This window comes from Typopeltis vanoorti, chromosome 7, assembly GCF_054136105.1.
Source record: "Typopeltis vanoorti isolate ZY-2024b chromosome 7, IOZ_Tvanoo_1.0, whole genome shotgun sequence".
Taxonomy (NCBI): domain Eukaryota; kingdom Metazoa; phylum Arthropoda; class Arachnida; order Uropygi; family Thelyphonidae; genus Typopeltis; species Typopeltis vanoorti.
The window spans coordinates 52,132,317-52,709,032 of NC_143555.1; the positions used below are offsets into that span (position 1 = coordinate 52,132,317).

The 576,716-nt window shown below is 36.9% G+C and overlaps 2 protein-coding genes across 5 annotated transcripts in view; both read left to right on the forward strand.

The window, feature by feature from the left end:
• The first annotated feature begins 5,429 nt into the window (after positions 1–5,429).
• hgo (homogentisate 1,2-dioxygenase) lies at positions 5,430–460,830 on the forward strand. Of its 3 annotated transcripts, none has more exons than XM_090395872.1 (16): positions 5,430–5,571; positions 55,790–55,861; positions 64,035–64,123; positions 73,341–73,446; positions 116,378–116,437; positions 154,828–154,919; positions 189,847–189,881; positions 238,913–238,992; positions 269,178–269,277; positions 291,819–291,940; positions 311,169–311,273; positions 342,256–342,382; positions 371,165–371,217; positions 388,570–388,698; positions 406,830–406,959; positions 460,620–460,830. In XM_090395872.1, the coding sequence occupies exons 1-16, from the start codon at positions 5,551–5,553 to the stop codon at positions 460,628–460,630; spliced, it is 1,332 nt and encodes a 443-aa protein (XP_090251998.1). In that variant the 5' UTR covers positions 5,430–5,550; the 3' UTR covers positions 460,631–460,830. The 3 variants fall into 3 exon arrangements, with proteins under 3 accessions (XP_090251998.1, XP_090251997.1, XP_090251996.1); XM_090395871.1 differs by lacking the exon at positions 5,430–5,571 and adding an exon at positions 19,648–19,837 and having other exon boundaries at positions 406,830–406,953; XM_090395870.1 differs by lacking the exon at positions 5,430–5,571 and adding an exon at positions 19,653–19,837.
• A 76,788-nt stretch (positions 460,831–537,618) lies between these two features.
• LOC150104678 (histone deacetylase 8-like) overlaps positions 537,619–576,716 on the forward strand; it is a 210,845-nt gene continuing 171,747 nt past the window's right edge. The window contains exons 1-3 of one of the 2 annotated variants that reach the window (XM_090395875.1): positions 537,619–537,722; positions 555,676–555,891; positions 570,503–570,695. In XM_090395875.1, coding sequence (XP_090252001.1) covers positions 555,751–555,891; positions 570,503–570,695 — 334 coding nt within the window. In that variant the 5' untranslated portion in view covers positions 537,619–537,722; positions 555,676–555,750. The remainder of the gene's footprint in view (positions 537,723–555,675; positions 555,892–570,502; positions 570,696–576,716) is intronic. The other variant, XM_090395877.1, reaches the window with a different exon arrangement.

The following is a 576,716-nucleotide window of genomic DNA, read 5'->3' on the forward strand; positions in this document are numbered from 1 at the left end:
TGTTGGAAGTTTATTTTGCACTTGGTTAGACCATAATAAATTTAGTTTAATCCGTTATCCAAGTGTAAGCAAACAAAGTTTGCACCTGAAAATATCTTCAGGACTGAGGTAAGGTGGTACAAGGAGTGATGAGAGCTTGGTCCACCTTAGCTACGAGTTGCCAAGTCGTAGCTAAGGTGGTATATCCCTCCTTACCTCAGTCCTGAAGATATTTTCAGGTGCAAACTTTGTTTGCTTACACTTGGATAACGGATTAAACTAAATTTATTATAGTCTAACCAAGTGCAAAATAAACTTCCAACGTCTTTCTCTAAATCCAGAATAATTTAATAATAAGGTGGTACACCGGTTGGTAACTCGTATAGGTAAATATGACCTCTCCATAGCTTCTGCCTTAGTATCACCACTCTGCGTCTGCCTCCCACTGACGAGACCATCTAAACCGGTCTGGGTAGTGGCCCTTCCCTTAATATATAACAGAGTACATATCTGCAAGGAGATGTGCTTTGCATTATGGGAGATACTGAGACAAGAAGTGATGAGACCTTGGTCCACCTTTGCTACGAGTTGTCAAGGAATATACCACCTTACCTCAGTCCTGAAGATATTTTAAGGCACAAACTTTGTTTGCTTACACTTGGATAAAGGATTAAACTAATTTTATTATAATAAAATTATGACAATAAGAACAGGTAGACAGAAAAATTATCATTTGAGTATATCATTAATGAATTTGCAAGTGTCAAATCTAGAAAAATGTTTCAATGAAGACTATTTTGATTCAATGGAGTCAAACTACTCGTTGCATGAGATCCATACTCTCATGAAAAAAATATCAAATTGTGCCTTAAACCAATTGACAAGTTTTGTACTCACCACACTTGCAGGCAATTTATTCTGCTCACTGACTGCTCTCCATTTCAAAGAAACTGCTCCCAACACTTCGCTCTCACTCTCCTTATACAGCTTCCAGGAATGATACGTTCTACCCATGCCTCCCTCTCCTTTATGGAAAATCTCCTCCACATTGATGGGTATTATTATTGTTATTATTATTATTATTATTATTGTTCTAGGCAACTCCAAGGAGTCGACAGACTCATCGAGGGGGAGCCCAAACATCATGTCAAGAACAACTATTTGACATTCACACAGTATCTATCATACCTTGCCTTGAACTCATTCATGGGCGTAGCACCCACAACAGACTCTGGAAGCTTATTCCACTCATTTACTACTCTCCAAGTAAAAAGCCTAGCTCTAACACCCTTGTCAACCACGCTCTTGCCCAGCTTCCATTCATGGCCCCTAGTCCTCCCACCACCAGTCATATTTTCAAAAATATCTTCTGGATCAATCTTATAGAAACCCTTCAGTAATTTGAATGTCTCAATCATATCACCCCTCCTTCGCCTATTGACCAATTTCTGCAACCCACAAATCTTCAACCTATTCTCATAAGGTTCATTCCACAGACCTAATATCATCTTGGTCACTCGTCTCTGGATCCTCTCCACTTCCTCCCCATCACGAAGAAACCCTGGTGCCCATAACTGGGCACAGTAGTCCAGATGGGGGTCTTATCAAGGCTCGATACAGAGGAACAACAACTTGTTTGTCTCTGCATGCTAAAGTATTTTTCAGAAGCCTAGTGATTTGGTGAGCTGTTTTAGTCATGTTTGCAATGTGCACCCTAAACTTCAGTTCCCTATCCACCAACACTCCCAAATCCCTGGCCTCATCAATCTCCTGGAGTACGGTTCCACCAATGTGATATACTGCTGCTATTCTTTTCACCCTAAAGTGCATAACCTTACACTTTGGCACATTAAATTGACATCCATTTTTCCTAGCCCAGTCCTCCAAACTATCCAAATCATACTGTAAAATATTGGCATCCTGTGCACTCATAATTGCTCTACCCAACTTTGCATTATCAGCAAATAAGTGAACACTTCCTCTCAAATCCTTTCCTATATCAATGATGAACAAATTGAAAAGCAGTGGTCCAAGAACAGAGCCCTGTGGCACTCCACTAGTCACAAGACGTCTTTTAGACTCCACTCCTGAATAAACCACTCTCTCTGGTATCTCTCTTTCAATCATCCTCCTATCCATCTCACCAACCTTATATCCATCCCCATCTGCTCCAGATTACTGATTAGAGTTCCATGTGGTATCCTGTCAAAGGCCTTGACAAGGTCCAGTAGAATCACTGTAAACCCATTACCCCTATCCAGTTCAGCCGTAACTGTGTTATAAAACGTGAGCAACTTACTGAGGCATGATTTACCCTTCACAAAACCATGTTGTCCCCCATACAATATCCCATTTTCATGTAACCAATCCTGTATTCTTTTCTTGACTAATTTCTCTAAGACCTTAACAATGATTCCTGATATGCTAATCGGTCGGTAATTTACAGCAGCAGTCTTGGAACCACCTTTATGCATTGGAACTATTTTCCCCTCTTTCTACCCCCTCGGGACTAACCCAGACCCGAGACTCAAATTAAACAAAATGGTCAAGGGTACTGACAATTCTTGAGCTGCTTCTCGTACAACACGAGCTGGTATACCATCCAATCCCACAGATGTATCGACATTGAGGTTATGCAATAGACTACTCACCTGCACTTCATTCACCACAATTCCCGTATAATCTACTGGTACATTCGTTTCTGCAATGTCACCACCTGGATGATATATTCTTGCAAAGTGCTCACTCAGTAACCCAACTATATCAACTGATTCAGTTACCTCCCTACCATCGGCATTCTTTAAAATCATTCTGCATGTACATTTTTCCTTTTACTTGCGACATATCGAAAAAACTGTTTAGGATTCTCTTTATCCTGCGTGGCCAATGTTCTTTCGTAATCCTTTTTTTTGCTTTTCTTACCACACACTCGTTACCCTTCTGGCCTGCACTTTATACCATTCGTGTGCCTGTCGGTCACCTTTCTCCTTAAATTCCCTCCAAAGTTGTTTCTTTATTTGCAGCTCAAGCTTAATGGTGTTATTCATCCATTTAACCCCTACTTGATTTATTATTCGGACTCTAGGTATACAATCAGCCATTGCTTCATGCAAACACTTCTTAACTACCTCCCATGCACTATCGACGTCTAGTCCTTGCAGTTGTAAATTTCATGGCACTGAACCAATCAAACGCCTAAGCTTGTCATACTTTCCAGCCCGATAATTCCACATGTACCCTGTCTTAATTGAAAATTCTACACCTTTAGCCACCTGTCAAGTCAAGACCCTATGATCACTCTCACTGATTGGTGGCAATGTGGTCATATTTGTTACAGCCAAATCCTCAGATGTAATTACTATGTCAACTCTGAACCCTAGTATTTTCCATTACATGCTGTCGCAGATAGTTATCCCTTAATAACCGCATAAAATCCAATTCCTTCCTCCCGTGTGTCCTCTCCTCACTCCAATCAATTCGACCATAGTTGAAATCTCCCATAATAATTATCCTCCTTCCACTCATTTCTTCTATTTGCTTGTGCATACTGTCACCACCACCTTTTCCATCACCTGATCTATAGTAGCACCCAATTGTATATTTAGTTCTGCTAGCCACAATCTCACACCAAATGGCCTCAAATGTGCTCTTTTCTCTATCCTGCAATTCAACTTCTATTCTCCTTGGCTGCAGCTGATCAGCTATCATCAACAATACTCCTCCCCCATTTTATTCTCCCTGTCATTCCTGAACACACTATACCCATCACATTCAATCCCACTAGCTATATCATCTACAGTGAACCATGTTTTACTAATGCCAATAACCTGTGGCCTGGAAGTGCCAACCAAGGCCAAAAATTCTTCCTTCTTGTTCCTAATACTTCTGGCATTAGTGTACATGAATTTAAGATCCCCATTAGCCTCAACCCTACCTTGATGCCTTATATTAACTGTCCCACTCTGATTTGTTGTCCTTATGTGCTCGGGCATATTATATTCATTCTTACATTCAACTGCCTCCCTAAGGACTGTATATCTACCCCCCCCCTTAATAAATCTAGTTTCCCTGAATTTGCACATCCACCACATTCAGCAACACTTTCTCAAGTCTTCTTACACCGTAACCATTCAAATGAAAGCCATCCATCTTATATAGATCGTTTCGCATTCGAACTCACTCCACACGTCCACAAATTCCACACCACTCGTCATACATAACCCACGCATAAAGTCATTCGCAATTATTGCCCTCCTTTTAAACATATATAATCATCATGTCACCACTTATTTTCAATCATAATCCTGTTGTTCTACTAATCACACGATTCTGCAAGTTGCCTTCCTTCATTCTCTCCTCATATCCCCCTTTCATAAACCTGATACCAACTTAATGAACCTACACTGGACCATTTCTAAGACATCCACCCGTAGCCAGGCTACCAAATCTGTGCACTGTAGTCCAAATCCGTCCTCATGAAAGGAAACTATATATAAGGATCTGTCTGCCATCACTCCCAGAGTTCTCATCTCTTCTGCCTCAGAAATGGGATGTAGAATATAATTAATAGGAAATTCCTTCAGAATTTTCTATTAAAATATATAATCTCGTTGATTATATATTTTACATCCCAACCTTGTCTACCAAGTTTCAAAACCTTACATTTTGCAACATTAAACCGAGAGTGTCACTTACTTGTCCACTTACATAGTCTATTAAATCTCCCTGTGAGGCAACAACATATGTTGTGCTCCTCGAAGGTCTTCCCAACTTTGCATCATCGGCGAGCAGCCGCTCATCTCAAATTAATCATACGAGTTAAAAATTAATTACCCTCCCTCAAATACCTCTAGGACAACCGCTAGTAACCTTCCTCTTTTGAGATATCATCCCCCTTACACAACCATTACTACCTGTCTGACTGCAAATCACTTATTCAGATCACTAGTCTCTTATCCAAATCCATTAGTTGTGAATTGTATTTCTCTAATTTTTACTTATTGTATTATTTTTTAATTATTATATATTAACTCCAAATAAATAAAAACTTTTAAATAGCAATCACTAGAAGACCTGTCCCGACTGATCTGTATATGATTGTTCTGATATCTGGTTATAGATCTACATTGCTTTAATAACCAACAGATTCTGCTTTGCATTAATTGTGGTTTGGGTCAATCAAACACTTTAAATTCCAATATTCTGAAGTATCTAGAGAGAGAGAGAGAGACTTTAAAGAAACGGTAAACATAATCAGCAGTCAGTAATTGCGCTTCCCTACCTAGTTTTTACTCATGCGAACTATTTGAGCAATGATTTAATGACCTCTTGGATGACCCGTCTTCCTATTGGTGATTACAGTGGCGTGGACACGATACGTGATGTTAGCTTGGAGGTCAAAATGACGACAGAGATAAGAAATTATCTGCCCTTATATAAATTATGTTTTTAGGTCATCGTGGCAAATTTGTTAATAGCATATAATATCGTACTGCCAGACTTGACAACAACTCTACTGCATCTGATTTTTTAAATACTCCTACCTCAGTTCTTGAGACTTGATTTGATGAAATGGAATGGACTAATCTTAAGGTAAGACTTGCCTCCCCCCCCCTCCTTAACTTTTTTCCTCCAATGACCTCTTCTTTTGGATTTTATCTGTAAGAATAATTAAGAATAATGACATTAAACTTCGAGATTTTTGATCTCGAAGTTTAACGTCAAATAATGAATGTTAATTTAATTCATGAAATTCTTTGATAATTATCAATACAGTATATCACATTATGTTACAAATAATCCCATTAGTGATATTGATTAAAAGAGCAGTCATTATTGAAAGATTATCTTTTTTAATACTTATAGTTTCGAATTGACTGTAGTTTAAAATATTTTTAATTAATTTTAAAATGATTTATGTGTCTGTTTGCCAACTGTTAATTTAACTTCTTATTTCTTTCCATGATAGCATGATAATTTATTTATTGATATTATTTATATTTTCATTTATCCCGTTATTATTATTATTATTATTATTATTATTATTATTATTATTATTATTATTATTATTATTATTATTATTTTAATTTTCTGTAGAAGGATTTAAGGATTATTTCAGAATTATGAATCTGAGGTACAGATAATTTCCAAGTGACAGAATTTTAACTAAATATGAAAAGCAGACCTTGGGATGATATAGTAACACAGCGACTATTTGAAAAATATGACGATTTATGTTTATATAAATCTGATGATTGACTTTGAACTCTATGAGGTAGTAATAATATACAGGAACGTTAAGTATATTCAGTGAACTCGAATCGTATGAAAAGATAAGGGGAAAACATTTCCTTAATACACTACTTTCCTCTGTCTTTTCATTTCCCAAAGGGAGAATATGTAATATTATTTAAGCTTTTTTTAATATTTTTTTTTTATTTCACTGTTGTATATGTTGAATGATTAATACTAATATACTCCATAGACATGATGAACTGACTACACGTAAATTACGTAAAGAAAATAAATATTTAATATAAAACACTAATATTTCGTGAAGATTGAATATGCAAAAAGAATGGACAGTTACATTAAGCGAGACGGAATGGTAACATATGTTCCATACTTCCTTTCTACCGCTCTCTGGACAATCAGAGCGGTAAAAAGGAAGCACCCTGGACAGTCATATGATACTGTACTATTGGAAACCCGTGGGAAATGTAAACAGGTTATTACCAGAGCAATAAACAAGTTAAGCCAGTGGGCAAAGGAGCGCACTGCTGCTACACGTGTAGTGAAACCAATTATCCGCGGGATCGGAAAATCCGTCGTCCTTTGTAGTGCAAACAAATTTCATTATTTTAAAAATTCCCCATACAAGTGGTTTCGTAAAATAACAAGTCATTGCTGCTTGTTTTAAATAACATTGCATCATTCATGGACATAAGAAAAATAAAACAAAAAATAATGCTAGAAACAAAAAAAAAAAAAAAAATCACGGGCTTTCTATCTAAATAAGTTTTAAAATGTCCAGTTTTGCATTTAGATATCACAAGAATGTTTAGCTTATGTTTTTATTTATTTATTTGTTTATTTTTTTACCTATTTAACCCAATGAAACGTAATGTGAATTAGCAGTGTTTTTCAGTTATCCAGGCTCTAACGTCCTCCCTCAATTACCACGGATAATTGACGTTTTACTGTATTTAAAAGTACGGAGATAGTTTAAAAAGAAGAATATAGTAAATTAAATTACAGCATTTGTATGAAAATTGCACATAGAGTACCTATACAATTAATAGATTATTCATGTAAAGTGAATATAAAAAGTATAAGTTAAAGAATGAATAACTAAAATCTAAACTAGATCATTATTCTTTTTGACGTACACTTCTTATATTCATTTACTTGAATAATGTGTTAATAAGGAGTGACTCGTGAATAGGTACTCCCAATTTTTCTCGATATATAAATATATTTATTAATTTATTTATATTTGTTTGTAATATATTTAATGTATCATCAACAATCCTATACAATTCTCTTATTTTGTATTAAAAAAATAATAAAAATCCATCTTGTAGCACTTAGGAGGGCGAAGGACGCTAGCAGTACTGTGTACGTAGGAGCACTACTCGCGCAAACATAGAACGTCATAGTGAGATGCAAGCTATTAACGTAATGCGGCACTGTCCGTTGCACAGTTCCACTGTTGTTTATATGCAGTTTGCGCCACTGGTAAACTGTTCGTATCTGCTAAATTATTTAACAAGGATAAATTAGCTAATTTTAAGAATAAATTGCCTACGGAAGAAATAAAATTGACCACTGAAGCATATCCCATGATCAACTTGAAAAACTTGAAACTAAACTTCGAATATTCTACAGTAGACCCGACATGCATGATTATTGTAAATTAAATGACTTGTTAAAATTTATAACAGAAAATAATTTAGATTGTGTTCTTAGTGAAATTACTGTATTGATAAAAATTCTCTTGACAATCCCTATGACTACATCAGAGTCTGAACGCTGTTTTTCAACATTAAAGAGAATAAAAACATTTCTGAGGAGCACTATGAATAAGGATAGGTTAAATGCACTTGCGATGATTTCAAAGGAGAAAAAAATTCTTCAACGGTCACACAAACATCAAGGAAAAAGTCATTAACCTTTTCGCTCGAAACAAAACAAGAAGAATGGATTCTAATATAATATAATGGATTATTATAATAAAAGAAAAATAATATTATTATTATTATTATTCCTGACACCTCCAAGGAGTCCGAAGACTCATCGCGGGAGGACACCTACAACTGTCTCAACCACTACACCGCACCTCTACTATGAATCATCTCCATCAATGCCTGTAAATTGCGTGTGTTCTGAAGGGCCGATTTGTCTGTATGCGGGATGAAAAACCCGAGCTTCCGGGAGAAAAAACCCTGCTACCTCCGTATGAGATCGGCTAACTCACGTTCGATTGAAAATCGTCAAGATAAAGATTCCTGCCATGGCGACGAGAATCGAACTTAGGCCTATTCCAATCGCAGGGCGCAATGTACCATCGTTCTTCCAATTGCGCTAGGAGGCGCTTTTAAAGTAATTTAGAATTATACTAAACTGTATAATTTTATCGATAATAAACCATATTTTTTCATGTTTAATTTTTTTTTTTTTTACATCTTTACCATAATTTTAATATTTTATCCAAACATTATCACATTAAAAATGAGGATGTTAGAAAAGCACTTGTCAATCTTATCATTCAGGAATGTGCTAGTAGATACAGTGTGTATGTATATTTCGAAAGTTGCAGCACACCCACGATTTCAAGCCGCGAGCCGCCATGTTAATTGTATATGGAATTTAGATGCAGTTTATATGCAAATATTATAATTTAATTTTAAATTGATTTTATTTGTAATTTACTAAGTACTTTCTAAACTGTCTCTGCACTTTTACAATACCGTAACGAGGCGTGCGCGTCTTTACTCACTGCCTCGGGTTCATATTAGTATCATATGACTGGCTGGAGAACAGCAGAACGGAAGCGTTTTGTAACGACTGTTACTATTCCATTCTCGATCCATGCAAATCGGTTTTTGTTTTGTTTTTATTTTCACTCTTTAATTAACATAAAATTAAAGACTTTTATTTGTATGCACACCTGGTTATTCGGATGGAAAGGTCCAAGAAAAATTCCAGTGGTCAGTGACTAGATCGAATATGTAATGAAATTCTTCTGTGGCAAACTTAAAGATTCCTAGGACACTGTATACTATTACTACTGTTATTACTATTATTATGTTACACCTCCAAGGACTCATCGTAGGAGGGCACACAACTCACCATCTTTCCTTTTAATCCTCCAACTAAGAACAGCTGCACTACTACTATCCACACACATCGTCATCTACTGCTCATCACAACCAATAGTATTTTATCTGCAAATTGTGTGTGTTCCCATGGCTGATATGCTTTTAGGCAGGAAGAAAAAACTGTTACCTCCATGTGAGATCGGCTAACTCACCTTCAGCTGAAAAAGTCCATATAAAGATTTCACTCCTCACGACGAGAATCGAACTCAAGTCTTTTCCAATCGAAATACGCAATGTCCCTTTCTTCTAACTGCTGCACGGAGTCGCTAAATACAGTAATATTTACGCCTATCTTCGTTCTGGATTCGAATCTTGTCTACGTTGCGAGGAATGTTTTATCATAACTTTTCATTTAGAGGTGCGTTAAGCTTGTCTCATGCAGAGGTGGGGTTTTTTCCTGCCAGAAACTCGGATTTTTCATCCCTCAAAACAGGTAACCAACCCCGTGAACGTACTTATTAACAAGTAAAATATTTATCCTTAGATGGATGCAACCTCAGAAAAATGGCAAGCTACATTAAGTGGCCTAAAACCTCTAATTATCGACTCAAGCAGTCTAAGAAAGGACGAGAAGTGAATGGATGGAATATAATATAAGAGGAATCTTGACTTTTTCATCTGAGGATTGAATTTGCCAGTCTCATACAGAAGTAAGAGGTTTTCCTCCTGGCATCATGGGTTTCTCCTAATTCAATACAGGATAATTGGCTGGAGAACACATGCAGTTCACAGATAAAATAATACATAGTGGGCAGCAGACTGCATGGTGCAGAAGGAGGATACCACAGTGTAGAAGAACAGACTGTTTGGTGGTATGCAAGGTAGCAAGGTAGAATGGCCTCCAACAATGAAAATTTAGACTAAAGGTTATTACATCATGTAATAACAAACCCTCTAATGCTTGTATTAAAATAATAAATCTGCTAATGATTTTTATTCCCCAAATGAGAAGGCGAGGCTGTATAGACCCAACTAACTTTAAAAACTGGGGGATAGCCAACTCCACCCTTGGTTCAATCATGACAGCTCACACAAGAGCATTGGTTATTTTTTGATTGCTGCCATCACATGTTCCCTAACTGTAATACTGTATTATCGTCTGAAATAAGTTCTACGATCAATTTTATTGAGTAGTGGGATTAAAAACCTGAATTTAAAGGAGAAAAAAACCTTACTTATCCATGCTAGAAATCGACTAACTTGGAAACAGGTTGAAGAATGGATTAGAAGTACCTCTAGTCATCGACTAGAATCGGACTTAGAATGGCCTAGCTCTATGGATGCAAACATCATTTCCACAGGACGACTACACGAGCCATATTGGATTTGTTATTTTCAATGAACTACAAATTTAAGTTCTTCCTACGAATTTCAAAGTGAAGAAAATATTGGCAATGAAATTTTGTCATGATCACTTTTTAACATTCTCCCTAACTTTTTTTTATATTGCATTTTTAATGACGTACAAAAATGTGGTAAGTTAATATGATTATTTTGACCAATTTTAAACTGCGATATTAGAAATATTTTAGATTTTCCTCAGGATTTCAGTATATATATCCTCTTATTTGCATTGCAACTATGAACTACACACACACACACACACACACACACACACACACACACACACACACACACACACACACACACACACACACACACACACACACACACACACACACACACACACACACACACACACACACACACACACACACACACACACACACACACACACACACACACAAAAGGAAATTAAATGACTTTATACCGAGAATGACAAATTTATTTTTAAGATACAACTAGTTTCGTTGAAATACAACTTCTTCAGGTATCATAGGCAATAACAGACACGTGAAAAAATACTTTAACAGATCTAGTATGAAACAAGTACATTTACAAAATAATGCTTGCTAGAGTTCCAATTGAAGTTGACTACGTGCGTGAGCTGGTATTAGTGAGCCAGTATTGGACAGTGGCAATGTGCGCATCAGAAATATTATAGCTAAGGCTATTATTAATATGAGACGAATCAAGCGATATTTCTTTAGATTCAATTATTCTTCTTTCCAGTTCATCATAGCACACATGGATAATTAGAGGTTTTTTTTGCCAGTCAACAATGTGTTGGCGACCATCATCTGCGTTGATGGAGAAGAGAACGTGGCTAGAGAAAGCGCTGGCTCTGGTTCTGAGTTTTTTGTTGTGAGAAATGTCTCTTTGATGTTCTTCCATGCATAAAAGGATGGATTTAGCAGTTTGGCCGTAATATGGTTTGCCACAATCACACAAAATCTTATAGACTCCTGGATACTGAGTAGGAAGATGTTTCATTTTAGGTCTACTTAGTATGGAGCGAATTTTAGGGAACGTAGTGAAGCAAGTTCTAATGTTGAATTTCTGATGCATTTTTGCCAGTTTCGGGGAGAGAGAGAGAGAGAGCTGGTGTATGGTAACGAAATAAAACCTCTTGGTGGAGAAGAATCTTCAAGAGCAGTTGAGTAGTGGACAGAGAGAAATTTATTAATCTTTTTAAGAGAGAATCCATTGTTAACGAAAGACTTTTTAAGAAAATTGAGTTCATCTGTTTCATCTGTTAATAAAGATCTGGCACGATGTGCTAGGGTTGAAATAATACCAAACTTTTGTGGAGGGTAGTGATGGGAAGAAGCATGAAGGTATTTGTCTGTGTGAGTGGGTTTTCTAAAAATGGAGATTTTGATGTTCTCAGCGCATCTCGTAAGTTTTAAGTCCAGAAAGGGATAACATTCGCCGGATTCTAGTTCAAAGGTGAAGTTGATTTTCTGATGAAACTTGTTGAGGTGGTCCATAAAAACGTTGAGGTTGTTGATACTGTGTTCTCAGATGAGAAATACATCGTCAATGTAACGATACCAAACTTTAGGTTTAAGAGGTGAGGAATTAATAACTTTTTCTTCAAAATCTTTAAGAAATATGTCAGCAAGAATCGGAAAGAGCGGACTGCCCATAGCTAAACCTGAGTTTATCATATTTGAAGTATCCTCAGTTCATACAGTGAGAAAGTAAGGAGAAAGTTTTTTGGATAGTTTCTTCTGGAGAAGGTATAGAACTTCTTGAGTAGGGACATTCGTGAAGAGGGAAACAATATCGAAACTTGCCATTAAATCTGATGTGTTGAGTTTGATGGCTTTCACCAAAACTGGCAAAAATTCTCAAGAAGTTTAACTTCAGAACTTGTTTCACTACGCTCCCAAAACTTCGTTCAATACTTAGTAAACCTAAAGAGAAACATCTTCCAACTCAGTTTCCAGGAGTGTACATGATTTTATGTGATTGTGGAAAGCCATACTATGGCCAGACTGATAAATCCATCCTTCTACCTTTGGAAGAACACCGTAGAGATATCTCCAATAACAGGACTAGAGCCAACGCTCTCTCTAGCCACGTTCTCTTTTCAGTTAACTCAGACGAAGGCCGCCAACACATTGTGAACTGGACTCAAACTTCAAAAATTTGTGCTATGATGAACTCGAGAGAAAGATTGTCGAATCTAGAGAAATTTCTCTAGATTCTTCTCATATCAATAACAGTCTAAGTTTCTGACGCACACGTTGCCTCTGTTCAGTATTGGTGCACTCGCGACAGCGCGTAGTATACGTTTGTTTGGAACTCAAGCTCGCTTTTTGTTTTCAAACACGCTACTGTCTTTTTTGTACTTGTTTTGTTATTACAATTTTAAGTCTCTGTAATTCTTTATATATTTCTTTGATTGTAATACCTGAAGATGTTGATCAATTCAAAGAAACTAGTAAACTAGTAGTATATTTTTAAATATGCCATGTCATTTTTTTTTTCTCTCGGTATCAGTCATTAAAGCTTTTTCATATATATATATATATCTGGAATTTGTATCTATTTTCTATTTATGTGTATGTTTCCAACAGCATTTTTTAGTCTTATAATAGAAGGCCTGTGTAGCTCAGTGGAAGTGACGCTTGCGTCCTCTGTGCTTGGCCGCTCGAAGTTTGACCTAGTTCTAGTCACTAACTAGAGGAACTTTTTCCAAGCCTATCTTCGACCGGTTCCCGAGTTAGTCGATCTCTAGCACGGGCAAGTGGGTTTTTCCTCCCGGAAACTCGGGTTTTTCGTCCCGTAAACACAAGAAAATCGACCATAGTACCCACATTATTTCAGACAGTGACATATCTTGTTAGGGTTAGGTCCAAGAAATGGCAGCACTTGTTTGCCAGCCTCTTCATCAGTGGCTGCTATAATTAGTGATAGACATGGGCCAGCTATCTCTGATTGGCTACCAGTGGAGATTGAACTGCCCACTCAGTCTCCAAAAGCTAGATAGGGTATAAAGACCTCGCCTACTCCCTATTAGGGAATAAAAGGCGTTAGTTGATTTTTTATAATTATATATGTATATTATAAGACAAAAAATGCTGTTGGAAACATACACATAAATAGAAAATAGATACAAATTCCAGATTGATTATTATTATAATATTACATGACACCTCCAGAGAGTCTAAGGACTCACTGTGCGAGGGCACTCTACTTCACTAAATACATCTCACCCTCACCACTACTACTACCATCAACGTCAGTGGTGCACCCAGGGTGGGGGACAAGGGGCCATATCCCCCCTAAAGAAAAAGGAAATAAACACTAGAAAAATTTCCAAAAGCCTTTTCCTAATTAAAATTATTATTTTTTAATATTTATGTTGTGTCTTCTATTTTTATACTACTTGTCATGCATTGGCAATCACTACAGATTTCAGTCATAGGTCGTATGCAATGCGTAGTGTGTATTCGTAAATTGTCCACTCAACTCCCCCCCCCCCGAAGATTAAAATTTGAGTGCTTGGGCCCCCTTCAAGATTAAATCCTGAGTGCGCCACTGATCAACGTTATCTCATCAACTCATCATCACCAACAACAATATTTTTTGTCTGTAAATTGTGTGTGTTTTGAAGGCCGATTTGTTTGTATGTGGGATGAAAAACCCAAGTTACCAGGAGAAAAAACTCTGCTATCTCCATGTGAGATCGCTTATTCACCATCAATTGAAAAAGCCCATATACCACAATGAGTCTCTTGATTCCATGGGGGCCTGAATAATAATAATAATAATATAAAGATTTTCCGTTTTCATAGTGAGAATCGAACCCAGGTCTTTTCCAATCGAATGGTGTAATGTTCTGCTATTCTTCCAATTGCGCTAAAATCAGATTAGTGCTTGAGATTGGCGATGATTTTCCATACTACGGTAAAACAGTCCTACTGTTGATATTAGAATACAGGAGTGCTTGTGTTGTGGTGGGTGCTAAACTCAGGGAGGAATAATATCTACTATGGCAGCATTGCCATTCTCTAAGTCATTAAGCTGAATTATCTGAACACTATAATATTAAAATAAACTATTCAGTGAGCGTGCTGTGTGAGTGAAGGAAATTTCTTTAATTCAGTCGTTTTACTTTATTTATATTCGTATCTTACCAGTTCAGGAGAGAGAGAGAGAGAGAGAGGTGCTAAGAGAGTAGACGAAATGTATCTTGATCAGTAAAGGAATTTGTGGGTTTTTGACATACCACAGTTAAATAACTAAAATACATCTCATGTATTTTTAATCACATAAGTTTCAGAAGTATTTCAGTTTTAACTTAGTACACAGCTGAATGCATTAGCTTTATTGATGACGATGAGAGACAAAGCAATAATATCTCCTGTTAATTTAACTTAAATATTAATATAATGTTTAATTGTTGACTTTAAGGGATAACTAACTTAAGGCAAGGCGAGAGCTATGTTTGTCGAGATCGCTGTGAAAAGATAAGTTTAAAATTTAAAATTATGTGTGGCTTTAGTGATAATTAGTTTTTTAAATGTTATTGTATGATAGTTGTAATTGGTAGGCGATGTTCAGCGTAGTTATAATTCTGTATTTCTCTGTGTTTCCTGTGTGCAGTTTTGAGCGTAAGTAAAATGGTGGTTTGAGATGGCGCGAAAGACGAATGCGAGTGGCATGGATTTTTGGAAAATGGTGAGATGCTGTGAATACAATATGTATACTTGGGGGAGAGATTGAAGATGTTTATGTGGAGAGGATAAATAGTAGAGATGAGACAGTCTGCGTGTGTAAGACGTGTAGCATACTTATGGGTTATGAGATATCATTGATGTAAGCGATAGCGTGCAAAAAATCGTGAATGTAGCTACAAGAGTAAGCGAAGTCGACGGTACGACTGAGTGCTTGAACGGTAACAGTGGGTAAAAGTGACAATCACCTAGCGATGTTGATTGGCAATGACAATTGATGACAATGTGCATAGATTGTGGCGGTGATGATCAGTTAGACGCCAGATGTGCAAGGAATTAAAAATGAGATTTGCTTAAATGGCGCTGAAAAACGAATCGAAGATATGAAAGCAGAGTTGCTGAAGACGTGGCAAGAGATTAAACGTATGAGGAATGAACTGAGGAGAATTACAAATTTGCATGGGAATGCGAGGAAGAATGGAATGAAAGATTTTTAAAGAAATATCAACGAATTGAGTGTGGCAACATACAGAGATTGGATGATAAGAGGTGTGATGAGTGAAAAGGTGCACAAGGATTGTTTTCCTGGAGGTAGAATGAGCACTGGATAAGAGTAGTACATGAACAAAAGAGTTTGTAGTGGCAGTTGGCTCTAATGATTTGACCAGTTACAAGAAGAATGTAGGAGGTGGGGATGTCATAAGGCTGTTAAGGAGAGTAAAATATAACAGTGGGATAGATTAAGTAGTCAGTATTTGTCAGAGTATGATAATGATGAGTTGAGAAGGCAAGCAAAGATTATGAATGGTATGTTAGCAGAGTTGTGTGAGGAGAAAGGAGTTAATTTTGTGAATGTATGGGATGAGTTTCAGAGACAGATAGAGCTGTATAAAAGAGATAAGCTAGATTTGAATGGATTTGGTGAGTCAGTTGAAGAAACTGTTGCTGCAAGAGAGAGAAGGAGAGCGAGTGACTGAAGTGAATATAAAATCTGAGGAAGCAAGAAGTGTTGTGGGAGAGTAGGGGAGGCGAGTTTGTGAATTGAGTTTGTGTGAGGTGCAGGGCCGTCGCCAGATTAGATCGTGCCCTGAGGCAAACAATTAAATATCACCCCTGATGGATTATAAGACAAAAATATAAGAAATCTCCAATTGCTATTTTGCTTTTATTACAAGAGAAACATTAACTCAAAATGATTACATAATAATATTAATTAAATGTTTGCTCTACGAGGATATCGCACAATAAAACTGTTTATAAGCTCTTCTAAATTTAAATTGTAAGCTATGTCCACCTCTATCGATATAGTTGCTAGACCAACCAATATTTCTTGGGTTATTGCTGTTAATAAATAATTTTTAATCAGTTTAAGCTTGGAAAAACTTCTTTCCGTACTTGCTATGCTAACAGGAATTGTTAGTGTAGCGACTGTGCCTACCACAATATGGTTGAACGAGCTTCCTTATTAAGCCATGCTGTGAGGCAAGTTGCCTTTATTCTACACCCTGTCGATGCTACTGGAGAGGTGAGGGGCATGAGTGAAGACAGTGAGAGAGAGAGAAGGAACAGAGAGTAGACAGGAAAATGTGGGAGGTCAGGGTGGACAGGGGGGACACTGCATGAAAAGTGTAGATGATGGTTTCAGGAGTAGATGTGTGGGTGTGCAAGAAAGGATTAAGACAGTCAAGAATGTGGGGTAAATTTAGTCCTGGGGAGGGGTGTAATAGCAATGATGATAGACTGGAATGGACAGGGGAAAATGTATAGGAGTCATGTCCAAGAAGTGGGGTTAGTGAGACTTGTTATAGAAACAGAAATGAGATAGTGTGCATGTTTGCAAATGCTAGAAGCATTCTAAACATGAGGAATGAAATTGTAGCATTGATAGACTTCACCTGTCAAAAACTGTTGGTATAAGTGTGAGATCTGGTTGAATGAGGATGACATTCTGACAGGAATAGAGATGGTGGGATATGTATTCTTTTGTGAAGGCAGACAAAGCAAAAAGGAAGGAAAAGTGTTATGGATGATGGCAGATGAGTTGTGTCCATCTAGGGTGGAGATACAAGTGGTTTTGAAGCAGTATGATGTGAAGTGGAGGTGAACAGGATGAAATGTTTAGTAAGTTGTTGATAACATGTAAGGCAATGAGAAGGAATTGTTCAGACAGATTGGTCTGGCTAATCATTATGGGTGATCATTATGGGCAATTTCAGTTATGGTAATATAGACTGGAATGCATCAGAAACCAAAGAGAATGAATTTTTTGAGTTTTTAATGGATCACTTCATTAAGCACTATGTAACAGAGGCCATTGAGGATTTTTGTTAGAGAGGTTTATATGAAGAACTATGAGGCAGATGATTATGACAAACTTAGGAAGCTGCTTAGAACGATATCCTTGAATGAGAAATTGCACGAGAAGGAAATCACTGCTGCTTGGTCTCTACTCAGGAAGTATCTAGCAGAGGGAATGATTGAATGTATTCCAAAGGTCAGGAGATTAAATAAGGTTAAGTGTAAAAATGGATGATGGAAGAGGTGAAGCATGCAATCTGGAAGAAAAGGGCACTGTGGAGGTGGCACAAGATGAGTGGAGATAATCAGTTACATAGGATATAAAGACCAAGCAAGGAAAGTAACTCACTTAGTAAGGGTAGCAAAAGTGTGGTATGAGCAACAGTTAGCAAAGGAAACTAAAAGAAATCATAAGGAGTTTTTTTGATATGTAGCCAGTAGAAGGAAGAATGATATTGGTCAGAGATAATGGGAGAATGATAGACACTGAGGACATATAGTAGAGTGTTTAATGAACAGTCCATTAAAGTATTCTGTCCTAGTGATTGTAACATAATGTAGAACTTGAGAGTAGTTGGGAATAGCTTTAATGTATGTTTTTAACATGAGTTTCAGGTTCCAGAGGAGTGGAAAGATGGCAAAATTGTTCTGCTTCATAAAAGGTGGAGAGATGGGGGTCATAAGACTAAGGTTTTGAATTATATGCCATTCTGGTTGCATGGAGTTGTGGTCAAGGTGTTGGAGAAGCTATTTGGGATAAGGATTCAGAATTGGGTGGAGAGCAGTAGAATCCTCTGTAATAGACAGCATTGGTTTGCTAAAGGTAGATTGTGTTTTAGCAATCTCCTTATTTAGTATAACAAGGTGACAAATACATTGGACAAGGGAAATGCATTTACAGTAGTATATTTAGATTTTACAAAGTCCTTCAATAGATTGCCACATTACAAACTAGTAGTCAAATTTGAACAGATGGAGTTAGAGTGTAGATTAGTGTGTGTTGGATTGGAGATTGACTGTCTGGTAGGTATCAGCAGGTTGTGTATGGGGAAGTGATATCCCAGAAGAGGAAATTCACTAGTGGCATGATCCAGGAGTCTGTTTTGGTGCCATTGTTGTTTAATTTTGAATGTAAATGACATCAGAAGGGGCTTAAATGGTGATATACATTTGCTTGCAAATGATGCAAAGTTGCAGAGAGTTATGAGAAGTAGACCAAATATTGTAGCTTGCAAGAGGATTTAAATAAACCATCTGAATGGACAGTTGTTTGGGTATATCAGTTTAATGTTGCAAAGTGCATTGTTGTGAAATTTGAGAAGCAAAGATTTGGAAAGCAGTGTATAGGATTAGTGTGGAATTTGCAGGTGATAGTGGTTAAGGAATCGAAACTTGTGGACATTTTGCTAAAATTGTGAGGCCAACACAGCTGATTATGGAAATGATGCAGAGAGCAGTGTTGTGTAAAAGGTGTTTTGATTCTTTTATACAACAGTGCTCTCTGCATCTCTGGAGATTGGCTGTCTGATAGGTATCAGCAGATTGTGTATGGGGAAGTGATATCCTAGAAGAGGAAATTCACTAGTGGCATGATCCAGGAGTCATGGTCGGATGATATTGGTCAGAGATAATGGGAGAATGATTGACACTGAGGAGATATAGTAGAGTGTATAATGAACAGTTCATTGTTGTTTAATTTTGTATGTAAATGACATCAGAAAGTGCACATATTTGGTCTCTAGGTTTTCAATAGGATGTTGAGATGTTGGAGATAGTGCAGAGACAACTGATTAAGTTGGTTTCTGATCTCTGGAATGTGAACATGAGGACAGATTGAGAGAATGCAAATTACAGAGTAGTGGATAGAAGTAAGAGGGGAGACACGATCAAGATGTATAAGTTGGTAAAGATAATTACCAGATTAGTGTGGATGAGATGTTTCATAGAATATCTGGAGACATGGAGAATGGGAAACCATCCCTGGAAGCTGTATAAGCTGGGTGTGAAGTAGATGTTTTGCATAGAGAGTGGTTGGCGATCGGACTGCATTGCCTGAGAGTGTGGTGAGTGCAGGAATGGTGAATGCATTTCAGTTGACGTATGATGAGCCGTGCATATAAAAGTGGGGCCTTCCATGTTGACTCCATGGAGGTATGTTGATGATAATGATGATAATAATAATATAATAATAATTGTTTTTAGTTTATTGTTGTTAGCCAATTTACTCTCTAAATATATTGGTTCAATTCCAGTTGCTGAATATAAAACCTTTATATCTAGGCAATTTTTCAGCTGGTTTCTGATTTAGTCAGTGTTTGGTAAACAGCAGCATGTTTTTTAACTTTGCAACTTGGAAGACTCAATTGTGAAATAGAGAATTTGAGACAGTAATATCAGTTTCTGAACATGAGATGGGAACAATCTCTCTCTCTCACACACACACACACACACACACACACACTGTTTTAAATCAGGAGAGACTAAATATACCCATATTCTACTGGTTTACAGTAGTTTTCCTTCCACTTTACAAATTTCTCAATTTTTTTTTCTTAAAGTGCAATTAAATATTTAAATGTAACAGCTTGTTATTAAATGGTATTAACTTGTCTATCTTTTTACATCTAAAAGTTATTATTGAAAACCAAGCTGTTGGAAGTTTATTTTGCACTTGGTTAGACTATAATAAATTTAGTTTAATCCTTTATCCAAGTGTAAGCAAACAAAGTTTGCACCTGAAAATATCTTCAGGACTGAGGTAAGGTAGTGCAACACCAGGCAACTCCGAGCAAAGGTGGACCAAGCTCTCATCACTCCTTGTCTCAGTATCTCCCATAATGCAAAGCACATCTCTTTGTGGACATGTATACTGCTATGCATTAAGGGAAGGGCCACTACCCAGACTGGTTTCATCCTTTATTGAAGTCTCGTCAGTGGGAGGCAGACCCAAACGTGGAGGATACAAAGGCAGAAGCAATAGGAGGGGTCATATTTACCTATACAAGTTGCCAACAGGTGTACCACCTTATTATTGAATTACTCTGGATTTAAAGAAAGAGGTTGGAAATTTATTTTGCACTTGGTTATACTATAATAAATTTAGTTTAATCCTTTATCCAAGTAAGCAAACAAAGTTTGCACCTGAAAATATCTTCAGGACTGAGGTAAGGTGGTGCAACACTTGGCAACTCCAACAAGGCGTGATGAGAGCTTGGTCTACCTTTGCTCGGAGTTGCTGGGTGTTGCACCACCTTACCTCAATCCTGAAGATATTTTCAGGTGCAAACTTTGTTTGCTTACACTTGGATAAAGGATTAAGCTAAATTTATTATAGTCTAACTAAGTGCAGAATAAACTTCCAGCATCTTTCTCTAAATCCAGAGTAATTCAATAATAAGGTTGTTCCATTGTTGGTAACTTGTATAGGTAATTATGAGTTTACCAACAGACTGAAACCCTATAAATCTCTACCTCAGTCCTGAAGATATTTTCAGGTGCAAACTTTGTTTGCTTACACTTGGATAAAGGATTAAACTAAATTTATTATAGTCTAACTAAGTGCAGAATAAACTTCCAGCATCTTTCTCTAAATCCAGAGTAATTCAATAATAAGGTGGTTCCATTGTTGGCATCTTGTATAGGTAATTATGACCTCTCCTATTGCTTCTGCCTTTGTATCTTCATCGTTTGGGTCTGCTTCCCACCGACGAGACTTCAATAAAGGTCGAAACCGGTCTGGGTAGTGGCCCTTCCCTTAATGCATAACAGTATACGTGTTCGCAAGGAGATGTGCTTTACATTATGGGAGATACTGAGACAAGGAGTGATGAGAGCTTGGTCTACCTTTGCTCAAAGGTGCCGGGTGTTGCACCACCTTACCTCAATCCTGAAGATATTTTCAGGTGCAAACTTTGTTTGCTTACACTTGGATAAAGGATTAAACTAAATTTATTATTGAAAACCAAGCACAATCTTTATTTTAGTATATTGTTACTATATTGATTTAAGTTGCTTATTGTGTCCTTGTGATCATCATTCTGGTTCCTTAATGCATGAATAATGATCACAACAGGTTCCATTCTGGCTTGTTTCCATAAATTAAGGAACAAAGAGAAAAATCACGAGAACAGTGGTTAAAAAAACATCTGAAAGTCAGGTGCATTATGTAAATGATTCTGAGTCTGGTGATCATTATTCAAATTGGTGATGCAGTCAGCAGTATATTCAATGACCCATGGCATGATTGGTGACGTTTTGGAGTAGTACATTTTATTTTGGGAGTGAGAACAAGACATTTCATGATTGCAAAATTCTTGGATATGGCTGCAAGACATCATTTAACAACACATCATTCCATGGTTCATTGATATTTTAACCAATTCGAGCAGCCACAATCAGCATCCTGGAGATACAGCAAAGGTCACTCATTACAGTTGCAGTTGGAACCAACATTCCAGAGTCCTGATATGACTTTGGTCATTCATCTTTGGACCCTCGCTATTGTTTTCACATCACAATGAAAACTAGGTGACCAAATATTAGCACAACAGTCCATATGTGGTCTGACTAATGCCTTATATATATTCAATGTATGTTTTTCATAGCAGCAGCAGTACAATGTTAACATCTTGCATTTATTAATATTAAAACATTAATCCCACTCATTTGTTTATTCAAATCTTCCTGTAGAAAATTTAACATCAGCACTACTTCTGATAATTCTGTCTAATTTTGCATCACTGGCAAACATTTGAAGATCCCCACTCAATCCACATGAAATATCATTAACAACTAATTTAAACAGTACGGTACCAAGAACAGAACCCTGAAGCATACCATTAGTCACCTTCCTTTTCTGAGACACTGCTTCATCATATACAGTTGGCTGGTATCTTTCAGGTAGTCAATCTTCAATCCATCTAACCAATCTGTTATATAATATTGCTTTCTGTATCTTATACACCAATCTGTTGTGTGATAATCTATGAAATGCCTTTGCAAAATCCAAAAAATCACTGTATATGAATCTTCCTTATCAAACACATTCATCACTTTATCATAAAACATAAGCAGATTACTAAGACAAGACCAGCTCTTCACGAACCAGTGCTGATGATCACAGAGAATCTTATGTCCATCAACAAAATCCTGTATTCTATTTCTAAACAAATTTTTCCAACACTTTGATACACAGACCAGTCTAATTGGAAACTTCTGTTCTCAAACCATTCTTGTGGAGAGGTATTATTTTACCTTTTTCCACTCCTTAAGAACCTTCTCTACTGAAAGACTTTCACTAAATAACTATGTCAAGGGCATGGCTAACTCTTTTGCACATTATTTAAAAACAAATGGTGATATGTCATCCGCTTTCTGATTCTTTAACCTTTAGATCTCCTAATCCTTGCCTCCTCCTACATGTTGCACTCCATCATTCACAATGATATACACTGATAAAGCATTTGTTAAATAATTCCAGTATAATTCGTTATGATTACTGTCTAACATAACTATCCATCAGTGTCAACTTGCCATAATTATACCGATGTCTGAAAGCTAAGGATGAACTGCATTCTTACTTGTATATGAAAAAATTTTCATGACTACAGCCAAATATGTACATAAATTTATTGCTGGCATACTATTAAATTATATTACACAAAAAATGTATTATAAATATGGACTACTGTACACAGATTTGGTCACATGGTTTTCAAAAGGATGAAGAGATGTTAGAAAAGGTCCAGAGGCAATTGACTAATCTAGTTTCTGATCTCTGGAATCTTGAATATGATGAAAGGTTAAGAAGATGCACTTTACAGAGTTTAGTGGATAGCATTTTTTTATTGCAGTGACTTCACTCCAGAATGCTAATATGGTTATACCTTATAATACATCTCCTGCTGCATCAGTTGTCATGCAGAATAATCACGGCGCATTCAGAGCTTATGCAGAGGGTCCTGTTCAAGAAGTATATTACAGTCTCCAGCAGACGTCAGCGATATTGTGAATGAGCAACACAGAAGGTATAGGATTAATCTTAGAATTACACATAGGCACATGGAATGTTCGGATGCCTACAGATGGGTAGGTACTCTTGAGATTGTCTGTAAAGAGATGGATAGGTATAAAATTGACATCCTGGGAATTACAGAGACCAGATGGAATGGAGAAGATCACTTCAAAAGACAGGATGGTAAGCTAGTTGTTTACTCAGGTGGTGACTCAAAGCATCATGGGGTAGTCTTCAACATGTGATACTGAAGACAGCTCAGGCAAGAAGCCTTCTTGCCTCTGACCCCTTTAATGAAAGGATACTTTTTATTTGACTTAAGGCTCATCCTACCACTGTATGCACCCCACATGGACAGGCCTGAAGAAGAAGAGAGCTAGGAATTCTATAAAAACTTACAGACTGGTTTTGACTGTGTACCAAGGAGAGACATACTTTATGTCTTCGGGGACTTAAATGCAAAAGTGGGAAAGAGTGTGAGAGTCAGGCCAGAGTGTGGCATGTTTCGTCTGGGTGAATGTAACACCTGTAATGAAAGACTGTTGGAATTTTTCCATGTTAACAGATTAGTTATTATCAATACCTGTTTTCAGAAACACCCATGATGGACTTATACTTAGATATCTAACATTGATAGCTCAAGGCACCAGATTGATTACATCCTGGTTCTCCAGCAGTGGAAGACAAGCATCTGTGATGTGTATACTTGTCCTGGAGAAGATTGTGATACAGATCATCAGCTACCAGTACAGCCACTCTGGGCTTGCAGACCATGCTCTGGATACACGCCACAGAATACGGTAGAAGAAAGCCACAGTAATACACCACAGCAAGTATAAATTTGAAAGACTATTCATAGAATCGGCCTCAGCCCTAAGAAACAAGCCAAAGTTCAACAAATTTGGATGGATGAGACTGCCCCAAATTTGGGAGACATACATCTGGAGAACAGCCCAACGGCCAAGAATACCTAATATAGCCCGCTAGGGGGCACTATCAGGACTTTAGAAAAAAAAGTAGTTTCCTCGCATTTGCTGTTTTTAGTGCCTGTGCTGTGTCTTAATCTTATGTTCCCATGAAGATGGCAACATGACGTTGCCATCTTCATGGGAACATAAAGATGGGAACCGAAATATAGGAAGTATATATTAAAGTTTATTTTAATTTATATTCCAGTGTACGTTGTAAATTCCTTAAGTTATTTAGTAATCAGATCATCAGCTAGTAAGAGCCAAAGTAAGACTCCAAAAACTTCAAAGTCAGACACATCCCACTAGCTTGGATGTTAGAGAAAGTCCTAGTGGATTCACAGAAGAAATATCAACTCAGTTGGATGATTTTTTGGAGACCGATGAGGAGAACTCACCAGAAATGCTTTGGGAAGGAGTCATGGGACTGAAGAATATAAGAGATTACATAGAGAAGTCAGAAGAGCCATCAAGCAGGACAAGGAAAAGTTCTATACTAATAAATGTGAAGAGATAGAGTTCCAGATGAGGAGACAATTATAAAAGGATGTTTTATTTAGTTCATGACCTAAAGCACAAGTTTAAGCCCAAATTGAAAGTCATCAAAGACAGGAATGGAGCATTACTAACAGAAGAATTGAAAATCAAAAACAGATGGAAAGAATACTGTGAGGAACTGAATAGTACAGTGGATAAAGAAACTTTGGAGGAGCCCTCTCACCAGGAAAATTCCGATTTGGAACCTCCTCCGCTTAGGTATAAAGTTGAAAGAGCAGTTAAGCAACTTAACAGCAGTAAGACCTCAGGTGTAGATGGAATCCCAGCAGAGTTAATTAAGGGAGATTGGATCATGGCCTAGAGATTAAAAGAACTCGATTTTCATACCACTACATAAGAAGGGAGATATGAAGGCTTGCAAGAACTATAGAACTGTTAGTTTAATATCTCATGCAAACAAAATTTTATTGAAGATCATGCTAAATAGGATTGAAGCCAAAGTAAGAGCACCAGAGATCAAATCCTTTGCCATAGACAGATCATAGAAAAATATAAAGAATTCACACTCCCTCTGGTAATGTATTTTTAGACTGCCCGAAAGCTTTTGATTGTTTTCAGCATGTGAAACCCACAGTTTCACATGCTGAAACCAACATAGGTTGAGGAAACATAATGGGTTTCCTCAACATACTATCAGGTTGATAGCCAACTTGTACAGGGAGCAAGAAGCCATGGTAAAAAGGCATTGAATTGACTGATTGGCTTCAGGTTGGAAAAGGAGTTGGGCAAGAATGTTTACTTTCTCCTGACTTTTTAGTATTTATGCAGAGGATATCATGCTTGAAGCATTGGATAAGCTCAAGACAGGAATTAGAATAGGTGGTAGATTCATTGGTAATCTGAGGTATGCTGATGACACAGTACTCTTTTGTAATGAGAAGGAAGAACTAGGACAAATTCTTGACAAGATTAAAGTGTTAACAAGATCAGTAATAACAGAGGACTTCAACTCAATCCTAGGACTTCAATCCTAGCAAGACAAAGATTATGGTTCTCAAAGGAAATACAAACAGAGAATCCCTTGAGAAACAAGTGTTCTTTAATGGAGAAAGAATTGAGGAAGTCAGCAAGTTTGAGTACTGGGATCCGTTATTAATGTGAAGAATTACTGTTCAGAAGACATCAGAAGAAGTTTAGGAATGGCTAAAACGACAGTCAGAGACTTGTCTAAAATCTGGAAGGATGGATCTATTTCCATGGGAACAAAGTTGAGGATTTTAGATGCAGTTGTTTTTCCAACAGTGACTTATGGATGTGAGACTTGGAACCTAAAGAAGTCAGATGAGAAAAGCATTGTAGCTGCTTTTGAGTTGTGCTGTTATTGAAGGCTGTTTAGGATATCATATACTTAAATGCTTACAAATGAATGGGTGTTAGAAAAGATCAGTAGAACTTGAAGGCTCCTTAAAGATATTGACAGAAGAAAGTTAAAATATTTTGGACACATTCAAAGGATGGAAGGAGGACTTCTCAGAACAGTAATAGAAGGTAATGTTCCTGGAAAAAGAGGAATGGGTTGACCGTCAATGAGATGGATAGATTGTATGTGTGTGTGTGTGTGTGGAGTGACTGAACTTCAGAGAGTTGAAACCTCCAGAAAAGCATACAACAGGACTACATGGCGAGGCCTGGTGTGGCACATCATCAAGCATCGGAGTGACCATACAGCATCTGTGGATGTCCAGTGTACATATGGATAGGAGTGAATAGGAGGAAGAGGGATGATATGATATGATAGAGATGTACAAGTTGGTAAGGTTATAGGATCAATGTTAGAAAGGTTTTTCATGAAATGGCAGGAGGTCAGAAGAGAACAGGAGGTTATCCCAAAAGCTGTATAAGGTGGATGTGAATAAAGGAGTGAGAAGCAGGTTGTTTGCATGCAGAGTTGTGAATGATTGGAATGCCTTGCTTGAGAGTGTAGTATCTGCAGAGTTTTAGTGTGTTTAAGGCAAAGTATGATGAGTTGTGTGTGACAAAGGGTACCTCCTAGATGAATCTCTGACTCCATGAGGTCTTGGGATTATAATAATAATAATAAATTTCATTTAAATTAAATTGCAATATGTGTTTGGCAAAAGTTCCAAAGTTACAAAATGTACAGTGCTTATAGAAAACTATGTAGAGAGACATTTCAGTATGGAATATGTCTACCCCTAACTGTGATGCAACTCTCACAACATTGTACCATGCTTAGCACTAAGTGATTCAGGAGTTCTTGAGGCAAACTGGTCCACTCCTCCTCCTCAGAGTAAGGATAAGGCCTTGTTTGTTTTCTGGAGGGGAATTTCAAGCAGCAATGCATCTCTTTATTGCGTCCCAAATGTGTTTTATAGGCTTAAGATCTGGAGAACGTGCTGACCACTCAATTTGATTAATATCCTCATCCTCCAAAATTATCTCCACTGCGCATTTACTATGTGGCGTGGCATTGTAATCCACAAAAATGAATTCTTCGCCTGCAGCATGGAACAATGAAACATGACATTGAAGAGCTTCGATGCAGTATTGTTCACTAGTCATAGTCCCTTTTTCCACACTTGTAGTTCGGTGCATCTGTTAAGCATAATGCCTTCCCACCTCAGCACCGCTGTATCTATCCCTTTGAAGAACATTCTCATGATGGTAAGTAGTACCACTTTCATGCGAGGTCAAGTGTAGTCTATAATTGGAGGAAAGACACTAAAACAACTCTCATCTTTAAAGAGTATATTAGTCCATTGGGGTTGTGTCCAATTTTTATGGATACACCACTGAAAACATGCTGTACAATGAGATGTGGATAAAGGAACATCCTTTAGGCCTACTTGTTGCAGACATCTTGCCATAGTTTGTCGAGGTATCCATGTACCTGTGCTTGAGTGGAGCCAATTTGCAAGCTGACTTACTGTGGTATGTCGAATAGTTTTGCTGTTATAACCAAAAATCTGTTTTCATGGTAGAGCAAGGGCAACCTCTTATCAAGCGTCTGCAATCAAATTGTCACTTTCTGCAATTAGATTGTCACTTTTCTGACCTGCAATTTATATTCTTCATGCATCTGTTCACTTCAATCTCTCTTGTACTTCCTCCATAACAACACTGCTTGCTTGATTTCACTGTTTATCCATTTCACTCCTACTCTATTTATTCACTTAATTCCTGGTGTGTAGTCATGCATTGCTTGTTTTAGTTACTACGTTATCACTTACCATGCACTGTCAACAACTTTTCAATACAATTCATCAAACCATTGTATTGATGCTATTTGAGTATGGAGCTCCTCATATTCATCCACTTTATAGTTCCATATATCGATGTTTTTGATAACTTTTCCTGTTTGACTACCTTCCAAACCAATACCTCGTGATCATTTTTACCAATAGGTGGCAGTGTTGGTGCCTCATTCACAACCACATACTGCAAGGATTTCAAATCAAACCAAATCACATCTAACCAAATCTAATGCTAATAAACCTTTTGTTGCTTTCATCACATGCTGCTTTAGATAGTTATCCCACAGAAACTCATCAAATTCACTCTCCTTGTACTACGAGGGTTGTTTGAAAAATTTAGTACATTTCCAATAGATGGTGGCACAGTTTGTTCATTCCTACCATGTTGGCATGTGGCATATTTTTCATGACTCCTGGCCAAATTTTAGCCACGTGCGACACGTAGTTTTCCTTTGGCAAACATTTAAAATGACCGTGTTTGCATTTTTCATAAAAATGGAGTGAGAAAAACGAGTTTTGTGCAGTGATGAAATACTTTTATTTGAAGAAGTGGGCTGCCATGCAGATCAAAGCTGAGCTGGATGCAGTTCATGGGGACTCTGCACCAGCATTAAAGACTATTTATTTTTGGATAGATGAGTTTAAACGTGGTTGTAAGTCCATCGAAGATGAAGCATGCTCTGATGCCCGACTGAGGTCACTACAAAGGATATAATTACTAAAATCCATGGTATCATTATGGAAGACTCTCGAGGAATTATCACGATAGACTATTTGGAAAAGGGTAAGACAATAATAGGAGTCTCTTATGCATCATTGTTGGACCGTTTAAAAGAAGATCTGAAAAAAAAAAATGGCCCAGATTTGCCATTTTTTCTACGGTTTCCATCAAGAGAATGCACCGTCCTACACATCAGCCATCGCAATGATAAAATTGCATGAACTGAGGTTCAAACTGGTTCCACATCCAGCGTATTCTCCGGACTTGGCCCCGTGAGTTCTTCTTATTCCCAAACTTAAAAATTTGGCTCAGTGGGAAAAAATTCTCTTCGAACGAGGATGTCATCAAGGCTGTCAATGACTATTTTGCACAATTTGACAAATCCTACTTTTTAGATGGGATTAAAAAATTGAAAACTTGCTGGACCAAATGTGTAGACCTCGATGGAGACTATGCTGAGAAAAATGGTGTTTAACTTATTTTATACCAAACTTTACAAACACCCCTTGTTAATATACTATTCTGTTGATCTCAACTTCACATCAGACAGCTTCAAAATCTTCACACTTACTACTATTTTCCACTAGCACTCTTGAAGGACACAATTCCTTTGCTTTTCATCTGGGTTTCATCCCCAAGAAACCCAGGGGACCAGACTTGAGCCCAGTAATCCAGATGTGGCATATCATAGCTTTATAAAGAGGAATAACAACTTCTTTATCTCTACATGGTAATGTGTTCTTCAATAGCCAAGTAATCTTATGGTCTGCTTTAGCAACCTTAGCAATATGTCCTCTAAATTTTAACTCTCTGTCTACCACCACCACTAAGACTCTAACTTCATCTATTTCCTGGAGTACAGTGCTCCAAATGTGGTACATGGCTTGTAATCTATTTACCAAATAAATTTTCTCCATATTTTTTCACATTCATTCTTTCTTATATCATAGCAATAGAATTCTTCTGGGTTGTCTTTAGCTTGCAGATACCGTTTCTTTTCATACTCACACTTAGTTTTCTAAGAGTTACAACTATTGTACAATAGTTGTAACTCTTCTAGCCTATTTCTTATAATTTTCATAATTGACATCATCCTATTTGTACAGTATACCTTCCACATCATCTTTTCTTAAGAATCTCTTGCTCAATAAGATGCATTATTTCTTAATAGATTTTAATAAGACGCATCCATTTCACTTCCACTCTGTTTATCCTTCAAACTCTAGGATTACGTTCTGATAAGCATAATTGATGTATTTTTTAAATACTTCCCATACACTGCTGATATCCTTCCCATCTAGCAACCAATACCGTGGGAGAAAACCTGGTATTCTCCTCAGTTTGTCATAATTTTCTGCTTTGAAGTTCATCACATAGCCTTTTCTGAGTGGAATATCTATACACTTAGCCACTTCCCAAGTCAGTACAGTATGATCACTATCACCAATCCTAGGCACATCAGTCGTGTGTTTTATGGAAACACCCTCTAACACTATAATTCCTTCAAGTGCCTTCTGTCACATGCTGCTTAAGGAAGTTGTCATGCAACAGCCCAGTAAATTCAACTTCTGAAACTGTAGGAATAGAGAGAGGGAGTAGGAGAAGGAATAGGGACATATGTGCAGCAATTGGATTAGGTGTATTAAAAAGTTGTTTACTTAAATCTATCTTTTTGCTTACTTAAAACCTTATTCAATCAAAATCCTACCGGCTGCACCATTGTTAAAAAGTTGTTTCTTATTATTATATCTATGTTCTATATTTATTTATCTCTTTATACTTAATTTTAATCTTATTTTTATATCTAGGATTGTTTCCTCTTCTGATACTGGCGAATTTATATTTTGCTGCGCCAGCCAGTATCCTATAGTAGAAAAGATCCTTACTCAGGGAGACAATACTAGATTCTTAACTTTCTTACCCAATATCTTACTCAACTTCCCTATAGATCTAGATTATTGCAGTCGTGACCTAAATCTATATTTATATTCACTCACTAAATCCTTCCCACCAAAATCAGGTTCTATTTTTATAAGTGGTAATTTTGAATCGTAATCAGGCATGACTCAGGTTCAGGAAAATATGACATGTTTATTGGAATATCTAAAACACAATACAAAATTCATACACTTAATTATGTTCAATACTAAATGAACTCGAACTAAGAGATTAACACATTCAAACTAATTAAAACTTATAAGGCATGCTAAACACTGTAATTACGTATTGGGATACAAATCAAATGATAATAAGTTAAGCTAAATAACTTCCTGCAGTATCACTCATAAGAACAAACTATCAACCATTCTAATGTTACTGAGACTCTAAATTCTACCTTTCATATCGCATCAAGTTAATTCTATCACATGCAAGTTACAAAAATCTCTCCTAAACAATTCTTATTCATAAACGAGGTTAAATTTCTAAATAGTGACTGTCCACAGAGTTCCTTATTATAAAGTTCTTAATTTCATAATTGTAAACAATCTTCTTTCTTCTAATGAACATTCACACAAAATTAGAACAATAGCACCTTACCGACCTTTTTTCTCCACGTCATTTTGCACCACGTGTTTGTCCAGATATTTCTCATCTATTTTGGTTGTCTATATGCCAACGTAGGGGTTACGCTATCTTCATTCTTTCTGCTGGAAACGGACTCAAAATCCTTGCGTTTCAGGAACAGCTCGATGGGGGCTTTCCAGCGACAGCGTGATTCTGCTAGGACTGGAATTTTCTTCCTTCAGCTTTGCATAGAATCCAGCTTCATTTCTTTACGAACACTCGCTGCCCGACATCGTAGACTTCATCCCCCCCCCTTTATGCGAAACTGCCCGCCAACTTCCGAACCACCCAACAGGAAAACGATACGACAAGTGATCAAAAAAATCCCCCTCCCCTTGTTCAAGGCTCAACCCCCTTTTATACTCCTTTAGAGCGCCCTCTTTTTTTTTAGCCCCTTTTTGCACACGAACCTTACTAATTTCACCCTTTTGCTTAGCCTTCGTTTCCACGACACTGATATACTCGGATTCATGAAATACATGGTTATGATTTTCTGAATAAGCCATGCCCGCCGGCGTTATGCTGTATGCATGTAGCTTTAGGCCTTCTAGGAATTAATACTTAACAACTTTATGATGACTCACAATACATTTTACATAGCTTAAGTAAGGCTTAAATTTAATTCACATTATTCCTTCTTTTAAAGACATACAAAATAAAATGTTAAATTAATCACAATAGCTTAAATATAAGGTGCTTAAAGTATACAAATTTTTACATAAAGTGAGGAAGTTTCACTTAATTACAACTGATGTGCAGGTATTTTTCTATGTTTGCCATTTTTATATGTTAGACCCTAAATTAATGATTTCTATCCAAGATTCTTTCATTTAGGATCTAACAAAGTCCCCCTCTTTTTATAAAAAAAGTTTTTCTAATTCCTTTATAAAAAACTATTTTTGCTTCTCCCTCAATCCTCTGGTGATGAACCTTCAATTCTTTCTGGGCATTAGTACGTATCTCGGTTCATGAGACTGTATTATTTCCTCATTACAGGACTGGGTTAGTTCATTCCCATCATATATATTCGGTGCTTCTTTATATCTTGAGCGTTCGGGAAGCTATTCCTTTGACAGGCTTTCCTCCTCTTCTCTCTTGTTGCTCCGTCTTGTGTACTGGGTTGCTCTGGATGTGTTTTCATCCTGTCCTCCTTACAGCTTCTGTTTTCTGTTGACTCTCCCTCCCTTTTCCCCAGATGTTCTCGAGGGAATCGCCTAGACAGACCAACCTATTTGATCTGCATCTGTACAATTTTAGGCGATCTGAGTAGACTACTAGGGTTCTACCCTGACGTGTCATCTCCTTTATCTTGTATGTCAGAGGGGATAGTTTTTCTATAATTTCAAAGGGCCCTGTGGCGCTCCTTCCAAAATTTTCCCCTTTTTTCTTCCCAGAGTTCTGCTCCAATAGGACTAAGTTTCCTAGTTTTAAGTCTTTGTGTTTCCTCAATTTATTTGCATAAGACCTGGCATGTTGGGAACACGCTTTACTTGACTTGGCCACCAACTCATGTGCCAGCCTGTTTTCCTTGATGAGGTTGTTCAAGTACTCATCGATGTTTGGGAATCTAGTTCTCACCTTTGAATTTCTGAAATCATTAGGAAAAGGGAGCTCAAATCCGTAGAACACAACAGCAGGGGGCTCCCCTTGTTGGTGCATGGAGAGCGGTCCTACAGGCGAAAAGGGTGTGCGCTAGATGAGAATCCCACTCCGAAACCCGCCCTTCTGCTAGTTTGGAAAGAGTGAGCTTAAGAGTCCAATTCATGCTCTCGCACATCCCATTTCCTTTGGGGTAGTAAACAGTTTCCTTATTCCCAATAATTTGCAGAGCTGAAGCATTACTTCAGCCGTAAAGATGGTACCCTGGTATGACAAAAGAGTTTCGGATGTTCCATATCTAGAGAAACTTAGCTTGAAGAGCTTGTTTGCCACAGTCTTTGCTGTCTGATTCTTCATCGCTGTGGCTTCGGGAAACCTTGAGAACATGTCGATCACGATGAGGATGTACCTGTTTCCCTTTGAGGTAGTGGGGAGGGGTCCCACAATGTCCATAGCTACGGCTTGAAATGGTCATGAGGGGAGCGGAAATGGTTGTAGTGGTGCTTTACCAGAAATGACATATTTCTGTTGACACACATGGCACGATGACACATAGTTCTCAATATGTTCTCTCATGCCCTTCCATAGGTATCTGTCCGTCACCCTCTTCCAGGTTCTGTGGATACCCTGATGTCCGGCTAGTTCCGCATCATGAAACGAGTACAAGACCCAAGGAATCATGACTTCAGGAACCAGAATTTTTTCCTTCCACCTCCCTGTGACGTCTTGTTTCGACAACAAAAGTCCATCTTCATCCATGTGTATTGTATTGTTGAACACTTGGTTGTGCGAGAGGCTTTCTCCTTTTTTCAATCTTTCATGCACTCCCCCCCCCCCACATCGAGTCTGATTTCTGAGCTTCTATTATTTCAGACTTCCCCCAACTTTGAAGATGGAGGGGCAGTGGTTTCTTCCTTCTCACAATCAATAGCACAGGGTTGATTTCCTCATTAGTGCAGGAGTCCAGAGATCTAGACAGATAGTCAGCCACAATGTTGGATCTCCCAGGAATGTAATTAATTTCTACCCTGAATTCTTGCTTCTCTAAGGCCCGCCTCACATTCTTTTATTCTTATCCTTCATTGATGAAATGAAGGATAAGGGTTTGTGGTCCGACCTAAGTATGATATGTTGGCCCAGTAATATATATCGGAACTTTCTGAGGCTATATATGAGTGCCAGAGCCTCCTCCTCGATGATGGAATAGTTTCTCTCAGAGGGGGGGGAATAGCCTTCTGCTTATGAGAGCAATTGGGGTGAAGTGATCTCCTTCTGCTTGTTCCAGTACTGCTGCAATGGTGTCCTTAGAAGCATCAGCTGCTAGGAAAAAGGTTTGGCCGAGCTTAGGGTACTAGAGTACTGTTGATCTAATCAGAGCATGATTCAACGCATTATAGGCCTCACGCTGCTCAACCCCCAGGCAAATTTTTCCCCCTTTTTCGTTAGTTTTACGATAGGGTCCATTAACTTGGAGCATTCAGGGATAAATTTTCTGTGAAAGTTCACCATACCCATATACCTCCTGACTTGTCGCTCTGTGGAAGGGGGCTGTGCTTCCAGTATGGCATTAACATTAACCTTGGAGGGTTTTATCCCCTCTTCGTTGACCACATGTCCCAGGTATTCCACTGACTTTAGGAAGAATTCACACTTGGAACACTTTAAAGATAGACGTGCCCTGTTAAGCTTGTCCAGAACCGTCAGTAGGACTTCTTTATGTTCTTTCAGGGTGGATGAGTAAATCAACAGGTCACGTCATGGAAACACAGGACTCCTTTACCCAGTTCATGAGGCTCTCTAAACTCATAGCTGAGTTCCTTGCCCCCTGGGGAAGTCGGCACAGTTGGTATTTTTGCCACTTTGTGGTAATAGCAAAATACTGTCTTTCCCTCCTTCCTGAGGGGAATTTGAAAGTAGCCAGAGTTCAGATCCAATTTTGAAAACACCCTTGTTCCCTCCAGCCCAACTAGTAACTCTTCTATTGTGCATACAGGGAAGTCAATTGATTTAGTGACTTTATTGACCTCCCTTAGGTCTAAAACAAACCTTAGGTCTCTGTTTGACTTTTCAACCACAATAAAGGGGCTGTTCCAACGGGAGTTTGACCTCTCGATGATTCCCGCCTTTTCATACTCCATTAATAATTTCTCCAATTTGTCTAGGTGTTTCAAAGGTGTCTGGTACTGCTTAACATATATTGGTGTCTCTGAAGTGATTTGCACCGTATGCTGAACCGCGTTTGTGCAGGGTAAGGAGGTGATTCCCTCAGTGAACACCTGGGGATATCTCTTATACGCTAGTTGAAAAAACTCTTGGAGCTCCTCCTTAACGGGATTGGAGTCATGCAACTTCAGAGCATTGTGCACAAGTCTCTCTCTCTCCACCCATCTTGATCTTCCTTCCCCCCATTATCCTCCCCAACCGATCTAGTTTCACTTATTTTGCTTACATTGTCGGGAGCGAGTTTAGTTTTGAAAGTTTTCCCACAGAGTGACAGTGATTGGTTCACAAAGTTACACACAAATTGGTTTCTTCTCAAAAAGTCTAATCCCAGCATAATTTGATGGCCCGGGCCCAAGATCTCAGGGAGAAAGCTATACCCACCAGCGTTACGCTGTACGCTTGTAGCTTTAGGCATTCCAGGAATTAATACTTAACAGCTTTATGATGACTCACAATAGATTTTATATAGCTTAAGTAAGGCTTAAATTTAATTCACATTATCCCTCTTTTTAAAGACATACAAAATAAAATCTTAAAGTATACAAATTTTTGCATAAAGTGAGGAAGTTTCACTTAATTACAACTGATGTGCAGGTATTTCTCTATGGTTGCCATTTTTATATGTTAGACCCTAAATTAATGATTTCTATCCAAGATTCCTTCATTTAGGATCTAACAGGTGATTCATGTGGTTCCACTATTTCTATGAAAATCTCTGCAAAAATTATTTTTTGTGTTGTTTTTATTTTTCCTGTTACATTTTATACAAAAAAAATGTTAATCCCACTGCTGATTTCAACATCTTTTGCTGCTGGGATCAACAGTGTCAGTTGAAAGGTTTTTGATCTGATGATGAACAATTGAAACAGACTTTTAACTGAAAATACTAAACGTCTCCTTCAAATAAAAGTGAATTCATATGTGAATTGCTCGGAGTTCTGTGAACTGATAAAAAAAATGACAGATTTTTTAAAGAAACTTCATTCCTCTGAAAAAAATGTATAGTACCATTAAAGTGAATAAATATTTATTTGAAGGTAAATATTTCATTTTCTTTAAAATTTTCTTTATTTTTTTTTTATCAACATTTTGTCCATGTTTTGCTTTCAAGAAATATGGTAATCCTACCCATGATAATCATCTAGTACCCATTAGTTTTATTTAGCAATGCATTTAATCCTCACTAGCAGCTGATCTGTTAGGTCTATCACAACATCCCACCAAGTAGCTTCAAACTCAGTACTACATGGAAAACTGTTATTAATATTATTAGTTTATTGTTATTTAATTAAATATTGTTATTATGTTATTATGCCAGCCTAGTTGGCTGAGTGGTTAGCGTATCCACTTTCATCTAAAGGGCTGCTGGTTCAAATCCTCCCCCCATGGGCATGGATAGTGGGCAGTAGATGGCATTGGTGTAGTGGCGGTTCGTTGTAGTTGGTGGAGACAGAGAATTGTAGAGTAAATGCCCTCCCTCGATGAATCCTTGGACTCACTGGTGGTGTCATGTAATAATCATATGAGAAATAATAATATTGTAATCATAGCTGTCTAACCAATCTTGACTCAAATCATCTGTTTTCATTAGCATCACATCTCTTCCTATCTTATATCGTCTATCCTTCCTTAAAATATTGTGTCCTTTATAATCAATATCAGTTAGTATATCTGCTTGCTTTCTGTTTACCAGGTGTCATTAATTCCAGTAATTTTGATCTAATTGCATTTGTTAATTGTAAGAATTTCTTGCTTTTATTTCTGATGCTTCTGGCATTAGTGAACACACACACACACACACACACATGATAATGTGTGTGTGTTCACTAATGCCAGAAGTTTAAATATCCACTGCTCTCTTTTTCCTTTTTCGCAGCATATAATCATTTATTTCAACCTGCAGAATTTCGTATTTCATTTCCTGTGTCATAAATCTCTATACTTCAAAAGCATGCTTGTTTTTTTTTTTTTTTTGCTTTCATTTTCATTGCAACAGTGGGCTATGCTTTTGTGGCAAAGTAGTTAATCAGTTTCATCCTCAATAATTTTTATCTTTAAAAGTTTTCCATAATAGTCTTACTTGTCTCATGAATATTTATTATTATTACCCAAGACCCCATGGAGTCAAAAACTCATCCGGGAGGTCCATTTGTCATACACATACCGTGCTTTAAACACACTCAGATTCTATGCAGACACCACACTCTCAGGCAAAGCATTCCAATCATTCACAACTCTGCATGAAAAAAAACCTGTTTCTCACTCCTCTACTCACATCCTCCTTATACAGCTTCCAGGGATGACCTCTGGTTCTCCCCTGATCTCCCACAATTTTCTGTAGAACCTCTCCAGCGTTGATCTCAGTGGCAGCTCATACATAAACACTGCAGCACCCCCAAGGAAAAAATGAAAAATTTAAATTTTGTTTGTGCTTATAAATAATAACAATACTTACAACATTATATAAATGCAATACAACATGTTAAAGTCTACAGCTTATGTTTTGACATTGATTGAATAGTTAATAATTGGAATTGTTCGATTAACACTTAAGATTATGAAACAAATGCACTGCGATCTAACGCCGATATTCGTTTGTGCTTGTCATTGCACGTTATGTCATTCAGACACTGCCCAAATGGCAGTGTATTTTTAGTATCCTTACACACATTATTTCTGTGAGATATGAAACGTTTATTATTGGTGCGTGTGTGTGTGTGGTGAACTATTTTTTGTCAATATTATTTTATTTTGTGCTGGCAAAGGTTGGTCGATTGGTAGAGCCTCTGCTACTAATGGCTCAGTTAAGTAAGTTTGAGCACGGTTAGTAGTTGGAAGGGGACCAATCGTTCGATGCTGTTGGCACACTCACCCTCAATGAGTCCTTGAACTCCCTGGAGGTGTCAAATAATAATAATAATAATAACATTTAATTATTTATTTATTATAAATTCAAGGCTGAATTATGATAAGTGTCACTGTTGAAAATTTGAAAAGAATTATATTTTTTCAATTATTGTTACATGAAACAAGAGACTGCGATCTCGTGCTGATATTCGTTTGCGCTTGTCATTACTATTGATACGAAACTTTTATTATTGGTGTTTGTTCGTGGTGAGGATGAAATATTTTTAATAAAGCAATTTTTAATATGTAAATTTATTTATTAATAAATTCGTTACTGATTAGAATTTTTTTTTTTTTTTGGTATATGCAGCCCCACTTAAAATTTTCACTGTCCGCCACTTGTTGATCCTATAACAACCCATTAATAACTTGTAGGTCTCTATCATATCTCCCCTCCTCCTCCTGCCCACCGGACTCTGCAAGTTGCACCTTCTCAATCTTTCCTCATACCCTTCTGAAAACCAGGTGACCAAATCTGGGCACAATAGTCCATGTGTGGCTTAATCAAAGTCTTATACAATGGAACACGAATCTCCCTACTTCTACAGGTCAGTGTCCTCTGCATCATTCCCAGAAGCCTTTGTGTTGTCTTCACAATTTTGGCTATGTGTCCCCTAAATTTTAGATCCTTATCCACTATCACCCCCTAAAAATCTTATTTCCTCCACCTCTGACAATATATCCTCATCATAAATTCTGCATCCCATTTTTGTTTTGCAAATTTTAAAACCTTACATTTTGCAACATCGAACTCAAATCACATTTCCATTCCCGTGCCCAATCACTCTTATTCAAGTCTTCTTGTAAGGCCACAACATCTTCATGGTTCGTCCCAACTTTGCATCATCTGCAAACAACTGAATATCTCCATCCAAATCTTCACCAATATCATTAATATACAAGTTAAACAGTAACGGCCCTAAAACAGACCCCTGAGGCACACCACTAGTGATTTATCTTTTCCTGGATATCGCTCCCCCCCATACACAACTTGTTGATACCTATCAGAAAGCCAGCCTGCAATCCAACGCACCAGTATGTTAAATTCTGAATGGTCTAGCTACTCACTGATGAAGCCTCAAAAAAGGCTGAAACCGGTCTGGGTAGTGACCCCCCCCCTTCCATAATGTAATAACAGCATACATTTCCTAGGAAATATGTTTTTACATTATGGAAAATACCTAAGAATTCTAGTGTCGCCGATACTTTATAGTTTACTATATTCGGCATGAAACTCTCTGATTCCAATCTTTGAGTTTCTTATTCGGTTTTAAAACAATGTGGATTTTATATCCCCTTAATTTAAAATATTGTTTATATTGCCGAAATGAAGCTTATTAGCTCTTTATATTTAAGTAACTTAATGGTTGCACCTTCTTCGGAAACTCGTATAGCAGAGTATATAAGTTCTTTTCGCTATACACTTTGCTATTATGGTCTAGCTACTCACTGATGAAGCCTCAAAAAAGGCTGAAACCTGTCTGGGTAGTGACCCCCCCCCCCCCTCCATAATGTAATAACATTTCCTAGGAAATGTGTTTTTACGTTATGGAAAATACCTAAGAATAGCGATCTGAACTTTCCCCACCTTTGCAACGAGTTGTCCGATATTATACTACGTACTAGGGTTACTTGCATTAGCTCACGCTAGTGTCGCTGATACTTTATGGTTTACTATATTCGGCATGAAACTCTCTGATTCCAATCTTTGAGTTTCTTATTCGGTTTTAAAACAATGTGGATTTTATATCCCCTTAATTTAAAATATTGTTTATATCGCTGAAATGAAGCTTATTAGCTCTTTATATTTAAATTATTATTATTATTACCCCAAGACCTGATGGCGTGACTCATCTGGGAGATCCTTTTATCAAACACAGCTCGTCATACCTTATCTTGAACACATTCAAACTCCTTGCAGACACCACACTCTCAGGCAAGGCATTCCAATCATTTACAACTCTGCATGAAAAAAACCTGCCTCTCACTCCCCCACTCACACCCTCTTTATACAGTTTCCAGGGATGACCTCTGGTTGTCCCCCCGATCTCCCACTATTTTCTGTATAACTTCTCCAACATTGATCCTATAACAACCTCTTAGCAACTTGTAGGTCTCTATCATATCTCCCCCTCTTCCCCCTGTCCAGCAGACTCTGCAAATTACATCTTCTCAATCTTTCCTCATACTCAACATTCCAGAGGTCAGAAACTACCTTAGTCATTCGCCTTTGGACCCTTTCCAACATCTCTTCATCCTTCTGAAAAACCAGGTGACCAAATCTAGGCACAATAGTCCATGTGTGGCCTAATCAAAGCCTTATAAAACAGATCCTTATCCACTATCACCCCCAGATCTCTTATTTCTTCCACCTCTAACAATATATGCACAGAAAGTGTTGGAGTGTGAGGATTTATAGAGTGTTTCAGTCATGAGGGTGATATCGTTGTTGAAAGTGAGAATGTAGAAAATAGTGATATACGAGTGATATTTGCGAGGTAGTACCAGATATCTGTGAGAGTGGCGTTGAAAATGAGAATGAAGGTAAACATACAGAACGAATGAATTAATTAACGGAAAATAAAAATGACAAGACTGATGCAATGAGTGAGATTGCACGGTTACGCGGAGCGATACACATGGCAAATCGGCAGCTGGAGCATTGGAATAAATGTTTACCGAGCGTACCGACTAATAAACGGCAAAAGTATGATAGGAAAAATAAGAGTATGATAGTGAGTGTAAACAAAATGAAAGAGCGAGTGTTGTACGGAGATTCTTTAGTAAGTAGTGTGATAGTTGAGAGTTTAACAAATTTGTACCAACGTGGTGCGAACGTTAAGGATGTAAGCGAGTCGATTAGAATGCAAAAAAGCAGCTGGTGAAAGAATCGATAGTAGTAGTAGCAGGTACAAATGATTTGAAAGGAGACAAAATGGCTATGAGAGAGGATTTGAAGGAATTGCTTGAGGTAGCAAAAGAGAAGCATGAGAGAGTTAGGATGGAGAGTCTGTTGCCACGGTATGACAGTGAAGAGTATTGAAGGAGGGCCATAATTGCTAATGACATTATGAGTGAATTATGCAGGAGGAATGATGTGGAATTTGTGGATGTGTGGAGTGAGTTCGATGGGCGAAAGGTTTATATAAGATGGATGGTTTACATTTGAATGGATTTGGTGTAAGGTGACTTGAAAAGGTGTTGAATGTAGTGAAAGTGGATGTGCAGAATCAGGGAAACTAGAGTTATTAAGTGGGGGGGGGGGAGTAGATATGCAGACTTTAGGGAGACAGTTGAGTGTATGAATGTGTTTAATATGCCCAAGCAAGTACGAAAGACAACAAATCAGAATGGGATAGTTAGTATGAGGCAGTGGTGTTCAACCTTTTTTACAAAGCGAGCTACTTTTCTATAAAAAGTTATTCGGCGATCTACTCTCTTATATAGATCACATTCTCCCAACCTGATATCTGATTACGCACAAATAAACAACTAAAAATAAACAACTAAAAAAAAATACACAACTAAAAACTTTATTTATATATTTAAAAATTTATTTATCACTTTTAATTATTTTAATACAACAAAAAACAAACAAACAAATATATTGGAATAAAATATTTATTTCTCTATTTGGAAAACCAAAGTTAGAAAAAACAACAGTTGATTACAAACTCACAAGTTACAGGAAATGCTGGTTGATTAAAAAAAAAAAAAGTTAATGTGAAATTTGGTATTGTTTGGACCTTGCAATATTTTCATAGGTTGATATGAAGAAGTGGCCAATCGCAGACAATCATCCAAATGACCATTTATAATTTGGTTTCTTAATTGATTTTTTATGATGGTCATTGAAAACAGGGTTGCCAGATTGGCCATTTCATGGACAAATTTCAAAAATTTGGCACTTTTTTGGACTCCGGGGCTATGAAAAAATCAGTTTGGTCATTTATGCAAATGTGGCCACTAATTTGGCCATTTTTACAAAGATTTCAAATCATATGCATTATTTACTTAGTTTAATATTGTTATCACATTGTAAGGCTAGTTGTTGGTACCCCCCTTTATGTGGCATTTGGTTGGCAGTGACGCGGTTGATGCAAATTGACTCACTGAAAATGTTTGTTCAATGACATCATAATGAGCCTTTGGTAGCTGGCTTATAGTTTGTTACTATGACTCCGTCAATAACACCAAGCATGCTTGAGCTTCATTCTGTACTTGTATAAAACAAGTACACAAAGCTCCTGCTCGCTATTGTTGCTATAAACTTGATACAACTTGATTCGTTTTGTACTCATATAAAACACGTACGCAACAGCCATACCAGCTTGGGTCCATGTCTGTTTTGATCTCTAGTTAGTTACAGCGTAGACTTTGTGTTGCAAGTGTTGTTCTGTTGCGTGATATCAGACATTTGGTGCTCTTTGGTGATAGTTCTATCGCATAAGCTTTCATACGGGAATATTTTGCATAAACTTTACCTGCATTGTGACAATATGCAAGTAATATGTTCAATTTCGTAAGAATGGTAATTAAGTGATTTTATTATAATTAATGAATAATTTTTTAATATCGTTTATAAACTTGATCTTTATCTTGCTTATATTTTTGTTATTTTCCCTTTATCAGATTGCTGTTTGCTGTGCCAGATTAGTATTTGTACTACAAATTTTGTAGTACTATTACCTATGATTTGTTTTTTGTTCCTTCATTTTCTTAATTGAGATATTTTGTTCTTTTCAAGCCCTTTAAAATGCCTAATTACAAAAGTGATAATAGAGGTGGAAGAAAATATAAAAAAGAGTGGAAAGTAAAATATTTGGGGCTGAAATCTTCTGATGATGGGCAACATGCATATTGCACGTATTGCAAAACTGATGTGCTGTCAAAACTTTATTATTATTATTATTATTGTTCCGGGCAACTCCAAGGAGTCGACAGACTCATCGAAGGGAGGCCCTAACATCATGTCAAGAACAACCATTCGACATTCACACAGTATCTATCATACCTTGCCTTGAACTCATTCATGGTTGTAGCACCCACAACAGACTCTGGAAGCTTATTCCACTCATTCACTACTCTCCAAGTAAAAAACCTAGCTCTAACACCCTTGTCAACCACGCTCTTGCCCAGCTTCCATTCATGGCTCCTAGTCCTCCCACCACCAGTCATATTTTCAAAAATATCTTCTGGATCAATCTTATAGAAACCCTTCAGTAATTTGAATGTCTCAATCATATCACCCCTCCTTCGCCTATCGACCATTTTCTGCAACCCACAAATCTTCAACCTATTTTCATAAGGTTCATTCCACAGACCTACTATCATCTTGGTCACTCGTCTCTGGATCCTCTCCACTTCCTCCCCATCACGAAGAAACCCTGGTGCCCATAACTGGGCACAGTAGTCCAGATGGGATCTTATCAAGGCTCGATATAGAGGAACAACAACTTGTTTGTCTCTGCATGTTAAAGTATTTTTCAGAAGCCAAGTGATTTGGTGAGTTGTTTTAGTCACTTTTGCAATGTGCCCCCTAAACTTCAATTCCCTATCCACCAACACTCCCAAATCCCTGGCCTCATCAATCTCCTGGAGTACGGTTCCACCAATGTGATATACTGCTGCTATTCTTTTCACCCTAAAGTGCATAACCTTACACTTTGGCACATTAAATTGACATCTGTTTTTTCTAGCCTAGTCCTCCAAACTATCCAAATCATCCTGTAAAATTTTGACATCCTGTGCACTCATAATTGCTCTACCCAACTTTGCATCATCAGCAAACAAGTTAACACTTCCTCTCAAATCCTTTCCTATATCATTGATGAACAAATTGAAAAGCAGTGGTCCAAGAACAGAGCTCTGTGGCACTCCACTAGTCACAAGCCGTCTTTTGGACTCCACTCCTGAATAAACCACTCTCTGGTATCTCTCCTTCAACCACCTCCTATCCATCTCACCAACCCTATATCTATCCCCATCTGCTCCAGTTTACTGATTAGGGTTCTATGTGGTATCCTATCAAAAGCCTTGGCAAGGTCCAGTAGTATTACTGTAAACCCATTACCCCTGTCCAGTTCAGCCGTCACTGTGTTATAAAACGTGAGCAAGTTACTGAGGCATGATTTACCCTTCACAAAACCATGTTGCCCCCCATACAATATCCCATTTTCATCTATCCAATCCTGTATTCTTTTCTTGACTAATTTCTCTAAGATCTTGACAATGATTCCTGATATGCTAATTGGTTGGTAATTTAAACAGCAGTCTTGGAACTACCTTTATGCAGTGGAACTATTTTCCCATCTTTCCACCCCCTTTTGACTAACCCAGACCCGAGACTCAAATTAAACAAAATGGTCAAGGGTACTGACAATTCTTTAGCTGCTTCTTTATAACATATCTGTTCACGTAAAATCAAAGAAACGCCAATATAAATCTCCCAGTACATCACAAACAACGCTAGATAAAGTTATCAAATCGTCCATGAATGACCAGGAAAAACAAGGAGAAATAGAACTTAGCCTTGCAATAGCATGTCATTCCTCAATTTGTGCTGTAGATCATGTATGTGAAGTAGTTAAGAAACATTGCCAAAATAGTGTTCTTGGTGGCATTAAACTGCACAGAACCAAATGTATTGCAATTATTGAAAATGTAATTACTGCTTCATTGAAAGAGCAACTGAAGCATGATTTAGAAGGTAGAAAGTATGTATTACTAGTAGACGAATCTACAGATATTGCAATACAAAAGCATTTGTGCATAGTTCTTAAATTTTTTGGAATGAAACAAATAAAATTCACTCAGCTTTCTTGGGTCTTATACCTGTTGTAGAGACAACAGCGGAGGTTTTATTTAATAAAATTTCTGAAGTGTTAGCAAAACTCTTAAGAACTGTATTGGGTTTGCTAGTGTTGGTGCTGATGCTGTGGTTGGAAGTAACAATCCCCTGTAGACTAGGATTAGAAATGAAATTCCGAACTGTATTCAAATGAAGTGCATTTGCCACTCTCTGGCAATTTGTATACAGCATGCATTTTCAAAGCTGCCATCCAATGTTGGATTAATTTTGACTGAAATTCCTTCGTTTTCAAATAGCAATATGAGAAGAGATGATTTTAAGGCTCTTTTTAAAGTGATGAATTCAGCAGTTGAAGATGACCAGGAATGAGATGCACCCCTTTAATTTATGAAATTGTCCAAAACAAGCTGGTTAGTGAGAGGTAAAGTCTTCATTAATATATACTGCTTAATTGGGAAGAATTAATTGCCTACTTCACCTGCTGTGAACAATCTGGAGGTCAGGATACAAGGTATAAGGCATGGTTGATAAAAGAGATGTTACAAGATAGGATGCATTATTTTTACTTTGTATTTGCTACTCCCATTGTTAAAGAGTTCAAAAGGCTTAATGTTTTGTTCCAGCAAACCTATTCTGATCCTTATGATCTTGCCAAAGAACTGCACACACATGCACACAGAGATAGTCTTTATCAAAGGCTGTACAACGAAGATGGAACATGCAAAATAGTAGCAAATGTTGACTTTGGAATTAAATTTGATCAAGAAATTAGGACGTACTTGATCAGCTTTAGCACTTCTCCTGATATGGAACAAGAAAATATTAAAATAAAGTCTGTGAAATTTATGTGCCAAGCCATGCTTCAAGAATCGTTGAATCAAGTGAACAAGCGGCTCCCTGAGTCAGCTGATATATTTAAAGGTCTGTCACTTTTAATTCCTACTGTTATACTAAGCCAAACAGAAAAGGGAAAATTTTCTGATCTGCCATTTTTCCACTTAATAAACAATGTTGATGTAGTCGAAGACCAATACAGAAAAATTAGCCTTGTTGGGGGGAATGAAGAAGAAAACTTTAAACAAGATGGAATCCCTAAGGAAGCTTTAGAATTTTGGCAAGCAGTATCCAAACACAATAATTTTAAAGAACTGTCGAATTATGCCCTAACACGCCTTATCGTGCCAGCAAGTAACGCAATAGTTGAACAAATTTTTTCTTATGTAACATCTATCAAAACTAAACCCAGAAACAGGATGCAAATTAAACTGCTAGATTCAGTTGTAAGAATCTGTTCATTCTTAAGTGATAACAATATGTGCTGCCAAAACTTTAAATGTACTCCCGAAATGCTACAAATGCACAACAGCAAAACCCTTTACTACTCGACTGCAGAAAAAGAAGAAGAAAAGAAGTGCTGTCAAATTAACAGTGAGTTTCACTGTAAGTATTTTAAGTTTAATTAAAAGTATTTTTGATGATATGTAATCCAATATATAGGCATAATTTATGCACACTTAATGTTGGTATGTTAATTCACACAATTCAGTCATTTTTATATCTTTGGCCATTGGCCTAATACTTTTCCAAAGTGGCCATTTTTGGCCATATTTTCTTTAAATTTTGGCCATAAGCTGTTGTGTTCATCTAGCGACCCTGTTTGAAAAAGTGGATTCTGACAAGTATGTCGATCCGAAACACGACAGAATTTCTCGCGCAATATCAGTTAATATTGGGAATTTTTCATGTGCATACTTCTAAATGACTTCATTGTTTATTGATTTTAAATGTAAACTATTCTGAATGTTTATTATCTCAAGTTCTACTTCAGCTTGGTTTATATCAAACAGTCCACTAATTTTATTTGAAATTTCTGTGATGTTCAAGTTTTCTTGAAATGGATTATTGATAAAAGATACAATCATTTCAGTTTTATTAAAATCTTTAAATCTTGAATTTATTTCTTCCTCAACTAATTCTATTTCATGAATAAATTCTTTTAAATCATAGCGAAGCATTTCTTGTATTTGTTCAAAAAATTTTAATAAATATGGGAGAAGTCTAAATTCACAGCCATTTATATTTTTCTTTAATAAAAGTAAGTATTGTTGGAAAGTTTTTATTGAACTTAACATGTCAATTAAATTTTTATCTCTGCCTTGTAACTCTAAATTTAAATTGCTTAATTTCATACAGAAATCTACTAAAAATGAAAAGTGTAACAACCATCTTTTATCACTCAATTGTGGATAAATATCTCCTTTTTCATCAAGAAAAATTTTTATATCGTTAATTAATACAAGCAATCTTTCAAAAAATTGACTTCTGCTGAACCAGCAAACATTATTGTACAACAGAAATTCCCTATCATCATCTGCCTGTAATTTAAATAACCGCCAACGCAGGGCTTTTCCTCGAACAGAATTTACAATTTTAAATGTAATATCCAAAATACCTTTTGTGTTTAATCTTTTACTACACAGTACTTGTTGGTGAATAATACAGTGGTACATTAAAAAATCTGGATATTTGTCATCATTTTTACATAATGAAATGAAGCCTGATTTATTACCTATCATTTCAGGAGCACCATCAGTAGTAATAGACACAAGTTTAAAAAGCGAAAGTTTGTTTTGTTTCACAAATTCATCAAATGCCGAAAAAATGTCTTCTCCCCTAGTCTTTCCTAATAATGGTATAATTTTCAAAACTTCTTTACTTGAATAATCTTGAAATACCATTAACTGAATTGAATTACAATTTGATTCATCAAATTGTAATGAAAACACAACACACTGGTGAATGTCTGACATTAACCTGGTCTGGAAACTTTTCTCCAGCAATTGGAACTCTTCCTTTTGGCAATTTGAAACCTTGTGTGCAGCCCTAGAAATAGTCTCTCTCTAGCAACGTCTCAAACCGAAAAGCTTCTTTCTGGAAGCGGGAAACTCTTCTCTCAAGCAACGTGGATCCGGGAAGCCTCTGTCTTTCTGACGGCGACACTGGACAGGGCAGCCTCCTCTCTGACAGCAATTCTGGAACCGGGACTCCTTCTGCTTGCTTCAGACCCTTTTTATTAGGCCTCCTCTGAGGCTTCGCATGAAGTTTGGCAACCCCCAAAGAATCGGTATTAGTCTTTCATCTTAAGTTTCAAGTTCGGCACACCTTTGGTTCACCTCCGCTTTCTTTTGATTGTAAGTTGCCGGCCATCGGAAAGTTGTTTGAACTCTTTCTGACTGACTTCGGAGATGTTTACACTTAGAGCCTGCAAGCCTTTCTTATTCATACAAGTTTCAATAACAATCTTTCTAATGCCGCCATGTACAGCTTCAACGACAAAAACATTGCCTTTGTTTTTAACACTCTAACATATTCTTATTAAAGCAGTATATACAGTTAGCTTCAAAAGAGTTATTTACAAAAACATCTAATACAAACTATACCGAGACAAACAAAGTTTATTTTTTTTACAATATTCACATGGAACTTAACCTAATTAAAAAATCAATGTAATGTGCTTTGGAATATTTAATATTTAAGCTACAATCGAGTTTTTACACTTTGCTTATAATCTTATTCACTCGGCTCGCTGTTTGACTTCCACTGATCCAAATTAATTCATTTCTCCGACTTATAAGAAAATTACTGATTTGAATAATTTTAACGAAAAATAAATAAACAATAACAATACACTTAAAGCGAATTAAAAATAATACAAAATAATGATAAATAAAATATTATGTTTTTGGTTTTAATTAAATTTGTAAGTAAGGAGGAATACACAAGAGATCGACGGGTTGAACACCCCTAATATAAGGCATCAAAATAGGGATGGGACAAATGGGCTTCTGCAATTCATGTATACTAATGCCAGAAGTATTAGGAACAAGAAGGAAGAATTTTTGGCCTTGGTTGGCACTTCCAGGCCACAGGTTATTGGCATTAGTGAAACATGGCTGACAGAAGATGATATAGCTAGTGAGATTGAATGTGAGGGGTATGGTGTGTTAAGGAGTGACAGGGAGAATAAAATGGCTGGAGGAGTGTTATTGATGATAGCTGATGAGCTACAGCCAAGGAGAATAGAAGTGGAACTAAAGGATAGAGAAAAGAGCACATTTGATGTTATTTGGTGTGAGATTGAAACTAGCAGAACAAAATATACAGTTGGGTGCTGCTATAGACCAGGTGATGGAATAGATGGTAGAGATAGTATGCATAAGCAAATAGAAGAAATGAGTTGAAGGAGGGTAAATTATGCGAGATTTCAACTATGGTAACATTGAATGGAAGGAGGAGAGGATACATGGGAGGAAGGAATTGGATTTTATGAGGTTATTAAGGGATAACTATCTGCAACAGCATGTAATGGAAAATTCTAGAGTCAGAGAATACTTGACCTAGTAATTGCATCTGAGAATTTGGCTGTAACGAATATGACCACGTTGCCACCAATTGCTGAGAGTGATCATAAGGTCTTGACTTGGGAGGTGGCTAAAGGTGTGGAATTTACAATTAAGACAAGGTATATGTGGAATTATCAGGCTGGTAAGTATGACAAGCTTAGAAGTTTGATTGTTTCAGTGCCATGGCATGTAAAACTGCAAGGGCTAGATGTTGATAGTGCATGGGAGGCAGTTAAGAAGTGTTTGCATGAGGCAATGGCTGACTGTATACCTAGAGTCCGAATAATAAATCAAGTTGGAGATAAATGGATGAATAACACCATTAAGCTTGAGCTGCAAAAAAAGAAACAACTATGGAGGGAATTTAAGGGGAAAGGTGACCAGCAGGCACATGAACAGTATAAAGCGTAACGAGGGTAACGAGTGTGGTAAGAAAAGCAAAAATGGATTATGAAAGAACATTAGCCATGCAGGCTAAAGAGAATCCCAAACAGTTTTTTCGATATGTTGCAAGTAAAAGAAAAATGTATATGGCAGAATGATTTTAAAGAATGCCGATGGTAGGGAGGTAACCGAATCAGTTGATATAGTTGAATTACTGAGCGAGCACTTTGCAAGTGTATATCATCCAGTTGGTGACATTGCAGGAATGAATGAACCAATAGATTATACTGGAATTGTGGTGATTGAAGTGGAGGTGAATAGTCTATTACAAAATCTCAATGTCAATACTTCTGTGGGATTGAATGGCATCCCAGCTCGTTTCTTATGTGAAACGCTAAAGAATTGTCAGTGCCCTTGACTGTTTTGTTTAATTTGAGTCTCGGATCTGGGTTAGTCCTGAGGGGATGGAAAGAGGTGAAAATAGTTCCAGTGCATAAAGGAGGGTCCAAGACTGCTGTTGTAAATTACTGACCGATTAGCATATCAGGAATCGTTGTCAAGGTCTTGGAGAAATTAGTCAAGAGAAAAATTCAGAATTGCATAAATGAAAATGGGATACTGTATGTGGACAACATGGTTTTGTGAAGGGTAAATGATGCCTCAGTAAGTTGCTCACATTTTATAACACAGTGACGGCTGAACTGGATACGGGTAATGGGTTTACAGTGATTCTACTGGACCTTGCTAAGGCTTTTGATAGGATACCACATAGAACCCTAATCAGTAAACTGCAGCATATGGGGATGGATATAGGGTTGGTGAGATGGATTGGAAGGTAGTTGATGGAAAGATATCAGAGAGTGGAATTATTCAGGAGTAGAATCAAAAGACGGCCTGTGATTAGTGGTGTGCCGCAGGGTTCTGTTCTTGGATCACTACTTTTCAATTTGTTTATTAATGATGTAGGAAAGGATGTGAGAGGAAGTGTTAACTTGTTTGCTGATGATGCAAAGTTGGGTAGAGCAATTGTGAGTGCACAGGATGTCAAAATTTTGCAAGATGATTTGGATAGTTTGGAGGACTGGGCTAAGGAAAATGGATGTGGCAAAGTGTAAGGTTATGCATTTTGGGGTGAAAAGATTAGCAGCAGTATATCACATTTGGTGGAACTGTACTCAAGGAGATTAACGAGGTCATGGATTTGTGAGTGTTGGTGAATAGGGAGTTGAAGTTTAGGGGGGCACATTGCAAAAGTGGCTAAATCAGCTCATCAAATCACTTGGTTGCTGAAAAGTACTTTAACAAGCAGAGACAAACAAGTTATTGTTCCTCTATATTGAGCCTTGATAAGACCCCATCTAGACTACTGTGCCCAGATATGGGCACCAGTGTTTTTTTTCTTGATGGGGAGGAGGTGGAGAGGATCGAGAGAGGAGTGACCAAGATGGTAGCAAGTCTATGGAATGAACCTTATGAGAACAGGTCGAAGGTATGTGGGTTGCAGAAATTGGTTCATAGGCAGAAGAGGGGTGATATGATTGAGACATTCAAATTACTGAAGAGTTTCTATAAGATTAATTCAGAAGATATTTTTCTGAACAGGACTGGTGGTGGTAGGACTAGGGACCATCCATGGAAACTGGGCAAGAGTGTGATTAGCAAGTTTGTTAGAGCTAGGTTTTTTACTTGGAGAGTAGTGAATGAGTTGAATAAGCTTCCAGAGTCTGTTGTGGGTGCCATGACTGTGAATGAGTTCAAAGCGAGGTATGATAGATGCTGTGTGAATGTCGAATAGTTGTTCTTGACATGATGTTAAGGCCTCCCTCGATGAGTCTGTCAACTCCCTGGAGTTTCCCGTAGTAATAATAATAATAATATCCTCACCAAGCAGAAATTCTGCATCCCATCTTTGTTTTCCAAATTGTAAAACCTTACATTTTGCAACATTGAACTCACATCTCCATTTCCATGCCCAATCACTCAATTTATTCAACTCTTCTTGTAAGGAAACAACATCTTCACTACTCTGCATGGTTCCTCCCAACTTTGCATCATCTGCAAACAACTGAATATCTCCATCTAAATCTTCACCTATATCGTTAATATACAAGTTAAACAGTAATGGCCCCAAAACAGACCCCCCCCCCCCCTTAAGGCACTCCACTAGTGACTTTCCTTTTCCTTGATATCGCTCTCCCCCATACACAACTTGTTGATACCTATCAGATAGCCAGTCTCGAATCCAGTGCACTAATCTAATATCCAACCCCATCTGCTCTACTTTGACTATCAATTTATCATGAGGTATGTATCCTTCACCTCTGTCCAAGAAAGTAGTCACTTTTTTGTAATAAGTAAGTAGATTACTAAAACATTACCTCCCTTTAGCAAATCCATGCTGTCCATCAAAGATAATACCATTGTTGTCAACCAACTCTGGATCCTAGTTCTCACAAGCTTCTCAAACAACTTAACCACAATACCTGACACACAGATAGGCCCATAGTTTGATGCTTGAGTTCGATCACCTCCTTTATGAAGTGGCGCAATCTTGCCCTCCTTCCACTCCTTACAGACTTGACCGAGTGCAAGACTCATATTAAAAAAATTATGTCAAGACAGGTGTCAACTCCCTGGCACATTCTTTCAGAATACGTAGTGATATGTTATCAAGTCCCACAGCCTTATTAACATGTAGTTTACTCAACTCCCCAAACACCTCTTGTTCACTTACTGTCAGTCTCTCCTTGCTATCATCTACTGCTCTCAATCTCTCCATGAAGTCACATTCACAAGATTGAAAGACCTTTATGAATTGCTCATTAAGTATCTCTACCACACCTACAACAGCTGTCTTTACACCATTTTCTTCTATCAGTGTCATCCTTCCATAATCATTCTTTCTTTTGCTGGCTACATATCGAAAGAACTCCTTTGGATTCTTTTTGGCTTCAGTAGCTAACCGCTGTTCACACCTCTCTCTTTAGCTACCTTCACCAATCAAGTCACCCTCCTTGCCTGGTCTTTGTAGACCTCATGGAATTGGGTATTTCCACTTCTGTTATGCTCCAACCTCAATAATGGCCTTTTTTTCTGTATTGCGTGTTTAATCTCTTTATTCATCCATCTCACACCTACCTTATTTAACCTTCTCACCCTTTGGATACACTTAGACATTGCATCTACTAGATAGTTTTTGAAAATCCCCCAAGCTGCATTGATCTCTTTTCCAGCTAACTCCTCATTCCATGCTAAACCTCAAGCTCTCTCCTGAGCTCTTCATAATCACCCCCCTCCACACACACACTTGTAGTTCCACATATACCCTTTTCTCACAGAGGTCCTCACACCTGCTGGCAACCACCCAAGTAATCACCTCATGGTCATTCTCACCAATTGGTGGATGATACGATGCCTCATTCATAATTATATCCTCTGATGAGATGACCAAATCCGAGACCCTCAATCCTTGCAGCCCTCTGTTACATACTGTCTGAGGTAGTTATCCCTCAAAAACTCAAGAAACTCATTTTCTTTACTTCCAGTTGCTATCCCATCATTCCAGTCTATATTGCCATAATTAAAATCGCCAATAATGATCACCCTTTTTCTTATTTGCTTGACTAATTTGATTATACATTTCATTATCGCCACCATCCACATTACCTGTTCTATAACAACATCCAACAAATTATTTGATTACATTCACCTCTATATCACACCATACTGCCTCAAAACCAATGGCACTATTTCCCTCTTGCATCTCTACTTTGTATGGGCATAGCTCTTTATCATCAATAGCGCTACCCCCTCCCTTTTTACCCTTCTATCCCAACGAAACACATCATACCCCTTCCATCCCTATTCCTGTCAGGATGTCGTCCTCTTCCAACCATGTCTCTCTTATTCCAACAATCTTTGTGTGAACAGACGCAATTATTGCAACCATTTCATCTGCCTTTTTTCTTATACTTCTAGCATTTGTATACAAACACAACTGCTCATTTCTGAGTCTACAGCTAGTTCCACTGATACCACTCACTCGATGTGATCTCTCCATGCTGGACTGGGGCCATTTCCCTTTCTGCTTACTCATTTTAGAACCCTTTTCAATTCCATCTGTTTCCTCTTGATCCCTCGTCATCCCATTTCTTTCCTGCCTACACATGCTCTCACCTCCTCTTTGAGCATCCACCTTTCTCACGCTGTGAACCCCTGTCTACCCTGAGCCTCCCCGTTTCCCAGCTTCTCTTGCACACTCATTCTCTCATTTTCTATACTCATACCACTCACTTCCTCATTCATAACCACTTCTCCAATCTCTCCTGTCTTACTCTCCTGCTCTTCCACATCACTTTCCGCTTGATCTGATTCATTCCCTCTCACTCTACTCTTTTCTCTACCTTCCAGCAGGAGTCTCTCCAAGCGACTCACACCATAACCACTCAAATGCAGTTCATTGCTCACATACAGTTCTCGCTTCTTCCTTCAAATTCATTCCACACATTAATAAACTGTACTCCAATAAACTGTACTCCCATCTCCTCACACATTTCTTAGCCAGCATATCATTCATAATCCTTGCTCTCCGCATAATCTCACCACAGTCATACCTAGGCAACATGCTGACTACTCTCTTGTCACACTATTCTCTTTTATCATTCTAAGCAGCCTCCTGACATCCATTCTGACTTGCTCTTTATTCTCTGTCAAATCTTTCATGCCGATTAAAACCATCAACTCCTTTGCTCACTCCTTCCTCATATCCAATGTCTCAATCACTCTACTCATTTTACCACCTGGAAAACACACCTTGTTCATCCTATCATCCAGCACACACCTTTAATAATGGAGTCACCATATAACACTACTCGCTCATCTTTCGTGTCATCATGATTAGTTTTAATAGTTTTTACCCGAATTTTCTTAATTTCATTCCGCATCCATTTCATCTCTTTACTCATCCAATCCAATTCAACTTCTGAATCTCGCGTTACATTCTCTCTATCATTATTTTTTTCTAATTTTCTAACTCTTGACACCCCTCTTCATACTTTCACTCTCATTCATCCTTCTGTGCTTCTGTACTTTCGGTTTAACATGCGTCCGACTTTTGCTATCATTCATTCTTTCGATTTTTTCCACTTTCGATTCCTGCATCATGCCATTTCCAGTTTCATTCGTTCTCTCAATTTCATTTCGCCACTCTCACCTCACTTTTATCCTTATTAACATCCATTACGGTTTTTAAATCACTCATTTTCTTTTTCACTAATTTTTTAACATTCTTTCGCCTTCCTTTCACACCATCCTTCTCTTTCGAACATGCACTCATTTTCCCTGCGACATTCTCGCTACTAACACTTTCTGTCATCAATTACATATTTGCATTCATCAATTCTTCGTTCAGGTCACACTTCGCACACACACACACCTTCCATCCATCCGCCCTAAACATCCACAAATCATTTATGTAATCGAAAGAATACATATAACACACCTCACACTTAACTAAATGACTGAAATCTAAGTTAAAATCATGGAATGGCAAAGCCGCCGCCATATTTAATCTGCCGATTAACACTCTAAAGTCTAATAATAACAATGAATTCGTAATTAAGTTTGAGCAAAACAAAACAAAGCAAAACACTTATCTCAATATATAATATTTTGTATTATTATTGTTACTGGTTTAATAGTTTGGTTAAACTTTTGTATTTTTAATTTTATTATTAGTACCAGTTGGGATTTGGAAATGAGTTTGCTTCTGAAGATGCACGTTGCCCAAATTCTTTACCAAAACATCAGGTAAGGATTTACTTTTTTTTAAAAAAAATTAAAATATATTACTTTTATATAAGTAATGTGGATATTAGAACCAGCATTATTTTAAAGCTGAATGTAGAAATTATGAAAGTTTTGTAAAAATAAGTTGACCAGAAATTATGGGAATACACTCACCTTAGTGCGGACTACTTTGAAAACACAAATGTTGCCGCCAAGCATCTGTATATTCGTTTTCTTGAAAGTTTTTTTCCTTGGTTATACTATAAATTAAAGATACCAAGAAAGTATATACTTGGTTTAATCCTTTATCCAAGTGTAAGCAAACAAGTTTGTGTCTGAACTATTTTCAAGACTGGGGCAACTCTTGGTTTAGGTGGTATGACTTGACAATGTGTTACTTCAACCTTGGTATCACCTCTGGGTCTGGCTCCTACTGATGAGACCTCAATGAAGGTCAAAACCAGTCTGGGTAGTGGCCATTTCCATAATGCATAGCATTATATATGTCTGCAAGGATACGTACTTTGCATTATGGGATACTAATTCAAGTGATGTGAAATCATACCACCTTTACCATGAGTTGCCCCAGTCCTGAAAATAGTTCAGGCACAAACTTGTTTGCTTACACTTTGGATAAAGGATTAAACCAAGTATATAATTTCTTGGTATCTTTAATTTATATTCATTTTCTATTAGTCATTTTGATAAGGTTTCACTGGCCTGGCAGCTGTTTTGAACTGGAAACAACTGTCAGTCCAGTGAAACCTGGTCAAAATTTAAGATAATATATAGACACTTGGGCAGTTTATGTTTTGTAAGTAGTCTGTGCTAAGACAACTTATGAATGCTAGTGAGTGTATTCCCATAAGCTCTCTGGTCAACTTATTTTTATAAAACTTTCATAGTTTCTACATTCAGCTTTGAAATAATGCTGGATCTAATATCCACTTATATAATTTTGCATCATCGATCTAAGCCTTCTGGTTCTTTATTTTAGTAAATATATTACTGTTATTAACCTGTTTGTAGTTTGCAGTTGGGGAATTTGTACTTAAACATAATATTTCAGTATAGAATTTAGTATTCTTTGTGCAGTATTTAAATAATGGTAGCAGCCACAGCCCACTTTGCCAGTGGTTTATAAACAAGTCTGCCCCCATTTAAGGACTACATTTTTCACAGAATACCAGTGGCTGCTGGTGAAAATTTTAGTATGGGAGCTGCATATACAAAATAAGAAAAATAATTAATTTTTTCCTAATCAGTAACCAATTAATTAATAAATAAATTTACATATTAAAAATTGCTTTATTAAAAACATTTCACCCTCACCACGAACACACACCAATAATAAAAGTTTTGTATCTCACAGAAATAACACGAGTAAGTGTACAATTTATCTGTAGACAGACACTGCTCGTTGAGCAGTGTCGGATTCACTTATTACATACAGTGACAAGTACAAATGAATATCGGTAAGTCTAGCTGCAATTGGCTGAATGCGATAATTTGGACACTGCGTTAGATCGCAGTGCATTTGTTTGATGTAACGAAAATTGAAAAAACATAATTCTTTTCATATTTTCAAACAGTGACAATCATCATAATTCAATCTTGTATCTATAATAAATAAATAATTATGTTATTTTAACAGAATAAAATAAGATTTACCAAAAATATTTCACCACAAACACACATCGATAATAAAAGTTTCGTATCTCACAGAAATTACGCGCTCAATCATACAGTTTATCTGTAGTGACACTGCTCAATGAGCAGTATCGGATTCACTTGTTACGTGCAGTGACAAGTGCAAGTGAATATCAGTGAGTCTAGCCGCAATTGGCCGAATGTGATAATTCCGACACTACATTATATTGCAGTGCGTTTGTTTTGTAATTTAAAGCGTTAATCGAACAATTCCAATTGTTAACTATTCAATCAATGTTGAAACATAAGCTGTAACATTTAGCTTGTTGTTTTGCATTTATATAATATTGTAAGCATTGTTATTATTTATAAACACAAACAAAATTTAAATTTTTAATTTTTTCCTTGGGGGTGCTGCAGTGTCACAGTACTTATCTACAAGCCGCCACTGCAGAATACTACAGGATTTTGTGGTATGTGGTGCTTACAGCATGTGCACATCCTAGCAGTTAGAAATGTGGCAGGTGAGAGATCGTAGAGTGCAAGTATGTGGAAAATGGTAAGAACTTTGTGATTTGGAAATTAGCATGACGGACCTTGGCAGTATTACGTCAGAAACTGATGAATGCTGACCGAAAGAAATAAGTAGCATGATCAACGGTGAGGAAAACGAGTGGAATGTGAATGAAAAAATAAAAGTAGAGAGTGAGTAGGTTTGAAACATTATGAAGTTTTTGAAGATGGTGTTAATTGGGAGGATGAATGTTGAGCAAGAGTAATGCAATATCTCAGTAAATTCTCTCTCTTTCTCTCTCTCTACAAGCTACCTTGCAGAGAGAGAGAGATAAATGTACTGAAAGAAGAAGTGGAATGCATCAGGAACAAGTTGAGATGCACGAAAGAAGATATTAGGCAACTGGAAACAATGAATGCAAAGCAAATCAGAGTAGGAGCGAGAGAGAGAGAGAGTTATCAGAATGGTAAAAGGGGAGAGAATAGGACAACTGGTAAAAGAGGGGAATGAGAAAAAGTTGAGACAGTGATGAAACCATGGATGGAGAAATGACAGGATGGTAGATAAGTGGCGGAACAAAAAAAGAAAGTGTTAGAGGAGAGAGTGAGTGAGGGATGCAGGCAAGCAAAGAAGAAATAGAGTATTAAAAGGTATGATGTATTGAGACTCAGTGATCTGTGGTGTACAAAATAGAATACTAGAGGAGTGTTTGCCTGGAGAAAAGATAGATAGCGTGACTATGACAATTAACTGAGGTGAAAGATTGTGATGATTGTGATGGTGTGCATGAATGACTTCAGAGGCAGTGTGAATTGGAATGAAAGAATGAAACTCAAGAGATTTGAGTTTCATTCTTAAAGTTTTATGGAAGAAGACAAAGGGGAATTGCAGGTAAAAAAAGAGGTCATTGAAGAGATATAAGGAGAGGGGTAGTGAGCAGATGCATGAGAATATAAGCTAGATAGTGTGTTGCCCAAGAATAAAGAGAGGTTTAGAGGACAGAAAGGAACTATATGAGAGAGATAGCTTGCATTTGAATAAGGAAGGATGTAGGCATCTGGAGAGAATGTTCTCTGAGCAAGTCAGTGTGTCAATGCAGGGAAACTGGAATTATCAGGGTGGATGGTAGCAGAGAGTGGCCTCTTGTGGGAATAGTTGCTTAGGAGAAGGGGAGGAATACATCATATAATGCTGAATCCAGTGGAGTCTGGAGGTATAGAAACATGATAATATGATATATTAATAGGTATAGAAACAGTGATAATGCCTTGATTCTTTATACTAATGCGAGGGGTATCTGGAATAAAGGAGATGAATTGGTGTCACCAATAGCATCAGCCTGTGCAAAGATTATTGGAATCTCTGAGACATGGTTTATGGAAGATGATGTACTAAATAAATAAATAAATTCCGTGTATTGATACAGCCTGCTCCCTTTTTACGGAAGTTCACAGTACCATCTAGTCCCCCCAAATTTTATCCGGGCTCCGGAACCGGCATAGGCTGACGAATCAGACCTATGGCTGGGTTAGTATTCCTGACTGTAATCCGTGAGTGTCCTTGGACCGGTTTGCCTGCTTGCGGGATGAAAAACACCAGATAAACCGGTGGGAAAAACCTTGCTGTCCACACCCAAGACTGGCTAACTTCACTATGACTGAGGAAGATCCTTGAGCTCCTCACATCATTGACAGGAATTAAACCTAGGACACTCCTTCCTGAGGCATATGGTTGCGAAGCGCAAAGCCACTAGACTAACTGTGCAGATGATGATGTATTGACAGGAATAGAAGTAGCAGGGTATAGCATTTTTTGATGGGATAGGAAGGGCAAATATTGTGGTGGAGTACTGCTTATGATAAGTGATGACTTATGTCCTCTAAGAGTGGAGGATTTGGAGGGTAATCACACTAATGATTTTGAAAGAATATAGGTAGAGGTGGACAGGATATTTAGTAGGGTGTTGCTATAAACCAGGGAGCATAGAATGTGAAGAGCAGGAGATGTTCATGCAGTTTGAGCTTGGTGAATGCAAAAACAGTAATTATTATGGGAGAAATTAACTACACCAGTATAAATTGGGAAGAGAAAAATGCATGTAGCAGTAGTAAGGGAATGGAATTTATGGAATTCTTCAGGGACAAATGTATTACACAATGGTAGAAGGAATATGAGGTTCAAGAGTTTTAGATTTAGTCATAGCCTCAGAAGATCTGATTATAACTGAGATGGCATTTTTTCCCCCATTTGGAGAGAATAACCATGTGGTTTTTACTTGGAAGATGAATAGACATATTATTATTATTATCCCAAGACCTCATGGAGTGAAAGACTCATCTGGGAGGTTCTTTTATCACACACACACACAGCTCATCATACCGTGCCTTGAACACATTCAAACTCCTTGCAGACACCACACTCTCAGGCAAGACATTCCAATCATTTACAACTCTGCATGAAAAAAACCTGACTCTCACTCCCCTACTCACACCCTCTTTATACAGTTTCCAGGGATAACCTCTGGTTCTACCCCGATCTCCCACTCTTTTCTGTAGAACTTCTCCAGCATTGATCCTAGAACAACCCCTTACCGACTTTTAGGTCTCTATCATATCTACCCTCTTCCTCCTGTCCACCAGACTCTGCAAATTACATCTTCTCAATCTTTCTTCATATTCAGCATTCCAGAGGTCAGAAACTACCTTAGTCAATCTCCTTTGGACCCTTTCCAACATCTCTTTATCCTTCTGAAAACCAGGTGATCAAATCTGGGCACAATAGTCCATGTGTGACCTAATCAAAGCCTTATACAAAGAAACAAGAATCTCCCTACTTCTGGATGTCAATTTCCTCTGCATCATTCCCAGAAGCCTTTGTGTTGTCTTCACAATTTTGGCTATGTGTCCCCTAAATTTCAAATCCTTAACCACTATCAACCCCCAGTTCTCTTATTTCTTCCACCTCCAACAATATATCCTCACCAAGTATAAATTCTACATCCCATCTTTGTTTTCCAAATTTTAAAACCTTACATTTGACAACATTGAACTCGCATCTCCATTTCCGTGCCCAATCACTCAATTTATTCAAGTCTTCTTGTAAGGCCACAACATCTTCATGGTTCGTCCCAACTTTGCATCATCATCTGCAAACAACTGAATATCTCCATCCAAATCTTCACCAATATCATTAATATACAAGTTAAACAGTAATGGCCCCAAAACAGACCCCCTGAGGCACTCCACTAGTGACTTTCCTTTTCCTTGATATCGCTCTCCCCCCATACTCACCTTGTTGATTCCTATCAGATAGCCAGTCTCGAATCCAATGCACTAATCTAATATCCAACCCCATCTGCTCTAGTTTGACTATCAATTTATCATGAGGTACTCTATCAATAGCCTTTGCGAAATCTACATATAATACTGTGTATCTCCTCTGTCCAAGGAAGTAGTTACTTTATTGTAATAAGTAAGTAGATTACTAAAACATGACCTCCCTTTAGCAAATCCATGCTGTCCATCAAAGATAATACCATTGTTGTCAATCCAACTCTGGATCCTAATTCTCACAAGCTTCTCAAACAACTTAACCACAACACCTGACACACAGCTAGGCCCATAGTTTGATGCTTGAGTTCGATCACCTCCTTTATGAATGGGGCGCAATCTTGCCCTTCTTCCACTCCTTAGGGACTTGACTGAGTGCAAGACTCATATTAAAAAAATATGTCGACAGGTGTCAACTCCCTGGCACATTCTTTCAGAATACATGGTGATATATTATAAAGTCCCACAGCCTTATTAACATCTAGTTTACTCAACTACCCCAAATACCTCTTGTTCACCTACTGTCAGTCTCTCCTCCCCATCATCTACTGCTCTCAATCTCTCCATGAAATCACATTCACAAGATTGAAAGATCTTTATGAATTGCTCATTAAGTATCTCTACCACACCTTCTGCAACAGCTGTCTTTATACTATTTTCTCCTGTCAATGTCATCCTTCCATAATCATTCTTTCTTTTGCTGGCTACATATCAAAAGAACTCCTTAGGATTCTTTTTGGCTTCATTAGCTAAATGCAGGAGTATCAAAGAGAAGGGAATGTATATAGAATTATAAGGCAGGTGATTATAATAGTCTTAGATATCAACTTGGGGTAGTTCCATGGAGAGAGGAATTGGAAGTGAGAGATGGCAATAGTGCTTGGGAAATTATGGAGGAATATTTGTTGGCACAATAGTGAGCTGTATTCCACGATTGAAGAAGAGGAAACACTTTGATGTAAAGTGGATGACAAAAACAATATCAAATGGGAATTGCAGGTGAAAAAAGAGGTTATCAAAGAGATATAAGGAGAGGAGTGGAGAGAAGATGTATGAAGAATGTAAGACTCAGACCAGGGGAGTGACTGGTATGGTGAGGAAGGCAAAACTGGAATATGAAGAGATTGGCCCTGAGATCCAAAGAAAATCCTAAGACATTCTTTCATTGTGTAGCCAGTAGGAGGAGAAATGATTATGGAAGAATGACACTGTTGAATAAAAATGCAAATAGAGTGACTGATGCAAAGGATATAGTGGAGTTGTTCAATGAACATTTTATTGAGGTATTTCATCCTGGAGAAGTAGGTTTTAATACTACAGGGATAGGGCAGATTCATGGTTTAGAAGTGCAAGAAAGGAGTGCGTTTCAAATACTGACTACTGTGGGTGTCTGTAAAGCAATGTCACTAAATTGGATTTCACCATGGGTTTTGAGAGAATGTGCTAAATAACTGTTAACTCTGTTAACAAGGCTTTTAAATGAAAGTCTGGTCATGGGAAAGGTGCCCAAGGAATGGAAGGGAGGGTAAGATAGTACCATAAATATTCCAAAAATAGTACAGATTTGCAAATGAACAGGGGTGTCAGTTTAATTCATCTAAATTTAATGTATTGAAGTTTGGGATACATCAGTGGGAGGCTGCATACTCTCTTGGAGGAAGTGGGGAAGGCAAGTTTTTGGGGTGAGGATTGATAGAAACCTGAAATTCAGGGAACATATTGCAAAGATGGTGAAGATAATCCAGAGGATTGTTGCAATTCTGAGGAGGATGCTGATCTGCACAGATAAAAGACCTGTCATTCCATTGTATAAAGCCCTGATCAAACCACACCTATTGTGCTGAAATTTGGTTCCCAGAATTTGAAGGTGATAAATTAACCATGGAAAGAGTGTAGAGGAGGACAGCAAAGATGATATCAGGACTGTACAATGTTGGTTATGATGATAGGCTGGGGGAATGTGGATGTAGAGTTTGGTAGATAGAAGGAGAGGTTATATGATTGAGACTTTTAAACTGTTAAGAGGTAGTTACAGGGTTGACACTAGGGAGTTCTTTTGCTTGGTGGAACAGGAGGAAGGTGTGAGGAAATTGGCCCTCCCTGGAAGTTATCAAAAGAAGCTGTGAGCAAGAGAGTGAGGAGTGGTTTCTTCACATGGAGGATGGTTGAACCATGAAATGCATTGCCTTATAGAGCAGTGAGAGCACAAATTGGTTCAAAGAGTGGTATGATGAGTCTTGAGACTTCATGGAGGCCTGAATCATAATAATTATCATGATGATTAATGTTAATTATTATTAATATTAGATTTTCATGTAGTCACAAGATTCACCATGACTGGTCCCCGCTCTCAGAAACTCATTGACCTGTGCTGTATATTCAAACCATTTCACACTCACCTCCCTCAGGCAATGTAATATTCCACTCATGGCAACTACTCTTTATGCAAAGAACCTGCTTCTCATATCCCTGATAATATATCCTCCTTATACAGCTTTAGGCATGGCATCTTTTTTGTCTCTGTCACTTAGGAATAGAACAGGAAGGTTCCATTAACATTGGACTTACATAGACAAATATGCAGTACAGTGGAGTTAAAAAAATGATTTAATTAATAATTGCTTTAGGAAATATATTTAAAATACATAAATTGAAAGAACACATGCAATAATTTCCTTTCTTTTTTTTTTTTTTTATGCAGAACAATCCTCAAGTATGTCCCTATGGTTTATATGCAGAACAGTTATCAGGAACTGCATTTACTGTTCCCAGGGAGCACAATAGGAGGACGTAAGTTTAAATTTTAATTTCATTTTATATATTTGATGTTGACAATTTGCCGTTGTGTTTTTCTTAAACCAATGCCAGAAATCTTATTATTTATAAGAGGTCGGCAACCTTTTCAGTAAAAAGGGTGCCTCAAATGGCTGACTTATGACAAAAGGGCACTTTACCTTAATTTTGCTGGAGGATATATATTCATTTTAAATGAATTTATTAATACAAAATTCTATTTACAAACTTAAGTTTGTGAGTAGAATTTTTTTAAAGTAATTACTTGGAAAAAAAAAGTTTATGTGATACTTCACATTGCAAATATTCAGTTAATTATTATAATCTTGTCATGTAACCGGAATTTCTGATTCTTGGGCAGTGGCCTAATTGAAATATCTCTCTACGTTAGACTTTTTATCAACTGCAACTCTTGCATTGCATAACAAGCATACACATTTTCCCATAAAATAAATAAAACTGAATTATTCTTCCCACTCTATGTTAAAGTTATAAATCTTTTTTTTTTATTTATGTTATGCATCATGGGTTATAAGAAATATAATATAAATATATAAAATTATAAGAAACACATCAAATAAACAACTGATTGTCACTTTGTCACTCTAGAAAAGAATTTAGGCTACTAGCCTAGTGCAACAGAAGTGTGTAGCCTGTAACTGGTGATGTGCTGTTCACATGCACACTAAAAAATTTGAGGGGTGTTCGATGCTTCAGTATCTGGTACAGTGATGGGCACTTTAAAAATGCTTTGGACACTTGGGTGCCTGCGAGCCCTGTGTTGCTGACCCTTGATCTACATGGTAATATATGGTTGAATTGTGATCTTAATGTAATTGTCATCCTAAATTATTGTTTAAATATGTTATGCTTTTATTATTCTGGTTGCAGTCCATGTTATGTAACATTCTTCAAAACATTATTTCTATTCTTGCAGCATATTCTTCAGAAGTCAGATGAAATTTCAATTCCTTCAGTTATCTCTCTGTACACTTGCTCTGCTCTCTCTCTCTATATATATATAAGAATAAATATGGATTCTTTTAATCACAGTATATTTTGTTAAGCAGTAGGTTGTTTTCATAAGCTATGAATTTGATAATATTTGCCACATCTCACATTTTATGTTAAACTAAGCACAATTTATGTTGTATTGGTGGTCTGATCTCAGTTTGCTGATCAGTATCTGCCATTATTAATCTAAGAAAGAGATGTTTAGTCTTTTGGCTGCTGTATTTTTATACATACGTCTTTGAGATTTTAGATTTTGACAGTTACATACAAAATAGGAGATATGTTTAAAAATTTCATGGGATAGGTTTGTTTTGTAAGAAGTACAAAGTTTGTTACTTTGGATTACATAATATTCTGTTTCTTGCCAACTAGAGATACCAAGATGTATGCTACTTCCTTTCCTCATGAGTTGCACTTTCTCTCCAACAGCAATTGTGCAGAACAAAATATCAATTGCTGTTGCAGAGAGAGTGCCATTATTACTATGCAAGCTCTTCCAGGAAGGCCAGTGACTTATCGAGAGAGGATCCCATTTAGTCACTCATACATAAATATCTATCATATTTCTTCTTGAACATATTCACCAAAGATGCACTTATCATCTAATGGTAGTTTGTTCCATATGTTCACTACATCTGAGATGAACCTGAACCTCACATACTAGTTAGCTTCTTTCCCACCTGTCAGGTTCTGTTCCCGCCTGTCATAAGTTACAGAATGCCACTTGCATCATACTGTAAGAACCCCTTATTAATTTGTATGTTTTTTTAACATATTTACTCTTCTCTTTCTGTTCCTCAAATTTTGAAGGCCACATTTCCTAGGTGCGGTTCTTAACTGCACATTCATATGTGCAGTTCCATAGGTGAGCTGTCATCTTGATTACACTCTGCTGGATATTTTAAAATGTCTCCTCATCTTCTTGGAACTGGATGACCATATTTGTGTGCATTAGTTGAGATGTAGTCTTATCAAAGCCTTGTAATCTGGGAGAATATACTTTGTTTACCTTAGCAATGTGACTCCTAAATTTTAACTGCCTATCCATTATAAAACTGAAGTCTCTAACTTCATTGATTACTTGCATCATATTCCCATTAAAATAGTACTGTGCCTGTAATGTCCTTCATATGAAATGCATAATTCATTGTCATTTGTTCATATAACCAGTCTGTTCAAGTCAGCCAATAAGGATTATTTATCAGCTTATTTATCAGATTATTTATGCCCTTATCACTCTTCACAACTTATCATCAGCAAATAACTATATGTCACCCTCTAGACCATCCCATCATTATCAAGTTAAACAACAATGGTCTAAGGATAGAACTCTGTGTTACACCAGTGGTTATTTCTCCTCCCTTCTGTTAGAGCACATCCATATGATAAGTTTTAGTTTGTATAACAACCTCTGATGTTGAATCCTGTCATATGCCTTGTCAAAATCCAGGAGTATTATAGTATGTATATTCATTTGTCTTATCCAGTTCTGCTATCACACTATTATATAATGTAAGCAGAGTGCTAAAGTAAGACTTATCTGCCCTCTATAAAGAACCCTAGTGCTGTCCTACCTTTGGATGTATGTAATCAGCTTCTCCAGTACTTCAGGGACCACACTAGAGATACTGACTGGCCTATAATTTGCTGTCGTTACTGTACAAGAGGGAACTTACTCTTCTTTCACTCACTGGGAATCATGCATGGATGCCTGATTCCTAGTAGCTTGAGTTGAATAATCATGCTGCAACTGAAGTTGAACAACCAGGTCAGAAGCATTACTAACTCTCTTGAACATTTCTTTAGTAATCCAGTCTGATGCTACGATTTCTATATTCAATTTAAGTTCTTGCAAGAGTTTTAATATTTCTACCTCATCTATCTCTATTCTTTCATCTGGTTCTTCCTTTGCATTCAGAGAGTTAATTAGTCTGCATTACATATGCCTTATAAAGTGAACATTTTTAACAACTCAGTTATTTGTAGTTTGATTTTCCTACCACCTACACTAAGGCTGTTTTTAACATCTTTCTCCCATTTACTATATAGAAATAAAATTCTCTAATGTTTTCCTTTGGCCTTTCAGCTTAATTTCTTTTAATAATCTGATTTTGTTTCATCATCATGATCACTATCTTAGCTTCCAACTTATATTTCTCACGATGACAAGGCACATCAGATTCAGACCATTCTCTTTTTATGCAGCTCATGCTTTAAAGTATTATTCTTCTCTTTAACTTCCATTTAAATTTAAATGTTGTTTATTGACTGGTTGTTATGAGTTAATGCCAAAGCAACTAAAACTATAGTATTATGCATGTAGATTGCATATGTTCTTGCTGTTTTGCAGTATGAAAAAAATGAGTTATTCCAGGAGAGAAAACCCTGCCACCTCTTATGAGACCAGTCTACTTCCCTTCAAAACCTTTAATAAAGATTTTTTACATCACAGACAGGATTTGAACCAAGATCTTTCCATCCAAAGGACTTCATTGATACCACCTAAGCAAGAACTTATTATAAAAATAATAATAATAATTATTTTTATTATCCAGGCCTCCATGGAGTCAAAAGACTCATCGTGGGAGGTTGTTTATAGGAAACACAAAGTTTATCAAACCACTCCTTGAACCCATTGAGCATTCCCGTTCCCGCTCCAACCATGCTCTCTCTCTCTCTCAGGCAATGCATTCCAAACACGCAAAGAAACCACTCCTCACCCTCTTACGCACAGCTTCCTTTCGTAACTTCCAGGGATGGCGCCCCTTGTCATCGTTCCTTCCTGCCATTCCACCAAGTGAAAGAACTCTCCAATATCTACCCTCTAACTGTATCTCAACAGTTTAAAAGTCTCAATCATATCACCTCTTTTTCTTCTATCCACCAAACTCTGCGGTCCACATTCCCTCAGTTGATCCTCATAACTCATATTGTACAGTCCTGAAACCATCTTTGTTATCTGCCTCTGTACCCTTTCCACAGTCAATTTATCCCCTTCAAATCCTGGAGACCAAATCTGAGAACAATAGTCTAAGTGTGGTCTGATCAGGGCTTAATACAACGGAATGATAACTCTTTTATCTCTGCAGGTCAGCATCCTTCTCACTATTGTAGCAATCCTCTGAGTTGCTCTCACCACCTTTGCAATATGCTCCCTGAATTTCAGTTTTCTATCAGTCATCACCCTCAGATCTCTTGTCTTCCCTACCTCCTCCAGTACAGCTCCTCCAATCAAGTATGCATCCTCCCATCGATGGATTCCAAACCTCAAAACTTTACATTTTGCTGCATTGAAGCGACAACCCCATTCATTCTCTAGTTTATTCAAATTCTCTTGCAGGGCTGCCACATCTGCACTATTACTGATAACCCTTCCCAGCTTCACCGCAAACAACTGAATGTCTTCTTGCAATCCATTGTCAATATCATTGATATAAAGATTGAACAGTACTGAGCTCTGTGGAATCCTACTTGTAACCTTCTGCTTCCTTGATATTGCCCCACCATACACAACTCTCTGATACCTATCAGTCAGCCAATCCTGAATCCAATAAGCAGAAAAATTTATCAGTGAGTAAAATAAACCTCCCACTATGAGTCTGCCAACTCCATGCAGGGGTATAATAATAATAATAATAATAAACATATTAATTTTATCTTTATATCAATGTCGATTAAAATTACTTTTATTAATTAATAAATGAAAAAAAAAACAATACAATTTCAAATAAAAAAGACACATTCATTTTCTCCTTTTCAATCACTTACCCACACTTCACATTTCTCCTGTTATAGGTATTGAGACCTCTCATGTGGAGTTGATATTAAAAAAAAAAAAAAATTGATTTACTCTCCTAACTCTGGAATTGAAGTCAGATATTGTTTCCTTTTGACACCCTTAGAATTATTCTTTTTCACTGTCGACTCTGCTGTCATGCACTCTCTGCTTCAGGTTACCTTTTAAACTTATATGCAATAATGAGAAGGACACTGACCTGCAGAGATAAAAGAGTCATCATTCCATTGTATAAGACCCTGATCAGACCACACTTAGACTATTGTTCTCAGATTTGGTCCCCAGGATTTGAAGGAGATAAATTAACTGTGGAAAGGGTACAAAGGCGGATAACAAAGGTGGTTTCAGGACTGTACAATGATCGTTATGAGGATCGGCTGAGGGAATGTGGACTGCAGAGTTTGGTGGATAGAAGAAGGAGAGATAATATGATTGAGACTTTTAAACTGTTGAGAGGTGGTTACAGGGTTGAGACTGAGGAGTTCTTTCACTTGGTTGAACAGCGGGAAGGAGTGATGACAAGAGGCCATCCCTTTAAGTTACGAAAGGAAACCATGAGCAAGAGGGTGAGGAGTGGTTTCTTTTCATGGAGGGTGATTGAACCATGGAATGCATTGCCTGATGGGGTGGTGAGAGTGAGAACGGTAATGCGTTTAAGGAGCGGTATGATAGACTTTGTGTTTCTTGGGGGGGGGGACCTCCCATCGATGAGTCTTGATAGACTTTGTTTCTTAGGAAGGACTTCCCACGATGAGTCTTTTGACTCCATGGAGGCCTGAATAATAATAATAAAAATAATAATAATTATAATCATCTGCTTTATAGTCTTATTTGTCCATTCTTGGCTAATGTCATTAATCTTCTGACTACATCTTTCTTTATTTCTGAATATGAAGCATGATGCAAAGTTGAGAGGAACAATGAGTATTCAAGCAGATGCAATTACCTTACATGAGGACTTAAATAGATTGTATAAGTGTGCAAGTGAGTAGAACTGTCAGTTCATTGTTGCAAAATGTAAGTTTCTGAAATTTGGCAGGCAACTATGAGAAGCAAAGTGTATACTTGGTGTGGAAATTTTGTAGGAGCTCAAGGGGATAAGAGATCTGATAGTGGTGGTGATGTAGAAGGATCTGAAGTTCAGAGGTCACACTGCACAATCTGTGAAATTATCACATTAAATTATAGCAATGACACTGTAGAACCATAACATGCAGAAAGAAAGAGGTTATGAATTATGAGTCCATTGTGCAAAGATTTGGTCACTTGTTTTACATGGCAATATGTTAGAAAGGGCACAGAGAAGTGAATAGGAGGAGGAGGAGGATATGGGATATGATTGAGGCATTTTAGTCGATAAGGGCTTCCTGGATTAATGTGAAAGAAATTTTTCATAGAATGGAAAAGAGGGGGGGGGAATAGAATGAGAAGCCATCCCTGGATAATGTATAAAAAACAAGGAGGAACAGGGTCTTTGTATGGAGAGTAGTTGGTAAATGAAATACATTACTGACAGTGTAGTGAATGTAGAAGAACACATTACATGAATTTAAAGCACAGAGCTTCATGCTTTGTGTGTGTGACTCTGTGTACCTCCTATGATGAGTTTTTTTTTACTTCATGGAGGCCATAAAAGGCTTCCAAATTATAGGTCAATCTGTGTATCTGGAGTTGTGCTTGAGTTCTTGGAAAGGCTGTTGATCACAGCAATATTCTCTATGATGATCAGTATGAATTAAAGGGAGAACATGTTTTACCAATTTCTTCATATATTACAAAATTACAAATTCATTGGGCAAAGGAAATACAGATACAATTCTATGCTTGGATTTTGTAGAGGCTTTTCATAGATTGCCACATGACAAGTTCATAAATAAATTGTAACAGATTGCATTGAATCCTCGATTACTGAGTTGGATAGATGATTGGCTATCAGATAGATATCAACATGTTATGCATGGCTTGAAAAAAAAAGAATGTCACTAGTTCCTGTAGAGGACTGTTTTATAACTTATATAATAATGATGCTAAGACAAGTTTAACTGGAGATAGGCAACTGTTTGCAGATAATGCAAAATTGTGGAGAACAATTACACAGGCCTGCATAATTTGAGTCATGAAAAGTTGTTTGGAAATTATTAACTGTTTCTGATTTATTTTTGACCGCTGATTTCAAATATCGGTCAATGCCTGTGTGGTTGACCTTGTGAGTACTGCCATTATATTCTGTTTAAAGAAGGCAATTTCAATTAATAAATCACATAGAAATCATGCAGATACACGTTGCATACCAAAAATAAATAGTACAACACTAAAATTCAAGAAATATTGCTAATTATTATTCAAAATAGCACTTATATTTTTTCCAGAACTCTTTTCCAACACTACACCTTAACCCCTCTAGTGGGCAGCATTGACACCAAGTCAATAAAGGGATTCTATAAGATTGGCACAGAAGAAAATTTTCAATACATGGGAGAGGAGGGGTAAACATGGAAACACTTGGAAGTTGTCTGAGAGTGTGGTTAGTAAGGGTGTGCAAACTAGGTTCTTTACTTGAAGACTGGTGAATAAATGGAATGGATTGCCAGAGCTAAACATGGAAACACTTGGAAGTTGTCTGAGAGTGTGGTTAGTAAGGGTGTGCAAACTAGGTTCTTTACTTGAAGACTGGTGAATAAATGGAATGGATTGCCAGAGCTAAACATGGAAACACTTGGAAGTTGTCTGAGAGTGTGGTTAGTAAGGGTGTGCAAACTAGGTTCTTTACTTGAAGACTGGTGAATAAATGGAATGGATTGCCAGAGCGGTTGTGAGTGCTTCAACAGTGATCGAGTTTAAGGAGATGTATGATAGGTATTGTGCTAATGGATAGATTGGCTCTCCTGCAGTGAGTATTTTGACTACACGGAGTGCCCATATAAATAATAATAATTATATTATTTCATATTTCACTTTTTTCTTTTACCTCCTTATTCATATTTCTTAGAATGTTGTAAGTATTTGGTCTCTTAACTGTAAGATCTCTTTCAAATTTTGCTATGAAGTGATCCATGTTTCTCTATTCTTTTTTTATTTATTTATTTGCATGGAGTCCCCCCCCCTTCTCCCCTATCCCTTTGGGGAGGCAGGTTGAGCCCTCCTAATTAGGGATTAGGTTATATATATTTTATGACTGTAAATCTATGTGTGTTCACAGGACCTTGCCTGTTCTGTGGGACAAAAAAACCCTGAATTTCCAGGTGAAAAACTCTCTACCTCCATATGGACTGGCTAACTCACCTTTAGTTGAAAGAGACCAGATAGAGGTTCCTGACATCATAGACAGGAATCAAACCCTTTCCGACCAAAGGGCTTTATCTATACTGACTGACCCAGTGGCACACTCAGGATTTAATCTTGGAGGGGGCCGAGCGCTCAGGATTTAACCTTTGGGGGGAGGGGGAGGGACCAGTTGAGTAGACAATTTGCGAGTACACACTACGCATCGCATACGACGACCTATGACTGAGCATCTGCAGTGATCGCTAATTCATAAGTAGTATAGAAGACACAACATAAATAAAAAAAAAGAATTTTAATTAGGAAAAGATTTTTGGAAAATTTTCTAGTGTTTTTTCCTTTTCTTTGGGGGGGGTGCCCGGGCCCGTTGTCCCCCCTCTGGGTGTGCCACTGGACTGACCTACAGAGGGTCTTCTTTTTCCATTTATCTGACCCTTCAGTTATCAGAACAGTGAGTTCTGATAATTGAAGGGTTGAATAGTTGAAGTATAATTACATGGTGCTCTACAAAAAGTTGTTTGGCATGCAAGGATTGATTAGTCAAAGGGTTGATCTTTTGAAGGTCAGATAAACAGTAGATTACTGTATAACCTAATCATTACATTGCTTGCGGTGATGTTTGGCTTGTACACACTAACCCTTCAATGAAAACTGACGCTATGATGTTCAGTATGTAATGTTCTAGACCAAACTTTTAGTTGTGGATTTGCTAAATCCTGATGCATAGTAGATGGCATGCACAGTGTTGTGCATTTGTTTATGGCCTTGCAGAATATTTCTTTAGTTTGATTTCACTATCACATTTTTATCTCTTAATAACATCATGTTGCAGTTGATCTCAAATACTCTAATTGTTTTATAATTGCACAAACTGACTGATAATTAATATGGAATCCTGTCTTATGTTTTCTGATGATAACATGTCAGTTAAATCCAAATTCTGTATTTTGGTATTGCAGACAGTACAATCCTTTAGCAGGTATTCCTCTGTAAACTAGTATTTGCAACATAATATATTCCAAAAAAGGTGCTTTTGAGTGTCCTGTATTCATTATTTTACAAATTTGTATGAAACAATGTGTTAATCATATATATTATTATTATTATTATTTTTTTTTTCAGTTGGTTTTATCGCATCAGACCTTCTGTGCTTCATTCCCAGTTTAGGAAGATCACTAGTGGTAATATGACACATGACTGGAATGACATTGATCCAGATCCTAATCAGGTATTTTGCATTAATAATAGAATATTACATCATATTTTAAATATAATATTGACAAAATTATGTTAGAAATTAATCAAAACACCCAGGCATTTGGCATAATCATAAACATTCCAAATCAATTTATATAATGTAATTAATTAATCATCAAATTCATGACATGTACCCTCAAGGGGTGTACAGGATATGATAGCACTACATGAAAAATTTACATCATTACTAACTTCCTATCTACAATTTTCTTCCAAATCAGTCTGTTACTTGTCAAGACTCCAACATTATATTTTTATATTGGAACATGGTGTTAGTAATAACCAGCCAATGTCCTGAGCAGAAATCCAACAGGTATTTGCCATTATTAGTAGCTTTGCTCTTTTCTCCAAATTTTCCCAAAATATTTTTGTATGTCTCACAATCATTTCCTACTCTTCTGTTTAGATCCCCAACAAGTACCAACTTTTCCTTTTTCATTGTGTCAGATGCTTTCTCTAAAGCCTCAAAAAATTCCTCCACTTCTACCGTAGTAGAACCTTCTGTGGGACCATAGGCACAAATAAGTCTCATTTTCCAATTCCCCATTCTGATATTTGCCCACATCACTCTACTTGAGACTACCTGCCATTCAAGAAGATTAGCCTCGTATTTTGTGTTGAATACAATGGCTACTCCTTCTTTTCCGTGATTGTCATCGCCTGAATATAACATTTTGTATTTATTGCTCAGAAAGATCTCACCAGTTTTTGTCTTTTTTGTTTCAGTCACCCCTATTATGTCGATCTGGTACTTATCTAATTCCTCAGCTAGCTCCATTTCTTTGCCATTCAGGCTCCTTATGTTGATAGTACCAATCTTTAACTCTGGTGATGTTGAGTTGGGGTGTGTTTTCAGATTTGTTCCAGTAGCTGACTTTTCGCTGTTTGCCCTGTTTTCCTAGCGAAAACAACAGGGGCCTTGTTTAACTGGGCGAAGCCCCAGCCAGCATGAAATTTTGTCATGTTGTACCATCATTTTGTATATTGGTTTAAGCCAATAAGAATACAATTTGTTCGGCTAAATCCCAAATTGCCAACCCATCCTTGTTCATTCAGTATCCAGGTAGATACCCAACAGGGTGCACCACGAGAAGGTGAGGATTGGACATTAGGTCAGAAGGTCTGGTCGGATCTCCGCATTCCTTTAAAGAACATGTGGAAGTCTCCTCTCAGTTATACAGCTTTGACCCTTAAGCACCCCGTAGTTAATTAATTTTGTTCAAAATTATCATTTCCAGGTGCTCTCCATTTGAGTTTCATGGGCAAGTCATTGATGATTTTGCCATTGTCTTCAGAGTAACAGTTGGTAACCTCAGGCAACTCTTCATTTATTATAAATAATTCATGGAATTTCAAAATGCAACCCATCTGAGATCTATTGTTCATTCTACCAAGATATTTGCAGTTGGTTTTAATATTTTCAGTTGATTTAATATTCACATGATTTTTAGGTGGCATTGATGTAAACCAGAATAGTAGCAGCCAGTGTTCTTGTTCAAAGAGCTTAATATAAGGGACTTCATGTGATGTAGCATCTGTATAATGTACTTGTTGCCAAGAGAATGATTTATGGTATGAAAGTAAGAATGGAGAGAGCAAGTGTAATACAAGATAAATCAGGAAGCAGATGAATGAAATGATGACTGTAAGACATGAAAGTCTGAATGTTGTAGAGAATGTAGTTGGTAGGAGTGAGAGATAGCAGATGAAATATGAAGGAGTGAATTTGATAGAAGAAAGGACTCTTATTGGCCTTCGGGTTGCATTTGAAAGATTTGGCAGTTAGACGTTGGGAAAAAGTGTTGTTCACTGAAAGGTTGGAGATTCAAAACTAAGTATCCCTTGTGTTGATTAATTTTAACAGTATAGATGAGAACACAGACTGATAAGAAAATAACTATTTATTAACTTATTGTTGATATTATTATTATTATTATTATTATTACCCCAAGACCTCATGGAGTCAAAGACTCATCTGGGAGGTCCCTTTATCACACACACACACATCTTCATACCGTGTCTTAAACACACTCAAACTCCTTGCAGACACCATACTCTCAGGCAGGGCATTCCAATCATTCACAACTCTGCATGAAAAAAACCTGCCTCTCACTCCCCTACTCACACCCTCTTTATACAGTTTCCAGGGATGACCTCTGGTTCTCCTCTGATCTCCCACTATTCTCTGTAGAACTTCTCCACCATTGATCTTATAACAACCCCTTACCAACTTTTAGGTCTCTATCATATCTCCTCTCTTCCTCCTCTCCACCAGACTCTGCAAATTACATATTCTCAATCTTTCCTCATACTCGACATTCCAGAGGTCAGAAACTACCTTAGTCAGTCGCCTTTGAACCCTTTCCAACATCTCTTCATCCTTCTGAAAACCCGATGACCAAATCTGGGCACAATAGTCCATTATCATCATCATCATCAAATTCCTGCCATTTACCCTCAAGGGGTGTACAGGATATGATAGTACTACATGAAAAAAATTACATCATTACTAACTTCCTATCTACAATTTTCCTCCAAATCAGTCTGTTACTTGTCAATACTCTAACATTATCAGATCTTGTATTTCTATCGTCTAAGGCAATTTGTACAGTATCAATCCACCTATATCCTGGTCTTCCTCTGGGTCGTTTTCCTGCCAACCTGGCAGAGAACACTTGTTTTGCTAATCTTTCTTCGCCCATTCTGTTTAAGTGACCATACCACCTGAGATTAGCTCTGCTAGCGCATTCCTGGATGCTGCCAATGTCAAGTTCTTTCCTAATATCCTCATTTTTAATATGATATTGCCATTGATGCCATCTGTTCATGCCTATAACCTTTCTCAGGACTCTCATATCTGTTGTCTCTAGTCTTTGGTCAAGTGTTTTACTTCTGACCCAGCTCTCAGATCCATAAGTTAAAACTGGTTTGAACACTGTCTTGTATACAGCTAATTTAGTGTTCCGACTAATTTCGCTCTTATTCCATATGAATTTATTCATTTGACTTCCTACCATACCAGCTTTGCTGATTCCATTGTCTATTTCTATATTTAATTTACCATCTTCAGTAAAAATCGTGCCTAAGTAGCTGAAATGTTTCACTTGTTCCACAGGTTCTCCATTCACAACGCAGTTGACATTTTCAATGATTCTGCCTATTTTCATTGTCTTTGTCTTTTTATTGCTGACCTTCATACCATATCTATTACAACAGCTATTCAATTTAGTCAGAGAATCTTGCGGACTTGTAGCGGATTTATTTAGAAGTATAACATCATCCGCCTAAAGCAAAGAGCTGACATTAACATCTCCAATTTTGATGTCATGTTTAATACCACTTTCCTTCATAATGTGATCCATATAGATAATGAATAACAGAGGGGATAGTATACATCCTTGTGTCCACCAGATTTAACATTAAACCGTCTTCCTGTACTTCCTTCAATTCTAACTGCTGACTTACAACTCAAATAAAGACTAAGTATTGCTTGATATAATGCCCCATTGACACCATATAACTGTAGCGTATTGAATAGCTTCTCTCTTGACACCTTGTCATATGCCTTTTCCAAATCGACAAAACTTAAATACAGATGTCTGTTATATTCCCATGATTTCTCTACTATTTGTCATAAAGTGAAGATCTGATCCTGACAGCCTCTATTTGGCCTGAATCCAGCTTGTTCTTCACCAGGCTTTTCTTCCACAATCCTTCTCAAGTATACTTGCATATATCTTACCAGGAATACTCAGTAATGAAATACCTCTGTAATGCTCACATTCAGTTTTATTTCCCTTTTTATATATGGATACTATGAGAGCTCTACTCCAATCATCGGGAATTTGTCCCTCTGTCCAGGCTTTCTGAACTATGCAGTGCAGCCACTGTAAGACTCTTATACCACCATACTTAAGCATTTCTGGTCGAATATCATCTACTCCTGCTGCCTTTCCACATTTCAAGCCTTTGATGGCTTTTTCCACTTCAAGTATGGATATGTATTCCTGACTGCATACCTGGTCAGTGTGTTTTACCGTGTGCTGTCATCACTGCTTGTTTCATTTAGCAGTTTTTCAAAGTAATTACTCCATACTTCAAGGATATCTTTTTCTCTTGTTTTCACGTCACCTTTATCATCTCTTGCTCCTTTTACAGTACTCTTTCCTCCATTCCTAAGCTTTTTCAACAACCTCCAGAATATTTTGCCACTTTCTTGATATTTATTTTCTATATTCTTGCCAAAGTCCTCCCATGACTTTTGTTTAGCTAGTTTTACACAGTGCTTAGCATTCTTGCATTTGTCTCTGTATTCTCCTCCATTTCCTCCATTCCTAAGCTTTTTCAACAACCTCCAGAATATTTTGCCACTTTCTTGATATTTATTTTCTATATTCTTGCCAAAGTCCTCCCATGACTTTTGTTTAGCTAGTTTTACACAGTGCTTAGCATTCTTGCATTTGTCTCTGTATTCTCTAAGAGCACAAGCTGACTTATTTGACAGGAACTTTTGATATGTTTTTTCTTTTCCTTCGCTGCCTCTTTAACTTCCTGTGTCCACCAGGGAGTTCTGGTTTTCTTTATCTTTGCAGACAACCTCACCACATGCCTCTATGCCAGAATCAATCAATGTTTTCTTCAGAGTTTGCCACTGAATCTCCAAGGTTTGATTCCTGTTCTCAACCTCTTTCATTTTTTCTTCAATAATCTTTGTGTATTTTAGTCTACAGTTCACATCTGAGAGCTGCTCAACTTTTATTCGCTTTAAAACTTTCTTACATGTTATTCTTTTCAATATGAAATTGAGTTTTATCCTGCTCAAGACTAAATGGTGATCACTTCCAATTTCAAATCCTCTGTACACTCTGGTGTCCTGCACCAGGGAGAAAACATCACTATCAACACTAACATTGTCAATGAGACTTTTCTTATTCCTTGCTTCTTCTTCTCTCCATGTGAATTTGTGCACATTTTTATGTTGGAACATGGCGTTAGTAATAACCAGCCCATGCCCTGAGCAGAAATCCAACAGATATTTGCCATTATTATTAGCTTTGCTCTTTTCTCCAAATTTTCCCAAAATATTTTTGTATGTCTTGCAATCATTTCCTACTCTGCTATTTAGATCCCCAACAAGGACCAACCTTTCCTTTTTCATTGTGTCAGTTGCTTTTTCTAAAGCCTCAAAAAATTCCTCCACTGCTACCTTAGTAGAACCTTCTGTGGGACCATAGGCACAAATAAGTCTCATTGTCCAGTTCCCCATTCTCATATTTGCCCACATTATTCTACTTGAGACTGACTGCCATTCAAGGAGATTAGCCTCTTATTTTGTGTTGAATACTATGGCTACTCCATGTGTGGCCTAATCAAAGTCTTATACAATGGAACAAGAATCTCCCTACTTCTACACGTCAGTGTCCTCCGCATCATTCCCAGAAGCCTTTGTGTTGTCTTCACAGTTTTGGCAATGTGTCCCCTAACTATTAGATCCTTATCCACAATCACTCCCAGATCTCTTATTTCCTCTATCTCCAACAATATATTCTCACTAAGCATAAATTCTGCATCCCATCTTTGTTTTCCAAATTTTAAAACCTTACATTTTGCAACATTGAACTCACATCTCCATTTCTGTGCTCAATCACTCAATCTATTCAAGTATTCTTAGAAGGCCACAACATCTTCACTACTCTTTATGGTTCGTCCCAACTTTGCATCATCTGCAGACAACTGAATATCTCAATCCAAATTTTCACCAATATCATTAATATACAAGTTATGGCATGGCCCTAAAACAGACCCCTGAGACACTCCATTAGTGACTTTCCTTTTCATGGATATCGCTCCCCCATACATAACTTGTTGATACCTATCAGATAGCCAGTCTCCAATCCAATGCACTAATCTAATATCCAACCCCATCTGCTCTAGTTTGACTGTCAACTTATCATGAGGTACTCTATCATAAGCCTTTGCGAAATCCTAGTATATTACTGCGTATCCTTCTCCTCTGTCCAAGGAAGCAATCACTTTATTGTAATAAGTAAGTCGATTACTAAAACATTGGTATTCTATCCAGCATCTTCAGAGCACAAAAGCAGTTTGTGACAGTACACGAGATAAAAGACAACTACAATCTGGTATAACAATGGGACTAGTTTGAGAAATTGTAATGTACAGCAACACAAAGACTAAGGTCCTAATTAGGCACCATCTATATTGAGGGGAAAAAAAAAAAAAATCAGGAACAAGCTCTCTGACTTATAAAAGCTTCTGTGCAGCACTTTTGTTTTTTTCCAATCAAATTGATTGGAAAAGCCTTGAACCATACTCCAAACCTCAAAAAGTATGTCTGTATAAATTTGCCAAAGATTTGGGAGACAGTCATCTTAAGACCAGATTAATACCCTCTTTCTCTCGCTCTCTCTCTCTGTTTTTTTTTTTTTTTTTTCCCCTCAACATAGATGGTGCCTAATTAGGACTTTAGTCTTTGTGTTGTACATCACAGTTTTTCAAACTAATCCCATTGTTATACCAGATTGTGGTTGTCTCGCATACTGTAACAAACTGTTTTTATGCTCTGAAGATGCCGGATAGAATCTTCTTCTCCCATGGTCCTAAATGAACCGTTGGGTCATTCATGGCTGGTAGGTGATACTCTTTGCTGGCCTCCTCCAGCATCTTGGTCTCGTGTTCTTGATGTCAGTTGAGAAAGGGAGGAATTTGTGAATTTTTTGATGTTACCAGTCCATTTTAATCGAGGTCAGTCCCTAACCCTTGATCCCAGAACGATTCCTTCTAGGGTTTGCTTTGGAATGCCATTAGCCCTCTCCACATGTCTGAACCATTTCATCTGTCTTCTTCTGATGACTATCAGAATATTTTCCCTTTTTCTCCCGTTTATTGAGTCAATCAGTTTTCGGACATTTTCATTGGTTTCGTGAGCGGTATAGGGAATTCTCAAAAGTCTCATTTAAGTTTTCATTTTGAAAGACAGGAGTCTCCTCTCATCTTCCTTCAATAAAGTCCAGTCCTCACAAACATATAAAAGGACAGAATTCACCAAGGTGTCAATTAGTCTTAGTCTGGTTGTGATTGCCATTCTGTTATCTCCCCATAATGGTTTTAACTTCTGTAGGGCCACGGTTGCCTTAGCAATTCGGTATTTAATGTCGGTTTTTGAACGACCATCTTGACTCAACGTGCTTCCTAAATAAGTGAACTTCTTTACATTCTCAATTTGCTTATTGCCAATTTGTATCTTTAAGAATTCAGTGTCCGATTTTGAGGTTATCATTGTTTTTGTTTTTTGTAGGTTTATGTATAATCCATATTTTTTTAATGTTCTGAAAAGACGGCTGGTTATCTCTTGTAATTCTTCTTCACTTTCTGCCAGAAGATTGATATCGTATCGATTATATGATTATCGATACCTGATTGTATCGATACAATCAGGTCAACTCAAATTATTACAACATGAACTAAAAAGATATAAATGGACTGTTATAGGACTTTGTGAAATTCGATGGCTCAAAACAAGAGAGCTAACAACAGATGAAGGACATTTGCTTTTTTACTCTGGATGTGACTGCAGCAGAAAGGAGGGTGTCGGGTTTTTGTTACACAAATCATCACGAAATTCTGTGGAATTCAACCCTATCAATAGCAGAATTGCTCTAGTCTGCCTGAGAATAAAGCCACTCAATATCATCATCATACAGGTCTATGCCCCAACCACAGATCACGAGGACTCCGAAGTAGAGGAGTTTTATGGTCAACTTAAGGCAACAATCACCAGACTGAATAGAAAAGACGTTTTGATTGTACAGGGCGATTGGAATGCCAAAATTGGAACAGACATCGGCAAGGATTATCTCCCATTTATCGGACCATATGGCTATGGGGAGACAAACGAAAGAGGTTTTGAATTGATCAATTTTGCCTCACAAAATGAACTTACCATTACTAACACTCTATTTCCCCATAAACCTTCCAGAAGATGGACATGGACTTCCCCTGATGGTAAAACACATAACCAAATTGACTTTATCCTTGTAAGCACAAGATTTAAAAACTCCATCAACCTCACAAGAACCAGATCAATTCCTGGTGCCGACATTAGCAGCAACCATAATATGGTCATCGCAACTGTGAATATGAAAATGAAGGAAAAATTACCTACAAAATCAACTCGTAAAAGATATAATATAGAAAAATTAAATGCTCCCCAAATAAATACACTATATAAATACAAATTAGAACAAATTTTTGACACAAGCTTCAAGAAACATAATAGTATCGAATCCAAAACCAAATACTTCTCACAAAAGATGACTGAGACAGCTAAAAGAAATCCTTGAATACAAAAGGAAAATAAATAAACCATGGATAACCAGCAATATTTTGGACCTCTGCAACGAAAGAAGATATTTGAAATCTCATATTAATAGTGGTGATAATAGAGAACAGTATAAAAATATTACTAAGATTATTAAAAAAGAAATCAAACATGCTAGAAACTTATGGATATTGGATGAATGCAAAAATATAGAAGAGGACTTAAATAAAAAATAATTCTAAAAGTGTTTTTCAAATTATCAATAAGCTGGATAGAATACCAGTGAAATATTGCAATAAGTTAATAAATAGTTATTTTATTATCAGTCTGTGGTCTCATCTATACTGTTAAAATAAATCAACATGTACAACACACACACACACACACACACACACACACACACACACACACACACACACACACACACACACACACACACACACACACACACAAGCCTTCCCACACTTTAAAGTATCCCTTGGATAAATGAGTGTGAGTGCAGAAATTATTATGCAGTGAAACTGAATGCAATTTTTGAATTGGTTGGCATTTACATTATGCAAGGATAATTTTCCTCAAGGGCTCACTTTAGTGAGTACGGGCATGGCAAACCCGAGGTACCTGATGCTGGACCATGCCTTACTTCATGTAATATATATCTGTTATATTATTCTGTAGACTGGTCCCTCCTCTTCTTTCTTTGCTTCTTTCTCCTCTCCTTGCTCCTTCCCCCTGATGCTGTTAGAGTATTCGAGGACAAGGGGTGAGTCTTTCCTATCTTGCTAAGTCATTTCGTCTTATGCAGCCACCTAAGGAGACAAGCTAGCCTCAATAGGTGCCGGTCCCAAGCCCGGATAAATGCGAGGGTTGATGTCAGGAAGGGCATCCGGTCGGAAAACTTCAGTGCCAACTCAAACTATGATTATGAGTCAAAATGAAAATGATATAAGGGCTAGGGCATACCCCTTAAGCGACGCGCAGCCACATCGCCCTACAGCTGCGAGAAGTGGACGAGGGCTACCGCATCAAGGGCGGGTGCGGTTAAAGAAGCGAGCCCAGCGGTGGAGAGGATGTTGCGAGTGGGAACACAATGTTGGAAGCATGACTGGAAGGGGAACAGAGATGGCAGACATGATGAGGAAGAGGAAGTTGGATATTTTATGTGTGCAGGAGACAAGGTGGAAAGGGGGTAAGGCAAAGGAACTGGGAGATGGATATAAATTGTTCTACTCTGGAGCGAATAACGAGGAAAGAAATGGTGTAGGAAATTTTGGTGTGTGGCAGAATGAAGGGTGAAGTACTGGACATGGGTAGAAGGAACGACAGGATCATGCGAATGAAATTGGGTCTTGGAGAAGAGCGGGTGGTCATATTATGTGTATATGCCCCGCAAGTTGGTTGTTCAGCATAGGAAAAAGATGAGTTCTGGAACGTGTTAGATGAAGAAATGAGGGAATTGGAAGAAAATGAGATGGTGATTGTCGGAAGAGACTTGAACGGGCACATAGGAAGACAGAATAGAGACTGTGAAAGGGTGCATGGTGGCTACGGAGTGGGAATGATGAACCAGGAAGGAGAGGGGGTTGTGGACTTTGCAGTAGCATTTGATCTGGCAATTGTGAACTCGTTTTTCTACAAGAGGGAAGAACATTTGATAACATTTAGGAGTGGTAACAACAGCTCACAAATTGACTACATTTTGACTAGAAGAAAACATCTTAAGGTTGTGACAAATTGTAAAGTAATTCCAACAGATCAAGTAGCACAACAACACCAACTGCTGTGCGCAGACTTTAAAATAAGATCGAAGATAAGAACTTCTGGATGCCATGGGACGAAGACAATTAAGTGGTTTCGCTTAAAAGAGGAGAGTGTGAGGAATCGTTTTAGGGAGAGGGTGTTAGAGAGGATTTCGGATGGACTGGAAAGTGTACAGGATTGGTGGAAGCATAATTCAAAAGTAATCCTGAGCTGTGCAATCGAGGTGCTTGGTGAGACATCTGGAAAGATTAGAGAGCAGAAGGAGGGTTGGTGGTGGAATAATGATGTACAAGTGGCAGTGACAGCTAAGAGGAAGGCAAAGCAGAAGTGGGATGAGTCAAGAGTGGAAGAGGACAGAGAGGTGTACAAAAAGAGAAAGCAAGAAGCCAAGAGAGTTGTGGTACAGGCGAAGGCCATGGCATATCAAGATCTGTATGATCAATTAGAAACAAAGGAAGGAAGGACAGAGAAAAATTTACGAAAAATAGCGAAATGTAGAAATAAAGCAGCTAAGGACATCTTACATGTGAGGTAGATCAAAGATGCTGAAGGAAGAGTATTATGGAGGGATGTGGACATAAGAAACAGATGGAAAATGTACTTTGAGGGACTTTTGAATGAGGAAAATGCAAGGACTCAAAGAGGAGATGGGCAGCCTTCTGAGGGGATGGTGCAGAACATCAGTAGAATGGAAGTGACAGAGGCCATGAAGAGGATGAGGAATGGAAAATCGGTGGGTCCCGACAGAATTCCAGTGGAGGCATGGAAGGCACTGGGTGAAGAGGGAATTGACCTGCTGTGGGACCTGTTCATGAAAGTTTGCCAACAAGAAAATATACCCGAGGAATGGAGGGAGAGTACTCTTGTTCCCATCTACAAGGGTAAAGGGGATGCACAAGACTGTAAAAATTACAGAGGAATAAAGTTGATGTCCCACACAATGAAGATCCTAGAAAGGGTTCTTGATGGTAGATTGAGGAAGGAGGTGGAGATTGCAAAGGAACAATTTGGCTTCATGCCTGGTAGATCAACAACAGATGCTATCTTTGGGTTACGACAGATGATGGAAAAATATCGAGAGAAACAAAGGGAGCTACATCTGGTATTTATTGATCTGGAGAAAGCATACGATAGAGTGCCAAGGCAAGAAGTCTGGAGGTGTCTGAGGTAGAAGACTGTGCCGGAGAAATATGTCAGGTTGGTGCAGGAAATGTACAGAAATGTGAAGACAAATGTTCGGACCTGTTTGGGACAGACAGAAAGTTTTCAAGTAACAGGTTAATATTGTGATGGAGGTGAGAGAAGATGCGCCTTGGACAATGTTGTATGCAGATGACATCTTGCTGTGTGTAGATTCAAGAGAAGAAGTGGGAACTAAACTGGAAAGATGGAGAAAAGTACTGGAAGAGAGAGGTATGAGACTGAGCAGTAGCAAGACAGAGTATATGTGTTGCGCAGTGGGCGGTGGCGGCCAGGAGACAGATCTGGAGCTGGAAGGAAATGTCATCAGGAAGGTGAGAGACTTTAGATACTTAGGTTCAACAGTGGAAGAGGATGGAGGAGCTGAGAAGGAAGTGGGATGAAGGATATAAGCGGGTTGGAGGAACTGGAGGGAGATGGCTGGAGTGTTATGCGATAAGAAGGTGCTGATCAATCTGAAAAGTAAAATTTATAGGACAGTAGTTAGGCCAGCTATGACATATGCTATAGAAACTGTGGCCCTGAGGAAAAATAACATCAGTAGGATGGAAGTAGCAGAGATGAGAATGCTTAGGTGGATGTGTGGTGTGACCAGAAAGGATCGTCTGAGAAATGACTATGTCAGGGGAACAGTGAAAGTTACGAACTTAGGAGCGAAAATACAGGAGGCAAGGTTGAGATGGTTTGGTCATGTGATGAGGAGGGAGGACAAATATGTGGGAAGAAGGGTCATGCAGATGGATGTGCAAGGAAGGTGGAAGCATGGGTGGCCAAAGAAGAGATGGAGGGAGCTGGTAGAAGAGGACTTGAAGATGAAGAACTTGGATGTGGTGACAGCCCAAGACAGGAAGGTGTGGAGGCGACTCATTACAAACAGTGACCCCACTTAAGTGGGAGAAACTGCAGAAGAAGAAGAAGAAGAAGGATAATTGTGGGCTCAAGAAGGTTGAAATGCAGGTATGTGAATGTCTCGAAGCTGTAAGTGTCTGGGATGCCACTGAGAGAAGATGAATGAATCTAGAGCAGTGGTCACCAAAGGGATCGATATCGACCCTCAGGGGTCGATATGACATTGTTAGGGGGTCGATTGGGGGTCGACAGAAAAATATAAGACATCATTGTATGGGTAATATTTAATTCGGTTAACTTGGATTACCTCCATGACAAAAGAAATGGAGGTAATGACAACGTAATTAAGAGTGAATCGTGGAATCAGTACCTCCATCTTACAGGTCAATGAATAGGACCTGTGAGATGGAGTAAGGTCATGAAAATAGTTACTGAAGCCAATCAAGTAGGCCAAAATGACGTATTTACCAATCAACGGATGTTGGTGGTTCCTGCTGGCCGGCGCAGTGGGAGCGAGATTGCAACACGTGTGTGGTTCTTATTTACTGATACAAGTATTCGATCCCAGTCTCATTTTTGCGCATCGACATACAAGTGAGCATTAATGTTCTAAAATTCATCAACATACATATTATAATTCAATCGTTATTCATTCACGAACAAAACTTCTCTATGTTGAAGAGTTGAGCAGCGCTGGTAGTAATACCAGTAGTTTTTTAATATCACTAGTAATACCAGTGATATTACTAGTGATAGTAATAGTAATAGTAATATAATAATATATACTATATTATACATACAGTAAACACTTTAACTATAAAATAAACAATCTAAAAACTCACATAAGCGTCTTTTTTTTGCTTATCCTATTATAATTACCTAATAGTAAAATATAGGGGGTCGATAAAAAGTTAAGAAACGCTTGAAGGGGTCGATGGGCAAATGACTTTGGCGACCTCTGATATAGAGTGTCATATGTGGAGATTCGATGATTCGGGATGTGCAGAGTAGAGTACTGGAGGAGTGCTTAGCTGGTGGAAGGATAGAGAGTGTGGCATTGGCAGCGAAGTGGGGTAAAAATATGGAGGAGATGATAGTAATGGTTGGGACGAATGACCTGAGAGGTGGTAGTGCAGATTGTGTACTACCACCTCTCAGGTCATTCGTCCCAACCATTACTATCATCTCCTTGATAGTAATGGCTGGTGTTATAAATAGTGCATTTGTAACACTATTTATAACATCACTATCTTTCCTCAGAAATGTTTCTGAGGAAAGATAGTGAGCTTATTTCCACTATGATAATGGTATGATAATGCTGACTGGAGGAGAAGAGCAGTGATGATGAATGAAATAATGGTGAGAATGTGCAGGAAAAGAGACCTGGAATATATGGATGCATTGAGTATGTTTGAGGATAGATGAGGACTGTTTGCAAGATATGGATTACATTTGAATGCAGTTTTGAGAATGTGCAGGCAGTTATGGAGAGACCGTTTTCTGTGTAAGTGACTATGTTGGGACAGGGAAACTAAAATTGCACAGTGGAATATTACAGGATGATCTTATGTGGGGATGGTGGCTTGAGAAATGAGGGGGTGTACACTATATTATAGAGTCAGGCAGAGTATGAGCAGAGTAATAATGGCTATAAGAAGGCTGGCAATGCACTGGTTTTTCTGGATACCAATGCTAGGAGCATTGCTTAGGAATTGCTATGTGAAATTATCATTCAAGAAGTGGTACATGAAAATTACAAAATCATTGATTATGCCAGATGTAGGAGGCAGTGCTGTAACATAAGAAGCTACAAGAAAAAATGTCAGTAGTGTATGGAAAATGCTCAGGGATCATTTAAGGGAAGCAGCATCTGATTCCATACCCAGGATCAGAAGGATAGACTCAGTGGGAATTAAATGGATGAGTAGCATCATAAAGTATGATCTGATGAATTCATATAATGAATTCAATATTAATGAAAATATTGATTAAGGCATTTAAAGGAAAAAGGTTATCAACATAGCTTGGTAAGGAGAGCTAAGTCAGATTTCTTAATATTAAGAGTTTGTTTTCAATATGTAGCAAATAAGGGGAAGAATGATTATGGAAGCTTAACTTGATAGTAAGAAAGTGACGAAAGTAGAAGAAATACTTGAATTATTAAGTCATCACTTTGTAGGGTTGAATCATCCAGTTGGGCATATTGTAGTTGCAGATATGACAAGAGACTGATGTGAGAATTGAGGTAGACAAATTGGAATTCCTTCTTAGCACATTGAGAAATATCAGTGTGAATACAGTAGTGGGATTGGATGGCATGTCTTCCTGTGTGTGTTTTGAGAATGTGCAAGAGAACAGACAGTGCCTCTGATCAAGCTGTTTAATCTAACTCTCAGCTCTGACAAGGTTCCAAGGGAGTGATGAAAGGAAAAATTAATTCTGTTATATAGAGGAGGTTCTATGACAGAAGAAGTAAAGTATAAACCACTTAGCACCTCAGGAATGATGATTAAAGTATTTGAAAAGTTGGTTAAATGTAGAATTCCAAAATGGGGGATTGAAATACGATACTATATTGCGGGTAGAATGTCTTTGTAAAGGTAGATCCTTCTTTAGTGATTTATTCACATTTTATGAGTGTGGTAGCTGAGTTTGATTAAATGGCTACATGATGATGCTACTGGACTATAAAGGCTTATGACAAAATACTAAATGGAAAACTGTTACATAATTTGGAACAGTTGAGAATAGATATGAAACTGGTGGCTTGGATAGGGGATGGTAGAGACATGAGTGAGTAGTATATGATGTAGTGGAATCAGGGAGCATGAGGATAACTAGTAAAGTGTCTTAAGGCTCTATAGTAGTGCCACTACAGTTTAATTTGTATATTAATGATGTAGGAAATGATTTGGTGGTGGGGTGGGTATTCTGCTGTTTGCTAAATACTCCCAATGATGATTTAAATAAATTGGCAATGTAAGTAAAGGATAATGGTATAATGTGGCAAGATGTAAGGTTATGAAAAAAATGGATGAAAAAAATTACACACCATGTAATTTCTGTTCAATCACCCCCAAATAGGGATTTGGGGTGATTGAACAGAGGTGAAGTTATTATTATTAATATGTTAGAACATAATATAAGACAGAAATAGAGGATGTAATAAAACAGAGTTGACAACACAGTCTGTTGTACCACCCTGTAGTTCATCCACTATTTGCACTTTCACTCCTCTCTCTCTCTCTCTCTCAGACAATGCATTCTATGCATCTACCACTCTCCATCTAAAAACCTTACTTCTTATCCTCTTACTACTTTCTTTTGCAGTTTCCTGGATGGTTCAGTCTCTTTGTTACTTCTCATTTTACCATATGAAAAATCTCCCCAGCGTCAATCGATTAAATACCTTTCAACAGCTTAAATGTCTAGTCATATCCATCCTTCTAATATTTTTAAGCCATGCAATGGTTTAAAAAAGTTCTATATGTTTGGTCTCTAAAGTAAGGTATCTGATGAGGAATGATGATTGCAAATTCACTGGAGCAGTGACCATGGAAGTACCTATCTGCCAAACTCTTCAGTTTGCATGCCTGCAGTCTCTCCTCCTCATAACCAGCATTGAACAGTCCTGATATCATTTTCTAATAAAACAGCATATATATTGTTGGTTCATGTTGAATTTTTTAATTGATACCGTGCAAGACAATAATAAGAATATAAGTAATATATTTATATATTTTAGTTGCTGATATTTCCATCATCTTCAGAGCACAAACAGTTTGTCCCAGGTTGCAAACAGTTAGTTAATATTTGGAACCATTTAAAACTGTAAAGGACAACACAAAGACTTCAAGTCTGGGCACCATCTATTGTTGGATGGAGAGAGAGAGAGAGAGGGTAACAAGTAGTAATTTGATTCTAAAATGTCTCCCGTATTTTTGGTAAATTTTTACCAAACTACTACTAATAATAGTAATTTTTTTTTTTATTCAACCTAGAATTTGCACTTGTTTTTATTATTTTTAATGATAGGCCTTTAATAGGGCTGTAGGTTTACATTTCATTGTGAGCATGAATGTTTGTGAATATCATTAAGTGGCTGATGTTTAGTCATTTGCAGGCTAGGTAGTTTAGTAATCTTTCAATTATCTGGCCTTCAAATAACTGCTCCTTGAATAGGTCATTGTGTTAAATGTAACTATGTAGTGGAACAGCACCATGTAAGAATACTTAAAGTTAACTGACCCCTTCAATTATCTCACCAGCAAAATGCTTTCCCACTGCAGTCTGAATTGAAGTATCACTGTATTTTATTGTAGGTATGAAACTGCTTTCCTGTTTATTGAAGCCATGCAATGGTTTAAAAAAGTTCTATATGTTTGGTCTCTAAAGTAAGGTGTCTGATGAGGAATGATGGTTGTGAATTCACTGGAGCAGTGACCATGGAAGCCTATAGAATTGATACCGTGCTGAAATACTGCTCCTGTGTGATAAAGGTTGAAGTGAATCTGTAAGAAAAGGATCCTCTATGAATGTAATTATTCACTTCTGGATGGCATCAACGATTTTAAAGTAGATTTAGGTGCTCCACATGTGAGCAGTATTCTAAACATGGGTGGATTTAGGATTTGTATATAGTTAAAAGTTGGTTGGGTATAAAATATGCTCTTGAAGAAAAGAGAATGCTGAGGTGATGTGTTTATGCCAGTGAAGGTTGAAGGTAAACGTTAGTGCAAGAAAAGAGACATGATCATGTCGAATGATTTGTGTATTACTGAGGGTATGGGTAGGTGACCTTTTCCCTTTTGCATGAGAAGAGGCAAGACTGTGTTTTGGTGTCACTGAATATGACAAGGTTATCCTTGCTCCATTGAAGGATGGTATGTAGATCAATGTTTTAGGCACTGATTATAGATGATCTTGACACTTGTGATACCTGTGCACTGCGTGGTTTGTCAGTTGTGAATAAGATGAATGGAGAATATTGTCAACTGCAAATGCTGTGGATAGGATTAGTGGTTATTGGGAGTAGGTCATTTATGTATGGGGGAAAGAGTAGGTGATAGGACAGAGCCTTAAAGCACCTCAGCACTGGTGGTGAAGCTCGAAGAGATGGGAGCTATCCACTATGACACTCACAAAGAATGACCAGAGAAAAAGCTGATTATTCAATTACAGAGGGTGGGCCTTGATGCCACAGTCAAAAGATTTTGGAAATGTTGAGGGCAACAGCACAAGTTTCTCTGCACCTTTCCATTACATTTGTCGAGTGGTGGGTGACATGAGCTATGAGGACAGCTATTGACATTAAATGGAAGAATATGTACTGTGGTTGCTTATTAATTGGGCCTTTAAGTAGTGAAGGAGTTGATTGATGACTTACTCCATCATTATTATTAACATTTAATAAATTTAGTTTAATCCTTTATCCAAGTGTAGGCAAACAAAGTTTAAGGGAAGGGCCACTACCCAGACCAGTTTTTACCTTTATTGAGGTCTCATCAGTGGGCACCAGTCGGTTAGACTACTATTATAGTCTAACCAAGGTTTCCACTTGGTTAGACTATAATAAATGTAGTTTAATCCTTTATCCAAGTGTTAGCAAACAAAGTTTAAGGGAAGGGCCACTACCCAGACTGGTTTCGACCTTTATTGAGGTCTCATCAGTGGGTCTGGCTCCCACTCGAAGTGGTGATACTAAGGCAGAAGTAATGGAGAAACCATATTTACCTATACGAGTTGCCAAAAGGCATACCAACTTATTATTAAATTACTTTGGATTTAGAGAAAGATGTTGGAAGTTTTTTTCTACTTGGTTAGACTATAATAAATTTATCACTAAAAACACACGTACCAACCACAGTGATAACTTTTAATACGTAAATATTTCATCCCAAGTATTTTGGGACATCATCAGTACAGTAATTCAAACAATACTAGGAATAACATACAGTTAGGCCACATGATTACAATGGAATCTCAGTATGCATGCAGTAATGTGTTATAGAAGTAAATTAAAATATAACTGAACAAAAAAAAAACAATAAAACAAAAACAAAAAAAAACATATATAAAGATTATTTTACACAATTTTGTATGACAAATTCCCATACTTTAGGAATAGTAAGAACGTCGTTGCGGTTTAAATTTGGTCTGTGTAGTAGGGCTTCAGCACTTTCTTTATATAAACGTTCATGTTTATATAAAGATCTATGTAAAAGTTTCGACTTTTCCCAATGGATCCTATGGTTTGGATTTTCAACTCCATGTTGAGAGAGACCAGATTTCTGCAGTTTGAAAAGACGAATGTGGTCTTGATGTTCCGAGATGCATTTCTAAACAGATCTACCTGTCTGTCCAAAGTAAGACAGTTTGCAGGAGCATGGGATCTCATAAATGCCAGGTAACATCAGAGGTGAGAGTTTGGCCTTAGGAGAAGGTAACAAGTTATAGATTTGGTTGATGGGTTTGGAAGTAGTGGCAAAATTGTATTTCTTCATAATTTTTGAAAGATGTTCGTAGATGCTTTTGACTTAAGATATGGGAATCCTATGGACTTCTTCTTGTCTGGGTTGATATGTGGGGAAGTGACTGATGATTTTTTGAGTTGTTTTGAGATTATATCCATTTAATATGGCTGTATTTTTGATTATTTCTAGTTCTTGGTTTAGAGATTCTTCAGAGGAGCAGAATTTGTGTGCTCTGGGAACTAGTGATTTAATGATGCCAAATATCTGAGATGGATGATGAGCGGAAGAATTGTGAATGTAGTGACTTGAGAATGTTGGCTTGTGATAGACAGACGTGGCAATGGAACCGTCTTCTTTTCTTTGAATGTGTAAATCCAGAAAGGAGATACCCTGTGGAGATTCTTTTTCTAACGTAAAGTTGATGCAAGGGTGAAGAAGGTTTATTTTATCTAGAAACAGTTGTAATTCCTGTTCGGGATGATCCCATACTGAAAGACGTCGTCTACATATTGTAGCCAAATTTTTGGTTTGGGTTCAAAAGTGAAAATTTTTTCTTCAAGGTGTTCTAGAAACAGGTTTGCTAAATTTGGTGATAAAGGAGATCCCATTGCTGTTCCTTCATTCCTTCTTCTTGCTTATAAATTTTACCTTTCCAGGTGAAGTAACTGGATGTATATGAGATCCTATGCTCCTGCAAATTGTCTTACTTTGGACAGACAGGTAGATCTGTTCAGAAACGCATCTTGGAACATCAAGATCACATTCGTCTTTTCAAACTGCAGAAATCTGGTCTCTCTCAACACGGAGTTGAAAATCCAAACCATAGGATCCATTGGGAAAAGTGGAAACTTTTACATAGATCTTTATATAAACATGAACGTTTATATAAAGAAAGTGCTGAAGCCCTACTACACAGACCAAATTTAAACCGCAACGACGTTCTTACTATTCCTAAAGTATGGGAATTTGTCATATAAAATTGTGTAAAATAATCTTTATATATGTTTTTTTTTGTTTTTGTTTTATTGTTTTTTTTTGTTCAGTTATATTTTAATTTACTTCTATAACACGTTACTGCATGCATATTGAGATTCTATTGTAATCATGCACCCTAACTGTATGTTATTCCTAGTATTGTTTGAATTACTGTATTGACGATGTCCAAAGATACTTGGGATGAAATATTTACCTATTAAAAAATATCACTGTGGTTAGTACATGTGTTTTTAGTGATGAATTCACCACAGGTTTTGTTATATAAAAAAAAAATATAATAAATTTAATTTAATCCTTGATCCAATTGTAAGCAAATAAAGTTTGCACCTGAAGTATCTTCAGGACTGAGGCAACTCGTGGTAAAGGTGAACCAAGCTCTCAGCACTCCTTCTCTTAATATCTCCCATAATGCAAAGCACATCTCCTTGCAGACATGTATAATGCTATGCATTAAGGGAAGGGCCACTACCCAGACCGGTTTTGCCCTTTATTGAGGTCTTGTCAGTAAAATTTACTAACCAAGTGGAAAAATGCTTCCAACATCTTTCTCTAAATCCAGAGCAATTTAATAATAAGGTGGTACAATTTTTGGCATCTCATATAGGTAAATATGACTCCATTACTTCTGCCTTAGTATCACCACTTCTGGGTCTGGTTCACACTGACGCGACCTTAATAAAGGTCGAAACCAGTCTGGGTAGTGGCCCTTCCCTTAATGTATAGTATTATACATGTCTGCAAGGAGATGTGTTTTGCATTATGGGAGATATTAAGACAAGGAGTGATGAAAGCTTGGTCCACTTTTACCACGAGTTGCCTGAGTCCTGAAGATACTTCAGGCGCAAACTTTGTTTGCTTACACTTGGATAAAGGATTAAACTAAATTTATTATAGTCTAACCAAGTGGAAAAACACTTCGAACATTATTAACATTTGACTTCCATGGAGTCAGGGATTCATCGTGGGAGGTACACACTATTCCACACAATGCTCATCCAACCATGCTTTAAACTGATTTAGTGTGTCTACACCCACAACACATTCAGGCAATGCATTCCACTCTCTATTCAAAGAACCTACTCCTCACTCCTCTGCTCACACCCTCCTTATACAGTTTCGAGCAATGCCCCCATGTTCTACCCCCTCTCTCCCATTCTATGAAAAATCTCTTCCATGTCAACCCTGACTTGCTTATATGTTGCAATCACATCGACCCCCCTTCCACCTATTCACGAGGCTTTGCAACTTGCATTCTCTCGATCTGTCTTTGTACTCCACATTCCAATGACTTCTGACCACTTTTGATATTCTCTGGAACCCTTCCAACATATCCTCGTCACCATGAAAACCAGGCAACCAAATCTCTGCATAATAATCCATATGAGACCTGATCAAGGGCTTATACAGTGGCATCAGTTACTCTTTATTACTGCATGTCAGGGTACTCTGCATCATTGCCATTATCTGATGTGGCGTCTTCACAACTTATGCAATGTGGCCCCTAAATTTCAGGTCCTTATCCACCATCACTCCTAGATCTCTCATCTTCTCGACTTCTGTTAAAGGTTTCCCCACCAAGTGTATACTTTGCATTCCATCGTTGCTTACCAAATCTCAAAACCTTATACTTTGCAACATTGAACAAACATTCCACTTAATTCCCATTCATGCAATCTATTCAAGTCCTCTTGTAAGACCATAACATCTGCTTGACTCTGCATTGCTCTCCCCAGTTTTGTGTCATCTGCCTGCATATCACTAGTTAAACCTATCCCAATATCATATAATATATAAATTGAATAACAATGGCTTTAAAAACGATCCCTGTGACACACCGCTAGTGACCTTTCTCTTTCGGGATACCGCACCCCCATATACAACTTTCTGATATCTTTCTTCTGATACAATTTTCTGATTCGACAGCCGGTCACTGATCCAACTCAGAAGTCTGTTATCCAATTCCATCTGTTTCAATTTATTTAACAGTTTGTCATGTGGCAGTCTATCAGAAGCCTTTGCAAAATCCAAGTACACCACCATATATGCATCTCCCCTATCCAAGATATTTGTCAGCTTGTTATAGTATGTAAGTTAGTGAAACATGATCTCCCCTTAATAAACCCAGCTGATAACCACAGAGAATCTTGCTGTTATCAACCCATTTCTGTATCCTACTTCTCACCAATCTCTCCAGTGCCTTCACAACTCCAAATATACAGACCGGCCTATAATTTGAAGCTACAGCCTTATCATCACCTTTATTCAGTGAAACAATTTTACTCTCCTTCCTCCTCACAACAGCACAAGTTCCAAGGGAACCTGTGCTGTTGTGAGACTTTTATTAAACAGGCATGCCAATGCTACTGCCAGTTCCCCGAATAATTCCCTTAAGATGCATGGTGATATGTCAGCAAATGCTATTGACTTGTTGATATCAAATTTATTTATTTCCTATTAAACCTCCTGCTCATTCACAATTGAGCTATTACCTCTTATGTCCTCTACACTTAATTTTCTTGTGATTGGACCCTGATCAGGATGAAACACTCTAATAAATTGTTCACTGAATACCTCAACAATGTCTTTTGCAGCAGTTACCATTCTATCACTTTCATCCATTAACGTCATCTTACCATGATCATTTTTTCTTCTACTTGCCACATATCTAAAAAAAACTCTCTAGGGTTTTTCTTTGTCTAATTTGCCAATTTCTGTTCATACTCTACTTTTGTTTTCCTTACTAACTGAATCACTCTCCTGGCTTGTTCTTTATACTCTTCATATGACTGATTATTACCATTATTCATCTTGTACTTATCCAAAGTACTTTCTTTTTCCAGATTTCATGCTTAAGCTCCACATTCATTCATTCATTCATTTTACATCTACCTTATTCAGCCTTTAGGCCTTCGGAATACATTCACACATCGATGCTGTCATGTATTTCTTTGTCAGTTCCCATGCAGCATTTATTTCCTTACTGCTCAATTCCTCGTTCCATGTTATAGTTCCAAGCTAAGCTTGTCATAATCACCAGCCTTATAATTCCACATATATCCTTTCCTTACAAAAGTCTGCATATGACTAGCTGCAAAACAGGTGATTACTTAATGATCACTTTCACTAACTGAAGGAAAGTGTGAAACTCTTCTCACAATCACATCATCTGATGAAATGATCAGATCTAGAGCTCTCAATCCTCACGTGTGCCATCCTTTATGTGCTGCCTGAGATAGTTTTTTCTCAAGAACTCGAGAAATTCATTTTCATTTTTCCCAAATGCTATTTCTTCATTCCAATCTATACTGCCATAATTAAAATCACCCATAATAATCACCCTTCCTTTGTTCACTAATCCAAGTTGTTTATACATTTCTTCATCGCCACCCTTCACATTCCCAGGCCTATAACAACATCCAACTAAATATGTCTTCCTCTCAACTTCCACGTTCACCACACTGCCTCATAACCATTGCCAATATTTCCCCCTGTAATGTCTCCCTATGTACACTTAATTCTCCTGCTATCATCAGCAGCACTTCCCTTCCTACTTGCCCTTTCTATCCCCGTAATACTGTATCTTTTCATTTCTATTCCCATTACGACATCTTCATTCAACCATGTTTCACTTATTCCAATGATTTTTGGGCGAATAAACATGATCACTGAAACCGTTTCATCCCCCTTATTTCTGATACTTCTGGCATTGGTAAACAAACACAGCAGTTCCTTTTTAGGCCTATAACCAGTCCTATCCAAGCCATGTGTTGGTTGTGATTTCTCCGCCACACCTGCCCCCATCACCTTTACCACCACTTATCACATATATCTGCTCAGTCTCAACTTCCCCACCCACATCACAACATACTCTATCTTCATACACACATTCACTGTCAACATCCACTCTCCCTATTCCATGTCTTCCTGTCCACCTGAGCTTCCCCATTTCTCTGTTCTTCTTGCATTCCTGTTCTCTCTTCATCTCTCATCTTGCACACATAGATCATTCGTCTACTACTGTTTCCGCTTCCATGCACGTCTGTCTCTTCTGTACCACTTTCCTGTTTTTTCTCTTCATCTCTTTTTTCTGATCTCTTGCACACATCACAAACTGTACTTCCACACACTGTGCTTTCATCCAGCAATACTTTCTCCAGTACACCTACTCCAAAGTCATTTAAATTCGACCCATCATGCCTGTATAATTTCATTCTTCCCTCAATCACTTGCCATACATCCACAAACTTCACTCCCTTCTCCTCACACAGCTCCACTAGCATACCATTCATGATTTTGGCTCTCCGTTGTAACTCATCATTGTAATACCTTGGCAACACACTGACAACCTTTCACTCTTCTCAGTAGTCTCCTGATATTTATCATCACATCCTTCTTATGTTCATTTAGATCATTCGTCGCTACAATCACAACTGACTCTTTTGCTTGTTTCTTCCTCATATCCAATGCCTTAATTATGCTACTCATTCTCCCTCCTGGATAGCAGATCTTATGGACATTCTCAACAACTAGCCCTCTAATTATGGAGTCTTCATATACTGTTATCTTGGAATCACTCATTACTCTTTTACTTTTTTTCTTTCATTCTGTTCTCTTGCACACTTTCATTAGTTTCCACTAGATGTCTAAGATCACTCCACATATTGCTCATTTCATTTTTCATTTCTGATAACTGTTTCATTTAATCTTGTATTCTGACAAATTCACTCCCTATCATTCTCACAATCTCGCTACCTCTCGTTTGCTACATGCACCTTACATCCATTTCCTCATTCATACTTTATTTCATGTCCTCATCACTAACTTTCTTTTCTACATCTTTGCATTCTTGCTCTTCCTCAGTTTCTTTAGCCTTCATTTCATTTCCATTTTTCATAACTTTTTCTGTAATTTTTGCTTCTACATCTTTGCATTCTTTCACTTCCTTTCACTCACTAGATTATTTTGGAGATGACAGAAGTGATGACAATTGGTTGGTAGTTTCACAGTAGATTTCTATCACCCTTTTTTAGAATAGGATGGATATGAGATTGCTTCCATGCATTGGGATAATTACCATATATGTATAATAAATTATAGGGATAGGTGTTAGCTCTGGAGCACAATGTTTGAGAACAGTTGAAGTGTTGCCATCAGGACCAGAAGACTTTTTTTAGTATCCAAGTTACTTAGTAATTTTCTGTTGTGTTTTTGTCAAAAAAAAACTATTGGTGGCATATGGTGCTTGGAATTCTGTGGATTTCTTGGAATAGATTGTAGGTCTGTGGCTTCAAAATCTAGCTGATAGGTGAAAAAGAGGAGACGTAATAGCAGCATATTAGTTATTAAAGCAGTTTTATAGGATTGATGCTGTAGATTTTTTTAATACATTGCAGAAAGTCAGAGAATAATGGATCACTCCCAGAAAGGGTTAATCACACTCTTATCTGGTTAACAACTAGATTTTTTGTTTGGAAGTGATGAATGGGTTGCCAAAGGTGGTTGTGAGTGCTTCATTAGTGAATGAGTTCAAGGAGAGTTGAGCAATGCTTTGGGATGAGTTTCCCACAGTGAATCTTTAACTTCATGGAAATAAATGCCTGAGAAATAATAATAATAATTTGGTTTTTAAAATATCAGGCATATAAGTGAGATGCAATTGGATGAGGACAATACCTTGACAGGAATAGAGATGGAGGGATATGATGCTTTTCATGGAGAGACAGGGCAGAAAGGAAAGAAGAGAGCTTTCGATGATAGCAGAGGAGTTTATGCTCATCCATCGTGGAGGGAGAAGCAAAGGGGAAATTGTGAGAGTGGTTTGAAGCAGTGGTGTGAGTAGAGGTGGACAGGATGAAAATATGTAGTTGCATGTCATCCTGTAGACCCAGTAATGTAGAGCAGTGGTTCCCAACCTTTTTGGGCTCGTGGTACACTTTTTAATGACCAAAATATTGGCAGCACAACAGGGAATATTAGTAATTGTTGTTAGTAAATTCAAATCGTAAACAACTTTTTATTAAATTTACATAAGTAAATACAAACAATATCGCACAAAAATGGCATAATAAAAATGTCTTTAATTACATTACACCAGAAATTCCAAAACTAACAAAATTAACACAAAAATCACTTATAATATATAATAAATGAAATTACAATATTAAAAAAAAGGTTTCTAAATAAAGTTTAATGTGATGTGAGATTCTGTGATATATATGCTTGTTCTCCAAAGTCTCCAGTTATGAGCGTTGTTAATTTTTATGTTAGTCATAGTTGAGAATCCCAACTCACATATATATGAAGTGGATATTGTTACTATACATTTATAGCTTTCCTTGTTAACATTTTATATTCTTTTTCAATTGATATCCAAAAACACTCAAAGGGATGCATCCAAAAATTTTAATCTTAATGTTCTTTCAGCTCTGTTAATGATATCAATTCTTTTTCTTCTTGAAGAGAGAAGTCAAAAGAATAAGTATTAGAAACTGAAAATGGATTTCTTATCCAATTAAATTTTTCAGTTTGCAAGGTTGAGAAATATCTTTTTACATTTTTGAGCAAAGATTGCAAATGTTATTTTACTTCTTTTATTATAGATTTTGGACAATCTTGGTCAATCGATGGAAACATTTCCAAATTGTTCATTTGTTTTGTTAATCCAGAATGATATAATTTTTCAAATGCCAGTAATTTGTCAGTTGATGTGAGTATGCTTTCATTTTGTCCTTGCAGAGAGGTATTAATTCCCTTCAAGTAATTAAATATATATGCCAGTTAAGATAACTTGGTGTGACATATTTGTCTTTTAAGTAAGAAGAAAACAGACTGTCACCATCAAAAAATACAAGTACAGTAAACTTCGACTTTATGGACCCTGATGCAATGGACTTCGGATTTAACGGACATAATTTGATGAATAAATACAGATAATGAAATAATTAATAAAAAAAATAAATAATATGATGATTAATTCGAAGCGATTGGCAGTGTTTATAAATTATGTCTTCGGATACATTTGTGTATGTTTGTGATATTTTGTGTGTACTCGTAATAGTTCGCACGTGTGTATGTTCTCTGTGTTAGATCGTGTTGTTCGGGACGTTAATACTACTTAATTCTGGTTGTGTCTTATCACTACTGGTTGAGGTCAGGGATTGTAGGATTTTCCCTGGGCAACAAACCCTAACAAATTTATATTTATACTGCACCAGTTAGAGTTATTATACCTTGGAAATATTCGGGCCCTCTCATAAAATGTTGCAGTCATGGCCTATTCTCTTTCTTATTGTAATATCTTTCTTTCCCCTCTGTCACGGTTCCTAGTTTAGTGAGTGGCAAATGTTGGTCTCAAACACAAATTCAATACCAAGATTTCAAATGATAAAACATAAAGTTTTATTTTACACTAATAGAATACATTATACATGAAATAATCAATTTGTCAGTTATCTTAATTAGATCAAACCACTTTTAAATAATATTACATGAAAATCTCATAAATTGACACATTTATCCCTAAGAAAAGCATGCACTTGGGCAATTAATACAATTCTATCTAGACAAGAATCTCTTGGGAAACAGCTAAGGTAACATTTACATACTAGATTTAGCAAGAATCACTTGACATGGCTCTTCGGACTACCAGGTCCAATGTCCTTAAAGTTACTCCAACAAATAAATTAGTTTCAGTTTTCTCTTCTGCAACACTGCTTAACGTGTTTTCTTTCAGTGCTCTCACTTAACTTTAGAAAGGACAAAATTGCCTTACCGTTTCTGGCTGCTCACAGTTTCACTGAATCACCACGTGTGAGTCACGTCTGCATCTTGGTTGGATCCTTGTTCACACTGCAGATTATGCCTTCCCGTCTTATGGATTCACATGCACTGAAATTTTGCCATCGGTGGGAACATCTGAGATGCTTGTCTGGGATTTCTGGATCCTTCAAGGGGGAAACATCACGGTTTAGGCTTCACTTGGACCCGAGCTTCCCCCTTCTGGTCGGAGATCATCCTCACTTCCTACCTCTTTCCTTTCACCTACTTGCTTACCTCGTGCCTCTCCCTCTCTCTGTCTCCCACTTTTTCTCCCCTGCTCCTTTCGATCATTCACCTTTTTCTTCCAAGGAGCTTACATTCACGGTCGCATCAAAATACTTCATTGCAAACCCATGAGAGAGCTCCTCTCAGAGAATTAGTTAATCCTTGTAAGGTTCCAATATGGGCCGATCAAGGTCATGACCTTCAGGCTCTTAGTCATCACGTTTTATTTGTTTGCCGTAGCTTACACATACTACTCCTTTGTTTCTATTTCAATTTATACACATTATTTTCCCTCATTAAATTACACATATTAAATATTTCACAATCTTTCCCCTTCAATAAGTGAATGGATATACACTTAATAAATAGATACACACTCAATATACAATTATATGATACACTTTACTTTACCCCCCCTTTCCTTATTTCTTTCCAATTCAAATTTTGACCAGCAGTACAGGTATTTTCTCTGCTTCAAGGAGGCTCTTTTCATTGTTAGATCATGAATGAGAGTCTGTCTAGTAAAGGCGGGCCTCATTCACGATCTAACATCTGGTTCAGTCGCATAGCATCAATAGCGTTACTAGTGCAAAACACGTGGTGTTTAGGCTGTTGCTGGAGTAATTTTTAGTTAAATCGTTATTAATCATTATTAATATCAGTTAATGTGTCTGGGGTTAAAAGAAAACGAGAAAACTTTACGATAGCACAGAAACTTCAGTTAAGCAAGTTGGAAAGTGGTGCATCTGTTGCTCATGTTTGTTAACTTTACAGGGTGAAAAAAGCAAACAGTTTCGGACATATGCAAAAATAAGACAAACTTACTCAGTTTTCACTAAAATATAGCGTTGAGAACTCCAAAAATGGTTTCACTGTGGCGGATAAGAAACATTTGAAGTTAGCCAAGCATAAGAATTTAGAAGAAGGAGTTTACAACTAAGGTCAGCTGCTGAAAAACTGGCACAACACATGGGCATACAGTTCCAGTCGAGTGATGGGTGGCTTTGGTGCTTTCATAACCATAGTGAACCAGAATACAATTTCAGAGGTTTTGAAACCTCTGATTTCCATGAAACTTTGATGCAAGCTGGTGATAATGTCAGTGAGGATGACATTGAACAAGGGCAACCCAGGCTACCAAATCCTCAGCCAGGAAGAGATTGCTGAAGATGTTCTATGGGGCGATCAGGAGGTTGATAACGAGAAAGAAGCTGTTCCAACTGGTCTGAAACTATTGGTGGTTAGAGAGCACATGGACGACATCATCTCGTTCATAGGCTCATCTTCAGATCCAGAGGTGATTGCTTATTATAAACATTTTCAGCAATTTTGATCATTAATTATTAAGAAACAGTATAAAAGTGGAAAGCAACTGAAATTTGATGCTTTTTTCAAGCGCAATCCTCAATAAAATGGTATTTATATAAAAATGTTCTCATTAAAATATATTAATACCACTGAAAGTGTTTTATTTTCAATACTATTCCTAAGATTCACGATTTAATGGACTTTGGATTTTACCGACCACCCTTAGCCCCCTAACAGTCCGTTAAATCAAGAGCTTACTGGAATTCTTCTGTAAGTTCCAAAACTTGACATAACACTTTTCCACCAAACCTCTGTGAAACAACAAACATTTGTGTTCTGCATCCATTGATGTGCAAATTACATTAAATAGCCTAGTTTTCAAAGGTCTTGATTTTGTATAATTTATTTTGAAAACTTCTTTGATATATTTTTGTTTGTTGTTTAGTTTGCATTTCTAACAATCTTTTGAAATAATGTCTGTCTTTGGAGGCAAGATTTGAATGAAATGTATTTAAGTGGTATTTTAATTTACTTGTAACCATTGCACTATTTGGCTTCATTTCTCCACAAACACAACATAATGGAGAAGGAAACTCTTTTTCATTAGTCCAAGTGAAACCAAAGTCAAGTAGCCAAAACATTCATTAGCCAAAACGCTATCACAAATCACTGCTGTAGCAAACCAATGACATAATGATGAACACCTCAGCAGAGTGAGGAGAGGATGAGAGCTAAATGAGGAGGGGTTTGATCTGCACATATGTTGATGAAGAACGGGGGCATGTGGCTGGAGTACGTCCTTCAGCTGCTTGTCCCAGGAATGTCACTCATATCTGGGACAGGCAGGTATGTCACTCATGTACAGGACAGTGAGGAGGAAATGTTTAGGCATATTAGCCTAATTAATAAGAAAAGGGTGATCATTATGAATAATTTTAATTATTTAGATTGAAAATATAAATAATTAAAATTTATTATTGAAATTATTGAAATTTAAAGACTTTAAAAAAGTTTATAATTGGAATGAAGAAATGGTCTTGAGGAAGAAAATGAATTTCTCAAGTTTTTGAGAGACAACTAGCTTTGTGATTACATAACAGAAAGCACATGAAATCAAGTTCTTGGATTGTTATTATTGCAGAATGTTATTATAAATGGAGTGTTAAATCTTCCTCAAATTGGTAAACTTTAGGTGACCATAATGTAATAATTGCAAGGTGGCCTGCCAGTTTTATTTTTTCGGATTCTTGCTGATGAAAGTACAATAATACTGTAGTACAATAATACTGTGAGTAAGCTAAGGATTTTTTTTATCTGTTTTTATCAGTTTTATATATATATATATATATATATATATATATATATATATATATTTTTTTTTTATATAATCTGAAAACCATGCACTAGAGACCAAACATGGAACATTTTCAAGGCCCTTTGGGCCCTTGAATAAGCATGGTCTTTACACTGGACAATGAAATATATCTCCCACCTAAAGACAGTTACAAACATCCATACCTGCAGTGGGATTCAAATCTGCAGCCTTTTGGTTGGAGAGCAGATGTACTAACCACTCATACAACCAGGCTGGCATATGAGTCATGCAAGGATGTTTGTGAAAAATGAATATATGGAAACCATAAGCCTGGTGATTTCAAAAAGCTCAGGAGACACATTGCAGCTATATCAGGGAATGAGGAACCAGATGGAAAACATATAAACAATGCTTGGAGACCTACTCATGAACTGTCTAGCTGAAGTAGTCTGAAGTATTCCAGGAGCCATGGGTTTGCTAAAGAAAGAAAGATTGGGCTTTGGCAATCTGTTTACTTATTATAAAAAGGTGACAAATGCATTGGACAGAGAAGATGCATAAACAGTAGTATATTTAAGCTTTGCAGAGACCTTTAAGTTAGAGATTACCACATGATAAATAAATTGGAACATATAGGGATTGGATAGTAGATTCATGCCCTGGATTGGAGATTAGCTATCTGATAAGTATTAGAAAGTTTGTATATGGGAGAGCAGTAGCCCAGAAGAGGAAAATCCCTACTAGTGTGCCCAAGGGGGGAGGGGATTCTCTATTTTTTGAACCATTGTGACAACATTAACATACACATCTTCAATGTGTATGTTAATGTTGTTTGGAAATACCTGAATGGTAATATACTATTATCTGCAGAGGATGCAAAGTTAAGAGGAACTGTGAAGCATTGAGCAGATGTTATAGATTTACAAGAGGACTTCAATAGACTGGATGAATGGGCAACAGAAGGAGTTCTCAGTTCATTGTTGCAAAGTGTAAGGCTTTAAAATTTGGGAAGCAAAGATGGGATGCAGAGACATGACAGGAACATCTTAGAGGAAGTAGAGGAGATAAGGGATCTGGAATTGACAGTAGATAAGAACCTAAAATTTAGGAGACACATTGCTAAAATTGTGAGGACAGCACAATGGATTATGGCAACGATATGGAGGACAGTGATGTGTAAAAGTAAAGAGATTATGGTTCCATTGTATAAGGCCTTGAACCACATATTGATTACTGTTTATATATCTGATCACCTGGTTTTTAAAAGGATGAGGAGATATTGGAAAGCTGATTACAGTAATTTCTTGTCTTGAATGTTGCATAATGATGAAAGATTGAAGCAGTAGAATTTGCAGAGTCCAGCGAATTGCAGGAGGAGGAGGGGGACAATATGATTGAGACATATAAGTTGATAAGGAGTTATTATGAAATTAATGTAGAAAGGGTTTTTCATAGAATGGGTATAGATGGAGAAATGCAAGAAGCCATTTCAGGAAGATGTATAAACAGGATATAAGCAAGAGTGAGAGTAGGTTTTTTTTTTGCATGGAGAGAGGTGAGCAATTGGACAGAGAATGTATTTAAGGTATGGTCTAATGAGCTATATGAGTGAGGTCTGATAATAATAATAATGAGAGAGTGCTAGAATTGCCACTTGGCGAAAGGCTATTGAAAGTTGCTGTTGAAAAGATGTTTTATTTGTGTAGTAAACTAGTGATTTCGATTTGCATTTTGGTATAGTTTTGTTTATATTTCATATCTTAGCATAACAGAGTGATTGTGAAGCTTTGTAAGTTTGAAACAGAAGTTTATTTTTACAATTTTTAAAGCTTGCAATGAACAATGACAACATGGCTTTACATAAAACATAAACAAGATCTGCGCTTCACTCAGATGTGAAAATCAAATGTTAATTGAGAATAGTTTGTTTTTGTGAATGCAACATATATATGTGGCAAAATGCATAGGTGTGTTTTTGGAGAGACTGAACAGGAGATGAAAGAGGGTATGGATATGTCAAAAGTGTGATATTCTGCTGGACTACGACTTATCAGTGAATGCAAAACTGGCTGATAGTAAGAAAGAGTGTGTAGTTGCAAGGGGAAATGACCATATAAATCACAGAATGGAAGTATACATAATTGCAGGAGCAAATGATTGTATAAATCATGGAACGGAAGTGAAAGAAGTATAGTTGCAGAAACAAAAGCAAGTGACACTGTAGAAGCAAAGAAAGTCAGAATGAAGAAATGAAAGAAAAAAATGAGTTGATCAGAATGAGAAGTGAAAAGAAAAATATGTGTAGTGAGATGAGACGTTTGGTGGATAAGAATGGATGTGTGCACAAGGTTAGGATGAGGGAAAGTAGTGAAAAAGAGGTGATGAATGACTTGAGAATAGAGATGTATGGTAACTCCATTATTAGAGGTTTGGTAAATGAGAGATTCAGTAAGGTATGTTTTCCAGCAGCTAGAATTAGCAGGATAATTGATGCATTAGATATGAGAAGCAGACAAGCAAGTGAGTTGATGGTGACTGTTGGAACAAATGACTTGGTTGGGCATAAAGAGAATGTCAGAATGGATATCACTAAGTTCTTGAAGAGAGTGAAAGATAACAGTGTGACTGAAAAAAGTATTTTTGGTTTTGCTGAGGTATGATAATGATGAGTTGAGACAGAGCAGGTGTCATGAATGGTGAGCAGAAGAGAGTGGAGTTTGTAAATGCGTTCAAAATGTGTGGAAATGTACAAAGGTGATAGGCTTTATTTAAATGTATTTCATGTGAGTCAGTTAGAAACTTGCTGTAAGGAGGAGCAATGAATGATGTGAGCAAGAGAGAGAGCAGAGGAAGTAAGAGATGAAATGAAAACATCAAGAGAGAGAGAGAGAAACTGACGAGAGTGAAGTAGTTGTAAATAAGAATAGTAGTACTGTGAGTGATAATGGTAGAATGAGAATGCAAGATGGACAAGGAAATAGAGGTGGGGGGGTGTCAGGGTGGATAGGATATAAGTATAAGGAGAGTGGATGTTGAAAGTAGTAAATGTGTATGTGTGTATGAAGATGATCAGTATGGGAATGAAGTAGCCTGGGAAGTAAAGGGTGTAGTTGAGTCTGAGAAGATAGATAGGGTAAGTGGTGATAAAGGCAATTGTGAATGGTTAGATGTGTAGAGAAATCAAAACATACATGTGGCATCGGCAGGTTATAGATCTAAAAGTGAAATGCTGTGTTTATTACAATTGTCAGGAGTTTCAGAAATAAGGGAGACGAAATGGCTTCACTGATTAAGCTTATTTATCCAAAAAGTGTTGAAATAAGTGAAACATGGTTAGATAAGGATGATATCTTGATGGGAATAGAAATGGAATGGTATGATGTTTTTTTGATGATAGAAAGGACAAGATGGGAAGGGGAGTGCAGTTGATGCTGGCAAATTATATCTTCACAAAGTGGATATGCAAGATGTAAATAGTGGCAATGGTTTCAAGTCAGTATGGTATGAGGTGGAGGCTGACAGGAAGAGATACTTAGTTGGATGCTGCTATAGGCCAGAGAATGTGGAGAATAATTATGAAGAATGCATAATTAATTTGAGTTAGTGAACAAGGAAAGGGTGGTTATTATGGGTGATTTTAATTATGGCAGTATAGATTAGAATGGAGGAATTGCATTTGGGAATAAAAAAATGAATTTGAGTTATTGAGAGACATTTCAGGCTGTATGCAAAGGAGCACACATGGCAATTGAGAGTTTTAGGTCTGATAATTTCATCATAAGATGTGATTGTAAGTGGATTATGCACTTCCTTTCTGTTGATGAGTGTGATCATGAAGTGATCGCCTGGGTTGTGGCTAGCCATATGAAAACTTCTGTGAGGAAAGGATATACATAGCTGTAAAAGGCTGGTGATTATGAAAAGCTCAAGAGACAGCTTGGAGCTATAGCATGGAATTCAGGTGTTGGATGGGAGGTAAATGCTGTGTGAGAACTAACCAAATGATATTTAACAACATCAGTGTGTGTGTGTGTGTGTGAATGCATTCTGATGGTTAAAAGATAATAAAGTAGATGTCAAATGGATGAATGAAAGGATAAGCATGAAATTTGGATGGAGAGGATATTATGAAGGCAGCACAAGATGAATAATGTTAGCAATCAATTGCATGAGGAGTATAAAGAGCAGACTAGGAAGATGACTCAGTTAGCAAGAACAGCAAAACTACAGTAAGAGAAAAAAAATACCAAATTAGATCAAGAAAAATCCTAGAGAATCATTCTGATATGTGGCAAATACAAGGAAGAATTGATTATGATAAGGTGACATAATGGATAATAATGGTGGAATATTAACTGCTCTTGAAAAGTTGCAGTTTTTGGTGAACATTTTATAAGGGTATTTCAACCTGATCAGAGTGAAATCATTAGAAACTCAAGTGTAGAGGAAATAGGAGTGGATGGTATAATTGTGGGTAAGCAGGAGGTATATGAGGAAATAAATAAGCTTGATGTTAATAAGATGATATGATTTGATGACATATCACCAGTTGTCTTAAGGGAATGTTCCAGGGATTTGGCAATAGTACTGGTATGCCCATTTAATAAGCGTCTTACAACAACACAGGTCTCAAGAGAGTGGAAAACAGTTAAAATTGTTCCACAAAGAATTTGAATGTATTTGGGCATGGGAGTGGGAATGCCAGTTCAATGTTGCAAAATGTAAGGCTTTAAAATTTGGAAAACATAGATGGGATATAGAATTTAGTTGGCAGGAATATATTGTTGGAGGTGGAGGAAATAAGAGATCTTGGGGTGATGGTGGATAAGAATTTAAAATTTAGAGGACACATTGCGAAAGCGTGAGGACAACACAATGAATTCCAGGAATGATACGGAGGACACTGACTTATAGAAGTAAGGAGATTCTTGTTCCATTGTATAAGGCCTTGATTAGGCCACATATGGACTACTGTGCACAGATTTGGTCACCTGAGGTGATTGACTAAGGTGGTTCTGATCTGTGGAATATTGAATATGAAGAAAAGTTGAGACGATGCAATTTGCAGAGTCTGGGAGGGAGAATGGGAGGGAGAGGGGTGATATGATAGAAACATTCAAGTTGGTAAGTTGGTATAGGATTATCATTGAAGAGGTTTTTCATAAAATTGTGGAAGTTGAGGGAGAACCATAGGCTAGTGGTTGTCAACCTTTGTGAGATCACCCCCTAGTAAATTCTTTTTTTATAAGACAAGGGCCCAGTCCCAACAAATTTACTCATAAATACTTTTCCAATTTTTTTTTTAAGTTCATACATTAAACTAACATAGTATTAATAATTAATTATAGCATAATCATAAAGAATATTAGTACATTTATGTATATGGTGTGGCATGTTGACAAATATAAAATTACTTTCAATTAGTTATTCAATCACTGGACTAATGAAATCTTGTAACACATTGTAGTTTCCTCAGGCCAATATCATTAAATCGTGCTGATTTTCATTGACATATTCCATTCTGATCACCAAAAATTTATAATACTATTCAGTGTAAAATTGATTATTGTATTATTAAATTGATTTTAATGATGTTGGTTTAAAAAAAAAATGGTAGTGAGAAAAATATTTACGCATTGTAACTCACCATAGAAGTCTGGGGAAGCAGAAGGATGTCAACTTGTCGGCAAAATACTTATTATCACATACACACACCAAATATTTATATATGCAAAGTAATTTAATAAATAAAAATTATATGAATCTCTCAATTCTAAATATTAGTTCCAACACTAATTAATATTTTGAATTTAAAATCGCAGCACTTTAGCATAGCAATTATAAGTTAAACTTCATCATCATCAAATTCCTACCATGTACCATCAAGGGCTGTACAGGATATGATAGTACTACATGAAAAATTTACATCATTACTAACTTCATATATATCATTTTCCTCCAAATCAGTCTGTTACTTATCAAGACTCCAACATTATCAGATCTTATATTTCTATCATCTAAGGTATTTTGTACTGTATCAATCCGCCTATATCTTGGTCTTCCTCTGGGTCGTTTTCCTGCCAACTTGGCAGAGAACACTTGTTTTGCTAATCTTTCCTCGCCCATTCTGTGTAAGTGACCAATACATCTGAGACTAGCTCTGCTAACACATTCCGGGATGCTGACAATGTCAAGTTCTTTCCTAATATCCTCATTTTTAATATGATATTGCCATTGATGTCATCTGTTCATGCCTCTAATCTTTCTCGGGACTCTCATATCTGCGGTCTCTAGTCTTTGGTCAAGTATTTTACTTCTGACTTAGCTCTCAGATCCATAAGTTAAAACTGGTTTGAGCATTGTCTTGTATACAGTTAATTTAGTGTTCCAACTAATTTCTCTCTTATTCCATGTGAATTTATTCATTTGACATCCTACCATACCAGCTTTGTTGATTCTGTTGTCTATTTCCATATTTAATTTACCATCTTGACTAAAAATCGTGCCTAAGTAGCTGAAATGTTTTACTTGTTCCACAGGTTCTCTGTTCAAAACACAGCTGACATTTTCAACGATTCTACCTATTTTCATTGTCTTTGTCTTTTTGTTGCTGACCTTCATTCCATATCTATTACAACAGTTATTCAATTTAGTCAGAGAATCTTACAGGCTTGTAGCGGATTTATTTAGAAGTACAACATCGTCCACATAAAGAAAAGAGCTGACATTAACATCTGCAATCTTGATATCATGGTTAATACCACTTTCCTTCATTTCTTTCAGAGGGAATAATGTACATCCTTGTCTCACACCAGATTTAACATTAAACCATCTTCCTGTACTTCCTTCAATTCTAACTGCTGACTTACAACTCAAATACAGACTAAGTATTGTTTGATATAATGCCCCGTTGACACCATATAGCTGTAGCATATTGAATAGCTTCTCTCTTGGCACCTTGTCATATGCCTTTTCCAGATCTACAAAACTTAAATACAGATCTTTGTTATATTCCCATGATTTCTCAACTATCTGTCATAAAGTGAAGATCTGATATTGACAGCCTCTATTTGGCCTGAATCCAGCTTGTTCTTCACCAAGCTTTTCTTCCCTAATTCTTCTCAACCATTTCTCAAGTATACTTGCATAAATCTTACCAGGAACACTCAGTAGAGAAATACCTCTGTAATTCTCACATTCAGTTTTATTTCCTTTTTTATATATCGGTACTATGACAGTTCTTCTCCAATCATCGGGAATTTGTCCCTCTGTCCAGGCCTTCTGAACTATGCAGTGCAGCCACTGTAAGACTTTTATACCACCATACTTCAGCATTTCTGGTTGAATATCATCTATTCCTGCTGCCTTTCCACATTTAAAACCTTTGATGGCTTTTTCTACTTCGAGTATGGATATGTATTCCTGACTGTATGCCTGTTGAGTGTTTTTTATCACCGTGCTATCACTGCTTGTCAGGGACGAATACTGGTCTTGAAATTCACGCTTGCTCTTATTATCATTCGGGGAGTGAGAGGCGTGATTGTAATCTGATTATCGGAATAATGAATTACAGGTAACCCTCGTATAATGTGGATGTTAGGTTCCATAAAAATGCCTCGTTATATAAATCATGTATGCGAGACTCAGATTACATACAAAAAGTAGGGTTATGTTCTGAAATCATGTTTTTTTTTTTTTAAATATATATAAACAACGACTTATCCAACAAAAATATATTTTTATTTAATTCAGGTAATTCATGTAAGTTAAGAAAACATAAACTATGACACAAATACATAGTATAAAATTATAAAAATTATAATTTGTAATTAAGCTTAATAGCACGTAATGCATAAATGTTTTAGGCAAAATAAAAATAAGTGCATATTTTAATCTTTCATAGCATGAGGATTTGAGGATCGGTTAATAAACATTAGTTTTGTCATGTAATCACCTGATGTATTACTACAAAACAGTAGAGTAATTCTGTTTTTGGAAACTTTGAATCCAGGAGCTGATCTTTCAATTTACGAAATATAGGTGTGTTTTTGGCATTTTTTTCCACTATAACCCGGATTCATCAGCATTGAACACCTGGTCTGCATTATAAATGTTTATAAACTTTGAGAGTTTTTTGTTTAATAAGATTTCCATCCAAAGGAATTTTCTTTTGAGTGCATCTTCTTTCCAAATCATTAGAGATTTCTTCATTTTTCTCTTAGAAAATTGCGTACACGAGCAACAAGCTTTGCACTTACTTTCTTTTAGGCTTGCACGGTGATCCGAATGCATTTTTGGAAATTATGGAGACAACTACCGTGTTTGAATAAAAACTTTAGTTTACTATTACTAAAATTTTACAATTCGACGTTTCGACCTTTATGTTAAGGTCATCTTCTGGAGCGTACAAATATACACAGGAAACAAGCTATACTACAATCATACTGGTTCGTTAAAGACACTGACTAACCGCTACCACAATTGTTGGCCCGACCTCTGGTGGGGAAAAAAAAAAAAAAAAAAAATTGTACATCAGCGCTAAAGTCCTATTATTTGTGTTGTCTACTATATACATATATTAACATTTTATTAACATCATTCCAGCCAGTTGGAGTGGAATGGTTTCTAATAATAGCAGATTGGCTAGAGTCCTGACTTGTGTTGAATCTTTCAAATTAGGTTGGCTGAATGTGTGCCATCCAGATCCTTGGAATTTTCATACCATCTTTATTGTTGATATTTGGGTGGTTTATCAGGATTTCGCAGGATTCTTTAAATTTTCTTTCGTACCATGTTTTTGTACGGTGTAAGGAGCAGGTGCTTTTCCAGTTGATTTGGTGTAAGGTGTTGAGTGCGTGGTCTGAGAGGCCTGCTTCACCATAATGGTTATATTTAATGTGTCTAATGTGTTCTTTTTTGCGTATAGGGATTGTACGTCCTGTTTCACCAATGTACGGTAAGTTACAGGTGCAGCGGATGCAGTAGACTCCAGGATGTGCTAATGGGAGGAGAGGGTCCTTAGAGGAGCTGAATATGGTTTTAAGTTTAGTGGGTGGTTTAAAGGTGGCATTAAGGTTATAATGTTGTAGGATTCTGTTGATTTTTTCTGATAACCCTTTAATGTATGGGATGGCTATGGTTTTACTGTAGTCTAGATTCGTTTTTGTTGTGGTTTTATAGAGTATTTTATTGACAGTATTTTTGTTATAGCCATTGTTTATGAATGTGTCACTAATGATTTTTAGTTCTTGTTTTAGGGCCTGCTGGTTAGAGCAAATCGTTGTGGCTCTGTTTTTAAGGGTGTTCATGACTCCATATTTTTGTGCTGGGTGGTGATATGAATTCGCATGTATGTATTGGCCTGTGTGTGTAGGTTTTCGGTAGACCGTGAAGGATAGATTGCCTGAAGGAAGACGTGTAACTAGTGTGTCTAGGAACGGGAGCGAATTTTGGTTTTCGATTTCGATGGTAAATTGTATGCGTTCGTGTTGTTTGTTTAGGTAGCTGAGGAATGTGTTTAGCGTTTGTTGACCGTGCGGCCAGATCGCGAACACGTCGTCAACGTATCTGAGCCAGATTGTCGGTCGAAGCGTGGCGGAATCAAGAGCCCTTTGCTCAAAGGTTTCCATGTAGAAGTTCGCGATTGGGGGGGATAATGGTGAGCCCATGGCCATACCTTCCTTTTGTAGGTAGAATTTGTTTTGCCACACGAAGTAACCGGACTTTAGTACGTGGGCAAAGAGGGCCGTAATGTCGGGCGGAAATTTGTTCTGTAGTAGGAGAATTGTGTCATTGATGGGGACATTAGTGAAAAGGGCAGAAACGTCAAAACTGACTAATAAGTCGTCTTTGTCGAGTGTTATGTTTTTGATTATGTTTATAAAGTGTTGTGTGTTTTTTACGTAGGAGGGGGAATGACCTACCAACTCCTTGAGTGTTGCTGCTAATTTCTTGGCTAGGTGGTAATTGGGACTGTCTATTCCTTCCACTATTGGTCGAAGGGGCACATTTTGTTTGTGTATTTTCGGAACCCCATATATTCTGGGGGGGTGGGCGTAGTGGGGTTTGAGTTTTTTAACTGTGTCTGGTGGCCAGGAAGTGACGGACTTTAATAGTTTTTCTGTTTTGTCCTTTATCCTCTTTGTTGGGTTATAATTCACCATTTTATATGTGTTGTTATCGGCTACTAGTTGGTTCATTTGCAGTATGTATGTTGATGATTTTTTTTTTATCAGATCCCTACCTAACAACATAGCAGACAAAATACGACTAGAAACCAGTAATGTCCTAAATACCAAGAAAACCATACAGAATAACCTGACTAAAACAGAATTAGCAGCAATTAAATCGTTAAAAGCCAAACAAAACATAATAATAACGAAAGCTGATAAAGGCAGTGCCACTGTTGTCCTTGACAGGTCAACATACATACTGCAAATGAACCAACTAGTAGCCGATAACAACACATATAAAATGGTGAATTATAACCCAACAAAGAGGATCTGGATGGCACACATTCAGCCAACCTAATTTGAAAGATTCAACACAAGTCAGGACTCTAGCCAATCTGCTATTATTAGAAACCATTCCACTCCAACTGGCTGGAATGATGTTAATAAAATGTTAATATATGTATATAGTAGACAACACAAATAATAGGACTTTAGCGCTGATGTACAATTTTTTTTTTTTTTTTTTTCCCCACCAGAGGTCGGGCCAACAATTGTGGTAGCGGTTAGTCAGTGTCTTTAACGAACCAGTATGATTGTAGTATAGCTTGTTTCCTGTGTATATTTGTACGCTCCAGAAGATGACCTTAACATAAAGGTCGAAACGTCGAATTGTAAAATTTTAGTAATAGTAAACTAAAGTTTTTATTCAAACACGGTAGTTGTCTCCATAATTTCCAAAAATGCTTTGCACTTACCTTTGACCCAGCAGTAAACACTTTCTCTGATTTTATGTTCATTGTGTTTGATTGTTTGAATTGTTGATTCATTTAAATTCAAAGGCCTTACAACAACTGGTTTTTCTCCATTTTTCAAGTGATCCATGATTTTAATTTTTTTTCTTCGAGAGAAATTTTCTTCAAGACGAATTTTCTTTTAATATTCATTTTTTCCCTTTCAATGCAATTTGTGGCCATTACTATAAAAATAATTTTTTTACATAAAAAAGCATTACATATTAATTGTGTATGTAACTCACCAGAAAATAAAGTGCTCAGCTTAAGATAACATACTTATGATTTTTAATGCACTTTCCTGGCAGAAAATGAAGACAATTTTCAACAATAAACACTTAATACGGTATACAATTGACATACGTGCGTGCCAAACAGTGTTTCCCCTAATATAAATTCACTACTTATAACTTCCTGCGCAATATGGGCAGACACAAATTTAACGAAGATAAAATTTGATTTTTAAGTTGCGCGGTGAAAAATACATGAAAAGATAAAGGGTTGCTACAATTTGTAGACCGCGTTTTATAAGTACTGTGTTATACAAGGGTTACCTGTACTGACCATTTAAAACTATATATTTATAAAATTTATGTACATTTAATCATACAAATACAACATTTATTTTACAAATGATATTCTATATTTTTCAATTTAGCTACTTGAATACAAATTCTACCCTATGGTTCTTCTTTATGAACTGGTCAATAACATCATCATAAAAAGTTGGTTGTAACTTAATTTTCCCAAGCAACATGTACCCTTGTATAGGCTGCTGAAGCTCACTGGCTAGAGCTACATTGGCTGCATATGGCCTGCAGTTTAAGCAACAGAGTGAGACAATGTGAAATGGCTATGCACTCGCATAAAATCACAGTGCTGCTGCCAGGACCTGTAAGCTCATACAACCGTGCAAGCCTAGGTAGCTTTGACTAGACAACCAAGCAGTGGCCTTCGATACACAATGCAAAGCTCATTTATTGCCATGCAAGCTTAAGACGTCTTCTATCTACAAAAATAAAAGCCTAAATGGAATGCTTATACATGCATGCATTTATTAACAAATAAATAGTACTTCTTTCTAATTAATGAGCTTTTGAAGCAAGCATGGAGAATTCGCCACTGATGCAGAGGACCTTGATGTGCAAAAATAGAGAGGTTATGATACAGTTGTATAATGTCTTGAATTAACCTTATATGGATTTTAGTGCATAGATTTGGTCACTGGGATTTCATGGTGATGAGGTCTTAGAAAGGATCCAGAGAAAGAGTCAAAAAGGTGGTAATTGGTCTTTGAAATATGGAGTATGAAGATAGATTGAAACAATGTAATTTGCAATGCTTTGTGAATAGGAAGAGTAGGGGGTGGGGTATTGTTGAGACACATAAATTGGTCAGGAATTGTTACCTGGTTAACATGAAATAAGGTTGGTGCGAGCAGAGGAGTGAGGAGAAGATTATTTATGTTGAGTGTGAAATTGCCTGAGTGTGTTGTGAATGTAGACACATTGAATTAGTTTAAAGCACAGTTGGATGATCTTTGTGTGTGATAGTGTATAACTTCCATGATGAGTCTCTGATTCTCTGGAGGTCTGATGTTAATAATAATAATATACTTGGCAATGTGAAGAACTTATATTTTTTTGTTTTCAGATGAGATGGCTTCCATTTGATTTATCTTCTCCATCATTGAGTAAAGTGGACTTTGTTCAGGTAATGCATAATATTTATTATTAAAGTGAATGAGATAGCATTAGAATTTGTAATATGGAGTATGTTTCTTTAGGACACTTGAAGTAATATCAGAGTTAAGCTCATTATTTTTCTGGCATACTATCACTTCAAAATATTCCAATATCCTTTATTTTAGATTCAGCTTACCACCATATTCATCTATAAACTTTGTCTTGAAAGAATTCTCTTTTTTTTCTGCTTTCACTCATATGAAGAGCACAGATTTATTTATTGTGAAGGATAGTCTTCTTCCTTTATGTTAACATACCAAGATATTTCAGTTGATAGTAAAGCTGATACCTGTTTTATTGATAAAAAAGTGGAGTAAGTAAGGAGCAGTGATCATACTTTCTCTGTCTTGTGCACCATGTTTGTTCTAATGATATAACAAAAGTTGATTACTTTTTATAAAATCAACTAGTTTTATTTGATTTTATAGAGGAAATTTATAACATAAAGCTTTCTTTTAATGTTATGTAGATAAAATATTTATATATTATAATGTCATTTTAATAATTTTACTATATGTGTATATCACTGGAGCCTCTGTAGCTTGGTTGGTGTAGATGAAACCCTTTGTTTGGAAAGACCTGGGTTCAATTCCCTTCTCTGACATGAGGAACCTTTATCTGGTCTCTTTTGACTAAAGGTGAGTTAACTGGTTTCATACAGAGGTGGAGGCTTTTTTCTCCCAGTAACTTGAGTTTTTCATCCCTAAACAGGCAAACCGGTCCATGGACACACATGGCTACAGTCATAAAATATACTATGGCCAGGAAATCAGCGAGAAACCACCCTGCTCATAATCATCTCCCTAGTATGGTAGCATATCCCCACCAGCCATATGGCTGAGGGAATAGGATAGGATATATATCACCAAAAAAATTTATTAACTTAATATTTATCTTTCTTGTAGAAAGGCTTATACATTGGGAACACATGACTGTTAAATTATTTAAGGAATTTACAATGTATACTGGAATATTAATTAAAAGAAACTTTAATAAATACCTCCTATATTTTGGCAATGTCACATTGACATCTTCATGGGAACATACAACTATGACACGTGCACTCAGGCACTGCAAAAAGCAAATGAGGTAGAAGAGAGGAACTACCTTCTCCATCATTGAGTAATAATAAAAGGGATATAAAAACCATATAAAAAATTGGCATCCCTTATCTGCTCCACCAAAGACCGACCACCTCCCCTAGACCTACCTAGGGTATACCAGGTCCCTTGCAGCTGTAAACTACCCTGCTTTGGCCAAACAGGCAGGACAGCAAATACCAGGATTTCAGCACACGAAGACTACATCCGGTTTCACCAGTACAGTCACTCTGGGCTTGTAGACCATGCTCTGGATACTTGCCACAGAATACGTTGGAAGAAAGCCACGTTAATACACTGCAGCAAGTTTAAATAAGAAAGAGTGTTCATGGAATCAGCTTCAGCTCTAAAAAAACTTTCCAAACCTTAACAAATTTGGGTGCATGAGACTGCCCCAAATTTGGGAAGCTTGCATCATGAGAACATCAGCCCAACAGCCAAGACAACCCAATATATCCCACTAGGGGGAGCACCATTAGGAGTCTAGGAACAACAGTAGTTTTTCTCTTCTGCCTCATTTTCTTTTTGTAGTGCCTGCATGCACGTCATAGTTGTATGTTCCCATGAAGATGGCAATGTGACATTGCCGAAATATAGGAGGTATTTATTAAAGTTTCTTTTAATTAATATTCCAGTATACATTGTAAATTCCTTAAATAATTTAATAGTAATATTTACCTTGTCGCCCATCTGCACTCACTTTCCAAGGAATGAGTAGCCTGAGAAGAGAGAGAGTATGCATGTTACGCACACACGCACACGCACGCACGCGCGCACACACACACACGCACACGCGCGCACGCACACACACACACACACACACACACACACACGTTCATGCACAGATTCATAAAAATAATAATTATTTTGCTAATAGAAAAATGCAAATGAGTCATTGAATTAATCCAGATCATCATTCAACTACATTCTGGTTGGCAAAATCTGAGTTATCTGCTATAAAGTTGAAATGTCATCTCAGATTATACAGTTAATTGGTAATTGAACTGGAGATCTGAATTAATTTATGGACATGCTAGTTCATATGAATAATCAGGTTTAGGCTGAATCTCCTGAATTGAACTTATGGATTTTAGGAAGATCTTGTTAATCATCATTTCCTAAAATGTATTGTGTAGGATATCGTTTGAAGGAAGCTTATTATAATAGTAGTGTTTTAGGAACAATTTCATCACTAGTTATTTCCTGAGATAGCTAGTATGAAATTTATCCTTACTGTTCTGTTTTTGAACCTTATTCGGATTGTACAAAGATATAGTTTGTACTGATAGGATGTGGCAGTTTTTTTTTGTACAAAGATATAGTTTATATTGAAAGGAGGTGGCAGTTTTTTTTATGATAGGTAGTTGTCCAAGTGGATAGCATATCTGCATTCCAACGACAAGCTGTGAGTTTGAATGTTTGATCTCTAGAGAAGGATTTCCAGATTATTTAATCCTTAGTCTACCCATAGTACTGTGTGTGCAATCGATGTGCAAAATTTTGTGGATAAGAACAGACAAACTGTTTTGAGAACACGAAATACTTGGTGTCTTGGCTCAGCTGAAGCTTAAGTATAGCATAGAGTGGTAAAGTTAATTTATAATCTGACACACCCTTTCTACAGTTTATTAATAATGTGTTGTAAACACCCTAGTTTTCTGAGAGAAAAAACCCTCCACTTCTGTATGAGACCAGCTAACTAACCTTTACTTGAAAGCACCTGATAAAGATTCTTCACATCATAGACAAGAATCAAATCCAGGTCTTTTCAACCAAAGGCCTTCGTGTATAGTGACTGAGTTATGGAGGCCCCAAATAAATGGGTGATAGTTCATTATATAAAGTCCTGATCACAACCACATCTGGATTATTGTGCTCAGATCTGATTGCTAGGATTTGAAGGAGATAAAGAAACTTTGAAGAGAATATAGAGACAGATGACAAAAATATTAGGACTGTATGAGAATCTACTGAAGTCATGCGAACTGCAGTTTGGTGGATAGAAAACAAAGGGGATGATATGATTGAGACATTTAAGTTGTTGAGAGGTATTTACAAGCATTTGACAAAGTAAAAAGATATATACTGTTTGATATATTACAAAAAATAAATATACCTAATATTTTACTACATGCAATATTGAATATATAGAAAGATAATGAAATAATAAAAAAAAAAAATGTCTGAAAAACAATCTATAAACCAAGGAGTAAGACAGGGATGCCCTCTGTCTCCAACACTTTTCAATATTTACATTAATGAAATATTAATACAATGGAACACCTTAAACAATCCAGGTATAGAAATTTCCCGGAATAACAAAATAAATACGCTATTATTTGCATATGATCAGGTAATAATATCTGATAAGGAAGACCCTTTACAAAGAGCAATATATAATTTAAACGTTATAGTATAACAGTTTGGAATGAAAATTTCCATAGATAAAACTAAAACAATGGCATTTTGTGGACAAACTTCAGTTAGAAGTAAAATAGTTATTAATAATAAAATAATAGAACAGATAAATACTTTCAGTTATCCTGGATGTGAAATATCATATGAAGGAGAAAAAGACCAAATTAAAAACTTCAAAATTTTTACAGATTATAGGCCTGATAAATAGAATACTCAACTTAAATATAGTACAAAAAGAAACATTCTTGAAAATATATAATACTTTAGAAGTGCACTCATTATTATATGGCAGTTTATTATTTATTTATTTATTCGTATGGAGTTTCCTCCCTTTTTCTCCCCTGTCCCTATTGGGACGAGTTGAGCCCCCCCCCCGATTTGCCATTCATCTTTGCCATTCATCACGAGTCCGAGTTTTACTCGGACTCGTGATGAATGGCAAAGCTGGTGAAAGTCTTGATCATTACGCAGAATGAATGCTCGCTGAAATTAACTCATAACTCTTTTTTGCAATGCCGATGACCTATTATACTGTAGTATATGATCTAACTAGAAAATTATATTTGCTTTCAAACACTGATGTTGCACTTGTTCTCTCACTTCGGGCACATTTTAAAGAAAAAAAAAAATGGATACCACTCGGCGGAAACTTTGCTAAAAGAAGTCCTAAGCGTTGTCTGCTTCCGTTGTTACGACTGCCGCGCCTCCTCGCCACCAGTACACAGTTCAAAGAGAATTCGCAAGTCTTCGTGACAAAAATCCTTACAACTTCCTTTGGGGGAAGCACATCCATCACAGGAGTGTCGATGTTGCATCTAAAAGAAAACTCAGGCGAGTAATTGACTCTAAAATACAAGAAATGAGGTGAGAGATTTATGGTGCGATGCAGCTCCCACAACTATATAAACATCAAGAAAATATATAATCATTATTAAGAAACAAGCCAATAACATTAATTAATTATATCAGTTTTTAATCTGGAAAGGGCATCGGCGTTACCATGACGACTACCCTTTCTATATGTAACGGTCATATTATAATGTGTAGGGTTAAAGCCCATCGGGACAACTTGGCACCATGAGGGGCACTTTTAGTTAGATAGGTCAGACGGTTATGATCTGAAATTACTTGTATTTCAGCACCAAATATCCATGTGTCAAACTTTTTCAACGCCTCCAAGACGCAAAAAGCTTCCCTTTCAATGGTTGACCATTTCATTTGACAGGAATTTAGTTTCTTACTGAAGAAAGCAATGGGCAATTCTTTTCCTTGTTCGTTGTTTTGAGCTAAGCATGCGCCAATTGCTGTTGCTGATGCATCCGTATACAACTGGAACAGCTTGTCGAGATCTGGAGTATGCAAAGAAGGCATTTTTATAAGCTCTTCTTTGAGTTTCGTAAAAGCTTCATCAGCATGAGTAGTCCAAGGAATATTGTTTGGGACACTTTTCTTAGTCAGATTTGTCAGTGGTAATACAATTTCGGAGAATCGTGGTATGTAGTCACAGTAGTAGCTAGCCAGCCTAAGTAGACTTTTTACTTCCTTCTTTGTCGCTGGTGTCACTAAACCTTTTATAACCTCGACCTTCTCTGGGTCCTGGGAATGTTGACCAGATCCAATCAAATGACCTAGGAACTTCACTTGATTTTTCCCGAATTCGCATTTTTCTAGGTTTACTGTTAAACCCATCTCTCTTAATGTTTTGAAGATTTCATCTATATGGGTGAGATGTTCAGACCATGTTTTAGAAAATATAGCCAAATCGTCGATATAAGATCGGCAGTATGCCTTATGAGGAGCTAGTGCTTTATCCAATGATTTCTGGAATGTACTTCCAGCGTTCTTCATTCCAAATGGTAAGACGTTCCATTGATAGTGACGAGAATGTGTCACGAATGCAGTGAAGGGCTTTGCTTCCTTTTCCATAGGGATTTGCCAATATCCCTTGGTGAGGTCAACTACAGTGATAAATCTTGCTTGTCCTACCTCAAATAATAAATCTCTAGCTATTTTCATTGGATAACCATCTGGAACAGTAAAACTATTTAGCAATCTAAAGTCAATGCATAGTCTGACACTTCCATTTTTCTTAGCCACACAAACCACGGGATGAGCCCATTCACTGACACTTGGCTCAATGAGACCCATATCTAACAGTTCTTTGACTTGTTGATCTACTTCCTTTTGTAGAGTGATTGGCACCCTATAGGGTTTGAGTCTCTTAGGGGAACAGTTCTCTGTAACTTTGATGGAGTGTCCGTCAACTTTGGCATGACCAGGTTTGGAACTATAAACATCTGCATATTTCCGGAGGATGTCAAAAAGTTCTTGTTTTTGTTCTCCCGTCAAGAGAGCTTTCATATCCTCAAGGTGTTTCCTAATATCTTCGACTGATTTATTCATCTTGTCAGCGGGTGCATAGTGGAGTGTTCCGAAATCTTCATCTAGCTCGAAAACTAGACCGACATGATTAATTCTTTGAATATATGGTCGAAGCTTATTTATGTGGAGCTCCCTGATACTTCCATCCTTCATCTCAACCTTTGCAGAATGTGGTCTAGTAAGTTGGACGACTGTAGCAGGTCCTGTCCAAGTATTTAGAAGCTTATGAGAGGATGAAGGTAACAATACTAAAACCTTTTCACCAACAATGAAGGATTTTTCTTTGGAACGAAGATTATATCTGGAGGGTATTGTTCTTGAGACCCTTTGGCATTCTCGGATGCAATTTCATGAGCTTTTCTTAGATTTTCAAGAAGCTCTTGCAAATAATTTTCAATCGAGCGAGAGGCAGTGGTTGGGATGCCTCGTCCACCAGTCCAAATTTCCTTTAACAAAGATAAGGGGCCTGGAGGGTAATCTTCCATATACCATCTGGAAAGGTGATAACCCAGTAGTGCTATGTGGTACTTCTCAGTATGCAAATAGAAGATAGGGGAGATGTAAATCCCAGTTTCTTCCATGCTCCTGTATATTCTTATTCATCATCTCTTTTAAAGTTCTGTTCCAATGTTCGACAGCGCCCATACTCTCAGGATGTCCTGGAGTGGAAAAACGTGGAGCTATGCCTAGCAGATCTTCAAAAGCTTGAATGAGTTTAGATGTGAAATTTGTACCTTGGTCGGTACAGACCATTTTAGGAAATCCCGTCTGAGTAAAAATCCTCATCAGAACATTACATGTAGTTTTAGCACTTATTTCCTTGACAGGTATGGCTTCGGCCCATCTAGTGCATAAATCAACAGCACATATTATGAATCGATGTCCTCTTCCCGATGGAGGTTCTGACGGGCCAACACAATCCACACGCCATACCTCAAATGGAGTTTCTGGTCTGACGATAGGTCGTATGGGGATTCTATCTCTATATGTAGCAGTCCTTCTCATTTGACATTCCTTGCAGTTTTCGCAATATTTTTTCACATCTTGTTTAATGGTAGGCCAAAAGAATGAGTACTTGATTCGCTGACGGGTTTTCTTTTCGCCGAGATGGCCAGCAAGAGGGATTTCATGTGCCATCTTTAAGACATTTTCTCGTTTCACACACAGTAGCACTACTTATCTAATATTCTCGCCACAAATATGTTCGTTATGAAGCAGAACCCCATTGTCAAACGCATAGGCATTTTTCTGCCTTTTTGCCCATTCAAAACACACCTTCGGAGCGTCTCATCATCCTCTTGAAGTTTGCTGAATTCGAATTTTTTTTTTTCTGGTATACACTCATTTTCTGCACCTGGTGGGGACTCTATCGTACTGACTGCCAATGCTGTACTGGTTATTTCCGAAGGCATGTCTTCGTCTTCATCATCTTCTGACCGTTTATCACTTAAATCTTTTGATTTCAGAACTGGTGTCTCCCAATGATGACTACTCTCATGTAGCTCGACGCTTTCGACCAGTATTTCATAGGCAGAGGAGCTCAGTAGCAGATCGGTAACCAGGCTTCTTGAGACGGCACATGTGACTGGAACATTACCATGTGAATTATCATCAGTTTTCATTTCAAAAATTCTCAAGGATGTTATTTCATTTTCTCCGAAAGCAGAAGATATTTCTATCTTACTTTCTCCATCATGGGGCATATCTGCCACTAAATCTTCGCGCACTACGGATATTTGCGCTCCCGTAGCTATTATTCCATTTAAAACCCTACTTCTGCATTTGATTTTGACGACCTTCAAATCATCTACGTTTTGACGAATGTCCACTGTTTTGGATACTGGAATGGAAATTTTGGCAGTCAACACACCTGATTTATTGTCATCCCCAGTGGTAGACGTTTGAACTAGATAACTGTGCTGTAGCAGGAGTACCTTTTGGCTGACTATTTTTCATACAAAACTTGGCGATATGACCTTCCTTTCTACAAGTAAAACAAGTTGGTTTGTAGTGAGGCTTGTATGAATCATCAATTCGCCGCGGCTGGTACCATCTTGGTGGACTTTGAGAGGGAGATAATAACTTATTCTTGAATGTTCGCTCAGCAGGTGGAGTATAAGGTCTAAACTTTTCAGTAACCTTGTCCTTTGGAATAGCTCCAATGGGCTTCCTTGATGTACTACGAACACTGTCGTATTCGTCCAATCTGTCAGCTAACTTGGTTGGAGAAACGAATTTTGCCCAGTCGTCTAAGAGATGTTCTCTCAACTTCATGTGGTACTTTCTTCTTCAGTTGATCCGTAATAATTAGATCTTTTAACCCTTCAAAATCCTTGATATCAAGGCCACCAATCCACTCTTCGAAATAATTAGTTATTTTATAACAGAAATCCCTCCAAGATTTTTCAGCAACCTTTTGGTGCATCACTAACTTTTTTCTGAAACTTTCAGGATTCAGTCTAAATCTCTTTAGTAGAATTGTTTTAATATATTCATAATCTTTGCAGTTTTCTTCTGACTCTCTACCAATTAATTGGACAATCTCAAATGGTAACAAAGTCAAGAGACATGATATCCAGTCTTTAACATCTATTTTGGTTCTCTTAGCTTGTCTTTCAAACAGGGATAGGTATATCACAATGTCATCCTCTTGTAATCTAAGCCTAGGCATTAGCTTAATTAGTTCAAGACAATATGGTTTATTGTCGCTGGATGCTGGAGTTGAGGTTGGTTGAACATGCGCTTCAATTTCCAGTTTCTTCAACTCGAACTCCATTTGTTCTCTTTTCTGTTGGGCTCCCAATTTATCTTTCCGGCATTGGGCTTCTAGTTCTTCCTTCCGCCGTTGAGCTTCTAATTCTTCTTTCTTCATCAGTTCTTCCTCGAGTCTGGTACTAATAATCGTCTCCAACATCCTTTTAACAAATTCTTCTTCATAAAATTTACTTCCCGTAATAATCATTTTAAGATCTATCACTTTCATTTCAACAGTTGGCTTCTCTCCCAATTCTTCAGCCAATTTACGTAAATCTTCCTTTCTACCTTTGGTTAAATAAGCCATGGTGCTTAACAATAACTCTCTTTACTGATAAAAAAAAATCACCCTTAAAAAGGAATCAATTTCAATTTTTTTTTTTTTTTAAATGCCCAGAAAGAGATGTATATATTTGGTGATTATGGGACTCATAACTAAATTCAACATATCATTTGTAAACATAGATAAATCTTACAATATTATCAGATAAAAAAAAAACTTCAACTACACAATTTACTACACTTTCAAATACATGAATATATATATATATGTGGATATATAAAAACAAAATCAAAACAAAAAAGAAATAGTTTCGATTTTACACCGCTACTATATAATAACTTAAATCTCGAAACAGAACTGTCAAAACAGTATGCAAAAATAAATGAACTATAATAACACTGTCATGTCTTTCTCTGGTGAGAAATCACAAGTACTGACTGTTCCAAGATGGAACAAACATGCAAAACAGGACAAATCGGTAAATACAGAACAGAACAAAATAAATTTAAAATGAAAAAAAAAAAACAACTGTTCTGATTTATCTGGGACGAAAATATAGCTTGAACACTGGCGTGTTTTTCTTTTATCCAAACTATTGTACTACTGTTCCAGGATGGAACAAAATTTGAATACTGATGTATTCTTTCTCTGGCGAGAAATCAAAACTACTACTGTTCCAGGAGGGAACAAACTCCGAACGCCATTTTTTTTTGTTTTGTATTAAAACAAACTTTCGCCCAAATAATCAAAATAGAACTCTAAAACATGGGAGCATGCATTTACATAACGAATTGCTCTCACCTTGTAGGTCCTATCGACTGCACCAGTAAAACTCGGACTCGTGATTAATGGTAAAGCTGGTAAAAGTCTTGATCATTACGCAGAATGAATGCTCGCTGAAATTAACTCATAGCTCTTTTTTGCAATGCCGATGACCTATTATACTGTAGTATATGATCTAACTAGAAAATTATATTTGCTTTCAAACACTAATGTTGTACTTGTTTTCTCACTTCAGGCACATTTTAAAGAAGAAAAAAAAAATGGATACCACTCGGCGGAAACTTTGCTAAAAGAAGTCCTAAGCGTCGTCTGCTTCCGTTGTTACGACTGCCGTGCCTCCTCGCCACCAGTACACAGTTTACAGAGAATTCGCAAGTCTTCGTGACAAAAATCCTTACAGGGGGTTAAGTATTTATGGCTGTAGATCCATGTGTGTTCAAGGGACTGGTTTGCCTGCTTGCGGGATGAAAAATGCCAGATAAACTAGCAGAAAAAAACCTGCTGCCTGCGCCCAAGACTGGCTAACTTGGCTATGGCTGAGGAAGATCCTCAAATTCCTCACGTCTTCGATGGGATCCGAACCTGGGACACTCCTTCCCAAGTCATATGGTTGCGAAGTGCACAGCCACTATGCTAACCGTGCTGACTATATGGCAGTGAAATTTGGGCAATAAACAAACAAGATAAATAAAAATTAAAACAAGTGAAATGAGATTTATGAGAAGAACTGCCAAATACACATTATTAGAAAAAAGGAATGAAGACATTTTAAAAGAACTAAAAACAAAATCAATAGAAGAAAAACTAAACAATTATAAACAAAAATGGATAGAACATGTAAACCGAATGGCCAAAATCCAATATCTTAAACAAACTGAACTATAAGCTAGTTGGAAAGAGAAGGCAGGGTAGACTGGAACAGACCGATATGATCTATACCCGTAATTAGTATTATGATGAGAGGTATTTACTGGATTGGCGCTGTGGAGACTTTTGTTATAGTAGAATAAGTACAAGACCATCATCCCTCAAAGTTGTGAGGAAGAGGAAATAAATAGTTTATTTTTCTCATGAAGGGTGAGTGAACAAGTTTGGGGACAAGTATGGTAGACTTTGTGTTGTCTAAGATGGGTCTCCCACAATAAGTCTTGTGACTTCGTGGAGGTCTCTTAGATAATAATAATAATAATAATTATTATTATTATTTTTGCCTTCCATCAAGAGACCTAAGTCTGTCAATATCAGCTACAGCATTAACTTTCTATCACTTAAAAAAATGTGCTATATAATATGCATATTTTTGAGGTGAAAATTGGAGCACCTTGAGGAAAACTAACACCAGATACCAACAATTCAGTCATATACCACTTTGGCACCAACCACAATATGTAAACACCTTCTTAAATTCTCATTCTTATATAATGTGCTTCATTAGCACATTATACAAGAAAGTGAGAAGTGCAGAGAAAAGTGCAGAAGAAAGTGATTTTTAATCGGTGAATAATCCGTTTTTTCCCCCCATTTTTCTACGTTTTTGAGCGCTAAATTGTTTCTTTGAATGCGAGTGTACTTCAGCGGTTGTTTTTTGGAAGTATTGAGAAAATAATATATCGCGACAGCAATATAATATATTTTGGTTACTGTCGGAATCGAATGCATAACGGTGGAAGACAAAACGAAGCTAAGTTTTCATTACTGTATTTAGTTATATTTCATTTTGTTTAATTATATTTTGTTTTGCTTGTAATTGTTTGTACTTTTTTTTTTCTTATTTATTTAACGGAATTTATTAATTGAATAATTATTAAAGATTACGCTACTCGGCAGTAAGGAATGATGACGGATTCAGCTGCAGCCGCAAGTGGCATATCGTCAAGTCCTCTGCCATTTAAGAACTCTATTATAAGCAATATCATAAGGGACTTTGTGGCATGCAGTACTTGTGGCATGTATGCGTCTTGGGAATTGGATATGTGGCTTGTGAATGAGAGCGGAGTTCGTATGTGTGCAAAATGCAGGCAGTTGGAGGAAATAAGTTCATTAGAAATATCGATATCCGACCTTGTTGCTCCAGGAACGGGGAATGAATGTAGGAAGACAAGTAGTGTGATAGGAGAGAATGAAAAAAATATATATATGAATGAGAAAATAATAGTTGATAGTGTGGAAGGTGTGAGTGACTGTGAAAGTTTAGGAGATGGTTTTGTTTGGGAGAGTGAATTTAGATTAAGAGTGACTGACCTGCAGAGGGAGATAGATGAGCTGAAAGAGGAGGTGGAATGTCTTGTGAATGAGAGCAGAAGTATGAAAGATAAGATTAGGAGAATGGAAGAAATAAATGCAAGGCGATTCAGAGTAGGGGAGAGAGAGAATTTTTGAAGTATGACAGTAGAAGAGAGGGAATGAGAGAGAGGTATTGGAATGCTAGCAGACGAGAGGATGGAAACAGTGGGAGAGACGGAATGACAGAGATGTATGATGGGAATGCTAGAAGATGAGAGGATGGAAACAATAGGAGAGACGGAATGAGAGAGGGATATGGAAGTGCTAGAAGAGGAGAGAATGAAAACAGTAGGAGAGAGAGGTATGGGAATGCTAGAAGAGAGAATAGCAGTAGAGGAGAGGGAATGAAAGAGACTTATGGGAATGAAAGAAGAGGAGAGGGAATGAAAGAGACTTATGGGAATGAAAGAAGAGGAGAGAATGGAAACAATAGGAGAGAGGAAATGGTAAGAGGTATGATGTATGGCGACTCAATGATCCGTGTTGTTCAAGATTCAAGATGGAGTGTTTGCCAGGAGGAACAATAGAAAGGGTGGCTATGGCAATTAAGAGAGGTGAAAGGGTGGATGAGATGATTGTGATGGTAGGAACAAATGACTTGAGTGGTAATGTAAGTCGGGCAGCAAGAGATATGAGATTTTTGCTTGAGGCTGTACGGAAGAAGACAGAGAGAGGAAAAATAGTGTGCGTGTTGCCTAGGTATGATAATGATGAGCTGAGCAGAAGAGTGGTCATATTGAATGGCATAATAGCGAGAATGTGTGACAAGAGAGGACTGGTATATGTGGATGCTTGGAGTGCGTTTGAGGAAAGAGAGGAATTGTATGCGAGAGACCGCTTACATTTGGAGGAAGGCGTAGGCATCTGGAGAGATTGCTGTTCTGAACGAGTCAGTGTGTCCTAGGGAGGATGATAGCAGGGGTGGCCTCTTGTGGGCATGGATACTTGGGAGAAGGGAGACGATGTCAGGTAACACTGAGCCCAGTGGAGTCTAGAAGGGATAATGCTGGGTATAGAAACAATGGCATTTATATACTTTATACTAATGCCAGGAGTATCCGGAATAAGGGAGAGGAATTGGTGGTGCAGATAGCATCAGCCTGGCCAAAAATTATTGGAATTACTGAGGGGATATAATAAAAGGAATAGAAGTCGCTGGGTATAGCATTTTTCGTCAGGATAGGAGGGGAAAGCGTGGTGATGGGGTACTGCTTATGATAAGTGATGACCTATGTCCTCTAAGAGTGGAGGCTTTGGAAGAAAGTGAGACAAATGATTTTGAGAGCGTATGGTGTGAGGTAGAGGTAGGCAAGACAGGATATTTAGTGGGGTGTTGCTATAGACCCAGGAACACAGAGGATGGGAACCAGGAGATTTTTAGACAGCTAAGTTTGGCAAGTGCAAGAAGAATGATTGTTATGGGAGATTTTAACTACAGTAGCATAAATCGGAGAGAGGAAGATGCACGTAGCAATAGGGGAATGGAATTTCTAGAATTCTTGAGGGACAAATGTCTTAGGCAACATGTAACAGAGGGAACAAGAGGTTCAAGAGTTTTGGATTTGGTTATAGCATCAGAAGAGTTGATAATAACTGAGTTGACATCTCTCCCACCAGTTGGAGAGAGTGACCATATGGTTTTGACTTGGAAAATGAATAGACATGCAGGAGTATCAAAGAGATGGGAACTTAGGTGGAATTATAATGCAGGTTATTATAATAGTCTTAGACGTCAACTTTGGGAAGTTTCATGCAGGGAGGAATTGGAAGGCTGGGATATCATTAGTGCGTGGGAAATTGTGAAAGAATATTTGTTAGCAGCAATGGTAAGTTGTATACCACGAGTGAAGAGGAGGACACAAAGTGGATGACAAACAATATTAAACAGGAATTGCATGCGAAAAAGAGGCTATACAAGAGATATAAGGAGACAGGTGAAGAGAAAATGCATGAAGAATATAAGACACAGGCCAGAAGAGTGACTAGTGTGGTAAGGAAAGCGAAACTGGAATATGAGAGGAGATTGGCCCTAAGATCCAAAGAAAATCCTAGGGAATTTTTTAGCTATGTGACGAGTAGGAGGAGAAATGACTGTGGAAAAATTACATTGTGGGATAAAAATGGGAATAGAGTGACTGATGCAGAGGACATAGTGGAATTGTTCAATGAACACTTTATTGGAGTATTTCACCCCAGAGATGTCAGTTTTAATGCTAGAGGGATAGGGCTGGTTTGCAGTTTAGATGTACAGGAGGAGAGTGTGTTTCAGATACGGAGTACTCTGGATGTCAGTAAAGCTGTGGGACTACATGGTATTTCACCACGAGTTTTGAGAGAATGTGCAAGGGAACTGACAGTGCCTTTAACCTGGCTTTTCAATGAAAGTCTGGCCCAGGGAATGGAACGAAGGTAAGATAGTGCCATTGCATAAGGGCGGTAGCAGGCTGGAAGTGTCTAATTATAGGCCAGTTTGTGTGTCATCAGTAGTTGTTAAGATCTTGGAGAAAGTAATGAGGGACCGTATACAGCATTGGGCAGATGAGGGTAATGTTATCTGTGAGAGTCAACATGGATTTGTGAAAGGGCGCTCTTGGTTTAGCAATATGCTAGCCTTTTATAATAAAGTTACAAGAACATTAGATGAGGGAAAGGCATATACCACAATTTTCTTAGACTTAGCGAAGGCATTTGACAGGGTGCCACATGGTAAGCTGATATTTAAGTTGCAGCACATGGGTCTGGATGTCAGATTGGTCAACTGGATTCAGGATTGGCTGTCTGATAGGTATCAGAGAGTTGTGTATGGTGGAGCAGTTTCAAGGAGGCAGAGGGTTACAAGTGGGGTCCCACAGGGCTCAGTACTAGGACCTATATTGTTTAACCTTTATATCAGTGACATTGCCATTAGATTACAAGGGGATATTCAGTTGTTTGCGGATGATGCGAAGCTGGGGAGGGTTATTAGTAATAGAGCAGATGTGGTAGCCCTGCAAGAGGGTTTGAATAAGGTAGAAAGATGGGCAAATAAATGGGGATGTCAGTTTAATGCAGCAAAATGTAAGGTCTTGAGGTTTGGGAAACATCGATGGGATGCTGCATACTCTATGGGAGGAGTTATACTCGAGGAAGTAGGGGAGACAAGAGATCTTGGGTTGATGATTGATAGAAACCTGAAATTTAGAGGACATATTGCAAAGGTTCTGCAGGTAACACAGAGGATTGCTGCAATTATGAGAAGGACACTGACCTGCAGAGATAAGAGGGTTATCATTCCGTTGTATAAGTCTCTGATCAGACCACACTTGGACTATTGTTCTCAGATTTGGTCTCCAGGATTTGAAAGGGAAAATTAACTGTGGAAAGGATACAAAGACGGATGACAAAGATGGTTTCAGGACTGTACAAGGATAGTTATGAGGATCGGCTGAGGGAATGTGGACTGCAGAGTTTGGTGGATAGAAGTAGGAGAGGTGATATGATTGAGACTTTTAAACTGTTGAGAGGTGGTTACAGGGTTGACACTGGGGAGTTCTTTCGCTTGGTTGAACAACAGGAAGGAGTGATGACAAGAGGCCATACATGGAAGTTACGAAAGGAAACTGTGAGCAAGAGGGTGAGGAGTGGTTTCTTTGCGTGGAGGGTGGTTGAACCGCGAAATGCATTGCCTGATGGAGTGGTGAGAGTGAGAACGGTCAATGAGTTTAAGGAGTGGTATGATAGACTTTGTGTTTCTTAGGCGGGGGGGGGGGGGGATGTCCCCTCGATGAGTCTTGACAGACTTATGTTCTTAGGAAGGACCTCCCACGATGAGTCTTTTGACTCCATGGAGGCCTGAATAATAATAATTACATTCAAAATATTTACCTTGCATTTCCTCTTTCTATATGTATTATTTTTGATATATATTATTATTATTAATAGTACAAGAACTCACTGAGAAAGGTCAATTTAGATACTCATACATAAATACCTATTGTGTCTCTCCTGACATGTTTACCAAAGATGCACTCGTATTATTTTGTGACAATACTGGTATTTAAGTATACGCTATTCAAATTTATAATTTTTTTGTAATTGTGTGGCATTTGTTTGGTATTTAGTTAGGATTTTACAATCTCAGTATTGTCTCAAAGTGTAGCGATTATATTCAACATGGTAGCTTCCAGTTTCAGTACCAGCCCTAGCACCACGGGAGATCAGCCTGCAAGTCGACTCCATTTATGCACAGGTATGCAGATATCTTGACAAACTGTGGCAAGATGCCTGCCACAAGCAGGCCTATACACCCTTTGGGTGTATAGGCCTGTAGTGTGCATAGCTCATTATCCATAGCTCATTATACAGCATGTTTCCAATTTTTATGGATATGGTGTCATATCCATAAAAATTGAACAGGACGCCATTGAGTGAATGCACTCTTTACAGATGACAGTCATTTTAGTCTTTCCTTCGATTATAGATGACACTTAATCTGGCATGAAAGTGGTACTGCTTATCATTGTGAGAATGTTCTTGAAAGGGATAGATACGGTGGTGCTGGGGTTGTGGTGTGGGGAAGCATTATACATAATGGATAAACCAAGCTACAAGTGCTGGAAAAAGGAACTGTGACTGGTGAACGAGTCATTTTAGTCTTTCCTTCGATTATAGATGACACTTAATCTGGCATGAAAGTGGTACTGCTTATCATTGTGAAAATGTTCTTGAAAGGGATAGATACGGTGGTGCTGGGGTTGTGGTGTGGGAAAGCATTATGCTTAATGGATACACCGAGCTACAAGTGCTGGAAAAAGGGATTGTGACTGGTGAACAATATTGCATCGAAGTTTTTCAACATCATGTTTGATTGTTCCAAGGTGCTGTTGACAAAGAATTAATTTTTATAGATGACAATGCCATATCACATTGTGCGCATGAGCAGTGGAAATATTTCTTAAGACCAAGATATTAATCAAATCGAGTGGCCAGCATTTTTCCTAGATCTCAGCTCCATAGTACATATCTGAGATGCAATAGGGAAACATGTTGCTGCTCAAAATTTCTCTCCAGAAAATAAATGAGACCTTATCCTTGCTCTGAAAGCAGTGTGAGCCAGGTTGTCTCAAGAACTCCTGAATCACTTAGTGCTAAGCATACTAAGCATGTTGTGAGAGCAGCATCACAGTTTGGGATGGATACATTCCATACCAAAATATCTCTCTCATAGTTTCTTTAAGCACTGTACATTAATTCCTTAATTACGTTCTTAGGAAATTTTTAGCTTTTGCCAAAAATGTTTTGCAATTTAATTTGTATGAAATTTATAACAGATTTTTTGAAATAACATAATTTATTAGTATGTTGGCAATAAATTTATGTCCACATTTGACTGTAGTCATAAAAAGTTTTTCATATATAGGTCAAAATGTAGTTCATCCTTAACTTTTAGACACCAGTGTAGTAAAACACATTGAAAGCTTGGAGCTCAGCCTTGGTGATGTTGACAAAAATCTTCTTCCCCAGAATCAAATTAACTGAAGCCAAGCTACAACAGATTCATGATCAGTGCTTAGACGAAAAATCACTCACCTCTAATCCCAGCCATCTCCAGACCTCCTAAGATCACATTGACAGTGTGGAGCACAACTTGACTGTGGCCAGAAATAAAAAATATAATATCATTATCCTTAACTTCCACACCAAAAGTGACAATACACTGAGGGAAGGCATCATGAAACTAATTGTAAAATCCTGTTTTGTTTGCAGGAAAAAACCACCCACTTTGCACCTATTAACAAACACAAGTATGGAACGACTTTCCTACTACTGGTGAAAGTGACCTATGACAAACTAGTAAGTGCATCAGACTACTGGCAGCTGTGAACAACCTCAAAGTCAGTTCTCCCCAGTCATGTATACAAGCCCAGCTCAACCTAGCATGAACAAGGAGGATGACCTTGCCAACAACTCGATCGAAGATAAACAACAAAGTGGTGATGAAACACAGTACATCGACTAGAAAAGTGGAATTCTAGTGCGGACATCAAGTGGTGTTAATAGCCAACTTGAAAAACCAAAGTACAAGTACTGCATAGGGAATATGTCTGATCCACTCAGTCAACAACAAATCCCACAGAGACTTCCAGATCCACTTCACAAATATGTGTGATCTCAGCTCCAACCTTAGCAGCGTCCATTTCTACTTACAGTCTGTAAACCCTCACCTGTTTTTTCTAACAGAAACCCAAATTTCAGACTCTCCAAGCACTACTCATCTGAACTTCACCAAATGCACACTCTTTGACTCCTTTTTGCTCAACGACATCGCTTGTGCATATGCTGTGACATACCATGCCAGAGAGAATTGAACTTAGAATCTCCCAGTAACAATCTATTTTGAAAAATCTCTCTGCTGCACTCATTCAAATTTATTATTATTATTATTATTCAGGTCTCCATGGAGTCAAAAGACTCATCATGGGAGGTCCTTTCTAGAAACACCAGTCTATCAAGACTCATTGAGGGAGGTCCCTCCTAGGAAACACAAAGTCTATCATCCCACTCCTTAAACGCATTGACCGTTCTCACTCTCACCACCCCATCAGGCAATGCATTCCATGGTTCAACCACCCTCCATGAAAAGAAACCAGTCCTCACCCTCTTGCTCACGGTTTCCTTTCGTAACTTCCAGGGATGGCCTCTTGTCATCACTCCTTCCCGCTGTTCAACCAAGCAAAAGAACTCCCCAGTGTCAACCCTGTAACCACCTTTCAACAGTTTAAAATCTCAATCATATCAACTCTCCTTCTATCCACCAACCTCTGCAGTCCACATTTCCTCAGACGATCCTCATAACTAACATTGTACGGTCCTGAAACTATCTTTGTTATCTGCCTTTGTACCCTTTCCACAGTTAATTTATCCCCTTCAAATCCTGGGGACCAAATCTGAGAACAATAGTCTAAGTGTGGTCTGATCAGAGTCTTATACAACAGAATGATAACCCTTTTATCTCTGCAGGTCAGTGTCCTTCTCATTATTGCAGCAATCCTCTGTGTTACCTTCACTACCTTTGCAATATGTCCCTTAAATTTCAGGTTTCTATCAATCATCAACCCAAGATCTCTTGTCTCCCCTACTTCCTCCAGTTTAACTCCTCCCATAGAGTATGCAGCGTCCCATCAATGTGTCCCAAACCTCAAGACCTTACATTTTGCTGCATTAAACTGACATCCCCATTCATTTGCCCATCTTTCTAGCTTATTCAAACCCTCTTGCAGGGCTAGCACATCTGCTCTATTACTAATAACCCTCCCCAGGTTTGCATCACCTGCAAACAACTGAATATCCCCTTGCAATCCATGGACAATATCATTGATATAAATGTTAAACATAGGTCCCAGTACTGAGCCCTGTGAAACCCCACTTGTAACCTTCTGCCTCTTTGATATTGCTCCACCTACACAACTCTCTGATACCTATCGGACAGCTAATCCTGAATCCAGTTGATCAATCTGACATCCAGACCTATGTGCTGCAACTTGAATATCAGCTAATCATGTGGCACCCTGTCAAATGCCTTTGCTTAGTCTAGGAAAATGGCAGTATATGCCTTTCCCTCATCTAATGCTCTTGTAACATTATCGTAAAAGACTAGCATATTGCTAAAACAAGAGCGCCCTTTCAAAAATCCATATTGACTCTCACAGATAACATTACTGTCATCTGCCCAATGCTGTATACGGGCACTCACTACTTTCTTCAAGATCTTACTAACTACTGATGACACACAAACTGGCCTATAATCAGACACTTCCAGTCTGCTACCACCCTTATGCAATGGCACTATCTTACCTTCCTTCCATTTCATGGGCACCTTTCCAGCAGCCAGACTTTCATTGAAAAGCCAGGTCAAAGGCACTGTTAGTTCCCTAGCCCATTCTCTCAAAACTCGTGATGAAATACCATGTAGTCCCACAGCTTTACTGACATCCAGAGTACTCCGTATCTGAAACACACTCTCCTCCTGTACCTCTAAACCTCGAACCAGCCCTATCCCTCTAGCATTAAAACTGACATCTCTAGGATGAAATACTCCAATAAAGAAAATTGAACAATTCCACTATGTCCTCTGCATCAGTCACTCTATTCCCATTTTTATCCCACAATGTAATTTTTCCACAGTCATTTCTCCTCCTACTCGTCAAATAGCTAAAAAATTCCCTTGGATTTTCCTTGGATCTAAGGGCCAATCTTTTCTCATATTCCGGTTTTGCCTTCCTTACCATACTAGTCACTCTCCTGGCCTGTGTCTTATATTTTTGATGCATCTTCTCTTCACCTGTCTCCTTATATCTCTTCCATTCTGTCTGGAAATCTCCCCCCAATGCCACCAACCACTCTGAACACTTTGACTTCCTCTAATTGAAAGTTGATATCCTTCAGTCCCACTTTTCCCAGCAGTGAGGTTATATTCCTCAGTGATTTTAATATACACAGTACAACCAGCTTTTCTTCTCCAACTGCACAGACCAAAAGCAGATAAAGATTCTGATACATTTGCCATTACAAATGACCTTATTCAAATTGTTCACATGTCCACCAGAGTACAAGATAACGCTAATGATTTTCCAACTTTCCAAATATCTTGGACCTCTTCCTCACTAGCAATCCTTCCAAATATACTGTGACGGTTGTATCTCGTATAGGTAATTCAGACTGCAAATTCATATTTATCTCTTCTCCCATCAAGCAACACCTACATAGCTGTTCTCAACCAAGAGTGGTATTATAAGAATGCCAAGTTTGATGACTCTGAACTTTCTATGCCTCATTCCCACAGTTGGATTATTGCTTTTAGTCTTCCAACCCAAACATATTCTCTGGAATGCATCACTGAAGTAATCCTATCTGGAATGGAATATTCCCTGATCCACACTAAATTCCCATCCCCTAAGTAAGCTTTGATTCTCTAAAAGTTACGTGAAGGCTGTGCAAATGAAGAACCAAGTAAACTGCAATTGGCTGTTATCAAAAATTCCTCCTCTCACTGCCTACACCAAGCCTGGAACAGATGAAAGAAAATCATCAGTGTCAAAAACCGATGTCAAAAGAGCCAAAAGCAGGAAACTTGCATCATGCCCATATGGTTGCTGCATATTTTGGTCTCTACTCAAAGCAGTTGTCCAGAACTTTTGCCCAACATTGCTTCCACTGCTATACACCAAGGTGGGTGTCTATTGCAACATTCCCCACAGAGGAAGCCAATCTCCTGGCATCATATTTTTCCTCAAATACCTGTGTAGGTGATTTCAGTAAGTGTCCCCCCAACCATTCCAGACACCCAACGCTTAATGCCTCCTTTAACATTTCACCAGGAAGTGATCCGAAAAATCCAATTCAAATTGGATACAAAAAAAAAAATACCCTAGCTCTGATAGTATTCCTCCACTTGTTCTGAAGATGTGTAGTGCACGTCTTCAGGAAAACATAAACACAGATGTGGAGTGCACGTCTTCAGGAAAACATAAACACAGATGTGTAGTGCACGTCTTCAGGAAAACATAAACACAGATGTGTAGTGCACGTCTTAAGGAAAACATAAACACAGATGTATATTTATGCTTTCTTACTCTACTGACATCTATCCTGCACCCTGAAAATTAGCCCACGTCCAACCTGTTCCCAAGAATGGTGACAAATCCTTACCATCATACTGCCATCCAATATCTCTCACTTCAGTCTTCCCCAAAGTAATGGAGAGAACTATCAACACCCAAACTCCTATGCTACTTTGAAAGTACTTGACTAATAAATGACTGCGAGTATGTATTACACCATTGCTGTTCAACAGGGGGATCTGCTTACTTATGTCACCCAGCTCTGGATGAGTAGCATGGAAAAGTTTGGTGGTTGTACTAGATATCTCTAAGGCTTTTGATTGGGTCTAGTACAAAGGGACTATTAATTAGCTTCCATCATTTGGTCTGTCTTGTGACCTCTGCAACTGGGTTATCAATTTTCTCACTTGACATACATTGCCTGTGATGGTGGATGCTTTTGCTGTCTTTGGTCCCACCAATAAAGTACACAGCTTCAATGACAGTACATTGCATTCCTACTTTTCACTTGACAAAACTTACACCAAACAAACTACCACAACTAACAGAGCAACAACCTCTGCAAGCTTAAATTCTGATCTTCAAATTATTCTTCGATGTGGCTCATATAGCCTTGTCAATTTCGATGCCTGCAAAACACAGTTTCTGCCTTATTTCCCACAAAAACATAACCATATTTTCTAGCCTTACCTTTGATAAATCTAAATCTCTAGGCAAGATGAAAACTCTCTCTCTCTCTCTCTCTCTCTCTCTCTTTGGGATTACCTTGACATCAAGACTCTCTTAACATAGGAGTATTTTTTTATATATTGTTCCCACCCACAAAGAGTTATACTCAAACCTATAGCACATTTTGTACTGTGGGTGTGCTAAGGATTTTTTTTTCTATTTTTTTTATCAATTTTATTTTTATTTTTGTATTTTCTGTTTATTTTTTTACATAGCCCAGAAATCTTGCTCCAGAGACCAAACATGGAACTTTTTTCAAGCCACTTCAGGTTTCCAGTAAGTGGCCTCACACTGGACAAAGAAATCCATCTCCTACCTTATAAAGACAATCACAAACATCCATGCCCACAAATGGGATTCGAACCTACAGCCTGTTGGTTGGAGAGCAGGTATGCTAATCACTCAGCCAACCAGGCTGGCAACCATTACCTGCTCAGCATCCAAAAGATTGGGATTCTTATTTTGCTCATGAGCAAAAGAGGAATCTTAATCTTTTAGGATTCTACATCCTCTCCTTCCATGTATTTCCCAAGAAATACAATGCACAGGTCTTCAATGTGAACAAGTCTCTCCTTTCCCAATTCTCTTCTCATACATGGTACTAATGTACTACAGGCTGACCAACCAATCTCTTGTTTATGGACCCAACATAAAAAAACATGCTAGAGACTTGTGGGTTATTTTAAACAGTGAGTTAAGTTTCAGTCACATCTCTAAGATGGTTAAGCATCAGCTCATAGTGCTGTTAAAGACAGTAAATTGTAGGAATAAATAAGTTATTCTCCCACTTTGCAAGGTTTTTGGAAGACCACATATGGATTACTGTGTACAGATATGGGTCCCAAGGAGATAGGGAGACAGTTGAAAAGATTCATCTGTGAGTAACCAAGATCTTTAACTGGTCTTTGGAATTGTGCATATGATTGAGCAAATGGCTGGATGTAAGGCATTAGACAGAATATCACATTGAGTGTTGTTATACAAACTCAGTGGGATAAGAAGAAAGTTGGAAGAGAGGAATAGATGATAGAATTATACAAATTAGTAGGGGAATCTTATAATACAGACACAAGTGAGATTTAACAGCTTATAAAAGATGGAACTTAAGATTATTCCAGGCCCCTCTTGGTGTGCTGTTAAAAAGCATGTGAGGTCCAGGTTCTTATTGTTTGTGGGGAGTGTGTGGATTGGTTACCATTGGATGTTGTGTGTCTTTAGTGAATGTGTTCAAGGATTGATATGATAGATATTTTAAAGTATGAGTGTCTACATAGGTCCTCTATATGAGTCCTTCAACTCCTTGGAGAAGCATTCATAAGAATGATAATAATGATCTGATGATCTATTTTCATGACCTTTGTAATTTGTTCTCTAAACTTCAACTCTGTCCGTAATAACTTCCATATCCCTGCCTTATTAATTTTCTGTTGTCTAGTTTCATCATTACAGTATGCAGCTTTTGATTTCTTCTTTCCAAAGTGTATGACATTACACTTTGCTACATTAAACTAGCAGCAATTATCTGTTTATTCGTTGCCTTTTTGTTGACAAGTTTCATCGATAGGAATGTCATTATAACATATGTTGAAAGTGGTCACCACCTTTGTCAATACAAACTCGTGCTCTTTTTATCAGTTTTGATGCCACCTTGTGAAGCACCTGCACGTTGATGTTTTCAGTCACTGTTGAAATGTTTATTTTTAGTTCATCCAGTGTGTGAGGATTATTCTGATAAACAACACCTTTAAAATACCCCCAAAAGAAAAAAAAATCTGGTGGTGTTAAATCTGGTGATCTTGGAGTCCACAATTCTTTCAAGATGAGACATTCACTGAAAAATTCTTGCAAAAAATGTACAGTACTATTCGACGTGTGGCATGTGGCACTGTCTTGTTGGAACCAACAATGGCATTTGCTAACATCAAGGAGTGCCACGAACTGTGTGATGATGTCTTGGTAGACAGAACTATTCACCGTCATTTCAAAGAAAATGGATTCCACTATATGATGATGTGATATCAAACACAAAACTCCAATTTTTTGAGAATGCAAAACTTTTTTATGAAAAGCGTGTGGATTTTCACATGACAAATCCTATTATTTTGACTGCTCACATACTCATTGAGGTGAAACCAAGCCTCATTGCTGAAGAAAACTGTATCAAACATATCTATACCACATTCTTCAATGAACGAGTGTAACTATATGCAGAAGATTATTCATTTGCCTTTATCTGGGTCCTTCAGTTCATGGACTGAGTGCACATGATATGGATGAAGGTGTTACGATCTCACAGCTTTCTGAGCACTACTGTATGACATTGATTGCATGGCAAGTTTCTTGAGTGTTGGGAATCACTGTAATGCCATCTTTACCTCATCCATTTTATTGTCAGTCAAAATGGAGGGTCTTCCAGAGTGATTCTATCTGCAACAGATCCAGTTTTCTGAAATTGCTGCACTAATCTCATTATTGTCAACTTCTGAGGGACTGCTGTACTCAGATATTTTTCCTGCAAAATTCCTCGGCAACACGTGCATAAGAACGATTAGCGAAATAACTTTCCAAAATGAAAACTCATTGCAGCTGGAAAAAGATATTTCACTTTCACAATGAACAAAGCTGCACTGAGAACAACCTGTACATGTCACAGTAAACTTGGCATCTCCAATAATTTGTAATATTATTATTATTATTATTATTATTATTATTCCTGACACCTCGAAGGAGTCCAAAGACTCATCGCTGGAGGACACCTACAACTGTCTCAACTGATACAACTGTCTCAACCACTACACTGAACCTCTACTACGAATCATAATAATATGATGGTGACATCTAGTAGCATCATCATGGCGAACCATGGGTACCGCCCATAGGTATCTGATGCCATGTTGACTGTATTGTCCCAGTGACGTCTATTCATTGCAACCTGACTTAAACCTTGAAGAGTTTCCCCATACCAGTCTTTAATATCATCAGCCCACTCACAATGAGGATAACCTCTAATATTTGTTCTGCTCATTAGGCCTTCTGTCACTTGACATTCTACAAATATGTCCAAAGAATTTTAATTTACTTTGTACGACATTTTGAAACAGAGTCTCTTTTAATTGTATCCTTCTGTACACTTCTTCATTTCTTATCTTCTGAGTCCATCCAATTCGTAGAATTGTATGATAACACTTACTTTCAAAAGCCAGTATTCTTCACTCCAATTACTGAATTCCAGTTCCAATTCTCCATTATCCAAATTTTGCAACAATATAACATACTGTTAAAGATGCATGTTTCAAGAATGCTTAGTTTGGTTTTTAAGATGATATTTCTACTTTACCAAATTTTGTCCATGGATTTTTATGTCATTAAAGCCTTTCCAGTCCTAATTTTAATTTCTTTTTTAGAGTTTAGATCATGTGTTATAAAACTTCCAAGAAAGGTAAACTGTTCCACATTCTCAAGTTCCTTTCCCTCTGCAATAATCTTTTTTTCAAATCTCTCTTTCACCAAAAACCATTGTTTTTGTCTTTTTATATTCATACTCAATTCGTATCTTTTACCTTCTCAGTTTAGGTTATGTATCATTTACTCAAATTTAATTTTGTCTTCAAGTAAAACAGCATCATCTGCAAAGGACAAGTGGTCTTGTTGAGATTCCTGTGTCCTTATTTCTGATTCTGTCCATCAGTCTCTCCAGGTATGAAATGAAGATACTTGGTGATATTGGATCTCCCTGTCTTGTGCCTCTATTAATGGTGAACCAGGCTCCACATTTGCCTCCTATCTCGACAGTTTGCCTGTACATTCATGTTGATTTCTTTTAATAGGCAAATTAGCCTGGCATCAATACCATATGATTCCAGTATAGTCCAGATGATATTATGTTCAGTGCTATCAAAGGCTCTTTGAAAGTCCTTTTTTATTAATAGAATACTTTTTTATTCTTTCTTCTTGCCTTTTCTGCGATGAGTCAAAGGGCTAATATCTGTTGTATGGTACTCCTATCTTTTCGGAACCCTGCTTGTTCATCTACCAGATGTTTTTCAATCTGGTTTTTAGTCTTTCAGTTAGTATAATCATCAAAACCTTACACAGGTGGCTTATCAGCACAATGGTTCTGTAATTATCACATTCAAAGCATTTTGTTTTTTATGTAAGACTATCAGCATTGACTTTTTCCATTCTTCTGGGGCATATCCGGTCTTCCATACTGATGCAGATTTTGTGTATTACCTGTACAAGGGTGTCGCCACCATTTTTTATCATTTCTCCCATTATGTCATAATTTCCAGGACTTCTGTTACTTTTTAATTTTATTATTGCCTTTCTTACTTTACCTTCCGAGATATTGTTCTCAAAATCTGTGATTGACAGTGATATTTCCTATAACACAGGTAACCAATGAGTATAGTGTGTTGATCAGTTTATGTCCATTTCTGTAAAATTTCTTCAATGTTCATTAAGGTCCTCTTTTGTGCCTCTTTCGTCCTTGACAGCCGTAAGTCTGGTTTGCCATTTCTGCTGATATTTCTGATCAACTTATATACTTCTCTCATCTTATCTTTGCCATAATATTTCTCAGTGTTCTTACATTGGTTTTCCAACCACTTGTTCTTGTCTATCCTTGCTGCTCTTTGCATCTCATTACACTTCTTTTTGTATGCTCTTTCTGTTGCCTCAGACTTGTCAAGTTTCAGTACTTGAAAAAAGAAAATTAAGGTTATTTCCTTTTTTCTTGTACCAATTTTAGGGTGTCTTGAGTAATCCATTATTTATTTATTTATTTATTTATTTATTTTTTTTTTTTTTAGGAATTGTTGCATTTACTGTTTCCAGTATTATTTCAGTTAGTTTTTTCATCTTTTTTGTTTATGTACTCAGTTTCTTCCAGGTCTTTTGATTTTTTGTCAAGTGTTACTCTATACAGATTTCTGATATTGTCATCAGAAAGTTTTCCAACTTATGCATCATTTTGAGTTTCAGGTTTAAATTAGCGATCATCAAACTGCGATTGGAGTCGACATCTGCTCCTTGAAAGGTTCTGTATCATTGCACTGATGTGGTCCATCTTTTACTGCATAAGATCATATCTATCATATTCCTAGTTTTCCCATCTGGAGAGCAGCATCCCTTTACAGCAATCTTTCTGTTGAAATCTGGTGTTACAGATTATTAATTCATTATCCATAGCAATGTCTAGTAACCTCTCTCCATGCTCATTTCTGTTTCCATGTCCAAATCTTCCTATGACGTGCTCCCATCCTGTATTATCACTTCTTATTTCTACATTCCAGTCACCAGTAACAATAAGGATGTCTTTTTCTGGAGTTAGATCAATTTTGGATTGGAGAGTTTCATAAAATTAATCTACTTGCTCTTCTGAATTATCACTTGTAGATGCATATACTTGAATAACAATTATGTTGAATGACTAAGCACTGAATCTTGCTGTTGTGATCCTTTTGTTTACATATCTATATATCCTAGTAAGGCATCTCGTGCTTTATTAGTTAATAAGAATCCTACACCTGCCTCATGTTTTTTTCTTATGCCCTGCCATATGATCTTAAATCCATCCATATCATCTGATAACATCCATCACATTTCTGATAATCCAAGGATGTCACATCTATATCTTTTTCATTCCTCCCAAAGAAGTTTCAATTTCCAGCTGTCCACAGGGTTTGACATCCCATATACCTACTGATATCAATTCCTTTGTTAACTTGATTTTATTTTCTTCTTCGGTAGCATATTTTTCGACCCAGCCCCGATTTCTCAGTTGGGGATGCAGACTTTGTTTAACCGGACGACGTCCGAGCCCCGCATGAGTTTTATATAGCTGCCCTTGGTATTAGATTTTAATCGTCTTTTGTTTTACTGCCAGCGTATCGACACTCATCTGGCAAACCCTATCACTCCCAGGGTGATAGGGTTTTCCAGGTGAATGTGATGAGTCCCTGGGGATTCTAGTGGCATAAGAAATGATTATAACAATTTGGAAACAATTGGTACAAATTCAAACTTTCAGTTGTGTGATTTTATGATCACCCTGTATATGCAGCTTGTGATCTCTTCTTTCCTAAAGTATAATCCTTACACTTTGCCAGATTAAAACATTTAAGCCATTCTGTTCAATCCCTATATTATCTTCTGTATTAATTCTTTTTTTTAGACAGTATTGTTTGAAATTCTGTTTCTTGTTTACAGCTATGAGATAAAATGGCAGGGAGAGAGAAAGAGATCACTGCATAGGTCACCATGAAAGACAAAGTAAACAGTGTGGATTTTTTGAGAACAGTGGTGTGAGTATGCATGGGGAAATGTTAGGGATGCTTATATTGAGTGATTGACTAAGAGAGATGAGTGAGTGTGCATATGCAAGAAGTAGCGACATTCTGATTGATGAACCATGAGACTTGATTGAATTAGAGTAAGATACATGGCATAGTAAGTTAGATAATGTTGAGAAAGAGTGTGCAACTGTTAAGAAAGCATGAAAAACTGATGGTGAAGAAAAGAGCGAACTGACAAAAAAGCATGTTGGAATGATAGTGAAAAACAAGATGCAATTAATGTTAATATAATGAGATGGGCTAATGGAAAAAAATTATGTGCAACTGATCATAAGATAGCAAGAGTGAATGTTAGTGAAAAAAATGAAACAGCATTTCAACAGATTATAAAGCAGAGCTGGTAAAGATGAGGCAAGAAATGAAGTATATGCTTAGTAAAATGAAAAAATTGTGGGTATGTATAGAAGAGTGAAGAAGAAGACCGAAATGAATGGTGGCTATATAAAACAGGTATAGAATGACTGACGAATTGTGTTGTATGTGATTCAGTTATCAGAAGTGTAGTAAATGAGAGGAGCACAAGGTTTGTTTTTTTGGAGGTAAAATGAGTACAGTGATTGAGGTCTTGGCTATGAGGAGTAAGTGAGCAAAAGAGCTGTTGATGATAGTAGAAATGAATGACTTGGAAACAAGGAAAATGTAAGAATCAGTGGTAGCTGGTGAAAATTTTAAGTGGGAGTGCTGCATATACAGAATAAGAATACAAAATAAAAATTGTCATAATTCAGCCTTGTATCTGTAATAAATAAATAATTATATGTTATTTTAACAGAATAAAGGAAGATTTACCAAAAATATTTCATCCTCACCACGAATACACACCAATAATAAAAGTTTAGCATAGCTAAACTTTGCACTGCTCAATGAGCAGTGTAGCAACACTGCTCATTGAGCAGTGTTGGATTCACTTGTTACATGCAGTGACAAGTGCAAACAAATATCGGCAAGTCTAGCTGCAACTGACCGAACATGATAATTTCGACACTGCTTTATATCGCAGTGCATTTGTTTCATAATCTAAAGCGTTAATCGAACAATTCCAATTATCAACTATTCAGTCAACATCAAAACATAAGCTGTAACCTTTTACATGTTGCATTGCATTTATATAATGTTGTAAACATTGTTATTATTTATAAACACAAACAAAATTTAATTTTTTCGTTTTTTCTTTGGGGGCTGCTTCAGTCTCACAATACTTGTGTACAAGCCGCCACTGGTAAGAATGGATGTTAAGTTGTTTAGCATGAGTTTTTAATGGTTTAGGAGAGGCTGATGTAGAAGGCAGAGTGAATGGAATGAGCTCAGAGAATGGATCTGAGCAAGTAAAAAGCAAAGTGGAAGAGAAGAACCATGTGGAAGGAGGGATTAAAGAAGTGCTTAAAAATGGAGAAGTGAGTAGCATGAGTGTGGAGAATGAGAGAAGAGGCATGAAAGACAGACTTACGAACAGTTTTAGTCGGAGTCAGTAGGAGCACAATGAGAAATGAGCAAAAAACGAGAAAGGTCAATGCTTGAAGAGTAGGTGAATGTATGATGACAAGGAGGGAATGGAATGGCCTGGGATGTGGTAGATGGAACTTTGGAATCTGGAGAGGGTTCTGGTACAAAATCTCGCACTTATCGTGCGAGATTTTGTACCAGAACCCTCTCCAGATTCCTATCATAACTTATCATATTCCTATCATAACTTATCGAGCTTGGTTTTACAGGGGTTATAAATCAGAACATAACATAAAATATAATGTTAAGTTGATGTAAAGTATAAATGAAAAATTCAGTTTTAATGCATAATGTATGCATGATTTAATATAGGGAAATGGTCAGATTTTCATCTACTAATCCTTCTTATGAGAAAATTGGTACGAAAAGCCAAGAACTTCCTGAATTGTTCGCGTACCTTGAGAGACACACTGCAATATGCAAAATTCAAGGCTGCATTGTTAGCAAAATATTCCAAAGTAAGAGATTTGAGTCCAAACTTATGGAAACTACACAAATGTGTTCAAGAAAGTGTGTCGGAATATTATAATAGACTGCTGAACTTAGCTAATGGCTTAGTTGTATCAAGAGACAAAAAATTGCACTTAGATTGGTCATTATTTCATCAATTTAGACTAGGTTTAAGAAATGAATTAAAGGAGATAACGTATAAGAAAAAGATAAAAAACTTAGATGAGTGTTACTGATTAGTCAGGGAAAGGGAGGAAAGATTTGGAGACATCCATCTTTCCTCTTCTCCTAAGCAGGTGCACTCCTTGGAATGACTTAGTGTCGCCACAGGTAACATCAAGAATAGAGCAAAAATTGAAATACAAAATATTATATTATTATATTATTATTATTTGACACCTCCAGGGAGTCCAAAGACTCATCGAGGGAGAGTGTGCCAACAGCATCGAATGATTGGTTCCCTTCCAACTACTAACCGCGCTCAAACTTACTTAACTGAGCCATTAGTAGCAGAGGCTCTACCAATCGACCAACCTTTGCCGGTAAAAGGGTAAAGGGCAAAAGGGTAAGTTCACTAGAAATGAAGATGTAAGTAAGAGGTGTGTATAAAACTCGGTCAACACCTGGGTCAACAGATTTGCTAAAACTTATTAGGCAGGAAGTAGGAACACATCAAAGGCCAATTAGAGAGGCTAGAAAGAATATCCAAGATGTTAGGGGAACTCTGAGTAAACAAGAAGTCTGGTCGCACACTAAATAAATCAGTTAGAAAAACGAGAGACATTAGGATAATAAAAAGAAAGAAGGGATATCTGTTTAGAAATTGTCCTGATGAAAAAGGATATATAACCAGAAGGATAGCAGACTCTGAGCCATCAAGAACTCATAAGAATAAAGTAAGTTGTGAGTCACATGATCTGTCAAATGTTGCAACAATGACACAAAAGAGTCAAAATCTTTTAACAGTTATACAGGGCCTGATTGAGGATATACCCTGTGAGGGTCTACTGGACACAGGAGCATATATCTCCGTCATTTGTTAGTCGCTGTTTTGTAAGATAAAGAGTCTAATTCCTAATGATATTATTAGATTGGATTATCCAATCAGATTAAAGGGGGATCTTAAAAGCAGAAATTTCTACCACGACGAAAGTAAACATAGTGCTCACACTTCCTTGCTTTTGCTTGAGTGTTTCTCATGAATTAATTGCTCTCCCTGAAATCTCAAGTACAGATGTTCAAGTAATCCTTGGTCTTGACTTCCTAGAGCGATACAAATCTGTAACTTTGTTGATGGTACCATTTCCCTTTGTGGGATAGAACATAACCCGAGTCATGTGCTTAGGAATAAGTTACAAGCACAGGAATCATGATCTGAGAATGAATTGGATGAGGCTCTAGAAATTGAAGCGATATGTAAAAATGAGAGAGAGGATTGCTGGAAGAATGACCTATTAAATAGTGCAATAAACTATCGCGCTATTTAATAGGTCATTAGGCAGACTCGGAAAGTGAAAGGAAACTGATCAATGAATTCTTTGATTCAGCCTTTCAGTTATTCTCAGATGTCTTCACTGAGGATATTATATCATTGTCTTGTACTGATATGGTTGAGCATTCAGTACAAATCACCACCCAGACGCCAGTCCATGTGAAGCAATATCAAACACCAGTGAAACATATGATGAAACTTCAGAAGTTATTGCAAGAATATGAGAGGGCAGGGATCATTGAGAAATCAAATTCACAATGGAATAGCCCGTTCCTACTAGTAGAGAAACCCAATGGGTGCCTAAGATTCATTTTGGATCTGAGGGAGGTAAACAAAGTGACTAAACCCATTGACTTCCCTCTGCACAAGATCGAAGAGTTGCTAATAGGCTTAGAAGGTGCAGAGTACTTTTCGAAATTAGATCTGAATTCTGGTTATTATCAGATTCCTTTAAGAAAGGAAGATAGAAAGTATTATGCCTTCACAACCAGATGGCATGAGCTTCCATAGCTCAATCAGTATAGACGAAGCCCTTTGGTCGAAAAGACCTGGGTTCGATTCCTGTCAATGACGTGAGGAATTGACAGGAATCGAACTCTTTCTCTTTATCTGGTCTCTTTCGACCAAAGGTGAGTTACCCATCTCTTATATGGAGATAGGGTTTTTTTTTCACCTGGAAACTCGGGTTTTTCGTCCCCCAGAACAGGCAAATCGGCCCCTCATAAACATACATGGATTATAGTCATGAATACATCCCAGCTATGTGCTGATCCCGAGCCTGGATAAAATCGGGGGATTGAGGAAAGCAATGGTGAACTACCCTGTAAAAATCTCACCAGGAATACTTTGTGGGCAATGCCTACAAAAAGTCACCTACCGTCGGAAACAACCGAAAGGGAAAATCAGATCAACCAGATGGCAAAAAAAACAGCTATATAGACTTCTTCAGGGAGCTAGAAACTCTGTCATGTCCTTTCAATCATTAATGAATTCAGTATTATCAGATATGCTGAGGGAAGGAGTTATCTGTTTTTCCAAGATGATCTGCTGGTGTACTCCAAGGACCTAGAGCCTCATAAGGGAATTAAGCGAATTCTGTTAAGCTTCCTTTCCAGACTAGATGGGACTAAACTGTTCCTAAAATGCTCCAAGTGTCAGTTCATTCGGAGAGAAGTGGAGTAATTAGGTCACAGGGTTAGTAAGGCTGGTATAGTCCCTACTCAGGTCAACATAAGCACTATACTCACTGCAAGGATTCTGAGAACTCTCAGACAAGTTTGCCAATACATTGGTATGGTAAACTTTTACCGAAAGTTCATACCAAACTACTCGGAATTAATAGAACCCTTGGTAAGGTTAACAAAGAAAGGCGTTAAGTTTATATGGGGAAATGTAGAGCAGAATGCATATGATTCCTTTAACCTCGCCTTAACTAATTCTCCTGTTCTAACCTATCCAAAAATCGGAGAGACGTTCTTCCTCTCCACGATGCCTCTCATAACTGCATAGTCTCTGTCTTAAAGCAAAAGGAGGGGATGACTTTAGGCCCATAGCCTTTATTAGCAGAAAGCTTTCTTCTTCTGAGGTAAATTATTTTGTCATAGAAAAAGAAGCACTAGCTTTCGTGTTCCCCCTAAGGAAGTTTAGATATTTATTGTTGGGACAACACATCATTCTCAGATCTGACCACCAACCACTTTCCTTCTTATCCTCCATGAAGGATAAAAATCAACGCAAAATTAGGTGGACCTTGGTGCTGCAAGAATATAACATTGACATTAAATATGTTCCTGGTAGGAAGAATGTGGTAGCAGACTATCTCTCAAGATCCTTGGAATCTGACATAGAGGTGGAAACCCCCTTCGATGAAACTGATAACGCACTCCAAATAAACAAAATAGAGGAGATAGAAAGGATCACGAGGAGATCACCTCACTATCAAAACTGGGAGAAATCCCTCATTATTGAGGCCCAAAGGAAGGATCCTGTCTGGAGGACATATATGATAGAGTGAGAAAGGGGGAACAATTTGTCCAGACAAAAGACTGAGGGAGAATTGAAGGAAAAAATCCTGGTCCCAACCATAATGAAGCCATTGAGAAAGAGATCAGTCTAAACACTTATTTATTCATATGATATGGAGTTTTCTCCCTTTTCTCCCCCGTCCCTATTGGGGCGAGTTGAACCCCCTCGAGGGGGGGGTTAAGTATTTATGGCTGTAGATCCGTGTGTGTTCACTGGGCCAGTTTGCCTGCTTGCAGGATGAAAAACCCCAGATAAACTGGGGGGGGGCCCTGCTGTCCACACCCAAGACCGGCTAACTTGGCTATGGCTGAGGAAAATCCTTAAGCTCCTCACATCAGCGATGGGAATCGAACCCAGGACACTCCTTCCCCAGGCATATGGTTGCGAAGCGCAAAGCCACTAGGCTAATCGTGCAGACTAGTCTAAACACTAAACTAGCAGTATACAAGACAATGTCCAATCCAATTTAATTTATGGATTGAGTGCTGGATTAGCTCTACTAACACACTTTACTTCTTTACACAAAGGAAAGCGTGTTAGTAGAGCTAATCTCAAGTGGTATTATCAGTTAAACAGAATGGGTAGAAACATTGGCAAAACAGGTTTTTGTTCACAGGATTGCAGGAAAAATATCCAGAGGAAGACTAAGATCTAGGTTAGAAGTATATTAGAGGAATGAAATATAAGATCTAGCCATATTTTAATCCTGATAGATAACAGGTTAATTTTGTTAGTAATAAAGTTAGTAACAATGTAAACTTCTCATATAGTACCATAATCGTATCATAATATTCTGTATGCGCATGAGAGTATGTTATATCTATTTTATCTTATCTGCACCTTTTTGTTAGAACTATATTATCTGTTATTTATCTTTGATTTCTTTACTCTCATTGACACTCTGTATTTAACATATTTATTTGTTTATTGACCACTCTAGTTTAATCCTTGAGTATGAGTTTATGAGAGTCTTAAGCAGAGATAAAATAAAAATGTTATTCCACTTTACCTGTGACCAATATTCTCATTTTAGTCATGGCTTTAACTTTACTAACAAAAATTAATTTCCTTACCTCATTTGGTTAGATACCTCCAGCTTTATAGTTTTTGGGATTGGTGCATTGACAAATCAGCTTTTCTGTGTTGTTTTACAAAATTTAATGAAGCTCAAAAAAAGTTGTACAATGCATAATCTAACTCTTAACATTGGTACAAAAAAACAGTCATAGACAAGTCTATGAGAATCTATCTCAAACTTAAGTTTCCTAAATTCCTCACAATCCTTTTTCACATCCCATCTGTAGTCTAGTACAATTTACAAGACAGTTCTACTTATAAACACTTAAACATGACAAGCGTGAGCTCAGTTAATATTAAGTTTACTATACATAACAGTCTGCTGATTCTTATATTAGGTTACTTATTAAACATTACTGAATAAGGAACAAAAACACATAACCTGCATTTTTGGCAGTTATTGTACATTCTCCTGGGTACTTATGACAAGCTAATGTCCATAGAATTCATTCTTGCAAGACAGTCCTTATTTGTTCTTTGTCTGAGCGATAATGTTCTTTTTCTTCTTGTTGTCTACATGTTTCATACTTCCTGCCAATTTATTTGTCTTGGTCTGATTTCCTTTTATCCTCAGGGTTCCTTTCTCAATTAATGTGTACAACCTCAGCTAAATGCAAATGCCTTTTTTGCTGATGAAATTCCTTCTTGTCGACGAATATTTCTCCTTACTGCCGAGCTCTTAGTGATGACATGCAGATCTCCTCATGCGAGACGTGGACAGGTAGTAGACCTTACATGGCAACAATCTCAAGAAAGAAAAAGATCCTCACCTCCCTGAAGATCGAACTCCTGAACCCACAAGATATGCTGACATCACAACACCAATTTGAATAACACTTGAATAAGTTTTGTAATGAAGCTATTATATGCAGAAAGTTTAGTAATTTTACAAACATTGATAATTCTTTACATATTTTTTTCTACAGATAAAACTTGTAAAAACAAACATGATACAACAACATTCATGTGAGCTTTAACATATCAGGAATTGGATAATGATTAAGGATGTAGCAAAATTACTTTTTATTTTTAGAGGTACCTGTGGCATAGTATAATTATTAAAAGAACACGTAAGACCACAGTGATAGCTTTTAATTAATAAGGTACAGATATTTAATACTAAAACTAATAGTACATCTTCAGTGTTACAAACAGTTATAGGAATGGAATACATGTAATGAACATTCGGTGGCTCACCTATTAAAATACATTGTTGTCGTGTGCTAGGAAATGATAGAAAATAATAATTAATTAATATTTAAGATAATTGTTTTTTTTTAATGATTACATAAAATAAAAGTCTCCCAGATCTTCGAGAGAGAGAGAGAGACAATCATTTCGATTTAAATTCGGTCGGTGTAAAATAGCTTCACAACTTCCTTTAAAAAGGCGTTCATATTTGAAACTGCATCAATGGAGGAGAATAGCTTTATCCCACTGGATATTATGGGTAGTGTTAATACTGTGTTGTGCTAGACCAGACTTCTGAGGTTTGTTGTATTCAGTATAATATTGATGTTCTTTAATTCTTTTTTCCACAAAATGGCCAGTTTGTCCAAAATAAGAAACATCGCCTTCACATGGTATTTGGTAAATGCCAGCCAAAGATAGAGATGACAGTTTATCTTTTGTAGAAGGCAATAAGGAGGAAATTTTGTTGATAGGAATATACGTGGGAATCAATTTTTACCATTTTTGGACATTCTCCTTACTCGAACTTCTTCTGGTACCTTATCTACAAGTGTCTTTCGAAAGCCCACAATTACTGGCAGATACATTCATAAAAAGTCTGCTCACCACACATCTCAAAAATATGGAATTCTTAAATCTCTAATTAATAGAGCACATGAAGTTTGCTCTTCTCCAGAAATCTTACAACAAGAACTTTCAATCATTAAAAAGTTAATGAAATCGAATAATTAACACTCTAATCAAATCCAACAGATAATTGACTCTTATGTTCCAATACCTAAGGTTTCTTCAACAGTCTGCAGAGTTACAATCCCCTGCATTCCAGGAAATCTCAGAACCTATAGGTAGAATTTAAAAAAGTACCAATTGATTCCAACGTATATTCCTATCAACAAAATTTCCTCCTTATTGCCTTCTACAAAAGATAAACTGTCATCTCTATCTTTGGTTGGCATTTACCAAATACCATGTGAATGCGATGTTTCTTATTTTGGACAAACTGGCCATTTTGTGGGAAAAAGAATTAAAGAACATCAGTATTATATTGAATACAACAAATTTCAGAAGTCTGGTTTAGCACAACACAGTATTAACACTACCCATAATATCCAGTGGGATAAAGCTATTCTCCATAGATGCAGCGCATTTTTAACAACGCCTTTTTAAAGGAAGTTATGAAGTTATTTTACACCGACTGAATTTAAATCAAAATGATTGTCTTTCTCTCTCTCTCGAAGATCTGGGAGACTTTTATTTTATTTTATTTTATTTTATTTTAATTAATATTTAAGATAACAATTATTATCTTAAATATTAATTATTATTTTCTATCATTTCCTAGTGCATGACAATGTATTTAATAGGTGATCCACTGAATGTTTGTTACTTGTATTCCATTCCTATAACTGTTTGTAACACTGAAGATGTACTATTAGTTTTAGTATGAAATATCTATACCTTATTAATTAAAAGTTATTACTGTGGTCTTACATGTTCTTTTAATAAAATTACTTTCTTGTTTTCATTCTTATTTTAACAAAATATGAATAAACAAAATTGTGAATGTGTAAATCTGCATGACAGGGCTACTTATGTATATATATATAGAGAGAGAGAGGCTGTTAACTTCACATTGAATTGTTCTCAAATCCTAATATGCACAACAGACTCCTCCTTTCTCAGACATTGGTGAGTTTGTAAGGCATTCAAGTTTTTCTTTAAGACCTTTTGAAGAGATTTTTGAAGTATTTTCTTTATCTTAAGTAAGAAATTCAATATTCCTATTTCTATACTATTTTCCCTATCTTAAGCAAGACATTCATTAGCATTGCTATTTCACAGGTGGGTTAATGCCACATATTCAGTATTTTTCCACTTAGAATTATTATGATTATTATTTATCATGATTTATATAATATTAATTGTATTTCAGGGTTTGAATACAATATGTGGAGCTGGAGATCCTAAGACACGACATGGTGCAGTAATATATGTATATACTTGCAATACTTCTATGGAGGACAAGTGAGTCAGATAAATACTTTTTTTTCTTTGTTCCCTATTTATACTTTTATGCCAAGCTGTGTTTCATGTATGCAGTTTCAGGTAGGAATGCACTTCACCATATATTATGTCCCTTCTACATTGGGTAGGTGCATTTTTACAAAAATTTCAGTATATATTGCATGCCATATATATATATATATCGGTCTTTATTTGCTTTATATAAATTAGTTGATTTTATACCTGACAAGAAATTATATTCATGTTTAATTTTTTACCTAAAGAGCCTCTGTAACTTATTTGATATAGATGAAGCCCTTTGGTTGGAAAGACCTGGGTTTGATTCCTGCTTATGACGTGAGGAGCCTTTATCTGGTCTCTTTTGACTAAAGGTGAGTTAGCTGGTCTCATACAGAGGTAGAGGGCTTTTTCACCCAGAAACTCGGGTTTTTCATATCGCAGAACAGGTAAACTGGCCCCGTGAACACACATGGGTTTACAGCCATGAATACTTACAGCATTGTGGAAGGATAGGGTCCTTACCACATGTCATTACACCCCTATAACCAATGAGTCACATCATAGTAGTCAACCTCCTAGATAGGAGATGGCAGATGAATGTGAAGCAAGTATAAGTAAACAAAATTTGCATGTGAAGATTACCATGTGCAATTTCTTATCTTTATGTGTAGGTTACTTGTATGCAGAAGCTGTCGACTTCATATTATTTGGCATAATGTCAGTCTACTTGTGAAGTAGGATAGCACAACTAAATGGGTTGTACAACAGGTGAAAGATGGATATGAGGTTGAAGATGTGGTTGCAGCAGCACAAGGTGATGGAATGCATAAAGGAGAGGATGAGACAGGTAGGAATGGAAATCAGAGACATGACCAGGGAGATGGGAGTGGTCAGACCAAAGAGAGAGGTGTGGTATTAGCTATAATAAAGAATCTTGGTGCTGGTAGAATGGCTGCAAAGACACAACTTATTATGTTTGTACACAAATGTAAGGAGCATTTGAAACAAGAGAGCTGAGTTTGTTGCATTGATTCAGTCAGTATGCCGAAAGATAATTGGAATAAGTGAAACTTGGTTCCATGAGGAGAATGTGATGTCAGGAATAGAAATTGAAGGATATATACTTTTCTGTGTTGTGGAAGTTGATAGTGCATGCAAGATTTTGAATCTGTGTTGTGTGAAGTTGAATTTAACGGGTGAGTGTATCTTATAGGATGCTGTTATAGGCCAGGTATTGCGGAGAATATTGATTGTGATATGTTTAGGCAAATTGGTTGGGCATGTAAAAAAGATGATCTTGATGGGAGGCTTTAATTACAGGAATAAAGATGGAAGTAGGAGATAGTGTAAGGGAACAAGGAGAGTGAGTTGTTAAGTTTCTGAGAGATAAATATGTTAAGCAGCATGTGACTGAAGCAACTAGAGGCTTTAATGTTTTGAATTTGGTGATAACTTCACGAGATGTAGGTATTAATGAGTTCTTGACACTGCTGCTGTTTGGTGAGAGTGATCATGAGGTACTTGTTCAGGAAGTGGTGAACAAGAAAATGTTACTGACAAAAAGGGACATATTTGGAAATATAAAGCAGTTGATTATAGGAAGCTCTGTAGTCAGTTAACATCAGTTATATCAGCATACTGACTTGGGTAGATAAGCTGAGTGGCAAAGATGTTGACAGTGCATGGAAATTCACAAGGCAGTATTTAACACAAGCAATATATAACTGAATACCAAGAGTTAAGCAAGTAAATAGAGTAGAAGTGAAATTGATGAACAGTGAAATCAAGTAAGTTGTGTTGGAAAAGAAAATGCTGTGGAGGAGGTACAAGACAGTTGGTGGTGATTGGATCCATGAAGAGTATAAAGTGCAGGCTAGGACAGTGACGAGCATGGCAAAGAAAGAAAAGGTGCATTGCGAGAGGAGATTGGCTGGTCAGGCCAAGGTTAACTAAAGGGAATTTTTCCACTATATGGCAAGCAAGAGTAAGAAGAATTATGGTAGATTGACACTAGTAGATAATTATGGCAGCAGAATAACAGTTACAAATGATATAGTTGAATTATTGAATGAGCACTTTATCAGTGTATATCATATTAGTGTAAATGATGCAGTGTAATATATAGAAAGGAGGCAAGTATTAGGAGAATTGGAAGAATCTGAGGTGTTGATTGGGTTAGATGTTAATGAGGCTGTGGGATAGATGACATTGTTACACCCTGATAACCTAGAATGTAAAAATTTCAGTTATCATGGTGTAACAAGAAAATAAAAATATAAAGTCCTATGTAAGTTGCTAATACAAAATATTTAAAGACAGAAAATATACTGGCATCCAAGTAAAATAATTATAGCAGAAATTGTTCATTTAACTAAATAATAAAAAAGGGAATCTGATTACAAAAAAAAAATAATATGAAAAAAAATAGGTTAAGTAAGACAAAGAAGATTAGTGATAAGAATTTGTATGTGAGAGGCTAGTTTAACACTTGAAAAAAGGAGATTAAAATATTCGAGTAAATTCTAAAAAGGGGATTAATTTAGTATAGAGGCTAGCTTAAAACAAATGACGATCGCTCAAGGTCAGTTCCCGAAGTGAGAGTCACGTGCAAAGGAACCTTAGCATATTTTGGGCAGAAAAACACCACTTTAATTGGTGAGTAGGATTAGAAGGAGGATCGACTCCGTAGGGGGAGAGGAGAAACGAAATTGGATAAGGGGTCATGCAGATAAAAGGGTTACGAAACCCCCCCCACACACACACATGGCTTTTTTTTTTTCCTTAGAGTTTCTTCACGAAATTTTCGTATAGGTAACACGCAGTTTTTCCTGAGTGACAGCGTAGGCTTTATCTCTGTCCGACACAACAAGGAAACAAAGTGTGCAGGAATTAGATTCCATATTCCTATTGCAAGTGACGAGGAGTGCCGTATAGTTAAGAAGGAAGAAATTGTCTACGTATTTCATCATCCAGTACTCGTAACGAGGGAAAGAAAATCCACACAGAAATCCGTGCCCACGTGATGAGTTCCATAGTGACAAAATAGAAGATCCTATGTGTGTCCTTAGTTCAAGCACGAAAGGTATAGATCGTGAAAACCATGGTTCGTCCTAGAAAGGTACTGTAAAATCTTGTATCAATTGAAATCGCATATAGTTGCAATCATCATTAATTACTGGACAGTTGAAGATAAAATAGGACTTTTGTACAAGTCAGAGTAGAATGAGAGTAAACTAGTTCGTATTATTTGATAAGCATTCATGTGCTAGAGATTTATGTATGCACATGGTATTTCATATGAGAGTGTCTTAAAGGTCAAATGTATGTATGGGTATAGCAAAAGGATAGTTTAACTTATATTGTTTTGTTTTGTAAGTTAGATAAGGTAAACGGAATATAAATATAAATGTCCATGGTATTATAGCAATGTAGAGCATTCTGACTAGTATAAGGTTAAGTAAAGTGTTAATTTGTTCCAGGATTATATGTGTATATTTACATGTATAAAGTCTGTTATGATGGCATGATCGCAAATTCCCATATAGGATTTTGCCCTAATACTTATATTTTGCATGTGTAATTTTGTAATTTTATTCTTAGTATTGAATTGTGTTTTATATAATAGACATTGAATTGTACCATGTTTAAGATTTTAAATAAACTTTTGTTCATTGATAATACAGTTGTCTGAAATTGCTGCCTAATGCACCACTTGAAAAAACATACGAACCTAATCACGTGAGAAATTAACGTGCTAAGTTACGAGATAAAGGGTCACGACTGCATAATAGTTTCACACTCAGACATGTTTTTGTAATTGCTCCTTGTTTTCGAATTATATATCTTAAACTAAATGTCCTGAAAGGCGCAGTATAATATAAATATTAGAGACACTAATGGGAGAAAAAGCTTAAATATTTGAATTGTGTAATATCTCGTACATAGTTAAGTTTTGAAATAAGATAAGTAGAGGTTCACTTGAAAGAACAAAGGAAAGTTTAATAATCGTAGGTAGGGACACAACATAAATGGCGCATTCGACAGGATGTAGTTTAGCTAATTAAAAATCTTAATTATATGCTATTAACAACAAGTTGGTTTTGGGTGCATGTCAGACAACTGGGAGGCAAAAGTTTAGTTAAGTTTTGTTGAAAATTTTAAAGCGTAAATTAGTGTAAATTGGATGCAAGTATGACTGAACCCTCTAGTTGTTTAGGCATGGATAACAACGAATTTTTTCATTACATTAACTCACAGCAGGTGTTCCCACAATTTTCGGGTGAGATAGGAGGGTTGGTAGCTTGCTCCACCTTTGCAAGGAGTTGCCCGGTATTGTACCACTTTACCCAAGTCCTGAAGATACTTTCAGGAGCAAACTTTGTTTGCACACACTTGGATAAAGGATTAAACTAAATTTATTATAGTGGCAGTTAGGGAGGGCATATTGTTTACTGCGAGGAGCGAGTTATTGCCCCGACGTGAAAGTGGTTAAACTTTATTTTCACATGCGATATATAAGTAAAACTTTTATTATTATTATTACGGGCGACTCCAGGGAGTCCTTAGACTCATCGAGGTGGGGGGGGCCCTAAACATCATGTCCACACAACTATACGACATTCACACAGTATCTATCATACCTTGCCTTGCCTTGAACTCACTCACTGTCATAGCACCCCACAATAGACTCTGGCTGCTTATTCCACTCATTTACCACTCTAAAAGTAAAGAACCTAGCTCTAATACCCTGCTAACCACACTCTTGCCCAGCTTCCATAGGTGTCCCCCTAGTTCTTCCACCACCAGTCCTGATCTCAAAAATATCCTTGAAATTAATCCAATAGAAACCCTTTAGCAATTTGAATGTCTCAATCATATCTCCCCTTTTCCGCCTATCAACTAATTTCTGCAACCCACAAATCTTCAACCTGTTCTCATATGGTTCATTCCATAGACCTGCTATCATCTTAGTCATTCGCCTCTTGATCCTCTCCACCTTCTCCCCATCAAGAAGGAACCTAGGAGAACAAATCTGGGCACAGTAGTAGAGATAAGGTCTTATCAAGGCTCGGTACAGAGGTACAATAACTTGCTTGTCTCTGCTCGTCAAGGTATTTTTTCAACAACCAAGTGAGTTGATGAGCTGATTTAGCTACTTTTGCAATGTGCCCCCTAAACTTCATCTCCCTATCCACCAACACTCCCAAGTCCCTGGCCTCATCAATCTCCTGGAGTACAGTTCCACCAATGTGGTATACTGCTGCTAATCTTTTCACCCCAAAATCCATAGCCTTACATTTTGTCACATTAAATTGACATCCATTCTCCTTTACCCTGAACTCCAATCTATCCAAGTCAGCCTGCAAGATTTTGACATCTTCTACATTCACTATTGCCCTACTCAACTTTGCATCATCAGCGAACAAATGAACTGTTCCTCTTAGATCCTTCCCTATATCTTTAATAAACAAATTAAACAGCAGTGGTCCAAGAACAGAGCCTTACGGCATACCACTAGTCACACGCTGTCGTTTGGACTCTACTCCTGAATAAACTACTCTTTAATATCTCTCCATCAACCACCCAGCTATCCATCTCACGAACCCTATATCCATTCCCATATGTTGTAGTTTACGGATTAGAATTCCATGTGGTATTCTGTCAAATGCCTTTGCCAGGTCCAGCAGTATCACTGTAAACATTACTCTTATCCATTTCAGCCGTCACCGTGTTATAAAACTTGAGCAAGTTAATGAGGCATGATCTACCCTTCACAGAGCCATGCTGTTCCCCATACAGAATCTCATTCTCATCAATCCATTCCTGTATTTTTCCCTTGACTACTTTCTCCAAGACCTTGACAACGACACCTGATATGCTGATCGGTCGGTAATTTGCAATTGTAGTCTTGCATCCTCCTTTATTCAGTGGAACTATTTTCCCCTCTTTCCACACCTTCGGGACTAAACCAGACCTGAGACTCAGATTAAACAACATGGTCAAGGGCACTGATAATTTTTTAGCCGCTTCACGCAAGACCCGTGCCAGTATACCATCCAATCCCACAGATGTACAGAACCACATCTGTGGTTCTGTACATCTGTACATCAATGTCACCACCTGGATGATATACTTTTGCAAAGTGCTCGCTCAGTAACTCCACTATATCGACTGATTCAGTGACCTCCTTACCATCGTCATTCCTTAAAATCATTTTGCTGTGTACAGTTTTTTTCTTGCATGCAGTATATTGAAAGAACTGTTTGGGATTCTCTTTAGCTTGCATAGCTAGTTTCCTTTCATAATCTGCTTTTGCTTTTTTCACCACACTTGTTACCCTTCTGGCCTGCACTTTATACCGTTCTGTGCCTGCAGGTCACCTCTTTCTTTAAATTTCTTCCACAGTTGTTTCTATTTTTGCAGCTCAAGCTTAATGGTATTATTCATCCATTTAACCCCTACTTGTTTTACTATTTGGACCCTAGGTATGCAGTCAGCCATAACCTCCTGCAAATGCTCCTTGACCACTTCCCATGCTCTATCGACATCCAGCCCTTGCAGTTGTACATGCCATGGCACTGATTCAAGCAATCTCCTAAGCTTGTCATACTTGCCATCACGATAATTCCACATATACCCTGTCTTAATCGAAAATTCCACACCTTTAGCCACCTCCCAGGTGAAGACCTTATGAGCACTCTAACCAATAGGTGGCAACATGGTCATATTCATTACAGTCAAATTCTCAGATGCTATTACCAGGTCAAGCACTCTCACACCCCTAGTATTTTCAATTACATGCTGTCTCAGATAGTTATCCCTTAATAAATGAATAAAATCCATTTCCTTCCTCACATGTATCCTCTCCTCCTTCCAATCAATGTTACCATAGTTGAAATCCCCATAATAATTACCCTCCTTCCACTCATTTCATCAATTTGTTTATGCATACTATCTCCACCATCTATTCCATCACCTGGTCTATTTTTTAATTTCTTTTTTCTTAAAGTAAAATCAAGGGTGCGAGTCATACTCAAGGGTGAGTTATATTCAAATAAATAGGGTATTTCTGTTTTATTATAAAAAGCAACAATCTTTTTTTTAATATTTCCTTGAGATGTGGTGGGCTGCAAGAAATTCCTTTGTGGGCCGCCATTTTGACACCTCTGCTCTAAAGCCTCAAAACATTCCTCCACTTTTACCTTAGCAGAACTTCTGTGGGACCATAGGCACATATAAGTCTCATTGTCCATTTCCTCATTGTGATATTTGCTACATCAATCTGTTTGAAATTGCCTGCCATTCAAGAAGATTGGCCTCGTATTTAGCGTTGAATACTATGGCTACTGCTTCTTTTCCTTGATTGTCATTGCTTTAATATAACATTTTGTATTTATTGCTCAAAAAAAAAGATCTCACCAGTTTTTGCCTTTTATGTTTCAGTCACCCCTATTATATCGATCTGGTACTTATCCAATTCCTCAGCTAGCTCGATTTCTTTGCCATTCAGGCTTCTTATGTTGATAGTACCGATCTTGAACTCTGGTGATTTTGAGTTCGGGTTGTTTTAAGGTTTGTTCTAGTAGCTGACTTTTAGCTGTTTGCCCTGGTTCCCTGGCAAAAATCAACAGGGGGACTTGTTTAACTGGGCAACGCCCCAGCCAGTATGAAATTCTGTCATGTTGTACCATCATTTAATATTGTGGTTTAATCAATAAGGATACAATTTGGTTGGCTAAATCCCAAATTGCCAGCCCATCCTCATTCGTTCTGTATCCAGGTAGATACCTAACAGGATGCACCACGCGAAGGTGAGGATTGGAGATTGTGTCAGAAGCCCTGGTCGGTTCTCTGCATTCCTTTAAAGGCTATGTAGAGGTCTCCTCTCAGTTATACATCCTCTCCTTCTCAATTGTCGAAAACGAAGGAAAAGAATGCCCATAAACTTTTATGAATTTCGAATGAATTTCTTTTGCCGTTAAACCTTCTTTTGCAAAGAATTTTATAACCGTATGATAACTACTTTATCCATTTCAAGGGATACAGACAAACTTTTGCTTCAGACAGCTGTATAAAATAAACTACTTGATAGAATGACTTGCAATTTCACATGGATGCATATTACAGATGTACCAACTTAGAAAAAAAAATCTTGTTAATAGTGTTGCCATCTATGGTGGAGGCTGACAACTTTTCAGACCATGCTCGTACATTTAATTGCATTAAATTGACATCCCCATTCATTTGTCTACCCCTGCAGCTTATTCAAATCCTCTTGAACAGCCAAACCATCAGCACTATTACTCACAACCCTGCCAAGCTTCACATCATCTGCAAACAGCTGAACATCTCCCTGTAGTCCTGTGCCTATATCATTGACATAATGATTGAACAGACATGATTCCAAGACTGAACTGTGTGAAACTCCACTTGTAACCTTCCAACTCCCTGATACTGTTTCCCTCCCATATACAAATTTCTGATATCTACCACAGAGCCAATCATCAATTGAATCTACTAATCTGATATCCAAACCTATATGTTGCAACTTAAAAATCAATTTGTCAGGTGTACCCTGTGAAATGCCTTTTGAAAAATCAAAAAAAATGACAGTGCATACCATTGCTCTTGTTACTCTATTGTAGAAGGTTATCAGAACACTAAAACAAGAGTGCTCTTTAACAAACCCATGTTGATCTGCATAAATAATATTGTTCTCATCTTCCCAATTCTGTAATAAGCTCTTACCAATTTCTCCAAAATCTTAATCTCTTATATACCTCCATTGGATACCTCCATTTCTATAGCCACCTTTATGCAATGGTACTATCTTATTCTCCTATTCTCCAAGAACCTGTCCCATTGCAAAACTTTCATTAAACACAGTCCATTCCATAGTACATTCCCTTAAAACATGTGGTGAAATTCCATCTAATCCCCCTGCCTTATTGACATTTAGCATACTCAGCATTTGGAATACATCCTCTTCATTCACTTCTAATGCTTTATTATCCTTCTAGGAATAAAGCCTATAGTACAAGGATGGAATACTCTAATAAAGTGAGCATTAAACAGCTCAACTATGTCATCTGCTTTGATCACCTGATTCCCATCTCTGCCTGACAAGATAGTCCATTAACTATCATTTTTCTTCCTACTTGCCATATAGTGAAAAAATTCTTTGGAATTCTCCTTGGATTGCAGTGTCAGTCTCCTCCCATATTCTAAGTTTTCTGTCGTTACTAGTGACTTTCCTAGCCTGAGCATTATATTCCTCATGCAATACTTCATTATATTCTTTGTGTTATGTTTCCATAATTTATCATTATATTATAACATATCATCATATTCTTGTTTAATCCTTTATCCAAGTGTAAGCAAAAAAAAAAAAAAAAAAAGTTAACTCATGAAGTACCTTCACGACTAGGCTATGTGTATACAGAATCTGTTGACTTCACATCAAATATATAAGAATCCCATAATGCAAGGCACACTTCCTTTCAGATGTGTATGTTGGTATGCATTATAGGGAGGTTCAATACCCAGATTAGTTTTGACCTTTGTTGAGTTCTCATCAATGGGAGAAACCAGATATCTTTATCAATTGTCAATCTTGATATCTTTCTCACCAGAAAGATATCAAGATTGACAATTGACATTTATGTCTTTAGGGGTGAAGCAATGTGCTTTTCATATTCCCCGCTATCTGTTGTGGTTACAGTGAGGGTAAAATTTATGAGCAGTTTGCTCGCCCTGAATGGGCATGGAAATTATGCATCGCTATAGGAGGCTAATATAGCTTTTGGTCTTCTATATTTAAATATGTCCATTGCCTCGTATGCTGCAGCTTGCTGAACCAGATCGTTGGGGGTGTGTGGACGTCTTTAGGAAAAACTTGGATGCTAAGGATTGTAGGAAAGAGAAAATATAGGGAATATTTGTATCTCTATGAAGTTTATTGTTTCTAACATACCAAGGGGAGTTCAGAATCATTCTCAAGCACTTGTTCTGCACTCGTTGTATCTTGATAATATTAGAGGTATGGCTCCAGGCTGGAGAGGCATAGGTGATTATAGGACGAATTGTCATTTGGTATAGCTGCAATTTGATTCTGTTCCTGAGCTTGCTATTTCTATTAATTAGCAGATAGATCTGAGCTATGGCTTTAGATGCCTTTGTGCACGTAGACTTGATGTGTTGGTTGAAAGATAGCTTTTTGTTGAGAATTACACCCAGGTAATTTGTTTCTGTCTGCCAGGGAATTTTAGTATTGAATAGTAACACATCTCCTGCAGAAGACATTGACCTTTTTGAGAAAAGAACGGCTGAGCTTTACTGGAGGGGTTGACTTCCAATCTCCATTTGGAGAACCAATCCTTCAGCTTTAGAAGGTTTCCTTGAAGCTTTCTGGTAACGAAATGGGGTCAGAGGGATCTGGTTAGTATTGATGTATCGTCCGCATACAAGGCCAAAATGGAAGGCATCAGATTGTGCGGGATGTCTGACATGTATACAGAAAACAGCAATGGAGCCAGTAGGGATCCCTGCGGCACTCCAGCAAAGATATGGTGCTGGGACGATGTAGAACCGTTGATTTTTACTTGCATTGATCTGTTCTGAAGATATGAAAGGATTAGATGAACCATTTTTAGTGAGGTACCGGTTGAGATAAGTTTGTGTAGGGGTCCAAAATGCCAGATTTTGTCAAATGCTTTGGATAGGTCTAGGAAAACAGCTCTTGTTTACTGGTGCCAGTTATAGCTGGTGGTGATGTATTCGTCAATTCTGTGGATTTGCTGGGTAGTACTATGGTGTTGCATAAACATCCTCCTTAAAGAACCAAACTGTTCTTTAGGGAGGATGTTTAAGTCATTTACTGAGGTTTGGAATCAAGAGAGGATGACCTTCTCTGCACACTTACCAAGATTAGAGATGACTGATTGGACGATAATTTTGCGGTAGGTGTGGGCCCTTGCCTGGCTTATGAATTGGGATTACATCAGCCAGTTTCCAGGTGGAAGGAAAATAGTGAAATCTTAAGATTGCATTTATTATACTGGTCAGGTGCACTACAGCTTTCCGAGGCGGCAGCTTGATCACCCTGTTTGAGATGCCGTCTGGTCCAGGAGCTTTATTGTTCTTAAGTTTTTTAATAATATCATATAATTCAACAGGTGATATGGGTGCAATATGGTCAGTGCTGGCATCTGGAAGATTTAAAGCATGTCTAACCTGTCTGTGAATTTTGTACAAGTGATTGAAATCTAAGTTATTATAAGAGGGTTTGCACTGCTCTTCTAGATTCTTTAGTATGGCTTCTGCCTTATCTACATCTGTGTGAACTAAGCCCTGGTGTGAGATTATGGGGGGGAGGGAACTGTTTTTATTTCTGATATTTCTCAGTAACCCCCAGATAGAGTGATCAATAGGTGAGATAGAGGATAACTTTTTTATCCCAAACTTGGTTTCTATGAGTTTTAAGTGCATCTCATACTGCCCCATTTATCCTGTTTAGAGCTGTTTTATCTTGTGCACGCATGTTATGAAATCTTTTTCTAGCTCTGTTTTTGTCTCTGATCAGGTTCATGATGTCTTCAGGCAAACGATCTGGCTTGCAGGCAGATTTGTAGGAGGTAGCTACTGTTATAGCAGAATTAATTTGTTGTGTGAGATTTGTAACTGCAGTTTATACTTCTTCTTTTGTGCATATGTGAGGAACAGGTCTAATATAATCCTTGAGTGCTGTTGACAGTCTTTCCCATGCTATGTAGGAGTGAGAAGGAGGACACAGGTATTCTTGATTTCCCAACTGTAGTAGAATTGGATTGTGATCGGATGATAGTTCATCCATAGATATGATGCTATATTGAAGTTTGATATCCTGCAGGATAGCTATATCCAGGATGTCAGCAGTGCCAAACATACTGAGATGAGTTGGTTCGGTGGGGCCTGCCACAACAGCATTGCTTGATCCTAAGTAATTGGAAAGGATGCAACCATGCTTGTTGGTGGTTGTGCAATTCCACACAGGGTGCTTGGAATTCAGATCCCTGGCTACAATGGTGGGCTCTCTGACGCATAAGATAGCATTTAGGTCAGAGTGAAGTAGAGATTTTTGGGGAAGGTTGTAAGCTGAGTAGATTTTTAGTTTGCCAGTGGAGCTGGTGACTACTTCCACGCCTGTGATCTCAAGGTTAGTGGTTGAAGGATTGCTCACAGAGTGGTGCTTAATGTAGTTTTTAATGAAGATGGCAGTGCCGCCGCCTCTGTAGAGTAGTTTGTCATTTCTGTATAGGTGATAGCCCCTTATTGTAGGATTGTCTGAAGGTCTTAAATGAGTTTCATTGATTAATATAATATCTGGTTGATACCTATATGTGAAATTTTGGAGTTCCAGAATTTTGTTTTTGAGACCATTTGTGTTCCAAGCAACTGTCTGAAGTGATGCTGGAATGAGTTTATGAGAGCTCTGAGGATGACCTGAGTTTCACGAAGAAATCTTTTAGTGGAGGTTGCAGTAGGGTTTGACAGGCTGAAATCTTGTAGCATGTTTGCTAGTGAGGCCGTAATAACAGCTGTTAGGTTTTTAGGTGCTACTGGTTGATTTTGTTCTGGCATTGGTCTATTTGTACACATCGGCATAACTTCTTGTTTGCTTTTGGGTGTCTCTATTTTTGGAGGTTTCCGACTGTGGCTGCTGAGTCTCTGGTTTTGATGCCTGAGCTTCTGGAGTTCTTATACTGTAGAAGGAGGAGGGCTGATTGACTGCCTCCATCCATCTGTTCTGTGGGTGCTGAGTACATCCTTTGTAGAAGTGCGTGCACGCAAAAAGCGAAGAACAACAGAAGAACCACACAATGACAATGAAATGGAACAGGATTCTCAGAGTTCGGACACCGCTATTTCTCTTAAAGAAAAAGTGCCTCCAACCATTCTTAGAGAAAAGCAGAAACAGGCAGCTTTAAGATCCACAATTTCCAATCTGCACATTGGCTTCATTAAGGCCAAAAACATGGATGAAGGCATAAAGATACAGCCAGAAACAGTGACAGACTATAGAAGGTTGACCAAAGAACTGGACGATAGAGGCATCCAGTATCATACCTTTGCGCTCAGCTCGGAAAAAAACTGACAAGTCGATTCCATCATTCATTCACTGACAAGTCGATCCAACATTCATTCACTCTCCTCACTGACCACAGAAACTTCAGCATCAAGATTAATTTAATGCAAAATACATATATTCTCCATATACAAGTAATAAAAAGGTGGATCACCTTATTATTAAAATACTCTGGATCAGAAAAGAGTAGAAATTTTTTTCACGAGTAGCCCATGTTGGTAAGAAACTGTGCATGCCTCTATATATGCAATTATCTTCATGTATAAAGGATTATACAAGATGAATTCTTGTTCAGAATAATTTATTTTATAAACAAGTGAACAAACTTTCTGCAACTATCACTGATTCAGATTATTTTAATAACAATTTTGTATTATCTTGTATATGGAAAATATATGATTTCTGTATTAATTCAACCTTGGTATGTTTCTGGGTCTGATTCATGCTGAAGAGATTTCATCAAATATTGAAAATGATCTAAGCAGTGATTTTCCCCATAATGAACAGCAATATACACATTCAAAAGAAGCTGCGATCTGCCTTATTATTATCATTATTGCAGCCTCAATGGAGTCAGCAGACTCATTGTGGGAAGTTTATTCAACTGACAACATATTTATCATTCTGAATCTTAAAATTCTTAACATTCCTTTCATTAACAACATATTCTGGTAATGTGTTCCAAACACTGACAATTCTCCATGCAAAAAATTTATTTCTCACAACACTCTTAAACAACTTGCAGAGATAGCTTCTGGTTTTTCCCCTCTTGCCTTCTACTCTTTTTTATAATCCTATCTAGATTAATCCAATCACATCCTCTCACCAACTTAAATGTCTCTATCAGATCACCACTTTTCATGCTATGGACCTCTGGACCCTGTCCAATGTTTCCACATCTGAAAACCAGGTGACCAAATTTGAGCACAACAAAAGTCCAAGTGTGGTCTGGCCAGTGCTTTATGCAGTGGCACAACCACTTCCTTATCCCTACATGTTAGAGTACTTCTTATCATAGCAGCCCTATGATGTGCAGTCTTTGCAACACTTGCAATATGACCTCTAAACTTCAGTCTACTATCAACCATCACTCTCAAAACTCAAATCCCATCCACTTCCTGCAGTACAGTACCATCAGTATAATACACAGTCTTATATTTCTACACTACAAAAATGCAACACCTTGCACTTATTAATATTAAAACTACAACCCCCACCTGTGTCCAAGCCAAAAGTCTATTCAAATCTTCCTGAAGAGAAGTGACATTAATTCTTATAACTCTCCCCAACTTTGCATCATTAACAAACAACTGACAATCCTCAGTCAGTCCACATGATATATTTACAAACAAGTTAAACAGCACGGGCTTAAGATCAGAACCCTGTTGGATGCCACTGGTTACCCTCCTTTTTTAAGAGCCTGCTCCATCACACACAACTTGATGTTATCGTTCAGAGAACCAATCTCTGATCCACTTAACCAGTATACTATCTATTTCTATCCTCTGCAGCTTGTACACCAACTTATCATGCAAACACTTTTGCAAAGTCCAAGAATATCAATGTGTATGATGATTTTCCATTATCTAACACTCTCATCACCTTATCGTAGAATGCAAGTAAATTACTAAAACAGGACCTACCCTTCACAATCCATGCTGAACATTCTAAAGAATGCCATGCCTACAACCAAATCCTGTATTCTATTCCTAACCAATCGCTCCAACACCCTGAACGCACCTGCAGTTATAAGATTGGCAATTCTTCACACTGGTCTATAACTGGAAATGTCTATCCTAGAACCATGCTTGTGGAGTGGTACTATTTTGCATTCTTTCCAGTCCTTAAGAATCTTACCCACTGCAAGACTTTCATTAAATAACTAGGTCAGGAACATAGCCAACTGTTGTGCACATTCCTTAAGAATATGTGATGATATGTTGTTGTATCCCTACCTACGATTATTAAACTTTCCTTTATCCTTTCAAGTGAATCTCTACTTATCTTTATTCAAAACTTAACTATGTACGAGATATTACAAAATTCAAATATTTAAGCTTTTTCTCCCATTAGTGTCTCTAATATTTATATTATACTGCGCCTTTCAGGACATTTAGTTTAAGATATATAATTCGAAAACAAGGAGCAATTACAAAAACATGTCTGAGTGTGAAACTATTATGCAGTCGTGACCCTTTATCTCGTAACTTAGCACGTTAATTTCTCACGTGATTAGGTTCGTATGTTTTTTCAAGTGGTGCATTAGGCAGCAATTTCAGACAACTGTATTATCAATGAACAAAAGTTTATTTAAAATCTTAAACATGGTACAATTCAATGTCTATTATATAAAACACAATTCAATACTAAGAATAAAATTACAAAATTACACATGCAAAATATAAGTATTAGGGCAAAATCCTATATGGGAATTTGCGATCATGCCATCATAACAGACTTTATACATGTAAATATACACATATAATCCTGGAACAAATTAACACTTTACTTAACCTTATACTAGTCAGAATGCTCTACATTGCTATAATACCATGGACATTTATATTTATAATCAATTTACCTTATCTAACTTACAGAACAAAACAATATAGGTTAAACTATCCTTTCGCTATGCTCATACATACATTTGACCTTTAAGACACTCTCATATGAAATACCATGTGCATACATAAATCTCTAGCACATGAATGCTTATCAAATAATACAAACTAGTTTACTCTCATTCTACTCTGACTTGTACAAAAGTCCTATTTTATCTTCAACTGTCCAGTAATTAACAATGATTGCAACTATATGTGATTCTAATGGATACAAGATTTTACAGTGCCTTTCTAGGATGAATCCTGGTTTTCACGATCTATACCTTTCGTGCTTGAACTAAGGACATACACAGGATCTTCTATTTTATCACTATGGAACTAATCACATGGGCACGGGTTTCTGTATGGACTTTCTTTCCCTCATTACGAGTACTGGACGAGAAACGGCGCTCCTCGTCACTTGCAATAGGAATACGGAATCTAATTCCCGCACACTTCGTTTCCTTGTTGTGTCGGACGGAGATAACTCCTACGCCGTCACTCAGGAAAACCGCGTGTTACCTATATGAAAATTTCGTGAAGAAACTCTGAGGAAAAAAAAAAGCCGTGTGTGTGTGGGGGGGGTCCTAAACCTTTTATCTGCTTGGCCCCTATAGGAAACTTCTTCAATTTCTTCCCCCCCTACTGGAGTTGATCGTACTCACCAATTAAAGTGGCGTTTTTCTGCCCAAAACATGCTAAGGTTCCTTTGCACGTGACTCTCACGTGACAACGTCTCACTTCAGGATTTGACCTTGAGCAATCGTCATTTGTTTTAATCTAGCCTCTATACTAAATTAATCCCCTTTTTAGAATTTACTTGAATATTTTAATCTCCTTTTTTCAAGTGTTAAACTAGCCTCTCACATACAAATCACACATAATCTTCTTTGTCTTACTTAACCTATTTTTTTTCATATCCTTTTTTTTTTGTAATAAGATTCCCTTTTTTATTATTTAGTTAAATGAACAATTTCTGCTATAATTATTTTACTTGGATGCCAGCATATTTTCTGTCTTTAAATGTTTTGTATTAGCAACTTACATAGAACTTTATATTTTTATTTTCTTGTTACACCATGATAACTGAAATTTTTACATTCTTGGTTATCAGGGTGTAACAAAGGTCCCTCCTTTAAAATAAAAAAATTTTTCTTAAAAATTTTTCTATGAAGTGTTCCTCTTCTCACAACCTGGGTTCCCCCCCCCCTTTTTTTTTTTAATATGCCTAAACATTTTTACAATGTATGCATTATCCATTTACTCATAACTGATGTAGTTGACTTCTCTGTTTTTTTTTTTTTTGTTTGTTTGTTTGTTTCTCCTTCCTCTTCTAACCTTGCAGTAATTTACTTCTGATTTAACCTTAACTACCTCTGATTTCCTTTCAATTATTCACTCCTCGTTTGATGATTTCTTCACTTTATTCACGTGGGATTCGTGGTTCCTTTCTTGAGGCTCGTTTCTCCTTTCTTTACACAACTCATGAGTTTCCCCCCCCCCCCTACTTTAAGACTCTATTATCTTAAAGTAATCCTCAGATATGATGGATACTTGAGCCTCAGTGTCCAGCAAAAGCATTGCAGTGTCTTCCATATGCACTGGCCTTCACCTCCATCTTGTATAGATGCTCCTTTCTTCCTTGTCCCTTTTTTCCATACTCTGTTTGTATAAGTACATGAATCTAAATCTCTATCATAACCTCTACTAAAGCGCTTCTTGCTACTGTAACAGTTTTGAGCAAAATGTCCCAGTTTGTTACAACTGAAACATCTTTGGGGCTCTCTGCCGCCTCTTTGGTCATTAGCTCTCCCTTGAATTTGAGGATTAGCTGTTGCTTGTTATGGGGTGATTTCAGACAACCTGAAGTGGTCTTTGCAGATGCTCAACTTCCTCTTTAACTATCTTAGTGGTTTCCTCAGCTCTGCTATAATTAGGCTTTGAGGTCTTTACAGACAATGTTTCTAGTTGTCTCATCACCTCGTTTAAACGATCTATAATGGGTTTTTGGAGTATTTCTATTTCCTGTTTCACAATAACCCTGATATTATCTGAATCAGTACATGACTCTGTCAACTTGTTTATTACCTGTCTATTGTCTTCCTCTGGTCTCTCTCTTGCCTTAGATCTTTCTCTTCTTTCCCTACTCTCTTTATTATGTCCTTGAATGTTATGATCCTTTACAGCATCGTAACATTCACTTAAACTGGACACTCTTTTATCGAATGCCGTCTGCTTTAACTCAGGTCTGACTCCCTGTCTGAATTGTTGAAAAATGGCCCAGTCCAAGTGAGTCTTTTCTTTGCTAAGGATACTCAGGGTACTAGCTATCATCAGTAACCTGTTATGGAACTCAGCCACACTTTCCTTCTGAAAGCACCTCTGGAGCTTCCATAAGTTAGGTCCCAAGGTTCCCAGTTTTGAGAACTCAGAAATTAGGACTGTTAAATTGGGAGTAATCCAGGGTTTCCTTGAGAATGGGAGAGGAATACAGCTTTAGCTTTTCCCACCAGTTTACTCTGGAGCAAGACTAGCAACTGAAAATCGGTTCATCCTCCAACTCTCCTAAGCTCTTCTATGTAACTAAAAGAGAAAGATGTTAAATTACTCTAAATCCAGGGTAATTTAATAAAAAGGTGGCACACCGTTTGGCAGCTCCTATAGGAGGACATGACCTTGCTAATGCTTCTTCTGCCTTGGTATCTCCACTTGGGCCTGGCTCCCACTGAAGAGACCTCAATAAAAGTCGAAACTAGTCTGGGTAGTGGCCCTTCCCTTAATGCATAACATTATACATATCCGCAAGGAGATGTGTTTTGCATTATGGGAGATACTAAGATAGGAGTGTTGGTAGCTTGCTCCACCTTTGCAAGGAGTTGCCCGGTGTTGTACCACTTTACCCCAGTCCTGAAGATACTTTCAAGCGCAAACTTTGTTTGCACACACTTGGATAAAGGATTAAACTAAATTTATTATAGTTCAACTGCCACTATATTGCAGATGCAAGAAAACAAGTAGTTTTATTTTACTACTATTATAAAGTACAGAGCATTTTGCAGTCTGTGTAATATATTTCTCAACATGTGTAATATATTTCTTTAGTGCAATTAGAGACAACTGTGATAAAAACCGCACTAACTAATGAATCACATGTCTCCTTCCACATTAACCATGCAGTTTAGACTCATGCAAAACCATATGTTGCACCAGCAAACACAGTATCAAACTAAAAACAACAGTTTGTGGTTTGATGTGTGTGAGTGCGCCCACTAACTCAAATGCAAAGCTGCAATAAAATTCGTAATCTTGTTAAAACTAAGACATATATAGTGAATGTTGTTATGGCAGTTTCAGATAATATGGAATTCGGTTGAAGAGAATTAACCTTTCAACTCAAAAATTGTTGGCTTGACTTTGTGTTTTGCTAACGTGATCTTGTGTTAGTACCATACCAATCTGCACATCTTCATAGCTGCTCTATCTCTATCTCTATTGGCTTACCATTGCTGTCTATTTCATGCTCTGCTTTCACTTCTCTTTAGTCATTTGTGAAGGGTTATTCATTACGTATCTAAAATCTTGTAAATTGTAATTTTTATTTGGAATAATGGGAAAGAAAATAAAGATGATGATGCTATTTGGGTAGATGACTTTGACAATGCACACAAGGAAACCGCTCGCGAGACCACAAGTAGAGAAAACGAATAGGGGATTCTTGGTGAGTCATGACCATTTTCAGTTTTTTCCTGAAAACTTTAGTTTCCAAAAATCCCCGCACATATCCCGCACCACAATTTTTAGCTTTCATTTTGGGGAAAAAAATGCGAGTTACAGTCGGGTAAATACGGTATTCGATTTATTCGTTTTCATATGACATTTATAGTCACAATATGGATGCAACGACCTGCTATAATATAATTGAAGTAACAAAAATTTATATCGCAGTTTCAATGTTAGATCTGATCCTAATCAATTGTAAACTATATTTATGCTTTCATTTTAATTTATAGCATGCTGCAGTTCATGTGCTGAAAAATTGAATTCTATTGGCTAGCAGCTGTTCATTTGATGCGCAGCATATGCGCTCATGTGAATCCAAGCTATGAGTTTATAATTGCCAGTCAATCGGTGATCACTGAAGTACATGTCAGTGCGCCGTACACGATCCACTGACAGCCTAGCAACATAATCTAGATGTGAGAGAATCCCTTATCATTTTTTATTTGCAATAGTATCGTGCACTGGTCTACAGTTTTGTGCGTTTTTATTCAAACATTTTTATAAAAACTGTTATTAATAATATATTTATTCACCCAGGCAATGTCGCTTTCTAAGACAACAAGAAAAAGAAAAATTGCTGATGAGGGGAGAAAATTTCAAGAAAAATGGGATTGAATTACTTCTGCACTGAAACAAAGGACAAAATTGTGTGCATTATTTGTAACGAAACAATTAGTGTCGCCAAAGAATATAATATAAAAAGGCACTACAATAAAATGCACAAAGCACAATATTCACGCTTGAGGGTAAACTAAGGGAAGAAAATTTAAAAAGTATGAATTCACTTCGAAGTCAACAACAAATATTTTCAAAAATTATGAAAGACAATGAATCAGCAGTGAGAGCCAGTTATGAAATCAGTTATTTATTGGTGAAACATTTCAAACCTTTTAGTGACGGTTCCTTGGTTAAGGAGTGTATGATAAAAGAAGCCGAAAAACATATGTCCCAAAAAAAAGGTGCAAGTATTTCGCGATATTTCTTTGTCCAGAAATACTATGATCGAAAGAATAACTGAAATGGCAGGTAATCTGCGTGACCAGTTGCAAGAAATATCTGCAAAAGTACAGTGCTTTTCAATTGCACTTGATGAAAGTTTCAATATTCACGACGTGGCTCAAGTTGCTCTGTTTCTTTGGGCTTTTGACGACAATTTGAATATTACTGAAGAGTTCTTGGATATGATTCTCATCCATGGAACCACTACAGGGGAAGACATTTTTGACATCATGTGGAGCATTTTGGAAAAATACCAACTACCTCTGAACAGGCTCGTAACTGTGACAACCGATGGTACTCCAGCAATGACAGGGAAAAATAAAGGTTTCATGCCAAGACTTGCAGTAAAGCTAAAGGAAATGTATAGACATTCCAAAACTGCAATCTTCCCACTGCATTATTCATCAGCAGGTACTGTGCTCCAAAGTATTGGAAATGAGCAGTGTATACTCAAGCCAGTGACAAGTACTGTGAACTTCATCTGATCAAGTAGCCTCAATCACTGCCAGTTTGCACAATTTCTTAAAAACTTGGAGAGTGAATTTGAAGGGCTACCTTGTTACACAGAGATTCGTTGGTTATCTTGTCATAAGCTTCTAAAAAGCTTTTTTTTAACTTTTAGAGGAGATCAAATTGTTCCTAGAAATGAAAAATCATGATGTTGCATTTCTTAATGATCAGACACGGGCACAAGATCTAGCATTCTTAGTTGATATTACAGGACATTTGAATGATTTAAATGTCAGACTTCAAGGGAAAAGTCAGTTAATAACACACATGTATGATGCACAGGCAAGTTTTAGATGTAAATTAGTTTTGTTTCAAAATCATTTAAAAGACAATATTCTAAATTACTTTCCTATGTGTGCACAGTTGAACAATATTGTCCGAAACTAGAAGAGATTAAAGAAGAATTTGATAGGCAATTTAAAGATTTTAAGGAGCAAGAATTTTTTTCGCTTTTTACAGATTCTTTTTCCTTTAATTTCGAAAGAGCTCCTATTTGTATTCAAATGGAACTTATTGATTTCCAAAATGATTCCATTCTAAAAGCAAAATACCAAGAAGTTGGTGTTCCAAAATATATACAGTTATTCAGGTCAAAAATATCCAAAAATACAAAAGTTTGCAGCAAATATTCTATGTTATTTTGGAAGCACCTATTTATGTGAACAATTATTCTCTTGTATGAAAGGTAACAAAACAGCCCACAGATCAGGATTAACCGACGTCAATCTTTCTGCCATAATGAAGGTCATATGCTCTCAAATCTTTGAGTCCCAATTTTGCAAGCAGGTTAACAATAAACGTTGTCAAGGGTCGGGGGGGAAAAATTCTACAATTAAACTACTTAAAATTACTATAATTATATTTTGCAAGTATATATATTTTAATCTGAACATATTATCATTTTCCCCCAAAATATTTTCATTAACATTTAAAAAATTCCCCAAAATATAGACCCCCCCCCCCCCAAAATGCAAGTATTTTATTTCAACACAAACACAAAAAATTTCAAACTAACAGGAGGCGATAGTTATTAATGAGAGTTTATACTTTTTTTAGACTGTATAAATATTTGATTTATTCAAAGGAAATTTAATTTCAGTTTAATTTGGTTTAAATGCTTTCTATTGTAAATATTAATATAATAGAAATATTCCTTATTTTTTTGAGTTGTCATAATCATTATACTATTATTTTATATGTCATGTAATGACTTAGAATAAATAAACTTTTTGTTATTAATTTTCCAATTTATTTATACTCATTCTTTCACTTCCCTTCGATTCTTATTAGTGAAGGTTTTTTTTAGTCGAAAATTTTTTCCGGCCCACTTGAGATACAGATTTATGGCAAATGGCCCACGGTCCAATTGAGTTTTGACACTCCTGCTTGTAGAGAAAGTAAATGACACAATGAAAAAGGAAAAGTTGATCCTTGTTGGGGATCTAAATAGAAGAGTAGGAAATGATTGTCAGACATACAAAAATATTTTGGGTAAATTTGGAGAAAAGAGCAAAGCTAATAATAATGGCAAATATCTGTTGGATTTCTGCTTAGGACATGGACTGGTTATTACCATTTTCCAACATAAAAATGTGCAGAAATTTACATGGAGAGAAGATGCAAGGAAAAAGAAAAGTTCTTATTGACCGTGTTATTGTCGATAGCAATGTTTTCTCTCTGGTGCAGGACAATAGAGTGTAAAGAGGATTTGATGGAAGTGATCTCCATTTAGGCTTGAGCAGGATAAAATTGAATTTCATATTGAAAAGAGAAACATGTAAGAAAGTTTAAAAGTGAATAAAAGTTGAGCAGCTCTCAAATGTGAACTGTAGACTGAAACATACAAACATTATTCCAGAAAAAATTAAAGAGTTTGAGAACAGGAATCAAACCTTTGCAGATTCAGTGGCAAGCTCTGAAGAAAACATTGATTGATTCAGCCAGAGAGGCATGTGGTGAGGTTGTCTGCAAGGATAGAAAAATCAGAACGCCGTGGTGGACACAGGAAGTTAAACAGGCAGTGAAAGAAAAGAAGAAAGCATATCAAAAGTTCCTGTCAAATAAGTCAGCTTGTGCTCTTAGAGAATAGAGACAAATGTAAGAATGCTAAACATTGTGTAAAACTAGCTAAACAGAAGTCATGGGAAGACTTTCGTAAGAACATAGAAAATAAATATCAAGAAGGTGGCAAGATATTCTGGAGAGATATCTCATGATATTGTTGAAGAAGCTCAGAAATGGAGGAAAGAATGCTGTAAAAGGAATTAGAGATGATAAAGGTGATATGAAAACTGGAAAAAAGATTTCCTTGTCATATGGAGTAATTACTTTGAAAAATTGTTAAATGAAACTAGCAGTGATGACAGCACAGTGATAAAAAACACTGACCAGGCATGCAATCAGCAGTACATATCCATACTTGAAGTAGAAGAAGCCATCAGAAGTCTGAAATGTGGAAAGACAGCTGGAGTAGATGATATTAAACCAGAAATGCTCAAGTATGGAGGTATAAAAGTCTCACTCCATAGTTCAGAGGGCCTGGACAGAGGGATGAATTCCAGATGATTGGAGTAGAGCTCTCATAGTAACCATATAAAAAAATTGAAATAAAACTGAATGTGAGAATTACAGAGGTATTTCTCTACTGAGTGTTTCTGGTAAGATTTATGCCAGTATACTTGAGAAACGGTCGAAAAGGATTGTGGAAGAGAAGCTTGGTGAGGAACAATAGGCTGTCAGGATCAGTTTTTCACTTTACTACAAATAGTTGAGAAATCATGAGAATATAACAAAGATCTATAATAAATTTAGTTTAATCCTTTATCCAAGTGTAAGCAAACAAAGTTTGCACCTGAAAATATCTTCAGGATTGAGGTAAGGTGGTGCAACACCTGCACCTTTGAGCAAAGGTGGACCAAGCTCTCATCACTCCTTGTCTCAGTATCTCCCATAATGCAAAGCACATCTCCTTGCAGACATGTAAATACTGCTATGCATTAACGGAAGAGCCACTACCCACACCGGTTTCAACCTTTATTGAGGTCTTGTCAGTGGGAGGCAGACCCAAACGCGGAGATACTAAAGCAGAAGCAATAGGAGAGGTCATATTTACCTATATTCCCACTGACGAGGTTGAAACCGGTCTGGGTAGTGGCCCTTCCCTTAATGCATAGCAGTATATACATACATGTCCACAAGGAGATATGCTTTGCATTATGGGAATACTGAGACAAGGAGTGATGAGCGCTTGGTCCATCTTTGCTCGGAGTTGCCTGGTGTTGCACTACCTTACCTCAGTCCTGAAGATATTTTCAGGTGCAAACTTTGTTTGCTTACACTTGGATAAAGGATTAAACTAAATTTATTATATTATAGTTTAACCAAGTGAAAAATGAACTTCCAATAACAAAGATCTATATTTAAGCTTTGTAGATCTGGAAAATGCATATGACAAGGTGCCAAGAGAGAGAAGCTATTCAAAACGCTACAGTTGTATGGTGTCATTGGGGCATTATATCAAGCAATACTTAGTCTTCATTTGAGTTGTAAGTCAGTGGCTAGAATTGAAGGAAGTACAGGAAGATGGTTTAATGTTAAATCTGGTGTCAGACAAGGATGTACACTATCACCTGTTATTCATTATCTATATTGATCACATTATGAAGGAAAGTGGTATTAAATCTGGTATCAAAATTGGAGATGTTAATATCAGCTCTTTGCTTTATGCAGATGATATTATACTTCTAAATAAATCTGCTACAAGTCTGCAAGATTCCGTGACTAAATTGAATAACTGTTGTAATAGATATGGTATGAAGGTCAGCAATAACAAGACAATGAAAATAGGCAGAAGCATTGAAAACATCATTATTGTGAAAGGAGAACTTATAGAACAAGTAAAACATTTCAGCTACTTAGGCACAATTTTTAGTGAAGATGGTAAATTAAATCTGGAAATAGACAACAGGATCAACAAAGCTGGTCTGGTAGGAAGTCAACTGAATAAATTTAGATGGAATAAGAGAGAAATTAGTCAAAACTCTAAATTAGCTGTATACAAGACAGTATTCAAATCAGTTTTAACTTATGGATCCGAGATCTGGGTTAGAATAAAACACTAGAGAAACACCAAAGACTAGAGACCACAGATATGAGAGTCCTGAGAAAGATTAGGGACATGAACAGATGGCATCAATGGCAACATCATATTAAAAATGAGGATATTAGGAAAGAACTTGACATTGTTAGTACCTAGGAATGAGTTAGTAGAGCTAATCTCAGGTAGTATGGGCATTTAAACAGAATGGAGAGGAAAGATTAGCAAAATAGGTTTTCTCTGCTAGGTTGGCAGGAAAATGAATCAGAGAAAGAACAAGATGTTGGTGGATTGAAACGGTAAAAAGTGCCGAAGGTAGAAATATGGGATCTGACAATATTGAAGCCTTGACAGGTAATAGATTGATTTAGAGGAAAATTGTATATAGGAAGTTTGTAATGATGTAAATTTTTCATGTAGTACTATCATATCCTGTACACCTCTTGAGGGTAAATGTAAGGAATTTGATGATGATGATCCTGCCAAGTTTAAATGCGGCCGTACCAACCTTGAAGATGATCCACGTGAATTCCAAAAAAAGTGTAACAATACCAGAAATCATTGATCAAGTATTGGATGACCGGCCAGTCAAAGTGTGTGAAATTGCTGAAACTATAAGCATTTCAAAAGTGCATGAAGAATTTCAAATGAAAAAGCTTTGCGCGAGATGGGTGCCACGCTTGTTCACAGCAGATCAAAAACGCAATCTTATGATAAGCTCTGAACAGTGCTTGGAGCGTTTTACCAAGAATAAAACTGATTTTGTGCATCGATTTATTACTATGGATGACTTGGATTCACCATTACACCCCAGAATCTAAACAGCAGTCAAAACAGTGGACAGAAGCCGGTTGTTAAGCACCACAGAAGACAAAGTCGGTTCCATCAGCAGGAAAGGTCATGGCATCAGTGTTTTGGGATGCTAAAGATATTTTGTTTATTAATTATCTTGAAAATGGTAAAACAATAGCGGAGAATATTATTCCGATCTTTTAACCAGACTGGACGAAAAAATTCGTGAGAAAAGACCCTGTTTGCAGAAGAAAAAAATCATCTTTCATCAGGACAATGAACCTGCCCACAAAGGTGTTTTGGCAGTGGGAAAATTAAGGGCTCTGATGAATTGTTGGAACATCCACCCTATTCCCCAGATTTGGCTCCATCTGACTTCTGTCTCTTCCCAAACTAAAACTCTTCCTTGCTGGTCAGTCTTTTTCTTCGAATCAAGAGGTGATTGCAGCTGTAGAGGGGGTATTTTACAGAACCACTTCTGGATCTTGAAAGAGATTATGTTGAAAAATAAAAATAATTTTGAAATTATGAATTCGTTTTTTCATTGTTAAGTCGAGAACATTTCAGAACATGCTCGTAAGGTTTTAAAATATGGGTTCCACAGCCAGGATGCTCTATACTCATTTGGGATAGTTATCCTGGAAGAAGTAGAGGAAGCAAGGGATCTTTTGGTAATTGTGGATAGAAATTTGAAGTTCCAAGGACGTATTGCAAAGGTTGTGAAGACATTTCAGACAATTTTGGTAATGTTGAAGAGTACATTGACCACGAGAGATGAAAGTGTGCTGGTCACATTGTATAAAGCTTTGATAAGACCACATCTAGATTTCTGTGTTCAAATTGGGTCAACGTGATTTTGAAGGGCATGGAGTAACTTTAGAGAAAGTGCAGATACTGATAACGAAAATAATATCAGGACTGTACAATATTGATTGTAAGGATAGACTGAGGGTATTCAGACTGTAGAGTTCGCTGGATATAAAGCAAAAGGGGATGTGATCTAGACATTTAAGTTGTGAAAGGGTTATTATTGTATTAACACTGAGGAGATTTTTCATATGGTAGAATGAGGGAAAGGATCAAGAACAAGGTCCATAATTACAATTTGGAAAAGAAGGTGGTAAGTGAAAGAGGTAAGAAGTAAGTTTTTTGCATGGAAAGTGGTAGGCACATGAAATGCATTGCCTGAGAGGGTGGTTAACATGCAGGACTGTGGATGATTTTAAGGAGTGGTATGATAGACTATTTGTTGACTAGTGTTGCCCTCCTATAATTAGTCTTGTTATTTCATGTAGGTCAGGAGAATAATAATAATAAGAAGAATTAATTTCTTGTCAAATATAATTTACTTTGTAACAAGTGGGAAAAAAAAAACTTTCTGTACATCATTTGGTCCTGCACTTAATGACTGCATAATGAACAGGTGTGACCAACTGAAATGAAAACGATTCTTCCTTTCTGCACTTAAAAATTTGAAATAGGTTGTTAGGACATTGTATTTAGTTGCATCTTTTATGCTACAAAATGATTTCTATTTGTGTTCTTTGCATCTTTTTTGTGTAGTATCTATGAGAGGATAGTATTTATCACTAGAAAGCATCATTTTCATTCCAGTTGTCTCTAATTTTACTAATTACTCTCATTATCATTAAATATTATTATTCATGCCTCCATGGAGTCAAGAGGCTCATTGCGGGAGGACCTTCCTAGGAAACACAACGTCTATCATACCACTCCTTGAACTCATTGACCTTTCTTGCTCTTATCACTCTATTAGGCAGTGCATTCCATGGTTCAACCACCCTCCATACAAAGAAATCACTCTTCACCTTCTTGCTCACAGCTTCCTTTCATAACTTCCTTGTCATCGCTCCTTCCCACTGTTTCACCAAGCCAAAGAACTCCCCAGTATCAACCCTGTAACTACCTCTCAACAATTTAAAAGTCTCAATCATATCACCTTTCCTTCTATCTACCAAACTCTGCAGTCCACATTCCCTCAGCTAATCCTCACAACTAACATTGTACAGTGCTAAAACCCTCTTTTTTATCCGCCTCTGTGCCCTTTCCACAGTTAATTTATCCCCTGGGACCAAATTTGAGAACAGTAGTCTAAGTGTAGTCTGATCAGGGTCTTATACAATGGAACGATAACTCTTTTATTTCGCAAAGATAAAAGATTGCTGATTGCTGCAATAATATCCTTCTCAGTATTGCAGCAATCCTCTGGGTTATCTGCACCACCTTGCAATATAATCCCTGAATTTCAGTTTTCTATCAGTTATCACCTATAGATCTCTTGTCTCACCTACTTTCTCCAGTACAGCTCCTCCAATCGAGTATGCAACCTCCCATCGATGTATCCAAAACTTAAAGACTACATTTTGCTGCATTAAACCGGCACCCCATTCATTTGCCTATCTCCAGTTTATTCAAATCCTCTTGCATTGGCTGCCACATCTGCACTATTACTAATAACCCTTCCCAGCTTCACGTCATCTGCAAACAACTGAATATCCCCTTGCAATCCATTGACAGTGTCATTGATATGAATACATTTTGGAAAATTATGGAGACAACTACCGTGTTTGAATAAAACTTTAGTTTAATATAAACCAAAATCCACATTCGATGTTTCGACCTTTATATCAAGGTCATCTTCTGGAGCATATACTATTTACAGAGAAACAAGCTGCACTGCAATCTACATGGTTTGTTAAAGTTACTGACCAACCGTTACAACAATTATTGGCCTGACCTCTGGTGAAAGAAAAAAAAAAAAACCTTACTACATCAACACTAGAGTCCTATTATTAATATTATCTATTGGTTGTAAAATTACATTGGGAGCAACAACAAGTCTATATATATGATTCTACATATAAGCACTATACATATTATATATATTATACATATGCATTTAATTATACATATAAACATATATACAGATTATACATATATACATACAAACACCATGATTATACATATACAGTCCAACCAGTTGGTATGGGATGGTTTCCAATACTAGCTGAAGGTCCTGAAGTATGCTGGATACTAAATATTAAGTAGGCTGAATGTTTGCCATCCAGATTCTTGGAATTTTCATACCACCATTATTGTTGATATTTGGGTGGTTTATCAGAATTTCACAGGCTTGCTTAAATTTTCTTTCATACCAGGATTTTGTATGGTGTAAAGAGCGGGTACTTTTCCAGTCAATTTGATGTAAGGTGTTGAGAGCATGATCTGAGAGGCCTGCTTCAAAATGGTTATATTTAATATGTCTTATGTGTTCTTTCTTACGTATAGGGATTGTACGTCCTGTTTCACCAATGTACAGTAAGTTACAGGTGCAGTGGATGCAATAAACTCCAGGATGTGCCAATGGGAGGAGAGGATCCTCAGAGGTGTTGAATATGTTTTTAAGTTTTGTAGGTGGTTTAAAGATGGCATTGAGATTATACTGGTGTAGGATTCTGTTGATTTTTTCTGATAACCTTTTAATGTATGGGATGGCTATGGTTTTGCTGTAATCTAGATTCTTTTTTGATGATGTTTTATGAAGGACTTTATTAATAGTATTTTTGTTGTAGCCATTATTTATAAATGTGTTGCTGATGATTTTTAGTTCCTGTTTCAGAGCTTGCTGGTTAGAGCAAATTGTTATAGCTCTGTTTTTAAGGATGTTAATGACTCCATATTTTTGTGATGGGTGGTGGTGTGAATTAGCATGTATGTATTGGCCAGTGTGTTGATTTGCAGTAGACCGTGAAGGATAGACTACCTGAAGAAAGACGTGTGTCCAGGAACAGGAGTGAGTTCTGATTTTCAATTTCGATGGTAAATTGTATGCGTTCATGTTGTTTGTTCAAGTGGCTAAGGAATGTGTTTAGTGTTTGTCGCACATGTGGCCATATCATGAACACATCGTCAACATATCTAAGCCACACTGTAGGTTTTAGAGTGGAGGAATCAAGAGCACTTTGCTCAAAAGTTTCTATATAGAAGTTAGCGATTGGGGGAGATAGTGGTGATCCCATGGCCATACCTTCTTTTTGTAGGTAACATTTATTTTGCCACACAAAGTAACCAGAACGTAGTACGTGGACAAAGAGGGCTGTAATGTCGGGCGGAAATTTGTTCAGTAGGAGAAGAATTGGATCATTGATTGGGACATTTGTGAAAAGGGCAGAAAAACATTGAAACTGACTAATAAGTCATCTTTGTCGAGTGTTATGTTTTTAATTTTGTTTATAAAGTGTTGTGTGTTCTTTATGTAAGGGGGGGGGGAATGACCTACCAACTCCTTGAGTGTTGATGCTAATTTCTTTGCTAAGTGGTAATTAGGGCTATTAATTCCTTCCTATTAATTCGACCTATTAATTCCAATAGGTCGAAGCAGCACATTTTGTTTGTGTACTTTCGGGACACCATATATTCTGAGAGAGCGGGTCTGATGGCCATGAAGTGACGGACTTAAGTAATTTCTCTGTTTTATTCTTTATCCTGTTTGTTGGATTGTAGTTTACCAGCTGATAGGTGCTGTTATCGGAGACTAGTTGATTCATCTGATGGATGGATGTTGACCTGTCAAGGACGACAGTGGCATTGCCTTTATCCAATTTCGTTAGATTAGCTTTCAATGACTTGATTGCTGCTAGTTCCATTTTTATAAGATTATTATGTATATTTTTCTTATTTCAGAACATTGCTGGTTTCTAATCGTATTTTATCTGCTATATTCTTTCTATGTGCCAATTTCTATATCGGCACATAGAAAGAGGCATTAGGTAGGGATCTAATGCCTCTTTCTATGTGGTAGATAAAATCCAATTTATTGACCATTTTAGGTGCTAATGCATAGTTAAGGCCTTTACCAAGTAGCGCAAGTTGGCCGCTATTTAAGGTGTGGCTTGATAAGTTGATCACGTGGTTATTGCTTGCAGGTAGTTGGTTGCTCCTTGTCTCCCTTGTTTGTTGTTCACTGTTGGAGCTGTTTACTGGGAAGGAGATCTCCTGATTGGTTGGATTCATATGATTGGCAGCCATATTTTGGCATTGTTTCAAAATGTGAAATTTGGCCTTGAGTTTTTCTTTATTATTTTCTAGGATATATTTGGCCGAGTTGTCCGTATTTCTTTCAAGTACTTGTAGAATGTCTGGATTTATATAGCTTGATAGTTCGGATTGCAATTTTGAAACCTGATTTTGAGTTATTGCTAGGTTTTTGCGGGCTGTTTGGATTTGTTCTTTAAGTATTGCTTTCTCTGTGCGGTCATATATACGAAGTGCTTTAGCGGATGTAAATTTCTTTTTCAGCTTGATACAGATAGGAATAAGGTTACTGTCTCTGCATCTTTTTAAAAAGGCCAGCTGATTGATCAAGAGGGAAATATGTATCTTTAACTTACCGTAACGATTGCAACGCTTGTGAGTATCATTTCCATGGATGATGAGAATCCTTTCTTTTAGGCTTGCTTGTTTATATTAAACTAAAGTTTTACTCAAACATGGTAGTTGTCTCCATAATTTTCCAAAATATATTTGGATCACCGTGTAAGCCTAAAAGAAAGGATTCATTGATATAAAGATTAAACAATGCAGGTCCCAGTACTGAGCTTTCTGGATATTGCTCCACTATACACAACTCTCTGATACCTTTCAGATAGCCAATCCTGAATCTAGTTGACTAACCCAACATCTAAACCCATGTGCTTCAACTTAAGTATCATCTTAATCATGTGACACTCTGTCAAATGCCTTTGCAAAATCCCAAAAAATGGCAGTGTATGCCTTTCCCTCATCAACTGCTCTTGTCACTTTATTATAAAAGGCAATCAATATTACTTAAGCAAGAGTGCCCCCTTAACAAATCCATGTTGATTCTAACAGATAACATTATCCTCATCTGCCTAATGCTGTATATGGTCCCTCACTAATTTCTCCAAGACCTTAACAACTACTGATGACACACAAACTGTCCTATAATTAAACACTTCCAGTCTACTACCACCCTTATGCAATAGCATTACCTTCTCTTCCATTCTCTGGGTACCTTTCCCATAGCCATACTTTCATTGAAAAGCCAGGTCAACGGAGCTATTAGTTCTTTAGCACATTCTCTCAAAACACGTTCTGAAATACTATTCAGTCCTACAGCTTTACTAACATCCAGAGTACTCAGTATTTGAAACACACTCTCCTCTTGCACACCTCTAAACCTCGAACCAGCCCTGTCCCCTCTGGTATTAAAACCTATTTCTCCAGGACGAAATAATCCAATAAAGTGTTCATTAAACAACTCTACTATGTCCTCTGCATCATTCACTGTATTCCCATTTTTATCCTACAATATCATTCTTCCACAATCATTTCTCCTCCTACTGACCACAAAGCTAAAAAAATATAGCAATGAGAATATTGTAATTAGAAAACAAAGTACAAGTTTTATTGTTTTTAATCATATATAGTAAAACATTTACTTTGTTTTGCTTGTACCTCTGCAGCATTGTCTGTTTGGGGAGATCGATATTATTTATTTATTTTATTGTGGTTAAAGTGATGAAAAGGGTGGTGAGAATCATTTTCCAGAATTCGGTTGACAACAATAGTATTATCTTTGATGGACAGCATGGAGAATTTGCTAAAGGGAGGTCATGCTTTATTTATCTACTGACTTATTACAATAATGTGACAGCAGCATTGGATGTGGGAGATGGATACACAATAATATACTTAGACTGTGAAAAGGCTTTTGATAATTTACCACATGATAAGTTGATAGTCAACCAGAGGAATGGCTTTGGATAATGGACTGGTACATTGTATTGGAGATTGGTTGTCTGATAGGTATCAACAAGTTATGTATGTTGGGGCGAGGGGGCTATATTCCAGAAAAGGATAGTCACTAGTGGTGTGCCTCAGGGGTATGTTTTAGGGCAATTGCTGTTTAATCATGTTAATGATATTGGGGAAGATTTCAATGGGGATATGCAATTGTTTGTAGATGATGGAAAGTTGGGACGAACTGTGAGGAATAAAGCAGATGTTTTGTGGTTTAAGATAAGAGAATGGGATGAGAGTGGGGATGCCAGTTCAATATTGCCAAATGCACGGTTTTAAAATTTGGAAAACATAGATGGATTGTAGAATTTACTCTTGTAGGGGATATATTGTTGGAGGAGGAAGTAAGAGATTTTAGGGTGATGGTGGATAAGGATCTAAAATTTAGAGGACTTATTTCCAAAATTGTGAGGATAACACAGCGAATTCTGACAATGTTGCAGAGGACACTGATGTAGAAGTAACAAGATTCTTGTTACTTCAACAAAAGGATGAAAAGATGTGGGAAAGGGTATGGAAGCAATTGACTAAGGTGGTTTCTGATATCTAGAATGTTGAATATGAGGAGAGGTTGAGAAGATGCAATTTACGGAGTCTAGTGGATAGGAGGAAGAGGGGGGTGATATGATGGAGACATCCAAGTTTGTAAGAGGGTTGTTATAGGATCAATGTTGAAGAGGTTTTTCATAAAATGGTGGGAGATTGGGGGAGAACAGGATGTTTTCGCTGGAAGCTGTATAAGGAGGGTGTGAGCAAGGGAGTGAGAAGTAGATTTTTTTGCCTGAGAGCATGATGTCTGTAGAGAATTTGAATGCTTATAAGGTCCTGTGTATATGACAAAAGGGGCCTCGCAGATTAGTCTGTGCCTCTATGGGTTCTTAGATAATAATAATAATAACAACAATATACTTTCATTGTTGAAAAATTAAATTTCTTAATTATTTTCTACTGCATATATACTAGATTCAATTAACTAAAAATGTATTTAATTGTTAAAAATGCTTGACATGTTTATAATTTATAATGCAAAGGTTAAAAATAAATGTGTTTGAATGAAATATGACTTCTTCCAAATTGTTTTTCCTTGAGAGAGAGAGAGAGAGAGAGGGTAGGCATACACTGGTGATACTAAAATTTTAAAAGTGGTACATGGGTATTGAAAATTTGGGAAACAATGCCCTAAATTAATATGGTGCTCTAAAGCCTTAATTGGGAGGAGGGGGATCAGAGTTTTTTTATGGTGTGAGGTCATTTTATGTTATAGTGAATGTGATTTTGTAAATAATAGGAACCTCACATATTCCATAGTAGTGAATGCATTGCATTTCATGGAATTGATCATATTCTTCTTCTGTTGTTTGCAGTTGAGAATATGTTAGGAGAAACAATACATTATTAATTACTTGTGGTATATTCAAGAGTGGAGGGATGATGAAGTTTTGGTTTTGCTTTACTAACCTTACAATGAAATCTAGTTATTTCAAGGACTTCTTTAATTAGTTCTTCAACCTAGTAGAGGAGAGCCTGTTTCATAGGTGAGATTTATATCTTGTAGATGTTTAGGTATTAAAGCTGTCATTGAAATCTTTCTTGAATTTAATAAATTAATGACATATGATCTTTCCATAAATTTAAACTCTGAATATGCCCATATTCAGAAACTCTCCAGTTCCCAACTTTTGGTCTCTTTAGTTTCAAGCATTGCCTTGCTTATATACTGCATTTCTCTCTCTCTCTCTCTCTTTCTACCATTATTCTCCCTTTGTTGTTGGTGTGTGTGTGTGTGTGTGTGTGTGTGTGTGTGTGTGTGTGTGTGTGTGTGTGTGTGTGTGTGTGTGTGTGTGTCACTACTGTTATGTGCATGTTAAACTTAAAAAAATCTGTTGTAATTTCTGAAATAGCATATCTTGAAAAATACTGATGCTATCGCTAATTAATAGATAATAAATAGCAATGCCTAAAACCATCAGTCAGACATAATTAACAGTGAAAAAAGCAAAAAAAAAAAAAAAGTAGTCAAATCATTACATTTGCCACTGCTTATTTACCTACATCTACATATTCTGCTGTTCAGAAATTTATCTTAAATTTTTCATTGTGAATTTTTAGATTGTTCTTATAATGCTAAATTCTGAAAAAGTAACTATGCTATAAAAGTAATTAATTCTTTTTTTTTTTAATTAGATGTCTCTACAATTCTGATGGAGATTTTCTCATTGGTAAGAAATTTGCAAAAAAAAAAAAAAAAAAATCATAAAATTATTATTATTATTATTATTATTATTATTTGACACCTCCAGGAGACTCATCGAGGGAGAGTGTGCCAAAATATGAAGATGTCTGTTTTAATGATAATTAAAAACTAGAATTGATTATTTTCATATGTATGTAATGTATTTTTACATACACACACACATGCAATGTTTCTCTGGTTTCAGTTTGTGTTACCATCATCATCATCAAATTCCTCATGTTGGATAACAGTCCTGGCTATCTGATATATGCCAGGACTCCAATATTGTTAGCTCTTATATTTTGTGCTTCTAAGAGGCATCTAATGCATCAATCCAACTACATCTTGGTCTTTCAAAGAGTCCTACAATCTTGGCATCAAACACTTGCTATATATTATTATTATTTAATTTCCTAAAAAATAAAAATAAATCTAAAGGAAGGTTGGCAATATTGCAGACTGGTGAGATAGCATAAGAAAGTACTTATATAAAGGTTGCTTAAAAGTCTATAAATTGTGTTTGCATGCTAATGTAGGTCTAGCAGGAATAATGTTGATGAGTTTGTGGCATTGATTAAGTTATTCTGTCCAAGGACTACTGGCATACATGAAATCTGTTTGCTTAGATGATATATATGTATACATATATATATATATATATATATATGTGTATACATATATATATATATATAGAGAGAGAGAGAGAGAGAGATCTAGATATAGATGAAAAATGAAAATAAAAATGGAGAAATAGAAAATCTTGTGGAAGGAGGTGGAGAGAAAAGAGAATGGAAAATTGTTAATAACATTAACATTTTCTTGTTTTTCTCTATTTAACATGTTCGGCTGGATCAGTGACTTTGCCTGTCATTAATTAACTTGGCATCATATAAAGCTAATTCGCAATTCTAATCTTATCTATATAGTTGGCTTTGTCTGTCCAAGTGTGTATTCTCAGGCTGGTTTTTCTGATTTAAGAGATGAAAAATCAGAGTTTTCAAGAGAAGACTCTGTCACCTTTGCAACTGGCTAACTCACTTTTAACTGAAATGCCCTTATAAAGGTTTTCATGTTATAAATGGATTTTGAAAAACAAGTCTTTCCAAACAATTGGCCACTGTCAATGATAACAAACAATTTATGCCACTCATAGTGTAGATAAAAGACAGGAAATATTTAATCCTTATGACTGTTAAGCTCTACATTTCCATGCCTATAACAAGACTGCTATATGGACATGTGAAGAACAACAAGTATGAAACTTTTTAGACAAATTAGTTGGGGAAGTAGAAGGAAAGATGTTACAAACAAGAGATTTAAATTATGGATAAATGACTTGAATTATAGAAGCAAGGAGAATGAAATTCTAAAGCATATGAGGAAGCAACATGAGATTTTAGGGTAGAGGATATAATTGTGAATGAGGTAGCAGTACTATCACCAGCTAGTAAGGGTCATCGAGAAACTCCAAGGAGATGGTCAAGCAGGGGGAGGTTTTGGTTAAAAAGGGATATATGGGAAGCTAAAGCAGGTGATTATCCAATGATCTATAGTTGATTTATTAAACTACCATGGGATGATGAGTTGTGAGTAAAGGAGATTCACAGAAAATGGGAGTTGGTTAAAATACATCCAGAGCAGGCTGTTTATGGCTGTATAGCAAGTCAGGTAGATAAATAGTGCTATTGGAAGACCAATGGGACATATTGCCCAACAATTCGGAAAGACCTGATTTCGATTCTCGTTGTGAGGCTATGAGAGAAATCTTGATATATATATAGGCTTTTTTTTTTCAGTTGAAGGTGAATTAATTGATCTCATATGGAGGAAGTAAAGCTTTTTTTTTCTTTTGGAAACTCAGGTTTTTCATCCCTTGTACAGGCAAATCAGTTTACATGTTTACAGACAAAAATATTATTTGTGGTGGTGGGCAGCATTGTGTGTTGATTATAGTAGTGTTGTGTGTGTGTGTTGAGGGAAGACAGTGAGGTTGTAGTGCCCTCCCACGATGAGTCTTTAGACTCTCTCTCTCTGGAGTGGTCATGTATGGCTGAGTAGTTAACATATCTGCTCTCCATTCCAAAGGATGCAGGTTTGAATCCTGCCAGGGCATGGATATTTGTGGCTGTCTGTGAAAATACTAGTGGTTGTGCTGGGCAGTAGATGGCATTGTAGATAATGTGGTTCGCTGTAGTTGATGGATTGAGTAGTGGAGACGGAGAGTTGTAGAGTAGGTGCCCTCCCTCGATAAGTCATTGGACTCCTTGGAGGTGTCATGTAATAAAAATAATAATAATATAATAATAAAATAATAAATAAATCAGTAGTGAAATTTGCATTTAAGAGCTAGATATATTCATAGATGATTGTAGATCTCAAATAGTTTGCTTCTAATTCATGGCTTTGAAGACTATATTAGAATATAGTCTTACAAGCTTATACTATACTATATTATACTCTTATATTATACTATATTTACATGACTTGTAAAAAAATCATATATTTCTGCAATTTTGTTTTCTTTCAAGTGGTTGGTAGGCCTCAACAAACATATATACAGAATATGTTTGTTGAGATGTAGTTCGGGTTATATCATGTATAAACTACAGTGTAGCCACCTAATCAAAAACTAAAAACAACTTGACTTTTCTTGTTTGTGGGTAGCATTACGCATACATTTATAGTGGAACCATTTGAAATTCTACATAATGATTTTGAGGTTTATTATTGCTTAGTATTGAAGATAATTTCTGTGACCGAAAGTGATGTTGAGTGTTTCACAATTGAGAGTGATGGTTGAAGTATTTTGCAATGGAGAGTAATCATTAATAGAGAGCAGTTAAATTTCATTACAGTTTCAGTTATGGCTAATAACAGTTGATGTGTGTGTGTGTGTGTATATATATATTACCAACTGCTTTCATTGTATGCAGATGCTTTGAATGTATAATAAACAATACCAAACAAAACAAAAAAGTTCTCTGTATGCACATGTTACTTTTTTTAAATAAAGTATCATTTAAATTAGCATGCCAGCTGTTAAAGGTTAAATTGATGAGGTAGTTATAAGCAGATTAATATGGAATGGATTATTCATAGCAGAAAAAGAGAGAGGAGAGAGAAGAATGAGAGGCCATCTACGGAAGATGTATAAGAGTGTGTAATAAATTTAGTTTAATCCTTTATTGGTGAGCTAATGAAATGCTCTGCCAGAAGGTGTTCTGAACATTTTCATGTTCACAACACCTTCTGACATATTCACTATATCACACCTTTCATACCAGCCTGGTTGGCCGGGTGGTTAGAGTATCCACTCTCCAGCCAAAAGGCTGCGGGTTCGAATCCTGCTGTGGGCATGGATGTTTGCGATTGTCTGTGGAAGTGGTGGTGGTGTAGTGGTTAGTGGTAGATGGCGTTGGTGTAGTTGCTGTCAGTTGGTGGACACAGAGAGCTGTAGAGCAGGTGTCCTCCCTCAATGAGTTTTTGGACTCCCTGGAGGTGTCAAATAATAATAATAATATTCATCCATTAATACGTTAGAGGTAGACTGCGACAGATATTTTTCTGATTGAGTGAGACCTCTTGCAATGAGGCCATTGAATTCATGGTTGCCTTAATAATAATAAGAAAGCAAATTCTTTTTTGAGTTAGGCTCAGTGCCCTCTCTCAGCTACATTACTTCGCTTCTTAGAAAGCTAATTGCGAATTCATCCCACAAAGCAGACAAACTGGCCAAAAGAATACATGCACTTTATCATCATAGCAGAAAATGTGTATAGGATTAAAAAATTGCATTTTGGGAGGAAAACCTTGCTGTATTCATATGAGACTGGCCAACTCACCTTTAGTTATAAAGCTCTGATATAAGTTCTTTACGTCGTAGGTGGGATTCACACCCAGGTCTCTCTAACCAAAGGACTTTGTCTGTACCAACTGAGAGCTGTGGAGGCTCTTTATGGAAAATGGTCAAACATATATTTTTAAAATATGTGAGTAGCATGCATAGTATAAGAATTATAATATGTAAATATAAATGATAAATTACACATTAAATAACTTTAATGAAATGAAAGTACAGATATTTCATTAAAGTTAATTACTGTGGTTATCGTGTAATTTATTGTTTATAGTCATGCCTCAGGTATTTAAAGATTAAATATGTTAATATGTTACTACATATATATAAGAGTTATGATAATGAATTTCTGTTTTTATTCTGAACTATATCTCAGTATTAAAATAGTAAAATGAAAAAATTTTATTTCCATATTATGAATATCTTGTATGGGTTTAAATTCTTGAGAGTTCTGATATAAAGATCACATAATTCTATGATAAAACTTTATTAGTTCTATGCTTCTCTGTTTCATATACCCCTCTCCCTCCTTTTTTTTTTTCTGTACACTTCTTTACTTCTTTAAGAATGTTTTGTTAGATACCAGTTAAACCACAAAAGACCTTTACTATATCAAAGCTGGAATGGAATCAGCAGTTGAAAACTGGTTTAACAGTGAATGTGTGATGGAATGTGTAGTTAGCTGGCATTATCAGATTTCAAAACATAATGTGCATCATATCCAAAGTTTATGTGTTTGAGATTCTTGGTGAACAATGCCCAGACTTGGTGTAAGATGGCACCACCTTGATTTTTATTGAATTGAGTTGGTGAGCATAGCATTTATGAAGCATCCTGGAATTTTCTGACAAAGCAGTTATGGTCCTTCACATATGGCATTTGTTTTCCCTCAGAGCATAGGATGACCTTTATTTCTCATATGATAGGCTAATCCAGATTTGTGTTTTCTCTTCTTTTATTGCAATATAAGAAACTCAATAATATGATATGATATGCATTTTTGAAGGGGTTTTACTGAGCATTAACAAGAATTTTTTATTAGTTGTTAATTTGAAACTTAGTCCTAGTTTTGTTCACCCAAAAAAACTGGTGGCTTCTTCTGGATTTATAAATAAAAAAGGGGTATAAAATGTTTAAAGATGAGTCATTCAAACAGTGACTTTTTAATTTTTAATGGTTAAATGGATCAAAGCTAGATATAAGAAAAAATCAGCATACAGCATGCAACCAACAAGGGCTTTTGACCCTACATCCAGTCCTCACCTTCTCATAGTGTGTCCTGTGTATTCTGCCTGGATACTGAACAGATAAGGATTTGTTCATGAAAGGAACAAAATGAAAATATTTTTGTTCATTTCATTTTTCATAAAATGGCAGGAGATTGGGGGAGAACAAGAACCTGGAAGCTGTATATGGAGGGTGTGAGAAGCAGGTTTTTTGCATGGAGAGTTGTGAATGACTGGAATGCCTTACCTGAGAGTGTGATGCATGTACAGAGAATTTGAATGTGTTTAAGGCACAGTATGATGAGTTGTGTGTATGACAAAAGTGACCTCCTAGATGAGTGTGACTCCACGGGGTCATAAGATAATAATAGTAATAAAACTCTTTCCAGCTCAATTTTATTAGGATTGCCTGAAAATCAATGCAGTCAAAATTCACAATGGTAAATGCTGATATAGGAAACTTACTGTACCAAACTATTGAAAACATTTCAATCTCGATCCCATAGCACAAATGTTCTGAAGGAAATTCATTACTGATCTTTTAATTATAACATACTATTCCTTTAGTCCCTCCAAGTTTGCTAGAGTAACAAGTGATTAGCAGTGTATGATTTTCATTGTACATTGTGATGCTATCAGTACTTAATGCAGGCATGAATTTTTCAGCACATCTTAGTATTCTCATCAGCTTATCTCATCCTAGCTTAATCCCCCAGCCATACCAAAGATCTTCACCTTTCATAGGTGAGGTTTGAGATGAAACCAGTTTAGCTTTGAAGAATTTAATTACTGTAAAAATGATAAGAATTTTCCATGAATAGGAATCATGGACCAAAATTGCTTTATTTTGTATTGCAATATAAGAAACTCAATAATATGATATGATATGCATTTTTGAAGGGGTTTTACTAAGCATTAACAAGAATTTTTTATTAGTTGTTAATTTGAAACTTAGTCCTAGTTTTGTTCACCAAAAAAACTGGTGGCTTCTTCTGGATTTATAAATAAAAAAGGGGTATAAAAATAGAAAATAAAAGAAAGATTTGGTCTTTCCCACCATACTTCAACTACTAACCGTACAGAAGAAACCACCAGTTTTGACCTCCTTCAACAACAGTGATATCGGGGCTGCAGAACATTGCTTTTGATAGACCAAGGGCATGCAATCTTCAAAGTCTGGTGAATAGAAGATGAGGGGATGATGTAATTAAGGCATTCAGTCTGGTGAGAGGCATTTACCATATTGATACCATCCAAATCCAAATTTTTCGTATGGTAGAATGAAGGGAATGGAACAAGGACATAGAGCCCATCCCTAGAGGATGTGAAAGGAAGTAGTAAATAAGTATTAGTATTACTTCCAAGTCTCCATGGAGTCTGAAGACTTATTGAAGGAGTCAAACACTCGCAGACATAACTATCATGCCTTGCTTTGAAGGCATTTAGTGTTGGGGTACTTACCATCCACTCTGCAACACATCCCACTCATTTACCACCTGCCATGCAAAAAATCTCCTTTTTGCTTCCTTACTTATATGATCTTTGTACTTTTCCAGGATTACCTCTTATTCTACCATCACCCATTATCTATGCAATAATTCTCCTGTATCCATCTAATAGGCTTCGCTCACCAGCTTATGTATCTGTCATATCACTTCTCTCCTTGTATCTACCAAGCTCTGCAAACCACATTCCCTTAATTTATCCTCATACTTGACATTATGGATTCCTGGGACAGCCTTAGTTATTGGCCTTCACTCTCTCTCTTCAATATTTCCTTATCATGATTATAGCCAGGTAATCAGATCTGTGCACAGAAATCCAAATGAGGCCCCCCCCCCCCGATTGTATGCATTATACAATGCAACTATCACCTTATCCGTGCTTGTTAGTGCTCTTCACATTACAGCAGCAATTTTCTGGGTAACGTTTAAAACTTTCACAGTATGTATCTCCTAAACTTCAGTGCCTTATTCCCTTGCCTCCTCCACCTGTGAAAGCTAAGTTCCTCCAATGTGACAAACCTCATTCCATATTTTCTAGCCAAAGTGCATGACTAGATTTAGCAAAATTCAAGTCAAAACCTAGTTGAATCCTCTTGCAACAACATGACATCAGAACTTTCTGACATTGCTCTTCCTAATTTAGCATCATCAGCAAACAATGAATATCTCCTCTCATACCCCAAACTGTATCATTGATATATATATATATATAAAGCATTATTATTATTAAGAGAGACTTCCAGGGAGTCAAGGACTCATTGACAGACACCGCATACTATATGTAACCAGTTATTATACTTGTTCTTGAATTCATTCATACTGCTTGCACACACAACATCCAATGACAATCCATTTCAATCATGCACCACTCTATGAGAGAACAATCTAGATCTCACCCCTTCTTAGCGGTATTCATTCTCAGCTTCCAACAATGTCCTCTTGTCCTTTCTCCATCCTCCATAAATTAAAAAATTCCATCAACTGAAATCCTGTATGACCTTTTCAGAAGTTTATAATTCTAAATCATATTACTCCTCTTTCCACTGTTTGCTGTTGTCTGCAGTCTACAATCTGTCTTCATAATCAGTATTCCACAATCCTGATATCATTTTTAACACTCTCCTTTGCCCTCTCTTGACTATATCAGAATCACAATGGAAACCAGGAGACCAGACCTGCATACAATAGTCGAAGTGAGGTCTTATCAAGGCCTTGTAATGAGTCAAAATGACATCTTCACATGAGAAAGTTCATTTCAGCATTGCAATTATCTTTCAAGTTGTATTTGCAAGCTTTGCTACATAGCTTCTGAAGTTCAATTTCATATCTACTAAGACTTCAAGATCCCTAGCCTGATCAGTTATTTCTAGCATAATCTCACCACTATAATCTGAAACTGGATATCTAATTACACCAAAATGCATTTAACATTTTACATTTACTGACATACTGACATCCATTTTACCATGCCCACAATTCCAGCCTATTCAAATCATTCTCTAAGTACTGCATGACAGCAGCATTCCTGATTATCCCACCTATCTTTGCATCATCAGCAAGTAGCTCTTTGTCGCATGTCAAATCATACCCAATATCATTAATGTGTAGATTGAATAACAGTGGACCAAGCACTGATCCTTGTCATAGTACACCACTTGTTACCTTAAATCTTGCAGACTCACATCCCCCATATACCACTTTTTTTGATATCTTTTGATGGCTGACTGACATATGATTTTGATATGTCAGTCAGCCATCCTCTTATTCACATTAATATTTTATAATCAAAACCCATATTCTCAAATTTATGCAATAGTATTTCATGCTGTATTCTGTCAAAAGCCTTAGCAAAATCCAAAAGTATCATGATGCATCCATTCCCCTTGTCCAGCTCAATGGTAACATTATTATAGAATTTGAGCAAGTTGCTAAAACATGACCTTCCCTTAGTGAGCCCATGCTGTTCATTGCAAAGTAGAGATGCTCTGTCAACCCATTTCTAAATGCAAGCCCTAACCAACTTTTCCAAAATCTTCATCACCACTCCTGAGATACTGATTGGTTAATAGTTGGATACATCGGTCTCTGCACCACCCTTGTGCAATAAGATATTACTATACATTCTTTCCACTCGCAGCTAAAATTATATACCATGCTTACAGGAATAGCCAGTTCAGCTGACCACTCTTATAGTACTCATACTGATATCCTATCAGTCCCTATTGCTGTATTCTTATTCAGTTTGTGCAACACATCTAATAACTCCTCCTCATACACCTGAGTTTCTTCATCCAGCGATGAGGTAGCAGTGAGCTCAATGTTGCATAGACCAGGACCAAGATGGCACCACGTTTCTGAATGTCCCATTCAGAAACTTAATAACTTCCCAAGTGAGTACTACATGATCACTTTCATGAACCAGAGGTAGAATGGTTACATCTTTAACTGAAACACTGTCTGACACTATAATCAAATCTAACACTCTTTGACCTCGAGTTCCTTCTGTCACCGCTCCATGGGTAGGAGGCACCCTTGTGCAAAACTTTTTCAGTGCCCCATAAAATAAGTTTCCATGAAAAATTTTTGCAAAAAATTTTACTTTGTTAAAAGTACAAAACAGTTTATGCGCATACATAAAAATAAATTTTATTTAACAATAGTTGAACATTGTAATCACTAAAATTCATTAATAAGGAATTTTTAATAATAAAATTTTTCAAAAATGTTTGTTTCGTTAATATATAAATACAACAGAATATATATATATAGTTTTATGAAGAATTGAATGACTAGAACTGAGATTTAAGTAAAAAGGTTTTAATATAAAAACACTACTAGTTTCGGCCCGTAACAGCCTTCTTCAGGTGACATTATAAAAGAAAGAAAAAATTAAGTTTACTGCCGAGCTTGAAATGAATAATTCAAATTGACTCGCCCTTCTGGTAAACTCAAAATATCGATATATAGAAAGCCCACACATACCAACAGATATCTGCACAGTCAGTCCCATCATTTCCCTCATCATAAGCTTGGAATAATTTCCACCTTGGGACATAGAGCCCGTTCTCTTCTTGATGACCCAAATGAACTTCTTACAGAAATAAACCATCTGAAAACTTCTTTCGAAGTTAATGGATATTCCAAAAAAATCATTGAAAAATTCCTTCTTAATCCTCCTAGACATCACTCAGAAGAAACAAATAGATTCAAAGGCAATATATCTATTCCTTACATAAGTACTGTTTCACATAAATTAGCAAAAGTTCTAAGAAAATACAATATCAGAACCTTTTTCACTCCACTTCCAAAGATCCGTTTCTTAATTAGCCACCCAAAACCTTGTCATCTCAACTATAATACCTTGGTGTGTATAAAATATTGTGTGATTGTGATATTCCTTATTTTGGGCAGACAGACAAATCTGTTGAATTACGTATGGAAGAACACATGAGGGACATTACTTACAAGAGACAGCGAGCGAGTGCATTATCAAGTCATATCCTTTTCTCGGCTAATCCTAATGATGAAAACCAAAGTCACAAAGTCTGCTGGGAAAAATCTACTAACATCTTCCATGGCAGTGACGAACTAGAGAGAAAAATCGTGGAATCTGGAGAAATCATCTTCAATCCTGTTCATCTAAATAACAACTTGAGCTACAATCTCCCAGATAGTCATTCAGCTGTAATCATGTACTGGCGTTCATGTGAGGCTGCAAGCATGCACTCTCCCAACAATGCAACAAACGAAAGAACAACTTCAAATACAACTACAACATTTTCATGCTAATTATGTATAGAGACTGTCTATGTTGTTCATAGCCTTTTAACCGTCAATGTTTAGTGTTTTTTCTTTCTTTTATAATGTCACCTGAAGAAGGCTGTTACAAGCCGAAACTAGTAGTGTTTTTATATTAAAACCTTTTTACTTAAATCTCGGTTATAGTCATTCAGTTCTTCATAAAACTATGTATGTTAACCGAGTTAATGATCATTCTGTCATATATATATATATGCAGGTAACCCTCGCATAACGTAGTACTTATACAATGCGGTTTCGATATAACAAATTCTACAAATTGAAATATCCCTTTATCTTTTCATATATTTTTCAACGTGCGACTTAAAAATCAAATTTTATTTTCTTTAAATTTGCGTCTGCCAGTATCGTGCATGTAGTTGTAAGTAGTGAATTTATATTAGGGAAAATACCCTTTAGCACGCATGTACGTCAATTGTTTAACATATAAAGTGTTTATTGTTGAAAATTGTCTTCGTTTTCTGCCAGGAAAGCACATTAAAAGTCATAAATGTGTTAATCTCAAGCTGAGCACTTTATTTTTTTGGTGAGTTACATACAATACGTAATGCTTTTTTTATGTAAAAAAAATATTTTTATAGTAATGGCCACTTAAAGTGCTTTTGCGATATATGCGTTTGTTAATAGGGATAAACCCACCCACTGTAAACTTCCAATGTAACAATTGAGCAAGACTGAAGATACATTCGGTTTCGATCAGCACATGAGACTCAACCTTTGCGAACTTCTTCATAAGTACTCCAATCTCTTCAATAGTGAATTAATTGATGGGAAATAGATTTAAATGAGGAGGGAACTCTACAACTCTGCCATTTGGTTCGACGAAGATGTCAAACCAAATGGCAGAGAAAGTTCTGCCGAAGATTCTGATTATGATGAATGTTAAAGAATTCAGTTTAAAGAAATTAGCAGAAGGATTGGACTTGGCAAGAAAGTTAGGAAGTCATTTTACGGATGATGATGCCTCGATGGAATGCTCCGGATAAAATTCAGACAGTTGGATATTTGCTTAGCTCCATATTAAACTTAATAAAGAAAATTGCAGCATAGTGGTAAGCAAGATCTTATTACTGACTTCTGATAACTAAATCAGCTTAAGTATGCAAAATTATACAAGTGATGTCCAAGAGATTTCACATGATGATGACGTCCGGACACTCGTAAATAAAGAACATCTACGAAATGTTATTTTTGAAGACAGTGATGATGATTAAAATATGCACTTTATTTTATTTTGCTTAAAATATTTATATATTATGTACAATGATGTTTGTGTACAATTTATAATTTTATATTATGTATATGTTTCATAATTTATATGTTTTCTTAACTTACATGAATTACCTGAATTAAATAAAAATATATTTTGTTGGATATGTCATTGTTTATATAATCTTAAAAAAAAAAAACGATTTCGATACCTAACCCTACTTTTTCTATGTGATCTAAGTCTCGCATAATGCGATTTATATAACGTGGCATTTTTGTGGAACCTAACATCTGCGTTATACGAGGGTTACCTATACACACACACACACACACACACACACACACATATATATATATATATAAACAAAAATTACTTTTATTTTATGTTATGTTATAGTTTCTTACCTTCCAAATTTGCAGAACAATGTCACTGTTTCAGTCACAATCACACATCCACAAAGGGCAAAGCACACCTTAAGAATGAATTCACGGTCTGTCTTAAACAATTAATTTCCACTAAAAATATAATAAAAATCGAAAATATTTATACAATTTTTGCTGAGTGGATGCTTACTCTGTGAAATAAAATCTCTGGTAATATTGATAACGTTTCACTTCAAATAAATTATAATAAAACTGGTGATGTATTAAGTTAAAAATATTGTTAGATTATTAAGAATTCATAATTATTTGACTGATTTTAAATTTCATTTTTATTGCATTAACTATAATTTGTATTTGTGTAATTTATATAGTATGATATAATTCAAGAAAAAGAATATTTATATATATATTTTTTTATTATTTCCCATTGTGAAATGGTGCCCCTCATCTTTAAGCGCCCTTGTGCGGGGCACAAACGCACGGCGTCGCCCTGTCTGCCACATGCTGGTTGAAAAAATTGTCTTGGTACAGCTCAATAAAACCATTTCCTTTAATTTCCATACATTAAAGGGATATCAGATAAAATAAACAGAATACTACAGAAATACGATGTTAACTCCATAACCGGCCATGACGTCTATAGATGTCCAGCTAAATCTGAATACAATTCTGTAAACCCATTGAATAACATGGATAAAAAGTGCAATTTGGTCTCACAATTTCATCCACCTCACCAGTAGGGAGATTAATACCACCTTTAAACTTCCTGCAAAAATGAAGAACTTATTCAACTCATCCAAGGATCCACTTCTTTTTGGAAGTTTTTCCACTTGGTTATATTATAAATTAAAGATGGCAAGAAATTATATTCTTGTTTTAATCCTTTATCCAAGTGTAAGAAAACAAAGTTTGTGCCTGAAGTATTTTCAGGACTGGGGAACTCGTATATACAAGCTAATGATCTCAAATCACTTGCCTTAGTATCCCACAATGCAAAGCACATATCCTTATGGACATGTATAATGCTATGCATTACGGCAGGGGTTAATACCCAGACCAGTTTCAACCTTTATTGAGGTTTCATCAGTAGGAACCAAACCCAAAGGCAATACAAGGTTGAAGTAATGCAGGAGTCATATTTTCATATACAAATAGTCAAAGGGTGTCATCCTTTATTATTAAAATACTCTGGATTTGAGATAGTTGTAAATTTTTCCACTTGATTTTACTATAAATTAAAGATGCCAAGAAATTATATTCTTGGTTTGTGATCTACCTATCTGTCTGAAGTAAGCCAGCTTGCAGGAATCCAGAGTATTTTAATAATAACTGAAAAACTGTTACAATCACAGGTCTCAACTCTAACTTGATTCATGTTATATGATAACATTAGCAGTTTCTGCCTCCTCTCCTACCCTGTTTATCTTTCCTAAAAATATTATACCCTTTACACTCGACACATGTTAGTATGTCTGATTCTGATAAAAGGTCTTGCTAATGCCTACAATCTGAGATTCCAACATATTGACCAAGGCAACAAACACTACCCCTTTGTTTCTGATATTCCTAGCATTCGTGTACAGATATAATAAGTTACCTGCAAGTTCTTTTGTATAATCTGTAGCTGCATGCCACAATTGGACAACTTGTTCATCTCTGTTCTTCTCTAGTGCCTTTTGTATACAGACATCTTTGCACACGTTTGATGGGTACAAACAGGACGGACACAAAGTCAAAATTGTTCTCTACTTATAATCATTTCCCTGATAATGCCCATTCTCTTCAGGTCTCATACCAGTTATTAGTTTTTTCTAGACTCCGATACCAAACATATTCAAGTATAGGCCATCCCTCTTATACATATCCACTCTTCCCTCAAACTCGCTTCACACATTCAAAAACTCACATCCATTCCTACTACGAAGTCTAAGCATTGAATTGTTTGCCATCACAGCCCTTCTTATGATATATGCTTATGATTTTCACTTTCTCACTCTTCACTCTTGCTTCTTCCAACAACTCTTTCATGTTCTCTCTCGTACTGAAGTTATCGCTAGTTAAGCCATTAGTATCTACTACAATTACAATCTCATTTACTTTTATTTTCTGTTTTTCAACTGCATGTGTTATGTTTTTAATTAAACAACAGTGCGCCCAGGACCAAACTTTATGCACTTTACACATCACCTTCCTTTTTTTCAGGACATTGCATCCCCATACACAGTGTAACTAGCTGACTTATATCACTCAACCATTCTTGTAACTGAGCTGCCTACATGCTGTCCAACCCCCATAGTGCTCAATTTCAACAGTATCATATTTTTAGCAAAATGCAGATAAATCACTGTATAAGCATCTTCTCTGTTAATACACTAGTCACTCTATTATTAAAAATGTAACCAAGTAGTATAGCAAGATCTATCTTTAACAAATCCAAGCTCTCTTGAAAGATTTCCATTCTCATCAATCTAGTTTCCTTTCTGTTAGGCTTACATGGTGATCAGAATACATTTTGGAAAATTATGGAGACAACTACCATGTTTGAGTAAAACTTTAGTTTAATATAAACCAGAATCAACACTCGACATTTCGATCTTTATATCAAGATCATTTTCTGGAGCATATACACTATATACAGAGAAACAAGCTGCACTACAATCTACATGGTTTGCTAAAGTTACTGACCAACCGTTACAACAATTGTTGGCCTGACCTCTGGTGAAAAAAAAAAAAAAAAAAGAAACCTTCACTACATCAATACTAGATTCCTATTATAATTATTGTTATTATTATTATCTATTGGTTACAAAATGACATTGGCCTGGAGAGCAACATGTTTATATATATATATATATATATATATATATATATATATATATATATATATATATATATATATATGCATATTAAAAATATGATTATACATATAAATTTCAACCAGTTGGTATGGAATGGTTTCCAATACTAGCTGAAGGTTGCTTAAGGTCCTAAAGTATGCTGGGTACTAAGTAGGCTGAATATATGCCATCCAGATTCTTGGAATTTTCATGCTGCCATTATTGTTGATATTAGGGTTAATCAGAATTTTGCAAGCTTCTTTAAATTTTCTTTCATACCAGGTTTTTGTATGGTGTAGAGAGCAGGTACTTTTCCAATCAATTTGGTGTAAAGTGTTGAGAGCATGGTCTGTGAGGCCTGCTTCACCAAAATTGTTATATTTAATGTGTCTTTTGTGTTCTTTTTTCCTTATAGGGATTGTACGTCCAGTTTCATCAATATAAGGTAAGTTTCAAGTGCAGTAGATGCAGTAAACTCCAGGATGTGCCAGTCAGAGGAGAGGATCCTTAGAGGAGTTGAATATGTTTTTTAATTTTGTAGGTGGTTTAAAGGTGGCATTGAGATTATAATGGTGTAGGATTCTGTTGATTTTTTTCCGATAACCCTTTAATGTATGGGATGGCTATGGTTTACTGTAATCTAAATTCTTTTTTGATGAAGTTTTATGAAGGACTTTATTAATAGTATTTTTGTTGTAGCCATTATTTATAAATGCGTTGCTAATAATTCTTTAATTCTTGTTTAAGAGCTTGCTGATTAGAGCAAATTGTTGTAGCTCTGTTTTTAAGTGTGTTAATGACTCCATATTTTTGTGATGGGTGGTGGTATGATTTAGCATGTATGTATTGGCCAGTATGTGTTGGTTTGCTGTAGACCTTGAAGGATAGATTGCCTGAAGGAAGACGTGTGACCAGTGTATCCAGGAAAGGGAGTGAGTTCTGATTTTCAATTTCGATAGTGAATTGTATGCATTCATGTTGTTTGTTCAGGTGTGTTGTTTGTAAGGAATGTGTGCAATGTTTGTCGCCTATGTGGCCAGATAACATAAACATCGTCAACGTATCTAAGCCACACTGTAGGTTTCAGAGTGAAGGAATCAAGAGCACTTTGTTCAAAAGTTTCCATATAAAAATTAGCAATTGGGGAGGATAGTGTTAAGCCCATGGCCGTTCCTCCCCACTATTCACCCCCAATTGCTAACTTTTATATGGAAACCTTATGTATACGAGGTTTTTAATATATATATATACACGAGGTGGTACCAAAAAGTTTCGAGACTAGGTTTGTAACACGCCAACAGATGGCAGCACAAGGCTGTACACACAGTCACAGGGAGCACCTACCTTCATAAGGTAGGTGCTCCCTGTGACTGCCAAAACACATTCTCCTGTGTAAATCGGGAGCTGTGCAACTGATGCTATTCTGACCACCTGCGTTACCACACCTGCGATTTCATCATGGACAGCAAGTTAGAATAAAGAGCAAATGTGAAATTCACGTTTGAAAAAACGTGAAATTCGAGGATCATTACCGATGACGAAATTTGGGTGTACGGGTACGACCCTGAGACGAAGCAACAGTCTTCGCAGTGGAAAAGCCCATCTCCATGACTGAAAAAAAGGTGAGGCAGGTCCGCAGCTCGATCAAGTGCATGCTCGAATGTCTTTTTTGACATTCACAGCATTGTGCATCGAGAATTCGTCCTCAGGGACCAGACTGTCAATAGCGAGTTCTACTGCCAGGTTTTAAGGCGTCTGAGGGAGCACATTTGGCGAAAGTGACCAGATCTGTGGCGCGTGAAAAACTGGATGCTCCACAACGACAATGCACCCTGTCACCGAGCTCTCCTCACGCGTGAGTTTCTCGCCAGAAACAACATGATCTCACTTCTGCACCCACCCTACTCGCCAGATTTGGCTCCTGCAGACTTTCCTCTTCCCGAAGATGAAAATCCAGCTCAAAGGTCACCATTGCGGAGATCCAGTGTGAATCGCAGAAGGTGCTTGACATGCTTCGTAAAGAAGACTTCCAGGACATGTTCCAGAAGTAGCAAGAATGCTGGGAGTGCAGTATTGATATGCAAGGGGACTATTTTGAAGGTGACAGTGTGTAAATCTAGATAAATAAAGTAATTTCTCATAAACAGAGCTAGTCCCGAAACCTTTTGATACACCTCGTATATATAAACATGTTGCTCTCCAGCCCAATGTCATTTTGTAACCAATAGATAATAATAGGGCTCTAGCGTTGATGTAGTGAATGTTTCTTTTTTTTTTTTTTTTCCACCAGAGGTCAGGCCAACAATTGTTGTAACGGTTGGTCAGTAACTTTAGCAAATCATGTAGATTTTAGTGCACTTGTTTCTCTGTATATAGTGTATACGCTCCAGAAGATGATCTTGATATAAAGATCGAAACGTCGAGTGTTGATTTTGGTTTATATTAAACTAAAGTTTTACTCAAACACGGTAGTTGTCTCCATAATTTTCCAAAATGTACTCATCAATCTAGGTTTATATTTTGTCTCTGACCCAGCCTCTGTAACATTCACCACTACACTGGTATATACGCACTAGCTTATAGTTTGACACCACTGACTTGGATTCTCCCATTTGCAGTGGCACTATTTTCCTTCTTTCTAATGTTCTGGACTGTTCCTGTTGTCAGATTTCTGTTGAATAACCAAGTCAAGAGCACTGTTAGCTCTTTCACACACATTCCTGTAATGTACATGGCAATATGAGGTGGTGCTAGCATAGCACATAGTAGTATTTCATTTGTTTACAGATAAATCATTTTTGGCAGTATTTACTTACTTTAGTTCAATGCCTGTATGCTTATTTGCACATTTTAATATGGAATATCATTCAAAAAGTGTTTTTCATGGCACAAATGTGCATGAGGAAAATTGTGACCAAGGCTTCCTTGTTCATTGATTTCAACATGAGGGATTTTGTATTATATTGTGTGTGTGTGTGTGTGTGTGTGTGCGTGTGCGTGTGTGTTCAGTGTATACGTTGTCAATAGTGAACGGTTTATAGTATGAAAGCAAGAGTAGAGAGAGAGAGAGTGTCAGAGTTGTGTGTGTGTGTGTGCAAGAAATGCAAGTGTCATTTTCCATATTCCACTTTTCCATACCAGTTACATAAAAGTGTAACTGGTATGGAAAAGTGAGAAAGTAAAGTAACTAATATTATTATTATTTTCCTAACCTTCATGGACTCACAAGACTCATTGTGGGAGGTCATCACTAGTGAACACAGTTAACAGTGTAAGGCACTGAAAGTTGTAGAGAATGATAGTTAACAAAATACAAATGAGAGTATGAAAAAAAAATGCTAAAGGTAATGAGGAGGATGAGGTGACAGTGAGGAGTGAAACAGAGCACTTACAGAGTTCTTTACAGGATAGAATGTAATCTAGAACAGTTCAACAGACAACTGTTACAGCAGTTAGGGAGAATGAAAGCAAGAGTGAATGGAGAAAAGTATGAAAGTGAAGAACCTGGGTGGAAGGAGAAAGTATTGTACGGAGATTCAGTGGTAAGAGGTGTACTCCATGAGAAAGTGATGAAAGGACATTTCTCATGAGTGAAGGATGTTAGTTAAGCAGTTAGTATATATAGAGGGAAGAAGTGAAGGAATTGATTGTTTTGGCTGGCATGAATGGTTTGAAAGATGAGAAACATGCAATGACGGAAGATATGATAGAGTTGCTGATAGAAGCAAAAAGGAAGAGTGAGAAAGTAAAGACTGTGAGTCTGCTATCTCTGTATGACAGGACTGAAGTGAGATCTATGATTGCTAATGAGTTGATGAGAAGATTGTGTAGGAAGAATGATATGCAGTTTATAGATGTATGGAGTGATCTGATGGATGGAAGGACTTGTATTTGCTGAAATCAGTTTCACAGGTTTCAAATCTGAATGGGTTAGTAATGATATTATGCAAGGATGACTGTAAGTACAATGGGATGCTGAAATGCATTTACATGAATACTAGGAGTATCAGAAATAAAGGAGAAGAATTTTAGGCATTGTTTGCTCAAGCTTGGTCAAAAATCATAGGCATCAATGAGACCTAGTTGACAGATAATAATATAGTTACAGTGATGGATGTGAAGTGTACTGCATTTCGTAACACTCGCTTGGTGATGCATTGGAATAATCAACATAAACATGTGCTCCTTAGTTTTATCATTTTAAAAGTCAAATAGATGTGTAAAATGGATAGGAATAAAAGTGAAAGTGAAATAGATGATACAAACAAGAGAGATCCTGATAATCTTAGGATATTTTAATGCAAAAGTTGAACAAGTTTAGATTTTTATTCAGGTGTTATGGGAAAATTTGGAGTAGGCGAAATAAATGACAGAGGAGAAATACTACAAAATTTCTGTAAATTAAATGCCTGTTTATCACCAATACAATGTTTTATCATAGAGGAAGCTATAACTATACCCGGACCATGCCCATTGGTGAAATCAAGAAGTACATAGACTATATATTTGAATATAGATTTGAATAAACTAGACAGATGGGCAAATGAATGGGGAATGTCGGTTTAATGCAGCAAAATGTAAAGTCTTGAAGTTTGGGATAAATCGATGGTAGGCTGCATACTTGATTGGAGGTTGTAGAGGAGACGAGATCTGGGGGGGGGGTGATGACTGATAGAAAAAATGAAATTCAGGGAACATATTGCAAAGGTGGTGAAGGCAACCCAGAGGATTGCTGAAATATTGAGAAGGATGCTGACCCAGAGATAAGGGAGTTATTGTTCCATTGTATATAAGACCCTAATCAGCCCACACTTGGAGTATTGTTCTCAAATTTGGTCCCCAGGATTTAAAGGGGATAAATTGACTGTTAAATGGATAAATTAATTGTACAGAGGCAGATAACAAAGATGGTTTCAGGACTGTACAATGTTAGTTATGAGGATCAGCTGAGGGAATGTGGTGGAACAGTGGGAAGGAGCAATGACAAGGGGGGCCATCCCTGGAAGTTACAAAAGGAAGCTGTGAGCAAGATGTGAGGAGTGGTTTCTTTGCATGGAGGGTCATTGAACCATGGAATGCATTGCCTGATAGAGTGGTGAGGTGTTAGTTATGAGGATCAGCTGAGGGAATGTGGTGGAACAGCGGGAAGGAGCAATGACAAGGGGGCCATCCCTGGAAGTTACAAAAGGAAGCTGTGAGCAAGATGTGAGGAGTGGTTTCTTTGCATGGAGGGTCATTGAACCATAGAATGCATTGCCTGATAGAGTGGTGAGGTGTTAGTTATGAGGATCAGCTGAGGGAATGTGGTGGAACAGCGGGAAGGAGCAATGACAAGGGGGCCATCCCTGGAAGTTACAAAAGGAAGCTGTGAGCAAGATGTGAGGAGTGGTTTCTTTGCATGGAGGGTCATTGAACCATGAAATGCATTGCCTGATAGAGTGGTGAGAGCAAGAATGGTCAGCGAGTTCAAGGAGTGGTATGATAATCTTTGTGTTTGAAGGACCTCCCACGATGAATCATTTGACTTCGTGGAGGCCTGAATAATAATAACAGTAATAATAATAATAATTTATTAGTTAATGAAATATGGAAAAGTTGAATAGTTCAATTCAAAATGTGAAAACCCTCAAGAAAATAGATATGGATATAGATGACGAACTTCTTACACCCCGGTATACAATCATCAGTATAGAAAACTGATTACAGGGAAACTTGGAACAATAAGAGAAGAAGACAGGACATTGCTGTAATTGGGGTAAAATAAGAATTGGACACAGCAGCAAGCATCCTTAGTTACTCCAAAAAGATTAATAATGAATGGATGAAAGGGCACATTTTCAAATTAGATGAGAAGAAGAGAGAGATGAAAAACAAGTTATCAATAAAAAACACCCCTAAAAACTGAATCTTTTATAATTTTCTAAGAAACAAGTAGACAGAAAATGCAGAGAAAGAATGACCCAGTAGTTGAATGAAAAGCAGAATAATGCAGAAATGCATTTGAAAATAATCCTGCTAGAACTTTGTTCAAAACAATAAACCAAACTGCATTGATCTACTTCTCTTACCCCATCACTGTGCTTAATGGAGACAATGTGACAGGAAACTCAAGAAATAAAACAATCCAGACAAAACGCTTTTACAGTTACTCAAAAATAAGAGTATCTCCTATCAGGCCCATCATACCACCCAAATACCTTGCTTGGAAAGAAGTCAATGGACACCATAAGGTGAGGAACAAATAGTCATGGCATGCACCTTAAAAAGATGTATGACGTCCTTTTGCTGCAAACTGCAGCAATCCTACTGGAAATACCACAAGTGTACAATAGTGATCAGTGGGAATTTTGGATAATTTTTCCTGTAAGCATGTAATGAAGTCCTGGACTGTTGTGGGGCGGATGTCTCTTGACCTCACTTGGGGCTCTGTGGAACTCAGTCAAGTGTGGTGACATCCACATGTCCACAAGCCACACAGTTACAGCAGCAGCCTTATGACATGGCACATTGTCTTGCTGAAAGAGAGAATGTCAGTTCTGTAGAGACGCCACAAAGTAGAAAGAATTGCATTGCCAGAATGTTCAGATACCTCTCGGAGTTTAATATTTGTAGCACCACAAACAGAGGCACGAGGCCAAACCAAAAAAAACAAGACTATACCACTACACTGCCACTCCATCTTCTTTTTTCTATACATCAATGACCTATTTTAGTTTAACCACCAATCCAATACACAGTTTTGCTGACAACAGTACACTACATTCCTCCTTTTCACTCGACGAACCTTGCACAAAACAAAGGTGCCATAATTCACAGAGGAACAACCTCTGAAAGTCTAAAATTCTGATCTCCAGACAATTCTTTGATGGGTCTCAGATAACCTTGTCAATTTCAATACCTGCAAAACACAGTTCTGCAGGTATTGTCAATTTCAATACCTGCAAAACACAGTTCTGCCTAAATCCCCACAGAAAAAGAACCATATTTTTCCAACCTTACTTTGTGATAACACCAAAATCTTTAAGCAGGATAAGATTTCTATCCTTGGGATTACCTTGACATCAAGACTCTCTTGCCATAAACACATTACAGCCATTGATTCCTCGTTTTCCAAAAAAATTAGGATCCTTCTTTTGCCCAAGGCATTACTTTACCCTCTCCCCACCAAACCTGCTATTCACCCTGTACAAATCAAAAATCCATCCATCCATTCAGGTACTGCTCGCATATTTGTGAAAATGTCCCCAAGAGCTTCCAAAATATACTCAACGCAATACAAAAGAGAGTAATCAGACTGATTAATTACTCATCTCCTACCAGTTCGCTCCAACCACACTCAATGCAGGTATTTAGTAACTACTGCTTGCATTTTCTATAAATATTTGCATGATAATATTTCAACGATATAGGGGTTCTTGGGGATGGGGAGGAGGTAGAGAGAGAATCCAGAGGCAAGTGACCAAGACGGTATCTGGTCATCGAGAACAGGTTGAAGATTTATAGGTTACAGAAATTGGTTGATAGGCAGAAAAGGGGTGATATGATTGAGACATTCAAATTACTGAGAGGTTTTTATAAGATTAATTCAGAGGAAATTTTTCAGATCAGGTCTGGTGGTGGGAGAACTAGGAACCATCCATGGAAACTGAGCAAGAGTGTAGTTAGCAAGGATGTTAGAATTAGGTTTTTTCCCTTGCAGTGGTGAATGAGTGGAATAAGCTGCCAGAGTCTGTTGTGGGTGCCATGACTATGAATCAGTTCAAAGCAAAGTATGATAAAAATTCTGTTTGAATGCTGAATAGTTCTTGACATGATGTTTAGGGCCTCTCTCGATGGATCTAAGGACTCCCTGGAGTTGCCCATAATAATAATAAATGTTTGTGAGAATTATCATCAATGATTTTCCTTCTCACTCTACCAAATCTCTAGAAATACATGTAGTTACCATCCATCATCCTCTCACACTCTGGCTCCATATTCATAGAACAAGTTTCTCTTTCTTCTCCTTGATTCACACTGCTGCTGTATTCTGGAACAGCCCCCCTCCCCCTTCCATTTTTTTCTTAAGGAATACAATGTGAACAAATTCCTTCTTTTGCAATTCTCTACCTGTGCATGGTACTAATGTACTTCAGGTTGACCAACCAACCTTTCATGTATTGGCCCAATATAAAACCAAAAAAAGAAAAACAAAATTCAGGGAGGACAGAGGAAATTGTTACGTCGTTACTTTTCGTTTATTTCTCTATTCTAATCCCTGTCGTACCTACCAAGCTTGAAATCTCTAACCTATCTCTCTCTGGGGCCACTTCTCCTTTCAGAACTCTGACAAAATTTGTTTGATATAGCTGTGCTAGCCAGAGTCCTAGTACAGAAGAATTCTTGTACAAAGAAACCTTCCCAGAGTTCAAGTATTATCTAATCTTGTTAGAGTATTAAGTGCCTATAGAAATTTCGACATTTTAGTCTTGGCCTAAAACTTTCTAAACTTTCTTTAATTTCCCCTTATTCACAGGTTTGAAGTTTAGCGAGTGGTAAAATCAGTCTCATGCTCAGACAATCTCAGGCTTACATAGAAAAACATTTTTTCGCTTCCAAATTTTCCTCCCTTTTTTCTTCTGGAGTTCTGCTCCAGTAGGACCAAGTTTCCCAGTTTCAAGTTCTTGTACTTCCTTAACTTGTTGGCATATAACCTGGCATGTTGGGAGCACATTACTAGATTCGGCTACTAGTTCATGTGCCAATCTATTTTCCTTGATGAGATTGTTTAGATATTCATCAATATCTGGGAAACCAGTGCTTGCCGTAGAAACTCTGAAGTCGTTGGGGAATAAAGGCTCAAATCCATAAAGCACAACTGCAGGGGGCTTCCTTTGTGGTGGCATGGAGAGCGGTCCTGCAAGCAAAAAGGGTGTTTGCAAGATGAATGTCCCATTCCGAAACTCGTCCCTCTGTTAGCTTGGAGAGTGTGAGTTTCAGTGTCCGATTCATTCTCTCGCACATCCCATTTCTCTGGGCATGATAGGGTGTAGTAAACAGCTTCTTTATCCCCAACAACGTGCAGAGTTGCAGCATCACCTCGGCAGTGAAGTTTGCCTTGGTCTGATAAAAGAGTCTTGGGCATTCCATACCTTGAGAAGACCAGCTTGAAAGGCTTGTTCGCTACAGTCTTCGCTGTCTGATCTTTCATGGCTGTGGCTTCAGGAAACCTCGAGAGAACATGTCGATCACGACCAGCATATTCTTATTTCCCTTCGAGGTGGTAGGAAGAGGTCCCACAATGTCCATAGCCACAGCTTGAAAGGGGCATGAGGGGAGTGGGAACGGTTGGAGGGGTGGCCTTGCCAACAATGGTAGATTTTTGTTGACACAAATGGCACGATGACACATAAGTCTCAACATCATCTCTCATCCCCCTCCATAAGTACCTATCCATCACCCTCTTCCAGGTTCTATGAATGCCCTGATGTCCAGCTAGGTCCGTGTCATGAAACGTGTACAGCACCCAAGGAATCATAACCTTAGAGAATAGGATCTTTTCCTTCCATCTTCCTGTGATGCCTTGTTTCAACAGCTGTCACAGAGCATCTGACTGTGTGAGAGGCCTTCCTCATCTGATAACCTTTTGTGCCCCCCCACTGGATCCAATTTCTGGGCGTCAATGATTTCTTGCTTTCCCCAGGTCTGAAGTTGGAGGGGCAGGGGCTTTTTATTCTTTCTCTCTACTCCCTTTTATCAATAATACCAGGTTGATGTTTTCCTCATCAGCACAGGAGTCCTCCTCCGGGATGGGTGCTAGTGACCTAGATAGGTAGTCAGCCACAAAGTTTGATTTCTCAGGAATATATCTTACCTCCACATTGAACTTCTGCATCTCTAGGGACCAGCGCACAATTCTTTGATTCTTATCCTTCATTGATGAAATGAAGGATAAGGGGTTGTGATCTGATCTGAGGATAATATGTTGCCTCCAGTAACATGTATTGAAATTTTCTTAGGCTGTATATGATTGCCAGGGCCTCTTTCTCAATTACAGAGTAGCTCTGTTTAGAGGGAGACAGTCTTCTACTTATGAAGGCAATCGGCCTGAAAGTTTCTCCTTCTGCTTGCTCCAGTACCGCAGCAATGGTGTCCTTAGAGGCCATCAGCAGCAAGGAAGAATGTCTGTCCAAGCTTTGGATATGTGAGTACAGGCAACATGGTTAATGCCTGATTCAAAGCTTGATGTGCTCTCTGCTGCTCCCTCTCCCATGCAAACTTGATCCCTTTTTTTTTTTGTAAGTCTCACTATGGCGTCCATTAGTCTAGAGCACTCAGGAATAAACTTCCTGTAAAAGTTTATCATTCCCAGGCATCTCCTGACTAGTCTCGCTGTGGAGGGAGGCTTTTCTCTTAGTATGGCACTCACATTATACCTGGAGGGTTTTTATCCCTGTATCGTTTACTACATGTCCCAGGTATTCCACTTCCTTCAAAAAGAATCTACATTTTGAGCATTTAAGCAACAGATGGGCTCTGCTCAGTCTGTCCAGAACCTTCAACAGGATTTCCTTGTGCTCTCTTAGAGTGGATGAGTAAATTAGCAGATTATCCTGGAAGCACAAGACTCCCTTGCCTAATATGTCAGCTAACATGGTGTTCATGAGGCTCTGAAAACTCATAGCTGAGTTCCTTGCTCCCTTGGGAAGTTGGCACAGTTGGTATTTTTGCCACTTTGTGGTGAAGGCAAAATACAGTCTGTCCTTCCTGAGGGGGAATTTGGTAGTAGTCAGAGTTCAGATCTAATTTCGAGAATATTCTTGCTCCCTCCAGGCCGACCAGTAAATCCTTTATCTTGCCCACAGGGAAGTCGATAGGCTAGGTAACGTTGTTGACCTCCCTCAGGTCTAGCACGAATCTCAGATCTCCATTCGATTTCTCCACAAGTATGAAAAGGCTGTTCCAACAGGAGCTCGACCTTTTGATAATTCCTGCCTTCTCATATTCTGTCAGGAGTTTCTCCAACCTGTCCTGGTGTTTCAGGGGTGTTTGGTATTGTATAGGAGAGAGAAGTGATTCCTTCTGTGAATACCTTGGGGTATTGCCAGTATGCTGTCTGGAAAAATTCCCAAATCTCCTCCTTAACAAGATTGGAGTCATGCAATTCCATGGCACTGTGTGCAAGCCTTTCCTTCCATTCATCATGATTCTCTCTAACCCACTGGTATCAATTTGCATGGTTTCACTTGTTTTGTTCCCATTATTAAGGGCGTGTCTAGGTTGGACGGCTCTTCCACAATGGGACAGAGATTGTTTTCCAAAGTCGCACACGAACCGATTTTTTTCCAAACAATCCAGACCCAGAACAAACTGAATGCTCAGGCCTGACATTTCAGGAAGAACTATTATTTCATGCATAAGGTTTACAGTATGGATATCTATACCTTTACTTTTATAGTGGAAGAAAGCTCAATTCTGGCAATACTTACTAGTCTGTGGGGTTGCTGAAGCTTGATGAGGTTTTCAGCACTCAGAGAGCTAAGTCTCTTGAACAGTGAAAAAGGGATAACCGAAACTTGGGCCCCTGTATCTAGTAGGAAATTGCATGGGGCTCCTTCTACAAATCCTTCCACTAGGGTGAGGTTCCCTTCACCTTGTGCTTCTGGCGGTGTCACGCTCTGCATCCTATAGAGCTTATCTTCATCGTCTGCACTTGGAGCCAACCAGCTCTTGACCCTCTGAAGAGTCCCTTCCTCTGATTCCCCCAATACCATATTTCTCAAGTTAAGGGCCTGAGCCATGTCCTCCAACACGCTCTCCTTTTCTCTAGCTGCTTCATAAGAAATTCTTATGAAGCAGCTAGATTGCTCATCAAGTCCTCTCACCCCCTTTCATGTAGACACTCTCTTGCAACTCGTAGGATAGTGCTAACCACTCAAGGTGGGTTTCCTCCTCGGGTGAGTGTCAGTATTCTATTGAGAAAACTAGTCACCCCCTTTCCCTTTTTCCTGCAGACATTTGTACAACTTCCTAAAAGTGTGAGCAATCCCTCCTTTCCTGGAGAATTCAGAGATGAGTATGTCTTTAAAGTCCTCATAACTTGGGGTCCCTCTTAAAATAGGGTGCGAGTAGAAAAATTTCTCGCCTTCCCTATCAGCCTGCCGTGTAACAATGTAAGGAGCTGCAAGTTGCTCCATCGACCGATCCTCTTAAGCTCTTCTACGTACCTAAAAAAACGTTCCTACATCATCAGAGTTTTCTCCAGAGAACTGTGAAAAAATATGCTGGGGGTTTATGGTCCTAAAGAATTCTGAATCAGAAACTGAATCGTTTAACTCGGAGCTCAACGGAACAGACATACCTGTACTTCTAGTTTACAGTCTTACAAAGTTCCCTTCCAAAATTTTCCTGATCGCTGTGCATGAGACCAAGACCAACTCACTATGATTGACCAAATTCCTTTATTTTATGGATCAAACACATCCTGTCGGCTGCGCCATTGTTACGTCATTACTTTTCCGTTTATTTCTCTATCCTAATCCCTGTCGTACCTACCAAGCTTGAAATCTCTAACCTATCTCTCTGGGGCCACTTTTCCTTTCGGAACTCTGACAAAATTTGTTTGATATAGCTGCGCCAGCCAGAGTCCTAGTACAGAAGAATTCTTGTACAAAGAAACCTTCCCAGGGTTCAAGTATTACCTAATCTTGTTAGAGTATTAAGTGCCTACAGAAATTTCAACATTTTAGTCTTGGCCTAAAACTTTCTTCAATTTCCCCTTATTCACAGGTTCGAACTTTAGCGAGTGGTAAAATCAGTCTCATGCTCAGACAAACTCAGGCTTACATAGAAAAAAACATGTTTATTAATTATTAAATTCCATACAAATAAACCTCCACACATCAAAGGTATGTCATATCTAAATTCTAATTCACTAGCTAAGCAATAAGGAACATTTTGAATATCAATTACTCTATTTACATCTCTAGGTAAATAAGTACACATTCATCATAAAACACTAGTTCAAAATTCTAAGTAAAGCACACCAACAAAGATCGATTCACATTCGACTGAGTGTTGCATATTCTCAGGCTTCCAGACTACTAGTCCAATATGATTATCACGTTACAGAGCACAAAAGTCACTTAAAAGTTCTCTTTGCTTTCAATTAGAAATCTGTTCTCTCTTTGCTCCAATACTAATTGTTGCATTAATAAGGAAATTTCTGTACATTACCAGTGTCCTGAGGATATCGCGCTTCTTTCATCCATCCTTTGTAGTCATATGTCTTTCTGCTTTATCAAGTTGCATCCACGTGGAGGTTACGCTGATCGACACAAATGGTTATTTCTTGCACTTTGCCATACAAACGATCGTCTACCAGATCGATATCGTCATCTCATCCATCCTTCAGAGGGGGAACATTTCCACTGTCTCGCATCAGTCAACTCTTTCCAATGGCCCTAGTTGATGTCTGCCATCAGCTCACGTATAGCATGCCCAACTCCTTCAGCTAGCAACCGGGAAGGAGATTACTTCCGGCACTGTCGATCAATCAGCACTCTGCTTGTCCACACGAGAAACAAGAACAGAAAAAATGGGGCTCAAAACCCGCCTGAACTTGCTTTTTATTCTTCTTTGTAGCACCCTCTTTCAGTATCGGAGAATCTCTTATTGCGCTTTCCTATTCGCCCTACGTGGTTGCGTCACACTTCTGCTCCTTGAAGAGTGCTCTTTTTGCCGAATGCGAGTTCAGCTTGCCTTCCTTGAATGCTTTCACTTCGGGCGTTACATCATTGTAGGCAGCTAGCCAGCAACCTTTGGACATTTTTTGCACTTATACGTACATTCTTACATAGGGTATAATTTTGACATCAATAATTTTAAACAATATAATTCTAAACATACAAATTTATTGTTTTAATACTGACCATATTGTAATGCGTACAAACATCTTACATTCTTTGCCTACCAGTTTCGCTAGCAAACTCTAGCTTTTTCAAGGCGTTGACAGAAAAGCATAAAAAACTAGTAAATGCAAATTGAAAGGAACATAAAAACATTGTGAGCAATCTAGTAGCTAAGGTTACACGTTTGCATGACAGAGACTGAAAGGACTTATTGTTCTTATTCATTATCATGTATGCGTGTTTGTTGTAAATGTTTAATGTGATTACTGGCTAGATGTAGTTAAGATGGATTTAGAGAGAGAGGATCAGGTTTTTCCACGAACTGTTCAGAATAGTACCCTGATTTCTGTTGAGGTTTCTGCCAGTCATTAACACTACAGCTAGTGTTAATAACACTACTGGCTAGCTGAATTACAGCTAGCCAGTAATTACATTACGCATTTACAACAAACATGCATGCATGATAATGAATAAGAACAATAAGTCCTTTCAGTCTCTGTCATGCGAACGTGTAACCTTAGCTACTAGATTGTTCACAACATTTTTATGTTCCTTTCAATTTGCATTTACTAGTTTTTTTATGCTTTTCTGTCAACGCCTTGAAAAAAGCTAGACAGTTTGCTAGCGAAACTGTTAGGCAGGGGCGTGCCAGTAGCGTCCAGCACCTGTGTGCAAAACTTTAGTTGGCACCCCCTATACCCCCCCCCCCTCTCCAATAAAAAAATCACTTTAAAAAAGTTTTTTTAAGTATTTCATCCTCTTTGGTGCCTGAGTGCTTTTGCACACATTGCACATATGGCCAGCGCACCCCTGCTGATAGGCAAAGAATGTAAGATGTTTGTACGCATTACAATATGGTCAGTATTAAAACAATAAATTTGTATGTTTAATTATCAAACGACCAAATATGTTTAATTTAAACAATATAATTCTATTTAGACATACAATTTTCTCCTCTATTTTACTTCTTTCTAAGGTAATTCTAACAGGTTTTCTTTTATATTTTGCTTTCTTAACTGATAGTAAAAGTATTTCTAGCTCAGAATTGTGTTTCTTGTTAAATCTTGAATGAATGATTCTTTTGTTGAAAGAGTCCTCATTCAAGATCTAACAAAATCAAACAGGAAGTAGGATATTGCTGATGATAGCTAACAAACTTCAACCCACAAAAATGGAAGTTAAGAAGGATATGGTAGGTCTGTGGAAGATGGTTGATTTGAAGCTATGTAGTGTGAGATAAAAGCCAGCAGGACAAAATATATTGTTGGTTGCTGCTATGTACCTGGGAGTCCACACAAGTTAAAGATAGTAAGGTTATTATCCTTTTATATTAATCTGTGGTTTGGCTGCATATTGGCTATTGTGCAGATTTGGTCTCCTGGGTTTTTTTGGGGATCAGGAGGTGGTGGTGGTGAGGATTCAGTGACAAATGACCAAGTTAGTGACTTCACTTTGTCCTCATAGGGAGCATCACAGATCTGGGATACTCCCCATAGGGATAGATTGAAGGTGTACATGTTGAAAAGAGTAGTTAGCAGGTAGAAATGACAGGAACATGTTAGAAACTTATAAAGTTACCAAAGAGGTTTTATAAGATTAACACAAAAGAAAATTTTCAATACATTACGAATAGAGAGAGAGAAAGAGAGAACCAGGGGTCACTCCTGGAAGTTATGTAACTGTATGGTTATTAAGGATGAGCAGATTAAATTTTTTTGCTTTCAGAGTGGGGAATGAATTGAATGGCTTGTCAGAAATAGTTGTAAGTGCCTGACAGTGAATGAGTTTAAGGAGAGGTATGATAGGTATTGTATGTATAAAGAATTGTGTGTGTGTGTGTCCGTCCATCCATCCATCCCCAGTTAGTCTTCTAACTCCATGAAGATAACCATCATAATAATAATATCCAATCCAGTTCGGGTACCTTATTATTAATATCAAGGTTACTTAATAATATTCTAACCACTTCCCATTCTAGACTGTCAATTTTGTGCTCTGTTTCATGTTGTATTCAGTACTCCCTGACCCTACATGAAATACACTAATGAAACACTCATTGAACATTTAATTTCCACTACACCATCAGCAGATGTTAAACATGCTTCATCCACAGTAACTAAGGTCAATCTCCCATATTCTCGTTTTCTTCTGCTAGCAATATAACTGCAGAATTCCTCTAGGTTTTCCTTTTCTACTTCAACCAGTCTCCTTTCCTTTGACAATTTCTCCTTCCTTGCAACATTTATCATCTTCCTAGCCTGTGGCATATACTTTTCATGCTACTGAGAGGTATCCCATTCTTTAGATCTCTTCTCTAACATGCTTTTTCTCAGAAGCTCCAGCATAGCAACCTGCTCACATTCTATAATAATGTTACCATTGAGCTAGATAAGGGGAATGGATATATCATGATACTTTTGGATTTTGCTAAGGCTTTTAACAGAATACAGCATGAAAGACTGTTGCATAAATTTGAGAATATGGGTTTTGATTATAAAATATTAGTGTGAATAAGAAGATGGCTGACTGACAGATATCAAAAAGTGGTATATGGAGGATGTGAATCTGCAAATTTGAGGTAACTAGTGGTGTACTGCAAGGATTGGTCTGCTGTTATTCAATCTGTAGATTAATGTCAAATCATATATTGGGTATGATTTGATTTGTGGCATATAGCTATTTGCTGATGACGCAAATATAGGTGGGGTAATCAGGAATGCTGATGTTATGCAGTACTTGCAGAATGATTTGAATAGGATGGAATTGTAGCATGGTATCAGAGGCTATGTAGCAAATCTTGCAAATACAAATCAAAAGATAATTGCAATGCTGAAATGAACTTTCACATGTAAAGATGTCATTTTGCCTCTTTACAAGACCTTGATAAGACCCCACTTTGACTATCGTGTGCAAGTCTGGTCTCCTGGTTGCCATTGTGATTCTGATCCAGTCGAGAGAGTGCAAAGGAGAGTGTTAAAAATGATATCAGGATTGTGGAATACTGATTATGAAGACAAATTGTAGACTGCAGACACTAGCAAACAGGAGATAGAGAGATAATGAGCAAGGTGGGTTGGTTTCCCATTGTCTTCCTTGCTGTAGTATATTTTATTACTGTAGCCATGTGTGTGTGTGTGTGTTCATGGGAACGATTTGCCTGTTTTGAACGATGAAAAACCTGAGTTACTGGGTGAAAAAAAACCCTCCATATGAGACTGGTTAACTCACCTTTAGTCAAAAGAGACCAGATATGGTTCTTTGCATCATAAATGGGAATCAAACCCAGGTCTTTCTGACTAAAGGGCTTCATCTATACTGACTGAGCTATGGCAGTTCCCAAAATATAATATTTCTATTTAATAAAAAATAGCTTTTTTAAACAAAATATTTTAACTTGAAAAAAAAAAAAAAACACAGATGAAGCACTACTGACCAGATTATGGAACTCCTACTGGCTTATTGAGACATATCATTAAAAAATTGGCGTTCACAAAATCACATTCCCCAATTGGTGGCATTGTGGTGATATCTTTTGTTATCACTGTATGAAAAGAAATTATGAAATCGAACTCTTATGTCCTTACAACATTACGGATATTGGGAGAAAAATGATCAAGTGCAATAAAGATTTATATCTATGCTTTGTGGATTATGAAAAAGCTTTTAATAATGTTAACCACTCTGTTTTATTTGATATTTTGCATAAAATAGGAATAGATGAAAAAAAATTATCAGACTGTTGTTCAGAATATATAAAACTCAAGAAGCTAGGGTTAGATTTGAAGGAGAGGATACTGAATGGATCCCATAAGAAAGGGTGTGGGATGTCTCCACTTCTTTTTAATGTCTATACTGAATGGATGATGAGGAAGGCTTTGGAAGATCTGAAGGATGGAATAAAGATAAATGGACATCTGATAACTAATATAAGGTATGCAGATGATATTGTACTTATGAGCGAAACAGAGAAAGGTTTCTCTGTTTGAATAGACTGAACAGTGTTGGAAATGAGAGAGAGAGAGAGAGAAAATGAAAATAAACATTCAGAAGAAAAAAGTGATGAAGATTTCAAGGAAAGGAAATGATGGGATGGAAATCACTTTAAATGGACAAAGAATAGAGAATATTAAAAGTTTTGAATATCTTGCAGGTTGGATAACAGAAGATAATAGATTTAATTATGAAATTAAGAATATAATTAATAAAACAAAAGCAGCATTTTTCCAAATATACTACATATTAGGAAACTGAAATCTGAACAAACAATTAAAAGTAAGAATCCTGATGACAATGATCTGGAGCATGGGGACAATCAATAAGGAGATGAGTGACCGATTGAATGCATGTGAAATGTGGTGCTTGAGAAAATGGATTGTATCAGTTGGACTGAAAGAGTGAGCAATGAAGAGGTTCTTAAAAGATTCAAGGTGAAAAGAGACTATATGACTGATATCCAAAGAAGAAGAAAAGTAGCACTTGCAGGACATTTGATGAGAGTTTCTTCTGGAGAGCTCCCCAGAATAGTATTGCAGGAGATGGTGGAGGGAAGGAGAGGAAGATCCTGACTGCAATGGAAAGACAACATCAAAGACTGGACGGGCAAGCATCTTACAGAAGCAAGAGATAGAGAGGCATGGAAGCGGACTGTTCATCATCTGCAACCCTCTTAAAGGAGGATGCCACAGGATTAGATTAGAAAGGGGACATGAAAACTAGAGAAAAAGATATCCTTGAAGTATGGAGTAATTACTTTGAAAATTACTAAATGAAACAGTCAGTGACAGCACGGTGGTAAAAAAAAATGCTGACCAGGCATACAATCAGGAATACATATCCATACTTAAAGTAGAAAAATCCATCAGAAGCCTGAAATGTGGAAAGGCAGCTGGAGTAGATGATATTCGACCACGTATTCCTGATTGTATGTCTCGAGTATAGAGGTATAAAAGTCTTATAGTGGCTGCACTGCATAGTTCAGAAGGTTTTGAAAGAGAGACAAATTCCAGATGATTGGAGTAGAGTTCTCATAGTACCCATATATAAAAAGGGAAATAAAACTGAATGTAAGAATTTACAGAGATATTTCTCTACTGAGTGTTCCTGGTAAGATTTACTCTCAAGCATTTCTCAAGTATACTTGAGAAGGATTGATTATTTCTTTGATTGTATCATCCCAGATTCAGGCCAAATAGAGGCTGTCAGGAGCAGATCTTCACTTTATGACAAATAGTTGAGAAATCATAGGAACATAATAAAGATTTGTATTTTAAGTTTTGTAGATCTCGAAAAGGTATATGACAAGGTGCCAAGAGAGAAGCTATTCAATATGCTACAGTTATATATGGTGTCAATGGGGCATTATATCAAGAAATACTTAGTTTTTATTTGAGTTGTAAGTCAGTAGTTAGAATTGAAGAAAGTACAGGAAGATGGTTTAATGTTATTGCTGTCACACAAGGATGTACATTATCCCCTCTGTTATTCATTATCTATATGAATCTCATTTATGAAGGAAAGTGGTATTAAATCTGATATCAAAATTGGGGATGTTAATTGTCAGCTCTTTGCTGTATGCAGATGATGTTATACTTCTAAATAAATCTGCTGCAAGTCTGCAAGATTCTGTGACTAAATTAAATAACTGTTGTAATAGATATGGTATGAAGGTCAGCAATAACAAGACAAACACAATGAAAATAAGCAGAAGCATTGAAAATATCATTATTGTGAATGGAGAACCTATAGAACAAGTAAAACATTTTAACTACTTAGGCACAGTTTTTAATGAAGATGGTAAATTAAATATGGAAATTGACAACAGAATCAATGAAGCTGGTATAGTAGGAAGTCAGCTGAATACATTTATATGGAATAAAAGAGAAATTAGTCATCTTCATGCATATCAAGGATTTAGGCCTAGCATTGCCTGCTCCGGCCTTAGAAGTCATCGTTGAATCATTTAAGAAGACGTCCTAGTTTTCTTTTTCCTAATGGCTTGTACTTTAAGGCTTGTTTTGGTAATCTTTCTGTTTTCATTCTTAGAATGTGTTCCATCCATTTATGTTTATATTTTTTAATTTTTTCTATTACTGGTTCTTGGTTTAATTCTTTCATAATTTCTTTGTTTCTTTTGTGATCAAATAGGGTATACTTTGCAGTTTTTCTCATAAACTTCATTTCTGCTGTTATTAATCTTTGTTTGTTCTTTTTGTTTTATTATCCAGATTTCGTTTCCATACGCTATGATTGATATGGCTAATGTATTGTATACTTTTAGTCTGGTTTGTTTTGAACTAGGTTTGGTTTAAATATAGAGTTGAATACCTGTTATTTTTAAATATTTTGCAATTTTTACGTTTATATCTTTTTCATTTTCATATGTGATCATACATCCTAGGTAGTTAAATGAATTCACCTGTTCTAAGATCTTGTTATCTATTACTATTTTAGTTCTTGCTGGATCTTGTCCTTTAAAGGCCATAGTTTTTGATTCATATCATAATCTTTGGCTATCTCATTTAGACCTAAAATAGCTTTCTGTGAGTTTATCTCCAGAATTTGTAATTATTATTTGGTCCTCGGCAAAAAAAAGTGTTTAAGTTCACTGTAGGAGAAAGTTTAATTCCTTTATGTAAATTTTTATTCCATTTTATTATTTCATTTAAGTAGATATTAAAGAGAGTTGCTGAGAGAGGACATCCTTGTCGGACCACTTGGTTTATCTCTCTCGTATATGATAGCTCTTGATTTAATCTTATTTGTATTTGATTATTTTCATATATACTTGTGATAGCTTTTAGGATATTATTTGGTATTTGTCTTTCTTTTAATATGTTAAATAATGTTTCTTTTAACTTTGTCAAATGCTTTTTCAAAGTCAATAAATCCAATATGTGTTTCTAAATTGTATTGTCTTCTTTTCTCTATTATTAATTTTAGGCAAAAGGCTGGGCCTATACATAATCGTCCTTTTCTAAATCCATTCTGTACTTCTAAAATAAAGTTTTCGGAATATTTCATTAGTTTGATATTTAAGATTCTGCTATATATTTTGTAACAGGAATTTAGTATTCTGGATATTATTTATATCCAGAATACTAAATTCCTCTGTAGATTTTAGGGTTATTTCTATTACCTTTTTTAAAGATAGGAATCACAATTTCTTTTTTCCAGTCTATTGGGAGAATACCAGTTGAATAAATTTTATTTAAAAATAATAAGAGTCTTTCTTTGAATCTTGTTCCTGCATATTTATATAGTTCTGAACCTAGCTTATCTTCTCCAGGTGATTTTCTCCAGGCTGATTTCCAATTCTTCTTTAGTTATTTCCTTTTCATTTTCGTTAATTGTTTGCCAGTTGTCTTTTTTAAAATATTTGTCTGTCCACAATTCTGTGTAGTAATTTAGAAATTCTTCTAATTTCAATACGGTGTTTAATTTTATGTTTCTTTGTATCTGCATTTAAGTGTTTCAAAATCTTATATACATTGGATCTTATTTGATATAAATCATGTTCTAAATTAGAAACAAATTTGTTCCATGATTCTATGTCTTTTTCTGACTTCTCTTTTAGCCATAGCTAAAAGAGAAGTCAGAAAAAGAATAATATAAAAGAATAAGAAGTCTCTTATTCTTTTATATTCTATTTCCTCTTCTAATCTTTTACTGCTTAACCATTTGTGATAGGCTTCTTTTTTCTTTTTGATTATTTCTTTGATCGTATCATCCCAGATCTTCAGTTTTTCCTTTTTTTTTTTTTTTTTTTTTTTTTTTTTGTTCTTTCCTAAGCTTTCATTTGCTGCTGCATTTAGTATCGTTTTTATATTAAGCCATTCTATTTCTATTTCTTCATTTTGTTTTATTTTATCTAGATATTGGTTAATTCTTTGTTCATATGGCCATTGTATATTTGTGTCATTCAATAGTCTAGTTTTATAAACAAATGTTTCAAATTTTCTTTCTGTTCTTGTTACTTGCAGCCATTTCGGTGGTAATCTTAATTTTATTTTAACAAGGAAGTGGTCACTGCTTATTTCATATCCTCTGTGAACTCTAACATCTAGTAAAAATTTTGATGTCTTTTCGTTTAATATAAAATAATCTAATATTGATTTCCATCCTCTTGCTGCCCAAGTATATTTATGTATGTCTTTATGTTTATAGAAGGAATTCGTTATTTTTAGGTTATTATAAACTACAAAGTCAATCAATTTTTTACTATTCCTGTTTAGAGTATGTTCTCCATGTATTCCTATATTATTATTAATTTTCGTGTTTCCAATTCTTGCATTTATGTCTCCTGCTAAAATACGTAATCATTTTTATTTATTTTATTATATATGTTTTGTAGCTGATTATAAAAATCAATATTATCCTGTTCTCTTCCTTCTGGGTCATATAAACCAATTATTGTTAAATAGCCTCTATCTATTTTTATTCTAGCTTCTATTATTCTTTCATTCTATAATTTATAATGTTTTAACTGTTTTGAAAGGGAGTTATGAATCCAAATCATGACTCCTGCTTGTGCTCTTTGGTCTCTGTCGATTCCACTCTATATCACATTAAAATTTTTGGTTCTCATAGTTCCTTTTAATTTCTTTTTTGTTTCAGTGATTACCGCTATTTTAAAATTTCTTTCATTTAATAGTTGGTCTAATTCTATTTCTTTATATGCTATTCCTCTTACATTCCCGTTTGATGTTTATTATATTTTGTCCTTTTCATTTTTGTTTTACCTTTTCCATTCCAGGGTAGTTTCCATAGATTCAATATGATTATCTTTTTCTGTCAGCTTTCAAGTAGAATTATGTTTTCCATGTCAGGGGACTAGCCTGACGATGGAATAGTTCAGCAGTAGGGCTGCTACCTTAAGGCTTCTGAACTAGTCTTCTTCTGAATTTAAACCCATAGGAGGAATAGGGTATATTGAAGGGGGAAAGAGTAGATTATAGAAGAATTATAGTAAGGTTTATAGAGAGGGCATAGTTGTAAGGCCAGAAATGAAAAGACCCCATAGCCCTGTACTCTAATAGCATTAGGGTCATAAAATAAGAAGAGTTGGCTTGATAAGGCTTTATAGGAAAGATTAAAGTAAGTGGATCTTCCTCAAAGTAGAAGAAGAGGAGGATAGATCCAGCTAGGGGTCCATGGGAGTGCCACTTCCCTTGCAATCAAGATGATTGCCCCCTTATGGGGCAGTCATCTTGATTAGTCATTAGTCATGAGAAATTAGTCAAAGTACTAATGACTGACTAATGACTAAGTCAGTCATCTTGATTGACTAATGACGTATGGATCTGAGAGCTGGGTCAGAAGTAAAACACTTGAACAAAGACTAGAGATCGCATCATGAACAGATGGCATTAATGGCAATATTATATTAAAAACAAGGATATTAGGAAAGAACTTGACATTATTAGCATCCAGGAATGTGTTAGCAGAGCTGATCTCAGGTGGTATGGCCACTTAAACAGAATGGAAGAGGAAAGACTAGCAAAACAAATGTTCCCTGCCAGGTTGGCAGGTAAAAGACCCTGAGGAAGATCAAGATATAGGTGGATTGATCCAGTAAAAAAGTACCTTAGAAGATAGAAGTATAAGATCGGATAATGTTGAGTCCTGACAGTAACAGATTGATTTGGAGGAAAATTGTAGCTAGGAAGTTAGTATTGATGTAAGTTTTTCATATAGTACTATCATATCCTTTCGACCTCTTAAGGGTATATGTCAGGAATTTGTTGTTGATATGATGATGAAACCTCCAGAGAGTTCCAAAGACATCGAAGGAGGACACCTACTCTACAACTGACTCCACCACTCATTCCACCAACTAAAAAGACCCACAACTACACCAGTAGTATCTGCTGTGCACCCCCCCCCCCCACCACCTTTTGTATTTTTGCAGACAATCACAAATATCCATGCCCGCAGCAGGATTTGAACCCTCAGCCCTTTGGCTGTAGAGCAGATACACTAGCCACTCGGCAAATCAGGCCGGCAAGGATGTATCTGGTGATTGTAAACTTAACTTGATTAAAAAAGAATTATTATCTAACTTTAATATTAAGCTTAAAATCACTTTCAAAATTTTATTATTATTATTCCCATACAAGAAATGACAAACTTTTATAAGAAACTCTAGATTTGTTAAGAAAACGCAGGGAATTAAAAAGAGATGCTACCACAAGAAATTTAATTGAATATTCATAATTATCCAAAGCAATCAGAAAAAGAATAATATATGAAATCTGATCCTTTAAGTATAATTTCTGGGAAATTCCCATACTACTCCTCTAAAACACTATTAATATAATTAACTGCTATTTTAGCCTGTTTTTGTTTAGGAGTGTCCCTTATATTTAATACATTGGCTAACATAACTCAAAAGGGGTATATATATATATATATATATATATATATATATATATATATATATATATATATATATATATATATATATAATTTAGGACATTACGGGCGAGTGTAGAAGGCAATTATGGCAGAATAAAAAATGTTGAAAAATTATGTACATACCTTGATTTTGGTTTAAAGATGCCTTCTAAATCCAAGCTCTTGTGGAAGGGGGGGGGGGAGAGGGAAAGAACATGGGGATGTACTTGGTACACGGGGAAAAAGTTTGGGAACTCGGGTTACTATTAATAATATATATATAAATATATGTATATATTATTTTGTTGTGGGGAGAGGGGGGGAAAGAAGGGGAAGGGTATCTTTATGTGGAAACTGGGGCAAGGGTTTACGGGGTGTGGACCGTTTCAGTCATCATCGGAACTTTGTGGGAATGACTGTAGGGCTATGTCAAGGCTACAAGATGTATCTGCCAAATTTGGGCATTTGTTGTCGCTAAATGGCCGGAGGCGTGGCTTAATTTGTAAGTTTTGGAACGTCCAACATTATCCCAGGAATGGAGCGGTTACCACGTACAGTGGCAAAGTTTGGCGTGACGTTGTGATGTAGGCAGTGCTTGAGGAATGATATGTGCATTTTTTGCGCGGTGTATGTGAGGATGGTTTTTTGGTAGTTTGCTTTTGTGAAGGTTATACAATCGTTAAAAGTATGACGTGAGCTCATGACATAGCCTAGTGTTTGGAGCGAGTGCTAAAACGATCTTATAATTAAAGTGTATTTTGTATCACGGGGGGAGAAGAGGGTGGTATGAGTAGAGAGCCAATGGTTGAAGGGTTTTATGGTTACAAACACAATAAAAATTAAGTATAATTTCTTGGACACAATAAAAATTAAGTATAATTTCTGGGATCACAATAAAAATTAAGTATAATTTCTGGGAACACAATAAAAATTAAGTATAATTTCTGATCCTTTAATACCATAAAAATAAAAGAAACCATTGAAAATAATAAAAATATGAAAGTTTTGAGAAGAGCTTTGGTGATAGGAAAAAAAAGAAATTGTCATTCTAATGGGAAAGTATGACAAAATAATCAGAGATAGAGTGATAAAGAAAGAAATTTAGAATAGTCGTCATTTGGAAAAGTTAGGATAGAAGAGGTTGAGGCAGCTTTGAAAACAGTGAAGCAGGGAAGAGCTCCAGGAGAAGATGGGATTCAAGTAGAACTGTTGAAATTTGGAGGGAAAGCAGTGACTGCCTCTTCTTTGTTTAAAACAGAGAAAAATCCCAGAAGCATGGGACAATGTATTAATAATAATTATTTACAGAAAAAGGTTAAAAGGAGAATATTAAAAATTATTGACTCATTACTTTTTTTACCATCAGTATACAAAACATTCACAAAAGTAATAAATAATAGATTAATGCAACAGCTTGAATATATGCAATCAGAGGAGCATGTAGGGTTTAGGCATCAGTACACTACTATTGATCATATCTATCTTAGACAAATTATATAAAAGATGAGAAAAGGTTGGTCGATTGGTAGAGACTCTGCTACTAATGACTCATGCAAAAAGTTAAGCAAGTTTGAGTGGTGTTAGTAGTTGGAAGGGGTTCAATCATTCGATGCTGTAGCCACACTCTCCCCCTCTATGAGTCTTTGGACTCCCTGGAGGTGTCACATAATAACAGTAATAATATAATAAACTTTTCTATATAGCCTTTGTAGACTTTGAACAAGCTTTTGACTGCACCAAAACCTCAGCTATCCTAGAATCACTGTTAAGACAAGGAATAGAAGAAATATACATAGACACCTTGAAATACATATATATAGTCATGCTATCTCTGTTTTAACTACATAAGAAAAGGTAGACATTTCCAATAAATCGAGGAATATGATAGGGAGATACAATATCTCCAAAACTCATCTGCTTTAAATGAATTTTTCATCAATTGAACTGGAAGAATGGAGGAATTAAAATTAACAGAAAGACCCTAACTCATCTGTGTTTTACTGATGATAAGTTCTCTTTACAAAAGATGCAGAAGCAGACCTAGAAATGAAGAGAGCTGAAGTGTCCAGTCAGATTGTGTTGAAGATGAATTTAAACAAAACAAAAAGTAATGATGAATGACAATTTAACATTAAAAATAATTATAATGGAAGACAGAGAAGTGGAGAGGTAGACTCATAATATGTTTATCTAGGACAAATTAAAAATTAAAGATGGAAAAATAGAAGAAATAAAAAAAGAAGGATACAGCTAGATTGGATGGCTTTTGGGAAGTTGAATGATATTCCCATTAGTCTGAAGAGGAAAGCTTTCAATCACCGTGGCAGTGATATGATTCACAAATTAAGCATTACCCAGAAAAGAATGGAGAGGAATGTGCTTAGTGTGACACTTAAAAAGACAGGATACCCTCCCATTTCATAAGATAAAGAACTAGTGTACAGGACATCATCAGTTATATTATGCATTCAAAATGGAGATGGACTGGACACATTGCAAGATATAACAATACAAGATGGCTAAATTATTGATAGAATGATGACCTATGGATGGCAGTAGACAAAGGGATAGATGGTGGGATGAAATAAGATTGATAGAATACAGTGGATGAGAAAAGCTGAAAATGGAATGGAGAAAATTGAGGGAGACTTAAATCCAGCAGTGGACTGATCCAGGTTGAAGAAGAAGAAGATTATTATAATTATGGCTATTTTGCCTGCTTCAGTTTAGGAGTGCCCCTGTTTAAATGTCATTGGCTATTTACTCATGGATTCTTAGGGCATTGTAGATGTAAATTTACCAAAAAGTATATGTAGCATAAGGAAGAGAAATTTACACATACCTTTTCTGGGTGTTGCGGCTTTTCTTCTTTCTGCGATGTCCAAAAACTACTGAGTGTGTGAAGGGTGGGGGTAGGCAATTTGGGAGAATTAAATTAGAAAAACCCAGGTTTTTTTCAGTAATATATATATATAAACATATATATTATATTATGTTATATAGGGTGGGGAAAAGGTGAAAGGGTTGATTTTTTATATAGGGAGGGGGAAGGGGAAAAGGGGGTTGACTGGGTACAGTCCGTTTCGACTATTCTTGGTCGACATCTGAACACATTGGGAAAGTGGATGCTGTGTCAGGTCGGGTAGGTGCTTCTGTTTTTGAAGTGTTTGTGTTATTGCCTATTGGTCGGGGTTGTGACCTCAATTTTATGTTGTGAAGCTTCCAAACCTCGGAGATTATGTAGAGCATGTGTACGCTGATAGAGTTCGTGTCACATTTTATGGCTATTGTTTCCGATATTCTAAGCATTGTTTCATTGTCTTGTCTGTCTACCATGATGGTCTTGTCGATCTGCGGGGTATGTTTTTGTTCAAGGGCATGAACAGCTATTTCCGTTTTTTCTGTGCTTTGTATTCGATTTTTCTTTTTGATGTTACGTTTTTTAGTATTTAAATGTTCAGGAATAGGGATGTTACAATCACGGAAGTGTTCTTGTAGTCTAGCCCGTAAAGACCTGATGGTGGAACCTGTGTAGGTAATATCACAGTCTTTTTGGCAGGGAAATTTATAGACTACATTGTGATGTTCAAATATTTCTTTCTGTGTGTGAGGTTTGGTGGATTTTAGGAGATTTGCCAGTTTTTGGTTTGTGGTGAATACCAGTTTGTAGTCAGTATGTTTGAAGATGTATTTATAGGCTTTGTGTGTGTTTTGGGTGTATGGTAGTTTGATAATTTTTTGTGTTGGGAAGTTCGTTTTGGTACTTGGGTTGTTTTGGCGTCTTGTTTGCTAGTTAATCAGTTGTGTAGGATAGTTGCAATTTATGAAGAACTGTGTTAGTTTTTTTTATTTCTGCGTTTAGACTATTCTGATTGGTTGAAAATTTGTAAGCATTTATGAATTGTGATAAGATGACAGCTTTTTTAACAGAATATGGATGGTATGAGTGAAAATAGAGGTAGTTTCCGATATGCGAGGGTTTGTGGTATACTTTCATGGCTATTTTGTTGTGTGTTCTGGTTAATGTCAAGTTTAAGAAATTGATGGATTTGTTCTGTTCGGTTTCTGTGGTGAATTTTAGTCTGTTGCTGTAACCGTTTAGGGATGTTTTTAAGGTGGTGATGTGTGTGTGGGATTACCAATTCACAGAATATCGTCCACGTATCTGCCATAAAAGGTGATGCCGGGGGGAAGGGAAGGGTGGAGTAGGAGTGATTCTATATGTGCTAGGAATAATTCCGCTAGTTGTCCACTGATGTTTTGGCCCATGGGGAGTCCGAAGATTTGAATGTACATGTTGTTGTTGTTGAACTTGAAGAAGTTTGCCAAGATTATTAGTTTTATTAAGTTAATAATGTCAATGGGCGTTAGTTTAGTACGAGAGTGTAGGGTGTGGTCTTCTGTGAGTAGTGTATGTGTACGATGTCTAAAGTTCTGGGGGCGTCCACGTTAGTGTATAAACGACCTGACATAGCATCCACTTTCCCAATGTGTTCAGATGACGACCAAGAATAGTCGAAACGGACCGCACCCCGTCAACCCCCCTTCCCCCTCCCTATATAAAAATCAACCCTTTCACCTTTTCCCCACCCTATATAACATAATAATATAATATATATGTTTATATATATATATTACTGAAAAAAACCCGGGTTTTTCTAATTTAATTCTCCCAAATTGCCTACCCCCCCCACTAAGTAGTTTTTGGACATCGCAGAAAGAAGAAAAGCCGTAACACCCAGAAAAAGGTATGTGCAAATTTCTCTTCCTTATGCTACATATACTTTTTGGTAAATTTACATCTACAGTGCCCTAAGAATCCGTGAGTAAATAGCCAATGACATTTAAACAGGGGCACTCCTAAACTGAAGCAGTCAAAATAGCCGTAATTATAATAGTTTATTAAGAGGAGTAACATGGGAGTTTTCCCAGAAATAATATACAAGATTATTATTATTATTATTACTCTTGCATGGGTGCCTCCATACAGTCCAAAGATTCATCATGGAAAACCCAAACTATTCACAAACTGCTGATAATGTAAAATGGAAGAGGGCAATAATTAATAAAAGTGATTATAAAGATTCTGAAGAATGATCTAAATAATAGTGTGGGTAAAACATAATCGTTTTCAGTTTAATATGACAAAGTGTAATGTTTGGAATGAAAATATTACTATCCATGTGCTATATAGGCACACTGCACTACACTGCAAGAAAACTGATGAAGAATAAGAATTTGGTAGTAATGGGTGACAGAAAGTTAAAGTTCAGAAGACATATTGCAAATTGGGCAAAATAGATTAAAAGATTGCCTGAATGTTAAGAAATATACACCAACAAGGAACACAAAGAATTATCTCTCTTTCATAGTGAAGAATTTATGGAGACATAACCCAAGTGTTAGAATAATTACTTTACTTAACATTAAGCAAGTGACAATCGACATTCCACCCTTTGTATTAAGGTCATCATCAGTAAAATATACATACATATGTGCAAGATACAAGCTACGTGATGCTGCACTATACAAAAGTAAGATGAATCTAAATGTTTGTTAATTATTTATCATATCCTGACCTCTAGTGAGGGGGGGAAAAAATTGAACTACATTAAACAATTTCTAAAGTCCTTTCGTATTGAGATTTTCTTCTCAATACATAAATGGGGTCGTTCTGGTTGCTATATGGGTTGAAGATGGGTCCTCCACATTCTTGGAATAATTAATCCATCATTCTTGTTCAGATTTGGATAATGTTTTAGTGTTTCACAAGCTTCTTTGAATTTTCTTTCAAACCAGGTTTTGGTGCGGTTCAGGAACTTAGTGCCTTTCCAGTCAATTCTGTGGCATGTTTGGAGTTCCTGGTCTGATAGGCCCATTGTATAGTGGAGGTATTTTTTCCCAAGAGGCATTTCTAAAATGCCCCTTGGAAAAAATGAAAGGACTTTAGAAACTGTTCAATGTTGTTCTGTTTTTTTTTTTTTTTTTTTTTTTTTCATCACCAGAGATCAGGCTATGATAAATAATTAACAAACATCTTACTTTTGTATAGTGAAGCGTCATGTAGCTTGTATCTTGTACAATGTATGTTTTCCTGATGATGACCTTAATACAGAGGTCAAAACATCAATTGTTTCTTGCTTAATGTTAAGTAAAGTAATTATTCTAACACGTGTGTTGTGTCTCCATAAATTCTTCACTATGAATGCCGACAACCATGTAACCTTAAAAGAAAGAATTATCTCTCTTTGTAAGGCTTCAGTGTATAACCACATCCAGATTAATGTACACAGATTTGGTTTCATTAGAAATGAAGAAGTGGAGAGGAGGATCCAGAGGTGAGTAATGCCTTTCGTTGTTGGTTGGAACTAAATTAAGTGTAACATTTTTCTGTAGACTACATTAAACAATGTGTTCTGTGTACCATCACTGAACTGTTCTTCACCGTTTGTGATACCTTGCTGTATGAATGACATCACAAAGTCACAAATCATCATGATGAGGCCTTTGATCCCCCCCCCCCCATGAAGGTCTAATGATGATGATAATAATAAAAAACATGAGAATATGGATTATACTGTATTGTGAGGCGAGAAGAAGATTGTTAAGGGAAGTTTAAAAAAATGGAAAAAATGTAAAGGAAGAGTTATTGATGATTTCTTAGGGGTGGGTGGAAAAGAAATAAACATAAGCAAGGAATATGTGTTCTCTGTGGTTTTTCATTATTATCATTGGAGACTCCTATGAATAAGTTCATTTACCTTAGTGGTAAATCTATTGTGAAGATCTGTGGTTGCTAATTAAAATAGAAACTATTGTGTCATTATACAGGGTGTTCGGGATAAATTTGACAGTTTCGTAAGGAAAAAGAAAATCTTCTTTGTATCTATTAAATTTAATGAATTGACAAAAAAACATTACAGGCAGAGTTAATTACAATACTATCAACAAGATTTACTCAAAATAACCACCATTAGCATCGATCACAGCTTCAATTCTGCTTCGGAACCTCGAACAAGCTGATGCTACAGTCTCCCTGGGAAGGGCCGCAAAAACTGTTTTAATTTTATCCATTAACTGGGCTTTTGTATTACTGGAAGTGCGATTGGTGTCTTTTTCAACTGCGCCCCATACAAAATAATCCATGGGGTTAAGGTCTGGGGAGTTTGGAGGCCAAACATTTGGACTGGTGAAGTCGTAGAAATTTTCAGACAACCATTTTTGACTTTTCCCAGAGGTGTGGCAAGGGGCCGAATCCTGCTGCCATACATACGGCCTACCATTGGCTACCCTTGTTATCCAGGGCTTGACTACAGTTAGCAACTCCACGAACAAAGCCCGAATTCCAATGCCAGGGTTCTTCAACACCTGTTCCTGCAGATTTGCGAGGAATTCTGCTGTACGAACGCAATCAGATCGTCTGCTAGGGATCTTTCTTCTTGCTACATCCTCGTAGTCACCATTGCAAGTCTCTAGTTCATTCCTGATTGTTTTTACTGTATTCAGGGAGCATTGGGCAGCAGTCGTAATATCCTTATTTTGATGGCGGGCACGAATCATCATGATACAAGTTATTCTCTTCCATGATTCAGGTGGGTTCCAGCTATCCATCCTTTCTGACATCTTGTATATGAATGAAGAAGGGTCCAAACTTTTAAATGAAGAGAAGTGTGTGTTAATACATGTAACTTACGGAAAAATATAATTAATTATAAATATGTCAAATTTATCCCGAACACCCTGTATAGTCAGTCAAAAAAAAAAACATATTCTAAAATAATGATTATCATTTTATAGACAATAAAAACTTGTGAAATACATTCTTAATGTATTTGGTTCCTGCTTTAAGAGAGATTGAATATACAGTATTTGAATTAAAGCACAGCTGAAGGTATAGGTATGGGTGATTGATTATATGTATTCCATTTGGGGAAACTTATGTTAATTCAGATTACACAAGAATTGCTTTAGAAAGCACATGTTAAAAAGTTCAAGGATAAGATTAATCATTTTTTTTTTTCAAACTACTAGTTCTTTGTGTATATTTGATTCCTTGATTTAAGGTTTGAATGTGTGCACGCCTGACTAAAAGGATCATTATTTTATATATTTTTAATATTTTTTATGATAAATTTACATATATATTTGACAGAATACAGCACAGCAGACTGCTGCATAAATTGGAGAAAATGGGTTTGAGTTATACAATATTAGCATGGATAAGAAGATGGCTGACTGACAGATATCAAAAAGTGGTATACGGGGGATCTGAGTCTGCAAGGTTTAAGGTAGCAAGTAGTATACCACAAGGATCAGTACTTTATCATTGATATCATTAATATCTCAATATCATTAATGTACAGATTGAATAACAGTGGACTTGGTCCACTGTTATTCATTCTGTACATTAATGATATTGGGAAGGATTCGACAAGCGACATACAGTTATTTGCTGATGATGCAAAGATAGGTGGGGTAATCAGGAATTTTGCTGATATGCAGTCTTTGCAGAATGATTTGAATAGGCTGGAATTGTGGGCATGGGAAAATAGGTGTCAGTTCAATGTCAGTAAATGTAAAGTTATTCACTTCAGCATGATTAGATATCCAATGTCGTATTATATTGGTGGGATTAGACTAGAAGAAATTGATGAGGCTAGGAATCTTGGAGTGTTAATAGATAAGAAGTTGAAGTTTAGGGGCCATGTGGCAAGGATTGCAAATACAACTCAAAAGATAATTGCAATGCTGAAACGAATATTCACATGTAAAGATAAGGATGTTATTTTGCCTCTTTACAAGGTCTTGATAAGACCTCACTTGGACTATTGTGCACAGGTCTGGTTTCCGTTGTGATTTTGATATATTGGAGAGAGTACAAAGGAGAGTGTTAAAAATGATATCGGGATTCTGGAATACTGATTATGAAGACAGTTTGAGAATTTATAGACTGCAGACACTAGCAAACAGGAGAAAGAGGAGTGATATGATTGAGACTTACAAACTTCTGAAAGGGTCACACAGGATTTCAATTGATGGGATTTTTCAATTTATGGAGGGTGGGGAAAGGATGAGAGGGTATCTTTGGAAGCTGAGAATGACGGCCGCCAAGAAGGGTGTGAGGGCTAGATTTTTCTCTCAAAGGGTGGTGTGTGATTGGAATGGATTGCCATTGGATGTTGTGACTGCAAGCAGTGTGAATGAATTCAAGAATAAGTATGATAGCTGGTGTGTGTAGTATGTGGCCTCGCTCGATGAGTCTCTGATTCCCTAGAGGTCTCTCTTAATAATAATAATAATAATAATAATATTTATATATGCTCTAATAATAAAGTGCTGAAAAGACATATCTCAGTGTGATTCATTTAAATGCCTGAAAGCACACTTGAAATTTAATCTTAAGTTTCAAGTGTGCAGTATAGTGAAACACCAAATACATAGGTTTGGGAGATAAGAACCTGTTTAGTTAAAAAAAAGGGGAATAGTTTATGCATCCACTGGCAAAATCCATGATAGTCACTTAGAATTAGATTAACTTAAATGGTGCAGCAATGATAGCACATAAAGAGATGTCACCACAAAGAAATTTAACAACAGTATTGTGTGAATAATAGTTAATTATCTTCTTGTTTTTATCCTTTAAGCAAGCTTAAGCAAAACAAACTTTGCATTTGAAGTATCTTCACTACTATTCTGCTTATATATAGAGGCTGTTGACTTCATGTCAGTTGCTTCAAAGGATAAAAATAATTTTGTAACCAAATGGAAAAACTCTCTACAATAATGGTGTGGTCCTTCCATGACGAGTCTTTGGAGTCCATATAATAATAATAATTGGAATGTTCTGAACTAATATTTCAGTGTTCCTTTATTTATATTCTGTTACATTATATATTTCAGTTCCTCAAGAAGGGACACTGTTTATCACTACAGAATTTGGAAAAATGACAGTGGAACCTGGTGAGATTTGTGTTATTCAGGTATTTAATTTTTTTTTCTTACTTATCTACTTAGGCCTTAAGTACCATATCTATAAAGGAAATAATATTTTATAATAAAAGTCATAATGTGGTTGTAATTAGAAGTTCCCAATCGTAATGCATGTAGTCTGTGGAAGAGATGTAAAACACAAAGGATAAACTAAATTAGGATTAGCTGACCACACCATGAGTAATAAAAAACTACTGCTTCATATTTATCTACATCCAATCACCCTTGTCTTGCATTTATCAGCATTGAAGAAAGCAATTTTTTCTCTCCCTCATTAAGAAGAAAGGTTAAGATATAAACTCTTGATAAAAGAATCAAACAGTTATGTAAAAGATTGAAAGAAAACTGGATAAATAGGCATGTACTGAGATAGAAGAATTACAAAATAGGAACAAAACCAGAGAAGCATTCCTGAAAGTGAAAGGACTTAATGGAAAAACAAAATGCACACAGTCTAATAACATCAAGGACAAAGATGGAAACATCTCATTGATAAGGAAAAGTTAAATGGAAGATGGGTGGAGTACTTATCAGATCTCTATGATGATGATAATGGTAACATGTTGGATGATTCACGACACCTTATGTTAAACGTAACAACAGATACCACTCTACCCACAAGAAAGGAGGCAGAACATGTAATTAAGAATCTTCCTAATAATAAATCCCCTGGGTGTGGTAATATTCCAGCTGAGCAGCTGAAAGCTTTGACTGGCAATAATAACTATTTAGTGGAATCCATTCAGGACATCTATAAAATAATACAATTACCTGAAGTTTTTACAACATCTATCTGTATACCAATTCCAAAGAAACATAATGCACAAAATTGTTAGGCTTACAGAACTGTGAGCCTAATATCCCATGCATCTAAAATTATTTTAATCTTCGTTAACAAACAAATTGAAAGAGCCATAAGCAGTGAATTGAGTGAACAACAGAAAGGCTTCAGAAGAGGAATGGGAACCACTAATGCTATCCTGGAACTAAAAATACATAGACAGATCACTTGAAAGAAATAGGAACATTTACATATGCTTCATAAACTTTCAGAAGGCTTTTGACCAGGTAAAACATAATAAAATGTTCAATATATTAGATAAATTAGACATAGAAGATCATGTACTTAAGATTATAAAAATGATTTACACCAAACAGAAAATGCAGCTGTTTAACTCTGAGACTTCTAAAGTGAAAATAAAGAGAGGAGTTAGACAAGGTTGTATCCTTTCACCAAATCTATTTAATATCTATAGTGAGACAGTGATGAAAAAGATTGAAAAACAAAAAACAAGGAAATGGTATAAAATACAACAATCTTAGATATGCTGATGATACCATTCTAATAGCAGAAAACAGAAACAAATGAATCAAATTACTGCAGCTACTAATTGAAGAAGGTAAAGAATTTGGATTAGATATTAATGCAAAAAAAAAAAAAACAAATTTATGAAAATCTCAAAAGAAAGCAGATCTGAGCCAGAAATATTCATAAACAATATGAAAATTGAACTTTCAACAGAATACAAATATTTAGGCACCTACTTTACTGCAGATGGAAAGCAAGATAAAGAAATAAAAATCAGAACAGCCATAGCTAAAGATGCATTCTAGAAAAATAAGGATCTCCTGAGAAGTTCTGTGAGTATCTAGACAAAGAAAAGAATGATAAGAACATTAGTGTGGCCAATTTTCACATATGGAAGTGAGACCTGGATATTCAAGAAGAAGGCAAGGCAACAGATAATGGCCTCTGAAATGTGGTGCTATAGGAGAGCTCTGAAAATCCCATGGACAGAACATGTGACAAATACAGATGTCCTACAGAGAATGAGAACACAGAGATCTTTATTACAGGAAATGATCCAGAGAAAGATGAGATTGGCAGAACATGTACTTAGAGGTTCAGCAGGACAGAGGATATTAACAGTTTTAGAAGGAAAAATTATGGGAAAAGGATAAAGAGGCAAAAAACGAAGGACATGGCTTGAAGATATTATTATTATTATTATTTCAGGCAACTCCAAGGAGTCGGCAGACTCATCGAGGGAGGCCCTAACATCATGTCAAGAACAACTATTCGACATTCACACAGTATCTATCATACCTCGCCTTGAACTCATTCACGGTCATAGCACCCACAACAGACTCTGGCAGCTTATTCCACTCATTTACCACTCTCCAAGTAAAAAACCTAGCTCTAACACCCTTGCTAACCACATTCTTGCCCAGCTTCCATGTATGGCCCCTAGTCCTCCCACCACCAGTCCTATTCTCAAAAATATCTTCTCGATTAATCTTATAGAAACCCTTCAGTAATTTGAAGGTCTCAATCATATCTCCCCTTTTCTGCCTATCAACCAATTATTGCAACCCACAAATCTTCAACCTGTTCTCATAAGGTTCATTCCACAGACCTGCTATCATGTTGGTCACTTGTCTCTGGATCCTCTCCACCTCCTCTCCATCAAGAAGAAACCCTGGCGCCCGTATCTGGGCACAGTAGTCTAGATGGGGTCTTATCAAGGCTCGATATAGAGGAACAATAATTTGTTTGTCTCTGCTTGTTAAAAGTATTTTTCAGCAACCAAGTGATTTGATGAGCTGATTTAGCCACTTTTGCATTATGTCCCCCCTAAACTTCAACTCCCTATCCACCAACACTCCCAAATCCCTGGCCTCATCAATCTCCTGGAGTACGGTTCCACTAATGTGATATACTGCTGCTAATCTTTTCACTCCAAATGCATAACATTACACTTTGCCACATTAAATTGACATCCATTTTCCCTAGCCCAGTCCTCCAAACTATCCAAAATCATACCTGCAAAATTTTGACTTCCTGTGCACTCACAATTGCTCTACCCAACTTTGCATCATCAGCAAACAAGTGAACACTTCCTCTCAGATCCTTTCCTATATCGTTAATGAACAAATTGAAAAGTAATGGTCCAAGAACAGAACCCTGCGGCACACCACTAGTCCCAAGCCATCTTTTGGACTCCACTCCTGAATAAACCACTCTCTGGTATCTCTCCATCAACCACCCTCCTATCCATCCCCATCTGCTCCAGTTTACTGATTAAAGTTCCATGTGATATCCTGTCAAAGTCCTTGGCAAGGTCCAGCAGAATCACTGTAAACCCATAACTGCCGGTTCAGCCGTCACTGTGTTATTAAACGTGAGCAAGTTACTGAGCCATGATCTATCCTTCACAAAACCATGCTGTCCCCCTTACAGCATCCCATTTTCATCTATCCAATCCTGTATTCTTCTCTTGACTAATTTCTCCCAGACCTTGACAATGATTCCTGATATGCTAATCGGTCGGTAATTACAACATCAGTCTTGGAACCTCCTTTATGCAGTGAAACTATTTTCCCCTCTTTCCACCCCCCCCCCCCCTCGGGACTAACCCAGACCCGAGACTCAAATTAAACAAAATGGTCAAGGGTACTGACAATTCTTTAGCCACTTAACATACGACAAGAGCTGGTATACCATCCAATCCCTTAGATGTATTGACATTGAGGTTATGCAATAGAATACTCACCTCCACTTCATTCACCACAATTCCTGTATAATTTATTGGTCCATTCATTTCTGCAATGTCACCACCTGGATGATATATTGCAAAGTGCTCGCTCAGTAATTCAACTATATCAACTGATTCGATTACCTCCCTACCATTGGCATTCTTTAAAATCATTCTGCCATATACATTTTTTCTTTTACTTGTAACATATCGAAAAAACTGTTAGGATTCTCTTTAGCCTGCACATGCCCAATGTTCTTTTGTAATCCTTTTTTGCTTTTCTTACCACACTCGTTACCCTTCTGGCCTGCGCTTTATACCATTCATATATGCCTGCTGGTCACCTTTCTCCTTAAATTCCCTCCATAGTTGTTTCTTTTTTTGCATCTCAAGCTTAATGGTGTTATTCATCCATTTAACCCCTACTTGATTTATTATTCGTACTCTAGGTATACATTTAGTCATTGCTTCATGCAAACACTTCTTAACCGCCTCCCATGCACTAGCAACTTCTAGCCCTTAGAGTTGTACATGCCATGGCACTGAACCAATCAATCTCCTAAGCTTGTCATACTTACCAGCCCAATAATTCCACATGTACCCTGTCTTAATTGTAAATTCCACACCTTTAGCCACCTGCCATGTCAAGTCCCTATGATCACTCTCACCAATTGGTCAACGTGGTCATATTCGTTACAGCCAAATTCTCAGATGCAATTACTAGGTCAAGCACTCTCTAATCCCTGGTATTTTCCATTACATGCTGTCGCAGATAGTTATCCCCTAATAATTGCATAAAATCCAATTCCTTCCTCCCATGTGTCTTCTCCTCCTTCCAATCAATGTTACTATAGTTGAAATCTCCCATAATAATTACCCTCCTTCCACTCATTTCTTCTATTTGCTTATGCATACTATCCCCGCCATCTATTCCATCACCTGGTCTATAGCAGCACCCAACTGTATATTTTGTTCTGCTAGTTTCAATCTCACACCAAATAGCCTCACATGTGCTCTTTTCTCTATCCTGCAGTTCCACTTCTATTCTTCTTGGCTGTAGCTCATCAGCTGTCATCAATAACACTCCTTCCCCCATTTTATTCTCCCTGTCACTCCTGAACACACCATACCCCCTCACATTCGATTCCCACTAGCTGTGTCATCTTCTGTTAGCCATGTTTCACTAATGCCAATAACCTGTGGTCTGGAAGTGCCAACCAAGGCCAAAAATTCTTCCCTTTTGTTCCTAATACTTCTGGCATTTGTATACATGAATTGCAGAAGCCTATTTGTCCTATCCCTGTTTTGATGCCTTATACTAACTATCTCATTCTGATTCGTGGTCTTTTCTACTCGCTTGGGCATATTACATACATTCATACACTCAACTGTCTCCCTAAAATCTGCATATCTACTTCCCCCCCCCTAATAACCCTAGTTTCCTTCATTCTGCACATTCACTTCCACTACATTCGACAACACCTTTAGAAGTCTCCGTACACCAAATCCATTCAAATGTAAACCATCCATTTTATATAAATCCTTTTGCCCATCGAACTCATTCCACACATACACAAATTCCACACCACTCATCAAACATAATTCAACCATAAAGTCATTAGCAATTATTGCCCTCCTTCTATACTCTTCACTGTCATACCGCAGCAACAGACTCACCATCCTAACTCTCTCACTCTTCTCTTTTGTGACCTCAAGCAATTCTTTCACATCTTCACTCATAGCCTTTTTGTTTCTTTTCAAATCATTTGTACCTGCTGCCACTATTAATTCTTTCACCCTCTGCTTTTGCATTCTAATTGACTCGCTTACATTCTTAACGTTCGCCGGGTTGGTACGATTTTGTTAAGCTCTCAACTAACACATCTCTTACTAAGGAATCTCCATACAACACATGCTCTTTCATTTTGTTTACACTCACTATCATACCCTTTTTTTTTTTCTATCATACTTTTAGTCGGTACGCTTGGTAAACATTTCTACCAATGCTCCACCTGCTGATTTGCCCTATGTATCGCTCCGCATAATAAAGCGATCTCACTCATTGCATCAGTGTCATAATTTTTATTCTCCGATGATTCATTCAATTGTTCTGTATTTTTACCTTCATTCTCACTTTCGACGCCACTCTGATAGCTATCAGGTACTACCTCGCAAATATCACTATTCATACCTCGAATATCACTGTTGTCTAGATTCTCACTTTCATCAACGATATCGCTCACATGACCTGAAGCACTCTTTAAATCCTCACATTCTTGACACTTTTTGCACACATTCACTCCACTATCGTTGTTTAACCAGACTCCAACCGCTCTCCTCAATGCATACATTTCGCAAACGGTACACTGAATCAAATCCTTTAAGTTAAGATTTTTAGACAAATATGATGACCTGGACGCCATCTTTGTATTCCTCTTTATGGGAGCCATGTGCACAGATAATTGTGTCTATCAATTTACTATTTAAATACTCAAAAAACACACAAAAATCACCCAGACTTGCTAAAATACTAAAAGTAAACAATACTATGTAAATACTATGCATATTCATCAATTTTTACTCAAACTATCACTTATCTGTTCAGGAGCTATTCACAAACATGACATACCACGTAGCCCTCTAGTGGCTATCAAAAATTTTCTCTAGTCGAGGACTAGGTTCGAAACAAAGTCTTCCTTCGTGCGGTCAAGCGCCATGGTGTGCAAACGCTCCATTCACTGAGCTATACAGGCTCTCCTAAAGATCATGGACCAGCGGCGCACTTAGGATTTAATGTTGGAGGGGGCTGAGTATTCGAGATTTAATCTTTGGGGGGGGGGTCGAGTTGAGTAAACGATTTGAGAATACACACCACGCATTGCATACAACCTATGACTGAGCATCTGCAGTGATCGCCAATACATGATACCCGTGATCTCTGGTCCGGCTCAGGCAAACAAAGTATCACCCGAGCAGTACTTTGTTCGCCTTGCGTTCACATCGCCCATGATTCCTAAGAGCCAGAGGGTATTCCCACCTTATGTGAATTCTAATTCATATAATAATATTAGTTTAATCCTTTATCCAAGTGTGAGCAAACAGAGTTTGCGCCTGAAGTATCTTCAGGACTAGGGTAAAGTGATACAACACCAGGGCAAACATCTAATTCATAAGTAGTATAGAAATAGAAGACACGACACAAGATAAATTTTAAAAAAAAAAAGAATTTTAATTAGGAAAAGATTTTTGGAAAATTTTCTTGTCTTTTTTTTTTTTTTCCTTTTTCTGTTTGGTCGGGGCCAGGGCCCCCTTCCTGGGTGCGCCAATGTCATGGACAGAATCACAATGCTATGCAGAAACAAAAAGGAAAGCCACCAACAGAGAGAACTGGAAAGACATTGTGCTGCACCCTCTCACTGAGGAAGCTACATGAAGAAGAATGTGCGTATATTTGGTCACCTGGTTTTTGGGTAATCAGAAAATTCTGGAAAGAGCATATGAACAATTAATGCATTTGATTCTCAATGGTTTGGTCATGTGATGAGGAGGGAGGAAAAATGTAGGAAGAAAGGGCATGCAGATAGATGTGCAGGGGAGGAGGAAGCACAGACGGTCAAAGAAGAGATGGAAGGAGATGGTGGAGGAGGACTTGAGGATGAAGAACTTGGATGTGAATACAGCCCAAGACAGGAGGTTGTGCAGGAGACTCACCACAAACAGTGACCCTACTTAAGTGGGAAAAGCTGCAGAAGAAGATTCTCAATGCAGCAAATACTGTTATAAACAAATTCACTCACTATAAGAAACTAAAAAAAATCCCAATTGTGAAGCCCCATAGGTGCAAAACTATTCTAAAGAAAATTCATTATAGTACACTATCCACTTTACCAAACTATTGTAGTTTGGTAAGTGTTTCCTATAGAGAATTTACTGAATCAGGCATCTGACATGAGAGTGAGGATAGATTGAAAAAATTTGGTAGATACTTTCTAGACCCTAGTAGATAGAAGGAAAATGGATGATATGGTTTAGAAACATCAGTTGGTAAATTTTTTTTTTGTTTTATACTAGATTAGAGGAAGAGGGAAAAGTTGGTCCTTGTTGGAGATCTAAACAACAGAATAGGAAATGAATACAAGACGTATAGAAATGTTTAGGAAAAAATTGGAGAAAACAACAAAGCTAATAATAATAAGTACCTGCTGTAGTTTTCAGAACATGGACTAGGCATTACCAGTACCATGTTCCATCATAAAGGTGTGTGCAAATTCACACGAAGAGAAGAAACAAGAAATGTGTCATCCACTATGTTGTTGATAATAATACTGTATCTTCATGCTGTTTCAGTATACATGGGATTTGAAATAGGAAGTGATCACCATTTAGTTTGGAGCAGGATAAAATTAATTTCATATTGAAAAGAAAAATATGCACAAAATTTTAAAAAGAATCAAAGTTCAGCAAATTTCAGACACTAACTATAAACTCTATCATAAAATATTATTCAAGAAAAAATGAAGTAGTTTGAAAAAAAAATATGAACTTTGGAGTCTCAGTGGTAGACTGAAGAAAATATTAACTGGTTCAGCTAAAGAGGTATGGGATGAAGTTGTCCTAGGATAGAAAAATCAGAACAGCATGGTGGACTCAAGTTGTTAATCAGGCATAGAAAAAAATCTATAGAAAGTTCCTATCATTCAGCATGTACTCTGAGAGAATATAAGACAAATGTAAGAAAGTGAAGCAATGTGAAAAAGTATCTAAATAAAAGTCATGAGAATACTTCGATATATTATTATTATTATTTTGGGTATCTCAATGGAGTCGTACTCATTGCAGGAGACTAGAATGAACTGTTATTAACACAATACCTGTTTTCTTCTCTTTGAATCATTCACCAATGAAGCACTCATAACATCTTCTGCAATCCCATTCACCCATTCATCACCCTCAAAGCAATAAATCTAATTGTGTAAGCATGCTACCCACATGCTTACACTAAGGATGACCACTTGTTCTCTCCCTTACTACCACATACTAAAAAATTCTTGGATGTCACTCCAGTAAAACCCTTAAAAAACTTATGTTTAAAATATCCCATCTGTATTTTTTTCACCTATCAGCTAGTCTTTGTAAACCTCAGACCATCAATCTGTCTTCATAGAGCACATAGCTCTGTCACAATCTTGGTCACTCACCTCTGGATTCTCTCAGCCTCACCCTCAAGGAATACAGGCAACCAGGATCAGTGCTCAGTGATCCAGATGTGGCCTTATTAAAACATTATAAAGGGAAATAATAATCTCCTTATCCCTGAGGGTCAGTTTGTTGTTCAGTATCCAAGTAATCAGATGTGCAGTTTTACTAATTTTGCAGTGCTCCTTCTAAACTTCAATTACTTGTCCACGATTACCTCCAAATTCCTGGCCTCATCACTTGTTTTCCATACAGTTCCATCATTGTAATACACAGATTGTGAAATCTTCAATCCAAAGTACATGAGCTTGCACTTGTCCAACTCAAAGTGGTAACTGTTTTCCTTTGCCCATACTGCAGTCTATTTAAGTCATTCTGTGAGATCTCTACATCACCTTCATTGATTATCGCTCTTACTAATTTTGTATTTGTATAAACAATTAATATTTTCCCTTAAATCATTTCCATCACTGCTGACCAAGTACTGAGTCAAGTGGTACATTAATAGTCATCCTAGTTCTCCTGGATTCATTTTGTTCGTATACTACTCTTTGATGTGTATCAATTAGCTATCCTCATATTTCAATCACCAGCTTCGTATTCACTGAGTTTCATGTGGTATTCTGTCAAATGCCTTTGCAAAGTCCATCACTCTGTAGCCATTTCCTTTATTGAATTCAAGCATTACTTTATTATAAAAATGTGGTTAAAATTCTAAAGCAGGACCCTTCCTTCCACAAAATGATTCTCCCCTCTCCCATAGAATATCATATTGCTGTTTACCCATTCCTGAATTCTGCCTTTTAACAACTTCTCCAAAACTTGACCACCACTACTTCAATACTGATTGGTCTGTAGTTTGATATCTCTGTCTTTGGTCTAGCCTCCATTGTACAATGCAACTATGAGGCACATCCAGAAAGTAAGGTCTGTTATTCGTTCAGAATTTACCGCCAGATAAGATATGGGAGAGGGGTTGCACACATGTGTAGCATAGAGTGACTCATTAGCTAGCTGTTGACCATTTTACTTTTGTTCCATTATCATTTCTTGTCTAATACGAATATTTTATAATGAGTGGAAAGAGTGAACACGAAAATTAATGTGTTTCCTTCTGAAGAAAATCAATGAGTAAGATCCCTTTTCTGTCCCAGAAGACAGTGGGTATCATTTTTTTGACCAATGCTGACTGAATTTTTTTTGTTATTCAGAGGTTCTGAATGGTGCCATTACATTGATTGTTGTTTTGATTTGACATTTGTGTATGAAATCCACGTTTTGTCACCAGTCACTATACAAGAAAAAAAAAGTTTATCTCCTTCATTTTCGTAACACTTCAAACATTTTTGAACTGATTCCACTTGTTGCTGTTTATGCACATTGATCAGGCATTTTGAGGGCACATCTGACACACAGTTTCTTTTATCCCAGCTTTTCTGACACAATTTTATGAATGACCGAGTGTGAAACTTCTGGGAATTCAAAAGAAAGTTCCATAATTGTGAAACGATGATCTCACGAATTTTCATGTTCACATTCCACCAAATCATCTAACACTACACTTGGCTTGCCACCATACTCTTGATCATGAACAGCGTTGCATCCTTCTTTAAACAAACGATACCATTGTTGGAAGATTTTTCCCACTTGGTTAGACTATAATAAATTTAGTTTAATCCTTTATCCAAGTGTAAGCAAACAAAGTTTGCGCCTGAAATATCTTCAGGATTGAGGCAACTCATGGTGAAGGTGGACCAAGCTCTCATCACTCCTTGTCTTAGTATCTCCCCTGATGCAAAGCACATCTCCTTGCAGACATGTATAATGGTATGCATTAACGAAGGGCCACTACCTAGACCAGTTTCTACCTTTATTGAGGTCTTGTCAGTGGGAGCCAAACCAAGAGGTGGTGATACTAAGGTGGAAGCAATGGAGAAGTCATATTTACCTATACGAGTTGCCAGATGGTATCTCACCTTATTAAATTACTCTGGATTTAGAGAAAGATGTTGGAAGTTTTTTCCCACTTGGTTAGACTATAATAAATTTAGTTTAATCCCTTGATCCAAGTGTAAGCAAACAAAGTTTGCACCTGACGTATCTTTAGGACTGAGGCAACTCATGGTAAAGGTGGACCAAGCTCTCATCACTCCTTCTCTTAGTATCTCTCCTAATGCAAAGCACATCTCCTTGCAGACATGTATAATGCAGTGCATTAAGGGATGGGCCACTACCCAGACTGGGTTTGACTTTTATTGAATGTTCAAGTAGAGGTCAAACTCCAAAAACTCAAAGTTGTTCCCCTCAGCGACAGGTTAACCCTACCACTGAGAAGAACTCTCAGAACTGGTTGGCTTTACCCCGTGGCAGGCTCACCCCACCACCAAGCAGAACCGCTCATTTGCTCATATGTCATCTGAGGGGTAACAGCAACATCTGTGCCTCAGTTAACTTCATGAGCTACAGCATTGCCATTCATTAACCCCCCCCCAGGACCTGGGTGACAGCAACCACCAGCCCTCAGTTAAAACTTCATGGGCTACAGCATTGCTTCTTCCAACCAGTTTCGACCTTTATTGAGGTCTCATCAGTAGGAGCCAGACTCAGAGGTGGCGATACTAAAGTGGAAGCAATGTAGAAGTCATATTTACCTATACGAGTTGCTGAAAGATCTCATACCTTATTAAATTACTCTGGATTTAGAGAAAGATGTTGGAAGTTTTTTTTTTTTTTGCACTTGGTTAGACTATAATAAATTTAGTTTAATCCTTTATCCAAGTGTCAGCAAACAAATGAGAGCTTGATCAACCTTTACCACGAGCTGCCTCAGTCCTAAAGATACTTCAGGTGCAAACTTTGTTTGCTTACACTTGGATAAATGATTAAACTAAATTTATTAGTCTAACCAAGTGGAAAAAAAAATTCGAACATCTTTCTCTAAATCCAGAGTAATTTAATAAGGTGAGACACCTTTAGGCAACTCGTATAGGTAAATATGAATTTTCCATTGCTTCCACCTTAGTATCACCACCTCTGGGTCTAGCTCCCACTGATGAGACCTCAATAAAGGTCGAAACTGGTCTGGGTAGTGGCCTTCCCTTAATGCATAGCATTATACATGTTTGCAAGGAGCTGTACTTTGCATTATGGGAGATACTAAGATAAGGAGTGATAAGAACTTGGTCCACCTTTACCACGAGTTGCCTCAGTCCTGAAAATACTTCAGGCGCCAACTTGGTTAGCTTACACTTGGATAAAGGATTAAACTAAATTTAGTATAAACGACACAGTTGCCTAACTTTACTGTCACTCATTACGCTAGGCTTGCAAACCTTACACAATTGTCAGTGAATTTCTTCAGTACTATTGTTTTCTGCCAACAATATCATACCATGAACCTTGCAACTGGCAGGATTTTTTATCACAGCATTCATTATAAATTATTTGTTGAAGACAACAAATAATGGAACCAAAGTTAAATGGTCAACAGCCAGTTAATGAGTCACACTATGCTACCATGCATGTGCAACCCCCTCTGCTATATATTATTTGGCAGTCAATTCTGAATGGACCTTACTTTCTGAAAGCGCCTCATATTTTGCCTACTTTCCATTCACCTGGTACCTTCTCAAAGCTGAACTTGTTAGAGGAACTGTCAATTCCCTTGCACATTTTCATAATACATTGACTAATATCCCATGTAATTATATGGTCTAATCCCATTAAGATTCTGCAATATCTGCAGAATCTTAGGCAGAATGCTACCTAAGACTGTTTTCCCTCAAGAAATCCAAAAATTCGTTTCCCTTATTGCTTCACACTGTCTCTTTTGCCCAGTTTATATTACTATGACTGAAGTTCCCCATAATGATCACTCACTTTGCACTTGCCAAACTAATTTGCCTAAGCATTTCCTGCTTATCACCAGTCATAATCCCTGGTCTATAACAACATTCCACTAAATATCTTATCATATATACATGTATCTCACTCTATATACTCTCAAAGCCATTAGTGTTATCTCCACTGTGATTCAAAACTCTGACTGATCACAGTTCATCTGTTATCATGAGTAGCATTCCACCAACATGTTTATCCTCTCTATCTTGCTATCTCTGAAATATGTTAAACACTTTTATTTCAATCCTTGTTAAAACGTCCTTCTCAGATAACTAAGTTTCACTGATACTGACAACATTTGGAGAGGCTGGGTCAATGTAACAAACTTATTCCCTTTATTTCTAATGCTCCTAGCATTTGTATACAGAAAAACCAGTGCATTGCCAGTATTATTATAGCCATTATTACTCCCTTCATATTTCACCTGGATCTGTAATATAGTGTGCACCCTCTCATTTCTTAAGCCACTCCCCTCATGAAACCATCCCTGCTACATTGTGCATGTATAATTCTAGTGTCCCTGTCCTGACACACTCACTTGATAGAATACGAGTCTTTCCAAATGCCTGTGACCTTCTGCATTCAAATATAATCTATCTCTTGCATACAGCTCTCTTCTATCCTTAAATGTACTCCACACATCCACATATTCCAGACTTCTTTTACTGCATATTCTTGCTATAATCTCATTCATCATCATCACTGCTCTTCTCCTCCACTGCATTATCATGCTGGAGCAACACTCACTATCTTTCCTCGGACACATTTCTGCTATACTATCTCTAACCTTAACCTCAAATCTTGCACTATATGTCCAGACTTCCTCTGAGGTCATTTGTCCCCACTATTACTATAATTTCCTCCACATTTTCACCCCTCTTCACTGCCATTTCTACATGCTGTATCCTTTCACCAGCCAAGCACTCCTCTAGCATACCCTGAATCATTGAATCTCCATACATGTTGCTGTGAATAGATTCATTCATCCTTCTCTTAGTGGCATCACTGACTTTTAAAACTTTCAATCTCTCACTCCTTTCTCTCAGCTCTCTCTCTCCCTTGCTTCCACACTTTTTCAACTTTCTGCAATTTAATCTCTTTCACTGTCTCTCCTATTCTCCTGCCTTCCTCTCTCCCTTGTTCTCTGATGCCTTTCTTCTTCATTTTCTCAATGCCTGCAATTTCTACTCCTTTATCATTCCCATTCTCTCAACTTCCTCTCTCCGTTGCTTTCTGATGCTGTTCTCTTACACTATGCTCATTCTTCTTGTACTAACCTCTCCATCCTCCTAATATTTTTATTCAATCTCCTCAACTCAGTCTTCATTCCTTCAGTCTCCATTCTCAGCAGTTATATTTCTCTCTCCACACATCCTGCTTTCAATTCACACACACACACATACACATGATCAGAGCCGGCTCTAGGGTCTTCGCCGCCCGCATGCAATGTCTATCTAAGCGCTCCTGTAACGATCCAGGCATGTGTGGTTCTTTTACGATAATAAAAATTTAAATTATTTGAAATTTCTTAAATAAATTTTGACAGAACAGCCACACGTTGGTTCGCTAAATGTAACGAACCGGGTGTGTTGACTAGGCAGGATAATCATTAAAAACTCAAATATTCAAAAAATTCTCAAAAGTTATTCTCAAACGTTAAACCAAATTTTGATAAAGCCACTTCACTTTAATCATTGAATATAATGATACAGGGATTATAGCCTTCTCACCGACCCAAATTGCTAACAAAATTAAAATGCATTTTAATTAAAGTTAAAATTTATTTGAACTAAAGTTTAAAAAATTCTTGCATTTTACTAAATTCTTAGTAAGTTGTAAAAATTTTTTAATAAATTTTATGAGTGGAACTATCTTTTAGGAAAATAAAAGAAACTCAAGATAGATGAGAAAATAAGAAAAGAATTCAGAAATAAGAATTAGAACATTTTATTAATATTAATATAAGTATTCAAAAAATAAAATCTTTACAGAATAATAGAAAATAAATTAAATTACATAAATATACTTGAAATTTTTTCATTAAAATTTTAGGGTTCTTGATTTCATATTCACCAAATTAGAAATAATGGTCTTAACGTCTAATTCCGCTACATCATTTTCAATGGCTATTAATGCCAAACTAACAAGCCTTTCTTGTGACATACTTGTTCTTAAGTAGGTTTTAATCAATTTTAACTTGGAAAAGGAACGTTCACCGCTCGCTACACTAACAGGTAAGGTTAATAGTATACTTAAAGCAATTGAAAAGTTAGGGAACGATAAATTATTGGACACAATAAAATTAAGAATATCGAAAGGGTTTTGAATATTTAAATTATCCTTTCGAAAAATATCCTGGAAAGCACATAACTCATCATATAGTTCTATTGCATTTACGTCTTTATTGTCGCCGTCCTTCAAGAGAATCTCTAAATCGTCACAATTTTTTCGTTAATCTTCGTTATTAATTTTAGTAATCTATACAATAAATTGAAATTATCATAATATGTTTTTAGTTGTTCAGAACGTTCTATTAACGAATACATTGCAACGTCTAGAAGTGTATAAAACACATTCACTGTAAATTTATCTTCTGGCGATTGTGGCATTTTGTCATAGTGCTCGTAGTCAAATTGTCGTGTCTTCTTTTGTCGTCGAACTTCCGTACCAGTTTTAAATTCTTGTTCTCCATCCACCTCTTCACTCAGTTCTTTTGCCGTTTTTAGAACTTCTTTAAAATTTGTATCTGATCGATACTCTTGTAAGAATATTTTTAAGTTTTCGATAGATTCTAAAGCAAGTGTAATGTTCATATTTTTGTCTTGAAGCATTTTACTCACAGGGTTTATTTTGTTAAATAAATCATGCCAAGTTATAAGAGAACAAATAAATTTGTAGTCCTTAATTTTAGCACATAATGTTTGTGCTTCATGCTGAGTTTCTTTATTAAAATTTTCATTATTTAAAATTTCAAAAAGTGCATCGTAAATTTCTCCTAACTGATATCATAGAGGGCGGATTGCATTAATTTTACTTTCCCATCGCGTATCTGATGGCTGTTTCAATGTTAAATTTTTTTACGAACTTTAAAGGGATTGCCCAACGTTTGTAAGAGAATGAAAAGAAATTATATATTTCTTGAATAATTGCAAAGAAACTAATTGTATCTGCATTCACTTTGGCTGCACCGTTAATGATTAAATTTAGAGTATGAGCAGCACATGGCACGTAAAAAGCTCAAGGATGTTTGTTCAAAAGCAAATTTTGGAGCCCATATTTTTTCCCTTTCATATTTGCCCCATTGTCATACCCTTGACCTTGCATGTCTTCAATGGGAATATTCCTTTTTTCCAGTTGTTCCACTGTTGTTGCACATAAACCACGTCCTGTGGAATCTGATATATCTGCAAAACCTAAAAAGGTTTTCCCTGATCTTGACAATTCCATTGTCACAAGAAACAAAGCGAATAATAATGGTCATTTGTTCTGTTTTACTTGCATCAGGTGTGCAGTCTAAAATTATGGAATAATATTTAGATTTTCGAATGGATAATAAAATTGTATCCCTGATTGCATTACTTAAAGTTTCCAATATTTCATTTTGACTGTCTTTACTCAAATACTATACCCTATTGTTTCCTTGTAGGGCCCTTTCAACATGATTTTCCATAACGGGATCAAACTTCGCAAACAGTTCGACTAATTTTAAAAAATTGCCGTTATTCCTTTCATATAATTTATTGAATGATCCACGAAAACCTAAATTTTGGCTACCAAGGAATTTTATAATTTCAATCAAGCGTTCTAAAACACTCATCCAATGTTTCTTTTTCATTTCATACATGCATTGAGTCTGGCAATCAATAGTAGTTTTGTTTTTTAAATTTTTATCAAGTTCCTTCCATTTTAAGAAATTTTTCATGTGAGCTAAACTAGTCTCATGTCTATGCAAAGTTGCATAGACATGAGACTCCAATCGTTATAACCTTCTACAAGACTACCTGATTCAGTAGGTGTGAAATGTTTGCAACAAAAGCAAAATACAGAATTTAAAGTTTCGGAATAAATGAGCCATGTTCTTGGCACGAGCTCCCCGTTTTTCCATTTTTCTATTATAATACGTGTCGCCAAATTTACGACCATATGTATCTCTGGGATATATTATATTTTTCTTTTGAACAGGCCCCATTTCAATTAAAACAGCTCGTAATTTTTAATCGATATTTCCCCATTCACCTGGATCTTCTAAATTTACAGAGACTAACAATGTGTTAGTTTCGTGGTCAACTACAACTAAATCTTCTCCTAACTGTTTTTCACTTAAATCATGCGTCTTATCTTGTTCAACAGTTGTAATAGTACTTTCATTCAAACTGGATGATGTACACGTTCGGCAACTCTGATTTCTGATGTATCGAGTTGGTTACAATCTGCATCAGAATATTTTAACAAATTTATTAAGAGCACGAGTTTGTTTCTTAATATCTGCTTTTTTCGCAACATGATGCTTACGATTTTGTACACCAGATAACTTTTTTAATTTTTGATTCCATTTCTATTTTATACCCACAAGAAATTATTACACGACACAGAGACGAAACAACAGTCCGCACTACGCTACTGTCAGTAGCTTATTGAGATGTGTACTGTTATAAATCTACTGTTGCTCTCCTGTCATTACTGCGACATTGTAAAATTTTATTATTATTTTAACTTTGTATACTTGTAATTTATATTAATTACTTGCGATGTCTTTTTTCTTTACTTTATACTTTATTCTCTGTTATTCTAATGTAGCTGTGCGCGCTTTCTCTCTCTCTCTCAGAATCTCTCTTGTTTATATTATTATGTGCTATGGTTACAATAGTAACCATAGCACATAATAAATATTTAGCAAGAAAGCTAAATAACATTTATTTACATTACCATGAAATGTACATGAATTTAAACACTAGGGAGATTGCTTTCTCTATCCTTCTAAAAAACTCTTTAGCAAAATTTAGAACCTTTTTTCTTCAACTTTAAAATGCTTTCTTTAACACAAAACGTTATCTACTCTCAGTTTACAAATTTTACTTATTAAACTCCAAGCTTACTTGCAAAGAGGTTACCTAAACCTCGGTTAAGTTATCTTTACAAATTTGATATCAACTTCTAACATGCTAATTGATTCTCTTAAGGACACTTCTTAACCTTATTAAACATTAAACATATATCTTAAAAGTCTTTATAAACAACTATAAGAGGAATTATATAAAAGTTTTGAACTTACAAAGGCTCTGTATCTCACAATTAGTCAAAAGTCTTTCACTAAAAGTTCTATGGCAATTCTTTCATCTCAGATCTTCATCTGGAATTTTGGCTTCGGCTGTATCAATTGGGAATGTAGCGGGACTCGTACAGTTCCTGAAAAATGTTATTCTCCCACGGCAAAAAGAAAAACTTACGAGCAAAGGTACTTTGGGAAATTTGCCTCGCCTTTTCTCCTCTACTTGGGCTCGCCGAAAATGCCTGGACGACTGCCATCTCAAGTAGCTTGAATTGCCACCTCCAAGAAAAATGAAACTGTTGTCAACTGTCAATCAAGATCCTTCTGGACTTTTCTCTTCTACGGCGTTTGAAACTTCTCCTTTCTGCAATTTGAAAGCCCTGTCTGTGGCCTAGAAGTCATTTCTCTCTAGCGACGTCTCGAATCGAGAAGCTCCTTTCTGGAAGTGGAAAACTCCTCTCTCAACCAACGTCTGGATCTGGGATGCTCTCTTATGATGTCTGGAACCGAGCAGCTCTGTCTCTCTTCAGCAACATCTGGGACCGGGCGGCTTTATTAATGTCTGGAACCGAGCTGCCTCCTCTTTGACAGCATCTGGAACCAGGCCCCCTCTACTTCTGCAGCAATCTCTGGATACAGGTTATCTTTTGTTACCTTCTCCTAAGGACAAACTCTCAACTTTGATGTTGCCTGGTGTTTATGAGATTCCATGCTCATGCAAATTATCTTACTTTGGACAGACAGGTAGGTTTGTTCAGATCTCGGAACATCAAGACCACATTCGTCTTTTTAAACTGCAGAAATCTGGCCTCTCTCAACAAGGAATTGAAAATCCAAACCATAGGATCCATTGGGAAAAGTTTAAACTTTTACATAGATCTTTATATAAACATGAACGTTTATACAAAGAAAGTTCTGACGCCCTACTACACAGACCAAACTTAAACCACAATGACGTTCTTACTATTCCTGAATTATGGGAAATTGTCATACAAAATTGTGTTAAATAATTTTTTTTTTTTTTTTTTTTTTTTTTTTTTTTTTTGTACTACTGTAGCACGTTATGCATGTTTAATGAGATTCTATTGTAATCATGAGCCCTAACTGTATGTTATTCCTATTATTGTCTAAAACTACTGTACTGATGATGTCCTAAGATACTTAGGATGAAATATTTACAATTAAATAATTTTCGCTGTGGTTAATACGTGTGTTTCTTTTAATTAGAAGCGAATTGTTCCAATTTTTTCTAATTTTTCTCTGTTTTAGGCATTTATTAAAGAGTTTAGTCATCTGTTTGATAACAGGGCTTCCTTCCAGATTTAAGAAGTCTACCATAATTCCATCTTCTCTTGGGGCCTTTCCATTCTTCATTTCCCACAGTGCCATTTCCACTTCACCTTGTAAGATCTCAGGGGTATCATGTTCTTCCTCACTCGAGTTATCCATAGATGATTCTTGGATGTCCCGGTCTTTGTCTTCATAGAATTCAGTATAAAATTCCTGAATTATTTTGATTATTGCATCTCTATTTTTTATAAGTTCACCATTTTTTCCTCTTACAGCAGCTATTTCCTTTGTTCCAACTGATAATGTTCGTCTTAGGACCTTCATGTTACTATTGTTTCCTTAATTTTCCTAGTATTATATGATCTAAGTTCATGTTTCATCCTTTTACGTATAGTTTTACAAATTTCTGCATATTCTATTTTATTGGTGTCATTCAAATCTCTTTTCATATCTCTTCATCAGATCCAAGGTTTCCCGTCTTAGTTTTTCCTCTCTTTGGTGCTTTTTTACACCTTCTATTTCTAGTGCACAATTCAAGATAGATTTTCTTAATATTTCATTAGCATCATCGATGGTAGTAGCTGTGTTTAACTTTTTTAGTTCATTTTTGAGTGATTCTCTATAAGCTTTTATTGTGGTAGAGGTTTTGTAGATTCACTAAATTGGACTTTTTTCTTATGAGCTTACTCCGTTCCCATTTTTTGTTGTATCCATACTTTTGCCTTTACTAATCTGTGGTCACTTCCTGTATTAAATCTATTAAGCACTTCGGTATTATTTATTATATATCTTCTTTTGGAGAGGATGAAGTCTATTTCATTGTAAGTTTGTCCATTTGGGCTTCTCCAAGTCCATTTTTGGTTGATTTTCTTCTTGAAAAAGCTGTTCATAATAAAGAGGTTATTTTCTTCTGCAAATTCAATGTCTTTCTCCTCTTTCATTCCTCTGTCCAAATCCAAATTTACCGATGGAGTTCAGATGGTCGTTTCTGCTTCCAATCTTTGGCATTAAAGTCACCCATTATAATTATGTAGAATTCTTTAGAATTATTTAATGTGGATTCTAATGTTTCATAGAAATCTTCTATCTCTTCATCTGGATGGTCTGTAGTTGTGGCATATACTTGTATAATTTTCAGTTGGTATCTTTTATTTATGAAGAGACTTAGTTCAGCTATTCTTGATGTTATTTTATTAACAAACAGGACATTGTCCTTGATTGTTTTATTTATTAGGAATCCTACACCACTAGTTGAGTTTCTGTCACATTCACAGTGGTAGAGTAAATGTCCATCTTTTAATCGCATGAGAGTTTCTTCTTTCCTTCTTATCTCAGAAAGGCCCACAACATCCCATTTTATATGGTCCAATTCCTTCATCAGTTCTTCCAATCTATCATCATCCCGTAGAAATCTGCAGTTATATGTTCCTACTAATATCCTTCTATCATTGTTCACTGTAGGTGGACTCATTGTAGCTAGTGGAGACTGTAGCATATTTTTCGACCTAGACCCTCTAAGTCCAGGACGCGTCCCTTTTTATGCTCGTCAGACGGATTGGTGCCTCACAATAGTGCATAAGATGAAATGACACAGCAAAATAGGAAAGATTCACCCCTAGCCCCTTGAATACTCTAATAGCATTGGGGGTAAGGAGCAAGAAGAGAAGAAAGAAGCAAGAAAGGAAGAGGAGGGGCCAGTCTACAGATAATATAAAACAGATGTATGTTACATGAAGTAAGGCATGGTCCAGCATCAGGTACCTCGGGTTTGCCATGCCTGTACACACTAAATTGAGCTCCTGAGCCCCTCTGCAATACTGCCCAAGGTTAAATCCATGTGTATGTCTTTAATATTCTTCTCATCCTCCAACACACTAATGGCATTCAGAAATTGAATCTCACTCATTTCTGAAGCACTATCTCTGCTGCTGCTAAATCCCAAGATAGAGATATTTCTACCAGCACCTCCCACTGCCTACATTTCATGCACATGTTTACATTCCCATCCCACACCTGTCACATTTTTAAACAACAGGATGTATACATAATGCATTCATAGCAAGTAACAAAATTATCAACTACGCTATGAATAACGTAGTCTTTAAATGGTGGGGGGGGGGGACTAGGTGTATTGATGAAACTAGCAATTGCCATATTGAATACAATCAATACAGTTGGATACAATACTGAGACAATAAAATCCTAACAAACATACAAAAGAATCATCAATTTGAATAGCACAAACTTAAAATCCATTATTGGCAATGAAATAAACACAATAATATCTTTCCTTACTACTAATACTTAATTTTTAAAAAATTTTTTTTTTTTAACAGCTTGAAACGTGTTACATCCTTCTTTGCACTACCAGTCTGTATTTCAGGAGTGGTGTTTAAAGTATGGGAGTTGGTAATAGGCAGAATTCAGAAATGGGTAGACAGGAATATGATATTTTATTGGCTGGGGACAGCATGATTTTGTGAAAAGTAGTTCTTGCCTTAGTAATTTACTCACTTAAAATATGATAAAGTGCCAGCTTAGTTGAATAATGGAAATGGCTGCATGTTGATACTGCTGGACTTAACAAAGATATTCAATAGAATATCAGGAAACATGTGGAACTACATTACATACATTGTAGCAAATGAAATTGGATACAAGGTGATGGAATGGATAAATGAATGGTGATGGACAGAAAAAGAAATGGTATATGGAGAAAACTAAATTTAGGCATGGCATTCTGTAAGGCTTTGTACATAGGTTCTTCTTCTTTTCAGCCATTTTCTGTCTGCTGCTGGATAAAGGACTCCTCCAGTTCCCTTCCACCTTTCTCTGTTCTTGGCTATAGTTGAACAATTTTTCCCAACAAAATTTGACAGGACAATTCATCACTCCACCTTCTTTTAGGACATCCTCAACCTCGTTTCCCTTCTTTTGGAATCCAGTTCATTAGTATGGTGGTCCATCACTCATCTTCTCTTCTGGATAGATGTCCAGCCAAATTTCCATTTTAGTCATTTGTGGTGAAGAATGATGTCAGTGATATGAATCTGGCTTCTTATCTTTTATAGCTTCTCATCTTTTAATGTAATGCCTAGCATTGTCCTCTCCATTTGTCTTTGAGTTGTTGCCAGTTTATTTGTGAGTACTTTTGTTAGAGACCAAGTTTCACAACCATATGTGATGACCGAAAGTATACACTGGTTAAATGTCTTACTTTTTAAACAGAGTGGGACATCATTGTTTTAAAAAATGCTTTTCAATTTTCTGAATGCACTCCAGTCAAGTCGAACTGTTCTGTTTATTTCCTTTTTAGAGTCCACAGTTTAGATCAATGAGATGACCTAAATATGTATATGAAGAGACTCTTTCCAAGAAATTGTTTTCTATTATTATGTTTTTTGGAGGTTTTTTCTCTATTTATTTTTAGGCCAACTTTTCTGCTTTCATGATATAGGTCTTCTATAATTATATTAAGTTCTTCTGGAGTGTTTGCAAAAATTATATCATCTTAGGTGTGTTAATTACATGCATATCTTAGTTGTGTTAAGTTTCTGTTATTAATTTTTATACCAAAGTTTGTGCGGTTTATATTATTAAATATTTCTTGAAGGGCTGCTGTAAAGATTTTGGGCAATATAGTCTCCTTGTCAGACACCTTTTTCAATTGATATTTTATTGCTGCTCATGGGAAGTTGGATTGTTGCTGTTGCAGTGTGGTATATTTCCTAGAAGAGGAAGAGGTCCATATATTCTCCTGGAACTCCCTGATTCTGGAGTGCTTTGATTATTGCATTAGTTTTGATGGAATCAAATACTTTTCGTAATCAGTAAAGGCTAAACAGAGAGACAATTGGTTTTCTTCTGCTTTTTCTATTATTTGTTTTGCTGCATGAATATGATCAATTGTGTTAAAGCCTTTATGGAATCCTGCTTGTTCTGCAGGTTGATTTGAGTCCATAAGAGGGGTTAACCTGTTTGTTATTACTTTTGTGATATTGTACAGATTAGGTAGAATACCAATTGGTCTATAGTTCTTTACTTCTTCTTTGTCTCCTTTTTTAAATAACAGTATCAGAGTAGCATTTTTCCAGTTTTCTTTTATCTTTCCCTCTTCTAGGCATAGATTTAGTAAGTTTGTGATATGGTGAATTAAATGGGGAGGAAATAACATAATTCCCCATGTACTTAGGTTACTGCTATTTAATTTAGCAGTCATTGACATAGAAAACAATTAAGGTGAAATATCCAATTTTAACTACTGATGCAAAACCAAGAAAAGCAATATAGCAATTTTGGGGAAGAACGAGAGGTTATCCCTGGAAACTGTATAAAGAGGGTGTGAGTAGGGGAGTGCGAGGCAGTTTTCTTTCGTGCAGGTAAATGATTGGAATGTCTTGCCTGAGAGTGTGGTGTCTAAAAGGAATTTGAGTGTGTTTAAGACATGGTATGATGAGCTGTGTGCGTGATAAAAGGACCTCCCAGATGAGTCTTTGACTCCATGAGGTCTTGAGGTAATAATAATATACAACATGATATAGTGATGCTGCAGAATGACTTTAAAAAAACTAATAGTATGGGAAAAGGATAACAGCTGCATGGTTGCAAAGTATAAGACCATGGACCTTGGAGATCATAAGCTGCATACAGCATTGATGGAACTGGACTAACTATAGGAAATTGATGAGACTAAGGATTTCATAGTGATTATGGGCATGGAGATGAGGCTCACATGGCATATTACAAAGATTACCCAAACAGTCCATCACATTGCTTGAATGTTGAAGAATGCACTATTGACATTCCTTTTTATAAGGCTTTAATAAGGCCATATCTGGATTACTGCACAGATCTGATTACTTGGGAATGAGGACATGGCAGATCCCAAGGGGATTGACTAATATTGTAATAGGTCTATGGAATATTTCCTATGAGGATAGAAAGTAGATCTGTAAGTTACAAATGCTAGTTGATAGGCAGAAATCCTTTAAAACCCCTTTAATAACTTAGAAACGTATGTTTCTAAGTTATTAAAGGAGTTTTATAGGATTAACACAAGACTTTTTCCAGTATATTGCAGGAAGTGAGAGAAGAAGTGGTCACCCCCCCCCCCCCCCCCGTAAATTGTGTAAGAGTTAGTGAGGTTGTGTGAGGTTTAGATTTCTGTCTTTCTCTAGAAGGTGGTGAATGGAAGCAATCGGAAAATTGTTGATTTATCAATTCAAGAAGAAGTGTGATAGGTATTGTGTGAATAATGGTTATTATGTATCTCCATGATGTGCCTTTGACTCAACAGTAATAGCCTAAGAAATAATAGTAAATTCTGAAACATTTCCTTGAAAGGTTTCAGAATGTAGGCTTTTTTCCCCTGAAAAAAGCCTTCAGAGTCCTTTTTTTTATCAGATAAAACAAAAAATTAATGTTTTCCTTCTATTAATCATTAAGTTCAAACTTATTAGCTCATGCTTTCAAGTTAAAGCAAAAACATGTAAAATTATGTTTTTGAAGAAATCTTGCTACTCTCCATAGCATCCTAATATCCTGCATACATTCTGTAGAATTTGATTGAAATCATGGATTAAATCTAATTTCATTTTTTTTTAGATGCAATGCAGACTCACAAGAAAAATAAAAGAATTTTCATAGAAGCTTACCAGAAGCTTCTATTCAATAGTATAAAACCAGAAAAAAAAACTACAAAGTATTATTATTTTTTACAAAATTAGACCTCCATGGAGTCAAAAGACTCATCATGGAAGGTCTACACACTCATACAAAAAGATTATTGAACTGTACCTTAAACCCATTCACAGCTTCTGCACTCATCCAGGCAATCCATTCCACTCACTAGCTACTATCCATGAGAAGAACCTACTCATCACTCTCTTGCCATACCTACCTTATACAGCTTTCAGGGATGGCCTATTGCTCTACCCTGTCTCCTTCAGTTCTGTGGAAAATCTCCTCCTCTTTATCCAGTAACAACCCCTCACCAAATTTTGTCTAAATCAAATCCCCTCTTCTTCTCCTCCTCTTCCTCCACATAAAGTTCTGCAACTTGCATTCCCTCAAATTGTCTTCATATTCCACATTATAGAGACCAGACATTATCAACCTTCTCTAGAACTTCTCCAGAATGTCCTCATCCCCCATAGAAAACCAGGTGCCCAGATCTACATGCATAAGTCAAGGCCTTATACCTTGGGAACCATAACCTCTTTGCTTAAGGTTCTCTTCCATCATTGCCATAATTCATTGTGATGTCCTCACAATTTTAGCAGCGTGACCTCTAACACTACTCACAGATATCCTCCTCCTCCTATATTTTTCCATTAATTGTATACTCTGCATCTTATCCTTGCCTAAAATTTCAAAACCTTAACTTTGTAACATTGAACTGGTAGCTCCACTCACTTGTCCACTCACACATTCTTCAGTATTGAAATCATTCAGTAAAGTCACAACTACACTACTATTCATAGTTCTGCCCAACTTTGTAGCATTTCATCATCTACAAACAGCTGCATCTCTCCAGTTATGGCTGTCTCAATATTATTAACATACAAGTTCAACAATAATGGTCCCAGAACTTAACAAGCTAAACAATAACAAGTTAAACAACAGTGTATTAACTAATATCAGGTCTGTGGAATATTTGAAGTATGACACCTATATGACAGTAAATCACCTATTCAACACACCAGCCTCATCCATTCCAATAAATATAGATTCATAACAGTGAAAGTAAATTTTTAAAATATTTCTTCTTGGAATCATCAAAAATGTCTGATTGTGTTTTATCAAATACTTCCTCAAATGGAATTGAATCACTGTTGAAATTTCAGCTATGCAAAAATAATATTAATAATTTTAAATTAAATAGTAAATTAAATTAAATTATTAAATTATATTTATATAATATATAAATATAATTTAATATTAATTAAATAATTCTCGTGGAAAGGCTTAGACGTTGGTTATGCATTTTTTATTAAATAATTTAAGGAAATTACAACTCAACTAGGATATACATTAAAATAAATTTTAATAAACTTCAATATTTCGGCAACGTCACGTTGCCATTTTCAAGAAACTTAAGAACAAGACACATGCACGCAGGCACAACAAACAGCAAGTGAGAAAGAAGCAGGGAAGCTATTATTTCTCTTAAAGTCCTGATGGTTTCCCCCTAGCAGGCAATGTTGGTATTCTTGGGTGATTGGGCTAAAGGTCTTCTCATGTAGGTTTCCCAAATTTGAGGCAGTCTCATGCAGCCAAATTTGTTGAGGTTTGGATTGTTTCTTAGGGCTGAAGCTGATTCCATGAAAAGCCTTTCATATTTGTATTTTACTACGGTGTATTATCATAGCTTTCTTCCACCGTATTCTAGGCTAGGTATCCAGCGCATGGTCAGCAAGACCAGAGTGGCTGTATTGGTGAAACCAGATGTAGTCCTTGTGTTCTGAAATTTTGATATTTGCTGTACTGCCTGTTAGGCCAAAGTAGGACAGCTTACAGCTGCAAGGGACCTAGTATACACCAGGTAGGTCTAGGAGGGGGGGGGGTCTTTAGTAGAGCGGATAAGGGATGCAATTTTTTATATGGTCTGTAACAAGAAGTTAAGTCATGTTTTTTTTCGGATTTTTGTAATTTTTTCCGAGGTGCCTCGGATATAGGGTATGGTGATGGATTTAGAGTAATCCTTGTTGTGGGGGGGGGGGGGAGGTTGTGGTTTACTGGTTTCAATATTTTTTGATTTTTTTTTTGGGGGGGTGGGGTTAGCCATTGGCTGAGAAAGTGTTGAGAATGTGGTTTAATTCTGTGGTTAGGGCATTGTCATTTGAACAGGATAAGTTTTAGTTTGCTAAGGGTGGGGAGAGTGGAGAAACCATGGCTGTCCCCTCTATTCATTTGTAGAATTTTCCTTGCCAAACAAAATAGCCTGAGTTCATTGTCAACTGAAATAAGGCTGTGATATCGGGAGGAAATTTAGCTTGGATTCGCCTCTAAGGATTCTTCTGAGTGGGACAATTGTGAATAAGGGAGGAGACATCAAAACTGACCAGTAAGGTTTCTATGCTGGCTTTGAAGTGGGCTGAGTTTTTTATGTGTGAAGGTGTGTTTTCAGTATAGTGTGAGAGTGCTTTGGCCAAATATTTAGCTAGTTCGCATGTGGGGGTGGGGGAATCAATGCCATCCACTATGGGACGTAATGACACATTTTCCTTATGTATTGTTTTGGGGAGTCCATAATACAGGGAGCAGGGGGGTGGGGTTGGTATGGAGTTAAATGGTTTTAATTTGTTAGTGATTTCCACAGGCCAATAAGTGACCTTCCTAAGGAGCCTGTGGAGGTTTTCTAATTTGCAAGTTGGTGGGATTGTACTCGATAGGGAGATAAGTAGCCCGATCTAACAATAGAGCTTTCAGCTTACTTGTGTAATCCTTTTGGTTAAGCAATACTGTGGTGTTCCCTTTATCAGCTTTGGTGATTATTATTTTCTTGTTTTTCTTTAATTCTAGTAGAGATCTTAATATCCTTACTCGGGCATGTTGGCTTTTGGTTGCTTTAGCTTTGGTCAAAACACAAGCCACATCCAGTTTAATATCGTTGGCGATGTGGTTTGGAATGTTTCTTATCCCGCATTCAATTCGTATCATAATATCTTCAGCAGGTATTCTTCTGGGTGCAGTGGCGAAGTTCTGGCCACGTGCGAGGGTGTCGAGTGCTTCAGGTTTCACACTAAATGACTAAATGACTGAAAGGTTTGACTACCGTTTCGGTAGGAAGTTGTGGTTTTGAGATCGAGTTCTTTTTTAAATTTTAAAATTTTTTGATGTGTTGATCTCGTACTTTTTTAAATTTGTTCTCCGCTGCAGTGCATGAGATGTTGTATAAAATAGACCAAATTTCGTGGCTTAAGGTGCTTGAAAGGTCATCTTCGAGTGCCTGGATAGCTAAGTTAGCATCATTCAGGAAACGGTTGAGTTGTGGCGATTTGTTCCCTGAGCAAGGCTTAGCTGGCATGGTTATAAATACGAAGAGCCTTTTGCGAAGAGAAACTGTGCTTGAATTTGACACAGGAATTACTTGGTTAATGGAAATTAATGGAAAATGTGCCATTATGTCCCCACTATACAAACTAGCTAAACATTTTGCCAAAGCACTCTCACACTAAACTGGCAAACAACCACCTTCACACAAAAAACTCAGCCCACTTCAAAGCCAGCATAGAAAACCTTACACTCAAACACACTGACATAATGGTTAGTTTTGATGTCTCCTCCTTATTCACAAATGTCCCACTCAAAGAATCCTTAGAGCTAATCCAAGCTAAATTTCCTCCATATCACAGCCTTATTTCAGTTCACAACGAGCTCAAGCTATTTTGTTTGGCAAGGAAAATTCTACAAATGAATAGAGGGGACAGCCATAGGTTCTCCACTCTCCCCACCCTTGGCAACTTTTATATGGAGACTTTTGAAGAGAAAGCCTTAACTCTGCCCCCACAAAACCCAACCATTTGGCTTCGCTGTGTTGATGATGCATTCGCTATTTGGCCACATGGCTTCGATGCACTCCTCTCCTTCCTAACACACTTAAACAACCAACACCCCAGAATCAAATTTACCCTGGAAGAAGAAAAACACAACTAGCTTCCTTTCTTAGACTCGCTAGTCACCTGCCAGCCTGATGGAACCTTGGTTTTCTCAGTCTATAGAAAACCCGCCCATACAGGCAGATACATTCACCAACAATCCCACCACGCCTCCTTGCAACAGTATGGAGTCATTAAGACACTACACAACAGGGCTAAACTTATCTCTTCAAATGACAATGCCCTAACCACAGAAACTAAACCACATTCTCAACACTTTCTCAGCCAATGGCTAACCCCCCCCCCCCCCAAAAAAATCGAAAAAATATTGAAACCAGTAAACCATAACCTCCCCCCCCACACACACACACACAACAAGGATTACTCTAAATCCATCACCATACCCTATATCCGAGGCACCTCAGAAAAAATGACAAAATCCTAAAAAAACATGACTTAACTTCTTGTTACAGCCATATAAAAATTGGCATCCCTTATCCGCTCTACTAAAGACCCCCCCCCCAGACCTACCTGGTGTATACCAGGTCCCTTGCAGCATAAGCTGTTCTACTTTGCAAACAGGCAGGGACAGCAAATATCAGAATTTCAGAACACAAGGACTACATCCAGTTTCACCAATACAGCCACTCTGGTCTTGCTGACCATGCGCTGGATATCTGCCATAGAATACGGTGGAAGAAAGCCACGATAATATACTGTAGTAAATACAAATATGAAAGGGCTTTTCATGGAATCAGCTTTAGCCCTAAGAAACAATCCAAACCTCAACAAATTTGGCTGCATGAGACTACCTCAAATTTGGAAACCTACATGAGAAGACCTTCAGCCCAATCACCCAAGAATACCAACATTGCCCACTAGGGGACACCATCAGGACTTTAGGAGAAATAATAGCTTACTGCTTATTCCTCACTTGCTGTTTGTTGTGCCTGCGTACATGTGTTTTGTTCTTAAGTTTCTTGAAAATGGGCAACGTGACGTTGCCGAAATATCAAAGTATATTAAAATTTATTTTAATGTATATCCTAGTTGACGTTGTAATTTCCTTAAATTAGTTAATAAAAAATTAATTAAATAATAATTTAATATGATTAAATTAATATAATAAAAGAATAATTTAATATAATTTAACTAAATATATAAATAATAATTTATATTAAATAGTAAATTAAATATTAAATAATAATATTTTTGAATTATTTTAAGGAGATACTCTAGCAATCAGAGCATCCCTCGTTTGTTAGCTATATGTATATGTTTGATATATACAGTATATCAAAGTGTTTCTGAATTATTTTAAAATGCTGTGAAATGAATCAAAAATATACTCAGACTTGAAATAACCTTCCTGGTTTCATTTTCAGCAAGGAATGAAATTTAGAGTAATTATAGAAAGATCAAGTCGAGGATATATCTTAGAAGTGTTTGACGAACATTTTACCTTGCCAAATCTTGGTCCTATCGGTCTGTATTTTTTATTTTTTTTGTTATTAATTTGCGTTCTAAATATTTCTTTTTTTTTTTTAAGTGGTTACCACCAATGAAAGGTTATTACTAAATCTATAATAGTACATTTGTATCATTAATAGGCTAAGGATTTTTTTCCCACTTTTGTCAGTTTTTATATTTTTTTTATTTATTTTTACATGATCTGGAAATCCTGCTCTAGAGACCAAACCATGGAACGTTTTCAGCACTTCAGGCCTCAATAAGTGGGGTGGTGGTCTCACACAGAGAATGAAAATCATCTTCCACCTAAAGACAAATCACAAACATCCATGCTCATGGTGGGATTCGAACCTGCAGTTATATATTACAGAGGAGGAGGTAATTTTATTCTGATTTTTACTACTTTTATATTGCCACAATTAGAATTTTCATAATTTTTACATCAATTTGCACATATAAAATCAAGGGATCTTTAAAGTAAGTGGTATATGAAAACAGAATACATACTTTTTTCTAATGAATACAGAATGTTTATCTAGATGTGAGGATTAAACAACTGAAGCACTTCAAAATTAGGCCACTTGTGTATACAGGCTGCTGACTTCACATCAGTATTCTCATCATCTTTTCACATCAGTATTTAATGAAGACCAGACCTCCATGGTGTCAAGAGCGTCATATGGGGCAAACACTGTTAAATACAAAACCCATCACACCATTCTTTGAACTCATTCAATGCATCAGCATGAGCTTCTGTAGCTTACTCGGTATAGACAAAGCCCTTTGATCAGAAAGACCTGGTTTCGTTCCCGTCCATGATGCGAGGAACCTTTATCTGGTCTCTTTCGACTCGAGATGAGTTTGCTGGTCTCATATGGAGGTAGAGGTTTTTTTCTGGAAACTAAGGTTTTTCGTCCCTAAAAACATGGAAAACCAGCCCGTGAACACACACACACACATATCTACAGTCAAAAATGCATACTTAAAATCCCTCGTTGGAGGGATCAGACGGTCCTAAGGGATGGATGAAGAAAATGGGGGAATCCCACACAACAACAATGTATCCACATTCATCATCCTGTCAGGCAATGCATTCCACTTGCCAACCATCTACATGCAAAGAACTTGTTCCTTATGCCCTACTCACACCCTCCTTATACAGCTTCCAGGTCCCTTTGTCTTATCCCCTTCTCCAATTTTATGAAAAATTTCTTCCACATTAACTCAGTAACAACCCTTTATGAATATAAATCTATCAATATATCCCCTCTCTTCCTCCTATTCACAAAGCTTTGCATTCCCTCAATCTGTTCTCATATCCTGCATCCCAAAGACCAGTTACGACTTTAGTCAGTTTTTCTCTGAAACCCCCTTCCAATATATACTCAACACCATGTAAACCAAGGGACCAATCTGTGCACAGTAATCCATATAAGGCCTGATCAAGTCCTTATACAATGGAACCAGAACCTCTTTTTTTTTTTTTTTTTGCAAGTTAAGGTAATCTGCATCATTGCTATAATTTGATGTGATGTCTTCACAACTTGTTTTGTTTTGTATAACAGTTGCATATCATGAGTTAAACCCATTCCAATATCATTAATACACAAATTAAATAACAATGGCCCATATGCTTTGTTTCTTTGTCTACCCTGATGGAATCCCTTTTTTTTCTCATGTCATGCATTTCTGTTCTCTTATCACACTGTTGCTTTCTCTATTCACATGTTTGAGTCTCACCAGTTTCACTCTTCTGCTCTGACAACATTCTCTTCACACATCAATTTCATTTAAATACATTCCATAACGTTTTACAGTTCCATCTATCCCATGATTGTACCCACACATTAACAGACTGCACCTCTTTATCATTGCACATTTGTGCCAGAGTGCAATATATCAGGGAAACTAGAGCTATGGGGGTAGGAGTACATAGGTGAGTGTGAAAATGAACAAAAATTTTGATTATAGTTTTTCAGGTAACTAATCTGAATTGGATAGTTAATAGGAAGTGTAATAGTAATTGTTAGTTAAAAGGGGGAGCGGGTGTCGATGTACACTAATATTAGAAGTATTAGCGTACATAAAGGTAATTGGCATTAGAGAGATATAGCTAACTAGTCATCAGGACAAAATATATGCTTAATTGCTACTGTAGCCCTCATCATTCTGAGGGTTACAGCATTGGTAAATAAGCTCAGTTAGTGAAGGATGTTCACTATAAGATGTTCACAAGAGTTCACTATAATAATTATAATAGTGAACTTCAGCTATGAGGATATAAATTGGAAGTAGCAAAGGATACATGGACAGAAGGAAATAGAATTTATATGTAGGCTAATAAGAAGTAAAACCAAAATAAATATCTTCAATGGCAATGCTAAGATCATGTTATATTATAGATTAGAGATATGAAACTAATCAAAAACAGGAAGCTGAATTAAATAGTTTTCAAACAAAATGGCCTAAATAAAATATTAAAAATATTTTGCCCCCAACATATAACTGATGATGACTTATATAAACTGACTGAGCAACAAAAGTGTCACTGATGGGAAAACAAAATGCAGATGGAAATTTATTTAACACATACTGAGAACGGACAGCATAGAGATTCCAAGAATGCATTGAATATGGTACACTCCAGAGTGGGCCAGTGGAGGCCCACCCTTGAGTATACCATATAAAGTATACTGTACATGGAGGATCACACCCTCCGTGAAGCTGGTATTGTATTCATTGTACCTGTAATTTGCCCTATATGAGGGAAACAGGAAGCACAATTCTTGTCAGAAAAAAGGAACATAAATGACACATTAAATATAATAACTATAGTAAAGCTGGCCTTTCTGATCATGCCCTGAACACTTTACATGGAATTGACTGGAAAAGCACCTGTTGTTTACGTCACACAAAAACATGGTATGAATGCAAATTTAAGGAGACCTGTGAGATTCTTATCAATCACCCTAATCTTAACAATAATGAGGGTCTAAAAATCCTAAGAAAATTGAAGAAACCTATTCTAACCACTTAACCTTTCTCCCTAAGAGTTAATTATAAATAGGTCATCATTTTTACTGTAATAAAACTATCTATATGAAAGAATGTTTCTCTGATGTTGTCTTAAATAGAATAATCATCATCTCTTTAGCATACTGTGTGAAATGTAATTTAGCTTGTCTCTGTATATATATATATGTGTATACTCCAGATAATAATCTTAATATGAAGGTCTCGAAACATCGGGAAATTAAAAATTATTATTTATAACATGGTTGTAGAGTCCATAATGCTAATCACCGTGTAACATTAAAGGAAAGGCAGAGAATGACAGAAAGAGAAAATAGAAGAATGGCTGGAAGAGCTGGAGAGAAGCTGAATTGGTGACAACAAGACATGTGTCTGGAAGAAACAGATTATTATTATTATTATAACACCCTCCATGAAGTTGGCAGACTTATCATGGGAGGAGGTTCGTTCAAGTGACAGCATATCATATTCAATCTTAAAATCCTTCATACTCTATGCACACCCACTCAGCTTCTAATCTTTTTATAATCCACTCTGGATTAATCTGATAAAATCTCCTCACTAACTTAAACATCTTATCAAATCACCTCTTTCCTACTATTAAGCAAATTCTGCAGTTCACATTCCTTCAACCTTCTGCATAGCCAACATTTCATCTCTGGACCCTCCCCAATGTTTCCACATCACGTTGAAAACCAATCAGTCCAAGTGTGGTCTGATCAGTGTTTTATACAGTGGCACACTCCTTATTGCTACATCTTAACATACTTCTTATCATAGCGGCACTACATGTGCAGTCTTTACAACACTTACGATATCCCCTCTAAATATCAGTCTACTGTCAACCATCACTCCCAGATCTCAAATCTCATCCACTTTCTGCAGTAGAGCACCATCAATATAGTTGGTACACAGACTTATATGGCTGCACTCCAAAATGCAACACCCTGCACTTATTAAAATATTAAAACTACAACTTCACTACTTTGTCCAAGTCAAAAGTCTGTTCAAATCTTCCTGAAAGGAAGATTTGAATAGACTTGCTGAGAATTAACATCAGCAGTTCTACTTATAATTTTCTCCAACTTTGCATCATCAGCAAACAAATGAAGATATGCAGCCAGTCCACATGAAACAAGTTAATCAATAGGAGCCCAAGAACAGAATCCTGTGGCACACCATTAGTTACCATTGTTGTTGGAAGTTTTTCCACTTGGTTATACTATAAATTAAAGATACCAAGAAATTATATACTTGGTTTAATCTTTTATCCAAGCGTAAGCAAACAAGTTTGCACCTGAACTATTTTCAGGACTGGGACAACTCGTATAAAGAAGTTAATGACTTCACATCACTTACTTTAGTGTCCAAAGTAACGCAAATTACTTCGGAAAAATAAAATAGTAAAAATAATGCAAAGCACATCTCTTTGCGGACATGTATAATGCATATTGCAGTATCCCATGCATTATACATGTCTGCAAGGAGATGTGCTTTGCTTTATGGGATACTAAAATAAGTGATGTGAAGTCATTAGTTTTTTTTAATACGAGTTGCCCTAGTCCTGAAAATATTTCAGGTGCAAACTTGTTTGCTTACACTATTTTCAGGACTGGGGCAACTCATATAAAGAAGCTAATGACATCACATCACTTACTTTAGCAATATCCCATAATGCAAAACACATCTCCTTGCAGACATGTATAATGCAGTATCCGATAATGCATAGCATTATATGTGTCCTCAAGGAGATGTGCTTTGCATTATATCATGTATATAATACATAATGCAGTATCCAATAATGCATAGCATTATACATGTCCGCAAGATGTGCTTTGCATTATGGGATACTAAAGTAAGTGATGTCATGTCATTAGCTTCTTTATGCAAGTTTCCCCAGTCCTGAAAATATTTCAGGCGCAAACTTGTTTGCTTACACTTGGATAAAGGATTAAACCAAGTATATAATTTCTTGGTATCTTTAATTTATAGTTACCATCCTTTTTTAGACACTGCTCCATCATTCTCAACTTGCTGGTATCATTCAGAGACAATCACTCCATCTAACCAATATACTATCTATTCCCATCCTTTGCAGCTTGTACACCAACTTATCATGTGATAATATATCAAATTCTTTTGCAAAGTCCAAGAATATCACTGGATATGATTCTTCCTTATCTAACACACTCATTACCTTATCATAAAATGCAAGTAAATTGCTGAAACAAGACCTACCCTTTATAAATCCATGCTGCCCATCATCTCTTCACCATCTTGACTACAACTGCAGTTATCTAAACTGGTCTGTAATTGGAACCTTCTTAGAACCATGCTCATGGATTAGTACTATTTTGCCTTATTTGCATTCCATAGGAGCCTTACTCACTGCAAGATTTTCATTAAATTACCCACGTGAAGGGCATTGCTAACTGTTGTGCTCATTTCTTAAGAATAATGGTGATATGTCCTCCATTTCCACGGCTTTATTATAACCCAATCAGCACCTCGTACACCTCTGATTCTTTCACTTCCAGTCCTCCTAATGCTTGGCTCCCCCTCTATATATTGCATGGCATCATTTAAACTGGCATGATATATGCTAATAAAGTGTCATTCAATAATTCTACTATATACTTTGCAATGGTCACTCTGCTGCCATGACTACCCACCAGTATCAACCTACCATAATTATTCTTTCTCTTACTTACCATATAGTGGAAGAATTTTCCTTGAATTGACCTTGGCCTAACAGTCACTCTCTTCTCATACTGCACCTTTTCTTTCTTTACCATGCTCATCATCTTCCTAGTCTGCACTTTATATATGTGACTTAAGGCATGAAGAAGAAGATAAGTACTAATCAGTAATAATTACTTGAGGTAGCATGTTTTAAAAATTGTCATTGTTTTGAGATTTGTTGACTGTATAATAGGATTTGTAAATCATTCAAGTGGCTGCATTGCTTGCATTTGTTGAGAATGATCATGCTAGCTTGACCTGGGAGATGATTATGTGTGGAATTACAGAGCTGGTAATCATAATAAACTCAAGATACTGCTTGTATTTGTTCCATTACATAACCTTCAGGAGGGAAATGTTATTAGTTCATGGGAAAAGTGTTTGAATAGAGTAGCAGAATTACAGAGCTGGTAATTACAATAATCTCAGGAGACTTCTTGTGCCTGTTTCATGACATAAATTTCAGAAGGATGTTAGTAATGCATGGGAAATAGTCAAATGTTCTGTGAATAAAGTAGTAGCAGAAAGCATAGTTGTCAGAAGAATCATTAAATAGGAGCTGGAAAAAAAATTATAAAAAGTTTATCGAGGAAATTTTAAAGAAAACGGTAATCAGTATGTTATGGTGATCAAAATCATAGTATCAAAGGAAATTAGCTGAACACACCCATGGTAATTCCACATACTGAAAGAACATGAAAAGTAAAAGAAAAGTAGGCGAAATAATTCAGTTACTGGATGATCACTTTGCAAAGGTGTATCATCCAGGAAAAGGACACATGGGTAGAAGGAAATCCATTTCTTTCTATCCACTTATCCAATTTCCAATTATTGCAGCGAAATATTGCAGTAAAAATGTTACGGGGAAGGGGTGCTGATGTGGAAATAGAGATAGGTGAAGAAGAGGCATATTGGAGACAATGTTAAAGAACCTTGATAGAATAGAGTTATAGGATTAAATAGGATATCAGCTCATGTGTTATGAGAATATGCTAGAAAATTGGCAGTATTTTAAAGCAGATCATTTATTTTAAGTCTCAGCTCTGATAAGGTACCAAGGGAAAATAGAGGGGAAAATAGTTCCCTTGCATAAAGGCGACTTAGGAGGACATAGGCTACAAGTTATCAAGTGTTCAGTATCTGAGGGTTGGTCAGGGTGTTGTAGGACAAAATTTGGCTTTTTTTGTTATACAAAGAAAGGTCATGCAGCTGGATCTGCAGGGAAGAAGGAAGTGTGGGTGGCCAAAGAAGAGATGGAGGGAGCTTGTGGAGGAGGACTTGAGGATGAAGAACTTGGATGTGGTTACAGCCCAAGACAAAGGAAGTGGAGGAGACTTACCAAAAACAACGACCCCACTTAAGTGGGACAACCTGCAGAAGAAGTTATACAATGATACTACTGGACTTTGCATAGGCTTGATAGGATATCATATAAAATTCTCTTTCACAAACTGGAGCAAATGGGGATCGATATGAAGCTGGTGATATAGAAAAAATGGTGGATGATGGATAGACATCAGAGAGTGGAGACTAAGAGAAGGCCCATGACTAGTGATGTACAAAGGCATATTCACTGAGACTACTCTATTTAATTTGTATATTAAGGATTTAGTTGTTTGCTGATGATGCAAACCTGCAAAAGTTGATGTGGAGATCTTGCAGGATGATTTAAATAGAATGACAATATGGGCAAAGGAGAATTACTATCAGTTTAATGTGGCAAAATGTAAAGCTATGCATTTACATTGACAGAACTGGGCCGTAGAAATTTAATGAGACTGGGGATTTAGGGATACTAGTGAATTTTGGGCTAAAATATTGCATAGGTTTGCCTAGTTATTGAAGAACACCCTGACAAACATAGACAAAGAGGTTATTAGAATTTTTCTAAGGCTTTGATTCTGCTCCATTGGACAGATATGGTTAACTGGGTTACTTGGGATTAGGGAGGAGGTGTAGTTGGATCCAGGGGCTATTGTCAAAATGGCAGGTATATGGAATGCTCATTATGAGGATAGATGAGGATTTGTAGGTTGCAGAAATTGATTGATATGAAGAAAAGAGGAGGAGAGGAGATGTGATAGAGATTTATAGCTATTTAAAGGGTTTCATAGGACTGATGCAGAGTTTTTTCACTATGTGACAGTGGAGGGAAAACTCAGGGGTTATCCTTGAAAATTAAGCAAGAATGTTGTTATAAAGGACAAGATGACTACATTTTTTTAATTTGTGCATTAACAATATAGGCAGTATGCTGAGAGGAAGCATTCGGTTGTTTACTGATAATGGAAAACTGGGTAGAGCAATAGTCAATAAAGACACTGTTAAACTTTTGCAGGACAATTTAAATAGACTGACGGTATGGGGAAAGGAGAACAGATGTCAATTTAATGTTGCAAAAGTATAAGGCTCTGCATTTTGGGATGAAAACATTACCAGCTGTGTACTATATTAATGGAACTGTACTACTCCAAAAAATTGATGCCAAGGATTTGAAGATATTGGTGGATAGCGAGTCGAAGTTTAGAGGACATATTGCAAAAGTGGCTGAAACGGCTTATCAGATTCCTTAGTTATTGATGAATAAGATAAGCAGATTATTATATCTCTTTATAAGGCCTTGATAAGACATCTACATCTTGACTACTGTGCACAGATCTGGTCACCGAAGTTTTTTTGGGATGTGGTGGTGGAGAGGATCCAGAGGCAAGTCACCAAAATGGCGGCAGGTCTATAGAATGCTTCTTATGAGGATACATAAAGATTTTTGAGTTAGAGATTGGTTCATAAATGGAAAAGGCATGACATGATAGAGACACAAATTACTCAAAGGTTTTTATAGGATTGATACAGTGGAAAGTTTCAGTACAGGTCTGTTGGTGGAGGAGAAGAATTAGGATCATCCATTGAAATTGAGCAAGAGTATAGTTAGGGTGTGAGGACTAGATTTTTTGCTTGGAGAGTTATGAATGAGTGGAATAGGTTGCCAGTCTGTTGTGGGTGTCATGACTGTGAATTTCTTCAAAACAAATTATGGTATATATTGAATACTGAATAGTACTTGTCATAATATGTAGGCTTCCCTTGATAAGTCTCCATGAAGTTACCTATGTCATGATAATTATGATTATTATTATAAAATTGTGTAATGGTGCAATTAATGGTAAGGTGGTAATCGGGGTTAATGGCAAACAAGGCATGTGCGACTGGTGATAAAATAGTGAGAGTGAATAATATTAAAAAAAGATGCAAGATTTGAAAGCTGAGTTAGTGAAGATGAAGCAGAGTGCAGAGTGAAATGAAGAGAATTGGAGATATGTATGGAAGAGAGAAGAAGACAAAAAAAAATGATGTCATTATTAAAAAGATAATGAAAGACCCTCGAGTGGCATTGTATGGTGATTTGATTATTACAGGTGTGGTAAACGAGAAGATACAGAAGGTTTGTTTTCCAGGAGATAAAATGAATAGAGTGATTGAGATGAAGGATATGAGGAGTAACCAAACAACTGAGTTGGTAGTGGGGACAAATGACTTGACTCAGAATAAGGAAAATGTAAGATTGGATATCAGGAGGTTGTTGGGAAGGATAAAAGATAACAGCATGAATGGAAAGGCAGACAGTTTGTTGCTTAGGTATGACAGTGATGAGATGAGACAGAGAAAATTATTTTGAATATGTTAGCAGAAATGTGCGAAGAGAGAAAGGTTACAGTTTGTTTATGTGTGGAATGAGTTTCAAGGAAATATTGAAGTGTATAAGAGTGATGCACTGCATTTGAATAGATTTAATGTGAGGCATTTGGAGAGATTTCTGCTGGAAGGGAGAGTAATAAGTACAAAGAATGAATCTGAGCAAGTAAGCAGCAATGTGAAAGAGTGGGAAAATAAGAAAAGGAGAGACTGAAGTGGTGCTTATGAATTAAGAAGTTAGTAGTATGAGAGAACAAGTGTGCAAGACAAACAGGGAGACTCAGGTTGGAAAGAGGAACACAACATGAGAAAGGGTGATGCTCCAAGAGTATGTGAATATGTGTGTAGACAAAAAGAGAAGGGGAGATGATGGGAAAACAGTTGGATTTGAAGAAGGTTCTGGTGAGTCAGGAGTTAAAAAATGGCTCAAAGAAAGTGAGAGGTTACATCTAATAAGTGGTATCAGTGAAACTTATAGATCCAGAAATGAGCTGTTATGTTTGTATATGAATGTTAGAAGTATCAGAAACAAGGGAAATGAAAGGTTGCATTGATTGAGTTTGTTCACTCAAAAATTGTTAGAATAAGTCACGCATAGTTGGATAACAGTGATATCCTGACAGGAATAAAGATGGAGGGTTATGATGTATTTCATGAAGATAAAAAGAGTAACAAGAGAGGCCCATACAAGGTGAAGATGCAAGGAGGAAATGGTGGTAGTGATTTTGAGACAGTATGGTGTGAGATAGAGGTGAATGGAATGAAATACTTTGTTGGATGTTACTATAGGCTAAGTAATGTGGAGGATAGTGACTAGGAAACGTATAAGTAAATTAGCCAAGCAAATAGGAAAAGGGTGATCATTATGGATAATTTTAATCACACCAATATAGATTTGGATGATAAGATAGAAACGGGAAGTAAAGAAAATGAGTTTCTTGAGTTTTTGAGGTATAACTACCTCAGACAGTATGTAACAGAGGGCACATGGGGATTGAGATTTTGGATTTGATCATCTCATCGGACGATGTTATTATAAATGAGGTCTCGAATCTCCTCACAGGTAGTGAGAGTGACCATGAAGTGGTTACCATCTACGGTTACCTACGTGAAGACTTCAGTGAGGAAAGGTTATGTGTGGAACTAAAAGGCTGGTGATTTTGAAAAACTCAAGAGACAGCTTGGAGTTGTAGCATGGAATGAGGAGTTGGGTGGAAAGGTGATCAATGCTGCTTGAGTGATATTCAAGAACTATCTAGTAGAAGCAGCATCTAAATGTATTTCAAAGGTTAGAAGGTTAAATAAAGTAGGTATGATGTGGATGAATGAAGAGATTAAGCATATAATAGAAAGAAAAATGACATTATGGAGGCAACATAAGAGGAGTGAATACAAACAACATGCTAGGAGAGTGACTTGATTGGTAAGGGTAGCAAAAGTGCAGTATGAGCAGCAGGTAGCTAATGAAGCCAAAAAAAAAAAAAAAAAAAAAAATTTTAGAGAGTTCTTTTGATATGTAGTTAGCAAAAAAAAGAATGATTATGGTAGGATGGTATTGATTGGATAAAATAATATAAGGACAACTTCTGTGAAGGATACAGTTGAGATGTTTAATGAGCAGTACATAAAGGTCTTTAGTTGCAAAATGTAAGGTTTTAAAATTTTGGAAACAAAGATGGGATGTAGAATTTATGTTTGGTGGAGATATATTGTCAGAGGCAGAGGAAATAAGAGATCTTAGGGTGATAGTGGATAAGGATCTGAAATTTAGGAGACACATTGCCAAAATTGTCAGGACAACATATAGACTTCTGGGAATGATGCAGAGGACACTGACTTGTAGAAGTAGGGAGAATTCTTGTTCCATTGTATAAGGCTTTGATTAGGCCACGCATGGACTACTGTGCATAGATTTGGTCACCTGGTTTTCAAAAGGACGAAGAGATGTTGGAAAGGGCCCAGAGGAGACTGACTAAGGTAGTTTCTGACCTCTGGAATGTTGAATATGAGGAAAGGTTGAGAAGATATAATTTAGTCTAGTGGATAAGAGGAAGAGGGGGATATATGATAGAGACCTACAAGTGAGTAAGGGATTGTTATAGGATCAATGTTGGAGAGGTTCTGCAGAAAACAGTGGGAAATCAGGTGAGAACCAGAGGTCATCCCTGGAAGCTGTATAAGGAGGTGTGAGAAGCAAGTTTTTTGCATGCAGAGTTGTGAATGATTGGAATGCCTTGCCTGAGAGTATGGTGTCTGCAGAAAATTTGAGTGTGTTTAAGGCACGGTATGTTGAACTGTGTGTATGATAAAAGGACCTCCTGGATGAGTCTTTGACTCCATCGGATCTTGGGGTAATAATAATGATAATAACTTTGAGAGCAGTGAGTGATGAGGTGGAGAGACTAACTCTGAGTGAAGAAGAGGTATATGGAGAATTAAGCATTAAGAATTAACTTGATATTAATAAGACTGTGGGAATTGATAATTTATCATTTTTGAAGGAATGTGCCAGGGAGTTGACATCTGCCTTTAATATTGAGTCAAATTCCCAAGGTGTGGAAAGAAGGCAAGATTGTAGAGCTTCATAAAGGAGGCAACAGAATTCTGCCATCAAATTATAAGCGAATCTCTGTGTCAGGCATTGTTAAAGTGTTGGAAAGGCTGGTTAGAATCAGAATTCATAATTGGATTGAAAACAATGGTATTATCTTTAATAAGTTTAGCTTAATCCTTTATCCAAGTGTGAGCAAACAAAGTTTGTGCCTGAAGGTATCTTCAGGACTGGGTATGGTATTATCTTTGGTATTATATTTAATGGTATTATCTTTGATGGACAGCTCAGATTTGCTAAAGGGAGGTCATAATTTATTTATCTATTTACTTATTACAATAAGGTGACAGCATCATTGGACCTGGCAGATGGATACACAGTAGTATACTTAGACTTTGCAAAAGTTTTTGATAGATTACCACGTGATAAGTTGATAGTCAAACTAGAGCAGATGGGGTTGGATATTAGACTAGTGCATTGGATTGGAGATTTGCTGTCTGATAGGTATCAGCAATTTGTGTATGAAGGAGCAATATCCCAGAAGAGAAAAAGTCACTAGTGGTGTGCCTTAGGGATCTGTTTTAAGGCCATTGCCATTTAACCTATATGTTAATTACACTGGGACAGATTTGAATGGGGATATACACTGAGTTAGCTTTGCATTAGAAACACCCACCTAATAACATGTTGTTCCACCTCTCTGTACAATCTGGCTTGTAGACACCTAAGAACAGATTCCACAAGTGTCAAACATTCTCCATGAGTAACTCGACCCATGTCCACTGCAGCAACTCCGTCAGTTCAGTCTCATTCTTTGGAAGTGGTGCTTCCAAAGAATGAGTCTGAACTGATGCAGTTCTCATTCCTTGTCCTTATCCCACACATGTTCAATTGGGTAAGCATCAGGGGAGTTTGTGGGCCAAGGCAATATGGTGATTTTGTTGTTGTGCTCCTCCAATCACTGAGTAGTTGTGTGAGCATGCTGACAAGATGTGTTATCCTGCTAAATGATGGCATTGTGGTTAGGGTAGGCCTCCTGCAGATCCCTGTAGCGTTTCCCCATTCAGTGTTTGTGGGATGATAACCAACAGATCAAGGGCATGCCAGGGAAAAGGCTCTCTAGACCATAACACTACCTCCACCAGCCTGTTGAACCCCAATTGTGCAACCATGGGATAGGGATTCATGCTGTTCATGCCAAATGCAAACTAGCCATCAGCATTGTGCAGCAGGAAATGGGATTTATCACTGCAGACACCTTCTTCCATCTGTTGAGGGTTCATTGCTGACATTCACCCATACCTGCTGTTATTTGTTATGCTTGGCTGTCATCATTGGTATCCTTGTTGGTCTCTGGCTGTGGAATCCCAGGCAAAGCAAGATATGGCACATGGTGCATGTGGAAATGGGTTGAACTGTCCCGCTGTTTTACTGGTGGGTGAGCCTTTCTGCTGGATGTCTGTTCATGGGTAATCTAGTCCTGGTACACCTTTGATACAGTAGTATTGGAGCAAAGTTCCAAAATACTGGCACCTGCCCTCCAGGCCCCAGATATCTGCACTTGGTGAAATTGGCTCACATTGCCACTTTTCCCCATTACTGGCAAAAATTTACTGATTACATACAGAGGATAAGTGTGTGCCCATTTATAGTAGCCACACAGGATGTTGATATCACGTGGTACTTTGTTATTATGCCGAACATGTAAATCATGGGAGGGGGTGTTCCTAATGCAAAGTTCCTTAACCCAGTGTACAGTTTGCAGATGATGATGTGAAGTTGGGATGAACCATGAGGAGTAGAGCAGATATGGCCTTACAAGAAGACCTGAATAATGCTAGTTCAATGTTGCAAAATGTAAGGTTAAAATTTAGAAAACAAAGATGGGATGTAGAATTTATTCTTGGTGGGGATATATTGTTGGAGATGGAGGAAATAAGAGATCTTGGGGTGATAGTGGATAAGGATCTAAAATTTAGAGGACATATTGTCAAAATTGTGAGGACAACAGAATGTATTCTGGCAATGATGCTGAGGATATCTGGCAATGATGCCTTGTAGAAGTAAGGAGATTCTGGTTCCATTGTATAAGACTCTGATTAGCCATATATGTACTACTGTGCACAGATTTGGATGTCTATTCATGGTTCCTGGTACACTTTTGTACAGTAGTACAGGAACAATATCCTGGTTTTCATAAGGATGAAGAGATATTAGAGAATGTCCAGAGGTGAATGACCAAAATAGTTTTTGATCTGTGAAATGTTGGATTTGAAGAAAGGTTGAAACAATGCTTGCAGTCTAGTGGGTAGGACAAAGAGGTGTGATATGATAGAGACATACAAGTTTTTAAGGAGTTATAGGATTAACATTGAAGAGGTTTTTCATAAAATGGTAGGAGATTGGGAAAGAACAAGAGGTCATTCCTGGAAGCTGTATAAGGAGGGTGTGAGGAAGGGAATGAGAAGTAGGTTTTTTGAATAGAGAGTTATGAATGATTGGAATGCATTGCCTGAGAGCATGGTGTCTGCAGATAATTTGAATGGGTTTGAGGCACGGTATGATGATCTGTGTGTAATGACAAAAGGCACCTCCTAGATGAGTTCTTCACTCCATGGGGTATTTACGATGATGATAATAATAATAATAAGAAGAAAATGTAAATAACAATTTCTACAAGCCTGCTCCTGCTTTAATTTTTATTAACTTATTGGGAGAAGGTGCTCCACACTACAAAACCATTCTGTATTACATATTCCACCATCTACATATATATAATCTATCATCCACATAACACATCTACATATTTCATTATCGTACATCATGCCATACTGCAATATTATTTTTGTAATAGTATTTTTTTTCTGTTAATTGCATGTATATAGCATTTGTAGTTTAGTTGGTTTCAATAGAGTCTTTTTGTTATAAAGATGTGGGTTTGAATCATGTGTATGATGCGAAGAATGTTTATAAAGGCTTTCAATCAAAAGGAATTTAGTCAGCCTCATATGGAGGCTGACTAAATTCCTTTTCCTCTGGGTTTTTCTCCCAGAAGCTCGGATTTTTTCATCTCAAAACAGGCAAACTGGCCCTTTGAATGAACAATCATATCTACAAACAGAATACTATCCTGTCATGCCTTAATTGTGGACCCAGTTTACAGTACTACTGCCAGTGTTTAATTATGATATATTAGAGATACAGATACTTTGGCATACCATGATTGCTAACCTCCAGAATTGGAGTGCTGCTTAAGAAGAAGAATTTTACATATTCCTGGTCGATTTACCTGTAAATTAAAAACCTCAGTTAAAGAGTTAAAATTTTCATGCTTGTTGGCATGTTTTGTTAATTACTGGCTAAAACCTGAGTTGATGTGAGAAAAATCCTGCTACTTTCATAAGAGATCAGCTAACTCGTTCTTCTTCAATTGAAAATTCTTAATGTTATTTAGCATTACATATATGATTATTATAAATGACACACGAATGAAAAATGTTTAGATTTAATTACATAGGTAAAGTGGATATTAAATCCAACATTATTTCAAAGTCGAATGTTTGTAGAAACTGTGAAAATTTTGTAAGTTGACCTCAGAGCTTACGAGAATACAATCCTTTGTATCCTAAGTTGCCTTAGCTTGGACTACTTAAAAGACAGGCAGCCCATGCATCCGTATGTTTGCCTTTTATTAGTCCATTTGATAAAGATTTCACTCGTCTGACATCTGTTTCAAACTGGTTCGTTCTCTTCAGAGACCAGTATATAAGTAAAGGGTCTGCTTCAAAAACTAGATAGCCTAGTTTTTGAAGCAGACCCTTTGCTTATATACTGGTCTCAGAAGAGAACCATTCAGTTCTAAGCAGCTGTCAGGCCAATGAAATTTTCATCAAATGGACTAATAAGAGGCAAATATATGGATGCTTGAGCAGCACCCATGTCTTTTAAGTAGTCCAAGCTAAGTTAATTCGAGGATACCGAGGATTGTATTCTCGTAAGCTCTCTCAGGTCAACTTACAAAATTTTCATAGTTTCTACAAACATTAGACTTTGAAATAATGCTGGATTTAATATCTACTTTGCCTATATAATTTTACATCACTGAAATGAAGCCTGGGGTGCTTAGGGGTCAAAGTTGTATAACTGAGAGGAGACCTACACATCACCTTTAAAGGAATGCAGAGAACTGACCAAGGCTTCTGACCTAATGCCCAATCCTCACCTTCTCGTGGTGCAACTTATTAGGCATCTACCTGGATACTGAACAAACGAGGATGGGCTGGCAATTTAGGATTTAGCCGACCAAATTGTATTCTTATTGGCTTAAACCAAAATATAAAAATGATGGTACAGCATGAGAGAATACCATGCTGGCTGGGGTGTTGCCCAGTTAAACAAAGCCCCTATTGTTTTCTCTAGGGAACCAGGGCAAACAGCAAAAAGTCAGCTACCTGAACAAATCCTAAAAGACACCCCAACTCATCACCAGAGTTCAAGATTGGTACAATCAACATAAGAAGCCTGAATGGCAAAGAGGAGCTAACTAGAGAATTGGATAAGTACCAGATCGACATAATGGGGATGACTGAAACAAAAATGACAAAATCTGATGAGATTTTTCTGAGCCATAAATACAAAATGTTATATTCAGGTAATGACAATCAGGGAAAAGAAGGTGTAGCTGTAGTGTTGAACACAAAATATGAAGCTAATCTTCTTGAATGGCAAGCAATATCAAGTAGAGTGATGTGGGCAAATATCAGAATGAGAAATTGGACAATGAGAATTATTTGAGTTTATGGTCCCAAAGAAGGTTCTGCTAAGGTAGAAGTGGAGTAATTTTTTGAGACTTTAGAGAATGCAACTATCAACGAAAAAGGAAAAGCTGGTCCTTGTTGGGGATTTAAATAGCAGACATACAAAAATATTTTGGAAAAATTTGGAGAAGAGAGCAAAGCTAATAATAATGGCAAATACCTGTTGGATTTCTGCTCAGGACATGGACTGGTTATTACTAACACAATGTTCCAACATAAAAATGTTAACTAATATTTAAGGAATTGACAGCGTATACTGGAAATATAGATTAAATAAACTTTAATATACACTTTCCGATATTTCGGCGAACGTCACGTTGCCATCTTCTTGGGAACTTACTAAAAAGACACGTGCACACAAGTACTAATAACAGCAAATGAGACTGAAGCTAGGAAGCTAGCGTTTTCCTATAGTCCTGATGGTGCCCCCTGGCGGGCTATATTGGTAGTTCTTGGCCTTTGGGCTGAAGTTCTTCTGATAAAAGTTTCCCAAATTTGGGACAGTTTCATGCATCCAAATTTGTTGAGGTTTGGCATGTTCTTAAGGGCCGAGGCTGATTCCATGAATAGTCTTTCATATTTGAACTTGCTGCGGTGTATTACTGTGGCTTTCTTCCATCTTATTCTGTGGCGAGTATCCAGAGCGTAGTCTGCAAGCCCAGAGTGGCTGTACTGGTGAAATCGGATGTAATCCTTGTGTTCTGAGATTCTGATATTTGCTGTCCTGCCTGTTTGGCCAAAGTAGGACAGTTTACAGCTGCAAGGGACCTGGTATACACCAGGTAGGTCTAGGGGAAGTGGTTGGTCTTTGGTGGAGCGGATAAGGGATGCCAGTTTTCTGTGTGGTTTGTAACAAATGGTCAAGTCATGTTTTTTTAAGATTTTATTGATTTTTTCCGAGGTGCCTCTGATGTAGGGAATAGTGACGGATTTGGAGTAATCTTTTTTGTGAAGGGGAGGGGGTGGTGGGTTGTGGATAACTGGGTTAAGTATTTTTTGGATTTTTTGGAGGGGGTAGCCGTTGGCTGAGAAAGTGTCACGGATGTGATTTAGTTCAGTGGTTAGGGCTTGATCATTAGAACAGATTATTTTTGCCCTGTTGAATAATGTTTTAATAACTCCATATTGTTGTGAGGGGGGGGATTGATTTTTTCCGAGGTGCCTCTGATGTAGGGAATAGTGACGGATTTGGAGTAATCTTTTTTGTGAAGGGGAGGGGGTGGTGGGTTGTGGATAACTGGGTTAAGTATTTTTTGGATTTTTTGGAGGGGGTAGCCGTTGGCTGAGAAAGTGTCACGGATGTGATTTAGTTCAGTGGTTAGGGCTTGATCATTAGAACAGATTATTTTTGCCCTGTTGAATAATGTTTTAATAACTCCATATTGTTGTGAGGGGGGGGGATTGTTGGTGAATGTATCTGCCTGTATGGGTGGGTTTTCTATAAACTGAGAAAACTAAGGTTCCATCAGGTTGGCGGGTGACGAGTGTGTCTAGGAAGGGGAGGTTATTGTTTTCCTCTTTTTCCAGGGTGAATTTGATTCTAGGGTGTTGGTTGTTCAAGTGTGTTAGGAAGGAGAGGAGTGAATCCGGGCCATGTGGCCAAATAGCGAAAACATCATCAACGTAGCGCAGCCATATGGTAGGTTTTTGTGGGGCTGAGTTTAAGGCTTTCTCTTCAAACATCTCCATGAAGAAGTTGGCCAGGGGTGGGGAAAGTGGTGAACCCATGGCTGTCCCTTCTATCTGTTTGTAGAATTTTTCCTGCCAAACGAAATAGCCTGAGTTCATTGTAAACTGAAATAGGGCTGAGATATCGGGAGGAAATTTAGCTTGGATTAGCTCTAAGGTTTCTTTGAGGGGGACATTAGTGAATAGGGAGGAGACATCAAAACTGACCATTATGTCATTATGTTGGAGTGTAAGGTTTTCTATACTGGCTTTGAAGTGGGCTGAGTTTTTTATGTGTGATGGTGTATTGCCAGTATAGTGTGATAGCGCTTTGGCTAGATGCTTGGCTAGTTTGTAAGTGGGGGAATCAATGCCATCCACTATCGGACGTAATGGCACATTTTCTTTGTGTATTTTTCCTAACACACTTGAACAACCAACACCCTAGAATCAAATTCACCCTGGAAAAAGAGGAAAACAATAACCTCCCCTTCCTAGACACACTAGTCACCCGCCAACCTGATGGAACCTTGGTTTTCTCAGTTTATAGAAAACCCACCCATACAGGCAGATACATTCACCAACAATCCCCCCCCCCTCACAACAATATGGAGTTATTAAAACATTATTCAACAGGGCAAAAATAATCTGTTCTAATGATCAAACCCTAACCACTGAACTAAATCACATCCGTGACACTTTCTCAGCCAACAGCTACCCCCTCCAAAAAATCCAAAAAATACTTAACCCAGTTATCCACAACCCACCACCCCCTCCCCTTCACAAAAAAAGATTACTCCAAATCTGTCACTATTCCCTACATCAGAGGCACCTCGGAAAAAATCAATAAAATCTTAAAAAAACATGACTTGACCATTTGTTACAAACCACACAGAAAACTGGCATCCCTTATCCGCTCCACCAAAGACCAACCACTTCCCCTAGACCTACCTGGTGTATACCAGGTCCCTTGCAGCTGTAAACTGTCCTACTTTGGCCAAACAGGCAGGACAGCAAATATCAGAATCTCAGAACACAAGGATTACATCCGATTTCACCAGTACAGCCACTCTGGGCTTGCAGACCACGCTCTGGATACTCGCCACAGAATAAGATGGAAGAAAGCCACAGTAATACACTGCAGCAAGTTCAAATATGGAAGACTATTCATGGAATCAGCCTCGGCCCTTAGGAACATGCCAAACCTCAACAAATTTGGATGCATGAAACTGCCCCAAATTTGGGAAACTTTTATCAGAAGAACTTCAGCCCAAAGGCCAAGAACTACCAATATAGCCCGCCAGGGGGCACCATCAGGACTTTAGGAAAACGCTAGCTTCCTAGCTTCAGTCTCATTTGCTGTTATTAGTACTTGTGTGCACGTGTCTTTTTAGTAAGTTCCCAAGAAGATGGCAACATGACGTTTGCCGAAATATCGGAAAGTGTATATTAAAGTTTATTTAATCTATATTTCCAGTATATGCTGTCAATTCCTTAAATATTAGTTATCATGTCCAACCAGCGTATAAGCCTCTCAACAAGAAACATAAAAATGTGTACAAATTTACATGGAGAGAAGAAGCAAGGAATAAGAAAAGTCTCATTGGCTACATTATTGTTGATAGTGATGTTTTCCCACTGGTGCAGGACACTAGAGTGTACAGAGGAATGCTATGGAATGGAAGTGATTAACATTTAGTCTTGACCAGGATAAAATTGAATTTCATACTGAAAAGAAGAACATGTAAGAAATTTTAAAGTGAATAAAAGTTGAGCAGCTCTCATATATGAACTGTAGACTAAAATACACATATTATTAGAGGAAAGATGGAATAGTTTGAGAAAAGGAACCAAACCTTTGAGATTCAATGGCACACCCTGAAGAAAATACTGATTGATTAAGCCAGAGAGGCATGTGGTGAGGTTGTCGGCAAGGATAGAAAAATCAGAACTCCATGGTGGACACAGGAAGTTAAGGAGGCAGTGAAGGAAAAGAAGAAAACATATCAAAAGTTCCTGGCAAATATCTCAGCTTGTGCTCTTAGAGAATACAAAGACAAATGTAAGAATGTTAAACGCTGTGTAAAACTAGCTAAACAAAAGTCATGGGAAGACTTTGGTAAGAACACAGAAAATAAATATTGAGAAGGTGGCAGGATATTCTTGAGGTTGTTGAAGATGCTCAGAAATGGAGGAAAGAGTGCTGTAAAAGGAATTAGAGATGATAAATGTGCCATGAAAACTGGAGAAAAAGATATCCTTGACGTATGGAGTAATTACTTTGAAAAATTGCTAAATGAAACAAGCAGTGATGACAGCACAGTAATAAAAAACACTCAACAGACATGCAATCAAAAATACATATCTATACTTGAAGTAAAAAAGCCATTAAAAGCCAGAGTAGATGATATTCAATCAGAAATGCTCAAGTATGGAGGTATAAAAGTCTTACAGTGGCTGCACTGCATAGTTCAGAAAGCCTGGACAGAGGGACGAATGCCAAATGCCAGATCATTGGAGTAGAGTTCTCGTATTATCCATATATAAAAAGGGAAAATAAACTGAATGTGAGAATTACAGAGGTATTTCTCTTCTGAGTGTTCCTGGTAAGATTTATTGAAGTCTACTTGAGAAACATTTGAGAACGATGGTGGAAGGAAAGCTGGGTGAAGAACAAGCTGGATTCAGGCCAAATAGAGGCTGTCAGGATCAAATTTTCACATTACAACAAATAATTGAGAAATTGTGGGAATATAAAAAAGATCTGTATTTAAGTTTTGTAGAACTGGAAAAGGCATTGCGACAGAGTGCCAAGAGAGAAGCTGTTCAAAGTGCTACAGTTGTATAGTGTCAATGGAGCATTATATCAAGCAATACTTAGTTTTTATTTGAGTTGTAAGTCAGCAGTTAGAATTGAAGGAAATATACAGGAAGGTGGTTTTATGTTAAATCTGGTGTCAGACAAGGATGTACATCCCCCCCCCCCAGTTATTCATTATCTGTATGGATCACATTATAAAGGAAAGTGGTATTCAACCTGTTATCAAAATTGGAGATGTTAATCTCAGCTCTTTACTCTATTTACTTAATGTTGGACTATGCAGATGATGATATATTTGTAAATAAATCTGCTACAAGTCTGCAAGATTCTGTGACTAAATTAAATAACTGTCGTAATATATTTGGTATGAAGTTCAGCAATAACAAGACAAATACAATGAAAATAGACAGAAGCATTGAAAATATAACTGCATTTTGAATGGAGAACCCCTATAGACACGATTTTTAGTGAAGATGGTAAATTAAATATGGAAATAGACAACAGAATTAACAAAGCTGGTATGGTAGGAAGTCAACTGAATAAATTTATATGGAATAAGAGAGAAATTAGTCAAAATACTAAATTAGCTGTATACAGGAGACTGTTCAAACCAATTTTAACTTATGGATCTGAGAGCTGGGTTAGAAATAAAACATTTGACCAAAGATACAAGTCTTTACAAGATGATTAGAGACCACGGGTATGAGAGTCCTGAGAAAGATTAGAAGGATGAACGGATGGCATTAGTGGCAATGTCATATTAAAAATGAGGATATTTGGAAAGAACTTAATATTGTTCGCATCCAGAAATGTGTTAGCCGAGCTAATCTCAGGTGGTATGGTCATTTAAACAGAATGGGTGGGGAAAGATTAGCAAAACATGTGTTCTTTGCCAGGTTGGCAGAAAAAAGAACCAGAGGAAGACCAAGATATAGATGGATTGATACAGTAAAAAGTTTCTTAGAAGATAGAAATATAAGCTCTAATAATGTTGAAATCTTGACAGGTAACAGATTGATTTGGAGGAAAATTGTGGATAGGAAGTTAGTAATGGTGTAAGTTTTTTCATGCAGTACTATCATATCCTGTACACCTTTCGAGGGTACATATCAGGAATTTGATGATGATGAAATGAAGCCTTTTGTTGGCTCTTTCTTTAGCAATCATTTAGATTTAAATTTCTTTTATGTATATATTAATATTTATTTAAAATTTTTTTTGGCATGTATAGGAGCCAATGGCTTAGCAAATCCACGTGATTTCCATACACCTGTTGCTTGGTTTGAAGATTGTGAGAGCTCAAAGTATACAATAATAAATAAGTATCAAGGGAGAGTTTTTGCTGCTGAGCAGGTATATCATTTTGCCATATTTTTTAATTTTCTGTTATCTGATGATTAATAGTTGAATTTGTGAAAGATTTGCATGCCACTGAAAATCTTAATACTCAAATTCTTGATTTATCTGATTATTGTCTTGAATTATGTGTGGTTTATGAATATGCATAAATAATGTAGTTAAAAATGAGCATATGTTCATTGTTGTAAGGGCTGCGAGAGGGAGAAAGTTGTGTAGGTCATGTTGAAAGTTTATTTTTCACTTGGTTAGAATATAATAAATTTAGTTTAATCCTTTATCCAAGTGTGAGCAAACAAAATTTGCGCCTGAAAGTATCTTCAGGACTGGGGTAAGGTGGTACAACACTGGACAACTCATTGCAAAGGTAGCAAGCTAACATCACTCCTATCTCAGTATCTCCCATAATGCAAAACACATCTCCTTGTGGATATGTCTAATATTATGCATTAAGGGAAGGGCCACTATCCAGACTAGTTTCGACCTTTATTGAGGTCTCTTCAGTGGGAGCCAGGCCCAAGTGGAGATACCAGCCAGAAGCATTAGCAAAGTCATCTCTACCTATAGGAGTTGCCAAATGGTGTGCCACCTTTTTAATAAATTACTCTGGATTTAGAGAAAGATGTTGAAAGTTTATTTTTCTCTTGGTTAGATTCCTTAGTGATCCCTTAATGCATAACATTAGACATATCTGCAAGGAGATGTGTTTTGCATTATGGGAGATACTGAGATAGGAGTGGTAGTAGCTTGCTCCACCTTTGCCAGGAGTCGTGCCGGTGTTGCACCACCTTACCCCAGTCCTGAAGATACTTTCAGGCGCAAACTTTGTTTGCTCCACTTGGATAAAGGATTAAACTAAATTTATTATATTATTATCTTGTGTAGATCAACACAAAAAGACAAAGAAAGTGAATGGTGTGGATTTTTTGAGAATGGTACAGTGCTGAATATAATATTTATACATGAGATGTTGTGGATGTGGAGAGGTTGAATAAGAAAGATAACCAAGAGTGAATGTGTAAGAAGTGTGATATGCTGATGGATTATTAGGCTTCTTTGAATCAGAGGAGAGAACATAGAGCAGTAATCAAAAGTGGTGCCAATAAAGAGTTTGCTACTATTAAGAAAACATATGAAAAAGAATGCAAGCCTCCTTCCTACATCACCTCCCCTCCTACACCAGTGTGTAGGAGGTGATGTAGGAAGGAGGCTTTCCATCAATGTGTGATAGACATCAGGTGGAATTTGTCTCCATTCCTCCATCAAAGCAGCATTGAGTTCAGTGACAGATCATTGACTTACTGCTCTGTATCTCAATCGCTGCTCCAATTCATCCCACAGGTGTTCAATGGGATTGAGGTTAGGACTCTGCACAGGCCAGAGCAGTTGTTTAACATCTATCTCTTCATACCATTCCATAACAGCTGCAGTTTCTTAGCATGGGGCATTGTCGTCTTGATAGTAACACTGGTCTGTTCCATAAAAATTCGACACTGTAGGCAGCACCTGATTATTCTGAATATCAAGGCACTGAGCTGCCTTCATGGAACTACAGACAGCAACCAGTGGTCCCACTCCAAACCAGCTGAATGCACCCCACACCATTACTCCTCCACCACCACCAAACTTTACTGTGAGTACAACACACTCTGGTAACATGCGTTCACCAGGCTGCCTCCACACCCACACCCTGCTATCAGACTGGAAACAGATAAATTGACGTAGTACTGTTTTCTACTGGTGAATTATCCCGTTCACACACTCGAGCCACCTTGTTCATTGTTGTGATGTCTGACTTGTTTGCTGCTGCTCTTCTCTGTAAACCAATAAATGGAGTTCTTTTTATACAGTATTAGTGCTCACAACAGTGTTACTAGAGCTCTGGAACTAATAACAAATGGTTTGTGCCAATTGTAGCTGGTTTTTACATGCCACCCATTTTAACATCCTCCGTCCGTCAGTCATTTTTGGCAGCCACCCTGGTGTTTTCCTGCACTAGTGATGCCAGAATGTCTCAATTTTTTGATCACATCACCAACCATTGATTTTGGATGCTCCAGTTGAGTGGCAATGGCATGTATAGACATGCTACCAATGTGACAGCCCACAATGACACCTCTATCAAAATCACTGAGTTCAAGTCATGTTGCCCTACCACCAGTATTCAACTGCCACGATGAAATACTCCTTCCTACTATCTGTACACTGGTTTTTATGTTATTTAACAAACCTGGAATGCTCCATAACTTCAAATAATAGGGGTGTCCAGACAATTATTGGTAGTAATGTATATGGAGGTAACAAATGACTTGCAAATGGGATATGGAGATCTGATTATTATAGGTGTGGCAAATGAGAGAATGCACATGGTTTGTTTTCCTGAGGTAGAATGAGTAGAGCAATTGATGCATTGAATTGAGATGTAAGAAAGCAAAAGAGTTGGTAGTAGTAACAGTGACTTGGTTGGAAACAAGGAGAATGTAAGAATGAATGTTGTTGAGGAGAATAAAAAATAGTGTGGTAGTACAGGTAGTTAGCGTGTTACTCAGGTATAACAGTGATGAGTTGAGACAAAGAGTAAAGATTCTGAGTGATATGTTAGTGTGAAGAGAAAGGAGCACAATTGAATATGTGGAATGCATTTGAGAGACAAATGGAACTGTATAAAAATGGTGGACTGCAATTGAATGGGTTTGATATACATCATATGGAGAGACTGTTGCTGGAAGTGAGAGTAATAATTACAGAGAATGGATCTGAGCAAGTAAGAAGCAATGTGAAAGAGCAGAAGAGTAAGGTAGAAGAGATGGAAGATTTACTTATGAATGGAAATGTGAGTGTAGTGAGAGAACAGAAGTGCAAGACAGACAGGTAATTGGGTGGGGGGGGGGGTCAGAAGTTGATGGGGAAAGTTGATGCTGGAAGATGAAGTACAAGAATCGATAGACAACAAAAGGAGTGGGATAGCCTAAGGGAAGGCACGGAGGCGTCCTATCTAAGAAGTGATATTAGTGGAATTTGTTATAGATTCAGAACCATGTGCATCCTCTCATTTGCCACACCTCTAATAATCAGATTATGTTTGTGTACAAATGCCAGAAGTATCAGAAATTATTGCATTAATTGAGTTTCATTCACCCCAAAATTGTTGGAATAACTGAGATATGGATGGATGATGGCAACATCCTCACAGGAATACAGATGGGGATATTATGTTTTTCATGATGATAGAAAAGAAAAAAAAAGGGGGGGGAGGAGTAGTGCTATTGATGATAAAAAAAGCAGTTTGTAAGAACTGTGAGCAGTAGAACAGATGTTGTGGCCTTCTTACAGGAGGACTTGAATGGATATGAGAGTGGGGGATGCCAGTTCTTTGTTGCAAAGTGTAAGATTTTAAAATTCAAAAACAAAAATGAAGTGCAGCGTATACATCTCTGAGAATATTTTCTAGGAAGAGGTGGTGGTGGAAATAAGTGATCTGGGTGCAATGATGGATAATAAGCGGCTGAAGCTTAAAGGACATGGACATGTTTCTAAAATTGTGAGAACAGCGTAGCAGATTCTGCAATCAGAGGACACTGACTTCTAGAAGTTAAGGAGATTACATTCTACAAAGCCCTCATTAGACCACATATAGACTACTGTCACAGATTTGCTCATCGGTTTTCAAAGGATTAAAATATATTTGAAAGGATTCAGAGATGATTAACTAAGGTGGTTTCTGGTCGCTGGAATCTGAGTATGAAGGAAGATTGAGAACATGCAGTTTGCTAGTGGATAGGAGGGGTGGTGTGACAGAGACATATTGGTAAGAGATTTTTATTAGATTATTGTTGAAAAGATTTTTCATAGAATGGTGGGAGATGGTTGAGAGAACAAGAGATCATTCCTGGAATCTATATAAGGAGTGTGTAAGCAAAATTGTAAGAAGCAGGTTTTTTTTTGCATAGAGAATAGTGAATGATTGAATGTAATACTTGAGAGTGTGGTGACTGTAGAGAATGTGAATGTATTTAAAGCATGGGTATGATAGATTGTGTGGGTGACAGAGGAACCTCCCAGGATGATCCTTTGACTGAATGGATATCCAGTGTTAATAATAGTAATACTTATTAGCATTAACATTAGTAATAATAATAATAATAATAATAATGTTTATTTACTAGTATACAATAAATAATAATGTGTGTGTGTGTGTGTGTGTATGTATATATAATCAGTTTTTTTTTTTTTTTTTTTGGAATGGTATGATATTGTACAGAGTACTGCACCTTTATTAAGAGTGACATGTGACATATAGATGCAGTATATTTAGAAGTGTATGGATTTTTACACATTTATCTATACTGTTATTTTCAGTATGAAATATCTGTACTTTCATTTCATTAAAGTTAATTACTGTGGATATATCATGTAATTTAATGTTTACAAATAATATTATGTATAAAGTGTCCAAAATGAATGCATAATTTCAAATTTATTTAATGTAAAGTATAAAAGTAATAAATAGCATTATGAGATAAATGAAAAATGCAGAGTAATACATTTCATTGGTGATCTGTTAACTATATGACAGATTTCTAATAAAAATTAATGATCTGTCATATTGGAAAATTCAGCTAGAAATGCTCAAATATGGATTTATCAAAGTTTTCATGGCTACATTGTATAATTCAGAAGTCTTGATCACAAGGTTAAATTTTAAATTCTGGATAATTGGAGTAGTTCTCTCTTAGCAGCTGTCTTTAAAATCAGAAATCAAACTGAATGTAAGAGTTTCAGGTAATCTTATGCAAGATACTTGAAAAGATACTGAGAAAAATTTGTCAAGTTCAGATTTTAGTTAAGAAATCATGGAAATATAACATCGTGGATCTATATATGAATTTCAATCTAGAGGCACATGAGAAGGTGCAAGAGAAAAGCTGTTCAAAATGCTACAATTATATGTTATATATGGTAAATTATATCAACCAATACATAGTCTAGTGGTTCCCAAACTTTTTCGATTCTTGGTGCCCTTGCTTCATCCAGGTTTTTCCAAGGTGCCCATGTCAAATTCTAACAAGTACACTTTGCAAAATAGCGAATAATTTTTTTTAATTAAAGGGTTAGGTAAAAATAAATAAAACACGTATTTAAGATCACAATAAAAAGTAATTGAACAAATTCAACTAATTATCATTAGTGGGATGGATGAGCCTGTTGATCACCGCACATTTTCTCAAATTTTGGAATCAAACTGGACACAGCCACTCTCATTTCCTTCTCCACATTGATTTTTGCGCGATACTTAGTTTTTATCACAGCGACCGCCGAAAATCCAGCTTCGCACAAGTAAGAAGTTGCAAATGGAATTAAAATTCGCTGAGCTTTTTTACTCAGAAGGGGATATTCATCTTTTACTGATATCGAAAATTCAGTTAATTCCATGCTGCTAAATTTTGTTTTCGATGTATTGTCGCAAGACAACTCGAAAAGATTCTCTTCTTCTGCAGCAGTAAATTCAGATGGAGCACTGCATTTAATGGATCTTGAATCCATGCAAATTTATCGATATTATCATTTTGAAAATATTTCTCAAACCAGGTAATAAGCTGTGATAAGTGTTCTTCAAAAATGGATTTCATACCTCGAGAGAAATCAACTCCGTTGGAGGTTAAAAACTGTTGCAACAAGGGGAAACATTCTTTGCCTCCGTCTTCATGCATTTTTCTTTTCCATAGTTTTAGTTTTTTTTATAAAAGCTGAAATTTTCTCAATCGACTTTAAAAGGTGCATGTTACATCCCTGCAGGGATAGATTTAGAGCATTCATCTTTTCAAAAATATCACGTAAGTATGATAGTTTTATCAAAACCAAAAAAATCTTCATTCACAAAATTTTCGATATTCTTGTGGTCTTTCTCTTTAAGAAAAATATAAAATTCCTGTTGGAGTTCAAACGTGTGAGACAAAACATTACCAATAGAGAGCCATCGTGAAGTGCTGTAGTACAACAAAGACGTTTGCTCGGATCCCATATCCTCACATAGTTTTTTGAAACACCTTGACTTTGATGGCTGAGTTTTTATAAAGTTTACTACATTCACTACATATTCTAAGATCTGGTTCAATGTAGGACTTGGATATTTTGATGCGAGTGTTTCCCTGTGAATAACGCAATGGGTCCACAGTGCATCAGGGGGCTTTGCTTCGAATAAGTGCCTGCAGTCCCCCATAACAGCGACATAGAAGAGCACCATCAGTACAGACACCAATGCACTTAGTCCACTTCAAATTATTTTCGGATATAAAAGTATCAAGGATCTTGAACAAGTTTTGAGCCTTAGCACCAGCAGTGATACTTTTACAAAAGAGAAGGTCTTCTACAATGTTATTACCATCTATAAACCGTACATAGCAAATCAAGTGAGCATCATTATTATTATCTGTGGCCTCATCCAGCTGCAACCCAAATTCCTTCCCTTTTATTTTTTCAATTAATTGATCATTGAGGACCACCCCTATGTGCTGTATTCTGTGACTGATGGTGTTATTGAACAAAGGCACTTTTGAAAGCAGCTTCTCAGCAGACTCACCTATCATAATGCTCACCATATCTACAGCAGCCGGTAGAATGAGTTCTTCTGTGATGGTATGAGGCTTCTTATATTTTGCAATTCTATGTGCCATCTTGTAAGATGCTAGCAAAGAATTGCTTAGTATTGATGCCTGCTTATAAAAACTACCTTTTTGTTGATTTAACTCTTTTAACTTTCTGGTAAAGTAGTCACGAGATGTACTAACCATGCTGGAATGATTGGTTTCTAAATGGAATTTCAACTTACTTAGTAGCATGCACTCTGGTGCCAAAAACTGTCATACACAGTACACACTGCAGCCTCCCTTCACCAGTGACTTCTGTCGATGTAAAACCAAGGTCCAAATTACTGTCATCATATTTTCGATATTTATGCTTCTTTACACTCTTGCCACTATTTGACGGTGTGTCCTCTTTATTTTCTCTCTCAAACGCTTATCACTGTTTAGTAAAAATTGATCCATTTTTAAAAATACATACGAGAAGAAATACTTCAAAAACTTCACTTGACTAAATCACAACAATATTCAGTTGATACAATCTGCGAAAACTAATTCACCACTAAGACTGCGCGAAACCGACAGCTATTTATATACAAACACAAAGTACTGAGAAACTTAATTATTGTAGAGCACCAGCTAGTAACCATTTGTAGAGGCTTCTGCAAACAGTTATTACTAAGTGAGTTACTGGTTTGCACCAGGTCCGCTAGATGTCACGTCCTATCACATTGAATTGAAAATAGAAATAAAATTATGAAAATTCTGTAATCGCGGCTCCCCAGAGTGCCGCACCGCAGACATTGGGAACCACTGACATAGTCTGTATTTGAGTTGTAAATCTGCAGTTAGAATTAAAAGAAATACATGAGAAAATATTTGATATAAAAACAGGTGTGAGACAAGAACTCTTATCTTTACTGTTATTTATCTATATGGATCACATCTTCTTCTACAGCTTCTCTCACTTAAGTGGGGTCACTGTTGATGATGAGTCTCCTCCACATCCTCCTGTCTTGAGCTGTCACCACATCAAAGTTCTTCATCCTCAAGTCCTCTTCTACCAGCTCCCTCCATCTCTTCTTTCCTCCTTCCTTGCATGACCCTTCTTCCCACATATTCGTTCTCCCTCCTCATCACATGACCAAACCATCTCAACCTTGCCTCCTGTATCTTCGCTCCTAAGTTCGTAACTTTCACTGTTCTCCTCACATAGTCATTTCTCAGATGATGCTTTCTGCTGCACATCCACCTAAGCATTCTCATCTCTGCTACTTCCATCCTGCTGATGTTATTTTTCCTCAGGGCCACAGTTTCTATAGCATACGTCATAGCTGGCCTCACTACTGTCCTATAGATTTTGCCTTTCAGATTGATCGGCACCCTCTTATCGCATGACACTCCAGCCACCTCCCTCCAGTTCCTCCAACCTGCTTGTATCCTGTATCCCACTTCCTTCTCAGCTCCTCCATCTTCTTCCACTGTTGAACCTAAGTATCTAAAGTCCCTCACCTTCCTGATGACATTTCCTTCCAGCTCCAGATCTGTCTCCTGGCCACTGCCCACTGTGCAACACATATACTCTGTCTTACTTCTGCTCAGTCTCATACCCCTCTCTTCCAGTACTTTTCTCCATCTTTCCAGTTTAGTTCCCGCTTCTTCTCTTGAATCTGCACACAGCAAGATGTCCTCTGCATACAACATTGTCCAAGGCACATCTTCTCTCACCTCCTCCGTCACCACCTCCATCACAATATTAAACAGAAACGGACTTAATGCTGACCTTTGATGCAAGCCAACTGTTACTTAAAAACTTTCTGCCTGTCCCAGACAGGTCCGAACACTTGTCTTCACATTTCTGTACATCTCCCGCACCAACCTGACATATTTCTCCGGATCCTTCTTCTCCCTCAGACACCTCCAGACTTCTTGCCTTGCCACTCTATCGTATGCTCCAGATCCTTTCTTTTCTCCAGATCAATAAATGCCAGATGTAGCTCTCGTTGTTTCTCTCAAAACTTTTCCATCATCTGCCGTAACCTAAAGATGCCATCTGTTATTGATCTACCAGGCATGAAGCCAAATTGTTCCTTTGCAATCTCCACCTCCTTCCTCAATCTTCCATCAAGAACCCTGTATAGGATTTTCATTGTGTGGGACATCAACTTTATTCCTCTGTAATTTTTACAGTCTTGTGCATCCCCTTTACCCTTGTAGATGGGGACAAGAGTACTCTCCCTCCATTCCTCGGGTATATTTTCCTGTTGGCAAACTTTCATGAACAGGTCCCACAGCAGGTCAATTCCCTCTTCCCCCAGTGCCTTCCATGCCTCCACTGGAATCCTGGCAGGGCCCACCGATTTTCCATTCCTCATCCTCTTCATGGCCTCTGTCACATCCACTCTACTGATGTTCTGCACCACCCCCTCAGAAGGCTTCCTATCTTCTCTGTGAGTCCTTGCATTTTCCTCATTCAAAAATCCCTCAAAGTATATTCTCGATCTGTTTCTTATGTCCACACCCTCCATAATACTTTTCCTTCAGCATCTTTGATCTGCCTCACATGTAAGATGTCCTTTGCAGCTTTATTTCTACATTTTGCTGGTAATATTTTCTCTTTCCTTCCTTTGTTTCTAATTGATCATACAGATCTTGATATGCCAATGCCCTTGCCTGTGCCACAACTCTCTTGGCTTCTTGCTTTCTCTCTCTGTACACCTCTCTGTCCTCTTCCACTCTTGACTCATCCCACTTCTGCTTTGCCTTCCTCTTAACTGTGACTGCAACTTGTGCATTATTATTCCACCACCAACCCTCCTTCTGCTCTCTAATCTTTCCAGATGTCTCACCAAGCACCTCAATTGCACAGCTCAGGATTACTTTTGAATTATGTTTCCACCAATCTTGTACACTTTCCAGTCCATCCGAAATCCTCTCTGACATCCTCTCCCTAAAACGATTCCTCACACTTTCTTCTTTTAAGCGAAACCACTTAATTGGCTTCATCCCATGACTTCCAGAGGTTCTTATCTTCGATCTTATTTTAAAGTCTGCGCACTGCTTTACAATTTGTCACAACCTTAAGATATTTTCTTCTAGTCAAAATGTAGTCAATTTGTGAACTGTTGTTACCACTCCTAAAGGTTATCAAATGTTCTTCCCTTTTGTAGAAAAATGAGTTCATAATTGCCAGATCAAACGCTACTCCAAAGTCCACAACCCTTTCTCCTTCCTGGTTCATCATTCCCACTCCGTGGCCGCCATGCACCCTTTCACAGTCTCTCTTCTGTCTTCCTATGTGTCTGTTCAAGTCTCCTCTGACAATCACATCTCGTTTTCTTCCAGTTCCTTCATTTCTTCATCTAACATGTTCCAGAACTCATCTTTCTCCTCTGCTGTACAGCCAACTTGTGGGGCATATACACTTAATACGACCACCTGCTCTTCTCCAAGACCCAATATTATATTATATGGATCACATCATTAAGGAAAATCAGATTACACCTGATTGGAGATGTCAATATCAGTTCTTTACTTTATGCAGATGTTCTACTACTACTACTACTACTACTATTATTACTATTATTATTATTATTATTATTATTATCTGACCTCCATGGAGTCAAAGGACTCATCACAGGAGGTTTATACTCTCTTATGCCAAAAAGATTGAGCACTGTCTTGAATTCAACAATTTCTGCACTCACTACACTTTCAGGCAATGCATTCTGCTCATCAATCATTCTCCAATCAAAGAACCTGCTTCTCACTCCCCTGCTCACACCCTCCTTATACAGCTTCCATAGATGACCTCTAGTTCTACTCTTGTCTCCCTCTACTGTATGAACTATTTTCTCCACATATCCCCTTTTATTCTATTCACAAGGCTCTGTAAGTTGCATTCCCTCAGTCTCTCCTCCTATCTAACATTCCACAGACCTGGCACTAACTTAATAAACCTTCTCTGGACCTTTTCCAATACATCCTCAACCCCCCCCCCCACCCCAAAAACTAGGTGACCAAATCTGTATGTGGCCTGATGAAAGCCTTATACAAGGAAACCATCATCTCTTTGCTTCTCCATGTCTGTGTCTTCATTATTGCCATAATCTGTTGGGATGTTGTTACAGTTTTAGCAATGAGACCTATAAACCTCAAATCTCTTTTGACCACAGCTCCAAGATCTTTTGACTCCTGAACTTCCTCCTAAATTTCTCCATGAATTGTATACCCTACCTTGCCTAATTTTGAGACCTTGCACTTTGCAGTATTAATTTTTAGCTCACATCATTTGTCTACTCACATAGTCTGTTAGATCCTTCTGAAAGGCAATAATGTCTGCTCTACTTCTCATAGCCCTTCCCAACTTTGCATCATTGGTGAACAGCTGCACATCTCTAGTTAAGCTGGTCCCAATGTCATTAACATAAAAGTTAAACAATAATGGTCTCAAAACAGATCCTACGGCACTCCACTAGTTACCTTCCTCTTTTGGGATAGCACTCACCACTCCTCCATATACAACCTGCTAATACCTGTCTAACAGGCAATCAGCTATCCAACTTATCATCTGTTATCTAATCCCATTTGTTTCAGTTTAGCTACCAGCTTGTCATGTAGTACTCTTTCAAAAGCCTTTGAAAAATCCAAGTACACCACCATATATGCATCGGTATCCAGAAAATTCACAGAAAACAATTCAGCGAAAGACAATTTACCAAAATGCAATTTATTGCAAAGACAATTAATCAAATAAATATTTAATTGAAAAAAAGTTCATCAAACAACAGTTAATCAAAAAAAAGCAATGAATCAAAAAGCAGTTCCCAGAAAAAGCAATTAATCAAAAATACTATTTATTGAAATGCAATTCATTGAAAACCAGCAGTTCATAGAAAAAAATCACAATTTGCCAAAACTACAAATCATTGAATGAATAGTTCATTAAAAAACAAATTATAAGGCATGTGAAGTGTATTTATCAAAAAAACTGCAGTTTTTAATGGATTACCTTGTAATGCATTGAAGCTTTGCATGATATTCCCTTTAACCAAAACCTTGGAGAGAATGCAATCAACTGGATATATGATTTATGCAACAAAATCTGGAAGATGGCCGAATGACTGGACTAGTTCAACCATTATCCCAATCTACAAAAAAGGCAATCACAACAACTGTGAAAACTACTGCAATATTGCCCTTGTCTCACATACCAGCAAGATTTTACTACACATTATGAAGGAGATATTACAAAGTTTTATAGACCATCAGATCTCAGAAGAACAAGCAGGATTCAGAAAAGGTCGAGGGACTAAAGATCATATATCTAACATCAGACAAATAATCGAAAAAGCAAGGGTCAACTTAAGCTTTATCTATGCTTTATAGATTACTCCAAGGCCTTTGACTGCATGAGGTGGGATATCTTATGGGATATCATGCAAGAATCAGGAATACCAAACCATCTAACAACCCTCATAAAGAACTTATATCAAAGAAATCAAGCAATAGTAAGAATTGAAAACTCATTGTTCCCTGCATTCCAGTTTGAAAAAGGATCAAGACAAGGATGCATACTTTCACCAGTACTATTCAACCTTTACTGTAAAACTATAATAAAAAAGATCTCTAGAAAAGTGGAATGGAGGTATTAAATTAGGTGACCGAACAATCACTAATTTACAATATGCAGATGACACGTCTGATGACATATGCAGATGACACATCTTGCTTGTTTTGCTTTTTGCTATTATCATTATGATAATAGCAACAAGCAAACAGGAATTAAAATCCAACCTAAATCAATTAGAATAGGAAAGCTTAAGCCACGGTTTATGAATAAATCAAGATAAAACCAAAATAACGATTTTAAACAACACAGAAGAGATAGATATAGAAAGAATTGAAATTGTCGATCATTTCAACTACCTTGGAGTGATAATAACAAAAAAAGATGGATGTAAAACAGAGATAAGAAGAATAATAGCACTAGCTATGAAAGCAAATGACTGATTTAACTAAGATTTGGAAAGACAGGCACATCTCCAAAAAGATGAAAATTAAGCTTATAGAAACCTTACTTATTTCGATCTTTCTCTATGCTTCTGAGTCTTGGACAATGACAAAAGATGACAGAAGAATTGAGGTGTTCAAGCTCTGGTGCTGGAGAAGATTGTTAAGAGTGTTTTGGACAGAAAAGCGAACAAACAAAAGCGTCCTAGAAGAACTGAATATCCACACAAGACTAATAGACATAATTGTAAAGAAAATACTGCAATATTTTGGACACATATGTAGACAGGAAGGTAACTGTCTGGAAAAAATAATCATCCAGGGTAAACTGTGTGGGAAAAGAAAAAGAGGAAAAACCTCCCAACAGGTGGATTGACCAAATATCAAGAATCATTGGACTTAAACTAGAATAAGCAATAAGAGAAGCACAGGGGGAAAGAAATGGCGAAGCATCATCATCATCATCAGGAAGGTCACGAGTCCTCAGACATGAGGAGATCCATGCGAGAGAGAGAGATGTAGCCATGTGTGGCAATTTTTTTTTTTTTTTTTTTGAGGGATATTCCTTTCAGTCAGTATAATAGATTTTAATGAATTTTCATGGAACAATATATGCATCTCCTTGATTGAGTGAATTTGTCAACTTGTAATACGTAAGCAGATTCTGAAACATGACTTTCCTCTAACAGACAAATGTGCTGACCATCATAATGAATACTGCTATTATCAACCCACTTCCGAACTTTAGTCCTCACCAACTTCTCTAATATCTTAAGAGCAACTTCAGACATACAGATTGGCCTATAAACGTGTGGACAGACTTATGTGTTCGTAGAACATGTTGTTTCTTATTTTAACGGTATAATAGAACACAGAAACTAAGTAAATAATTAATTTATTAACTTGATGCTGATATTTCACTGGTATTATAACCAGCATCTTCAGAGCACAAAAACACTGTTTGTCACAATACGCGAGACTAAAACAACATGGTGTACTTAAACAAAATTGTAGCAGCAACACAAAGACTAGAGTTCTGATTTTGGCACCCTCTATCTGGGAAAAAAAAAAAAAAAAAAGCTATCATATTTTACTAGAGTCTTAGAAAAGTGCTAGTTTTTTCTTAATATGACTGTCTCCCAGATCTTCGGCAGAGTTAATACAGCCATATTTGTTGAGATTTGGAGTGTGTTTTAGGTCTTCTGTCGCCTCTAAGAACAATCTCTCTGATTTATACGGGTTTCTGTGTAGTACATTTGTGTTTTTCCAGTTGATCCTGTGTGCAGGGGTATCCAGAGCATGGTCTGCTAGGCCCGACTTCCCATAATGATAATTCCGGACGTATCGTTTATGTTCGCTGATGCGGATATTCACAGTTCTTCCTGTTTGACCGTAGTAGGCTTGATTGCAAGAGCAGGGTACTTGGTAGACTCCTGGATGTGATAAAGGAGGAATGCTGTCCTTGGGTGAGCGGATGAGGGTGGCTAATTTGCTACATGGTCTGAATGTAGTGCATAGTTTATGTTTATTGAGAATTCTTGAGATCTTTTCGGATGTGCCTTTAATGTAAGGGATGGTGACTGTTTTGTTGTAGTTCTCTGTGGTGGATGGTGGGAGGGGTTTCTTAGGAGTGTTTAGTATTTTGTTTATTTTATGTGGATTGTAGCCGTTGGCCAAGAAGGTGTGGCGTAAGTGAGTCAGTTCAGCAGTAAGAGCCTTGTCATTGGAACAGATTGCTCTCGCTCTATGGGTTAGCGTTTTCAATATGCCATATTGTTGAGAAGGATGATGGTGTGATTGTTTGTGTAAGTATCTGCCACATGGCCCTGAGACATTGAAAACATTCTTAGCACATTTAAATAGCCAACATCCAAAAATCCACTTTACTATGGAACTGGAAGCCAACAACTGTCTGCCCTTCCTGGATACACTCATCACACGTCTCCCAGATGGTTCCTTATCATTTTCAGTTTTTAGAAAACCCACACATACAGGCAGATACTTACACAAACAATCACACCATCATCCTTCTCAACAATATGGCATATTAAAAACGCTAACCCATGGAGCGAGAGCAATCTGTTCCAATGACAAGGCTCTTACTGCTGAACTGACTCACTTACGCCACACCTTCTTGGCCAACGGCTACAATCCACATAAAATAAACAAAATACTAAACACTCCTAAGAAACCCCTCCCACCATCCACCACAGAGAACTACAACAAAACAGTCACCATCCCTTACATTAAAGGCACATCCGAAAAGATCTCAAGAATTCTCAATAAACATAAACTACGCACTACATTCAAACCATGTAGCAAATTAGCCACCCTCATCCGCTCACCCAAGGACAGAATTCCTCCTTTATCACATCCAGGAGTCTACCAAGTACCCTGCTCTTGCAATCAAGCCTACTATGGTCAAACAGGAAGAACTGTGAATATCCGCATCAGCGAACATAAATGATACGTCCGGAATTATCATTATGGGAAGTCGGGCCTAGCAGACCATGCTCTGGATACCCCTGCACACAGGATCAACTGGAAAAACACTAAAGTACTACACAGAAACCCGTATAAATCAGAGAGATTGTTCTTAGAGGCGACAGAAGCCCTAAAACACATTCCAAATCTCAACAAATATGGCTGTATTAACTCTGCCGAAGATCTGGGAGACAGTCATATTAAGAAAAAACTAGCACTTTTCTAGGACTCTAGTAAAATATGATAGCTTTTTTTTTTTTTTTCCAGATAGAGGGTGCCAAAATCAGAACTCTAGTCTTTGTGTTGCTGCTACAATTTTGTTTAAGTACACCATGTTGTTTTAGTCTTGCGTATTGTGACAAACAGTGTTTTTGTGCTCTGAAGATGCTGGTTATAATACCAGCGAAATATCAGCATCAAGTTAATAAATTAATTATTTACTTAGTTTCTGTGTTCTATTATACCGTTAAAATAATAAACAACAGATTGGCCTATAATTTGTAGACTTAGTCTTATCTCCCCTTTCTGAAGTGAAATAAATTTTCCCACCTTCCATTCCTGTGGGACACACCCTGTTGCAAGACGCATGTTATGCTGAAAGTACCATTAATTCTATAGAATATTCCCTTAAGACACGTGGTGATATACTGTCAAATCCTACTGCCTTATTAACATCAGATTTACTTAATTCCTCATATACTTCTGCTCATTCACCATCATTCCCTCCTCTGCCACTCATTCTACACTCCAGCTTCTCTTGAAAAGATGACTATGGAAGAATGATGCTAGTTGGTGACACTACCAGATTGGTAACCAATGCAGAAGATATAGTTGAATTATTCAATGATCACTTTATCAGTGTATTTCATCCTTATCTTCTGTATACTGTTTACTATTCTGCTGGTGTCATTAACTAGCATCATCCTACCATAGTCATCTTTCCTTCTACTTGCCACATATTGAAAGAACTCATTAGGATTTTTCTTACTCATTAGGATTATAAGAAGAAATTGGCCAATTGATTGGCCAATTTCTTCTTATACTCCACTTTTTGCTGCCTTACTATCTGAGTTACCTATCTGGCTTGCTCTTTGTACTACTCATGCAACTGCTCATTACCAACATTCATCTTGTGGTGCTTCCACAATACTTTCTCTTCCAGGTTTCACGCTTAACTCTTCTTTCATCCATTTTACTCCTTCCTTATTTAGCCTTTTCACTTTTGGAATACATTCACACCTTGCTGTTGCTAATAGCTATTGATCAATGCCCACGCACTGTCTATATTCTTCCTGTTCAACTTCTCTTTCCATTCGATAGCTCTTAGTCTCCAAAGCTTTCTATAATCACCAGTATGGTAATTCTACATACGAGGAGGGTCTGGAAAGTTCTGATCAACACTTAGAACAAAAATTAATTAATTTTATGTCTTATATATATATATATCCTAACAGAAAAAGAACAAATTATTACAATTTGATGAAACATGGGGGTTAAAGGGTTTTAATGTATGTTCTTTCTTGTGGTTATATCAGTTATTTTAATATCATTTTTGTTCTAGGTGTTTATCAGAACTATCCAGACCCACCCCTGCCCCCATGTATATCCCTTCTTTAATAGACATTCTCATCTGACTGGCTGCAACCCATGTGATCACTTCATGGTCATGCTCTCCAACTAGGGGAAGATTGTCAGGAAGATTGTCCATTCACAATCACATCCTCTGACGATATAATCCAATCTAAGACTCTTGTGTGCCTTCCATTACATACTGCATAAGATTATTGTCCCTTAAGACCTCAAGAAATTTGTTCTCCTTATTCCCTGATGATATTCTTTATTCCAATCAATATTTCCATAGTTCAAATCACCCATAATGATCTTCTTTTGCTTACTCACTAAGCAAACTTGCCTGTACATTTCTTTGTCTCCACTTTCTACATTCCCTTGCCTGTAGCAACACCTCACCACATATCTCATTCTATCAACTTCCACTTTACTCCATCCTGCTTCAAACCACTCCCACTTTTTTCTATTTGTATCTCAACCTTGCACAGACATAATTTCCCCCCTCCCTTCTTGTCTTTACTGTCTTCACACAAAACATCATATCCCTCCTGTTTCACTTATTCCAACTATTTTCAGGCACATAAGCTAAATCAATGCAACAATTTCATCATCATCATCAAATTCCTGCCATGTACCCTCAAGGGCTGTACAGGATATGATAATACTACATGAAAAATTTACATCATTACTAACTTCCTAGCTACAATTTTCCTCCAAATCAGTCTGTTACTTGTCAAGACTCCAACATCATCAGATCTTATATTTCTATCATCTAAGGCACTTTGTACCATATCAATCCACCTATATCTTGGTCTTCCTCTGGGTCGTTTTTCCGCCAACCTGGCAGAGAACACTTGTTTTGCCAATCTTTCCTCGCCCATTCTGTTTAAATGACTATACCACCTGAGATTTCTGCTAATGCATTCCTAGATGCTGACAATGTCAAGGTCTTTCCTTATATCCTTGTTTTTAATATGATATTGCCATTGATGCCATCTGTTCACCCCTCTAATATTTCTCAGGACTCTCATATCTGCAGTCTTTAGTCTTTGGTCAAGTGTTTTAGTTCTGACCCAGTTCTCAGATCCATAATTGAAACTGGTTTGAACACTGTCTTGTATACAGTTAATTTAATGTTCCTACTAATTTCTCTCTTATTCCATACGAATTTATTCAATTGACTTCCTGCCGTACCAGCTTTGTTGATTCTGTTGGTTATTTCCATATTTAATTTACCATCTTCACTAAAAATCGTGCCTAAGTAGCTGAAATGTTTTACTTGTTCCACAGGTTCTCTGTCCACAATGCAGTTGACATTTTCAACGATTCTACCTATTTTCATTGTCTTTGTCTTTATTGTGCTGACCTTCATACCATATCTATTACAACAGTTATTCAATTTAGTCAGGGAATCTTGCAGACTTGTAGCAGATTAGCTGATCTCACTTATTTCTGACACTCCTGGCATTCATAAATAAACATAACAATTCATTTTTTGGTCTATAGCCAGTCTTACTCATCCTGTTCCCCTTCTTTGACTTCTCCTCACTTGCTTCTCTGCTCATATTTTGTACCACATAACCTTCCCGACTTAACCCTCCATTTATACCTGGCCTGGACTGACCTGCATGTGCATTCATTACCACTTTCAGAATGCACTCTTCTTACGTCGTATCCTCCGGACTTCCCTTACCCCCCCCCCCCTTACCCCCTTTATACTCTGAAATAAACCCAGTACAAGTTCTCCAGATTCCTAACTAAACTGAATAACTTCTATATCAAATTTGGTATGAAAATCAATTATAAAAAGTGCAAAGGTTTGGTATGGAAGTTTACTATATCAACTGTGAAAACTGGAGAAGCATTGAAACATCACCTGCATCACAAGTGGGAAACCCATAGAACAAGTAGAATGTGCTTCAGCTATTTATGCAAAGTTTTCAGTGAAGATATGAAATTAAATGAGGAAATAGATAACAGAATAAGCAAAGCTAGTATGGTGAGGAATCAAATGTATAAATGTTATAGAATAAGAAAAAAACTAGTCAGAACACTGAAGTTGCTATACAAGACAGTATTTAAACTACGGTCATTTTAACTCATGGATCTGATTGCTTGGTTAGAAATAAAATTTGATGAAAGACTAGGAACCACAGATATGAGAATTCTGCAAAAAGGTAGGGTATTGAACAGATGGTGTCAATGGCAGCATCATACTGAAAATGAAAATACTAGGATAAAACTTGACATTTAGCAATCAGGATTTGTGAGAAGAGCTAATCTCAGGTAGAGGGTTATGTAAAGAATGTGAGAGAAATCATTGACAAAACAGGTATTTGATATCAGGTCCAAAAGAAAGACCAAGTGCCTTAGAAGAATGAATAATATCTTACTATATTGGAGTTATTAGCGAGATAACAGACCAATTCCTGTACACCCCTTGAGGATGCACATCGGTAATTGAATGATAATGATGATAGGAAAATTGATGCACAAAAAAATTCTGAGGTAAAAATGATTTTAGAATTAAAAAACAATATGTTTTCATTTTTTTAAAAGTTGCTTGTTTTTCTTTTTAGGATTTTTCTCCCTTTGATGTTGTTGCATGGCATGGTAACTATGTTCCTTACAAATACAACTTAAAACATTTTATTGCCATGAATAGTGTAACCTGTGACCATGCAGTAAGTATTAGCTCTGTTTCATTAATCGCAGTATATGCTTAAAGGATATAATCAACAATATTATTTTTGAGAAAGTTTAGAAACAGATTTAAAAACTATTTCAGATATGCTATGTTATCAATGAAAATTGTACGTGTTTTAATTGTTTTGTGTGTGACGATTGAGAGTCACAAATTGCCAGTGAAAATTATTGTTATTAACATCAGACCTTCCATGGAGTCAAAAGATTTATTGTGGGATGTATAATAAAACCTACATTTTGTGTTACACTCAGCATACTCTCAGGCAATGCATTTAATTCACCAACCACTCTCTATGCAAATCAATGAACTGTACTCATTTCTTCTCACCCAGGTATGCTAGCATACCATTCATGATTTTTTTTTCTTATGGTCTCAACTCATCATTGCCAAACCTCAGCCACCCACTAACTACCACTCCTACCACACTATAGTCTTTAATCCCCTTAATAATCTGATATCCATCCTCAAAATGCTCCCTTATATATAAGGGAGAATTTGAGAATATATATATATATATATATATGTGTGTGTGTGTTAAAGATACCAAGCTATTTTAAACCTGGTTTTACTCCATTTCCCAAGTAAGCAAACAGACAAACAAGTCAAGTTTGCTCCTGCAAGCGTTGCAAGTCTAGCTGACCCTGCACGTAATGCAAGACCAAGGCAACTCATGGTAAAAGTAGAATAAGCGCTGATCACTAATCTTAATATTTACTCTTAATGCACATCTCCTGGAGGAGGTGTGGGCGAAAGGTTGAAACCGGTCTGGGTAGTGGCCCCTTGCCTTTAATACAAAGCATCATACATCTCCTCCAGAAGATGTGCTTTGTATTAAGGGTAAATATTAAGATTAGTGATCAGAGCTTATTCTACTTTTACCATGAGTTGCCTTGGTCTGGCATTACATGCAGGGTCAGCTAGACTTGCAACGCTTGCAGGTGCAAACTTGACTTGTTTGTCTGTTTGCTTACTTGGAAATGGAGTAAAACCAGGTTTAAAATTGCTTGGTATCTTTAACATTTATTATACTCAAGGTAAAATACTTTCTACACACACACATATATGTACACACACACATATACAGGTAACCCTCCTATAACGCGGTACTTATACAACACGGTTTCGATGTCTACAAATTGTAGTGACCCTTGTTGAACGCGGTACTTATACAATTCGGTTTCAATATAAGAATTACTGCGTGGTCTACAAATTGTAGTAACCCTTTATCTTTTGATATATTTTTCAACATGCAACTTAAAAATCAAATTTTATCTTCGTTAAATTTGTGTCTGCTTGTATTGCACATGTAGTTATAAGTAGCGAATTTATATTATGGGAAATACCCTTTAGCACGCATGTATATTAATTGTTTATCGTATAAAGTATTTATTGTTGAAAATTGTCTTCATTTTCTGCCAGGAAAGAGCATTAAAAATCATAAGTGTGTTAATCTCAAGCTGAGCACTTTATTGTTTGGTGAGTTACATACAATATGTAATGCTTTTTTTTATGTAAAAAAATTATTTTTATAATAATGGCCACTTAGAGCGCTTTTGCGATATACGTGTTTGTTAATAGGGATAAACCCACCCACCTGTAACAATTGAACAAGACTGAAGATACGTTCAGTTTTGATCAGCACATGAGACTCAACCTTCACGAACTTCTTAATAAGTGCTCCAGTCTCTTCAATAGTGAATTAATTGATGAGAAAAACAGATTTAAATGAGGAGGAACTGGTACAATTAATAGATGTCGAACCAAATGGTGGGGATTGTGATGAATCCGTTAAAGAATTCAGTTTAAAGAAATTAGCAGAAGGATTGGACTTGGCAAGAAAGTTATTTTATGGATAATGATCTCTCAATGGAGTACTCCAGAAAATTAATGAGACAATTGGATATTAAGATAAAAAGCCAAACGGCTATATTTTCTGGCGAAGTTAATTAAATTAAGGGGATAAAAATCCCTTATTATTTTACAGCCAGTATGCAAAACTCTAAGATCAAAAACTATGACCTACGAGTTTCATGCCAAAGAACTATCAGCGAATCCAGGCGTAAGTGACCACTTGGTAGTACATCACCAAGGCAACTTGAAGCAAAGGTGTAGCAAGCATCCTCACTATCATTGATATTTTCTCATAATGTGAAAACACAGTTCCTAGGAGATGCAATATTGCTTTCATTATGAGGAGAGGTCACTACCCAGACTGGTTTCAACCTTTTTTGAGGTCTCATCAGTGAGTAGGTAGACCTGAACGATATCAAAGTTTAAGTGAAAAGAACTTACATACCTTCACTATACAAATGCCAGAGTGGTGTGCCTATATATATTATATTATATATTATATTATAATTAAGATGAAAAGCAAACGGCTACCTATATAGATTTTTTTTTTCTGGTGAAGTTAATTAAATTAAGGGGATAAAAATCCAGTATTATTTTACAGCCAGTATGCAAAACTCGAAGATCGAAAACTATGATCTACGAGTTTCATGCCGAAGAACTATTGGCGAATCCAAGCGTAAGTGACCACTTTGTAGTACGTTACTAAGGCAACTCGAAGCAAAGGTGGAGCAAGCTCCCTTACTATCATTAATATTTTCTCATAATGTGAAAACACAGCTCCTAGGAGATGTAATACTGCTTTACATTATGAGGAGAGGTCACTACCCAGACCGGTTTCAACCTTTTTTGAGGTCTCATCAGTGAGTAGGTAGACCTGAATGATATCAGAGTTTAAGTGAAAAGAACTTACATACCTTCACTATACGAATGCTAGAGTGGTGTGGCTGTAAAATAATAAGGGATTTTTATCCCCTTAATTTAATTAACTTCGCCAGAAAATATAGCCATTTGGCTTTTCATCTAATTATAATATAATATATAATATGTATAGGCACACCACTCTGGCATTCGTATAGTGAAGGTGTGTAAGTTCTTTTCACTTAAACTTTGATATCATTCAGGTCTACCTACTCATTGATGAGACCTCAAAAAAGGTTGAAACTGGTCTGGGTAGTGACCTCTCCTCATAATGAAAAGCAGTATTACATCTCCTACATTATGAGAAAATATCAATGATAGTGAGCGAGCTTGCTACACCTTTGCTTCGAGTTGCCTTGGTGATGTACTACCAAGTGGTCACTTATGCTTGGATTCGCCGATAGTTTTTCGGCATGAAACTCGTAGATCGTAATTTTCGATCTTAGAGTTTCGCATACTAGCTGTAAAATAATACGGGATTTTTATCCCTTTAATTTAATTAACTTCGCCAGAAAATATAGCGTTTGGCTTTTCATCTTAATTATAATATAATATATAATATATATAGGCACACCACTCTGGCATTCATATAGTGAAGGTATGTAAGTTCTTTTCACTTAAACTTTGATATCATTCAGGTCTACCTTGCCAGAAGTTCCTATTTTCCAGCGACCCTGAGAGAGCTTCATGTTCCAGAAACCAGTCCCTGATCCTAGTGGTAAGATCGTTTGCAATCTATTTTTTTTCTAATTTTGCCCTGTGCCTGTTTTGCAGTCTTCCACCTCTAGCTAGTCTAGCAGGAGAATTCGGCAAATAGGGAATGCTTAGCCCTGGTTCTGAAGGTCCTTCCTTTCTGGGACTTAGTTTTTTCTCTAAATCATGATTTCATTTTCACCGTGAGTCAGGAACCTTGGCATCGAAGCGGATGCCAGCATACCAAAGAGGACTTTGTCGAAAGCTCTTAGCGAAGCAGTAGGGGCAGAAAATATAGTTGGCTTTACCCCTTATGGGGCAGGCAGGTTCCAGGTAGTAGTAAAGAATGTGGAAACCAGGAACAAGTTAACTAAAGGACTAGAATGTGTCAAGGAAAAATTTTTTTTCCCTTTGTAGTAGGTAGTGTTTTCAAGACAATAAAGATAGAGAGGTTCCCTGCAGAATATCTTGAGGGGTCAACCGAAATAATCAACAAAGTGTTTTCGAAATGGGGAGTCATACGTGACGTAAAAATCGCTAACAATACAGACTTCCCCGACTGGAAGACTGGCGAGGTAACTTTCCGTATGGAAATGAAGGCTGAAGTCCCCAATTTTGTATTTCTAGGCTCTGCCAGGGTAGTAGTTAACTACCCTGGAGTGTTATAAGTGCGGTTCTCTGGAGCATCTAGGTAAAGACTGCCCCAAGAACAAATGCAGGAACTGCATGGTGGCAGGACATGCCCTAGCTGAGTGCGAGGCACCTTGCCTTAAATGTGGCACCATGGATCACAACGTAGACACCTGCCCATCCAGAAACCAGGCAGAAAGGATGGGAGGTGCTATCACGCCAGCCACAGTAACACCAGCAGTAAATATTAATGACACAGAACGGGAAGCCTTCCCAACCTTGAAGGCTACACATAACACAGGGATTCAAAAATGCAATAAGAAGGAAGCGTCCGTAACTAAGAATGCAGAAACGACTAGCAAAGAAAGAACAGAGGAAGAAGAAAGAGCCAAGGATCAAGCCACCACCCCAGAAACTGCAGTGGAAGAAATAAAGGAATGCAACCAACAAGAAACTGCCACTTTAGATACAGAGAAGGAAAACAAAGTAGAGGAAGAATGTGAAACGGAGGAAGAAATGAAAACTACTAAAGAAGAAGGTATAGAAAAGTGGTCACAAAGCCCTGAAGAGGGGAACATTAAAAAATCAAAACCAGGTAACACAACCTCATCGGAAGAATCAGAAGCTGATGAAATGAAGACCAAAACAACAATACAGGAAGAGGCTGAAAAATTTTCTGTAGAAGAAATTAAACTAGTTATGGGCGAAAATATGCTTCAAAATTGGATTGCAATAATAAAGAAATGGAGTGGACCCATCGAATCCGCAGACAGTGTATTCGTAACAATGTGCAGAGAAGATGGGCCAACGTTCCTCCTTCAGAAAGGAATTATAAGTATGAAATGGAAGGCTATCTATATCGAGGACATAGCCACGGCCGTGCCCAACTAGGTAACAGGTCATCTGGGCCTGACAGATGTTGAGAGTAAGTACTTCTGCAGAACTTTGAGAAAGTTAACAGAGTCAGAGATCAAAGAAGACACTGAGTGGTTTGGACGTAAATACTTCCAAAGGTTATGACAGCTAGGAAATTTGAGTTAGTTCACGCAGGAGGGGGTATAAAAAAAAAAAAATTATAAAATTTTTTGTTTGCCCCAACAGGTTTATGATTATTAGTCCACAAAGGAGGGGGTAGATCTGAGAACCCGAGCTGCGAAGGCTTACATCGAGGTGGTGCAGCTCCTTGTATGCTGCATCACTCCGGCCAGGTTCTTCCCCCCCCCCCCCCCCCACTGTCAATCCCTTTTTATTTTGGGAGTTTTCATTTGAAGTTCCATTGATTTCTTAAAGTCATATCAGGTTTCTTTTCCTCAGACCAATTCTAGAATTAATTAATAATTTTTTTTCTTTTCTTTTCCTTTTTTTAAAGTTTTATTTCAGATATGTTACAGTGTAAACTATAAAGAACAGATGTCAGGAGATTTTCTCCCCTCAACCGCCCTTCAAAACAATGGATCCCTTTAATTCGGCACTAAGCTAATTAGTCAAGTTCCAAAATTCAATCCTATATAATTTAAGTTTAAATTGTTTTCCATTTCTCTTTCTTGAGGAACAAGAGACGTCTGCAGACACCTGGTTTAATTTAAGTCACGTCTTTTTTATATAGAGCAATAGGTGTTAGGAGATGACATCTCCAGACACCTGGTTTAATCTAGTTTAAGCTATGGGATAAAGTAAAGTATGTTTAAAGTTTTTTTTTTTTTAGAACAGGTAAGAAGAGATGACATGTATGGACCATTTAGCCACAACCTCATGGTTACATAGTAAACAGGTTGACTAAGGGCCTCTTTATTATCTCTTACTATCATACCTTTCTTTAACTTCCCCTATTACTACCTGCTGATCCTCAGCAATCTTTATACTCCAAATGCCGATGATGAAAGACATGAACTCCCATTCTACCTACTCACTGATGAGACCTCAAAAAAGGTTGAAACCGGTCTGGGTAGTGACCTCTCCTCATAATGTAAAGCAGTATTACATCTCCTAGGAGCTGTGTTTTCACATTATGAGAAAATATCAATGATAGTAAGGGAGCTTGCTCCACCTTTGCTTCGAGTTGCCTTAGTGATGTACTACAAAGTGGTCACTTGCGCTTGGATTCGCCGATAGTTCTTCGGCATGAAACTCGTAGATCGTAGTATTCGATCTTAGAGTTTCGGATACTGGCTGTAAAATAATAAGGGTTTTTATCCCCTTTGTACAATTGGATATTTGTTTAGCTCCATATTATGAACTTAATAAAAAATTGCAGCATAGTGGTAAGCAAGGTCTTATTACTGACTTCTTGATAACTGACCCAGCTGAAGTATGCAGTGAGAATTATATTGATGATGTCCAATAGATTTCAAGTGATGATGATGTCAGGCCACTCGTAAATAAAGAGCATCTACGAGATGTTAGTTTTGAAGAGAGTGATGATGATTAAAATATACACATTATTTTATTTTGACTAAAACATTTATGTATTATGTGCAATGAAGTTTACATGCAAGTTATAATTTTTTATAATTTTATACTATGTATTTGTTTCATAGTTTATATGTTTTCTTAACTTACATGAATTACCTGAATTAAAGAAAAGTATATTTTTGTTGGATATGTTATTGTTTATATGGAGTAAAGTGGATGGCATGCAATTCCTGTTTAATATTGTTTGTCATCCACTTTAATCCATATAAACAAAGCATATCCAACAAAAATATACTTTTATTTAATTATATAAGGAGATATAAGGAGACAGGTGAAGAGAAGATGCACTAGAAGAGTGACTAGTATGGTAAGGAAGGTGAAACTGGAATATGAGAGGAGATTGGCTCTATGATCCAAAGAAAATTCTAGGGAATTTTTTAGCTATGAGGCTAGTAGGTGGAGAAATGACTGTGAAAGAATGATATTGTGGGATAAAAATAGGAATAAAGTGACTGATGCAGAGAACATAGTGGAATTGTTCAATAAACACTTTATTGGAGTATTTCATCCTGGCGGAGTCAGTTTTAATACTAGAGGGATAGAGCAGGTTCGAGGTTTAGAGGTACAGGAGGAGAGTGTGTTTCAAATACTGAGTACTCTGGATGTCAGGAAAGCTATGGGACTGGATGGTATTTCACCACAAGTTTTGAGAGAATGTGCTAGGGAACTGACAGTGTCTTTGGCTTTTCAATGAAAGTCTGGCTGCGGGAAAGGTGCCCAGGGAATGGAAGGAAGGAAGGTAAGATAGTGCCATTGCATAAGGGCGGTAGCAGACTGGAAGTGTCTAATTATAGGCCAGTTTGTGTCTGTCATCAGTAGTTGTTAAGATCTTGGAGAAAGTAGTGAGGGACCATATACAACATTGGGCAGATGAGGGTAATGTTATCTGTGAGAGTCAACATGGATTTGTGAAGGGGTGCTCTTGTTTTAGTAAAATGCTAGCTTTTTATAATAAAGTTACAAGAGCAGTAGATGAGAGAAAGCCATACACTGCCATTTTCTTGGATTTAGCAAAGGCATTTGACAGGGTGCCACATGATGAGCTGATATTTAAGTTGCAGCACATGGGTCTGGATGTCAGATTGGGCCACTGAATTCAGGATTGGCTGTCCGATAGGTATCAGACAGTTGTGTATGGTGGGGCAGTTTCAAGGAGACAGAGGGTTACAAGTGGGGTCCCACAGGGCTTAGTACTGGGACTTGTATTGTTTAACCTTTATATCAGTGACATTGTCAGTGGATTGCAAGGGGATATTCAGTTGTTTGCGGATGATGCGAAGCCGGGAAGGATTATTAGTAATAGTGCAGATGTGGTAGCCCTGCAAGAGGATTTGAATAAGCTAGATAGATGTGCAAATGAATGGGGTATCGGTTTAATGCAGCAAAATGTAAGATCTTGAGGTTTGGGAAACATTGATGGGAACGCTGCATACTCTATGCGAGGAGTTATACTGGAGGAAGTAGGGGAGACAAGAGATCTGGGGTTGATGATTGATAGAAACCTGAAATTTAGGGGACATATTGCAAAGGTGGTGAAGGTAATGCAGAGGATTGCTGCAATAATGAGAAGGACACTGACCTGCAGAGATAAAAGGGTTATCATTCCGTTGTATAAGACTCTGATCAGACCACACTTAGACTATTGTTCTCAGATTTGGTCCCCAGGATTTGAAGGGGATAAATTAACTGTGGAATAGGGTACAAAGGCAGATAACAAAGATGGTTTCAGGACTGTACAATGTTGGTAATGAGGATCGGCTGAGGGAATGTGGACTGCAGAGTTTGGTGGATAGAAGAAGAAGGAGAGGTGATATGATTGAGACTTTTAAACTGTTGAAAGGTTTGCTTGGTTGAACAAAGGGAAGGAGTGATGACAAGAGGCCATCCCTGAAAGTTACGAAAGGAAACCATGTACAAGAGGGTGAGGTGTGGTTTCTTTGCATGGAGGGTGGTTGAACCATGGAATGCATTGCCTGATGGAGTGGTGAGAGTGAGAACAGTCAATGAGTTTAAGGTTGTATGATAGACTTTGTGTTTCTTGGGGGGGGGGGGGGGGGGACCCCCCCTCACTGAGTCTTGATAGACTTTGTGTTTCTTAGGCAGGACCTCTCACTGTGAGTCTTTTGACTCCATGGAGGCCTGGATAATAATAATAATAATATAATCTTTAAAAAAAACGATTTCGGAACCTAACCCTACTTTTTCTATATGATCAGAGTCTTGCATAACATGATTTTTATAACGCGCCATTTTTGTGGAACCTAACATCCGCATTATACGAGGGTTACATGCATATATATTTTTTATTTATTACTAGATTCGAACCCACAGCCTGTTCTTGGTAAGCAAATATGCTAACCACTTGACTAACCAGGCCAGTTATTGTCCAACCAATTCATTCATTCCTACTAATACTTACTCCTTGCACATTTTCTTCTCATATTAAGCTTTCAGGAGTCATCCTGTCCACTTCCTTCCTGGAAAAACGGACCTTATGTTTACTCTCCTATCTTCCACAACTTTAATAATGGAATGTCCATAGAGACCACTCTTGAACCTATTAACCAGATGTCTAATCACAGTTATTATTATCATCCCCAGACCTCATGGAGTCAGACTCATCACAGGAGGTTCCTATATCATACGCACAGTTCTCCACACCTTGCCTTAAATATGTTCAAATTCTCTGCAGACACCACACTCTCAGACAATGCATTACAATCATTCATCACTCTCCATGCAAAAAACTACTTCTTGATCTCTAGCTCACACCCTCCTTATATAAATTCCAGGGATGGCCTCTTGTTCTCCCCACTTTCTCCTACAATTCTATGAAAAACCTCTTCAACATTAATCTGATAAATACCACTTACCAATTTTATTTATTGGTACCAATTTATTATTACTGGATTTTCACTCACAGCCTGTTCTTGGTAACCACTTGATTAATCAGGTCATTTATTGTCCAACTAATTCATTCATTCTGTCACATTGCCCTCTCCTATCTACTAGATGCTGTAAATTGAATTTTCTCAACCTTTCTTTATACTTAACATTCCAGAGACAGAAACTGCCTTAGTAAATTGCCTGGTTTTCATCCTTTTGAAAACCAGTGACCAAATCTGTGCATAGTTTTTCATATGGCACCTAATCAAGGCTTTATACAATGGAATCATAATCTTCTTACTTCTACAAGTTGGGTGTTCTCTGCATCATTGCTAGAATTCATTGCAGTGGTGTTATAATTTTAACAATGTGTCTTCTAAATTTTAAGGCCCTATCCACCATCACTGCCAGATCTCTTATTTTTGCCATATCTACCAATTATGTTCTCTGCATCCCATCTTTTAAAAGCCTTACATTTTGCAACATTGAATTGATAACTCCACTTCCAAGCCCATTCACTCAGTCTATTCAAGTCCTCTTGTAAAACCAGGTGACTTGAATAGACTTGAATATACCTGATCTACTCTTCATAGCTCTAGTTCCAAAGTTTGGATTATCTGCAGACAACTGAATGTCCCATTCAAACCTTCTCCAGTATCATGAACATACAAGTTAAACAACTAAAGCTCTTAAACAGATCCTTTAGGCACACCACTAGTGACTTTCTTCTGGAATATTGCTCCTTCATACACAACTTGCTGATACCAATCAGACAGCCAGTCTCCATTCCAGTTAACTATCAGCTTATCATGTGGCAGTCAATCAAAAGCCTTTGCAACATCTAAGTATATCACTGTATATGCATTTCCCTTGTCCGATGTACCTGTCGTCATATTCTAATAATTAAGCATATTACTGAAAACATGATCTTCCTTCAGCAAACCTATGGTGTCCATCAAAGAGAATGCCACCACTGACAACAATGCCATTCTTTTTAAAAGTTGCAACGAGGCAAGTTTCTCTTTGAAACTTGCCCTGTTGCAAAACTCTTATTAAAACAGGTATGTTAAGGATGCCATTAAGTCCTGTTTTCATCGGAGTCTCATATCTAATATGTTACTGATCCCATCTAGGAAGCCATCAAAGAACTTCTATAGGGTTTCTATAGGGTTTTTCATTTGAAGGTGAGGTAGCTGGTGTCATATGGAGGTGGAAGGGTTTTCCTCCCAGAAACTCAGGTTTTTCATTCTACAAAACAGACAGACTTTCCAGAAGAATGCACATAATTTATGGACATAATACACTAGACTCATATACCTCAGCCATAAATCCAAACCAGCCTGTCTGTTTCCTTATTAACATTAAGTTTACTTAATTCCTCATATACCTCCTGCTTACTTACCAACCAAGTCATTTTTCTAAACTGCTGTTTGTACCCTTTTGCAACTGATTATCAACTATTTCTCTTGTGCTGCCTTCACAGTTTTCTTCTTCCAGATTAGATGCTTAATCTCTTCACTCATCTATTTTATACCTACCTTATTTAATTATTATTATTATTATTCAGGCCTCCATGGAGTCAAAAGACTCATCGCGAGAGGTCCTTTCTAAGAAACACAAGTTTATCAAGACTCATCGAGGGAGGTCCCTCCTAGGAAACACAAAGTCTATCATACCACTCCTTAAATGCATTGACCATTCTCCCTCTCACCACTCCATAAGGCGATGCATTCCATGGTTCAACCACCCTCCATGCAAAGAAACCACTCCTCACCCTCTTTCTCACAGTTTCCTTTCGTAACTTCCAGGGATGGCCCCTTGTCATGACTCCTTCCCGCTGTTCAACCAAGCGAAAGAACTCCCCAGTGTCAACCCTGTAACCACCTCTCAGCAGTTTAAAAGTCTCAATCATATCACCTCTCCTTCTTCTATCCATTAAACTCTGCAGTCCACACTCCCTCAGCCAATCCTCATAACTAACATTGTACAGTCCTGACACCACCTTTTTTATCTGCCTTTGTGCCCTTTCCACAGTTAATTTATCCCCTTCAAATCCTGTGGACCAGATCTGGGAACAATAGTCTAAGTGTGGTCTGATCAGAGTCTTATACCGTTGACCGTTCTCAATCATTTAACCATTTGTCCATGTGACCAAATGGTCAAATGGATAAATGGTCATTTTGACCATTTAACCTTTTGAACTTCAAAATATATTCAGAATATATTAACTTCTGCTGTTAAATAGCTCTGACTATGTACCTAAGTAGTGCTTATCTCCATTCTGCTTAATTCCTCATTTTGAACTATAGCTCTCAGCTCTCTCTTAAGCTTTTTCATGATGACTGTTCTTGCAATTTATATTCTTTCATCACAGAGCTCTTTGTGTGGCTGGCACCATAACTTTACAGTGACTTTCTCTGATGAAATGACCAAATCAAGAACTCTTGACCATCATGTACCTTCATTACACATTACCTAAGATAGTGTCCATCAAGCATTCAAAATTTTATTTTCCCCTATGTCCAGATGCCATCTCTTTATTCCAGCCTGTATTACTATATTGAAGTCATTCATCTCCAATGCACTAAGCTATATATAACTACAGAAATCTTTAAAAAGCTCATAAGACAGAGAGAGAGAGAGAGAGAGCATTTAAGACCATCTTGTGTTAGAAGATAACAGAACAAAATATGTAATTGGTTGTGGTTATATAGTCCACAAGTTGCAAAGGAAGATATGAGTAGCATGTATCATTAAATTAGCAATCAATACAGGGCAAGTAATTATTATGGATTAGAGCTTCAACTATGGAAACATGGAGTACGAGGAAAGAAAATGGAACTGAGGTTGCCACTAAGAGATAATTACCAGAACATTATGTAACTGAGAGAAGCTCTGAATTTGAAAGAGAGCGCTGTATCATATGATACTATCAGAGGGTTTGTTAATAACTAAGGTAGACATCACATTCTCTCCAACTAGAAAGAATGATCAGTCTTGAACTGGCAGGCTGCCAGACGTGAAATTTTCAGATAAGAAGGGATATATTTGGAAATGCAGAGCAAGTGATTAAAACTTAGGAGAGGGAGAGACCCTGAAGAGTATAGCATAAGAATCTGCAAAGGAACAATGTTAACAATGCATTGAAATTGTAGTTTTAAGAGAAACTTGTGCCATAGTACTATAAAATATAAATACACGAAAACACGAGGTGTATTTATCAAATATACTTCCATATATTTCAGTTTGAAATTAACAGACTATCATCAGTGGCTTAAAAACAGTTTTTGCAACGTAGAACGCAAACAATTGATTTATTCAAAATAGAACAAGCCGCGTGATGTTAAATCGCCAATAGCATTATGCTTTTACTAAAGAAAAGGTTAATCATAAAAGTGTAAAATAAATTGCATGTATATATATATACAGGGTGTCCCAAAATTTATGCAAGATTTAAATTTAGTGCCATTTGTACGGTAAAGTGTTGCCAACGAGGAAAAAAAGACAGCGCGACAGCTGACAGTTCAGGGTTATTAAAAATGGAGCGCTACAATCCATGAAAGAACAACTCATTTTCATTGTTGAGCAATATTTTAAAAATAATGAAGGTTTGGCAAGCTACAGTTCGCAATTTTCGTACAAAATATGGTCGGAATAATGATCAACTGTGAAAAGATTAATTAAAAAATTCAAGGAAACTGGATCAATTAGTGATCTTATACACTCTGGCAGTCCTTCAACAAGTCGTTCAACAGAAAACATCGAAGCAGTTCGTGAGAGTGTTGCCGAGAGTCCAGGAACATCAATTCAGCACCGTGGTCTTGAATTGGGCATTTCGAGAAGCTCTCTACAGCGTATTCTCACGAAAGATTTGCATCTTTATGCTTACAAAGTTCAGTTGACTCAAGAACTGAAGCCTACTGACCACACACAGCGAAGAGAGTTTGTTGAATGCATTATGGAACAACAACAAGTAGATGCTTATTTTTCGAACAAAATCATCTTCAGCGATGAGGCTCATTTTTATCTTGATGGCTTCGTTAATCGACAAAATTGTCGCATTTGGGGTTCAGAAAATCCACGAGTGATTGTTGAGAAACAAATGCATCCACAACGTGTCACTGCTTGGTGCGGATTTTGGACTGGAGGCATCATTGGTCCATTCTTCTTCGAAGCGGCCAGTAAGGCAATAACAGTTAATGGTGCTCACTATCGCGACATGATAATCCAGTTTTTTGGTTTTTTGTTCCTAAATTGCAAGAAATGGATGTGGACGACATGTGGTTTCAACAAGACGGTGACACATGCCATACAGCCATACAAGCCAAACTTTGGCCAAACAGGCAGAACAACAAATATCAGGATTTCAGAACACAAAGACTACATCCGGTTTCACCAGTACAGCCGCTCTGGGCTGGCAGACCATGCCTTAGATACCCACCATAAAATTCATTGGAAGAAAACAAAAATAATTCATCGCAGCAAGTTTAAATACGAAAGATTATTCAAAGAATCTTCATCAGCTCTAAAAAACGTTCCTAACCTCAACAAATTTGGGTGCATGAAACTACCCCAAATTTGGGAGACTTACATTATGAGAACTTCAGCCCAACTGCCAAGACTACCAAATTAGCCCACCAGGGGCACCATTAGGACTTTAGGAACAATATTAGTTTCTTGCTTTCTTCCTCATTTGCTTTGTGTTAGTGCCTGCGTGCACATATACCATATCTTTATGTTCCTGAAGATGGCAATGTGACGTTGCCGAAATATAGAAGTTATTCATTAAAGTTATCTTTCATTAATATACTTTATATGCGTTGTTAATTCCGTAAACTAATTACCAGTTATGTTTGACCAACGTATAAGCCTTGCTACTAGAATAATAAATAACAGACTGTTGTTTTTCAATTCATTCAACATGCGACAGATGTCACATGTTGGAACAAAGATTATCATGAGAATGGATCATTGTTACAGGATATAGCATATTTTGTCTCATAGCCTAATTCATCAATACGTAGATCTCTTATATATCATATGTCATACAGAGATGATTTAATATCAAGCCTTGGTTTTTATTATACTGTGTCATCACATTGTATCATTTTTTTATTTATATTGTGGTTTAAGCTAATAAGAATACAATTTGGTGCTAAATCCCAAATTGCCAGCCCATCCTTGTTCGTTTGGTATCCAGGTAGATTCCTAATAGGGTGTACCACGAGAAAATGAGGATTGGACATTACGTCAGAAGCCTTAATCAATTCTCCGCATTCCTTTAAAGGCTATATGGAAGTCTCCTCTCAGGTCTTCCCAATTGGGAGAAAAGAGCAAAGCTAATAATAACAGCAAATACCCATTGGATTTCTGTTTAGGATATGGAATGGTTATTACTAACAAAATGTTCCAACATAAAAATGTGCACAAATTCACAATGAGAAAAGTGGCAAGGAATAAGAAAAGTCTCAATGACTGTGTTATTGTTGATATTGATGTTTACTCATTGGTGCAGGACACTAGAGTGTATAGATGATTTGAAATTGGAAGTGATCACCATTTAGTCTTGAGCAGGATAAAAATGATTTTCAAAAAGAAGAACATGTAAGAAAGTTTTAAAGAGAATAAAAATTGAGAAGCTCTCAGTTGTGAACTGTAGGCGAAAATACATGAAAATTATTCAAGAAAAATTGAAAGAGTTTGAGAACAGCAACCAAACCTTCGAGATTCATTGGCAAGCCCTGAAGAAAACATTGATTGATTCATCCACAGAGGCATGTGGTGTGGTTGTCTGCAAAGATAGAAAAATCAGAACTCCATGGTGAACACAGGATGTCAAAGAGGCAGTGAACAGAAAAGAAGAAAGCATATCAAAAGTTCTTGGCAAATAAGTTAGCTTTTGCTCTTAGAAAATCCATAAAGATAAAATGTAAGAAAACTAAACACTGTGTAAAACTAGCTAAACAAAAGTTTAGCTAGTTTTGGGAAGACTTTGGTAAGAGCATAGAAAATAAATATCAAGAAGCTGACGATATATTCTGGAGGTTGTTGAAGAAGCTCAGAAATGGAGGAAAAAGTGCTGTAAAAGGAATTCATCATCATCATCAAATTCCTATCATGTACCCTCAAGGAGTGTACAAGATATAATAGTGCTACATGAAAAATTTACATCATTACTAACTTCCCATCTACAATTTTCCTCCAAATCAGTCTGTTACCTGTCAGTTCTTTCTTTTAGGCTTTCTTTGTTACATGTCAATACCCCAAATATCAGATTTTATATTTCTATATTCTAAGGCACTTTTTACTGTATCAATCTGCCTATATCTTGGGCTTCTTCTGGGTCTTTTACCTGCAAACCTGGCAGAGAAAACTTGTTTTGCTAATCTTTCCTCTCCCATTCTGTTTAAGTGATCATACCATCTGAGATTAGTCCTGCTAACACATTCCTGGATGATAACAATGTCAAGTTACATCCTAATATCCTCTTTTTCAATATGATATTGCCATTGATGTCATCTGTTAATGCCCCTATCTTTCTCAGGATTCTTGCATCTGCAGTCTCTAGTCTTTGGGTTAAGTGTTTTACTTCTGACCCAGCTCTCGGATCATTTCTGGATCTACAGCTAGTTCCACTGATACCACTCACTCGATGCAATCTCTCCATGCTGGACTGCGGCCATTTCCCTTTCTGCTTACTCATTTTAGAACCCTTTTCAATTCCATCTGTTTCCTCTTGATCCCTGGTCATCCCATTTCTTTCCTGCCTACACATGCTCTCACCTCCTCTTTGAGCATCCACCTTTCTCACGCTGTGAACCCCTGTCCACCCTGAGCTGCCCAGTTTCCCTGCTCCTCTTGCACACCCATTCTCTCATGTTCTATTCTCATACCACTCACTTCCCCATTCATATCCACTTCTTCAATCTCTCCTGTCTTACTCTCCTGCTCTTCCACATCACTCCCCTCTCGATCAGATTCATTCTCTCTCACTCTACTCACTTCTCTACCTTCCAGTATCAGTCTCTCCAAGTGACTCACACCATAACCACTCAGATGCAGTCCATCGCTCCCATACAGCTCACTTCGTCCCTCAAACTCATTCCACACATTAACAAACTGTACTCCCATCTCCTCACACATTTCAGCCATAATATCATTCATAATCCTTGCTCTTCACCTCATTTCACCACAGTCATACCTAGGCAACACACTGACTACCCCTTCCTGTCACACTATTCTATTTTATCTCTCCAAGCAGCCTCCTGATATTCATTCTGACGTGCTCTTTGTTCTCTCTCAAATCATTTGTACCAATTAATACTATTAACTCTTTTGCTCGCTCCCACCTCATATCCAGTGCCTCAATCACTCTACTCATTTTACCACCTGGAAAACATACCTTGTGCATTTTATCCTCTAGCACACCTTTAATAATGGAATTGCCATACAATGCCACTCGCTCATCTTTTGTTAACTCTTTCATGCCATCATGATTTATTTTAGTAGTTTTGACCTGAATTCTCTTAATTTCATTCCGCATCCATTTCATTTCTTGCCTCATCCAATCCAATTCACTTTCCGAATCTCGCGACACATTCTCTCTATCATTAAATCTTTCCAACTTTCTAACTCTCAACCCCCTCTTCTCACTTTCCCTCTCATTCATCCTTTTTTGTTTCCGCACTTTCGGACCAAGATACTTCCAACTTTCACTATCATTCTTCTCACTTTCACTCTCATTTATCTTTCTTTGTTTCCGCACTTTCGGATTAACATGCATCCAACTTTCGCTATCATTCTTCTCACTTTTACTCTCATTCATCTTTCTTTGTTTCAGTACTTTCAGTCCAACATGCGTCCAACTTTCGCCATCATTCATTCTTTTTTCGCTATCATTTATTCTTCTGATTTTTTTCACTTGCAATTTCTGCGTCACGCCATTTCTAGTTTCATTCGTTCTCTCAATTTCGTTTCTTTCCGCCACTCTTGCCTCACGTTCGTCACTTTTAGCAACCGTCACGGTTTTCAAATTGCTCTTTTTCTTTTTTTCCTGATTTTTTAACATTTTTCGCCTCTCTTTCTCACCATCATTCTCTTTCAAATGTGCACTTGCGACACAATCGTTACTAACTCTTTCTGTCATCAATTTCATATTTGCATTGATCAGTTCCTCATTCAGGTCACACTTCGCACACACCCTTCTTCCATCTGCGCTAAACATCCAGAAGTCATTTATGTAATTGAAGGAATACATATAACAGACCTCACACTTAACGAAACGACTGAAATCTAAATTAAAATCATGGAATGACAATGCCACCGCCATTTTTTTTTTTCTCCCTGCAGGTTACTAGGACTAATAATAACGATTTTGTAATTTAGTTTAGGCAAGAAAAATCCCCCACACTAATAATACCGGTAGCGCACAACGTTTACAGCCGCTCTTACTCAAACAATTACGTATATATACTTAATTATTCCTAGAATAACTTATCTGAATCAGGAGCTCTTCTTATACACCTCCACTGTGCTTAACTGTCCACTTAACTTCCTGTGTCCACCATGGAGTTCTGATTTTTCTATCCTTGCAGACAACCTCACCACAATTCTTCTCTGGCTTAATCAATCAGTGTTTTCTTCAGGGCTTGCCACTGAATCACCAATGTTTGGTTCCTTTTCTCAAACGCTCCCATTTTTTCTCTAATAATGTGTGTATTTTAGTCTACAGTTCACATATGAGAACTTCTCAACTTTTATTTGCTTTAAAACTTTCTTACATGTTGTTCTTTTCAATATGAATTTCAATTTTACTCTGCTCAAGGCTGAATGGTGATCACTTCCAATTTCAAATCCTCTGTACAATCTGGTGTCCTGCACAGGGAGTTGTAAATAGTGTTGATAGTGTTGAAAACATCACTATCAACAATCAGTCAATGGGTCATAGTCAATGAGACTTTTCTTATTCCTTGCCTCTTTTCTCCATGTGAATTTGTGCAAATTTGTATGTTGAAACATGGTGTTAGTAACAACCAGTCCATGTCCTGAGCAGAAATCCAACAGGTATTTGCCATTATTATTAGCTTTGCTCTTTTCTCGAAATTTTCGCAAAATATTTTTTTTTTTGTATGTCTGATAATCATTTCCTAATCTGATGTTTAGATTGCCAACAAGGACCAACTGGTCATATTTCATTGTGTCAGTTGCTTTCTCCAAAGCCTCAGAAAATTCCTCCACTTCTACCGTAGCATTACCTTCTTTGGGACCATAGGCACAAATAAGTCTCATTTTCCAGTTTCCAATTCTGATATTTACCCACATTACTTTACTTGTGACTGTCTACCATTCAAAAAGATTAGCCTCGTGTTTAGTTTTGAATACTTGGCTTCTCCTTCTTTTCCTTGATCCTTGATTGTTATTGCCTGAAGATAACATTTGGTATTTATTGCTCAGAAAGATCTTACCAACTTTTGTCTTTTTTGTTTCAGTCATCCCTATTATGTCGATTTGGTACTTATCCAATTCTTAAGCTAGCCATTTCTTTGCCATTCAGGGTTGATTGTACCGATCTTGAACTCTGATGATATTGAGTTGGGGTGTATTTTAGGATTTGTTCTATTAGCTGACTTTTTGCTTTTTGCCCTAGTTCCCTGCCGTTAACACCATGGGCCTTGTTAACTGGACGATGCCCTAGCCGGCATGAAATACTGTAATGGTGTACCATCATTCTATATTTTGGTTAAAGCCAATAACAATAGAATTTGTTCAGCTAAATCCCAAATTTCGAGCTCATCCTCGTTTGTTCAGTATCCAGATAGATACCTAACAGGGTGTACCACAAGAAGGTGAGGATTAGACATGAGGTCAGAACTCCTGGTTGTTTCTATGCATTCCTTTAAACGCTGTCCTTGATGTATGGAGTAATTAATTCGAAAAATTGCTAAATGAAACAATCGGTGACAGCACAGTAGTAAAAAACACTCAACAGGAATACATATCCATACTTGAAGTAGAAAAAGCCATCAAAAGCTGGAAATGTGGAAAGGCATCCGGAGTAGATGATATTTGATCAGAAAAGCTCAAGTATAGAAGTATTAAAGTCTTACAGTGGCTGCCTGCACTACAGAATTCAGAAGGTTTGACAGAGGGACGAATTCCAGATGATTGGAGTCGAGGTCTCATAATATCCATATATAAAAAAGGAAAATAAAACTGAATGTGATAATTATAGAGATATTTCTCTCCTGAGTGTTCTTGGTAAGATTTATGCAAGTATACTTGAGAAATGGTTAAGAAGTATTGTGGAAGAAAGCTTGCTGAAGAACAAGCTGGATTCAGGCCATATAGAGGCTGTCAGGATCAGATTTTCACTTTATGACAAATAGTTGAGTAATCATGGGAATATATGGATATTATGTATTTAAGTTTGGTAGATCTCAAAAAGGCATATGACAAGTTGCCAAGAGAGAAGCTATTCAAAATGCTACAGTTATATGGTGTTAATGGGGCATTATATCAAGCAATACTTCGTCTTTATTTAAGTTGTAAGTCAGCAGTTAGAATCAAAGGAAGTACAGGAAGATGGTTTAATGTTAAATCTGGTGTGAGACAAGGATGTACATTATCCCCTCTGTTATTCATTATCTATATGGATCACATTATGAGGGAAAGCGGTATTAAACATGATATCAAAATTGGAGATGGTAATGTCAGCTCTTTGCTTTATGTGGATGATGTTATACTTCTAAATAAATCATGGAGACTTTTTGTAGTGGTCTAAAGGCAACTTTTAAGTTATTTTCTTGTAGGACTTTTGTTATTTTTCTGCCATTTTTGATATAAAATAAAAACCTGCTCCTTTGTGGTCAACCGATTGTTGTTGGAGCCTGTGATGGTTTATTCAATATGCTATTAATAGTTCTGTTTTGTAAACAGAAGTATTAAAAAATTTAATGTCTTTAATTTAGGCCACTTCCTTATTTCTTTTATTGTCATCACTTGATAATGTAATAGCTCTCACTTTCGATGTTGTGATGATATCCTGTTTTTCTGCCAGGTGATGGTGGGAACTGGCATGTAGACTGACACTGTATTATTATTATTATTATTATTTTTTTATTTTATTTTATTTATTTTTTATCCTTTAGTTGGTGCCTAGATGAGACTGGCTCCTTAACCAGTACACAGCTGTGGTACTTCTGGACTATTTGTCAATTGGTTTCTTGACTGGTTCAATTCTTTGGAAGATGGGGGGGGGACAACTGTTGTTTTCCACAGACAGTGTATTGCATATGTTAATTGTGTGTGTTTCTAATGGCCGTTTGCCTGTTCTGAGAGACAATAAATGCCAGTTTCTTTTTTCCTGTGTACCTCAAAAGTAAGGTTGCTATGATCTTCGACTAAGATGAGAACATCAAAGTGGGAAATAGATGTATCTTTTTCTGCCTTTGATGTAAATTAGATTTTGTGATTTAAACCATTAAGGAAGTCAGCGAAGTTTTGAAGAGATTCTTCTGAGCCTAGCCAAATGATGAAAACATCATCCACATATGAGAGAAAGAGGGCTTTGAGAGAATGTGCTAAAGAACTGACAGCTCCGTTGACTTGGCTTTTCAATAAAAGTCTGGCTGAAGGAAAGATACCCAGGGAATGGAAGGAAGGTAAGATAGTGCCACTGGCTGACTGATAGGTATCAGAGAGTTCTGTATGATAGGGCAATATCGAGGAAGCAGAAAGTTACAAGTGAGGTTTCACAGGGCTCAATACTGGGACCTGTACTGTTAATTCTTTATATCAATGATATTGTCAATGGATTGCAAGGAGACATTCAGTTGTTTGTGGATGATGTGAAGTTGGGAAGGGTTATCAGTAATAGTGCAGATGTGCAGGGCCGTATTCATGGTTGTGTTTAATTATTATATAAATTAATATTGTAATTATTATATAAAAATATTCTTATGTAGAAAAATATATGTATATAATTTTACAACCAACTATTGTTATAGTAAACGAAATAATTTTATGTATTTTCTTGGTAAAATAAACACCGAATTTTTCATGAAAATACAGTACATTAAAATTATACTGATAACAGCACATCGTTCTTTCGTTGTCACTGCAACACCTTTTTTAAGATCAAATGAAGCGGAGAACATGACGCGTTTGGTCAAACAATGAGTATTGAAGATCCTAAAACTGAGACACCAGAGGAAGGTGAACTATTTACTATTGATGATCCAGCAACATGGCCCAAAATTTTGAACAATGCAACACTAACACAAATTGTACAACTTGATCCACCGTCTCCTCTGACTAAAAATGATTTTCCAAAAGATGACAACAACAGATGTTTTTCCACAGCTCACTATGTTAGGACAATTACAAACGGAGAGAAGCAAAACAGAAGATGGCTTGTATATTCAAACTCTTCCAAAACTATTTTTTGTTTCTGTTGCAAATTATTTTCATCTGATGATAAATTTTTATCTATTAATGGCTTTTCTGACTGGCGACATGTAACTGAAAGATTAAAGTTGCACGAACGAAATCCAGTGGACATGAAATGCATGTATTCGTGGATACGAATGGAACATAATTTAAAAAATCACAATACAATTGATCAGGCAAATCAAAATGTCATAAAATTTGAAGCAGAATGGTTAAGAAATGTTTTCAGACGAATAGTAGCAGCAATTCTTTATTTATCCAAACATAATTTAGCTTTTAGAGGTGTTTTTGATACTTTGTACACAGCCCATAATGGTAATTTTTTTAGGAATCATAGAATTAATTGCAGAATTTGATCCACTTTTAAAAGATCATTTAATGCGATGTTCGTGAAAAAAATTATAGGTAAGAAACAAAATTCGTATCTATCACCCATTGCGCAAAATGAATTAATTGTTGATATGGGAACCAAAATTCAACAAAATATTGTAAAAATGATATGACAGGCAAAGCAATCGCGAATTATTCAATAATTCGCAATTGTACTCCTGATGTTAGTCGTCAGGAGCAAATTTCAGTAATGTTTAGATTTTTACATATATTTGAAGCAGATATTGAAATTTATGAACACTTTGACGTTTTTAACAACTAATGACATTACTGGTAAAGGTATGTATGAAAATATAAAATCACTTTTGAATAAATTAAATCTTAAATTGTCAGATTGTAGAGGGCAAGGGTATGATATCGGAGCGAATATGAAAGGAGTATATAAGGGAGTCCGTGCTTACATTTTAAATGAAAACGAATAGGCATTTTATACTCCTTGTGCCTGTCATAATTTAAATTTGATTTTAGAGGATGTCTTAAAATCATAAATCATAGCAATAAATTTTTTTTAATGTTATACAAAAAATATATGTATTATTTGCTGCCTCATCTTCACGTTGGGACATATTAAAGAAATTTGTTAAACAATTAACTCCAAAACCATTATGTGATAAAAGATGGGAATGTAGAATAGAATCAGTTAGAGCTGTACATTTTCAAATTCCAGAATTTTTAAATGCACTAAAAGAATTGTCTAAAACTGCATCAGATAATACTATAAAAGTAGAAGTGGTTTCAATACATGAACAAATAGATTCATTTCAGTTTATACTAAGCCTTGTAATTTGGTATGAGCTTTTGTCAAAAGTTAATTCCATAGACGTAGCAACAATATTATTCAAGAATTAGTGCAGTACTTAGAATAGCAGAGAATATCAGGATTTGATAGCTGTTTTAAGATTGCAAAAGAACTGTCAAATCTATTAGAAATTAAATTTAAAGAAAGTCTAGTACGTCGAAGAAAATTATTTTTTGATTATGAAACGCCAGTAGTATGGGATGCTATAATAACCAGTTCAAGATCAAGATAAGATAAGGAATCGTGACGTGATTGGTTGTTCATTTGATGACGTCATTGTGTGTGTGACATCATGAGTTTGGAATGTTTGAAATTTTCCTGCCAGAATATGTGTCAATGGTTTCAGTTCTTGTGTTTTGGTTCGCGTATGGAATTATGGGTGATGGTAGAGATAATGGGAACAAAGTTGAGGATTTTAGATGCAGTTGTTTTTCCAACAGCAACTTATGGATGCGAGACATGGAACCTAAAGAAGTCAGATAAGAAACGGATATCTGCTCTTGAGATGTGGTGTTCCAGAAGGCTGTTGAGGATATCATATACTGAAAGACATACGAACGGGTGTTAGAAAAGATTAGTAGAACTTTAAGGCTCCTTAAGGATATTGACAGAAGAAAGTTAAAATATTTTGGACACATAGAAAGGATGGAAGGAGGACTTCTCAGAACAGTAATAGAAGGTAAAGTTCCTGGAAAAAGAGGCAGGGGTAGACCATCAATGAGATGGATGGATGGCGTGTGTGGAGTGACTGATCTTCAGAGAGTTGAGGCTGCCAGAAAAGCAAAACAACAGGACTACGTGGCGAGGCCTGGTGTGGAACATCACTGAGCATCGGAGTGACCATACGGCATCTGTTGATGCCCAGTGAACATAGAGAGAGAGAGAGAGTAGAGATAAGGAGTTGTGTTGTGACTGGTGGGGCACTTAAATCAAGATAAGATGAGGAATTGTGTGGTGGGTGTGTGTTGTTATGAGATGTAGACAAGTGACGTCATTTGTTAGTTGTAAATAAGTGACGTTATTGTTTTGAATGGAAAAGGAAGATATATTAGTGGATAAGGAATTGTGTCGTGATTGGTGGGACACTTCTGACCAGATCAAGATAAGATAAGGAATCGTGATGTAATTGTTAGTTGTAAATAAGTGACGTTATTGTTTTGAATGGAAAAGGTAGTTATATTAGTGGATAAGCATTCGTGTCGGTGGAACACTATGAACCAAATAGGGGTAGGGTGAAAGGGGAAGCGACGTCAGTGTCCTGGATGTGTGTGGTTATGAGTTGTAGATAAGTAAATTGTTTGCGTATGGCATTATGGTTGATGGATAGTGATAAGATAAATTTTGGAATGTTTGGAATTTCGCTGCCCCCCCCCCCCCCTTTCTGTCAGGTGATATTTAGAGATAACCAATCGTGACATTATGTGTTTGGAAATTTCTGGGAACCATATGTCTCTCTGTGATATCAAATGGTGTTTTGTTTTGCCTATGAAATTGTGAGTGATGTTTTTGAGATAATAAGATATCTTGGAATTTTCCCAGAGTGACAAACATCCGTCATTGTCGTCAAGTTTTGTCTTTGGTTGTCTATAGGCTGTACTAATTTTCCAATACATTTTGAGGTATTTCTTTCCTGTTAAAGGGTGGGAATTTTTACAGTAGAGTCGTGATGGCAGCAGTGAATAGGCTTTTCTGAATAATTTAATTATATGCCGGCGTCCCTCAAACACACACACACACATTAGACATGAAAAGTCGCTAATGTATCCATATTGATACTCCAACAAGTACCCTATGATTATTCTTATGAAAAAAAAAAAAACTATTCAGTATTAGAATTACGCTTACCAAAACATACAAGCAGTGATTATTAAAATTACAATTATCAATTGTTATGTTTAAGTTAAAAAAAAAAATTAACTTACATTTCTTTCCAGAATGGGAACATCTTGGTACTATCTAGGTTTTCTGAATATTCTAAATTGTTGATTTTTAACATATTCACAGCACAAAACACAAACACAAGTCTAAAAATGCAGTTGACTTTTTCATTATAGGTTACTGGGGCTAACATATATTCACAGCACAAAAACACACAAACATAGGAGTTGAAAGATATTTCTGTAAATAACCAGAAAAGCCAGTTAACTACTTAATTTAGATTACTATCCGATTGGTTCTCTTATGTTTTCACGTTTTGGGCATACAATTTCGTTTAAATCAAGAACAGGCTTCCCTATTACCTCGTTAATGTTTTTGATTTTTCTCTTCCTTTGGCGAGTAATATTTGATATTTGCAGGTTAATTCTATCATCCAATGTCTTAGTTTGTCCAGAGATAGTGAACCAATTTCCCACTTCAGCTGATGGTTATATTTTATCAACCAAGAATTCTGTTTTTTAACTCTTTCGGGTAATTCTTTTCAACTACAAGGTGATTTTGTCAATGCATATCTTACAATAATTCCATCAGAAATACAAATTTCTTCAGGAAATAAATTTGTAGTCTTATTCAAAAGAAATTGACAATAAATTATTCCAATGATAACTGAAAAATTGTATTTTTCACCCACCGTCGATTTTTCATATTCGTTTTTCTTTATTCTTCTTCTTCTAGATTACTTCATATGCCACTACAAATAAAGTTATTTATTATTATTATTATTTCACTGATTATTAGCTCTAATCTTATATTTTATGTTAACTTTCTGTTACAAAATTCTAAATAATTAGAACTTTTCACAAAGAAACTTTCAAAGAATTTTGTGGCTCACCCATTATATTTACATACCAAACACAAAACACCACAACACAAAACAGCAGCTGCAGTGGATGAATGATTACCTTAAGTCCAGAGTCACTCGACTCTATGGTTTTTTCTTATAGTACTGTTTACCCTTACTATGCCCTACCCTGACTGTTCCTTTAAAAATGAACCTTTAGCGCAGATGACTCAACGACATGTTTTCGCATGCTGTTGGATATACCGTTGGTGTGTTTTTATCTTACTTTGTGTGAGTAAAGGTAAAATTTGTATATGTGTTATCTGGAGAGTACAAATATTTTTTCTATACCAAAGTTTAAGTCACGTTTTTGGGTTAAATATCTGCTGTCTCTCTGTAAAACAACCAAATGCTAACAGTTCGGATTTTCGATTATGTGAACGAATTGTTTTCAGATAACTCAAACAATGTCAATAGGTAGCATTAGACAATTTCTAAAATAATCAATTACATGGATATCAGTTTTCAACACTCCCCCCCCCCCCCCCGTTCCTGGCATTAATTTGACAGTAGTGATTTTTTTTTTACAATAATTAATCAGAATGCGTTAAAGTATAAAGTTATGGATTTAAATATCAAATTCTAATCAGAACAACTGAGTAAAAATTCAATGGAAAAGCACAACAAACAAAAGTACACATCTTTGTTCATTTAAGTTTACAAATGCATATTTTATTTTGCTGAAATACTATTTACAAGTATATTCACTGAGAAAAAATGAAAAATGTAATTACCTAAAAATATTTCACAATATTTAGTTTACACTTAACGTTTTCCAAAGAATTCAACAAGAATAAAATTTTTGTTACTCGCTGTTTCTTGGTTACATTACATCAAAATAGCTGGTCACACAATAGAGTTATTAAATGAGATACCATATTAAGCACAGATCCATACATTTGATATTGTGTCAGTCTGGAAATGACACCATGCCTCCCCAAACATTCTGTGTATTCTTTTGTCACCAAATATACACAAACAGTTTTCATAAAATGTTTGTAAATGTCCCAAAATAAAGAATCTTTATCAAATTGGATAAAATTGAAAGTCTAATTTTACCACTGATGAATTTAAATGATTAGCAATAATTTTCTCCACGATACGAATAGCTGGTAATTCAGTTTCCAAAAATAGTAAATGATTAGCAATGTCGTACATTTTTGGTGAAAATCTCTCAGCTTCTTCCCAACTAATAGTAAGCTTTACTTCCATCAGATCCTGTATCATCAAGTATTAGTTGCCCATCTTGCCATTTCAGAATATAACACTCACCAAGGTCCATTTTGTAGTCAACTCTTCTTTGCAAGTAGCCGAGGATATCAGACCACTTCCTGTGTAACTTTTCCCAAGTGGTCCTGGATAAATACATCACAATGTACATGTCTTCTAAAATAATAATCGGTTTCCATCCTTTTAGAGCTATGTGAAGAGTTTTTGTCTCGTGCTATTTTCCTGAAGAAAGAAAATTTCAATGACTTTTGTGACTCACCCATTATTTTACTTTACTTTCCTGGATACAAAACACCAGAACACAATACGATACCTGCACTGGATGAATGAATTGCCATAACTGCAAAGACACTTGACTCATTTGTTTTCCTTATAGTACTGTTTACCTGACCCTTAACCCTGACCTTTCCTTCCAAAATGAAAGGAAAATGTTTCTACATGCTGTTGGATATGATGTTGATGTGAGATTATCTTACTTTGAGACATCATAGGGCAAATCTTATCTCTGTGGCTTGAAGGATATTCTATATTTGTACTTATGTTAAGTATTTTATCCTCAAAAAGTGTTTTTGATGTTAGACCATGTGACTAGTTCTCTCACTCACATGTCCGAAATTGTTGGGATGGGAAAAAAAAGCATTAGGTGGTGGAGTGAAAAGGTCGTCAAGAGGTTGAAAGAGCTTTTTCCTGCATTGCTCCCCCACCCCACTGCACCCCCTAACCCCATTATTCCCCTATTCTCCCCCTCTCCTCCAGAAGATTTCTGCTCAGGCTAGTGGAGATGAGCGAGCTCATCATTTGCGGATATCGTGATGACGTGATGGTGACAAATGCAGAAGAGGTGGTTCAACTAATGAGCACCCATTTTGCTAAAAGCTATCAACCTGTCATATGCAACATTGAGCTCACTGCTACCTCTTCATTCGATGAAGAAACTAAAGTGTAGGAGGAGGAATTAGAGCTGTTACACAAACTGAAAAGAATTCAGCAATATGGACTAATGAGATATTAGCATGGATGCTAAAAGAGTGTTCAGCTGACCTGGCTATTCCCTCATATTAAATCAGGTGGTTTAATATGAGGGAATAACCTGGTTTAATATGAGACTCATATTAAACCAGGTGGTTTAATATGAGTCTCAGAACAAGGAAGATTCTGCAGGAGTGGAAAGAATGTATGGTAATCCCTATGAAGAAGGGGTGTAAAGACCAGTGTGTCCAACTATCGACCAATCAGTATCTCTTTGGAAAAATTGGTTGGGGCTTGCATTCAGAAAGGGAGGGGGTGACGGAGAATCAATAGTAATGAATAGCATGAGTTTACTGAGGGAAAGTCATGTTTTAGCAACTTGCTCATATTCCATAATAATGATATCATTGAGCTAGACAAGGGAATGGATACATCATGATACTTTGGGGTTTTGCTAAGGCTTTTGACAGAATACAGCATGTAAGACTGTTGCATAAATTTGAGAATATGGGTTTTAATTATAAAATATTAGTGTGGATAAGAAGACTCGCATCCCCCCGTATACCACTTTTTGATATCTGTCAAAAAGTGGTATATTGGGGATGTGAATCTGCAAAGATAATCAGTGGTGTACCCCAAGGATTGGCCCACTGTTATTCAATCTGTAGGTTAATGACATTGTGAAGGATTTGACATGCAACATACAGCTGTTTGCTGATGATCCAAAGGTAGGTAGAGTTCAAATCATTCAGTTGAGTGTCAGCAAATGTAAAGTCATGCACTTAGGCTCGATTAGATATCCAGTGTCATATCATATTTGTGGGATTATGCTAGAAGAAATTGACCAGGCTAGGGATCTTGGAGTGTTAGTAGATAGGAAGTTGAAGTTAAGGGAGCCATGTAGCAAAGATTGTAAATATAACTTGGCCTGGTTGGCCGAGTGGTTAGCATATCCGCTCTCCTGCTAGAAGCCTGCGGGTTCATATCCCGCCATGGGTATGGATGTTTGTGAACAGTACTAGTAGTCGGCGGTAGATGCATTGGTGTAGATGATGAATGTAGTTGAGTGGTGGTGAAAGAGAGTTGTGGAGAAGAGATGAGTCCTTGGACTCCCTGGAGGTGCTATGTAATAATAATAATAATAACTTAAAAGATAATTGTAGTGCTGAAATGAACTTTGACATGTAAAGATAAGACCTCACCTGGACTATTGTGTGCTGGTCTGGTCTCCTGGTTTCCGTTATGATTCTGATACAGTGGAGAGAGAGTGTGCAAAGGAGAATGTTAAAATGATATCAGGATTGTGGAATACTAATTATTAAGACAGATTGAGAATTTGTGGACCATAGACACTAGCAAATAGGAGAAAGAGGGGGGTAATATGATTGAATAGGGAATTGATACTTACAAACTTCTGAAAGAGTCATACAGGATTTCAGTTGATGGAATGTTTCTCTTTATTGAGGGTGGAGAAAGGAGAAGAGAGCATCCATGAATGCTGCTGGGAAAGAGGTGAGATCTAGATTTTTCTCTCGTAGAGAGGTGCATGATGGAATGGATTGCCATCGGATGTTGTGTGTGCAAGCAGTGTGAATGAATTTGAGAACAAGTATGATAGCTGGTGTGTGTGTGTAGTATATAGCCTCCGTCAATGAGTCCCTGACTATTTGGAGGTCTCTCTTAATAATAATAAAAATACCACCACACATAAAATTTAATACATATGTATGCAAATTTCAGGAGGCTAGTGTGATGGTACAATGTCCAACCCATTGTAATAAAAAACAAGGCTGATTTTTATTTATTTTTTTTTTATGTTGCTCCAACCTATGTAAAGTTATTTGCAGACCTAAAGTACATTTTTCTACCATGGGTGGGCTAAGATTTTTTTTCCATTTTTATCAGTTTTATATTTTTTTTGTTTGCATTATTAATTTATTTTTTACATAGTCCAAAAATCCTTCTCTAGAGACCAAACATGGAACTTTTCAAAGCTACTTCAGGCCTCCAATAAGCAGGATGTGGTCTCATATTGGGCAATGAAATTCATCTCCCACCTAAAGACAATCACAAACATCAGTGCCTACAGTGGGATTTGAATCCACAGCCTGTTGGTTGGAGATTGTGTGCTCAAACCACTCACTCAACCAGACTGGCTTTAGGTGGCAATATATTGAAGATCTATGTATTGATGAATTAGGCTATGAGCCAAAATATGCTATATCCTGTAACAATGACACACGTTCATGATATCTTTTTTCCTACATTCAACGTCCATTGCGTGTTGAATGAATTGAAAATGATGTTGTGTTATTTATGGTTTGTACACAACATCAATGGTTCATACACCATAATAGTGATATATGAAATGAATCATTGATTTGTTAAATTTTTTTACTACTTTTTATGTAGTTTTTTGCTAGTATTAATTTCAAAAATATGGGTAAAAAAGAAACAGAAGATATGATAGAAACATATGAGTTGCTAAGAGGGCTTTATAATTCTATAAAACTCCTTGATTGATGCTGAAAAAATGTTTCAATACATTAACACTCATGAAAAATTGGAAATAGTGAATGACACGAGGACTAGATTATTTGGTTTGAGAGTTTTAAATGAATGGAATCGTTTGTCAAATGTGGTTGTAATTGCTTTATCAGAATGAGTTGAAGAAATATAATAGTTATATGAATAGTAGTTAGCATAGGCCTCCAGTGATGAGACCTCGTAATATGTGCATATGCCCATATAATAATACGCTGATTATAAGTTTCACATTAGTGTGATCACTGCATGATTTTTCAAGTGAATGAGCAAGTTTGAGTTCCTGTATGTTTGGCACTGATGACAATGATGACAGCAGTAATATTTTTTTTTTTTTTTTTTTTTGTCTAGGATCCTTCAATTTTCACTGTGCTCACATGTCCATCTACAAAAACTGGTGTTGCAATAGCTGACTTTGTAATATTTCCTCCTAGATGGTCTGTAACAGAAAATACTTTTAGGCCTCCATATTATCATCGTAAGTATTCGGTATATGTTACATATTCTGTTATTATTATTATTTTATTTATATTTTTTTTATGTTGCTCCCACTCACAAAAGGTTATTTTGTGAACCTATAGTATATTCTGTACTGTGGATGGGCTAAGGATTTTTTTTTACTATTTTTATCAATTTATATATATATATATATATATATATATTATTATTATTATTATTATTATTGTTATTATTATTGTATTTTTATTTTTGTTATTTCCAACATATGGATTTGGATATTAGTTTAGTCAATTAGTTAGTAACCAGCTTTCTGATATCAGAGAATTATTAGAGAAAGTAAGAAGGTTTACAAGTTTTGCAGGGATCAGCACCAGTATAATTACTGGTGCTGATCCCTGCAAAATGATATTGTCACAGGATTATTATTATTACCCCAAGACCTCATGGAGTCAAAGACTCATCTGGGAGGTCCTTTTATCACACACACACATCTCATCATACCGTATCTTAAACACACTCAAACTCCCTGCAGACACCACACACTTAGGCAAGGCATTCCAATCATTCACAACTCTGCACGAAAAAACCTGCCTCTCACTCCCCTACTCACACCCTCTTTATACAGTTTCCAGGGATGACCTCTGTTCTCCCCTGAGGGTGATGTTCGGTGATTTGCAGATGATGTGATTCTTGGGAGGGTTATTAGTAATAGTGCTGATGTTTTGACTCTTCAGGAGGATTTGAATAAGCTGAGGTGGGAAAATGAAAAACATAGGTTGTGAGGACATCTCAGAGAATTTCCACAGTGTTTAAGAGGAGGATATTGGCAGTGAGATATAAAACTTTGATCCCACATCTGGATTTCTGTGCTCAGATCTGGTTGCCAGGATTTGAAGGTGATGAAGTAAATTTGGAGAGGGCGCAGACATGCAGCCAAAGTGAATGCAGATACAATTAGTTTCTTTGTAATTATTCAAGAAATATATAATTTCTTTTCATTCTCTTACAAACGTTGGGCAATCCTTTTAAAGTTTGTAAAAAATTTAACATTGAAATAGCCATCAGAAATGTGATGGGAAAGTAAAATTAATGCAATTCGCCCTCTATGATATCAGTTAGGAGAAATTTACGATGCACTTTTTGAATTTTAAATTTTAAATAATGAAAATTTTAATAAAGAAACTCAGCATGAAGAACAAACATTATGTGCTAAAATAAAGGACTACAAATTTATTTGATCTCTTATAACTTGGCATGATTTACTTAACAGAATAAACCCTGTGAGTAAAATGCTTCAAGACAAAAATATGAACATTGAACTTGCTTTAGAATCTATTGAAAAGTTAAAAATATTCTTACAAGAGTATCGATCAGATACAAATTTTAAAGAAGTTCTAAAAATGGCAAAAGAACTGAGTGAAGAGGTGGATGGAGAACAAGAATTTAAAACTGGTACGGAAGTTCGACGATGAAAGAAGACAAGATAATTTGGCTACGAGCATCATAACGAAACGCCACAATCGCCAGAAGATAAATTTAGAGTGAATATGTTTTATACACTTTTAGACGTTGCAATGTGTTCGTTAATAGAACGTTTTGAACAACTAAAAACATATTATGATAATATCAATTTCTTGTATAGATTACTACAAATTCATAACGAAGATTTAGAAAAGAATTTTTTTAGAAGAAAAAATTGTGATGATTCAGAGATGCTTTTGAAGGACGGTGACAATAAAGACGTAAATACAATAGAACGATATTACGAGTTATGTGCTTTCCGGGATATGTTTCAGAAGGATAATTTAAATATTCAAAACCCTTTTGATATTCTTAATTTTATTGTGTCCAATAATTTATCTTTCCCTAACTTTTCAATTGCTTTAAGAATACTATTAACCTTACCTGTTAGTGTAGCGAGCAGTGAACGTTCCTTTTCAAAGTTGAAATTGATTAAAACCTACATAAGAACAAGTATGTCACAAAAAAAGCTTGTTAGTTTGGCATTAATAACTATTGAAAATGATATATGTGCAGAATTAGACGTTAAGACCATTATTTCTAATTTTGTGAATATGAAATCAAAAACCCTAAAATTTTAATTAAAAAAATATCAAGTATATTTATGTAATTTAATTTATTTTCTGTTATTCTGTAAAGATTTTATATTTTTAATACTTATATTAAATCTTCTAATTATTTCTGAATTCTTTTCTTGTTTTCTCATCTATCTTGAGTTTCTTTTATTTTCCTAAAAGATAGTTCCACTCATAAAAATTATTAAAAAATTTTTACAACTTACTAAGAATTTAGTAACTTGTAAAATGCAAGAATTTTTTAAACTTTAGTTCAAATAAATTTTAACTTTAATTAAAATTCGTTTTAATTTTGTTAGCGATTCAGGTCGGTGAGAAGGCTATAATCCCTGTATCATTATATTCAGCGATTAAAGTGAAATGGCTTTATCAAAATTTGCTTTAACTTTTGAGAATTTTTTGAATATTCAGGTTTTTAACGATTATCCTGCCTAGTCAACACCCCTGGTTCGTTACATTTAGCGAACCAACATGTGGTTGTTCTCTAAATGTAACGTGAAATGTCGAATAATTTAAATTTTTATTATCTTAAAAGAACCACACATGCCTGGATCGTTACAGGGGGCGCTTAGATAGAAATTGCATGCGGGCGGCAAAGACCCTAGCGCTGGCACTGGGCGCAGAGATTAGATAAAAAAAATGATATCAGGACTGTACAATGTTGATTATGAGGATACACCGAGAGCATGCAGTCTGCAGAGTTTGGTGGATAAAAGACAAAGTAGAGGATACGATTGAGACATTTTATGTTAAAATGAAGGGCAGGAACAAGGGGTCTATTCCTGGAAGTTACAAAAGAAAGTGGCAAATAAAAGGGTAAGAAGAAGTAAATTTTTGTTTCATTGAGAGTGGTGCATAGAGAGCATGGAATGCATTGCCTGAGAGGGTGGGGAAAGTGCAAACAGTGGATCAGTTTAAGGAGTTGTATAATAGACTTTGTATTGACTAGTGTTGATCTCCCACATTTTCTTCTTATTATTTTATTTTATTATTTTTTGACCCTCCATGGAGTTAAGAAAATAATATTACTAGAAATAATAATTAAGTCCCACTTTTGCATGATTTTCTTTCAGCCTGTTTAAATTTGTTATTCATATTGGTGTATATGATGAACTCTTTCACCTTCAAAATATATCTCAGAATGAAGAGTAAAGTTAATTATGGGAAACTCATGTGTACAACTTCATAATGAGGATAGTGTTGGAATTTTCCCAAGCACAAAATGTGTTTGCCAGTTCAGTTACAATATCTGATTTCTCCAACCACTCAGTAATTGTATGAGCCTAATGACAAGGTTTGTTGTCCTGTTGAAAGATGGCACTGTGGTCGGGGTAGACTTCCTGCAGATATGGATGGAGATAGTTGGCTATTTCTCTGTAGCATTCGCCATTCAGTGTTTGTGGGATGATAACCAGCAGACCTAGGGCATGCCAGGAAAAAGCTTCCCAGACCATAGCACCACCTCCACTGGTCTGTTGAATCCCAGCTGTGCAACCAGAGGATAGGGCTTCATGCTGTTTATGCCAAATGCGAACCCAACCATCAGCATGGTGTAACAGGCAAAGGGATTCATCACTCCAGATGTCCTTCTTCCATCTATTGAAGGTTCATCATCATCATTAGTATCCTTGTTGATCTCCGGCTGTGGAACCCCAGGAAAAGCAAAGTATGGAGTGTGGTGCATGCAGAAATGTATATTCTTGTTTTAATTCTACTAAGCATAAGCAAAGTTTGCACATGAAATATCTTCACAACTAGGCTACTTTGTATATAGAGATTGTTGACGTCACATCACTTGCATTAATTTCCCATCATGCAGAGTACACGTTTGGATTTTTTCAATGCTATGCATTGTGGGAATGGTCACTACTCAGACCAGTTGTATTCTATATTGAGGTCTCCTTAATGCGATCTGGACCCAGTAAGATGCTAAGGTCAAATCAATACAGAAATCTTATCCTCAGTATATTCCTGGGTCTGGCCTCCACTGAGGAGAATATCAATAATGGTTGAAACTGGACTGGATGGGGACCTTTCCCATAATGCATACCAATGTATACATCTAAATGGAAGTGTACTTTGCATTATGGGATACTAAGGCATATTGGTTATAGAGACTTTCAGCCAGTAAGTATAATTATAAATACACATACTGGGTATATATATATATATATAATATTCATCAAAGCTTGATTTACTTTTTCAGTCTTAAGTAAAAGGCTGGTTATATTCCCCTTATTCGAGTTCTACCCAAGGGCCTGTGAGTTGTGCAAGTACTTTCTGAAAATGAATGCTGTTCCAAACAAAGCGGCCTTTTGCAGCTGCCCAATTTTTAATCCATCGAGTGCTTCTAGATGTTTTTTCAATGTTTTAGGGATGGCACCTAAAGCACTTATTATTATTATTATTATTATTATTATTATTATTATTATTATTATGGGAACAACTTTTTTTCTTTTGCCAGATTCGTTCAACTTCGACTTGCAAATTGTGTTACTTTGTAATTTTTTCATTTTCTTTGTCATCAATCTGACTATCTCCTGATACTGATGTTTCGATAACACCTTTGTTTTCACTTTTTTCAACCACTGTTATATTGGGTGTATTACATTCCAAGCTTTTGTCAGTCTGGATTTTGAAATCCCAGAGTATTTTAGCTTTTATATATATATATATATATATATATATAAATAAAATAATACTTCACAAGCAAACTTTGTTTGCAAATGCTTGGATATAGGATTAAAACCAGACTATAATTTGTCTATTATAATGTATTTATAAGACATGGAGAAATGTTTTGGGAAAACTTGGAAAATAAACATCAAGGCTAATAATAACAGAAAGTATTATTATTATGTCCTGCTGGATTTCCAGGACATGGACTATTCATAGTGATGGCTTCACAATAGTTCAAGACACATCGAACAGAAAAATATGTGAAAACTTGTAAAGAACCAAGTCAAGCAGTTTACAGAGGTGCACTATACACTTAACTATCTTACTGTATTTTAGTAATTATTAATTTTTATTAATTTATTATTATTTTTTTATTAATTAACTTACTGTCACTCATGATGGTAGAAAACATTCCAGATGAATTTAATCAGAAGTACGTATCATTTCCTGAGAAAATGATAGATGATATGTGACCAGAAATGCTTATATACAGAAAGGTATACAAGTTTCACAGTAGGCTCTGCTGCCTATTGTTTAATTTTACAGTGGACTACATAATTCAGATGGTCTGTTTAGTGAATCAAATTCTGGATAATTGCAATAAGGCACTCACACCATCTATTAAAAAAAAGGAATAAAACTGAACCCCATTCAGTTTTATTCCTTTTTTTTTTGCAGAGAAATTTCCCTGCTAAGTATCCCAGATACAATTTATGCAGGCATCCTCAAGAAGAGGCTAAGAAAATGGAAGGGAAACTTGAAGAACAAGCAGGGTTTAGGTCAGATAGGGTTATCAGGATCAGATTTTCACTTTAAGACAAATCATGGTAAAATAACAAGGATGCATATTTAGATTTTGTAGATATGAAAAAGATCTAGACTCCAAGGCTATAGAAGATGAAACGAGACTTCATGTGGAAGAAATTGGTCCAACTATATTAAAAGATGAATTTGAATGGGAACTAAATGAATTGTCAGCCAACAAGGCACCAGACGTTGATAGCATCCTCTCAGAATTAATGAAATATTCAGGAAACATAACAAAGTCATACCTTTTCAAGATCATAAAGGATATATATGAAACAGGGATCATTCCGAAAGATTTTACACAATGCTTTATCATATGCAAACAAGTGTGAAAATTATTAAACAATAACTTTAATATCACATGCTTCAAAAATACTACTAAAAGTTATACAAAAAAGACTAACAAAGAAGGCTGAAGAGTATATTGGCAATGACCAGTTTGGATTTAGGAAACAGCAGGGAACAAGAGAAGCAATCCTAGCTCTAAGAACAGTTATCAAAAGAAGATTTGAGAAGAATCAAAATACTCTGATAGTCTTTCTTGACTTCGAGAAAGCCTTCGATAGTATTGATTGGAACAAAGTGTTTCACCTCCTAAAAACAATAAAGGCAGATTGGAGAGATAGAAGGCTCATATTTAATCTTTACAAGCACCAAGAAGCCCTAATAGAAACAGCCAGCAATAATACAAAAACCGCAATAGCAAGAATACATAGAGGTGTAAGACAGGGGGGCATACTGTTTAATCTCTCCATTAAAGATGTAATAAATAAAGTGAAAGAACTAATAGAAACAGGAATTAAGATAAATGGAATTGATATTTACTGGCTACAGTTTGCACATGATATAGCAGTTATAGCTGATAACAAAGACAAACTGATATCCACCCTGACAAAGATGGAAGAAATTTTCACACAGTACAGCCTAAAAATGAATTATAAGAAAACAAAACTATTAATTGCAAGTAAAGCAAACCCAGTTTGAAAATAAACCTGGAAATAAATAATAACCTAATACAACAGATATCCTGTTTTAAATATCATGGAAGTTTTATCACAGAAGATGGAAGAAACCAATCAAATATTAAAGCATGAATAAACTTGGCCAAAAAAAAAGCATTCTACAACATGCCACACCCTTTCCTGCTGATGGAACTGACTTTGTCTTCTGTGGCGCTGAACAACCGGCTTCTGTCCACTGTTTTGACTGCTGTTTGGATTCTGGTGTGTAATGGTGAATCCAAGTCTCATCCATAGTAATAAATCAATGCACAAAATCAGTTTTATTCTTGTTAAAATGCTTCAAGCACTGTTCATAGATTTTCATGCGAGTGCATTTTTGATCTGCTGTGAGCAAGGGCAGCACCCTTCTTGTGCAAAGCGTTTTCATTTGCAATTCTTCATGAAAAATATATCCTACACGTTCTTTTGAAATGCCTATAATTTCAGCAATTTCACACACTTTGACTCACCAGTCATCCAATACCATATCGTGCACTTGATCAGTGATTTCTGGTGGGTTCCATGAAAATTCACTAAAAAACAATTCATTGAAAGACAATTTATCAGATGCAATTCATTGAACGACAATTTATCAGATGCAATTCATTGAACGACAATTCATCGAAAAAGCAATTCGCCGAATAAACACTTCATCGAATGACAATTTAACGAATGGCAATTTGTCAAAAAGACAATTCATCGAATAAAAATCACAGAACGACAATTCGTTGAAAATTTTTTGATGAATTATGAAAGAATTCATTGAAAAGTCGTTTTTCTTGCGAACTACCGTTTAAAAGTGTTCAGTAACAATATCTAATGTTACTCTGGATTCAGAAACTATGGAAGTGGTCATTGAAACGTAATAATTATATTCTTACATTTTATAACATTTTATGTAAGTGTACATACTGCTTCATTGTGCAGTTAGCGATTTTTCTGTACGGAACAAATTTCATTCTAATAAATTTTCTCATAACAACACTAGTTAGACTGAAATTAAAACTTTATTATATATTTTAACTGTAAAATTTCATTTAAATTTCATCCAGCCAGAGTGGAATTACTAATATCATTTTGAAACTTCTTTACAGCTTCTTGTACCGATGACTTCTGCGAATTATGCTATGTTAGAGAGTTATTGTAATACATAATTTCGACACGTTGTTTCTTTGTAGCTCCAAATAGAGCCTGCATAGTTCAGTCGGTATAAATGAAGCCCTTCAATTAGAAAGGCCTGGGTTGGAATCCCATGTACCATGAGCATACAGTCCTCTTCAACTGAAGGTGAGTTAGCAGGCCTAATACGGAGATGACTGGGCTTTTCCTTAAAGTTCCATAAACGCAAAATAATACGGACATGAAATATTGGACACAAAAGACAGTAAGAAACCATATTATTTTATAATTATTCCCTGGTAAAATAGCATTTCTATCTCACCAATCATAATTTGAGGAGGATGAGGGGGAATAGCATTAATCATTATTAGTACTGTACTGCTACTACCACCACCACCACCACCACCACTAATAATAATAATAATATATCTATTGTTAATAATAATATTATTATTAATTATTCCTTTGAATTAAAGGATTTCTCAGAGTATAATAAAACATAGGAATTCAGAGTAAAAATACTGGAAAACTAAAAAGAAATCATTTCTGAAGATTTTAGTTGTGTTTCACTTATTCACTCTTGTTTCTGTTATTCCCGAACAACAAGAAGTGTCATATGCCCTTATCTTACAAAGGTCCTCGTAGGCAGGTAATTGCAGTTAATAAGGGGAGAATTATGCTAAGAATACTGATGAGTATACATGTGGGTACATTTCTGGGTTTTGTGGAGGTGATTGATGCACTTTATTTTTTTTTTTTTGAAGTTAAAATGTTCTCTTGAAAAATAATAAAATGGGAATGATGAATAAAGAATCAGAAAAAAAAAAAAATTACAAAGCTTTGTGTAGCATGCTCATCATCTGTTGTTATTGTTATATTTAGATGAGCAGCAGTTGGAAGTCGCATTCGAACTTCTGAAGGATGCCAGTGGTCGACCACAGTTAGAAAACACAGTGCTAAAGGAAAATAGGATTGGATTGAGTTATTTTGAATTAAGGCCGAAGCAACTGGCCTTAAATCATTTCATGTGTTTTTCTATGCGGTTCGTTTATTTTTTAGCAAGAAAAACCCAAGATACAGGGTTTTGTCCTATGAGACAGGTGAAACGCCCTGATAAAAGGCTCTTGGTAACCTTGATAAAAGTAGGATGCTGAAGTCCTTTTCAGCAGTTTCATTAAATGAGGTGTAGAATTTTTCTATTCTCAGTTTCTGTAGTTTTGTAGATAAGTTTAGAATGGATGAGTTTTTCTTTAAACATTCACACCCAGGTTTTTTGTAATTTTCTATTTTCCACATCGGATGTTTCTTAAAGGTGATTTTTCTGTTTTGGAGTTATCAAGTGGACAGTGTGGTTTTATAACATGTTACCAGAAGTTCAATGTCTTTCCACAAATAAATATCTGCCATGTAAATATGCTTCGACCGAATTGACTTTTTTGTATTTCATTCCTTCTTTTCAACAATAGCATTTGGGTTGAAATTCAAATATGTTTAAATATTATATTTAAATAAGAGAAGTGAATGTTTCATTGCTAATATCTAAAATAACACCTATCATGAAATATAATGGAAGAAATCATGAGTTTGAGGATAAAATATTTCAATAAAGTACATTTTCCCCACTTCTGAATAACGCCTATTAGGTGCTGACATATGGCAGTCAACACTAACATAAAACGTATATGTAGCATAAGGAAGAGAAATTTACACATACCTTTTTCTGGGTGTTGCGACTTTTCTTCTTTATGCGATGTCCGAAAACTATTGAGTGTGTGAAGGGGGGGGGACGCAATTTGGGAGAATTAAATTAGAAAAACCCGGGTTTTTTTCCCATAATATATATATAAACATATACATTATATTACGTAGGGTGGGGGAAAGGTGAAAGGGTTGATTATTTATATAGGGGGAAGGGGAAAGGGGGGTTGACGGGGTGCGGTCCGTTTCAACTATTCTCGGTCGTCATCTGAACACATTGGGAAAGTGGATGCTATGTCTGGTCGGGTAGGTGCTTCTGTTTTTGAAGTGTTTGTGTTATCGCCTTTTGGTCGGGGTTGTGACCTCAATTTTATGTTGTGAAGCTTCCCCGACCAATAGGCGATAACACACAAACACTTCAAAAACAGAAGCACCTACCCGACCGGACACAGCATCCACTTTCCCAATGTGTTCAGATGACGACCGAGAATAGTCGAAACAGACCGCACCCCGTCAACCCCCTTTCCCCTTCCCCCCTATATAAATAATCAACCCTTTCACCTTTCCCCCACCCTACGTAATATAATATATATGTTTATATATATATATATTACGGGAAAAAAACCCGGGTTTTTCTAATTTCTAATTTAATTCTCCCAAATTGCCTACTCCCTCCCCCTCCACACACACTCAATAGTTTTCGGACATCGCATAAAGAAGAAAAGCCGCAACCCAGAAAAAGGTATTTGTAAATTTCTCTTCCTTATACTACATATATGTTTTGGTAAACTTACATCTACAATGCCCTAAGAATCCGTGAGTAAATAGCCAGTGACATTTAAACAAGGGCACTCCTAAACTGAAGCAGGCAAAATAGCCGTAATTATAATAGTTTATTAAGAGGAGTAACATGGGAGTTTTCCCAGAAATAATATACATAACTAACATAAAATTTCACAAAAGCAGTTGCCTTTTGTGAAACTGACCTAGAATTACTTCTTGATATACTGTATTTATTTAAATGCAAGCACAAGCACCGTGAATTCTGTCAAATGCGATTATTAAGTGCAAAATACAAGCCTTCAGAAATGTATCAGTGGTAATTGATGCAATTTTCCTACAAGTTGCGCCAATATTAATTAAAGTCCACTTATATCGAGTTCAGACTTCTATAAGAAAACATTGTCCATTCCATCAAACAGTTAAATTTTAAAAGCTTAATATTAGAATTGTTTTTACTCATTCCATGTTTTGAAATTTGTGCTTCTAATACTTTCAGCCAAGAGACTAATAATGTGTTATTAGTCTCTTGGCTAATTAGTCATTTTTCACACTGGATTTACTTCTCTACCACCTCCCTTGGTTAGCTTATATAAACCATGTAAATATCTTGTACACACGTGCTTCTAATTCATTTCTGAGCTGCAACCATCCTTGAAGGAAATAAAGAACATGCTTTTCCCTTAGATTTTACAGACCTCCAAGAGGGAGATAAAAGGCTTATTCCCATTCCGGTACCATAGCATTATATTGTGGTGTTATGCTGTTTACTTGTAAGGTCATAAATGACCTTGTCGCTATGACCAAATTTAAAGTTGTTTTCTATTAAATACTCCCAGTAATGTATGAGGGATGTACATGTTAAAATCATTTATCTGTATCGCAGTTTTTGTTTCTTTAAAATAAAACTGATTATTCTTGATTAGATTACTTTTAAGTCAAATTAATTTGGAAAGAAAAATTCTTTCTGAGAATTTCCTTTACCTATAGTTTCAGTCTTATTTATTATTATTATTATGGGTATCTCCATGGAGTCAGTAGACTCATCGTGGCAGACCCAAATTATCAAAACAATATCTATCATATCTCTTCTTGAATTCATTTACAGACGAAGAACTCACAACTGAGTCAGGCAATGCATTCCACTCATTCACCACCCTCCAGGCAAAAAACCTCGATCTCACACCCTTTGCTAACCACACTTTTCCTTAATTTCCAGGGATGACCTCTTGTTCTTCCATCACTATTGTACAGCTGAAACATTTCCTCTGCATCAATTTTATAAAAACCTTTTAGTAATTTAAATGTTTCTATCATATCCCCTCTTCTCTGCGTATCAACCAACGTTTGTAATCCACAAGCTCTCAGTCTATCAATGTAGGTTGAGATTTTTTACATCACTCACCAACTTAGTCACTCTCCTCTGATCCCTCTCCCCAACCTCTTTATTTTCAAGGAATCCAGGTGACCAGACCTGAGCACAGTAATCCAAATGTGGAAATATCAACACTTTATAAAAGGGAATAATAACTTCATTATCTCTGGATGTTAGTGTGTTCCTCAATAACCAAGTAATCCTATGTGCAATCTTGGAAACCTTAGCAATGTGTCCCCTGAACTTCATCTCCCTATCCACCAACACCCCTAAGTCCCTAGCCTCATCAATCTCTTGGAGTACCATTCCATCAATGTAGTACACAGCTGGTAATCTTTTAATCCCAAAATGCATAACTTTGAGCTGACATCCATTACCTTTTGCCCATTTTGCCAGCTTATTTAAATCATCCTGCAAACTCTCAACATCAGCTTGATTTTTTATTGCACTACCCAACTTTGCATCATCAGCAAATGACTGAATATCTCCCTTTAAGCCATTTCCTATATCATTTATGTACAAATTAAACAACAGTAGCCCAATCACAGAGCCCTGAGGCACACCTGAGGTCACCTGCCTCATCCTGGACCCTGCTCCTCCATACACCACCTTCTGGTATCTTTCCTTGAGCCATTCTCCTTTCCATATCACCAGTTTAATATCCATCCCCATCTGCTCCAATTTGCACAACAGTATTCCATGGGGTATCCTGTCAAAAGCCTTAGCAAAATCCACAAGTACCACTGCGTAGCCATTTCCTTTGTCCAACTCAGATGTCATTCTATTATAAAAAGTTAATAAATTTTAAAAGCTGCTCTACAGCTGGCTCCACCATTCCACCAACTGGCCGCAACTACACCAATGCCATCTACCGCTGACCATCACTAGTATTTCCACAGACAATCACAAACATCTATTTAGAAAACCGATGGCAAGCATTTCAAAGAAACTGTATCTTGAATGAATACCAACTCATCCAAACTGGTGTTCCTCAAGGCTCAGTTTTAGATAAAAGTAAGGAGCATTGAGATTTTTTTTTATTATCTATATAAACAACCTCTGTTGAATGGAATTGAAAGGAAACCTAATCAGCTATATGATGATATGGCAATAATTTTCTCATCAAGTGAAATGCCGACCTTAAAGTGGAATGAGGAATCTGGTTTATTCAGCCTGCCTACATGGTTCAATAAAAACAAAATCAAAATGAGCATCCAGAAAACTAAATTTATCCTGACGTAACCAAAACGCTTTAGTGATTATGTTTTAATTTAACAATAACACAAGAAGCATTTATAGGCCTGGAGACTAGTACCTTGAGGCCAATAATCCTTCAAGTTATTATTATCATTGCAATAATACCATTCTTATGACGTTTCGCTTTACGACAATCCACTTACAACGATTTTCAATTACAAGTAGCGCCCATTTATAGGAGAGAGGGGGTGGAAAGTTCTGATGAACATTTATTTATTTTTTAATTTTATTTATTATTTAACACCTCCAGGGAGTCCAAAGACTCATTGAGGGAGGGTGGAATGGTGGACACTGCTCTACAGCTGTCTCCACCATTCCACCAACTGACTGCAACTGCACCAACGGCATCTACCACAGACCACCACCAGTATTTCCACAGGCAATCACAAACATCCATACCCACGGTACGATTCAAACCTCCCAGCCTTTTGACTGGAGAGCAGATATGCTAAACCACTCGGCCAGCCAGCCAACATCCAGAACAAAGATCAGTTAATTTTATGTCTTGTTATACATTCTAAAAGAAAAAGAACAATTTTTTACAATTGGATGAAACATGACTGAACAAGTCAGAGTCTTCCTTTAAGCCATACGATTCAAAATAATTCTTATTTTGAATTATTTTGAATCGTATTCCGAAAATTATTCTAAATATTTCTTTTGCATACGTGATGAAAATGAATGCTTTATTTACGTCATTTACACACATAATGTATGACTACTTAAAACATTATTTAGCCATTACATGCATTCTGCAAGTGATAAAAATGACTGATTCACTATACGATGAAATTGTCTATGTGGCGGTGGTCTGTGACCTAGCTTGTATGACCAGGCGTGAATGTATTATTATTATTAGACTTCCCTGTAGTCAACAACTCATATTGGGAGGTCCTCCATTACACACACAGATCATCATACAATGGCTTGAATGTATTCACCATCTTTGCACCCACTACACTTGTAGCAATGCATTCCAACCACCCTCAACTCACCACTCAAAAAAAAAAAAACAGTTCTTGCCCATTTGCTCACAACCTTTTTGTACAGCATCCAGGGATGGCCTCTTGTTCTCTCCTATATCCACCCATTCTACGAAAAATCGATACTCATTAATCCGATAATTACCCCTTAATAACTTATGTCTTGAAGACATCCCCCCCCCCCCTCCCATCGTTCTTCTATCTACTAGACTCTACAATGACATTCCCTCAATCTGTCTTCATGTCCAGCATTCCAGAGACTAGATACCACCTTAGTCAATTGTTGTCTTTGAATCTTTTACAATATATCTTCATCTATTTGAAAATCAAGTAACAAAATTTTGGCACAGTAATCCATATGCGGTCTGAATAAAGCTTTATACAATGGAGGCATTACATCTTTATGCCTACATTTCAGTGTTCTTGGCATCACTGACATAATGCGCTGTGCTGTCCTCACAATTTCAGCAAAATATCTTAAACATTTCAGGTCCTTATCCACCAACATCACAGATCCCTCATCTCCTCTACGTCCTCTAACATATCTTCCCACTATCCTATATTCTGTTTCCCATCTGTACCTCCCAAACTTTTAAATCTTATGAGGGTGTGCTGAATATTTGCAATATATTCAGAACACCCTGCTATAACCACCTAACTTACTCATTATTCTACATATTCACAACGAAGTATTATACATTTATCACAACGATGATGCCATTTGGAATCCTTTGAGAAAAAAGTCTTTACTTTTTATTGGAAAAAAAAAAACAGCCCTCAGTTGCGGATATGACTTCATCATCTGTGGTAAATTTTGTTCCTTTCAAGTGTTTCCGTAAATTTTGAGAATTGGAAATTGTCAGATGGGGCCAGGTCTAGCGAATATGGTGGGTGAGGCAGACATTGAAAGCCCAAGTTGGGTACTGTCTGTTGGGTTTCATAAGCAGGTGCATTGTCCTGCAAAAGCAACACACCTCTGCTCAGTTTCTCTCTCTGCTGAATCCCATCCTTCAGTACCTCTTCCTTCATTCCTTCATTATAACAGTTTCACCTTTTTTGAGGTACTTGGATTATACCATCCATATCCCAACACAAAGGCAAGAACCTTCCCTGCTGAATTTTTTTGGTTTGAAATGACTTTGGCCATGGAGAACCTTGGTGTCTTCACTCCATTGACTATTGTATGTTAATTCTCTGGGTCATAGCAACAAAGCTATGTTTCATCAACAGTCAGAATACGAGCCAAAAATTTGCACCTGATTTCTCAAAACTGACCAAAAATCCTTTGAGATGACAGCACACGTTTTCTCTTTTGTTTGGTCAGCATTCAACATTTGAGGACCCACTTTGCTGAGAGTTTCTGCATGTCCAGATTTTGGTGGATAATAATCCCAACTCATTCCTTGGATATCTCCAGAGTCTTTGTGATGTTTTTGTTCATCAAGGATCATGGCATGCACTGCATCGATGTTTTCAGGTGTGATTGCTGGGGAAGGTCTCCCTGGCCTGGTAGCATCTGTGTCTCAGGATGCCTGGCATTCTTGGTCACCCGTCTAGCAATTGTTAGTTATACTGAGGGCACAGTTTCCTAAAGTCTCACACAAAGTTTGGTGAATCTCAGTTGTAGACTTTTCCTGCAGCACGAAAAACATTATGGCTTGCACTTCTGTGTCTTCGAATTTCTTCAAAATCTCTAACATGTCTTCTTGCATATCCTAAATGAAAAAGAATAAATTATTACAATTTGAGGAAACATGGGCATTAAAGTGTTTTAAGATATATACTTCCTTTTGGTTCATATCAGTTGCTTTAATATCATTTTTGTTCTAGGTGTTTATCAGAACTTTTCAATTCTCATTCTCCTGGGCAGCTTGTTATGTTCAATTGGTCCTTGGGCCACAACACTAGTGATTTCCTCTTCTGGGATATTGCACTCCCCCCATACCTAACTTGCCAATTCGTGTCGGACAGCCAATCTCCAGTCGAGTGCACTAATGTATTATCCGATCCCATCTGTTCCACTTTAAATTCCAGGTTGTTATTTAACAGTCTATCAAAGGATTTAGCAAAAATCTAAATATACCACAGTGTATGCATCCAATTTTCCCAATTCATCTGACTGGCTGTTATAATAAATAACTGTATTGCTAAAACACAATTTTCCTTTAGTAAACCCATGCTGTTCATCAAAGGGAATACTTCAAGACACATATATTAACAAGTCCTAGATGCTGATTGATATCGAGTTTGCTCAATTCCTCATGTATAATCTCCAACTCACTCACCGTCAGTGTACCTCTTCCCTCCCCACTGACCTCAAGTTCTTCAGGATCTTATTTTCACGAGGATGAAATACCTTCATGAAATATTCATTTATCATCTCTACTATATCTGACTCAGTGGCTATCATTCATTGCAATCAGTATAGCTAGTTAATGATCCTTCATATCGCTCCAGAAAAAATCGCTTTCCCAATGAAGTCAGATAAACAGTAGATTACTACATATAAGTGATCCGAAAGATATATTCCTCTCAAAACAATTCAAAACAAAAAAATTGCACGCACACACACACACACGCGCACACACACACACACACATCTTCACTCGACGTGCCTCATAAATTATTTTTCAGTGAACTGTATTTTTAACAAATTGTGATTTTTTGATAAATTGTTGTTTTTCAATCAATTGCATTTCGATGAATTGTGTTTTAGATTAACTGCTGATCGGTGAATTGCTATTTCAGGGAATTGCCTTTCATTGAATTGCTTTTTCGATTAACTGTTGTTCAATGAAATGATTTTCGATGAATTGTTTTTTCTATAAATTGCCTTTCGGTGAACTGTCTTTCAATAAACTGTTTTCATTGAACTCTCCGGCTATCTTTCTGGTTTTGTTATACTTTTTGGACATCCTTCACATGCATCATCTTCAAGGCTGGTACAGCCAGGTTTAAACTCGGCAGCCCATTGCTTAATTGCCGAAAACGAAGGAGAAGAGTGCCTATAAACTTTTATGAACTTCTAATGAATTTCTTTTGGCATTAAACTGACTTTTACGTAGCTCCTGTTTAATATTGTTTATCATCCGCTTTACTCCAAATTGTGTCCTCTTCTTCACTTGTGGAATACAGCTTACCATTGCTGCTAACAATTATTCCTTCACAATTTCCCAAGCACTAATGATATCCTGGCCTTCCAATTCCTTCCTCCACGAAACTTCCGCAAGTTGACATCTAAGACTATTATAATCACCTGCTTTATAATTTCACATACGTTCCCGTCTCTCTTTGATACTCCTGCATGCATGTTCATTTTCCAAGTCAAAACCATATGGTCACTCTCTCAACTGGTGGAAGAGATGTCATCTCAGTTATTATCAGCTCTTCTGATGCTATAACCAAATCTAAAACTCTTGAACCTCTTGCTCCCTCTGTTACATATTGCCTAAGACATTTGTCCTTCAAGAATTCTAGAAATTCCATTCCCTTATTGCTACATGCATCTTCCTTTCCCCAATCCATACTGCTGTAGTTAAAATCTCCCATAACAGTCATTCTTCTTGCACTTGCCATGCTCAACTGTCTCAACATCTCCTGGTCCCCACCCTCTGTGCTCCTTGGTCTGTAGCACTTTAAGTATTTTAAATTGTAATAGATGAGTGTATTGGGCATTTTTTAACCATCAATATTTATTTAAATTCTTACTCTAATGTTTTAAAAAAAAGTTTTATATACAGTGGGTGGACAAAATAATGGAAATACTTGTTATACATGCATATTTATTTATTAATATGCTGTTGGACCACCTTTTGTCTTTGGTATTGCCTGAATTCTTCTTGGAATGTACTCAAATAGGTTTTGAATAGTTTCTGGTAGAATTTTGTATTATTCTTCTTCAAGAACATATTTAAATTCTTTTAAAGACATTCGAGGTGGGAATCGCTACATCGCCATTGTTTATGCATATGGTCATCTTTTCAGTGAGCAGAGGTATAGCAATTGCAGCTCCATTGTGAATATTGGATTTATGAAGCTCACATTGGACAGTTTATGTGAAAGCAGGTTCTGCAAGATAAATATTCAGTTCTTCTGTTACCTGTGCTGCAGTAGTTCTGTGATTTTTTGAAACAGTCCTTCTCAATGTCCAGTTTCTAGTACTAAAACTGACAAGAGTGGTTCAATAGTGTTCAAATCTGGTGATTGTGCTGGCCTGGTAAGATGATTGAAGTTCAACTTCATGCTCTTCAAAACATGACTATACAATCCAAGCTATTTGAATTGAGGCACTGTCTTCTTGGAATACTTCATCCATATAGATAATGAATAACAAAAGGAATAATGTACATCCATGTCTGACAACACATTTAACATTAAACCATCTTCTTGTACTTACTTCAATTCTAACTGCTGACTTACAACTCAAATAAAAACTAAGTATTGCTTGATATAATGATCCACTGAAACACTACATACAACTGTAGCGTTTTGAATAGCTTCTCTCTTGGCACCTTGTCATATGCTTTTTCCAGATCTACAAAACTTAAATACAGATCTTTGTTATATTCCCATGACTTCTCACTATTTATTGTTAAGTGAAAATCTGATCCTGACAGCCTCTGTTTACCTGAATCTAGCTTGTTCTTCGCCTTTCTCTTCCACACTCCTTCTCATCCATTTCTCAAGTATACTGACATAAATCTTACCAGGAACACTCAGTATAGAAATACTCCTGTAATTCTCACATTCAATTTTATTTCCCCTTTTTTATATATGGATACTATGAGAGCTCTACTCCAATAATCTGGAATTCCTCCCTCTGTCCAGGCTTTCTGAACTATGCAGTGCAGCCACTGTAAGACTTTTATACCTCCATACTTGAGCATTTCTTGTCGAGTGTCATCTACTCCAGCCGCCTTTCCACATTTCAGACTTTTGATGGCTTTTTCTACTTCAAGTATGGATATGTATTCCTGACTGCATCCCTGATGAATGTTTTTTATCACTATGCTGTCATCACTGCTAGTTATTTAGCAATTTTTCAAAGTTATTACTCCATACTTAAAGGATATTTTTTTCTCCACTTTTCATATCATCTTTATCATCTCTAATTCCTTTTACAGCACTCTTTCTTCCATTTCTGAGCTTCTTTAACAACCTCCAGAATATCTTGCCACCTTCTTGATATTTATTTTCTATGTTCTTACCAAAGTCTTCCCATTTAGTTAGTGTTAAACAGTTTAACACTAGCTAAATGGGAAGTTTAGCTAGTTTTACACAGTGTTTAGCTTTCTTACATTTGTCTCTGTATTTTCTTAGAGCACATGAGAGTAAGCAAAACAAAACAAGAACATTTAGTGCTGTCACCACAAGTTTTTACAATATAACCAACACAAACAAATTCTAATTCAAAATTTCTTAGTGTTTCCATTATTTTATTAATGAAAAATGCCAAAAAATCATATTCTTGGTTTAATCCTTTATCCAAGTGTAAGCAAACAAAGTTTGCACGTCAAGTAACTTTACGACTGGACAACTTGTATATAGAGGCTAATGACTTCACATTGCATCACTTGCTTTAGTATTTGATAATGCAAAGCACATATTTTTATGGACATATATAATGCTATGCATTATGGAAAGGTCACTACCCAGATCGGTTTCGACCCTTGTCGAGGTCTCACCAATGAGAGCCAGCCCCAGAAGTGATACCAATGTTGAAGTAATGTAGAAGTCATATATCCATATACAAATAGCCAAAATGTGTCACACTTTATTACTAATGGAAATATGATTTCTTCATTACTTCAGCCTTGGTATCACTTCTGGGTTGGTTCCCACTGTTGAGACCTCAACAGGGGTCAAAACCAGTCTGGGTAGTTACCCTTCCCATAATGCATAGCATTATACATGTCTGTAAGGATATGTGTTTTGCATTATGGGATACTAAAGCAAGTGATGTGAAGTCATTAGCCTCTATATACAGCTTGTGCAGTCACAAAGTTACTTGTTGTGCAAACTTTGTTTGCTTACACTTGGATAAAGGATTAAACCAAGAATATAATTTCTTGGCATCTTTAATTTATAGTATAATCAAGTGGGAAAAACTTTGTTTCCATTATTTAGTTCAACCCTTATATTGTATGTTGGTATTAGAGGCAATTTTTACTTTCTTTGTGCACACAATACTATCAGGTTGCATCCTTGGTAAATTGATCCCTTCACTCTGAGTGGTTTAACTCTAAGCTTCAAAATAAAAAAAGAAAACATCCAAACTTAAGTACATCTGAAACTTCCACACAGATCTATATCCCAAGTAATCACATAAATATCTTATCTTCTAAATCAGTGTTTCCCAAACTTTCAGTACTTATGTAACCCTTTTAACATTTTAGTAACACTGGCATACTCCCTCCCAAGCAGGAGGAAGCACACTGGTGTGCTACACATTTGTATAATCAAAAATTGCAAACATGGAACAATTTTTGAAAATTATTAAATACGTTTTTAATTATACAAATCCAATATACATACTGTAGAAACAAAAATTATGAAATTAAAATTTTTAATAATAAAAGTAGTTTAATGAGAAGAATAAAATTTAGAGAAGTGTTCTGACTGTATACTTTGATCTATTTGAATTTAAACTTTTAATGCAAAGGGTTTGAACTGCACACTTGGAATGCAGTTGATCAGATGCAGCCCTAACAGAGGTCAGTCAATACATGCTAAGAGCCACCTTTTGTTTAAAACTTCCTTTAGAATGTATAGTTATTGAAAAATTAATTATAGAATAGACTTCTACTTATCTGCAACAATATGTCAACAAAAATATAAAAGTTAAAAAAATTAAACATTTTTTTTTACTTTCCAAAATTAAACTTATGCATATAAAAGTAAAGTATATCTAAGTTTAAACAAATTTTATGTAAATAATTATACAGTTTGATAGATTGCCTCATGACAAACTGGTAATTTGGACCGAAAGTACAGAAACAAAGAAGGATGAATGAGAGTGAAAGTGAGAAGAGAGGCGTCGAGAGTTAGAAAGATTGAATGATAGAGAGAATGTGTCGCGAGATTCGGAAGTTGAATTGGATTGGTTGAGGCAAGAAATGAAATGGATGCGGAATGAAATTAAGAGAATTCAGGTCAAAACTATTAAAATAAATCATGATGGCATGAAAGAGTTAACGAAAGATGAGCGAGTGGCGTTGTATGGCAACTCCATTATTAAAGGTGTGCTAGAGGATAAAATGCACAAGGTATGTTTTCCAGGCGGTAAAATGAGTAGATGATTGAGGCATTGGATATGAGGCGGGAGTGAGCAAAAGAGTTAATAGTATTAATTCGTACAAATGATTTGAGAGAGGGAAAAGAGCTTGTCAGAATGGATATCAGGAGGCTGCTTGGAAGGATAAAATAGAATAGTGTGACAGGAAGGGATAGTCAGTGTGTTGCCTAGGTATGACTGTGGTGAAATGAGGCGGAGAGCAAGGATTATGAATGATATTATGGCTGAAATGTGTGAGGAGATGGGAGTACAGTTTGTTAATGTGTGGAATGAGTTTGAGGGACGAAGTGAGCTGTATGGGAGCGATGAACTGCATTCAAGTGGTTATGGTGTGAGTCGCGTGAAGAGACTGCTGCTGGAAGGTAGAGAAGTGAATAGAGAGAATGAATCAGATCGAGAGGGGAGTGATGTGGAAGAGCAGGCGAGATTGAAGAAATGGATATGAATAGAGAAGTGAATGGTATGAGTGTTGAAAATTAGAGAATGGGTGTGCAAGAGGAGCAGGGAAACGGGGAGATTCAGGGTGGACAGGGGTACACAGCATGAGACAGGTGGATGCTCCAAGAGGAGGTGAGAGCATGTGTAGGCAGGAAAGGAATGGGATGACCAGGGATCAAGAGGAAACAGTTGGAATTGAAAAGGGTTCTAAAATGAAGAAGCAGAAAGGGAAATGGCCCTAGTCTAGCATGGAGAGATCACATCGAGTGAGTGGTATCAGTGGAACTAGCTGTAGATCCAGAAATGAGCTGTTGTGTTTGTATACCAATGCTAGAAGTATAAGAAACTAGGCGAAATGGTTGCACTGATTGCGTCTGTTCACCCAAAGATTGTCAGAATAAGTGAGACATGGTTGGAAGAGGATGACATCCTGACAGGAATAGAGATGGAAGGATATGATGTGTTTTGTGAGGATAGAGGGAGTAAAAAGGGAGGGGGGAGTGCTATTGATGATAGAGAAAGAGTTATGTCCATATAAAGTAGAGATGCAAGATGGAAATAGTGCCAGTGGTTTTGAGGCAGTATGGTGTGAGATAGAGGTAAATGGAATCAAATACTTGGTGGGATGTTGTTATAGACCAGGTAATGTGGATGGTGGTGATAATGAAATGTACAATCAAATTAGTCAAGCAAATAAGAAAAGGGTGATCATTATGGGCGGTTTCAATTATGGCAATATAGACTGGAAGTAAAGAAAATGAGTTTTTTGAGGGATAACAACCTCAGACAGTATGTAACAGAGGGCACACGATGATTAAGGGTCTTGGATTTGGTCATCTCATTAGAGGATGTAATTATAAATGAAGTGTCAAATCATCCACCAATTGGTGAGAGTGACCATGAGGTGATTACCTGGGTGGTTGCCAACAGTGTGAGGACCTCTATGAGAAAAGCGTATATGTGGAACTACAAGGGGGGGGTGATTATGAAGAGTTCAGGAGACAGCTTGCAGGTGTAGCATGGAATGAGGAGTTAGCTGGAAAAGAGATCAATGCAGCTTGTGGGATTTTCAATAGGTGTGAGATGGATGAATAAAGAGATTAAGCATGCGATACAGAGAAAAAGGGCATTGTGGAGGCAGCATGAAAGAAGTAGAAATGACCAATTTCGTGAGGTCTACAAAGACCAGGCAAGGAGGATGACTTGGTTGGTGAGAGTAGCTAAAGAGAGGTATGAACAGCAGCTAGGTAATGAAGCCAAAAAGAATCCTAGGAAGTTTTTTCGATATGTAGCCAGCAATAGAAAGAATGATTATGGAAGGATGACATTGATTGGAGAAAATGGTACAGAATGTGTGGTCGAGATACTTAATGAGCAGTTCATAAAGATCTTTCAATCTTGTGAATGTGACTTCATGGAGAGATTGAGAGCAGTTGATGATGGGGAGGAGAGACTGACTGTAAGTGAGCAAGAGGTATTTGGGGAGTCGAGTAAACTAGATGTAAATAAGGCTGTGGGACTTGATAATATATCACCGCGTATTCTGACGGGATGTGCCAGAGAGTTGAGACCTGCCTTGACATATTTTTTTAATACGAATCTTGCACTTGGTCAAGTTCCTAAGGAGTAGAAGGAAGGCAAGATTGTGCCACTTCATAAAGCAGGTGATTGAACTCAAGCATCAAACTATAGGCCTATTTGGGTGTCAGGTGTTGTGGTTAAGTTGTTGGAGAAGCTTGTGAGAACTAGGATCCAGAGTTGGGTTGACAACAATGGTATAATCTTTGATGGACAGCATGGATTTGCTAAAGGGAATTTTAGGGAATTTTCTATTTTAGGGCCATTACTGTTTAACTTGTATATTAATGATATAAGTGAAGATTTGGATGGAGATATTCAGTTGTTTGCAGATGATGCAAAGTTGGGACGAACCATAAAGAGTAGTGAAAAAGTTGTGGCCTTGCAAAAAGACTTGAATAAATTGAGTGATTGGGCACGGAAATAGAGATGTGAGTTCAATGTTGCAAAATGTAAAGTTTTAAAATTTGGAAAACAAAGATGGGATGCAGAATTTATGCTTGGTGAGAATATATTGTTGGAGGTAGAGGAAATAAGAAATCTGGGGGGTGATAGTGGATAAGGATCTAAAATTTAGAGGACACATCGCCAAAATTGTGAAGACAACACAAAGGCTTCTGGGAATGATGAGGAGGACACTGACGTGTAGAAGTAGGGAGATTCTTGTTCCATTGTATAAGGCTTTGATTAGGCCATACATGGACTATTGTGCCCAGATTTGGTCACCGGGTTTTCAGAAAGATGAAGAGATGTTGGAAAGGGTCCAAAGGTGACTGACTAAGGTAGTTTCTGACCTCTGGAATGTTGAGTATGAAGAAAGATTGAGAAGATGTAATTTGCAGAGTCTGGTGGAGAGGAGGAAGATGGGGAGATATGATAGAGACCTATAAGTTGGTAAGGGGGTTGTTATAAGATCAATGGTGGAGATGTTCTACAGAGAATAGTGGGAGATCAGGAGAGAACCAGAGGTCATCCCTGGAAACTGTATAAAGAGGGTGTGAGTAGGGGGAGTGAGAGGCAGGTTTTTTTCGTGCAGAGTTGTGAATGATTGAAATGCCTTGCCTGAGAGTGTGGTGTCTGCAAGTAGTTTGAGTGTGTTTAAGGCACGGTATGATGAGATGTGTGTGTGATAAAGGGACCTCCCAAATGAGTCTTTGACTCCATGAGGTCTTGGGGTAATAATAATAATAATTAAATGGGAACAGATGGGACTGGATAAGAGACAAGCGAGTCAGATAAGTGTCTGTGTGGAGAATAGCAGTGTAACTTGCAACTGCCATGAGGTTGTTTATGTTTCATTTTTGTATATATTTTTATATTAATTAAACAATTTTTTTTCCGTATTATAATTGTCTTGTATTATTTATGAGACTAAGATAACTGAATATAATAAACGAGATTTATTTTTAGATTTGGGGAAACTAACATTCTTTTAAAGTAAATAAATTTAGATACCAGAAAGGAACCAAAAATACTCATCATATGAATACTCGTCCTTTTAGTGCAGGAAAACATATAGAAAAATATAATAGCAATGAAACGCACACACAGAGAAAAAATAATATATAGGAATATATATGTGTATTTTTTTAAGCAGTTGGCTATTAGATAGGTATCAGCGAGTTTTGTTTGGGAGAGAATAGTATCTCAAATTAGGAAGTTTACTAACAGTGTGCCTGAGGAATTTATGTTAATGATATTTGGACAAGTCTAACTGAAGATATGTAGTTATTTGCAGATGAGGGAAAGTAGGCAGGAACTATGAGGAATAGAGCAGGTGTTTTGGCCTTACGGAAAGTTGTGATTCTGAATAGACTGTGTGATTGGCAGGTGAATGAAAGTTACCAGTTTAATGTTGCAAGATGTAAGGTCTTGAAATTTTGATAGGTAAGAATTGTATTCTGAGTATACAGTTAATGGGAAACTTTTCAAGTTGTTGGAAGAGTTTAGAGATCTTGGAGTGGTGGGGATGGTGGTCAGTCCCTGAAGTTTAAGGATTGTATTGCTACTATTTCGAGAATATCCCAACAGATTGTGGCAATGATGAGGAGGACTTTTACATACAAAAAATTAAATTATCGCTCCCTTGTATAAGCTGATCATAGACTACTGTGCACAGATCTAGTTGCCCTGTTTTCAAGAGGATGAGGATATCTTAGTGAGGGCTCAGAGAAGATTCACAAAGTCAGGTCTCTGGATTGTGAGATATAAAGACAGATTGAGGGAATGCAATTTGCAAAGCTTTTTGAATAGAAGGAATGTGGAGGAGATACTTCATTGAGTGGAGGAAGACAAGGGTAGAACAATAATAATAAGCTGTCTCTGGAATTTGCATATAGAGTGGGTGGTGAAAGAAATGCATTGCCTGAGAGTGTGGTGAGTGCAGAAAATCTGGATGGATTTAAGATATGATTCAATGATATTTTTGCATGAGGTGTAGATGTCCAGCAGGGAGTCTTTTTTTACTCCATGGAGGTTTGATGTTAATAATAATGATAAGGAAGGCATTGAGTTAATGACAGTGGTGGGTTTTAGAATATTTTAATTAGTACATAAATTATTATTTTTTTTAAATTTTAAACTTTTTATCTTAAAATTGCTTTAATTTTGGGTCTGCATTATGTACAAAGGATTGTCTTCATTTGAAAATACTATAGAAGATAATTCCACATTTCTCTCTTCTGCACATACCTTCTTTTTTTTATTTTTCATTTTCTGCATTGAACATTTAGAAACCACTTAACATAGCCACACTTAACTCTACAGTTTGAGTTTACTATTATTATTATTATTTGACACCTCCAGGGAGTCCAAACACTCATCGACGGAGAGTACCCTTCCAACTACTAACTGCGCTCAAACTTGCTTAACTTTTTGCATGAGCCATTAGTAGCAGAGGCTCTATCAAATGACCAATCTTTGCTGGCAAAATTAAAACAAGAGCCACTGTGAATTTACTATGTTACTTCTGAACTGGCTGTTTCTTATGCGATATATGAGCGAGCCTCTGTAGATCACTCAGTATGAGAGCTACCCTTTGGATGAAAAGACCTGGATTCAATTTCTCCATAAAGCTCATTGATCATACTACACATGGAGTAGTTTGAGCAGATTGGTCACCTGGTTTCCACTGTAATGAAGGAACTCTGGAATGTTCATTGCTGTAAAAGCGGAAGAATTATAAATTAAAGTGTTTAGGGGATATGTAGAAACGTTTAGGTGATATGATAGAGATATGATATGATTGTGATGATATGTGATGTGGATGTGATGTGATGTGACGTGACGTGACGAGACGAGACGCTTCAGCTGCAAAAAAAAAAGAAACAACTGTGGAGGGAATTTAAGGAGAAAGGTGACCTGCAGGTACATGAATGGTATAAAGCGCAGGCCAGAAGGGTAACGAGTGTGGTAAGAAAAGCAAAAGCGGATTATGAAAGAAAATTAGTCATGCATGCTAAAGCGAATCCCAAACAGTTTTTTCAATATGTTGCAAGTAAAAGAAAAAATGTATACGGCAGAATGATTTTAAAGAATGCCGATAAGGTAACCAATTCAGTTGATATAGTGGAAATTACTGACCGAGCACTTTGCAAGAGTATATCATCCAGGTGGTGATATTGCAGGAATGAAGGAACCAACAGCCTATATGGGAATTGTGATGAATGAAGTGGAGGTGAATAGTCTATTACAAAACCTCAATGTGAATACATCTGTGGGATCGGATGGTATACCAGCTCGGGTCTTACGTGAAGCAGCGAAATAATTGTCAGTGCCATTGACCATTTTGTTTAATTTGAGTCTTGGATCTGGGTTAGTCCTGAGGGGGTGGAAAGAGGGGAAAATAGTCCCCCCTGCATAAAGGAGGTTCCAAGACTGCTGTTGAAAATTACCGACCGATCAGCATATCAGGAGTCGTTGTGAAGGTCTTGGAGAAAGCAGTCAAGAGGAAAATACAGGAATGGATAGATGAAAATGGGATACTGTATGGGGGACAGCATGGTTTTGTGAAGGGAAGATTACCTCAGTAACTTGCTCACGTTTTATAACACAGTGACAACTGAACTGGATCAGGGTAATGGGTTTATAGTGATTCTGCTGGACCTTGCTAAGGCCTTTGACAGGATATCACATGGAATTCTAATCAGTAAACTGCAGCATATGGGGATAAATATAGGATTGGTGAGATGGATAGGAGGGTGGTTCATGGAGAGATATCAGAGAGTAGTTTATTCAGCGGTAGAGTTCAAAAGACGGCTTATGATTAGTGGTGTGCCACAGGATTCTGTTCTTGGACCACTACTGTTTAATTTTTTCATTAACGATATAGGAAAGGATCTGAGAGGAACTGTTCATTTGTTTGCTGATGATGCAAAGTTGGGTAGAGCAATAGTGAATGCACAGGATGTCAAAATTTTTCAGGATGATTTGGATAGTTTGGAGGACTGGGCTAAGGAGAATGGATGTCAATTTAATGTGGCAAAATGTAAGGTTATGCATTTTGGAGTGAAAGGTTTAGCAGCAGTATACTACATTGGTGGAACTGTATTCCAGGAGATTGACGAGGCCAGGGATTTGGGAGTGCTGATGGATAGGGAGTTAAAGTTAAGTCGGCACTTTGCAAAAGTGGCTAAATCAGCTCATCAAATCACTTGGTTACTGAAGAATACTTTGACGAGCAGAGACAAGCAAGTTATTGTTGCTGTGTATCGAGCCCTGATAAAACCCCCCATCTAGACTACTGTGCCCAAATTTGGGTGCCAGGGTTTCTTCTTGATGGGGGAGGAGGTGGAGAGGATCCAGAGACGAGTGACCAAGATGATAGCAGGTCTATGGAATGAACCTTATGAGAACAGGTTGAAGATTTGTGGGTTGCAGAAATTGGTTGATAGGTGGAAAAAGGGGTGATATGATTGAGACATTCAAATTACTGAAAAGTTTCTATAAGATTAATTCAGAAGATATTTTCGAGAATAGGACTGGTGGTGGGAGGACTAGGGGCTATCTATGGAAACTGGGCAAGAGTGTGGTTAGCAAGGGTGTTAGAGCTAGGTTTTTTACTTGGAGAGTGGTGAATGAGTGGAATAAGCTGCCATGACTGTGAATGAGTTCAAGGCGAAGTATGATAGATACTGTGGTGTGTCGACATGATATTAGGGCCTCCCTCGATGAGTCTAAGGACACTTTGGAGTTGCCTATAATAATAGTAATAATAATGTTTAAGTGGAATTTTTTTTGGATTAAGTGTTTACTATAGAAAAATAAAACAATTGTCTGCCTTTCATAAACACTTTAATTACATCTCTACAATATAACCTTTTCTTTTGTGTATACAAAAAAACTACTCAAATGGATACATTCACAAGTGGAAGGTAAGGTGGGGGGGGGGAATTAATTGTGATCTCTGTGAAAGTGTGGCAAAGAAGAGTGTGAAAAGTAAAGTTTTGCGATTTCTGTGATTGCAAATGAATTATGTGGTGCAGTGTGATAGATATATTGTTAGTTACATGAAGCTTCTTTTACAAGTCTCTTGACTCCATAGGAGTTTATTATTATTAATAGTAATAATGTATAGAGCTGTAAATATAATAATAATGTTGTTTACAGCATACAGATTGTTATCAATGTAATTTTATTTAGACTTCATTATGCATTAGCATGCCTGTTAACTTATGGTAAGTTTTTCTTTTTCATAGGTAACTGCATGAGTGAATTCATGGGTTTAATATATGGATCATATGAAGCAAAGGTAACATCACTGATTTAGTAATTTAATAAATTTGCATTGAAAACTAATATAGAGCCAAAGTTCACTTCACTTATCCATAAGCTGTGGGGAATACTGGTTGTTATTTGTTACAACCAACAACACTTCTCAATTGCCAACATTCTTCAGAATCCAGTTTACTATAGAAAAATAAAACTACAATTGTCAGCCTTTTCTAAACACTTTAATAACATTTCTACAATGTCACCCTTTCGTTCTTAGGATTAAAAAATAAAAAAAATAAATAAAAAAAACCCCCTCAAATGGGTACATTCACAAACATTCCCATCACCTTGAAGTTGAGGTGTTCTTAACTTGAAATTAAGTTAAGAATTGAAATGTTAACAATATGGTATGGTTAATATGCTAGCTAATCGAGCCAGTAAGCTCTTTTCTGATGAGACATCTCTCATTACTGAACTCGGACCTTATTTGCAACACCTTCTTAACTAATGTCTACCATTCCAACAAATTCAAAATTTTTGAGCATTGGGTATGGTACTAGCCACAGAGTATGCAGTTGTGAAGTATCAACTCTGTATTTGTTAAAAGTGATTACAAGGTACTGACTTAGGTGGTGCTGCCAGACTGGGGAAGATATTTCATTTAAAAAGAGATGCGTATTGAACTACAGGGCAGTGATTATGAAATTGAAATTGCTATAGTCAGCTTAGGCCTTGGCTAACTTCTGAGAATAAATATCCCATAATATCTGAGAATAAATATTCCCATAAAGATCAACTTTATTCCTATAAAGTTGATCTTTATGGGAATAAATATGCCTAGTTATTTGATGGGATGATGAACTGTAAGGAAAGGGGAGCTTGATAGTACACTAGTAGGTGCATTTACAGATGAATAAATAAAATTGGAGTGAGATATATTATTTATAATATAGATTTAATTGGAATGAAATAACAGCAGGATGAAATAAATGTTCATTTAATGCTTTCAGTATTTCATCCCTGTCATAAAGCGATAATTTTGATACACTGTAAAACTAGGAGTCTAAGGTACTTATTACATGGAAATAAGTACTAGGCATCTTTTATGGTGATATTTTTTAGTATTAATGGGAGGCCATAAAATTGCAGTTTCCCATATCTTGGAGTTGCACACAACAAACTGTTAATTAGGTTAGGGAAGTTCTTAAAAACAGCTGCAGAAAAAAGTAGAAATTCTAAGGAAGAAAAAAAAAGAGTCTCTTTATTGCAGAAAGTTTAAACTTTCTGCAATAAAGGATAGTAATTTTTTTCTATTTGTGGGTAGAACATTGTCTGCCAGGCCTGAATGTCCTTGTTTATGGTGATTGTTTCTCCCTTGTATTTGTTGGTTGTTTCAAAATAGGCCAGCTTTGCAGGCACAGTGAACGTTCTAGACCAGCGCTTCCCAAACTGGGGTCCGTTAGGTTTTGTTGAGGGTTGCCATGAAATAATGAAAACAAATTTAAAATGTTTCAAGATTAAGTAAATTTTTTTTAATCTTAAAAGAAACGTATTTAATTTTTATTATTTATTATTTTTTGGTTATTTTTTATATTTTAATGAAAAAAAATCACACATTGGAGCAGGTTCACAAATTTTGCTTCCTGCATATTTCGGCGCTTAATGAATATTAGTAAATATATGCTTATTCATATAAGTTTCATTTCAAAGCAGAAATCTAAGAATTGCAGTTTCAAATACTTCACCTGATATTGATGTAGCAGTATTGAAACACATCCATCACATTAAATTGTTATTAAACTTCTTTTATGTTTTTAATTCTTTCTTTATTACTAATCATTTTATGTTTCATGTGCTTGTACTGCAAATGTACAATAACAATATATCTATCTATATAAAAATATGAGATAATGTGTCATGTAAGATGCTAAAAATGTAATATTTGCATTTGATTTTTGCGATATTCGCTGTGCATGTTTTGTATTGAATATAAATACAATAAATATTATAATAATATATGTCTATTTATTAAAAACAACATGTAAGTCCACAGTAATAACTTTAATTAATAAATAAGGTAGATATTTCATACTAAAAATAATAGTACATCTTCAGTGTTACAAACAGATAGAATAGAATACAAGTAACGAATATTCGGTGGATCACCTATTAAAATACAATGTTGTCGCGAGCTAGGAAATGAAAGAAATTAATAAATAATTAATATTTAAGATAATTCGTTTTTTAATGATTACATAAAATAAAAGTCTCCCAGATCTTCGAGAGAGAGAGAGGCAATCATTTCGATTTAAATTCGGTCGGTGTAAAAAAGCTTCACAACTTTCTTTAAAGAGGCATTCATATTTGAACCTGCATCTATGAAGTAGAATAGCTTTATCCCATAAAGCTATTCTTCTACCCATAATATCCCATCTGGATATTATGTGTTGTGCTAGACCAGACTTCTGAGGTTTGTTGTAATCAATATAATATTGATGTTCTTTAATTCTTTTTTCCACAAAATGGCCAGTTTGTCCAAAATAAGAAACATCGCATTAACAAGGAATTTTGTAAACGCCAGCCAAAGACAGAGATGACAGTTTATCTTTTGTAGAAGGCAATAAGGAAGAAATTTTGTTGATAGGAATATAAGTGGGAATCAATTGGTATACTTTTTTAAAATTCTATATATAGGTTCTGAGATTCCTGAATGTAGGGGATTGGAACTCTGCAAACTGTTGAAGAAACCTTAGGTAATGGAACATAAGATTCAATTACCTGTTAGATTTCATTAGGGTGGTAATTATTAGATACCATTAACTTTTTATAAGATTTCTGGAGAAGAGCAAACTTTATGTGCCCTATTAATTAGAGATTTAAGAATGCCAAATTTTTGAGATGTATGGTCAGCAGACATTTTATGAATGTATCTGCCAGTAAATGTGGGCTTTCGAAAGACGCGTGTAGATAAGGTACCAGAAGAAGTTCGAGTAAGCAGGATGTCCAAAAATTATAAAGTACCAGAATTTTCCTTTTCCATGGTGAATTGGATATGAGGATGAAGGCTATTTTTCTGTTGTAGAAAGCTCATCTTTGGTATGTGACCAAATGGCAAAAACATCATCGACATAACGATACCAAAGAGATGGTTGAGGGTGAATGGATGAAAACATAGTCTCTTCAAATTGTTTCAAAAAATAGTTAGCCAAAGGTGGAGACAAAGGACTACCCATGGCAGTACCTTCAACTTGTTTGTAGAACTTGTTTTTCCAACTAAAATAACCTGAATGGATAACAAATTTGAAAATTTTTGCAATATCTGGAGGGTAATCTTTATATAATAAATTGACTGTGTCGGCTAATGGGATATTGGTAAACAGAGATAAATGTCAAAACTGACTAACAGCTCAGACTCTTTGATTTTTAAATCCTTGATTTTTTTCCAGGAAATCTGTTGAATTTTTTATGTAGGATCTTGAATGTCCAGTGAGAGCACTTAAATAACGAGACAAGACTTTTGCAATTCGGTAAGTAGGAGAATCAATGCAATTCACGATTGGTCGTACTGGATAGTCTTCTTTATGGATTTTCGGGAGATCATATAGACGAGGAGATCTTCCAAAGTAGGTGTGTAATTTATCAACATAATTTGGGTCCCAACTGATGATGAGGTCTTCTTGAACTTGCTACGGTGGAAGAAGCCACGATAATACACCAAAGCAAGTTCATGTATGAAAGACTTTTCATGGAATCAGCCTCAGCCCTAAGAAACATGCCAAACCTCAACAAATTTGGTTGCATGAGACTGCCCCAAATTTGGGAGACATACATCATGAGACCTTCAGCCCAACGGCCAAGAATACCTACATAGCCCACTAGGGGTGGGAGGGGCACCATTCAGGACTTTTAGGAGAAACGATAGCTTCCTGCTTTGTCCTTTACTGTATGTAGTGCCTGTTCACGTGTCTTTATTGTACGTTCCTTTGAAAATGGCAACATGACATTGCCGAAATATTGGAAATATATATTAAAGTTTAATTTGATTATATTCTATTGTACATTGTGAATTCCTTAAGTCAATTAATAATTATGTTCCATGTTTATTGAAAGCTCAGTATGCTCAGATTAAACAATATTAGTTTTAATAACTGTACTTTTAATTGATCTTCTTCTTCAGGAGTAAGTTTACAAAAACACAGAAAAACTGTCTAATATGGAGTATTAACTAGATTATTCAAAATATAAAAACTATAGTTTTTACGTATTGAATAGAAATGTTGTTATACTAGAAATGGCTTTTATTATAACAAGTTGTCATATTAACCATGTCAAATATGAGCATCATTGTTGATATGGCTTAATTATTCTTTTTTTACATCCCATCATACCCCTGATGATCTAAGTCTTATGATGCATGACACTTGTCGGGTTTTTTATTACTTATTTTTAATAAACTCCTTATTTATATTACAATACCAAAAACTTAACCACAGAAACTTATGTGTACATCTGGAAGCTCCACAGTGAGTGCCTATGATCTAAAGTTGCACCACTAGAAAAATTATGCATTAAACATAAGAACTTCATCAATCAATTATCTTTTCTGGTTCGATGCAGAGACAATGATGTTGTACCTAATTTTGTAAGAATTAAACATGCATTCCTTTCAGCCAAAGCAAATAGAATCTATAGAAAAACAGAACTAGCTATCTTAAGAGAACGAATCACAGCCACTAGATCAGAGCTTTCAAAGATAGATCAAAATACGTTTACTGCACATAGTGCATTGGCTGTATTACTGTCCAACTTATGGGATAGCATTAACAGAATTACATCCAACAAAGCTACACTGGTTGCAAATCATAAGATACATAATTTAAGAAAAAGAAAAACATCTAGATGAGTCTAAAGTTGTCATTAATCTTTTTTCCAAAGTCCTGTCAAAAATAGAAAAAAATAATACCCCTGATGATGTAAGTCTTATGACACACAAAATTTGTCAGGTTTTTTATTACTTATTTTTAATAAACTCCTTATTTATGTTACAATGTCATCATCTCAATGAAGCTTACTTATTTTCTTATATACCTCCTGCTCACTCACGATTAAGCCATTCTCTTCTATGTCCTCTACATTTGAGTTTTTCGTGATTTTACTCTGATGACGATGAAACACCCTTATAAATTGTTCACTGAATGCCTCAACTATGTCTTCTGCAGCAGTTACCATTTTCATTAGTAGAATTGCTATTAGCTATCAATACAGCCACTTTCAAACCAACACTTGGGCTATGCTATGTTGACAATGTGCTTGCTATTTGGCCACATGGCCCAGGCATATTGGATACATTCTTAGCGCATTTAAATAGCCAACATCTAAAAATCCACTTTACAATGGAACTGGAAGCTAATAACTGTCTGCCCTTCCTAGATACACTAATCATACATCTTCCAGATGGTTCCTTATCATTCTCAGTTTTTAGAAAACCCATACATACAGGGAGATATTTACACAAACAATCACACCATTACCCTTCTCAACAATATGGTATCTTAAAAAACGCTAACCCACAGAGCAAGAGCAATCTGTTCCAATGACAATGCTCCTGCTACTGAACTGGCTCACTTATGCCACACTTTCTTGGCCAGTGGCTATAATCCCCATAAGATAAACAAAATACTAAATGCTCCAAGAAACCCCTCCCACTATCGACCATGGAGAACTACAACAAAACAGTCACTATCCCATACGTTAAAGGCATATCAGAAAAGAAATCTAGAATTCTCAATAAATATCAACTATGCACTGTATTCAGACCTTGTATCAAATTAGCAACTCTCATCCGTTCACCCAAGGACAGCATCCTTCCTTTACCACATCCAGGAATCTACAAAGTACCTTGCTCATGTGATCAAGCCTACTACAGTCAAACAGGAACTATGGACATCCACATCAGTGAACATAAAAGATACATCTGGCACTATCACTATAGCAAGTTGGGCCTAGCAGACCATTTTTTGGATACCCCCAGGATTAATTGGAAGAAAGCAAAAGTTCTGCATAGAAGCTTTTACAAGTCAGAGAGATAGTTTCTTAGAAGCTACGGAAGCCCTGAAACATACTCCGAATCTCAACAAATATGGCTGTATAAATTTGCCTAAGATTTGGGAGACAGCATCTTAAAACATAACTAGTATCTGCTTTATCTCTCGTTTATTTATTATTATTTTTTTTATTTTATTTTATTTTTTTTTTTTTAGGACTTCAGTCTTTGTGTTATTGCTACAATTTTGTTAAACTAGTCCCTTTGTTACACCATGTTGTTGTAGTCTCACGTACTGTAACAAACTGTGTGTTTGTGCTCTGAAGATGCTGGTTATAACACAAGCAAAATATCAGCAATAAGTCAATAAATAATTTACTTATTTATTGACTTATTTACTTATAATTCTGTGTTCTGATATATACCGTCAAAATTAAACAACATGAACAATGAACACATAAGCCTTTCTATACAAATTGCTATTTGGCTGATTTGCTAATTTCTTCTCATACTGTAGTTTTGCTGTCTTTACTTACCAACTAAAGTGACCTTCTTGGCTTGCTCTTGAAAGTCCTTATGCAAGTGATTGCTACCATTATTCATCTTTTGCTGCCTTCACGATATCCTTTTCTTCTAAATTTCATTCCCAATCCCTTTATTCATCCATTTGACACCTACATTATTCAGTCTATATTCAGTCTGTTGACCTTCACACATCGATGTTATAAAATATCTTTTGATCTGTTTTCAGGCAGCATTTATCTCCATCCCACTTAACATTTAAAATCCATGCTATAGCTCCAAACTATCTCCTGAGCTTTTCATAATCACCAGCCTTGTAATTCCACATCTATCCTTTCCTCACAGAAGTCCACATATGGCTAGCCACAACCCAGGAGATCACTTCATGATCGCTCTTAATAACTGGAGGGAAGTGTGAATCACAATCACATCTTCTGATGAAATGATCAGATCTAAAACTCTCGATCCTCGTTTGGCCTTCTTTACATCCTTGAAGAACTCAAGAAATCCATTTTCCTTATTCCCACTTACTTTCTCTTCATTCTAGTCTATACTGCCATAATTATTATTATTATTATTTGACACCTCCAGGGAGTCCAAAGACTCATCGAGGGAGGGCACCTGCTTTACAACTCTGTCTCCACCACTCAATCCACCAACTGACCGCAACTACACCAACGCCATCTACTGCCAACCACCACCACCACTAGTATTTCCACAGACAATCACAAACATCCATGCCCATGCTGGGATTCGAACCCGCAGCCTTTTGGCCGGAGAACGAATACGCTAACCACTTGACCAGCCAGGCTGGCAAAGGTGAACTCCATTCTCTGAGTCGTATACATCTGCCTTTTTATATTTTTATTTTTATTTTTTTTTATTAAGGCACTCCTAATGAAATTCACCTATAATAATTATCCTTTCCTTGTTCACTAACTGTTCAGTAATATTAATCTCAATTCCTAGTCAGAACAAACTAGCCATATGCAGTATAAAAAAAGAACTCAAGCTTAGAAATATCCCCACATGCTGTATTGCACTACCACTATTAAGCACAGAAACCCATATCAGTATGAAACATCCTTAATAACCAGAGAGATGGTGCATGCACAACATATCAAGTTACAACAAGGAGAAGAACTGTAAACTGTATGTTTAAATTCTCACAGTAAATCCTAATTAAAAGTTGATATCATACAACGCTTTCTTAACATGTCTGAGAGTTACTTATGCCATAATGGTAAGAATAGATTACATGTACACACAAGGATAATGAAAAGATTAACTTCCAGATATTTCAACCTGAAATTTACAGATTACCATCGTCAGTGGCAAGAAGACTAGTTAGTACAAGATAGATCATTCCATATGATGATATAAAAGGAACAATGCAATGTGAATGATGAAATGTAGTAACCAATGAAAAAAAAAAAAGTTTCAAGTCTTATGAGAATGAGACTTGACCATATTTTTGCTAAGGAGAGAGAGTCAATATTCCCCATTCCCTATTCAGATGAGAATGATAAGGTCAGTGTGATTTCCATGCTGTGCTAGGTCAGACTTCTCAGATTTCTTATTAATGATGTAACATTGATGTGTGTGTGTGTGTGTGTGTGTGTGTGTATATATATATATATATATTTTTTTTTTTTTTTCTGCAGAATGTCCTGTTGGTCTGAAATAGGAAACGTGGCAGTCACAGAGAACTTGTTGCATGCAAGGAAGAGATAATATGTTGGATTTTGAGACATTGTTTGAGATGTTTAGATTTAGAGCATACATAGTACAGTGCAGTAGAGTTTTTATGATTCCAATTTTTTAGGAAGGATGGTGAGCAGAGTGCTTCTGTATCAGCTAGCCAATGACCAGTGAAAGTAGTTTATGATAGATGGAGTAGTTAGTTCATCTGAAAGAGAGCAAAAGAGGATATCAAGGAATGCCAGTTTAATGTCCATTTCTATTTCCACTGCAAAATATATCTGGAGGAAGGAGGAGTAAATTATTTATTTTTGCTAAAAAGGCTGATAAGGTATTTTACTTATGGGACCAGATGACAAAGTTGTTGTTGACATAGTGTACCCATAATGAAGGCTAAGCCTGTGCAGAGGAAAGGATTTCTTCTAAGTGTTCTAGTTAAAAGCTTTCAAGGGCTGGAGAGGGTGGGTTTTCAATTGAGGTCCCTTCTATCTGTTTGTAAAATTTGCTTTGGCAGATGAAATAACCAGAATGAATAACAAAGTCACATTATGCAACTGAATGGCTTTTCCAAACAGATTATACAATTTGTTTTTGATTCTTACAAGCCTGCCTCCAATAACCCAGAAACAGCAGGGTTCCAATTCCATATACTGTATGGCACAATAAACAGTACTGAACTTCAACACCTCCTTCATTACATGCTCTATGAGATATGCCATTCAACTACATGCATGCATTAATAGAAGAGCACACGTAGAGTCTACTCCATTACATTTAGCTGTAGCAATAGTGTTGATGTTGGAAGAAAAGGCATTTATTGTTGAGCATTATTTTTGTTCATATGGAGTTGGTAGAACAAATGGTTCACACCTACGACATGTTTATGAGCAGTTTGATCATCATTTCTGTAAGCATACCCCAAGCAATAGTGTCATCAGCTATATGGAGATCTGTCCTACTCCATAATGTCTGGTTCTCACACGAAGTGCACTTCCATCTGAGCAGTCATGTAAAAACAAACTTACAGGTTTCTTGGGTTTCTGAAGACCTGAATTTGTCCAAGAGAAACCTCTTCCCAGCAAGGTCACCATGGTGTGTGATTTCCAGCCATGGCATAATTGGGCCCTACTTCATTGAAGAGGGGTGGTGTAATAACTGTAACCTTGAATAGCAAATGCTACATTGAGAATGTGTGGATGCTGTTCATCCAGGATTTGCATAGGATTTGTTGTGCAAAAAACATTTCGCTTCATCCACAGGTATTTTCAATAGAATGGATCAACTTATCACACATCACGTGGTTCTTGAGTCTATTTATCAGAACACTTCCCTGGAAGCCTCATTTCAAGGTTCACAGAATTCCTGTACTCCCTCATGTTCTCCTGATATCACATCACTTGATATATCTTTGGAGTACATTGAAGGAATGGGTATTCCACCATGACCCACCTTCAAACCTTGATGAACTAAGGCAGTGTTTCTCAAAGTGTGGTACATATACCCCAAGGGATACGTGAAAGGTCTTCAAGGAGTACCGTGGCAATTTTCGGCTATGCATCATTAACGCATAGAATCATTATTAAGAAAAAAATAATTATTTTAAACGTATATATTTCTCAATAAATCATATATTATGTATGAATTCTCCTACTCAAATTGTGATAACTGCTTCATTTGAATAGTTTGCAAATTTGTAGGTGATCACTCGTGAAGATTTGTTCAGCTTCGTATATGAAGTACATTGCGAGCCTGCAACAATGCAAAGAGCATACCATAGTGACTGATAAAAAAGTAATTATATGAGTCATTAGTAGATGTAATTAAGACAGTTATGCAGATATTAAGCATTGTTCTTCATTATTTGATCATATTACAAATTTGTCATTAATTAACGATTAATAGATTTACTACTTTTACAATGATACAATTGCTTTAATAGTCTGCGCAGTTAGCCTAGTGACTGTGAGCTTCACAACCATTTGCCTTGGAAATAAGTGCCCTAGGTTCGATTCCCATTGTCGACGTGAGGAGCTTAAGGATCTTTCTCAGATATAGCCAAGTTAGCCAGTCTTTGGCATGGACAGCAGGGTTTTTCTCCTCAGTTTATCTGGGGTTTTTCTTCGTGCAAGTAGGCAAACAGGCCCTGTGAACACATGCATCTACAGCCATTGAATATACTGGGAGGCATAGGGCTAGTCACTCTGTCCTCAGGATGGGTACGACTCAAAAAGGCTCAAGTTAGCCCTGTAACGGGCCAGTAAGCCTAATATGTAGAAAGAAGAAGACGACGAAGTAATTGCTTTAATAATGTACAGAAGTTATAATACTATAATAAATATTATTTCGGATTTACTTAAATATAACTCATCCTCACATATAACTCGCACCTCTGATTTTACTTTACGAAAAAAAGAAATTAAAAAGTTTTGCTTATACCTTGCACATCAAAAAAAAAGTTTAAACAATCAAGTTACTATTGCCTTGACATAAACACGCTCTTCCCCAACAGTCACTATACTGCAGACATAAGAAAACCAAGTCGTTTTATTGTAACTGAATAAGGTACAGAGACATTTGCGGGCTGTGTATTTATTTCTCAACAAATAGTGCAATTAGAGACAACCGGGATAAAAACGGCATTAACTAATGAATCACATGTCCACTCCCACAGAAAAATGCTGTATAGACCATATGTCAAGCAAAACCATATGTTGCCGGTGCACCATATGGTTTTGATTGACACCACCCCGTCCTGAACGTATTTTAAACTAAGAAATATATAGTGAATATGTTTCAGATATTATGTAATTTGGTTGAAGAGAATTAGCATTTCAACTCAACTGTTGGCTTGCCTTTATCTTTGGATCGCACGATCGTTTGTCAGTACCACACCAATCAAATGCACATCTTCATAGCTGCTCTATCCTATTGACCTACCATTGCTGTCTGTTTCGCACTCCGCGTTCACTTCCCATTAGTCATTTGTGAAGGACTGTTCATTATGTATCTCAAGTTGTGTAAATTACTGGTAATTTTTTGGTTGAAATAATGGGAAAGAAAATGACACTGTTTGGGTAGATGACTTTGACGTTATACACGAGGAAACCGCTCTTGAGTCCAAAAATAACAATAGTGAATAGGAGCTTCTTGGTAAATCATACCCATTTTCATTTTTTTTTGAAAACTTCAGATTCCGAAAATCCCTGCATATATCTTGCACCACGATTTTTAAGCTTTAATTTTGGGAAAAAAAGTACGAGTGATATTCGAGTAAACACAGTAATAATTTTTTTAGCTTCCAAATTTTTAAGTATGGATCAGGAATGCTCAAGGGTCAAAGCTGTATAACTGAGAGGAGACTCCACATAGCCTTTAAAGTAGTACAGAGAAGTGACCAGGGCTTCTGAACTAATGTCCAGTCTTCACCTTCACATGGTGCAAACTGTTAGGTTTACTTAAATACTAAAAGAACGAGGATGGGCTGTGGCAATTTGGGATTTAGCTGACCAAATTGTATTCTTATTGGCTTAAACCAAAATACAAAATGATGGTACAATGTGACAGAATTTCATGCCAGCTGGAGCGTTGCCTGGATAAACAAGCCCCCCCCCCCCCCGTTGTTTTCATCAGGGAACCAGGGTAAACAGCGAAAAGTCAGCTACTGGAACAAATATGAAAACATACCCCAACTCAACATTACCAGAGTTAAAGATCGGTACTATCAACATAAGAAGCCTAAATGGTAAAGAAATGGAGCTAACTGAGGAATTAGATAAGTACCAGATCGACATAATAGGGGGGTGACTGAAACAACAAAGACAAAAACTGGTGAGATCTTTCTGAGCAATAAATACAAAATGTTATATTCTGGCATTGACAATCAAGGAAAAGAAGGAGTAGCCAATAGTAGCCATAATATTCAACACTAAATATGAGACTAATCTTCTTGAATGGCAGGCAATCTCAAGTAGTGATGTTGATAAATATCAGAATGGAGAACTGGACAATGAGACTTATTTGTGGCTATGGTCCCACAGAAGGTTCTATTAAGGTAGAAGTGGAGGAATTTTTTGAGGCTTTAGAGGAAGCAGCTGACATGATGAAAAAAGGAAAAGTTGGTCCTTGTTGGGGATCTAAATAGCAGAACAGGAAATGATTGTCAGACATATAAAAATATTTTGGGAAAATATGAGAAAAGAGCAAATCTAATAATAATGAAAAATACCTGTTGGATTTCTGCTCAGGACATGCACTGGTTATTACTAACACCATGTTCCAACATAAAAATGTGCACAAATTCACATCGAGAAAATGGGCAAGTAATAAGAAAAAGTCTCATTGACTATGTTATTGTCGATAGTGATGTTTTCTCCCTGGTGCAGGACACCAGAGTGTACAGAGGATTTGAAATAGGAAGTGATCACTATTTAGTCTTGTTCAGAATAAAATTAAATTTCATATTGAAAAGAAGAGCATGTAAGAAAGTTTTAAAGCGAATAAAAGTTGAGCAGCTCTCAGATGTGAACTGTAGACTAAAATACACAAACATTATTCAAGAAAAAATGAAAGAGCTTGGTAACAAGAACCAAACTTGGAGATTCAGTGGCAAGCCCTGAAGAAAACATGGATTGATTCAGCCAGAGAGGCGTGTGGTGAAGTTGTCTATAAGGATAGAAAAATCAGAACTCCATGTTGGAGACAGGAAGTTAAGGAGGCAGTGAAGGAAAAAAAGAAAGCCTACCAAAAGTTCTTGGAAAATAAGTCTGCTTGTGCTGTTAGAGAATACTGAGACAAATGTAAAACTAGCTAAACAAAAGTCATGGAAAGACTATGGTGAGAACATAGAAAATAAATATCAAGAAGGTGGCAAGATATTCTGTAGGTTGTTGAAGAAGCTCAGAAATGGAGGAAAGAGTGCTGTAAAAGGAATTAGAGAAGGTAAAGGTGACATTAAAACTGGAGAAAAAGATATCCATGAAGTATGGAGTAATTACTTTGAAAAATTACTAAATGAAACAATCAGTAATAGCACAGTGGCAAAAAACATTCAACAGGAATGCAGTCAGGCATACATATACATACTTGAAGTAGAAAAAGTCCTCAAAGATCTGAATCTGAGAGCTGGGTCAGAAGTAAAACACTTGACCAAAGACCAGAGACTGCAGATATGAGAGCCCTGATAAAGATTAGGGGCATAAACAGATGGTATTGGTGGCAATATATTAAAAATGAGGATATTATGAATGAACTTGACATTATCAGCATTCAGGAATGCATTAATAAAGTTAATCTCAAGTGGTATGGTCACTTAAATAGAATGGGAGAAGAAATATTAGCAAAAAGAAGTGTTCTCTGTCAGGTTGACTGGAAAAAGATCTAGAAGAAGACCAACCAAGACATAGGTGGATTGATAAGGTAAAAAGTGCCTTAGAAGATAGAAATATAAGATGTAATAATATCAGGAATTTGATGATGATGATGATGATAAAGTATGGATCGTTGTGAAGAACAAGCTGGATTCAAGTTTAAGATTGGATTTATAAAATGCATAAAAGAGAGCACTATAGCAGATACAAGTTGCTATAAGCAACAAGAAAACGTTGATATGGTATCTGGATCAGATGAAATTGATTTTCATGGACAGAAATAAAGAGGAACCTATTCTATTATGTCATTTGTGATGAAACTTTAAAAAGTGAAAGCAGCAAACCTTCTAATTTAAATCGCTATTTTGAATTGAAACGTGATTACGTGGACAAACCTGTCCAATTTTTTCAAAATAAACTAAAAATTTAAAAGAATCTCAAAAAATGATCTCAATTATGTCAGGAGGTGAAAATATGAAGTATTTTGAAGTTTCATATCATGGTCCAGCTTGCAGCAAAAATAATAGAGAAATTATGATCGGAGATAATGCAAAAAAAGGTCTTTTGATCTGATTTGCCTTTCAAATAGCTGTTCATCGAAGAATCACTGAAATGTCTGAAAATATAAAATAAACATTGTTATCCAATATATAGGTAAGAGTCATTATTATGCGTTGCAGATCAATGAATCCACCGATATTACAAATTTTGCAAATATTCTAGTGTTTGTTAGGTATGAAAAAAATCAAAAAGTTCATGATGACCTTTTATATTGCCAATCCTTGCCAGAACATACCTAACGGAGAAGAAATATTCAACAATATAAATACGTTCATGCATCAAACACAAGCCTGATTGGAAAAGTTAAGTAGGAATAAGCACAGACAGAGCAAAATCCATGGTCGGATCTAAAAAAGGGCTTGTTTCAAGGATTCAAGCTGTTGCACCAGATGCAAAACCGACGCACTGCTTAATACACACGGAGGCTTTGGCTACACATATGATGTCTACAGACCAAGAAAAGTTCTGGATGAAGCTGTAAAAATCATATATTATATTAAAGGCCATCCTCTAAATGCCAGACTTTTCTCTCAACTTTGCAAAGAAATGGGTATTAATCATATACAACTTCTTTTCCATACCAATGTTCATTGGCTTTCTCGTGGAAAAGTCCTTACTCGTTTATTTGAACTTCGGAATGAACTACAAATTTTTCTTGATGAAAAGTTTGAATTGAAAAAGCATTTATATAATTGGAAATGGCTCAGTCAACAAGCATACCTGGCAGATAGATCTACTGTATTAAATAATCTTAATTTGTGTTTACAAGACAAGGAAATTGCTATATTTCATGTCCAAGATAAAGTGAATGCCACATTGGCAAAAATGAAGTTATGGCAAAAGCGGATTGGTAATGGAGAATTTGACACGTTTCCTTCTCTTCATGAATTGCTTGCAAGTTCAAATGAACAAATTAATGATGTGAAAATTACTATCATTCTGCATTTACAAAGCTTACAAATGAATCTAAAAAAGTATTTCCCTGAATTGGACATTAATATTGAGTGGATAAGATACCCTTTCAATATTGATAAATCTATGCCAAAGGGTCTATCATCAATAGAGGAAGAACAACTTTTAGAGCTAACTTCTGATGGTTTCCTAAAAAATTATTAATGCGAGAATACTTTATCATTATTTTGGCTACAAATACAGAACAAATTTCCTGAATTAACAGATCTAAGGTTCATTTTTCCATTTCCAAGTTCATATCTGTGTGAAGTTGGATTTTTGGCCCTTGTAAATATTAAGATGAAGAAGAGGAACCACATTTGAGATTGAAATTAACAACTATAGAGCCAAATTTTGCTGAAATTTTATCCCACCATAAGCAATTTCACTCCTCTCATTGATGATAAATTATGTAAATTAAGTAAAAATTTATACTTTTTTTATAAATTTTGTTCTATTTAAAAAAATCATATTTTTTGTTTACATGTAATAGACATTTACAATTAAATATACTTTATCTATTTATTTATTATTATTATTTTGATAAGAGAGTACATGGTAATAATGAAAATTTAAGAAGGGATACATGGATATCTGAAGTTTGAGAAACACTGAACTAAGTTATAAAATTACATAATATGCCCACATGAATTGACACCAACCACAGAATCTCCTGTCTAAAACACGCTTACTCTGTTGATGCTGCTTCAAGTTCAAACATTTGTTTAACGAGAGAGAGAGAGAGCAGTGAAATCCTGCTTCATCATCCTAATCTGAATCAAAATGACTGCCTCTCCTTACTTGAAAACCAGCGAAAGCCTCACTGTTATCAGACGTCAATAACTTTTTTTAAAACAGTTACTACATCTCATCACCATTATCACATTGTTCTTTTTACATCATGTGGCTTGTACTGTTTTTTCAATAATCCGTTGTTAACATTATAACTTGTATGTACTAGTCTTCCTGCCATTGGTGATGTCCTATAATTTCAGGTTGAAATGTGGCAATTAAAGTTTATTACAATAATTGTTTCATTATCTTTATGTGTATGTGTAATCTATTTTTACCTTCTAAACATATCACCAAGAGCTCAAGAACCATCCAGTAATCAAACAAATTGTAACTCCGAAGTTCTGTTACTTTTTCTCAGAGCAGTCCAGGGTCATGGTTTTATAATGAAACATAATGAAAAAAGTTGCCTTCTGTCTCTCTAAACAAACTTTTTTTCCCTGTGATCACTGAGGCTAGGACTTTACAAGATATATTATGTTTGCAGTGATTGTTACATTAACCAGACAAGCTACTCAGAGGAACTCTGTATAGTCAAACATATTAAAATATGTAGAGGCAAAAGGCAGTACACAAATCAGAGTTAGCTTTCCATACATTGAGGGAGAAACATAATTAATTTTACTTGGCAGCAAACCATTATTGAGCAGTGCATCAAGCCTTACATGTCATATAATGTTAAGCTATATATTGAGATCAGGACTGGTGGTGGGAGAACTAAGGGACACCTATGGAACCTGGGCAAGAGTGTGGTTAGCAGGGGTGTTAGAGCTGGGTTCTTTACTTTTAGAGTGGTAAATGAGTGGAATAAGCTGCCAAAGTCTGTTGTGGGTGCTATGACTGTGAACGAGTTCAAGACAAGGTATGATAGATACTGTGAGAATGTAATCGCATAGTTGTGTGGACATGATGTTTAGGGCCTCCCTCGATGAGGCTAAGGACTCCTGGAGTTGCCCGAAAAAATAATAATAATAATAATAATATATATGGAAGCCAAGGAGACATTCAAAAATGATTTATTTACTCAATCAGTGCAACAGGACATAAGGTCTAATACTCAACTACATATGGTCTTCTCTGATAAAGCAGTTTGGCTCAGCCGAGATAAGGTATGAAAAGCAATAGAGCAGCCAGATCAACAATGATGCTCACACTTGACATCATTAATATGAAAATTAATTATTTTTACAACAGAAGCTATTTGAAACCATTTTTATCTTTTAAATGATGTGGTTAATGCTCTCTATATAAACTTCTTTGTATACTTACTTTCAAAGAAGCAGATGAAAGAGTCTTTAAAACTAGATAATAAAACTAATATTGCTTAATGCATACATACTGAATTTTCATTAAGCACAGTAAAACATTTTTTATTTCAGCGTAGTATGGATTATTTTAAAGACACCAGGTTGAAATCAAACTGTCAAATGAAATATATAAATTTGATTTACAGGAAACTGGTTTTTTACCTGGTGGAGCAAGTTTACATAGTGCAATGACACCCCATGGACCAGATGGTGATTGTTTTGAAAAGGCTTCTACTACAAAATTAACACCTGAAAGAGTTGCTGATGGAACATTGGTAAGTTATTGGTAAGATATTTCCATATTACAATTACATACCTACTGGTACTTCTCTATTTGCATTGATTTTGGGCCTGAAAAAAGGGTATGTTTGAACTTAGAATTTTGCATAAGGTGGCCAAGGAAGAACTTATGGATATTAACTAGTTAAGTGTCACTAGAACCAAATATCATTTTTGTTTCTGATGATCAAACTAATTTGGTTTAAAACTAACCTATATTTCCTGTTGACTCCTTCATACTGATTAACCTGCAAGTACCCCTCCATATATATCCAACATTCAGACTATCAGAGTATCTAGAAGTGAACCTGCATTGATTGAGATTTGATATTCATCCTTAGAGAAAAGGCCAAGACTATGTATTATTAAGAAATATCAGATAGAAGATGAATTTTGTTGTCCAGCTAGTTTACTTATTGGAAACAGCTATGTGTGTTTGAGACAGTGAGTAATAACAATTATTATTATTATTACACCCTTCATGGCATTCGAAGATTCATCATTCAACTGACAACATCTTCATCATACTGAATCATAAAATCCTTAACACTCCCTGCATATTCCAGTAATGCATTCCATTCACCCACGATTCTCCATGTAAAAACTCATTACACCTCTCTTCATCTCTACTCATTTCACCTCTATTCCATACACCTCTCTTCACCACTCTTACATAACTTCCAGTGATGATGGCCTCTAGTTGTTCCCCTCTCACCTTCTACTCTTTTTATAATCCCTTCACTAACTTAAACATCTCCATCATATTGAATATTTTCCTCCTATCCACTAGATTCTGCAATTCACATTCCTTCAACCCTCTCCATAGTCAACATCCAGAGTTCTGATATTGTTTTAGTCTTTCATCTCTGAATCCTCTCCAATGTTTCCACATCACAATGAACCCAGTAGACCAAATCTGAGCACAATATTCCAAGTGTGGTCTGACCAGTGCTTTATGCAGTGGCACAATCACCTCCTTATTTGTACGTGTTAGCATACTTCTTATCATAGCAGCACTAGAGTGTGCAGTCTTTGCAACATTCACAATATGCTCTCTAAACTTCAGTCTACTGTCAACCATCACTCTCCAATCTCAAATCTCATCCACTTCCTGCAGTACAGCACCATCAAAATACAAAGTTAAGAACAAACTACAGTTTTACCTGTGTATATGAAAAAATTTTCATGACTTCAGCCAAATGTGGACATAAATTTATTGCCAGCATACTAATAAATTATATTACACAAAAAAATGTGTTATAAATTTCATACAAATTAAATTGCAGTACAGTTTTAGTAAAAGTTACAAATTTTCTAAGGACGTAGTTAAGGAATTAATGTACAGTGCTTACGGAAAACTATGCGGAGAGACATTTCAATATGGAATATGTCCACCTTGAACTGCAGTGCAGCTCTCAAAACATTGTACCATGCTTAGCACCAAGTAATTCAGGAGTTCACGAGGCAAACTTGCCCACTCCTCCTCAGAGCAAGGATAAGGCCTTGGTTGTTTTCTGGAGGGAAATTTCAAGCTGCAGTGCATCTCCCTATTGCCTACCAAGCATGTTTGAGGGTTGAGATCTGTGGAGCTTGCTAGCCACTCAATTTGATTAATATCTCCACTCTCAAGAAGTATCTATACTGCTCATGTACTATGTGATGTGGTGGCATTGTCATCCATAAAAATGAATTTTTCACCTACAGCACCATGGAAAAATTGAACATGATGTTGAAGAAATTCATTGCAATGTTGTTCACCACTCATAGTCCCTTTTCCAGCTTGTAACTCACTGTTCCCATTAAGCATAATGCCTCCCCACGCCATGACCCTAGGACTGCTGTGTCTTTCCCTTTCAAGAACGTTCTCATGATGGTAAGCAGTGCAACTTTCACGCTAGATCAAGTGTTGCCTAAAATTGGAGGAAAGACTAAAATGACTCTCATCTCTAAAGAGCACTTTAGTACATTGGTGTCTTGTCCAATTGTTATGGTTACAACACCACTGAAAATATGCTCTGCGATGCGCTTTAGATAAAGGGACACAGACTACAGGTCTTCAGGCATATAAGCCTACTTGTTGAAGATGCCTTGCCACAGTTTGTCAAGATATCCATGTATTTGGGCTTGAATTGAGCCAACTTGCAAGCTGTACTGCTGCTCTGTGTCGATTATGTTATAACCAAAAATCTGTCTTCATGCTCTGTGATACGCATGGATAAGCTTACTACTACCATCAAGCCTACTACAGACAGACAGGAAGAACTGTGGACATCCACCTCAGTGAACACAAAAAATATATCCGACACTTTCACTATGGCAAGTCAGGTCTGGCAGACCATGCTTTGGATACCCCCCGCACACAGGATCAATTGGAAAGAAACAAAAGTAATGCACAGAAGCATCTACAAGTCAGAGAGGTTGTTCCTGGAATCAACAGAAGCCTTAAAACATACTCCAAACCTTACAAGTATGGCTGTATAAATCTACCAAAGATTTGGGAGGCAGTCATCCTAAGACCAATTAATATTTATTACTTTACTTTTATTTTATTTTTTAAACTTTCTAAGACTATCATTTGAACTACTATTTCAAAACTTTGAACTTTTTTTTAATATGGCGCCATCTAGGTTTTTAATACTGCAACACAAGACTAATACCTTTAGTCGTTGCACGCTGCAATTACTTATACTAGCCCCACTGTTACACCGGATTGTGGTTGTCATGCTTTTGTAACAAACTTTGTGTTGTGTGCTCTGAAGATGCTGGATATAATACCAGTGAAATATTAGCTTCTAAGTTAATAAATAGTTATTTTCTTATCCATCTGTGTTCATATCATACCGTGAAATCTATTACAACATGCTCTGTGATAGACCTCTTAGCAAACGTTTGAAACGATGCTCAGAGCCTGGATATGATGCTATGTTTAATTCCAAACTCTTTAGCAATATCAGTAATTCTGTGGCCTCCTTCAAGCTTTTCAATAATTCTTCCCAGCATGAAATCATCTAGATGATGCTTTTGAGACATTACAAGACATCCATGTTTGCAACATTATTCCTTCATGAAAAGAGCTTCCTTCAAACATAGTTTGCTTATTGCAGCCTTTTGTCTTTTATTCTGTTGAGTGCTACCACATGACCCTTTGCATGCAATTTGAAAATTTGAATCTGTACCTGCTTTCTACTCTAAATCCTCAGTTATAAAAATTGCCACAAGCTGATTCGTCTGAATTTGCAATTGTAATCTTCAGAAATTGTGTTAGTCCTTAGGTTTTGGACACCAGTGTAGTACATAGTCTTATTTTTCTGCACTCCAAAATGCAACACCTTGCACAGATTAATATTAAAACTACAACCCCACTCCTTTGTCCAAGTCCAACACCTTGCACAGATTAATATTAAAACTACAACCCCACTCCTTTGTCCAAGTCAGAAGTCTATTCAAATCATCCTGAAGGGAATTAACATCAGTAGTGCTACTTATAATAATCCCCAACTTTGCATCATAACCAAACAATATTGAAGGTCCCCAGCCAGTCCACATGATATATCATATACGAACAAGTTAAACAGTAGGGGGGGGCAAAAGAACAGCACCCTGGGGGCATGCCACTGATTACTCTTATTATTTTTTGAGACACTGCTCCATCATGCACAACTTGCTGGTGATATTGTTCAGAGAGCCAACCACCAATTCATCTAACCAATATAATATCTATTCTTATCCTCTGCAGCTTATACACAAATGTATCAAGTTATAATATATCTAAATGCTATTGTAAAGTCCAAGAATATCACTGTATATGATTCTCCCTTATCTAACACACTTGTTACCTTATCATAAAATGCAAGTAAATTACTAAAACAAGACCTACCCTCTATAAATCCATGCTGATCATCATAAAGAATACCATGTCCATCAATCCAATTTTGTATTATATTTGTAACCATTTCTAATCATGACTACCACTGCAGTTATACTAGAGTGGTACTATTTTGCCTTCTTTCCACTCCTTGGGAACCTTAGCCACCTACTGCAAGACTTTCATTAAATGACCAGGTCAAGGATAACTGACTATTGTGCACTTTCCTTAAAAATAAAAATCATCCACTTTATAATTCCACACATGTCCTTTCTTGGTAGCAACCTTTTCTTCTTTCACCACTAGCCAAACAAGTACCTCATGATCACTCTCGTCATCTAGCAGTAGTGTTGATACCTCATTAACAACTGCATCTTGTGAAGTTATCATCAAATCCAAAACATTAGAGCTTACATACAGGAACTCTCTTTGTTCCTTTATACACTATCTTCTCCCTTCCATTCTGTATTCTTGTAATTAAAGCCTCCCATCAAGATCGACTGCTTTTTTATGCCCAGTGAAATTGCCTAAACATTTCACAATCAGTATTTTCTACATTCCCTGTCCTATAACAGCATCCTATCAGATATACTAACCTGTTAATTTCATCTTCACACACACACACACATTCAAAATACACGCTATCAACTTGTACACTTTGTGGATACGCTTCCTCTGCGATCATTAACAGTACTCTCCCTCCTCTTTTCACCTTCATCCTTCTAGAAAACTGTACATCCCTCTATTGTATTCCTGACATCACAGCATCCTCAGACAACCACATCTCACTTATACCAATTATCTTTAGTCATAATGACTCAATTAATGCAACAAACTTCACTCTGTTATTTTGAATACCCTTTACATTTGTGTACAAATATAACAATCCTTGTGTCTCTACCAACATTGTCTTCTCTTGCTGCTGCTGTACCACACCTTTCTCTTCAGTCTGACCACTCCCATTTCCCTGATCCTGACTGATTGCCATTCATGCCTGTCTCATCCACACCTTTATGCATTCTATCACCTTGTCTTACCATAAACACATCTTGCACCTTGTATCCATCTTCCTCCTGTCATACAACCTGTTTGGCTTCTTGTAGATAAGCTTATACGTTTATTTTACATAGCTTTTAATTTTTCAGGAAATGACAATGTGTGCTAAAATATTAATTATAAAAACTTTAATTAATACTTTCCTATATTTTGCCAATGTTACATTGCCATCATCAGGGATCACAAAAAACAATGATATGTGCACTCAGGCACTAACACTGAGCAAATGAGGATGAATAAAGGCAACAGAAGACAAGCCTAGAGTCCTAAATAATGGCACCTAATGGGTTAAATTGGGTTGTCTTGGCCATTAGGCTGACATGACTAAAATGTATGCACCCAAATTTGTTGAGGTTTGGAAAGGTTTCAAAGCTGAGACAGATTAAATGAATAGTCTTCCATATTTGTATTCGCTGTGATGTAAGAGAGTGTCTTTCTTCCATTGTATCATGTGGTGGGTCCAAATGTGGTCCAAAGCATGGTCACAACTCCTGAGTGGCTGTATTGGTGAAACCAGATCTAGTCCTTGTGTTTGGATATCCTGATATTGGCTGTCCTGCTGTTTGGACATAGTAGGACAGTTTACAACTGCAAGGGACTGGGTGTATTCCTAGTAGATCTAAGGGTTGTGGCTGGTCTTTCTTGGTGCCAATAAGAGATGCAAAATTTTTATGTGATCTGTAACTGGTTGTAAGGTCCTATTTCCTTAAGATTTTTGTTAATTTTTCGGATGTGCCCCAGATATATGGAATGGTGATAGATTTTGAGTAATCTCTCTTTTGAAGGTGAGGGATTGTTTTATTTATTTATTTATTATAGGCATTATTTCTGGGAAAATTCCCATGTCACTCCTCTAAAATAAACTATTATTTTAATGGCTGATATAGCCTACTTTCATTTAGGAGTGCCCCCCCCCCTTTTTTTTTTTACAATGTCATTGGCTCTTTACCCAAATTCTAGGGTATTACTGAAGTGCTATAAAACTAATATATGAAGAATAAAAATTGGAGAAAATTTGGACATACCTTTCTGGATGTTGTTTTCTGTAATTTTTCTTATTTCTGCAATGTGCCTTCATATGCTGCTAAAGGAAGTTTTTTTTTTTTTTTTTTTTTTTTTGAGGGGGGGGAGTGGGGCAAAATAATGTGAGGGAATTATTAGATGATGTAATTGTGGAGTGAAATGAGGAAAATAACAGGTATGTATGGAAGGGAAAGAAAGGCTGGAATGAAAGGTGGCAGTGTGAAAGAGGGAGTTCCAATGCTATAAGAATGACCTTGTATGAACATTCGATTATTAGGGATGTTGGAAATAACAAGGTTCATATGGTTTGCTTTCCAAGGGGTAGATTGAGCAGAGAGTGATTGAAGCATGATATGAGGAAGAAGTGAGGAAAAGATAAAGTGTGGTAGGGAGGGTAGTCAGCATGTTGCCCAGGTATGATAGTGATAAGTTGAGACACTGAGCGAGGATTATAAATGGGGTACTAGTGGAGATGCATAAAGAGAAAGGAATTCATTTTATGAATGTGTGAGATGAATCGAGGGACAGATGGAACTGTATAAAAGAGATGAGCTACATTTAAATTGATTTGGTGTGAATCAGCTGGAGAAACTGTTGCTGTAAGAGAGAATGCTGACTGAAGTGAATGGAATATCTGAGGAAGTAATAGGTAGTAGAGGTGAAATGGAAGAGTGGGTAAGTAGGGTAGGAGAGCTTTTGTGAATGCAAAAGTGAGTTGAGTGAAGAGAATGAAACACTTGCATAAGTGTTTTTACAGAAGTTATATGATGACTTCTGTAAGAAAGGAATATTATGTATGGCACTATAAGGCTGGTAATTACGACAACCCCAGAAGACAGCTTGCAGCTATATCATAGATTGAAGAATTGGAAGGAAAGGAGATTAGTGCCACTTAGGACCTGTTTGACAGAGGCAATGTCTGAATGCAATTCAAATATCAAATAAGGTGGGTGCGAAATTTAATGAATGAATGAAGCAGTGAAGCATGCAATTTGAAAGAAGGCATTATGGAGGCAGCATAAGATGAGTGGTAGTAATAGTCAGTTGCATGAGGGGTCCAGTATGAGCAGTAGTTAGCTAATGAGGCCAAAAGGAATTCTAGGGAGGTTTTTTTTTTTTTTTTTTCGATATGTGATCAGTAGAAGAAAGAATGATTGTGGAAGGATGATACTGGTTGGAGAGAGAGAGAGAGAGAATGATAACCACTCAGGTGGATATAGCAGAGATGCTAATTGAGCAGTTCATGAAGGTATTTCATCCTCATGAAAGTACAGTCATGCAGAACTTGTACTTTCATGAGGATGAAATACCTTCACGAACTGCTCAATTAGCATCTCTGCTATATCCGCCTGAGTGGTTATCATTCTCTCTCTCTCTCTCCAACCAGTATCATTCTTCCACAATCATTCTTTCTTCTACTGATCACATATTGAAAAAAAAAAAAAAAAACCCTCCCTAGAATTCCTTTTGGCCTCATTAGTTAACTACTGCTCATACTGGACTCCTCATGCAATCGACTATTACTACCACTCATCTTATGCTGCCTTCATAATGCCTTCTTTCAAAATGCATGCTTCACTGCTTCACAGTGGGAAGGGGGGGGGGAGACACTGATGGTGAGTGAGCAGGAGATATATGAGGATTTCTGTAAACTTGATGGTATATCAAGACTAAGGCTTTGAATTAGGCCAGTCTGTCTGGAGTTGTGGTAAAGGTGTTGAAGAGGCTAGTGAGGACCAGGATTCAGAATTGGATTGATGACAAGAACATTCTTTTTGATGGACAGCATGGGTTTGCTAAAGGAAAATCATGTTTCAGCAATCTACTTATTTATTATAACAAGGTGTATTGGACAAAACCATACATTGTGGTATGCAGCAGTACCTCGCATAGTCCGGCTTCGATCAGTCGGGTTTTAAATCCTAAAAAATTAGTACACAATATAATTTTTTTTTTATACATAAATGTTTGGTTTTTTCCCTTTATGCCGTCAAGTCTCTTTTTGTGCGGTTTTAAAGTTATGCGATACGATATTTCAATTTTTTTGGAGGTTCCCCGTTGTATATGTATGTACCTAGACTCGGCGAGAATGTAAACACGGCATTATGTTCAACGTCTTAATGTGTAAGCTATGTATAGTATGAGTAAGCAGTGGACGTTTGTGAACTTAAATGCTGAATTTGCAATAATTAAATTTTAATCCTATTTAAAAACACTACATAATGAGTGCAAAAAGAAAACGTGAAAGTGATTCTGTCACCAAGAAACGTAAATAGCTGACTTTAGAACAAAAGCTCGATATAATCAAGCTTCATGAAGAAGGTGCATCCTTTGCTAAAATAGACCATGAAAAAGGAATGGACGAGTCATCAGTTCGAAAACTTATCAAAAAAAAAAAAAAAATCAATACAAATTGCAAGGTATAGCTATAAAAAGCTATGGCTTTTTATTTATCAAAAATAGTGACTAAAACCAGAAGCACTCAAATGGTAAATATGGAGTGGCTATTATCCATATGGATCGAAGACTTAACTCAAAAGCGAGTTCCACTTAGTCAAATGGAAATTCAAGCCAAAGCATTAAGTCTTTACAATGACTTGAAGACTATTGATGATATTGAAAACGAAGGTGAGGGAACTAGTGAAAATTTTATGGCAAGTCATGGGTGGTTTTTCATTTTAAGCAACAAACTGGTATTCACAATAATAAATTTAGTTTAATCCTTTATCCAAGTGTGAGCAAACAAAGTTTGACCTGAAAGTATCTTCAGGACTGGGGTAAGGTGGTACAACACCGGACAACTCGTTGCAAAGGTGGAGCAAGCTAACATCACTCCTATCTCAGTATCTCCCATAATGCAAAACACATCTCATTGCAGATATGTCTAATGTTATGCATTAAAGGAAGGGCCACTACCCAAACTAGTTTCGACCTTTATTGAGGTCTCTTCAGTGGGAGCCAGGCCCAAGTGGAGATACCAAGCAGAAGCATTAGCAAGGTCATCTCTACCTATAGGAGCTGCCAAATGGTGCACCACCTTTTTAATAAATTACTCTGGATTTAGAGAAAGATGTTGAAAGTTTATTTTTCACTTGGTTAGACTATAATAAATTTAGTTTAATCCTTTATCCAAGTGTGAGCAAACAAAGTTTGCACCTGAAAGTATCTTCAGGCCTGGAGTAAGGTGGTACAACACTGGACAACTCGTTGCAAAGGTGGAGCAAGCTAACATCACTCCTATCTCAGTATCTCCCATAATGCAAAATGCCCAAATGGAAATACCAGGCAGAAGCATTAGCAAGGTCATATCTACCTATAGGAGCTTCCAAACGGTGTGCCACCTTTTTCTTACCCCAGGCCTGAAGATACTTTCAGGCACAAACTTTGTTTGCTCATACTTGGATAAAGGATTAAACTAAATTTATTATAGTCTAACCAAGTGGAAAAATAAACTTTCAACATCTTTCTCTAAATCCAGAGTAATTTATTAAAAAGGTTGCACACCGTTTGGCAGCTCCTATAGGTAGAGATGACCTTGCTAATGCTTCTGCCTGGTATCTCCACTTGGGCCTGGCTCCCACTGAAGAGACCTCAATAAAGGTCGAAACTAGTCTGGGTAGTGGCCCTTCCCTTAATGCATAACATTAGGCATATCCGCAAGGAGATGTGTTTTGCATTATGGGAGATACTGAGATAGGAGTGATGTTAGCTTGCTCCACCTTTGCAACGAGTTGTCCAGTGTTGTACCACCTTACCCCAGTCCTGAAGATACTTTCAGGTGCAAACTTTGTTTGCTCACACTTGGATAAAAGATTGAACTAAATTTATTATAGTCTAACCAAGTGAAAAATAAACTTTCGACATGGTGTTCGTATTGTTGGCGAATCTGCCAGTGCAGATAAAGAGGCTGCTTTAAGATATACGAAGAAATTGAATGAAATCATATAAAAAGGTGGCTAAAAAGATGAACAAATATTTAACATTGATGAAACGGGATTATTCTGGAAAAAGTTGCCGTCGTGCACTTTTATAGCAGCCAATGAAAAGTCATGCCCTAGATATAAAATTTCAAAAGACCATCTCACTCTGTTATTAGGTGGAAATGCATCAGAGGATTTCAATTAAAACCGATGCTTGTGTACTGCAGAAAATCTTAGAGCTCTTAAAAATGTATCAAAAAATAATTTCCCAGTGTTGTGGCATTCAAATAAGAAAGCATGGGTCACAAGAGTTTTATTTGAAGATTGGTTCACCAACTATTTTTTCCCTAGAACAGAACGTTATTGCAGAGAAAAAGGATTATGTTTTAAGATTTTATTGATCTTAGATAATGCCCGCAGTCATCCGACTGGTCTTTGTGATTTAAATGAAAATATACAAATAACTTTTCTTCCACCAAATACGACGTCGGTGATCCAACCAGTGGATCACGGTGTCATTGTGAACATTTAAGACCTATTATTTACGCTGTACTTTTTTGCAAGCAATAAAAGCTACAACAGGAGAAAATGCTCTTACTTTAACAGAATTTTGGAAGAGCTACAACATCAGAAACGTTATTGAAAATATAGGCGAAGCATGGCATGAATTAACGGCAAGCAATATGAGAGCAGTATGAAAACACATCATACAACATAGTGCAAATGATTTCATTGGTTTTGAAACTCATTTTGCTGAAGTCACTAATAACATAGTGGAAATTGGACAGCAACTTGGTTTCAAACAGTTAGATTCCGTCAATGTAATTGAGTGCATCGAATCGGACACTAATGAACTGGATAATGAAACACTTATTAACATGGTTAATAAGTGTTTCATTATCCAGTTCAATATTGTTATTGAACTACATTCAATAACAATATTGAACGTAGCCTTACAATTAGCCAAACAATAAACAATGCAATTCGTTGCTACAAAGAAATGTATGAAGAGAAAAAAACCAAAGAAGAAAAATGTGCAGACATCGATATTACAATTTTTAGAGAATAAAAAATGAATTACGAAAAACTTGTACTTTTTGTTTAATTATTTTTGATAAAGACCTTTGAATTTATTAATCTTGTTTCTTGTTTTATTTATTGAAAAACAGGGAGAATATTTATTATTTTTTTTGAATCAATTATCATTTTTTGTATGTATTTAGTTCCTTGATTAGTCTGGTTTTCAAACTGTCCGAGATATCAGTGGAACCGATTACCCCGACTATGCGAGGTTTTATTATTATTATTATATCACACCTCCAGGGAGTCCAAAGACTCATCGAGGGAGGGCATCTACTCTACCACTAGTACTTTCACAGACAATTATAAACCCCATGGCCACGGTGGGATTCGAACCTGCAGCCTTTTGGCTGGAGAGTGGATACACTAACCACTCAGCCAACCATTTCTTATGCTTTGAATCATCACATAATCAACAGAATTTTTAAAATTAATAGAACCAGATAACATCATACTTCTTGAAAAACTGTTCAATAAAATATATGAAAGTGGTGAATTTCCAACAGATTGGCCCAAATCTACATTTGAATGTCAAGAGATGAGGGAAAGGCATATATTGCCATTTTCTTAGACTTAGCGAAGGCATTTGACAGGATGCCACATGATAAGCTGATATTTAAGTTGCAGCACATGGGTCTGGATGTCAGATTGGTCAGCTGGATTCAGGATTGGTTGTCCGATAAGTATCAGAGAGTTGCGTATGGTGGGGAAGTTTCAAGGAGGCAGATGGTCACAAGTGGGATCCCATAGGGCTCAGTACTGGGACCTATATTGTTTAACCTTTATATCAGTGACATTGTCAGCTGATTGCAAGGGGATATTCAGTTGTTTGCAAATGATGCAAAGCTGGGAAGGATTATTAGTAATAGTGCAGATGTGGTAGCCCTGCAAGAGGATTTGAATAAGCTAGATAGATGGGCAAATGAATGGGTGTGTCGGTTTAATGCAGCAAAATGTAAGGTCTAGAGGTTTGGGAAACATCGATGGGATGCCGCATACTCTATGGGAGGAATTATACTGGAGGAAGTAGGGGAGACAAGACATCTGGGGTTGATGATTGATAGAAACCTGAAATTTAGGGGACATATTGCAAAGGTGGTGAAGGTAACACATAGGATTGCTGCAATTATGAGAAGGACACTGACCTGCAGAGATAAAAGGGTTATCATTCTGTTGTATAAGAGTCTGATCAGACTACAGTTAGACTATTGTTCTCAGATTTGGTCCCCAGGATTTGAAGGGGATAAATTAACTGTGGAAAGGGTACAAAGGCAGATAACAAAGATGGTTTCAGGACTGTACAATGTTGGTAATGAGGATCGGCTGAGGGAATGTGGACTGCAGAGTTTGGTGGATAGAAGAAGAAGGAGAGGTGATATGATTGAGACTTTTAAACTGTCGAAAGATGGTTACAGGGTTGACACTGGGGAGTTCTTTTGCTTGGTTGAGCAGAGGGAAGGAGTGATGGCAAGAGGCCATCCCTAGAAGTTACGAAAGGGAACCGTGAGCAAGAGGGTGAGGAGTGGTTTATTTTCATGGAAGGTGGTTGAACCATGGAATGCATTGCCTGATGGAGTGGTGAGAGTGAGAACGGTCAATGAGTTTAAGGAGTGGTATGATAGACTTTGTATTTCTTAGGAGGGGGACCTCCCCTCAATGAGTCTTGATAGAGTTCGTGTTTCTTAGGAAGGACCTCCCACAATGAGTCTTTGGACTCCATGGAGGCCTGGATAATAATAAATAATAATAATAATAAATATACTTACAAAATCAAACTACCAGTTCTCACGCCAAGTGCAAAGTGGCTACAGTATATTGTTATTGTTATTTTATATTGGGTGCTAGTGTCCTTGGTGAATGTGGCGGTCGTGTTTAGTTAGTCTAGAAAACGTGTTTTTAAATTTAAATATAGTGTGGCTTTTTGTCTCAAATTGTGCTGCAGTTGTACATTGGTTAGATACAAGTGTTCTTCAGTGGTGTTATTGTTTGGAACTGTGTTGTATATATTGTGTTTTTGCTGCCGTTTGTTTCACTACTTCAACATGTAAAGATGGCGTCCAACAAGAAACATACATCAGCGGTGCGCAGGACTTCTACTTCTACACGAAAGGCTGGCTCAGTGTTAGATTTTTCGCAATGGATGCATTGCGGAAACTGCTACATGTATGCGCCGAAGAATGTGAAGGATCTGTTGTTGGTCTGGCTAAGTGATAAGAACAAAAATATCGATGTATGTGAGAAGTGTCGGGATAGGCTGGAATGTTTAGGAATGGAAGCTGACATTGGGACCGTAGTGGAAGAACTTCGGCGGGAGCATGAAAATGAAAAACGACCTTCATCTTCTGCATGACGAATTGGAAATGCTCGTTAAGGAGATACTGGAAGTTAAAACTGAGTTTAATGTGTTAAACAGAGAAATTAGGACTATAGAGATTACTTTAGCTGAAGTAACTAGAACAGGATTACGTATGGGTGAGTCTTTGGTGAATGATGCAGTAATAAATATTATGGGAGTGATTGGAAGTCAACAAAATAAAACCACAGTAGACCTAGAAGAAACGCGATGTCGTGAGAGTTGGGGGAGGGTTAAGTAATAGAGCGTTGAGTAATGAAACTGGGAGAGTCATGCTGAATAGCGTAGAAAATGAGTCCATGAGTGACGCTTGTGTGGACTTGAATGAAGTTAAGAGTGGCAAGATATATGGTGATTCTATGATTAAGGGTATCGAGAGTGGTATGCATGAGGATTGCTTGGCTGGTGGGACAATAGAAAGAGTGGCTTTAGCAGTAAAGAGAAGGCATGAAGCAGACAAGATGATAGTTATGGTGGGTACAAATGACCTGAGTGGTGGTATAAATCGGGTAGGAAAAGATTTAAGAACATTGTTAGATATTATGAAGAGGAAAAGTGTCAATGGGAGGATAGTGTGTATGCTGCCTCGTTTTGACAATTACAAGTTAAGTAGATGAGCGATGATAATGAATGATATGATTGCAAGAATGTGCAAAAAAAGAGATCTGGAATTTGTTGATGTTTGGAGTGTGTTTGAAGAAAAAAGACAGTTGTATGCTAGAGATGGGCTGCATCTGAACATGGAAGGACAAGCAATTGAAGAAGTTACTGTTTTCTGAACAAGTTGAAGTAATTGGGCAGGGAAACTAATATTGAAAAGGTTGAGTGTAAGAGAGAGAAACTTTAGCATTTATTGTATGTTTATTGATCCTTATTTGCAGAAGAGAGGGGATAAAAATCAGCATGGGACTACTGAAATTAGTTACTTATATATCAGTTCTAAAGCCGGTACAAGATCTAGAGGAAATCTGCAATTTTTGTATACCAATGCAAGAAGCATTCGAAATAAGAGAGAAGAATTTTTGGCATTAGTCAGTGCAATCTCACCAAAAGTTGTAGGCATTAGTAAAACTTGGCTGTCAGTAGAAGATGTGGTCACTGGAATTGAATGTGATGGGTACAGTATTTTCAGGGAGGATAGAGAAGATAGAACAAGGAGGAGGAGTACTGTTGATGATAGCTGATGTGTTGCAGCCAAAGAAAATAGTATATCAAGATGATAGACATGTGAATGAGCGTTCATTTGAGGTGGTCTGGTGCGAAATAGTGAACAATGCAACCAAATACACAGTTGGATGCTGCTATAGGCCAGGGAGTACAGGGGGGAGATATTGAATTCATGCATCAGCAAATTAGTGCCATGAGTGCAGGTTTAGTGATTATTATAGGGGATTTTAATTATGGTGATATCAATTGGAAGGAGGAAATATCACGTAGCAAAAAGGAAATGGGGGTTCATACATCTTCTACGAGATAATTACTTGAAACAGCACATAACTGAAGGGACACATGGTGTGAGAGTGTTGGACCTGGTTATTGGTTCAGAGGTTATATGCATAAGTAAGGTGTCCTCGTTACCTCCAATTGGTGAAAGCGATCATGTGGTATTGACTTGGGAGGTTGCAAAATCTGTGGATTTTTCTGTTAAGAAGGGGTATATACGGAACTACAGGTTAGACAATTATAACAAACTTCAGAGTGAGCTTCCAGCCATCCCATGGCATAACATATTGCTGGGGAAAGATGTTAGCAGTGCATGGGATAAAATCAGCGGGTATCTGAGGAAAGCAATATCAGATTGTGTCCCCATGGTTAGGAAGTCAAACAAGGCAGGTGTTAGATGGATGAGCAGCAGTATCAAGCTTGATCTGCAAAAAAAGAAAATGTTATGGAGAATTTACAAGGAGAAAGGCGATCAGTACACACATGAGCAGTGTAAGGCTCAAGCTAGGAAGGTTACCAGCATAGTAAGAAAAGCTAAATCAGATTACGAGAAGACGCCTTAGCGAAAGAGATCAAGGGTAATCCCAAAGAGTTCTTCTGCTATGTGGCAAGTAAACGGAAGAATGACTTCAGAAAGATAACTTTAGTGGATGCTGATGGTATTGAGGTGACAAAATCAGATGTAATAGTCGAGTTACTGAGTGATCACTTTTCAAAAGTCTATCACCCAAGTGAGGATATCTCTGTACCTGTAGAAATAACTAATGTGAGAATTGAAGCTAAGAAATCAGAGGTATTTAATATATTGCAAAATTTAAATGCAAACACTGCTGTTGGCTTAGATCGAATATCAGCTCGGGTGTTGCGTGAATGTGCAAATGAATTGTTAACCCCTCTTACTTGGATATTTAATTTAAGTTTGAACTCTGGTATGGTCCCTAGGGAGTGGAAGTTAGGCAAAGTGGTTCCTTTGCATAAGGGTGGCTCTAAAACTGCAGTAGTTAATTACAGATCAATCACCATCTCAGGAGAAGTGGTAAAAGTATTGGAAAAGTTGGTTAAAGACAAAATTCAAGAATGGGTGGATCAGGATTTGATAGTCTATAGAGGCCAACACGGTTTTGTTAAAGGTAGATCCTGCCTTAGCAATCTCTTAACTTTTCATAATAGAATGACATATGAGTTGGATAAAGGAGCTGGCTACACAGTAGTACTTCTGGATTTTGCTAAGGCTTTTGACAGGATACCCCATGGAACACTGTTACGCAAATTGGAGCAGATGGGAATGGATACTAAATTGGTGATATGGATAGGAGAATGGCTCAGGCAGAGATACCAGAAGGTTGTGTATGGAGGAGACGAGTCCGGGATGAGGCAGGTGACCCGTGGTGTGCCTCAGGGCTCTGTGCTTGGGCCATTGTTGTTTAATTTGTATATAAATGATATAGGAAATTTACTTAAATACTTAAATATAAAGAGCCAATAGGCTTCATTTCGGCGATATAAACATTATTTAAATTAAGGGGATATTAAATCCCACATTGTTTTAAAACCGAATAAGAAACTCAAAGATTGGAATTAGAGTTTCATGACGAATATAGTATAATAAACTATAAAAGTATCGGCGATTACTAGCATGAGCTAATGCAAGTAGTCCTAGTACGTAGTACAAACTCGGGCAACTCGCAGCAAAGGTGATAAAGTTCTGATCGCTATTCTTGGTATTTTCCATAATGTAAAAACACATTTCCTAGGAAATATATGCTGTTATTACATTATGGTGGGAGATCACTACCCAGACCGGTTTCAGCCCTTTTTGAAGCTTCATCAGTGAATAGCTAGACCAAATTAATACCAAAGGGTATTAATTTGGTCTAGGGTAAAAATTAATTTAAATAATGTTTATATCGCCGAAATGAAGCCTATTGGCTCTTTATATTTAAGTAACTTAATGGGTGCACCTTTTTGACAACTCGTATAGCAGAGTATATAAGTCCTTTTCGCTATACCCTTTGGTATTAATTTGGTCTAGGTACTCACTGATGAAGCCTCAAAAAAGGCTGAAACCGGTCTGGATAGTGACCTCCCACCATAATGTAATAACAGCATACATTTCCTAGGAAATGTGTTTTTACATTATGGAAAATACCAAGAATAGCGATCAGAACTTTACCACCTTTGCTGCGAGTTGCCTGAGTTTGTGCTATGTACTAGGACTACTTGCATTAGCTCATGCTAGAAATCGCCGATACTTTTATAGTTTATTATACTATATTCGGCATGAAACTCTCTGATTCCATTCTTTGAGTTTCTTATTCGGTTTTAAAACAATGTGGGATTTATTATCCCCTTAATTTAAATAAGATATAGGAAATGGCTTACAGGGAGATATTCAGTTGTTTCTGATGATGCAAAGTTGGGTAGCGCAATAAAAAATCAAGCTGATGTTGAAAGTTTGCAGGATGATTTAAATAAGCTGGTAGAATGAACAAAAGATAATGGATGCCAGTTCAATGTGGAAAAGTGTAAAGTCATGCATTTTGGGATTAAAAGATTACCAGCTGTGTACTACATTGACGGAACAGGTACGCCAAGAGATTGATGAGGCTAGGGACTTAGGGGTGTTGGTAGATAGGGAGATGAAGTTCAGAGGACACATTGCTAAGGTGTCCAAGATTGCACATAGGATTACTTGGTTGTTGAGGAACACACTGACATCCAGAGATAAAGAGGTTATTATTCCCCTTTATAAAGCATTGATACTTCCACATTTGGATTACTGTGCTCAGGTCTGGTCACCTGGATTCCTTGGAGATGAGGAGGCTGTGGAGAGGGTTCAGAGAAGAGTGACTAAGTTGGTGAGCGATGTAAAAAATGCTCCCTGCATTGATAGATTGAGAGCTTGTGGATTGTAGATGTTGGTTGATAGGCGGAGAAGAGGGGATATGATAGAAACACTTAAATTACTGAAAGTTTTTTTATAGGATTGATGCAGGGGAAATGTTTCAGCTGTGTGATAGTGATGGAAGAACAAGAGGTCATCCCTGGAAATTAAAGAAGAGTGTGGGTAACAAGGGTGTCAGAACAAGGTTTTTTCCTGGAGAGTGGTGAATGAGTGGAATTCATTGCTTGAATTCATTCTGAAGATGAATTCAAGAAGAGATATGACAGATATTGTTTTGATAGTTTGGATCGCCTGCAATGAGTCTACTGACTCCATGGAGATACCAGTAATAATAATAATAATATATTATTTTATTTTTTTATTTTTTAGTTGTGAAGGCAGTAGGTTAAATTATAGATCTTACTGTTAGGTTAATTTCACTACATGGCATCTTAGGAAAATATAATGTTCTTACAATGTGAACTTTTTTCTCTTCTGATTAGGCATTTATGTTTGAAACATCTGTATATCTAGCTGTAACAGAATGGGGACATGATAAATGTCAGAAACTGGATCCTGATTATCGAAAATGTTGGCAAAATCTAAAGAAGCACTTTACTTATGAAGGTAAAGGTAAGTAAATATAAGCAGCATAATGTTCAGCTCATGAGATTTTATTGTGGTCAAGTAAAATAATAATTATAATTTTTTTTAAAAATTCATATCAAAATCATTGGACATTGTAAATAGTACAGGTAGTTTAATGTTGCCATAAAAAAATGAGACAGTAGATATCAGTGTATGCAAAACAAAGCAGACTCATGGAATGAAAAACTAGTGTAAATGCAGGTGCACAAGACGTTTCATGTTCCATGACTCAGTGTGAATCACGGAACAAAAGTGAGCGAGACTGTGGAAGCGAAAGAATGTACAAATGAATGAAGAAACAATGTGAAATTGTGGTGAAATAAAATAGGAATAAGGAAATAAAGCAAGCGACAGTGTAGAAGTGAAGGAAAGGAATAGCAGAAAAAAGGAGTGAGACTGTAGGAACAGCAGAGAGTGAAATTGCAGGAATGCAAGCCTTGAAGAATGAGTTATTCAGGATAAAAAATAAGTTAGGAATATATACAGAATATGGAAAAGAATGAATGCAATTGGACAAAATGAAGGAAAGTAAAGAAAATGGGTGATGAATGACTCAAGAATGGTAATGTTTGACAATTCCATTATTAGAGATGTAGTTAATGAGAAAATCCATAAGGTTGGTTTTCTAAGGAGGGGGATTAGCAAGATTATTGTGTTTTGGATATGAGAAGTAAACCAGTAAGAAAGTAAATGGTGGTTGTTGGAAAAAATGATTTGGTTGGACATAATGAGAATGTAAGAATATATATCAAGAAGTTATTGAGGAGAGTGAAAGATAACACTATGGTAGGAAAGATTGTCAATGTGTCGCTGGCCTGGTTGGCCGACTAGTTGGCGTATCTGCTCTCCAGCCAAAAGGCTGTGGGTTCGAATCCTGCCATGGGCATGGATGTTCGTGATTGTCTGTGAAAATACTAGTAGTGGTGGTTGGTGGTAGATGGTGTTGGTATAGATGATGAAGATAGTTGCGGTTGGTGAAATGAGTGGTGGAGACTGAGAGTTGTAGAGTAGGTGCGACCTCCCTCAATGAGCCTTTGGTCTCCCTGAAGGTGTTATGTAATAATAATAATGACAAGTTGAGACATAGAGCAAGAATCATGAATGACATGCTGGCAGAGCTATGTGAGGAGAAGGGAGTGCAGTTTATAGTGTATAGCATACATTTCAGGAAGGAATGGATTTGCACAGAAGTAACAGATTGCAATTGAATGGGGTTGGTGTGAATCAACTGAACAGACTGGTGCTAGTAGGAAGTGAACTGAGTGAAATGAGCAAGAGATTAGAGGAAGTAAGAGGTGAAGTGAAAGATCAGGAGAGTGGAATAGATGAGACCAAAGTGCATAATGGAAAAGGTAGTAGCATGAAAGAGATGATGATGATGAGAGAATTAGAATGAAAGAGGGATATTGAAATGAGGATGGATACATGGCATAAGGCACGTGGGTGTTGGAAGTAGTAGTGAATGTGAGTATGGGGATGATCAGCATATGAATAAGATGGCTTGGGATGTGAAGGGGTAGTTGAGTTAGAGTAAATATATGGAATAAGCAGTGATAAAAACAATCAGCATAGACAGGTGTGGGGAAATCACAACCAGTAGGTAACATGGGCAGGACTGGCTATAGATTTAAAAGTGAACTGCAGTGTTTATTTACAAATGCCAGGAGCATCAGAAATTAGGGAGATAAAATTGTTTTACTGATTTAATTTATTCACAAAAAATTGTTGTAATAAACAAAATGTTATTAGATGAGTATGATATCTTGACAATAATAGAAATTGAAGGGTACAATTGCATAAGGTGGAGATGCAAGAGGAAAATAGTGGTTGTGGTTTTGAGGCAGTGTGGTAAGAGGATGAGGTTGATATGAAGAAATATTTAATTAGATTCTGCTGTAGGCTAAGGAATGTGGAGGGTGGTGATGAAGGAATGCATAAATAGCTTGGGTTGATGAACAAGGTAAGAGTGATGATTATTATCGGGGATTTTATTAATGTAGACTGGAATGAAGAGAGAGCATTTGGGAATAAGGAAAATTAATTTCTTGAGAGATGACTGTCTTAGGTAGTGTGTAAAGGACATATGAGGATCAAGAGTCTTAGATCTGATCATTTCATCAGAGGGTGTGACTGTGAGTGGAGTGTGACATTTCCCTCCAGTCGGTGAGAGTGATCATGAATTGATTAACTAGTTGGTGGTTATCTATATGAAGATTTCTGTGAGGAAAGGATGTATGTGGAACTGCAAGGCCAATGATTGTGAAAAGCTTAAGAAGCGCCTTGGAGCTATAGCATGGAATGAGGAATTAAGCAGGAAAGATATAAATTCTGCTTGGACATGGAGCAAGAGGTATTTAACAGCATCAATGTCTGAATGTATTTTGAAAGTTTTTGAAGTGTGTACTGTGGAAGAAGCACAAAAAAGAATGGTAATAATTAAATCCCATGTTTTTGCAATTATCTTACTTTGCTTAAGAAGGTAGATAAATTGAAAAAGATATATATTTCTGCACTGTATAGGTTATACTCAATTGAATAAACTTCCTAAATTTGGATGAATGCATTTATGAAATACTTATAATTTGTGAAATTGATTTCAGAAGGAAAATTTCCAAAATACATTTCAGAAATTTTAAGTAGTCTTAGATGACTTAGTTCTGTTCACAGATTTGGTCACCCATGGTTTTTAGTAGGATGAAGAAATACCGGAAAGGGTTCAGAGGTGATTGATTACAGTGGTTTCTGCTCTCTTGAATATTGAAGAAAGGTTGAGAAGATACAATACAGAGTCTAGTAGATAGGAGGAAGGGGAGGGGATAATGATAGAGATGTATAAGTTGGTAAGTGGTTCTTTTCAGATTAACATTGAAAAGGTTTTTCACAGAATGGTGAGAGAACAAGATGTCATCCCTGGAAGCTCTGTGAAGAGGGTTTCTGCTCTCTGGAATATTGAAGAAAGGTTGAGAAGATACAATAGATACAATACAGAGTCTAGTAGATAGGAGGAAGGGGAGGGGATAATGATAGAGATGTATAAGTTGGTAAGTAGTTCTTATCAGATTAACATTGAAAAGGTTTTTCACAGAATGGTGGGAGAACAAGATGTCATCCCTGGAAGCTCTGTGAAGAGGGTCGGTGTGAACAAGGAATGGAAGCAGATTTTTTTTTGAATGGAGAGTGGTGAATAGAATGTATTGCTTGAGAGAGTATGCCATCTGCAGAAAATTTGAATGTATTTAAGGCACAGTATGATGAACTGTGTGTATAATATAGGGACCTCCTGTGATGATTTCAATCACTACTTTTTCTAAGAAAACCTCAACTTTCAGTTCTTTCACTACTTGTTTCACTTTTCCCAGCTTGATGCTTTTCATCACAAATGTGGTATTTATGTATATATACAGGCAACCCTCATATAATGCGGTATTTATATAACTCGGTTTCGATATAACGCTCTGCAAATTATAGTATCCCTTGTTCAACACAGTACTTATACAACATGGTTTCGATATAACGCGGTCTACAAATTGTAGGAACCCTTTATCTTTTCATATACTTGCATTTTTTGCTGCACAACTTAAAAATCAAATTTTATCTTCGTTAAATTTGTTTTTTCCCATATCGCACATGTAGTAGTTTCTTCCCATATTGCACATGTAGTTAGTTTCTTCCCATATCGCACATATTAGGGGAAATATCCTTTAGCACATATGTACGTCAATTGTTTACAAAGTGCTTATTATTATTATTACTGGCAACTCCAAGGAGTCGACAGACTCATTGAGGGAGGCCCTAACATCATGTCAAGAATTATTGTTGATAATTGTCTTCGTTCTCTGCCAGAAAGCACATTAAAAATCATAAGCGTGTTAATCTCAAGCTGAGCACTTTATTTCTTGATGAGTTACCTACATAATTAATATGTAATGCTTCTTTTTATGTAAAAAATTATTTTTATAGTAATGGCCACTAAAACTGCAATGAAAGGGAAAAAAACCAACACTGAAAAGAAAATTCATTTCTCTCAAAGAAAAAATTAAAATCTTGGATTGGATTGGTTGAAAAATGGAGGAAAACCAGGAGTTGTTTGAAGGACTTTGAATTTAAACAAATCAACAATTCAAACAATCAAAGAAAATGAACATAAAATCCGAGAAAGTGTTATTGCTGGATCAACAGTAAGTGCAAAGTGCGTTGCTCGTGTATGCGATATTCTAATGGAAAAAAATAAAGAAATTACTAATGATTTGGGTAGAAGATTGCGCTCAAAAGAAAATTCCTTTGGATGGAAATCTTATTAAACAAAAAACTCTCAAAGTTTATAAACATTTGAAAGATCAAGGTTCTTCAGAAGAAAGCTCTCAACATGGATTTTGTGCCAGTAAGGGGTGGTTTGAAAACTTTTAAAAGTGGTTTTCTTTACATAATCTTAAAATCCAGGGAGAATCAGCATCAGCAGACATAGAAGCAGCCGGCAAATACCCAGCAGAACTTTTAAAAACCATTGAAGAAGGTGGTTATAGTGCACATTGAAAAATTGCAGCATGGTGGTAAGCAAGGTCTTATTACTCACTTCTTAATAACTAAACCAGCTGAAATAAGCAATGAGAATTATGCAAATGATGCAGAATTCTGAGCATCATTTGCATAATGATGGAAGTTCAAGACTGGTGATTATGACAAGCTTAGGTGACAGCTTGGAGCTATAGGATGGAACGAAGAGTTGAGTGGAAAGGAAATAAATGCTGCTTTGGAACTGACAAAGAAATACATAACAGTATCAATGTAGGAATGTATTCCAAAGGTTCTAAAAGGCTGAATAAAATGGATGAATGAGGGAATTAAGCATGAAATCTGGAAAAAGAAGGTAATTTGGAGGCAGCACAAGTTTAATAATAGTAGTAATCAGCTGCACGAAAAGTATAAAGAGGAGATCAGGAGACTGACTCATTGGTAAAGACAGCAAAAGTGCAATATGAGCAGAAATTAGCAAATCAGGCTATTTGGAAGTGGGGGGGTGGGATGCATTAAGACCCATCACTGGGAAAATATGCTTATCTTTTAAAGGGTGTGGTATGGGACTAGTAGGCTGCTGAGTTATATGCTTTATCCAAGTGGGCCATGGTAAGAAAAGTTTGAGAAACACTGGGTAAAATGACAGAAGTTTTGTTATAATCTTACTGCAAAATAAGCTTGTTTTATGCTAAAGCAACTGCCTTAGTAAGGGCTGTACTTATGCATATGCACATGTGGCTCTAGCTAGGGGGTCCCAAAAATTAGGGCCAAATTAAGAGACCCCAAACAAGGAGGGTCCCAGAGCACCTCAGGACTGCCGTGGCCTTAGTTGCTGCTTTGACATAATCTCAACAATTAATTAACTCACCAGAAGCAATTTTCGTAGTGGAGACTCTCAGATTGACGTGTTCGGTAAGGTTCACTAACAACTGCAAGGAAGTGGCTTATTTCCAACTGTAGGTTAGCTGAACATCCAGTACAACAGGATATGGATAAGAAAGAAAATATTGTTGAAATGGCACAGAACAGTCTGTTTATTAGTACCTGGAGAATTTCTTCCACCTGTAGTTTCCCTGTACGACAATCTGAGAAACATTAAGCAGTGAAGGATTGTATCCATATTATTTTAAGGCTCCTCTACGATGTCAGTGATTCATTGAGGGAGGACCTCTTCCAGGTTACACAGAGCCTAGCTACTTATCACCTCTAGCTTCCTTGACCACTTGTAGAAAATTGTCATTAATGTAATATGCTGTCTGCAGTTAGTCCAAAATGCATAAACTTGTACTTACAGCTTTGAACTGATATTCACTGTCATTTGCCAAGTTTGTGCAGATCAGCTGGCAAGGATTTTGAATTCCAGATATCTCTCTTATCTCTTTCTAACTTTGCATCATCGGCCAATAAATGTATAGTAATCTCCCCTTATCTGCAGTGGATATGTTTCAAGACCCCCATGGATACCTGAAACCATGTTTAGTACCGATCCCTATATATATAAAATAGAACAATTATAACAATATACTGTAATAAAAGTTATCTGAATGTGAATGGAATCTTAGCAGCCTCAGCATACTTTTTTTTTTTCTTATCTTATGAAGTTGAGAAGGGTTACTTGTACACAAGCACTCTGATACCATGACAGTTGATGAATTTTTCATTTAATATTTTCGGACCGGAGTTGACCGTGGGCAACTGAAGCTGCAGAAAGTGAACCTGCAGATAAAGGGTGAATACTGTATTACTATCCACACCAAAATGAATATTATGGTATGCAAGTTAAATAGCCATAGCTCAAATACAAAACCCTGTTGTAATTCACTGGTCACCCTCCTCTTTGATATAGTAGCACTTCCATACATTACTTTCTGATAACTATTACTGAGTCACTCGTCTATTATTCATGTCACAAGCCTATTTTGTATAACTATTCCTTTGTGTTTGTATAATAAGCTCCAGTGTGTATAATAAGCTCCTGTGCAAAATGCATTGGAAAATTCCAAAGGTTTTGGTCCAACTCTTCAGTCACTCAGTTATAAAGTGTGAGCAAATTGCTAAAGCAAAATCTATTCCTGACAGGCCCATGCTCTTTTCTAGGCAGTTTGGGAGAAGTTATAATAGCATTTCATTCAAACTCAAGTAATTATAATGGTATTTATTTTTTAACATTTGCATTATAATAAATTATGATTGCTGGCCTGGTTGGCCGAGTGGTTAGTGCATCCGCTCTCCAGCTAAAAGGTTGTTGGTTCAAATCCCGTCGTGGGCATGGATGTTTGTGAGTGTCTGTGAAAATACTTGTGGTGGTGGAGGGTAGTAGACAGCATTAGTGCAGTTGCGGTTCATTGTAGTTGGTGGATTGAGTGGTGGAGAAAGAGTTGTAGAGAGGGTGCCCTCCCTCGATAAGTCGTTGGACTCCCTGGAGGTGTCATGTAATAATAATAATAATAAAAAATTACAAATTTGAAATTTTTTTAACAGAATTATTAAACACATTTTTAGTTATATGAATGCAATATACATACACAGAGAGTTATGACTCAGGTGGTCAATCTACTTGAATTCAAACTTTTAATGCAAACTGTTCCACAATGTTTAATGATGGCATAATTGTGTTCCCTGCTGTGGGAATGTAGTGTTATCTAAACATGTCCTAATGGAGGTCTGTCAATACATGCTAAGGGACTTCCTTCAGATTTTTTTAATTATTGAAAAATTAATTGTAGAATAAACCTGTACTTATCTGCAACAATACTATACTAATGAAAATATTAAAGTTAAAAAAAATGGTAATCAAAATTTATAAAAAGTGCCTCATATCCCCCCCTTCCCCCTAAAAACCTTTCACACTTTTGGGAAACACTGCTATCGAGGATTAACGTGCTGCTTAACCAAATTAGTCTTTCCAGCACTTAATGACCACTCCAGAGATACTGATTGGTCTGTAATGCACATTTTGCATATTTCTTCAGCATCCTTTATGATATCTCATCCAATCTCATTGCTGAATTCAAATCAAGCTCTTGCATTAGCTTTAGTACCTCCATTTTATCCGCCTTTATTCTTTCATCTAGTTCTAGATAATGGGTCTTCCCTGGGATATATACCTTATTAAGTCTATTCTTTAAAGGTACCTGTATTACAGTGATCAAAAAATGAAAATAAAAATAACATAATAACCACAGTAATAAAATTTAATGAAAAGTATAGATATTTCATACAGTATATTGTCAGTGTCCAGAAACAGCAAGCAGTTCAAAAAACAGGCATCCAAGGAAAATACAACAGTCAGCTCCCAAACTTTTGTGAGAGAGAGAAAGAGAATCATTCCAATTCAGATTTGGCCAGTGCAAAAGGGCTTCACAGCTTGCTTTGAAATGGCATTCATATTTAAAACTGCTTCTATGGAGAAGATGAGCTTCTTCCCACAAGATAATATGTTTAGTATCAATATTGTGATGTGCCGTGCTAGACCAGACTTATGAGGTTTCAGGTACTTTGTCGAAAGAATTCTTTTTTCCATAGAACTGTCTGTATGCCCAAAATATGTCACAGAGGGATCTGGTAAACACTTAACCTGAATCAGAATAATTGCCTCTCTCTCTTTATCTCCAAAAAGTTTGAGGGATTACTATCTTATGTAAATATCACCAGTAGTTTTTTTTTTTTTTTCTTAATATATGATTTCTGTAGCACATGGCAACCATTTTTAATTGGTAAACCAGTTGTTATATTAACTTTGGATTCCTGTTCTTTGAATTGCTTGTTGTTCCCACTCACTTTCAGTAATATTCAATTCAGTAATATCTGTGCTTTTCATTAAAGTTTATTACTGTGGTTATCATGTTATTTTCAGTGTTATATATCTTATTAAGTTATTGCTTAACGGCTCAGCTATTTCTAAAACATCTGACACTTTCCAGCCTTCCACATTCACTATGGTTATTATTCCATAATCATTTCTCTTTTACTTGCCACATAGCAAAAAATTTTCTTGGATTGCCCCTTTGCCTGTAAAGCTAACTTTCATAATATGATTTCATCTTCTTCTCTATAGCTGCCACTTTCTTTGTCTGCCCTTTATACTGCTCCTTAGCTCACCCACATTACTAATGTATTATAAGTTTATAGCCTTGGTGGTTATATTTGCATCCTAGCTGCACTGGCCATTTCGAACATTTATTAAATTGAACTATACGGTGTAATTATTTTGTAATAAATAATTTTGTTCTGTTGAAGCTATATTTCAAAAATAGTTCCATTACTGTTTTGAATTTTACCCATTTAAGTGATAGTTTGGGCTTTGAATGATATTAGTAATGACACATAATCAGGATGAGAAGAAGAGGAATGTAAAGAAGGCTCCCATTTGAGATAATTTTTTTGGAATAATTAATTGTAAATAAGTGTGTGTGTGTTTATGAGTAACAGTTACTGTGAAAGTTGTGTGTTTGCATTGGTTTTAGTGTGGAGAGCTTGTTTGTTTAAGTTTGTTTACGAAATCATTAAACTTAGTGCTTAAAGTAACTGACTAAGGAAAGATGATGGCAGCTTTGTTTTTGCAGGAATTTAATTTTGATTTCAGTTATTTTGTGAAATGGTAGATGTGCTATGTGTATTCGTTCGATTATGTAGATAAATTATGAATATTTAAGGCAGATGGAAGGAGGATGTGTGTGAAGTGTGAGCTGAATGAGGACTTGATGAGTGTTAATGTATTGGTAACTAAAAGTGTTAGTAGTGAATAGCAAATATGAGAAATTCACTCATCCACAAGGAGGATTAGTGAATGTCTCATAGAAAAGAGAATGGTGTAAAAGACAGCGAAAAAATGGTAAATAAAGTTTTGAAAAAGCGAACAAGCGATCTGATAAACTTAACAATCAATGGTAAGAAAGACAAAACCAATAAGGATGTAATGGAAGTTGAAAAACAGAGTGCAATTAAAGGTAAGGTGATGAGCACCATTAAACGTGAAGAAATGTGTGTGTGACTGGCAACAAAATTGAGAGAGTGAAATTGTGATGCAAAATTTCAAAGATGATTTGGTTAAGATGAGGCAAGAGATGAAATGGATGTGGAGTGAAGTGAAAAGAATTCGAGATACATATGGAAGAATGAAAATTATGAAAATGAATACGTAACAAAAAACCTTCGAGTGGCATTGTATGGGAATTCAATTATTAGAAGTGTGATGGATGAGATGATGCACAAGGTTTGTTTACCTGTGAGTAGAATGAATAGAGTGATTGAGGCATTGGATATGAGAAGTAAGCAAGCAAAAGAGCTAGTAGTGGTAAAAGGGATTGAAAACTTGAATGGGAACAAAGGACACATCAAATTGGATATCAGGAGGTTGTTGAGATGGATAAAAGATAATAGTGTGATAGGAACGGTAGTCAATGTGTTGCCCATGTATGACAGTGATGAAATGAGGCAGAGAGCAAAGATTGTGATTGATATGTTAACAGAAATGTATGAAGAGAAAGGAGTACAATTTGTTAATGTATGGAATGAGTTTGAAGGATGAATTTAATTGTATAAGAGTGATGGACTACATTTGAATGATTTTTGTGTGAGTCACTTGGAGAGACTGTTGCTGAAATGAAGAGAAATGAGTGGAGAGAATGAATCTGATCAAGTTAAGGAGTGATGTAAAAGAATGGGAGATTAATAAAGGAGAAATTTAAATGGTGATCCTGATCTCCTGATCAGGACTACCATTTCAATCTCTCCTGTTAGAACTAGTATAGATCAAATTCCTGACCTATACTAGTTCTAACACCCTTGTTAACTACATTCTTACTCAGTTTCCATGGATTCCCCCTAGTTCTGCCACCACCACCAGACCTGTTCCAAAAAATTTCCTCTGAACTAATCTTGTAAAAACCCCTCAATAATTTATATGTCTCAATCATGTCCCTTTTCTGCCTATCAACCAGTTTCTGTAACCCACAAATCTTCAACCTGTTCTTGTAAGGTTCATTCCATAGACCAGCTACCATCGTGGTCATTCATCTCTGGATCTTCTCCACTTCCTCATCACCAAGAAACTGTGGTGCCCAGATCTGCACACAGTAGTCAAGATGGACTCTTATCAAATCTTGATAACGACAAACAGCAACCTGCTTGTCTCTACTCGTCAAAGTATTATTCAGTAATCAAGTGATCTGATGAGCTGCTTTAGCCATTTTTGCTATTTGCTCACTAAACTTTAATCCCTATCCACTAACAAGTTCTTGGCTTCGTCAATTTCCTGGAGTACAATTTCACCAATGTAGTATACAACTGGTAATATTTTCACCCCAAAATGATTACAGACTTACACTAGGCCACATTAAACTGATATCCCTTCTCCTTTGCCCAGTTTGCCAATCTATCCAAATCATCCTGCAAAATTTTGACATCATCTGTATTAACTGTTGGATAGAAGATGACATCATCTTCTATCCAACTTTGCATCATCAGCAAACAACTGAACAGTCCCCTTCAGATCCTTTCCTATATCATTAATGAACAAATTAAACAGTAGCAGTCCAAGAACAGAACTCTGCAGCATGCTGCTAGTCACAGGCCTTCTTTTGGACTCTACTCTTAAATAAACTACTCTGATATCTCTCCATCAACCACCCTCCTATCCATCTCACCAACCCTATATCCATCCCCACGTGCTGCAGTTTACTGATTAGATCTAATTCCAAGAGGTATCATGTCAAAGACCTTTGCAAATTCCAGCAGTATCACTGTAAACCCATTACCTTCATCCAACTCAGCTGTCACTGTATTAAAAAATGAGAGCAAGTTATTGAGGCATGACCTACCCTTCACAAAACTGTGCTGCCCCCCCCCCCCCCATAACAGTATCCCATTTCCATTTATCCATCCTGTATTTTGCTATTGACCAACTTCTCCAATACTCAACAACTGATTATGCTGATTGATTGGTAATTTGCTGCATCAATCTTGGTGCCTCCTTTCTTCAATGGAACTATTTTCCCCTCTTACCACCCCCCCCCCCTTTGGGACTAACCCAGAGCTCAGACTTAGATTAAATAATATTGTCAATGGTGCTGACAATTCCCTCTCCACTTCACATAACACTTGAACTGGTATATCATCCAGTCCCATAGCTGTATTCACATTAAGTTTCTGTAATATACTATACATGTCCATTTCATTTACCTCCATTCCAGTACAAGTCTTTGGCTCTCTCTCATTCTTGCAAAATGTTCACTTAGTAATTCTAATATTTTGACTGATTCAGTTACATCCCTACTATCGGCATTTCATAAAATCATTCTGTCATATACATTCTTTTTTTTACTTGCAGCATATCGAAAAAACTGGTTGGGATTCTCTTTAGTCTGCATTGCTAACTTCTTTTCATAATCTGGTTTTACCCTTCTTACTGCACTAGTTTCTGTTCTGACCAGTTCCTTGTACTGTTCATGTGCCTGGAGGTCACCTTTCTCCTTAAATTCCCTATACTATTGTTTCTTTTTTTTTTTGCAGCTCCAACTTAATGATGATATTCATCCATTTAACTCCCACTTGATTTACTCTCCTGACTCTAGGTATGCAGTCTGCCATTACCTCCCTCAAACACTCCTTTGCCACTTCCAGTGCACTATCAACATTCAGCCCTTGCAGTTTCACATGCCATGGTACTGATCCAAGCAATCTCCTAAGCTTGTCATGCTTACCAGCCTGTAATTCCACACATACCGCATCTTAACTGAAAATTCCACACATTTAGTTACCTCCCAGATCAAGACCATAAGATCATTCTCACAAATTGGTGGCAACGTGGTCATATACATCATAGAAAAATTCTCAGATACAATTAATAGATCAAGCACTCTCGAACCCCTGGTATATTCCCTTACATGCTATCTCGGGTAATTATCTCTTAGTAACTGCATAAATTCAATTTCCTTCCTCCCATGTTCCTTCCTCCTTACAATCTTTGTTCCCATAGTTGAAATCCCCCCCCCATAATAATTACCTGTCCTCAAATCATAGTCTATTTGCCAATGCATTCTATCTCAATCATCTTTTCTTCCTGGTCTATAGCAGCATCCAACTGTATATTTTGTTCTGCTGGCTTTAATCTCACACCAGATAGCGTCAAATGTGCTATTTTCACTGGCATGGAGTTGAACTTTTACTCTCTTTGGTTGCAATTCATCAGTAACACTCCTCCACCCATTCATTCTCTCTATCTCACTAACTATATCTTCTTCTGTGTGATCGATGAGAGTTTGACAAAATCATGCTTTCCTGGTACAAAAAGTAATGATGTTAGTGAGGCTATTAGAACACAAAAGGATAGAGTGAAAGCAGTGATTGTAGTGGCCAGAACAATTGATTTATTATTATTATTATTATTATTACTACTCCAAGACCTCATGGAGTCAAAGACTCATCTGGGAGGTCCTTTTATCACGCACACACAGCCCATCATACCGTGCCTTGAACACATTCAAACTCCTTGCAGACACCACACTCTCAGGCAAGGCATTCCAATCATTCACAACTCTGCACAATGACCTCTGTTTCTCCCTGGATCTCCTACTATTTTCTGTAGAACTTCTCCAGCATTGATCATATAACAACCCCTTACCGACTTGTAGGTCTCTATCATATCTCCCCTCTTCCTCCTGTCCACCAGACTCTGCAAATTACATCTTCTCTATATTTCCTCCTACTCGACATTCCAGAGGTCACAAATGACCTTAGTCAATCGCATTTGGACCAACATCTCTTCATCCTTCTGAAAACCAGGTGACCAAATTTGGGCACAAGAGGCCATGTGTGGCCTAATCAAAGCCTTATACAACGGAACAAGAATCTCCCTACTTCTACAAGTCAATGTCCGCTGCATTATTCCCAGAAGCCTTTGTGTTGTCTTCACAATTTTGGCTATGTGTCCTCTAAATTTCAGATCCTTATCCACTATAACCCCCAGATCTCTTATTTCCTCTACCTCCAACAATATATTCTCACCAAGCATAAATTCTGCATCCCATCTTTGTTTTTCAAATTTTAAAACCTTACATTTTGCAACATTGAACTCATATCTCCATTTCCTTGCCCAATCATGCAATTTATTCAAGTCTTCTTGTAAGGCCACAACATCTTCACTACTCTTTCATGGTTCATCCCAACTTTGCATCATCTGCAAACAATTGAATATCTCCATCCAAATTTTCACCTATATCGTTAATATACAAGTTAAACAATAATGGACCCAAAACAGACCCCTGAGGCGCTCCACTATGACTTTCCTTTTCCTGGATATCGCTTCCCCATACACAACTTGTTGATACCTATCAGATAGTCAGTCTCCAATCCAATGCATTAATCTAATATTTAGCCCCATCTGCTCTAGTTTGACCGTAATCTTATCGTGAGGTACTCTATCAAAAGCCTTTGCGAAATCTAAGTATATTACTGTGTATCCTTATCCTCTGTCCAAGGAAGCAGTCACCTGATTGTAATAAGTAAGTAGATTAATAAAACATGACCTCCCTTTAGCAAATCCATGCTGTCCATCAAAGATAATACCATTGTTGTCAACCCAACTCTGAATCCTAGTTCTCACAAGCTTCTCTAACAACTTAACCACAACACCTGACACACAGATAGGCCTATAGTTTGATGCTTGAGTTCGATCACCTCCTTTATGACGTGGCACAATTTTGCCCTCCTTCTACTCCTTAGGAACTTGACCGAGTGCAAGACTCACATTAAAAAAATATGTCAATACAGGTGTCAACTCTCTGGCACATTCTTTCAGAATACATGGTGATATATGAAGTCCCACAGCCTTATTAACATCTAGTTTACTCAACTCTCCAAACACCTCTTGTTCACTTACTGTCAGTCTCTCCTCCCCATCATCTACCGCTCTCAATCTCTCCATGAAGTCACATTCAAAAGATTGAAAGACCTTTATGAATTGCTCATTAAGTATCTCCACCACACATTCTGCAACAGCTGTCTTTATGCCATTTCCTCCAATCAGTGACATCCTTCCATAATCATTCTTTCTTTTGCTGGCTACATATCGAAATAACTCCTTAGGATTCTTTTTGACTTCATTAATTAACTGCTGTTTATACCTCTCTTTAGCTACCTTCACCAACCAAGTTGTAACCCTCCTTTCCTGGTCTTTGTAGACCCCATGGAATTGGTTGTTTGCACTTCTCTTATGCTGCCTCCACAATGTCCTCTTTCTCTATATCGCATGCTTAATCTCTTTATTCATCCATCTCACACCTACCTTATTTAACCTTCTCACCCTTGGAATACACTTACACATTGCATCTACTAGATAGTTTTTGAAAATCCCCCAAGCTTTATTGATCTCTTTTCCAGCTAACGCCTCATTCCATGCTACACCTACAAGCTGTCTCCTGAGCTCTTCATAATCACTCCCCCCCCCCCCACACACACACACATGTAGTTCCACATATATCCTTTTCTCACAGAGGTCCTCACACTGCTGACAACCACCCAGGTAATCACCTCATGGTCACTCTCACCAATTGGTGGATGATTTGACACCTCATTTATAATTACATCCTCTGATGAGATGACCAAATCCAAGACCCTCAATCCTCGCGTGCCCTCTGTTACATACTGTCTGAGTTAGATATCCCTCAAAAACTCGAGAAACTCATTTTCTTTACTTCCAGTTGCTATCTCATCATTCCAGTCTATATTTGCCATAATTAAAATCGCCCGTAATGATCACCCCTTTTCTTATTTGCTTGATAATTTGATTATACATTTCATTATCGCCACCATCCACATTACCTGGTCTATAACAATATCCAACCAAGTATTTGATTCCATTCACCTCTATCTCACACCATACTGCCTCAAAACTACTGGCACTATTTCCCTCTTGCATCTCCATCTCTACTTTGTATGGACATAACTCCTTCTCTATCATCAATAGCACTCCTCCCTCCCTTTTTACCCCTTCTATCCTCACGAAACGCATCATACCCTTCCATCTCTATTCCTGTCAGGAGGATGTTGTCCTCTTCCAACCATGTCTCACTTATTCCGACAATCTTTGGGTGAATGGACGCAATTGATGCAACCATTTCATTCATCTGCCTTGTTTCTTATACTTCTAGCATTTGTATACAAACAAAACAGCTCATTTCTGGATCTACAGCTAGTTCTACTGATACCAATCACTCGATGTGATCTCTCCATGCTAGACTTGGGCCATTTCCCTTTCTGCTTATTCATTTTAGAATCCTTTTCAATTCCAACTGTTTCCTCTTGAACCCTGGTCATCCCATTTCTTTCCTGTGTACACATGCTCTCACCTCCTCTTGGAGTATCCACCTTTCTCACGCTGTGTACCCCTGTCCATCCTAAGCCTCCCCATTTCCCTGCTCCTCTTGCACACCCATTCTCTCATTTTCTATACTCATACGACTCACTTCCTCATTCATAACCACCTCTTCAATCTCTCCTGGCTTACTCTTCTGCTCTTCCACATCACTTCCTGCTTGATCTGATTCATTCTCTCTTACTCTACTCACTTCTCTACCTTCCAGTAGCAGTCTCTCCAAGTGACTCACACCATAACCCCTCAGATGCAGTCCATCACTCCCATACAGTTCACTTCTTCCTTCAAACTCATTCCACACATTAACAAACTGTACTCCCATCTCCTCACACATTTCAGCCAGCATATCGTTCATAATCCTTCCTCTCTGCCTCGAGGACATGAAAGAATTACTGGAAGTAGCAAAAGAAAAGACTGAGAGGGTTAAGACAGTGAGTCCGTTGCTCCAGTATGACAGAGTAGTAGAGCAGGGAAGGAGAGCTAAAATGGCAAATAATTTGATGCATAGGTTATGCAGGAGGAGTGGTGTGGAGTTTGTGAATGTGTGGAGTAAGTTTGATAGGCAAAAGGACTTATAGAAGAAGAAGAAGAACAGTTTGAATCTGAATGAATTTGGTGTTCAATGACAGGAAAAGGTGTTGTTGAATGAAGTGAAATGGATGTGCAGAATTAGGGAAACTAGAGCTTTTTTTTTGGGGGGGGTAAGCTGTTGAGTGGATATGTAGACATTGGTCAGGCAGGTGAGTAAAAGAATGTGTATAATATGCTAAGTTAATAACATTGGTAACAAAGCTTAATTGGATAGTTAGTATAAAGTGTCAGGATAGTGGTGGGCTTAAGGGACTTTTGCACTTTATGTTCACTTATGCCTGAAGCATTTGGAACAAGTAGGAGGAATTTTTGGCATTAGTTGGTTCATCCTGGCTGAAGGTGACTGGTATTAGTGAGACAAGGAACCTTCAGCTAGGATGAACCAAATAATGCCAAAAATTCCTCCTACTTTTTTTTTTTTTTAAAAAAAAGATTTCTTTTTCTAAGTTGGTACATCTGTAGTAAGCATCCATGTGAAATTGCAAGTCATTCCATCAAGTAGTTTGTTTTATACAGCTCTCTGAAACAAAAGTATTCTTGAAATGGATAACATTGAGTACCAGTGGTTATTGAATTCTTTGAAAAAGAAAGTTTAATGCCAAAAGAAATTCATTCGAAGTTCATAATGGTTTATGGGCACTCTTCTCCCTTTTTTGACAATTAAGAAATGGTCTGCCGAGTTTAAATGTGGCTGTAACAGCCTTGAAGATGATCCACATGAGGATGTCCAAAGAGTGTAACAACACTATAAATAATTTTGAAATTATAAATTCATTTTTTCATTGTTAGGCCGAGAACTTTTCAGACCACCCTTGTAGACTTTGCAAAGGCTTTTGATAGTCAAACTAGAGTAGATGGGGTTGGATATTAGATTAGTGCATTGGATTGGAGATTGACTATCATCTATGTATCAGCAAGTTGTGTATGGGGGAGCAATATCCTTGAAGAGGGAATTCACTAGTGGTGTGCCTCAAGGATCTGATTTAGGGCCATTGCTGTTTAACTTGTATGTTAATGATATTGGTGAAGATTTGGCCAGGGATATTTAGTTTGCAGATGTTGGAAAGTTGGGACGAACTATGAAGAGTAGAGCAGATATTGTGGCCTTACAAGAAGACTTGAATAGATTGAGTGATTGTGGATATTTGTGGGGATGCCAGTTCAATATTGTAAAATATAAGGTATTAAAATTTGGGAAACAAAGATGATATGCAGAATTTATGCTTGTTGGGGATATATTGTTGGAGGCAGTACAGTAACGAGGGTATGAAGAGCCTGTGGCAAGTTTCTAACTTGCACCCCTAACCCAAAAATGACAAAAATTTAAATGTAACAAGTTAAATTTTACTAGGTGCAATATGTTAAATCTTCTTCTTCTTCTTCTTCTTCTTCTGTAGCTTCTCCCACTTAAGTGGGGGTCACTGTTTTTAATGAGTCTCCTCCACACCTTCCTGTCTTGGGCTGTCACCACATCCAAGTTCTTCATCTTCAAGTCCTCTTCTACCAGCTCCCTCCATCTCTTCTTTGGCCGCCCACGCTTCCACCTTCCTTGCACATCCATCTGCATGACCCTTCTTCCCACATATTTGTCCTCCCTCCTCATCACATGATGACCAAACCATCTCAACCTTGCCTCCTGTATTTTTGCTCCTAAGTTCGTAACTTTCACTGTTCCCCTGACATAGTCATTTCTCAGACGATCCTTTTTGGTCACACCGCACATCCACCTAAGCATTCTCATCTCTGCTACTTCCATCCTGCTGATGTTATTTTTCCTCAGGGCTACAGTTTCTATAGCATATGTCATAGCTGGCCTCACTACTGGCCTATAAATTTTGCCTTTCAGATTGATCGGCACCCTCTTATCGCATAACACTCCAGCCATCTCCCTCCAGTTCCTCCAACCTGCTTGTATCCTGCATCCCACTTCCTTCTCAGCTCCTCCATCTTCTTCCACTGTTGAGCCGAGTAGAGTAGATATGTTAAATACTTACTATTAACCCCATCAAAATGAGTTGCAGTGTGTTGCAGAATTCGTGTGTCTAAAGTGGCGAATTGCCGAAATTTAAAAATACAATATAAAATAGCTGACTTTTTTATCTATTTATTTATTTTTATTTTTTACATTTTTTATGTTTTGCGCCCCAAATCTAGTTGTGCCCGTGGCAAGCGCCTCTTTCGCCATGCCCTCATTACAGCATTGGTTGGAGGTGGAGATAATACAGATATTGCAGTTATAGTGGATAAGGATCTAAAATTTAGAAGATACATTGCCAAAATTGTAAGGACAAACACAACAAATTCTGGGAATGATGATGAGGAGGAAACTGACTTGTAGAAGTAAGGAGATTCTTGTTTGATTTTATAAGACTCTGATTAGGCCACACACATGGACTACTGTGCACAGATTTGGTCACCTTGTTTTCAAAAGGATGAAGAAATATTGGAAAGGGTCCAGAGGCAACTGACTAAGGGAGTTTCTGATCTCTGGAATGTTGAATATGAGGAAAGGTTGAGAAGATGCAATCTACAGAATCTAGTGGATAGGGGGAAGAGCATTGATATGATAGAAACCTACAAGTTAGTGAAGGATTGTTATGTGATCAATGTTGAAGAGATTTTACAGAAAATGGTGGATAATCAGAGGAGAATAAGAGGTAATCCCTATAAACTGTATAAGGAGGTTGTGAACAAGGGAGTGAGAAGCAGGTTTTTTGTGTGCAGATTTGTGAATGATTGGAATGCCTTACCCGAGAGTGTAATGTCTGTAGAGAATTTGAGTGTATTTAAGGCGCAGTATGATGAGATGTGTGTATGACAAAATGACCTCCTAGATGAGTCTTTGATTACATGGGATCTTAATGTAATAATAATAATAATAATAATAATAATATTGTTATTATTATTATTACAAAGTGTGAAAGCAATAAAAAAAGTTTCTTAAAAATGTGTATACATTGATATTTTAGTTTGATGATCATCTTTTGGATAATTGATAATTCAAAAGGTTAAATAATGACCACAGTGGATTTCATGAATGAGATATGAGATGCATACTAGAAATGGTATATGATAACTGTTATGAAGTTGAAACACGTGCATCAAAAAAAAATAATAATAATATAATAATAATAAATAAGGGGTGCTTAAGGGTCAAAGCTGTATAACTGAGAGGAGACCTCCACATAGCCTTTAAAGGAATGCGGAGAACCGACCAGGGCTTCTGACCTAATGTCCAATCCTCACCTTCTCGTGGTGCACCCTGTTGGGTATCTACTTTGATACTGAACGAACGAGGATGGGCTGGCAATTTGGGATTTAGCCGACCAAATTGTATTCTTATTGGTTAAACCAAAATAAAAAATGATGGTACAACATGACAAAATTTCATGCCGGCTGGGGCGTCGCCCGGTTAAACAAGGCCCCCGTTGTTTTCGCCAGGGAACCAGGGCGAACAGCGAAAAGTCAGCTACTGGAACAAATCTGAAAACAAACCTCAACTCAACATCACCAGAGTTAAAGATCGGTACTATCAACATAAGAAGCCTGAATGGCAAAGAAATGGAGCTAGCTGAGGAATTAGATAAGTACCAGATCGACATAATAGGGGTGACTGAAACAAAAAAGACCAAAACTGGTGAGATCTTTCTGAGCAATAAATACAAAATGTTATATTCAGGCAATGACAATCAAGGAAAAGGAGTAGCAGCCATAGTATTCAACACAAAATACGAGGCTAATCTTCTTGAATGGCAGTCAGTCTCAAGTAGAGTAATTTGGGCAAATATGAGAATGGGGAACTGGACAATGAGACTTATTTGTGCCTATGGTCCCACAGAAGGTTCTACTAAGGTAGAAGTGGAGGAATTTTTTGAGGCTTTAGAAAAAGCAACTGACACAATGAAAAAGGAAAAGTTGGTCCTTGTTGGGGATCTAAATAGTAGAGTAGGAAATGATTGTGAGACATACAAAAATATTTTGGGAAAATTTGGAGAAAAGAGCAAAGCTAATAATAATGGCAAATATCTGTTGGATTTCTGCTCAGGACATGGACTGGTTATTACTAACACCATGTTCCAACATAAAAATGTGCACAAATTCACATGGAGAGAAGAGGCAAGGAATAAGAAAAGTCTCATTGACTATGTTATTGTTGATAGTGATGTTTTCTCCCTGGTGCAGGACACAAGAGTGTACAGAGGATTTGAAATTGGAAGTGATCACTATTTAGTCTTGAGCAGGATAAAATTGAATTTCATATTGAAAAGAATAACATGTAAGAAAGTTTTAAAGCGAATAAAAGTTGAGCAGCTCTCAGATGTGATCTGTAGACTAAAATACAGAAATATTATTGAAAAGAAAATGAAAGAGTTTGAGAACAGGAATCAAACCTTGGAGATTCAGTGGCAAACTCTGAAGGAAACATTGATTGATTCTGCCAGAGAAGCATGTGGTGAGGTTGTGTGCAAGGATAAAAAAATCAGAACTCCCTGGTGGACACAGGAAGTTAAAGAGGCAGTGAAGGAAAAGAAGAAAGCATATCAAAAGTTCCTGGCAAATAAGTCAGCTTTTACTCTTACAGAATACAGAGACAAATGTAAGAAAGCTAAACAGTGTGTAAAACTAGCTAAACAAAAGTCATGGGAGGACTTTGGCAAGAATATAGAAAATAAATATCAAGAAGGTGGCAAAATATTCTGGAGGTTGTTAAAGAAGCTTAGGAATGGAGGAAAGAGTGCTGTAAAAGGAATTAGAGATGATAAAGGTGAAATGAAAACAGGAGAAAAAGATATCCTTGAAGTATGGAGTAATTACTTTGAAAAACTGCTAAATGAAACAAGCAGTGATGACAGCACAGTGATAAAAAACACTGACCAGGCATGCAGTCAGGAATACATATCCATACTTGAAGTAGAAAAAGCCATCAAAGGCTTGAAATGTGGAAAGGCAGCAGGAGTAGATGATATTCGACCAGAAATGCTGAAGTATGGTGGTATAAGAGTCTTACAGTGGCTGCACTGCATAGTTCAGAAAGCCTGGACAGAGGGACGAATTCCCGATGATTGGAGTAGAGCTCTCATAGTACCCATATATAAAAAGGGAAATAAAACTGAATGTGAGAATTACAGAGGTATTTCCCTACTGAGTGTTCCTGGCAAGATCTATGCAAGTATACTTGAGAAACGGTTGAGAAGAATTGTGGAAGAAAAGCTTGGTGAAGAACAAGCTGGATTCAGGCCAAATAGAGGCTGTCAGGATCAGATCTTCACTTTACGACAAATAGTCGAGAAAGCATGGGAATATAACAAAGATCTGTATTTAAGTTTTGTCGATTTGGAAAAGGCATATGACAAGGTGCCAAGAGAGAAGCTATTCAATACGCTGCAGTTATATGGTGTCAATGGGGCATTATATCAAGCAATACTTAGTCTTTATTTGAGTTGTGAGTCAGCAGTTAGAATTGAAGGAAGTACAGGAAGATGGTTTAATGTTAAATCTGGTGTGAGACAAGGATGTACATTATCCCCTCTGTTATTCATTATCTATATGGATCACATTATGAAGGAATGTGGTATTAAACCTGATATCAAAATTGGAGATGTTAATGTCAGCTCTTTGCTTTATGCGGATGATATTATACTTCTAAATAAATCCGCTACAAGTCTGCAAGATTCTCTGACTAAATTGAATAGCTGTTGTAATAGATATGGTATGAAGGTCAGCAATAAAAAGACAAAGACAATGAAAATAGGCAGAATCGTTGAAAATGTCAACTGTGTTGTGAATGGAGAACCTGTGGAACAAGTAAAACATTTCAGCTACTTAGGCACAATTTTTACTGAAGATGGTAAACTAAATATAGAAATAGACAACAGAATCAGCAAAGCTGGTATCGTGGGAAGTCAATTGAATAAATTCATATGGAATAAGAAAGAAATTAGTCGGAACACTAAATTTGCTGTATACAAGACTGTGTTCAAACCAATTTTAACTTATGGATCTGAGAGCTGGGTCAGAAGTAAAACACTTGACCAAAGACTAGAGACCGCAGATATGAGAGTCCTGAGAAAGATTAGAGGCGTGAACAGATGGCATCAATGGCAATATCATATTAAAAATGAGGATATTAGGAAAGAACTTGACATTGTCAGCATCCAGGAATGCGTTAGCAGAGCTAATCTCAGATGGTATGGTCACTTAAATAGAATGGGAGAGGAAAGATTAGCAAAACAAGTGTTCTCTGCCAGGTTGGCAGGAAAACGACCCAGAGGAAGACCAAGATATAGGTGGATTGATACGGTACAAAGTGCCTTAGACGATAGAAATATAAGATCTGATAATGTTGGAGTCTTGACAAGTAACAGACTGATTTGGAGGAAAATTGTAGATAGGAAGTTAGTAATGATGTAATTTTTTCATGTAGTACTGTCATATCCTGTACACCCCTTGAGGGTACATGGCAGGAATTTGATGATGATGATGATGATAATAATAAATAAATAAAATAAAATAAAAACTTATTTATAATTACTAAGGATAAGACTTCCCAAACTTTTGTTAATTCTGATTCAAGTTTGGTAATGTAATGTCATCCAGGTTAGAACTAGGTCTTCAATCAGAAGATTCTATATTCCAAACAAGTTCTGAGCTCAGCCAGATGAAACTTGTGAGAATTCTTATAATGGATGAAAGAATGATGTTCCAATAGTTACTTCTCAACAGAAATTGTGTCTGTCCAGAATATGAGAGACAACTATCACAATCACTTCTATAGGCATTTCCATGGGAACTGCTCCACTGAATTAGATGCTACCATCCCTCCACTTTCCTCTAATCATATACAAACACAAGCAGTTTCTGGTCAACACCCATATTCAGTTTGACTCCATTGACTCCGACCTCATTGAACCAGTCCCTCATTCTCTGCCTTCATTTACTATACCCCTGCTCTTTGGAACAGTCTTTTTTTATACCATTTCCACTAATGACTACAACCTTCAGGTCTTCGAAAAATGCATAAAAAAATTCCTATCTTTCTTCTAAGCCCACACAAAACACTGTCATGGCATGGGACTCATTAATAAAAAATAAAAAAAAATAAAAATAAACTTTAGGTCATGGGGTTGGAGCAGAGAACAACTGTTCTATTAAGAAGAATTGATTGACAATGCCTAGTTTTTGAGTGGATGATGTGCAAAATCCTGTAATGTTTATTGGCTTCGACGATTTGTTTACAAATCTTCGAACAAATTTATCGAAGATTTGTATCAAACTTGTCAGGCTGCCAGATGGAGAGCAGAGAGAAGGATCAAGGAAATCTAATTTTCTATAATAACTTTGATATGCAGATGCAAATAACTAGCAATTTCCATTACATTATCCCTTCTTTTCCACTTACAATCAACTTCTGAAACCCATAAACTTTCAGTCTAACCTCATAGGAAGAGTCCAGAAACTATTCACCATCGTAATCACTTATCTCTAGATCCATCACACAACTTCCTTATCCTCAAGAAATCCACATGACCAGATATGTAAACCAGGTGTAGCTGTATGAAAGCCTTATAAAGAAAAATTATATCCTTATCTCTGTGTTTCAGTGTTTTTTCAAAAACTAAATAATCATACTGCGATATGGGGTGGGGAAGTTGAGACTGAGCAGATATGTGTTAAGTGGTTTTATTTATAGCATATGATGATGTAATGGCCATGAAGCCCCGTAAAAGGGGCCTCACAGACTTTTCAATCCCCCCCCCCCCATTTTATCTGGGCTCGGGATCGACATAGCTGATGAATCAGGCCTGTGGCTGGGTCTTAAGTATTCATGACTGTATTTTGTGCATGTTCATGGGGCCAGTTTGCCTGCTTACGGGAGGAAAAATCCCCAGATAAACTGGGGAGAAAAACCCTGCAGTCCACGCCCAAGACTGGCTAACTTGGCTGTCTGAGAAAGATCCTTAAGCTCCTCACGTCGGCGATGAGAATCGAACCCAGAACACTCCTTTCCCAGGCATATGGCTGCAAAGCACATAGCCACTCGGTTAACCGTGCGGACTGTGTTAAATAGTGATAAAGGTGATTGGGCAGGTGTGGTGGAGAAATTGCAACCAACAAGTGGCTTCGATAGGCTGATTATAGACCCAAAAATAAATTATTATCTGAGACCTCCAGGGAGTCAAGGACTCATTAAGGGAGGCTGTAAATTACCCAACCCAGTTATCATACCTTCCCTTAAATTCGTTTACACTAGATGCACTAACTACCCCAAAGAGCAAATTATTCCACTCACTCACTGCTCTCTGGGAGAAAAACCTAGCTCTTATCCCTTTCTTGAATGAGCACAACCTTAACTTCTGTGGATGCTTGGTTCATTACTGTGTTTACTTTCAAATTCCAGAAGTATCAGAAATAAGGGAGATGAAATAGTTTCCCTGATTGAATAAGTGAAACATTGTTGACTGAAGATGATATTCTAACAGGAATATAAATGGAAGGATACAGTATTTTTCACGAGGATAGAAAGGACAAGAAGGGAGGAGGAGTGCTGCTGATGATAGCAGGTGAATTATGTCTACAATAAGGTAAACATGAAAGACAGAAATAGTGGCAAATGGTTATGAGGCAGTGTGGTGTAACGTGGAGGGTGACAGGAAAACACATTTAGCTGGATGTTGCTATAGGCTCAGAAATGTGGAGGGTGGTGATGAAGAAATGTATAAACAACTTGGATTAGTGAACAAAGGAAGAGTAATTATTATGGGTTATTTTAATCATGGCTGTGTAGATTGGAATGAAGAGATAGCATTTGGAAATAAGGAAAATGAATTTCTCAGGTTCTTGAGATATAGCTATCTCAGGCAGCATGTAAAGGAGGGCATGTGAGGATCAAGAGTTTTAGATCTGATCATTTCATTAGAAGATGCTATTGTGAACGGGGTTTTGCACATTCCTTCAGTTGGTGAGAGTTGGCCTATAATTTATAGGCCAGAGGGTGATCATGAAGCGATCACATGGGTTGTGGCTAGCCAGATGCAGGCTTCTGTGAGGAAAGGATATATATGTGGAAGTAAAAGGCTGGTGTGAAACGCTTAGGAGAACTGCTTGGAGCTATAGCATGGAATGAGGAGTTGAGCAGTAAGAAAAGAAATGCTCCTTGTGAACTGACAAAGAAATACATAACAAAATCATGTGGGAATGTATTCCAAAAGTAAAAAAGCTGATTAGGGTAGATGTAAAATGGATGAATGAGGATATTAAGCATGAAATCTGGAAGAAGAAGGTAATTTGGAGGCAGTACAAGATGAATAATGAAAATAATCAGTTACATGTTGAGTTGAAGTACATGGCAGAAGAGTGACTCAGTAAGGAAAACAAAAGTGCAGTATGAGCAGAAATTGGTGAATCAGGCAAAGAAAAATCCTAGAGAGTTTTTTAGATATGTGGCAAGTAGAAGGAAGAATGATTAATTCCTAGGGAATTTTTTAGCTATGTGGCCAATAGGAGAAGAAATGATTGTGGAAGAATGACATTGTGGGATAAAAATGGGAATAGAGTGACTGATGCAGAAGACATACTGGAGTTGTTCAATGAACACTTTATTGGAGTATTTCTGGAGAAATAGGTTTTAATACTAGAGGGATAGGTCAGGTTTGATATTTAGAAATGCAAGAGGAGAGTTTGTTTCAAATACTGAGTACTCTGGATGTCAATAAAGCTGTGGAACTCAATGGAATTTTGCCATGGGTTTTGAGAGAATGTGCTAAAGAAATGACAGCTCTGTTGACCTGACTTTTCAATGCGTCTTGCTATCGGGAAGGTACCAAAGGAATGGAAGGAAGGTAAGATAGTGCAATTGCATAAGAGGGGGCAGCAGACTGGAAATGTCAAATTATAGAACAGGTTTGTGTTTCATCAGTAGTTAAGATCTTGGAGAAATTAGTGAGGGACCATATATACAGGGTGTTCGGGATAAATTTGACATATTTATAATTAATTATATTTTCCCGTAAGTTACATGTATTAACACACACTTCTCTTCATTTAAAAGTTTGGACCCTTCTTCATTCATATACAAGATGTCAGAAAGGATGGATAGCTGGAACCCACCTGAATCATGGAAGAGAATAACTTGTATCATGATGATTCGTGCCCGCCATCAAAATAAGGATATTACGACTGCTGCCCAATGCTCCCTGAATACAGTAAAAACAATCAGGAATGAACTAGAGACTTGCAATGGTGACTACGAGGATGTAGCAAGAAGAAAGATCCCTAGCAGACGATCTGATTGCGTTCGTACAGCAGAATTCCTCGCAAATCTGCAGGAACAGGTGTTGAAGAACCCTGGCATTGGAATTCGGGCTTTGTTCGTGGAGTTGCTAACTGTAGTCAAGCCCTGGATAACAAGGGTAGCCAATGGTAAGCCGTATGTATGGCAGCAGGATTCGGCCCCTTGCCACACCTCTGGGAAAAGTCAAAAATGGTTGTCTGAAAATTTCTACGACTTCACCAGTCCAAATGTTTGGCCTCCAAACTCCCCAGACCTTAACCCCATGGATTATTTTGTATGGGGCGCAGTTGAAAAAGACACCAATCGCACTTCCAGTAATACAAAAGCCCAGTTAATGGATAAAATTAAAACAGTTTTTGCGGCCCTTCCCAGGGAGACTGTAGCATCAGCTTGTTCGAGGTTCCGAAGCAGAATTGAAGCTGTGATCGATGCTAATGGTGGTTATTTTGAGTAAATCTTGTTGATAGTATTGTAATTAACTCTGCCTGTAATGTTTTTTTGTCAATTCATTAAATTTAATAGATACAAAGAAGATTTTCTTTTTCCTTACGAAACTGTCAAATTTATCCCGAACACCCTGTATATATATATGTATAGCATTGGGCAGATGAGGGTAATGTTATCTGTGAGAGTCAACATGGATTTGTTAAGGGGAACTCTTTCTTTAGTAATACGAATGCCTTTTATAATTATGTGATAAGAGCAGTTTATGAGGGAAAGACATATACTGCCATTTTTTTGGATTTTGCAAAAGCATTTGGCAGGGTGCCACATGATAAGCTGATATTTAATGTAGAAAGTTTTTTTCCCCTGGGTATAATATATGTTAAAGATACCAAGCTATTTTAAACCTGGTTTTCACTCCATTTCCCAAGTAAGCAAACAGACAAATAAGTCAAGTTTGCGCCTGCACGTAATGCAAGTCTAGGTGACTCGTGGTAAAGGTGGAATAAGCTCTGATCACTATTCTTAATATTTACCCATAATGCAAAGCCAATCTCCTTGAGGAGATGTATGATGCTATGCATTAAAGGCAAGGGACCACTACCCAAGCTTTGGCTAGAAATACCAAGGTTAAGTAATACAGAGCTTATAAGTATTTTACCAAAACAAGTTACCGTAAGGTGCTTTGACCTTATTAAATAAAAATCTCAGGATGAGAGATAGATGTAGAAAGTTTTTTTATCTTGGGTATAATATATGTTAAAGATACCAAGTATTTTAAACCTGGTTTTTACTCCATTTCTCAAGTAAGCAAACAGACAAATAAGTCAAGTTTGCGCCTGCACGTAATGCAAGTCTAGGTGACCCGCAAAGTAGTGCAAATCTAGGCAACTCGTGGGTCACCTAGACTTGTATTACATGCAGGTGCAAACGTGACTTATTTGTCTGTTTGCTTACTTGGGAAATGGAGTAAAAACCAGGTTTAAAATAGCTTGGTATCTTTAACAAGCTGATATTTAAGTTGCAGCGCATGGGTTTAGATGTTGGGTTAGTCAACTGGATTCAGGATTGGCTGTCTGATAGGTATCAGAGAGTTGTGTATGGTGGGACAGTATCGAGGGGGTTACAAGTGGGGGGTCCCACAGGATTCGATACTGGGACCTGTATTGTTTAATCTTTATATCAGTGACGTTGTCAATGGATTGCAGGGGGGGGGGATATTCAGTTGTTTGCAGATGATGTGAAGCTAGGAAATTATTAGTAATAGTGCAGATGTGACAGCCATGCAAGAGGATTTAAATAAACTAGACAGATAGGCGAATGGGGGGAGGGGTCGGTTTAATACAGCAAAAAGTCTTGAAGTTTGGATAATTTTGATAAGTTTGGACTCGATTGGAGGAGCTGTACTGGAGGAACTAGGGGGAGATAAGAGATCTGGGGGTAATGTTTGCTAGAAAACTGAAATTCAGGGAACATATTGCCTCTGTCAAAGTAACCCAGAGAATTGCTGCAATACTGAGAAGGATGCTGACCCGCATAGATAGAAGAATTATCAGGTGGGATAAAAATGGGAATAGAGTGACTGATGCTGAGGACATACTGGAGTTGTTCAATGAACACTTTATTGGAATATTTCATTCTGGGGAAATAGGTTTGACACTGGGGAGTTCTTTCGCTTGGTGGAACAGCAGGAAGGAGCGATGACAAGGGGCCATCCTGGAAGTTGCAAAAGGAGCTGTGAACAACAGGGTGAGGAGTGGTTTCTTTGCATGGAGGATGGTTGAACCATGTAATGCATTGCCTGATAGAGTGGCGACAGCAAGAAAAAGATCACTGAGTTCAAGGAGTGGTATGATAGACTGTGTTTCCTAACAAGAGACCCCCACAATGAGTCTTTTGGCTCCATGCAGTCCTGAATAATAATAATACAGGAAGAGGCATGGCCCTGATGGATGAATACAACAAACTGTACAGCAAGAATGAAGACTAGCACAGTTTTTTTGGTTGGTCATAAGTGACTAAAGGAAGAATTACCCCAAATACAAAAATGCAGTGCCTCTAAAATGCACCCTCTGTCCAAAAAGAAACCGAACTTTCTGAAAATAGAAGAAACTAGGGTGCCACCTGTTGTATCTTCTTTTCGAAAGTGGTAACCTTCATTAGTGTGTGTCAACTGTTTATGACATTTGCTTAATCAGAAGCCAAATTATAGTGCCAAGAGTGACAGTGTATTTTGACAAACGGTCGAAAAATGAGTTTCAAACAGAGAGCTGCGATTGACTTTTGTGTTAGTTTTACCGGAATACATCAAACACTTCAAAAAGCATACGGTGATGAATGCTTATCCCATACTCGAGTGTATGAGTAGTTTAAGCGATTTCAAATTGGTCTTGAGACTCTTTAGGACAATGAAAAGCCGGGCCATCCAAAAATTGGACTGAGCAAAGTTAACATCCAAAAAAAGTGCATGATTTCATCAAAGAAAACCCGATATCGTCTGTGAGATTGACTGAAGATGAATTGGGGATTCCAAAATCAACTGTGTACAACATTTTGACTGAGAGTTTGGTCCTTCGTAAATTGAATTCGTAATTTGTTCCCCACAAGTTGACCAATGTCCAAAAAATGTATCGAATTGAACACTGCAAGGACCTCATTAAAACCGCTCGTAAGGACTCGAACTTCCTCGAAACGATCGTTACTGGTGACAAAATGTGGTGTTTTGAGTTTGAGCCCGAAACAAAGCACCAGAGTGCTGAATGGAGATAACCAGAAGAGGAGCATCCGAAAAAAGTCTCTTGCAGAATTCAAAAGTAAAGACAATGCTGATTTATTTTTATGGTTCCAAGGGCATTATCCACAAAGAATTTGTTCCGCCTGGCGAAATGGTCAGTGGTGAGTTTTATCTCGAAGTTTTGAAGCGATCGATAGCAAGAATTTGTCGCATATGCCATGAATATTGTGATGCAGGCAGCTGGTCACTTTTGCATGATAATGCACCATCGCATCGTTCGAACATTGTGAGACAGTTTTGGAGCAGAAACTAAGTTTGTGTTGGATAACTGATTTAGTACCCCTGTGTCACTTTTTTCTCTTCTCCCGACTTCATTTGCCGATGAAAGGAAAGCGATACGACACCATTGAAAACGTTCAAGTGGCAGTAACCACGACCCTCAACAGTATCCCAAAAATGGATATAAAAAACTCATTTAACGAATTAATTGACCGTGCCAAACAGCGTATCGAAGCTGAGAGAGAGTATATTGATTGAAATAAATGATTTGAATAATTATAATTAGCCTGTGTTTTATTTTCTATCAAAAGTGCAAACACCAAGTTTGTTTGTTGGATCACTCGGCATATTCACCTGACTTAGCACCCTGTGACTTCTTTCTCTTCCCCCGACTTCATTTGCCGATGAAAGGAAAGCAATGTTTGGGCCTTCTGACACAATGAAAAAGGAAAAGTTGGTCCTTGTTGGGGATCTAAATAGCAGAGTGGGAAATGATTGTCAGACACACACAAAAATATTTTGGGAAAATTTGGAGAAAAGAGCAAAACTAATAATAATGCAAATACCTGTTGGATTTCTCCTCAGGACATGCACTGGTTATTACTAACACCATGTTCAACATAAAAATGTGCACGAAATTCACATCGAGAGAATGGGCAAGTAATAAGAAAAGTCTCACTGACTTTGTTATTGTTGATAGTGATGTTTTCTCCCTGGTGCAAGACACCAGAGTGTACAGAGGATTTGAAATTGGAAGTGATCACTATTTAGTTTTGAGCAGGATAAAATTGAATTTCATATTGAAAAGAATAACATGTAAGAAAGTTTTAAAGCGAATAAAAGTTGAGCAGCTCTCAGAGTGAACTGCAGACTAAAATACACAAAGATTATTGAAGAAAAAATGAAAGAGTTTGAGAACAGCAACCAAACCTTGGAGATTCAGTGGGCAAGCCTTGAAGAAAACACTGATTGATTCAGCCAGAGAGGCATGTGGTGAGGTTGTCTGCAAGGATAGAAAAATTCGAACTCCATGGTGGACACAGGATGTTAAAGAGGCAGTGAAGGGAAAGAAGAAAGCATATCAAAATTTCTTGGCAAATAAGTCAGCTTGTGCTCTTAGAGAATACAGAGACAAATGTAAGAAAGCTAAACACAGTGTAAAACTAGCTAAACAAAAGTCATTGGAGGACTTTGGAAAGAACATAGAAAATAAATATCAAGAAGGTGGTAAGATATTCTGGAGGTTGTTGAAGAAGCTTAAAAATGGAGGAGAGAGTGTTGTAAAAGGAGTTGGAGATGATAAAGGTGACATGAAAACGGGGAAAAAAGATATCCTTGAAGTATAAAGTAATTACTTCAAAAAATTGCTAACCGAAACAAGCAGTGATAGCACAGTGGTAAAAAACACTCAACAGGCATAACAATCAGGAATACATATATATACTTGAAGTAGAAAAAGCCATCAAAGGCCTGAAATGTGGAAAGGCAGCAGGAGTAGATATTCGGCCAGAAATGCTGAAGTATGGTGGTATAAAAGTCTTACAGTGACTGCACTGCATAGTTCAGAAAGCCTGGGCAGAGGGATGAATTCCCAATGATTGGAGTAGAGGTCTAATAGTGCCCATATATAAAAAGGGAAATAAAACTGAATGTGAGAATTACAGAGACATTTCATTACTGAGTGTTCCTTGTAAGATATATGCAAGTATTCTTGAGAAAAACGGTTGAGAAGAATTGTGGAAGAAAAGCTTGGTGAAGAACAAGCTGAATTCAGGCCAAATAGAGGCTGTCAGGATCAGATCTTCACTTTACGACAAATAGTCGAGAAAGCATGGGAATGTAACAAAGATCTATACTTAAGTTTTGCCGATCTGGAAAAGGCTTATGACAAGTTGCCAAGAGAGAGAGAAGCTATTCAAAACGCTACAGTTATATGGTGTCAATAGGGTGTTATATCAAGCAATACGTAGTCTTTATTTGAGTTGTAAGCCATCAGTTAGAATTGAAGGAAGTACAGGAAGATGGTCTAATGTTAAATCTGGTGTGAGACAAGGATGTAGATTATCCCCTCTATTATTCATTATCTATATGGATCACATTATGAAGGAAAGTGGTATTAAACATGATATCAAAATTGGAGATGTTAATGTCAGCTCTTTGCTTTATGCAGACGATGTTATACTTCTAAATAAATGCGTTACAAGTCTGCAAGATTCCCTGACTAAATTGAATAACTGTTGTAATAGATATGGTATGAAGGTCAGCAATAAAAAAGACAAAAACAATGAAAATAGGCAGAATCGTTGAAAATGTCAACTGCGTTTTGGACGGAGAACCTGTGGAACAAGTAAAACATTTCAGGTACTTAGGAATGATTTTTAGTTTAGATGGTAAATTAAATATGGAAATAGACAACAGAATCAACAAAGTAGGAAGTCATTTGAATAAATTCATATGGAATAAGAGAGAAATTAGTCGAAACACTAAATTAGCTGTATAGAAGACAGTGTTCAAACCGATTTTAACTTATGGATCTGAGAGCTGGGTCAGAAGTAAAACACTTGACCAAAGACTAGAGACTACATATATGAGAGTCCTGAGAAAGGTTAGAGGCATGAACAGATGGCAATATCATATTAAAAAACGAGGATATTTGGAAAGAACTTGACATTGTCAGCATTCAGGAATGCATTAGCAGAGCTAATCTCAGGTGGTATGGTTACTTAAATAGAATGGGCGAGGAAAGATTATCAAAACGAGTGTCACAGGCATCTTCAGTACTGTTATGTCTTCATACTGGGCCTGTTAATATTAGTTATATTATTTACTTATCTTACTTATTCTCAGTTATTCCGTTGCCGACAAATTTATATTCTTTTAAGTAGACTGCGCCAGCCGGCAACTGAATTCTGACACACAATCTAAAACTGCCGAAAAACAATATAGGGATCAAATGGTTTGCAGTCAGTCCCCCTTGTTTAGTTGCTAATGTATTCCCCCACTAATTATGCATGGTCCAAAATTTAACAAGTGGTAACTCAATTCTCAGAACAATGACAGATTCATGTGGTTTGAATTAAAGAAATACATTTATTTAGACAAATACATATTTACACATTAGTTAGAAATTCCAATTCGAAAGAGTTATACTAGCACTCTCATACTCTTCTTAATGTAACTACGTTCAGGCTCGGTTAATTCTTACAAAGTGCTCAGTTCCCATATATAGGAATAACATATTTACATAGATACATTCTACAATCCTAGTATGGAGCATATCAGACGTACTCTGTCTTGCAAAATTCACATGGGACAATATTCTCTCTTATTCTCAGGCTTTATCCTCCCCCAAAATTCAGTTAATATTCAAATTTAAGTTTAACACAATGATATAAATGTTTCTTCCAACATAAATAGTCCGAAACCTTGGTTCCCAGCTCAGCTTAAGCTTAGGGTGCAACTTGCTCTTTAGAGGTAGGCCAAAAGAAAACAGTTCTTCAGATACAAAATGGAAGTTGACTGTATGGAGCTCCTTAACGTTCTGTTTCTTATACCCTCTTTGGTTATTATTCAAATTTAATACGAGAGCTTGCACCTTACTGTTCTTGCTTTTCTGGTAGTTATTGGGACTTCCTTAATCAGACTTCCGGGTTTCCTCCCCGTACATTTCTTATGGCATCTGCAACATACTTCTGTTCTTTTCGAAAGAGGTTCACCTCTTCGCTGATTTATACATTGGCATGGCTAACCAACGGCTCTTTTCTGGAACTCTGGCCGCATTCCTCAGTTATGGCTACGGTCAACGCGGCACGTACAGCAACGGGAGAATGTTGCTGGGTACAGTGGCAAGCTTCACAGCTATCCAGCACTTGTATCAGGAACCAGGAACAGAAAATAAGAGAGCGATTGAATTCCGCGCCAAAGCCTATATAGCTAATGTGAGCACTCTCTCTTGGTGACCACGTCATGCACAGAGCGGCAGCCGATTGGTCACCGCAGCTCCGAACTATTTTTGACATGGCTCAATACATATATTATCTTATATACATCTTTCAGCAATTATGCATAATTTTCCTTTGTTAAATAATTCACAAACATTATCTATTTAAATTATGGATCTCTCAAAAACTACTTAATATCTACTAGAAAAATGATTAGACATAGTTCTGAATTACCAAGATGCACATTTTCTTCACGGAGGCATAAGCATGTCCATATCCATGGTTTTTAACGTTACCTTATGTTGGGTCGGAAATAGGATGACTCATTAAAAGTGAATTGGCACTTTTTCCGACACAACAGTACAGTAAGCTTAAATTAAACAATAACTGACAATTCCAAAAAGTGCCACGTAAGTAGCTAGTGTAAGATAACTAAAAAGGTCAATAACTTTCCTATAAAAATAAAAAAATAAAAAATAAATAAAAACAATAAAAAGTTAGGAAAGATTAGCTGATTTGTAAGTACTATCTCCCATAAAGAGGATAGATGTAAGCCGTCGGATCTGTTTAAGTTAGGAGAATGAAGTAGGGTTTCACATGGTTCTTTATAAAGGCGTTCCATGAGAAACAGACTTTTGTGAAGAACTCTTGTCTTTCTCCAATGAACTCTGTGTCTAGTGAAGATGTATGTTCTGCAAGTCCAGACTTTTCAGGTTTAAAGTATTCAATATAAGATTGGTGTTCTTCCAGCCGAATAGAGGCAGATCTTTTTTTTTTTTTTTTTTTTTTTTTTTTTTTTTTTTTTTTTTTAGGAAAGTTATTGACCTTTTTAGTTATGTTACACCAGCTACTTAGGTGGCACTTTTTGGAATTGTCAGTTATTGTTTAATTTGAGCTTAATGTACTGAAGATACCTGTGACACACATGCAAAAATTATACTATTAAATAATCTTTGTACGTGAGTTTTTTCCGTTATTAATTTTGTATCGATATGTCTACTTGCAGTATACCTCTCTTAAAACTTAAAGGAATTTATGTGGAATTATAAGGCATGTGATTATATAATAGACTTTGAAACTAGTTTGGACAGTTTGATGAATGGAAGAATTTATTATTATTATTATTATTATCCAGGCCTCCATGCAGTCAAAAGACTCGTCGTGGGAGGTCGTTTTTAGGAAAAACAAAGTCTATCGTACCACTCCTTGAACCCATTAACCATTCTCACTCCAACAACTCTCTCTCAGGCAATGCATTTTGCAAGGTTCAACCACCCTCCACGCAAAGAAACCACTCCTCACCCACTTGCGCACAGCCTCCTTTCATAACTTCCAGGGATAGCCCTTTGTCATCGCTCCTTCCCGCCGTTCCGCCAAGTGAAAGAACTCTCCAATGTCTACCCTGTAACTGCCTCTCAGCAGTTGAAAAGTCTCAATCATATCACCTCTCCTTCTTCTATCTACCAAACTCTGCAGTCCACATTCCCTCAGTCGATCCTCATAACTCATATTGTGCAGTCCTGAAACCATCTTTGTTATCCGCCTCTGTACCCTTTCCACAGTCAATTTATTCCTTTCAAATCCTCGGTACCAAATATGAGAACAATAGTCTAAGTGTGGTCTGATCAGGGCCTTATACAACAGAATGGTAACTCTTTTATCTCTGCAGTTCAGCATCCTTCTCAGTATTGCAGCAATCCTCTGAGTTACCCTCACCACCTTTGCATTATGCTCCCTGAATTTCAATTTTCTATCAATCATCAACCCCAGATCTCTCGTCTCCCCGACCTCCTCCAGTACAGCTCCTCCAGTTGAGTACACATCCTCCCATCGATGGATCCCAAAGCTCAAGACTTTACATTTTGCTGCATTGAACTGATAACCACATTTATTTGCCCATCTGTCTAGTTGATTCAAATCCTCTTGCAGGTCTGTCACATCTGCACTATTACTGATAACCCTTCCCAACTTCACATCATCTGCAAACAACTGAGTGTCCCTTTGCAATCCATTGACACTATCATTGATATAAAGATTGAACAATATCTTACTTTCTTACCTTCCTTTCATTCCCTGGGTACCTTTCCTTCAGCCAGACTTTTATTGAAAAGCCAGGTCAACAGAGCTGTCAGTTCTTTAGCACATTCTCTCAAAACCCATGGTGAAATACCATCCAGTCTAACAGATTTATTGGTATCCTGAGTGCTCAGTATTTGGAACACACTCTCCTCTTGCACCTCTAAACCCTGATCCTGCCCTATCCCTCTAGTATTAAAACCTCTTCCAGGATGAAATACTCCAATAAAGTGTTCATTGAACAACTCCACAATGTCCTCTGCATCAGTAATTCTATTCCCATTTTTATCCTGCAATGTCATTCTTCCACAATCGTTTCTCCTCCTACTGGCCACATAGCTAAAAAATTCCCTAGGATTTTCTTTGGATCTTAGTGCTAATCTCTTTTCATATTCCAGTTTTGCCTTTCTCATCATTCTGGTCACTCTCCTGGGCCTGCGTCTTATATTCTTCGTGTATCTGTCCTCCACCCTTCTCCTTGTATATCTTCCATAATCTCTTTTTCAACTGCAGTTCCTGTTTGATATCGTTTGTTATCCATTTTACACCAAATTGTGTCCGCTTCTTCACCTGTGGAATACAGCTTACTATTGCTGCTAACAAATATTCTTTCACAGTTTTCCAAACACTAATGATATCCTGGCCTTCCAATTCTGCCCTCCATGGAACTGCCCCTAGTTGATACCTAAGACTACTATAATCACCTGCCTTATAATTCCATATAAGTTCCCTTTTCTTTGATACACCTGAATATCTGTTCATCTTCCAAGTCAAAACTACACGGTCACTCTCTCCAACTGGTGGGAGAGATGTCATGTCACTTATTATCAGCTCTTCTGATGCTGTGATCAAATCCAAAAACTGTTGAACCTCTTGTTCCCTCCATCACATGCTGCTGAAGATATTTGTCCCTCAAGAATTCTAGAAATTCTGTCCCCTTCTTACTATTTGCATTTTCCTCTTTCCAGCTTATACTGCTGTAGTTAAAATCTCCCATAACAATCATTCTTCTTGCCCTTGCCAAGCTCAACTGCCTAAACATCTCCTGGTCCCCACCATCTGTGCTCTCTGGTTTATAGCAAGACCCCAATAAATATCCTGTCTTGGCCACTTCTACCTCACACCATATGCTTTCAAAACCATTTGTATCACTGCCTTCCAAAGCCTCTACTCTAAGAGGACATAAGTCATCACTTATCATAAGCAGTACTCCACTACCACGTTTTCCTTTCCTATCCTGCAGAAAAATGCTTTACCCTGCCACTTCAATTCCGGTTATTATATCATCCTCCGTCAACTACGTCTCAAAGATCCCAATAATCTTTGACCAGGTTGATGCTATCAGCGCCACCAATTTATTTCCTGTTTTGAAGGAAGAATTCATGGGAGCTAGATTAAAAAATATTTGTGAATGATTTAGAACAAAGTGGATCAATATGGAAATCAAACAGGAATTGCAAGTGAAAAAAATATTATGAAACAAGTATAAAGCGATTGAGATGAAGTATTTGCATGAGGAATATAACATTCAAACTAGGAATGTAACTAGTATAATAAGAAAGCAAGATAAAATTGGAATGCAACATGGGACTAGCACTACATCAAAAGGAAAATTGGCCAATGTAAGGAGAAATAGTTTATGGACATGTAAGATGGAAATGGTGGCTGAGTGACCATGGCAGATGACATAGTGGAGCTATTTAATAATCACTTTATTTGGTTTTTTCATCTTGGTAAATTGGGTTTTAATTTTAGACAATGGGAAGGATTAGAGATGTATAAATAAGGTTTAGAAGTGTATGATGAGAATGTATTTCAAGTACCAAGTACTGTAAATGTCAATAGGGCAGCTGGATTTGATGGGAATATTTGTGACATGTTTTAAGAGGATGTGCTGGGAAACTGACATTGCCACTAACCTTTAATGAAATTTTTGCAACTGAAAAGATTCCTAAAGATGGAAAGAAGGATAAAGAAGTTAGACACCTCTATTCTAACACATTAGAATGGAAGTATCAACCAAGAAGCCAGTTCATATTTCTTCTGTAGTTATTAAGATTTTGGAAAATTAGTAAGAATCAGGGATATATATTCTGGATGTGCTAAGTGTACACTGCACACCCAGAAAATTCATGAAGAAATAATTTTTCAACAGTTATTTATTTGAAATGAATGGTCATGAACTGTTACAAATATCAAGATTAGGTGAGCATTGTCATCAAAGTACACATTGACTAGTTATATGAGAAAGAGTAATGTGATTCTCTATGCAGTGTCTGCAACAAGGCATCTCCTTGTCTGCGCTGATAGCATCAACCTGGTCAAAGATTATTGGGATCTTTGAGACGTGGTTGACAGAGAATGATATAATAACCGGAATTGAAGTGACAGGGTACAGCATTTTTTGGCAGGATAGGAAAGGAAAACATGGTGGTGGAGTTCTGCTTATGATAAGTGATGGCCACTGCCATATTCGCACTGACTGCAATTTGCATGGTAATTAAAGGTGTATGGGCTCACAACAATGCAAGTAGTTTAATTCTACTTGCATTGTAGATTATTTGCAGCCGAAAATGTGGTGCAGTTCTTGTGCAGTTTCCTGTTAGATAACTGTGTATTTTTTAATTGACATTTATTTTTATCCTTCTTGACAATGGAAAACAGCATTGAATATATTTTGTGTACAACTTTTTCAAACTAAGAATATGAAGTTAAGTTAAAAATTGTTAAAGATGGTAAACCCATTTACCTCTTCCAAATTTACATATACTATTTACACATACTTTACCCAGCCTGTCTGGCTGAGTGGTTAGCATGTCTGCTCTCCAATCAAGAGGCTGCAGGTTCAAATCTCACTGTGGGAATGGATGTTTGTGATTGTCTGTGAAAATACTAGTGGTGACGGTTGGCGGTAGATGGCGTTGGTGTAGTTGCAGTCAATTGATGGATTGGGGGTGGTGAAAGCAGAGCTGTAGAGTAGATGCCCTCCCTCGATGAGTCTTTGGACTCTCTAGAGGTAACAATTAATTATAATAATAATAATTTACACATTGAAAATGTAGGATTATACCGATGTATAAATAGAATGGGTTTTAATTCATAAAGTAAGTTTTATACAAACTTAATGATTTTTTAATGATTTTGCCTTCTCACAGCACATGTACTCAAATACCCACTGGTAAGAGTATACAGTAAGAGATTAAGTCAGCAGAAGTGGACAGATGTGAGTAATATTATTTATTAGGATAATATGTATTTGTTAAGTGGTGCCATTGTTTCAGTAATCTGACTCTTATATATAATAAAATGAGTGGTTGATAAAGGTAAAGAATATACTCCCAGAATTTTGCAAAGGTATTTGCCAGGATGCTACCTGATAAGCTTATATTTAAGTTGCAACATATGGATTTAGATATCACATTAGGATTGGATTAGATTGAGAATTGATCATCTGACACATATGAAAGAATTTTGTGTGGTTATTTATTTATTTGTTTGTTATTTTTGATTTTTTTTATGCTGCAAAGACATCAAAGGGTCATACACTGCCAGGACACAGATTAAAGCACTACATATGGTAAACAGTTAGTAGGATAATCACGAACATCCATGACCCTAGTGGGATTCGAACCTGCAGCGTCTTGGCTTGGACAGGGTTTGGTATAGAGGAGGAGTATCACAATTAGGGTTCCACAGGACTCAGTACTAGAACCTATGCTGTTCAACCTCTCATTTTATTTTGTGAGTTTGTCACTATAGTGGAAGATGATATTTAGTTGTTTGCAGATATTGTAAAACTAAGGGGATTAATTCCTCTCTTGTTCCAATAATTGTTCCTCTTTTGGAGGATTTGAATAAGTTAGAGAGGCAAGCAAATGAATGGTGTATATATTTATCATAGCTAAGTGTAAAGCTTTTAGAATTTAGGATTCTCAGTTGAGAGACTAATGTACTGTTGGTGGAGCTATACTAGAATAAGTAGAAGAGGTAAGGAATAAAATCTAGATTACTGTACTCAGATCTGGTCGCTGGGATTTATAGGGGAAGAAGTAAGGCGCCTTGGATATATATATATATATATATATATATATAAAACAAGAAAGGCAGATAACAAAAATGATATCAGGATTGTGGAGCATTGATTACAAGCAGTGGTGTAGCTAGAGCTTTTGCCACCCTGGGCGATCCCTGAGTTTGTTGCCCCTCTCAATACACACCAGTCACAACGACGTATAAGAAAATAAATTAAAACACTATGTTTATTTTTGAAGTAAAACTTTAATTTCAATGTTCTAAAATGTTATTTTTCTTGCTTTTCTGTTAACAAAATCGTCAATGACATTGCCGAAGTCTATTTCATAATAACGTAGGTGATTCTTAATCTATTTTATTTAGAAAAACTCCTCTCACAACTAGCAACATTTACAGCAGTTGTGAGGAAAATTCACAGTAGTATTACAAAATATTTGGAAATGAGTTCTTGAGACTGTATTTTGGAATTAACTGCAAAAGTTCAAAAAGGTTTGAAGTGCCGCCCTGGGTGTCCACCCAGGACCGCCCCCTCTGCTCCTCCCTAGCTATGCCTCTGATTACAAGGATAGACTGAAGCTATGCAAACTGCAGCGTTTGTTGAATAGAAGACCAAGGATTACCAATGCAGATGTAGTGGGTGTTTAATCCTTTTAAAGCTTGTGTGATTCCTAGAGCAAAAGGACAAGGTATAGAAGTGAGTGAAGAGGATGTAGCCTGAATACTGAGCACTCTAGATGTTAGCAAGAATGTAGGACGAGATGGGATTTTGCCACATCTCTTAAGGGAGTGCGTGTGTGTGCTTGCGTGATAAGAAACTGAGCATGCAGTTGACCTGGCTGCATAATAAAAGTCTTGCAATAGGTCACATTCCTAAGAATTGGATGGAGGATAAAATAGTGCCATTGCCTAAGGATAGCGATAGAATGAAGTATCAAACTATAGCAAGTCTATATTTCCCTTTCAGTTAAGATTTTGGAAAAATTGGTGTGAGACTATAGAATTGGAAGATAAGGATAATATTTATGAAAGCCCACATCAATTTCTTAGGGCATTCTCGTTTTAGTAATACAGCCACCAAAAGGCCTGCCCATTATTTTATAAAAGTAATATATAAATAATAATAAAATTAAGATGGTAAGACATGTTACAAGGTCGCAGCAAAAAAAAAGTTTTCATTATAACTGATTACAGTTTTTGCTTTAAATTAATGGAGAGTTGAAGTTAGATAGAATGTATACGTGAAAACCTTGCTTAACACAAATTCGATATGCGCGATTGAGTGAAATGATACTATTTCCCACTTCAAGCGAATGATTAATCAGTTAACATGATTTTTTTACATTCTGCGAAATTTTTTGTCGCCAATCTGCAGCGAGTGGCAGCACTTGTCAATGTAGCAGGCAGTGGCGGCAACACTCGGCAGTTGACTCAAAGCTATCATTGCAAGTGCAAACTCTGTTCTCTTGCTCAATCACTTTTCCTTCATTTTGCTTTAATTTAGATACATAAATTTTGTTTGAATTTTCAAAAGGAAAATGATGCTGATCCTGATAGAGAACGAAGCTTCAAAGTCCGCCGAAATCTTGATAAAACGATCTCCAGTTATCCCAAATTGCATGACAAGATGAAAAAGTCGAGCATTATTCAAACATCTTTACTTAATTTTTTTTTAAAAACGTAGCTCAATCAAATGTTTAGACATTAAATAAAAATGTAAGCAATTGATTTTTATTAACTTTGATGATTTTAAACTTGAATATAGCTTATAATTTTTTTTTTCAAATTTATGCTAACTGATGGATGAATTATAGGTAATCCTATTGTTTATTGCATTCGCTTAATGCGATTTCACTTAGTGCGCATTAATTGATGGATTAAATAATTGTGTTAAGCAATGTTTTCCTCTAATCTGTGGATAGTTTGCACTTGTTGATAAAACGATTGTTGAATTTGCACTTTAAATTTTTGTATAGTTTGTCAGTATTTATCTGCAGTGTTTCAATAATGACAGCAGCTGCAATTCAGTTTGCCAATACTTTATCACTGAGTCCACCATTTAAACACTATATTTTAAATAACCTACTACAAATTATGCAGTGCTTGCGACATGTTTGCATCCCTGCAGTTAGAAATGTGGCAGGTGAGAGACAGGAGAGTGCATGTCTGCTTAAAATGTAGAAAATGAGAAGAATATCAAAATTAGCATAACAGACTTCAGCAGCGTTATGTCAGAAACAAATGATTGCCATCTAAGAGAGAGATGAGTAGCATGATTGAGGATAAGGAAGACCAACAACATCTAAATAAGAATATAAAATTAGGGAGTGTAGTATGTTTCAAAGGTAGTGTTGATTGAGAGGATTGAATGTCAAGTGAGAGAGTAGGTTGCAAAGAGAGAGACAGAGAGCGAGAGTGAGAGAGAGAGAGAGATGCACTGAAAGAAGTGGAACATATGAGGATTGAATTAAGAAGCATGAAAGAAGAGATTAGGAGACTGGAAACAACAGATACAAAGAGAAGAGAGGGAATAAGAAGAAGATGACAGTGCAGGAACCAAGGCTGGAGAGATGATGGGAAGGCAGGTAAGTGGGAAAACAAGAAGAGAAAATTACTAAGGAGAGAGAGAGAGAGAGAGATTGAGGGATGCAGGTGAGCCAGGAACATTGATAGGAGGTGTGTTGTATGGAGATTCGATGATTCATGGAGTGCAAGATAAAATGCCAGCAGAGTGTTTGCCTGGAGGAACAATAGACACGAATGTGACAGTTGAATAAGGTGAAAGAGTGGATGAGATGATTGTGATGGTAAGTACAAATGACTTGAGAAGCAGTGTGAATTGGATGGCAAGAAATCTGCAGTTCATGCTTGAGGTTGTACAGAAGAAGACTGAGAGAGGGAATTAGTGAGTGTGTTACCTAGGTATGATAGCTAGAATGCATTGAAAGAGAGAGATTTGGATTATCGATGCTTGCATTTGAGAACAGAAAGGAACTATATGTGACAGACAGTGTGCATTTGAATAAGGAAGGATGTAAACCTCTGGAGAGAATGCTGTTCTCTTACACAGTGAGAGTGTCAGTGTAGGGAAACTAGAATTATCAGGGTGGATGGCATCAGGGGGGGGGGGTGTCTCTTGCGGGAATAGTCACTTGGAAGAAGTGGGAACACATGGCATAATGTAGAATCCAGTGACGTCTGGAGGGAATAATGATAGGTATATTAACACTGACATTGCATTGATGATTCCTATACTAATTCCAGGAGTATCTGGAATAAAGGAGATGAATTGGTGGTACTGATAGCCTCACCTGTCCATTGGGATCAGCGGGACGCGTTTGATGGACGATGACATAGAAGTGGTGGAGTATTGCTTATGATTAATAATGAGTTATGTCTCCTCAGAATGGAGAATTTGAAAGACAATAGCACTAATGGTTTTGAGAGAATATTGTGTTTGGTGAAGATGGGCCCTACAGGATATTTAGTGGGCTATTGCTATAATCTGGGGAGCATAGATGATGAAGAGCAGGAGATGTTTAGGCAATTGAACTTAAAAAATGATCGTTATGAGAGATTTTAACTAGAGCAATATAAATTGGGAAGTGGAAACTTCATGTAGTAGTAAGAGAGAAATTTCTAGAATTCTTAAGAGACAAATGTTTTAGGCAACATGTAGTAGAAAGAACATGAGGTTCAAGATTTTGGATTTGGTCATAGCATCAGAAGATCTGATTGTAACTGAGATGGCATCTCTGACCCCCAGTTGGAGAGAGTGACCCATGTCATTTTGACTTGGAGGATGAACAGACATGTAGTGTATGTCTATTCTATTGCATATTCCCCTACAATCCATTGACAATGTTATTGATACAAAGGTTAAACAATACAGGTCCTGGTACTGAGCACTGTGAGACTCCACTTGTAACCTTCTACTTAATTGTACTGCTTCCTCATACACAACTCTCTGATATCTATCAAACAGCCAGTTCCCCATAGAGAAAGAAATATATGTGAAATATAAGGCAGGTGGTTATAATAACCTTAGAAATCAGCTTGGGACAGTTCCATTCATGAAGAAACTGGAATTTTACAAAGGCATTAGATAGGGTGTGCCACATGATAAGATGATATTTAAGTTACAGTACATGGGTTTAGATGTTAGATTTAGTGAATTAGATTGGGGATTGGCTGTCTGATAGATATCAGAGAGTTGTGTATGAAGAAGCAATATCAAGAACGTAGAAGGTTACAAGTGGAGTTTCACGGTGCTCAGTGACCCATGTCACTGGAACCTGCATTGTTTAATCTTTATTGCAGTAACATTGTTAATGAATTGAAAGGGGGGATATTCAGTTATTTGCAGATGATATGAAGTTGGGAAGGTTGTCAGTAATAGTGCAGATATGGTTGCACACTTCAAGAGGATGTGAATGAGCCTGGACAGATGGACAAATGAGGAGTCTCAGTTTAATTCATCAAAATGTAAAATCTTGAAATTTGGAATACATCGATGAGAGGCTGCATATTCTGTTTAGAGAAACTGTACTGGAGGAAATGGGTGAGGCAAGGGATCTTCAAGTGATGATTGATAGAAACCTGAAATTCAGAGGACATATTGCAAAGGTTTTGAAGGTGATCCAGATGATTGCTGCAATACCGAGAAGGACACTGACCAGTAGAGATAGAAGAGTTGGGATTCCATTGTATGAAGCCCTGATCAGACCACACCTGCTCAAATTTGGTCCCCAGGATTCAAAGGCGATAAATTAACCTTTGAAAGAGGACAGAGGCAAATAACAAAAATGATATCCAAATTGTACAGTATTAGTTATAAGGATAGACTGAGGGAATACAAATTTTTTTAGAGAAAAGACGAGGTGATATGATTGAGATGAGGTGATATTAAATTGTTGAGAGGTAATTACAGGGTTGACACTGGGGAGTTCTTGCATATGGTAGAACAAGGGGGAATGAGTGAGGACAAGGGGCGGCCATCCCTGGAAGTTGCAAAAGTAAGTCCTAAGCAAGAGAGTGAGGAGTGGTTTCTTTGCATTGAAGGTGGTTGAACTGTGGAATGCATTGTCTGTTAGGATGGTGAGAGCATGAATGGTGAATCAGTTCAAGGTATGACAGGCTTTGTGTTGTCTAGGTTGGGCCTCTCATGATAAGTCTAGTGACTTCATGGAGGTCATGAATGATTAATAATAATGGATGGGCAATGCTCAATACACATCCTCTCCCTCTGAAGTCAACCTCACCTTGTTATGGTACCTCTGCAAAAGGATATCTTTCTGTTTAGAAGAAATGCCAGCTAGACTAAGTAGGTAGTAGACAAGCTTCATTGCTCATTGAACTACTGCAACCTATCTTATCGGTGGTGGTAGTACACTTGTTCTGGGTTACAGAAGTAGCTTCTGTTAATGAAAAGCTCACACTTCATTGGGAACTAACTGTCCCAAAGTAGGCTACTGCTAACACTGTTAACAAAAGTATTGGTCCAGCGAAATCCTCCTCACTACAATTGAGTCTAACACCCTTAATTTTTACATTTTCTCTATGATTTAAAACCATGCTCTCACAAAACTGTGTAACACTCTTTCATAATGTCCTAGCTTCTTCTTTTGTAGCTGTTCTTCTGAATGTGCCAAAATCATCACATCATTTGCAAACAGCTGTTTCTTCTTTCTGGTCATTAACTGTATTTATATGACACTATTCATCACTGCAGTGAACAGCAATAGAGATAAGACACTTCCTAGTTGCAGTCTATTATTAAGCATAAGCCACTCCAAATTTCCAAATTTAATCCTCACGTAGCTCTTATTTTTAACATGCATATTCTTGATCATGACTGTTTCTTCTTTTCCTATGCCTGTCTTTTCAAACTTTTCCAGACTTTTTTGCAACCAAAACTTACATTTTGGTTTGAGATGATGTGGTTTGCTGTAGTTGGTGAATTGAGTGGTGGAACCAGAGAGTTGTAGAGTAGGTTAAGAATTTGCTGTTTTAAGGATACTTAAAACACTTAAAACTTAAAACAGTCAGCTCTGCCCGGGGCAGAGCTGACTACTACCGGGTGCGTCCCCAGGTGGCGGATCGGAGAACAGCCTTCAGATATGGAGGTTAGCTGCGATATAAGCAGAGAAATCTGGCGAATAAGCAGCCGTGGACCAACAACGACTGAGCTATCAGGGCGTGGGGGAGCAGAAGTGGCAACTTTGTCTCACTTAAAACCTCACAAAGCCCAATGACAACTCGGTGACATGGCGAGAAGTGCCGCCATTAAATAAGTACCTGCTGGGGTCACCGCCCCTGACATTGGGAAGCAGCATTGTCAGTACTGACACAAGGTTGAAGCCAAATGATGACGGAAAAGCTTGTGATCAGAGATTTGCAGATGGCAATATGATTATATTGTGTATGTCTGTAATACTGCGGAGCAGAAAGCAAATGGAGAAACTACTGCTCTACCTTATCTCCAGAACAACCACCATGGCGAGCAAACCCTTACAATTGGCCCCAAGTTCCCGGCGTCCCTTAAATGGGACAGGGGTGCAAAGAATCTCCGGGCTCAAAATGGTGTCCACTTTTAAAATTGCAACTTGGAATGTCAGCACTCTGTATGAAGCTGGCAAATTAAGAAATGCCACAAGAGAAATGAAGAGGCTGGGCATCTGGATTTTGGGAATTTGCGAGACAAGATGGCCAGGATCTGGAAAGTGTCAACAAGATAATATGACAATGTATTACTCTGGGAATGATGAGAACAAACATCGACATGGTGTAGCTGTAATAGTAGATGAAGAAATCAATAAATCAGTAATAAATTGGATTCCATTTTCTGAAAGGATAATGCTGTTACAACTTAAGGGAAACCCCGTTAACATAAATATCATCCAAGCTTATGCACCCACAGCTGACAAAAGTGAAGAAGATGTTGAAGAGTTTTATGAACACCTAAAAGAGATTAAAAACCTAACAAAGAAACATGATATAAACATAGTGATGGGTGACTTCAATGCAAAAGTGGGAAGAGGGGGGTGATGGAGAAATTGTTGGCGAACATGGCTTAGGCACCAGAAATGACAGAGGAGATCGCCTAGTCCAATTCTGTCAGGAAGAAGATCTAACAATAGCAAATACCTGGTTTAAACTTCCACCCAGAAGACTGTACACTTGGAAATCGCCTCAAGATAATAACCAACATAATCAAATCAGTAGTATAAAGTCAGAAATCAAAATCATAATCAAGTCAGAAATCAAATTGATTATATACTGATAAATAAAAGATTCCACAGTAGTATAAAGAGTGCAAAGACTTATCCTGGAGCAGATATCTCATCAGACCACAATCCCATAGTTGCAGAAGTACGTCTTAGATTAAAATCAGCTAAAAAATCACAAAAGAAGAAAAAGAAAATTGATGTAGAAAAACTGAAAGACCCGAACATAAATAAAAGTGCCAAGACACAGCTTAACCTGCGATTACAACAGATTAACATAGAAGAAAATAAAAGTGTGGAATCTCTTTGGAATAGCTTAAAGAATACCATCGTAACAACAAGTATTGAAGAAGTAGGTTATGTGAATAATATAAAACAACAGGAATGGATGACAGATGAGATTCTTTCTCTTATTGATACAAGAAGAATGTATAAAAACAAAGACCTAGCCAGGTATACAGAAACACATAACATCATCAAGAAAAAAATAAAAGAAGCCAAGGAAAATTGGATGAAAAATTTATGTACTGAAATTGAACTGCTTCAGAAACAACATGATAATTTCAATCTGTATAAGAAAATCAACAAAATTTCCGGAAAACTGAGGAAAAAGCAAATAGTGTCTCTAAGAGACGAAAATGGAAAAATAGTTCTAGAAGAAGAGAATAAAGCACAGATTTGGATAAAATATGTAACAGAACTTTTCAATGATACTAGACAGAAGCCTATGAATATAAAAGATAACATTCAAGGACCAGCAATCATGAAATGCGAAATAGAGAATGCTATACAAACAAGTAAAACAGGAAAAGCCAGTGGACCAGATGGTGTGCAAACAGAATTTTTAAAATTAATCGAACCAGATAACATCAAACTTCTTGAAAAACTATTTAATAAAATATATGAAAGTGATGAATTTCCATCAGATCGGCTCAAATCTACATTTATCACTATCCCAAAGAAACCCAAAGCGAATTCCTGTGGTGACTTCAGATTTATTAGTCTAATGAGCTAAACATTAAAAATATTTTTGAAAGTAATTCAGAATCGCATTTATAGAAAAAGTGAAGAAACTCTAAGTGAAACACAATTCGGCTTTCGGAATGGTTTTGGTACTAGATAGGCCCTTTTCTGTACCCAAATATTGATACAAAAATGCATAGAAAAACAGAAATCTGTCTTTATGTGTTTCATAGATTTTGAAAAAGCATTCGACAAAGTCAGACACACCAACTTAATAGAAATCCTTCAACAAATAAGGCTAGATGAACAAGACATAAGACTAATAACAAATCTGTATTGGAATCAGTCAGCTTCCGTTCAATTAGACAACATTACCACCAGTGATATTAACATCAAAAGAGGAGTGAGACAAGGATGTGTGCTCTCACCACTCCTGTTCAACATATATGCAGAGGTAATCTTTAAAAAAGCATTGGAAGAATGTCCAGAGGGAATCACAATAAATGGAAAGATTGTTAACAACCTACGATATGCAGATGACACCGTGCTAATTGCAGATAACATTATGGATCTCCAAAAACTCGTTGACAGAGTATACATAGAAAGCCAAAGAATGGGAATAAATATAAACATCAACAAGACAAAATACATGATCATCAGCAAACATCCAGCCTCATCAATGAAACTGACACTCAATGGGAAAAATATTGATCAAGTGTCAAGATATAAATATCTTGGTTGCTGGCTTAATGAACGGCAGGATCCATAAATAGATATAAAGACAAGGATTGAAGTTGCACGGCAGTCCTTCATGAAAATGAGAACCCTATTCTGCAATAAAGACCTAAACATGGAAGTCAGATGCCGAATGCTGAAATGCTACTTGTGGTCTATTCTGCTCTATGGAGTTGAAACATGGACATTGAAGGCGACAACCATCAAGAAAATCGAAGCCTTTGAGATGTGGCTATACAGAAGAATGCTAAAGATATCATTGACAGAAAAAATTACCAATGAAGAGGTCTTAAAATCCATTGGCAAAGCTAAACATCTTGTACAAATAATCAAGAAACGAAAAACATCATATCTTGGACACATCATGAGAAACAGCAAATACCAACTTCTACAAACTATTTTGGTAGGAAGAATTGAAGGCAAAGGAACTAGAGGAAGAAAAAGAATATCATGGTTTGACAACATCAAGACGTGGACAGGAAAGAGCAGTGCACAACTGCTCAGATTAGCACAAGAGCGCAGTTTGTTCATCAAGATGGTCGCTGACCTTCGATAGAAGATAGCACAATAAGAAGAAGAAAACATGTGATCTTGTGACATAAGACTGAATAATATATGCATGTAAACACAAGAAAGATATTTAATTAACCAAATATTTCAGTCTGGAAATAGCATTTCCAGACTGAACTGGAAATGCTATTTCCAGTTCACGTGCATATATCATTCTGTAGAGTAGGTGCTCTCCCTTGATGAGTCTTTGGACTCCTTGGAGGTGTCATGTAATAATAATCTGTGTAAAGAATTATTGGTCAAGGATTATGTTAAGAAAATATAGAGGCCTAAATACTTGACTGATTTTTTTTGCCAGCCTGGTTGGCCAAGTGGTTAGCGTTTCCGCTCTCCTGCCAAAAGGCTGCAGGTTCGAATCCTGCTGTGGGCATGGATGTTTGTGATTGTCTGTGAAAATACTAGTGGTGGTGGTTGGTGGAAGATGGCATTGGTGTAGTTCTGATTTGTTGTAGTTGGTGAATTGAGTGCTGGAGACAGAGTTGTACAGTAGGTGCCCTCCCTCAATGAGTCTTTGGACTCCCAGGAGGTGTCACATAATAATAATAATAAAATAAAAGGTTGTTTTTTCAATCAAGAAATGCTAGAAATGGGCTTTATCCTAATTCCCAGTGTCCTCCATCATTTCCCTTACACCAATAAATCAAATCGACAGTTGATTATTCTTTTCCAGAACCAAACTGTTCTTCTGTTTAGATCTTCCTCTATTTATCTGTTATTCTTGATGCCATTATCCTTTCATAAATTTTGGCACAGTGACACAATAATTTATTCCTTTATAGTTAGTGCACTCCCTTCTTAGGCCTCCTTTAATCCCTTTTGGTCCAATCATAAACTATCACATGCTTTCTCTAGGTCAGTTCTAAAGATCTCACCTAACCATTTCAATACCAAACTTCCAGAAGCTCTGATTTGTTGAACAGGTAAATCATCTCTCCATGGGGATTTTACATTCTTCATCTTCTTGAATGCTTCTTCAACCTTCACTAGACCTATTTGCCTATTGTCTCTTTTATCATTTTGACTGGAATTATCATTTATAATTCCAGTTTCATTTTGACCTTTTGTACTGCTGTAATTTTTGCTGTTGCGCAGTATGACCTTTGCTGTTCTTCTGCCAATAAACTGACAACAGCCACCACCACTAGTTTATTTCACTGTGGCTTTCATCTTTGTTTAACAGCTCTCTAAAAAAAGTATTGCTACATCATTGTATTCTCTCTTTCAGTCACAAGATTTCCATCTCCATTTATTGTTATTATTATTATTATTACATGACACTTCCAGGGAGTCCAAAGACTCATCAAGGGAGGGCACCTACTCTACAACTTTCTGTCTCCACCACTCAGTCCACCAACTACAACAAACTGCAACAACTACCATCATCATTATCTACACCAGTGCCATCTACTGCCCACCACCACTAGTATTTTCACAGACAATCACAAACATCCATGCCCATGGTGGGATTCGAACCTGCAGCCTTTTGGCTGGAGAGTGGATATGCTAACCACTCAGCCAACAAGGCTGGTTTTCCTCATTGCTTCTTCCATTCTTCATTACTCCATATAAAATTTTCTTGTTCCCATTAATATCTTCTTCCAATTTATGAGTTAATTTAATCCAGCTTTTTATTTTTTCCTCTTTAATTAGCTGTATCAGAAGTTGATTGGGTTACATGTCAATAGAGCTGTGGAATGGATGACAAATCACCACATATTTTTAAGCAGTGTACAAAACAGTTAGCGAAACTCATAACCTGATTATTTAATGAAAATCTTCCAGTGGGCATGGTTCTTAAGGACTGGAAAAAAGGCAAAATAGTACCACTCCACAAACATTGTTCTAGGATAGAGGTTTCCGCTTTTGTCTGTATATTTACAGTTTGTTGTTGAGGTAGGTCGGTTAAGAGTAGAATACAGGATTGGGTTGATGATCATAGGATTCTTTATAATAGTCAACATAAATTTGTAAGGGTAGGTCTTGTTTTAGCAATTTACTTGCATTTTATAAGGTAGTGAGTGTGTTAAATAAGGGAGATTCGTATGCTGTGATACTCTTCGATTTTGCAAAAGCTGATAGATGACTTCATTGTAGGTCGGTGTACAAGCTACAGAGAATGGGAGCAGATAGTATATTGGTGGATAGATGGAACAGAGATTGACTCTCTGAACAACGCCAGCAACTTGGGTATTATAAAGCAGTGTCTCAAAAAAAGAGTAACCTGTGGTATGCCCCAGGGTTCTTTTCTTGGATCCCCCTGTTTAACATATTTGTTAATGATATTTCATGTGAATTGAATGGGGATCTTCAGTTATTTGCTGATGATGTAAAGTCATGGAGAATTATAAGGAGTATTGCTGATGTTAATTCCATTCAGGAAGCTTTGAATAAACTTGGACAAATGAGTTGGGTTGTAGTTTTAATGTTAATAAGTGTTGCATTTTGCAGTGCAGTGATATGAGACTGTGTACTATATTGATGGAACTTATACTGCATGGAAGTGGATGAGAGTGAAATGTGTAAAAAAAGTATAAAAATTATGTGAATATTTTGTACATTTTTATCCAGTTCTAATAGTGATGTATTTCAAAATTCAATATGCATGCTCAGACAATGCATTCCATACTTCCACCACTCTCCATGCTAAAAACTTACTTCTTAACGTTTTACTCACTATTTCAAAAAGAGGAGAAGAATTAAAAGCCATTCCTGGAAGTTGTATAAGAGTGTAGCAAAGAGGGGTGGAACAGATTTTTCAATCTACTGATAGTTAACAGTAGATTGAAGTTTAGAAGTATAATGCCAGTGTTGCAAACATTGCTCATTGTATTGCTGTTATGATAATAAGTTCACAGAAATGTAGACATAAGGTGGTTGTGCCACTGTATAAATTGCTGGTTAGATTATACTTGGACTACTTTGCACAGATTTAATTTAGTTTTCATTGTAATGTGAAAACATTAGGAGGTTTTAAAGACAAGCAATTAAGACTATATCTGGATTCTGGAATGTTGCCTGTGGAGAGAGGATAAAGGAATGTAAACTATAGAGTTTAGTGGATAGGAGGAAAAGAGGTGATATGATAGAAGCATTTCATAAAGGGAAGATAGAGAGAAACACTAGTCAATACAAAGTCTATGGTATCATTCCTTAAATGCATCCACCATTTGCACTTTCACCAACCTCTCAGACAATGCATTCCATACTTCCACCACTCTCCATGCTAAAAACTTACTTCTTAACGTTTTACTCACTATTTCAAAAAGAGGAGAAGAATTAAAAGCCATTCCTGGAAGTTGTATAAGAGTGTAGCAAAGAGGGGGTGGAACAGATTTTTTACATAGAGAATTCTGAATGAATGGAACACAGAAGAACATATTAATACAGGGAATGTTAAGAAAAATGTTGTCAGGTGAATGAACCTCCCATGATGAGCCTGATTCCATGGAGGGTGTGATAATAATAATAGATTTTATTTATTATTATTATTTGTATGGCTCTTTTCTCATTATAAACAATTCTATCCTCATTAATCTAATCTTTATGAATTACAAAAAAAAACTTTATTTTTTGACTTGATTGCTTCTTTAACTCTTTCATTCCATCCTTGTTTTTCTTTTTCCTTTTCTGCTTCCACTTGTTCCACCCATCTCTTCTGCTGTTCCTACCATTATATCTTGAAACTTTTTCCATTCTCATCACAAGTAAGACATTATCTTTTGTAATAGTTTATAATTTTGTAACTATTTCTTTTGGTGGATGGTAAATGTCAGCAATAATTTTATTTAACCTTAAGCTTTTATTAATTAATAAAATTTTAAATTTATAATTTGATTTTTTTATTAAATAAATGTGGTTGGTATTTTTCTCCCTTTAGACAGTTCCTAAACCGTATGAATGGATCAAGATGGATAGTATTTCATCCAACAGCAAAAAAAAGTATAAAAATTATGTGAATATTTTGTACATTTTTATCCAGTTCTAATAGTGATGTATTTCAAAATTCAATATGCATGCTCAACTGTAACATTTAAATACACCTTTTAAATTTATACTCACAGTTTAAATGATTAAAATACTCCTTACAATACTGAAGTTTGTCTATAAACAAAAAAGTAGATGACTTTAATATAATTTTAATATGTTGAATACAAAGGCAACATCTGTGTTGTTTCTTCACCACAGTTTGCTTAAGAAAAGGTTTTGTTTCATGGAAGACAACAGCATTGAGTTACACTGAGTCAGTTAAAGGTTGATATACTCCAGGGTATGCAAGTGTGTAAGGATTTTATTGTTTTGTCACATTATGTGGTGTGCATGGGATGCTCACTGTCTAATGAGATAGCTTCATTCACGATGGGATTGCAGTACTGTGAAGAGTGAGAGAGAAAGAGAACAGGCAGATGTATGTAACTATCACTCTGAACACTAAATTGCAAATGCAAATTCGCATGCACCTATAGGAATTAAAATTTCTTTTCTTTTAATTAATGCTGTGTTTTAAAGCAACTTTATAGAGTGCATATTGGTGCTGCTGCTTAATTGATTTTACACACATGGCAGACTGCATACTTCTGCATAAGCATGCAAACATTGCACCTCTTTTGCTGTTTTTTTTTTGTGTGTGTGTTTCTTCCAGTGGTGGCCAGTGAAAATTTTAAGTGGAGGTGCTGCATATACAAAATAAAATAAAAAAAATTATTTTTTTCCTAATCAGTAACCAATTTATTAATAAATAAATTTACTTATTAAAAATTTGCTTTATTAAAAATATTTCACCCTCACCACGAACAAACACCAATAATAAAAGTTTTGTATCTAACAGAAATAACGAGCGCAAGCATGCAATACACTGCCCAAAGAGCAGTGTCAAGCGTAAACGAATATCAGCGAGTCTACCTGCAATTGGCACTATCATTCTCACAATGCATTAAATGGCAGTGTATTTGTTTCGTGTAATAATTTAAAAAATATAGTTCTTTTCATATTTTCAACAGTGACATTCGTCATAATTCAGCCTTGTATCTATAATAATTAATTATATGTTATTTTAACAAAATAAAATAAGATTGCAAAAAATAGTTCACCCTTTCGTATCTTACAGAAATAACGCACAAACATACTATACACTGCCCAAAGAGCAGTGTCAGATTCACTAGTTATGTGCAATGAGAAGCGTATACGAATATCGGCGAGTCTGGCTGCAATTGGTTGAATGTGATAATATGGACACTGTGTTAGATCGCAATGTATTTGTTTTGTAATCTGAAGTGTTAATCGAACAATTCCAATTATTAACTATTCAATCAATGTCGAAATATAAGCTGAACCTTTAACATGTTGTATTGCATTTATATAATGTCGTAAGCATTGCTGTTATTTATAAACACAAACAAAATTTAATTTTTTCATTTTTTCCTTGGGGGTGCTGCAGTGTCACAGTGCTTATGTACGGGCTGCCACTGGTTTCTTCCCAATAGTAACCCTACTAGGAGGTAATTTATTCCTACATGCTCCATTGCATACAATGCTTATATTACATGTAACTTACAAGTACTGATTAATATTTATTTTTTTTTTTATCAATATTGATATTTACATTTATAATTTTACATCTATATGTACATATTCTGACCTTAACATCCATATTTATATTTTATATATACAGTCGATTCCGCTTAAATGGGATATGTTGGGACTAATCCATTTTGGCCCAATTAAGCGGCTGCCCCAATTAAACGAACTAATAATAAATTCTAAAATAAAATATGTAATACACAGGTAAATGAATAAGTAGGTAAAAAAAATAATAATTAGGTACCTATTTTAATGGTTTATTAAACCAAAATACAGAAAATATTTGTACTATAAATTGTGCAGAAAAAATAATGAATACATGATAACTTTTACAATTTCAAATTTTAATTCTGCAAAAATGCATCAAGTGTAGTCTGTCTTTTGCTTTTGAAATTTTGCAGTTGTACAAAATCAGCACAGATATTCAGTGCGGATGTAGGGCTTCCTTCGTTACCTTCCTGCATAAAATAACGCTGTAATCCGACTATAAATTTTTTGGCCTCACGATTAGTTACAAGCACAGGTGGGTCATCATCCTCATCATCGCACTCTTTGTCAAATTTTTGATGTTTGGCTTTAATGACTTCAACAATTGCATCTTCAAAGTTTTCATTTTCATCATAACATGGTAATTTGTCATCTATTGTTGAAAATTTTTCATTATTCATGATAGGAGCTTGCAGTATGTCTTCATTTTCATCACTACTCAAAATTTCAAGAACCTCCAAAGGTTTTAAACCGCAAACAGCAAAGCAGTTTTGTATTGTGCTGCTTTTTATAGCTCACCAACTGTCGGAGACAAATTGTATTGCTTGCAAAATGGAAATTTTTGCACTGATCTCTCTGGCTGTTGATGAACTTGTTAATAGGTTTTCATCAATGGATTCCAGTATGTAATTAACCAATTTTCCTCGATACAACGTCTGTAAATTTTTTATTATCCCCATGTCCATTGGTTGCACTAAGGATGTTGTATTAGGAGGAAGAAATTCCAGCCTTATATTTTTTAGATCATCTAAATGAGAGTGTGCAGCACAATTATCGAGAATCAACAAAATTTTCCTCTGCTTACGCTATAATTCTACGTCCCAACTCATAAGCCAATCCCGAAAAATTTCAGAAGTCATCCACGCATTACTATTGGCATGGTACTCTACTGGTAAACTCTCTATTCTTAACCCCTTAAAGCATCGAGTCTTAGCATTTTTTCCCATGATTAGTAGTTTTCGTTTATCCGTACCCAACATATTTGCACAGCATAACACAGTAATGCGGTCCATTGCCCTTTTATACCCTGACAGTGCAATGTGCTTATAACACAGGGAGCCGTCTAGCGTAGCACGATAATAGAGGCCAGTTTCATCAGCGTTGTAAATATCATCTGAACAGAAATTCTTTAAAAAAGTAAGGATTTTAGTATTTTGCCATTGCTCGGTGCTTACATTGTTGGCACTGCCCTTGTCGCCGTGCTTTTTTAAATTTGATATTGTGTCTCGCTTTCCATCGAGACAACCAACCAGCAGCTGCTTTAAAATCGTTGTGGGCCAGCTTTTTAGCGATCGCCTCTGACTTCACCTTCAACACTGGGCTGCTTATATTCATGCCTCACCTGCTAACTATAGAAAATCATTGATCTAATGCTTCTTCGACTTCTGGATCCTTTCCATCACGCTTTCTTTTGGATGTTCCTGGAATTTCTTTCTGTAATGTCCACTCCTCACACAGTTGATTTTCTTGTTGTAGGAGACGCACTATGGTAGATTTTGGTACACCAGTTACATCAGCAAGTCTAAGATGGCTTGTATTTAATGGCTGGCTTTTAATTTTATCCAGCAAAGCAATTTTACTTGAAAGTATAAAATCATTTCTTGACATTTTGGAAAGATTTAAAAATTTTACATAAAATTGACACAATAAATCGATATCGCTAGGTACAGTATATAATAAGGGTAGATTCTTAAGCAGACGCGTATTTGCCAGACGCACGATGAAAGATAACTGATTCGCATCACGCTAGTGTTGCCAAATATTAGTGTACGTAGTGTTGCCATATTTTCGAAAAATCCATAAAATATATCAAAAATTCCCAAATTCCTTTTCAGCTACTGTCCCAATTAAGTGAAAAGTTGTCCCAATTAATCATTTAAATTATGTATTAATATGTTGGTTTGGTTTCCGTTCTTTGAGATTTGGCCCAAAAAAGCGGCTGCCCCAATTAAACGGGATCGACTGTACATATATTTACACTATATAATTGGCAATATCAGTAATTTATGTTAGATTACAACCACTGGAAGTTGACCTTATTGGCAAATTTAATTAGTTCTGAGTAATACGTTTCGATAAGTCTCTGTTTTGACACTGGTCACTTGTCTCGGGAAGTGATGACGTGTTGTATTAGGGCATCCGGATGGAGTCCAATAGCTGACAGTCATAAAGTTTGTGATCAGCAGTCTGTTGAAGATGTGAACTACAAATGCATGGTGGTGATTCCAGGATATGGAATCTGTGTAAGTAGTGTCTTAGTTTTCCATGTCCTGTTAGTAGCATGATAAAAGCTGGAGAAATGCGTGTCTTTTCAGCCAGAGTCTGCTTCTGATGCCAGGCAAGAATTCTTTTGTTCTTGATCCATTTTTTGATGTCTTCCTTTCGGAGCTCTCCTTCTCCTTAATATATGTTCTCTTTGCTGGGTGAGGCCACCTACTGTAGTGAAATGGGCGTCCGTAGCAATTTGAATCAATGTTGTAACTTTCATTTTATCTTCCAAAAGTGACATCATATACAAAAGATAATTCTTGTATTTTCAGGCAGATCGGTGTTAGAGCTGCAATAATGCAAGCTACCTCGAAAGATATTGTCCTGTATCCTTTAATTGTACGTATGGCTATAAGGCATTGAATGCTGTTTAGTTTTTGTTGGTTTATCTTTGATTTTGATGTATGTTTCCAGGCAGGGGCAGCATAAGATATCAGTGGCGGTATAGCTCCGGTATATATTGTTTTCAGTGCTCATTGGCCTAATCTCTACTTAATCCTTGTCGACTTAGCTAGGAGGTTTACTACTTGTAAGCTTTTTTTTTTTTCGGCAACATACGAGGTGTGCTTATTGAAGGTAAATTTTTCATCTGTTATCACTCCTAGGTATTTTAATTCACTGGCTATCTCAAGAACTTCTCCATTTAGGAAGACCGCTATAGGTTGTTTTGAATTTTTGCGTGAGATGTCGAGCACTTTAGACTTGGTGCTATTGAAGGTAACTTTCTTCTTGCGTGCCCACTCAGCAATTGTAAAGAGTTCTTCATTGGCTGTTACTTCTAACTGTAAGCCATCACATCCCCAAATCATTATCATCGCCGAAAACTATGACTTTTTATTCAGTAGTGAAAGGAAGTCTTAAAAGCGAGTCATACTGGATGTTCCAGAAACCTGGCCCCACAGCAGGAATCTTGTGGACAGCCTCTTTCGACTTCTTACTGTTGTGGTTGAACTTCTGTCTATAAAATAATTTTTTGTAAGGCAGAGTAAGTTTTTTTGGGCATTTTAAATCTATTAATTGATTGATTATGGCTGATCACCATGCAGCATCGAAGGCTCCTTGTACATCGAGTGAGATCAGTAGTATGGCTTTTTTGCTGTAGACTGTCTTCTGTGAACTTTTTAACCACCATAATTGCATCTACTGTGCTGGACTGAGGTCTAAATGCATATTGATTGCTGTTTAATAGGTTTCTTGAGTAGTCATAGTGCATTATTTGGTTTATTAGAAGTATTTCTAGTACCTTACCAGCAACGTTTATGAGACTGATTAGTCTGTATTTGCTAATTTAATCATAATTGCAGAATGTTCTTTTCCTGGTTTGATTATGGGAAAAATTTTTGAGCATTTCCATATTGAAGGAAATCTTCCTCTCTTTAGGCATTTGTTGTAAACTGTTGTTATGAATTTGGGGAATTCGAGAAACACTCTTAGGAGTATATCGCTGGTTATTCCATCTTCTCCAGGAGTTTTCTTGGATCCATTGATCTTAATACCGACTCGCATTAGATGCAAATAAGTTGTCATCAGGAGTGTCTATGTCTGTTTTCATTCTTCTGTAAGTTTTGTGGATTTCTTCATCTATTGATTCATCATCATTGGGAATAAACTTCTTTATCATAATAGCTGCAGTTTCTGCTAAGTTTTTAGTGTAGATGCCATCTGTTTTCTTGATAGTTGATAATATAGTGTTGTCTTATTCTTGCTTGCTGCTAATTTAGATATGCAATTCCAAGGAATCGATACAGTTGAAACTGTACAGAATTTTTTCCATTAATCTGTTTTCACATTTGTAATTTTGGACTGATAGCTGTATTTGGCTTTATAGTAGTTCTGTCTTCTACTCTCTCTCTCTCTCTCAAATCTTGGTTATTGTATGTTCTTTGGTATAGTCGTTGAAGTGCGTTAACACGTTTTCTTAGGACTGTTAGTTCATCTTTCCACCAAAGTATTGATTTTCTTCCATCGATGTTTAGCTTCTTTGTTGTTGTGAGTGTTTGGTCGCTGGGATTTTATCAGACCTGATGAAGTGCAGAAGCAAGGAAGTCTATATCGGTTTGTACTGATGCCCTGATGGCTAGGTTTTTGTGTAAGCTGAGCTGTTGTTCGCTGTTCGCATTAAAGTGATGTTCTGAGATTAGGCATGAAAATTCTCTTTTTAATGCTTTTATAAATATTTCTAAGTTGATTTTATTGGTGAAGTACTTGGTGTTTATTCGATGGTTTGTGTTGTCTACTCCGTTTAAATTTTTGTTACTGATAATGAAACTTCTCATGCAATGGTGAGAACAGCTTTCCTCTTCTTCATATTTCCATTCAGAAACCTGGGGTAAAATAGCATTGTTTGCCAGTGTTAGATTGATGAAGCTGCTTTCTCTGGTATTTTCAAATGATGGATGTCAGTTGTTGTTTAGTATGTATAGGAAATTTTATGATATGAACTCTTCCAAATTTTTACCTCTATTGTTAGTGTTTTCGTTAAACCATAATACTGAATAAACATTGCTATCTATTCCTAAAATTAGGCTGTGGGTGATGGTAAAATCCATGATGTTATCCATATTTTCTAGGTCGTATTTTATGTCAGCATGATAGTTTAGATACATACTTGCAGCAAAAGTTTTAATTCCTGTGTATGTAATTTCGATAAGTACCGAGTCCTCGTTGCTGTGCTGAGAAATTAATATTGCCTCAACTTCAGGGTTGACCACGAGTATTGCAGCTCTCTTTCTTTCTGATCCTTTTGAAAATATTTTATAATTACTTGGAAAGCTACATATTTTTCTTGTTGATGTTGTAGGGGTCTTGTATTAATGCTAGTCCTATATTTTTTCTATTTATGAGTTCTGTTAAGTTATTTATAGCCTTTATAGAGCATTGAAGATTTATATGAAGGCATGCTAGGGAAGTAGTGCTATTTCTGCTAGTTTTATTTTTGCTTTCCATAATTTATGTTTTGAATTTTGAGCTGTCTATAGTAGTTGTATGTCGAGCAGTGTTTGCTTAGTGCCATGTTTTTGCAGTCATTTCTTGTTTTGGCATGCTTGTTGTGATTTTGACAATTTATGCAGTTCATCTCAGACTTATTTTGTGGGCACTCGTTGAACTTTTGTTCATTAGAGTAGAATGGAAAAGTGGTTTCCTCCTGCATTCTCATGTGTGATGGTTTAATTTATTGTAGTTAAAGCACCTCAGAACATTTACCTAGTATGCACAATGGCATACTATGTAAATGGCTCCACAGCATTTTGAACACCAGTTTTTAGCAATTTGGTCCTCACCATTGGATCGACTTCAATAATTAGGTTTTTATTGTTGGCTTTTTTTATTTGTCATGATGAATTTCTGTGTCAGCTTTGTATTGGTACTGAAGAGTCCATCATTCTGCATGCGGATTGAGTCGATTGCCTTGTTCGTATTAATTTCACTGGGAATATGATATATAATTAGTCTTGGAAGATATTTCTTGCCGGGATTTGCTAGTAACGTGTCTTTGCATTCATTCGTGATTTCGTTATGTAGCAAGTCTGTGTCGGTCTTTTCTTTGGATTCAATTAACACTTCTCTATTATTAATACATTTCATTTTTGTTATTCCAATTTTGATTTTCCTTAGGTCTATTTTTTTTTTTTGATGATATTTTTAGTTTTCTCGCTGTTTAGTTGAGCTGTCTGTTTCACTATTAGTTTATAGCATGGATTGTTTTCAGATTCATCTTTGTTTTTAGCATTGTTTTAAATGACTTGCGAGTATAGCTGAGTAGGCTGAGCTAAGTTAACCTGTTCCTGGTTGTTGGTAGCAGTCTGTAGTTCTATTGGTACTTTAGTTTTGTTTTTCATTTTATTAAAAACCCTCATTAGTTTGCTCACTGCAAATAGTATGTCCTTTTTTAAATTGTTTCTTAAATTACTGCTTACTTTGGCAGAGTTATGCAGCAAATCTAGGTCTTTTTTCATGTCCCGTGTCATTAAGATGTCCCGTGCCACCATCTTAATGTTACTTAAAGTTGCATGTTATAGCTTTCCTATTGAACTGCTACGTTTTCTAAGGTACAAAGTTTAAGATAGTGTATTTACAGTTTTCTTGCTTGTTCCTAGAAGTGACACTTCCATTGAATTAGGCTTCAGAGGGTTGTTTCTTTTGACCTTTGTGTACCTCCTAGTGGCAGCAGTTTTTTTTTTTTTGGGGGGGGGGGTAGGCCCTTGCTGTTGCAGCTAATCCTATTATGACCGGGATGTTGTCATTGAGTTAACTGAACAATAGATAGTCTGACCAGCAATATTCAGTCCATAAAGATAGAATAAATTTCACTCATATGCACTTAGAACTATGAAACTATCGCGTGTGTGTGTGTGGCATTCATTCCTTTGACATGAGAAAGCATATCTACTTTACAAGACAGTATACCATTTTACAACAACCAGTCACACTTTGCATGCAAACTGAGAGACAGGAATGACCTTTGCCACCACATCTATTGCAGCAGATATGCACACTATTAAGGATACCTGCAGTGTATGCATTGCCAATTTCATTTTCCATCCCAGTAGTATGCAGGGTCTCCAGCTTAGCATGCAAGTGATTATTACTTTTGTTTCACAAATGCCTTTAGCTGTTCAGCAAAGTCAAAACAAATAGCCTAAACCTACTATCAGCCACGAGACCAGCACCAATGTGCTCATTTCCAATTCTTAACCAATTTTGAGATTTAGACTCTGGAAGAAGTAAATTCTCCCAATGGAGATGAAAGTGCTGAATGATATTCTTATTATTTTCAGCCACTAGTTATATGGCTATCTCATTTGATAATACAAGCAGAGTTGCATGGTGTGAGAGATCAAAATTTTACTCCAGTAGATGTGGTAGACCTTTACCACCGTATCTATTGAGACAGATATGCACACTATTTAAAAGGATAACTGCAGTATATGCATAAACACAGAGGGTGAGGTGCAGGATATGTTTATTCAGTTGAGCTTGGCAAGTGCAAGAAAAATTATTGTTATGGGAGATTTTAACTACAGCAGTATAAATTGGGATGAGAAAAATGCAAGTAGTAATAAGGGAATAGAATTTCTAGAATTCTTAAGGGGAAAATATCTTAGGCAACATGTAATAGAAGGAACATGAGGTTCAAGAGTTTGGGATTTGGTCATAGCATCAGAAGAGCTGATTATAACTGAGATGGCATCTCTTCCCCCCAGTTGGAGAGAGTGACCATGTGGTTTTGACTTGGAAGATGAATAGACATGCTGGAATATCAAAGAGAAGGCAGGTGATTATAATAGTCTTAGATAATCAACTAGGGGGCAGTTCCATGGAGGGAGGAATTGGAAGGGCGAGATATCATTACTGCTTGGAAAATTGTGAAGGAATATTTGTTAGCAGCAATAGTAAGCTGTATTCCACGAGTGAAGAAGTTGGTGTAATTTGGTGTAAAGTGTATGACAAACAATATCAAACAGGAACTTCAGGTGAAAAAGAGGTTATGGAAGAGATATAAGAAGAGGGGGTGGAGAACAGATGCATGAAGAATATAACACTCAGGCCAGGAGAATGACTAGTATGGTAAGGAAAGTGAAACTGGAATATGAGAAGAGACTGTCCCTAAGATTCAAAGAAAATCCTAGAGAATTTTTAGCTATGAGGGCAGTAGGAGGAGAAATGATTGTAGAAGAATGACATTGTGGGATAAAAATGGGAATAGAGTGACTGATGCAGAGGACATAGTGGAGTTCTTCAGTGAACACTTTATTGGAGTATTTCATCCTGGAGAAGTAGGTTTTAATACTAGAGGGACAAGTCAGGTTTGATTTTAGAGATGCAAGAGGAGAATCTGTTTCAAATACTGCGTACTCTGGATGTCAGTAAAGCTATGGGACTGGATGGAATTTTGCTACATTCAGAATAGTCAGCTCTATTAACCTGACTTTTCAATAAAAGTCTTGCTATGGGGATGGTACTCAAGGAATGGAAGAAAGGTAAGATAGTGCCATTGCATAAGAGGGGTAGCAGACTGGAAGTGTCAAATTATAGACCAGTTCGTGTTTCATCAGTAATTGTTAAAATCTTGGAGAAATTTGTGAGGGACCATATACAGCATTGGGAAGATGAGGGTAATGTTATCTGTCAGAGTCAACACAGATTTGTTAAGAGGCACTCTTTTTTTAGTGATATGATTGGCTTTTATAATAACATGACAAGAGTGTTTGATGAGGGAAAGGCATATTCTGCCATTTTTTTTTTGGATTGGGCTTAGATGCTGAATTTGTCAGCTGAATTCAGGATTGGCTGGATATCAGAGAGAGAGAGAGAGAGTTGTGTATAGTGGGGCAATATCAAGGAGGCAGAAATTACAAGTGGATTCTCACAGGGCTCAGTTGGGACCTGTATTGTTTAACCTTTATATCAATGGCATTGTCAGTGGATTGCAGGGGATATTCATTTGTTTGCAGATGATGTGAAGCTGGGAAGGGTTATTAGTAATAGTGCAGATGTGGCAGCTCTGCAAGAGGATTTGAATAAACTAGGCAGATGGGCAAATGATTGAGGGGTTGTCAGTTTAATGCAGCAAAATGTAAAGTCTTGAAGTTTGGGGTACATCGATGGGAGGCTGAATACTTGATTGGAGGAGCTGTACTGGAAGAAGTAGGGAGGACAAGAAATCTGGGGGGTGGTGATTGATAGAAATCTGAAATTCAGGGAGCATATTGCAAAGGTGGTGAAGGTAACCCAGAGGAGTGCAGCAATACTGAAAATGATGCCGACCTGCACAGATGAAAGAGTTATCGTTCCATTGTACAAGACACTGATTGGACCACACTTGGACTACTGTTCTCAGATTTGGTCCCTAGGATTTGAAGGGGATAAATTAACTGTGGAAAGGGTACAGAGGCAGATAACAAAAATGGTTTCAGGAGTGTACAAAGTTAGTTATGAGGATTGGCTGAGGGAATGTGGACTGCAGAGTTTGGTAGATAGAAGACAGAGTGGTGATATGATTGAGACTTTTAAACTGTTGAGAGGTAGTTTAACGGTTGACATCATTGGAGAGTTCTTTCACTTGGTGGAATAGACAGGGATAAGGAGCGATGACAAGGGACCATACCTAGAAGTTACGAAAGGAAGCTGTAAGGAGGTATCACTGCATGGAGGTTGGTTGAACCGTGTAATACATTGCATGATAGGATAGTGAGAGTGCGAACATTCAATGAGTTCAAGGAGTGATATGATAGACTATGTGTTTTCTAGGATGGAGCTCCTTACAATGAATCTTTTGACTTAATGGAGCACATTTCCATTCTTAAACAATTTTGTGATTCAAACTGTGGCAGAAGTCAATTCTCCCAATGGAGATGAAAGTACTGAATCATGTTGTTATTGATTTCAGCCAGTAGTTATGTGGCTGTCTCATTTGATAATACAAGCAGAGTTGTATGGTCTTGTGAGATATCTAAATTTCTCACTAGAGAACATGGGGAGGGAACATGAGAATCGAGAGTCTTGGATTTGGTCATAGCATCAGAGGATCTGATTGTGACTGAGATGGCATACTTGTCCCCTCTTGGTGAGCTTGACCATGTAGTCTTGAGGATAAATTGGCATGGGGTGGTATCAAAACTGAAAGAAGTTGTGGAATTACAAAGGAGGTAACTATCATTGACTTATAAACCATCTTGCAGCATTGCAATGCATGAAAGAATTTAAAGATGGAGGGGGGTCATTATTGCAGTGGGAGATACTTAGGAAAAAATATTTGACAGCAGTGACAGATTGTATACCTCGAGTGAAGAAAATAAAGCAATTTGGAGTCAAATGGATGAAAAAAGGGATAAAAGGGGAACTGTAGAAGAAAAAATGATTATTGAAGGCATTTAAAGAGAAAGGCAGAGAACAGTTGCATGAGGAATATATGGTTTCAGCCTAAGACGGTGACTACAAATTATAAAGAAAGGAAAATTTAGAATATGAAAAGAGACTGGTGCAGTCCAAGGAAAATCCCAAGGAGTTTTTTTGCTGTGTGGCAGTAGGGATCAAAATGATAGTGCACGGATTAACTTGCTTGATGGAGATGGGAATTCAATTACCAAAGCAAATTAAATAGTTGAACTATTTAATCATCACTTTATTACAGTGTTTCATCCTGATACAGCAGGCTAAATTTGTAGAAGGATAATGACTGGTGAAGTGTTAAGATTGAAGGAAGAGGATGTATTCTGAATGTTATTAATACAGGGAACCCTAGATGGAATTTCACTAAGTGTGTTTTAAGGGAATGTGCCATGGAACTGACTCTGCTATTAGCTTGGCTGTTTAATTAAAGTCTTGGACAGTGGAAGATGTTAAGACAGTATCATTGTGTAAGGGTGGCTGTAGAATGGAGGTATCAAACTATAGACCTGTTTGTATTTCTTCTGTAGTTGTTAAGATTTTGGAGAAATTGGTGAGAGTTTGTGTATACAGAATTGGATAGATGAGGCCGATATTTTTTATACAGACAGCATAGATTTGTTAAAGGGTTCTCTAGTTTTAGTAATCTAAAATTAGAGAACTAGAAAACTGGGGGATTCCAAATCCTGATGCGAAGCTTGGGAGGGTTATCAGCAATTGTGCTGATGTTTTGGCTTTTCAAGAGGATTTGAATAGATTGGAAGGGTGGGCAAAGGTATGGGGATGTCATTTTAATGCAACTAAATGTAAGGATTTAAAATTTGGGATGCCCCAGATGGGATATTCATACTCATTTGGTGGAGTTATATTGGAAAAAGTAGAAGAATCAAGGGATCTTGGGGTGATTATGCACTAAAGATTTAAAGTTCTGAGATCATATTGCAAAGGTTGTGAAGACATCTGAGAGAATTGCAGTAATGTAGAGGAGAACATAAAATAGTGATAAGATAAAAATGTGCTAGTGCCTTTGTATAAAGCTTTGATCAGACTACATCTGGATTTCTGTGCTCAGATCTTGTCACCAGGATTTGAAGTAACCTTGGAGAGGATGCAGAGACGGATAACAAAAGTGATGCCTGCAGAGTTTGGTGGATAGAAGACAGAGGTGGGAGAGAGAGTATATATGATCGAGACATTTAAGCTGTTGAAGACTTATTATTGTATTAAGAGTGAGTAGAATGAGGGAAAAGAACAAGGACATGGACAAGGTGCAATCCTGGGAAGATGCAAAAAAAGGTGGTGGTGAGTAAAAAGGTAAGAAGTAAGTTTTTTTTGCAAAAGAAAAAAAAATTGCATAGAATGCATTGATTGAGAGGGTGGTGAATGTGCAGACTCTGGATGATTTTAAATAGTGGTATGATAGACTTTGTGTTGAGTAGCATTGACCTCTCACGATGAGTGTTATGACTCCGATGGATTTTAGGAAAATAATAATAATAGTCTTACCAAAACACAAATTAATATTATAGGATCTAGACTGCAAGGTTTCTGAAACCTCTTCAAAAAGGCAACATTTCAAAAGTGTCAGCCAAATTTGGAAATTTTTTTTTTATAAGTGATTACTTTGTATTTTGCAATGATCTTAATGAATTAATGGAAACGCTTGGTTAAAAACGTGATCCTAATAGTGAGCTTTTGTGTATGGGTGCTTCCCAGCTCAGTTTGAAGGAATACTTATGTACATCAGAAATAATTCTCATTCTATTACAGCAGCATATATTATCCATAGGAAGAAATCCCATGAGAATATGGTTTTTCTTCTTAAATATATTTCTGTGATGAGTATGGTGGATTTTCAGTGTCTCTCTAAAGCATAAAGTCACCATTATCAGATTAAAAAATAACCATGTCAGCAGTCCTGATGGGTGAAAAGAAAGTATTTTGCACCCTTCCCCTTCTGAAGTCCAAAAAATTTCTCCTTCCACTACCCCACCAACCCATGGAATGAAAAATATTGTTAAGATGTTAAGAATTGTGATGGTTTCGGCTGGGGCATTGCCCAGATAAACAAGGTTCCCGTTGTTTTCGCCAGGGAACCAGGGCAAACAGCGAAAAGTCAACTACTGGAACAAATCGGAAAGCAAACCTCCCCAACTCAACATCACCAGAGTTAAAGATCGGTACTATCAATATAAGAAGCCTGAATGGCAAAGAAATGGAGGTAGCTGAAATTAGATAGGTACCAGATCGACATGATAGGGGTGACTGAAACAAAAAAGACAAAAACTGGTGAGATATTTCTCAGCAATAAATACAAAATGTTATATTCAGGCAATGAATAATCAAGGAAAAGAAGGAGTAGCCATAGTATTTAACACAAAATACGAGGCTCATCTTGAATGGCAGGCAGTGTCAACTAGAGTGATGTGGGCAAATATTAGAATGGGGAATTGGACAATGAGACTTATTTGTGCATATGGTACTACAGAAGGTTCTATTAAGGTAGAAGTGGAGGAATTTTTTGAGGCTTTAGAGGAAGCAGCTGACATGATGAAAAAAGGAAAAGTTGGTCCTTGTTGGGGATCTAAATAGCAGAGTAGGAAATGATTGTGAGACACACAAAAATATTTTGGGAAAATTTGGAGAAAAGAGCAAAGCTAATAATAATGGCAAATATCTGTTGGATTTCTGCTCAGGACATGGACTGGTTATTACTAACACCATGTTCCAACATAAAAATGAGCCCAAATTCACATGTAGAGAAGAGGCAAGGAATAAGAAAAGTCTCATTGACTATGTTATTGTTGATAGTGATGTTTTCTCCCTGGTGCAGGACACCAGAGTGTACAGAGGATTTGAAATTGGAAGTGATCACTATTTAGTCTTGAGGAGGATAAAATTGAATTTCATATTGAAAAGAATAACATGTAAGAAAGTTTTAAAGTGAATAAAAGTTGAGCAGCTCTCAGATATAAACTGTAAACTAAAATACACAAAGATGAAAGAATTTGAGAACAGGAATCAAACCTTGGAGATTCAGTGGCAAGCCTTGAAGAAAACCCTGATTGATTCAGCCAGAGACGCATGTGGTGAAGTTGTATGCAAGGATAGAAAAATCAGAACTCCATGGGACACAGGAAGTTAAAGAGGCAGTGAATGAAAAGAAAAAAGCATATCAAAAGTTCCTGGCAAATAAGTCAGCTTGTGCTCTTAGAGAATACAGAGACAAATGCAAGAATGCTAAGCACTGTGTAAAACTAGCTAAACAAAAGTCATGGGGGGACTTTGGCAAGAATATAGAAAATAAATATCAAGAAGGTGGCAAAATATTCTGGAGGTTGTTGAAGAAGCTTAGAAATGGAGGAAAGAGTGCTGTAAAAGGAATTAGAGATGATAAAGGTTACATGAAAACGGGAGAAAAAGATATCCTGGAAATATGGAGTAATTACTTCAAAAAATTGCTAAATGAAACAAGCAGTGATAAAAAACCACAGTAGTAAAAAAACACTCAACAGGCATAACAATCAGGAATACATATATATACTTGAAGTAGAAAAAGCCATCAAAGGCTTGAAATGTGGAAGGGCAGCAGGAGTAGATGATATTTGACCAGAAATGCTTAAGTATGGTGGTATAAGAGTCTTACAGTGGCTGCACTGCATAGTTCAGAAAGCCTAGCTAGAGGGACAAATTTCTGATGATTGGAGTAGAGCTCTCATAGTACCCATATATAAAAAGGGAAATAAAACTGAATGTGAGAATTGCAGAGGTATTTCCTTACTAAGTGTTCCTGGCAAGATTTATGCAAGTATACTTGAGAAACGGTTGAGAAGAATTGTGGAAGAAAAGTTTGGTGAAGAACAAGCTGGATTCAGGCCAAATAGAAGCTGTCAGGATCAGATCTTCACTTTACGACAAATAGTTGAGAAAGCATGGGAATATAACAAAGATCTGTATTTAAGTTTTGTCGATCTGGAAAAGCATATGATAAGGTGCCAATAGAGAAGCTATTCAATATGCTGCAGTTATATGGTGTCAATGGTACATTATATCAAGCAATATTTAGTCATTATTTGAGTTGTAAGTCAGCAGTTAGAATTGAAGGAAGTACAGGAAGATGGTTTAATGTTAAATCTGGTGTGAGACAAGGACATTATCTATATGGATCACATTATGAAGGAAAGTGGTATTAAACATGATATCAGAATTGGAGATGTTAATGTCAGCTCTTTGCTTTATGCAGACGATGTTATTCTTCTAAATAAATCTGCTACAAGTTTGCAAGATTCCCTGACTAAATTGAATAGCTTTGTAATAGATATGGTATGAAGGTCAGCAATAAAAAGACAAAGACAATGAAAATAGGCAGAATCATTAAAAATGTTAACTGCATTGTGAACGGAGAACCTGTGGAAGAAGTAAAACATTTCAACTACTTAGGCACGATTTTTAGTGAAGATGGTAAATTAACTATGGAAATAGACAACAGAATCAACAAAGCTAGTATGGTAGGAAGTCAATTGAATAAATTCATATGAAATAAGAGAGAAATTAGTCAGAACACTAAATTAGCTGTATACAAGACAGTGTTCAAACCAGTTTTAACTTATAATAAATTTAGTTTAATCCTTTATCCAACCAAGTGAAAAATAAACTTTCAACATCTTTCTCTAAGTTTTAACTTATGGATCTGAGAGCTGGGTCAGAAGTAAAACACTTGAACAAAGACTAGAGACCGTAGATATGAGAGAGTCCTGAGAATTTAGCGGTATGAACAGATGGCATCAATGGTAATATCATATTAAAAACGAGGATATTAGGAAAGACCTTAACATTGTCAGCATCCAGGAATGCATTAGTAGTGCTAATCTCAGATGGTATGGTCACTTAAACAAAATAGGCAAGGAAAGATTAGCAAAACAAGTGTTCTTTGCCAAGTTGGCAGGAAAACGACCCAGAGAAAGACCAAGATATAGGTGGATCGATACGGTACAAAAAGCGCCTTAGGGACCAGTAAAATGCCGAAAACAAATCTACGGACCACTTAATTACAGAGGTGTAGCTTGGGGGGGGGCGTATGCCCCGGGTGGCACTTTTTTGCCGTTTAAGAAATCTTGTCATACTGTCTATAAAACAGCAACACTGAGTGATGAAATAGACCTTCAATGATTTTACGAACAGAAAAGCAAGAAAAAACATTTTGAATGTTAGAATTAAAGTTTTACTTCAAAAATAAATATAGTGTTTTTAATTTATTTCCCTATACGTTGTTTTAACTTTTTGTAATTTTTTAAAAACCAATGGGAATTACCAACATTTCAGAAAAACTGTGCCATTAAATCTAAATGCATGTTTTGAATACATATGGAAACATATGGAATTAATTAAATTGGAAATAAACGATTAAAAGTGTATAAAATAAATAATATAATATAATATAATTATGTTACTACTTACTTTTAATGAGATGGTTGAGCTTCTCATCCCTTGCAGAGTTGCTGGATATCTGGCTCAATATTGGTCATCTTCAGTCGAAGATAGGCACACACACTAAGGCGAAGTCTGTATTTTGTTTTTATTTGAAGGGGCGATGAAAATCCTCTCCCACAAAGATAGGTTGTAGAAATCTGCATGACGATTTTCAATGCTTCTTCAGATAATTTGGGAAATTCACTTCTCACTGAAGGCGAGATCCAAAATCGAGCCAAACCCAGATCAGAATTGCATTTTAAGTCCACTGTCACTTGAAAGATCAATTAACCGTTCTTTTTTCAATAACGAAAGGTCGTTCTCGTGACTGCAAGCCAGAAATGGATCGCTTACAGAAATTTCTTATAAAAGTTATTAGGAAAATATGTTTCCAAATTCTGTTTCAGAGTTTTGAGGTGGTCACAAACCCTTTCCAGAAACTCAGAATCAACAAAATTATCATTTTCCACTAAAAAATATTCCAATGTTGGAAATGGGTCTGGATGTCAGATTGGTCAACTGGATTCAGTATTGGCTGTCCAATAGGTATCAGAGAGTTGTGTATCGTGGGGCAGTTTCAAGGAGGCAGAGGGTTACAAGTGGGTCCCACAGGACTTAGTACTGGGACCTATATTGTTTTACATTTATATCAGTGGATTGCAAGGGAATATTCAGTTGTTTGTGGATGATGCAAAGCTGGGAAGGATTATTAGTAATAGTGCAGATGTGGTAGCCCTGCAAGAGGATTTGAATAAGCTAGATAAATGGACAAATGAATCAGGGGGGTGTCGGTTTAATGCAGCAAAATGTAAGGTCTTGAGGTTTAGGAAACATCGATGGGACACTGCATACTCTGTGGGAGGAGTTATACTGGAGGAAGCAGGGGAGACAAGAGATCTGGGGTTGATGATTGATAGAAACCTGAAATTTAGGGTACATATTGCAAAGGTGGTGAAGGTAACACAGAGGACACTGACCTGCAAAGATAAAAGGCTTATCATTCCGTTAAATATGACTCTGATCAGACCACACTTAGACTATTGTTCTCAGATTTGGTCCCCAGGATTTGAAGGGGATAAATTAATTGTGGAAAGAGTACAAAGGCAGATAACAAAGATGGTTTCAGGACTGTACAATGTTAGTTATGAGGATCGGCTGAGGGAATGTGGACTGCATAGTTTGGTGGATAGAAGAAGGAGAGGTGATATGATTGAGACTTTTAAACTGTTGAAAGGTGGTTACAGAGTTGACACTGGAGAGTTCTTTCGCTTGGTTGAACAGCGGGAAGGAGTGATGACAAGAGGTCAACCCCGGAACTTACGAAAGGAAATCGTGAGCAAGAGGGTGAGGAGTGTTTCTTTGCATGGAGGTGGTTGAACAGTGGAATGCATTGCCTAATTGAGTGGTGAGAACGAGAACGGTCAATGGGTTTAAGGAGTGGTATGATAAACTTTGTGTTTCTTGGGCTTGGGGACCTTTCCCCTCGATGAATTGTGATAGACTGTGTGTTTCTTAGGAAGGACCTCCCACGATGAGTCTTTTGACTCCATGGAGGCTTGAGTAATAATAATAATAATAAAAGGGTGCAAATTGTCTATCTTTTACATAATTAATCCATAAAACCAGTTTTTTTCTCGAATGCCTTTATTTTGTCATAGGCATGAAGAACAGTTATAGAATTTCTCTGAAGGGAGAGATTTAGTTCATTTAATTTTAAAAAAATGTCTGAAAGATAGGATAGTGTTGATAACCATTCTTCGTCAACAAGGAATGATGCAAAATCAGAATTACGTCCATTTACAAACAGTAAAACTTCGTACCTTAATTGAAATAGCCTTGTTAGTTTGCCCCTGAAAATCCAGCGAATTTCAGAATGAAGCAAAAGTTGTATATATTCACTGCCCATTTCATTGCAGATTACTGAAAATAACCTGTTATTTAACTGTCAAGCTTTAATAAAATTAACTGGCTTTACATTGTATAGCACAGTTTTAAATTCTGGTGACATTCCTTTGGAGGCTAATGCTTCCCTATGTAAGGTACCCACTTCATATTCAGACCATAGAAACAACCCCACTATACCTGCCTGCCTGTAAGGGCGTAAGCTCCATCTATACAGAAGCCTATACATTTTTCCCACTGGATCCCTTTGTGTATTATGTAATTATTGACAGTGTGAAATATTTCTTCTCCAGTTGTTCGGAATGGCAAAGTTCTACAAAACAGAATATTATCATGAATGTTGTTATCATGCGCATATCTTACATAGCATATTAACTGTGCATCATTTGTAACATCTTGTCTATTTTTAGTGCATAATAAGGGCTCTTCTTTAGCTCTTTCGATTAATTGAGATTCTACGTCATTTGTCATATCATTAATTCTGCGACTGACAATGTCATTTGAAAAGAGTAATCAAATCAATATCTTTTAGTAACTTGTTGTCAAACATAGTTTTTACCTCATCTTTTATAGCTGGAAGTAGCAAATTTTCCCCAATAGAATGAGCTTTCCCTGTTTTCGCTATGCATAAACTTAAGAGATTGGATGCTTCTAGTGCCTTGCTATTAATGGAACCCATGGCCGAAACTATATTTTCCCATGATTTAATGTCCCTAAGCGTCAATGAAAAAATTCAATTGGCTTATTTTTCACATCACAATGTTTAGTTTCTAAATGTCGACGGTGTTTCGCAGGTTTCATGCACTTGTTCGACAACACTTCATAACACAAAACACATTGCGGTTTCTGTTCACTTTCATCTCCACACCAAGTAAACCCGAATTCCAAATATGAACTGTTATATTTCCTACTGTATTTTTTCTTTGAATTGCTTGTTTCTTCTACTTTAATAGTATCAGATTTACTTGCCGTTACAACACATGTATCATAATTAGGGATAGCATCACCAGTTTCATTTGCACATTTTTTCAAAATCCTAGTTCTGAGCCACTTTTCCATTATTAAAAAACGTTTCTGAAAAATATATAAATACTGGGGTTAACTCAGGATACACTTTGTCCAAGTATCACTTAGCACTTCTGAAGATATACTGAGCCTTGGATGAAGGAAGGAAGACTTCAATAATAAAAACCAATAAACAACAAGCAATTGGTTGAAATGTGGATGACACATGTTTACTTCAAATCTGACAAAACAGCAAGAAGGGTGAAGTGAACAACAATATAGTTTCATTGCTTCCAGCTTTGAACATTCTGACGCTATTTGTTGATTTTTTTTAAGTTCAATAATTTTTGATTTCAACAATTAGTATCACTTAGCGCTTCTGAAGATATACTGAGCCTTGGATGAAGGAAGGAAACCTTCAATAATAAAAAACAATAAACAACAAGCAATTGGTTGAAATGCAGATAATACATGTTTACTTCAAATCTGACAAAACAGCAAGAAGGGTGAACCGAACAACAACATAGTTTTATTGCTTCCACCTAACATTCTGACGCTATTTGTTGGGTTTTTTTAAGTCTCCATTTGATTTCAATAATTTTTACTTACTTATTCAATTTTAATTTGTATTGTTTGGATAATTAAAAAATATATATTTATTTAATTAATTTAAGTCTGCCTGCGGACCACCGTCACAGACCACTGGTTGAGAAACACTGCCTTAGACGATAGAAATATACGATCTGATAATGTTGGAGTATTGACAAGTAACAGACTGATTTGGAGGAAAATTGTAGATAAGAAGTTAGTAATGATGTAAAGTTTTCATGTAGTACTATCATATCCTGTACACCCATTGAGGATACATGTCAGGAATTTGATGATGAGATATCATATCATCACAGACTGATTTCTTCATCAATTTCTGCATACATGTCTGATTTCATTCCCTAAACTGGGTAGTCAGTAATAAACATAAGAAATGATTTCAGAACGTTTCTTGTATAGAATAATTGTAATCAGGCAAGTAGAAACTACTTGTTTACTAATTTTTGTTGATTCTTAATTAAAGAAACTACTAATGCCAGACTAGTAGCCATGACATATCTTTCTGTCATGTATAACATTTGAAGCAAACTGTGCCACTGATATTGAAATACTATTGAGATATTACTGAAATGGCAAAGATATGAAATTTAAGATAGTTATTTCCTTTCAAGTTGACATTTCAAGATATTTCATTCACCGTGCCCAACTGGGTAGTTAAACTGTGGAGTAAATTTGCCAAAAGAGTAAAAAAACAAGAACCATGCCTTGGAGATTCATTAGCAAAATCTGAAGAAAATATTATTGATTTATTTAAAATAAAGAGCCAAGAGGCTTAGCTGGAGAAGCATTTGGTGAAGTATTATGGACTCGAGGAATTGAAGAGGCAGTGCAGGAAAAAAAGAAAAAAACATGTCAAAAGTTCCTGGGAAGTAAGACAGCAGGTGCTACGTGTAAAAGAAACTAAACAAACGTTATAGGAAGGCTGCAAGAATGTTATTATTATCCTAAGATCCCATGAAGTTACACTCATCTGGGACGCCCTTTTGTCATAGACACATTCAAATTATCTGCAACACCATGCTCTCAGGCAATGCATTCCAATTGTTCACAACTCTCCATGCAAAAAATTTGCTTCTCACTTCCTTGCTCACACCCTCTTTATACAGCTTCCAGGGATGACCTCTTGTTCTCCTCCAACTCCCATCATTTTATGAAAACCTCTTTCATGTTAATTCTATAACAACCCTTTACCAACTTGTACGTCTCTATCATATCACCCTTCTTCTTATCCACTAGACTGCAAATTGTATCATCTCAAACTTTTTTCATATTCAACATTTCAGATATCAGAAACTATTTTAGTCAATCACCTCTGGACATTCTCCAACATCTCTTCATCTTTTTGAAAACCAGGTTACCAAATCTGTACACAGATTTGGTAACCTGGTTTTCACCACTTCTCTGCCCATTTAAAAATCAGTAATGATAAAGGCAACCTAAATATTGAAAATGGAGATATTTGGGATATCTGAAGGTCAGTACTTAGAAAGATTATTAAATGAGAGTGAAAAAAGCAGTGACAGCAAAGTGGTAGAAAAATATTCAAGAGGCATGCATTCAGCAGTACATTATTATTATTATTATTATTACGGGCAACTCCAGGGAGTCATTAGACTCATCGAGGGAGGCCCCAAATCATATTCATCACAACTATTCGACATTCATACAGTATCTATCATACCTCGCCTTAAACTCATTCACTGTCACAGCATCCACCACAGACTCAGGGAGCGCATTCCACTCATTCACTACTCTAAAAGTAAAGAACCCAGCTCTAACACCTTTACTAACCACACTTTTGCCCAGTTTCCATGGATGTCCCCTAGTCCTCCCACAACCAGCCCTGTTCTCAAAAATATCTTCTGAATTAATTTTATAGAAACCCTTCAGTAATTTGAATGTCTCAATCATATCTCCCCTCCTCCGCCTATCAACCAATTTTTGCAACCCACAAATCCTCAACCTGTTCTCATACGGTTCATTCCACAGACCTGCTATCATCTTGGTCACTCGCCTCTGGATCCTCTCCACCTCCTCCCCATCAAGAAGAAACCTAGGTGACCAAATCTGAGCACAGTAGTCGAGATGAGGTCTTATCAAGGCTCGATACAGAGGAACAATAACCTGCTTGTCTCTGCTTGTCAACGTATTCTTCAGCAACCAAGTGATTTGATGAGCTGATTTGGCCACTTTTGCAATGTGTCCCCTAAATTTCAATTCCTTATCCACCAACACTCCTAAATCTCGTGCCTCATCAATTTCCTGGAGCACGGTTCCACCAATGCAGTAAACTGCCTCCCATCTTTTCACCCCAAAATGCATAACCTTACATTTTGCCACATTAAATTGACATCCATTCTCCCTAGCCCAGACCTCCAATCTATCCAAATCATCCTGCAAAATTTTGACGTCATCTGCATTCACTATTGCCCTACCCAACTTCGCATCATCAGCAAACAAATGAACTGTTCCTCTCAGATCCTTTCCTATATCATTTATGAACAAATTAAACAGCAGTGGTCCAAGAACAGATCCTTGTGGTACACCACTAGTCACAGGCCGTCTTGTGGACTCTACTCCTGAGTAAACCACTCTCTGATATCTCTCCGTCAACCACCCTCCTATCCATCTCACCAACCCTATGTCCATTCCCATATGCTGCAATTTACTGATTAGAATTCCATGTGGTATCCTGTCAAAGGCCTTAGCAAGGTCCAGCAGAATCACTGTAAACCCATTACCCTTATCCAGTTCAGCCGTCACTGTGTTATAATACGTGAGCAAGTTACTGAGGCATGACCTACCCTTCACAAAACCATGCTGTCCCCGATACAGTATCCCATTTTCTTCTATCCAATCTTGTATTTTCCTCTTGACTATTTTCTCTAAGACCTTGATAATGATTCCTGTTATGCTGATTGGCCGGTAATTTTCAACAGCAGCCTTGGAACCACCTTTGTGCAGTGGAACTATTTTCCCCTCTTTCCACCCCCTTGGGACTGACCCAGTCCTGAGGCTCAAATTAAACATAATGGTCAAGGGCACTGACAATTCTTTGGCCGCTTCACGTACGACACGAGCTGGTATACCATCCAATCCCACAGATGTATTGACATTGAGGTTCTGTAATAGACTAGTTACCTCTACCTCATTCATCACAATTCCAGTATAAGCTGTTGGTTCCTCCATTTCCGCAAAGCCACCACCTGGATGATATACTCTTGCAAAGTGTTCGCTCAGTAATTCCACAACATCGACTGATTCAGTTACCTCCCTACCCTCAGCATTTTTTAAGATCATTCTACCATGAGCATTTTTCCTTTTACTTGCAACATATTGAAAAAACTGTTTGGGATTCTCTTTAGCCTGCATGGCCAATTTCCTTTCGTAATCTGCTTTTGCTTTTCTTACCACCCTTGTTACATATCAATATTAGAGGTGCAAATATTCATCAGGAAAGGCAACTAAAATACATGATATTTCACCAAAAAATACTCAATATGAAGGCTTATTATTATTTTGTTACATTGCTTTCATACATCAGAAGGTTACAAGATCTTCTCATGTGTGTGTGTGTGTGTGTGTGAGAGAGAGAGAGAGAGAGAGAGAGAGCATGTGATTAATGAGAAATACTTCACTAGGAAGAAGTATATGAGGAGGGCCTCATTAGATTCCATCTGATATGAGACAGATACAACAGAGCAAAGTATATAGTTCATTTTGCTGCTGTGCATTAGGGCGGGGGAGTGCAAGGGAGATTATGGATTGCATAAATCAGCAAATTAGCATGATTGAGGTAATTATTATGCATGATTCATCTATGGAGATATACCCTCTACATCTCCTTCCTCCTGGTTAAGTATTCTTTTTGACTTCAAATTTTCAGTTAATAAGTGATATATGTGGAAATTTAAACAGATGATTATGAAAATCTGAGGATCCAGTTTGGATCAGTGCCATGACATAAGAATTTGCTGCTATAGATTGCAAAAGGGGTAGGAATGAGAGAGAATGTAGATTGCATTTTCTTATGCAAATTCTTATGTCAGTGCCATGTTTGTATACATAAGAATTTGCTGCTATAGATTGCAAAAGGGGGAAGAATGAGAGAGAATGTAGATTGCATAAATCAACAAATTAGCACAATGATTGGTGAGTAGTTATAATGCATGATTCAACTATGGAGACATGCTCTCTACATCTACTTCCTTCAGGTGAAATATTTTTTTACTACAAATTTTCAGTTAATAAGTGATATGCAGTATGTGGAAATACAAAACATATGATTATGAAAAACTGAAGAGGTAGTTTGGAACAGTACCATAGCATATGAATTTTCTGCTGTAGATTGGAGGATGGGAGAATCTGGAGAAGGGAAATATGTTACCAGTATATAGGAGAGAGATAGTCAATGGATGTTTGAATAAAGCAATATCATACTGTATACAGAATAAACAAGGTAGAAATTAGATGGATGAATAGCTTTATGAGAGAGTTGCAGAAAAAGTTGTAATGCTACCTCATACGGAGGTAGCAGGGTTTTTTCTCCCGGAAACTCAGGTTTTTCATCCCGCATACATACAAATCGGCCCTTCAGAACACACGCAATTTACAGACAAAAATTACTAGTTGTGGTGGTGTTGGAGGTGGGCGGTAGATGGCGTTGCTTCGTAGTAGAGGTAAGGTGTAGAGACAGTTGTAGATGTCCTCCCGCGATGAGTCTTCGGACTCCTTGGAGGTATCAGGAATAATAATAATAATAATAATATATATAAAGAGAAGGGGAATCAGCAAGCTTATGAGCAGTATAAGGCATAGGCAAGAATGATAAACATTATGGTAAGAAAACGAAAAGCAAGTTATGAGATGAGGCCATCTGAGCAGGTTAAAGAAAATCTCAGATAGCTCCTCTGACCATAAAATTAATCCCCTAATATGCTTTTTACTCCCTTTTGGAGTAGGCAAAGCCATTTAATACTAACTGACTTTTGGGGGAAGCTAATACCCTTAACCAATCAGAAATGCTGTCAATGACTATCAGTGATTTGAATTTGCATCTGTCCAAGAGAGCGCTACTGCTGCCAACTCGTGGTTCCTTAACCCTAATGTTATATATGATATTGTCTGAAATATGAATTCTGCTGTTCATTTTCTTGAGTTGTGGGATTAAAAATCAAAGTTTCCAGGAGAAAAAAAATCCTACTCACATATACCAGCGATTGACTTAATTTGGAAACCAGTTCAAAGAAAGGCTTTGAGAAAGTTTCTCTAGCTGATAACTAGAATTGAACTTTAAACTTAGAACTGTCTTTCTTTGTATATCCCTAATACTACTATACTATACTATTGTCTAAAATAGCACAAGCCTTACTGTTGATTTTTTTTTTTTTTTTTTGAGTTGCAGAATTAACAACCCTAGTTTCCAGAAGGAGGGAACCCTGCTCACCTGTGCCAAGGATCAACCAATTTGGGTTGGTCAATCAGTTCTCCAGTTTGGGAACTGATTGAAGTAAAGCATTAAAAAAAGTTTCTCTAGTTGATGATTAGAATCAAAAGAGCACTTTTGATTCTAATATCTTTCTCCAGATAACCTGGTGCTTTGGATGAAAATGACATTTCCCCAGGGCTACACAGGCCTGCATCATAATGCAGGCCTACTTCTGTTGTAAAGCAAAATAGTTATGTTGTATAAAGGAGGTTCTGAGACAGAGGTAACAAATTACATTGAAAACTTATTTTTCACTTGATTAGACTATAATAAATTTAGTTTAATCCTTTATCCAAGTGTGAGCAAACAAAGTTTGCGCCTGAAAATATCTTCAGGACTGGGGGAAAGGTAGTACAACACCGGGCAACTCGTAGCAAAGGTGGACCAAGCTATCATCACTCCTATCTCAGTATCCCCATAATGCAAAACACATCTCCTTGCAGATATGTATAATGTTATGCATTAAGGGAAGGGCCACTACCCAGTCGAAACTAGTCTGGGTAGACTAGTTTTGACCTTTATTGAGGTCTCTTCAGTGGGGAGCCAGGCCCAGAAGTGGAGATACCAGGCAGAAGCAATGGCGAGGTCATCTTTACCTATGGGAGTTGCCAAAAGGTGTGCCACCTTTTTATTAAATTACTCTGGATTTAGAGAAATATGTTGAAAGTTTATTTTTCAGTTGGTTAGACTATAATAAATTTAGTTTAATCCTTTATCCAAATGGGAGGAAACAAAGTTTGCCCCTGAAAATTTGTTTGCTCACACTTGGATAAAGGATTGAACTAAATTTATTATAGTCTAACCAAGTGAAAAATAAACTTTCAACATATTTCTCTAAATCCAGAGTAATTTAATAAAAAGGCGGCATACCTTTTGGTAACTCCCATAGGTAAAGATGACCTCGCCATTGCTTCTGCCTGGTATCTCCACTTCTGGGCCTGGCTCCCACTGAAGAGAACTCAATAAAGGTCGAAACTAGTCTGGGTAATGGCCCTTCCCTTAATGCATAACATTATACATATCCGCAAGGAGATGTGTTTTGCATTATGGGAGATTCTGAGATAGGAGTGATATTAGCTTGGTCCACCTTTGCTATGAGTTGCCCAGTGTTGTACTGCTTTACCCCAGTCCTGAAAATATTTTCAGGCACAAACTTTGTTTGCTCACACTTGGATAAAGGATTAAACTAAATTTATTATGTAATAAATTACAGAACACTCATTATTTAAGAAGTGGTAGCCGAGGTATTGGAGAAGTTATAAAAATGCAGAATTCAGTAAAGTTTAGACAGGAAAAAGATTTTTTTTTTTTTTTTTTTTTTTTTGAAAGGTAGGTCTTTTTGTAGTATTTTTATTGACTCCCACCCACGACAGGTTATAACCTATAGTACTGTGGGTGGGCTAATGATTTTTTTTTTTTTCCATTTTTTTTTTTTTTTTTTTTTTTTTTAATTTTTAGTCATTGTTACTTGGTCCAGAAACACTCCTCTGGAACCCAAATATGCAACTTTTTAAGCCACTTCAATGCTCCAATGAGTAGATGCTAGGCTTATATCAGACAATGAACTTCATCTCCCACCTAAATTTACTCACTTTTTATAGTAGGTTGCAGTGGCAGCCAGTGAAAATTTTAAGTGGGGGTGCTGCATATACAAAAAAAAAAAAAAAAAAAAAAAAAAAAAACCACTTTTTTTCCCTAATCAGTAATGAATTTATTAATAAATAAATTTACATATTAAAAATTGCTTTATTAAGAATATTTCATCCTCACCACGAACAAACACCAATAATAAAACTTTCGTATCAATAGCAATGACAAGTGGAAACGAATATTGGCGTTAGATTGCAGTGCATTTGTTTCATGTAATGATAATTGAAAAAATATAATTCTTTTCATATTTTCAACAGTGACACTCGACTTACTTCAGCCTTTTATCTATAATAAATAAATAATTCTATGTTATTTTAACAAAATAAAATAAGATTTACAAAAAAAATAGTTCACCACGAACACGTGCCAATAATAAACATTTCCTATCTCCCAGAAATAATGAGCGCAGGCATAAGATATAAGATACACTGCCCAAGCGGCAGTGTATCCAGTGACATAACGTGCAATGACAGCAAATGAATATCGACATTAGATCGCAGTGCATTTGTTTCGTGTAATGATAATTGAAAAAATATTGTTCTTTTCATATTTTCAAAAGTGACACTCGTCATAATTCAGCCTTGTATATATAATAAATAAATAATTATATGTTATTTTACCAAAATAAAACAAGATTTATAAAAAATAGTTCACCAGGCACACGCACCAGTAATAACGTTTCATATCTCACAGAAATAAGGCACATAATCATACTAAAAATACACTGCCGTTTGAATAGTTACAGTTGGGAATGATGTCACGTGCAATGACAAGAGCAAACGAATATCGGCGTTAGATCGCAGTGCATTTGTTTCGTAATGCAAAGCATTAATAGAACAATTCCAATTATTAACTATTCAATCAATGTCAAAACATAAGCTGTAATCTTTAACATGTTGTACTGCATTTTAATGTTGTAAGTATTGTTATTATTTATAAACACAAAATTTAATTTTTTCATTTTTTCCTTGGGGTGGGGGGGGTGCTGCAGTGTCACAGTGCTTATGTACGTGCCGCCACTGGTAGATTGACAAGTTGGATAAAGGAAATAGCTGCATTGTGATACTCCTCACTTCGCAAAGTAATTTGTCAGGACACCATATGGAACTGTGTTACATTAACTAGAGCAAACTGCAGATGGGATATGGATAAGATATAAAGCTGGTGATATGGATAAGAGAGCTGTTAATTGTCAAGTATCAAATTATCAAATAAAATAAATTCTCCAATGTCTTTTTGTTGATTATATTTTAACAGTATAGATGCGAACACAGATTGATAAGAAAATAACTATTTATTAACTTAAATGCTAATATTTCACTGGTATTACATACAGCATTTTCAGAGCACACAAACATAGTTTGTTATATTAGCGAGACAACCTCAATATGATGTAACAGTGGGACTAGTTTGAGTAATTGTAGTGTGCAACACAAAGACTAAAGTCCTAATTAGATGCCATCTAAGTTTAAAAAAAAAACGAGAGAGAAAAAACAGATATTAATTTGGTCTTAGGATGACTGTTTCCCAAATCTCTGGTAGATTTATACAGCCATACTTCTTGACATTTGGAGTATGTTTCAAGGCTGCTGTTGATTCCAGGAACAACCTCTCTGACTTGTAAAAGCTTCTGTGCAGTATTTTTTTTTTTTTTTCAATTGATCCTGTGTGAAGGGGTATCCAAAGCATGGTCTGCCATATCCGACTTGCCACAGCAAAAGTGCCAGATGTATTTTTTGTGTTTATTGAGGCAGATGTCCACAGTTCTTCCTATCTGTCCATAGTAGGCTCAATGACATGAACAGGGCACTTCATGGACTCCAGGATGTGATAAAGGAGAGAATCTGTCCTTAGGTGAATGGATGAGAGTTGCCAATTTCAAATAAGGTTTTTAAATACGGTGCGGAGTTGGTGTTTGTTAAGCACCCTAGATATCTTTTCAGATGTGCCTTTAATGTATGGGATGGTGATAGTTTTGTTGTAGTCTTCTGTGGTAGACAGTCAGGGGGGGGGGGGGATTTTGGGGGAACATTTAGTATTTTATCTATCTTATGGGGATGATTATAACCATTTGTCAGGAAGGTGTATACAGGTGAGAAAGCTCAGCAGTGAGAGCAATGTCATTGGAACAAATTGCTCTAGCTCTATGGGTTAGTGTTTTTAAGATACCATATTGTTGAGAAGAGTCATGGTGTGATTGTTTGTGTAAATATCTCCCTGTATGTGTGGGTTTTCTATAAACCGAGAATGATAAGGAACCTTCTGGAAGGCATGTGATTAATGTGTCCAGGAAGGGCAGACAGTCAGGCTTCTAGTCCCCATAAGATAGATAAAATACTAAATGCTCTCAAAAAAATCCTCCCTACTGCTTACCACAGAAGACTACAACAAAAGTATCACCATCCCATACATTAAAGGCACATCTGAAAAGATATCTAGGGTACTTAATAAACACCAACTACGTACCGTATTTAAACCTTATGTGAAATTGGCAACTCTCATCCGTTCACCTAAGGACAGATTCTCTCCTTTATCACATCCTGGAGTCTATGAAGTGCTCTGTTCATATCATCGAGCCTACTATGGACAGACAGGAAGAACTGTGGACATCCTCAATAAACACAAAAAATACATCCGGCACTCTCGCTATGGCAAGTTGGGTCTGGCAGACCATGCTTTAGATACTCCTTCACACAGGATCAGTTGGAAAGAAACAAAATTACTGCACAGAAGCTTTAACAAGTCAGAGAGATTGTTCCTGGAATCAACAGAAGCCTTGAAACATACTCCAAACTTCAACAAGTATGGCTGTATAAATCTACCAGAGATTTGGGAGACAGTTATCCTAAGACCAAATTAACATCTGTTTTTCCTCTCTCATTTTTTTAATTTTTTTTTTTTTAAACTTAGATGGTGCCTAATTAGGACTTCAGTCCTTGTTTTGCACGCTACAATTATGCCGTATTGTGATTGTCTCGCTAATGTAGCAAACTGTGTTTGTGTGCTCTGAAGATGCTGGATGTAATACCGAAGAAATATTAGCATTTAAGTTAATAAATAGTTATTTTCTTATCAATCTGTGTTCACATCTATACCATTAAAATCTAATCAACATGTGCGACGAACACATAAGCCTTCCCACGCGGTTAAGCATTCCAATGTCTTTTATTTTCTTCAAGGGAGTTGCCAGGGCTCCATTATACCTAACTAATTTTTTGAAGACAGGCTGGCAGCCAGTTTCCAAGCTTTTAAGCAAGCTATGATTCACTCTTGGTAAGCTCAGACTATCAATGAATGAAGACTTTCAGGAGTTGGTTGGTTGATTTTTGGTTTGTGAAGGTTATTATTATTATTATTCAGGCCTCATGTAATCAAAAGACTCATCGTGGGAGGTCCTTCCTAAGAAACACAAAGTCTATCAAGACTCATCGATGGGAGGTCCCTCCCCCCCTAAGAAACACAAAGTCTGTCATACCACTCCTTGAACTCATTGACCGTTCTTGCTCTCATCACTCCGTCAGGCAATGCATTCCATGGTTCAACCACCCTCCATGCAAAGAAACCACTCCTCACCCTCTTTCTCACAGTTTCCTTTCGTAACTTCCAGGGATGGCCTCTTGTCGCATAAGGTAATATTAAATATTGAAAGATAAATTAGTAAATAATATGTATGTACAAAAGTTAAGCAGTGCAGCATTTAGATATAAATGAAATTTATAAACAAACATGTTTGTATAAATTAATTCTGTGTACAAAATTAAAAACATCATGTAATGAGTCTGATAACATCTACCTGAGTAGCATATGGCTCAGCTAGATAGGTAAAAATTTCATTTCTCTCTCGTTTGAAGCACTGGCACTCCACCAGAATATGACAAATGGTAAGTTGCCTGTTGCATTTTACATGTATAGGCAGGTCATCAGCACTCGGTAAACAAGAATGTGTGAGATGACTGTGACCTATGTGGAGCCTAACAAGAACAACGTCCTCTCTTCTGTTTCTACATTGACTAAACCAGCAATGCTTAATTCCAAGCTTAATATTATGTAATTTGTTGGTCAATGTTTCTTGCCATGATGACTACCACTGGGCAATTAGCTTTGATCTTATAAACTATAAAACTATCTTATAAACTATCTAGTGGATGCATCTGCAGTCTCATTTCCTTTAATTCTCATGTGGCTGGAAATCCGGCACAACCAAAATTAAGTGTCTTCATTTTGTCCAACAGGTGTAACATCTCACATAACACTTGATGTGGATGATACACAAGATAGAAGATAGCCTACAAAAAAATCAGTCTACATAAATTACACATTTTTGGTAGTGGTTTTCTTTTATATGCACAGCGAACTAAATGGCATACTACTCTGCTGTATAATTGCTGAAATCAGGTTAAATCTGGCTGGAGATAGTACTGTCATGAAACACAGCATCACAGCCAAAACAGATGTAGCTCCTGAACCATCAGTATAGATTGGCAAGAAATCAGAGTGGGGTCCTCTGTGTGTGTGTGTGTGTATTAAAGAATTTCAGGTAAACAGATGTGATGGGGTATGAGACTTCTTAATTGACAAAGTGAGAGGTTGCACTATGGAGTGCAAACCTACCATGAAGGGATACTGTTATGTTTACTGCAGGCAATGTTGTCAACATTCATGCTGACAGAATGCATAGTCTCTTTAACGTGCATACCAAAAAGACGTGACAGTCTAATGTGTGTGATATTGAGCTTACCAATGCTGAGAAAAGAGACTAGTCAATGTAGAATGCTCTGGAAGAGGCTTTATTTTTAGGACATAAATAAGAGAGACAGTTGTTTCCATCTAGGTGATGGAGTCGGTTAATTTGCAATGAGGGAAAGCAACAAGGACATGAAACCATCCCAGAAAAGAAGATGGTGAGTAAAAGGGTGGGAAGTAAGTTTTTTTGCATGTAAAATGGTAGGAGCATGGAATTGCATTGATTGAGAGGGTGGTGAACACAGTGTAGCTAGAGTTTTTGCCACCCGGGGCAGTCCCTGAGCTGCCCCTCTCAATACACACCAAAAATACTACAAAAATTCAAAATGACATATAGGGAAATAAATTAAAACACTATTTATTTTTGAAGTAAAACTTTAATTTCAACATTCTAAAATATTATTTTTCATGCTTTTCTGTTAGCAAACTCGCCGATGACATTGTCGAAGTCTGTTTCATAGTAATGTAGGTAATTCTTAATCAATTTTATTTAGAAAAACTCCTCTCACAACTAGCAACACTTACGGCAATTGCGAGGAAAATTCGCTGTAGTATTACAATAGTTGGAACTGAGGTCTCAAGACTGTAATTTAGAATTAACTGCAAAAGTTCAAAAATGTTCAAAGTGCTGCCCTCCCCTCTAGCTATGCCTCTGGGTGAATATGCAGACCATGGATGATTTTAAGGAGTAGTATAATAGACTTCGTGTTGACTGTTGTTGACCTCCCATGATGAGTCCTGTGATTCCATGGGGATTAGGAATAGGAAAAAAGTGGGCGAAAGGCACCAGTAGCTATCCATATACCCTGAATCGATGGAATCCAATCATTTTAGGTTATTCTGCCATGCAGAAGAACCATAGACTTTAGACACATAATTCAACCTTATAAGTGGATGATAAAAACGAAGCAATGAAGATCGATCTGCACCCCGTTCAGTAGAGGATAGAGTGTGAAGGAGAGTCAATGCTCTTATACTTTTCTCTTAGTTGATGAATGTGTGCAGTCGGTTTTCTGTCAAAGATGAGTCCCAAGAACATGGCTTCAATTGCTGCTTGAATTAGAAGAGTGCATTTTTCACAGAAGTGTACACCAATGCTTTTTTGTACTGAAAACATGAACCCCATTACTAAGAGCCCATAGAGAGACATGATCAGTTACTTGCTTAAGTTGTCTTTCAATTACCCTCATGTTACGAGATAGTGACAGTAAATTGTGGAGTCATCAACATATAGAGTATTACGCACAAATTCAGTCCTGAAGATATTTTCAGGTGCAAACTTTGTTTGCTCTCACTGGGATAAAGGATTAAACTAAATTTATTATAGTATTACTTACAGTTTGAAGAAGATGTTCAGTGATTGAGCTCACTTTGCTAGCAAAAAGTGTCACACTTAAGACAGGTCCTTGGAGAACAAGCAGTTCTTGATGATTTGGCCAAGATAGCATACTTCTTACTCTGACTTGGAAAGTTTGCCCAGACAGAAAGTTTTTAATAAATACAGGAAAGTGTCCTCGTAGACCTAAGTTATAAGGTCTTTTAATATGCCAATATCCCCAGGCTGTGTCATAAACTTTTCCCTTGTCAAAGAAAACTGAAATCAGAAGTTCTTGCTTAAGGAATGCATCTCTTATACAAGTTTCTAAAAAGACCAAATGGTCCAAAGTTGAACGGTCTGCAAAAGTTACATTGCATGTTAGACAGAAGATCATTGCTTTCTAAATACCAGAGAAGTCTGGCATTAACCTTCTCTGATATTTTAAAAGGCAGCTAGTCAGAGCAATAGGTCAATAATTATTTGCTTGTATTGAATCCTTTTCTAATTTTTTTGATAACTCTCTGGAGGTGTCATGTAATAATAATAATAATAATAATGACATTGTGAAAAAAACAGGAAAGAAATCGCTTCCATATATGTTCTCTTTGACGTCTTATGTGAGCAATGGGAAGAATGAAAGGAGAGCAGATTATAAGATCGATTGCAGAGTATGAACAGGTAGGCATATGGAAGACAGTATTGAGCCTATTATTTCGGAAACTATTCCTCTGTAAGTATTATGTTGTATAGTAAGAGAAGGAGATCCATAGAAGTTGATGGAAGACATTTTATCATTTTATGGTGGATGTAATTAGAAGGAAATTGATAATTGAGAAAGTTGAGCTGCTATTTCTCTTGTCGCTCATTTAATAGTAAAAATTCTGGAGGATACGAAGTTGATGTTGAGATTCTGGGAAAATTTTCTCCCGAAGTGTCTACAACAGCTTTGAAATCAGCAACAACACATACATTATGCACTAAAGTGGACATGCAGTGTGTTCTGTATCTACCTTTCATTTTCTGGATTTTATCCCATACAATTTTTTCACTACTTGTTTGATTAATCAATGAGGTAAATTGGATCAATTACCCAGAATGCTTGGCAGGCTAAAAAAAAAAAAAAAAAAGATCAACAGACAGTATTGGGTATATTTTGTAGATACCCCACTACATCAAACTTAATAGCTTTTAAGCATGCTTGGTATAATGCATGTTATGTGTGAAATCCGAGTAAAAAAATAATAATGTGCTCTGTCCCAAGCATGCTTAAAAGCTATTAAGTTGATGTAGTGGGTTATTTACGAAATATGCCTCATTCTCTGTGTTGATCTTTTTTGTCTGCAAGCATCCTAGGTTCCACCAAGGCTTTGGATAGAGTAATAATGAAGATGATGTTTGTGAAATTGAGGCTCTTTTGCTGCCTGGACAATGCAATCTGTTATTACATACTTTACTGTTTCACTGACTATATCAATATTGAAGTTTGTAAGATAGGAAAAAGTATTCCAGTCAGCCTGATCCATTTTATATATGAGCATCTGTGTAGTAGAACACGGTTACTGTGGCCAGGTTTGCCGGGTGGTTAACATATCTGCTCTCCAGCCAAAAGGCTGCAGGTTTGAATCTCGCCATGGGCATGGATGTTTGTGATTGTCTTTGAAAATACTAGTGGTGGTGGTGGTGGGTGGTAGATGGCATTGGTATAGTTGAATTCGCTAGAGTTGGTGGAGAAGGAGAGCTGTAGAGCAGGTGTCCTCCTTTGATGAATCTTTGGACTCCCTGGAGGTGTCATGTAATAATAATAATAAGACATTGGAGTGATTGCTTCCTTATATGTTCTTTTTGACGTCCCATATGAGAATGAGAAGAATGGAAGGAGAGCAGATTATAAGATCAATTGCAGAGTATGAGTAGGTAGTCATACAGAAGACAGTATTGAGCCTATTATTCTAAAGGTAGAGGTCATTATTGTCAAGGATTCATTCAATAGTATGACCTCTTCCATTTGTATTGGGACCACCCCCCACAGAGCATTGTGGCCATTAATGTCACCCATAAGAAGTATGGGTTCAGGCAGTTGCAAGATAGGATTATCAATATCAATTTCATTTAACTTACAATCCAGTGGTAAATAAATTGAATAGACTGTTATAAGAAATCCCACAGATAAGTGAATCACTACTGCTTCCACGGGCGCTCGTTCAGTCATTTGCAGTAGATGCCGCAGTGCTAACAATTCCTGTTAGCGTAGTAAGTGCAGAAAGAAGTTTTTCCAAGCCTAAGCGATGAAAAATTATTTGCAAAGAGCAATGATCCAAGAAAGATTGGTTGGTCTAGCAACTATATCAACAGAGGCGGACATAGCTTATAATTTAAATTTAGAAGAGCTTATAAACAGTTTTGTTGTGCGATATCCCCGTAGAGCAAACAATTAATTAATATTATTATGTAATCATTTTGCATTAATGTGTCTGTTGTAATAAAAACAAAATAGCAATTGGAGATTTTCTTATATTTTTGTCTTATAATCAATCAGGAGTGATATTTAATTGTTTGCCTCAGGGTGCGATCTGATTTGTCGATGGCACTGTCTGTACATGACAGAAAGGAATATGACTGCTCACTAGGATAGCTACTCCTCCATGAGCACTACCATCTCCAGTTCTCTCCTTGTATACAACAGTGAAATTTCTTAAGGTAGAGTCAGATCCTCATTGGATCCTAAATATGTTTCCTGTTGACAGAAACAGAAAGGTTGGTGTTTCTCCAGTAATCTTGATATAGTATGCCCACAGATATGAGACCTTTCGACACTTCTGCGCATGTCAAAAGAAGGAGAATCCATTTTGATAATCGAGTAATCAATCCATATTGTGGGATGAGTGTTTATTATTACATCTCAGAAAATTAACTTCTCTTTTATGATCATTGTAGTTTTTAAAGTGGTAACTATTTTGCTTGTATAACAAGCAAAATAGTTACCACTTTAAAAGTTACTACCAGTTTGAAAATAGTTACACAAAATAGTTACTACCAGTTTGAAAATTTTACATATAAAGTAAGTGATTTCGTGTGTTGGTGACCAGTTTGTACATCGCCTTATTTCTTTCTCCCCTTCAACATCAATTGACTCTTCTTGACAGTCTGCCAACGAGAGCTCTCGCTTCTGTGGTCAGACTATATCATCAATTTTCTGGTGAAACCCATGACAGTTTGATTGAAAAAAATTTTCCAATTATTTTGATTTTGTGGAATTGCCCAGTTTTGGAGAATTTGAGGGCTTACCTTTATCAGGTTTATATTTATCAATTGATTTTGGAATGTATGGATGGTCAGTGTCCATCTCCTCCTCTGGTAAAATATATAATACATCTGATGTGTCAGAATTAGTTGGAGATTCAATTTACTTTCAACAGATACCAAAGTATCCATTTTTAATTTGGGAGTATGTGGTGGTTTATCTTTAAGTTATATTCTAGCCATAATTTTTTTGACATATGGGTTCTCATCGGATGAAATCATTTTTGTAGTTGTTTCAGGAGTGAGACCATAGGTCACACGAATGATGCCTTAACAGAGAAGCAATCATCATAAAGTTCAGGTATGGTGGAATAGACATACGTGTCTGAGGTACTTTTGACATTTTCTTTACTGCCACCTTCTCAGCATATCTTAGAATAGGTTTAATGGTGGCTAGCTTCCTTTTTTGCATCCTGATATGATATATTTTCTTCTGTTTTAATTATTTTGTATTTCTTTCCACCTCTGACATGTGTTGGACTAAGCTGGGTAATCACCCTGACAGTTGACACATTAGTTTTCTTTGCAGAGCAAGATTTGGTATCAAGTTCTTTACTACCACGTCAGGCTGCTCGAGTGGCAGTGCCATAACAGATATTTTAGGCATGCCCATATTTCTGACATTTAAAACATCTTAGTGGATTAGGAATGTACGGTCTAACAGATCATTTGAGATACCCTGCTTTTACAGAAGTTAGAGGCTTAGCTGTATCAAAAGTAAGGATGGTGTTCATGGTCAGAACCAAGTGACCATCTCTGCATATCAGCATGAAACTCATACCTGTCACTCTCTGATTTTTAAGCTCTGAACATATTTCTTCATCAGGTACATCAAGGAAATCTCATTTTGATATCATTCCTCTAAAAGAATTGAATGTTTTATGAGGTGTTACCGTAATTGGTATTCCACCCATTGATGTTCTTAGCAGTTTCTCAGAATGTTGCTGACATGATGTTTTCACAAAGGATATCACCAGAATTTAATTTCTTACCATTTGGGAGATCTTGCAAGTCCCTCTAAACTCTTTTGAATAAAGAAGGGTGGCATTTTCCCTATTGACTTTTCACCTGCTGCATGAATGATCAGAAAACACTGGTACATTTGTATTGGTATCACATATATTTTATTTCTTACTTCTGTTACCAAATGCTATATGTACAGTATCTGTACTTGGTTGGGACCCTGTTGGGGTCCCCAAAATATTTGAGGATGAAGAATTCATCTCAAGGGGGTTTTGGTTCAGTGCTAGACCCCCCTCCACACACACACACACTACAGAGTCACACATGGATGCTCACTGACTGGCAAGAAATTACTATGCTCATAAGTTGAACACCAGGGATATCCTGGATGCTATACCAACACCACAGAAAGCCTTGGGTCCTGACCCCAGACCATGGGGTGAGAGACCTACTATAACACTGCTGACCCTTGCAAGCAAGTCAATTGATCCTGGCCAAGTCATCCAGTACTGCCCATCTTGCTGATGCAGAGGCCAATAATGCAAAACTACTAGGATGTGACACATGAACATCCTTTCTGGATGTTCATGTTTCACACTACATGTCAAACATGGTGGCAAAGTATTGGATCCCAGTGATGATTGCCTGGAAGATAGGACAACTGAAACTGGATGTTTCAATAAAATATCAAAAAAATTCATACATTAAACTCAAACATTTTAGAAATAAATCAAACAGTAATGGATATTTCTTCTTGGTAACTACAGTCTGAAGTGCAGTCTAGTACTATTAAGTAATATTTCACTTCTTTTAATGGAAGATGATTATCATATCATAATCCCCTACTTATTGAAGACCTGGAATAGCTATTATTCCAAGTCATTAATAAATTATATATATATAATTTATTAAATTATTAAACTGAACAATTTAATAATTTAAAAAAAAACGTTGTGTGGTTTGTAAAATTTGATGATGGATGATGATGAAATTTTGGAATGCTATTGTTCAAACTGTTGCACATAAAGGAACAAAAGTTTTCCATTGTTTACTTTCTGCACAAATTAAGCATTGTTATTCGGAATCGGTTGGTAATTTTGTATAATTTTTAAATTTAAAAATTGGAAACTTGGGGTTTTTGTCCTTTAAACTCGAGAAAATTGACCATAGAACAAACTACTTCAGACAGTGATTAGGGACCACGAGATGGCGATACTAATCAGCTGTCTCTTCACTGCATTCCGTTTTTAATTATGATGGTATTGGTCAGCTATTTTGATTGGCTATCTGTGGAGATTGAGCTGACCACTCAGTCTCCAAAAAAGTAGATAGTGATAAAACTGCCTCGCCTACTCCCTGTAGTGCAGTAAAAGGCGAGGTTAGAAGATTTCTCTTTGTGTCCGTCTTCTGTAGGTGTCGTCGAAATGGATGTATGTTTTGATATATGTTCGTGTTGAATGGAAGTTTCCACTTCCTTTACTAGCTTTTCTGCCATTAGGTTTCATTTCGTACGTAGATGTAGCTTAGTGTTTCTCGAACTTCTTTCGACGACGAAACACTTAACAAATCCTGAAATTTTCAGGGAATACCTTGGTTATTTTATAATGTATAAATTAATAATTAATTGGTAATTTAGCTGATTTTTTATTATTAATCAATAATCGATAATTAATTTAAGTATCAATTAATTAATTTTCTTTAATTAATTAATAATTGATAATTTTATTTAATTAATTAAACATCGTGACAAATTAATTTGTGCTGACAAATTAATTTAAAAATGACAAATTCCAGAACTTCTCGCGGAACACTAGTATTCCGGGGAACACCGGTTAAGAACCACTGATGTAGCTTCTTCGTGTTTCTCTTCGCATACGTTTTTTGCGGATGTAATCAATTCCTTAAATTCCACAAAAAATTCATTTAAAAAAAACCACCGACTTAACTGGATAATTGCTCTTTTTAAGTTACACCTATTTTTTATTTAATTAATTAATTTTATATAGTAAATTCTGCACCAGATAGCCGCATATGTGAATTGTTGCTAGTGATGTAATACTAAAAAGAACCAAAACTTCCATTCTACAAAATGCACAGAAATACACATGCGAACCCCGATGAAACTTATTATACACGTAAATTACTTAGAATTAAAATAAAGTATTTAATGTAACACATATTTTGTGGGATCTCATTACATCAGAGAAGACAAAAAAAAAACGGAGAGTTACACCAAGGAGAACGAATTTGCATAGACATTACGAAGGTTTTTTTTTGTGTGTGTGTGTGTGCGTGTGTGCGTGCGTGCGTAATACTTTCCATCTATTTACATGATTTCGTTAAAATCCTTGAGAAACTGTAAACATAGTCAAAAACACACAGTAGCGCACTCAGGATTTAATCTTCGGGGGGAGGGGAGGGGGGACCGAGTTGAGTAGACGATTTGAGAATACACACTACGCATCGCATACCACCTATGACAGTACCGTATTTGCAATTATCGCTAATTCATAAGTAGTATAGAAATAGAAGACGCCACACGACATAATTTTTTTTTTAAATGAATTTTACTTAGAAAAAGATTTTTGGAAAATTTTGTGTTTTTTTCCTTTTTCTTTCGGGGTGTGTCTCCCAGCCCCCCCCCCCCTCTGGGTGCGCAACTGTTAACGCATCATTAAACAAATTTCGCCAATAGTCGAAAAAGTGCATGGCTTTTCTGGATGAAAAAAAAAAGTTTAGAAGGAAGAATTTACTATATAAAATTAAATTATACCGTTTCCATAAAATATTCAGTATATGTATACAATGAATAGATTATTCACATTCAGTGCATATGAAAAAGTGTATGTAAAAAAAAAAAAAAAACACGATGACTAAATCAAGATATGAATGAATGAATATATATCTAAAGCAGAAATATTATTATTATGTGATCCCTTGAACGAGGCCGAGGACGCCTCACGGAGAAGGGCACTCGACTCACACAACTCAGCATTCCCCTACTTAATCTTCCAACTACAACCACACTACTACTATCAACAGTCAATGCCATAAATTGCCTGCTCACGCCAACGACAGTATTTCTTGTTTGTAAATTGCCTGTATTCTCGTAATTCATTTTGCTGTATGTGGGATGAAATACCGAGTTTTCCGGAATAAAACCCTGCTACCTATGCATGAGATCATCTAACTCACTTTCAACTGAAAAAGTCCATGTAAGATTCCCAAGTACTATTGGAAAAGACCCGAGTTCGGTTCCTGTGCCTTTTGTTGTGTCCAAGAAAGATGATGGAAGTCGTACTCTTGTTCACTGCTGAACAATTCTTGTACGATGGACAGTAGTACTGTCATCCATAGAACAATCGTCATATGTGCTAGATAAAAAGTCAACATTGCAGGATGGACTTGATCGGCAAAAATGTGCAGATATTCCTTGGAGGTCATCCGACTTCCAGCAATATCACGGGAACCGTTCCATACCAACAGAAATGCCCCAACCATGACACTATCTGTAGAACCTTCAGTTTTGCTTACAAGGCAGGTGAGTACATTGCTTCATGGGGAGTGCCTACAACCTCTCCCTACCTACCGTAAGTAGAGAACAAGGTGTACCGTGACTCGTCGGACCACATGACTGTTTTCCAGTCTTCTAGTGGCTAGAAGACTTCTCAGATGACTGCGATCTCGTTCTTGACAGACTATCTTAGAACCACGGTTACACCTCTTAGACAAGCAAAGTGTGCTATTTCCCCCCCCACACACACACACCGATTTGATCCTTGGGATATCTAACCTTTTGAGTCGGTCCGCTGTTTTAGAAATTGTGGCTCCAGGCTGGGCCCCCAAAATAAGTACTTTATCCGAAAAATCCTTTGTTTTTCTCATTGTTTTCAGCACTATTGACGATTACTGACCATCAGCATTCTTAAATAGTTGCCTACAACACGTGGTGACGCACACAAGCATATTGCATATACGTTGAGTAAGTAACGTTTGCGTATATCTGCACAAAGGTTTATAATTCAGTGGCCAGTATATGTTTGCATGTGCTAGTTTCTTTCCAACTTTTTATACTTTTATTTTTAAGAAAGGGCTTGTATTTTTATACAGTTCATTTCGTCATTCTAAGAGCCATCTATTCATAGAACTTGTATGCGTATATAGTATAGTGTAAAGTGGTGTGTGTCTTGATTATCGTATATCAATGCTAGGCTAGCTTAAATTGAGTGCCATAGTTCCTTCTTTGTTTCTAACACTTGTGGATTCCTTCAGCTATTGCCAGAGAAGAATTATCTACCTTGACAGCTGAACATTCCAACCAGGGGCGCGCCGGCCATGTGTGCGACGCACACAGGCGCCAAAGAGGAGGAAATACTTTTAAAAAAATGTTTTTTTGAATTGATTTTTTTATTGGTGGGGGGGGGGGAATTGGGGCGCCAACTAAAGTTTTGCATACAAGCGCCAGACACTACTGGCGCTCCCCTGATTCCAACACCATGAACGAAGCAGCAACCCTCCTTCCGCGCGCGCGCACACACACACACACTCATTTCGCACCCAGAAGGAAAGCCAACGACCTTAGTCACGCAAAACAGGTCAGTCACTTTTCTGTCTTACACTAATGTATTAACTAAAGGAAATATCTTCCCCGAAAACACTGCTCCCACATACCAAATAAGGGAATAATGAACGTTTCTGTAAATAACAGATAACGACATTTCTCGCGAACATGGAATTGCAATCTTCGCCACCAAAGAAAATACTTGAAGAATTAGATAGCAAACACAAAATTGTACCAGCGAAAATTCTGACTGGTGCGCCTCAGGTGTAGCAGGAACCGTACAGGTATTCAGCCACATCTCATGCGCTCAGACAATGCTATAGAAGGGCACTGACATTGGCCATTATCACTTTGATGCAGCTTAAATAGCATTTGCACCGACAAAAGCAGTACCGTCGATAGGATGTGGCATAGATGCAGCCTGATGATGATGCCTCAGAGCGCGGCTTAATAAGGGCGCTCGTTCAGCCATATTTGGGTAGGTGCCGTGGAAAGAATTTTTTCCAAGCTTAAATTGATTAAAAATTATTTGCGAACAGCAATGACCCAAGAATGATTGGTTGGTCTAGCAACTATATCGATAGGGACGAACATAGATTATAATTTTTTTTATTTGAACAGTTGCATTGTGCGATATCCCTGTAGAGCAATATTTGATTAATGTTATTATGTAATCTTTTTGCATTAATGTTTATCTTGTAATAAAAACAAAATATATCATATCTGATCTGATCTATTTTGTCACCAGATCAGATCAGGCGACGGCCCTGGACAAAAGTAATGCTGTCAAACGTACCACGTAAATTCCGTCATCAATTTCTCAGAGGAATCTTAGCAAAATACAATTCGGTAACCGGAAAAGTACGCACACCTCCAGCAGCCACTACACACACTGAATTTGCACACGAAGTTTCTGAGGAGAAGTACTGATGAACTTCCCAAGCAATGGTATAGTAAAAAACTTGCAAAGGTCATCAATTCCGATATTAACAGCATAGTATATACCTTCTGCTTATCTGTCTCATCATAATGCTTTTTCTCTCACGAAAGGGTCACACTAGATGCACCTATATTTTTAATATTATACAAGCAGATACGCCAACTAAGATAACAGTTACCAGAAAGAGAGATGTTGTGCAAGGCATATTCTTCATGAAAAAGTCAAAGATTGAAAAAAAAAAAAAAAACTCACAACAGGAAAGCCTGTGTAGCTCAGTTGATGTGGCATTTCCACACCACAGCGCTTAGCTGAACAAAGGAAGCCTTGGTTTCAAATCTAGTTGGTGACGAGGAAATTTTTCTAAGCCTTTTTTTCTACCGGTTCCCGAGTTAGTCGATCTCTGACACGGACAGCAGTTTTTTTTGTCCCATAAACTCAGAAAATCGACCGTGGAACCCACACTATTTCAGACATTAAATATATTGTGTTAGGGACCATGAGACAGCGGCACTTGTTGAGCCGTCTGTTCTCTGCATGCCACTTAATTAGTAATAGCCTTGGGCCAGCTATCTATGATTGAGTACCAGTGGAGATTGAACTGCCCATTCAGTCTCCAAAAGTTAGGGCAAAAACGGCCTCGCCTACTCCCTATACGGGAATAAAAAGGCGTTAGCTGATTTTTTTTTTAGAAACAACGGCAACCCCACGACTAGAAACATTCAAACATCTACAAGAGAATGATCAGGTCATGCATTAATATCAACTAAATTAAGAAAGCAACTCTTTCGATGAAAGTAACAAATCACAAACTGTACACTAAACGTGAGTAGCAATCCCCTCCCCAAAGAGGACGAACATCTTCAAACAGGAAATGGAAAATTCACTAATTCAAAAATCATACTCGTCATCAGAATCTTCTGCTAGCTCATAACTTAAGCCGTACCAAGATAACACTTTCTTTCTTGATACAATATTTGATCCATTCAGTGAAATAAAAATCGAAGCTCCTAATAATGAGGAGAAAATCAAAAAATTAGCTAACGCCTTTTTATTCCCTTATAGGGAGTAGGCGAGGCCGTTTTTCAGCCCTATCTAACTTTTGGAGACTGAGTGGGCAGTTCAATCTCCACTGGTACCCAATCAGAGATAGCTGACCCAAGGCTATCAAAAATTAAGTGGCACGCAGTGAAGAGAGACGGCTCAACAAATGCCGCCATCTCGTGTTCCCTAACAATATAATGTCTGAAATGGTGTGCGTTCTACGGTCGATCGATTTTCTTGAGTTTCCCGTAGAAAAAACCCGCTTGCCCATGCCAGAGATCGACTAACTCGGGAACCAGTCGAAAAAAAGAAAAATTTCCTCCAGTCGCCGACTAGATTCGAAACCAAGAAGTCTTCCTTCGTGCGGTCAAGTGCCGTGGTCTGCAAACGTCACATCCACTGAGCTACACAGTCTACATAATGAGGAGAAAGGAAGACCTATTAATGATGATCTGGAAGATGAAGAAGCAGAAAGTGAGCTCCCTTACTGAGAACCCGTTAATCACCAAAAAACTATCATGCAAAAAAGTTCGAGATTCACCTCAAACTAGCTATAGCCTCAAGTAGACAGCAAAAATCCCTCAACTCATTTCACAGCTTCAGGAGTTACACTCAAATTTAAAATACAAAATGAACAGAGCAAAGATCAATTGGTGGAAACGTGTGTTATTCAATTAGTGAACTGTAGACAAGACCAATGCTAAAGGAATCCAATAATACTTTTCCTATATCCATCAAATTCATAATATCTCTAGGTATTTTGTTTGTAAATGTAAGACGATGTGCCCTCTTCTCCGAAGCCATAAGCTAATCTTCGAGGACGTACTACAATACTATGCAGATATAATATATTTCTATAGGAAACATCCTATTTTGTATCAGATATTTCTGTTAGGTTTTAGGTACTTCATCACTCTCTAAGTGAACAGCAGGAGCAGGAGTCTACATAGAACTTTGAAACTGAAGCAAATTTCAGAAGTACTCTGGCAACACAAATCTTTGGACTTCAAAGGCATTTCCAAACAGCCCATACAAACTTATCTAGCCAAAATTGATCAGGAACACATCATCATTGCAGGAGACTTCAATTGCACTCTTGACCCATTAACAGACAGGCTAAATTGTACATTACTGTACTGTATTCAACACCATGCAGGAAATTATCAACAATGAATTGATTGACATCTTTCAACATCAATATCCAGAAAAGATGTCCAATGCCTGTCTCCCCTCTCCAGAGATACGAATAGACAGACACTGCATCTCCAGAACAACTGTTACTTTGATCCGGGATACGTTCCATATATCTTCTTACATCTCTGACTATGTCATAATTAAACAGAAGTTCTCATTATCCTGATGTGCGTTTTGGATTTTCAGTACCACCCTTCTCCAAGATCCAAAATATGTACTGAAGGTTCAGGTTCTAATACCTAATCTAACTCAATCAAAATAATTCAGAGTTCATTAAAAATGGTAGCCCAACTTATACTTACAACTAATTTTAAGTTAGTTCTGTTTCTCAATGTACATCAGACAAAAACAAACTCCAGCACTGCACTGTAGACAGCCCAGCATATTAGTTAGCATTCGAAGCAATACAAGCACAATCAGAAGTATGCCAGAGATAACGACTTATATCACGGCACACATATATCAAATTATCAGACGCACCTTAGCACCAGACAACAACTTGCATCTCAGTCGTCTAACTACACTACCCTACAACAGCATTAGTGAAGATCCAAACAAAATACCCTCAGAAATTGCTAAATACTAAAATGCATTTCCATAGGGACTTCTGCTGACGCCATTCATGAATGGCTTCAGCCGAGGAACAAACGGAATCTTTTCCACAGCAAAAAAAAACAGCCTAGAAAACCTATCACCTTGGAAAAATTAAAAATCTACCCCAGGCTTAGATGGGTTCACATCAGAGTTCTAACAAGCCTTGATCATCTCTGATATCACACCTACTCCTCAAAATGTCACAAGCTTACTAAAATGAGCTTCCACAATCCTTCACACACTCAGTAATTCGCATCATCGATATGAAGGAAGATCACACGGACCTTCGCAACTGGCGTCCGATCTCACTACCTAACACGGATTGCCAAGGCATTTCCAAAAAAATACCAAATGTACTGAAGCCATCGCTACCTAATTTTATTGGATACTAAATCAACTTCTTCAGTATCAGAAAGATCAATACACGATCAACTAAAGCGAGACCTCATTAGCATTGCAAACATTCGACACAAAAATTAATCTTCGTTGATCATGAAAAAGTCTTTTATAGAATGGAGCAAAAATATATAATTCAATGGAAGTGATGCCTGCATTCTCTGATCTAGAACCCCCGAAGGTAGACTTAAGTTCAAGACTATTCGTCGAATGGAGGAAATTTTTTTTTGCCTATCTTCTACCGTTTCTCGACTTAGTCTGTCTCTGGCATCGTCGCTATGATTTTTTTTAAGGAAATAATATATATATCATAAATTAGATGATTTATGATATATATATATATATATATATACAGGGGGCGGAACTCCCCCCTTTTCGAGTCATTAGAATTCAAGGAGAACCGGCCTACCAGTCCGGAAGACGGGGGGGTGCCGTAGGCGCCAGGGGGGAGGAACCCCTAGTGTGTGTGTGTATATATATATATATATATAAACAAAAAATAAATCGGCTAACTCCTTTTATGCCCTTATAGGAAGTAAGCGAGGCCTTTTAACCCTATCTAGCTTTTGGAGACTGAGTGGGCAGTTCAATCTCCATCAGTAGCCAATCAGAGATAGCTGGCCCATGTCTATCACTAATTATAGCAGCTACTGATGAAGAGGCTGGCAAACAAGTGCTGCCATCTCTTGGTACCTAACCCTAACAAGGTATGTCACTGTCTGAAATAATGTTGGTACTATGGTCGATTTTCTTGAGTTTACGGGATGAAAAACCCGAGTTTCCGGGAGGAAAAACCCGCTTACCCATGCAAGAGATCGACTAACTCGGGAATCGGTCGAAGAAAGGCTTAGAAAATGTTCCTCCAGTCGACAACTAGACTTGAACACTTAAGTCTGACTTCAAGCGACCAAGCGCAGAGGATGCAAGCACCACTTCCACTGAGCTACACACACACACACACACACACACACACACACACATATATATATATATATATATATATATATATATATATATATATATATATATGACAGAATGATCATTGACTCAGTTAACATACATAGTTTTATGAAGAATTAAATGACTAGAACCGAGATTTAAGTAAAAAGGTTTTAATATAAACACACTACTAGTTTCGGCAGGTGACATTATATATATATATAAATATATAAATATATGAATAAAGACAGTCGGTAACTTCCCCACTGCTGTGGAAGGGCTCTCGCATTGCAGGAGGTCACCACTGGTCTATACCCATGGTGACCCACTTCATCTTGGGAGAGTGTATACATATTTGTCTGGATGAATGTAAGAGGTGAAAAACAATCACTAACATCTGTGCCCTAGGCGGTATGCAAACCCGTAATCTTATTACTGGAGAGCAGATACGCTAACCACTTGGCTAATCAGGCTGCATAATACACACACACACACACACACACACACACTGTTAAGAAAACTATTTGGACACCGTATGTGTCATGTAAATTTCGAATCCTACCACATGCAAATATTCAGGGAGTATCTGCGTTAGTTCTCGTAATAAAAGATGGGAAGCACTGCATAGTTTGCACTTTACTCACTGTCAAGAAGCCACGTTCAGCTGAACTAACTTCCAACATGGAATGGCAGTTGGTTTTCACATCAGAGAAAGGCCACTGATGTGACAACCAACTGACATGGGCTGGCAATTGGTTGTCATATCAGTGGTCTTTCTCTCCGTAACATTGCTACCCGCCTCAGAATAACGAGATGGCAGAGTTGTATAGTCGGTCTTTATGTTGAATTTCTTCATAATCCTAGATAGTTTTGGGGTAAGAGAGCTAATAAATGTTAACTGTATGTGAGCGATAGGGTTGGATTCATCTTCTTGTCGAGGTTGTTGGCGTGGTCTTAAACGTTTAGTGATGTTACGAGATGAATATCCATTATTTAAGAAGGTGTTTTTCAGGTAGTTAAGTTCTGTTTGAAGGTCTTCTGTGGAAGTAAGATATCTTACACGATGGGTAAGGGTGGAGATGATGCCAAGTTTTTGAGGAGGGAAGTGATGAGAAGAGGCATGCAGATATCTATCAGTGTGGGTGGTTTCAATTTTCGAAAAATTGAAAATTTAAGACAGTCAGGTAATCTACTTATCTTTAGATCCAAGAAGGGTAGAACGCCGTTAATCTCTAGTTCTGGTGTGAATTTAATGTTCTGATGTTGATTATTTAAATGGTTTAGGAAGTTTTGTAGTTCCTCTAAACCATGTTCCCAGATAAGGAAGACGTTATCTATGTAAACGTAACCACAGTTTAGGTTTTAAAGTAATCAAAAAATCAGCTAACACCTTTTTTATTCCCGTATACGGAGAGTGTTAGCTATGGGCAGCCCTCTATCCCCAGTCTTAGTTAACATTTTTTTACAAGATTTTGAAGAGAGCTATTTCTATAGCTACTTTACATATACATGCCCTGCTATATGTATTATGATGGGTAGGTTCAGTGGGACCTGCCGCAACCACGTTGTTGGATCCTGTATAGTTGGCAAGTATGTGTCCGTTTTTATTGGTAGTTCGACTATTCCAGGCGGGATGCTTAGCGTTTAAATCACCGGCAATGATGACAGGCTCTCTGATAGCCAATACGGCGTCCAAATCCGAGGACACTAATGTTTTTAGTAGAGGATTGTATGCTGCGAAGATTTTTAGTCTACCAGCCGAGCTCGTGAGAAATCTCTATGCCAGTAACTTCTAGATTAGTAGTAGGTGGGATATTAACAGTGATGACTGACGTAATTCTTGATGAAAATGCTGCCTCCTCTATGAGTCAGTCTGTCTGTTCTGTACAGCTGATATCCCCTGATTTTGGGGTTTTTCCGATCGTCTCAGTGCGTTTCATTTAGCAACAGTACATCCAGCTGATGTCTTTGGGTGAACTCTTGGAGCTCCATTATTTTATTCCCGAGGCCGTGCGCGTTCCACGCGATGATCTGTAGTGATTCTGGATTTAATTTATTCCTGTTCATTAGTGAGCGCTGTGATGATGGTTTGCGTATCCATTAGGAATCTATTAGTAGAGGATGGTGAGGGATTGGATCTGCTAAAGTCCAGCAGCATATTTGCCAGAGAAGAGGTGATAATAGTTGTCAACTTTGTGTGGTGCTGGCTGATCCTGTCCATGGGTTATCTGTTTAGAACGGACTACATCCGCATATGTCCTTGTCTGTCGTTGTTGAGTTGTTTTTTTGAAGAAGACTGCAGCAGATGGACTTCTGTACATTTTTGCTGATCTTTGATAGGCTGTGATGCTGAGGCCTCTGACGTAGATCTACTGGGGCACATTTAGTCAGGGTGGATTTTAGCTTTGCGCAGATGTTGGTTGGTGGCAGTCCCCACATTTTAGACATTTAAACTCAGCCTTACACATATTCTGGGCATGGCGAAATTTTTCACATCTGTGGCACTGTCCTGTTGAAGCCCATTTCTTTAAGGTTTCTAGGCTGATTTTCAGTCCACAGATGGACGTCAGGTCGTATATGTGTTTATATGCTTGACTGATCTCTAGTGATACTAGTGGCATCGAAGTGTTGTCTTTTTTGGTCATTCTGCTGACCTTAAGCTGGTGTAGATAAGCAGCCACTTCTTCTGTGGATACATATTAAGATACTCCTCTAAGCACTACCTTCAGGTTTTTCTCTCACACAAGTGAAAAGGTGTGATACAGGATGCCTCTGGCATTCATTTCACCGGTGAATTTTCGGTAGTCCATTACTGTGGTGGGCTGAATCTTTATGCCGTCAGTGACATTCTTTGCGTGGTTATATGTGATCTGTAGATTGGACATGGTAGTCCTTAGCGACATCGATCTTTGCTTTTCACGCAGTATAATCGGAGGTATCTTTTCTCTAGTGAATGTGGAGGAGTCCGAAACAGGACCGTTTTCTTCCATTCCATCCTCTTTTGGTGGTTCGGAGGCTGTGGTTTTGCGCTTCTTGCGCGCGCGGACCTCCATGAAGTCTGAGTGGGCGCAGATCACCGAGTCCCGCTTCTTGCCCGCCAGAGCACTGTCGTCTTCCTCGTCATTATTCCCCGACATAGTAGAATATAAGTTAAGTTCAAATTTTTTCAGAATCTTTTTTAGTATATTTATGGCTAGTCCTCTGTCCAGTGAATCCACCAGGGCGTCGGCGTCAATCCCACTCATACGGGGAGAACAACTTAATCAAGATCTTAAGCAGTGCGAAATCACTGCTTAAGATCGTGGGTCCTTGAGTTCTGCATAGATGTCCTGTAGACCCAATCAGTAGTCTACCCGCGAAGAGAATCCCGCAGCCGTCAAAGTCTGCCAACAAAATCAAGCGTTGGAAAAATGCGCGAAGTAACCGGACTTTCAGTTTTATCGTACCCTAATAAATGGGAAAAGGAGTCTCAAGAACTCACTTGGACACAGAGTGAAACCTTCCTCCCTAAAAAACTATACATCCACCACTGGTCCTCTTTTCGGGTGGGGCCTACACTGCCATCAGACTTCCTACATGTTTCATGCAGAAGAGGAGACAGTAGATTGCAAACTGTGTTAGCTCAAGTGAAATGTGAGTTTCTCAAAAAACCTTATATAAATTCAATCAGGTACAGACTAAAATAACACGTCCAGTCACATCAAATGTCACAAGCGAATCCTAAAACTCATTTATAGTACTGTACTGTATTTAACGATACCGTAAGTTGATGTCGTCTGTTTACAAGATGAATCGTATATCTGTGTACCTACATTAATATTGATAAAAAAACACTGTAGATGTTATACGTATTACTAATACTAGACATTAAAATTGAAAAGATAATGTGAAAAAGAAATTATTCATATTTATTTACTAGTATAACGATTCATCCATTAATAACTAAGAAGCAGCAATATGATTGCTTTATGGTAGCCTAATGCAATCGATACGATTGCTTCATTAGCCTATATGCTAATGAATGAATCATTATAAAGATTTTATTTCATGGTAATTAAATAATTGAACTAATTAATAACAATTAATTTTGTGAAGTTCTGATTTCAACTGCATCTTTATGTTTATTTACATTTCTCTCGACGGCGAATGGCGCTATGTATGGTCTATAAGTGTGTGTAAGTTTTGATAAATTTTAATTTTTTATAATAGACTTGTGTATTCTTTATGGTAGTAAATGATAAAATAGACTAATATATACGTATATTTTATGCATTCATGACATTATTATTATTATTATTATTATTATTATTATTATTATTCCTACCACCTCCAAGGAGTCCGAAGACTCATCGCGAGAGGGCACTTACAACTGTTGTCTTAACTGATACAACTGTCTCAGCCACTACACCAAACCTCTACTACGAATCATCTCCATCAACGCCATCTACCGCCCACCACCACCACAACTGGTATTCTGTCTGTAAATTGCGTGTGTTCTGAAGGGCCGATTTGTCTGTATGCGGGATGAAAAACCCGAGTATCCGGGAGAAAAAACCCTGCTACCTCCGTAGGAGATCGACTAACTCACCTTCGATTGAAAATCGTCCAGATAAAGATCCCTCCCGTCGCGACGAGAATCGAACTTAGGCCTATTCCAATCGAAGGGTGCAATGTACCGTCGTTCTTCCAATTGTGCTACGGAGGCGCTTGGCCTACCTAACTTTTTCTTAATTTTTTCGTCTGCGAGTTTTTTTAAATTGTCGCAAAACTCCAAAAAAATTCTAATATATTTACTAAAAAACCGCCTACAAGTGATCGCGCAGTTCAAACCCACGTTCTTCAAGGGTCAACTAGGGGCGTGCCGGCCATATGTGCATGTGTGCAACGCACACAGGCGCCAGGATAGTAAAGGCGCCAAAGATTTCAGGCGAGGAGGAAATACTTTAAAAAAATATTATTCATTAATTATATCAAAATAAATTATATTTTTGTTTATATTTTAATTATATTTTATAGATTTGTCTTAAACGAATTATTTGTAATGACTTATTTGATATTATTCTTTAACATCTTATTTTATTCTGATTCTAGTTCTAACAAGTAATTTAGCATAAACAAGTAGAAACTTGAACTTGCGTGGTTTACTGTTTACAGGATGACGCGCGTTTGAATTTGTTTAATCTTGTTCACACTCGCGTTTGCTCTAAACATATAAAAGAAAATCTGCTGGATTTTTTAACTTTATTCTATATTCTGCTGTTATCAGGGATTTTTTGGAAGTTGCTAATAAGCACTATGATTCTGTGGAAGGCACACAGCAGGAAGCTTCAGGTAATGAACGTCAAGAAGCAGGCAAATCGAGAATGCATAGTCATATTGTATCTGGCCAAAGAAAACGGCATTCAAAGAAGGAAACACAGATAAGTAAGAGTCAACAAGGGAAATCGTCAAAACGTCCTATGATGGACTTAGATCTGAACGTTACAATGAGTCAACTGCCCATTCAGTCTCCAAAAGCTAGATAGGGTATAAAGGCCTCGCCTACTCCCTGTTAGGGAATAAAAGGCGTTAGTTGATTTTTAAAAATTTTATTAAGTGGGATATAAACCATCGTTTCAAGATGTTTAATCTCTGACAACTGCCTTACATTGTCTGATATAGGTAATGTAAGGCAGTTGTCAGAGATTAAACATCTTGAAACGATGGTTTCTATCCCACTTAATAAAATTGTTAAAAATCAACTAACGCCTTTTATTCCCTAATAGGGAGTAGGCGAGGCCTTTATACCCTATCTAGCTTTTAGAGACTGAGTGGGCAGTTCAATCCTTACCGGTAGCCAATCAGAGATAGCTGGCCCATGTCTATCCCTAATTATAGCAGCCACCGATAAAGAGGCTAGCAAACAAGTGCTGCCATCTCTTGGTACCTAACCCTAACAAGATATGTCACTGTCTAAAAAAATAATGTGGGTACTACGGTCGATTTTCTTGAGTTTACGGGACGAAAAACCCGAGTTTCCGGGAGGAAAAACCCGCTTGCTTGCCTGTGCCAGAGATCGACTAACTCCACCAGAGATCGACCTAATAAAATTAAAGTGGGTAAATATTTGAAAACAACATCTGACAACTCAAGTGACACTGTTATAGATGACTTGGTATCATTAAAGGATAAGGAGTCAGACTTCCCAAATGAGTAACAGTGTATTGTCCCTATCAGTTTCTGATTCTTCAGCTAATTCTCAACTGCTAATCAAAATCTTGGGTGGTGATGATATCAATCCTTTATTTTCTAGTTTTGATATGTCATCTGAGTCAGCCATTTCTTCTGTAGTTGCAAGGGATGTCAATCCAGATTACTTAACATCTTTATCATCTTGTGTGTCTATGGTATCATTTCTTGAATCTGATGTCAAGGTAGAAATGAAAGATAATGCAATCCATTTCACATCTTCTAATGTATCAACTGTTTTGCCTGCATTAATTGACTCGTATGAACATCGAAGTTTTAGTGTAATATATGATGATACATCTGGTTTGTCTAATGTCCCAAGTTTAAGTGATCATCAAGATTTCACAGTTAGATGCCATCAGTCTCATAGGAAACATTCATTTTTATATAGCCATATCCCAATGTAACTGGTAGAAGCATGTGGAGTAAACTGTGTTGTGCAAGTTCTCCTGAGACAAAGGAACTGATATTTTTAAATGAATGTAATATATTTTATAATTTTGATCTGACCAAATTGTATAGTCTATATTTCAGCATTCCAATATATTCTAATGCTTTTTATGGAATAAAAAGTATGGGAAGATTAAGAATGACGTGGAATGAGAATGACAGATTATTTAGTAACGGATTAAATGAGTGTGTGTGTGTGTGCATGGAAGAAATAGTGCAGAAATACATACACAGAGATGGCTGAGCGATATACAAAAGAATGTGGGAGAAGATCAGAGACAAAAAACAAGAATCAGTGGGGTAAAGGATGTTAGGTTAAAAAGGAGCAGGAAGATATTGTGCTGTATGGGGACTCTATAATTAAGGGTGTGAAGGATGGTAGAGTAATTAAAGCATGTTATCCTGGGTCAAACATTAAGGATATAACTGAGGCTGTGAAATTGCAGAAAGATAGAGCGAGTGAGATTATTGCAGTTATAGGGACGAATGATCTAGGTAGCGAAAGATTTTCTGTGAGACAGGATTTGAAGGGTTTAATGATAGCAATGAATGCAAAGAACGAAAGATCATGAGTGTGCTACCAAGATTTGATAGTAATGAATTAAGCAGAGGAGCAATTATGGAAAATGGAATGATGTCAAGATCGTGTAAAAGCTTCTGCAATGAAATGAAACTGAATATTCATTTTATGAATGTCTGGGATGAGTTTGAAAAAAGGGAGGAGTATTTTAAGAGAGATGGTTTGCACTTAAATTAATTGGGCGCTTGTCATTTAGAACATTTATTGATAAAGGATAGAGTAAATGGTCAAAAAACTGGGAAACGGGATTTGCTAGGGAGACAGGTGATAGTCAACTGTAAATAGTACTGAGGTTATTAGTCGCTGTGAATTTGGGATTAATTTAATCCCAAATCTGTTGCCGCTGTATGACAGAGAAGAGTTGAGGAGGGCCTTAATTGCAAATGATCTTATACGCAGGTTATGCAGGAGGAGTGGTGTGGAGTTTGTAGACGTATGGAGGGTGTTTGATGGGCGAAAGGACTTATATACGAGGGATGGTTTGCATCTGAATGGATTTGGGGTGCTGAGACTGGAAATAGTGTTGATGAATGAAGTGAAAGTGGATGTGCAGAATCAGGGAAATTAGAGCTATTGGGGGGGGGGGGGAGAAAGTGGATATGCAGATATCAGGAAGACAGGTGAGTGTAAGAATATGTATAATATGCCTGAACTGGTACGAAGGACAACAAATAAGAATGGGATAGTTAGTATAAGGCATCAAGATAGGGGTGGGAGTAACAGGCTTCTGCACTTCATGTATACTAATGCCAGGAGTATTAGGTATAAGAAGGAAGAATTTTTGGTCTTGGTTGGCTCTTCCTGGCCACAGGTTATTGGCATTAGTGAGACATGGCTGACAGAAGATGATATAGCTAGAGGGATAGAATGTGAAAGGGTATAGTGTGTTTAGAAAGGACAGAGAGAATAAAATAGGGGAGGAGTATTATTGATGATAGCTGATGAACTACAGCCAAGGAGAATTGAAGTTGAACTGCAGGATAGTGAAGGGAGCACATTTGAGGCTATTTGGTGTGAGATTGAGACTAGTGGAATAAAATATACAGTTGGGTGCTGCTAGAACAGGTGATGAAATAGATGGTGGAGATAGTATGCATAAGCAAATAGAAGAAATGAGTGGAAGGAGGGTAATTATTATGGGGGGTTTCCAACTACGGTAACATTGATTGGAAATAGGAGAGGACACATGGGTGGAAGGAATTGGATTTTATGTGGTTATTAAGGGATAACTATCTGCGACAGCATATAATGGAATATACTAGGGGGTTCGAGAGTGCTTGACCTAGTAATTGCATCTGAGAATTTGACTGTAATGAATATCACCATATTGCCACGAATTGGCGAGAGTGATCATAATGTTTTGACCTGGGAGGTGGCTAAAGGTGTGGAATTTACAATTAAGACAGGGTACATATGGAATTACCAGCCTGGTAAGTCTGACAAGCTTAGGAGTTTGATTGGTTCAGTACCATGGCATGTACAACTGCAAGGGCTGGAGGTTGATAGTGCATAGGAAGCGGTAAAGAAGCGTTTGGAGGAGGTAATGGCTTACTGTATACCTCGAGTCTGGATAGTAATTCAAGTAGGGGTTACATGGATGAATAACACCATTAAGCTTGAGCTGCAAAAAAAAAAAAAAAAAGAAAGAAACAACTGTGGATGGAATTTAAGGAGAAAGGTAACCTGCAGGCATATGAACAGTATAAAGCAGAGGCTTGAAAGGTAACGAGTGCGGCAAGTAAAGCAAAAGCGGATTATGAAAGGAAATCAGCCATGCAAGCTAAAGAGAATCCTAAACAGTTTTTCAATATGCTGCAAGTAAAAAAAAAAGAATGTATATGACAGAATGATTTTATGAAATGCCGATGGTAGGGAGGTAACTTAATCAGTTGATATTGTGGAATTACTGAGCGAGCACTTTGCAAGAGTATATCATCCAGGTGATATTATTGCAGGAATGAAGGAATCAATAGCTTATACGGGAATTGAGGTGAATTAAATGGAGGTGAATAGTATAAAACTTTAATGTGAATACATCTGTGGGATTGGATGGTATACCAGCTCGGGTCTTACGTGAAGCGGCTGAAGAATTGTCAGTGCCCTTGACCATTTTGTTTAATTTGAGTCTCGGGTCCTGGGTTAGTCCCGAGGGGATGGAAAGAGGGGAAAATAGTTCCACTGAATAAAGGAGGTTCCAAGACTGCTGTCGCAAATTACCGACCGATCAGCATATCAGGAATCGTTGTCAAGGTTTTGGAGAAAGTAGTCAAGAGAAAAATACAGGAATGAATAGATGAAAATGGGGGACAGCATGATTTTGTGAAGGGCAGATCATGCCTCAGTAACTTGCTCAAGTTTTATAACACAGTAACGGCTGAACTGGATAAATGTAATGGGTATACAGTGATACTGCTGGACCTTGCTAAGGCCTTTTGACAGGATACCACATGGAATTCTAATTAGTAAATTGCAGCATATGGGGATGGATATATGGTTGGTGAGATGGATAGGAGGGTGGTTGATGGAGAAATATCAGAGTGTGGTTTATTCAGGGGTAGAGTCCAAAAGAGGACCTGTGACTAGTGGTGTGCCACAGGGTTCTGTTCTTGGACCACCACTATTTAATTTGTTCATTAACGATATAGGAAAGAATCTGAGAGGAACTGTTCATTTGTTTACTGATAATGCAGAGTTGGGTAGAGCAATAGTGAATGCACATCATGTCAAAATTTTTCAGGATGATTTAGATAGAATGGAGGACTGGGATAAGGAGAATTGATGACAATTTAATGTATCAAAGAGTAAGGTTGTGCATTTTGGGGTGAAAAGATTAGCAGCAGTATACCACATTGGTAGAACTGTACTCCAGGAGATTGACGAGGCTAGGGATTTGAGAGTGTTGGTGAATAGGGAGTTGAAGTTTAGGGTGCACATTGCAAAAGTGGCTAAATCAGCTCATCAAATCGCTTGGTTACTGAAGAATACTTTGACGAGTAGAGACAAGAAAGTTATTGTTTCTCTGTATAGAGCCTTGATATGACTCCATCTTGACTACTGTGCCCAGAAATGGGCGCCAGGGTTTCTTCTTGATGGGGAGAAGGTTGACAGGATCTAGAGGCGAGTGACTAAGATGATAGCAGGTCTATGGAATGAACCTTATGAGAACAGGTTGAAGATTTATGGGTTGCAGAAATTGGTTGATAGGCGGAAAAGGGGTGATATCATTGAAACATTCAAATTACTGAAAGGATTCTATAAGATTAATTCAGAGGATATTTTTCAGAACAGGACTGGTGGTGGAATGACTAAGGCCCATCCATGGAAACTGGGCAAGAGTGTGGTTAGCAAGGGTGTTAGAACTAGGTTTTTTACTTGGTAAATGAGCGGAATAAGCTGCCAGAGTCTGTTGTGGGTGCCATGACTGTGAATGGATTCAAAGCAAAGTATGATAGATACTGTGTGGATGTTGATAGTTGTTTACGGCCTCCCTCGATGAGTCTAAAGACTCCTAGGAGTTGCCCGTAATAATAATAGTAATAATAATAATAATAATAATAATAATAATAATAATAATAATCAGCAGAATATAGGCAACATCTTGCAGTGTACCTGATTCGTCATGAGAAAAATTTAAATCATTTGAACGATTACAAAAAATGGCCACAATTAATTACATCCTTAAAAAATAAAACTTCTATTGATCATTTGCAACAAACAGTTTTAGATAATGAAAGGAAACGTTGGTATGAAGTTATAAAAATAATAATTTTTGTAGTACAGTTTTTAGTCAAACAAAATATAGCTCTTCGTGGTAAAAGTAATAAACTTTACCATTCCAACAATGGAATTTTTTAAAATGCATTGAGATGTTAGAAAATTTGGTCCTTTTATATCGGAATACACTTGACGTGTAGCTGATGATCCTGACTTTAAAAATATGCCCTCCTATTTAGGAGATAAAATTCAAAATGAAATACTCACTTTATTGGCATCAAATATTAAAAATAATGTTTTTATAAAGTGTTTTTTATTGGGGGGAGGAGTATCGGGGTGCGAGCTAAAGTTTTGCACACAGGCGCCGGACACTGCACCCCTGGGGTCAACTGTGTGTGTGTGTGTGTGTGTGTGTGTGTGTGTGTGTGTGTGTGTGTGTGTGTGTGTGTGTGTGTGTGTGTGTGTGTGTGTGTGTGTGTGTGTGTGTGTGTGTGTGTGTGTGTGTGTGTGTGTGTGTGTGTGTGTGTGAATTCTGGGTTTTCAACCTATAAACTGAAACAAAATCGACCTCAGACACACACACTACTTTAGACAATAACATATCCTGTTCTGGCAATGTACAAAGTAGAGCAACAGTTGTTTGTTAGTGTCCTCATCGGTTGATGCTTATAATTAATGATACACTTGGATCTGCTATCTCTGATTGGTTACTGGTGGAGGTTGAACTGCTCAGTCAGTCTCCAAAAGCTATTAAAATGCTTCGCCTACTCCCAATGAGGGAATAAAAAGGCGTTAGCTGATAATTTATTTTTATTTCTCTTTTTAAGTTGTAAAAAGTGAGTATTTCGTAAATTCCATCATCCTAATTGCGAAGAAAGTTAAGCATAATTCTTTTTTTTACATACTGTTTTAAAATATGTTGCATCAATAGGAATTCTATATTAATGATACTAAAAGTGTATATAAGTTTAAGTGTCAAGGATTCCAAATATCATGTGTATATCGTTGAAAGTAGTAGTTTCCGTTTGCTTGGAACTACAAGAAGCTTTCCATAAGTGTGATATCAGATTTAATTCTTGTTAGATCAAAACCAATTAACCAATTGGTTAGTTGATTTTGATCAACTCTATTCTAAAGATCTTCTGGTGGATGTGACATTATTGTGTGCAAAGGCTTGAAGCTTAAGGCTTACAAAATATGTTGTCAGCTGGTAACCCGTTATTTTAGAGTTTCTTCTTTAAAACTCCTTGTAACCATCCTGTAATAATATTTAATGATGTGGCATATTTATTTCGGAAAATGGTTGTTGACTTAATGTTCCATAGTAAAGAATATTTCACTTTATTGGCTATCTTCACTTCTGAAAACAGCTGAGATGTTAAGTGTGGAAGATTTAACAGGACTCATATCGAATATCTGAATGTTGGTATTGTACATCAGAAATGGTTCAATCATACCTCAAATACTCATGTTCTGTTACCTGGTGTTCTTCAACATCACTACCGAGAAGAATCGGAAAATCTTATGCAGGAGGAAGAGTAGAAATTTGTCGATATCTTTTAGGGATTCTTATCCTATTGTCAATGATGATGATGAATGATATCTAAAATCACAGTTGGCACTCAGAAATACTTACGCGTTCTGGTAAAGGAGAGTTTTAGAACAAAGTTAATCATTGAATGGGTCAACCTCAAATACGTGAAGATATTTATTCCAATTGGTAGTTGGATCAACTAATGCAGCAGATAATTTAGTAGCATGTTCTGAAAGTTTGCTCGACGCTAATTGATTCTGGTAACCAATAGGTTTGCATCTTCAAATGTTGATTCAGCTATTATTTTTCATTCTTTCAAGCAACTGAGTGAGACCTATCTTTTTAGGTCATGGAAAAGGATTAAAACTTTGGTTCTCTACCATATTATGTTTGTGGTTGTTTGCAACAAGAAAGTACTTTTCAAATGATATATAAGAATTCATCTGATATATCTGGAATTCAGTTTTCAGTAATTATCGGTTGAACAGGCAGCATTCTCAACTGCAAATGTTTCCCAAGGTAATTATCCTGGATTCATATCTTCATAAGGAGGAAGTGATGGCAACAGATCTTCGTTATCTGCAGATTTTGGTCTGTCTTCCCTGAAGATGAGGATGGTGCCATCAGTTCGCCTGTTCGTTCCTGACGGTGTGTTGAATCACTGATTTTCCAAACTATTAACTTGGATATTGTATTATTAAAGAGAGTGCATCATCGGTTTCTTGCCATTTTTTGTCTGTTTTACTGTTTGAAAATAAACATGGATATATTCACTGAATAGACAGAATAAATAAAGTCTGAGTTTAGATGTGTACGATGAGGCAAGAGGCTGAATAGAGGTTAGCTAATATTATTAGCTCAGATGTGAGAGATAATCAGGTAGTTGGTAGGGAAGAAATAAATTATTATTATTATTATTATTTTATTCACATAATTGATACACAGTCAAAACAAGATATCATATAAATAAAAATTTGAGTGGTGATTCGGAACAATTCAAATTCTACCAAGAATCTAAGAATACTCCGTCAGGTAGCATCGTAAAATATGGACTGTTCCAAGTAATGCTGTTTTTTGTAGGTCATATGGGGTCATTTAATTGACTTTTAATTGCTGTAAATAGTTGGACAGCTTCTTTGAAGTTGCACCAAGTGCACCGATTGGGATGATTTTGGTGTGTTTATGCCACAGTCGGCCAACTTCGATTGACAGATCTCGATATTTAGTATTTTTTTCCAGTTCTTTGTTGTTAATGTTGTTTTCACTGGGTACTGCAATATCGATAATCCAAACCTGTCTATGTTCGATAATTGTGATATCAGATCTATTTTGTTCCAAATGCCGATCATTTTGTATTCTAAAGTCCCAGAGAATTTTTGCTGTTTCGTTTTCCAATACAGTCTCTATTTTATGCTGCCACCAGTTATCAGAAGTAGGAAAGTCATATTTTTTGCATACATGCCAATGAACTATTTTGGCCACTTGATCATGGTGGTATTTATAGTCAGTTTGAGCTATTTTTCTGCAGGCACTAATTAGATGTTCAACAATCTCATCTTTCTGATCGCATAATCTGCATTTGCTGTTATTATTATTGATGTTGAAAATATTTGCTTTGATTGTATTAGTTTGCAATGCCTGTTCTTGAGCTGCTAGAATAAATCTTACTTTTTCTTTTTTAATGTATCCGTGTTGAAGCCATTTCCACGTCTTGTTCACGTCAATTTTGTCCTCAGTATCTCGAAGAAATTGACCATGCAAGGGTTTATTTTTCCAGCGCACATATTGGATATTTTGTTGTTCCTTTTTGTAATCGGATTTGTGTCCTGTTGCTTTTAGAAGGCCCTCTTGTTGAACTGCTTGAAGCATTGGTTCAGAGTTATTGTTGATGTAATTTTTGAAGCCAATTTCTTCTTCTTCCACAGTCTGTCTCACTTGCAGCAGACCCCGTCCACCTATTCTCCTCGGTAGATACAACCGGTCAACATCACTTCGTGGATGTAATGCATGATGCATAGTCATTAGTTTTCTAGATTTGAGGTCTAGTTTGTCCAGGTCTTCTTTTGTCCAATTTATTATGCCAGCTGCGTATGGGATCACTGGTATAGCACGAGAATTCATTGCTCTAATTGTGTTTAATCCTTTTAGTTTTGTTTTCAGAATATTTCTAACTCTTTTAATGTATTCTGATGCTGCCTGTTGTTTAACTTATGAGTGGAGAATATCACTGGTTTCTAATATTCCTAGGTATTTATAGTGGTCGTCAGCTGAAATTGCTTTTATATATTTCTCTTGATCAAAATTAAAATTGCTAGTGTTATTAATTTTTCCTCGTTTAATAGATAAAAGTGCGCATTTATCTAAACCAAATTCCATTTTGATGTCCTGACTGAAAATACGAACTGTGTTCAATAACGAATCTATTTGCTGGGCCGATTTTCCATATAGCTTCAAGTCATCCATATGCAACAGATGGGAAATTTTAATATTACATTTAGGAATTTCATATCCAAGTTTTGTTTTCTTCAGAATCATAGACAAAGGTATCAAAGAAATGTTGGAAAATTCCAATTAAACGTGGAAAATTCCACGTTTAATGCTGATATCTCCAAATCGTTCATTATTCACTATTAATGTTGTTTTCCGTGATTTCATAGCAGTAGCCAGAAATGAACATATGTTTTTGCTAATTCCAAATATTTTTAGTGATTTTAGGATCCAGGAGTGTGGGAGGGAATCGAATGCTTTCTTGTAGTCTATCCATGCCATGTTTAAATTAATTTTTCGTCTTTTTGAGTTTCTGATAATCATTTTATTAATAAGGATCTGGTCATTTGTTCCTCTGGATTTTTGAAAATTGCTTTTTTGTTCAGTCGGATAAATCTGATTATCTGATAAGTAGTGGTATATGGAATTTGCTATGGTTGCAGTGAACAGCTTAAGCATAGTTGGTAGGCATGTTATTGTACGATAGTTACTTGGGTCTGCACCCTTATCCTTATCTTTCGATAAGAGAAAAGTTCTTTAGTGATAATGACATTTTGCATTTGCTTTTGTTTCATTTCTGATTCTAGTTCCTTAATCCATGAAGATTCTTTATTGTGTTCAATAGGATTATCCCAGATTGACTTCCAAAATTTGAGTGTTTCTTCTTTTCCGGGTGAATGATGGTTCGCATTTGTATTTCTCGGGAGAGACTGAAAGAACTGACGTTGGTTCTGTCGAAATTGCATATTTTGTACATATTGGTTTATTCTTGCTTCATTTCTTTTAATTTTCTGTGCAGTCGCTGTGATTCTTTGTTTTAGCTCTTCGGTAACTTCAGCAGTTGTTTTGTTGGGCAAATTATATGTGTTAAACAGTTTGTTTTTGATGTTATTATTTTTCAAATGTCCATCTTTAAAACTCTTTAAGTTGCTTAGATCCGCTCGAAGCCTCTTGACCTTTCGTTCCAACCGGATTTTCCATGGTGCAGATTGTTTCATCCTCGGCTTTTGCTCTTTCGGTTTGCAACCAAGCTTCGCTGAAATGATATAGGCCGTGCTGTATAGGAGTTGATTTGTTTCCTTTATACTGTTGGTTGTGAGGGTTTCAATTATAGCATATGCGTCTAAGAGGAGCTCTTTTAGCTTTGATTGTTGTAAAGCTTTTAATGGTGGTAGTCTTATACGGTCATTTATGGAGTTCACATGTTCCAATATCCCTGACTTCATTTTACACTGCCCTTCTGTCAAAACATTCTGAGGTATGTCGTCAGCTTGATGTTTACTGAGTTGAATTCCAAAGTTTGATATAGCTACCTCCTGATGATTTTTTGTTACTGGAGTTGTTGGTTTATTATGTAACTCTTGCAGCTCAAGTTCAGTAAATATTTTGTTACGGAATATGAGATTCTTTTGGTCCATAAGTCTTTGTTCTATTATTGCAGATTCTGGGAATTTTTGTTTCCAAATTAAATGCATACGCTTTCTGAATCCTCACTTTTCTGGTGTTGATCTGTAAAAACATTTCATAATTTCTCTGTTTTCTTCTACAATCCATTTTCAGTAAATTATTATTATTATTATTATTATTATTATTACAAACATTTACAAACTTTATACAAAAACACAAGAAATAAACTAACAACAAAAATTCGTAGGGCAAAAAGACGCTACTACTTCCAAAAATTCATGGAATATAACGACAACATTAAGCAAACATGGGCTACACTCAACGAATTAGTAACCAAAAAAGAAAACTTCAGCACAAGATTTTATCGCAAAAAGCTTCGGTCAGGACACAAACCAAGAGGAACTAGCAGACTCATTCAACCATGCTTTCACAAACAACATCACACAACTCAAAAAAGACAAACTACAAACGATCAACAAAAAACTACCGAGACAAAATCAACAACAAACGATGTATTTTCCACCCATAACAAAACAGGAACTGAAAGAAGCACTCCTAAAACTAAAACCAAAGACCACTCCAGGAATAGACAAAATAAGACACACAGACCTTAGAACACACTTGGAACAAATTAATCCAATACTTTTGAAACTCGTGAGCATAATATTCGACACAGGCATTATTCCACAACAACTAAAAACTGCAGTAATTACGCCAATATACAAACACGGTAAAAGAAACGATACTCAGAACTACAGACCAATAGCTACACTACCAGTCATCTCAAAAATTATAGAAAAAAATAACACACACCAGACTACAGAACTATTTACAGAAGTACAACATCATCTCACAAAACCAATACGGCTTTCAGAAAACAAAAAGCACCATTACTTTATTAGAAGACATCGCCGACACAATAAACAAAGCTCTCGACAAAAACAAGTACGCCGTCCTTATACTGCTCGACCTAACCAAAGCATTTGACACACTTGAACATGACATACTACTCAACAAACTATACTCAATAGGTATAAGAGGAACACTGCATACATGGTTCAAGAACTACCTCTCAAACAGAACACAAGTAACAAAAATAGGTACATGTCACAGTCGGAGTATACAAGTAAAACACGGTGTATCTCAAGGTGCCATATTATCACCCACTCTATTCAACATATACATTAACGATGTTCATAACATATCCATAAGAAGTCAAATATTTCCATACGCAGATGACACTGCACTACTAGCAATTCACACAGACACTAACACAGCTCTCTGCAAAGCACAACAAGACCTAAACGAAATCACAACACACTTCCACCAAAACGCAATTCTAATCAACGGCACCAAAACACAGATGTTGATAATACACAACCCAAGAATCATACGCCCTGCATCACTATCGATACAATGTCACACATACCGCTGCATTAACAACAAAAATACCTGCCAATGTTCCGAAATCAAACCTGTAACACACGCAAAATACTTCGGTCTCTATATAGATTCCCACCTTAAATGGACAAAACATATAGAATACCTATACACTAAACTCCGGATCATCGCAGCAAAACTCTTCCAAGTTAAAGATATTATTCCATCCAACATAAAAAAAAAACTCTTATATCACGGTATCTGCGAATCCCTACTCAGATACGGAATAACAGTCTATGCAAATACATCAAACAGCCACCTAACAAAATTAGAAACACTACACAGGAAAATCGTGTCAACAGTGATCTGGACACCTTACACGCAACAACCAATATCCGGCAAACACATGGCGATACACAGAATTCTGAGCATTAAAAACCTGAAACACTACATGACATTAACAAGGAATTACTTCAACATCACCTATCGATACAACAGAGACACATATCGTATAACACGACCTACAACAACCCTCTACATCCCCACACCCTTCAACAACTCATACGGTTCTTTTGTGCGATCACATCAGATACCCACGCAACTCAACAACCTACCAAGAAAGTTAAAACACGTAGATAACTACAGAACATTAAAAAACGAACTCTGGAAAATACACCAACAAAGTTAAGAAACCATTACCACTAATATACACATCACAAATCACTAGCATCCAATGCCTACATCCCATACATAAATAGTAACAACAACACAAATAGTGAGGCTAAATCCCACTCTCTTCATAAAAGCTAACCCAAGCTTCGAAGTAGATGGGATTAACTTGCCTCACTCACCTACAAGTAATCCTTATAAGCAAATGCAGAAATTTGTATGAATAATCACTCTTTCTCAAACTTAAAAAAATAAAAATAAAAATAAAATAAATAAATAAAAAATTATACAAAAAATTCGGTATAATCTTCATTGTTAATATTAGAAGAACATGTGTTGTAAATACATAATATAAAGGCAAAAAAAGTATTACAAATTTTAATTGAAATCCAATGTAGGAATTGCAGCACTTAGTGCTGAACTCTGTAAAATTATAAGGTGCAATGTCACACAAGATGTTTATTGTATGTATAAATATTTTAGCAATCAATAAGTATATTAAAAAAATAATAAAAATAAATAAATTACACTTTGTTAGAAAAGCTGAGGCATGTTGGAATAGACGGGCCTCTGCACAGGTGGTTTACAAACTACCTCCAAAATAGAAAGCATATCACACGTATCGGGTCAAACTGAAGTAGAGAGCTACAAGTAACCTGTGGAGTGCCACAGGGAGCTGTACTCTCCTCAAATCTATTCAACATTTATACACACGATAATAATCAGCTACATCTAAAAGGTAAAATATTTCAATACGCAGACGATACAGCGATAATATCCATCCATAATAACACAAGCATAGCCCAAACAAATATGCAACATGGCATAAATCTGATCACAGACTGGCTCAGAAAAACTCCATACACCTAAACTCAGATAAGACAAAATTAATGATATTCAGAAATCCACTGACTCGACCAGTTGATTACAAATATATAACCATCCAACATCCACTCTCCAACATAAAAAACAGACAGAAAACCAATACAATCACTCAGATTGAAACAATACGATACCTTGGAATTTACTTCGATGCAGATATGAACTGGAATAACCACATAAACCATCTACACAACAAACTCCGAACAATAACTGACAAACTCTACAGGTTAAAATACGCAGTTCCCACACGCCTAAAAACACTAATATACAAAGCACTATGCCAAAATATACTAAGATACGCTATGACAACGTATGCTTTTTGTGCATCCTACAAACTAAATAGATTAATGTCGTTACAGTACAAAATGATAAAACAGATCTTTTGGGAACAAATAGACTATAACAATTTTATATATACTGCAATGTCAGAACACAAAATACTGACAGCAAAACATGATGTCACTATGCAGCTTTGCTAAAACATTATTTCGATGCCAACTACAGGACAGTCAGAAATACATACCGTATAACAAGACTTCAGAGAACTAATTATATCACATATGAATACAATAATCACTACGGAAAGGTCACACGAAACTTCTACATCCCAGACATGATAAACAAATTATCTTTTGAATACAGAAACCTTACAAACTACAATAGTCTGGAAAGAGCTCTAAGGACATACTATGAACTAGAAACACGCACCCAAAATACCATACAAACTTAATGAAACATAATACTGTATATTCGTTCAGGCTTCCAGTTCAGCGAAGCATCAATACATTCCAAGTTATCGTGTGTGTGCGTGCGTGCGTGCGTGCGTGTGTGTGTGCGTGTGTGTGTGTGCGCGCGCGCATGAAATATGGAGAATTATGTTATGCATCGAGGGAGAGTGCGCGCGCGTGCGCACACACACTATTCCTCGATGAGTCCAAAGACTCATCGAGGGAGAGTGTGCCAATAACAGCGAACGAAACCCCTTCCAACTACTAACCCCGCTCAAACTTGCTTAACTTTTTGCATGCGCTATTAGTAGCAGAGGCTCTACCAATCGACCAACTTTTGCTCAAAGACATAATCGAAGGTGTGAAAGATTAACTGATGTGCAAGGTCTGGTGACTAATACAGAGATAAACAAGGGAGGGGAGTTCTTGAAAAGAATGAGAACTATATGAAAACGATGTGTGTTATACGATGTTAATGTCACTAAATAGTCTTTTCCTGCAGGCAAAATAGGGACAATAGAGTTGTTATTAGTAAATAAGTTGAAAAAGCGAATGAGTAGGTTGTGTTTGCAGGTAAAGTGATTTGAAAGAATCGAAAAATGGAATGTTACAGGATATGAAAGTATTATTGAAAGAAGCAGCAGAGCAAAAATGAGAAAGTGAAGATTATAGATGTTCTGCTGCATTTTGAATAATCATTTAAATATAAGAGGCGTGATTACAATGAATCATTTAACATATTTTCTAAAAAGGAATGTTGCCGAATTCCCTGATTTCTCGAGTGAACTTAAAGTACAAAATGAATTATATTTGATGGATGATCTAAATAAACTAGGAGTTCAGTGTGAATTAATTATTGAGCGAAGTGTGATCTAATGAGCAAAACCAGGAAAACTCATTCTTGGGTGGGAATAACCGAAAAGGTGACTAAATGTGCAGAGGATCACTGGGAAAAATAGTTATGGTGGATTCAGCTGTCTTAGATCTAAAACAAAAATCAGTTAAAGTCTTTTGTTTCTTTACAGGGAGTAGGCGTGGCCTTTTAACATAGCTTTTGTTGAGTGAGTGGGTATTTCATTCTCCACCAGTAACTAATAAGAGACAGCTGGCCCAAGTCTATCACTCATTATAAGAAGCAACCGATGAAGAGACTTGTAAAAAAAGTGCTGATAAATCTTGGTTCTTAACCCTAATGGGGTATGTTATTGTCTGAAATAGTGTGGATTCACTGATCGATTTTCTTGATTTTTTTTTTTAGAAGAAAAGCCCGAATATCCTGGCGAAAACCCAATTGTCCATAACAGAGATCGATTACCAGTCGAAGAGAACTTGGAAAAATTTCCTCCAGTCACTAACTAGCCTTGAACTTAGGTCTATTTAGATTATGTATACAATATGTAATCTGTATATTAATGAGTGATATTCAGTTGTTTGCTGTCGATGCTAAGTTAGGAAGAGTTATAGTCAGTGGTGCACTCAGGATTTAATCTTGGGGGTGGGGGGATGAGTTGAGTAGACGATTTGAGAATACACACTACACATCGCATACGACCTATGACTGAGCATCTGCAATGATCGCCAATACATGATACCAGTGGCGCACCCAGAGAGGGAAAGGGGCCCCTGGCCCTCCTCAAAGAAAAAGGAAAAAAACGCAAAAAAATTTCTAAAAACCTTTTCCTAATTAAAATTCATTTGTTTAAATTTATGTTGTGTTGTCTTCTATTTCTATACTACTTACGAATTAGCGATCATTGCAGTGCTCAGTCATAGGTCGTATGCGATGCATAGTGTGTATTCTCAAATCGTCTACTGAACTCGTCCCCCCCCAACATTAAATCCTGAGTGTGCCACTGCATGATACCCGTGATCTCGTCTGGCCCGGCTCAGGCAAACGAAGTAGCGCTCGGCCCGCCCGAGCACTACTTTGTTCGCCTTGTGTTCACAGAAGCGTGATTTCCGAGCGCTATATGGTTATGATGACCACCTTATGTGACCGCTAATTCATAAGTAGTATAGAAATAGGAGACAACACAACATAACTAAAAAAATGGATTTTAATTAGGAAAAGATTTTTGGAAAATTTTCTGGTGTTTTTTATTATTTGGGTGTACCAGGGGCCCTTTCCCTTCTTCCGCTCTGGGTCCGCTGCTGGTTATAGTATATAAATACGATGTAGCGATGCTGCAGAATGATTTGAATCGATCGGTTGTCATTGTGGTCAAATGATAATGGTTTTCCTTTTAATGTGACGGAACCTAAAATTATTCAATTTGGATTGAAAAAGTTTCAGTCTGTATATTCTGTTGATATGGTGTCGTTGGTGGAAATTGATAAAGCCAGGGATTGACAGGAAACTGAAAGAGAGGTATGATAGGCACCGTGCTAATAATGGTTAGTTTCTTACATCCATGGTGAAATTTTGGTTGCATTGTTGGAGGTATGATAGGTATACTAGGGGGCTCCGCCCCTGACGCCTACGGCGCCTATCCCCCCCCCTCGTGTTCCGGACTGGTAGACCGGTTCTCCTTGAATTCTGATGACGCGACACTCAGGGTAGCCCCTGAGTGTCGAGTCTTCAAAACGGGGGGGGGGGGGCTCTTCTTCCTTGTGCCTACGGAACCCAATCCCCCTGTGTTCCGGACTGGTAGGCCGGTTCTCCTTGAATTCCGATGAATTGAATTTTGAAGACTCGACGCTCAAGGTAGCCTTTCAGTTTCAGAACGTTTCAAATAATTTGACAAAAACGTTACACAAAAACGTTACATAAAAACGTGACAAAAACGTTACACAAAAACGTTACAAAACACGTTAACAAAAACGTTACACAAAAACGTTACAGCCTACATCCGTTTCCAATTTCAGCTTATCATTTTATGGTATAGAGTAGATTTGTAGGATGAGTCATGGAACTCTGTAGAGGAATAAATGGTGATGGAGAGTTGTACGTGTCCTCCCGCAATGAGTCTACCGACTCCTTGGAAGTGTCACGAATATTAGTAATAATTTATGATTTAAATTAAGGGGATATTAAATCCCACATTGTTTTAAAACCGAATAAGAAACTCAAAGATTGGAATCAGAGAGTTTCATGCCGAATAAGTTTAAAAGTATCGGCGATTACTAGCGTGAGCTAATGCAAGTAGGCCAAATACGGAGTACAAACTCTTGCAACTCGCAGCAAAAGGTGGGTAAAGTTCTAATTGCTATTCTTGGTATTTTCCATAATGTAAAAACACATTTCCTAGGAAATGTATGCTGTTATTACATTATGGTGGGAGGTCACTACCCACACCGGTTTCAGCCTTATGTGTAAGTAAAACCGGCTCTGAAAATTCGGACGATCCCTAGACCACTCAATAATGGGTGAAAGACCGTCCATCTCAGCGTTGGCTCCACTTAGTGATGGCCTTCCACCCACCACAACCACTGAGCAGAACCGCTCATATTCCGAAGAAAAGCATTCACCGACAAAGCCCATCACTGGGCCGTGCCGGAAAACACTTTCCCCGGAGACTCAAATTGCTCCCTTAAGGCAGAAATTCATAATAGCCCCCAACCGGTTTCAGCCTTTATTTGAGGCTTCATCAGTGAGTAGCTAGACCAAATTAATACCAAAGGGCATAAAGCATAACGGTACTGACTTGATGGGCGAAGCATAAATGCTTTTCATATTCCCCCTCCATCTGAAAAGGAGAGTTCTTTGGGTGGAGAATTATTGAGCTTTAAGCTCACCCTGAAAGGGCAGTGAGATTAACTGTGTTCAGCTGAGCATAGAATTGACTTGGGTCTCTTGTATTTGCAGAATAGTCTGCTGCTTGTTTGATCAGTGGGTACGGATGATAAATTGTCTTAATGAAGAACTTTTCAGCTAGGTCATGAAGAAGAGATGGGATGTAGGGAATGCTAATGTCTCTGTGATTTTGGGAGTTTCTGATGAACCACGGAGCATCCAAACTCATTCTTAGACATTTGTTTTGTATTCTCTGCAGCTTTTGAATATTTGTTTTAGAAGTATGACTCCAAGCAGGAGATGCATAAGTTATGTTTGGGACTGAGAGATCTTGCTAATAATGCAGTGTCATCATCATATAATGCAGTGATTGTTGAGCTTGGGTTTTGACGGATATCAGCAATATAGATAAAAAATAGCAAGGGGGGGCCAAGAGTGAGCCCTGCGGCACTCCCGCCAGAACCTTGCGTCTGGTTGATACAGTTTCATTTATTTTGACTTGCATGTATCTGTCTTTGAGGTATGAGTGAATTATTTTAACTAGATTAATAGGCATATTAAATGTGATGAGTTTGTAGAGAAGACCTTGATGCCACACCTTATCAAACGCCTTTACGGCATCTAAAAAGACTGCAGCTGTATGAAGGTTCCGATTGAAGCCTTCGGAAATGTATTCGATCAGCCTGTGAATCTGCTGAACGGTGGAGTGGTTTTTTCTAAGTCCAAATTGTTCATTTGGGATTATACCTAGTTTATCCGTTTGTAATTGAAGTCTTGTGAGGATTACTTTTTCTGCGATCTTTCCAAGGTTAGACAGAAGACTGATAGGTCTGTAGTTTTCAGGGAGTTGAGCGTTTTTTCCCATCTTTTCGATTGGTGTGACATCTGCTATTTTCCATGTTAAAGGGAAATACTGGAGTCTGAGGATGGCATTAATTATGTTGACTAGATGCACGATTGCTTTTCTGGGGAGTAGTTTAATTATTTTGTTTGTAATTCCATCTGAGCCTGGAGCTTTATTGTTGTTCAGATGGGTTATAATGTTTATAACTTCTTTTGGAGAAGTAGGTGTGAGAGGTTCTAGGTCATCTTTTTGTTGTGTTATGGCCTGCCTAACTTGGCAATGAATCTTGTAGATAAGATTGATGTTCAAATTTTCACATGAAGGGTTGCATTGACTTTCCAAGCTGTCAGCCAGAGCCTCTGCCTTTTCCCCATCAGTGTGAGCTATACCATTCGAGGTTTGAATTGGGGGTAAAAGTTGTCTTTTGGTGGGGAAGGTTCTCAGAAACTTCCATATGGAGTTGTGAAGTTGTCCTCAGGGTTTAATTTTGTTAGCTTAGATCCCATTCTTGGTTTCAATGCTTTTGGAGGGCTTTACGTACATATCTGTTTAATTGATTCAAGTTTGCTTTATCTTGAGGGGCTCTTGTCTTATGATACCTCTTTCTGGCCTTGTTTTTCAGTCTAATCAAATCCATAATATCCTCGGGGATCCGTCCACTAGGGTGAAAGACTGTAGTTTGGGTAATTGACTTTATTGCATTTTTGATTTGATTGGTAAAGTTGTTTGCAGCCATTTCTATCTCCTCTTTAGTGTGAATAGTAGGGACTGGGCCAATGTGATCAGGTAGGATTCTGGAGAGTTTGTCCCAAGATATGAAAGAGTGGGGAGTGGAGAATTGTTCTTGTGTACCAAGTTGATGCAGAATAGGGTTATGATCTGAGGAAAGTTCATTTATTGTTTCCAGCTGATATTGGTATCTGATGTTTTTGAGGACAACTATGTCAAGTACATCTGAACTTCCAGTTGAGCTGTGATGAGTGGGCTCTGTGGGTCCGGTTACAACAATAGAATTTTGCGTTAAATAATTATATAGAATTCGACCTTTATCGTTGATTGTGGAGCTATGCCAAGCTGTATGTTTGGCATTCAAATCACCAGCCATGATGATGGAGTCAGTGAAGCCGAGAATGGAGTCCAAGTCAGACACAAGCAATGGAATGCTGGGTGGATTATATACAGCATAGATTTTAATATTGCCAGCATTGTTGGTATTAACTTCAATGCCAAATTATCTCTAAGTTCTTGGTTTGGGGATTGGTCAGAACATTGTGGCTTAGGTAGTTTTTAATGTATATAGCTGTTCCTCCTCCGCTTCCGGTTAGTCTATCTGTTTTGTACATAGTATAGTTCCGTAATTTGGGATTATTTGCTGGTCTGAGATGTGTTTCGTTTACCAGTATTATGTCAGGATTATGCCTGTGAGAGAACTCTTGTAGTTCTAGAGTTTTATTGCTGAATCCGTTGGTATTCCATGCTGTGATCATGCGAGAGTTGGGATGGAATTTTCTTCTATTCGTTGTTGAGGGCAGTCAGAATTGAGTGCGTACCTTGTAGGAATCTTTTCGTGGAGGACGGCGGAGGATTCGTCATACTGAATTCTTGTAACATGGTAGCTAGTGAGGCAGTTAGTACTGATGTTAGATTTGAGCCTATATGATCATGAGATGGAGTAGCCTTTGTTCGTGCTGCCTATGCATAAGTTTTAGGCATTTGTTTCCTTTCTTGAGTTGTTGGGCTATAGATAGTTTGGGCTGGGGTGTGACTGGCACGGCTGTCTTGAGCATCGCTGAATTGTGTTGGAAGGGTAGTTTTTTTGTAGCTCTCGATTATTTGGGTGTGTAATGCATCCCTTGTAGTTTGCAGGGTGAGGTCCTCCACAATTGGCACATTTAGATGGAGTGGATCTTGGTTTTGTACACATGACTGTCTGGTGGCCCTCTCCACATTTTAATCACCTGTAATTTGCCTTGCAAAGATTTTGGGCATGGCCAAACCTTTGGCACCTATGGCACTGCCCAGCTGTTGATCTCTTCCTTAGTGGTTCAGTAGAAATTCCGAGGCCACATATCGTTGTTAATTCATAGAACTCTTTTTGTGTCTTATCAATTTCTACAAGTATCAGTGGCATTGGCCGTTTATCTGCTCTAAGCATCCTGCTCACTTTCACTGGTGTTAGGTTCCGACTCATAAGGTCAGTGGTGACTTCTTCACAGGTGACACTCTCGGTCACTCCGTGAAGCACAACCTTGAGATTTTTTCTCACTGGGTAAAGCAAAAGTATGATATGGGAGACTTTTGTTATCCATTAGTCTTGTCAGCTGTCTGTAGTCAGTGACTGAGGCTAGTTGGGTATTTACTCCTTCATCTTGATTTTTTGCCCAGTAATATGCAATTTTGTGTTCCCTAAGGGCTGTAGTGACAGTGGTCCATTTGTCCTTGTCCCTTAGTATTACCGGTGGAACCTTTTCGGTGTTCCTTGGTACTTCTAATGTTGGTGTGTCTTCATCTCTGGTGTTCTATGGTTCTTCTTCTTTTGTAAGAGTGCTCCCCTTGAGAGATGTTTTGACAGGGGGATTTGGGTGACAGAGCAGCAATGAGATCCTAATGTGAGATTTCATTCTCCTCCTCTTCTCCATCATTAGAGTGAATGTACTCTTTTATGAATCCTGGCCAGTCAGTTTCTAATTTGCTTATTATAAGTTTGAGCACCTATAGAGACTGCTCCTTGTTAAGGAACTGGATGTGATCTTTGATGTTGTCCATCTCAAAGTGGCGATTTCCTGCCAGCAGAGATGGGTTAAAAGCAGTATAATAATCCCTCAGGGCCGGAGGCCTGCCAGCAAAGTATCCTGTAGACCTAGACGGACTACTAGCAATGTTTGATCCCACAGAGCTTGAAGCCTGCCAGCAAATGTCCTGTAGACTGAATTAGTCTACTAGCAAAGTCTTCTTAGAACTTACTAGTTTGGGAAAAGGAATATCAATTTCTCACTTGGCCACAGTTAGAAACCTACCTCCCTATAAAACCTTAATACCACCACTGATCCTCATTGCAGGTGGGGCCTGCTGGCCATTTGACCTCTTGCACTTTTCGTGCAGAGGGGGAGACAGTAGGAATCACAGTGTGTTAGCACCCGTGCAATGTGAGATTACTGAGAAACCTCGTGTGCAATGTAATCAGGCTCAGTCTAAAGTAACACGTCCGTTCTCATCAAAATCCGGTGAATCATTCCACACTCGTATTCAATACCAAAGGGTATAGCGAAAAGAACTTATATACTCTGCTATACGAGTTGTCAAAAAGGTGCACCCATTAAGTTACTTAAATATGAATAGCCAATAGGCTTCATTTCGGCGATATAAACATTATTTAAATTAAGGGGATATTAAATCCCACAATGTTTTATAAAAGAAACTCAATGATTGGAATCAGAGAGTTTCATGCCGAATATAGTATAATAAACTATAAAAGTATCGGCGATTACTAGCGTGAGCTAATGCAAGTAGTCCAAGTACGTAGTACAAACTCTGGCAATCGGGGGCCTGTGTAGCTCAGTGGATGTGGCGTTTGCATACCACAGCACTTGGCCGCACGAAGGAAGACTTGGTTTCGAGTCTAGTCGGCAACTAGAGGAAATTTTTCTAAGCCTTTTTTCGACCGGTTCCCGAGTTAGTCGATCTCTGGCACGGGCAAGCGGGTTTTTCCTCCCGGAAACTCCGGTTTTTCGTCCTGTAAATTCAAGAAAATCGACCGTAGAACCCACATTATTTCAGACATTAAATATATTGTGTTAGGGTTAGGGACGACGAGATGGCGGCACATTTGAGCCGTCTCTCTTCACTGCGTACCGCTTAATTAGTGATAGCCTTGGGCCATCTATCTCTGATTGGTACCAGTGGAGATTGAACTGCCCACTCAGTCTCTAAAAGTTAGATGGGGCTAAATGGCCTCGCCTACTCTCGCATACGGGAGTAAAAAGGCGTCAGCTGATTTTTTTTTTTTTTTAATATTCTGACTCGTTTTTCATATGGCATCCAAAAATATACTGTTTAAATGTATGGTTGATAACTCTGAGTATAGGAGGGCGCTAGATTTTTCTTATTTCCTGTTTTGTCGAGTGTGGGTTATTTGAAATGTGTTGTGCTATCTGCTCGTATGTATGTGATATGTTTTTGGCATGCATTGTTTATCTCGTATAGATGCACGACAAATTTTTAATTTTGTTGGTGAGTTTTTTATTCTTATTTTCTTTTTCACCTGACCGCTTGGATGCTGGAATGCCTTTTAGAGATCGCAGGAGTGATTTTTTGCCTATACTCCTGGCACTGGCCTATAAAAAAAAAAAGAATCGCGTTTGAGGACAGAACTTATAAAACAAAACAACAAATGATGGATTTCTGATATTAAGAGAATTTAGAACAGAAGGTCTCATCAACGCAAACCGTGATTTAGATGCATCGGCAATTTCAAAATTTTCCTCTTATGCAGTTGCTATGTTTTATTGCAGAACAACAACAACAAAATTGGTGCCCTACCTTATTATGAAATTTTGCACAGCGATTTTATTATAACAGGAGTGGTTAATGAAAGGGTGCTAAAAGCTTTCTCTGGTAAAAATTAATATTAGTGATGCCAGGATGCAAAACGGCAGGGTGAAAACACTGTTTTGGTTGGTACTAATAGCCTGAGTGGTTAGAAGCATTCTTTGAGAGATGATGTGTGGGAGTTACTGGAGGATGAAAAGAACTATGAGAGGGTGAAGAATGCAAGTCTCCTGGCCTGCCATGCTGTGTGTTAGAGGTGAATTGTGGAGGAGGAGACTTTGATAGCAAATCAGTCAGTGTGCGGAAGTAGTGACAGTTTGTGGACCAGTGGTCTTAATTTGATGGAAGTATTTATATAATGGTAATGGACTGCACTTAAATGGATTCGGAGTTAGGTGTCTGGAGGGAGCATTGCGCACCAAGAATGCAGAAGCATACACACAAAAAACAAAACAAAACACTAAAGCAGTTCAGGTGAATGCAGATGAGTGTGTGTATAGTATTTACAGGAAGTGAATGCAAGAATGACCAAAGCATGCCTAATCTAATCTCTCAAGCAACAGTATCAATTGGGGTAGTCATTTCAGAATGTAAGGGTGGTTGGGGCTTAAGGGGATCATACAATTTCTGATAATAATGACAGAAGTATCAGGAACAGGAGAGGAGTTTGTGGCATTGGTAGTGCAACTGTACCAAAAGTTATAGGCATTAGTCAGACTTGCTTAATAGCAGATGATGTAGTTACAGGGATATAATGTGAAGGGTTTAGTATTTTCATGGAGGATAGAGAAGATAGGATTGAATGAGGGTACTGCTGATAATAGCACATGAATTGAAGCCAAAAAGAGTATGCCCAAAAGAATTTCAGTTCTTTTGAAACAGTCTAGTGTTGAGATTGAGGCCAAATATATGGTTGATATATATAGAACAAATATATGGTTGATGCTGCTATATGCCAGAAATAACATGCAAGACATGCATTAGCATATAAGTACAATGAATGTGGATGAGGGATTTCAACAGTGGTGGCCCGTAAAGTTTTAAGTGGAGGTGCTGTCTATGTAAAATTTAAAAAAAAAATCATTTTTTCCCCTAATCAGTAACCAATTTATTAATAAATAAATCTACAGATTTATTTATTAATAAATTGGTTACTGATTAGGAAAAAAAAGAATTTTTTAAAAATTATTGTGTATAGGCAGCACCCCCACTTAAAACTTCACAGGTTGCCACTGTATTTCAACTGTGGACACATAGATTAGAAGGAGAAAAGAGCACATGATAAGAGGAACATGGAATTTATTCACCTATGAGATAATTCATTGAGACACATGTGATTGAGGGGGACTTGGGGTATGGAAGTATTGCATCTGCTTATAGGATCAGAAGTACTATCCATAACCAAGGTAAATACATTTTCTCTGATTGGGAGAGTGATCCGGCAGTCTTCACTTGGGAGGTTGCAAAACATGGAATTTGCTATGAGCAAATGGTATATGTTGAACTACAAGGCAGATGATTATGATACACCTAGTAGGAAACTTGAAGCAGTACCATGGGATAAAAACCTTCAAAGAAAGGATGTTAGCACCATGTGAACTAGTCAGTGGGTATCTGGAGGAATCAATATCATATTGTATACCCAGCTCAGGAGGGTTAATCAGGTAGGAGTTAGATTAATGAGTAGTATCATTAATCAAGTGCTACAAAAAATAAGTGTTATGGAGGTTATATAAGGAGAAAGGTGAAAAGCAAGCTCACAAGCAGTATAATGATCAGGCAGAAAGATGGCCAGCATGGTAATAAATGCACAATCAGATTATGAGAAAAAACTAGCTCAGCAGGTCAAAGATCCCAAAGAGTTTTATCGTTATGTGGCAAGTAAGAGGAAGAATGATCATGGGAGGATAACTGTAACATGTGCTGATGGTAGCGCTCGAAGAATGTATCTTTAATTTCTTTATTAGCATTATCATTTGGGCAATTACATACTTGGTTTTTTGATTTAAGATCACTATAGATATCAGATAACCAAGTATTCACTGTAATTGTTGCATATGGCTCAAATGCTAATGCTAATAAAGAAATTAAAGATGTATTCTTCAATTGCTTAAAAAAGCAATTGAAGAAGTTCAAGGGCATATTATACTACTAGGAGACCTTAATGGTCAGGTAGGGAATCAAGTAGACGAGGAAACGAAACAAGTGTTGGGATCACAAGGAGAAATAACCTGGAATAATAATGGAGAAAGAATAATAAATCTTTGCCTTATAAATAATTTAGTAATAGTGAATAGTCTAATCAAGTTCAATCATAAAGAAATCCATAAGTTTACCAGGGAAGAGCCCAGTAGAAATTAAAAATCTATAATTGACTATGCCATCATAAGCAGGTTGTACTGGAAGTATACAAAAAAATGCAGGAGTCTATAGAGGTCCTGAAATAGGCAGTGACCACTGCTTATTAATATTCGAAACGATCCATAAAATAAAAGTTGAAAAATGTAGAAAAAGTAGCAAAGGAATAAATGTTAAGATAAAGAACTACAAACTAAAGGAAGAAACAGCCATTGAGTATAAAAGTAAAATAGAAGAGAAGATGAAAGAAGTAGAAAAAGAGATATAGTCTAACCAAGTGGAAAAAAGACTTCCAACGTCTTTCTCTAAATCAAGCAAAGTTTGCTTACACTTGGATAAAGGATTAAACTAAATTTATTAAAGTCTAACCAAGTGGAAAAACTTCCAACATCTTTCTTAAATCCAGTCATTTAATAATAAGGTGGTACACCTTTTGGCAACTCGTATAGGTAAATATGACTTCTCCGTTGCTTCTGCCTTAGTATCACCACTTCTGGGTCTGGCTCTCCCTGACGAGATCTCAATAAAGGCTGTTGCTATCACCCAGGTCCTGGGTGTGTGTGTGGTGTGGTGTGGTGGGGGTAATGAATGGCAGTGCTGTAGCCTGTGAAGTTAACGTAGACATGGCTGATGAGAGCTTGGTTCACCTTTACCACGAGTTGCCTCAGTCCTGAAGATACTTCAGTTGCAAACTTTGTTTGCTTACACTTGGATAAACCTTTCTTTTAGGCTTACATGGTGATCTGAATACATTTTTGAAAATTATGGAGACAACTACCGTGTTTAAGTAAAATTTGAGTTTAATATGAACCAAAATCCACACTTGACGTTTCGACCTTTATATCAAGGTCATCTTGTGGAGCATATATACTATATACAGAGAAACAAGCTACACTACAATCTACATGGTGCTGAAGTTACTGACCAACCGTTACAACATTTATTGGCCTGACCTCTGGTGAAGAAAAAAAAAAAAAAAGAACTTACTACATTAATGTTCAAGTCCTATTATTAATATCTATTGGTTGTACTTTTACATTGGGAGCAACAACAAGTCTATATTATTATTATTATTTGACACCTCCAGGGAGTCCAAAGACTCATCGAGGGAGAGTGTGCCAACAGCATTGAACGATCGGATCCCTTCCAACTACTAACCACGCTCAAACTTACTTAACTGAGCTATTAGTAGCAGAGGCTCTACCAATCGACCAATATATGTATACTTGGATGAAGGATTAAACTAAATTTATTTATAGTCTAACCAAGTGGGAAAAAACTTCCAAACTCTTCATTAATGTTTTTAGAAGAATCAGGGCAGAGAAAGAATGCCCCATTAAGTTTATCAGAAATAAGGAGGGAAATTTACTCACAAATTCCAAATACATCATTTAAAGGTGGAAATAGTACTGCCAAGAATTATTGGAAGATGCAGGACATGGGAAAAAATAGAACCCTAAGACCAAGATATGCAAGCAAAATAGATCAAAGTGAGGAAATTCATGCAAATGAACTGTCATCATCAAATTCCTACCATGTACCCTCAAGGGGTGTACAGGATATGATAGTACTACATGAAAAATTTACATCATTACTAACTTCCTATCTACAATTTTCCTCCAAATCAGTCTGTTACTTGTCAAGACTCCAACATTATCAGATCTTATATCTCTATCTTCTAAAGAACTTTTTACTGTATCAATCCACCTATATCTTGGTCTTCCTTTTTTCCTCTCAACCTGGCAGAGAATACTTGTTTTGCTAATTGTTCCTCTCCCATTCTGTTTAAGTGACCATAAACCTGAGATTAGCTCTGCTAATGCATTCCTGGATGTTGACAATGTCAAGTTCTTTCCTAATATCCTCGTTTTTAATATGATATTGCCATTGATGCCATCTGTTCACGCCTCTAATCTTTCTCAGGACTCATATCTGCGGTCTCTAGTCTTTGGTCAAGTGTTTTACTTCTGACCCAGCTCTCAGATCCATAAGTTAAAACTGGTTTGAACACTCTCTTGTATACAGCTAATTTAGTGTTCCGACTAATTTCTCTCTTATTCCATATGAATTTATTCAGTTGACTTCCTACCATACCAGTTTTGTTGATTCTGTTGTCAATTTCCATATTTAATTTGTCATCTTCACTAAATATCGTGCCTAAGTAGCTGAAATGTTTTACTTGTTCCACAGGTTCTCCATTCAAAACGCAGTTGACATTTTCAATGATTCTACCTATTTTCATTGTCTTTGTCTTTTTATTGCTGACCTTCATACCAAATCTATTACAACAATTATTCAATTTAGTCACAGAATCTTGCAAACTTGTAGCAGATTTATTTAGAAGTATAACATCGTCTGCATAAAGCAAAGAGCTGACATTAACATCTCCAATTTTGATATCATGTTTAATACCACTTTCCTTCATACTGTGATCCATATAGATAATGAATAACAGAGGGGATAATGTACATCCTTGTCTCACACCAGATTTAACATTAAACCATCTTCTTGTACTTCCTTCAATTCTAACTGCTGACTTACAACTCAAATAAAGACTAAATATTGCTTGATATAATGTCCCAATTTTTCTTAATTCCTCTACAGAACCAAAATAGGAATGAATATCATCATTATCGTCCCCGGAGAATGATGGAATAACAGGGTTAGGATTTACAGTCCTAAAAAACTCCTTGTCATCCATTCTTAAGTCAGTGCTAGTTAGCTTACAAATCAGTACTGTCACAACTCATATAAAAACAAAAAATTGCTACTTGCTAAACTTTACCTGTTCGTTAAGCCAAAACGATCCCAATCCACTTCACTTGAATTTTATAATGTGGATTTTATCCTGCCGACGGCTGTACCATTGTAAATTTTGTTGTTTCTGTAATAATATTCTTATTATCTGCTGTGCCTTTGTAAGTTTTATATCTCTTCTTTATTTTTATTTTATTTATTCTTTTTATATGTCTATTTGTCTACTTCCTTACTTAAATTTATTCTTTCCCTCCCTTCCTTTTTCTGTAGCTAGATAGACCTCGTGTAATAAGTCTATCTAATGTAACAGTCCCTGAGCAATCGCACAATATCAGTTAAGAAATTTATTTGATCTTAACGACTGCGCCACTTAATTGATCTTTTTATGTTTGAATGTCAGGGCGAGAAGATGGCAAAATTAATTTAAAACTTCTATACAATTTCTTTACATGCAAGTCATGGCTCGTTAACATATTCAGGATAGTGCATTGGCTAAGGAATGAGAACCAGGTAATTACAAAACAAAAGCATGTTTATTATCAAACTAAAAGATATGATACAGAGGATATAAAAGTTGATTAAAATGAACTTAATCAAGAGCACTTTAACATACAATATTACTTGCTATCTGAGCAACAGAAACTGTAGTGCTTTCACTATCAGAAAATAACTTAATCACTTAATCAAATAACATAATCAAAAGCACTTTAAACACACAATATTACTTGGTATCTGAGCAACAGAAACTATGGTGCTTTCACTCTCAGAAAAATCTATTGTACCTTGATATAAAAGTGTCTTCTATGACACAACTGGGCTTACAAAGCATGCATAAATATTTCAGGAGGGATTACATTAACTTTCTTACAACACAATCAATACTTAATTGATACTAATTCAGACGCTATCACAAACAACTTATGAATTAGACATACTTAACAATACATATACTTCCGTTATTTCACATTCAGTTTACCTGCTAGTTAACAAGTAACCTCTCTCAATCCTTTATGATTTCGAGGCGCATTCACATAACACATTATAAAAAAATAATGGATTTACTTGCTAACAATCTCAAGAGGAAAGTCTGACTTTCATTTGGTAATACACATTGAAACTGGAACATCTTCCATCCGGTAGACTCTCGAGAACTTTCCTTCGTCGGACTCTGTTGTTCTGCTGTAGCTACCGGGAGCCTAGAGCGAGCTGGCTGCGGTGAACTTCGGGCTACGACAGCGGGAAAATGATCCTCCTGGATTGCGGGAAGGAGCTCCCACAGACCTCAATGGTGAAGAGTCAAGCATGAAGCCAAGGATCAAAAAGACTACAACCACGTGCTGCATTGCCTTTTATTCCGTTTTCCTTCCTTTGTTCTTAAGTAAGAGTATTCCTGGATTACCTAGAAATCAACGAAAGATTTGACGTCATTGCTGGCCGCCCACCAGATCTTATGATTTTGGTGGTATTCAGTGCTAATCCGGGTTAACTCCTCTTAAGCTTTTACAAACAAGTCTAAAGTGCAGGTGCATTCTAACAGTAATTTATTTTTTTATATTATTACAACTAACTAAGTACATTTTTTTCTTATAATTTGAGACAAAAAATTGTAAAATATTTAGCGAAAATTCTTTAAAAAAATTATTTCTTGCGAGATTTTACAAAAGCCACCCTTTCCTCTAAAAAAATAAACTTAAGGTTTATTTTTTTGATTTTTTTTTTTTGTCTGTCATTCTCTGGAGATGACCTTGACTAGTCTCTTACACTTTCAATTTTCAAACTTTGGTTGACACATACGACAAGTTGCCACATAATTGGTGACATCATTTTTCATTCCTTTCCATCTGTACTTTTCTTTAATCTGATGTCACGTTTTATCAAATCCCTTATGTCCGTTTGAATCATTGAACTTGTAAAATATCCATGGAATCACTACTCTTGGAACAAGAACCCTTTCAGCAAATTTTCCCAAGATGCTCTTCTTTGACAAGAGAAGTCCGTCTTCATATAGGTGAAGTGTTTCTTTGGAATTTGATCACCTCTCTTAATTTTTTCATACATACTCCTCAACTCAGGATCTCCCTTCTGAGCTTCTATAATATGGGCCCCAAGGTTTGGCGATGAGTAGGTTTGTATATGACTCTTCCAATAGTCTCAGCACTGCTCAGCTTGCCTATGTTATTATCTTCCCTTTTAACAGGGTCAGCCAGTGTAACACTGGAAATGGCATATGACTCCGTAACCATTCCATTTTTGAGACTTCCGTTCACTACGGGAATACCGGAAGAGTTATTCGATTTAAGTCGGTACTTGTCTTTATCTTTCTTTCTGTGTCGATTTATGATATCCCTGCCTTTATTTACTGGCTTGGTTCCTTTGTCAACCTTTTCTGCCTGAGACCTAGGATTACTGCTCCCATTTTGTGCACGTTCAACTCCCATTAGGGAAACATTCCTTTTATGGAAATCATAGGAGAAGTTGCGCTTTTGCAGAAAATTCAATCCCAAAATAATTTGAGTGCTTGGACTAGAGGATTTTGGAAGAATTAACAATTCTTGGGAAACGTTCAAATCAAACTCGGGTAGCTTAATGCCTACTTTTATCTTTCTCTGAGTACATACATCAGTTTTTGAAATGCCTGTTAGCTTGATTGGCTTTCTCAGCTCTGTCACGTCATTTGTGATACGGGTACTTACTCTCTTGAAGAACGACCCGGTTATAGCCGAGACGTGGGACCCAGTATCCATTAGGATATTACAGGGTGTCCTTTCTACCAAGCCTTGAATGACATCAAAGAACTATCAGGTCTCTTTCTGATGTACTCTTTTCTGTTTCTCTGGTCATTTTGAGAACATTTCTTAGTAAGCATCACATTTGATTCATATCTCATTCCTCTAGAGGGGTGAATTTCTTCTCATAAAGCAGTTATTAGCCAAATGTCCTACCTTGTTACATTTAGGTGGCTTTCTTCTTTCTCTTCACTATCCCCCCTTTCCTAACGTATTAAATTTGGGGGCCATCATTTTGAGCTCGCCTAATTCTTTGATAATGACATCTAGTCGCTCCATTACTGGTTGATGTAACCTCTCTATCTCATGCTTAATAATGTTACAGACTCCATGTCAAAGGAATCAGTTAACTTAGGTTTGGTGGTTAATTTCTCTTCGTCCACAACCTTTTTATTCTCTAGGTCTATGTCCTTTTCTTCCACTTCTCTTGGGGATTTTTCTTTCAGTGTATCAAGATCTTTTTTAGGGTTACAGGTGGAATCATCTATTTGTTTAATAGAGTGTACCTGTTTGGGGATAGAGGCGGGATGTATATCACCAAGCCTCTCCTCTCTGTCTCTGACTGCGAGGTAACACTCTTCCAGTTCTTTATTTTTTTTTTATATGCTGTTTCTTTTTAGTACTTCCCTTAATCCCAATCGAAATTGATGAAAAACTGCCCAATCTAAATGCGGCTTATAGTCCTCAGAAACACTCAGACTACTTGAAAGAGTTAGCGATCTATTATAGAAGTCTGACACTTTCTTTGTTTCCTTGCCCATTTCTGTAACTTCCAAAGATTGGGGCTTACATTCAACACTTGGAATATTGGGATATCAAAGTATCTTTAAACTTTGAATACTCTAACGTGTTTCTAAGAATAGGGGAAGCATTTAAAAAGATCTTTGCTTTACCAACCAGTTTGTTTCTTAGGAGAATCAGTAACTTGAAGTCCATCCACCTTCCAATTTTTCTTAATTCCTCTACAAAACCAAAATAGGAATGAATATCATCATTATCGTCTCCGGAGAAAGATGGAATAACAAGGTGAGGATTTACTGTCCTAAAAAACTCCTTGTCATCCATTCTTATGTCAGTGCTAGTTAGCTTACAATCAGTACTATCAAAACTCATATTAATTCAATTTCAAATTGCAAAAAATTGCTACTTGCTAAATTTTACCTGTTCATTAAGCCAAAACTATCCAAACCACTTCACTTGAATTTTGTTATGTCCATTTTATCCTGCTGACCGCTGCACCATTGTAAATTTTGTTGTTTCTTTAATATTCTTATTATCTGCTGTGCCTTCGTAAGTTGTATATCTCTTCTTTATTTTTATTTTATCTATTCTTTTTATATGTCTATTTGTCTACTTCCTTACTTAAATTTATTCTTGCCCCCTCCTTTTTTTTTTCTGTAGCCAGATAGACCTCGTGTAATAAGTCTATCTAACGTAACAATCCCTGAGCAATCGCACAATATCAGTTAAGAAATTTATTTGATCTTAACGACTGCCCCACTTAATTGATCTTTTTATGTTTGAAAGTCAGGGCAAGAAGATGACAAAATTAATTTAAAACTTCTATACAATTTCTTTACATGCAAGTCGTTACTATATTCTATTCCCGCAGGCTCATTAATATTTTCGGGATAGTGCATTGGCTAAGGAATGAGAACCAGGTAATTACAAAATAAAAACATGTTTATTATCAAACTAAAAGATATGGTACAGAGCATATAAAAGTTGATTAAAGATTAACTTAATCAAGAGCACTTGAACACACCATATTACTTGCTATCTGAGCAACAGAAACTATAGTGCTTTCACTATCAGAAAATAACTTAATCAAATAACATAATCAAAAGCACTTTAAACACACAATATTACTTGGTATCTGAGCAACAGAAACTATGGTGCTTTCACTATCAGAAAAATCTATTGTACCTTGATATAAAAGTGTCTTCTATGACACAACTGGGCTTACAAAGCATGCATAAATATTTCAGGAGGGATTACATTAACTTTCTTACAACACAATCAATACTTAATTGATACTAATTCAGACGCTATCACAAACAACTTATGAATTAGACATACTTAACAATACATATACTTCCGTTATTTCACATTCAGTTTACCTGCTAGTTAACAAGTAACCTCTCTCAATCCTTTATGATTTCGAGGCGCATTCACATAACACATTATAAAAAAATAGCTGCCCACCAGATCTTATGATTTTGGTGGTATTCAGTGCTAATCCGGGTTAACTCCTCTTAAGCTTTTACAAACAAGTCTAAAGTCTAGGTGCATTCTAACTGCAATTCATTCTTTTATATTATTACAACTAAGTACATTTTTTTCTTGTAATTTGAGACAAAAAATTGTAAAATATTTAGCGAAAATTCTCTAAAAAAGTTATTTCCCTCGAGATTTTACAACAGGATCTTATCTTCAGTGTAAGACAAATATCAGAGAAAACATTGGAATATGGAAAAGAACTATATGCATGTTTTATAGATTTCGAAAAGGCCTTTGAGTGAGTTCCCAGACACTTAATATGGCAAACATTAAAGAAAAACAAGATACAAGATATCTTAATAGCAGCCATACAAAGCCTCTACAAAAGTGATAGAAAATATGTAAGAACCTGTAATAATAGATCAAAAGCATTTGAAACAAATGTAGGAGTGAGGCAAGGCTGTATCCTCAGCCCATTTTTTTTCATTATGGTAATGGATTCATTTTTAATGGCATGCCAAACAAAAACAAAAAAGTTCCATAAAAAAGAATAATTATTATTTATAGGATACAGGAAACTGAAAGAAACCAGGATTTCACACATTGCTTTTACAGATGATGTAGTGATTCTAGCAAATACAGCTGAAGATTTGCAGTACAACATCAACATTTGGTATGAAGAAACAAAGAAAAGGAATATGATCGTAAATAAAACTAAAACAATGATCATATCTAGAAACCAATCAAAACACATAATTAAAATAGAGAACCATCAACTGGAACAAGTTCCCTCCTTTAAATACTTGGGATCATATATATATATATATAAGAAAATGGTAGACTAGACACAGAAATTAACAACAGGATAACTGGGGGAAACAAAGCTATTCTATGCAATGAAAGGCCCACTCCTAGATAAGAAAGAAGTTACCCAGAATACCAAAATGGCAGTGTACCATTCAATGTTTGTACCAATATTAACATGTTGGTGTTTAACAACAGGAAACACAAATAAAATACAAACAATTGAAATGAAATATCTTGGAAAGTGGCACAAAAAACTAGACCGAATAAGAAATCAAACTATGAGAGACAGTCTTCAAGTTGCACTCTGAACCAATTCATAACACAAGCCCAAATGAGGTGGTTTGGACATCTTAATCAAATAGAAGAAGGAAAAATAGCAAAACCGTATATGAAAGCCAGAAAATAGGATAAAGAAACATAGGCAAGCCCAGGAAAGGTTAGCAAAAGGAAATTAAAGTAAAATTGGAAAAGAAGGGAATTAACTAGAAAGAAGCAAAAGAACGAGCCTTGGACAGGACAGCATGGCAATCTCTTTGGCAAAATCTCGACGCTTAAAACCATAAGAGATCATAGATGAAGAAAAAGATGGTAGCGAGATGACAGAAGCAGACAAATAGTTGAGTTACTGAGGGACTACTTTGCAACGATATATCGTCCAGTTGAGGTTACTGCTGTGACAGGGATTGATGTGAGATAGAGGTGGATGAAGTTGAAGTTCTTAGGATATGGCAGAATTTTAATATAAATACAGTTATGGGATGACATAAAATATCAGCTCACATTTTATGAGCATGGGCAGGGGAACTGGCAGTGCCTCTGAGTAGGCTCTATAATTGAAGTCGTGTGGTAGAGTTCCAAGGGAATGGAAAGAGGGCAAAATAATTCTCTTGCATAAGGGAGGTTCTAAGACTGCAGTAGCATGCGATATAAGTGATACTGCAGTAGCAAGTGATACTCCTTAATTAGTATCTCAGGAGTGGTGCTATAAAAGTATGGTAAAAATTGATCAAAAAGAGAATTAAAGAATGGGTGGATAAGAATATGATATTGTATGAGGGCAATATATAAGTCTTGAATCTGTGAACTACTTGGGTGACCTTATCATCATGCCCTGTAAACTTCAACTCTTTATATCCACTCCATTACCCCAAATCCTTACTTTGATGTATTTTCTATAATTTTATCAATGTGGTACACAACTTGCAATCTAAGCCAGAATGAATAACTTTATATTTACTGGATTACTGTGCTCAGATTTGGTCACCTGGATTTCTTGGAATGAGGAAATGATGGTGGTGAGTAACCAGGATTGGTGAGTAGCCTGTGGGATGCTCCCTATGAACATAGATTGACGTTTATGGGTTGCAAAAGTTGGTTGATAGACAAATAAAAGAGGGGATATGGCAGAAACATGTAAGTTACTTAAAGAGTTTTATAGGATTGATGCAGAGGAAATGTTTTAGCACTTGGCTAAAGGGGACCAAATGAAAGGTCATCCCTGCAAGTTGAGTAAGAATGTGATTAGTAGGGGTGAGGATTATATTTTTCACTTGAAGAGTGGTGAATGAATAGAATGGATTGCCAGGTTAGTTGTCAGTTCATTGTCTGTAAATGGATTCAAAGAGAGGTATGACAGATATATTGTGTTGATACTTTAGGTCTCCCATGATGAGTGTTTGAACTTCATGGAGGTGTATGTGCAATAATTATGACAGTGATAATAATAATAATTGTTATTTATACAGGTATAATAGGAAAACATGAAAGGAAAAGAAGAAAGTATATAAAAAATTCCTATCAAGTAAGTCAGCTTTTGCTCTTAGAGAATACAGTGAAAAATGTAAGAAAGTAAAGTACTGTGTAAAGACATGAGAAGACATTAGTAAGAACATAGAAAATCAATAGCAGGAACATAACAAAATATTCTGGAGTTTATTAAGAAAGCTTAGAAATTATTATTATTCAGGCCTCCATGGTTGGCTGGTCTCATATAGAGTAGTATGGTTTTTCCTCCTGGAAACTAAGTGTTTTTCATCCTGCAAAAGAGGCAAACTGGCCACGTTTCCTTTTGCAACTCTCAGGGATGGCCCCTTGTCATTGCTCCTTCCCACTGTTCCACCAAGCGAAAAAAACTCTCCAGCGTCAACCCTGTAACTACTTCTCGACAGTTTAAAAGTCTCAATCATATCACCTCTCCTTTTGCTATCTACCAAACTCTGCGGTCCACATTCCCTCAGCCAATTTTCATAACTAACATTGTACAGTCCTGAAACCATCTTTGTTATCTGCCTCTGTGCCCTTTCCACAGTTAATTTATTCTCTTCAAATCCTGGGGACCAAATTTGAGAACAATAGTCTAAGTGTGGTCTGATCAGGGTCTTATACAATGGAATGATAACTCTTTTATCTCTGCAGGTCAGCATCCTTCTCAATATTGCAGCAATCTTCTGGGTTACCTTCACTACCTTTGTAATATGTTCCCTGAATTTCAGTTTTCTATCAATCATCACCCCCCAGATCTCTTGTCTCCCCTGGTTCCTCCAATCAAGTATGCAGCCTCCCATTGATGTATCCCAAACTTCAAGACTTTACAGCATTTGCAGCATTAAACCGACATCCCCATTCATTTACCCACCTGTCTAGTTTATTCGAATCCTTTTGTAGGGCTGCTGCATCTTCACTGTTACTAATAACTCTTCTCAGCTTCGTATCATCTGGAAACAACTGCATATCCCCTGCAATCCAATCATTTATATAAAGGTTAAAATAGAGGTAAGAGTACTGTAGAAGGGTCAGAGATGATAAAGGTGACATAAACACAAAGATATTCTAGATATCTGGAATAATTACTTTGAAAGACTGCTGAATGAAACAAGCAGTGGTAGTACAATGGTAGAAAACATTCAACAGGAAGGAATGCAACTGGAATACATATCCATACTCAAAGCAGAAAAAAGTCATCAAAAATCTGAAATGTGGAAAGGCAGCTGGAGTAGAAAATATTCAACTAAAAATGTTCAAATATGAAGGCATTAAAGCTTTACAGTGACATTCCATATCAGAAGGCCTGATCAGAGGGTCCAATTCTATGCAATTTTAATCTTTAAAGGTACCTGTGGCAAGTGACTATAAACAATAAATTACACAATAACCACAGTAATTAACTTTAATGAAATGAAAGTAGATATTTCATTTAAGCTGGAGTAGAAAATGTTCAACTAAAAATGCTCAAATATTGAGGCATTAAAGCTTTACAGTGACATTGCATAAATTCAGAAGGCCTGGTCAGAGGATCCAATTCTGCAATTCTAATGTTTAAAGGTACGTGTGGCATGACTATAAACAATAAATTACATGATAACTACAGTAATTAACTTTAATGAAATGAAAGTACAGATATTTCATATTGAAAATAACAGTACATCATCAGTGTGTAGAAACAAGCATTGAGGTATATTTTTATTAAAGCTGACCAAATTTGGTGGAGAATTAATCCTTGATTTTTATTGCATTGTGTTGGTATTTTAAGCATGTTTGCAGCATCTTTAAATTTCCTTATGTAACAGTTTTTTTCAATGTACGACATGTTTGTTTTCTGCCAGAGTACATTGTGGTCGGTGGAAGTGGTATGGAAAGCCAGACCTGATTTGTGTTCTCTTCTGTTTTGCACATCCTTTTGATGTTCGTTAATGCGTATTTCCCCAGATCTTCCTGTCTGTCCTACATAGCAGCTGCTGCAAGAACAATAAATTTTGTAAACACCTGGTTTTTTTAAAGGACGATGAAGAGGTTTCGGGGGATGTAGAAAATTTATTATATCACATCTGCAAAACTTACAGTGGCCTTTTGTAGTGTCACCAGGAACTTCACACAACCATTTACTAATCATTCCCATTTGCAACCACTCCCTCCTAAAATTTTGCTTTTAAGTTTTATTTTTCTCTTTGCTCATTTTTGAAGAAGGGTATACAACTCTTTACTGCAATGAATTATGATCAGTCTTTGAAAACTTCCCACTCACTATCGTAACTACCAACCAGAATACTGTGCAAAGACTAACTTGTAGTGGTGCTATCAACTTTAAGGCGACAAAATGGCAGACTGTTGGGTCACGTGACTGACTGACATCATCGTGCGTTTGAAACGTGTACGATGCTTGCACCAAACATACAATACAATTCTTTATCAAATGCGAACATCTGGAAAACTTTTAAAACAATTTCTTTAACAGTAAGTTATAAAAACAATTAAAAAGAACTGAAACTAGCTCTGAAGGAGCTAGATTTTGAGCTAGGTGCTAGATTAAAATTTTTGGAGCTAAGGAAGAAAAAAAGGAGCTAGATCTAGCTCCAAAAGTGCTAAATTGGCAACACTGATCATTACTGCATAGTTCTTTGTATATGGCTTCTCTCTCTCGTTCTCTATCTCATGTGAAGCATCTTCACAAGTGCTCAAATTATTTTATTTAGTACATCCACTAGAGGCATGTATTCAGAGTGCTGTACACCCACAGAATAGCAATATCACGAATATTATATTTTTCCATTTATACATGTTAAGGACTCCCCTAATTGTTTCCTGGCTTTGCATAATTCCTAAAATTAAACATAACGTACTGATACTTCATGAAGAGGACACTTTTCAATGAGTAAACATTGCAGCAAATTTCTATTGATAGCCCTGGTGTACAGACACTTTTGAACCCTTCGAACAGACGCATGGATGTCACACCAGGTCAAATTCTTAGTGTTTCAGTAGTTTTAAACAACTCAGGAGGCAAGGCAGGGTGTGTGCTGAGATAATAGAACCCAGAAATCAGTGGCTGCAATTGGTTATTGTGGCAACCAATCTAATTGAACATTGTAATTTGTCATGAGTTGCTGTTTTTGTTTTCTAAGTTTCATGTGTTTTGCATGCGTAATATGTGAACTGAAGTGTTTAGGACAGCAATATAAACAAGTTTTTAATATATAATTTTCTATAACTAATTTATAAATTTTTTGCCAATATTTACAATGGGTAACCATGTTCATGGTCCTGAATGTCCCGTTTTCTGCCAGAGCTTTTGAGATTGCATGATTGTAGTCAAAGGAGGTAAGCCTTGTCCTCTTTCAAATTACACACTTGAGTAATTCAAATATACCAACCAAATATAACATTCTCCTTCATTATTGTTGTCTAATGTCTAATATATCTAAAAACAAACACATTGTTCCTGACTCTATGCAGATTTGGTTACAATTAATTGATAAATTAAAGTACTCAAAGTTATCCTACAGCTAATTGTATTAGTCCAGTTAAGATAAGCACTGATGCACACTATGCACTCTTAAAACTCTCAAAAATGCAATCATACGGAATTGACCCGAATTTTGTAGCACAGGTTGCATAAGCCACATGACAGTACACCTAACTGAAATGGGCACATGATCCCATCTGGATATGAAATCAGTATAACAAGTAACACATGTAGTACTTTTCTTGTTTAAATAATATTTTCTACAATATTAATTGATATGTAGTATATATTTGAAATTATTGTGTTGATAATAATGTCACAAATTGACCTTGAAATAGATTTTGAAATTGGAAGCACATAAACTCTTTTGCAATGTACGAGGTGTGGCTATTAAATAACAAGATTGGTTGCAAAAATGTGGTTTATTATTACAATTGTAAAACTTAATTGTTATCTCCTTCAACATACTCCCCTCCTCTATCTATATGCCGTTGCATACGGATTTTCCATTGTTGGAAGCAGTGCTGTAAGTCATCAGGTGTTATCTGCTTCAGTAGTGCTGCCATTTTCTCCTTTACCTCGTCCACTGACTGAAAATGGGTGCCCCTTCAATGCGGATTTCAACTTTGGAAAAAGGTAAAAGTCGCATGGAGCTAAGTCCGACGAGTAAGGTGGCTAGTTCAACACTGGGATCTTCTTATCAGCTAGATACTGCTTTACAGACAGTACACTGTCGGCTAGAGTGTTATCCTGATGGAGAATTCAAGCATTGTTCTTCCACAGATCGGGTCTCTTCTTCCTCACTCATTCTCTCAGCTTGGCCAGAACCCTCAAGGTAATAATGTTGGTTAACTGTCTGACACTCTGGTACCCATTCAACCATTACCACGCCATTGATATCAAATTTTGTTTGGTTCCTGCCATGACAGGTAAACCCAGTCATTCACCATTATTAACGTTTTCTCAACCTTCAGCAAAGCATTTGTGCCATTCAAACACTTGTGCACATGACATTACATTATCACCATACACCTGCAACAGTTTCAAACACTCAGCTGATTTCACAAGGAATTTGAGATTAATGCGCTGCTTGAGTTTAACGTTAGATATTATTCCGGCAAAGCAACTTCACATGCGTTTCTTTTATAACTGCATACAGACTAACTACGAGCGATAGCAAACAATGCATATTTCAACTGCTTCTAGAACCTTCAGGGTTATTCACGGCACAAGCACATCCCACTGCTATGAGTACATGATTCACAGCACACCTTGTCTCGTTATTTAATAGCCACACCTCGTAGAAATGCTAAACTCATCATTTGTGATTAATTTCAGTTACATGAAGTGTTAAGAATATTGTTTTCTTAATTTTGTTAGTATTCTTTTTTTTTTTTTTTTTTGTTATTTTTATATATTTGATATTGGATTTGAATTGTGGTAATATTAGATTTTTTTTTCCTTCAAGATGAAACTGAAAGCAAGAGAGCCAGGGATTCTAGTCTACTTTTAATTCTAAGTGACTTATAACCAACTCATAAGTATGCAGAACAGCATTTTGTTAGAACCTATTCCAACAACAAGTAAAGTTGATATGCAAAAAAAAGATTACAAGAGAATTGGCTATGTTTATAGTGAGTGTTATTTGAACTTGCTTAATCAACTTCCAAAAGTATCAGGCAGGGTAAGTGCATGTTCTTTTCATGAAAGGAAATTTATTATTATTATCTGATCCGAGGAGCCAAAGGACTCGTTGCAAGAGGTCTATACTCTCTCTCATGCCAAAGAACACAGAGCCTTGAACCTATTAACAGTTTCCATATTCATCCCGTTTTCAGGATGCATTCCACTTACCAATCACTCTCCATGCAAAGAACCTGCTTCTCACTCCCCTGCTCACACTTTCCTTATACTGCTTCCATGCATGGTCTCAGTCTGAAATTTATATGAAATATCTTCTCCACATTAATCTGGTAACAACCCCTCACCAACTTATATATCTCAATCATATCCCCGTCTTCCTCTATTCATAAGATTCTCTCAATCTCTCATTGTATCTGACATTCCACAGACCTGATTAACTTAGTAAACCTTCTCTGGATCTTTTCTAATACATCCTCAATCCCCTCCCCCTCCCCCTGAAAAATAGGTGACCAAATCTGTGCACAGTAATCCATATGTGGCCTGATGAAAGCCTTATAACCATTATTTGCTTCTCCATGTCAGTGTCCTCATTATTGCCATAATCTGTTGGGATGTTATTACAGTTTTAGCAATGTGACCCTTAAACTTCATCTCTGTTCACTATTACTCCTAGATCGCTCATCTTCTCCACCTCCTTCAAAATTTATCCATTAATTGTATATTCTGCATTCCCACCTTGCCTACCAAATTTCAAGACGCTGTTCTGTACTCTGCAACATTAAACTGATAGTTCCAATCATTTGCCCACTTACATAGTCTATTCAGATATCCTCCTATAAGACCACAATGTCTGCTCTACTTCTCATAGCCCTTCCCAACTTTCCATCATTGGCAAGCTGTACATCTGAAGTCAAGCCAACTCCAGTGTCATTAACATACCAGTTAAACAATAATGGTCACACAAAAAAAAGATCCCTCTGGCACACTACTAGTGACTTTTCTCTTTTGGGATACCACTCCTCCATATACAACCTACTGATACCTGTCTGACAGCACAGCCAATCAGCTATCCAACTTACTAGTCTGTTACCTAATTTCATCAGTTTAGCTACTAGCTTATGTGCCAGTCTATCAAAGGCCTTTGAAAAATCCAAGTAAATATTCTTAACACTGTATATTCATCTCCTCCCTGTTCACACATACTTGAATGCAAACAATATCTGGTTCATTTTCTGTGTTGTGCCTCTTCTACAAATACTTCATGGACAGTGCTCTGCTGAATTTGCCACTATTATTCCTCCACTTTCATCCAAATTCATTAGAGCAAGAGCTACTGCTAACCAACACCCTTTTACAGTCCATCTTGAAACTCACCGAACCAACTTCACTGCCTCCTCTTTCATTCCATCTACTTCTGTTCTTTGTAACAGTTTCTCTCACTCTGCCTTCTTCAGCTGTTCAAGCAAAATGTGAAGGGATTTCTCCTTTCTTCTGTTCCTCATGCCCACATGTGACACTAATGTGCTATACATCTTGTTGCCTTTTGTGTGTGTGTGTGTGTGTGGGTCAGATAAAACTTCCAGGATCAGGATTCAGAGATTAATCAACTTTAGTAGAAACTCTCCATATCAACAATCTTTTCTATAGTTTTTGTATGATTGTTTTAAACATTTCTTGAAATATTTTTAGGATGTCCAAAAAAAAAAACACGTAGATGCAAAAAATTGTTACGGATTTCAGTATCGTTATTGTCCTTGTGGTATGCAGTATTTCTTCAGATATGGGATAGAAATAGCTTTGGTTTTTGCTTATGATGCAGCCTTTCCTATTACTTATGTCCTTTTTTTATGAAGTATTTTCTGATGCAAGGTTGTTAAGAGTCAAGCAAACATGTTGAACATGGAGCTTTCTAAACAGCTCTATGTAAAATCAATAAATGAATTTTGTATTTTACATTAAAAGAACGGGAGCAAAAACATGTAAGTAGTGGACAAGCCTAATTAGAAATGGTGAATGTGTTTAAAAAAAAAAAGAGAAAGAAAGGAAAAAAACTGAACAGTTTTACACTGCAAGAAAAGTAAGCCCACTGTTAAATTCAAAAGACTAAACAAACGCATGTAATAACCACAGTAATAAGTTTTAATAAGTAAATATTTCATCCTAAGTATCATAGATCCTATGACATAGGACATCATCAGTACAGTTAATTAACAATACTAGGAATAACATACAGGTAGGATGCATGATTACAATGGAATCCCAATATGCATGTAGTAGCGGGTTATAGAATTAAATTAAAATATATCTGGAGGGGAAAACATGTAATAACCACAGTAATAAGTTTTAATAAGAAAATATTTCATCCTAAGTATCATAGGACATCATCAGTACAGTTAATTCAAACAATACTAGGAATAACATACAGTTAGGGCACATGATTACAATGGAATCCCAATATGCGTGCAGTAGCGTGTTATAGAATTAAATTAAAATATATCTGATATTTTAATATATTAAAATTAAATTAATATAAACTATATTAATTTAATTCTATAACACGCACGCATATTGAGATTCCATTGTAATCATGCGCCCTAACTGTATGTTATTCCTGGTATTGTTTGAATTAACTGTACTGACGATATCCTATGATACTTAGGATGAAATATTTACTTATTAAAACTTATTACTGTAGTTATTACTTGTGTTTGTTTAGTCATGAATTATCCACAGGTTTCATTGTACAATAAATTCAAAAATTATCTGGTATTAATAGCCAGCAAAGGTAATGCAATGGTAGGTATGAATGGAGGTAAATATTAAAAGCAAAGTTATTGATCTTACTTATTCGAACAATAAAAATTAGCTGATTACTTAGAGTAAAGTTAGGCAGACAAAATAATTCCTGAGAATGGCCCTCCTTGGCTACATAAAATTCTCATCAAACTTAAAAATCTATGGCACTGTGGTCAGTAGTAGATGGGATCAACAGAATACAAATATTACCTTGCTAAAACACAAATTCTCAATGGACTCATAGGCCTGATCATTTGACAGTAAATAAACTTCTGTAGTTATTATTCATAATATTAATATAATATTATGAATGCCAGATTAAATTAATATCAAAAATACCACACAGAATTAAATTTTTTTTTTATTCAATTAATCACGCCATATCATACTATCTCAGGAAAGATAATGAAAAACGTCTAAACATAAGGTGCAAGAAAATTGAAGAAAGCTGTATTACAGGTAGAACAAGAGATCTGTTTAGAAAAATAAATGATGTTGCAGGGAAGTTTATCCCTAGATTAGGAGTTGTAAAAAGTAATTCAAAAAAATGTCTGATGGAAGAAGCAGTGAAAAAAAGATGGAAAGAGTGTAGAGGATTTGTACAAAAAAGATAATTTTGAAGGAGAATTTGTTGAGAAATCCATGAAAATGAAAAGTGAAGTGATGTAAGCAAAGGAAAAGCTGATGGAGTGTCAATGATTGAGAGCAGCTAGGGATGAAGTAGTGAATATATTAACTGAAATTTGCCAACGGATTTGGAAGAAAAATATACTGCCCAGGAGATTGGAAAAATATCAGTATTCATCCCAATTCCAAAAAAATCAAATCCCAGAAATTATGAGCATTATAGAACCATTGCTTTAATTTCATATGCAAGTAAAGTTATGCTGAAAGTGATTCCCACAAAGGCTGGAGCCATATGTGAATAGAGAAAAGGCAGGGTTTAGGTAGAGGAACTAGAAACCAATAGCAAACATGAGATGGATTATGGAAAGAACAGGAGAATTTCATTGGGACGTATTCATCTGTTTTGTTGATTATAAGAAAGCTTTTGATTGCATGGATCACAAACAGACTGTGGATTGTAATGAGATCAATGGGAATACCTGGGCATCTAATCCTCTTGATAAGAGAGCTGTATGAACCAAGAAGCTTCAATAAAAACAGTCTATGGAGAAATGGATAGTGTTTGAGTGGAAAAAGGGGTCAGCAGGATTGTACTGTCACCCTGTCTTTCTAATATTTATAGTGAATATATTATGAGAATGGCTAATTTAAACAAAGATCATCCAATTGGAATTAAGATTGGTGGAAGAAAAATAATTTAAGATATGCAAATGATGCAACCCTCATATCAGAAACTAAGGAATATCTGGAGTGGTTGATTCTATTGATTAAGAGGGAAAGTAACAAAGCTAGCTTAATTTGAAAATATGCAAAACAAGAGTGATAGCTTCTGGCAGTTTAAATGCATTTTTAATAGAGGGAGATAAAATAGAAATTGTTGAAAGTTATGATTTATTGGAGATATCAGAAATGATGGTAATTGTGAAGATGAAATTAAAAGAAGGATAGTCATCAGAAAAAGAGCTATGTTAAACCTGACAAAAAATTGTGAAAGACAGAGGTATGGCAAGGCCACAAAAGAATTGCAGTGGTGTTTCCAGTAGTGATCTATGGATGTGAAAGCTGGATTATTAAGAAGAAAGGCAGAAATTAAATTGATTCATTTGAGTTATAGGTGTGAGGAGACTATTAAAAATCCCATGGACTGCAAGAATGACCAATAAGAACGTTTTTAGAGAATATGAAGACAGAATGCTCCTTGGAGGTGATGATCACTATACAGAAGTTGATGTACTTTGGACACATCTGAACTGATGAGTCATTGAAAAAGACAGTGATGTTGGGGAAGATTGAGGAGTAAGACCACAAAAGAGTTGGATGGACAACATAAAATAACTTACCAACTTGAACTTAAAATTGCTGAAAGAAAGAAGGGAGAAGAGGCTGAGTGGGATGGAGAGTCTTTGTGCACAAGATCATTAAGAGTCAAACAACTGGATGGCACATAACTACAGCCACACAAATTAAATTTTTTTATTCAACTAGTCACACCATATCATACTTTCTCAGGAATATAAAGGTTGTTAATGAAATTGATTATATATAAAAGCAGAATGAATCTTGTCATATCAGATCAGAAAACATTAATAGAACTGCTTTCGAAAATGTTTTGAAAATTGCTTCTGGATTTGGTTATAGCTTCATCTCAGTCACAATCAGAGGATTTGATTGTGACTGAGGTAACACACTTGTTTCCCGATGGTGAGTGACCATATAGTCATGACTTGGAGGATAAATAGGCATGGGGGTGGTATCAAAACTGAAAGAAGTCATGGAATTATAAAGCAGGTAACTATATTGACTTATAAACCAGCTTGCAGCATTGCAGTGGATGAAAGAATTTAAAGATGGGGGATCATTATTGCATGGGAGATACTTAGGAAAAAATTGTTGACAGCAATGACAGATTGTATACCTCAAGTGAAGAAAATAAAGCAATTTGGAGTCAAAAGGAATAAAAGAGGAATTGTAGAAGATAAGAGATTATGGAAGGCATATATATATATATATATAGAGAGAGAGAGGTGGAGAACAGTTGCATGAGGAATATATGGCTCAGGCTAGGAAAGTGACTAGTATTGTAAGGAGAGAATATGAGAGGAGACTGGCACTAATCCGAGGAGGTTTTTTTTTGTTGTTGTTATTGTATTGCGAGTAGAAAGAAAAATAATAGTGGATGGATTATCTTGCAGGATGGTGTTGGGAATCAGGTAACCAATGCATATGACATAGTTAACTATTTAAAGATCACTTTATTAGAGTGTTCCATCCTGGTTAGAGTGTTCCATACTATAGACTTTATTCCTAGAAGGATAATGAGTGGTGAAGTGTTAGCAATGAATGAAGAGGATGTATTCTGAATACTGAGTACACTAAATGTCGATAAGGCAGGGGGAACTATGGAATTTCACCTTGTGTTTAAGGGAATGTGCTGTTAATTTGGCTGTTTCATGCAAGTCTTGTAATGGGACAGGTTCCTAGAGAGAGTAGAAGGAGGGTAAGATAATACCATTGCATAAGGGTGGTGGTAGAATGGAGGTGTCTAAACCATAGGCTTGTTTGTATTTCTTCTGTAGTTAAGATTTTGCAGAAGTTGGTAAGAAATCATATACAGAATTGGGCAGATAAGTGTAATATTATTTGTGTAGGGCAGCATGGATTTGTTAAAGGATGCTCTTATTTTAGTAATATGGTTACCTTTTACAATAGTAGTTGAAGGTAAGGACAGGGTGTCATTTGGCACCCTGTCCATTAAAAGGGTGCCTCATGACAAGTTGATTTTTAAGTTGCATCATATGGGTTTGGATATCAAGTTAGTGAATTGGATTGGTGATCTCTGATAGATATCAGCATTGTATATGGGAGAGCAGTATCAAGGGGTAGGAAGGTTACAAGTGGAGTTCCACAGGATTTGGTCCTGGAATCATTGCTTCAGTCTTTGTCAATGGACTCAGGATGTCAATGTTGGCACCGGACTACAGGGAGATATTCAGCTGTTTTGCAGATGATGTGAAGCTTGGAAGGGTTATTAGCAATAGTGCTGATGTTTTGGCTCTTCAGGAGGATTTGAATAAATTGGAAGGGTGGGCAAAGGCATGGGGATGTAAGTTTAATTCAACTAAATGTAAGGTTTTTAAATTTATTTATTTATTGTATAGCATGTACACATGGTCAAAAGACAATAAGATAAAATACACATGAATATAGATAAGATATACATATATGATAATATAAATCAAAAGTAAAATATCTGCATTCAGGCAAATACAAACACGAAATTTATGACAAGCATCAGACAGAAGATTAATCATATTTTAACATTTAGGTTTTTAATCCAATTGATTGCCTCTGGGGGATAGGTCAAAGATATCCTTAAAGTCACCTGGATATGCCGTCAGCTCACATTCCTGTACTATATGGCGAATTTGGGGCTCGGCTCCACAGGGACAGTGGGGATTTGGTATCTTACCCCACTTTGAAAGTAAGTCTCCACATGTCAGTAAGTCTACACCATGGCCTGTATGAATCCTACTAGCCGTCATCCATATATTCCTGGGCAGGTCAAATCCAGATGGTTTTTGGAAGATGTTTATGTAATAACGAACTTCAGGTGATATTGCTTGGGACGACAGTACATCCCACCTACTCACATTACTATCATTCTGGCTAAGAAGATTACAGGTGGTTTTTATGGCAGGTCTTCTGGATTTTAGTCTATCAGATAAAGCATCTGGAATAAATTCATGTATTGGGAGGTTTTGGTTATTTAAAATTCTTTTATATTCACAAAGCAAGGCTTCCTGTCATCGCAGTTCTGGAGGAGCAATATGGCTCAAAGTGGAGAGCTATTGTAAGGGTGTACTCTTAATGCAACTCGTTATTAAACGCAGAGTAGAGTTAAGTTGAGCATCTAATTTATTGACATGGTAACTATTGAGCCAGACAGGAACACCATAACTCTGCTGCACTGTAAACTAGACCCATGGTGGTGCATTGCAGAGTTGTTGCACTTGAGCCCCATATAGTACCACAAAGCTTCTGAACTATGTTATTTCCAGTGTGAACTTTAGCAGCGATATTAATCATATGCTGTTTATGTGACAGAGTTATATCCAGAGTTATTCCCAGATACTTAGGTGTCAGATTAAACGAAATTAATGTTCCCACAGCATATATCTCTGGTTTTTGACTTACAAGTCTGTTATTGAGGTGAAAGCAAGAACATTCGGTTTTACCAGAATTTGGTGTTAATCTCCATTTTGTATAGAACTGCCATAAAGCCGAAAGATCATTTGTCAATATTTCTTCAGTTCTTTTTATAGACTTGTTGCTGATCGCCAAAGCTAGATCATCTGCATAAGCAAACTTCCTGCTGGCTGTTTCAGGAATATCTGTGATGTAAAGGCTAAAGAGCAATGGTGTGAGCACCGAGCCCTGAGGTAATCCATTCTTAAGCACTCTCTGTTTACTGATGCCTCCTCCAGTGACTACCCTGAAATATCAATCACATAGTAATTTGTTTAGAAGATGACCCAATATTTTCATGGGATGACCTTAAGAAATTTATATATGAGTCTCTCCCTCCAAACAGTATCGTAAGCTGCTGTTAAGTCAATAAAGACTGCAGCAGTCTACAGGCATTTTTGAAATCCTGCTTCAATGTAAGTTGTTAAGCTGAGAACTTGATCTGTGCAGCTGCGATCACTTCTGAACCCCACTTGTTCTATTGGAACATGTTCCAAGATTTTCTCACTGATCCTATTCAATATTAGTCTCTCCAACAATTTGTAGGTTGCACTTAAAAGGGCTATGGGGCGATAGCTTTTAGTTCTGTCTGCTGGCTTACCTGGTTTTAACACAGCAGTGATTTTTGTCCTTTTAAATTCTTTAGGAACGCAGCCACTTTCAAGTATATCGTTAAAGAACTTAGCCAGCCACAATCTTGCATAAAGTCCACATTGTATCAGGAATTCATTATGAATATTGTCAAATCCAGGAGCCTTCCCCATTTTGATATTTTGAAACGCCGAGGATATTTCCTCACGGGGAAAAAGGCAAAGAGAATTGTTGATTCTTTTGAGTTACAGACTTCATAGCCTTTAGTTCATGTTTTACCTCTTTAGTATGTTCTTTATCTGTCGGAGCTCTAGAAAGCAAAACAATACGAGCAGCTATCTGATTTGGATTGGCAAAACGAGATTTCTCTGGTACAGAGGGGCTTGAACCAAGCTTTTTAAGTAGTGACCAGGCTTTTCTGCTAGAGTGTTTGAAATCTATGTTTTCAGTTATTTGAATCCACTTTTCCCTATGAGCAGTGTTGAGACTATGGAACAGTTCTTCTCCTAGCTCTGGATCCTTACTTTCAAGGAATTCCTGATACAGGGATTTAAAATTCTTTTATATCACATAGTAATTTGTTTAGAAGATGACCCAATATTTTCATGGGATGAAAATATTGGGTCATCTTATTTAAAATTCTTTTATATTCACAAAGCAAGGCTTCCTGTCATCGCAGTTCTGGAGGAGCAATATGGCTCAAAGTGGAGAGCTATTGTAAGGGTGTACTCTTAATGCAACTCGTTATTAAACGCAGAGTAGAGTTAAGTTGAGCATCTAATTTATTGACATGGTAACTATTGAGCCAGACAGGAACACCATAACTCTGCTGCACTGTAAACTAGACCCATGGTGGTGCATTGCAGAGTTGTTGCACTTGAGCCCCATATAGTACCACAAAGCTTCTGAACTATGTTATTTCCAGTGTGAACTTTAGCAGCGATATTAATCATATGCTGTTTATGTGACAGAGTTATATCCAGAGTTATTCCCAGATACTTAGGTGTCAGATTAAACGAAATTAATGTTCCCACAGCATATATCTCTGGTTTTTGACTTACAAGTCTGTTATTGAGGTGAAAGCAAGAACATTCGGTTTTACCAGAATTTGGTGTTAATCTCCATTTTGTATAGAACTGCCATAAAGCCGAAAGATCATTTGTCAATATTTCTTCAGTTCTTTTTATAGACTTGTTGCTGATCGCCAAAGCTAGATCATCTGCATAAGCAAACTTCCTGCTGGCTGTTTCAGGAATATCTGTGATGTAAAGGCTAAAGAGCAATGGTGTGAGCACCGAGCCCTGAGGTAATCCATTCTTAAGCACTCTCTGTTTACTGATGCCTCCTCCAGTGACTACCCTGAAATATCAATCACATAGTAATTTGTTTAGAAGATGACCCAATATTTTCATGGGATGACCTTAAGAAATTTATATATGAGTCTCTCCCTCCAAACAGTATCGTAAGCTGCTGTTAAGTCAATAAAGACTGCAGCAGTCTACAGGCATTTTTGAAATCCTGCTTCAATGTAAGTTGTTAAGCTGAGAACTTGATCTGTGCAGCTGCGATCACTTCTGAACCCCGCTTGTTCTATTGGAACATGTTCCAAGATTTTCTCACTGATCCTATTCAATATTAGTCTCTCCAACAATTTGTAGGTTGCACTTAAAAGGGCTATGGGGCGATAGCTTTTAGTTCTGTCTGCTGGCTTACCTGGTTTTAACACAGCAGTGATTTTTGTCCTTTTAAATTCTTTAGGAACGCAGCCACTTTCAAGTATATCGTTAAAGAACTTAGCCAGCCACAATCTTGCATAAAGTCCACATTGTATCAGGAATTCATTATGAATATTGTCAAATCCAGGAGCCTTCCCCATTTTGATATTTTGAAACGCCGAGGATATTTCCTCACGGGGAAAAAGGCAAAGAGAATTGTTGATTCTTTTGAGTTACAGACTTCATAGCCTTTAGTTCATGTTTTACCTCTTTAGTATGTTCTTTATCTGTCGGAGCTCTAGAAAGCAAAACAATACGAGCAGCTATCTGATTTGGATTGGCAAAACGAGATTTCTCTGGTACAGAGGGGCTTGAACCAAGCTTTTTAAGTAGTGACCAGGCTTTTCTGCTAGAGTGTTTGAAATCTATGTTTTCAGTTATTTGAATCCACTTTTCCCTATGAGCAGTGTTGAGACTATGGAACAGTTCTTCTCCTAGCTCTGGATCCTTACTTTCAAGGAATTCCTGATACAGGGATTCACTTTCATTGGCCCATCCAGGAACGTATTCTTTTCGGTAGCCTCAAGGAATGTGTATTTTTGCCGCAGCTATAACTACTCCAGTGAACCGTGTATAGTTTTTGTAAGTTGGGAGAATTCTTCTAAGTCATACATCTAGATTCACAGCAAAGTTTTCCCAGTCAGCTTTTTGGGAATTCCATCTTGGTCTAAGAAATGATGTTATCACTGGAATTTGGGGTCCTAATTCCATAAAGATGGGACGGTGCTGGCTATTTGGAAAAACCCTCAAGAATACGTCTAAAAGTCTGTAAAGGTTGATTTTCACTACCAGTGGAGACGAATGTCAAATCTGGGTTATATTCCTTATTCCAGGCTCTTGATTTAAAGGTGCCTTTTTCCTTGGCATCAAAAACCAAGTGGAGACTGTGTTGATCTGCCCATTCAGCTAATCTTTCCCTGTTTTGATCATTCTGATCGTATGATGACTGTTGAAGTCCCCAGAGTATATTATTTGGTGGGAGTATGTCTATAGAACATCATTTGGCCAAACAGTTCCAGGTGGTTTATATACATTCACAATTGTAATGTCCACTATTTTAACAGCGATCTTATGGATTTTGTTATCAGTAAAAGAAGATATCAGCACAGCATTCTCAATATCATTTTGGACATAAGTTATGTTGCCGTAGTTATGACTGTAAGTAATCCCAAGAATGTCGTAGCCAGGGATTATTGCTCTAGATTTAACTTGATCTTCAGTTTCGATATGTGATTCTTGAATGAGGAGTAGATCGACATTTTTTTCTTGTAGAAGTTTAGAAAGACATTGACATTTTGATGCGCTAATATCCTCAACATTTAACTGGAAGATATAGATATTATATCCAATATTACTTATCAGCTGGTTTGAAGAAAAACCATTGTGAAGGTTTTGAGTTTCCATGTGTAAATATGGTCAGGAGATTGCACAATTGCGCAGTGGTCTGGCCACCAGTTGCTCTAGCTCTTTAGTGTGACCCAGAGGTGTACCACAAGGAGGCGAGCTAGAATTGCACCCCAAGGTTTTTAAAATTTGGAATCCACAGAAGGGATGCTTCATCCTCACTTGGTGGAGTTATACTAGAAGAGTTGGAGGAAGCAAGGAATCTTGGGAGTGATTGTGGATAGAGAATTAAAGTTCTGGGGACATATTGCAAAGGTTGTGAAGATATCTGTGAAAATTGCAGATATCTTCACAACAATGTTGAGGAGAAAATTGACCACAAGAGGTAAGTGTGTTGGTGCCATAAAGCTTTGATCAGACCACATCTGGATTTCTGTGCTCAGATGTGGTCACTGGGATTTGAAGTGGAAGAAGTTACTTAGAGAGGATGTAGAGACAGGTAACAAAAATATCTGTCTCTAAAATACCTGATCCTGATGGAGTCACAAGTCTCTAAAAAAAAATAAAATAAAATAATAATAACAAAATACATATGATATAGTGAATTCAATAGTTATAGTCATCAGTTTAAAAGTAGTTTCAGAGAGGTATGATCCAAACCAGTTTAGAGAAAATCGAGGCCTTGTCTAAACCAGCTATGTTCCACTTTTAAAAGACCTAACATTCACAAAATTATATATGAGGGACAATATGAGTTCAGTTCAACAATAAAGCTTGCATATTATTAGTTATTACTTTTATTATTATTATTTTTCTGATCCCCATGGAGTTACAAGACTCATTGCAGGAGGTGAACACAAAGTCTATCATACCATTCCTTAAAATCACCCACAGTCTGCACATTCACCACCCAATCAGGCAACACATTACATGCTTCCACCACTCTCCATGGAAAAACTTACTTCTTACCCTTTTACTCACCACCACCTTTTTTGCTTCTTATGGAGATGGCTGTTTGTATTTGTTCCTTTCTCTCATGCAACCACATATGAAAAATTTCCTCGATATTAACACATTTGCTGCCAACTACGAGTATACTCGTAGTTTGTATATGAGCTTCACAAGTCAACTACAAGTATACTCGTATGTTGATTTATCGACCTCCTATGTCAAACACGATTTAACCCTTAATATATTTACCTTAATTTGGACCCTTGGATTCTGAATAAAGCAGAGAGCACGTCTGGGGGCTTGGTTAAAGGGAAATAATTTAAACTAAAATATTGTATATTATATGTGTGCCTCAGAAGCCAACTACGAATATACTCGTATGTCGATTACCAACCTCCTATGCCAAGCGCGAGATAATCCTTAGTATAACACGTAATTTGTAAATCAATTTAAAACTAATAAAATCAGTAAAAATAAAAACCAATCAATAAAAAAAACAATTTATTCAAATTAAGAATGGTACATTTTAAAACAATTTTCCACGCACAATGGTGGTTTTTCCTGGAAAACAGGACAATAATAACGTGTTTCGTGTGTTCGTTTGTTTCGTGTACACACACGGCTTTGTTGGGTGATTCTTTTTTTCTCTTGGTGGTAAAATTCCCAAATAATGAAAATTCCGATTCCTCCTGATATTCTCTGATGCTGTAAGCTCATCCATTCCAACAAAAACTGAGATAAATTGATCTCTAAATTTTAACGCAGTCATTGCATTTCTAGTAATCATGTTATAAAATTTATGCGCATTTTGAATGTATATCTCAAAAATGCATATTGCCAATTTCTTTGGCCATCTAATTGTCTTTCGTAAGGTGGAATAGTAAGAAAGCATTTGATCAGAAAGATCGGTGCCTGACATTCCCAAATTATAATCCCTAATGATGTTTGGTTTTAATTGAAATTTACCATTCCGATTTTGCGTTTCAACCATTTCAAATTTGTGCATATTTGAAATGGAAAGAACTTCCCTCTTATCCTTCCATTTGCTGACTACAACAGGACCTCTTCTTTACCAGACAAATTCCCCTTTCTTTAGTTTCTTCTCAATAATATCTGGCGGATTGTTTTTCCTATTATTTATCAGAGTTCCACACACATACGATTTTCTGTCGGTAAGCGATTCCGTCAGAGCTACAGAATTATAAAAATTGTCCATATGCAATACATAACCCCTGTCTAAATATTCTTTCATCAAGTGGAATACAATATTATATGCGTGACCCATTTTCGCTAAAGAAGATTCTGATTTTCCTGTATAAATTTTTATTTTTATCACCAAGCCATTCGATTCGCATAGTTCGATACGCCAGCTACGAGATTACTCGTAGCTGACGTATAAAACAAAATTCTGTCTGATAAGCCGTCTACGAGATTACTCGTGACGTTGAAGATGCAAAAAGGGCTGGGCGTGCGGGAACAAACTATGCCTGAGGAGTGTGGCAGCAAACGTGTTAATATGATAATAACCCTTGAATAGCTTAATATGATATTGTATTCCCACTTAATCAGTTCTGCTAATCCAGTACTTATTGTTTTAATGGGACTTCAATATCTTCAGTCCAGAATGTGAAACTTTATATAGTATTGAAGCACAAATTCAGGACAACTTAAGCAATTAGGATAGATGCAGTTGAATATGTGTGTGAAGGCACCCACGAGGTGAGCAAGTAAGAGAACATCCAACAAGTGCAAAATCTAGTCTTTTGAACCAAAATATTGAATAGGGTAGTCTGTTCAAAAAGTAAAGGTCTGGTTGGGGGTGTAAAGGGATACTATAGTTTCTGTATACTAATGCCAGGAGTATCAGGAACAAGAGGGAGGAGTTTTTGGCATTGGTTTCTGCAAACTTGCCAAAAGTTGTAGGCATCAGTGAGACTTGGCTAACAGCACATGATTTAGTTACAGTGATAGAATGTGAAGGGATTTCAGGGAAGATAGAGAAGATAGGATAGGATATGGGGAGGGGTACTGTCGATGATAGTAAATGACTTACAGCCAAAAAGAATAGGAGATAGAGTGGCTGTTTATTTGAAGCAGTCTGGTGTGAGATCAAGGCCAACATGAAAAATATACAGTTGGTTGTTACTACAACTTTTATTCATTGCAGTTGTCATTTAAAAAAAAACAAAAAGTGTGTGCATACACAGTTAATTTGTTATGTTTTCAGATCAATCAATTTATGTATTAATATATGTATGAGTTCATATGCTATGTCTTTTGCTTTTTTTATGTTATTGTATTTTATTTTTTCTCATTTTGCAGGCAAGTTTTGTTCATGAATTAATTCAAGCATATGGATTACTGAAATTTGTAAAAGTAATTGTTCCAAAGTGTGCAACAGAAGAGGAATTAAAACAGTTTCATTCAGAAGATTATATTAAATTTTTAAAGACAATCACAGAAGTAACAGACGAAGATGAGATTACTGAAGAAAATGCTGAACAATATGGATTAGGTAAAAACCATTCAAATGCATTCACATTTTGTTTATTCATTTTACATCGTTACTTGAGGATGCTGGAAACTGAATAATGAAATGGTCAGAATGTTCCATTATCCAGGCTTTACCTACATTTATTTTATATTCTATAATCAGGGAAATACAGATTTTAGTTGCTGACATTTATCCTTATTTGGTTACGAATGATGCAGATATAACTAGAATCTGAGCAGTGTTAACAATTTTCATTTTTGTTGAATTTTTTTCCTCTCAATTCATTATTCTCTTTAACTTTAGAAATCCTTTCTTTTTTAGTACGCAAGACATTGAACATGTGACCGCTCAAATATTTGATATGTTTGTGATCAGTTATAACAACAACAAAAAAAGTATATTGCCAAAGTATATTTTAATTTGCTTATAGAGGATAAAATAAGTACAATTTTTATCTTTTTATATGGCTTTTTATCTTTAAAAGTGGTTTGTATGTATTTGTCAGTTGGTAAAGTTTCTATACACATTAAGTAATATGCAGCTGATAAGTGATGAGACTAATCAACAGATCAAAATGTTTTGATCTGTCAGTTATTCTGTCCTATCTGTGGGAAGGGGACCAGGAAGTTGAAGTCTGGGTGGGTCATAACTCAGCGTGTGCTGGAAACTGATTCATTTTCTGATTATAAGACAAGAGGGTGACCCTTAATTAAATAGCAGATAGCAAGATGTGACCTGCTCATGTCATCTTGTCTATTTTGCACAGACTCTCCATCTGTGTAAAATAGCAAAGAGATTTTCAAAAAGATTTCAAAAAGAAAAGAGATTTTGGATGACTATGCCCAAAAGTTTTAAAAGTCGAAGCTGGTGGGAGACTGAACAAATAATGATAGGCTACAGTTCGGGATGTTACCTGCTTAAACAAGGCTGCCAATGTTTTTCATCAGGGAACAAGAGTTGAACAAATAGTCATTTATTAGAACAACTATAGATTCAGTATAACTGAAGATGGACACCATCAGCATAAGAAGCATCAGTGGAAAAGAAGTGATGCTAACAGAGGAATATTACTGAAATACCATGTCAACATAACTGGGGTAATGAAGACAGAGAAAACTTAAATTAGTGAGATATTATTAAAAATTAACTATAAGATGACTTATTCAGAATATTTCAAGTAGAGTGATATGGACAAGTTTCAGAATTGAGAATTAGAATGCGACTTATTTGTACCTATAGCTCTACGGAAGATAGGATAATAAAAAAGTGAGGTTTTTTTGAGTTATTAGAGAAGACAGCTAATATAAAGGAAAAGCTGGTTAATTTTGGAGACATAAATAGTAAAGTAGGAAATGAATCCCAGACAGAAATGTTTTAGGAAAATTTTGGGGAAATAGCAATGTTAATAATAATGGTAAGCACATGCTGGAATTTCAAGATATGGATTGTTCATGTAACAGAATGTGAATTAAAGTATCTTTATGTCACAACTTTGGCATAAAGATGTGCTTTAATTCACATAAGAAAACACACCCACACACAATGGATAAGAAAAACTTTATTGATAGTAATATCCTCAGATTGATCCAGGATACGAGAGTATATAGCATATGAGAGTGTGCGATAAGAGAAATGCAGGCTTGGCCAAGAGAGAAAGAAAAGTCAAGGAGTGAATGTTGTATGGTGATTTGACCATAATAGGTGTGATCGATGAGAGTTTGACAAAATTGTGCTTTCCAGGTGCATAAATTAATGATGTCAGTGAGGCCATTAGAGCACAAAAGGGTAGGATGAAAGAAAAATGATCGTAGTGGCTGGAACAAATGATTTAAAAGGAGAAAAATAGTGAAAGAGAGAGTTAAGATTGTGAATCTGTTGCCGCAGCATGATAGAGTAGAGCTGAGAAAGAGGGCCATAATAGTGAATGACACAATGCATAAGTTATGCAGGTGTTGAGTGAGTTTGATGGGTGAAAGGACTTATATAAAAAAGATGTTTGCATCTGAATGGATTTGGTGTTCAGAGATTGGAAGAAGTGTTGAATGAAGTGAAAGTGGATGTGCAGAATCAAGAAAACTAGAGCTTTTATGGGGGGAGGGTGAGCTGCTGAGTGGGCATGCAGACATCAGTGAGAGGCAGTTGAATATAAGAATGTGTATAATATGCCAAAGTACCACTGGTAAGAAACCAGAATGGGATAGTTAATATAAAGCGTCAGGATAGCGGAGGGCTTAAGGAGCTTTTGCACTTTATGTTCACTAATGCCTGAAGCATTTGGAACAAGTAGGAGGAATTTTTGGCATTAGTGGGTTCATTCTGGCTGAAGGTTATACATGGCTAACAGAATAAGATATAGTGTGTTCAGGGCAGATAGAGAAATGGGGGTGGGAATGTTACTGATGATAGCTGATGAACTGCAGTCAAAGAGTAGAAGTTCAATGCTAGACCAGTGAAAATAGCACATTTGAGGCTATCTGGTGTGAGATTGAGGCCAGCAGAACCAAAATATACAGTTGGATGCTGCTATAGACCAGGGAATGGAAAAGATGATGGAGATAGTATGCATCGGCAAATAGACTCAATGAGTGGAGGACAGTTAATTATTATGGGGGATTTCAACTATGGGAACATAGATTGGAAGGAGGAGAGGCACAGGGGAGGAAGGAAACGGATTTTATGCAGTTACTATGGGATAATTACCCGAGACATATTCTCAAATGCAATTACTAGATTGAGCACTCTCAAATCCATAGTATATTCCATTCCATGCTTCTCTGTGTGTGTCTGGAGTTGTGGTTAAAGTATTGGAATAGTTAGTCGTGACCAAGATTTAGAAACCGGTTGATACAGCAGCTCTTTGATGGGCAGCATGGGTTTACTAAAAGGAAGATCATGTTTTAGTAATATGTTGATTTATTATAACAAGGTGAACAATGCATTGGATTAAGGTGATGCATACAGATTTTGCAAAGGCCCTTGATAGATTGCCACATAATAAACTGATGATTAAACTGGAATGCATGAAATTGGATAGTAGATTAAGAGTGTTGAAAAAGAGATTAGCTTCTGATAGGCATCAGCAAGTTGTGTATGGAGGACTGATATCCCAGAAGAGGAAAATCACTAATGGCATATCCCAACGATCTGTTTTGGGACCATTGCTGTTTAATTTGTATTCTGATGATATCGGGAGTGGAGGGGGGGGTCTGAATGGTGATATTCAATTTGCAGATGATGCCAAGTTGGGAGAACAATGAGGAGTGAAGCTGATGTTGTGGCTTTTACAAGAGAACTTCCATGTGCTTTTACAAGAGAACTTGCATGTGCATGACAACCCTAATTACTAAATGGACAAGTAATTAGGGTTGTCATTTCAGTGCTGCAGAGTGTAAAGTTTTAATTGGGAAGCAAAGATGGAATGCAGAGTAAACAGCAATGGTCCCAAAAGTCAGTAGAACAGATGTGAAGTTAGTAGAACAAAGGATGTTATGGTTCCACTGCATAAGGCTTTGATTTGGCCACATATGAACTATTCTGCACAGATTTGGTCACCTGGTTTTCTAAAGGATGTGGAGATATTGGAAAATGTCCAGAGACCATTGACTAAGGTGGCTTCTGGTCTCTGGAATGTTGAGTATGAAGACAGATTGAGGAAATGCAAATTGCAGAAGTGGATAGGAGAAGGAGGCAGGGGATATGATTAAGACATAAAGTTATTAACCCCTTAATGCACCAATTAAAAATCAGAAAGTGGTCGTTTTTCTGCCAATTTCCTTTGGGCGAGGGTGATTTTCTGGATCAAATTCATCATTATTTGAAAAATGTAGATATTGTTTTATGGCCTCGAAGCGTTTCCCGCTTTCATCTTCTGAACTAAATAACCAGTCTTGATCACTATCCATGATAGGGTAATAAATATAATGTAAAAATAAATAACGAACAAATGTTATAAAATATAAACGGCCTCGATGTAAACGGCACTCTAGTGAACAAATGTGCAATTGCAAAACAAAGAATTGACATTCACAGGTGATGATGCAGCAGGCAATAGTGGACAAAAAATGTGCAAACGCAAACGAAATAGCTGAGACACTCCGTTGGCAACTTTTCTCACGGCTGAAAGGAAATAGGCACAAAATTTTCTAGCGTGTATATTCGATTGAGTGCGTTAAGGGGTTGTTATCAGATTAATGTGGAGGATGATTTACATAGAATGAGGAAAAGGAAAATGAGGTCATTTCTAAGAGCTGTACAAGGAGGGTAGGACATGAGCAAGAGTGTGAGGAGCAGATTTTTTGGATGGAGAGTGGTGGGTGATTGGAATTCATTGCCTGAGTGTGTTATGAATGCAGAGGTGTTATGAATCCTGAGTGAATATATTTAAGGCATGCTATGATGAACTGTGTGTAATAGTGGGACCTCCCATGATAAGTTACTTGATTTCATGGAGGTATGATGGTGATCATAATCATATGAAAAAAAAACTGCTATGCAACTGGGCAGTAATGCACAAAGAAAATAATAATAATAAACCCTCAGTGACAAACCTATAGAACAAGTGAAACATTTCAGCTACAAATTTTAAAATAAATAAAATTCAGAAATGGTGATACAATAAGAAAGACTAGTATTGTGGAAACCAGTTAAATGAAATTATGTTGGGGGAAAAGAGAAATCAAGTAAATCCATACTTTCCCACACATTACACTATTATTTTATAGTATAAAACAAACTAGAAAAAGTGAATTTTGACATAATGGGATCTTGTGAATTTTGACAAGCTGATCACAATTTGAAGACTGCAGATACGAGTTCTCCAGAAAATCAGGGAGTAGCCAGATGGCTTCAAGAACCACATAAAAAGGAATTTGACATCATTAGCATTCAAGAATGTATGAGCAGAGGTTATCTAAAGTGATGTCATCACCTAAACAGAATGGGACATGAAATTAACAGAATAGGCATTTGATGCTAGGATGACAGGAAAAATACCTAGAGGAAGACCGCTTGAGAGATAGTTGATAGGATGCTAATAATATTGTAAACTTAATTGTATAGTTCCATCATGGTAGTCATATGTTCACTTTGCTCGAACATACATATCAGTAGTCCAAGAGTCTAAATCATCATCATCAAATTCCTAACATGTACCCTCAAGAGGTGTACAGGATATTATAGTACTACATGAAAAATTTACATCATTACTAACTTCCTATCTACAATTTTCCTCCAAATCAATCTGTTACCTGTCAAGACTCCAACATTATCAGATCTTATATTTCTATCTTCTTAGGCACTTTTTACCATATCAGTCTACCTATATCTTGGTCTTTCTCTGGGTCTTTTTCTGCAAACCTGGCAAAGAACACTTGTTTTGATAATCTTTCCTCTCCCATTCTATTTAAGTGACCATACCACCTGAGATGGACACATTCCTGGCTAACAATGTCAAGTTCTTTCCTAATATCCTCGTTTTTAATATGATATTGCCATTGATGTCATCTGTTCATGCCCCTAATCTTTCTCAGGGCTCTCATATCTGCATGTTGACTAATTTTGACGGTAATATATCAGAACACAGAAAGATAAGTAAATAATTATTTATTGACTTATTGCTGATATTTTGCTGGTGTTATAACCAGCATCTTCAGAGCACAAAACGCAGTTTGTCACAGTACGCGAGACTACAACAACATGGTGTAATAATGGGACTAGTTTGAAAAATTATAGCAACAACACAAAAAGTCCTAATTAGGTGCCCTCTATGTTAAAAAAAGAGAGAGAAAGCAGGTACTAGTTATGTCTTAAGATGACTGTCTCCCAGATTTCAGGCAAATTTATACAGCCATATTTGTTAAGATTTGGAGTATGTTTCATGGCTTCTGTTGCTTCTAAGAATAATCTCTTTGACTTGTAAAAGCTTGTGTGCAGTACTTTTGTTTTCTTCCAGTTGATCCTGTGTGCAGGAGTATCCAAAGCATAGTCTGCTAGGCCCGACTTGCCACAGCGATAGTGCCGGATGTATCTTTTATGTTCACTAAT

Coding starts and splice junctions, on each gene's coding strand:
- hgo (XM_090395870.1), top strand. CDS start 19,787: ATGATGAGCCGTGCATATAAAAGTGGGGCCTTCCATGTTGACTCCATG. Junction 19,838..55,789: donor TCCATGTTGACTCCATGGAG/GTATGTTGATGA, acceptor TTTTATTATTAG/TACCAGTTGGGATTTGGAAA. Junction 64,124..73,340: donor AGGGAGCACAATAGGAGGAC/GTAAGTTTAAAT, acceptor TTTTTTTTTCAG/TTGGTTTTATCGCATCAGAC.